Here is a 576716-nt window from a genome sequence, read left to right as displayed (position 1 = left end):
TGGAGTGGTTTTTTGGGGGCTGGTACAAATTAATCTCGTTTTAATTAATTTCAATGGGGAAAACTGATTTGAGATATGAGCATTTTGACTTACGAGCTTGGTCATGGAATGAATTAAACTCATATCTCAAAATACCACTGTATTTCAGTAAAGAAGACTAAATATAAAATTTTAAATTTCTTAGCATCATAAAATACTAGTACTGGAGGAAAATGTAAAGACTAGTATTGCAGCAGGAGATGACAATTTAGCTCATGCTGATTTACAAAATTATGACAGGATTTATGTAATTTTATTATCATTTTTTTTAATATAATTACTCAAAAGTTACCTATGATGTTAAACTAGCTCTGTAAATGATAGCAGCATATAAGATGTCTTTATTATGCAGGAAAAGTGCAATGATTTTCAAAATAAAAATGTATTCAATAGCTCCCCACGTTTTGAATTACTTTAGATTAAAAAAATATATATATATCACACCTGGATGGGTGTCTAAATGTGCAGGATAGAAAAATAGTGAAGGGTTAGAAGAATAAATATTCTTAAATAGTGTATGCCCTTTCTCCCTAACTATTCTTAAATATTTTATTCTCCCTAATAACTATTCTAATTATAAATAGTTCGAATAGTTTATAGGAATATGTAAATAGTTAACTATAAATATTAGTTGGATATAACTATTATCTCTAAATATTCTTAATATGGTGCCCTTTCTCCCTAATCACCCTATCCCAGTTTTGTAAAAATTAATATTCCATCTACAGAGCCTGTAGTAAGAAAGAATAGTAATAACTTTATACAGGATAAAAAATTTCAGAATGCCAAATATAATCAAAATAATAAATAATACATAAAATATTTCTTTTTTTTTTCATATATGGGAATGAGATGACAATAGGATTTCAAGTTTTCTTGCGAAGCATTTTCTCACGATGAATTGTGCAGACACGGCAGATGCCTAGCAAACATCTCTTACCAGAGGATGTGACCCCAACTATGCAATTTGGAGGTGGTGGTGTGGTAGTCAGGTCCTGTTTTTCCTGGTTTGGCCTTGAACCTCTGTTTGTGGTGTCATGAATAATGAACTCCGAGAGGTATTTTAACATTCTGCACAATGCAATACTTCCTATTTTGTGGTGTTTCTACAGAACTGACCATTGTCTCTGTCCTCAGACAATGCATCATGTCGTAAGGCTGCTGCTGTAACTACATGGTTTGTGGACATGAACATCACCACACTTGACTGGCCTCCACAGAGCCCTGATCTCAACCCTCCTGAACATCTGTGGGATGAACTGGAGCATCAGGTGAGGTTAAGTGACATCTGTCCCACAATAGTCCAGGACCTCATTACATGCCTACATGAAGAATGGTCCAAAATTTCCATTTACTGCTATCATACACATGTAGAAAGTATGCACCTCATAGGATTGATGCAGTCACTGAAGTGAAAGGTGGTCACCATGGCTGTTTGTTCCTCAATGTTCCAAGCGGTGTATAATTTGAAGCTTGAGTTCTGTCACCTCCCTTATGAATCGGTACAATTTTGACTTCCTTCCACTCCTTTGGAACTTTTCCCAATATATGATTCATATTAAACAAGTATGCCAGGACAGATGTAAACCCCCTGGTACATTCTCTCATAACTTGTAGTGATATATCATCAAGTCTCACAGCCTTATAACAAATTTACTCAATTTTCCATATACCTCTTGGTCGGTCTCTCCTCCTCCTCCCTTTCCACTGCTTTCAATCTCCACATGATGTCATATTCACAAGGATGAAATACTTTTATGAACTGCTAATTTAATATCTAAACTATATCCTCCACAGCAATTATCCTTTTGCCTTTCTCTAATCAATGTCAGGATCCTTCCATAATCATTCTTTCTTCTGCTGGCTATACCTCAAAAGAACTCTTTAGTGTTCATTTTAATGTTTATATGGCTAATAAAGTTAGCCATATAAATATATATGGCTAACTTTATTAGCTAACTATTGCTCATAATGCAATTTTGCTACCCTTACCAAGTGAGTCACCTTCCTTGCATGTTCTTTGTACTCTTCCATATAATTGATTATTACCACTCATCATAATGCTGTCTTCCTCCAGACTTCATATCCTCGTTCATTCATCTATTTCATACCTACCTTATTTAACCTTCTGACCCTTGGAATTTTCTGATCTTATTTCATGCTACATCTTATAGTTCCACATACCCATATATCCTTCCCTCACAGAGGTCTTCATATGGCTGGCAACTACCCATGTAATCACTTCATGGTCACTCTTACTAACCATAAGGACTAGGTTAATCTCAGGTTAGTTACAGGCTATCATTAGTGGTGCCAACAGTTAATTACAAAGTAGAATGAGCAATGAATTGATTTGAAAAAGTAAGAGCTGCATAAGGCTATACATAAAACAATACAATGGTGTAAATGAGTAAATATTGCAATATCGATAATTCATTAGCTATTTAAAAAAATTATTGATACGTGATTAAAATAAGACTTTCCCATATCTTAGATATATAGAGAGAGGCAGTCATTCTGATTTAAATTTGGAAGGTGAAGTAAGGCCTCAGCATATTTTTTAAATCAGAATGACTGCTTCTGCCTCTATCCAAGATATGGGAAAGTCTTATTTTAATCACACATCAATAATTTTTTTAATAGCTAATGAATTATCAATATTTCCTCAGTTATACCTGGTTGGTTGAGTGGTTAGCATATCTGCTCTTCAGCCAAAAGGCTGTGAGTTCGAATCCTGCTGTGGGCATGGACATTTGTGATTCTGAAAATACTAGTGGTAGTGGCGGCGGTAGATGGCGTTGGTGTGGATGATGATGGTGGTTGCGGTTTATTGTGGAGTGAGTGCCCTGCCTCGATGAGTCTTTGGACTTCCTGGAGTGTCACATAATAATAATAATAATACCATTGCACTGTTTTATGTATAACATCATGCTACTCTTACTTTTTCAAATCAACCCACTGTTCACATTCTACTTTGTAATTAACTATTGTCACCACCACTGATGATGGCCTATAATATTCAGGCTGAAATATATGGCCTTAAATAAATAACATTACTTATCTCTTGTTATTCTTATTAATTATTATATATAATTATTTATAATAGTTAATTGAAGAAACCTCTCATTGCACAAGTTTCTCTTAAGCAACAATAAAAATCACTATGTTTGTATAACAATCACTCTTTTTCCTATTTGCTTGGGTAATCTGCTCAAACACTTCATGGTCACTGCCCTCCAAATTACCAGACTTATAGAAACATCCAACTAAGCATTTCATTCTATTCCCATTCTATCTCACAACCACTGCACTATATCCTCCTGCATCTCTGCCTTTTTTTGAGGATGCCATCCCCATCCATCCATGTCTTCACTTATCTGAACAATTTTTGGATGAATGAATTTGATCAATGAAAAAATTTTGTCCCCCCTTTGTATACTTCTGGCATTTATATACAAACATAATAGCTCACTTCTGGATTTATAACAAGCTTCACAGACACCAATTATTATGTGACCTCTCCATGCCATCCCTCTCTCCAAACCCAACTGCACCTCCTACATCCACGGTCATCCCATACCTTTCTCGTCTACTAACACATTCACTTCCTCTTTGAACGTCAGCCATTCTCATTCTGTCTCTTTCTCTCTCTGTCCATCCTGGCTCCCCCATTTTCCTGCCTGTCTTGCACACTTGTTCTCTCATTCTCCACATCTATGCTACTTACTTAGTGCATCTAGAATTCTTTAAAAATGAGATTCACAAGTATATTACCTAGTTTCAAATGTAGCTTTCCTAACAAACTGCATTTCTGTACTGCATACTCTGCAGAAAGAAATAAAACATCATCATCATCAAATTCCTGCCATGTACCCTCAAGGGGTGTACAGGATATGACAGTACTACATTAAAAAATTATATCATCACTAACTTCCTATCTACAATTTTCCTCCAAATCAGTCTGTTACTTGTCAAGACTCCAACATTATCAGATCTTATATTTCTATCGTCTAAGGCACTTTGAACCGTATCAATCCACCTATATCTTGGTCTTCCTCCGGGTCGTTTTCCTGCCAACCTGGCAGAGAACACTTGTTTTGCTAATCTTTCCTCTCCCATTCTATTTAAGTGACCATACCACCTGAGATTAGCTCTGCTAACACATTCCTGGATGCTGACAATGTCAAGTTCTTTCCTAATATCCTCATTTTTAATGTCATATTGCCATTGATGCCATCTGTTCATGCCTCTAATCTTTCTCAGGACTCTCATATCTGCGGTCTCTAGTCTTTGGTCAAGTGTTTTACTTCTGATCCAGCTCTCAGATCCATACGTTAAAACTGGTTTGAACACCGTCTTGTATACAGCTAATTTAGTGTTCCAACTAATTTCTCTCTTATTCCATATGAATTTATTCGATTGACTTCCCACCATACCAGTTTTGCTGATTCTGTTGTCTATTTCTATATTTAATTTACCATCTTCAGTAAAAATCGTGCCTAAGTGGCTGAAATGTTTTACTTGTTCCACAGGTTCTCCATTCACAACACAGTTGACATTTTCAATAATTCTGCCAATTTTCATTGTCTTTGTCTTTTTATTGCTGACCTTCATACCATATCAATTACAACAGCTATCCAATTTAGTCAGAGAATCTTGCAGACTTGTAGCGGATTTATTTAGAAGTATAACATCATCCGCATAAAGCAAAGAGCTGACATTAACATCTCCAATTCTGATATCATTTTTAATATCACTTTCCTTCATAATGTGATCCACATAGATAATGAATAACAGAGGGGATAATGTACATCCTTGTCTCACACCAGATTTAATATTAAACCATCTTCCTGTACTTCTTTCAATACTAATTGCTAACTTACAACTCAAATAAAGTATAAGTACTGCTTGATATAATTTTCCATTGACACCATATAACTGCAGAGTATTGAATAGCTTCTCTCTTGGCACCTTGTCGTGTGCCTTTTCCAAATCGACAAAACTTAAATACAGATCATTGTTATATTCCCATGCTTTCTCAACTATTTGCATTAAGTGAAGATCTGATCCTGACAGCCTCTATTTGGCCTGAATTCAGCTTGCTCTTCCCCAAGCTTTTCTTCCACAATTCTTCTCAACCTTTTCTCAAGTATACTTGCATAGATCTTGCCAGGAACACTCAGTAGGGAAATACCTCTGTAATTCTCACATTCAGTTTTATTTCCCTTTTTATATATGGGTACTATGAGAGCTCTACTCCAATCATCAGGAATTCGTCCCTCTGTCCAGGCTTTCTGAACTATGCGGTGCAGCCACTGTAAGACTTTTATACCACCATACTTCAGCATTTCTGATCGAATATCATCTACTCCTGCTGCCTTTCCACATTTCAAGCCTTTGATGGCTTTTTCTACTTCAAGTATGGATATGTATTCCTGACTGCATGCCTGGTCAGTGTTTTTTTATCACTGTGCTGTCATCACTGCTTGTTTCATTTAGCAGTTTTTCAAAGTAATTACTCCATACTTCAAGGATATCTTTTTCAACTGTTTTCATGTCACCTGTATCATCTCTAACTCCTTTACAGCACTCTTTCCTCCATTCCTAGGCTTCTTCAACAACCTCCAAAATATTTTGCCACCTTCTTGATATTTATTTTCTATATTCTTGCCAAAGTCCTCCCATGACTTTTGTTTAGCTAGTTTTACACAGTGTTTAGCATTCTTACATTTGTCTCTATATTCTCTAAGAGTAAAAGCTGACTTATTTGACAGGAACTTTTGATATGCTTTCTTCTTTTCCTTCACTGCCTCTTTAACTTCCTGTGTCCACCAGGGAGTTCTGATTTTTTAATCCTTGCACACAACCTCACCACATGCTTCTCTGGCAGAATCAATCAATGTTTTCTTCAGAGTTTGCCACTGAATCTCCAAGGTTTGATTCCTGTTCTCAAACTCTTTCACTTTCTTTTTAATAATCTTTCTGTATTTCAGTCTACAGTTCACATCTGAGAGCTGCTCAACTTTTATTCGCTTTAAAACTTTCTTACATGTTATTCTTTTCAATATGAAATTCAATTTTATCCTGCTCAAGACTAAATAGTGATCACTTCCAATTTCAAATGCTCTGTACACTCTGGTGTCCTGCACCAGGGAGAAGACATCACTATCAATAATAACATACTCAATGAGACTTTTCTTATTCCTAGCCTCTTCTCTCCATGTGAATTTGTGCACATTTTTATGTTGGAACATGGTTTTAGTAATAACCAGTCCATTTCCTGAGCAGAAATCCAACAGATATTTGCCATTATTAGCTTTGTTCTTTTCTCCAAATTTTCCCAAAATATTTTTGTATGTTTCACAATCATTTCCTACTCTGCTATTTAGATCCCCAACAAGGACCAACTTTTCCTTTTTCATTGTGTCAGTTGCTTTTTCTAAAGCGTCAAAAAATTCCTCCACTTCTACCTTAGTAGAACCTTTTGTGGGACCATAGGCACAAATAAGTCTCACTGTCCAGTTCCCCTTCTCATATTTGTCCACATTACTCTACTTGAGACTGACTGCCATTCAAGAAGATTAGCCTCGTATTTTGTGTTGAATACTATGGCTACTCCTTCTTTTCCTTGATTGTCATTGCCTGAATATAACATTTTGTATTTATTGCTGAGAAAGATCTCACCAGTTTTGGTCTCTTTTGTTTCAGTCACCCCTATTATGTCGATCTGGTACTTATCTAATTCCTCAGCTAGCTTCATTTCTTTGCCATTCAGGCTTCTTACGTTGATAGTACCGATCTTTAACTCTGGTGATGTTGAGTTGGGGTTTGTTTTCAGATTTGTTCCAGTAGCTGACTTTTCGCTGTTCGCCCTGGTTCCCTGGCGAAAACAACGGGGGCCTTTGTTTAACCAGGTGACACCCCAGCCGGCATGAAATTTTGCCATGTTGTACCATCATTTTTTATTTTGGTTTAACCAATAAGAATACAATTTGGTCGGCTAAATCCCAAATTGCCAGCCCATCCTCGTTCGTTCAGTATCAAAGTAGATACCCAACAGGGTGCACCACAAGAAGGTGAGGAGTGGACATTAGGTCAGAAGCCCTGGTCGGTTCTCCGCATTCCTTTAAAGGCTAAGTGGAGGTCTCCTCTCAGTTATACAGCTTTGACCCTTAAGCACCCCTTAAAAATAGAAATAAAACATTCTTGTATAATGAGACCTGTTGAACTTCCATAATTATATGGAGACATGTATAGCACAGTAAAAAAATATATATTATTTATCAGACAAATATTTTGTCTTTTGTATTGTAAGACATCATCAGTGTGTAAGTGAAGAACAGGTCATAACTTAACATGCAAGGCTTGGTAGAATTTATGGCACACCTAAATTAAAAATAATAATTATCCTCTTAGATCTATCACTGATTAAATATAAAAATCCAAAGATTTTTGCATACCTTCTCCATCCTATCGTTGGTCACTCGGTTTCTTTGATCAAAAATTCTATATAGAGTATCTCTCAAAAACAAGACATAAAACTTGCATCTTCAGATTTTATGGTTAGTTTTGACTGATTTCCTTTAATACTGAAAATTTCCTCATAAATTGGAATTTTTATCACAAAGATTTTCATCAGATATTACACTGATGTATTCAAATTCATGATCTTTATTTCACTTGGAAGGATAAATTTTACAAACAACTTGAAAGAACCACAATGAGCTCACTTCTATTGCCTAATTTAGCTAATTTTTATTTGGAACACCTTGAAGAAATAATCTTTTCTCTCTGAAATCAAAACTGTCTATTTGGCTATGTTATGCAGATGATGTTTTTGCTATTTGGACTTTGTTCCTTTCTACACAGAAATAATAATTTATGTTCTCAAATTAAATTTACTCTGAGGAAAGAATCAGCAAGAGGAATACTCTTTTTGGACATGAACATCAAACAGGAATCTGATGGATCACTTTTGACTTCTGCCTACCATAAATCAACTCTAACAGGCAACTATATTCTTACTTGTTCTGGAAACCACCAATTTCTAAAGTATGGAACTGTAAAATTCTTAGTATCTGGAGTACACAAAATCTGCTACACCAAAGAGTCATTCTGCTAAAAGTTGGAAATTATCAAACTACCAATAGCACAGAAGATAATTAACAATCTCTTTTTACATCCTCCAATACAAGAAAAATTCCACAGAACTCCCATGTCTGATATTAAGAGCATTTCTGAACTTGGGAAAAATTTTTAAGAAATTCCAAGTAATCACTATCTTCAAACCTCATCATCATCATCAAATTCCTGCCATGTACCGTCAAGGGGTGTACAGGATATGATAGTACTACATGAAAAAAATTACATCATTATTAATTTCCTATCTACAATTTTCCTCCAAATCAGTCTGTTACTTGTCAAGACTCCAACATTATCAGATCTTATATTTCTATCATCCAAAGCACTTTGTACCGTATCAATCCACCTATATCTTGGTCTTCCTCTGGGTCGTTTTGCTGCCAACCCGGTAGAGAACACTTGTTTTGCTAATCTTTCCTCGCCCATTCTGTTTAAGTGACCATACCACCTGAGATTAGCTCTGGTAATGCATTCCTGGATGCTGACAATGTCAAGTTCTTTCCTAATATCCTCATTTTTAATATGATATTGCCATTGATGCCATCTGCTCACGCCCATAATCTTTCTCAGGACTCTCATATCTGTGGTCTCTAGTCTTTGGTCAAGTGTTTCACTTCTGACACAGCTCTCAGATCCATAAGTAAAAACTGGTTTGGACACTGTCTTGTATACAGCTAATTTAGTGATCTGACTAATTTCTCTCTTATTCCATATGAATTTATTCAATTGACTTCCCACCATACCAGCTTTGTTGATTCTGTTGTCTATTTCTATATTTAATTTACCATCTTCACTAAAAATCGTGCCTAAATAGCTGAAATGTTTTACTTGTTCCACAGGTTCTCCATTCACAACACAGTTAACATTTTCAATGATTCTGCCTATTTTCATTGTCTTTGTCTTTTTATTGCTGCCCTTCATACTATATCTATTACAACAGCTATTCAATTTAGTCAGAGAATCTTGCAGACTTGTAGCAGATTTATTTAGAAGTATAACATCGTCTGCATAAAGCAAAGAGCTGACATTAACATCTCCAATTCTGATATCATTTTTAATATCACTTTCCTTCATAATGTGATCCATATAGATAATGAATAACAGAGGGGATAATGTACATCCTTGTCTCACACCAGATTTAATATTAAACCATCTTCCTGTACTTCCTTCAATACTAATTGCTAACTTACAACTCAAATAAAGTCTAAGTATTGCTTGATATAATTTTCCATTGACACCATATAACTGTAGAGTATTGAATAGCTTCTCTCTTGGCACCTTGTCATGTGCCTTTTCCAAATCGACAAAACTTAAATACAGATCTTTGTTATATTCCCATGCTTTCTCAACTATTTGCATTAAGTGAAGATCTGATCCTGATAGCCTCTATTTGACCTGAATTCAGCTTGCTCTTCCCCAAGCTTTTCTTCCACAGTTCTTCTCAACCGTTTCTCAAGTATACTTGCATAGATCTTACCAGGAACACTTAGTAGGGAAATACCTCTGTAATTCTCACATTCAGTTTTATTTCCCTTTTTATATATGGGTACTATGAGAGTTCTACTCCAATCATCGGGAATTCGTCCCTCTGTCCAGGCTTTCTGAACTATGCAGTGCAGCCACTGTAAGACTCTTATACCAAAATACTTCAGGATTTCTGGTTGAATATCATCTACTCCTGCTGTCTTTCCACATTTCAAGCTTTGGATGGCTTTTTCTACTTCTAGTATGGATATGTATTCCTGACTGCATGCCTGGTCAGTGTTTTTTACCACTGTGCTGTCATCACTGCTTGTTTCATTTAGCAGTTTTTCAAAGTAATTACTCCATACTTCAAGGATATCTTTTTCTCCCGTTTTCATGTCACCTTCATCATCTCTAATTCCTTTTACAGCACTCTTTCTTCCATTCTTAAGCTTCTTCAACAACCTCCAGAATATTTTGCCACCTTCTTGATATTTATTTTCTATATTCTTGCCAAAGTCCTCCCATGACTTTTGTTTAGCTAGTTTTACACACTGTTTAGCTTTCTTATATTTGTCACTGTATTCTGTAAGAGTAAAAGCTGACTTATTTGCCAGGAACGTTTGATATGCTTTCTTCTTTTCCTTCACTGCCTCTTTAACTTCCTGTGTCCACCAGGGAGTTCTGATTTTTTAATCCTTGCACACAACCTCACCACATGCCTCTCTGGTAGAATCAATCAATGTTTTCTTCAGAGTTTGCCACTGAATCTCCAAGGTTTGATTCCTGTTCTCAAACTCTTTCATTTTCTTTTCAATAATCTTTCTGTATTTTAGTCTACAGTTCACATCTGAGAGCTGCTCAACTTTTATTCGCTTTAAAACTTTCTTATATGTTATTCTTTTCAATATGAAATTCAATTTTATCCTGCTCAAGACTAAATAGTGATCACTTCCAATTTCAAATCCTCTGTACACTCTGGTGTCCTGCACCAGGGAGAAGACATCACTATCAATAATAACATAGTCAATGAGACTTTTCTTATTCCTAGCCTCTTCTCTCCATGTGAATTTGTGCACATTTGTATGTTGGAACATGGTTTTAGTAATAACCAGTCCATGTCCTGAGCAGAAATCCAACAGATATTTGCCATTATTATTAGCTTTGCTGTTTTCTCCAAATTTTCCCAAAATATTTTTGTATGTCTCAGAATCATTTCCTACTCTGCTATTTAAATCCCCAACAAGGACCAACTTTTCCTTTTTCATTGTGTCAGTTGCTTTTTCTAAAGCGTCAAAAAATTCCTCCACTTCTACCTTAGTAGAACCTTCTGTGGGATCATAGGCACAAATAAGTCTCATTGTCCAGTTCCCCTTCTCATATTTGCCCACATTACTCTAATTGAGACTGACTGCCATTCAAGAAGATTAGCCTCGTATTTTGTGTTGAATACTATGGCTACTCCTTTTCCTTGATTGTCATTGCCTGAATATAACATTTTGTATTTATTGCTGAGAAAGAGCCCACCAGTTTTGGTCTTTTTTGTTTCAGTCACCCCTATTATGTCGATCTGGTACTTATCTAATTCCTCAGCTAGCTCCATTTCTTTGCCATTCAGGCTTCTTACGTTGATAGTACCGATCTTTAACTCTGGTGATGTTGAGTTGGGGTTTATTTTCAGATTTGTTCCAGTAGCTGACTTTTCGCTGTTCGCCCTGGTTCCCTGGCGAAAACAACGGGGGCCTTGTTTAACCGGGCGACGCCCCAGCCGGCATGAAATTTTGTCATGTTGTACCATCATTCTATATTTTGGTTTAACCAATAAGAATACAATTTGGTCGGCTAAATCCCAAATTGCTAGCCCATCCTCGTCCGTTCAGTATCCAAGTAGATACCCAACAGGGTGCACCACGAGAAGGTGAGGATTGGACATTAGGTCAGAAGCCCTGGTCGGTTCTCTGCATTCTTTTAAAGGCTAGTGGAGGTCTCCTCTCAGTTATACAGCTTTGACCCTTAAGCACCCCTTGACCCTTACGCAACTTAATCTTCAAACCTATCAATCAAAATCAATCTCTTACCTGTTTCTCAAAAGACAACCCTTCAACAATGATACTACCTGGCATTTACCAATTTACATGGTCTTACAACTTTTATTATGGTCAAATGGGAAAATCAGTGAAGAAATTACTGCATCTCAGAATATCAGAGTCATACCTGACTTATTAAACCTCATAAATCTAGCCTTGCTCAACAGGTAATTTGACAACACTAGCCATGGGACCCAATTAGATAATATCAAACTTTTACATACATCTATTTATAAATATGAGCATTTATTCGAGGAAAGGTCTGAAGCCCTACTTCATCAGTCAAACCTTAATCATAATGACTGTTTCTATCCATAAAGTTTGGGTAGCTGTTATCCCCAAATGCATTAAATAGGTTTTTTTTTTTTTTTAATCCCAGTAGTGTTTTATCCCAAGTAATATGCAATTGCATGTTAATATGGAATCTACCAGAACACGTATTTTACTGTTCTGTTTTCAAATTTCATAATTGTTGTTCTTCACTAATGGTGTAAATTAAAGATGTCAAGATATTATATTCTCGGTTTCATCCTTTGTTTGTACATGAAGTGACTTCACGGCTGGGTCACTTGTATATAGACTGGATGAAAAGATGAAAGGATGCCGGCCTGGTTGGCCGAGTGGTCAGCATATCCGCTCTCCAGCCAAAAGGCTGTCGGTTCAAATCCTACCCTGGGCATGGATGTTTGTGAAAATACTAGTGGTGATGATGGGCTGTAGATGATGATGGTTGTTGCAGTTTGTCGTAGTTGGCGGATTGAGTGGTGGAGACAGAGAGCTGTAGAGTAGGTGCCCTCCTTTGATAAGTCTTTGGACTCCCTGGAGGTGTTACGTAATAATAATAACGAAACTGAGAATATAATTCTATATACCAGTAACCCAGTCATGAAGTGACTTCATGTGCAAACTTAGTTTGTCAACACTTGAATAAAAGGTGAAACCGAGAATAGAATTTCTTGGTAATTCTTGTAGAAAGGCTTATACGTTGGCTACACATGACTATTAAATTATTTAAGGAATTTATAATGTATAGTGGATTTTTTATCCAGTATACGTTGTTTTTCTCAACAAACGTATACTGGTTTTCATTATTATTTTTTTTTAAATTAATATTCCAATATATGTTGTAAATTCCTTAAATAATTTAATATAATTTCTTGGTATCTTTAATTTATAGTATAACCAAGTGAAAAAAAACTTAACTTGATTATAGTGATAATGTTTTACAACATGAAAGATGAAATAATTGTCCAATAAATAATATATATATATATATATTTTTACTGTGGTATATCTGTGTGCTGATATGAATAGTAAAGATAAATGAAAGGCTATAGCAGTGATGGGGAATTTATATTAGTTTTATTTATTATATGTTTATTATATATATATATATATATATATATTATATTTATTTATATTAGTTTATATTATATTCACATTAGTTTCTGAAAAGTCAATAGGGTGCTCAGAAGGGTGGTAGGAAAATCTCAATAGTCCAATGTAGAAATGATTAACCAGGAATTGTCAGGATCTACATGGATTCAGGTTTAGTAGAATACTATTTAAAGAGCTGCACTGTCTTGGTTTCTATGGAAAGGCGGTTGCATATAAGCTGAACATCAATCATAGCAATCCACAATATAAATATCATTGTTGATTGCCATGGTCTAGAGTGCAGGAATTTCATGATATAAAGTAGAAATTGCACATCCTTTTCTAACTGAATGCGAGTGTGTGATGTGATCAGTGGATGGATATCTGGAGAAATGCCTTATGCCACTGAAGGCTGGGAAATAAGGTGTATGGTTTGGAGTTGTTTCTCATGGTATGGATGGACTGAGATCTTTAGTCGTAGTATCTGGAATGATGGATGCAGATGAATAAGCAACACTTCTGGATAATGCAACAGTTCCTACATTATTCATTTCAGAAATTATCAACTTTACAGCCGTGTTATAATTCTTTTAATTTCCTGACATTTCGATCTTCATATTAAGATCATCATCTGGAGCATATACAAATATACAGGACAAGTTGAGTTACATTACATAGAGTAAGCTAGAGAAACAATTATTTGTTTCTCTAGCTTACAGAAACTAGAAAGAAACTTCTAGAAACAAATCATTCTTTCTGGCACTACCATGATGGGGTGAGGAAAATGATGAGGAAAATCTTAACTGGACTATAGATCTTGATGTCAACTCAACAGAACATCTTTGGAATGACTGAAACATTAGATGTAAGCCAGACTATTTCATCCAACAGCAACACAGTCATGCTGAAATAAAAATGGTACAAAACACTTGATTCATACTATTACTGACAGATGGAAATGATGTGGAAAGTGTAATCGGGTCAAAGTAGAACTCACACACTTGGGGCATATGCAATTTCAGTTTCTTCATATGGTGTATCCAATACTTTAACATAGTATATATGAGGAACATACTATTTAAAGAACAGTCTAATTTATTGTTAGCAGAATTCAAATGCAGAAAATATACATGAAAGGTTATCGCAGTGATGGGATTTATATATTTACATTTTTATGGTCAGTAAGATTATGAGAGGTTCCAATAATAACAAATTTCACATAAACAAGTGAAGAAGTGGTGGGAGTGGTTTACTGAGGAGAATGAAAAGACAACAGTGTGGTAGGAAGGGAAGGTAGTGTGTTGTCTAGGTATGACACTGAGTAAAAATCATGTATGTTATGCTATCAGAGTTAGCTGGTGTCAGAAGAAACAGGAAGTTTGTTGATGCATGGAATGCATTTAAGGAATGAATTAAATGATACTAAAGATAATATAACTCTGGTGTTCTCTTCCCCTTTTAGCTGTAGATCTGTCAGACTGTCCACAACTAATGAAATGATACTAAAGAGATTTAATGGTTATTCACAACAGAGAAGTAAGAAGTAATAAACTTGAATAATTTTATTCCAATATTTTGCCTAACAGTAACTGAGAGACATTGGCAAGAAAAACAGTTACACAGAAGATAAAGTAAATTGAAAAAGTACACAGAACATTAAGTAAGCACTCGATTATTTTTACTATGCCCTTTGGGTATAAAGGAAGCTTTTATGTTATTGATGATTTAAATGCCAAAGCAATAGTTCTTCTCTAATTGAATGTAGTGAAAACATGATCTTCTACTCAACTTTCTTCATAATGATGAATGACAATATAATTTTGATGTTCTCCTTAGGGAAGTTTACACTGACAATGTATTCTGTATACTCTGGGAAGACGAATAAGGGAAGCTAGTCTAAACATTGGTTTATAAGAAATTTGTAATTGGTATTCACTAAGTACTTTTTTAATCTTATCAGATGATCCTTTGATATTTACTATTATTATTATTAAGAGAGACCTCAGGGGAGTCACAAACTTATCAAGGGAGGCCATACTATCAACACTAACTGTCATACCTGTTCTTGAATTCATTCACACTACTTCCACACACCACATCTGGCTATCCATTCCAAACATCACTGTATGAGAGAAAAACCTAGTTCTCATCATATTCTTGATGACATTCATTCTTAATCTCCAAGAATTCCCTCTCGCTCTTTTCCCATCCTCCATAAAATGAAAAATTCCATTTACAAAAATCCTTTATGACCCTTTCAAAAGTTTAAGTGTCTCAATCATATCACATCTCTTTCTCCTGTTTGCTAGCATCTGCAGTCCACAAATTCTCAATCTGTCTGAATAATATGAATTCCATAATCCCAATATCATTTTGCCTTTCCTTCTTCTTTTTACTTTGCAGTGTCAAGGATTTTCTATTCATTTAACCACAACCGTATCTTGAGGATAAGGTAGTTAAGCCCTATGCCACGAGGTGTGTGTCCTATGTCTGTAGATGAATGTGTTCACGGGGCCGGTTTGCCTGTTCTGGGGGATGAAAATCCCAAGTTTCTAGGTGACCCCCCCCTCCCACCGTATGAGACTGACTAACTCACCTTTAGTCAAAGAAGACCAGATAAAGGTTCCTCATGTCACTGAAAGGAATCAAACCCAGGTCTTTCCAACCAAAGGTCTATATGGACTGAGCTACAGGGCTTATTTTTAACACTCTTCTTTGCACTCTCTCTCCACTGTATCAGAAGTATCACTGAAACCAAACCTGTGCACAAATAGTCCAAGTGAGGTCTTATCAAGGCCTTGTAAAGAGGCAAAATGATTTTCTTATCTTTACATGTCAAAGTTAGCAGTATTGCAATTATCTTCTGAGTTGTATTTGCAATCTTTGTTATATAGCCCTTGAATTTCATCTTCCTGCCTATTAAACTCCAATATGCTTAGTAGCCTGATCAGTTTCTTTTAGCATAACCCTTCCAATATAATATGACATTGGATATCTAATTACACCCAAGTGCATGACTTTACATTTACTAAATTGAACTGACAGCTATTTTCACATACAGTTCTAGCCTATTCAAACCATTCTGCAGGTACTGTATATCAGTCACATTCCTGATTGCCTTACCTATCCTTGCATCATCACCAAATAGCTGCAGGTTGAATGTCAAGTCCTTTCCAGTGTCATTAATTACAGAATGAATAACAAAGGACCAAGGACTGATCCTTGTGGCACACCACTAGTTACCTTAAATCTTGCAGACTTGCATCCTCCATATACCACTTTTTTCTTATCTTTTTCAGTCAACCATCGTCTTATCCATGCCAATCATACATAATCCAATCCGATATTCTCGTTTATGCAACGGTCTCTTGTATGCTGTATTCTGCCAAAAGCCTTAACAAAATCAAAAAGTATTGTGGTGTATCCATTCCCTTGTCAAACTCAATGGTAACATTATCACAGAATGTGAGCAAATTGCTCAAACATGACCTCCCTTTAGTAAACTCATTTTCATTACAAAGCAGAGATTCTCTGTCAGCCCATTTCTATATACGAGTCCTAATAAATTTTTCCAAAATCTTCACCACCTCCAGAGATACCAATAGGTCGATAATTGTATACATCAGTCCTTGCACCACCTTTGTGCAATGGGATTACCATACATTCTTTCTGCTCCTGTGGAATCTTCCATGTTATGAAACTCAAATTATATAGCCTGGTTAAAGGAATAGCCATGACAAGACAGTGTTCAAACCAATTTTAACTGGATCGGAGAGATGGGTCAGAAGTAAAACACTTTACCAAAGACTAGAGACCACAGACCACAGAGAGTCCGAAGAAAAATTAAGGGGATGAACAGATGGCATCATTGGCAATATCATATTAAAAACAAGGATATTAGGAAAGAACTTGATATTGTCAGCATCCAGGAATGCATTAGCAGAGCTAATCTCAGGTGGTATGGTCACTTAAGCAGAATGGAAGAGGAAAGATTAGCAAAACAAGTGTTCTCTGCCAGGTTGGTAGGAAAAAGACCCAGAGGAAGACCAAGATATAGGTGGACTGAGTAAAAAGTGCCTTAGAAGATAAAAATATACGATCTGATAATGTCGAAGTCTTGACAGGTAACAGACTGACTTGGAGGAAAACTGTAGATTGGAAGTTAGTAATGATGTAAATTTTTCATGTAGTACTATCATATCCTGTACACCCCTTAAGGGTACATGTCAGGAATTTGATTATGATGAAAGAATAGCCACTTCAGCTGAACATTTTTTTAGCATTTGTGCTAATATCACACAGATCATATTGCAGAATTGTTATTCATTTTTACAACAGCTCTAATACCTCCTTCTCATACACCCAATACTTGGGTGTACGAGAAGTAGGTATTAGAGAGGATTATCAACATTGAGCTCACTACCAAGAGGTAGTGAGCTCAATGTTGCATACACCAAATTGATATCTTTTAGCAAAATGGGCACTCACTAGTTGAACAATATCTTCTGAATCAGCCACCCACATACCATCTGCATTCAGTAGAGTTATTTTTTTCATATTCTTTCTTTCTTTTACTTGCAGCATAACAATAGATTTTTTTAGGTTATCTTCAGCTTGCAGAGCCAGTTTCTTTTCATACTCAGACTTAATTTTCTGTACAATAGTTGTGACTCTTCTGGCCTGGTACTAATAATTGTCACAACTGACATCATCCTTATGTAGACGGTACACCCTTCCATATCGTCCCTTGCTTAATTAGTTTTGCATCCATTTCACTCCTACCTTCTATATTTTTTGAACTCTTGGGACATATTCTGATATTGCATCATTTAAGTATTTTTTAAATGCTTCCCATGCAGTCTATATCCTTCCCATCCAACAACTGATACTATGGTGCAGAACTTAGCATATTCCTCAGGTATTCATAATTTCCTGCTTTGTAGTTGAGCATGTAACCTGTAACCTTGTAACATTCATAAACTTAGTCACTTCCCAAGTGAGTACTACATGATTGCTGTCATCAACCAGAGGCAGAAAAGTTACATCTTTATCTAAACTCCCTTCTGACACTATAATCAGATCTAACACTACTTGACGTGGAGTTCTTTCTCTCACATGCTATGTGAGCGAGTTGTCTTGTAACTGCTCAATAAATTCCGTTTCATTCTTCTCATGATATTTCACAGCTACTTTATTGATGTCTTGACAGGTAACAGACTGATTTGGAGGAAAACTGTACATAGGAAGATAGTAATGATGCAAATTTTTTATGTAGTACTATCATATCCTGTACACCCCCTTGAGGGTACCTGTCAGGAATTTGATTATGATGAAGGAATAGCTACTTGAGCTGAACATTTTTTTAGCATTTGTGCTAAAAAAATCAATCAATGTTAGGATAATTAAAGTCCCCCCATTATGATTACTCATTTCTTACTCATCATTTTCATTTGGTGATTGGATTGTAACAACCTCATTAAGTATTTGATCTTGTCAGACCCGACTTCATGTCACACGGCTTCAAACTCACTGCTACATGAAAAATTGTTACTAGTATTGTAATCATAGGTCTCAACTCCAACTGGATTCAAGTCATCTATCATCAGCAGCACACTCCCTCCTCTCTTATGTCTATCCTTCCTAAAAATACTGTACCCTTTACACTCGATACCAGCTGGTATGCTTCTGATAGCCAAGTCTCACTAATGTCTACAATCTGAGGTCCCAACATAATGATCAAGGTAACAAACTCTACCTTGTGCTAATATCACACCTTTGTTTCTAATACTCCTAGCATTCATATATAGATATAATAAGTTTCCTATGTGCTTTTTTGTATGCACTTGTCAATATTGACACAGTTGGACAATCTATAAATCTATGTTCTGATCTAATGTTATACTAGATCCCTCTTATACAAATCCATTCTTTCCTCAAACTCACTCTTCACATCCATTCCTTCTACACAGCCTACACTTTGAATCATTTGCCATCATAGTCCTTTTTCTTAATTCATTTCTATCATATCTAGGTAATAGACCTATGATTATCACTTTCTTACTCTTCACTCTCATTTCTTTGAGCAAAACACTTTGATATCCTGTCTCATACTGAACTTATCACTAGTTAATTTTTAGAACTATTTCTTCTGTTATAAAACCACAAACAAACATGTTTGTTTGTGGAAACTATGTTTTTATTTCAACTAGTTTTGTGAAATACTTTAATTCATCAGGAAATAATATGAATAAACTATAAATTAAAAAGCAAGTACTGTAATAACAGTTTACATTTCTAGTGAAAAATATCTGAAAATGTTTAAACAATGAAAAGCATGCATTTACCATTATGCTGGCTTCGTGGCTTGCTGTAACATATCACTGGCAGATACAAGTGTGTCGTGATGGATTAAAGAAGACCAGACTAGATGTAAAATCATTCCTTGTTTTTTTGTTATACTGTAGAGGATACCTCATCATTTCAGCTGATTCTTTGAATGTGCTTGAGTAAAAATTATAATCAATGTGGAACATTTCAGTTTGTGGCCATTCTACCTGGTCTTTTTTTTTCCATTGTATGTGTTCCAATGGACATATCACACAGATCTGCCAGTCTGTCCTATGTAATTTAGATCACAATTGCAAGATTGTAGACACTTGGTTTTTTGAGTGGCAGATGTGGAGGTTTAGGCAGTTTCAGATGTTTGGAGATTTTGTTGAGTGGATAGAAAGCAACGTTTAAGTTTTGTTGGTGAAGCAATCATACTATTTTATCTATGATTAATTACCTATGGAAGAATTACTACTCCTTTGTATTCTTGGGGTTTTTTTTTTTTTTGTGTTCTTCTGATTGTTTTAGAAATTGAAATAGAATTTTTTGGACTGATGTTCTGTTGTAGCTATTTTTGGAAAGGACAGAATTAAGATACTTTAGCTCTTGGTTTCTTTTATCTATGCTGGTGGAAATTCTGTAGGTTTTATGTAAGGAATAAATGCCACCCATTTTTTGTGTTGGACGGATTTCAATAGAGAAGTTATATGTAGGTAATGTTAGTTGGTTTCCTACAGACTGAGAAGTTGAGTATGTTTTGTTCTGCTATTTCAAGTAGTGCATCCAAAAATGGTATAAAGATCTATTCATTTTAATTCAACTGTTCAGGAAGGTGACAAAATCTAACCGTGTAATAGTACCAGGCTAGATGATAAATATATCATCAATATATCTGCCAAATTTTTGGTTGTGTTCCTTGAATAGGTCAGCTAACATAAGAGAAAGGAGAGAGAGCATTGATAGAGTGTTTAAAGAGGTCCACTGTGTCTGGCAGGAAGATATCTTGATAGTTTCTATTCTTGGAATGTTAGTGAAACGATTTATTATGTCCAGGCTTGCAATTATATCAGTAGGAGCTAATGTGATGTCTTTGATACTTTCTACGAAGTGTATGGAGTTTTTTACATAAGAGGATGCTTGTCATATGCGGTTTCAGTAGGTTTGCTAGATGCTTAGATAATCAAGAAACCGGAAAGTATCTTGCATCAACAATTGGTCTTAATGGCAAGTCTTGTTTATGCAGTTTAAGGACTCCATATATTTTTGGAACAAGAGTACGTCTAGATTCAAGGATTTTTTGTTTCTTCAGACCAGTTCAGAATGTTTTTAATTAAGTTTTTGGTTTTATTATGGATATATATCCTGTGGGATCTTGTTCCAACTTTTCATAGGTGTTTTTGTTTCTTAGAAATGTTTTAATTTTTTTCTATGTATTCTGTAGAATTCAAATCAATTGCTGAGTTTTCCTTTGTCGGATTTCAATATTACAATGCTTCTGTCCTTTTTAATGTTTCTTTAAGCTCTTTAATTTTATTTTTGGGATATTATTTTACGGAGATTGGCTTGTAAAGAAACAGAGGCAGTTTGAATGTGAAAAAGATCTACAGCATCTCTTGGAATTCTTTGGAGGCCTTTTTCCACATTTGCCATAATATCTAATTTTGGAATCTTAATAGGAGAGATCACAAAATCGAAATCACAGGAAAGGATGTTCGTTTCAGGATCAGATAACTTGTTGGAGGACTTGTTAATAACACTGATCTTTGATAAGGTTTGAAAGCTTCTTATGAGAAATCAGAACGCATCAGTATAGTAAACAAAAAAAGAATGAAGTTACTTATCTGATTTTCATTATGCACTAACTGACCTGATTATGTGTATTGTTGTTATTTCTTATTTTGCTGCTCAATTTTCCTATCTTCTCTGTGTTCTTTTAAAATAAGGAGGAAATTAAATGGCGCTCAACTTTCTGTAATTTTGTATGATTGGTGTGGTTGACCGACTTTGATTGAATGAGTATGATTGATTTGGGCAGCATGGCATAGGCAGAAGTTTTGAGTGAATATCGAGTGAGAGTAGGTGTAAAGAGAAAAATAGAAATGCTGAGAAAGCAGGTGAAAGGCATTAACATTGAATTGAGCAAGATGAATGAAGAGATTAATGACTAGAAGAGAAGTTAGATACTGTGAGGGATTATGGGAGTCAGCATGAGAGAACAACAGACAGAACTGGAGTGATGGAGAGGAAATTGGAGAAAGTCAAGAGAGTGTGGAAGCAGAATGCCTGTGAGAAGAATGAATAAAGCTGCTTGGAGATTTGATGATTCAAGATGTGAAGAGTAGAGTGCCAGAGGAGTACTTGTTGGGAGGAATGATAGTGAGTGTGCAAAGGCAATAAAGCAGGGTGAAATGTAAAAGAGATGATAGCAATGATTGGTAAGAATGATCTGACAGGTAGTGTGATTTGGATAGCAAGAGATTTGATATGGATGTTAAGGATAGTGCAGCAAAAATATGTCAGAAAGAAGACAGAGTATGTTGCCTTGGTATGATAATGAAAAATGGAAGAGAAGACCAGTGAATAATGAATGAGACAATAGCAAGAATATGTAAGAAGAGAGGTCTGGAATATGTGGATGTGTGTGTGGAGCACACTTGAGGTTAGAAAGGAGCTGTGCAAGAAATGGATTACAACTGAACACAGGACACAGGCATCTTGAGAGAGAGAGAGAGAGAGGGAGATTATTTTCTGGGCAAGTGCATGTGTTAGGGCAAGAAATCTAGAATTACAAGAGTGGAATGACTATTAAATTATTTCAGGAAATTACAACATATACTAAATATTAATTAAAAGAAAACTTTAATCAATACTTCCTATATTTCGACAATGTTACATTGCCATCTTCACGGGAACATAAAACTATGATAAGTGCATGCATGCACTAACAACGAGCAAATGAGGCTGAAGAGAGTAGTAACGTTGTTCCTTGAGTTCTAAAGGTGTCCCTAGCAGGCTAAATTGAGTTGTCTCAGCTGTTTGGGCTGATGTTCTCATGATGCAAGTTTTCCAAATTTGAGGCAGTCTCATGCACCCAAATTTGTTGAGGTTCGGGAATTTTTTTAGAGCTGAGGCTGATTCCACGAACAATCTTTCGTATTTATATTTGCTGCAGTGTAGTAAAGTGGCTTTCTTCCATCATATTCTGTGGCAGGTATCCAGAGCATGGTCTGAAAGCCCAGAATGACTATATTGGTGAAACCGGATGTAGTCTTTGTCTTCGGATATCGTGATATTAGCTATCCTGCCTGTTTGGCCATAGTAGGACAGTTTACAGCTGCAAGGAAGCTGGTATACTCCAGGTAGCTTAGGGGAAGTGGCTGGTCTTTGGTGGAGCATATAAGGGATGCCAATTTCTTATATGGTTTGCAACAGGTTGTCAGGTCATATTTCTTTAGGATTTTGGTTAACTTATCAGAGGTGCTCCGGATGTAAGGAATGGTGATAGATTTAGTAATCTTTGGTATGAAGGGAAAGGGGGGGGGAGTTGTGGTTAACTGGTTTTAGTATTTTTTGGGGATTGTAGCCATTGGCTAAGAATGTGTTCAGGATGTGGTTTAGTTCAGTGGTTAGGACATTGTCATCTGAACAGATTAATTTTGCCCTTATATAGGGTTTTTATAACCCCATATTGTTGTGAGGGGGAGGGGGGGTTTGCTGGTGAATGAATCTGCCTGTATGGGTTGGTTTTCTGTAAACAGAAAAAGCCAAGGATCCATCAGGCTGGCGTGTAATCAGAGTGTCTAAGAAAGGAGGACTGTTATTTTTTTCTTTTTCCAAGGTGAACTGAATTCTGGGGGTGTTGGTTGTTTAAGTGTGTTAAGAAGATGTGGAGTGCATCTGAGCCACACAGTCAAAGAAACACTCCACATCTTAACTACACCACAGCAAATATAAATACGAAAGATTGTTCATGGAATCAGCCTCAGCTCTAAAAAACTTCCCAAACCTCAACTAATTTGAGTGCATGAAACTGTCCCAAATTTGAAAAGCTTGCATCATGATAACATCAGCCCAACAGCAAAGACAACCCAATTTAGCCTGCTACGGGGCACCTTTAGGACTCTAGGAACAATGTTACTTACTCTCTTTGGCCTCATTTGCTTGTTGTTAATGCATGCAAGCAATTATTATAGTTTTATGTTCCCATGAAGATGGCAATGTAACATTACCAAAATATAGGAAGTATTGATTAAAGTTTTCTTTTAATTAATATTTAGTATACGTTGTAATTTCCTGAAATAATTTAATAGTCATGTGTTACCAATGTATAAGCTTATCAAGAAGAATTACAGGAGTGGAAGGTAGTAGGAATACCTCAAGTGGGATAGTGGCTTTAAAAATTAGAGAGCACATATTACATTACAGAGCCAAGTGGAGTATGTGGGGAGTAATAATAGCTACACGAATACTGGAAATGCACTGAAAAAAAAAAAAAAAAATATATATATATATATATATATATATATCAGGAGTTTTAGGAATAAAGGAAATGAGTGTCTTGCATTTATCAACTCAGTCTCTCCGAAGACTGTTGGTATCAGTAAAATTGAAGAATAAAGCATATTTTGGCAGGATAGGGAAGGTAAACATGGTCGTGGAATGTTACTCATGGTAAGAGATGAATTGTGCCCTCTCAGGGTAGAAAATCACAGTGTAAATGACAGTAACAGATTTGAGAGTATATGGTGCAAATAGAAGTTCATAGAACAATATATTTAGTGGGATGATGTACTATAGACCAGGAAAAAAGATGGCAATGAGCAGGAAATGTGTAAGCAAATTGGTCTAGCAAGTGCAAAGCAAGTGATCATTATTGGAGACTTCAACTACATACAACAATATAAACTAGGCAGAGGAAATAGCATAGGTACTGAATTCTTGGACTTCTTGAGGGACAACTGTCTTGGGCAGGCATGTGGTGAAGGGAACACATATCAAGAGTTCTGAAGTTGGTCACAAGCATCAGAGGATCTGACTGTGACTGAGCTGTCATACTTGCCCACAGTTGGTGAATGACCTTGTAGTCCTGACCTGGAGGATGAATAGGCATGCATAGATATCAAGAGAGAAGGAACTTATATGGAATTATAAAAGTGGCAACTATAATAGGATTAGAAACCAGCTTGAGACAGTGGAATCAATGAAAGAATCTGAATGATGATAAGTCAGTAGTGCATGAGAGATAAAGTTCACACAGTTAGCCTAGTGGCTATGCGCTTTGCAACCATATGCCTGGGGAAGGAGCGTCCTAGGTTCGATTCCTGTCGGCAACGTGAGGAGCTCAAGGATCTTCCTTAGCCATAGCCAAGTTAGCCAGTCTTAGGTGTGGACAGCAGGGTTTTTACCCCCCCCCCACCAGTTTATTTGGGGGGTTTCATCCCGCAAGCAGGAAAACCGCCCCGTGAATACACACGGATACAGTCATGAATATTGCTCTTAGGGAACAGCAGAGGAGTGGCGAACCGGCTGCATTAATACACCAGTAACCCCTCATTAGGAGGGGACTTAACCCGTCCTAAGATGGACGAGGACAGGACAGTGCATGAGAGATACTTTAAAAAAAAAGATGTTGCCAACAATGGCAAATTATACCTACAGTGAAGAAAATAATGCAATAAATTAAATAAATTAAAGATGCCAAGAAATTATATTCCTAGTTTAATTTTTTATCTAAGTGTAAGCAAACAAAGTTTGTGCATGAAGTAAATTCACGACTGGGTAACTCATATATAGAGGTTAATGACTTCACATCACTTACCTTAGTATCCCACAATGCAAAGCACATATTCTTATGGACATGTATAATGTCCGTAAGAATTATGCATTATGGGAAAGGTCACCACCCAGACTAGTTTCGACCTTTATTGAGGTGTTAGTGGAAGCCATTAGCCTCTATATACCAGTCACCCAGTTGTGAAGTTACTTCACATGCAGACTTTGTCTGTTTACACTTGGATAAAGGATTAAACCAAGAACATAATTTCTTGGCATCTTTAATTTATAGTATAACCAAGTGGAAAATTTTCAACTAAAAAAAAATAATATAATAATAAATCAAGCAATCTGGAGTCAAAAGGATGATTAGAAAAGTTAAATAGGAATTTTGTGTGAAAAAGAGATTATGGGAGGTGTATCCAGAGATGTGTAGAACAGTTCCATGAGGAATATAAGGCTCAAGCTAGGAAAGTGACTAGTATAGTAAAGAAAGAAAAATTAGAATATGAAGAAGGCTAGTGCTGCAACCCAACAAGAATCCCAAGTAGATTTTTCATTATGTAGCCAGCGGGAGGAAAAATTATTATAGACGAATTATCTTGCTAAGCGGAGATGGGGCTCAGTTGATGACTAAGGCAGATGACATCATTGAGATTTTTTTATGATCACTTCAATAGAACGTTCCATCCTGGTAAAGCATTATTCCTAGAGGAATAAGGAGAGGCGAAACATCAGAAGTAAATGAAAAGGATGTATTCTGAAAATACTTTCCACTCTAGAACTGAATGTGTCATTAACCTGGCTGTTTAATGAAAGTCTTGCAATGCTGGAAATCCTGGGGGGGGAGGGGGGTGAAAGAAGGATAAGGTCGTGTCATTGTATAAGGGTCATGATAGAATGGAGGTATCACACTATCTTCTTTGGTTGTTAAGATTTTGGAAAAATTGGTAAGAACTCAAATACAGAATTGGGTAGATGAGGGCATATATTATTTATGTAAGTCAGCATGGATTTGTTAAGGGGTACCCATGTTTTACAATCGATTGCCTTTTACAATAGAGTAACAAGAGCAGGGGATGAGGGTAAGACATGCACTATCATGGATTATGCAAAGGCATTCAACAATGTGCCACATGATAAATTGGTATTTAAGTTGTAACATATGAGTTTGAATATCAGGTTAGGGGATTGGATTAGTAACTGGCTTACTGATAGATATCAGAGAGTTGTATATGGGGGAGGAGTACCAGGGAGTAGGAAAGTTACAAGTGGAGTTCCACAGGGTTCAGCATACTGGGACCATACTGATCAATCTTTATGTCAATGATATTGTCACTGAAAAGAATATTACATGGAAAACTATTATGCACGTGAGAGTAAATGGAAATGGATATGTATCTGATGGCATGGATAGGAGGATAAGTGCTGACACACACACCAGAGTATAGTATGAGGCATCAGAAATTAAGTTCCATTTGGTTGAAAATGGATAAAATGACAATCTTTTCAATATTACTTGATTGTTGCAAGTTTACACATACTGTCAGCTACTTCCCAGATTTTCTCCAAATTTTACATTGAAACATCTAATATATTGGGGAACTAGTTTTTGTATCTCCCTTGATTAAACAGTCTGTCACCAGTATTTTAACACAGTCCTTCAAAAGCCATCTTCCCACAATTTCTGTTGAATTATTGAGCTGCTAAATATTTCTTCAAGTGAAAAAAAAGATAGAAATCACTCAGTGCAAGATCGGTGCTAGAGGGGGTGGGTGCTAGAAGAATCAATTTCCTAGCCAGCTGAACTGTTTAAGAAGTTGGCATGTTTGATCAGCAGTGTGAGGGAATGTGCTATCATTATTCAGAGCAATTTTAGAGCTGAGGACACCTCATCATTTGTATCGAATAGACTGTAGCATTTTTTTTAGTGTTTCACAGTAAAACATCTGCATTTTCTGTTGTTCCATGAAAGTCAATGAGCAAAACACAGAATCTCTCTAAAAACATAATATACATGATCTTCTCTGAGGAAAGTGTCTGACTAAATTTTTTTTTTTTGCCTTTGGAGATCCACACCATGCTGCCATTACACTGTTTGCTGCTTACTCTCTGGTGTCACGTGAGGAATCCAATTTTTTTATCTCCGATTATAATGTGATGTTGAATTTTTGGCCACCTTCATTACGATACCATTAAAAAAAGTTCAGAGCTGCCACCATACTTTTTTTTTATGATCATCAGTGAGTGTCACCCATCTTGTACATAATAATACTGTAGGTGTTCCTTGAAGATTTTAGGTTGTAAAGAATGAAAAATATGTTGGATATGTACTCAACTCAGAAATGGTGAATCTTCTGCTTTCTTGAATCCACTCATTTACCTGGTCAAGCAGATTGGCAGTGATTAACAACAGTGACAAGTTCAGTCTTCCTTGTTCACATTCATTCATCCTTCACTGAACATCCTACACTATCTTCTCACAATTTCCTCACTCATGGCATTTTCTTCACACGCATCACTAAGTGCCAAAAAATTTCAACTAGTAAATCATTTTTGGCATTCAAAAATTTTATCATTGACTGTATCTCACAACTGGCAAGATTTCCTATTTTCTTTACTCATTTTACAAGATAGCAAACATAAACACAGGCTGAGAACTGACAATCTGTCTATCATATATTTCTTGACTCTTGCAAAATCACTGCACATACGAGGGTGGACTGAAAAGTTCTCGACCTTGACCATAGATTGGAACTCTATCGGCAAGATTTTTTTTTTTGTCTAAGTTGGTACATCTGTAATAAGCATTCATGTGAAATTGCAAGTCATTCTATCAAGTAGTTTGTTTTATACAGCTGTCTGAAACAAATTGTCTGTATCCCTAGAAATGGATAAAACTGAGTATCGTGAAGTTATAAAATTCTTTGTAAAAGAAGGCTTAATGCCAAAAGAAATTCATTCAAAGTTCATAAAAGTTTATTTATGGACACTCTTCTCCTTCATTTTTGGCAATTAAGAATGGGGCTGCCGAGTTTAAATGTGGCCGTACCAGCCTTGAAGATAATCCATGTGAAGGACATCCAAAAAGTAACAACACCAGAAATCATTGATCAAGTGCACGATATGGTATTGGATGAACGGTGAGTCAAAGAGTGTGAAATTGCTGAGACTATAGGCATTTCAAAAGAATGTGTAGGATATATTTTGCATGAAGAATTGCAAAGTTGCACAAGATGGGTGCTGCGCTTGCTCACAGCAAATCAAATCAAAAACCTACTCGCATGAAAATCTCAGAACAGTGCTTGGAGCATTTTAACAAGAATAAAACTGATTTTGTGCATCGATTTATTACTATGGATGAGACTTGGATTCACCATTACACACCAGAATCTGAATAGTAGTCAAAACAGTGGACAGAAGCCAGTTGTTCAATGCAAAAGTAGATTCCATCAACAGGAAAGGTCATGGCATTGGTGTTTTGGGATGCTAAAGGCATTTTGTTTATTAATTAATTTGAAAAGGGTAAAACAATAACTGGGGAATATTATTCCAATCTTTTAACCAGACTACACGAAAAAATTTGTGAGAAAAGACCCAGTTTGCAGAAGAAAAAAATCATCTTTCATCAGGACAGTGCATCTGCCCACAAAGGTGTTTTGGCAATGGGAAAATTAAGGAATCTGCAATATGAATTGTTGGAACATCCACCCTATTCACAAGATTTGGCTCCCTCTGACTTCTATCTCTTCCCAAAACTAAAACTATGCCTCGCTGGTCAGCATTTTTCTTTGAATAAAGAAGTGATTGCAGCTGTAGAGAGGTATTTTACAAATCTTAATGAGAACCACTACAGGGATAGGAGCATCACTGGAATAAACGTATTAGTATTAAGGGAAATTACGTTAAAAAATAAAAACAATTTTGAAATTATAAATTCGTTTTTTCATTGTTAGGCCGAGAACTTATTTCAGATCACCCTCGTATACTCACTCCAGCCATTTGCACCACCAGCATGCGTGATGATAAGTTACTTTCTGAATGCACCTCATATATGGTGGCATGGAGTTCCTCAAGGCTCTGTGAACACTACTGTTTAATTTGTATATTAATGATACAGGAAATGATTTGAGTGGGAATATGCATCTGTTTGCTAATAATGCAAATCTGGAGAGAGAGAGAACAATCTTAATAAAGTTGATGTAGAGTCATGCAGAATGATTTAAATAAACAGTTAGCATAGGCAAAGGATAATGTTTTTTAGCTTAATGGGGAAAAGTAAAAAGTGAGATTAAAAGATTATATACCATATGTTACACTGATAGTACTCGATTGCAGACAATTAATGAAGCTAGGAATTTGATGGTGGGAAAAGGTCAAATTCAGAGGACATATTGCAAAAGTTGCTAAAATAGCTCAAAGAATTACTTTGTTGAAAAACACACTTGTCGGTGTGTTTTTCAACAGGAAGATTATTACCCTCTTTACAAGGCTATGATCTGGCTGCATCTTGACTGCTCTGCACAGATTTGGTCACCAGTGTTTCTTGGGAATGAGTAGGCGGCAAAGATGATCTAGAACAAGTGACAGGTATATAAATGACACATTCATTATTATCATCGTCATAACTTAAAGTGCAGGAAGAAAAAAAGTGGAATAAGGTGCCTTCAGTGGAAATAAACGACCCTGCTATTCATTTGTGAATGGTAAACACTAAATAGATTACTTTCCTGGAAAAAAAGTGGGATGTCATCCTCCTCCTCTGCCTCAAGTATTTATTTCTTATATGTGTAGTTGTTTTTAGAATAGTATATAGATTATTACACAGGGTAATTGCAACAGCTTTATGTCTAACCTTAATATAGCAGTTCATTTAGATTATACAGTATATTAATACAAATAAACAGTTATAAATTGTTAAATAGTGTTTTTACTTACTTTCAGATATAAAACCAGTTGATATGCACATTGTACCTCCAAACACCATAATGGCACAAAGTACAGATCGACGTCCAAAATACTTTAATGCCAGTACTGCTAGTAAATCTGCAGGAATTTCAACAGCTGCTAATACTACAAAGTTAATTATCACATTGTTACTCAAACTTGAGGCACTAAAAGAAAGTCCATAATAGACCATGGCATTGACAATCCTAGAGAAAGATTATAAATAAATAAATAAATATATATATATATATATATATATATATATAGAGAGAGAGAGAGAGAGAGAGAGAGAGAGAGAGAGATGCATTTTTTTATAACTATGAGTAAATTACAGTAGTAGATGAGTAGTATACAGGAAATAATTTCTTGGGAAATATCCAGTTATTTGACGAGTAAAACTGAGAAGAGCACATTACTAATGGTAATATAGAGATCCTGTAGGATGATTTAAAGACACTGGTAGTATAGACAAAGGATAATTGTTACTATGTTAGTTTCCATTAACGGTATACTGATTACAACACAGAATGATAAGAAAATAATTAATATTTATTAACTTATTAGCTGATATTTCCCTCATCAACAGAGCACAAGAACATAAATTAAAGATGCCAAGAAGCGACAAATCCTGAAGAACACATTGACCGATTCAGCCAGAGAAGCATGTGGTGAAGTTGTCTGTAAGGACAGAAAAATCAGAACTCCATGGTGGACACAGAAAGTTAAAGAGGCAGTGAAGGAAAAGAAGAAAGCATATCAAAAATTCCTGGCAAATAAGTCAGCCTGTGCTCTTAGAGAATACAGAGACCAATGTAAGAAAGCTAAACACTGCGTAAAACTAGCTGAACAGAAGTCATGGGAAGACTTTGGTAAGAACATAGAAAATAAATATCAAGAAAGTGGCAAAATATTCTGGAGGCTGTTGAAAAAAAAAAGCTCAGAAATGGAGAAAAGAGCGCTGTAAAAGAAATTAGAGATGATAAAGGTGACATGAAAACTGCAGAAAAATATATCCTTGATGTATGGAGTAATTCGAAAAATTACTAGATGAAGCAATCAGTAACAGCTTAGTGGTAAAAAAAAAAAAACCTCAACAGGCATGCAGTCAGGAGTACATATCCATACTTGAAGTAGAAAAGCCATCAAATGCCTGAAATGTGGAATGGCAGTGGGAGTAGATGATACTTGAAAAGAAATGCTTTATACCTCCATATTTGAGCTAAGGCCTGGACAGAGGGACAAATTTCAGATGATTGGAGTAGAGCATTCACAGTACCTATATATATAAAAAGGGAAATAAAATTGAATGTGAGAATTACAGATGTATTTCCCTACTGAATGTTCTTGGTAAGATTTATGCAAGTATACTTGAGAAATGGTTGAGAAGGATTATGGAAGAGAAGCTTGGTGAAGAACAGGCTGGATTCAGGCCAAATAGAGGTTGTCAGGATCAGATTTTCACTTTATGACAGATAATTGAAAAATCATGGGACAAGTCTGGCTCCCAAGAACTTAAAGATCCGTGTTTAAGTTTTGTAGATCTGGAAAAGGCATATGATAAGAGAGAAGCTATTTGAAATGCTACAGTTAGATGGTGTCAATGGGACATTATATCAAGCAATACTTAGTCTTCATTTGAGTAATAAGTCAGCAGTTAGAATTGAAGGAAGAACTGGAAGGTGGTTTAATGTTAAAACTAGTGTCAGAAAAGGATGAACATTATCCCCTCTGTTATTCATTATCTGTATGGATCACATTATGAAGGAAAGTGGTATTAAGCCTGATATCAAAATTGGATATGTTAATCTCAGCTCTTTACATTATGTGGATGATACTATACTTCTAAATAAATCCAATACAAGTCTGTAAGATTTCCTGACTAAATTGAATAACTGTTGTAATAGATATGGTATGAAGTCAGCAATAACAAGACAAGGACAATGAAAATAGGCAGATGCATTGAAAATATCAACTGCATTTGAATAGAGAACCTATAAAACAAGTAAAACATTTCAGCTTACTTAGGCACGATTTTTAGTGAAGTGGGAAAATTAAATATGGAAATAGACAACAGAATCAACAAAGCTGGTATGGTAGGAAGTCAATTGAATAAATTTATATGGAATAAGAGAGAAATTAGTCAAAACACTAAATTAGCTGTCAGGGCTGGCTCTACCGACGATGCAAGATGTGCATTTGCATGGGTGGCAAGTTTTTTTGGGATCGCAAAGTTGGCATAAACTATACGAAAAATAAGGGAGAAGGGATGGCAAAATATGCTACTGCACGAGGCGGCAAAATTCCTTGTGGTGGCCTTAGCTGTATACAAGACAGTGTTCAAGCCAATTTTCACTTATAAATCTGAAAGCTGGGTTAGAAATAAAACACTTGACCAAAGACCAGAGATTGCAGATATGAGAGTACTCAGAAAGATTAAGGGCATAAATAGATATCATCAGTGGCAATATCATATTAAAAAAACGAGGATATTAGGAAACAACTTCATGCTGTTAGGATCCAGGAATGTGTTAGTAGAGCTAATCTCAGGTGGTATGGTCACTTAAATAGAACGGGAGAGGAAAGAGTAGCAAAACAAGTGTTCTCTGCCAGGTTGGCAGGAAAAAGACCCAGAGGAAGACCAAAATACAGGATTGATATAGTACAAAGTGCCTTAGAAGACAGAAATATAAGATCTGATAATGTTGGAGTCTTGCCAGGTAACAGATTGATTTATTATTATTATTATTATTATTCCTGACACCTCCAAGGAGTCCGAAGACTCATTGCGGGAGGACACCTACAACTGTCTCAACTGATACAACTGTCTAAACCACTACACCGAACCTCTACTATGAATCATCTCCATCAACGCCATCTACCACCCACTACAACTAGTATTCTATATCTGTAAATTGCGTGTTCTGAAGGGCCGATTTGTCTGTATGCGGGATGAAAAACCCGAGTTTCCGGGAGAAAAAACCCTGCTACCTCCGTATGAGATCGCCTAACTCGTCTTCGATTGAAAATCATCCAGATAAAGATTCCTCCCATTGCGACGAGAATCGAACTTAGGCCTATTCCAATCATAGGGAGTAATGTACTGTCGTTCTTCCAATTGCGCTACGGAGGCGCTTATTTGAGGGAAAATTGTAGACAGGAAGTTAGTGGTGGTGTGTAAGTTTTTCATGTAGTCCTACCATATCCTGTATACCCCTTGAGGGTATATGTCAGGAATTTGATGATGATGATGATGAGAAATTATATTCTTGGTTTCATTCTTTATCCAAGTGCAAGCAAACAAAGTTTGCACATGAAGTAACTTCACGACTGGGCTACTTGTAAATAAATGCTAATTACTTCACATCAATTACCTTAGTATCAGATTATGCAAAACACACACACATCCTTACAGAATGCTATGCATTATGGGACGGGCCACTATCCAGACAGATTTCAATCTTTATTGAGGTCTCATCGGGGGGGGGGGCAGATCCAGAAGTGATACCAAGGTTGAAGTAATGCAGAAGTCATATTTCCATATACAAGTAGTCAAAAGGTGTCACACCTTATTACTAAAATACTCTGGATTATACTATAAATTAACGATGCCAAGAACATATATCCATTTCTAATCCAGAGTATTTTAGATAAGGCATGACACCTTTTCTTTTGAGTACTAGTAAATAAGTATGACTTCAGCATTACTTTAACCTTGGTTTTACTTCTTGGTCAGGCTCCCACTGAGGAGATCTCAATAAAGGTCAAAACCGAACTGGTAGTAGCCCTGCTCAAAATGCATAGCATTATGCATGGCTGTATGGATATGTGCATTGCATTATGGGATACTAAAGCAATTGATGTGAAGTCATTAGCGTCTATATACATACAAGTAGCCCAGTCATGAAGTTACTTCACATGCAAACTTTGTTTGCTTACACTTGGATAAAGAATGAAACCAAGAATAAAATTTCTTGGCATTTTTAATTTATAATATAACCAAGTGAAAACACTTTGAACAGCACAATAACGGTTTGTCAAAGTATAACGAGGGCCGGTGTGAGAGTATCTGGCACCCCTAGGCAAAGAAAATTTAGGCGCCCCTATACATTGTCTCTATGCAGTAATTAGTGCGTCATTTTTTCGATACCCAAATCCGATTAGTGCGCCTATATACATCTTAAAAATAAATGTTACAGATTTTTAAAATTTTCTATCTATACATTTTTATGGCTAACTATTTTAAAAAATCACTCACCAGAATGAAATAATTTAGTTACAGATTTAAAACATTTTGCGAAGTTATTTTTAATGGCATACTACACTACTTCCATGTAAACTATGTATATCAGGGTTTCCCCAAACTGTGTTCTGCAAGAAGTTACTGGAATTAGTCATTTTAGTTTTCTAAGCATTTTTTATGAATAAATATTTTATAGTAGAAATATTCTGAGGAGAATAATATTCGAGAATGTCGAAAAGCTCAGACCCAGAATGCCTAATATTTGTGTATCATTAATTTTTACACATCAAAACCTTTCAACATTTGGGAAAGGGAATACCACTGTTTATGATCAGTCATAAAAATTCCCTGCAAGTGGATTATAACAATCAGCGGCGTCCTCTGTTCTCAAAACAGAAGGAAATGACATCTGTGTAGCAAATGTCGAAAGGCATATTTTTAAACATGGAAATATTCATGAATTATCGTTAATTTTCACACATCTAAATCTTTCAACAATTGGGAAAGAGAATACCGCTGTTTATGGCCGATCATAAAAATTGCCTGAAAGCCGATTACAACAAATGGCAGAGTATAATATTTTTCGTACAAAATTTAGCTAATTTCTTTGTTAAGAAGTAGAATAATAAAATTTATATTCTGAATGTGTTTTATTGTCTTTCAACTTCATGATTTTCCTTTAACTAGGCCCTGAGACATACCTTCATTCTTTTATAAAAAAATTAAGGTTCAAAAAAGAAACCTGGGAAACGAATTATACTTTTTCCCATAGGTTATTATATTCAATTAGTGTGTTTTCAATTACCGCGCCTGTTTTAATGAACGCATCAGGCGCACTAATCGAGGGATTGCTGCATATATATTTTGTCATGATCACACAAGCACACATACTCCTGCACATGTGGATATTTATAAAAATAATATCATTAAGAACATTTATACATAAAAGTTTATATATAAAATTTATTAATCAAAACCAATACATTTGTATACATATATCATTACTTCTAATATCTGTATAGCAAGAAAATTAATCTTGAATACAAAAATTATGAAATATTAATATTTCGGGCATTTGCTTTGGCAAAGTTTTGAATTAATTCATCTATATTGATTGTAAATGCAATTTCATGCTCTATAGATATTATTGCTAGACCAGTGAGTCGTTCCTGAGCCATTGTAGAGCGAGTGTAAGTTTTTGTAAGTTTTAATTTCGAGAAACTCCTTTCTGAACTTACTACCGATACTGCAATGTCGAAAAAATTCTCAGAGCAATAAACACATTTGGAACACTATTTTCACAGTGGCATAGCTGGGGAGGGGGGGGGGGGGTCCACCCCGGGTGACACTTTTCACGTGAGACACAATTTTATTTTTTGACTATTCTTCTATTTATGTTAACTTAGTAATTAATTTTCAACAACTATACTTACAACTAAAGTAAACATAAACATAGTGTTTTAATTTCTTTCCCTACATCGTTTTGACTTTTTGTAATATTTCTGGCGTGTATTGAGAGGGGCGGCAAAAGCTCTAGCTATGCCATTGGCACCATTTATATCAAGGCTTGTATTCTGAAGTTCTTTACTTGTAAAGTTTATTTCAAAAAGTATATTATACCACATTACTAAGGATGTGATAAATTTGAACTTCCTTAAAGTTTTAAGAAGACTACTTGCATCTAATTTCATGGTATTTCCACTTAATCCACATAAACTATTATCTTGAGATATTTCTTGCAGTGCTTCGCAAACTTCGGACAAATTATATCTTAGGGGCTTTAATGAGTCAATTCGACTCTCCCATTGTGTATCACAGACTGGTTTAGTTGTAAAATTACTTATCTGTCTTTTGAGGTATTCCCATCGACGAACTGAACCGGAAAAAAATACATATAGACGATGTACCGCGTCAAAAAATGCTGTGGCATCTAAAGTATTAACAGAGAAATTCACTACGAAATTTAATGAATGTGAATTACAGGGTACATACATTGCTCTTGCATTAATAATTGAAATTCATCGCTGCACACCTTTTACATCACCTTTCATATTACTGGCATTATCGTACCCTTGACTTGTAAATCTTGTATTGGTAATGAAAATTTGTCTAGAGTTCCTAGTATTTCATTTGATAAAAATTCTCCAGTGGTATTTTTTATTTCTATAAATCCTAAAAAGTGTTCTTTTATAGAAACCATGCTATTACTAGTGTCTACAAATCAAAGTACTATGCTCATTTGTTCCATGTGACCAATGTCGGACGTACAGTCAATAATTATGGAATAATATTTTGTGGCAACAACAGATTCTAAAATTTTCTCTTTCGCATTGGCAAAGATATTTATTATTTCATTTTGAATATCTTTTCCAAGATAATGCACACATGTATCTTTATCTTTTATTCTTTGAAGATGTTCATTCATTATTGAATCAAACTTGGCTAGAAATTCGAAAAATTAAAAAAAATTTCCATGCGAAAACAATGTCTCGTTTGTTCCTCGAAATGATAAATTTTGAATAGCTAATGTCTGAACTAAAGCAGAGTCGTTCTAATACTTGCACCCAATGTTTCTCCTCATTTTTAATAACTAGCAAGTTCTCTTCATCAATGGTTTTCTTTTCTAATATTCGAATTTCTAATTCTTTCCACTTATGGTAATTTTCAACGTATCTTTAACTTTTTTCATGCGCAGCTAAAATAGAAGAAGCATTTTTTCAGTCCCTCAATCCAGAATCAGCAAGGTTAATCCACCATTGATCAAATAATAAACAGCAGAAGCAAAATGCAGAATCTGTGGATTTTGAGTGCAATAACTACAGACACTGCATTGTCTCGCCGTTACATAGTCTTTAAGTATAATGAGTCATTGAAAATCTTCTATTATTATTATCTTTCGGAAAATCAAAATTATGAATCTGTTTGGGTCCATGTTCAACTAATAGTTGACGTAATTAATTGATATTGGAAAACTTATGTGTTCGTCGAACATGTTGTTTATTATTTTAACGGTATAATAGAACACAGAAACTAAGTAAATAATTAATTTATTAACTTGATGCTGTTATTTCGCTAAAATTTTAAGTACACCATGTTGTTTTAGTCTCGCGTATTGTGACAAACAGTGTTTTTGTGCTCTGAAGATGCTGGTTATAATACCAGCGAAATATCAGCATCAAGTTAATAAATTAATTATTGATATTGGAAAATTTTACAGGACACCAAGTTGCTGGATCATTATAATTTAAATTTTGTAAAATCAAATCCTTTTATGATTGGATCTGTAGAACAACCAGCTTCAGAATCAACAATACTCATATGATCTGTAGATTTCTCCTTCGATGTTTTAATCCAATTTATGGTATCTGTAGAATTCTCCAATTCATTAATCGAAACTATAGACAAATTATCCAACGAATAATCCTGAAGATTTTCTTCTTGTATGTGATTACGATCTTCTCGGCAAAGATATTTTAAAAATGCACCTTCTTGTTTTTTCAATCTTTCTTCCTTTTCCGCTTTACGTTTGCGATATTGAAAACCCGATTTCTTTTTATTCATTTTCAAAATCCAGTAACTGAAATATTTATAAATAAAAATAAACTTAATTATAAAAAACATGGACTTTAAACTATTCAGTAATTCATTAAGTAAATGTATTATGAAGTATTTATCTTTATATATACCTTATAACTTATAACTATATAACTTATCTATCATACATTTATAATCTAATAATTCAACAACATCATTTTCTATGAACATAATTGACAAATTTCCCAAATGCATCTGACTTAATGAATTGTGTAAATATTTTTAATGCGTTTAAGTACAGAAAATGAGCATTCAGTGCTAGCATTACAAACAGGCAGTGTCCAGGGCTGCATTTACATTTTTGGAGGCCCGAGGTGCAACATCATTATGAGGCCTCAAAAATAAGCACTTTTGTTTAGTTTATTGAAAATAAAAGTCGACATTTCCATGATAACTAATTTTAATAACACAATACAACATTGGTATACATATATTTGCATTTTAAAAAACGTATAAAAATAAATCAGTTCAAATTTAAATTTAAAAAAATCAATAACTAAAAGTTTTTTTTTTTTCTGGCTTTGGTTTTAGCAAATATATCTAAAATGATATAATTCATCGAGTCTATTACATCTGAATCAATGCATAATAACGATAGATCACTTGTTTTATTTTGGTGCAAGTTGCATCTTAAATAATTTTTTATTCATTCAGCACTTGCATTTGAAATAGGCATCGTCAAAAATATTTTTAATTAAATTTAAAATATTAAAATTGTTTCTACGTTCGGAAAAGTAGACCCATCGTTTATAAATTTGTACATATTTTTAATTGAAGAATTTTCTTCCTTCATCATTTATTAAAAATTGCTTAACTTCATCAGTAAATTTTTCTGGATAAACATCAGTCCCATAAGTTTGCAAAAGTTTATTAATAGCAGTCTTGTACTTGTCATGATCTATATCTTTCTTGAAAAAAAAAAAAAAATGCCAAACATATCTAATCTGCCAAAATAGCTTTTTGTTCTTTTGTTAATTTCCAAAATTAGCTTATCGCAAATGACATTAAGTGTTCACAGCGAAATTTTCTTTCCCATGTAACATAATCTCATTGCTAGATTGTGAAACTTCACTCTTTTTTTTTTTTTCGTTTTCTAACTCTTTCCTTTTCATCTTTAAATTTTGTCTCATCTGATAATAAATTTGCTTCTTCATTTACAGCAGCAAAACTATTTCTTATATCTAAAATAAAACCAACTAAAGACTGTAACAAATTATTAGCTAAAAACAAATCCATATCGGGATCTTGTAGAGATTTACTAGTAGCATCTATTTGTTGTAATCTTTTGTCCCACACAACTGTTAAAATTGCTGTTTCTGGTTTCTCAAAATGTTCAGCCAATGATGAGCTCTCTAATTTAGAAATAGGTTTTTCATGAGGAGAAATGGATAGTACAAGTAATGCGTCTTTAATTTCCTTATATCTATGTTTATATCCAAATACATCCAAAATCTTTCTGCGAAAGATTTCAATTGCAGTGTTGATTGTTGATTTTGAGAACGGTGATTTTGTTTGACAAGCTTTGTTGACAAGTATCATAGTTGCTACAAAAATTCTGAATACTGAAAAAATATTAAAAGGTATGATAATAATTTAGTATAAGGATAAAAGTTTTTTTAAAAAAAAAAGAAAAGAAAAGAAAAGAATTTAAATGTAATCCAATTAAGCTTGCTAATCAAGGTAAAAATAGAAACTTCATCAACTCTAAAGTTCAGATATTCTCACTAAAAATAAAAATTTTGAATTTGCGGTAATAAAAATTGCAGCAAAAATCATTATATTTATGGAATTACAACATAAATATAAAACGTTTCAATTTGCAGTAACATGCATAGTATGCCTCTCTGGTTGACAGAATGGTTAATGTATCTGCTTTCCAAGCACACAACTTTAGGTGAGAGGTAAATTTTGTAGCCTAATACTTACTGGAAGCATGGGATTCACATAAAAAGCATATAATATACATATATCAACGTGTAAAGATGGCGTCCAACAAGAAACGTACGTCAGCGGCGAGCAGGACTTCTACTACTACAAGAAAGGCCGGCTCAGCGTTGGATTTTTCGCAATGGATGCGTTGCGGAAACTGCTATATGTATGCACCGAAAAATGTGAAGGATCTGTGGTCGGTCTGGCAAAATGAAAAGAACGAAAATGTCGACGTATGTGAGAAGTGTCGGGATAGGCTGGAGCGTTTAGGAATGGAAGCTGACATCGGGACCGTAGCGGAAGAACTTCGGCGGGAGTTTATGAAAATGAAAAATGACCTTCATCTTCTTCATGAGGAAGTGGAAGTGATCGGTAAGGAGATACTGGAAGTTAAAGCGAAGTTTAATGTGTTAAACAGAGAAATTAGGACTATAGAGATTACTTTAGCTGAAGTAACTAGAACAGGATTACATATGGGTGAGTCTTTGGTGAATGATTCAGTAATAAATAGTATGGGAGTGATTGTGAGTCAATATAATAAAACCACAAGTGGCCTAGAAGAAATGAGATGTAGTGAGAGTGGGGGGGTAAGTAATAGAGAGTTGAGTAATGAAGCTGGGAGAGTCATGCTGAATAGTGTAGAGAATGAGTCCATGAGTGTGGACTTGAATGAAGTTAAGAGTAGTAAAATATATGGTGATTCTATGATTAAGGGTATGGAGAGTGGTATGCATGAGGAGTGCTTGGCTGATGGGACAATAGAAAGAGTGGCTTTAGCAATAAAGAGAGGGCATGAAGCAGACAAGATGATAGTTATGGTGGGTACGAATGACCTGAGAGGTAGTATAAATCGGGTAGGAAAAGATTTAAGAACATTATTAGATATTGTGAAGAGGAAAAGTGTCAATGGGAGAATAGTGTGTGTGCTGCCTCGTTTTGACAATTACGAGTTAAGTAGACGAGCAATGATAATGAATGATATGATTGCAAGAATGTGCAGAAAAAGAGGTCTGGAGTTTGTTGATGTTTGGAGTGTGTTTGAAGGAAAAAGGCAGTTGTATGCTAGAGATGGACTGCATCTTAACGTGGAAGGACATAAGCGATTGAAGAAGTTATTGTTTTCTGAACAGGTTGAAGTTATTGGGCAGGGAAACTAATATTGAAAAGGTTGAGTGTAAGAGAGAGAAACTTTAGCACTGATTGTGTATTTATTGATCCTTATAGGCTGAATAAATTGCAGAAGGGAGGGGATAAAAATCGGCATAGGACTACGGTAGTTATCAGTTCTAAAGCCGGTACAAGATCTAGAGGGAATCTGCAATTTTTGTATACCAATGCTAGAAGCATTCGAAATAAGAGAGAAGAATTTTTGGCATTAGTCAGTGAAATCTCACCAAAAGTTGTAGGCATTAGTGAAACTTGGCTGTCAGCAGAAGATGTGGTCACTGGAATTGAATGTGATGGGTACACTATTTTCAGGGAGGATAGACAAGATAGAACAGGGGGAGGAGTACTGTTGATGATAGCTGATGTGTTGCAGCCAAAGAAAGTAGTATATCATGATGATAGACATGTGAATAAGAGTTCATTTGAGGCAGTCTGGTGCGAAATAGCGACCAACGCAACCAAATATACAGTTGGATGCTGCTATAGGCCAGGGAGTACGGGGGGAGATATTGAATTCATGCATCAGCAACTTAGTGCAATGAGTGAAGGCTTGGTGATTATTATGGGGGATTTTAATTACGGTGATATCAATTGGAAGGAGGAAATATCACGTAGCAAAAAGGAATTGGAATTCATACATCTTCTACGAGATAATTACTTGAAACAGCACGTAACTGAAGGGACACGTGGTGTGAGAGTGTTGGACCTGGTTATTGGTTCAGAGGTTATATGCATAAGTAAGGTGTCCTCGTTACCTCCAGTTGGTGAAAGCGATCATGTGGTATTGACTTGGGAGGTTGCAAAATCTGTGGATTTTTCTATTAAGAAGGAGTATGTACGGAACTACAGGTTAGGCAATTATAACAAGCTTCGGAGTGAGCTTGCAGCCATCCCATGGCAGAACATATTGCAAGGGAAAGATGTTAGCAGTGCTTGGGATAAAATCAGCGGGTATCTGAGGAAAGCAATATCAGATTGTGTCCCCATGGTTAGGAGGTCAAACAAGGCAGGCATTAGATGGATGAGCAGTAGTATCAAGCTTGAACTGCAAAAAAAGAAAATGTTATGGAGAATTTACAAGGAGAAAGGCGATCAGGACACCCATGAGCAGTACAAGGCTCAAGCTAGGAAAGTTACCAGCATAGTAAGAAAAGCTAAATCAGATTATGAGAAGACCTTAGCCAAAGAGATCAAGGGTAATCCCAAAGAGTTCTTCCGCTATGTGGCAAGTAAGAGGAAGAATGACTTTGGAAGGATAACCTTAGTGGGTGCTGATGGTATTGAGGTGACAAAATCAGATGTAATAGTCGAGTTACTGAGTGATCACTTTTCAAAAGTCTATCACCCAAGTGAGGATATCTCTATACCTACAGCAATACCTAATGTGAGAATTGAAGCTAAAGAATCAGAGGTATTAAATATATTGCAAAACTTAAATGCAAACACTGCGGTAGGCTTAGATGGAATATCAGCTCGGGTGTTGCGTGAATGTGCAAATGAATTGTCAACCCCTCTCACCTGGATATTTAACTTAAGTTTGAACTCTGGTATGGTCCCTAGGGAGTGGAAGTTAGGCAAAGTGGTTCCTTTGCATAAGGGTGGCTCTAAAACTGCGGTATTGAATTACAGACCAATCACCATCTCAGGAGTAGTGGTAAAAGTATTGGAAAAGTTGGTTAAAGACAAAATTCAAGAATGGGTGGATCAGGATATGATACTCTATAGAGGCCAACATGGTTTTGTTAAAGGTAGATCCTGCCTTAGCAATCTATTAACTATTCATAATAGAATAACATCTGAGTTGGACAAAGGAACTGGCTACACAGTGGTACTTCTGGATTTTGCTAAGGCTTTTGACAGGATACCCCATAGAACACTGTTACGCAAATTGGAGCAGATGGGAATGGATATTAAATTGGTGATATGGATAGGAGAATGGCTCAGGGAGAGATACCATAAGGTGGTGTATGGAGGAGCCGAGTCCAGAATGAGGCAGGTGACCAGTGGTGTGCCTCAGGGCTCTGTGCTTGGGCCAATGTTGTTTAATTTGTATATAAATGATATAGGAAATGGCTTAAAGGGAGATATTCAGTTGTTTGCTGATGATGCAAAGTTGTGTAGTGCAATAAAAAATCAAGCTGATGTTGAAAGTTTGCAGGAGGATTTAAATAAGCTGGTAAAATGGGCAAAAGAAAATGGATGTCAGTTCAATGTGGAAAAGTGTAAAGTCATGCATTTTGGGATTAAAAGATTACCAGCTGTGTACTACATCGATGGAAAGGTACTCCAAGAGATTGATGAGGCTAGGGACTTAGGGGTATTGGTAGATAGGGAGATGAAGTTCAGAGGACACATTGCTAAGGTGTCCAAGATTGCACATAGGATTACTTGGTTGTTGAGGAACACACTGACATCCAGAGATAAAGAGGTTATTATTCCCCTTTATAAAGCATTGATACTTCCACATTTGGATTACTGTGCTCAGGTCTGGTCACCTGGATTCCTTGGAGATGAGGAGGCTGTGGAGAGGGTTCAGAGAAGAGTGACCAAGTTGGTGAGTGATATAAAAAATGCTCCCTACATTGATAGATTGAGAGCTTGTGGATTGCAGAGATTGGTTGATAGGCGAAGAAGAGGGGATATGATAGAAACATTCAAATTACTAAAAGGTTTTTATAGGATTGATGCAGGGGAAATGTTTCAGCTGTGTGAAAGTGATGGAAGAACAAGAGGTCATCTCTGGAAATTAAAGAAGAGTGTGGTTAACAAAGGTGTCAGAACAAGGTTTTTTGCCTGGAGGGTGGTGAATGAGTGGAATTCATTGCCTGACTTAGTTGTGAGCTCTTCGTCTGTAAATGAATTCAAGAAGAGATATGACAGATATTGTTTTGCTAGTTTGGGTCTCCCGCGATGAGTCTACTGACTCCATGGAGATACCCGTAATAATAATAATAATAATAATAATAATAATAATATATATACATATATATACATACATATATATATATAAAATGTATAATTATATTTTTGTCATATATATATATATATATATATCAAGCAAGATCCACAGAACTCGCAAGTATTTACTAGGAAAAAGTAGAGCATGGCTGAAAATAGACAAGTCATGCAGTGCTTCTACAGTTCAAACCCATCAGTTAGGGGATTTCAGAAACGAATGTTCCAACTTCGGCTTGAACGACACCCAAATTCTGAAATTTCATTCGAAAGGCTGATGCAGCAATGCAGCTTCATTATCAAATGCAAGGTATTTAGTGAACTTGAGCTGAAAGCACTGAAACCTCAAGCTGTAAAAGGAGACCGTACTAACCCCAAAGTGACCAAGAATATGAATGGAGCAGAACCAGATTCCAACATGCAGAATGCTGAAAATACACAAATAGTTGAAAGGAAGCTATCAGATAAGGAACAAGAACTTGCAAGAAAAATTATCGAGCAAATGAACAGCAACCAGGAACGAGTTAGGCTTCCAGTACTGGGACAAGTACCTCAACAGAAACTGAAGGAACTCCAACAAGAGGCCAATAAAGCTGCACGGGATATTCCTGCTGGAACTATTGGGCAAACAAATCAACTTATGTACTCAATAGCCTACATTGTAACATCTGAATTAGGATATAAGATTAGTGAACCCAAAAGCAGTAAGGCTCAGGAACCAAAATGGAAGCATCGACTGGAGAATAAAATTCTTAAAATCAGAGCAGACATGAGCAATTTGAAAAACCTTAAGGAAAAGAAGCTGAAAAACACAAAAATCCAAAATAACCTCATAAAGAGATATAATACTGGAACACGACCTATTGATGAAGTATTAGAGGAAGTGAAGCAAAAAATAGTTGCAGTTGCAGCTAAAATAAGATGATACAGTGCATGCATTGAACAGTACAAGCAAAATTGGATGTTTCGCGCAAATCAGCACCAGTTTTACAAGAAAATTGATTGCTGCAGGAATGATAATCTTAAAGAAAATATAAATATAAATACCAAAGACAAAGAAAATACACTAAAGTTTTGGAAAAACCTATGGGACAACCCTAAGAGGCACAATAACATGCCAAAATGGATTGAATGAATCTCAAGAACGTAAAATGGACCAACTGAAAATAACAACTGAAATGGTTCAAAAGCAAGCTAAAAAAATTAAAAATTGGTCAACCCAGGAATGATGAATTACATGGTTACTGGTTGAAATATCTAACAGGCTTACATGAAAAACTTGCTAACCAATTTTATGATATTTTAGAAGGAAAAAGCAAAGAAGAGTGGCTCACAGCAGGGAAAACGTTTTTGATCATAAAGGATAAAGAAAAAGGTCCAAACCCAGAAAACTTCCGACCAATAACCTGCCAACAACTTTTAAGCTACTCACAGGCATACTAGCTGGTAAAATATACAGCTATCTTAAAGCAAATTCTCTTCTCTCGATTGAACAAAAAGGTAACAGCAAAAATTCAAGAGGCACAAAAGACCAATTGCTGATTAATAAAATGATTCTTAAAAATTGCAAAAGTAGAAAAACCAACCTTCATATGGCTTGGATGGATTATAAAGAAGCGTTTGATTCGGTGCCTCATAGTTGGATTTTAAAATGCACAGAACTATTCGGTATTAGCGAAAATGTGCAAAATTTTTTGCAATCCAACATGAAAAACTGGAAAACAATGTTGGTTATAAATAGAGAAGAAATTGGAGAGATAAACATAAAAAGGGGTATCTTTCAAGGAGACTCATTATCTCCTCTATTGCTTATATTGTCGTTGATCCCCTTAACTAGAATTTTAAATAAAACTGCTCATGGTTATCAAACTGCACAAAAGAGTGCAAAGATATCTCACCTTTTATACATGGACGATCTGAAGTTGTATGCAAAATCAGAGAATGAACTATATCAACGGATTTTGGCTTAGACAAATATGCAATTGTTGGAATAACAAGAGGAAAGTTTGAAGATATGAACGAAATTGAGCTGTTCAATGGTGAAATAATCTAGGCAATAAAATTTGAAGACAGCTACAAATATTTGGGAATTTTAGAAGCATCACAAATTCTGCACAATAAGATCAAAGAAAGAACTAGAGCAGAATACATAAGATGATTAAGAAAACTCCTTAAGTCAATGCTTAATGCTGGAAATTTGATAAAAGCAATTAATACCTGGGCCATACCTGTTCTGAGATATTTAGCATTGTTGAATGGACCCAGCTAGAGATGGAAGATTTAGATCGAAAAACTCGAAAATTAATGACAATGCACCATGCCCTCAATCCTTGTAGTGACATTGATAGGCTTACATCTATCATGCAAAAAAGGAGGTAGAGGATTATTACAAGTGAAGCAAGTTATTGAAGAAGAAAAACGAAATTTGAATGATTATCAGCAGCAAACAACGGAAAAATTTCTAATTGAGGTAAGGAAAGGGGGTTTATTTAAATCCGTGGAGACAAAATTGGAATACAAAACCAACCAAGTAAAAGTGAGAGCTGAAAGATGGAAAAATAAGGCATTGCATGGAAAATACCTTCACAGCATAGAGGACAGCGCTGACAGCAACTTGACCTGGGAATTGTTGAGAAATGGAGCACTAAAGAAAGAAACAGAATCGGTAATTTTTGCAGCACAAGAACAGGCCATTAAAACCAACGTTATGAAGGCAAAAATACAAAGAATTCAAGAAGACAGTAAATGTAGATTGTGCAAAGAAAAGGAAGAAACAGTAGACCACATAAGTGGATGCAGCAAAATCGCACAAATTGAGTATTGTAAAAGGCTAAGATAATCCACTGGCATTTATGTAAAAAGTATGGGTTTGAAGAATCTAAAGACCATTGGAAGCATAAAGTTCACCACAAAGTGGGTGAGAATGATAAAGCTAAAATACTCTGGGATTTCAAAATCCAGACTGACAAAAGCTTGGAATGTAATACATCCAATATCACAGTGGTTGAAAAAAGTGAAAACAAGGATGTTAAGTTTATAGAAATATCAGTAAAAGGAGATAGTCGGATTGACGACAAAGAAAATGAAAAAATTACAAAATATCGTGATTTGCAAATCGAAGTTGAACGAATCTGGCAAAAGAAAACGAAAGTTGTTCCCATAATAATAGGTGCTTTAAGCACCATCCCTAAAACATTGAAAAAACATCTAGAAGCACTCGAGTTAGATGGATTAAAAATTGGGCAGCTGCAAAAAGCCACTTTGTTCGGCACAGCTTTCATTTTCAGAAAGTATTTCCACAACTCATAGGCCCTTGGGTAGGGTTCGAATTAGTGGAATATAACCAGCCTTTTCTTAAGACTGAGGAAGCAAATCAAGCTTTGATGAATATTATATATATATATATATATATATATATAAAACTTAGGGTTACTAAGTAATTTTATAAACTTGGTTATTTTACTCCTAATCCCTGGTGTTGCATCACCTTTAGACTTGAACTACGTTCAGGCAAAAACTTAACTGTTTGCTTACTTGGGATTAGGAGTAAAATAACCAAGTTTATAAAATTACTTGGTAACCCTAATACATTATTCTCAAGGTAAAAAAACTTATTTACATATATATAACTTTTATATATATATTACGATTATTATTACAATTACTATTATTACGGGCAACTCCAGGGAGCCATTAGACTCATCGAGGGAGGCCCCAAATCATATTCATCACAACTATTTGACATTCATACAGTATCTATCATACCTCGCCTTAAACTCATTCACTGTCACAGCATCCACCACAGACTCAGGGAGCGCATTCCACTCATTCACTACTCTAAAAGTAAAGAACCCAGCTCTAACACCTTTACTAACCACACTTTTGCCCAGTTTCCATGGATGTCCCCTAGTCCTCCCACAACCAGCCCTGTTCTCAAAAATATCTTCTGAATTAATTTTATAGAAACCCTTCAGTAATTTGAATGTCTCAATCATATCTCCCCTCCTCCGCCTATCAACCAATTTTTGCAACCCACAAATCCTCAACCTGTTCTCATACGGTTCATTCCACAGACCTGCTATCATCTTGGTCACTCGCCTCTGGATGCTCTCCACCTCCTCCCCATCAAGAAGAAACCCTGGCACTCAGCTTTAGTTAAAACGTAGAGACAATGAATAGTAACGATAACTTGCTATGCTTGCTGATATCCACTTTTTCTCGACATTTTATCCTAAAATAACTAGAATCCTGATGCACAAAAAAACGAACTGAAAAATCATTTAATTTATAAATAATAATAAACTTGAAAATCAAATGCCCTGTTTAGGTGATATAGAAACTGCTCTTACCCAACTAATTAATACAAATAGCAGCAGCACACAAAAAAAACCTCTGTTATCTCAGGAACGTGTTTCAAAATGATCGCAAGTTCAATACTCGGCTATCTGTTCTTTCTTAACAGGATTCTGGGAAATCACAGGGTGAAATATTCTTAAGAATGTTATGGATTAAACTGACCATATATTTAATCTCTGGATTAAACTGCTGAGTCACTCAGTGGTTAGTCAATACAAGTCAAACATTTACTAAGAGTAAATTTCCAGAGAAGGAGATTGGAATTTAGTAATATTGATAAGAACAATTAGACCAGGTAGTTGTTCAGAAGTAAAAACCATCTGTAAGAAAATGAAACTAGTTTATTTAATTAAAAACGCAAAAATACAACCAATTTATTAAATATATATTTATAGAGTTCGTAATTAAAAGGACTCTAATAATAATAATAGATTTCTAGAGATGTGTCTCATCTTGTTTTAGTATTATCAAAATTATCAAATTATTCTGAAGCATTATGAATTTTGCTATTTTATTATTATGCCGCTAATATTTCTGCAAATGCGGCACTTTTTACAACAAAACTGGCTAAGTTATGTTGAATATATCTGTTCGCAAATATATTCAACTCAAAATCCCTTTGACCTAATAAAAATGTAGAATGCTGATGAAACTTCATCAGCATTCTATCTGTTAAAATGCAATTACCCCCCCCCCCCTCCGTTAAAGGATTATTGTCTTTATGTGCACTGTATCACTTTGAATTTCTTTACTGTCTTATGATATTTGACCCTTTTTTTGCTGCACAATTTATTTTTTGTGTCTGTTCCCAAATAAAAACGAATGGAAATATTATGTCAAATATTAATATTTTTAAATAACATTTATTGAAATAAATGTGACATTTTGCTTTCTTTTCTTGAAATTAAAATTATATCGGTCGCACATTTCAATTTTAGGGACTTTTTTTAATGAACAACAAATGATGTTGAACATTACTCGGGGTTTCCGGTTTTAACATCAAAAATTTATATCCAATGGCATTTTATCAGAGATTCTTCACCTTTGTCTTTTGCTTAAAACTGCAACAGTACAATTACTTTGGAAAAATATCGAATTCAAACAAAAAGAAAGTGCACATATGTTATCTAGCAGTATTTTTTTCGTGTGCGTGTGTGGGAGTGATAATTTTGGGAGGGGGTTAGCCATTAAAGGCGAATTAATTCTGTTATGAAAATTTTGGAAATAAAATTTCATTTGGACGCATGCACCTACATATGTTTCTAAGGATAAAGTGTAGGGAAAATATCACTACTTTAAAACTGCAGTATGATACTGAAAATATATACATAACAGTTGACTTCATAACTGCCGTTTATTTCGATTTGCAGGGAGTGATTGGGGAAACCAAGAAAGTTGAAATTCAAAAACCCACAGATTACATTTACAAAAATTATGCGTTACATGATATGATTCAAGATTTACATATGATTCTCTATAAAGCAAAATTTAAAAGTGGAACCTAATCTGTGAACTAACCTTCGAACTAAGATTATGAATAAAAAAGAAAACTTAATTAGGAACAGATGGAGGCTGTATTCAATTTTAGATTCGGATTTTCATGAATTTATAAAATAATTGTTTGACAAAAATAATTATCTTCAATCAAGTTCTGGGAGAATTTTAAAATGTATTGGTGATTAAAATAATTAGCCAAAAAATTGATACTGACATTGATCTTCCAAAGTGATATAATATGAAACGAAGAAAGTATGAAAGGATTTCTTATTTTGCGCTGGCATTAAAAACTATAATTATACGATAAAAACAAGCAGCAAAATGAATATAACTCATAGGTATTTAGTCTGATATAACTTAGATTCTGGTTACCAAGCAAACGGCAAGCAACTGCGTTTCTTGCTGTAGGCAACTGAACGTAGCTACTACATACGCCAAGTAATCTAGTTAAGTGTTCTTTTCAGCGTGAAGGATTATTGCCCCTTCTAATGGAAATGATTGTCAAACTACACTTCTTATCCATGTTCTTTCAGCAGGTGGACAGAATATTATCCAGGTTTGCTGGACTATACAAGTCCAGTAAAGAAATGGTACGCTTACATATATGAATTTTATGGAATACAGGGGTTCCTGTTAGTTTTATATGAAGCAAAATCTGCTGCCCCGAAGTCTTGATGCCCATAGACGATTGCCGAGGTCCGCCTAATGATAAAACCGGCCCTGAGTATAACAGTGGAACTAGTTTAAAAAATTGTAATGGACAACATAAGGAACTAAAGTCCTAATTGGTGCCATCTACGTTGGAAAAAGAGCAAAAAAAAGTACTAATTAGATCATAAAACTTTCTCCAAGATTTTTGGTAAATTTATACAGCCGGCATAATTGTTGAGGTTTGGTGTATGTTTTAAAGCTGCTGTTGATTGCAAAAACAATCTCTCTGACTTATGAGTTCTGTGTAGTACTTTTGTTTTTTTTTTTCATTTGATCCTGTGTGAAAGGATATCCAAGGCATGGTCTGCTAGACCCAACTCACCACAACAGTAGTGCCAAATATCTTTTTTATGTTCACCAAGGCAGATGTCAACAGTTCTTCCTGTCTGTAAATAGTAAATTAGGTCACAAGAACAGGACACTCATAAACTCCTGGATTTGATAAAGAAGAGAGTTTGTCCTTAGGCAAACAAATGAGAGTTGCCAATTTGACATAAGGTTTTAAATGTAGTGCATAGCTGATATTTTTTAAGCAATCTAGATATCCTTTCAGATGTGCCTTGAATGTATGGGATGGATAAGGAAGTCATTTAATCTCTTTTACAAGGCCTGGATGTGATAACACCTGGACTGTTGAGCACAGATCTGATCTCCTGGGTTCTAGGGGGATAAAGAAGCTGTCAAAATAGTGCAAAAGTATAGGGATTATGGAATGTAAATTATGAGAATAGATAGAGAGTGTGTGGACTGCAGACTATGATCAACAGGAAAAAGAGGGTTGATATAACATCACCAGAGTTAAAGATCGGTACTATCAACGTAAGAAGCCTGAATGGCAAAGAAATGGAGCTAGCTGAGGAATTAGTTAAGTACCAGATCGACATAATAGGGGTGACTGAAACAAAAAAGACCAAAACTGGTGAGATCTTTCTAAGCAATAAATACAAAATGTTATATTCAGGCAATGACGATCAAGGAAAAGGAGTAGCCATAGTATTCAACACAAAATACGAGGCTAATCTTCTTGAATGGCAGTCAGTCTCAAGTAGAGTACTGTGGGCAAATATGAGAATGGGGAACTGGACAATGAGACTTATTTGTGCCTATGGTCCCACAGAAGGTTCTACTAAGGTAGAAGTGGAGGAATTTTTTGATGCTCTAGAAAAAGCCACTGACACAATGAAAAAGGAAAAGTTGGTCCTTGTTGGGGATCTAAATAGCAGAGTAGGAAATGATTGTGAAACATACAAAAATATTTTGGGAAAATTTGGAGAAAAGAGCAAAGCTAATAATGGCAAATATCTGTTGGATTTCTGCTCAGGAAATGGACTGGTTATTACTAACACCATGTTCCAACATACAAATGTGCACAAATTCACATGGAGAGAAGAGGCTAGGAATAAGAAAAGTCTCATTGACTATGTTATTATTGATAGTGATGTCTTCTCCCTGGTGCAGGACACCAGAGTGTACAGAGGATTTGAAATTGGAAGTGATCACTATTTAGTCTTGAGCAGGATAAAATTGAATTTCATATTGAAAAGAATAACATATAAGAAAGTTTTAAAGCGAATAAAAGTTGAGCAGCTCTCAGATGTGAACTGTAGACTAAAATACAGAAAGATTATTGAAAAGAAAATGAAAGAGTTTGAGAACAGGAATCAAACCTTGGAGATTCAGTGGCAAACTCTGAAGAAAACATTGATTGATTCTACCAGAGAGGCATGTGGTGAGGTTGTGTGCAAGGATTAAAAAATCAGAACTCCCTGGTGGACACAGGAAGTTAAAGAGGCAGTGAAGGAAAAGAAGAAAGCATATCAAAAGTTCCTGGCAAATAAATCAGCTTTTACTCTTACAGAATACAGAGACAAATATAAGAAAGCTAAACAGTGTGTAAAACTAGCTAAACAAAAGTCATGGGAGGACTTTGGCAAGAATATAGAAAATAAATATCAAGAAGTGGCAAAATATTTTGGAGGTTGTTGAAGAAGCTTAGGAATGGAGGAAAGAGTGCTGTAAAGGAGTTACAGATGATAAAGGTGACATGAAAACAGGAGAAAAAGATATCCTTGAAGTATGGAGTAATTACTTTGAAAAACTGCTAAATGAAACAAGCAGTGATGACAGCACAGTGATAAAAAAACACTGACCAGGCATGTAGTCAGGAATACATATCCATACTTGAAGTAGAAAAAGCCATCAAAGGCTTGAAATGTGGAAAGGCAGCAGGAGTAGATGATATTCGATCAGAAATGCTGAAGTATGGTGGTATAAAAGTCTTACAGTGGCTGCACTGCATAGTTCAGAAAGCCTGGACAGAGGGACGAATTCCCGATGATTGGAGTAGAGCTCTCATAGTACCCATATATAAAAAGGAAAATAAAACTGAATGTGAGAATTACAGAGGTATTTCCCTACTGAGTGTTCCTGGCAAGATCTATGCCAGTATACTTGAGAAACGGTTGAGAAGAATTGTGGAAAAAAAGCTTGGTGAAGAACAAGCTGGATTAAGGCCAAATAGAGGCTGTCAGGATCAGATCTTCGCTTTACGACAAATAGTCGAGAAAGCATGGGAATATAACAAAGATCTGTATTTAAGTTTTGTCGATTTGGAAAAGGCATATGACAAGGTGCCAAGAGAGAAGCTTTTCAATATGCTGCAGTTATATGGTGTCAATGGTGCATTATATCAAGCAATATTTAGTCTTTATTTGAGTTGAAAGTCAGCAGTTAGAATTGAAGGAAGTACAGGAAGATGGTTTAATGTTAAATCTGGTGTGAGACAAGGATGTACATTATCCCCTCTGTTATTCATTATCTATATGGATCACATTATGAAGAAGTGGTATTAAACATGATATCAAAATTGGAGATGTTAATGTCAGCTCTTTGTTTTATGCAGACGATGTTATACTTCTAAATAAATCTGCTACAAGTCTGCAAGATTCCCTGACTAAATTAAATAACTGTTGTAATAGATATGGCATGAAGGTCAGCAATAAAAAGACAGACAATGAAAATAGGCAGAATTATTGAAAAAGTCAACTGTGTTGAGAATGGAGAACCTGTGGAACAAGTAAAACATTTCAGCTACTTAGGCACACTTTTTACGGAAGATGGTAAATTAAATATGGAAATAGACAACAGAATCAACAAAGCTGGTATGGAAGTCAACTGAATAAATTCATATGGAAGAAGAGAGAAATTAGTCGGAACACTAAATTAGCTGTATACAAGACAGTGTTCAAACCAGTTTTAACTTTATGGATCTGAGAGCTGGGTTAGAAGTAAAACACTTGACCAAAGACTAGAGACCGCAGATATGAGAGTCCTGAGAAAGATTATAGGCGTGAACCGATGACATCAATGGCAATATCATATTAAAAATGAGGATATTAGGGAAGAACTTGACATTGTTATCATCCAGGAATGAGTTAGCAGAGCTAATCTCAGATGGTATACACTTAAACAGAATGGGCGAGGAAAGATTAGCAAAACAAGTGTTCTCTGCCAGGTTGGCTGGAAAACGACCCAGAGGAAGACCAAGATATAAGTCAATTGATACAGTACAAAAGTGCCTTAGACGATAGAAATAATATAAATAATATAAATAAATAATATAAAAAATAAGAAATAAGATCTGATAATGTTGGAGTCTTGACAAGTAACAGACTGATTTGGAGGAAAATTGTAGATAGGAAGTTAGTAATGATGTAATTTTTCATGTAGTGCTATCATATCCTGTACACCCCTTGAGGGTACATAGCGGGAATTTGATGATGATTAACATTATATTTCCATGCAATTATTATTATTGTTATGTGACACCTCCAAGAGTAAGTGTCCTCCCTTGATGAGCCTTTGTACTCATCATGGGAGGGCAATTACTCTACAACTCTCCATCTTCACCAACTACAGCGAATTGCAACTACACCAACATCATCTACACCAACGGCATCTATTGTCCACCAGCATTTTTTTTTTTTTTTTAAACAGACAATCACTAACATCCATGCCCACAGTGGAATTTGAATCTGCAGCCTTTTGGCTGGAGAGCGGATACGCTAACCACTTGGCCAACTAGGCCAGCATGTCCTTAGCATGTTTAATTTAATGTATGTAATGTATGTTACACTTTATTACACTTTGCAAAATATGATTTACTATTAAATTAAAGATGCCAAGAAATTATATTCTTGTTTAATCCTTTATCCAAGAGTTAGCAAACAAAGTTTGCATGTGAAGTATCTTCACAACTAGGCTAATTATATGTAGAGGTTAATGACTTCACATTAATTGCCTTGGTATGAATTACTGTTATTTAGATACCTCCAAAAATAATAATAAATAATAATAAGTGTTCATGAAAGCAAGCATCTGCTGTACACTGGCAATATGGCAAGGATCATGGTTGACAGTTTAGAGTCATAAAGTGTAAGATTATGCATTTTACCACATTAAAGTGAAAAGATTACAAGCTGTGTACTAAACAACCGAACTGAAGAAAATTGTGAGGGTAGGGGATGATGGTGGACAGAGAATTGAAGTTTAGAGGACATACTGCAGACATTCTCAAACAGCTCACTGAATTACCAGAATGTTGTAAAACACAAAGCAGAGACAAGGAAATTATTATTTGCTTTCTCTCTCTGCATTTCTTTTTATGGTCTTGATAATAGCTACATCTGGACTTGCACAGATCTGGTTTCCTGGGGGTTCTTATGAGATAAGTGATAGAGGATCCAGAGATTATGACCAAGATGAAACATAGATGGTATATTTCTGTTTTATAGGCAGAAAAAGGCAGGATATCATAGAAACATTAATGTTTTAAGAGATTAGTGCAGAAGAAATTTTTGGTACTTGACAAGAAAGTAGAGAAATATAGGGGGGGGGGTACCTCTGAAAATTGCATAAGAGTATGGTTGCCAAGGGCATGAGGACTATTCTTTGCCTGAAAAGTGGTGATTGAGTGAAATGGATTACTAGAATCTGGTCTAATGTGAGTGTTTTGTCAGTGAATAATAGTTAATGTTGACCTCCAGCAATGGGCATTTGGATTTATGGAGGCCAAATAATAATAATAATAATTGCAACATCATTTCATGCAAAACTTCCACAACAGCAGCAAACACCAATACTATATCTTCTTGAGATAGAAGATATAGTATTGGTTTCATTCCGGAAGTGATGTGATAACATAACATTAGAATATTATCATTACTTACCAGTTAAAAAATAAGTTAACAGACCATTTCCTCAATGTTTTATTTCTCATTATATCAAGTGGACCAGGAATTTCTTCTTCCTGCCTCGATCCAGTGAACTAAAATCAAAAACATCATTTGTAATTTTTGATCATTTTAAAAATTATATCTTACTCCATATATTATTGAATGAATATAGCAAAAGTGTACTTGGGGATATAATAATAGCTTTCCCTCCCTCCCCACTCTTTCTCTCTTATATATGTATGTATGTTCTTGTTTAATCCTTTATCCAAGTGTAAGCAAATAAAATTTGTGACTGAAGTATCTTCATGACTAGGCTACTTGTACATATAGAAGCTGATGATTTCACATCATTTGCCTTATACAAAGGATTAAACAAGAATATAATTTTTTAGCAAGTTCAATTCAATATATATGTATGTACTTTGCAAAATATGATATTATATTTTTGATACAAAATATTATACAGGTGCCCTCGGTTTATGACAGTTCAATTTACGCCGGATGCCTGTGCATGCTTTCTTACTACAGTGCGGTCTGACTGAGAAACGACACTAGCAGGAACTCTAGTGTTTGAGATTTTACCGAGCTACTACGACGTATATGTATCAAATCTAGTTTTACTCTTGAATCTACCTAATTGTTCTATTTAATTTATTTTACATACACACGTATTTAAATTGATAAAGTACATAATTACATACCATGTCTGATAAAAGAAGTGCAGAAAAGTTAGCAGAACTTGGTGTTAAGAAGGCACGGAAATCAATCAGTCTCACACTTGAAAAGAAGATGGAGGTGATTTGAAGAATGGAAGATGGACAGACACGAGCTAATGTCTGTAGAAGCATGAACTTACCTCCATCGACTGTTACTAAAATTATGAAAAATGCAGATAGAATAAAACAGTCTGTGCAGCGATCTATGACAGTACTAAATGCAAAACATGTAAGTTATAGCAGGGGTAAACTTCATGAAAAATGGAAAAATTATTATCATTATGGATAGATGACTTGAATCAGAAAAACATTCCTCTGACACAGGCTGTTATTATAAGTGAGAAAGCAAAAACAATTTTTGAGGATCTTAAAAAGACCCATTAAATGAAAAGATGGAGGCGAAGAAACATTTTTAGGAAGCAAAGGTTGGTTCATGAGATTTAAGCGCGAAGTAAATGCCATAGTGTCAAATTACGTCGTGAAGCAGCAAGTGCAGATATTGAGGCAGCAGCTGCTTTTCCTAAAGAATTTCAAGACTGTGTAGAAAAAGGAGGTTATACCCCTGATCTTATTTTTAATCTTGATGAGACTGGGTTCTACTGGAAAAAATTGCCATCATGCACCTTCATTTCCTGTGAAGAATGTTCCGCTTCAGGTTTTAAAGCTGCAAAAGACAGACTTACACTTTTGTCGGATGCAAATGTCTCCAAAACTTTGAAGCTTAAACCAATGTTGGTGTACACCATTCACAGACACCACGGGCCTTCAAGGGTTTAAAAGCCATGCTACCAGTCTATTGGAAATGGGACAAGAAAGCTTGGGTTACACAAGACATTTTTATAGATTGGTACACAAATTATTTTTGTCCTACCATGCTTCGCCAGCCAAGGCATTGCTTCTTTTGAATAATGCTCCTGAACATCCTCAAAACCTTGCTGAAGTAAGAACACATTGGATGTCAAGGTTGTTTATATGCCCCCAAACACAACAAAATCCTTTTGCAACCGATGGATCAGGGGATTATATCAATCTTCAAAACCTATTACCTCCGTATAACATTTATGGTAAGAGTCTTGGACACTTCAGGTAAAACTATTAAAGACTATTGGCGGTCATTCGATATTTTGAAGGGCATTAACAACATCAAGGCAGCTTGGAATGAAGTGTCAGCAAAGTGCTTAAAAGGGGCATAGTGAAAACTTCTTCCAGCATTTATGCACGACTTTGAGGAATTAAAGCAACAGGAGAATGTTATTGATGAAGTTATCAAGCTTACGCGAGAGGCGGGATTGGACGATATTACAGCTGAAGATGTGACGGAAGTCTTGGAGAGCCATGATGAACCGCTTTCCAATGAAAACTTAAAAGAATTAGCCGAACAATTAAGTCAATATCCAAAGGAGGAGAAAGAAAACAAGAAGATCCTCTGACATATATAAAAACGGCCAATTTACAGCATATTCTTGCAAGCATAGAGACATTGACTGATGAACTCTGAGAAATGGACCACGATTGCAAACGAAGTGCGAACATAAAAAGGAGTGTAATCGCATCTATTCGACCTTACACTGAACTCGTGAAAGAAAAAAGAGAAAATCTAGGCAGTTAACAGTGGATACTTTTTTTCAAAAAAAATGCAGGTGATCCGAAACCATCATCATCAAATTCCTGCCATGTATCCTCAAGGGATGTACAGGATATGATAGTACTATATGAAAAATTTATATCATTACTATCTACAATTTTCCTCCAAATCAGTCTGTTACTTGTCAAGACTCCATCATTATCAGATCTCATATTTCTATCGTCTAAGGCACTTGGTACCGTATCAATCCATCTATATCTTTGTCTTCCTCTGGGTCGTTTTCCTGTCAACCTGGCAGAGAACACTTGTTTTGCTAATCTTTCCTCGCCCATTCTGTTTAAGTGACCATACCACCTCAGATTAGCTCTGCTAACGCATTCCTGGATGCCGACAATGTCAAGATCTTTCCTAATATCTTCGTTTTTAATACGATATTGCCATTGAAGCCACCTGTTCATGCCCCTAATCTTTCTCAGGACTCTCATATCTGCAGTCTCTAGTCTTTGGTTAAGTGCTTTACTTCTGACCCAGCACTCAGATCCATAAGTTAAAACTGGTTTGAACACTGTCTTGTATACAGCTAATTTAGTGTTCTGACTAATTTCTCTCTTATTCCATATGAATTTATTCAATTGACTTCCTACCATAGCAGCTTTGTTCATTCTGTTGTCTATTTCCATATTTAATTTACCATCTTCACTAAAAATCGTGCCTAAGTAGCTCAAATGCTTTACTTGTTCCCCAGGTTCTCTGTTCACAACACAGTTAACATTTTCAACAATTCTGCCTATTTTCATTGTCTGTTTTTTTTCATTGCCGACCTTCATACCATATCCATTACAACAGTTATTTCAATTTAGTCAGGGAATCTTGCTAACTTGCAGCAGATTTATTTAGAAGTATAACATCATCTGTCTGCATAAAACAAAGAGCTGACATTAACATCTCCAATTTTGATATCATGTTTAATACCACTTCTTCATAATGTGACCCATATAGATAATGAATAAGAGATGGGATAATGTACATCCATGTCTCACACCAGATTTAACATTAAACCATCTCCCTGTACTTCTTTCAATTCTAACTGCTGACGTTCAACTCAAATAAAGACTAAGTATTGTTTGATATAATGCCCCTTTGACACTATATAACCAATGCATATTGAATAGCTTTTCTCTTGGCACCTTGTCATATGCCTTTTCTAGATCGAAAAAACTTAAATACAGATCTTTGTTATATTCCCATAATTTTTCAACTATTTGTCATTATGTGAAGAATTGATCCTGACAGCCTCTATTTGGCCTGAATCCAGCCTGTTCTTCACCCAGCTTTTCTTTCACAATTCTTCTCAACTGTTTCTGAAGTATACTAGCATAAAGTTTACCAGGAAACTCAGTAAGGAAATACCTCTATAATTCTCACATTCAGTTTTATTTTCCTTTTTATATATGGGTACTATGAGAGCTCTACTCCAATCATCGGGAATTCGTCCCTCTGTCCACGCCTTCTGAACTATGCAGTGCAGCCACTGTAAGACTTTTATACCACCATACTTAAGCATTTCTGGTCGAATATCATCTACTCCTGCTGCCTTTCCACATTTCAAGCCTTTGATGGCTTTTTCTTCTTCAAGTATAGATATGTATTCCTGACTGTATGCCTGTTGAGTGTTTTTTACCACTGCTTGTTTCATTTAACAATTTTTTTGAAGTAATTACTCTATACTTCAAGGATATCTTTTTCTCCTGTTTTCATGTCACCTTTATCATCTCTAATTCCTTTTACAGAGCTATTTCCTCCATTTCTGAGCTTCTTCAACAACCTCCAGAATATTTTGCCACCTTCTTGATATTTATTTGTTCTTGCCAACATCCTCCCATGACTTTTGTTTAGCTAGTTTTACACAGTGTTTAGCTTTCTTACATTTGTCTCTTTATTCTCAAAGAGCACAAGCTGACTTATTTGCCAGGAACTTTAACTTCCTGTGTCCACCAGGGAGTTCTGATTTTTTAATCCTTGCACACAACCTCACCACATGCCTCTCTGGCAGAATCAATCAATGTTTTCTTCAGAGTTTGCCAGTGAATCTCCGAGGTTTGATTCCTGTTCTCAAACTCTTTCATTTTTTCTTCAATAATCTTTGTGTATTTTAGTCTACAGTTCACATCCGAGAGCTGCTCAACTTTTATTCACTTTAAAACTTTCTTACATGTTATTCTTTTCAATATGAAATTCAATTTTATCCTGCTCAAGACTAAATAGTGATCACTTCCAATTTCAAATCCTCTGTACACTCTGGTGTCCTGCACCAGGGAGAAAACATCACTATCAACAATAACACAGTCAATGAGACTTTTCTTATTCCTTGCCTCTTCTCTCCATGTGAATTTGTGCACATTTTTATGTTGGGACATGGTGTTAGTAATAACCAGTCCATGTCTTGAGCAGAAATCCAATAGGTATTTGTCATTATTATTAGCTTTGCTCTTTTCTCCAAATTTTCCCAAAATATTTTTGTATGTCTGACAATCACTTCCTACTCTGCTATTTAGATCGCCAACAAGGACCAACTTTTCCTTTTTCATTGTGTCAGTAGCTTTCTCTAGAGCCTCAAAAAATTCTTCCACTTCTTCCTTAGTAGAGCCTTCTGTGGGACCATAGGCACAAATAGGTCTCATTGTTCAGTTCCCCATTCTGATATTTGCCCACATCACTCTACTTGAATTTGCCTGCCTCGTATTTAGTGTTGAATACTATGGCTACTCCTTTTCCTTGATTGTCATTGTCTGAATATAACATTTTGTATTTATTGCTCAGAAAGATCTCACCAGTTTTTGTCTTTTTTGTTTCAGTCTCCTGTTTTATGTCGATCTGGTACATATCTAATTCCTCAGCTAGCTCTATTTCCTTGCCATTCAGGCTTCTTACGTTGATAGTACCGATCTTTAACTCTGGTGATGTTGAGTTGGGGTTTATTTTTAGATTTGTTCCAGTAGCTGACTTTTCGCTGTTTGTCCTGGTTCCCTGGCAAAAACAACAGGGGCCTTGTTTAACTGGGCGACGCCCCAGCCGGCATGAAATTTTGTCATGTTGTACCATCATTTTGTATTTTGGTTTAAGCCAATAAGAATTCAATTTGGTCGGCTAACTCCCAAATTTCCAGTCCATCCTCGTTTGTTCAGTATCCAGGTAGATACCCAACAGGGTGCACCACGAGAAGTTGAGGATTAAACATTAGGTCAGAAGCCCTGGTTGGTTCTCTGCATTCCTTTAAAGGCTATGTGGAGGTCTCCTCTCAGTTATACAGGTTTCACCATATGAAACCAGGAACTTCAAAATAGAAATACGTAATATCTTTTCGAAGTTTCATAAATTTTGTATATAATTTTGTTTTATTTTCATTATTAATCATTTTATTTTAACAAATATATATATGTATGTATTATCGAAGCTTTAAATATAATGTTACACATACTTCATGTGCATATTTTTTGACTGAGCGGAACATGACTTTGTACCTTGCATTAAAATTGGGTTCATTTTATGCCAATTCGGTTTATGATCATTTTTTCATGAACGGAAATGAGGTATAAACCGAGGGCTGCTTGTATTTCCCTATAATTTCTTAGCAAGTTTAATTTAATATATGTTCATATGTGTGTCTGTATGTGTTACACCTTATGATACTTTGCAAAATGTGATTTATTATTAAATTAAAGATGCCAAGAAATTATATTCTTGTTTAATCCTTTACCCAAGTGTAAGCAAACTGCATGTCAAGTATCTTTATGACTAGGCTACTCGTATATAGATGCTAATGACTTCATATTAATTGCTTAGTATGATTTACTGTTATTTGGATACCTCCAAATAATAATAAATAATAATAACAGAACTCATCACAGAAGATCAACTCTAGTTCAAATAATGCTATCATACTACTCCTTAAATTCATCCCTCTCAATTACAAGAAATAAAGAAGGTCGGGTACCCTACACTACATTATGTGCTAATAGATGATCCCTCACTTTCTCAATAGCCCCCCTCCAAATGTCTCCAAAAGAAAACGCTGTTCTTTTGGACATTGGAGGGAAGCTATTGTCTTTTATATAGGTATTTCCATGGATACTGCTCCACTGATTGGCCACCACTATTCCATTGCTTTCCTCTGATCATACACAAACACGGGTAGTTAATGGTCAAATCCACACATGGTTTAGCTCCAAAATTATTTTAGCAATTTCTCATTGTCTTTCTTCATTCCATTTTCCTTTGTTCTTAATGATATAATCAAGGATTTATACAATCATACTATCACTCTCTTATCTCTGATGGGCAAATATCCTCATCAACACTACAGTAATTCTGTTTGTTGTCTTCACAACCTTTGCAATATGTTCTCTGATCAGATTTTATATTTCTGTCTTTTAAGGCCTTTTTTATCAATACATCTACATCTTGGTCTTCCTCTACGTGTTTTCCCTGCCAATCTGGCAAAAAAAAAAAACACTTGTTTTGCTAATCTTTCCTATCCCATTCTGTTTAAGTGACCATACCAGCTGAGATAAACTCTGCTAACACATTCCTCAATGTTAACAATAGCAAGTTCTTTCCTAATATCCTCATTTTAAATGTGATATTGATGCCATCTGTTCACTCCACTAATCTTTCTAGAACTCTCATATTAGAGGTCTCCAGTGTTTGATCAAGTGTTTTATTTCTAACTCAGCTCTCAGATCCATAAATTAAAACTGGTTTGAACACTGTCTTGTATACAGCTAGTTTACTGTTTTGACACTAATTTCTTTCTTATTCTATATAACTTTACTCAGCTGACTTCCTACCATAACAGCTTTACTAATTCTGTTGTCTATTTCCATATTTAATTTACCATCTTCATTAAAAATTGTGCCTAAATAACTGGAATTTTTTCCTTGTTCTATAGGTTTCACAATTCAGGATACAGTTAAGGTTTTCAATGTCTCTGCTATTTTCATTGTCTTTTTATTGCTGATATTCATACCCAGTTTATTATAACAGTTATTCAATTTAGTCAGGGAATCTTGCAGACTTGTACTGGATTTATTCAGACGTATAACATCATCCGCATTAAAAATAAATAGCTAACATTAACATCGCCAATTCTGATATCAGATTTAATACCATTTACTTCATAACATGATCCATATAGATAATAAATAATTGCAGAGATAATGTGCATCCTTGTCACACACCTGATTTTACCTCAAACTATCTTCCTGTACCTCCTTCAAATCTAACCTGCTGACATAGCATAAATAAAGACTATGTACTGCTCGATATAATGTCCCATTTACAGTATATAACTGCATTGTTTTAATGGTATTTCCTCTTGGCACTTTGTCATATGCCTTTTTCAGACCAACAAAACTTAAATACAAATGCTCATTATATTCCCAAGAGTTCTCAATTGTCTTAAAGTGAACATCTGATCATGACAACCTCTATTTGTCCTGAATCCAGCTTGTTCTTCACCAAGTTTTCCTTCCACAATTTTCCTTAACTTAAGAAATCACGTATACTTGAGATTTATGTGTGTGTGTGTCCAACCAATCTTTTTTTTCCCTTCAGGATTTAATAATGATGGTACTCATGAATTTACCCAGATTTATCATCCTGATCATGAGAACAGTCTGATACTGCTTCCTGTAAATTCTTTCCAAGACTAACTTCAATGCATTGTCAACATCCTGTCCCTGGCAGATTCTTATATCATGATACTGTTATAAGCTGCATTCTAAGTTTGCTATATGTGCCTGCTCTGTAGTTCCATATATACCCATGCTTAACTGAAAATTCTATACATTTGGCCACCACCAAGTCAAGACTGCATGACTGCTTCCTGAATCTGAGACAATGTGGTTACCTTGGTTATGGACAAATCTTCTGATGCTATCATCAATTCACTAGCACTCTCAAACCACCTACAATCTTCTTTAACATATATTGTTTCAGGTAATGATTTTTTGGTAGTTGCATCAATTCCATTTCTTTCCCTGCATGTGACAAATCTTCCTTCCAATCCATGTCCATGAAGGTTCCATTATAATCACTAACCCTGTACTCATTGTGTCAATTTGCTGATGCATGCAGCCTATATCTTTTCTTGTACCTCCTACAGCTGCAACCAATATATATATATATTGTCTTTTTGACCACACTCTCCCACCAGACAGTTTCAAATGCTTCCTGCTGAACTTCTGCTCTTACTGGTTATAATTCTTCTGCCATCTTTAATAATTCTCTTCCCTTCTTGCTCTCTCTCTCTCTCTCTCTATCTTCTGTGAAAATACCATACTTCTTGCATTCTATCCATATAATTGTATCATCATCTAACAATTCTCACTAATACCTAACTTTTAGATTTAACTACAACTTTTGCCTAGTTGAACTAAGCAATGTAACTTCATCCCCTTATTTCTGATGCTTCTGGTATTAGGAGATACATAAGCAGCATCTCCTTAGCACCACAACTACTTTTGCATCTTGTATTGACCATCCTTTTCAAATTTGATATCTGAGAAAACTACATTTGACATTTTTCATCATTCTCACACTCACTCCTTTAAAATCTTTCTATCATTAATATACAAATTAGAGTAGTGGTTCCAGTACAGAACACTGAGGCACTCTACTGGTCACCCTCATTCTTCTAGATTTCACTCCACCAGATATGACTCTCTGGTGTCTGTATGTTAATCACCCCCACATTCATGTTACCAGCTACATATCCATTCCAATTTGCTCCAATTTTCATAATATTTATTCATGTAGTATTCTGTCAACTGCCTTTGCAAAGATTAGTAGTATCATGGTGTAATCATTTCCTTCCTTACTCTAATTCTGCTGTCATTATAAAATTTAAGTATAATATTATATAGTATAATGTTATATATTACTTAGGTAGGCCATACTTTTGGGCCTCCATAGCCCATTCGGTATAGACAAAGCCCTTTGGTCGGAAAGACCTGGGTTCGATTCCTGTCTATGATGTGAGGAATCTTTATCTGGTCTTTTTCAACTAAAGGTGAGTTAGCCAGTCTCATATGGAGGTAGAGGATTTTTTCACACAGAAGCTCAGGTTTTTTGTCCCTCAGAACAGGAAAACTGGTCCTTTTGAAAGCACACAGATTTATAGCCATGAATGCTTACAATAGGTGGAAGAGATAGAGTTATCACCACATCGTTACACCCGTAGTTAACCATGAGTTATATCATGGTAGTCAACCTCCTGGATAGGAGATGGCACTTGAATGGAGGACCTACCTTTTACAAAGCCATAGAGTATTGTCCATCCATTGCTAGATTTTTCCTTTAACCAACTTTTCCAATAGTTTAACCACCACTCCTGAGATGGTAGTCTGCAATGTGCTACTTTTGTCTTGGAGCCACCTTTATATAATAGAATTATCTTAACCTCTTAACACCATGTTGGAACCTTACTAGACATGAGACTTACATTGAACAACTTCATCACAGGCACTGCTGATTCTATTGCATATTTACATAACAAGGGATGTCATGACATCCAGTCCCTCTGCTGTATTCACATCAGTATTTATCAATATGATGAGTGCCTCCTATTCATCCCTCAATTCTGACATCAGTCTCTGTAAGTAAGCAGCAAGCAACTGCAAGCTACATTACCTTGACAAAGTAATCACTCAGCAACTCAACTATTTCTTTTGATTTTGTTTCCTACCATCTGCATTGATTAACACCATCTTCCATAGTAATTCTTTCTCTTACTTGCTACATAAAACACTTTAGATTTACTTTGTCTGCTTAGCTAATTTTCTCTCATAATCTGATTTGGCCTTTCTTATCATACTAGTCAACCTTCTTGTCTGTGCTTTGTACTGCTCAGGAGTAAGCCGATCATTTTTTTCTTTACATCTCTACTCATTCACTTAATGCCTCACTTGGTTTATCCTCTTGACTACGAAACATACAGTCTGACACTACTTCTCTCAAACAATTCCTGACCACTTCCCATGCACTACTGAAATTCTTTCCTAGTAGTTTCTTAAGCTAATAGCACTGCTCCAAGATGCCTCTCTCCTAAATCCATCATGATTACCAGCTTCATTGAACGATATAATTCAATATAAACCATTTATTGACAGTAAGAATCTACATGGAAACATAAGTTTCTGTAATTGTTTAGCAATTCTGTGGGAAGTTTTCGGTACTGAGACTGCATTATGATGTAAATAAAGAGTTTAATAAAAATTATCAGGGGTTGATTGATGATGTAAGTCTTACGACTTGCGAAACTTGTCAAGTTTTAATTGCTTATTTTTTATTAAACTCTTTATTTACAACATAATGTGGAATCGGAAAATATCTTTCAATACTATGATGAATTGGAAAGAAGAATTGTAGAATCTAAAGAAATCATCCTCAATCCAGTACATCTCAATGCTAACCTCAGCTATGATCTCTCAGACTGTCATTGCACTGCTATCCAACTTTGGTGTTCACAAGACCGTTAACAGACCACAAAACATTGATAACACTTTAATGTATAGATTTTTTTTCTTTCTCAATGTTTGTTGGTAGTGCCCTCATGTTATGCACCTAAAGAAGTCTACTAAGAAGACAAAACTAATGGTGCAGTTTACTTAATTAAAATATTATTTCTATTTTTTATCTCTCAGCTTATAGTCATTTAATCTATTTCATATATGTCTCTGTGCGTGCATATTCACCCCCCCCCCAACCACAAAATGTTAGAATAGACAGATCATGTTTGCCAGACAAATAACTTACAGGAGTGTGCTAAAGTAGCTTTTGCAATGTGCATGTGGATATACTTTTGAGGAATATGACCTTAATACAACAGTCATAACGTAAAGTGTAATTTTAATTTCAATTAAAGTTATTTAATTGAAATTTATCTCAGAGACAGTAGTTTGATGCATAAATATATCACAATGAATCCATTCCAATTCATAATATATGGTGAATAAAGAAAAAAAAAATGGGAAGAGAAAATTTAAACAAAATATGCATAACTACATAATATACTGTCATATTTTCTGTCAATCATATAAAATCATTAAAACACTAACCCGTTCAGGTGACTTAAGAAGATAATCTGGAACTGTTGTGTTATTTATCCTAGCAGCCTTTAAAATTACACATTTTGCTTCCTCATATTTTCCTTTAGAGATAAGCCACCGTACTGATTTTGGAAGGAACCTGAAAGGATACCATTTTAGAGGCTGTATACTATTATGCATAGACTTTTCTGCCATTTAGTTATTTTTTCATAATTATACTAATATAGCCATGCTGCTTCCACTTGATGAAAGTATTCAATCATGTGGTATTATTATTATTTTACAGCATCTCCATGGAGTGCAGAGACTCATTGTGGGAGACCCAAATCGACCATCATACACACAAATCCTATCATACCGCTCCTTGAACCCATTCATCATCAAGGAACTCGCAACCAATTCTGGCAACCCATTCCACTCACTCACCACTCTCCACATGAAAAATATGCCCCCCCCCCCCTACTACCCATAGTCTTACACAACTTCCAAGGATGGCCCCTACTTCTCTGACTATTTGTCATATATGAAAAATTTCACTTGCATCAATTTTAAAAAAAAAAAAACCTTTAATATCTTAAAAGTTTCTATCATGTCTCCTCTTTTCTGCCTATCAACTAAATTTTGTAACCCACACACCTTCAACCTATCTTCATAGGGAGTATTCCACAGAGCTGTCACCATCTTGGTCACTTATCTCTGAATCCTTTCGATCACCTCCTGATCCCCAAGAAACACAGGTGATCGAATCTGTGAGCAGTAGTCAAGATTTGTTTAAATCATAACCTTAAATCCATAGTCTCAAATCATAAAGAGAGATAATAACTTCCTTATCTTTACTTGTTAGTATATTTTTTAACATCCAAGTAATTTGTTCAGTTATTTTACCAATTTTTGCAATATGCTCTCTGAACTTCAACTCTTTGTCCTGGGAGATTACCATATATGCAAAATCTTCTGTTAAAAAGGGGTAGATGTGTAATTACAATGCAGATGATTATGACAAACTGCAAGTCTCAGTTTAGAGCAGTACCTTGGCATAAGAAGTTCGAGGGGAGAGATGTTAGCAGTGAATGAGAGATGGTCAAGTGATATTTGAAGAAGCAGTATCAAACAATATATCAAAAATTATGAAGGGAATGTAAAGATAAAGAATGATCGAGTCCTATGAGCAATACAAGGCAGAGTTAAGAAGGGTGAACCATAGGGTAAGGAAGGACAAAGCTGATTAGATCAGGAAGACCAGTTGATGAGGCCAAAATAAATCCCAAAGATCTTTTGCTATGTGGCAAGTAAAGGGAGGAATTACTATGGAAGGATGACTTTTTGTTTTTGAGCCTCCTTTATGCAGTGGAACTCTTTTGCACTTTTTCCACTCCCTTGTACCTTCCAAGAACTGAATCTAATCTCAAATTAAAGTTTAATCAGAAGAGGTGCCAAACATGTCATAATACATGAGCTGATATACCATCTAATGTCATGGCTGTATTCACATTAAGATTCTGCAATATCATAGGCAGCTCTAGTTCATCTACCTCCCATCAGTCAATGTCACAAATATGGTACTGGAGTATCTAGTGGTGTGTTGGTAAATTTTTTACAACAGGCTCACTTTATGAAAAATTTGATTCTTCACAAAGTTCTATTGCATCTTCAGATGTCTTTGTTTCTGCTTCTTCAAATTTTGTCCTTTTAATGTTTAAGAAATTTCGTTCTATTTCATATTTTCAACTAACGGCTATCCGATCTGTTTAGGTTAAGGGAGTAAAGTAACGCTTCATGTTTCTTTGTAAATCCGACTTTTGTGAATGACTTTTGTCTTGTTCCAATTAACTCTATGTCTAGTGTTGATTGCATGCTCTGCAAGTCCAGACTGTTCAGGTTCAAGGTACTGAATATATGACTTGTGTTCTTCTAACTGGATACAAGCAGATCTCATGTCAAGATTTTTCTTATGAGTCGAAAGGAAACACGAATATTTAGTGGTTTTAACACTTTAGCTATGCATTTGCTAATGCCTTGCACATAGGGGATAGGTATACACATTATTTCTTCTGTATTTGAAGAGGATGCTGAAACACTACTACTCAATGCTCTTTTTATGAAGGAATTCTTATATCCATTGGATAAGGAGGAGGAATTAATATATTGTAATTCTTTCTGTAATAGTTCTTTGGAAGAACAAAAGGAGTGGGCTCTATGAACCAGTTTTTTATAATACCTGCCTTTTGACTGGGAAGGTTATGTGATTCAGCATGGATGTAATGGCCTGTATGAGTCTCCTTCCTATAGACTGTGGATTGCAGGTTACCACCTGGTTGGCAATTAAGAGATCTAGAAAGGTGTTGAAAGTTTAGGAGTGATGTTAGCTTGGTCCACCTTTGCTACAAGTTACCAGGTGTTGTACTACTTACCCCAGTCCTGAAGATATTTTCAGGTGCAAACTTTGTTTGCTCACACTTGGATAAAGGATTAAACTAAATTTATTATAGATCTAGAAAGGCTAATGGCTTATTTACTTCTATTTCTAGGGTGAACTGGATCCTTGGATGAAGTGCATTTATTTTGAGAGAAACTGTTGTAATTCTTCCAGAGTGCCCTTCCATATGGCAAAAATGTCACCCGCATATCTGAACCAAAGGTTAGGTCTGGGTGAAATGTTGTCAAAAATACGTTGTTTGAAGTGCTGTATGAAGTAGTTGGCAATAGCAGGAGAATATAGGATTACCCACTACTGTTCCTTCGATTTGTTGGTATAACTGGTTTTTGAAGGAAAAATAACCAGACTTTATTACAAATTAAAATAATTTGACTATGCATGGAGGAAATTCTTGGTGCAGTAATTCAATGCAGTCTGCTAACAGAACATTCTTAAATAGAGAAATAACATGTAGACTAATCATAATATCTGAATCGTAAAGATGAAGATCGTAAATTTTATTTCTGAAATCCAAAGAATTTTTTTATATATGTAGCAGTTCTTCTGGTTGAAGAAGTGAGTAAATTGGACAGAAATTTTGTAATTATGTAAGTGGGACAACCTATACAGTCTACAACAGGTCTTAATGGAATTCCTGGCTTATGTACTTTTGGAAGACCATATAATCTAGGTGGGCACCTGAAGGAGGTTTTTACTGTTTTCTTTTATCTTCATCCCATATCGATACATTATCTATAAGAGCATTAAGTCTTTTTATTTGACTACTGGTAGGATCCAAAGTGAGGACCTATAAGTCGAATAGTCGTGGAGTAACAGTGACATTTTTCTCTTGTATTCTCTTCTATCTTGAATAACTACTGCCTTCCCTTTGTCAGCTTTCGTAATAATTAGGTTCTTATTATTCTTCAGCAATTTCAATGCTTTTAGTTCAGAGTACAATAGATTCGGCCGAGGAGGCTTGGTATTAAAAAGGATTTTTGCACATTCAATTCTTTCCTGTTAGCTGTTTTTTGGAGTAAGGATGATGATGTCTGTCATACTCAGGCGAAAATTCTACTAATAAAGAATATTTTACGTGAGTTAATTCTGTTATTATAATAGTAAGTAACAAAATAATTATATTTATTGACGACTCGCATATGTTGTCTATATACAGACAACATATGTAACATCAACATTACTGAATACTTTTAAAGTATTCAGTAATTGGAAGAAAATTACTTTTCAATGAATTATGAAAAAATTACTGGTGAATTGTTTTTTCAATCAATTGCATTTGTAATGAATTGTCGTGTGATGAACTGTGATTCGATAAATTACCTTTTCAATGAATTACCATTCGTTAAATTGTCGTGCAATTAATTGCTTATTCAATGAATTGTCATTCGACGAATTGCCATTCAGTAAACTGGCTTTCGATTAACTGTTTTCAGTGAATTTTCATGGAACCACTTTACTGGGGCAACCCCTCTCCAAGGTTACTTCATCTCCTTCAAATCCCAATGACCAAATCTCAGCACAGAAATACAGATGTAGTCTAATCAAAGCTTTATACAATAGGACTACTACCACCACCACCCTTTTATCTCTTGTGGTTAATGGTCTCCTCAACTTTATTGGGGCAACATGGTTTTATAAAAGGTAGGACTTGCCCTAATAATCTGTTTACTTTTTATAAAGCAAATGACACAGACATAAAACGGACAGATATCAAAGAGTGATGTATGGGGAGTCTGGCAGAAGGTAGATGACCAGTGGAGTAGCACAGGTTGATTGGTTGGTTAATTTATAGTTTATTGACACAAAACCAACAAAGGTCATACTGCGCCATAATAAAGATTACAGCAATACACATGGTCAAAGGTTACAGTCAAAAGAAAATAATCGGACTTTACATAAACAGTCAAAAGAAAAATTGTAAACAATGTGCATGCACAAATATGCAAGACAAGCCAACCAATATACATATAAACAAAATTACAACAAAGGTTACAGAAACGCATTCAAATAGAAATTAGTGAACAATATGCATGAACAAAAATTAAGTTCCACAATGCAACATTTACATATAAACAAAATTACTGCAAAGGTCACAACAACACACAAGATCAAAAGTTACAGCAGTACATAAATAGTCAACAGTACAAGCAAATAAACAGAATGCATGAACAAAAACCAAGCCAAGGAATGCAGTATCTACATATAGATAAAATTATAGCAAATGTGATTACAACAGTACATAAATAGTCAAAAAATGCATAAAAATTAAGTTTAGCAATGCAGTATCTATATATAAACAAAATTACAAGGTCAAACGCTACAGCAATACATAATTAGTCGAAAAATAAACTAGTAAATAAAAGTTAAGCAATGCAGTATTTACATATAAACAAAATTACAGTCAAATGTGCTTGTATAAATTAATTCTTTGTAGAAATTTAACTTTCTAACATCATGCAATCTGCCTGAGTGTATTATGGCTTGGTTAGATAGGTAAAAATTTTATTCCTCTCTCTCTCTCTCATGTGAAGTGCTGGCACTCCACCATAATATGACAGATAGTGAGACATGTATTGCATATTTCACACATGGGAGGGTACTCACTAAATAAGAATTTGTAAGATGACTGTGACCTGTGCACCTAACAAGAACAACTTCCTCTTTTCTCTTTATATGTTGACTAGAATCTATCCCACTGGTTTTAACAGGCCTTTAAGGCCCACAACCTTCCAAGCATGCTTGGATTTCGTAACCGAAATACGAGGATAGAATGGTCACTCCTATGCCTCAAGGTATTCTTGGCTGTATCCCTGTGTGTTCAAGGGGCCGGTTTGCCTGCTTGCGGGATGAAAAACACCAGATAAACTGGCGGAAAAAACCCTACTGCCCGCGCCCAAGACCGGCTAACTTGGCTATGGCTGAGGAAGATCCTTCAGCTCCTCACGTCTCCGACGGGAATCGAACCTAGGACACTCCTTCCCCAGGCATATGGTTGCGAAGCGCAAAGCCACTAGGCTAACCACGCGGACTCTGTTGACTAGAATGCCAATGCTTAATTTCAGGTTTACATGTCATATAACTCGTTTGTCAATGCTTCCTGCTCTTGAGCAATTAGCTTTGATCTTATAAACTGTCAGTAGTCTGTATATGGTACTGTCAAACAGTACGTGTAGAAAGTATGAGCTGATTTAGCAGCTGCAGCCTCATTTCCCTTAATTCCAATGTGGCTGGGAATCCAGCACAACTGAACATCAAAATTAAGGATTTTCATTTTGTAAAACAGGTGTAACACCTTATAAAGTACTGGATGGGGATTATACATAGGAGAGGAGATAACCTGTAAAGAGTTCAATGAGTCTGTATAAATAACACACTTTTGGTAGCAGTTTTCTTTTATATGCACAAGTGCAAGGCATGCAACTCTGCTATATAATTACTGCAATCAGATGTGATCTGGTTGGAGGTAAGAAGGTCAGGAAACAGCAGCACAGCCAACAGAAATATCATTTCTTGAAGCACCAGTGTAGATGGACAAGAAATCAGAGTGGGCTGCTCTGTGTGTGCACAGGACTCAGTACTTGGTCCTCTACTGTTTAATTTGTACATCAGTGATACAGGAAATGATTTAAGAGGAAATTTTCAGTTGTTTGCTCATGATGTAAAGCTAGGAAGAGTGATAGTCAATGAAGATGATAGTTTATTGACACAAAACCAACAAAGGTCGTACTGCACCATAGTAAAGATTACAGCAATACACATGGTCAAAGGTTGACCCAAAACCAACATACAGGAAGATGTTTCATAGAAAAATATGAGGTAGACATAATAATGCTTAAAAAAATGGTTTAAGACATGTAAGGGAAATCGGAATTTTTTAACAATGCCTATATATTTCACTCACTGTGACATGAGTGTACACCGTGTTAGGACAAAATTACGCAGGAAAAAATTACACGGAATAAAATTGCACTGCAAAAATTACATGAGGACGAAATTTTAATTACACAGGGAAGAAATTACACAAAGAAAAGATTACACATCGATAAAAATATACTAAGAAAAAAATTAAAAGGAAAAAATACACGAGTAAGAAATTAGTTGTGTATTTAAAAAAGTAATTTCGAAATTACGAAATTAAACAAAAAATTACACAAATAAAAATACACTAAGAAAAAAAATTAAAAGAAAAAATAGGAAAATATTTATACAAGTAATTTCGAAATTACGAAATTAATAAATTACACAGGGAAGAAAAAACAAAGAAAAAATTACACAAACAAAAAAGTACACATAAAATCTGAAAGTTCTAATCTCTAAAATCACATAAAGACTACAATCTCTATATGAATCCAATCAGTCATTTGCAGTACACATTAAAATGTTACAATCATTTGCACTTTTACCAGAAGAAGTGTTAGAAACATTTTTAGAAGTTGCTGGTCTGTTCTCTAATTTAGACAAATATAATGAACAAATCGAGCAAGTTCTCCTTTACTTCGAACATACATATATTTGAGGTCGACAGCTCAGGAATGGCACTTATAGACAACCTCTATTCAATATTTCTACTTGGAACCATAGACACGGTGCAGCCAACTGTATAGCTAGAACTATGAATTGTATCGAAGGATGGCACTATGGACGTCAGTCGCTCTTTCAGTGTTCCCATCCAATTGTTTGGAAATTTTTGGATTAACATTGTTAAAGAATTACCTTTACAACATACAAACTATTCGCAGCATTTAACTGGTCAATGAAACCCAGGACGTTGTAGGTACATTTCATTAAAACAACGTATTTCAAATATTGTACAAAATTATGACTCTAATAGACGATTGGATTTTTTACATTGCATAGCTTATATGACTTAGTGTTTGTTTTTTATTATTTTTTAAAATAAAAGTAATTTTTGCAATATTGAGAAAGTTTATGTGTTTAATTTGACAACAAAATACCAATAATATTTTAATCGAATTAAAGTCAACAGGTAGGTCTTATAAAGTATATTACAAAATTAACGGAACTCTTATCTGAAAATAAATATAAAATTCATCATAAAAATTTAAAAACTCTAAAGTAAAACACTTCGGATATTCATATTTGTGTAATTTTTTCTTAGTGTATTTTTATCTATATGTAATTTCATCCTTGTGTAATTTTGGCAGTGTAATTTTATCCCATGTAATTTTAACATGTAACCAGTGTACACATGTCTTGATTACAGATGAATGAACAGGAGAAAACACTATTAAAGTTCCAGGGGAACCAGGTATTGCTATATAATTCAAAACTAATAAAATAATATAAAATAATAAAAAAAATTAAATTTTAAAAATTAATTAATAATTTATGGTGATTACTTCCCCAAAAATTGGAGACAGATACACAGTCTGTTCAATTAAAATCAGGATCATATGATTTCACACATTTCAAGGAACAGATAATCGAATTTAAATCTACTGTAGTGCAACATTTTGGTCTGATTCCAATAAACTCTATATTGTTAATAGTATGAGAAGCAAGACCTGAACAGTCTAATTAAAGAAATCATGTAGTTTTGGATTTTGATCTTGATTCTCATCTCTGAGCAGAATAGCTGGCCTGCACAAAATAGCAAAGCCACAATGAAACAGGGTACTTGATAAACACTGGGTAAGGAAAATATAGGCAATTTATCTTTAGTAGGTGATAAGAAAGACGAAACTTTCATGTTGGTTTGAAAGTAGTGAACAAAGTGTAATGGAGAATCCTTGTTATTTGTCCAGAAGTCCCTTTAAGGTATGGAAATCCTCTTAATATTAGGTTGTAATTTCATGAAGGATGATAATTACCAATTATTTTCTGAATCGTGGGTTCTTTATATCCATTGTATTAGTTTTTATTAATTTATTGATTTTTACATTACGTTACACAACTATACCTGGTTCCGTGGAACTTGAATAGCTTTCTCCTGTTCACTTAACTGTGATCAAGACACATGGATGTCTTGATCACAATTGTTCGCTCATGTTGTTTGACCAAAATATTGTAACCAATTATTTTGGTCTTTACCTAAATGGTGCTCATGTTGCAATAAACAAAATATATGGGAGTTACTAATTATTATTATTATCATCAACAGACCTCCGTGGAGTCAAGACACTCATTGTGGGAGGTCCTCTCTCACATGCATATCTCATCATATCTCGACTTAAATGCATTCACTGTCTCTGCACTCACCACACTCTCAGGCAATGCATTCCAATCACCTACTACTCTCCATGCAAAAAATATACTCCTCACACCGCTTCCAGGAATGGCCTCTTGTTCTCCCCATCTCCATACGTTCTATGAAAAATCTCATCCACACTAATCTGGTAATTACTCTTTACCAACTTATATGTCTCAATCATGTCTCCTCCTCTTCCTTCTATACACTAGGATCTGTAATTTGCATTATCTCAATTTGTCCTCATATTCTACATTCTAGAGACCAGAAACCAACTTAGACAATCATCTATGAATCCTCTCCAACATCTCATCATTCTTAAGAAAACCTGGCGACCAAATATGTGCACAGTAATCCATAAGTGGACTGATCAAAGCTTTGTACAATGAAATCAAAACATCCTTACTTCTACATGTCAGTGTTCTATGCATCATTCCTATAATCCACTGTGTTGTCCTCACAATTTTATCAAAATGTCCATGAAATTTCAAGTCTCTATCCACCACAAACTCCCAAATCCATTGTTTCCTCCAAAATATCCTCCATAAATCCTATACTCTACGTCCTATCTTTGCTTCCCAAATTTTAAAACCTTACACTTTGTAACATTAAACTGACATCCCCACACGTTTGCCCATTCAGACAGTCTATTTAGGTCAGTCGTCGTCAAAGTGGTCGATATAACATTGTTAGTGGTCGATTCGGGATCAGGGATCGATAGAAAAATATAAGACATCATTGTACTGGTAATAGTTAATTTGGTTAACTTGGATTACCTCCATCCTGAATGACAATGCAATTAAGAGTGAATCGTGGGAACAGTGACATGAAAGACCTGTAAGATGGAGCAAGGTCATGAAAATAGTAAGAGGACAGTCAAGTAGGCCAAAATGACGTATTTACCAATAAACGAATGTTGGTGGTTCCTGCCCGGTCGGTGCGGCAGGAGCGAGATTGCAACACGTGCATGGTTCTTATTTACTTACACGTATTCAATCCCAGTCTCATTTTTGCGCATCGACATACAAGTGAGCGTTAATGTTCTAAAATTCATCAACATACATATTATAATTCAATCGCTATTCATTCACGAACTAAACTTCTCTATGTTGAAGAGTTGAGCAGGGCTGGTAGTAATACCAGCAATATTAATATCAGTAGTTCATTAATACCACTAGTAATACCAGTGATATTACTAGTGATAGTAGTAGTAGTAATATAATAATATATACTATATTATACATACAATAAACACTGTAACTATAAAATAAACAAAACTGTAACTAAAAACTCACATAAGCATCTTTTTTTGCTTGTCCTATTATAATTACATAATAGTAAAATAGAGGGGGTCAATAAAAAGTCAAGAAACTCTTGAAGGGGTCGACGGTCAAAGAAGTTTGGTAACCCCTGATTTAGGTCTTCTTGCACAGCTACAACATCTGCTCTACTTTTCATAACTCTACTCAACTTTGCATCATCTGCAAACAACAATATATCACCATTTAAAGCCCCTTTCCAATGTCATTTACATACAAATTAAACAACAATGGCCTAAAAACAGACCCCTGGGGCATGTCACTAGTGACTTTCCTCTTCTGGAATATCTGTGCATTGCTAATCTCAAATCACTTGATAGTTCTTACAAATCTTTCATACCATTCCCTCATATTCCCATACAAATCCGCAATTCTCCTCAGTTTATTCCTCATATTTAATCTCTTGCCTCATCTTTCATAACTCTGCTTTCATATCTTCGATTAGTTTTTCAGTGCCATTTATGCAAATCTCATTATCACTGCATTACACATCTGATCTCTCACTGCCACTAACTTGCTGCTGGATCTCTTACCGCTTACCACTGCTAACTCACTGCCATCTACGCACATTGTCTTTCATCGACATTGCTAACTCATCACCATTTTCGTCCACCTTCTTACTGTTACTGCTCCAGCACTCAGCCATACTGTCAACTCTGCTTACTCCTGCAGCTACATCCATGACCTTTTGCCTGCTATTGCTTACATTCAATGATATCTCATAATCCATAAGTATGCTGCACTTCTTACACATCCAAACTCTCTCATCTCTCCTATTTATCCTCTCCAAATAAATATCTTCAATCTCTTCCCAAGCATACATGCAGCATTCATGGCATCTCACCATTTTTTGAAAAATCAATGCAGCTTTCATTTGTCTTTGTTACTATTGTATTTTTCACCACCATTTCACTCATGCTCAAAGCTACACACAAGAAACAAAGAAATTTAATAAATACAGAATTATAACTATGCCAAACACCATTAAAAAACTAATTATTGCTAATGCTACACACAATTTTAAATTTTAAACTTATCTTTTCACAGAGATCTCGAGGAACGCCACTCTCTTTGCCATGGTTGCCACTCATCATTAATAAATTCTGATTTCCCTTACATGTGTTAAACTATTTTTTCAAGCATTATTAGATCTTCCAAGATAACTTAAATAGACTTGCAGAATGGACAAAGATAAATGACTGCCAGTTTAATGTTGTCGCATGTAAGATCGTGCACTTTGTGATAAAGAAATCACAAGCTGTGTAATATACTGATGGAAATGAACTGCAGGAAATTGATGAAGCCAGAGATCCTGGGGGGGGGTGATTATGGACAGGGAATTAAAGTTTAGAGGACATATTGCAAAGCAGCACATCAGATTATTTTGATGTTGATAAAACACTGACAAGCAGTGATAGGGAAGTTATTATTCCCCTTTATAAGGCTTTAATAAGATGAGATGTGGACTACTGCATGTGAATGTGGTTGCATGTCACAATTTGGATACTATTCAAACAATCCATGTTGTCTGAACAGCATCTAAATGTTATTTCAGTTTCAACAGTGACACTTTGTATTCATGCTGCTTACTAGTGTATAAGCAAATCAAGGCTGGTATGGCACTTAATAGAGCCTCTATAGCTCAATTAGTATAGACCAGGGGTGGGCAAACTGTGGCTCGTGAGCCGCATGCGACACCCAAAGCTACTCTGTGCAGCTCCCAAGACAATATTGGTTTTCATTGCCATTTTTTCTAAACTTTTATATTAATAATCTACAGTAGTATAGTGTGTATTAGGAAATATATAATATTTCCTAATATTATAATAGGAAAATTACATACTAGCTCATCCGTCGCCCAGCATAAAAAGGGACGCATCCTGGACTTAGGCAGAGGGTCTAGGTCGAAAAATATGCTACAGTCTCCACTATCTACAATGAGTCCACCTACAGTGCACAATGATAGAAGGATATTAGTAGGAACATATAACTGCAGATCTCTAGGGATGATGATAGATTGGAAGAACTGATGAAGGAATTGGAACATATAAAATGGGATGTTGTGGGCCTTTCAGAGATAAGAAGGAAAGAAGAAACTCTCATGCGATTAAAAGATAGACATCTACTTTACCACTGTGAATGTGACAGAAACTCAACTGGTGGTGTAGGATTTCTAATAAATAAAACAATCAAGGACAATGTCCTGTTTGTAAATAAAATAACATCAAGAATAGCTGAACTAAGTCTCTTCATAAATAAAAGATACCAACTGAAAATTATACAAGTATATGCCCCAACTATGGACTATCCAGATGAAGAGATAAAAGATTTCTATGAAACATTAAAATCCACATTCAATAATTCTAAAGAATTCCACATAATTATAATGGGTGATTTTAATGCCAAAATTGGAAGCAGAGATGACCATCTGAACTCTATCGGTAAATTTGGATTTGGACAGAGGAATGAAAGAGGAAAAAGACTTATCGAATTTGCAGAAGAAAATAACCTGTTTATTATGAACAGCTTTTTCAAGAAGAAAATCAACCAAAAATGGACTTGGAGAAGCCCAAATGGACAAACTTACAATGAAATAAAACTTACAATGAAACTTACAACTTCATCCTCTCCAACAGAAGATATATAATAAATAATACAGAAGTGCTTAATAGATTTAACACAGGAAGTGACCACAGATTAGTAAGGGCAAAAGTATGGATCAACAAAAAATGGGAACGGAATAAGCTCATAAGAAAAAAGTCCAATTTAGTGAATCTACAAAATCTCTACCACAATAAAAGCTGTTATAGAGAATCACTCAAAAATGAACTATAAAAGTTAAACATAGCTACTACCATCGATGATGCTAATGAAATATTAACAAAATCTATCTTGAATTGTGCGCTAGAAATAGGAGGTGTAAAAAGGCACCAAGGAGAGGAAAAACTAAGATAGGAAACCTTAGATCTGATGAAGAAAAGAAGAGATATGAAAAGAGATTTGAATGACACCAATAAAATAGAATATACGGAAATTTGTAAAACTATACGTAAAAGGATGAAACATGAACTTAGATCGTATAATACTAGGAAAATTAAAGAAACAATAGAACACAATAGTAATATGAACGTCCAAAGATGAATATTATCAGTTGGAACAAAGGAAATAGCTGCTGTAAGAGGAAAAAATGGTGAACTGATTAAAAATAGAGATGCAATAATCAAAAGAATTCAGGAATTTTATACTGAACTCTATGAAGACAAAGACTGGGACATCCAAGAATCATCTATGGATTACTCGAGTGAGGAAGAACGTGATGCCCCTGAGATCTTACAAGATGAAGTGGAAATGGCACTGCGGGAAATGAAGAATAGAAAGGTCCCAGGAGAAGATGGAATTATGGTAGACTTCTTAAAACTGGGAGGAAGCCATGTCATCAAACAGTTGAGCAAACTCTTTAATAAATGTCTAAAACAGAGAAAAATTCCAAAAAATTGGAACAATTCACTTGTAATATTAATTTTTAAAAAGAGCAATATGGAAGAAATTAAAAACTACAGACTTGTAAGCCTACTCCCCACCATATATAAAGTTTTCACAAAAATTATAAATAATAGAATAAAATCTAAACTAGACGGAATGCAATCCTGTGAACAAGCTGGATTTAGGAAGAATTACAATACTTTAGACCATATTCACACATTAAGACAGCTTATTGAAAAATCAATTGAATACAATAAACCCTTATGTCTGGCATATATAGACTATGAAAAAGCATTTGATTCAGTTAAAACATCTGCAACACTAAAAGCACTTGAAACCCAGGGAACTGAGAAACCATATATTGAAACACTAAAACATATTTACAATAATGCAACTTCTGTAATTAAATTATATAAAAACAGTGAAAAGTTCCCAATACAAAAAGGCATCCGGCAAGGCCATATCTCCCAAATTATTTATAGCTGCACTACAGGAAGTCTTTAGAAGCCTTGATTGGGAAACAAAAGGAATAAACATAAATGGAGAAAGGCTGCATCATCTGAAATTTGCAGATGATATTGTCCTGATAGCAGATAATCTTGAAGATCTGGAAGAAAGGCTAAATAAGCTAAATGAAGCCTCCAGAGAAATTGGATTAAAAATAAATAGAGAAAAAACAAAAATAATGATGAATAAATACATAAACCATAGAACTATCAAAGTTGAAAACCATGATATAGAACAAGTTACTTCATATTGGGCCAATTGTTATCCTTTGAGGAGTGCCAAAGAAAAGAGATTGAACGTAGAATTCACCTTGGATGGATAGCTTATGGGAAAATGAGAGACATATTCAAAAGTGGCATCCCTATGAGTCTAAAAAGGAAAGTTTTCGACCAGTGCATACTCCCTGTCCTAACATATGGAGGAGAAACATGGACTTTAACAGAAGCCCTAAACAAAAAGCTGAGAACAACACAATATCGCATGGAAAGAAGTTTGCTAAAAATAACATTAAGATATAGGAAGACAAATATCTGAATAAGATCTCAAACAGATGGCATGGATATTGTAAAATACATTAAACAGGCTAAGTGGAGATGGGCTGGCCATATTGCCAGATGCAGTGACGGGAGATGGACTAGAAAAACAACAGAGTGCAGACCAATGGATGGAGCAAGACAAAGAGAAAGACCAAGAAGAAGGTGGAGAGATGAACTGGAACAAATTGAAGGAGTGAGATGGATGGGAGAAGCAGAAAACCGAGTGATCTGGAAAATCATGGGGGGGGACCTTCGTCCAGCAGTGGAAAGAACCAGAAGGTTGAAGAAGAAGACGTATAGTGTGTACCAACATTAGAATATTTTATTTCATAAATGCTTTAAAGATAAGTAAAAAAACATTATTTTTACGGCTATTATTGCCTGTTTTTGTTTAGGAGTGTTCCTTATTTTAAAATCATTGCCTTTTTACTCGAGAATATTTAGGGCATTATAAGTGTATTTTAAAGGTAAATATATGCAGTCTAATAGAGGAAGAAATTTTGCGCATATCTTGTTTGGTTGTTAGGTTGTCTTCATTCTCCATACTTCTGCTGTTAGGCTGTTAAAAGGAGGGGGGGGGTTTGAGGGAAGGTGGGAAAATTAATTAGAAAACCCGGGTTTTTTTAAATAATATACACACACACACACACATATATATACATATATACACACACACACACACACACACACACACACACACACACACATATATATATATATATATATATTGACAGAATGATCAGTGACTCGGTTAACATACATAGTTTTATGAAAAAATTGAATGACTAGAACCGAGATTGGTTCTAGTCATTCAATTTTTTCATAAAAATATATATATATATATATATATATATATTATTATATTTAAGAGCGCTTCTTTGAGAAAGGGTTTTATGGGGAAGCAGGGGTGTGTGTGGGGGGGGGGGGGGCGCTAACAGGGTGCGAGCCGTTTCAATCATGCTATCGTCATCAGAATTTAGGTTTGAAAAGGATAAAAATGAAGATCATGCTTAAAAAAAATTTCCAATTATGATATGAGAGTACATAATCAAAGTGAAAATGAAATGAAAATCAAATAAAAGATAGTAAAGAAAAAGTAGTGGATGATTCAAGAGCAGCAGAGATTCTATTATTGAATTGAAGGTGTGGAGGATGAGAGGGTGAACAAGATCTGTTTTCCCCAATGAAGGATGAATAGAGTAACAGATGCTTTGGCTATGAAAAGTAAGCATGCAAGAATTACTGGTGTAGGTAGGAACAAGTGATTTGGTTGTGCACAGAAAGAATGTGAGGATAGATATCAGGAGATTACTGAGCACTGCAAAAGATAACAGTGTGAAAAGAAGAGTAGTTGTGAGATGTCAAGTATGATAACGATGAGTTAAGACTGCATACAAAAAATTATGAATGGTATGCTAGCAGAGCTATATGAACAAGAAAGGGATGAATTTGGTTGACATGTGAACTTTATTCAAGGGCAAATGGAATCATATGAAAGAGATGGAAATGGAATGAATTTGGTGAAAATCAAATGGAGAGACTAGTGCTAAAAGGAAGTGTAATGAATGATGTGAATGAGGAATCAGAGGACATCAGAGGTGATGTGAACTAGAGGAGAGGAGATTAGGTGGACCTGAAGTGTCTGTGAATGGAGGGGGGGGAAAGTAGTAAGAGAGACGAGAATGTAGGAACAGAATGCAATGAGGAGGGGGAAAGGGGGGGAGCCAAGAGTGACCCCCTTTCCTATACATCTTAGGTAAGGAGTTATGAAGGTGCGCAGATAGGTGCAGGTGAGAGCAGTCACTGTTGAATGGTGGAAGGCTTAGACTGGTTATAGACCAAGAAATGAATCACTATGCTTATTTAATTGAATGCCACAAGTATTAGAAATAAGAGAGATGAAATTACTGCAGTGAATGAGTTTATTTGCCTAAATTTAGTTGGAATAAGTGAAACTTGGATGGATAATAATCATATCCTGACTGGAAAAGAAATGGAAGGATATGATTTTCATAAGGACACTTGTGTAGAGGCTTAAGTGCTGTGAGGACATTATGTTGGAGGTTTAATGGATTTTTTTACAACACTCTGAAAGAATTAAATTAGAATTTAATACTCCTATATTTCGTCCTAGTCACTAGGACATCTACGGGGATTACAAAAACAATTAATGTAACATGCACACAAAAACTTACAATACTAAGCCCAACCACGTGGGTGACACTAAAGTCCTATCTAGGTGGAGCGCCCTCTGAGGGCGGTAGTAGGTGGCCTGGAATGTAAGGTGGGACCTCTGGTGATGAGTGTTTCCCAAATCTTCGGAAGCTTAATGCAACCGTATTTGTTAAGATTTGGTTGGTTTCTGAGAGCTGCTGCTGCTGCTTCTAAGAAAAGTCTCTCTTTCTTGAATTTGCTGTGGTGGAGCATGGTGGTTTTCTTCCATGATACTCTGTGGGTGGTGTCCAAAACATGGTCAGCCAAGCCTGAATGACCATAGTTGTGTTTAACGATGTACGACTTGTGTTCCTCCAGGCGAATGGATGCTGATCTGCCTGTAAGATCAGCTTTAAAGCCACTTTAAAGCCCTCACAGAAAATTTAACCTTGAACAATACAGACATATTGGTAAGCTTTGATATCTCCTCTTTGTTTACCAATATTCCCTTAACTGACACTTTATCTCTCTTAGAAAACGTTTTCCCCTCTGACATCTTAGATCTCTTTTCCTTTGCCATCAACTCTGGGTATTTCTCTTGGAATAACAAAATCTACAAGCAGATAGAAGGAACCGCCATGGGTTCCCCCCCCCTCTCACCCCCCCCTTGCCAATTTCTATATGGAAGATTTTGAAAAATGAGCCATAGACTCAGCCCCACTCAAACCTTCTATCTGGCTAAGATATGTAGATGATGTGTTCTCCATTTGGCCTCATGGCCCATACACGTTAGACTCCTTCCTCGGTCATCTCAATAGCCTACATCCAAGAATCCAGTTTACTATGGAAAAGGAAAAGAACAATTGTTTACCCTTCCTAGACACCTTAGTCACGCACCTGCCCAATGATACACTTGCCTTCACTGTATACAGAAAACCCACACACACAGGCAGATACATTCACAAACTCTCCAACCCCCCCCCCCCACAACAATATGGCATCATTAAAACCCTTACCAAGAGAGCCCACAATCTTTGTTCCAGTGGAACCACCCTCACTACTGAGCTTAACCACATACACAGAACTTTCCTCTCCAAGGGCTACAGTGAACACAGTATCAAAAAAATAATCAATTCCTCCCCCATTCCCCGTCCCTCTCGTCAACAAGAATTTAAAAATGCCATCACCATACCCTACATCCGAAGCACTTCGGAAAAAATAGCCAAGATACTAAAAAAGTATAACCTACACACAGCATATAAGCCCTACCGCAAACTTTCTACCCTTATCCGCTCTACGAAAGATCAGCTCCCCCTCTCTCTCTGCCTGGAGTTTACAAAGTACTCTGTTCCTGTAAGCTTGCGCACTTTGGACAGACAGGCAGATCAGCATCCATCCGCCTGGAGGAACACAGTCGCACACTGTTAAACACAACTATGGCCATTCAGGCTTGGCTGACCATGTTTTGGACACCACCCACAGAGTATCATGGAAGAAAACCACCATGCTCCACCACAGCAAATTCAAGAAAGAGAGACTTTTCTTAGAAGCAGCAGCAGCAGCTCTCAGAAACCAACCAAATCTTAACAAATACGGTTGCATTAAGCTTCCGAAGATTTGGGAAACACTCATCACCAGAGGTCCCACCTTACATTCCAGGCCACCTACTACCGCCCTCAGAGGGCGCTCCACCTAGATAGGACTTTAGTGTCACCCACGTGGTTGGGCTTAGTATTGTAAGTTTTTGTGTGCATGTTACATTAATTGTTTTTGTAATCCCCGTAGATGTCCTAGTGACTAGGACGAAATATAGGAGTATTAAATTCTAATTTAATTCTTTCAGAGTGTTGTAAAAAAATCCATTAAACCTCCAACATAATTTCATGAGGACAGGAAGAGCAAGAAGGGAGGAGGGGAGAGTGCACCTGATGATAGCAGGTGAATTATCTTCACACAAGGTTGAGATCTCAGGGGTAAATAGTAGTAGTAGTGAAATAGGTATGGTGTTAGGTAGCAGTAGGTAGGATGAGTATTTAGTTGGATGTTGCTATAAGCTAGGGAAGGTGGAGACAAAGAGATATAGGCAAACTGGCTTAGTGAACTTAGAAGGATGATCATTATGGATGATTTTAATTGTCAATACTGATTGGAATGAAGAGATGTCAGGGAATAAGGAGAACGAATAAGCAATATATAACAGAAGACACAAAAGGGCTGAGTCTTAGATCTGATCATATTAGTAGAGGAAGCAATTGTGAATAGATGTCTAATCTTCCTCTAGTTCATGGAGTTCACAGTGATTATGAAAAATTTTGGAGAAAACTGGGAGCTAAAGTATGTAAAAAAAAAGGAGTTAGAAGGAAAGGAGGCAGATGCTGCTTGGGCACTGATCAAGAGATATTCAATAGCAGTAATCTCTGAGTATATTCCAAAGGCGAAAAGTTTAAGTAAGGTAGAAGTAAAATGGATGAATGAAGGGATGAAGCATGAAATCTGGAAGGCCCTATCGAGGCAATATAGGATGCATATTGGTAATGACTGATTGCATGAATAATACAAAGAGTAGGCCAGGAAGATGACCCTGCTGCTAAGGACAACAAAATTGCCACTTAAGCAGAAATTAGTCAGTCAAATCAAGAATTGAAGGTGATGAATTCACTGGATACGGTAAAGGTATACATAGTGGCTTACTTGGAATTTTCAAACGTCTTTGATACACAAACTTTGCCACACAAACTAAATTGAAAGCAGTAGGTATCAGCTGATTGTGTATGAGGGAAGAAGTATGACAAATAAAGGAAGGTCACTAGCAGAGTGTTGCAAGGGTTTTTACGGTCGTGTATTGGGACATGCTGAGAAATCCAGAAATGCAGATGATGCAAAGTTGGGAAGAATTAGGAGGAAGCAGATGTGGCCTTACAAGAGGATCTCTACAGACTGTTTAACTGGGCAAGAGAATTGAGATATCAATTTAACAATGCAAAGTGTAAGGTCTTTGAAATTTGATAGGCAAGGATAGGATACAAAGTATACAATTAATGGGAAAATTCTGAAGAGATGGATCTGAGAGATCTTAGAGTGATAGAGGACAGCAGTAGCGCACTCAGGATTTAATCTTGGAGGGAGTTGAGCGCTCAGGATTTAACCTGGGGGGGGCGAGTTGAGTAGACGATTTGCGAATACACACTACGCATCGCATACGACCTATGACTGAGCATAGAAGACACAACACAACATAAATTTAAAAAAAAAAAAGAATTTTAATTAGGAAAAGATTTTTGGAAATTTTCTAGTGTTTTTTCCTTTTCTTTGGGGGATGCCCAGGCCCCTTGAAAAAGGTATCTAGGGTTGTTTGCACAGCCTTTTTCTTTTTTCATCATAAATGGCCTTGTAGAAGCAGCTGATGTTCTCACTAACTGCAGAGTAAACCTTTGTAAACCGCTGAATGTTAGGATCTTACTCCTCAAGCTTTGCAAATCCTGCTTCAATGAGATGAAAGGCTTCAGCTAATTCTTTTGTCGTAAACTTTCCTGGCTCTGGATAGTCTGATTCTTTGTGTTCTTGTGTTTCTATCAGCTGCTTCTCTATCTCGATAAGGTCTTCACTGGTTAATTCTTGTAAATGGAACTCTAGTAAGTCAATGCCAATGTCTTCTGTGAGGCCACAAAAATCATCACAGAATTGAAGGCACAGTTTGTTCCACAATCCCTTTTAATTGTTGAATACTTCACTTCCTCTCAAGAATCGGCAATGTTTTTGATGGCATCATGGATGTTATAATTCTTCCAGAACTCTCGAGGACATCACATCATCTTCCATAGCCCTGACTGCTTGCGGAAATGTATGCCATAAATAATAAGCCTTAAATGCAGAAATGACTCCCTGTTCCATTGACTGTAGTAACGATATAGTGTTGGGTGGTAAAAATACGACCTTTACATTAGAGTGAAGGTCATCTAAAAATGCTGGACGTCCAGGAGCATTGTCCAGCACAAGCAGAATTTTAAAGGGAAGTTTCTTTTCCGAATAATAATGTTCCACAGTAGGAATAAAATAGTTCAAGAACCAATCTTCAAACATGGCAAGTGTAAACCAGGCCTTAAATTTTACTTCCAAATAACAGGAAGAGCTGCTTTAATAATGCGGAGAAGTGTGGGTTTATTTACATGCACGAAAGAAACTAGCTCCCAATTATTAATTCAATTATTATCCTTATGGGGAGCATTGGGAGCCCATTCGTAACTGTGGAACGCCATAAGTTGGGTTGTCCGTAACCCGGGGACCATCTGTATATGTAAACACGTCACTAAATATATAATGCTTTATTTTTTTTTTAGTCAGTATCTATTTAATAATGCTTTGCAGGAAATATATATATATATATAGCTTACTGCCCCTATTTTCAAACTTTTAATTATAATATTTATTGGCATCAAACTTGTAAAAAGGTTTCACCCTGAATTTAGTTTTATTTCTATAACTTGAAAACTTGGAGAGGAGAAGAAAGTATCAAACTTTCCAACAAAGTTTTTAAACTGTTAAAGAACTGTAGCCTTGTTTGCACAATAAGCAAAGATTTCATTTTCACCACTATGTTGTTATGCAGTGCCAAGCATAGTGGGGGCTTGCACAGAGTTTGTACTTCTGAATAGGAAGTTTGATGTAGTGAGAGAGGAAAAAAGAACAGCTGTTGATTAGAGCAGAACATGTTCTGGAAGTTGAGGGGAGAAATAGCATAAACAAAAGGATATTTTTTTTTTAATTACAAAGGTGGAAAAGAATGCTATAAAGGGAAACAAAGAGTTTTCTAAATTAATGGATGAAATTTCTTTCAAAGGAAGCTAAGTGTAGATAAAACTGCTAAGAATGATTATAAAGTCTTTCTGAAGTAATGGACAGTTCCTTTTAAATATGGTGAACAGCAATCATGTTATCAAATGTAACATGGACAAGATAATTATATCTGTACTCAAGGATAATGAAGGGGTTTTCAAAAGAAAAAAAGGGAACTTTAAAATTATCTTTATTACACTTCAAAGGAAACAGAAGAGGGACTAAATATATATATGTTAAAGAAGAAGAATCTTACTCAAGAAACGTTGTGCACAAATTATTTTTTGTTTTTAAAGAAAAACAGGTATGAGTTAATTAATCAGATTTCGACCACTGCTGGGGAAGAAACAGTGATAATTAACTATGGAGGTTAACTGTTTTCGTTTTTTTTTTGTTCTCATTAAATTCTGAGATATTGAAGAAAAGAAACAGGAAGAATTTTTGTGTGATGTTTATGTTCTTTATGTTGGATATAAATTTGTGGATCCTTTACTCTTTAGAATATGCATTTCATTTATAATGCTGATGTATATATATAGTGCTTGTGAAACAAATATTTTACACACATACTGCTACAACCAGGAATTGCCAATAATTAGCACAGATATTATTTGTTTGTAAATAAATATATTAATTTGAATTTATTTTGTCTCTCACTCTATCTCTTGAATTCTTTTTTCTATTTAACTCATTTTCAGAACATCCCACATATGAATCTATCATATTAACCGAATAAAAAGAGTTAATAAACCACTTGGCATACCACTGACAAGGGAATATGATTGAAATCTACAATTGGTTTAGGACTGTTACCAGATTAACATGGAAGAGATTCTTCATCGGGTAAAGGAAAACAAGGTTAGAAGAAGAGGCCATCCCTGGAATCTGCATAAGGAGGAGGATGTGAGCAAGTAAGTGTGGAGAAGATTCTTTGCATGGAGAATGGAAAGTGAATGAAATGAATTCTTCACCATGTCTCACTGACTAAGTTACTCAATTCAGAGAGACATATGATGAAGATGTTTGCAGGGATAGAAAAGTCAGAAATCCAGAGAACACAGGGACAGTAATGGAAAGAAGAAAGCATACTGAAAGTTCTAGCAGTTACGTTAGTATGTACTCTGAAAGAATTCAGGGAAAATGTATGACGTACTGTTAAAAATTCATCATCATCATCATCATCAGTGATTCTAATGGGTTCTGACAAGCCCACAACATTCTAAGAATCCTTCAATTTTGTAACCATAATTTCTAGGTTATGGAGATCTCTATGGCTTATCTCTAAGGTTATCTCTATGCCTAGTATACTTTGCATGTAAATTATGTGTGTTTTCTTGGCTGATTTGACTGCAAAATGAAAAACACAAGTTTCTGGGAGAAAAAAAAATCTTACAACTCCATATGAGAACCTGCTAATTCAACTTCAATTGAAAAGCATTGATTAAGTGTCCAAGATGGGATTTGAATCCAGGTCCAACCAAAGGGCACTGTCAAAACTGACTGCAATATGGAGTTAAAAGTAACAAAACAAAAGTCAAAAAGAGATTTGCATAAGAATACAGAATCTTGTTAAATATTTACTATGCGCCATTGTTATATAGGTCGTTACTTTCCTATAATAATTTACTTCCTTTGTGAACTTTACCTCTCTACAATAACTACAAGACTTACAAAATTTCCCTTACTCTAATATCTTTATCACTTCTTACGTGTTCATTCTATAAGGAAAGCAAATTCTATATCTCTAGTTGATTCCTAATTTTACTCACGTGTTTACCCTGACTGTTAAAGGTTGTTCTTTGCTAAAAGAAACGAATCCTGTAATTTCTTTCTGGGGCCGTCTCCTCTTCAGATATTGACAAATTTATTTTTTAAAGTTGCGCCAGCCAATATCCTTATTCATCCCTATATATGAGCTAGATTCGTTCTCAATTTTGTTCTCGCAGTTGGAACTATTCGTCTCCTTAATCACGTTAATGTAGCTGGCAGTAGATGCAGGACAAATGTCTCCGAGCATCTGTTCCTTCTCCTTTACGGTGGCATAGCATTCTTCTAAGTTGGATATTTTCTTTCCAAAAGCTGTCTCTCTTAGTTCTTGTTTTAACCCTATCCTAAAGTGCTGGAAGACTGCCCAGTCCAAATGGTGCTTGTCTTCACTTGGGACGTTTAGGGTACCGGAGAGGGTCAACAACCTATTGTGGAAGTCAGACGCACTCTCATTATCCTTTTGCACCATTTTCTGCAGCTTCCACAAATTAGGCCCTACATTCTTTATCCTTGAAAACTGAGATATAAGGGATTCCTTTGAATTTTGAATAGCTCAAGGTCTCCTTCAGAATCGGTGAGGAGTAGAAAAACTGGCCTTCCCCACTAGCTTGCTGCGTAGCAGAGTAAGGAGTTGGAAATCACTCCATCTACAGATTTTTCTCAGTTCCTCAATATAACCAAAAAACGTTAACACATTATCTGATTCCTCTCCAGAGAACTGGAGGAATACTTGCTGTGGGTTAATCGTACGAAAAAATTCAGTGTCGTTCATCTCTGAACTGGTTGGGAGAGCCATACTTGTACTAGAGCTTACACTGAAATATAAGATTTTCTCAAAATTTCTACTATTTCCAAAAAATCTCTGATTGCCTGATATGAACCGAAGACCAACTCACTGTGATAGGTCAATTTACTTAATTTTTTTTTGGGACCTAATCACATCCTGTCAGCTGTGCCATTGTTAAATATTTACTCTGCACCATTGTTATATAGTTGTTACTTTTCCTATAATAATTTACTTCCTTTGTGAACTTGACCTCTCTACAATAACTACAAGACTTACAAAATTTCCTTTACTCTAATATCTGAATCACTTTTTACGTGTTCATTCTATAAGGAAAGCAAATTCTATATCTCTAGCCGATTCCTAATTTTACTCACGTGCTTACCCTGACTGTTAAAGGTTATTCTTTGCTAAAAGAAACAAATCCTCTAATTTCTTTCTGGGGGCGTCTCCTCTTCAGATATTGCCAAATTTATTTTTTAAAGCTGTGCCAGCCAATATCTTAGAATAGAGGGGGACTCTTATTCAGGGAGACTTTTCCAGACTATTGGTGCACATAGGTGAATAAATTTAGTGCTTAAACTCATAAATTAAATGCTTTACTGTGGCTAAATAAATTCTGGTTTGCAGTCATAACCTCTATAACAACATGTTATACCTTACTTTCAATTCCCTCCCGGTATGGTTCAGATTAATGAGTGGTAGTTTTGGTTCATATCATAGGCAAAACTCAGTTATAGAAGAAAAAACATATTTATTGGAATCAAAAGACATAATATACACTTAGAGCAATCTCACTTTCAATTAGCTCAATGACATGCTAAATCAAACTGTATCAAACCGATTAATACTCTAATGAATGAACAATAATTCCTTCCTTTAAGTTAGAAATTAAACACACATAATATACACATCATACACTTCTAATCAACATTCTACCTATTATGTTAGTCTTGCACATTAAACTAGTCACAATCATCTATAATCATTCCAAACAATTTGTCTTATGGACATTAGCCACTACTAAATAATCACTTAAAGTTCTTAAATACTGTTCATACTCAATTATTACACTACAACGAGCTTTCCCTTTTACTAACTGGGTAATTATAACAAAATCTGTACTTTACTATTTCTTGGGGCAGGATCTCCAGGTCCGTCTGAACTGTCTTTCTTTGTTTGAATTACCTCTCGATACTTCCATAAGCCTGTGTCCACATGGTGGGTCACTATGGTCATCAGATTAAGCTATGCTCTGCACCTGGCATTTTTTTTCTCGTCTATTTTTGATCTGTTTCGGGCCATCCTCGTATCTACTGCTGGTTCCTATGATACGTCCGTGATATTACTCCGTCGGAAATTTCAGCGAAGGAGCGAAGACAGCACATGCTGACATCTCACGCTTTAGTACAGGCAGAAATTCAGACATCGAAGGGAGAGGCGCACCGTCTGATATTGTACTATCGCCAAGAAACACCATCAGGAATTTCCGGTCCACGGGAGAAGTCGAATCATCATCCAGCAAAATAGGCGAAAAAAAAAAGCCTTGAGGAAGGGGTGCAAACCCTTTTTATTCTCCCTTCACTTCCCACCTTCTTAGCGCCCTGTTACTAGCTGTGATCTTTTCCCGCCGCTACTTTCTTCGCCCGCGGGAATTTCGGCACATCGCAAGATCGCTAGCAGCGTCTTCCGGGAAACGAATGTGCGTTGCTTTCCAAGATTGCGATGCCTCAGGCCTGCCCATGACCTTTGGACTATTGTTTACATCTAATTTACCCATTCATTGTAAACATGATGCATTCATATAATATCAATTTATACACAAAGTTATCTTTACACAGTCTAACAATTCTACTAAAAGGAGGTAATCCTATTTCTATTTACAGTTAGTACTTTATTTCTTTTGCTCAAGTACAAGTTTTTTCTCTCAGCTGATTTTTCTGACTTGTTAAATCCTGAATGAATTGTTTCCTTTTAAGAGTTCTTCATTCAGGATGTAACAATCTAAATATCAGGAAAGCTGTTGAAAAATCCTGGAAAAGGAGAAAGAGTGCTGTAAAAGGAATCAGAAATAATAAAGGTGACATGAAAATGGAAGATATTCTAGAAACGATCATGTAATACTGAATGCAGTTTCACAGGTTTTGAATCTGAATGAGTTAGTAACGACATTGGACCGACATTCCAATATATTTTAATAAACATGTATTACATAATATACGAGGGTGGTCTGAAATGTTCTCAGCCTCGACCATAGATGGCAACACTATAAGCAAGATCTTTTTTTTTGTAAGTTGGTTGTCATAAGAATTCATGTGAAATTGCAAGTCATTGTATCAAGTAGTTTGTTTTATACAGCTGTCTGAAGCAAAAGTGTTGTCTGTATCCCTTGAAAAGGATAAAATTGAGTATCGTGCAGTTATAAAATTCTTTGTAAAAGAAGGTTTAATGATAAAAGAAATTCATAGAAGTTTATGGGCACTCTTCTCCTTCATTTTCAACAATTAAAAAATGGACTGTCAAGTTTAAAAGTGGCTGTACCAGCCTTGAAGATGATTCCAAGTGAAGGACGTCCAAAAAGCATAACAATACCAGAAATCATTGATCAGCACAATATGATATTGGATGACTGGTCATCCAATACCATATCGTCAAAGTGCGTCAACGTGAAATTGCCGAGACCTTAGGCATTTCAAAAGAATGTGTAGGATATATTTTATGTGAAGAATTGCAAATGAAAAAACTTTGCACAAGACAGATGCAGCACTTGCAGGATCAAAAATGCACTCATATGAAAATCTCTGAACAGTGCTTGGGACGTTTTAACAAGAATAAAACTGATTTTGTCTGTCAATTTATTACTATGGATGAGACTTGGATTCACCATTACACATCAGAATCCAAATAGCAGTCAGAGTCAGAACAGTGGACAGAAGGCAAAGAAGACAAAGTCGGTTCCATAAGCAGGAAAGGTCATGGTATTGGTGTTTTGTTTTATTTTTATTTTAGTTTTATTTTATTAATTTTGTTAATTAATAAAATTAATTTTGTTTTGTTTATATTAATATATATATTAATAAACAAAATGCTAAAGGCATTTTGTTTATTAATTATCTTGAAAAGGGTAAAACAATAACTGGGGAATATTATTCCGATCTTTTAACCAGACTAGAACCAACATCATGGAAAAAATTTGTGAGAAAAGACCCGGTTTACAGAAGAAAAAAATCATCTTTCGTCAGGACAATGCACCTGCCCACAAAGGTGTTTTGGCCATGGGAAAATTAAAGGATCTGCACTATGAATTGTTGGAACATCTACCCTATTCCCCAGATTTGGCTCCCTCTGTCTTCTATCTCTTCCCAAAACTAAAATCTTCGTCGCTGGTCAACATTTTTCTTCGAATCAAGAGATGATTGCAGCTGTAGATGCAGATCTTACTAAGAACCACTACAGGGATGGGATAATGGTGCTGGAGCATTACTGGAATAAATGTATTAGTCTTAAGGGAGATTATGTTGAAAAATAAAAATAATTTTCAAATTATAAATTCATTTTTTCATTGTTAGGCCAAGAACTTTTCAGACCACCCTCGTATTATATTATATCATATATATTTTGGACCAACAGTTATATTATACAATATAACTGTTGGTCCAAAAGGATACTGAGATGCCTGTATACAAATGCCAGAAGCATATTAGAAATAAAAAGGAGAAGTTAATCTACTTTTTTATTTATGTATATAATAATAATAATACAGTTATCCTGTACACCCCCTTGAGGGTACATGTCAGGAATTTGATGATGATAATACAGTTATTAATGTCATAATTCTGTGGGAACATTTGAATACCGTGAGTTCCTTGGGAACAAACCTCAATTCAATAATTTTCGATTTATCTGCAGTCAGTACTTTTCCATCACCCAATTTTGTCCATAACCTGAAAATGTTTGGTCAGATTGTCTTATAACTTGCACAAGTTTGTGGAAATACAATTAATACTATAATGTCGAACCAAGCATTGAATTCATTTAATGTATGTATATATATATATATGTATATATACATATTTCAATGTTCATTTTTCTAAATTAACTGATTTAAAACCCGAGAATTATAACACAATGACATTGTGTTATAATTCTCGGGTTTTAAGTCAGTTAATTTAGAAAAATGAACATATCCCAACCCCGAGTTAATAGTACTAATCATATTTCAATGTGTGTGTATGTATATATATATATATATATATATATATATATATATATAGACATTGCTCAGACTGGAGAAAGCTGATGTAAACCTCCAATTACATATATACTGCAAAATTAAATATATATATTCTTACCTCCAAGAAAAATAGTTCATGAACTCCAGTTATTTGCTTCAATCACATATCAATAATCAATGACAGTTCTACACTGATCATATTAACTTCATCAATTACTGCAATGCATACATGGACTGTATACGTTGCAGTTCGATATGACTGAAGAATTCCATTAGCAATTGGTCAATTATCTGAAAGACTAACATGCAATGCACAATGAACTTCACACTACTGATTGCTATAGTTGCTTTGCCTGTAGAATCATGAGTCACATCAAGAGACTGTGACACTGGTGTAATAACTCAAATTATACTAGCCTTCTTGAAGTACTTGTTGCTTCTTAGTATATATTGGTCTTCACCTTCCCTACTATGTGCACATGCAACATTCTTGAATGTGATGCTGTGAGCGTAATAGTTTTTCATGAATATTTCTGGATAATGCTGGTAAAGATATTTTTAATATTGAAAAGAATGAGGAATCAGAGGAAAGTCTGGTTTAGAACTGGGAAAGAATGCAGCATTAGAAAGGATGATGGAGCTTTGTATTTAAACAATTTTTTTATTGCAAACACTTATTTTTGACAACATAAAATAAGGTTGTACACATGGACCCCCACTAAACACCGAATACAGAAATTAAACTGATCATGCTGTTTGACAACAGAAGATGAGGAAGTGCTTTCAAAGCATCAAAAAATACTTGGTGCAGACTGTGGAATGGACTGTGAATTATTTGTTGCTGAAGTTAAACTGAAATCAATGGCTAAGAAGAAACAATGTGACTATATCAGATTTGACTGAAATCATATAAATGAAACATTTAAAGTAAAAGCTGAAAAGAAATTAAAAAGTCTGTTTAAAACAGGAAGAAAATTAAAAGAAACATGAAAAGAAACAAAATATACAGTACTAGAAGAAGAATTTGATTAAATGAACAAGAAAGAAATACTGTAAATTGATGTAAATGAGGAGGCTATTCAAATAGCAGAAGAAAAATGAAGCTTCAGGGAAACAAAAAAGGATTAGACAGTTGAGTGCAGCATTTCAGATACAGGTTGGGAAAAATGAAAACATCTAAACAAAAGGTGCAAGGAAATTGAATAAAGTAACATTACAAGAAGAACAAGAGATATGTTTAGAAAAATAAATGGAAATTATAGGAAAGTTTATCCCCATGTTGGGAACAGTAAAAACTAAATTAGAGATAAAGTTTGAGAGTATATGTTATGAGGTAGAAGTCGATAGAACAAGATATTAAGAAGAATGTTGTATAGAACAGGAAATGGAGATGTGATGAGCAAGAAGAAGGAATAGAGCAGGGAGAGAGTTTAGACAAATCGGTTTGACAAGTGCAAAGCATGTGATCATTATGGGGATTTCAACTATAGCAATATAAACAGAAAAAGCGGCATACAGCAACAAGGAAACTGAATTTTTAGACTTATCAAGACATAACTTTCCTAGACAGCATGTCATGCAGGGAAGACAAGGAATAAGCATTTTGGACTTGGTCATAGCATAAGAGGATGTGATTGTGACTGAGATATTATACTTGCTACAGTTAGTGAGAGCGGCCTTGTAGCCCTGACCTGAAGGATGACCAGGCATGCAAATAGATTCAAGACAGAAAGATTTACGTGAAAATATGAGGCAAACTATAATAAACTTAGAAACAAACATCGAGCAGTGGAATAGATGAAACAATTTGAAGGATGAAAAGTCAGTACGGTGTGGGAGATAGTTAAGAAAAAACTGTTATCAGTGATGGCAGAATGTAAATCTCAAGTGAAGAAGATAAAGATAGAGCAATTTGGAATAAAATGGATGACTAGAAACCAAACAGGAATTCCAGATGAAAAAAAAAAAAAAAGAGGTTATGGAAGGCATATAAAGAGAGAGAGAGAGAGAACAGTTCCATGACAAATACAAGGCTCAAGCTAGGAAGGTGACTATTATAGCAAGGAGAGAATAACTAAAATATGAGAGGAGACTAGTGCTGCAATCAAAGGTTAATGTATCCCAAGGAGTTTTTCATTATATGGGAAACAGGAGGAAAAATGACTATGTAGGGATTACCTTGCAGTGACATCATTAAGCTATTTAATGATCACTTCATTGAATGTCCCATCCTGGTAAAGCAGGCTTTATTTCTGGAGGAATAAGGAGGAATGAAGAATTAGAAGTATACAAAGAGGATGTATTCCAAATAGTGAGCACTCTCTAGATGTCAGTAAGGCAGCGAAACCAGATAGAATTCTGCCACATTTTAAGGCAATGCTAAGGAACTAACCATGCTATCATCCTGGCTGTTTAATGAAGACATGCAATGGGACAAGTTCCTGAGAAATTGGAGGAGAGTAAGATAGTGTCATTGCATAAGGTGTGGTGGAATGGAGGTACTAAGCTACAGACCAGTTTGTATTTCTTCTGTAGTAATGAATTTGGAAAAACTGGTGAGAGCTCATAACAGAACTGGATAGATGTGGCCAGCATGAATTTGTAGGGATGATCTTGTTTTAGTAATTTGGTTGCCTTTTCTTTTATAAAAGAGTAACAAAAGCAGTGGATGTGGGTAAGGCATATGCTGTTGTGTTTCTAGATTTTGCAAAAGGTATTTGATAGGGTACTATATGACAAGTTGGTGCTTAAGTTGCAATATATGAGTTTGAACATCTGGTTAGTGGATTGGATCGGTAACTAGCTTTCTGATAGATATCAGAGGGTCATATACAGTGGAGTCAAAAGGTTACCAGTGGAGTGACACAGGGTGGTGTAATGAGACTATTACTATTCAATCTTTATGTCAATGATATCACTGGGAGATAATCAGTTGTTTTGCAGATGATGTGGAGCTTGAAAGAGTTATTATAATAGTACTGTTTTGGCACTTTAAGAAGAGTTGAATAAGCTGGAAGGGTGAGCAAATGAATGGGGATATCAGCTTAATGTAAGGTTTTGAATTTTGAGATTCATAAGTAGAATGCTTCATACTTACTTGGTGAAGTTGTACTGAAAGAAATGAAGGAAGCAAGGGATCTTGGGTGGGATGATAAAAGATAGAAACTTCAAGTTCAGAAGACATATTGCAAAGGTGGTGAAGACAACCCCAGGGGATTGCTGCTGAGAAGGATGATGACCAGCAGAGATAAAAGAGAGGCAGTTCCATTGTATAAAGCTCTGTTCACACTATATCCGGATTAATGTGCTCAGATCTGGTCACTGGGATTTGAAGGGGATGAAGAAATCCTGAATAGAACCTTGGAGTGAGTACAGAGGTAGATAACAAAATGATATAATGAATCATACTGGAGATGTTTTTCAAGAAGGAACAAGGACAAAGGGCCATCTTTGGGAGTTGCAAAAGGAAGTAGTACGTAAGAGGTTAAGAAGTAAATTTATTGTGTAGAGCATGGTAGGAGAAAGAAATCCATTGCCTGAGAAGGCAGTGAGAGTGAAAAGAGTAGGAGAATTTAAGGAGTGGTATGATAGACTTTAATTTGTCTAAGCTGGACCTTCCTCAATGTGTCTTATGACTCCAGGGATGTTGGATAAGAATAATAATATAAATAAATAAACCACATTAAAAATTGGAAATCTATACTTACTGTTTGGTATTTGTAGTTTAAAAAATCGGAAAGTTTTCATTAATCTCCAATTAAATGGGAGTTGATAAATTGTCTAGCCAGTTAACTTGATGGGAGAGATGTACCTTATTGCATTTTTAAGATATAGTGTACACAGCTATTCCTAAAGATCATATATAATAATAAACTTTTAATTTTACTGACTTTTCACAGTTATCAGTTATATGCTTCCCATCCCATTCAAATGCCATCTCCTATCTAGGAGGTTGAATAGCATGATGTGACTCATGAGCATTATAACATGTGGTGAGGACCCTATCTCTTGCACATATTATTGTAAGTATTCATGGCTGTGAATCTGTATGTGTTCACGGAGCCAGTTTGCCTGTTCTGGGGGACAAAAAAAAACCCTACCTCTGTATGAGACTGGCTAACTCACCTTTAGTCAAAAGAGACCAGATAAAGGTTCCTCACATGATGGAGGGGAATTGAACCCATGTCATTCTGACCAAAGAGCTTCTATACTAACTGAATTACAGAGATTCTTTTATATATATATATATGTGTGTGTGTGTGCGCTCTTATACATGCTTTTATATATATGTGTGCTCATATAGATGCTTATATATATATATATATGTGTGTATGTGTGTGTGTGTGTGCGCGCTCATATAGATGCTTATATATATATATATATATATATATATATATATATATATATATATATATATATATATATATATATATGTGCTCTTATATATGCTCATATAGTCTCTTTGTATACTTACTGAGAGATAATTACTTGAAACAGAATTTGATGGAAGGGGACCCAGGGTACGAGAGTGTTAGATCTGATTATAGTACCAGAAGATCTGTCCACAACTTGTGACTTGGAGGTAGCAAAATGTGTGGAATTTCTAATTCAAAAGGGGGAAGTGGAACTACAATGCAGGTGATTATAACATACTTAAGAAGTAGCTTAAAGCAGTGCCATGGCATAAAGATTTGTAAGGGAAGGATGTTCACTGTACATGGGGAATAGTCAAGGGGCATCTGGAAGAATTAATATCACACTGTAAAGCCAAGGTTGGGAGAGCAAATCAGGTAGGAGAGAGAGAGAGAGAGAGAGAGAGAGATTGGTAGTATCTTTAAGCATGAGCCTCAAAAACAGAAAATGTTGTGGAGAGCATATAAGGAGAAAGGACGGCTAATTTACGAACAAGAGAGTCAGCAAAGAAAGGTGACAGCATGATAAATAATGCAAAATCAGATTATGAGAAGAAATTAGCTGAGCAGGCCAAAGGAACTCTGAAACAGTTCTTTTTTATGTGGCAAGTAAGAGGAAAAATGATTATGGAAGGATAACTATGAGTGATGATGGTAGAGAGGTGACATAAGCAGACAAAATTATTGTTGAAATACTGAATGACCACTTTGCAAAAGGTATATCATTGATATCATTATGGAAGATGTAGCATGGACTGATGTGAGAAGAGGTTGATGAATTAGAGGTACTAAGGACATTGCAGAATCTGAATGCAATGCAGCGAATGCAGGGGAACTGGCCATGCCTTTGACAAGACTGTTTAAGTCTCGGCTCTATTCAAGTCTCAAGAGAGTGGCAGGATGACAAAATAACTCCTTTGCATAAAGGAGGATTCTAAATCTGTGGAAGTAAATTATAGACCAATCAGTATCTCAGGATTGGTGGTAAAAGTACTGAAAAAGTTGGTCAAAAAGAGACTTCAGGAATGGATAAATAAGAATATGATACTCTATAAGGTGTAGCATGGGGGCTTTTGTAAGGGTCAGTCATGCCTCAGTAATCTATTAACTTTTTTTATAATAGAGTGCATTGAGTTGGATAAAGGGAATGGTGACATGATTCTGCTAGATTTTGCAAAGGCATTTGATGGAATACTGCATGGAACTGTTACACAAGCTGCAACATATTGGGATAGATATGAAACTGGTGATATGGATACAAGGGTGGCTTGTGGATGGATACCAAAAACTAGTATATGGAGGAGCAGAATCCAGGAGAAGGCAGGTGATGTGCCGCAGGGCTCTGTGTTTGGATCACTGCTATTTCATTTGTACATAAATGATATAGGAAGCAACTTGAAGGGAGATATTCAGTGCTTGCTGATGATGCAAAGTTGGGTATCAAAGTTATACAGAGAGCTTGCAGAATGATTTAAATAAAAGGCTGGCAGCATGAACAAAATATAATGGATGTCAATTTAATGTGGAAAAGTATAAAATTATGCATTTTGGGATAAAAAGCTGCATACTACATTGAGGGAACTGTACTCATGGAAATTGAAGACAGGGATTTGGAGGTAATAGATCGAGAATTTACGTTTAGAAGATATATTGCTAATTTAGCCAGGATAGCTCACAGGATACTTAGTTACTGAAGAACACACTAACAAGCAGAGATAAGGGAATTATCATTTCTCTTTATAAAGCCTTGATATGACTTCATTTGAATTACTGGACTCAGGTCTGGTCACCTGAGTCTCTTGGGAGGGGATGAGGCAGAGAGGATCCAGAGGCGAGCAACCAAGATGGTGAGTAGTCCGTGAAATGCTCCTTATGAGATAATGATAAGATTTGTGTGTTTAAAAAAAAAGCTGGTCAACAGGCAAAAAAAAAAAAAAAAAAAGGAGAGGGATATGATAGAAACATTTAAGATAAAGAATTTTATCTTAAATTTTTCTATCATATCAGATACAAAGGAAATACACTATGTTGACAGAAGTATTTGGAAACCTAATTGTGGTCAAAAAAAATGCATTTTAATTACATTTCTAGTACCAAGTGGGACCATCTTTGGCCTAAATGACAGCAACTATCCTTTGGGGCATGCTTTCGACCAATTTCTGATAGATCACAACAGGAATATTCTTCCATTCCTTGCACAAAAGTATCCCCATTGCTGATGCTGACTATTGTAGTCTAGAGTGAATTGAGCATTCAAATTTGCCCAAAAGATGTTTAATGGGTTTGAGGTCTGGACGTTTAGTCGGTCAGTCCAACATTTCACTATTGTTTTGTGGAAACCAGGACACACAGTGCAGTATGGCATGGAGCATTGTTGCGCTGAAACACGCAAGGGTCACTGTTGTACATCCACAGTGTCAGAAGCATGAAGTTGTTCAGGATGTCCAGGTAGCCATCAGATGTTATGGTTTTGGGCATGTCTACCCAATCCAACTAATACTATTACCGAGCCTCCATAGTTGGAATGATGCAGTCCTGCTGGAACTGTTCTCCAGATGCAAACATGCCCATCAGAGTGAAACTTTTGGAAGCGTGATTCGTTGCTCCACAGAACCCTTTTCCAATAATTTAAGATCCAAGAATAGTGCAAAAGAAACCAGTCCAAATGTTGATTGGTGTTGGGAGTAGGGGAGGGGTTCGAAGTGTGGCTTGTTTGCAGCAGCTTGGGTGTGGTACCCTAAAATATGTAACTGTCTCTGGAGAGTTCTAGTGCTGACATGTCCCTGCAGCATTTTCCAGGTTGACTGCAAGGTCAGCTGCTGATGATGTGATGCTGAAACATTCTGAGACAGAACTCGTCGTTTTGGTCAGTGAGTGTTGGTGGCCTCCCATGTGTTTTCCTGCTGTGGTAGCACCATCAACTTTCCATCCACAAATGACATAAGCAATGGTGGATTTAAGTATAGGGTAGCAATGTCACAAACAGAAAGATCATTGATGTGACATTCCAACTATTATCCCCCCGCCCCCAGCTGAAAGTCTGTCAGTTCAGATGAATGTGGCATCTTGACATCGAGTACAGTGCAAAACATGCAGCACATCCCACTTTTTTATTACCAGACTTACGAAAACACTCCTGGAATATTTGCATGTGGTACGATCCGAAATCTGCATGGCACGTAAGGTGTCCAAATACTTTTTTCAACAGTGTATTTCAGCACTTGGCTAGAGGGGTAGGACAAAAAGTTAATCCCTGGAAGTGAGGACTAGATTTCTTGCTTGGAGAGTGAATGAAATGAATGGCTTGCCAGATTGTGAGTGCTTTGCCTATTATTGGTTTCAAGGAGAGGTACAAGAGATATTGTGATGATAGTAAGTGTATAACCTTATATTTTTTTTAAGGTTATTCGCTTCAGGTTGAAAAGGTTGCATATGGTGTATCATATTGATGGTATTGGCTTGTAGAAATTGATGAGGCTAGGAACTTCAGGATAATGGTGGACAAAGAGTTAAATTTAAAAGGGCATATTGCAAAAGTTGGTAAAATAACTCAATGAATTACTTGGATGTTGAAAAAAATGCTAACAAGTAAAGATAAGGAAATTATTATATCTCTTTATAAGGCTATGATTCAGCAACATCTTGAGTACTGCACATAGATTTGGTCACTTGGGTTTCTTGGGGGACTAGGAAGTGATCAAAAATATTCAAAGACAAGTGACCAAAATGGTGACAGTCTGTGGGATAATCCTTATGAGGATAAGTTGAAGGTTTGTGGGTTATAAAGTTTAGTTGATAGGCAGAAAATAGGGGACATGATAGAAACTTTTAAGATATTAAAGGGGTTTCATAAAATTCATGTAAGTGAAATTTTTCAATATATTACAAATAGTCAGAGAACTAACGGTCATCTATGGAAGTTGTGTAAGAGTGTGGTTAGTAGGGATGTGCAGACCATATTTTTTGCATGGAGAGTAGAATGGATTGCCAGAATTGGTTGCGAGTTCCCTGATGGTGAATGGATTCAAGGAGAGGTATGATAGGATTTGTGTGTATGGCAGTTGATCTGGTATCCCACGATGAGTCTCTGGACTCCATGGAGATGCCATAAATAATAACAATAATAATAGCTTGGATCTTCCACAATGAGTCTTCGGAAGCCATGGAGGTGCCCGTGTAATAATAATAATAGTAATAACAAACTAAGACAGACAATCTCAACAATATATTATTATTTTATGGAAAATCAAATCATGATTTCATTTTTCCCAACATTGGCCCAAATTTAGATAATTTTTTTAATACTCTAAACCAGGGCTGTCCAACCTTAGGTAATCTGAGGGCCGCATTAAAAAAAAATTTATCCGAGAGCCGCATCGCAATGCGTATCTAGTAATTTGGTGAACAGCAGCGACACAACCATGAAAGCTGAACAAACGAACAACATTAATTGCACACTAATCGCGCACTCACGTTCCCCGTAAGCCCCTGGAGCATGCGCATTGAAACAAAACAGTGTAAGAATGCTTCTTTGACACATCTGATATTTGAAAAACAGGTGGGCATATAGTGATGTAAAAACACCAAATAAAATTACCAACATCAGGATTATCAATTAGTGATAGGATTAAAATATCTAATATGCATTCGATTAAAACTGTTATTGTATTTTTTTGCTCATGAAAATCAAAATCCACAGGCGGGCTGCACAAAATCTTACTGCAGACCACATGTGGCCCGCGAGCAGTGCTTTGGACAGCCCTGGAAATTCTTCCAGCAGAATGCATGACTGCTGGAAGAATTACAGCAGTCATGCATTCTGTGAATGAGATTTATCATATATTACAGTCAACTCTCACTATAGCAAATACAATTATAGCATATTAATGGAAATCCAATACAGCAAATCATCCATTAAATGAACTACTCCATTCGACCCTACAAGTTTGTTGTAGTGAGTAACTATATTCTATTTGGAATATCCAATAACTGAAATCTAACATATACATACCAATAATATGAAAGAAGGATAATTGCTGGGAAAGAGATTACAAGTTGCAATTTTCTCCATTCTCGGAAAAAATAAGCAGCAAGACCAAGCAATAATTCGCCAACAGCAAAAACCACTTGTAACAAATTAGCACAGAGAACTCGTTTTGATGTTCCTATAAACTCTATAGCTGAAAATGAAAGTTGAAATCATAAATTAAAAGGACAAAAGTAAATGGTAAAACTGTTTTCTAATCACTAACATATGAAACTATTAACATATGAAATTAGATCTATGAAATAACAGATATATTTCAATGAAACATGACTACCAACAGTCAAGTTCTGAAGACAAGAACAAGACATATTTATTTTGCTATGATAAAGGAAAAAAAAATCCTTTAACAGTATAACAATTTATTACAAATAAGTGTAAATTATTTAAGACCAGTGAGAATGTACCACATTTTTAATTCATAGAGATGAGAGTGGCATTAAAAAACTAATCCTTGATTTAAGTGAAATACTAGGACTTTAATTCTCTCTTTTCCACTATAATTTTAATTGTACCTATTAATCATTTGATATAATAAAGTGATGTCTATGTATTATGTTTACTGGATATTGTATTCTGTTTGAATCTAATGAAACATTAGTAGCTTAAGTTTGTACTGTTAAAATGTTATAAAGCTTTTTCAACTTATCAATTAATAATAATAATAAAAAAATTATTGCACCAAAATGAAAATGGTGAAAATGACATGTCTGTCATTCTGGAATAAATGAAAGTATAGCATTTAGACTATTCATATTTGGTCTTTATATACTGAAATAAACACAAAAACTTATTCTGATTATAAGACCATCGGTTTAATACACATACGTACAAGAATGTCGACTAGTTTCACTAGCACATTGTCTAGCTTTGTCAAGACTAAAAAGGTGAAAGAAAATAATAAATGCAAAAAAACAAAAGAATACAGTAAACCGTTAACAACATTAGGCAACCAAATTTGACAACTCGTGTGACAATGTATGCATGAAGCGAGATGTTTCAGTCATTATTGTGAATATGTGTTACATAATTTTTAGCGTACTGTAGTTCCACTATACTTAATGAATTAATCAGATTTTTCCATGTATCTTTCAATACTGCTCCTTGATTTCTGTTCAGGTTATTACCTATTCGTAGGACCACTGCTGCTTCTTTGAAAATTCGGCATCTGTAATCATCCTCTATATGTGGCATTGAGCTGTTTTCCCAATCTATTGCGTGGTTAGAAGTTGAGAAGTGATGCACCAAACCTGAGGTATCTGACCTGTTGTGATTTACATCTCCAACATGTTCTTTCTGTCTAATCTCCAGGCTTCTTGAATTTTGGCCTATGTAGGAAAGTCCACAAGTGCGTGGTATTCTGTAAACCCCTGTATTTGAAAAAAGGAACATTGTCTTTAGGGGATCTTAAAAACTGTCTAATGGTTGCAGTCAGTCTAAACACAACTCTGATGTTGTAAGGCTTCAACATTCTAGCAATTTTAGTGGAGACTGAACCAACATAGGGGATGACAATGTACTGAGTTGCTATCCTTTGTTGTTGGAGATTATTTTTAGAAAGCAATTTGTTGATTATGTTTAGAGGACAACCGTTTTGAGAAAGCAATTTCGATATTTGAGAAAGTTCTGTACATACATCTTGTTCGTCTGTGACTATGTTTTGGGGTCTATTTCATAACATGGATGATGATGATTGGAAGTAAAATGCAGCCGTCCAGTATCTGTTGGTTTTCTATATATAGTAAGCTCAATATTATCATTCTCTTGTCGTTTGACCAGTATATCTAAAAAAGGAAGTTGTTGATTGTTTACCAATTCTAAAGTAAATTTGATTTTGTTGTGACACGAGTTGATTTTATTTAGGAACACATGTATGCTTTCTACTTTTTCTTTCCAAATGATAAAAACATCATCTACATATCTCCACCAGACCGATGGTTTGGGAACAATGTTGGTTAGAATTTCCTTTTCTAATTTCTCCATGAACAAGTCTGCATATGGTGGTGACAGGGGACTGCCCATGGCTAGACCTTTCAATTGTTGATAAACGATGTTGTTGACTTTAAAAAAATTGGAATTCAGGCAGTGTTGGAAAAGTTGTGTGATATCCCTGGGAAAGAGAACTTTTATAATGTCTATGACCTCCTCAACTGGAGCATTTGTAAATAAGGAGACCACATCTAGACTGGCCATTATGTCTGCTTTTGATAGTTTAATGTTCTTGAGTTTCTCAACAAAGTGTTGAGAGTTCCTTAAATAACTCTGATTGTCTGATTTTTCCTTTTAGTAGGTTGGCAAGATGTTTGGCTAGTAGATATGTGGGGGAGGATCTGCCATCAACTATAGGAGGAACTTCTTCTTTATGCACTTTGGGTGCACCAAAAAGGCGAGATGTTATTGGATGTGAAGATTTTAGTTTTCTTTTTAACTCTTCAAGCCAACTATTCATATTATGAATTAGAAGGTTTGTCTTGTTATGTGACATGTTATGTTATTGGTCATGGTTGGATTAAATATTTTATACGTGAAATGGTCCAATAGTAAATTGTTGATCCTACTAATATAATCTCTGGAGTTCAAGATGACTGTGGAGTTCCCTTTGTCCACTTTAGCAATTATTATATCTTTGTTCCTTTGTAAGTTCCGAATAGCCTTTCTATCATAGGGAGTGGTATTTAGTTTGGGTGGTTTTGCTATGGCAAGGATGATTGTGCTTTGGAATCTAATAACATTAGCTATAGCCTTCAAGAGAGGATAAAGACCTTTTTTTTTTCAATACCACAAATGAAGTCCATTTTTGGTATGTGGCTAGGAGCAATTGAAAAGTTGGTCATATTTGATGGTCTTATAATCAGAATAAGTTTTTGTAATATGAAAGTATAGTATGTTACCATATTCCATGATACTGGGTAAATGTGGGCCCAAGGGTATGTTGAAATGCACATGCATGAATGACCAAAGAATCAGAAAAAAAAAGAGAGGAGTTTTGACAATGTCAGCTTGACTTGGCCAAAAATGATTTGCATCAGCAAGACCTGGTTGCCAAAGAATGATATAATTACAGGAATAGAATGTAACAGATATGGTATTTTCAGGGAAGATAAAGAAAATAGGACAAAGGAGGGTATTAATGATAGCTGGAGAACTTCAACCAGCAAAAATAGAAGTTAAGGAAGATTATAGATCTGAGGGAAATGGTTCATTTGAGACTATCCGGTATGAGATAGAGAACAATAAGGCAAAATAGATCACACTGTTGAGCAGAGCGATACATAGAGCAAAGCGGCAGCTGGAGCGTATGCACAAATGTTACTTGTACCTGCCAATAAAAAAAAGTATGATAGGAAAAATAAGAGTATGATTGTTAACATAAACAAAATGAAGGAGCGAGTGCTGTATGGAGATTCGTTAGTACGAGGTGTGATAGTAGAGAATTTGACAAAATCGTACCAACCTGGTGCGACCATTAAGGATGTAAGTGAGTCTATTAGAGAGCAAAAGGAAAGGGTGAAAGAAATGATAGTTGTGGCAGGTACGAATGATTTGAAAGGAGATAAAATGGAAATGATAGAGGACCTGAATGAATTGTTTGAGGTAGCAAAAGAAAAGAGTGAGAGAGTTAGGATGATTAGTCTTTTGCCACGGTATGACAGTGAAGAGTTTAGAAGGAGGGCCATAATTGCAAATGACTTTGTGTGCGTTATGCATGACGAGTGGTGTGGAATTTGTGGAAGTGTGGAGTGAATTCGATGGGCGAAAGGATCTATATAAGATGGATGGTTTACATTTGAATGGATTCGGTGTAAGGAGACTTGAGAAAGTGTTGTTGAATGAAGTGGATGTTCAGAATCAGGGAAACTAGATTTATTAAGGGGTGGGGGAAGTAGATATGCACACCTTAGGGAGGCAGTTCAGTGTATGAATGAGTATAATATGCCCGAGTGAATAAGAACAACAAATCAGAATGGGATAGTTAGTATAAGGCATCAAGGTAGGAATGGAGCCAACGAAGGTCAGCAATTCATGTATTCTAATACTAGGAGTGTCAGGAACAAGAAGGAAGAATTTTTGGCCTTGGTTGGCTCTTTCTGGCCACAGGTTATTGGCATTAGTGAAACATGGCTGACAGAAGATGATATAGTTAGCGGGATAGAATGTGCAGAGTGCGTTCAGAGAGAATAAAATGGGGGGGTATTATTGATGATAGCTGATGAGCTGCAGCCAAGGAAAATAGAAGTTGAATTGCAGGATAGAGAAAAGAGCACATTTGAGGCCATTTGGTGTGAGATTGAGGCTAGCAGAACAAAATATACAATTGGGTGCTGCTATAGACTAGGTGGTGGAGATAGTATGCATAAGCAAATAGAAGAAATGAGTGGAAGGAGAGTAATTATTATGGGAGATTTCAAGGTAGCGTTGATTGGAGGGAGGAGAAGAGACATGGGAGGAAGGAATTGGATTTTATGCGGTTATTATGGGATAACTATTTGTGACAGCATGTAATGGAAAATACTAGGGGTCAGAGAGAGTGCTTGACTAGTAATTGCATTGGAGGATCTGACTGTAATGAATATGACCACATTGCCACCAATTGGTGAGAGTGATCATAGAGTCTTAACTTGGGAGGTGGCTAAAGGTGTGGAATTTACAATTAAGACAGGGTACATGTGGAATTATCGAGCTGGTAAATATGACAAGCTTAGGAATTTGATTGGTTCAGTGCCATGGCATATAAAATTGCAAGGGCTGGATGTTGATAGTGCATGGGAGGCGGTTAAGAAGTGTTTGCAGGAGGCAATGGCTGACTGTATACCTAGAGTCCGAATAATAAATCAAGTAGGGATTAAATGGATGAATAACACCATTAAGCTTGAGCTGAAAAAAAAAAAAACTGTGGAGGGAATTTAAGGAGAAAGGTAACCTGCAGGCACATGAATGGTATAAAGCCTAGGCCAGAAGGTTAACAAGTGGTAAGAAAAGCAAAAGCGGATTATGAAAGAACATTAGCCATGCAGGCTAAAGAGAATCCCAAACAGATTTTTCGATATGTTGCAAGTAAAAGAAAAAAATATATATGGCAGAATGATTTTAAAGAATGCCGATGGTAGGGAGGTAATCAAATCAGTTGATATAGTAGAATTACTGAGTGAGCACTTTGCAAGAGTATATCATCCTGATGGTGACATTACAGAAATGGAAGAACCAACATGATTCTTCAATGAACCAACACAATTCCCGTATAAGCCAACAGCTTATATAGGAATTGTGGTGAATGAAGTGGAGGTGAATAGTCTATTACAAAACCTCAATGTCAATTTATCTGCAGGATTGGATGGTATATCAGCTCGTGTCGTACGAGAAGCGGCTAAAGAATTGTCAGTGCTTTTGACCATTTTGTTTAATTTGAGTCTGGGTTAGTCCCAAGGGGGTAGAAAGAGGGGAAAATAGTTCCACTGCATAAAGGAGGTTCCAAGACTGCTGTTGAAAATTACCGACCGATCAGCATATCAGGAATTGTTGTCAAGGTCTTGGAAAAAATAGTCAAGAAAAAAAAAATAGGATTGGATAGATGAAAATGGAATACTGTATGGGGGACAACATGGTTTTGTGAAGGGTAGATCATGCCTCAGTAACTTGCTCACGTTTTATAACACAGTGACCGCTGAACTGGATAAGGGTAATGGGTTTACAGTGATTCTACTGGACCTTGTTAAGGCCTTTGAAAGGATACCACATGGAATTCTAATCAGTAAACTGCAGCATATGGGGATGAATATAGGGTTGGTGAGATGGATAGGAGGGTGGTTGATGGAGAGATATCAGAGAGTGGTTTTTTCAGGAGTAGCGTCCAAAAGACGGCCTGTGACTAGTAGTGTGCCGCAGGGTTCTGTTCATGGATCACTACTTTTCAATTTGTTCATTAACAATATAGGAAAGAATCTGAGAGGAAGTGTTCACTTGTTTGCTGATGATACAAAGTTGGGCAATGCAATAGTGAATGCACATGATGTCAAAATTTTGCAAGATGATTTGGATAGTTTGGAGGACTGGGCTAAGGAAAATTGACTTCAATTTCATGTGGCAAAGTGTAAGGTTATGCATTTTGGGGTGAAAAGATTAGCAGCATGATATCACATTGGTGGAACTGTACTCCAGGAGGCTGATGAGGCTAGGGATTTGGGAGTGTTGGTGGATAGGGAGTTGAAGTTTAGAGACACATTGCAAAAGTGGCTAAATCAGCTCATCAAATCACTTGGTTGCTGAAAAATACTTTAACAAGCAGAGACAAACAGGTTATTGTTCCTCTGTATCGAGCCTTGATAAGATCCCATCTAGACTACTGTGCCCAGATATGGGCGGCAGGGTTTCTTCTCGATGGGGAGGAAGTGGAGAGGATCCAGAGACGAGTGATCAAGATAACAGCAGGACTATGGAATGAACCTTACGGGAACAGGTTGAAGATTTGTGGACTGCAGAAATTGGTTGATAGGCGAAAAAGGGGTGATATGATTGAGACATTCAAATTACTGAAGGGTTTCTATAAGATTAATTCAGAAGATATTTTTGAGAATAGGACTGGTAGTGGGAGGACTAGGGGCCATCCATGGAAGCTTGGTAAGAATGTGGTTAGCAAGGGTGTTAGAGCTAGATTTTTTACTTGGAGAGTGGTAAATGAGTGGAATAATCTGCCAGAGTCTCTGTTGTGGATGCCATGACTATAAATGATTCAAGATGAAGTATGATATATACTGTGTGAATGTTAAATAGTTGTTCTTCACATGATGTTGGGCCTCCCTCAATGAGTCTAAGGACTCCTTGGAGCTGCCCATAATAATAATATTGTCGGTTGCTACCATAGACCTCGAGGTCTAGAAGAAAATGTGGATGACATGCACAGCAGATTAGCACAATGAGTACAGGCCAAACTATTATCATGGATGGAATATTCTAGCTACATGAAATGGATTCAGCTAAAATGGAATGAATGTTCATTAGTGCATGTGAAGTGGTTCAAGGATTGTTTGAGTGAGGCAGTATCATTCTGCATACCTAATGTTAGGAGAATAAATCGAGTAGAGATAAAGTGGATGAGCAGCAGTAGAAAGTAGGAGCTGCAAAAAAAGAAAGCATTGTGGAAGGAATATAAACAAGAAATCAGCATGCTCATGAGCAAAATAAAGCACAAGCAAGAAGATTAACTAGTATGGTAAGAAAGGCTAAAACAGATTTTGAGAGAAAGTTAGTTAAGCAAGTAAAAAGTAAATACAAAAGAGTGCTTTTGCTATGTAGTAAGTAAGAGAAAGAATGAATATGGAAAGATGACTTTATTCAGTTCAAATATTAGGAAAGTGAGAGAAGCAGAAGAAACAGTTTAGTTACTAAGTGACCCCTTTGTAAAGGTATATCATCCAGGTGGTGACTTTGCAGTTAATGTGACAGAGACTGATGTAAGAATTGAGGTAGATGAAATGGAGGTACTCAATATATTGAAAAATATCAATGTGAATATAGCAGCGGGCATGGACATTATGTTAGTTCATGTGCTACAAAGAATGTGCAAGTGAACTACCAATGCCCCTTTGATAAAGTTTTTTATTAACCTAAGTCTCAGTTCTGGCAAGGTTCCAAGGGAGCAGAAAGAGGGTAAGATGTTGAAAGTTTTTCCAATTCGTTATATTATAAATTCAAGATGAAAGAAATTATATTCTTGGTTTAATCCTTTATCCAAATGTAAGCAAACAAAGTTTGCACCTGAAGTCATTTCAGGACTGGACAACGCGTATATAGATGCTAATGACTCCACATCACTTGCTTAGTATTCCACAATGCAAAGCACATATCCTTACGAATATGTATAATGCTATGCATTATGGGAAGAAACCTTCAACATCTATCTCTAATCTAGAGTATTTTAGTAATAAGGTGCAACACCTTTTGGCTATTTGTATATGGAAATATGACTTCTGCATTACTTCAATCTTCTGTATCACTTCTGAGTGATACCAAGGCAAGTGATGCTAAGTGATATTAAAGAAACTGAAGTTATTAGCCTCTATATATGAGTTGCTTAGTCATGAAGTTACTTCACAGGCAAACTTTGTTTGCTTATGCTTGGATAAAGGATTAAACCAAGAATATAATTTCTTGGCATCTTTAATTTATAGAAAAAGAGTAAGTTAGTTCCATTACATAAAGGTGGCCCCAAGACAGAAGTAGAAAATCATAGACCAATTACTTTCTCTGGAGTGGTAGTTAAAAGTAAAATTCAGAAATGAGTGGATATGAATATGATACTCTCTATAATAAATTACTGTCTCAGTAATTCATTCACATTTTATAATGAGGTGACAATGGAATTAGATAAAGGAAATGGCTTGATAACTAATATTTAAGGAATTGACAGCGTATACTAGAAATATAGATTAAATAAACTTTAATATATACTTTCCGATATTTCGGCGAACATCACGTTGCCATCTTCTTGGGAACTTACTACAAGGACACATGCACACAAGTACTAATAACAGCAAATGAGACTGAAGCTAGGAAGCTAGCGTTTTCCTAAAGTCCTGATGGTGCCCTCTGGTGGGCTATATTGGTAGTTCTTGGCCTTTGGGATGACGTTCTTCTGATAAAAGTTTCCCAAATTCGGGGCAGTTTCATGCATCCAAATTTGTTGAGGTTTGGCATGTTCCTAAGGGCCGAGGCTGATTCCATGAATAGTCTTTCATACTTCAACTTGCTGCGGTGTATTACTGTGGCTTTCTTCCATCTTATTCTGTGGCGAGTATCCAGAGCGTGGTCTGCAAGCCCAGAGTGGCTGTACTGGTGAAATCGGATGTAATCCTTGTGTTCTGAGATTCTGATATTTGCTGTCCTGCCTGTTTGGCCAAAGTAGGACAGTTTACAGCTGCAAGGGACCTAGTATACACCAGGTAGGTCTAGGGGAAGTGGTTGGTCTTTGGTGGAGCGGACATAAACTAGCTTTTCCCTAGCCGACATAAACAGAGCTATATCAACGCTAGAAAATGAGCTTTCACTTACGCTGAATCACGAGCTTTGGTCGGTCCTACATGACGTCTCGTGTATGGCAGCTAAAAAAGAATTTGAACGAGTACGAAGCCGACATATCAACAAGTTTGACAAATTAACAAAGAACTCGGCGTCCAAACCTAAACTACAAACCAACACTGTTGTTAACCTATCATCAGCTACCTTAAAGCCAGAAGCACTCCACGCTCTGTCACGTGGTCACAACTTCGCTATTGCTCCTAGGAAATTACCGGCCGAGGAATTAATGATTCAAATTGAACGCGGGATTCGCCAACTTCCAAACCACATCGCCAACGATATTAGATTGGATGTAGCCTGTGTTCTCAATAAAGCAAAACCTCCAAAATCCAACATATCCATTAGTGAATACAAGGCACTACAAGAATTGAAGAGAAACAAAAAAATAGTGATCACCAAAGCAGATAAGGGAAACGCCACTGTGGTACTCAATCTTAAAGACTACACAGGTAAGCTCAAGGCTTTATTAGATCGTTCCACTTACCTCCCCATTGATTACAATCCCACCAACTCACAAATTAGAAAACTCCATAGGCTCCTTAAGAAGGTCACTTCTTGGCCTGTGGAGATTACCAACAGACTAAAACCCTATAACTCTAGACCCCTCCTGCATATATGGGCTCCCAAAAATACACAAAGAAAATGTGCCATTACGTCCCATAGTGGATGGCATTGATTCCCCCACTTACAAACTAGCCAAGCATTTAGCCAAAGCGTTCTCACACTATACTGGCAATACACCATCACACATAAAAAACTCGGCCCACTTTAAAGCCAGTATAGAAAACCTTACACTCCAACATAATGACATAATGGTCAGTTTTGATGTCTCCTCCCTATTCACGAATGTCCCCCTCAAAGAAACCTTAGAGCTAATCCAAGCTAAATTTCCTCCCGATATCTCAGCCCTATTTCAGTTTACAATGAACTCAGGCTATTTCGTTTGGCAGGAAAAATTCTACAAACAGATAGAGGGGACAGCCATGGGTTCACCACTTTCCCCACCCTTGGCCAACTTCTTCATGGAGATGTTTAAAGAGAAAGCCTTAAACTCAGCCCCACAAAAACCTACCATATGGCTTCGCTACGTTGATGATGTTTTCGCTATTTAGCCACATGGCCCAGATTCACTCCTCTCCTTCCTAACACACTTGAACAACCAACACCCTAGAATCAAATTCACCCTGGAAAAAGAGGAAAACAATAACCTCCCCTTCCTAGACACACTAGTCACCCGCCAACCTGATGGAACCTTGGTTTTCTCAGTTTATAGAAAACCCACCCATACAGGCAGATACATTCACCAACAATCCCCCCCCCCACAACAATATGGAGTTATTAAAACGTTATTCAACAGGGCAAAAATAATCTGTTCTAATGATCAAGCCCTAACCACTGAATTAAATCACATCCATGACACTTTCTCAGCCAACGGCTACCCCCTCCAAAAAATCCAAAAAATACTTAACCCAGTTATCCACAACCCACCACCCCCTCCCCTTCACAAAAAAGATTACTCTAAATCCATCACTATTCCCTACATCAGAGGCACCTCGGAAAAAATCAATAAAATCTTAAAAAAACATGACTTGACCACTTGTTACAGACCACATAGAAAACTGGCATCCCTTATCCGCTCCACCAAAGACCAACCACTTCCCCTAGACCTACCTGGTGTATACCAGGTCCCTTGCAGCTGTAAACTATCCTACTTTGGCCAAACAGGCAGGACAGCAAATATCAGAATCTCAGAACACAAGGATTACATCCGATTTCACCAGTACAGCCACTCTGGGCTTGCAGACCACGCTCAGGATACTCGCCACAGAATAAGATGGGAGAAAGCCACAGTAATACACCGCAGCAAGTTGAAGTATGAAAGACTATTCATGGAATCAGCCTCGGCCCTTAGGAACATGCCAAACCTCAACAAATTTGGATGCATGAAACTGCCCCGAATTTGGAAAACTTTTATCAGAAGAACTTCAGCCCAAAGGCTAAGAACTACCAATATAGCCTGCCAGGGGGCACCATCAGGACTTTAGGAAAACGCTAGCTTCCTAGCTTCAGTCTCATTTGCTGTTATTAGTACTTGTGTGCACGTGTCCTTCTAGTAAGTTCCCAAGAAGATGGCAACGTGCCGTTCGCCGAAATATCGGAAAGTATATATTAAAGTTTATTTAATCTATATTTCTAGTATACGCTGTCAATTCCTTAAATATTAGTTATCATGTTTAACCAGCGTATAAGCCTCTCAACAAGAAAAAAGGAAATGGCTACACCATAATAGTGCTGGACTTAGCAAAGGCATTTGACAAGAATACCCCATGGAATACTATTACATAAGTTGCAGCAAATGGAAATGGATATGAGGCTGGTAGCTAAGAGACAGACATCAGAGGGTGGTGTATGGTGGAGTGGAATCTAGGCGAATGAGGTTAACTAGCAGAGCATCCCACAGCTCTATACTAAGACCACTACTCTTTTATTTGTACATTAAAGACATAGCAGAAAATTTGAGGGGGGGGGGGGGATATTCAGTTGTTTGCTGTGTCTGCACAATTCATCACAGAGAATATTCTTTGCAAGGAAAATTCATCACAGGGAATATGCTTTGCAGGAAAATTCATTGCAAAGAAATTGAAATAATATTGTAATAATGTATTGAAATAATAATGTAATGATACAAATATATATATATATATATATAAACTAATGCAAAACAAGACCTATTTTAGAAAATACAGGTGTTACTCGCTTTATGCGATTAATTAGTTCTATGAAATAATCGCGTAACACGAAATCATGTAAAGTGAGTTGAATGTAGCATGGGTGAGATAGGGATAGGGGTTTCTTCAGAAGGATAAAAAAATGAAAACTTTACATCTGTGAGCAAAAGAAATTTTAATGAATGAATTATTTAAACTTATAAACAAAACACAAATTTCAATCCCGTATTATTGTACATCTGGGTACGAAACTCGGATCAAAATCCATCAAATCCTAGAGTTTCATGCCAAAAAAAAACTATCGGCGAGCCCAAGTGTAAGTAATCACTTGGGAAGTACAACAGCAGGGCAACTCGCAGCAAAGGTGGAGCAAACTCCGTCACTATCCTTAATATTCTCTCATAATGTAAAACACAACTCCTAGGAGATGTATTACTGTTTTACATTATCAGAAGCGGTCACTACCCAGACTGGTTTCAACCCTTTTTTGAGGTCTCATCAGTGAGTAGGTAGACCTGGAATATCAAGGTTTTAAGTGAACTGAACTTACATATACCTCTACTAACGAATTGCTAAAATGGTGTACTTATATATTGTTATTACTACTATAACAAACCAAAAGGTTATTTTACTGGCGACATAATTTAAGTTTAAGGGAGATGGTAAATCTCGTATTATTGTACAGCCGGTATGAAACTAATTACTTACACTTGGGAAGTAATTACTTACACTTAGTTTTTTCGGCATGAAACTCTAGGATTTGATGGATTTCGATCCAAGTTTCGTACATGGCTGCCTTGCTGCGAGTTGCCCTGGTGTTGTACTTCTCAAGTGATTACTTACACTTGGGCTTGCCGATAGTTTTTCTCGGCATGAAACTCTAGATTCGATGGATTTCGATCCGAGTTTCGTACCCGGCTATACAATAATACGGGATTTACCATCTCCCTTAAACTTAACTTATGTTGCCCATAAAATAGCCTTTTGGCTTGTTATAAAACATCAAAATCCATCAAATCCTAGAGTTTCATGCCAAAAAAACTAAGTGTAAGTAATCACTTCCCAAGTGATTACTTACACTTGGGCTCGCCAATAGTTTTTTCGGCATGAAACTCTAGGATTCAATGTATTTCGATAAGAGTTTTGTACCCGGCTGCACAATAATACGGGATTTACCATCTCCCTTAAACTTAACTTAAGTCACCTGTAAAATAGCCTTCTGGTTTGTTATAGTAGTAATAACAATATATAAGTACACCATTTTAGCAATTCGTTAGTAGAGGTATATGTAAGTTCGGTTCACTTAAAACCTTGATATTCCAGGTCTACCTACTCACTGATGAGACCTCAAAAATGGTTGAAACCGGTCTGGGTAGTGACCTCTTCTCATAATGTAAAACAGTAATACATCTCCTAGGAGCTGCGTTTTACATTATGAGAGAATATTAAGGACAGTGACGGAGCTTGCTCCACCTTTGTTGTGAGTTGCCCTGGTGTTGTACTTCCCAAGTGATTACTTACACTTGGGCTCGCCGATAATTTTTCTCGGCATGAAACTCTAAGATTCGATGGATTTCGATCTGAGTTTCGTACCCGACTGTACAATAATATGGGATTTACCATCTCCCTTAAACTTAACTTATGTTGCCTGTAAAATAGCCTTTTGGCTTGTTATAAAACACAAATTTCGTCGTTTCGTCGAGATTGAACACTTGCTGAGGCAAATAATCATGTTCCTGAACACTTAGAAATTTTGCTGGAAAGTTCTCAGCAGCAACAACATCGGCTGCCACAGCCTCACCAGTCAGCTTGAGATTATGGAATCCATGTCGCACCTTGAAATATTCAAACCACCCAGCACTTGCAGCAAAAGATGGCACTTTAGGTTCAGAATCTCGGATAACAGAACAGCACGTTGATTTTCATGTTCGATCCATTGGGACAACATCCTTTCCAATTTCACCATAATTAGTGCCCTTATCTGTGTTATCTTAGTTGTTGACATTCTCATTGCACTTTTACAACTTTCTTTTATTTTCTCTGCTTGATTTCTTATTGTTCTTAAAATTGATTCTGAAATTCCTGTAGCTCTATGTCGACTGTGTGCTCATTATGTTCATACCTCTTTATAAGTTCTAATTTTTCCTTCAGTGTTACAGCTTTTCTCTGTTTTTTAGTCTTGGAAGTATTTTGATCACAATTACCTCTTTTTTTTCATAATGTTTGTGTTGCAGAAGACTCCAACAATGTAGCTTACTAGTTCTATACCTTCTGTGAGACTGACATGCAGCACGATGCCGCCTTGTCAAAGTGGTGCGTGAACAAAATCATGTGACCACGCACAAGGTGACTGCGAAATTGCTACTGGTTGCAATTTTTTAAATTAACTTTTTAAAATCGTGTTATAGTGAAAGCGCATAAAGTGAGATTGCATATAATATAACGAGGGATACCTGTATAGTTTCTTTCTATATTATTTATTTAATTGGATTTTATTTAACTTTTTTTAAAAAAATACTTTTTATTCTATATAAAGTGAAATCAATATTTTGATCACTAATCAGTGAGTTCCCTAATTCTTGTTTATTAAAATATTAATCTTTTTCTCTTCTTATTTAGATAATAGCTATACTAGACAGTTATGTACAGAAGTCCCTCAATCTGGCTGCATGCACCTTCTCTTTGTTTTCTGAATCAACCACCTTACACATAAAAATACTAGTTTTAACTGCAGCAACAAACAAAAAAATCTCCCATAAAAATAACAAGAACATTTTAAAATGTGAAAAATATAACAAAAAGAAAAAATGGAACAAATAATAAAAATATGCTCCAATCCACCTAAAATAATACCAAAACTTTTTCTAATAAGCAACACTTCATATTCATTTCAACCAACATTTGAGGCATTAATTCAAATATTAATGACAAAATATTAATTATAAAACTTTAACACTCTCCTATATTTCAGAAGCTTTACATTGCCATCATCAAGGATCACAAAGCATGCAGGCACTAACACTGGACAAATGAAGCTGAAAAAAGGCAACCAAAGTCAGGCCTATAGTCCTAAAATAATGCTGTCCCTTAGTTTTTTTGCCATTGGGTGAAGATCTTAGGATGAATACTTCCCAAATTCAGGGGTCTCATGTATGCAAATTTGTTGAGGTTTGGGAAGTTCTTCAATGCTGAAGCAGATTCGAGGAATAATCTTTGACGTGCAACAGAGTACCCTTCTTCCAATTGTATCCTGTGGCAAGTGTCCAAAGCATGGTGTTGTATCCCATTATTTTTCTTTCTTCATATATTTTATGTATTTTCCTATAGCCTTGCCTTTGTGAGGCACGTGGTATCTTAGGGACACAAAGGAAAGGCCCAGGGTCGAGCCAAAACCTATGTGGCAGGCACTTCGTTATCAACCTCTTGTTTAGTGCTAAGGATACTTATCTTTTTTTTTAGACTGCACCACTTAGGACTATTAGATTAACAAAAAGGATTAATCAAGGGATTGGTAAGGAGTGCACAAAGACAACACGTGATATTCAATCGTGACATATATTAAAACTTCTACAAATTTTTCCTGCCCAGATTCGTACTTAATTTTACGTGGTGCATCGAATTCCATAAAGAGAGACACAGTAGGTCAAAGAAAAAACAAGTTTTAATTAACAAAATTTACAACAAAATGTCTCTGAGTCTTTCGTTTTAAGTTTACACAACACTAACTCCATGGATTATACACAGAAAATAAATGACAAATTTTCTACTTATCTATTCATGGAGGCTCCGTTCCTTTGTTGCACAGAATTTCTCCCTCACTGTCCTTTTCTTCTATATGATACGGTTTAGGCTTCCGATCATCGATATGCTAATGATCTTCTACCTGATTTCCTTTGTTGCACAGAACTGGACAAGTACTTTTTTAGATGTTCCTTGTGGCATAACCTGCTGCAGCATCTCGGGGTTGGACTTCCCACCTAAAACCGTCCAATCACATACCAGCGACGGATCTTGTACCACCGGGCTCCAATCAACAGGAGGTGAAGACTCGGGAACAAGAGAGCGGGGGGGGGGGTGTTCTAATCCTTATATACTTCCTCCCTAATGGTCATCACCATAACTTTTCTGTTCACACGCCACATAGAAATCGCCATCACAAGTGTATGACGTCATGGCATCCAATCGTCTTCCGCCACTCCTGGTTACGTTCCACAAGGATGAGACCTCTTGGGGCAGCTGTCTGCTTTCCTCCCGAACGTTTACACAGGTTATGTTGGCCTAGCTTTGCATGTTATTTCACAATAAAGTTCATTTTGCATGGTAATGTTGGTTTTAACTCAGTTTTAGAATATACATATGATATATACACACTTTTCTTACATAAGTTTTCAGAACTACTCTTACCCAGATATAAATGATATATACACACTTTTCTTATATAAGTATTCAGAATTACTCTTACCCAGATATCAAGCATGTTTTAAAATGTTTCTTAATTGGATGTTTGCTCTGTTATACAATGATAAGATGAAATATCTTATGTTCCAACTTATCAGCGTATAACAATGGTCAGCAAGCCCTGAGTGGCTGTATTGGTGGAACCAGATGTAGTCCCTGTGTTCAGAAATTCTGATATTGGCTGCCCTACCTGTTTGGCAATAGTAGGACAGTTTGTGACTGCAGGAGCCCTCCTAGTCTAGGGAACAGATAAAAGATGTCAATTTTTTATGTGGTCTGTAAGTGGTTCTAAGGTTGTATTTTCTTAGGATTTTTTCAATTTTTCAGATGTGTCTGGATATATATGGAATGATGATAGATATTGAGTAATCTCTGTTCAGAAAGGGGATGGACAGGGGGGTTCCCCCTTGCAGTTGCAATCTGTCCTACTAAGGCCTAACAGGCAGGACAGCCAATATCAGAATTTCTGAGCACAAGACCACATCTAGTTCCACCAATACAGCCACTCAAGACTTGCTGACCATGCTTTGGAACCCACCACAGGATACACTGGGGAGAAGGCCACTCTATTACACAATAGCAAATACAAATATAAAAGGCTATTCCACAAATCTGCCAAATTTGGGCAGATGAGATGCCCCAAATTTGGGAAGCATTCATCCTAAGATCTTTAGTAGTCCAATGGCCAAGACTACCCAATTTAGCACACTAGGAGGGAACCATTTAGGACTCTAGGCATGTTGCCTTTTTGTCAGTCTCATATGCTCGGTGTTAGTGCTTGTGCACACAAATATCATTGTTTTTTTTGTGATACTGTGATGACAATGTAACATTACCAAAATATAGGAAAGTATTAATTAGTTTTTATAATTAATATTTAAATATATGTTATTTCCTGAAAGATAATAGTTATGAGTAACCAACATCAGTGACATGCATCACCACTTACTTAAATCTCTTTTTCCTAACAGAACCTCTACCTCAACTATCCCAGCAACATCCTACATAATGTTGTTCACAAAAAAGGGTGGAATGTGCTTTTGTGAAATCTGATATCTCCTGTCAAAGGCTATCCACCTTAGAATCCCCACTTTTTGATCTGATCTGGCTCAAGATTTCCTCACTTTATAGCCCTCATTTGTTGCCTTTACTGCTCTTCCAAATCTGACAATCCTACTGATCTTTTTGACCACCTGTCACTACATTGATTTCTTACAAGCTAAAATTGTAACAGATCTTACAAAACTACTAAAATCTTACAAACTACCCAAATTGTGAGATTGTCTTGGGGACTTAAAAATCTATAACACAAACTGACTTCCCTACTCCAACTTCACAGATCAAGCTGGTAGGGAAGCTGAATCATTTGCCATTAGTCATGACTGAACATAAGTATTCAATCTAACAACTAGAATATCAGACAATTCTCATCATTCTACCGATGTTCCTGAACCCTTTCTTAATCAATTCTCCCTCCAAATATACTGCGGATGTCTGCTCTAAGCCTTGGCAACTCTGACCACAATCTTGCTGAAGTCTCCTTCTCTACAGTTCACTCTCCACCAAGTCAATCTCAGCCTTGTACCCTATGGCACTGTAATTGTGCCAACTGAGATGACATCCAGAGTTTTTATGCTGCTTTTCCATGGTCTGATTACTGCTTTTGCTATGATCCCAACACCTGCACTGAACTAGTAACAAAAATAATCCTCAATGCAAACCTCCAACCTTTATCCAAGCCTTGGTTCTCAAAAAAATGCGACTCTGCAGTCCATGATAAAAATGCAGCTTATGTTCAATGCCTTAAATTAAAAACTCCAGGTTTTCATTCAGCTTACAAAACAGTTAGAAATATATGTAAAAAAGTTATCAACAATTCTAAAGCAGATTTTGTAAGAATGAAATGCAATAAACTCGTCTCCTGCTCAACTGGCAGTCAAGTCTTCTGGTCCCTTGATAAGGTGCAACTTCTGCCCTTCCATATTGCTGCCTCTCTTGCAACTTGACGGCATTGTGGTAACCTCACTCAAGGAAAAGGCAGACCTTTTGGCATAAGTTTTTCCTCCAATTCCTATATGGATAACCAAGCAAATCACCTCCTGTACTTCCACAATCTGCCTGCTGCATGCCTCCTCTGAACTTTTACCAAAAGGACATCAGAAAAACCCTCAATTAATCTTGATACTAATAAGGCTCCTGGTCCAGATGGTATTCCTCTCGTTGTGCACAAGATTTATGCTCCAGAATTGACACCATCCTATATTTTCTATATAAACTTTCAGATTCTACTGGCATCTATCCAACAGCATGGAAGCAAGCCCATATCCAGCCTGTACCTAAAATGGGAGACAAAAGTCAGCCATCTAACTATCGTCCCATTGCTCTCACCTCAGTACTTTCAAAAGTAATGGAGAAGGCTATCAACAACCAGCTTCTTCATTACCTGGAGACTCATCAGTTAATCAGTGATCACCAATGTGGATTCCACCATTTTCGTTCTACAACTGACCTCCTAGCTGATCTCACCTACCTCAGGACTCAGGGCATGGAAAGATTTGGAGAAATTCATGTTATTGCTCTTGATATTTCTAAGGCATTTGATTGTGTCTGGCAGTGAGGATTCCTGAACAGGCTACCATCTTACTATACTAAGTCACCCTTCTTGCTTGCACTTTGTACTGTTCATGAGTATGCTGATCATCTTTTTATTTATATTACCACCACAGGGTTTCTTTTTTTTGAAGCTCTTGCTTTAAATTTCTACTGATCAAAGACAAAAAAGATGTTTTTCTGCTATTTCCATTGCACAATGGAATCCGTGGAGAAGAATGGTTTTAAAAAAGACAAACCCTTCGCTGTATGTGCATACAACAACACTATGGGTGCAGTCAACAGATGAGATCAGCAGCTATCATTTTACTCAGTAATATTACAAAAAAATGTTTGGACATATATTGGATTTTATCGTTTGGAACAATTTCTTCCTGTACAAGTAAAAATTTAAGTATCGTAACATATATATATTATAGAGTAGAAATTGTGAAAACATTGCTACAAGTTTATGCTCCTTCAGCATGCAAGAAAACAGGCAATCCTTCAAGACTTTCGAGGTTGAGCACTGGTAATTTAAGCCATTTCCCCAAACCTTTACCATTCAATTAAAATATATATATATATTAGAAAGGAGACAACAATCTGGTATTCTGAATGTAAACTGCTTTGTTCATTCACCTTTGTTTTAGAGTGCTCTATACTGCTCAAGATGCAATATACAATTTTTATACAAATAACATACAAGATACAATTTTTTTTTAAACAGTAAAAAATCAAAAATGTTACTTTTCAGAGCCATCAAAAAAAGTGATTTTTAGGACTATAAATATTGATACAGCAATGCCTAACTATACTGATTCCAATTCTGCTTGAAGAGGATTTTTTTTTTTTTTTCAATTAGTTTTTATAACACAGAATAATGTATGGTTCCTTCGAACCGACTAATAGTACATTTGTCAAGAAATAAAATAAAAATAGGGAGAACTATCAGGATACTTATGCCTTCTAGGTGCAAATACTTTTTTTTTTTTTTTTATTTACATTCAAAATCACAAAATTTTTCGACACTTTTTTCGACCGGTTCCCGAGTTAGTCGATCTCTGGCACGGGCAAGCGGGTTTTTTCTCCCGGAAACTCGGGTTTTTCGTCCCGTAAACTCATGAAAATCGACCATAGAACCCACATTATTTTTCAGACATTAAAAAATATATTGTGTTAGGGTTAGGGACCACGAGATGGCGGCACATTTGAGCCATCTCTCTTCACTGTGTACCACTTAATTAGTGATAGCCTTGGGCCATCTATCTCTGATTGGTACCACTGGAGATTGAACTGCCCACTCAGTCTCCAATAGTTAGATAGGGCTAAATGGCCTCGCCTACTCCCGTATACGGGAATAAAAAGGCGTTAGCTGATTTATTAATATTATTTATTATATGGTATGTCCATGGAGTTTGGAGACTCATCGCGGAAGATCCAAACTAACTTCTACTATATACACAAAACCTATCATACCTCTCCTTAAACTCATGCACAGTCGGGGAACTCACTACTAGTTTGCAATCCATTCCATGCATTGGCACACCCAGGGTGGGGGGGTGTGCCAATGCATGGAATGGATTGCAAACTAGTACCCTTTCCATATTAGGTCACCCTTTTTACTTGCACTTTGTACTGTTTTTGAGTATGCTGATCATCTTTTTATTTATATTCCCTCCACAGTGTTTTCTTTTTTTGAAGCTCTTGCTTTATATTTCTACTCATCCACTTAGTCCATACTTGGTTTTCCTCCTGACCTTGGGTATGCAGTCTGATACTGTTTCTCTCAAATAATCTCAGACCATGCACTACTGACATTGTTGCTGTGTAGCTTCTGTAGCCATGGCACCACTCCAAGACGACTTCTCAGTCTGTCATAATTACTAGCTTTATAGTTCAGCATAAACCCTTTCTTGACAGAGAATTCCACATGCTTAGCAATTTCCTAGAACAAGACTGCATGGACACTTCCTAATTGGAGGCATGTCTACCTTGGTTATGTAGACATGCCCTATTATCTTCTGTGCTATTATCAGATCGAACACACTCAAACTCCTTGTTTCCTCTATAACATGTTACTTCACATAATTATCCCTTAACAACTATATAAATTCTACTTTCATCTTGTCATGTCCCCTTTCCTCCCTCCAATCTATGTCCCCATAGTTAAAGTCTCCCATAATAATTTTTCAGCCTGTACTCATTGTGCTGATCTGCCAATACATGGCATCTACATCTTCCTGTAGGCCCTCTGGTCTACAGCAGCAGCACCCAACAATATAGTTTGTTCTGTTGGTTTCTATCACACCAGACAGCCTCAAATGAACTATCTCTTTCAGACCTAAAATTCTCTTCCAGTTTTGTTGATTGTAATTCTTCAGCTATCATCAGCAATACCCCACCTATTTTCCTATTCCCTCTGTCCTCCATGAAAATACAATACCCTTTACATTCTATCCCTGTAACTAAATCATTTTCTGTCAACCAGGTCTCATTCATGCTTATAATTTTTTGCTAAGTCAAGCTGACAAATGCCAAAAACTTCTCTCCCTGATTCCTAATACTTCTTCCATTTGACATACATTTCAACATCGCCTTGTACCCACAATTACTCTTATGTAATGACATTACCAACCATTCAAATCAGAAACCTGTGAAATCATATTCAGCACTGCATAATCATTTCTGTACACATGCTAATTAATCACGAGTGGCTAGACACATGCTTGATTACATCCCCTAATATCTCTAGTTTTCTGAGTTTGGCACTGCCAAACTCTCACTAAACAACTCTTTCTCTAAATATCTAACTCCAAATCATTTAAATGTGGTCTGTCAGGTATATGTAAGTCATTTTTTTCACCAAATCCATACATGTGTAAACTGCACACTATTCCTTCTGCACAATCTCTCATTGACTCATTAGCAATCATGGCCGTCCTCAGCTCTGTCCTATCTGGCAGCAGATTCATAATTTTTATTTCCTTACTCTTCATTTTTGTTTTTTGCAACAACTTTTTCATATCTACTCTCATTGCCTATTTCTCCCCTTTCAAATAATTTGTTCCTGCCATAACAATACTCTATTTCTCCCTTCTAAACTAACAGTGTCACTAAGGTCCTTGATTTTCAAATCTGGGAAACCTGCTTTCATCACTTGCTCATTAAGTATACCTATTATCATCAAATCTTCATATAATACCTTATCCTCATTTCCAGTTTCTCACACTTTCAAACTTTCTGAAAAGTTTGAAAGTGCAAGATTCACATTTTCTTTCATTCTCCCACCTGCTGTCTTCTTCTTCTTTTCAGCCTTTTTCTGTCCACTGCTGGACGAAGGCCTCCTCCTCCAGTTCTTTCCACCATTCTCTGTTCTTGGCAATGGTTGAACAATTTTTCCCAACAAATTTTGACAGTTCATCACTCCACCTTCTTTTAGGACGTCCTCTGCCTCGTTACCCTTCTTTTGGAATCTAGTTCATTACTATAGTGGTCCATCGTGCATCTTCTCTCCTAGATAGATGTCCAGCCCATTTCCATTTTAGTCGCTTATGGTGAAGAATGATGTCAGTGATGTGAGTCTGGCTACTATTTCTCCTGACACTCTAGCTCCCATTTTGCCATGTGAGGGATGCAACATAAATGCACTGTATCACTCCTTACCATTCATTTCATCATCTGCAAACTGTATTTACTTGAATATAACTTGCCCTTGCGTATATCTCGCACCCCTGATTTTACTTTACAAAAAAGAAATGAAAAAGGTTTTGCATATAGTTTGCAAAGGAAAAAAGTTTAAAACTTTAAGAAATAGATAGTGAATGTTGTTATGGCAGGTTCGGATATTTTGGAATTCAGCTGAAGAGAATCAGCATTGAAACTTGCAATCATCGGTTTGCCTTTTTCGTTGAGTCACACGATCTTTTGTTAATAACCACACCAATCATATGCATTGAGATGGAAGGAACCAGAACAGGAAATGTGGGAGTGAGAGCACTGACTCTTCTACTCGATCTTGGATTGAGCAGAGGATGGATTAAGAAGTGACCATCATTAGAACAGTTGTGCAACTGGATTTTGAGAGCTTCGGACATGTTTTTGCCAAAAATAATTCATTTAATTGCAGAAGCAAGGTAGCTAAAAAATTCAGATATATCGCATGATAAAGATGAGTGGCTGATCATGTAAATAACATTGATAATTAAAATTTAAATGCATTCATTTAATAAATAATGTGAGCAATTATAAATTATGATGAATACTGAGGATTTAAATATAAACACCAATTTAGTGTTTTTCCTGAAAACTTTAGTTTTCAAAAATCCGCATATATCTCACACCACAATTTTTTAATTTTAATTTGTGGGAAAAAAAAGTGCGAGTTATATTTGAGGAAATATGGTAAATTTCAGAGACTTGTTTCCTGCTTTCATTTCCCATGCAATCATTGTTATTAACATTTGTCAATTCATTGTCTCTCTTTCCACATGACTTGCATTTCGTGCACTAGCACATGAAACCTTTATGAAAAATTCTCTCTCCATTCTTGCTTTCATACCACAGTCCGTTCACTCTTGGCTATGAATACATAGAACATACATTATATCACACAAAATCCCTCATGCTAAACTCGAAGAACAAGGAAGCCTTGGCAGCCTTGTTCCTTGTAATCATTTGTGCATTAAAATGCTTTCTAAACAATATTATTATTATCTAAAGCCTCCGTGGAGTCAAGAACTCATCGAGGAAAGCTATAAATCACCCAAACCAGCTGTCATACTTTCCCTTAAATTTGTTCACACTAGATGCACTCACTACCCCTAAAGACAACCTATTCCATTGCTCTGTGAGAGAAAAACTTAGCTCTTATCCCTTTCTTGACTGTGAACAAACAACTTCCATGGATGTCCCCGTGTTCTCTCCCCACCTTCCATATAACAAAAAATCTCATCAGACAATATCCTATAACACCCATTCAAAAGTTTAGAGATATCTATCATATCAACCCTTTTTCTCCTGTTAACCAGCGTCTGTAATCCACATCCTTGTAATCTGTTCCTCATAATCTAAATCCCATAATCCAGATATTGAGAATTTATTTTTCACTCGGTTAGACGATAATAAGTTTAGTTTAATCTTTTATCCAAGTGTAAGCAAACAAAGTTTGCGCCTGAAAGTATCTTCAGGACTGGGGTAAAGAAGTACAACACCGAGCAACTCGTTGCAAAGGTGGAGAATGCTCTCATTACTCCTATCTCAGTATCTCCCATAATGCAAAGCACATCTCCTTGCGGATATGTGTAATGCTATGCATTAAGGCAAGGGCTACAACCCATACTGGTTTCGACCTTTATTGAGGTCTCGTCAGTGGGAGCCAGGCCCAGTAGTGAAGACACCAATGAGAGGTCATCCCCACCTTTAGGAGTTGCCAAAGGGTGTACAACCTTATTATTAAATTACTCCGGATTCAGAGAAAGATGTTGAGAGTTTATTTTTCACTTGGTTTATTAAACTAAACTTATTATAGTCTAACCAAGTGAAAAATAAACTCTCAACATCTTTCTCTGAATCTGGAGTAATTTAATAATAAGGTTGTACACCCTTTGGCAACTCCTATAGGTCGGGATGACCTCTCATTGCTTCTGCCTTGGTGTCTTCACTACTGGGCCTGGCTCCCACTAACGAGACCTCAATAAAGGTCGAAACCAGTATGGGTAGTGGCCCTTGCCTTAATGCACATCATTACACATATCCGCAAGGAGATGTGCTTTGCATTATGGGAGATACTGAGATAGGAGAGATGAGAGCTTTCTCCACCTTTGCAACAAGTTCCCCAGTGTTGTACTACCTTACCCCAGTCCTGAAGATACTTTCAGGCACAAACTTTGTTTGCTCACACTTGGATAAAGGATTAAACTAAATTTATTATAATCCAGATATAATCTTTGTAACTCTTCTTTGCACCTTTTCCACAGCTTCTTTAGAACCTTGAAGACAAACGCAGGTGCAGTCTTATCAAGGCCTTATAAAGAGGCAAAAAGACTTCCTTATCCTTACATGTCAAGGTTCGTCTCACTATCACAATTATCCTCTGAGTTGTATTTGCAACTTTCGCTATGTGACCTTTGAACATCGAATTTCTATCCACCAATATGCCAAGATCCCTTGCCACCACAGTGTCTTGTAGCATGATCCCGCTAATATAATACGCCGCTGGAAATCTCATCATGCCAAAGTGCATAACTTTACACTTTACTAACATTAAAATGACAGTCATTTTCGTTTGCCCAAATTTTCAGCCTCTTCAAATAATTTTGTAAGTGCTAAATATCAGAAGCATCCCTGATTGCCCTGGCTGTCTTTGCATCATCAGCAAACAATTGCACATCTGATGTTAGACCCTGTCTGATGTCATTAATGTACAGGTTGAACAATAATGGCCCTTGAGGTACACCACTGGTCACCTTAAATCTAGCAGATTCACGCCCACTGTATGCCACTTTTTGATATCTGTCTGTCAAACATCCACTGATCCAAGTCAAGAGTTTTTATTCCAATCCATATCTCCAGTTTATGCAGCAGCCTTTCGTGAGGTATCCTATAAAATGCCTTAGAAAAATCAAATGCATTTTTGAAAATTATGGAGACAACTACCGTGTTTGAATAAAAACTTTAGTTTAATATAACTAAAATCTACAATTCAACTTCGACCTTTATGTCAAGGTCATCTTCTGGAGCATACAAATATACACAAGAAACAAGCTATACTACAATCAAACTGGTTTGTTAAAGACACTGACCAACCGCTACCACAATTGTTGGCCTAAACTCTGGTGAAAAAAAAAAAATACAAATTAAAAATAAAAAATTATACATCAACGCTAGAGTCCTATTATTTGTGTTGTCTACTATATACATATATTAACATTATTCCAGCCAGTTGGAGTGGAATGGTTTCTAATACTAGCGGATTGGCTAGAGTTCTGACTTACGTTGAATCTTTCATATTAGGTTGGCTGAATGTGTACCATCCAGATCCTTGGAATTTTCATACCATCTTTGTTATTGATATTTGGGTGGTTTATCAGGATTTCGCAGGATTCCTTAAATTTTCTTTCGTACCAGGTTTTTGTGCGGTGTAAGGAGCAGGTGCTTTTCCAGTTGATTTGGTGTAAGGTGTTAAGTGCATGGTCTGAGAGGCCTGCTTCACCATAATGGTTATATTTAATGTGTTCTTTTTTGCGTATAGGGATTGTCCGTCCTGTTTCACCAATGTACGGTAAGTTACAGGTGCAGTGGATGCAATAGACTCCAGGATGTGCTAATGGGAGGAGAGGATCCTTAGAGGAGCTGAATATGGTTTTAAGTTTAGTGGGTGGTTTAAAGGTGGCATTGAGGTTATAATGTTGTAGGATTCTGTTGATTTTTTCTGATAACCCTTTAATGTATGGGATGGCTATGGTTTTACTGTAATCTAGATTTGTTTTTGTTGTGGTTTTATAGAGTATTTTATTGACAGTATTTTTGTTATAGAGCAATTGTTTATGAATGTGTCACTAATGATTTTTAGTTCTTGTTTCAGGGCTTGCTGGTTAGAGCAAATAGTTGTGGCTCTGTTTTTAAGCAACAAACTCAATAAAGCAACAAACTCAACCCCTTTGTTTCTGATGCTCCTGGCATTTGTGTATAGATATAATAAATTATCACCTAGCCCAGTGGTGGCAAACCTTTTTATGTGCACGTGCCGAAAATTTACCAATCGATTTGCTGACGTGCCGGCAGTTTTTAATAGGGGAAAAATTAATAGAAAATTAATCTAACTTAATTAATTTATTTATTTATAAATTTATAATATATATATTTTATAAATATTTTATTTTATTTATAATATTTATCATCATCATCATCATCAAATTCCTGCCATGTACCCTCAAGGGGTGTACAGGATATGACAGTACTACATGAAAAAATTACATCATTACTGACTTCCTATCTACAATTTTCCTCCAAATCAGTCTGTTACTTGTCAAGACTCCAACATTATCAGATCTTATATTTCTATCGTCTAAGGCACTTTGTACCATATCAATCCACCTATATCTTGGTCTTCCTCTGGGTCGTTTTCCTGCCAACCTGGCAGAGAACACTTGTTTTGCTAATCTTTCCTCTCTCATTCTATTTAAGTGACCATGCCATCTGAGATTAGCTCTGCTAACACATTCCTGGATGCTGACAATGTCAAGTTCTTTCCTAATATCCTCATTTTTAATATGATATTGCCATTGATGCCATCTGTTCACGCCTCTAATCTTTCTCAGGACTCTCATATCTGCGGTCTCTAGTCTTTGGTCAAGTGTTTTACTTCTGACCCAGCTCTCAGATCCATAAGTTAAAATTGGTTTGAACACAGTCTTGTATACAGCTAATTTAGTGTTCCGACTAATTTCTTTCTTATTCCATATGAATTTATTCAATTGACTTCCCACGATACCAGCTTTGCTGGTTCTGTTGTCTATTTCTATATTTAGTTTACCATCTTCAGTAAAAATTGTGCCTAAGTAGCTGAAATGTTTTACTTGTTCCACAGGTTCTCCATTCACAACACAATTGACATTTTCAATGATTCTGCCTATTTTCATTGTCTTTGTCTTTTTATTGCTGACCTTCATACCATATCTATTACAACAGTTATTCAATTTAGTCAGAGAATCTTGCAGACTTGTAGCGGATTTATTTAGAAGTATAACATCATCCGCATAAAGCAAAGAGCTGACATTAACATCTCCAATTTTGATATCAGGTTTAATACCACATTCCTTCATAATGTGATCCATATAGATAATGAATAACAGAGGGGATAATGTACATCCTTGTCTCACACCAGATTTAACATTAAACCATCTTCCTGTACTTCCTTCAATTCTAACTGCTGACTCACAACTCAAATAAAGACTAAGTATTGCTTGATATAGTGCTCCATTGACACCATATAACTGCAGCGTATTGAATAGCTTCTCTCTTGGCACCTTGTCATATGCCTTTTCCAAATCAACAAAACTTAAATACAGATCTTTGTTATATTCCCATGCTTTCTCGACTATTTGTCGTAAAGTGAAGATCTGATCCTGACAGCCTCTATTTGGCCTGAATCCAGCTTGTTCTTCACCAAGCTTTTCTTCCACAATTCTTCTCAACCGTTTCTCAAGTATACTTGCATAGATCTTGCCAGGAACACTCAGTAGGGAAATACCTCTGTAATTCTCACATTCAGTTTTATTTCCCTTTTTATATATGGGCACTATGAGAGCTTTACTCCAATCATCGGGAATTCGTCCCTCTGTCCAGGCTTTCTGAACTATGCAGTGCAGCCACTGTAAGACTCTTATACCACCATACTTCAGCATTTCTGGTCGAATATCATCTACTCCTGCTGCCTTTCCACATTTCAAGCCTTTGATGGCTTTTTCTACTTCAAGTATGGATATGTATTCCTGACTGCATGCCTGGTCAGTGTTTTTTATCACTGTGCTGTCATCACTGCTTGTTTCATTTAGCAGTTTTTCAAAGTAATTACTCCATACTTCAAGGATATCTTTTTCTCCTGTTTTCATTTCACCTTTATCATCTCTAATTCCTTTTACAGCACTCTTTCCTCCATTCCTAAGCTTCTTCAACAACCTCCAGAATATTTTGCCACCTTCTTGATATTTATTTTCTATATTCTTGCCAAAGTCCTCCCATGACTTTTGTTTAGCTAGTTTTACACACTGTTTAGCTTTCTTACATTTGTCTCTGTATTCTGTAAGAGTAAAAGCTGACTTATTTGCCAGGAACTTTTGATATGCTTTCTTCTTTTCCTTCACTGCCTCTTTAACTTCCTGTGTCCACCAGGGAGTTCTGATTTTTTTATCCTTGCACACAACCTCACCACATGCCTCTCTGGCAGAATCAATCAATGTTTCCTTCAGAGTTTGCCACTGAATCTCCAAGGTTTGATTCCTGTTCTCAAACTCTTTCATTTTCTTTTCAATAATATTTCTGTATTTTAGTCTACAGTTCATATCTGAGAGCTGCTCAACTTTTATTCGCTTTAAAACTTTCTTACATGTTATTCTTTTCAATATGAAATTTAATTTTATCCTGCTCAAGACTAAATAGTGATCACTTCCAATTTCAAATCCTCTGTACACTCTGGTGTCCTGCACCAGGGAGAAAACATCACTATCAACAATAACATAGTCAATGAGACTTTTCTTATTCCTAGCCTCTTCTCTCCATGTGAATTTGTGCACATTTTTATGTTGGAACATGGTGTTAGTAATAACCAGTCCATGTCCTGAGCAGAAATCCAACAGATATTTGCCATTATTATTAGCTTTGCTCTTTTCTCCAAATTTTCCCAAAATATTTTTGTATGTCTCACAATCATTTCCTACTCTACTATTTAGATCCCCAACAAGGACCAACTTTTCCTTTTTCATTGTGTCAGTTGCTTTTTCTAAAGCCTCAAAAAATTCCTCCATTTCTACCTTAGTAGAACCTTCTGTGGGACCATAGGCACAAATAAGTCTCATTGTCCAGTTCCCCATTCTCATATTTGCCCACATTACTCTACTTGAGACTGACTGCCATTCAAGAAGATTAGCCTCGTATTTTGTGTTGAATACTATGGCTACTCCTTCTTTTCCTTGATTGTCATTGCCTGAATATAACATTTTGTATTTATTGCTCAGAAAGATCTCACCAGTTTTGGTCTTTTTTGTTTCAGTCACCCCTATTATGTCGATCTGGTACTTATCTAATTCCTCAGCTAGCTCCATTTCTTTGCCATTCAGGCTTCTTACATTGATAGTACCGATCTTTAACTCTGGTGATGTTGAGTTGGGGTTTGTTTTCAGATTTGTTCCAGTAGCTGACTTTTCGCTGTTCGCCCTGGTTCCCTGGCGAAAACAACGGGGGCCTTGTTTAACCGGGCGACGCCCCAGCCGGCATGAAATTTTGTCATGTTGTACCATCATTTTTTATTTTGGTTTAACCAATAAGAATACAATTTGGTCGGCTAAATCCCAAATTGCCAGCCCATCCTCGTTCGTTCAGTATCAAAGTAGATACCCAACAGGGTGCACCACGAGAAGGTGAGGATTGGACATTAGGTCAGAAGCCCTGGTCGGTTCTCCGCATTCCTTTAAAGGCTATGTGGAGGTCTCCTCTCAGTTATACAGCTTTGACCCTTAAGCACCCCTATAATATTTATTTATTTATATATAAATTTATAATGTTATTCAGTGTAAAATTAATTATTGTATTATTAAATTGATCTCTGTTATGTTTGTTTGAAATAATAAAAAAAAACAGTAGTGAAAAAAATATTTATGCATTGTAACTCACTTGAAGTTAGCTGAGCAAGGGATGCAGCAGAAGGATGTCAACTTGTCGGCAAAACACTTACCATATTTACTCGAAAATAACTCTCCCTCACGTATAATTGGCACCCTTGATTTTACTTTATGAAAAAATACATTAAAAAGTGTTGCATATGTATCGCACACGAAAAATGTTTAAACATGTTCACGTCGAGGCGAAGCGGTAGTAACTCACTCCCTGTGGTTAACAACACGCCATCCCCAACTGTCATTATACTGCAGATGCAAGAAAAACAAGTACTTTTATTGTATCCCTGAATTAGGTATGGTGGCTTTTGCAGTCTGTGTAATATATTTCTCAACAGATAGTGCAATTAGAGAAACTGTAATAAAATGGTGCTAACTAATGAATCAGATGTCCCCTCTCACAGAAACTACACTGTATAGACTCAAGCAAAACCATATGATGCACTGGAAACACAGTATCTAACTAAAAATCCTTGTCCAATTTTTCAATTACATGAAATAAGTGTTTGTTTGATTGCATTTGAAATTCTCTATGTCATTATGACAGATCACAAAGGCTAACTTAAAATAAAATTCTACCACGAACTGAAATATGCCATATAATGCATGTGTGAATTCTTGTGCCAGCTCAAACGAGATAGCTGCTCAAAAGAGAGCAGCTGTCTTCATAGCGGCTCTCTGGTGTAAAACAAAAATTAACTTGTACGTATTGTAACAATTTAAAAAAAGATGGAATAATTTATAAGCGTATAAAAAAGGATATCGCCTGTAAATTGTTGACGTGCCAGCAAAATTCTCGAACGTGCCACCTCTGGCACGCGTACAATAGGTTCGCCATCCATGACTTAGCCTATTGTTATAATTAGATATGTAATCTATTTGGGCTTTTTGCAGAACTTTCTCTTTTCCCTCCTCAGATACTTAGAAGGTCCAAAACGAAGGCATATTTTTCCACCCCTTTGCCGCATACATAACCATGTTCGATATCTTTATCATGTTTGCATACCATAGCCGAACTTTCATACACATTTTTCCCATTCCTCCCTTGATGATTTAGTTTCTCCAACTCTGCATTAGGTGTCATGCCAAGAAGTAATTTTTCCAGGCTCCTGATGCCAAATGAATTCAAGTACAAGCCATCCCTCTTATACAAGTCTTTTCTGTCATCAAACTCATTCCACACATCTAAAAATCTCATTATCATATCTGGGTAGCAAACCTACAATTTTTACTTTCTCACACATTTCTTTCTCGTTTCTTCAAACAGACCTTTCATATCTTCTCTCATACTATATTTGTCACTACTTAAATTATTAGTACCTACCAGAACTACCATCTCTTTTACTTTTCTTTTTTGTTTTTCAATTACATTCATCATATCTTTAATTTTTACCCTCCAGGAAACTATAGACCATACATATCCCCATATGTGTAGTGCAGTTTTTGCTCTGCACTACATATATGGGAATACTAATCTGCAGGAATACTCTCCAGTTAGCTGCCCAAGATTAGTTGTCAAAATCAAAAAACTGACTGCAACCCGAAATCTCGGTTTTAATCAGGTAGAAAGCTAAGGCCATGATTTCGTTTTGATTGAAATTAGAGCAGAAACAACTATGAGGAGAGTGCATCGTGTGTGTTTGATATTTTCCAGCTGCTTGGCTTGTTTTGCATGGTTGAAAAAAGCAACTTCCTAGTAAGGAAAATCCGTACCTCAGTACGAGACTGGCTAACTTCAGCTAAAAAGTCATGAAGTTCTCATATTACTAGATAAGTTTTGAACCCTGGTTTTTCTAACAAAGAAAACTATCTCACTCTCCTCACATCTGCATTAGAAGCATACACTATGGACCACATATCTTATATCTGTGAAGCGCATGTTTGTTGGCTGATTTGTTTGTTTTGCATGGGGAAGAAGAACCTTAATTTCTAAAAAGGAATAAAATTCTAATAATTCTTCTCTCTTTTTTTTTTTTTTTAATCTCATGGTCACAGTTGCTTACAGAGAAAATTTCTCACTGTTTGTTCTAGACGCACAAACCAAATTTCATGTTTTACATTACTTGAAAGGAAAAATAAGAAATGTGGCTATCTTTAAAATACAGAACAGAACATAGAAAATAGTGTATTATTATTATTATTATTATCACTGCTACTACTACTACTACTACTACTAGTAATAGCAGTAGCAATAGTTGTAATATTTTACTAAAAGTGGGATAAAGGGACTCTTTGTTATGTTCATATCAATTTAAAAAAACGTATGGTGCTGTCATAATATAAACTGTATTCTATAATAATAGTACAGTAATAATAACAATAGTTACATAATAATAATATAATATTCTATTATACTCATTCACTCAGGAAGAGCAAATAAAAGTAAGATTAACTATTACGGTTATTATGAAATTTGATTTTTAATGAAAAAGAAAGAAAAGCAGTTACTAAGATATAATTTTTAGAAAAGACTACAGAACGATCCTCAATAAGCCAGCCTGCAGGGTTGGATGGTTGGCATATCTGCTCACCAGACCAAAGGTTTTGGATTCGAATCCAACACAGGGCATGGATGTTTCCGATAGTCTTTCATCTTCATACATACACTATACCAATACGGAATGGGTCACCATTGGAGAAGTAGACCCAGCACTTCCCACAATGGGAGAGGGCTTGAGGAAGATATAGGCTGAATATCATATCAATCCTCAACAGAAGATGCTGATGTTATATCAAAATATTCAAATTTTATTTTGCAGGAAATCCCAGTTTTTATCAGGGAAAACATGCTACAATTAAAAAGTAAATTGTCAAAAAAAAAAAAAAAAAGAATGCGAACTTTTGTTTTTCACTTGCCCCCCCCCCTTTTTTTTTGGTTTTATTTTCAAAACCATTCACTAGACAATTGTTACAAACTTAAATCACTTGGTGAGCATGCTCATACATTTTAGTGTGAAACAGTAGTAAAAGTATAGCTACTTCAAAAATGCTACATATCTAAACTAGCAGTAAATGAATTTTTCAACTGTGCAATGAGTTCTTTGTACTACAAGAAAATACCAGATGATGACATAATAATAATAATAAGAAGAAAATATGTAGTATTTTTGAATGAAATTTTATTTAAAATGTTCTTTTGTTGTATGGTTTTTTCCAAAAAAAAGTTCACATGATTATTTTTTTTGCTATTTTTGACAAATGAACATTGGAAATAATGATAAGAATGACCTTTATGACCTGTGTTGCCTGGAATTTCCTCTATTAGGAAATTCCAAGTCCATATTTTGGTTGTTTCCAAGATATATATTCACTTGACAAGGTGCATTACTCAAAATACTGTGTAAGTTATTTTTGTGCTAATTTCTAAAGTTTGTGTTAATATGATTACTCAGAGATGCACATATAGTTTTACACTATTCTTGTAAAACAATAACAGCATTTGAAATCTCTTTACTATGCAGGAAGAGTGGAGTCAGTTCCAAAATACAAAGGGATTCTATAACTGAAAGCACCTCATATTTTGAATTAGTTCAGTAAAAAAACATCTGGATAAGTATCTTAAGTGCATAGAAAATAGTGCCAGGTTACAAAATGAATGAATAAACATTCTTAAATTCGGTGCTCTTACTCCCTAACCACCCTATCACACTTTTGTAAAACATTAATATCTTATCTACATAAGTCTGTAGTATCTAAGTAAGTAGAAAAAAAACATTAACATTTTAAGACATAAACAGAAATGAGGAAACTCACTGATCAGTGATCAAAATATTAATTTCACTTTGTATAGAATAATAATATTAAAAAAAAAAAAAACTAAATGAAATCTAATTAAATAGATAATACAGAATTACAGAAAGGAACTATATTTTCTAAAATATCTTATTTTTTATTAGTTTTTCATATATGTGCATCATTACAATATTATTTCAATTCTCAGCGGTGAACTGTATGCAGACAAATTTCCCTGCAATGAGTTTTCCCCCGTGAAGAATATTCTACATAATGAATTTACCCGTGATGAAATGTCACTAATGAATTGATGGCAATGAATTTTCTGTGAACCATTGTTTGCTGATGATGTAAAATTGAGGAGGGCAATAGTTGATTCCTGCAAAATGATTTAAATAAATTGGCATTGTGGGCAAAGGACAATGTCAATTTAATGTTGACAAAATATAAGGTAATGTACTTCAGGATGAAAAGATTATATACTCTGTATCACATTGATGATACTGGATTACAGGAAATTGTTGAGGTTAGGAATCTGGGGTTGATGGTGGATAGAGATTTGAAACTCAAAGGACATACTGCAAATGTTGGCAATCTTACTTAGTTAATGTTAGTTAATCTTACTTTTATTTGCTCTTCCTGAGTGAATGAGTATAATAGAATATTATATTATTATTATGTAACTATTGTTATTATTACTGTACTATTATTATAGAATACAGTTTATATTATGACAGCACCATACGTTTTTTTAAATTGATATAGCTCAGAGGATTACTTGGATGTTGAAGAACATCCTTTATAAAGAGGGATGATTATCCCGCTTTATAAAGCTAGGATTTGCCCACACATTGACTACTATGCACAGATTTGGTCACATGCATTTCTTGGGGATCAGGAAGTGGTGAAGGAGATTCAGAGATGCATAACCTCTGAATGTTGATGACAGGTCTGAGGAGGAATACTCTGAAGAGGAATGAGGAGGCCTGAGGAGGAATATCCCTATGAGGATAGACTGAAGGGTTGCAGAATTTAGCTGACAGGCAGAGGAAAGGGGATATGATGGACACTTATAAGTTACTAAAGGGATTCTATAAGATTGACACAAATTTTTTTAAATTTTCAATAAAAAATTTTTAGAACAAGGAGTCACACTTGAAAGTTTCTGAAGAGTATGGTTAGTAAGGGTGTGCAGACTAGGTTCTTTACTTGGAGAATGGTGAATGAGTGGAATGGATTGCCAGAAGTGGTTATGAATGCCCCAACACATTGAATAAGTTTAAGGAGATGTATGATAGGTATTGTGTGAATAACGATGATGACTCTATGGAGATAGCCGTCTAAATAATAATAATAATAAAGATCCAGAGGAAGACCAAGATCTAGTGGACTGATACAGTTAAAAGTGCCTTAGAAGAGAGAAATATAAGATCTGATAATATTGGAGTCTTCAGAAACAAAATTAATTTGGAAGAAAATTGTTGACAGAAAGTTAATAAGTAGTGATGTAACTTTTCACACATAATATTCTGTACATCCCTTGAGGTATAGCTCAGGAATTTGATGATGATAACAAACTTGATGACAGACTATAACTTTATGAAATAGTGAACTGCTTATTTAGTTATGGTGCACCAACAAAAAATTGAAATGAATAAGTGGACCTGAATCCTAAGGATGCAATGCCTATGTCAGGGTTATATTGAATGGGTAGAAATGCATAATCTTCCACAGAATTTTCCAGACAGTTGTGTAAGGCACATCTATGTGTTGTGATAGAGCACATGCACTGCAGGAACTAATGCTGTCATTCATCGCTTTCTGCACAACAGAAGTACCTACTTCATTCGCTTGTTGTGAACTGATTGGTTTGTGGCCTCTGCCAGGTCTAACTCCCAATGATCCATTTCTTCAAAACGACTAATCATTCATTGCAGAACAAACAGAGATAGTGGACCTCATTGACATTTGTTCAGGCTATGAATTCGTGGAGTGCAGCAATAGTATTGCAATTGTTTAGATAGTACAGCTTCATGAGCAAAGCATGCTGGGGCAAGGTTAGTGCCATCAATGTGGATGGTATTAACAACCAGAATGAATGGAAAAATCCTGTGTCCATCTTTTTAAAACCTACTGGCACCTGCTGAGTTGTGTGATATGCAAATTCCATGCATTTAGTGTTTACATCCCCTGGCAGTAAATTTTGGAAAAACTTCTTTTTTTTTTTTTTTTTTTCTCAGATATTGCTTTTACATGATGCACAATGCATTCCTGAAAAGTTTTGCAGCATTTAGATCAATGGATGCCACTCCACAAGGCCTTAAACAGGGATACTTTCATTTTGATCGCCCTATATTATTAAATTAGCACCATACAGGAACAATTCAGTTAATTTTTGCAGAAAAAAAAATAATAATAATACCGACCCATTGCCTGCTGATCACAAAATTCGCTAACCAACATTTTTTTCTTCTTCTGCATCTAAATAATCAAAGTAAGTTGACATCCATTGTGTGTGTGTGTGTGTAATGTGAATCCAACACAAGAAAGTATGTTAGCTTATACATCGTGTGGAAGGGAAGAGAATGTAGAGACCAAACACAGAACTGTCCCAAGTCACTTCAGACCTATCCAGTAAACAGGAAGGTGGTTTCACACCAAGCAGCAAAATTAATCTCCCTAAAGGCATTCACAAAACATCTATATATACCCAGCCTATTGGTTAGAGAGCAGATCTACTTAACTCACTAAACCAACAAGGTTGGCAAATATATCCCAATCTTCAATAAATAAAAACATAAATAAATGAAATAAATTTATAGTAAATAAACACTATCAACCAAATTGGGTTTTTTTTGGGGGGGGGGGAGGGAAGTAATCTGAGATAATACTGCAAATAAAATGTTCTTCTTTCTCATTTGTCAGATGACAGTTTGAGTCCCCTATGAACAAATAAAATATTATTATGTATGTTTATATAACATTCTGTCTTCTTATTGATGCAATTATGACCACATTTCCAGAACTTTTCTGCACTGTTTTCTATAATGTACTGGAAGTGTCTCTGTAGTACATTTGGAAAAATAACAGGACACTGCACCCTTCAATTGGAAAAAAACCAAGTCTGATTCTTGCTGTATGGAATTTTTATATGGGCTCTTCAAATTTAAGGCAAGTTAGCTAATCTCATATGGAGGTAGCAGAGTTTTTTCTCCCAGAAACTCAGGTCTTTCATTCTGGTAGATGTGGTTGATAGATAGCACTGTGTGATGAATAGTAGTAGTGTTGTTGGAGGATTATTCATCATCATCATATTATTATTATTACAGCCTCCATGGAATTGGCAGACTCATCATGGGAGGTTCATTCAACTGACAACAAATTTATAATATTGAATCTTAATATTCTTAACAATCTTTGCATTGACAACATGTTCTGATAATGTGTTCCATTCATCCGTAATTCTCCATGTAAAAAATCCAACTTATTCCTCACACTCTTCTTCACCATGCTCTTACACAACCTCCAGTGATGGTCACTAGTTCTTCCCCTCTCACCTTTTACTCTTTTTATAATCCCCTCTGTATGAATGTGATAAATTCCTCTTACTAACTTAAACATCTCTATCATATTGCCTTTTTTCCTCCTATTCGCTAAACTCTGTAATTTACATCCCTTTAACCATAGCCAATATTTCAAAGTCCCGATATTGAATTAATCACTTGTCTCTGAACCTTCTCCAATGTTTCAACATCACAGTGAAAATTAGGATGATCAAACTGAGCACAACAGTCCAAGTGTAATCTGACCAGCACCTCAATAAATAGAGAAGACAATGAGTAATATGTAGTGGAGTAGTGTGCCTCCTCCATGATAATTCCTTGGACTCCTTAGGGGGGGGGGGTCACATAATAATAATAATAACAACACTATGTACTGGTTATGTTATACAATGACCTATGAATATAAATGAAATATTTCATAATAAAAATTATTTTAGTAAAATCAATTTCCATGAATATAAATGAAATATTTCATAATAAAAATTATTTTAGTAAAATCAATTTCCATGAATATAAATGAAATATTTCATAATAAAAATTATTTTAGTAAAATCAATTTCCATGAATATAAATGAAATATTTCATAATAAAAATTATTTTAGTAAAATCAATTTCCAATTATAAATATTACCTATAATAAAAGCAGTCTGAAACAAACCAGATGAACAAGCAGCTGTGAGAAATCTTAGTAATATATAAACTGTTGAAGAAGGAGAAAAGGCAGTAGAGATCGAAGAAATTAGAAGAAATACTGCAGACAGCATAAATACAGCTTTACGTCCAAATCTGTTAAAAAAAAATTACAAAGCAATTAAATACAATATATTTTTTTTAACATTTTAAAATGAATTAAATTTCAAATAAGGGAAATAGTAAATTTACCATTACATAAAATAAATCCACTATTAGATAAATTAAAAAAATGTAATTACATATGTTTTCTCTATTTCATTTGTACCTTTCACTGGGGTTATAGAGCTATACCGATGCATATGCATTAGGTCATTGCCCAAACACTTGTGAAGCATATGAATCAGTATATGCTCTATAACTACTGTGAATGAGTTGAAAGGTTGGAATGAAACAAAGAAAACAAATGTATTACATTTCTGTAATTTATGTAATAGTGGACATATTTAATTTATACAAAAATGTAAAATGTATAAAGTTAAAATGTATACAAAAATACTGTTCAGAAAAAATTGTTCCAATGTTTTGGGTAGTAGAATTAATACTTACTACTCAGGGAAAATTACTCTGAAGCAATTTTATTATTCTTATTAAGAGAGACTTCCCGGGAGTCAGAGACTCATCAAGGGAGGCCACATACTACATACACACCATCTATCATACTTACTCTTGAATTCATTCACACTGCTTGCACTCACAACATCCAATGACAATCCATTCCAATCATGCACCACCCTCTAAGAGAAAAATCTAGCCCTCAACCCCTTCTTAGCAGTCTTCATTCTCAGCTTCCAAGGATGCTCTCTCCTCCTTTCTCCACCCTCCATAAATTGAAAATTCCATCAACTGAAACTCTGTATGACCCTTTCAGAAGTTTGTAAGTCTCAATCATATCTCCCCTCTTCCTCCTGTTTGCTAGTGTCTGCAGTCTACAAATTCTCAAGCTGTCTTCATAATCAGCATTCCACAATCTGATATCATTTTTAACACTCTCCTTTGTACTCTCTCCAATATATCAAAATCATAATGGAAACCAGACCTGCACACAATAGTTCAAGTGAGGTCTTATCAAGAGGTAAAATAACATCCTTATCTTTACATGTGAATGTTCATTTCAGCATTGCAATTATCTTTTGAGTTGTATTTGCAATCTTTGCCACATGGCTTTTGACTTTCAACTATCTATTAACACTCCATCCCTAGCCTCATCAGTTTCTTCTAGCCTAATCCCACCAATATAATATGACATTGGATATCTAATCAAGCCAAAGTGAATGACTTTATATTTACTGACATTGAACCTGACATCCATTTTTCCGTACCCACAATTCCAGCCTATTCAAATCATTCTGCAAGTACAGACTGTATATTAGCAGCATTCTTGATTACCCTACCTATCTTTGCATCATCAGCAAAAAGCTATATGTCGCTTGTTAGATCTTTCCTAATATCATTAATGTACAGATTAATTAACAGTGGACCACTGATCCTTGTGGTACACAACATGTTACCTTAAATCTTGCAGACTCACATCCCCTGTATACCACTTTTTGATATCTGTCAGTGAGCCATCCTCTTATCCATGGTATTATTCTATAACCCAAACCCATTTTCTACAGTTAATGCAATAGTCTACCATGATATATTCTGTCAAAAGCCATAGCGAAATCCAAAAGTACCATGGTGTATCCATTCCCCATGTCTAGTTCAATGGTAACATTGTTAAAGAATGTGAGCAAGTTGCTAAAACGTGACCTTCCCTTAGTAAACCGATGTTGTTCATTGCAAAGTAAAGATTCACTGTCAATCCATTTCTGAATGCGAGCCCAGACCAATTTTTCCAAAATCTTCACCACCAGTCCTGAGACACTAATTGGCGATAGTTGGATACATCGGTCTTTGCACCACCTTTGTGCAATGGAATTATCGTACATTCCTTCCATTCCTGCAGAATCTTCCTGTTCTGAGACTCATATTAAGCAGCCTGGTCAAAGGAATGGCAAGTTCGGCTGAACACTTTTTTTTTTATCACTCATGCTGATATCCCATCAGTCCTTATTGCTGAATTCTTATTCAACTGGTGCAACAGCTCAAATGAAGATGAAGAAACCTGAGTTTCTTTATCTAGTGAAGAGGTAACGGTGAGCTCAATGTTCTTTTACTTGCAGCATATTGATAGAATTCTTGTGGGTTGTCTTTAGCACACAGAGCGAGTTTCTTTTCATACTCAGACTTTGCTTTCCATAAACAGTTGTGACTATTCTAGCCTGCTGCTTATAACGTGCATATTGGACGTCATGAATTTCTTGCTTAACAAGATTATATATCCATTTGACTCCTACTCTATTTATCCTTCGAACTCTCGGGACATATTATAATATCATGTCATTTAAGTATTGTTTAAATGCTTCCCATGCACTGCCGATATTCTTCCCATCCATCAACCGATTCCATTCTACTGAACTGAGTATAGTCCTCAGTTGGTCAAAATTTCCTGCTTTGTAGTTCAGCATGTAACCTTTTCTGAATGGAACATTCATAAACTTAGACACTTCCCAAGTGAGTGCCGCATGATCGCTGTCACCAACCGGAGGCAGAATAGTTACGTCTTTAACTGAAATGTCCTCTGACACTATAATCAAATCTAACACTCTTTGCCCTCGAGTTTTCTGTCACATACTGATTGAGGAAGTTGTCCCACAACATCTCAATAAATGCATTTTCATTCTTCTCATGAGATTCTAACGCCCCCAATCAATATTTGGATAATTAAAGTCTCCCATTATGATTACTCTTTTCATACTCATCTTTTCTATTTGATGATGCATTTCTTCATCACTAGCAACCGATCCACCAGATCTCTAACAACACACCCCCATTATGTAATTGAACTTGTTAGATTCCACCTCACACTGGATGGCATCAAACTCACTGCCACATGAAATATTGTTAGTAGTAGTACTACAATCATAGGTCTCGACTCTAACTGGATTCAAGTCATTTGATATCATCAGCAGCATGCTCCCTCCTCTCCTATCCTTCCTAAAAATACCATACCCTTGACACTAGATACCAGTTAGTAGGTATCTAGTGTCAAGGGTATGGTCTGATTCTGATAGTCAGGTCTCACTAATATCTACAATCTAAGGTCACAACATATTGACTAAGGCAACAAACTCTATCCCTTTGTTTCTGATACTTCTAGCATTCGTGTAAAGACATAATAATCTACATGTTTATTAAACGTAGATTATTATGTCTACTATTATAATACACAAACCCGAAATCGTTCTCACCTCGTCAACATTTCCATGACAAAGCCCATTCCTGTCATGGAAATGGGCTTTGTCGCTCTTACACTCACATTCACAGCATTCTTTCCTTTATAATTTAGTTTCCCTTACTCTCTGTGTTAGGTCTCATACCAGTTATTAGTTTATATTATAATACTTTAAATAATATAAAAAATGTGTTATAGATTATAACTAAATCATTTTCTATAATAAATTATTAAAAAGTGTCCTAAAACAAGCTCCATAGCTAACTGTCCATTATAATCAACTCTATAGCAAATTATCCACTATTATATCTGTTTTATTTATAGTTTGCTATAGTGAATATTGGCTATAAATGTATGTCTATGTATGTGCATGTATGTGTGTATTTACACATGCACATACACACATTTACAGTCAATTCTCACTATAGCAAACTATAAAGATAAGATAAAATAGTGGATAATTTGCTATATTTTTGATATTTTGAGAGATAACTGCAAGATGCATATTTATACATAGAAGAACTAAATGCAGTGTCATTCCACAATTAACAAGAGTTCAATATCATCTTTCCTATCTTTCACAGTCATCACCTAGCATCTATCATACAGCATGGAAATAACTCATTCCAAAGAAGGGAGTAAGCAATCATCTCAATACCCCTTACCTTAATTCTATCAAAATCATGGAGATCATCAATTTGTAAACCACCTGGGAAGCCACCAATTATCCAGTAATTGCCGACATCGATTTCATAGCAAATTATTTACAGCAGATTGCCTTGCCAACATTATCCATCTATGGACAGAAGCATTGAAAAGTTTACAACAAGAGCCAAATTCTCGTGTCTTTGCTCCAGACATTTCCAAGACATTCGATATGTTTGGAACAGAGGCCTAATTATCAAATTACTGTCCTTGCTGGCTAATGTTTTACAAATGGATTGCCAATTTCCTCTCTGGTCATTCACTACATGAATGGCATGGTGGATTGTTTCCTTTCTTTAGATTTCTCCACCAGCGATGAAGAATCCTTGGGAGCAGGGGGGGGGAGTTTCTATGCTTTCACCGCACTGTTTCTCCTATTCAAAAATGACAGTAACTGATGAATCTCAAATCCCATCCACAGTTTTGCTGTAGTAAAACATCATTTCCCTTGAAGTGCTCAAATATCTCAAGCTGCAAGGTGTTCCATAATTGATTCCTTAAACATTGATCCTTATCATATTCCAGTTAGTGAGGGCAACCTTGTCAACTTCAATGCTTCTAAAATATCATCCTGCATCCCCCCTCCATACAAGAAAGATCTATTTCATCTCATCTTGGAAACGATAATACTGAACCTGCCAAGCCAGATTAGATTACTACTGCTTAGTGATGTACCAACAAAGATTGGTACACCACTCCAACAATTATGTATCTTGTAGTTAGCCCTCAAAATATCAAAAATATAGCAAATTATCCACTATTATATCTGTTATCTTTATAGTTTGCTATAATTGGTGCACCACACCAAACTGATAACTCTTCTCACACACTCGCTGTAATCACTCTCTTAAAAAAAATTCTGTTTATACCTTATGCCTCTTCTACGAGTATTTTCATGCGTGTCATTCTTCTGAACTGCCTACCATTATATCTATACTTTCTCTTAAGCCAATGAACACACAGATAACTAAAGGTCAACATCCATTCACTCTCCAGCTTTTAAATATACCAAACCAACCTTTCATCTTTTCTTTCATTCTGTCTGGTTTTTAGAAGTCTTCCATGCATCATTTTTCCTGTACAAACTCCATTTGTTTGAAAACATATCAATAGATCCTTCTTTCTTCTTAACCCACGTACTTATACACAATACTGATATGCTGTAGGGAGATATTAATTATAGGAACACGAATCGGAAAGAAGAGATAATGTATATTAACAAGGGGAATGAATCTGTAGAGTTTCTGCAGGATAACTATCTAAAGCAGTATGTGATAGAAGCAATGAGAGATTTATCTGTGTTAGATTTGGTAATATCCTCACAGGATGCGGTTGTGAATGAGGTATCAACAGGTGCCACCTGTTGGTGAAAGTGATCATGGGGTATTGGTTTGGAGGGTAGTCAAACAAAAAAAAAGTTATGAAGAAGGTGATATGTGGAACTATAAGGTGGGTGATTATCAGAAGCTCTGTAGTCAATTAGCATCAATACATACCAAGAGTTAAGCAAATAAATAGGAGTAGGAGTGAGATGAATGAACAGTGAAATCAAGCAAGCAGTGTTACAAAATAAGTTGTGGATTAAGTAGAAGACAGTTTGCAGTACAGATGCATGAAGAATATAAAGTGCCAGCCAGAAACGTGACAAGCATGGTCAAGCCAAGGGAATTTTTCTGCTATGTGGCAAGAAAGAGTAAAAACAATAATGGTAGGTTGATGCTGATGGACAGGCAGCAGAGTAACCATAGTAAACGATATAGTGGGATTGTTTAACCAACATTTCATCAGTGTATATCATAGTGGTGTGAATGATGCTGCGAAACATGTAGAAGGGGAGGAAAGAATTCCCATCCTACAGGCATAACAACATGTGGTGAGGCCCCTATCTCTTCCACATATTGTTGTAAGTACTCATGACTGTAAATCCATGTGCGTGTGTATGTGTTCACAGGGATGGTCTGCTTGTTCTGAGGAATAAAAAAACCTGAGTTTCTGGGTAAAAAAACTCTCTACCTCCATATCGGCTAACTCACCTTTAGTCGAAAGAGACCGGATAAAGGTTTCTCATGTCATGGACAGGAATCGAACCTTAGTCTTTTTGACCAAAGGGCTTTGTCTGTACCAACTGAGCTATGGAGACTCCTGAGGCAAGAATTAGGAGAAATAAAGGTGCAAGAAATGGAAGAATTGAATCAAGTGTTGCATAGGATAGGTGTTAATAAGGATGTGGGAATGGATGACATATCACCATGTATTTTTAAAGAATATGGAAAAGAGTTAGCCATGCCTTTGTCCTAGTTATTTAATGAGATTCTTATAGTGGGTAAAATTCCTAAGGTGTGGAAAGAAGACAAAATAATATCTCTCTCTCTCTCTCTCTCCACAAGCATGGTTTGAGAACAGAAGTTTCCAATTATATACTGGTCTATATATTTGTAATTGTGATCAAAGTGTTGGAAAAATTGGTTAGAAATAGAATACAGGATTGGGTTGATGAATATAAGATTCTCTATGATGGTCAGCATGGGTTTGTGAAGGGCAGGTCTTGTTTTAGCAATCTACTTATGTTTTATGATAAGGTGACAAATGTGTTGGATAAGGGAGAATCATATACAGTGATATTCTTGGTGCAAAAGCATTTGATAGATTACCACATGATAAGTTGGTGTACAAGCTGCAGAGGAAGGAATAAATAGCATATTGGTTAGATGGATCGCAGATTGGCTCTCTAAACAATACCAGCAAGTTGTGTATGATGGAGCTGCGTCTCAGAAATGGAAGGTAAGCAGAGTTGTACCTAAAGATTCTGTTCTTGGGCCCCCTACAACTTAACTTGTTTGTTACTGATATTACACGAGGATTGACTGAGGATCCTCAAATTTTTCCCGATGATGCAAAGTTAGGTAGAATTATCAGGAGTAGTGCTGATGTTAATTCTCTACAGGAAGATTTGAATAGACTTTTTAGCTTGGACAAATGAGTGGGGTTGCAGTTTTAATGTTAAGAAACTGCAAGGTGCTACACTTTGGGATACAGAGATATAAGGCTACATACTGTATTGGTGGAGCTGTACTTCAGGAAGTAGATGAGATTCAGGATCGTGGAGTGATGGTGAACAGTGGACTGAAGCTCCAAAAGCACATTGCCAGTGTTGCAAAGACTGCACATCATATTGCTACTATGAATAAAAGTACATTGACATGTAGGGATAAGGAGGTGGTGGTGCATCTATATAAGGCATTAGTCAGACCACATGTGGACTATTGTGCTCAGATTTGGTCACCTAGTTTTCATTGTGATGTGGCAACACTAGATAGGGTCCAAAGATGAACCAAAGTGATATCAGGATTCTGTAGTGTTGGTAATGAAGAGCGTTTGAGAGAATGTGGATAACATAGGTTCGTAGATAGGAAAAGAGATATGATAGAGACCTTCAAGTTACTTAAAGGATTCTATCAGATTAATACAGAAGAAATTATAAAAAGAGTGGATGTTAAGATTGGAGAAATGAGAGGCCATCCTTGAAAGTTATATGGAGATGTAGTGAAGTAGGGAATGAAGAGTGGATTTTTTATGTAGAGAATTGTTAGTGAGTGGAATGCATTGCCTGAGTGTATGTAAATAACTCCAAAGCTCATTATGATAAACATGTTGCTGGTTGAGTGAGCCTCTCACAATGAGTCCATAGAGATTACCAAATAATAATAATAATAATTTGAAGAGTATAAGTGAGGTTAATGCATAATTTGATACATATGCTAGTTGAGAAAGATAGCCAACTATGAATCTACTGACTCCATAGTCTGTTAATAATAATAATATAATAATAATAAACAATCCATGATATGTGCATGATAATTATCATGTTTTGTAATAACACTAACAAATTTTTAAAAAAATTATTTTTTTTTTGTATTTATCATTTCTATATCACGTACTCATATATATGTATCACTGCCATTTTTAAAGGAAGTAAAATTAAAATTTTTATATAAATATAAAATTTTAATAAAAAAACGAAACATGATATTTATTACAAAAAGTAGACTGTTTTTTCTTCTGCTTGTAAACACCTTCTACAGTTTCTTGATAAGAAGGCAGTATACTAGAATTCCATCTTCCTCAGAATCACTTTTCCCATAGTTGCCATGATCTCTCATTATGCTCATCACTTACGGTACCCAAGTTATTTGGGAAGAAATCCAGATATAAATCAAGGCAATGCAGCACACAATCTCACATATGACAGGTTGTATAATTTATAGTATGACATTATGATGTGTGAATATTATAGTACCTTAACTCCTCATTCATAATATTGACAGCATTTATCATCATTAGACTTGGCATTACCATGGAAGTTCAAACAAACAGACTTTAAGGCTAACTATACTGATTTTTTTATACTTCATTTAGTTTGTCATCAAATTTGTGTCTTTCATGATTGTCCATATTTCTTGGGAATATATTCTTCAAATAAATAAATGCTTTATTGTTCTTATTTAGAGATTTGACAAAAGTTTTCATTAAGAACCATTTATTTTTGTTTATTTTTTGGACTCTGTATAATATGAACAATTTCAATGCAACATTAATGCACTTTTTTTTTTTAATAGTGGATGACAGGTAAAAAATAACATTTATAATCTTTGTGACAAAATACTGGACATTTGTGCAAAGGACAAATTTGTATAAGTGCCATTGTATAAATGTAATTTTGACAAGGTGAAATAATTCTCAATCAGTAGTCACTGATCAAATTCTCTGTCATAAAATGACTGCCTGAACACATCCTATATATTAAGTTGTGCAATACAAATATGTGTAATAATGGAGCATTGCTTATACAATAAGCAATGCTCCATTATGCATCAAATACATAATACACAGACTACTTCATTAATTTTTTAAAGGAAACCTTTTAAAATATAAACTAAATAATTACCTATCTGATATTATTCCACTGATAACAGCACCAACAAGGACTCCTGCCATGAAGAATGATTCAGATGCAGATTTTATCCAACTCAAATTACAAACAAGTCCAAACTGAAAAAAATGTATGAATCATTCAGTTATTTATTCATTTAGCTTATGGCATCTCATACAAAATTATATGATTTCAAACATATACACATATACAAAACTTAAAAGATTTAAAAAATTACAAAATGAGAAAATAAATGAAATTTTCAGATCTAAATTTTGCAGCCACTGAATTGCCTCATGAGAAGTAGTAAGAAAGCCTCTCTTGCTTGTAACGCGATAAATCATCTGATTTTCATTTGATCACAATCGCATGCTGGAGAAATCTGCATTTCCCATTTGTGGAGCAAATAACTGCATCAACCATGACTGCTCTTTACTCTATTGAGGGTAACCAATCATAATCATACAGTCAGTAGGTCATTCAATAATCATTCAGTCAGGCATATGTAACATGAAAAACAAAATTCAAGTGTGTATTGACAAAACATGAATTTTATCCTTGTGGAATTATCAGTGATTCTAATCACCAGTGTTTTATAAAAATGTAGTACAAACAACCTGAAAGGCAGTTTAAACTGGATAGCAAAATATTTAAAATCAATATTAGAAAAGATTGCATAGCAGAAGAGTGAAAGAAGAGATAGTGATTGTATTGCCTAGATAGAAAATACAGAGTTGAGGAGAAGAGTAGAAATAATGAATAACATGATACAAGAATACATAAGAACAGAAGTGTCCAGAATATATGGATGCTTTGAGTGCATTTGATTATTATTATACAGGTATCTCCATGGAGTCAGAAGACTCATTATGGGAAATCCATTTTTCACAAAACACTTATTATACATCTCCTTAAACTCATTCACTGATGAAGCCCACAACCACCTCTGGCAACCCATTTACCATCCTCCAAGCAAAAAAAATGTAGTCCTAACACCTTTACTAACCACACTATTACACAACTTCCACTGGTGACCTCATGATCTCTCCCTTCTTGTTATGCTGAAAAAAAAGTCTTCAGTGTCAATCCCATAAAAGCCCTTTAATAACTTAAATGCTTCTATCATGTTTCCTCTTTGTTGCCTATTAGCTAATTTTTGAAGCCTATAGCCCATCAATCTATTCTCATAGGGAGCATTCCACAGATCTGCCACAATCTGTCAGTCACCTCTGGATCCTCTGCACAACTTCATCCCCACAGAATCCGGGAATCCAGATCTGTGCATAGTAGTCCAGATGTGGCTTTATTAAAGCCTTATATAGGGGAACAATAATCTCTCTTTACCTGCTTGTTAGTGTTCTTCAACAACCTATAATCTGATGTGCTGTTTTGGTTATCTTTGCAATATGCAAAGGTAACCAAAAGTAACCAATATGCCCTTTAAACTTCAATTCTGTCCTCCTCAGTTACCTGCAGTTCAGTTTCATCAATATAGCACAGAGCTCATAATCTCTTCTTCCCCAAGTCAGCATCATCAGCAAACAACTGAATATTTCCTGTCCATTCATTTCCTATATCTTGATATATAAATTAAACAACAGAGGACCAAGTACCAAGCCCCATGGTATACCACCTGTCACTTGTCTTCTCCTGGACTCAACTCCTCCATAAATCACTCTGATATCTGTCCATCATCTACTCTTTAAAAAAAAGTTCATTTTCCCAAGGAGAGGCACCTGGGGAAAATTATAGCACACAGTTTGCTAGAAATGGATTACATCTTTTAGATTTAGATTCAGATTTTAGAAATGGACTACAAACAGATTGCGAGCCTGGTTGGCCGAGTGATTAGTATAACTGCTCTCCAGCCAAAAGGCTGTGGGTTCGAATCCCACCATGGTTATGGATGTTTGTAATTGTGAAAATACTAGTGGTGGAAGCAGAGAGTTGTGGAGCGGGTGCCCTCCCTCGATGAGTCCTTGGACTCCTTGGAGGTGTCATGTAATAATAATAATAATAATCTAACGATACAAGGATGCATAGATTTGAGATTGAGAATGTTAGGACAGGAAAACTGAAGTTTTCAAGATAGCAACGTATGGTCTTGTGTGAGAATAGTAGCTGGAAGATGGGAGTATATATAGTGTATTATGGAACCAAGTAGTCTGGGGAGAGTAATAATAGTATGGAAATACTGATAATGCACTAGATTTTTAGTATACAAATACAAGAAGTAAGAAATAAAGGGAATGAATTTGTAGCAATCAGAGACACTGTCTGTCAAAAGATTATTGCTATTAATGAAATGCAGTTGGCAGAATGAGATGTCCTGACAGAATTAAGGATATAGCATATTTCAGAGACATAGGGAGAGTAAATGGATGAAGTGTTCTGTATAATAAGTAATGAATTGCTTCTTGGGATAGAGAATAGGGAGATAAAATAGCACTGATGATTTTGGGAGTATATGGTGTGAGGCAGAGATGGACGGGATGTTGCTACAGATTAGGAAACAGGGAGTGATGAGCGGGAAATGTTTAAGCTAATAGTTTGGCAAGTGCACGTCATGTAATCATTATGGAAGATTTTAACTACAGCAATACAAATTGGGCAGAGAAAACAGCATACATTATTAATGGAATTGAATTTCTGGAATTCTTTAAGGACAAATGTCTTAGGCAGCATGTGGTCGAGTGAACACAAGGATCAAAAGTTTTGGATTTAGTCAGAGGATCAGATTGTGACTGAGATGACATACTTGGAAGATTAATAGGAATGCTAAAATAATCAAGGAGAAAGGTATTTATGTGGAATTGTAAAGCAAATTATTATAACGGATTTAAAAATCAGTTTGGGACAGTACCATAGAAGAATTTGGAGGCAGAAAGATCCAGAATTAGCTAAGAAATATTTGGCAGTGGTAATGATCGACTGCATAACTCAAGTGAAAAATATGAGGCAATTTGGAATAAAGCAGATAATGTGAGAAATCAAACAAGAATTAAAAATGAAAAAAAAAAAAAAAAACTAGTATAGCAATGAACATGAAGCTGAAATAAAAGGAGATAGCACTACAATCCAAGAAAAACCCCAAAGAGTTATTTCATTATATAGCCAGTATGAAGAGAAATGATCATGGATGAAGTACTAAGACTGCATCATGATCATTTTAGTGGGATATTTCATCCTGGTAAAGCACATTTCATTCTTAGAAGGATAGAGAAGATTGAAGGTTTGGAAATGCATGAAAAGGGTGGAGTTCAAATACTAAGCACTCTACATTTCAGTAGGGTGTAGAAGTAGATCTGATTTTGTCATATGTTTTAAGGAAAATGTACTAAGGAACTGACAGTGCAATAGACCTAGCTGTTTAACAAAGTCTTGCAAGCAGAAAATAGTGGCATCAATAGTGTAGTAGTAGAATAGTTTGAATTTCTCCAGTAGTTAAGATTTTTGAAAAATTAGTAAGAGTTCATAAGCAGAATTGGGCAGATTAGGGTAGCATTATTGATAAGGTTAGCAAAGATTTATCAATGGACACTCTTGTATAAGTAGTCCGGTTGCCTTTTAAATCAGAAATCAAAATATGCCATATACTATCATTTTTTGGATTTTGCAAAGTATTTGACAGGGCACTACATGATAAGTTCATATTTAAGTTGCAATATGGATTCAGATATCAGGTTAGTGAATTGAAATCAGCTATCCGACAGATATCAAAAAGTTTTTTTGTGTGTGGGGGATCACAATTGCTGTTTAACCTTTATAATAATGAGAGTCATGAATTTGCAAAGAGATATTCATTATTTGCAGGTGATGTGAAGCTCAGAAGGGCTATTAGTCATGGTCAGGGGTTGACAAATTAAGCAAAATCCTAATTGCCATGAAAAAAGATTTTACTTCCCAAATCCTCCCCACGCTCATTTATTTTTTTAATGATATGTCCCAATAAGTCAACAAGAGGTCCATGAAGTGATTGGTGGTGCTGTATTATTGTTTGGAGAACATTTCCTTTGTATAAGAATCATTCCAAGAAGAAGTCAATAAACGATAAGAATGGGCAAAACATTAATTAAAGATGCCAAGAAATTATATTCTTGGTTTAATCCTTTATCAAGCAAACAAAGTTTGCTCCTGAAGTATTTTCAGGACCGAGCAACTTAGCTAATGACTTCATATCACTTGCTGTAGTATCCCATAATGCAAAGCACATATCCTTACATGTATAATGCTATGCATTATGGGAAGGGTCACTACTCAGACCGGTTTCGACATTTATTGAGGTGAAAAAGTAAAGGGTTGCTCATCATAGGCCTAGAATAGTTAGTATAGGGGTGCAAGAGAAGCCTGATAGTAGGAGAAAGAAAAGACAGATAGATAGCATGAGAAATAGAGAAAAGGCCTCAGCTCTTTTATATTATCATATAGCCAAAGGCTATCAGTTTTTCCTTTTTCACCAATCTCATACAGATAAACAACCAAAAGCCTAATTGAAATTAATGCACAAGGATTACTGATGCCCCATTTGAGTTAACTGCCTTGAGTTGGCCTTCTCAGTCTGGAATTTCTCTCCAGTCATCCCTATAATTGACTATAAGACCACATTGAATAAAGAAGATGGAACTATTTAAAAAAACCCTCTCATAGCAAGAATAGACAGAATTTTATCTCCCCTTGGTGAATAATACATAATGTGGATGGTCTACACCATCTAGTCATAAATTTGATATCTCCTACAATGCTTCTTTCTAAATACAAAAATCATCTGACTGAACAATAAAATTTCCACAATGCAATATTATCAAGCATTTGGGTGTCATATTGCTGGTTTTCAAATCCATGTTTCTTTCTAACCTTCCATAAACGGTATTTTAATTCATTAATTATAAAAATCAAAATTCTCTTCCCACTGCTTATAGGTGGTGGATATTGCAAAAAAATAACCTGCTCTGTTATAAGTAATGGAATGCCCAATACATTACATAATCTGTTCCAAATATGAAGGGCAAGGGGACAGCTGTAGAATGCATGTTCTACTGTTTCCAACTGGTAACAGATGTCACAGATTGGATCTCTGATGTTGAAATACCTCCATTTGATGGTGTTGACTGGAAGACGTCCATATGAGATTCTCCAAGCAAGATCCCGCCTGTTAGGGTATCCTTGGAACTTCCACAAATTGTGAAACAAAGTATTGTTGTCAGTACCCAACTGTGGAATTTCGTGGTGAAAGAGATTAAAGATTTCTTTATATCAAATTTTACTTTTTTTAATGGAAAGAATGTCAATGCCAGAATGTTTTAGCAGTCTTAAAGTTAAGCATAAAGTGTTGTAATATTCAGGAACAATTTCATCTTTTGGACCTTTATAATCATTAACTCCAAACAGGGGAAGATGAAAACCTATACAATATAGGAGAAGGTCTGCACATGTGTGATTGGTCTGTAATATTTATTATGCACAACTGAGTAGGAAAGATTATGGTTTTGAGTACTATGGCTTTAGAAGAAAAGGAATGTGGCCCTATTTTCCAGTCTTCTAACATTTCTATGTTCTTGTATATAAGTTCTTGGACTGGTAATATTGGGTAAGTGGAGAACAGAATTCCAAGTATAATGAGGAGGTTCTCTCTTAGGGATTAGTCCAAAAGGAATGCCTCCAAGATCCCACTTTCCAAAAACTTTTAATTTTGTCTTGACTGCATTACTAGTTAATCCACTGATCTTGCTGAATTTTTCCAAAATACCAAAAATAATGATTCCACATATATATTATATGTGGAATCATTATCCTTCAAGATGCCCACTACATTATGAAATATGCTAATACCTTATTTTCCTTCATAGTTGAAGGACTGTTATTCCTCACACAGCATGTGTATTGTCAACTTCCTGTAAGAATGGTTCAAGAACCAATGCAAAAGAGCAATGGACTAAGAGAGCAACCTTGCTTTACTCCTTTTTGAATTTTGACTGGGTCTGATAGGAACCCATTAACTAGGAGGTGGGTAGTTGAATTGGAATAAGCTCCTTTGATAATGGGTAGCAGCTTTTCACCTATACCAATCTGCTGGAGGATGTGGAATAGAAAGAGATGCCGGACATTATCAAATGCTTGAGTAAGGTCTACTGATAGCACTACTATCAACTGCTTTTTCATGTTAACTAAGCGGATTTGATCACGTAGCAGAAATAGATTAAATTCTACTGCTCCACCTGGTACTCAATACGCCTATGTGCTTTAATTATGTATCTTATTCCCACTTTGAGCCTGTTATTGATAATGTGAATAGTTAATATTAGATAGAGAAATAGGTCTGAGGCTGCTGATTAAGATGTAATCTCTATTAGGTTTTGGAGTAAGGACAGTATGGCTTTCTACAAATTCACTTGGTATGTGTCCTGATGAGAGAAAGGAATTAAATAGTATAACTAGAATGGGAAGAATAAAATCCCAGGTATTGTGATAAAGTTCTATCCCTAGACCATCAGGTCCTGGGGATTTTCTTGTCTGGCATTCTTTATAGGCTGTGGTAATTTCAGATGCTGTGATGGATGCCGTAAAGCCCATCTTGGATATGAACAGGAAAGCCATTAATGTTCCAAGAGTTATAATTTCCAACAGTGCTATTGTCTTCTAACAGATTTTTGTAATGTTTTTGAAAGGAGTCAAAGATGTCTTGAGTCGTAGACATGTCTTCTTCATAACGCAGATTTGAGTGATAGTCCTTTCTTTACAAAATTTAGTGAATTGTCTATTGAAGAATGCAACTGAAGGGCTGTCTGCTAGGTGCTGTTGTGTTCTTATCTTAAAATTTCTTTCTTCTACTTGTTTCTGCTTTTCCACTTCTATCTCTATGTTAATGTTTCTAATGATGTTGCTACATTCTATACCATTGCATTGGTTTGTTATGAATCAGCTTCTCTCTTTGTACAAGTCTTTCAACTTTTTCCTTTTGAGGAGAGCCTGTTCCTTTCCCCATTCTATCATATTATGTTTTACTGCCTGTTTGGATTTTAACCACATATCCCAATTCCAGGTAACATTATTCCAATTTGAATATAGGGTTTGGAATTTGGTTGAAAAGGTCAACTGAAAATTTGGTGCAAGTCTCCATGGTCTGGAACAGATCTCTACTTTTTCCATGCAGTGGAACTTAAGTAGAACTGGACTATAATCTGTCAAGATGTTTGAATTATCCTATTTATAAGGGAAGAAGAGATATAAATTTGATCAATACAAGCACCAATACCTTGATTCATGTACGTGTAAGCTTGGAGATTAGGATCGCGAATCCTCCATATGTCTACTAGTTGAGCATTGTCGAGACGTTTTAAACTATGCATATCCCACTTTTCCACTCCTGGGATGTCCTCCTATTTTGTCTAATGTGGGGTTTTCAATACAATTCCAGTCTCCAGTTGCTATGATGTAGTGGGCACTGTATAAATGTGGTTCCAATTCCTGGAAGAATTTGTGTCTAAGTGTTCCATCAGATTGAGCATAAACATCTATAAATCTTATTATACATCCACAGTATTTCCAGTCTATTGTCAAGATTCTCCCTTCTGCATCCCTTTGAATATTACAAAATGATCCAAGGAGGTGGGGGGGGGACCAAGAATAAGAACTCCAGTCCTGTTAAATCTTCCAACACTCCAATAAGAAAGAAGTGGATATCTATCTGTTAAAATTTTTATATCTTTATATCTGCAGAAGCATGTTTCTTGGAGAAACAAAAACCTAATATTATGGCATAGCATAAGTTTCCATACAGTTTCTTATTTAATTTGCCTGTGTAATCCTCATATATTTAATGAGGCAATACAGAAAGGAGATGCTATGATTAATGAAGTGTCACTGGTAAGACTTCAACTTCTAGATTTTGGATGAACCCGATGAGGTCTTCAATCTGTGAAGGAGAAATTGTGTGATCTGCTTCTTGTAAACTGTTTTCTAGTTTTTTACACTTGCTTTCCATTATTTCAATTTCATGCCTATTGTTCTTGATTTGGAAGCTAGTTATTTTCTTTTCATGTAAGTGATAATCATACTGAGAAAACTTTGAATCAGTAAACTTTATTAGATTTTCTTTAATTGTATCTCTTGCTTTTCCTTTACTAGCATGAGAAGGTTCCTCATAGTCTATAAACTCTTCTGAGCCTGAAGAGTTTTCATTTGATGATCCACAGTCTTCTCCATCTTTACATTTTTTATTACCTCTTTTTCTTTTAGATGTAGTTCCTTTTTTTTAATTTTTTGTGTTTATCCTCAATTTTTTTTTTTATTAATTCATCTTTCCTTTTTGATGATCTTGTCTACATATTAAGTTCTTTTAGTTGTCTTATTTGTTTTTCTGTTTCTTCTCTGGTTTCTCCTTGTAGAACAGTTTCAAGTTTTTGCATTTCATTTTGTACCTTTTTTCAACTGATGTTCCATCAATATTTGACTAGAAAAGTGGTTTTTGATGATCTGGATTTTGGGATTAATTTCTAGCTGATTTGGTTGCACACTTTTTGTGATTTTACCAAGTGTCGTTTGTTTAAAAGTGCTGTCTTTACTAGATCGAATTGAAAGATCCTGGAACTCATCATTGTACCTCTCTGGTATATATGGTGTTCTAACAGGCTTTACCAGTGCTCCCACTCTTTCAGGCAAAAGTTGTAAAAGGACAGGTATTAATGTGGTATTCAGAGCTTTCGCAAGTTTGAGACAATGATTAGCAATATGTCCGAATCTCCATGCAGTTGAAATATTTAGATTTGGGGCAGTTTCCATCGAGATGATTGTATGAACCACAATGCAGGCACTGCCTTTTGTACTCCAGGATAACTTACCATAACTTGGGTTGTACAATGTTGACAAAATTTAGTACAAGTGTGTTCGTATCCATCGTAAAGGTGACTTCACCAGAAAACCAGTTTGGATCTTCGCCTGATAAACCCTTTCGTATATTGCTAATCTTACCCCATGTTAAATATGTCTGTATAAGAATTTCATTACTGTTCTCTATATATTCTATTAGAAATCTTTTGATTTTTATTGTTTTTACTTGGCTCCCAACCATTACATGAATAACTGTGCAGCCTTCAAAAGTAAAACCCTGTAAAAAGTTTGTCTCTTGTTTCCACATCATTGACTACAATTAAATATTTCCCTCTGCCGTAAGGGGGTGAAAGAATAAATTTTATTTGCTCCGACTACTCTTTTAAAACCTTCACATCTGGGATTTCAATTCCTAGAGTTCGCACCCTTGGTACCATTATCTCAGATGGGGAAAAAGACTATAACCTCTGCGTTTGTAAGAGAGAGAAAAAAAACTTTCCGTCGCAAGACTCAGAAATAAATAATCCCATGATATAGAAATAATTCTACACCACCAGCAAATGTTTTATTTGAGCTACTGTAAAATGGTGGCTGTGATATCGCCAAAAGTAATCCCGTAATGCAGATACCAGCAATTTTAATATTTATTTTAATAACTTTAACTACACTACCAGCAATTTTAATATTTATTTTAATAAAAACCAATGCTAGTGGTGGTTTCACCCCCACTAGCACTAATAAAATAAAATAAAAGTGAAAAACAAACTAAAGAAAACCAAAGTACTTGCTGCGTATGTGAGTTGCCCAGTCCTGAAAATACTTCAGGCACAAACTTTTTTTGCTTACACTTGGATAAAGGATTACACCAAAAATATAATTTCCTCGCATCCTTAATTTATAGTATACCCAAGTAGAATAACTTTCAACAACTAGCTCCAATCCAGAGTATTTTAATAATAAGTTGTATATATGTTACGGTTAAAGTGATAAATTCGGTTATTATTAATAATTACCGGTGGTTAAAGTGAATAATTAGAATTATCACTTTAACCAGCTAAAGTGAATAATTCCTAGAGTAGTGTGGTAAATGTAATAAAAACATTTACCAGATACAGGTTTTCATTCTCATTTTGTATACAGGTTTTCATTCTCAATAGAAATTATAATAGCTTAGGGTAGGTTAGGTTAATTTATAATGAAAAAAGTAAGGAAAGTACTTCTTTTGCACTCAATGAAGTCGTCGTCCAGTAGCATCCTCTAGCAAGAGGGTTACAGCAGATGAGCAGCTGTTCTCCATTTCTCTCTGTCTGTTGCTTCCATCATTCTTAAACCAGTCCATTCCACGATGTCATTAAACCACTCTCTAGTTGGTCTTCCACATCTTCTCTTCTCCTCAACTTTCCCTTGTAATATAGTTCTTGTCAGGTGTCCCGAAGAACCTCTCAGAAGATGTCCTGCAAATCTAGTCTTTCTTTGCATAATATTCTTTAACAGTGTTCTTTCCATCCCAACTCGTCTTAAAACTTCTTGATTTGATATTCTTTCTGTATAGCTAATCTTTTCCATCTTTCTATAACACCACATTTCCAATGCATTAATTCTTTCCATATCTCTCTTTCTTAGTGTCCATGACTCACTTCCATAACTTGCAATACTCCAAACTGTTGCTTTAACTATTCCAATTCTAACGCCAATGAAATCAGAAATCATTATAAACTAACCTAACCTAAACTAACCTGGATGTCGCATGTCGAACCAAGTGTAGTCGTAGCTTGTCGTGGGCAGATTAATGGGGATGAAAGATAAACGTTGTGGGCCGAGCTTAATGATTGCAGGCAGATAAATGTGGATAACAAATAAAATTTGTGTGGGCAGATGAATGGGGATAATAGATAAATCAGAGAGGAACTGATCAGTGATTTTCTCCATTGATGAGGAAAGAGGTACAGCAACGACATTTATCTATTAAGCAAGAACTTAGGTATAATGGCTGACATGTTGTCTCCATTAGCGACAAGAGAATGTCTTCATAAAGCACAACACTTAATATTTTAAACTACAATAAAATTTCTGAAAGTAACACAACTATCCAAATCCAGTAAGTACATGAATTTTTTTTTAAATGCTTCACATTTCATTTTGACAAAATAACATCAATAATGGGCACACTGCAAGTGCCGAAAATGCATGTTATGAAACCAAGACTAATAAACATACTAACATAAACAATTTGTAAAAATATTCAGAATTTTAAATTATGATTATTTTTACAGTGGTATAAGTTCTCATCCCTTGGCTTATTATCTCCCGTAATGTAAAGCACATCTCCTTGTAGACATGTATAATGTCTATGCATTAAGGGAAGGGCCACTATCCAGACCGGTTTTGATCTTTATTGAGGTCTCATCAGTCAGAGCCAGACCCAGGGGTGGTGATACTAAGGTGGAAGTATACTAAGTGGTGATACTAAGGTGAAAGTATACCACCTTTACCATGAGTTGCCCCAGTCCTGAAAGTACTTCAGGCATAAACTTTGTTTGCTTACACTTGGATAAAGGATAAAATCCAATATATACTTAGTAGCATGGCTAAGTGAAAAAACTTCCATAAACTTATCTCTAATCCAGAGAATTTTAATAATAGGGTGTGACACCCTTTGACAACTCGTATAGGGAAATATGACTTCTCCATTACGTCCACCTTAGTATCACCACCTCTGGGTCTGGCTCCCACTGATGAGACCTCAATAAAGGTCGAAACAGGTCTGGGTAGTGGCCCTTCCCTTAATGCATAGCATTATACATGTCTGCAAGGAGATGTGCTTTGCATTATGGAGATACTAAGGCAAGTGATGAGAACTTATACCACCTTTACCACGAGTTGCCCCAGTCCTGAAAGTACTTCAGGCACAAACACTGTAGTATACAAAACTACAGAGCAGGTGACTACAACAAGATTAGGTAGCAGCTTGAAGCAGTAACACAACATAAGAATCTGCAACGGAAGGATATCAGCAGTCCTTGGGAGATGGTTGACAAGTGTATAAAAGAAGCAATATCAGACTGTATACCTAAAGTCAGGAAGATAAATCAAATAGGAGTTAAATGGATCATTAAGCAGGAACTGAAAAAAAAAAAAATTGGCAGGTACATAAGAAAAAAAAAGGGCTCAGTAAACTCATAAATTGTATAAGACTCAAGGTGACAAGCAAGGTAAAGAAGGCAAAACCAAATTATAAGAAGAAATTAGTCTAGTGTGTCAAAGGAAATCCCAAAGAATTGTTTGCTATGTGGCCAGTAAAAGGAAGAATAACTCTGGAAGGATAACTTTTAAGTACTGACTAGAAAGGAAGCAGACAAAATAGTTGAGTTATCGAGTGACCATTTGATGAGCATATACCTTCCCAGCGAAGATACTGCTGTGACGGGAAATGATGTGGCAAGAGAGAGGTTAATAAATTAGAAGGCCTTAGAATACTGCAGAATCTTAATGCAAATATGATGGGATTAGATGAGATATCAATTTACACATTACAAGAATATGCAAATGAATTGGTATTGCCTCTGACTAAGCTGATTCACTTAAATCTCAGCTTTGGTAAAGTCCCAAGAGACTGGAAGGAAGACAAAATAGTTCCACTGCATAAAGTAAGCGTCACAAGGCTGTGGTAGCAAATTATTGACCAATCAGTATCTCAGTAGTATTTTGGAAAAATTGGTTAAAAACAGAATTCCAAAATGGATGGATGAGAATATGATTCTTGGTGGTGGTGGTGGTGGGGTGTGTGTGTGTGTGTGTGTGTGTGTGTGAGTGAGTGAGTGAGTGAGTGGTAGGGGGTATTTGGTTTGAAAGGATACCACAGGGAACACTGTTGCATAAATTGAAGCAAACCAGGTGGATATGAGAGCTGGTGATATAGATATAAGGGTGGCTAATATTCAGATACAAAGAGTAATACAGTACATGGAGGAGCAAGCAGGTTATTAATGATGGGTTACAGGGCTCAGTGTTTGGATCTCTGCTATTTTTAATGTACACATTAAAAAATGATTTGAATGAAAACATTTAACTGTTTGCTGTGATGCAAAATTGAGTGTAATAGTTAATCAAGGTAAAGAAGATGGTTTGCAGGATAATTTAAATAAGCTGCCAGTATGGACAAAAGATAACTGGTATCAATTTAACATAGAAAAGTGTAAAGTTATTCATTTTGGAATGAAAATATCATAAGCTGTGTACTCCAGGAAATTTATGAAGCTAGGAATTTGGGGACAATGGTGGATAAGGAATTAAAGTTTAGAGAGCATACTGCAAAAGTGGCCAAGGTAACCCTTGGCTACTGTAGAACATACTAATGAGCAGAGATAAGGTAGTTATCATATCGATTTATAAGGCTTTTAAATACAGCAACATCTGGATTACAATGCACATATCTGGTCACCTGAGCTTCTTTGGGAAAGGTAGTGATGGAGAAGATCCAGAGGAAGTAATCAAAAGACTAAATTGTCTGTGAAATGTTTCCTACGATGAAACACTGAGGATAAAGTAATTCTGGTTGATAGACAGAAAAAAAACAGGGGATATTTTTTAATCATTTTACTAAAAAGGTTTTATAGGACTGATGCAAAGGAAATTTTTCTGCACTTGACTAAAGGCAGACAGAACAAGAAATCTGGACATTGAGTAAGAATGTGACTAGCAAGGATGCGAGGAGTAGCTTATTCACATGAAGAATGGTGAATGAATTGAATGGGTTGACAGAATATGTAGGACTCTGTCAGTGAATGCATTCAAAGTTTTTCCATGCAATAATACACTCTCTGTCCAAAAAGAAACTGAACTTTTGATAGAAAATAAAACACAGGCCAATTATAATTATTGAAATCATTTATTTCAATAAATATACTCTCCCTCAGCTTTGATACAGCGTTTGGCATGGTCAATTAATTCGTTAAATGAGTTTTTTTATATCGGTTTTTGGGATACTGTTCAGGGTCATGGTTACTGCCGTTTGAATGTTTTCAATGGTGTCGTATCGCTTTCCTTTCGTCGGCAAATGAAGTCGGGGAAAGAGAAAGAAATCACAGGGTGCTAAATCAGGTGAATACAGCGAGTGATCCAACACACAAACTTCGTTTTTGCTCAAAAACTGTCTCACAATGTTCGAACGATGAGATGCCGCATTATCGTGCAAAAGTGACAAGCTGCCTGATCACGATATTCATGGCGTATGTGACGAATTCTCGCTATCAATTGCTTCAAAACCTCGAGATAAAACTCGCCATTGACCATTTGGCCAGGCGGAACAAATTCTTTGTGGATAATGCCCTTGGAATCATAGAAACAAATCAGCATTGTCTTTACTTTTGACTTCTCCAAGCGACTTTTTTCGGATGCCTCTCTTCTCGTGGTCGCCACTCAGCACTCTGGAGCTTTCTTTCAGGCTCATACTCAAAACACCATGTTTCGTCACCAGTAACAATCATTTCAAGGAAGTTCGAGTCCTTACGAACAGTTTTAACGAGGTCCTTGCAGTGTTCAATTCGATACATTTTTTGGTGGTTGGTAAACTTGTGGGGAACAAATCGCGAATTCAATTTACAAAGGCCCAAGCTCTCGGTCAAAAAGTTGTGCACAGTTGATTTTGGAATCCCCAATTTATCTTCAATCAATCTTACGGACGATTTCGGGTTTTCTTTGATGAAATTACGCACTTTTTGTTAACTTCACTCAGTCCAGTTTTTGGACTGCGCGGCTTTTCGTCATTCTCAAGCGTCTCACGACCACTTTGAAATCGCTTAAACCACTTGCAAACTTGAGTATGGGATAAGCATTCATGACAGTATACTTTTTGAAGCATTTGATACATTTTGTGTTAAACTTTTACCAAGTTTAACACAAAAGTCAATCGCAGCTCTTTGTTTGAAACTCATTTTCTGACAGTTCGTCAAAACACACTGTCACTCTTGGGACTATAACTCAGCTTCTAATGAAACAAATGTCATAAAACAGTTGACACAACACTAATGAAGGTTGCTGCTTTGACAACAAAAAGATGCAACAGGTGGCGCCACTGGTTTCTTCCATTTTCGAAAAGTTCAGTTTCTTTTTGGACAGAGGGTGTAATACTAATAACAATAATTTAACCCATGGTCCATTGTGGCTTTTACCCTTTGGCTTTCATGTATGGGGAAAAAAACGAAATAACAAAACAAATATTCCAGAAACAATATATAATCTGTACTCATAGTATCGGGTCAACAAAGCTATTACAAAAAAGGGATAACATGAAATTGTCATTAAATGACCATAAGTATGATTAAAAAAACTTCCATAAGGAACAATTGTTTATCATACTTCATATATACATGATGTTTAATTTTAATTAATTATAATTTTATCTCACTACCAATGGTCATTATCTCAAAATAAACATCAAATGAGCACACTCAGGATACAAATCCTTTAAAATAAAGAAAATGGTCTGTGCTGCTTTGTTAAAAATTCCTTCCTATAAGACTCAAAAAATCATCAATATATATTAAAAACTGCAGACAAAACTGACAAATGAAATTTTACTTACATCAGTTACAGTTGTTGAAATAAACCCGGAATGATCAAATACCCACTTGCTGCAACTAACATCATGTGATAAAAAGGATGCTTGTAAACAAGAATTACTATTTTTCTTCATTTCATGCTTTTTACAACCATCATAAAGTCCATTCTCTACTGGAATTGCAAATTCTACAAAGTGTTCATTATAATGAGTTGTTTGATTATCACAATTATCTATAAAACACCTGAAAGAAGTAACAAATACTTAACATTTAGTACTTCCAAAAATGAAAATACATTATCATTATATATTATATTATTATACATTATATCATTACACATTAAGAAAAGTAACTTAGTAATGTGTAAACATTTTTACATAATTATTGTCATGTGATGGTAACATACACTGATGACATATTCTTTGTTACACAACACTTGTTATATATTTGTGAACTAAATAAAATTACTATATAAATATGGAAGAAAAAAGAATTAGATGATGAAATTAAAAAATAATATTTTTTAATATTTTTAATTGAATTAAAATTTATTAATCTTAGATAATCTAGGCTTGTTTAATGAAACATTTACCAACAAACAAGTAGGTGACTACACAAAGTGATGTGATTCCATTCAGGTGCTAGGCACTATACTAGTAGACCAAGTGAAAAATTTCTAATCAAGGCTCACCTTGCTACTTTTGAAGAAAAGCAATATCAACATTAGTATTATTTTTTTGACATCTGGTAGCATCATTAGATTCACTCTGAAAGATCCATCTGCAAAAATTTGATGTAGCTTAATAATGTCAAAGAGCCATACATCAATTTTTACAGAAGTCAAGCCCTGCAAGGATGTTATAAAAGCAACCTGTATATCTTTATATAGTTAAAACAGTTTGTTAATGTAAATAATCCCACAGGGACTGTCTGTACTTACTGCCCAAAAAACGAAAATTCTAGAATGTATTACACAAAGGCAATAACCTTGCCACCAGAAAACTTTGCATGTTAGCACCTTATAAAGATATGTGAAAGTTGTTGGTGAATTCCGATTGTAAACACTCAAGGTCAGTGTAAGATGGAGTGACAAATTTCAGACGCACTTCTGTTACCCAAACAAATAGGATTAAAGGAGTGTAGTAGAAGATCAACAAAAGGGTCAGTGTCAAGGAAAGAACAAGGGATCGAACCAAAATATTCGGGATCCCATATTGTGCAGGGATCCGAAAGAAGGTGAATAAAAGGCGTTGGCCAGAATATCGAGTATTGGTTATCCACACGTCGTCATCAGTTTCCCATAGGTCATCACCGTTGCCCCAGCGGTTGCTGTCGGATGTAAGCCATCGAGGACACGACTTCAGGAAAGTCATGCCAGCGGTCTGAACGAAAGATGACAGGAGTCGGTCACAGCATTTGATCTGATGACAAACCTTCGCCGGGAGCTATCGTCAGAACAGAGGAATTTTCGAGCGGGAAAGAATTGCTCCATTAGTTTAACACGCACGCAAGTACTCCTCAAGCAGAAAATCTTTGTCCGAGTGCCAGGAGGACGGCGTCCCAGCAGAAGCAGTCAGCAAATCTCTTGCTAGCATAAGAAGGGAGAGAAAACCTGCTTTTGTTCATTTCATGCTTTTTACAATGGGAGAAAAAGGTCAGGACTCCAATCCGAAGCCAGGGAATGAGAATATGCAGTGGGTAGCAGCCCTAAAGTGAGTTCGATTTTTTCCTTCAATTTTGTGAATTATAGGAGAATTTTATTAAGAGGGCTGTTAAGATTAAACTGCTGAATTTCAGCAAACTTAATGGTTGGATTTAAAATGCTTAATAAGTAATAGAAGATTATGTGTGTAACAGTCAGAGAATAATAGTTTGTTAATGGTGCATTTTGCCTAGAGTATTATCTTAGTAATAGAAGGATCGAACTTTTATGTGTAATGACATTCTTATGTGTATAACAGTTAAGGAGTAACAGTTTGTTAATAGTATAAGTTGCTTAGGATAGAAACTTGATATTGGAAAGGAGTGGATATTTATGTGACATGATTATCATGAATTGAAAGGGAATCTTAACATAATTGTGCTATTTAGAGTTAAACTAAGCATCTTTTTTAATTTGATGAAATAATAGTGTAAATTGTTTTATGGTAAATAAATGTGTTGTTTAAATGTTAATAGAGAGTCGCCTGATATTTCATTTTTCGATGCACTGTTCCAAAAAATATTAGAGCCTATTAGCAGGAACCCAGGAGAAAGGATAGTAAAGGATAGATAGTAGACCATGACTGCAGATATTAATTAATCAGGGGTAATTTGAATATAAAGGGAAGACTACTGGACGCACTTACCGCTTCTTATTACTAGAAAAAGGACATCAGTGGCGCAGCTTATCAGATAAATTTTCTGGTGTTCAAGGAATAAGAAGGGAAGTGCAGAAGACAGTTAAAATAAATAAAAAAGAAAAAACCCCGTATACAATGGCACAGCCAACAGGATCAAATACACAGTAATGAAATTACATAAAAGTGGATTGGAACAGTTTCATAAATTAAAATCAGGCAACTAAACAGAAAAGAGTATACGTATAGTGAAAAAGAAAATATTTTTAACCATGAATGTGAATAATGTATAATCGGGAGTCACTAGTACTGATAAAATGGGGGATAGAGAATTCTTCAGAACGGTGAAGCATCCCCTCTTAATCCCTCAATTCTCTGGAGAGGACCACGATGATGTGTTGGCCTTCTTTAAGTTTGTAGAGGAGCTAAGGAAAGTCGGACTCTGATCGGACTTCCAGCTTCTGATAATATTAAGAAACAAAATGATTATCAGGGCCAAAAACTTTTTGTATTCCTCTCCAATACTGAGAGACACTTTGGAATACAACAGGAAAGTCAAGAGACTATCACAGACTTTTACAGGCTGCTCACCTTAGAAAATAGCCTGAGTGTGCCAAATGAGGAAAAGAGCCATTTTGATTGGGCAGTCTTTAACCAATTCAGACTAGGAGTGAGAAAGGAATATAAAAAAACAGCATATAGTAGGAAGATAAATAATTTAGAAGACTGCTATCAAGCAATAAAGGAAAAGGAAGAAAGGTTAGGCAATCTACATCCAGCATCTAGTGCCAATCAAGTACACAACATTACAGAGGTGTCAGAACAAAGGAGTGAGATTATGAATGAGAATAATCTAGCTAATCATAAAGAAAAGCGAATAAACAAACAGAAGGCAGAAAAGGAAGAAGATAAGATCAAAGAAATAAACCAAGTAGACCAAAACACACTGACAAACTCTGATTCCTTTAACAGAGAAGAACTACAAGTCTTTATCAAAAAAAGAGGTAGAAAAGCTACAGCAGCTCTTGATGGAGAAATTTAACTCCATTCTCTATCAGTTAGGGGAACTCAAAGCAAAACCCTCATTGGAGAACTTTGACTCTGAATGAACGTACAGCGAAAAGGAAAATAGGAGAGAAGCACCTCAGTGCTACAGATGCGGAAAATTTGGGCACATTGTCAGATACTGCTTTCACAGCAGAGGGAACTATGACAGAAATGGAAGATTTGAGGCCAATATGGTAATGACTCACCACCATCCCACACGGAGGACTAAGAGATGGTCAAGAAGTGTTAGAAGTCAACAAGAAAGCTCCGTGACGGTAATAAGAGGAAAAATAAGAGGGTTAAATGCAGAGTTTTGCTAGACACTGGTTCCCAAATTTCAGTGATAACTGGATCTCTATTCAGGAAGTTGCAATCCCAAGTATCTGACGGTATAACTAAACTTAAACCACCTGTCATGTTAAAGGGAATAACAGACCCCACCATCTATGCCTCAAAGAAACTAAAAGTGAACATGAGGTTGCCAGACTTTAATTTAAATGTTTCATCGGAGCTATTAATTCCCACGGAATCCTCTAGTACTACAACAAAGACTTGGGACTGACTTCCTTTAAGAAACACAAATTATCATGTGATTTTTCAAAAGGGTAGATATTTATATTGGGATACAACCAGGGTGCCCGGATGAGAGGTAGTCGGAGGCATTACTCAAAAGTATTAACGAGGTTAACACAGAAAACGACTATTCCCAGCTAGAAAAGAGGGGAGGGGAGCTAAGGAAAATAAAATTGTGGATCAGAAGGATGGGGAAAATTCATTGCCTGACTCCCCAGCTATTAGAGATACTGGATAGGTAAAAGGGGGAGAGACCTTACACATCTCGAGTGTCAAAGTGGCAGCAAATGAAAAGGAGGATACAGAGGCCAGAATGAAAAATATAAGGAATGTAATAGAAGTAAACATTACAGAGATATGTAAGAGCAGAAGCCACTGCCCAGGCACAGGAAGAACTGGAAGGAGAACAAGGTATCATGAAAGAAAAAAATGCCTGAGGGATAATATTAAGTCACAACGTCAGTTGCATAAAGAAGAGCCCACAGGTCAGGCTGATGGCGTTTCCTGCTCTAAGTTAGATGACAAACCTGAGTATAGTCCGACCCAGAGAATATATGACCCACGACACAGAAACACGGTATTAAAAAATTTTCATCCATTTTCATGGTTTAAAATGTTTTCATGGAAGGGTGGGCCTTTCTAAAAATTTTATGAAGCTTAATAATGCCAGAGAGCCTTATATCAATTTTTACAGAAGTCAAGCCCTGTAAAGATGTTATGAAAATAACCTGTATATCTGTATATATACAGGTTATTTTTACAGGTTATATAGTTAAAAACTAAAAACGAAAATTCTAGAATGTATTACACAAAGGCAATACCTTGCCACCAGAAAACTTTGCATGTTAGCTCCTAATGAGGATGTGTGAAAGTTGTTGGTGAATTCCAATTGTAGACATTCAAGGTCAGTGTATCAGACAGACTGACAAACTTCAGACACACTTCCGCTGCCCGAACAAATAATATTAAAGGAGTGCAGTAGAAGATCAATGAAAGGTTCAGTGTCAAGGAAAGAACAAGGGATCGCATCGAAATATTCAGGGTCCCATATCTTTGTGCAGGGATCCGAAAGAAGGTGAATAAAATGCATTGGCCGGAAGATCGAGTATCAGTTATCCACAAGTCGTCATCGGTTACCTGTAGGTTGTCACTGGTACCCTGGCGGTTGTCCGTCGGATCTAAGCTTATCAAATAAATTTCCTCGTGTTCAAGGAATAAGAAGGCAAGTGCGGAAAGCAGTATAGCTTAAAGAGATATCAGAGATAAATAAATAGGAAAAAAAATAAATCTACTCCATACTATAAAATAAGCTGAAATTGGAAATGGATGTGACGTCGGCTTGAAATGGATGTAGGCTGAAACGTTTTTGTGTAACATTTTTGTCAAGTTATTTGAAACATTTTGAAACTCAGGGGCTACTCTGAGTGTCGAGTCTTCAAAATTCCAGTCATTGGAATTCAAGGAAAACCGGCCAGCCAGTCCGGAACATGAATGGTTGGAGGCCATAGGCACCACCGGGGGCCCCCTTTTGAAGACTGTACACGCAGGGGTTATCCTGAGTGTAGAGTCTTCAAAATTTGAGTCATCAGAATTGAAGGTGAACTGGCCTACCAGTCTGGGGGGGTCATAGGTGTCAGAGCCCCATAGTATATATATATAAATTCTTTAGGATTAGCTAGATTTTTCTCTTTCTTAATCCCACTCCATGGTTGCAACACCTCTGTAATGTTGTGTACTTGACTGGCACCAGATGCTCGATGTAGATCTGCCTAACCTTTCTTCCTTTTCCATTATTGCCTGATAGCAGTCTTCTAAATTATCTAAATTATTTATCCTCCTACTATATGCTGTTTCTTTATATTCCTCTCTCACTACTAGCCTGAACTGGTTAAAGAATGCCCAATCAAAATGGCTCTTTTCCTCATTTGGCACACTCAGGCTATTTTCTAAGGTGAGCAGCCTATTGTAAAAGTCTGTGACAGTCTCTTTACTTTCCTGCTTGCATTTCTGTAGCCTCCACAGGTTCGGACCAATGCTTCTAATCTTGGAAAATTGAGACATTAGAGTATCCTTAAACCTATTGTATTCCAAAGTGTCTCTCACTATAGGAGAGGAATACAAAACGTTTTTGGTCCTGCCAATCATTTTGTTTCTTAATATTATCAGAAGCAGGAAGTCCAACTAGTTTCCGATGTTCCTTAGCTCCTCTACAAACTTGAAGGACAACACATCATCGTGGTCCTCTCCAGAGAATTGAGGAATTAAGAGGTGAGGATTCACCGTTCTGAAGAATTCTCTATCCCCCATTTTATCAGTACTAGTGACTCCCAAATATACATTGTTCACATTCATGGTTAAAAAAATTTTCTTTTTCACTATATGTATACTCTTTTCTGTTCAGTTGCCTGATTTTAATTTATGAAACTGTTCCAATCCACTTTTATGTAATTTAATTGCTGTGTATTTGATCTTGTTGGCTGCGCCATTGTATATGGGGTTTTTTCTTTTCTATTTATTTTAATTGCCTTCCGCACTTCCCTTCTTATTCCTCGAACACCAGAAAATTTATTTGATAAGCTGCGCCACTGATGTCCTTTTTTTAGTATTAAGAAGCGGTAAGTGCATCCAGTAGTCTTCCCTTTATATTCAAATTACCCCTGATTAATTAATATCTGCAGTCGTGGTCTATTATCTATCCTTTACTATCCTTTCTCCTGGGTTCCCGCTAATAGGCTCTAATATTTTTTGGAACAGTGCATCGAAAAATGAAATATCAGGCGACTCTCTATTCACATTTATTTACCTTAAAACAATTTACACTATTTACATAATAGTGTAAATTGTTTTATGGTAAATAAAACAATTTACAATTAAATAGATGTTAAGATGCCCTTTCAATTCATGATAATCATGCCACATAAATATGCACTCCTTTCCAATATCAAGTTTCTATCCTAAGCAACTTATACTATTAACAAACTGTTATACACATAAAAATATCATTACACATAAAAGTTCGATCCTTCTATTACTAAGATAATACTCTAGGCAAAATGCACCATTAACAAACTGTTACTCTCTGACTGTGACACACATAATCTTCTATTACTTATTAAACATTTTAAATCCAACCATTAACTTTGCTCAAATTCAGCAGTTTAATCTTAACAGTCCTCTTAATAAAGTTCTCCTATAATTCACAAAATTGAAAAAAAAAAAAAATCTAACTCACTTTAGGGCTGCTACCCACTGCGTATTTTCATTCCCTGGCTTCGGATTGGAGTCCTGACCTTTTTCTCCCGTATCAGGTTTTCTCTCCCTTCTTACGCTGGCAAGAGATTTACTGAAGGCTTTTGCTGGGACGCTGTCTTCCTGGCACTCGGACGAAGATTTTCTGCTTGAGGAGTACTTGCGTGCACGTTAAACTAACGGAGCAATTCTTTCCCACTCGAAAATTCCTCAGTTCGGACGATAGCTCCCGGTGAAGGTTTGTCATCAGATCAAATGCTGTGACCGACTCCTGTCATCTTTATTTCAGACCACTGGCATGACTTTCCTGAAGTCGTGTCCTCGATGGCTTACATCCGACGGCAACCGCTGGGGCAATGGTGATGACCTATGGGAAACTGATGACAACTTGTGGATAACCGATACTTGATATTCCGGCCAATGCCTTTTATTCACCTTCTTTCGGATCCCTGCATGAGGATATGGGACCCCGAATATTTCGGTTCGATCCCTTGTTCTTTCCTTGACACTGACCTTTTCGTTGATCTTCTACAACACTTCTTTAATCCTATTTGTTCGGGCAGTGGAAGTGCGTCTGAAATTTGTCGCTCCATCTAACACCGATCTTGAGTGCATTTTTGGAAAATATGGAGGCAACTACCGTGTTTGAATAAAAACTTTAGTTTACTATTACTAAAATTTTACAATTCGACGTTTCGACCTTTATTCAAGGTCATCTTCTAGCGCGTACAAATATATACAAGAAACAAGCTATACTACAATCATACTGGTTCGTTAAAGACACTGACTAACCGCTACCACAATTGTTGGCCTGACCTCTGGTGAAAAAAAAAAAAAAAAAATTATACATCAACGCTAGAGTCCTATTATTTGTGTTGTCTACTATATACATATATTAACATCATTCCAGCCAGTTTGAGTGGGATGGTTTCTAATACTAGCGGATTGGCTCAAGTCCTGACTTATGTTGAATCTTTCATATTAGGTTGGCTGAATGTGTGCCATCCAGATCCTTGGAATTTTCATACCATCTTTGTTGATATTTGGGTGGTTTATCAGGATTTCGCAGGATTCTTTAAATTTTCTTTCGTACCATGTTTTTGTGCGGTGTAAGGAGCAGGTGCTTTTCCAGTTGATTTGGTGTAAGATGTTAAGTGCATGGTCTGAGAGGCCTGCTTCACCATAATGGTTATATTTAATGTGTCTAATGTGTTCTTTCTTGCGTATAGGGATTGTCCGTCCTGTTTCACCAATGTACGGTAAGTTACAGGTGCAGCGGATGCAATAGACTCCAGGATGTGCTAATGGGAGGAGAGGATCCTTAGAGGAGCTGAATATGGTTTTAAGTTTAGTGGGTGGTTTAAAGGTGGCATTGGGGTTATAATGTTGTAGGATTCTGTTGATTTTTTCTGATAACCATTTAATGTATGGGATGGCTATGGTTTTACTGTAATCTAGATTCGTTTTTGTTGTGGTTTTATAGAGTATTTTATTGACAGTATTTTTGTTATAGAGCAATTGTTTATGAATGTGTCACTAATGATTTTTAGTTCTTGTTTCAGGGCTTGCTGGTTAGAGCAAATAGTTGTGGCTCTGTTTTTAAGGGTGTTTATGACTCCATATTTTTGTGCTGGGTGGTGGTATGAATTTGCATGTATGTATTGGCCCGTGTGTGTCGGTTTTCGGTAGACCGTGAAGGATAGACTGCCTGAAGGAAGACGTGTAACTAGTGTGTCTAAGAACGGGAGCGAATTTTGGTTTTCGATTTCAATGGTAAATTGTATGCGTTAGTGTTGTTTGTTTAGGTGGCTAAGGAATGTGTTTAGCGTTTGTCGCCCGTGCGGCCAGATCGCGAACACGTCGTCAACGTATCTGAGCCAGATTGTCGGTCGAAGCGTGGCGGAATCAAGAGCCCTTTGCTCAAAGGTTTCAATGTAGAAGTTCGCGATTGGGGGGGGGGATAATGGTGAGCCCATGGCTGTACCTTCCTTTTGTAGGTAGAATTTGTTTTGCCACATGAAGTAACCGGACTTTAGTACGTGAGCAAAGAGGGCCGTAATGTCGGGCGGAAATTTGTTCTGTAGTAGGAGAATTGTGTCATTGATTGGGACATTAGTGAAAAGGGCAGAAACATCAAAACTGACTAATAAGTCGTCTTTGTCGAGTGTTATGTTTTTGATTATGTTTATAAAGTGTTGTGTTTTTTATGTAGGAGGGGGAATGACCTACCAACTCCTTGAGTGTTGCCGCTAATTTCTTGGCTAGGTGGTAATTGGGACTGTCTATTCCTTCCACTATTGGTTGAAGGGGCACATTTTGTTTGTGTATTTTCGGAACTCCATATATTCTGGGGGGTGGGGCATGTTGTGGGGTTTGAGTTTTTTTAACTGTCTGGTGGCCAAGAAGTGACGGACTTTAGTAGTTTTTCTGTTTTGTCCTTTATTCTCTTTGTTGGGTTATAATTTACCATTTTATATGTGTTGTTATCAGCTACTAGTTGGTTCATTTGCAGTATGTATGTTGACCTGTCAAGGACAACAGTGGTGCCGCCTTTATCAGCTTTCGTTATTATGTTTTGTTTAGCTTTTAATGATTTAATTACTGCTAATTCTGTTTTAGTCAGGTTGTTCTGTATGGTTTTCTTGGTATTTAGGGCATTACTGGTTTCTAGTCGTATTTTGTCTGCTATGTTGTTAGGTAGGGATCTGATGCCTCTTTCAATGTGGTAGATAAAATCTAATTTGTTTACCTTTTTAGGCGCTATTGCATAGTTCAGTCCTTTATTCAGCAGCGTGAGTTCGCCGTTGTTCAGGGTGTGGCTTGATAAGTTAATCACATGGTTCTTGCTTGTCGGTGGTTGGTCGCTCCTTGTCTCCCTTGTTTGTTGTTCATTGTTGTTTCTCGTGGAGGAAGTCCTCTGATTGGCTGCCATATTTTGCCGTTGTTTCAACCTGTGGAATTTTTTCTTGAATTTTTCTTTGTTCTTTTCCAGGGTATGCTTGGCCGAATTGTCAGTAATTCTTTCAAGTGTTTGTAGAATGTCTGAGTTAACATAGTTCGATAGTTCTGATTGTAATGTAGAAACTAGATTTTGTGTTGTAGCTAGGTTTCAGTGAGCTGTTTGGACTGTTCTCTAAGCAATGCTTTTTCTGTGCGGTCATAGATACGGAGTGCCTTAGCGGACGTAGTTTTTTTTTTTTTTTTTTTGGTGAAACAGGACGGACAATCCCTATATGCAAGAAAGAACACTTTAGACACATTAAATATAACCATTATGGTGAAGCATGCCTCTCAGACCACGCACTTAACACCTTACACCAAATTAACTGGAAAAGCACCTGCTCCTTACACCGCACAAAAACATGGTACGAAAGAAAATTTAAAGAATCCTGCGAAATCCTGATAAACCACCCAAATATCAACAATAAAGATGGTATGAAAATTCCAAGGATGTGGATGGCACACATTCAGCCAACCTAATATGAAAGATTCAACATAAGTCAGGACTTTAGCCAATCCGCTAGTATTAGAAACCATTCCACTCAAACTGGCTGGAATGATGTTAATATATGTATATAGTAGACAACACAAATAATAGGACTCTAGCATTGATGTATTTTTTTTTTTTTTTTTTTTTTTTTTTTTCACCAGAGGTCAGGCCAACAATTGTGGTAGCGGTTAGTCAGTGTCTTTAACGAACCAGTATGATTGTAGTATAGCTTGTTTCTTGTGTATATTTGTACGCTCCAGAAGATGACCTTGACATAAAGGTCGAAACGTCGAATTGTAAAATTTTAGTAATAGTAAACTAAAGTTTTTATTCAAACACGGTATTTGTCTCCATAATTTCCAAAAATGCATTCAGATCACCGTGCAAGCCTAAAAGAGAGGACTGACCTTGAGTGTTTACAATCGGAATTTGCCAATAACTTTCACATATCCTTATAAGGAGCTAACATGCAAAGTTTTCTGGTGGCAAGGTATTGCCTTTGTGTAATACATTCTAGAATTTTCGTTTTTAGTCTTTAACTATATAACCTGTAAAAATAACCTGTATATATACAGATATTTCAGGTTATTTTTATAACATCCTTACATGGCTTGACTTCTGTAAAAATTGATGTAAGGCTCTCTGGCATTATTAAGCTTCATCAAATTTTTAGAAAGGCCCACCCTTCATTATTATTAAACTACATCAAATTTTTATACATCCCCTCTACTGACTGCAGTACCTAACCTCATAACTTCATTATGAATCCCATCGAAGTGAATAGTAATAAAATGATGAGGAAAAAACAAAAGAGTACTGGTGGTGGTGCAGAAACAACTTATTTGGTTGAACAGATGGAGAATGTAAAGATGCATATTCATCAGGAAATTATGGAGAAGAGCAAAAGATAACCATGCAGTAAGGAAAGACAGTCAGTGAGTTGCCTAGGTATGATAATAAGTTGAGATGCTGAGCAAAATCATAAAAGGTATATTAGTACAGGTGTGTGAAGAGAAAGGAACACTATTTGTTAATGAGTGGAATAAATTCAAAGGAGAGATGGAATGGTATAAAAGTAAAGAATTGCGGTTAAATTTGATGTGGTGTGAATCAACTGTAGAGATGGTTGCCTAGATGGGAGAGTAATGGGTAATAAGAACAATAGATCACAGGAAGTAAGAAGAGATGTAAAACAGTAGGAGTGAGATGAGTGAGGCTGAATAAGTAATTCTATATGGAGCACTTCTTAAATTCTCACCCTGTTCTCAAATTCTCATCTCTCACTACAGTTTCAGAGAATGAAAGAACAGTAAAGCAGGAAGGATAGAAAAATGAAGTTGGGATGGACAGCAAGACACTACATAAGGAGGGTGGGTGGAGTAGTGAATGAGCATGTGAGTTGTCAAACAAAGAAATGAGATGGCCTGGAATGCAGTCATTGAGTGTGGAGAAAAACAGGAGTTAGAGAGTGATAAAAGTGAGAGGCCAGAGGAGTGTGGAGAAATCAGAGCAATGATGTGGCATGAAGAGGACTGGGTACTCAAAAATGAATTGCTGTGCAATATTTACAAATGCCAGAAGTACGAGAAATAAGATAAATGAACTTGTTATTCTGGTGGAGCTTCACTTGAAATTTTTGGCAAAAGTAAAACATAGCTAGATAAGGTTGATGTAAGGTTGACAGGAATAGAAATGTAATAAATTTAGTTTAATCCTTCACCCAAGTGTAAGTAAAAAAAATTTTTTTGTGCCTGAAGTATTTTCAGGCTGACAGGAATAGAAATGTAATAAATTTAGTTAAATCCTTTACTCAAGTGTAAGTAAAAAAATTTTTGCGTCCGAAGTATTTTCAGGACTGAGGCAACTCATAGTAAAGTTGGACCAAGCTCTCATCACTCCTTTTCTCGCTATCTCCAATAATGCAAAGCACATCTCCTTGCGGACATGTATAATGTATAACGCTATGCATTAAGGGAAGGGCCACTACTCAGACCGGTTTCGACCTTTACTGAGTTCTCATCAGTGGGCGCCAGACCCAGCAGTGGTGAAACTAAGGCAGAAGCAATGGAGAGGTCATATTTACTTATACGAGTTGCCAAAAGGTGTATCACCTTATTATTAATTTACTCTGAATTTAGAGAAAGATGTTGGTAGTTTATTTTCCACTTGGTTAGACTATAATAAATTTAGTTTTTAATCATTTACCCAAGCCTAAGCAAAAAAAAAATTTTTTTTTTTTTTTCTTTTTTTGAGCTTGGTCCACCTTTACTATGAGTTGCTTTCTTATGAGTCCTGAATATACTTCAGGTGCAAAAATTTTTTTGCTTTTACTTGGGTAAAGGATTAAACTAAATTTATTATAGTCTAACCAAGGGGAAAATAAACTTCCAACAACTTTCTCTAAATCCAGAGTAAATTAATAATAAGGTAGTACACCTTTTGGCAACACGTATAAGTAAATATGACCTCTCCATTGCTTCTGCCTTCGTATCACCACTTCTAGGTCTGGCTCCCACTGACGAGACATGAATAAAGGTCGAATCTGGTCTGGATAGTGGCCCTTCCCTTAATGCATAGCATTATGCATGTCTGCAAGGAGATGTGCTATGCATTATGGGAGATACTGAGACAAGGAGTGATGATAGCTTGGTCCACCTTTACTACGTGTTGCCTCGGTCCAGAAAATACTTTATTATAGTCTATCCGAGTAGAAAATAAACTTCCAACAGGAATAGAAATGGAAGGATGATGATGTTTTGTGTGAGGATAGGAAAAGTGTGTTGTTGATGATAACAAGCAAATCATGTCTGCACAAAGTAAAAATGCAAAGGAAGAAACAGTGGCAGTAATGTGTGAGGTGAAAGCAGGACATGATATTTAGTTGGATGCTGCTGTAAGTTGCAGAATGTGGAGAGTGGTGCAAAAAGATGTAAACTGGTTTAGCAAATAAAAGAAAGGTTATTATGAGTTAAAATAGTCCATAATGATTATTATGGAATATTTTTTTGGTGAGAGAGAGAGAAGGGATGGCATCAACAAATAAGGAAAATGAATTTCTTCAGTTTTTAAGGGACAACTAGCAGTTGTCCCTTATCAGTTGAATGAGGACTATAAAATGCAGCCTAGAAAGAGATTCAGTTGGTAAGGATAGCCATGAGTGCAGCATGAGCAGCAATTAGCAAATCAGGCCAAAAAAAAAAAAAACTAGTCTTGATATGTGAAAGTAGAAGAAAGAATGCCAACAGGAGAATGTCAGTGGATGAAAATGGTGGAATGGTGATCACTGCAGACGATATGGTGGAGGTATTCAATGAACAAATCATCAAGGTATAATAAATTTAGTTTAATCCTTTATCCAAGTGTGAGCAAACAAAGTTTGCACCTGAAAGTATCTTCAGGACTGGGATAAGTGGTGCAACACCAGGGCGACTTCTTGCAAAGGTGGAGCAAGCTACTAACACTCCTATCTCAGTATCTCCCATAATGCAAAACACATCTCCTTGCGGATATGTCTAATGTTATGCATTAAGGGAAGGGCCACTGTTCTTGTTTTATAGACTTGTCTGGTTTTTGTGCAGTTGAAAGCTAACCTTTGTCAGGTTTATATTTATCAATTGTTTTTTAGAAGTAATATTATTATCATTACATGACACCTCCAAGGGAGGGCACCTACCCTACAACTCTCTGTCTTCACCACTTAAATCTATCAAATACAGCAAATGCCATCTACTGTTCACCATCACTACTAGTATTTTGTCTGAAAATTGTGTGTGTACTCAAGGTCAATTTGTCTGTATGCGAGATAAAAAAAACCCTAGTTTCCGAGAAAAAACCCTGCTACTTCCGTAAGAGATCGACTAACTTACCTTCAATTGAAAAAAGCTCAAATAAAGATTCTTCTTGTAATGACGAGAATCAAACTGGGGCCTTTTCCAATTCAAGGGTGCAACATACCGTCATTCTTCTAATTGCACTATGGAGGTGCTAAAAATGTGGAACGCTTCACGATTTAGCATGTCATCCTTGCACAGGGGCCAAGACAAGTATGGACAGTGACTTCTTCCTCTGGTAAAATAATCAATACATTTGATGTGTCAAGGTCAGTTACAAGTTTAACTTACTCTCAATGGATACCTGAAAAAATGGATACTGAAATATCCATTTTTTCTGTGGGGGAAGTCTGGTGGTTTATCGTTAAGTGATATCTTGGCCATAATTTTTTTGATTATCTGGGTTCTCATCAAATGGAACCATTTTTGGAGTTGTCTCTGGAGTAAGACTGTAGATCATGTAATTGATGTGCTCAACAGGGAAGAACTCACCATCAAAAAATTCAAGTATGGTAAAATTATTAGATGGTGAAATAGACGTATGAATTTGAGTTGCTGTTGACATTTTCTTAATTGTTACCTTTTCAGCATAGGAGGATCTCAAAGCAGGTGTGATGGTGGCTAACTTTCTTTTTGCATCCTGATATATGTTTTGTTCTGGTTTAATTTTTTGTATTTTTTTTTTTCATCTTTCCACTTCTGACTTGCATGAGAGTAAGCTGTATGACCTCCCTGACAGTTGACACATTTAGCTTTTTTTTTTTTTTTTTTTTGCAGAGCAAGATTTATCATGCTTTTTACTACCACATTGGGCATAGGTGTTAGAGCCAAAACAGGCAGTTTAAGCATGCCCATATTTTTAACATTTAAAGCATCTTAGTGAATTAGGGATGTATGCTCTAACAAGACAGTTGAGATACCCTGCTTTTACAGATGCTGGAGGCTTAGTTGTATCAAAAGTCATGATAATGTTCCTGGTCGGAACCAGGTGACCATCGCTACATATCAGGATGAGTCTCACACCTGTCACTCCCTGATCTTTAAACTCTGAACATATCTCCTCATCAGGGGAGGTGCTTCAAGGAGATCACCTTCTCATATCACTCCGCTACAAGAATTGAAGTTTTATGAGGGGTTACTATGATTGGTATTCAACCTATTGATACTCTCCCAATAGTTTCTCGGAATATTGCTGACACAATGTATCCGCAAGAATATCACCAGAATCTAATTTCTTAACAGGTTTGGGAGGTCCTGCCAGTACTTTGAAATCCTTTTGAATAAAGAAGGATGACATTTTCCTTATTGGTTTTTCACCTATTGCATGAATGATTAAAAATGTTGGCACATTAATACTAGTATCATATATCTTTTGTTTCTTACTTCTGTTTCCATATGCTATATCAATAATATGAGTACTTGGTTGAGACTTTGTTAAGACCTCTGAAATGTTTGAGGATGAAGGATTCATACTCAAGGAGTCTTAGTTCGACACCAGAGCTCCCCACCCACCACGGAGCCACACATGGACACCCACTGACCAGCAAGCAATGACTGCACTCGGGAGTGGAACACCAAGGCTACCCCAGATGCTATACCAGCACAACAGCAAGCCTTGGATCCCGATCCCAGACCATGGGGTGAGAGACTTACATTGCACCGTGGACTGATCCTGGCCATTAAGGACCAATCATCTTTCCAAAGCAGAGGCCAAAGTAGTGCAAGTCTATAAGGCTTCCCCTCCTCTTTCTAGATGTCCACAGGTTGCACTGCACAGCAAACATGGCAGCAGGGCAGGGAGGGGCTTTAATCAGTAGTGTGCAATAGAAAGATAAGATGGTTAGACTCCAATCTCTTCCATCTAACAGGATTACAATTATAAAATCATTTTGTTGATGCCTGAATCTGGAATTGAGCCTTTCTGAGATCATTTGTCTTCAGCCAAAAGCCAATACTGATAACAGCTGCTTTCCTCTATTTGGATTTCACCATGTCCAAGTTAGCCAGATTTTCAAGGTTCCTACAAGGCCTTCATGGCTACCATAGTGGCTTGAGGCCCAAAAAAGTCTCCACCAATACTCATCCCTTCGGGAATTCCCATATTACGATTGTCCACCCCTCCTCCTCCCAGGATGACCAGGAGGACAAACTTCCTTTAAATCATGTCATAAAATAAATAAGTTTGCTTTGCAAATTTTCCAGATATATTTCTAATTTGTAATAGTAGTAGGATTTTTTTTTTTATGGTGGGTCCATACATGAGGGGATGGTTGGTCAACCTATCGTACATTACTACAGCATATAGGAAGAGAGTTGCGAAATGAGGAATTTGTTCACATCGGATTTCAAGATCTGTGTATTGTATTCCTCGGGAGGGAAGGCTGTTCAGGAATACAGAAGCAGCAATAGGAATTACAGAAGAGGAACAGAAACTTGTTCTATGATTATGGAGTTTGACTGTGAAGGAAGTAGTAGCTGCATGTGTTTCAATAATTTGATTGAGAGAGGGAGAATTATTGATGACAGTTCTGATGAACATTTACATTGGAAATATTTACAGAAGATGCATGTAGTAGATAGTAGACTACTGTGTGAGACTGGTAAGAGATGAGTCATTAATCAGTCTGACTGCTCTCTTAAGTACTGCACTGAGCATTTTTAGGGACCTCTTATGAGCATCCCCACAGATATGCAAACAGTTCTCGATGTTTGCGATTCGTATAGGGTTAATAGGTGTTTGGGGATAAAGTAATTATTATTTTACAGCATCTCCATGGAGTCCAGAGACTCATTGCAGGAAATCTAAATCAACCATCATACACATAAATCCTATTTATTTATTTATTTATTCGTATGGCATGAATAACAAAACGTGCAATACAATACACTTTAATAACATATAAAATTAAAAGTCAAAAGTCATTTTAAAAACCAATAAAATTAAAAGGTTACATCCATATTGGTCAGATAGTTCATAGCTTCGGGTGTAGCACTTAAAAAGTCCAATTTGTCTCCTGAATATGCTCTGAGATAACACTGAGTCACAATGGTTCACAGTTTGTCTCTGAGCTAAATCAACTATCATACACATAAATCCTATCACCTCTCCATGAATCCATTCATCATCAGGGATGATGAATGGAACTCACCAATTCTGGTAATCCATTCCACTCACTCATCACTCTCCACATACACACCCCTACTAACCACAATCTTACACAACTTCCACAGATGGCCTCTAGTTCTCTATTTGTCATATGTTAAAAAATTTCACTTGCATCAATTTTATAAAACTCCTTTACTAGTTTAAAAGCCTCTATCATGTCCTCTCTCCTCTACCTATCAACCAAACTTTATAACCCACAAATCTTCAACCTATCCTCATTGGGAGTATTTCACAATGACTCATCTCTGAATCCTCTCGACCACCTCCTAGTCCCCAAGAAACCCAGGTGACCAACTGCACAGTAATCAAGATGTGGCCAAATCATGGCCTTATAAAGAGCGATAATAACTTCCTTATCTTTACTTGTTAGTGTGTTCTTTTGTTAGTGAATTCTTTCACTAACTTTTGCAATATGTCCTCTGAACTTCAACTCTTTGTCCATCATTATCTCCAAGTCCCTAGCCTCATCAATTTCCTGCAATCTGATACCATCAATATCAGAATGATATCAAAAGGTTGCATATGATACACCATATGCAACCTTTTCAACCAGAAGTGCATAACCTTACATTTTGCAACAACATTAAATTGACAATTACTATCTTTTGCTCACAATGTCAATTTATTTAAATAATCCTGCAGGATATCTACCTCATCTTTATCAACTATCAACTATTACTCTCCCCAGTTTTGCATCATCAGCAAACAACTGAATATCCCCTTGTAAATCTTTCCCAGTGTCATTGATATATAAATTAAAGAGTAGTGGTTCTAGTATAAACTCTGAGGTACTCCACTAGTCATCATCATTCAACTAGATTCAACTCCACCATATACTACTCTCTGGTGTCTGTCCATCCGCAACCTTCCCTCCCCCCGCCTCCCATGCAATCCATTCTCGTTTGCTGGTTTTTGTAACAGTTTTCCATAATACCTTGAACAAAAGAGGAATCCTAATTTTTTGGATGCCGAGAAGGCAACAGTTGTAATATAATATCAGTCACAGATGTTAAAATTGGATGATAAATCGATAACTGCTTTCTATTTGAATTCAGCAACTTTTTAATTAGTTGAAATGACTTCAAAACGTTTAGACTGCACATTACTTTAGAGATTTTGCTTTCCAAAACCATTAAGGCGGCGTGCGTTTCGGAAAAAAAAATGGGTCGCCATATCTGCTACAAAGCGAGCTTATCTTTCACCCCCCCCCCCCAAAAAAAAAAGGTGTGGATCCCCATCTTATCCCCAAATTAATTGAAATAGATGAAAAAATAAAATGCTTTAGTATTGTCATTAAAAAATGCAGAAATTTCACATGGAAAATGCACCAAGTTACATGAATAACTTTATCGTGTTTTACTTGTTCATGTATAGCTTCGAACAAGAGATAAAATTCAATAAACGAGAAGTGGCTACAAACATCGCGCCAGAGCATTATTTACGGTTTTCCTCTCTCTCATACGAGCCAGAAGTGATGGAGAGAACCTATATCTCGATTACAATTTTTTTTTTCTTACTTTGTGATAACGTTCCAAATGCCACCATGGCAGGTTAACATAAACCACATACCACTTCCTGTCATGTATTATATTACAGTATATGTCGAAAAAAAAAAAAACTGAAGAAAGTGATTTGTCCTACCTGTATTTTGGTTCTGCAATAAGAAAAACATCAGCCAACATCTGAATGCCAACAAAGGCTTGGGTGATACTTGCTAACGTTAAAACATAACACTGAAACTTTCCAAAGTGCCCAAGATGATCCAATATTTTGTTGAAATCCATAGCAGAACAGTTAGTTGAGTAGATGAAAAACATCAAATCGTAAGGTACGAGTTGTAACTATTCAACTTTGTACAATTATCCTGTTTTTTTTTTAATCATATGTACAGAAACAATTAAACGAGAAAAAATATAGATAAACCGGAGTTCAAAGTATGAAACTATCATAAGCAGAATATCTACTATACCGCTAAAAACTTAGTATATATTTTTATCGTATCTGACAATAACCGTGTTGGTTAAATAATAATAAAAAGAAAACTGAATTACGAACAGATATACATTTTATTGGGATATATATATATATATATATATATATATATATATATGAATACAGATCGTTTTTTTTTTTGTGTGTGCAGTAAGATAATGAAGTTTTTCAATTATTTTTATTTTATTATTTATTTTTTTTGCGGTGAGTTTTAAGTAAAATTTTGAATTGGGGTATTTCTAATTATATATCTAATTTTAGCGCCAGCTCTCTCTCTGATACACAAACACACTGCCCCGATTAACGGATGGACCGGTAAAATGGAATCTACCGTGTATATTTTTTTTTTCTCTCCCGCCAGAAGCCAACACATTCGCCGTGCTTTATATTAACGACTTGTATAACACACAGCTGCTTCAAAATATTATTTTTTTTTTATACAAGATCGAGCAGAAATTTATTATACCAAAACAACTTTTTTTTTTTTTATGTTAATCCTATCCACGAAAGGCTGGAACATACAGCATCAGAATTTGAGTAGCCGCAGAACGCAAAATTATATGCATAAAAATTATGTATATTCCACACGTCAATTTTCGATCAGGGTTTAAATAATTTCTAATGAAGAAAAGAGCCCAAAAGGCTTCAACTTGGTAAATTATTTAAAAAAAAAATCAGCTAACGCCTTTTTATTCCCGTATACGGGGAGTAGGCGAGGCCATTTAGCCCTATCTATCTTTTGGAGAGTGAGTGGGCAGTTCAATCTCCACTGGTACCCAATCAGAGATAGATGGCCCAAGGCTATCACTAATTAAGCGGTACGCAGTGAAGAGAGACGGCTCAAATGTGCCACCATCTCGAGGTCCCTAACATAATATATTTAATGTCTGAAATAATATGGGTTCTACGGTCGATTTTCTTGAGTTTACAGGACGAAAAACCTGCTTGCCCGTGCCAGAGATCGACTAACTGGGGAACCGGTCGAAAAAAGGATTAGAAAAATTTCCTCTAGTCGCCGACTAGACTCGAAACCAAGTCTTCCTTCGTGCGGCCAAGCGCCGTGGTGTACAAACGCCACATCCACTGAGCTACACAGGCTCTGAAAAAAAAAGTATAAGTAAATATTTCCCGATTATAAGTTGAAAATTGGATTTATACAGCTTCTTAGGGATTATTATTATTCATATGGGCACACCACGGAGTCTAAAGACTCATCGAGGGAGACTCACTCTATCCATTAACACAAATACCGATCATACATCTCCTTAGACCTATTCACTGTTGGGGTGCTCACAACCACCTCTGGCAATCCATTCCACACGCCAAGAAAAGAACCTAGTCAACACACCCTTAATAACCACACATTCTTAGACAACTTCCAAGTGTGACTCCTTGTTTTTCCCCATACTTCCCATGTATTGAAAATTTTCTTCTATACCAGTCTTATAATATCCCTTTAGTAACATATAAGTTTCTATCATATCCCACCTCTCTTCCGCCTGTCGGCTAAACTTTCTAACCCACGTACCTTCAGTTTATCCTCATAGACCTGTCGTACCCCTAGTCTCACCAATTTCCTGTAAACCACTACCTTCAGTATGATACGAAGATTTGTAATTTGTCCTCTCGAAGTGCATTACTTTAAATTTTATAAGGCAGCGCATGTAAGGAAGGTACAAGGGGATCGCGAGTGTTGGAACTTGTGATTACATCTGGGGGATTTGTGTATAACTAAGATGGATATACTGGCGCCAATCGGCTAGAGCGAGATTCAGTTTTGACCTTGGCGATGACTAGCATGTGCAATTTTCAGTAAAGGAGGATTTAATGTGACATTACAAAGCTACAAACTACGAACAACCTAGAATATTGCGTGTGGCAGTACCATTGGCGGATATATTTCAGGGAAGAGATGTTAGTAGTGCATGGAGGCAAAGGGATATTTGAAAGCAGTGGCGGCCGGTGAAATTTTAAGTGGAGGGTACTGGTTATACAAAATAAAAAATGAATAATAAAAAAATTATTTTTTCCTAATTAGTAACCAATTTATTAATAAATAAATCTGTATATTTATTTATTAATAAATTAGTTACTGTTTAGGAAAAAAATTATTTTTCTTTTTTATTTTGTATAGGCAGCACCCCCACTTAAAATTTCACTGTTTGAAAGAACAAGTGACTAACTGCATACCAAGACTTAAGAGAATTAATAAACTCGGAATTAAATGCAGGAGTTACAGTTATGAGCAGTAAAAAGCACAAGCCAAAAGAGTGATTGGTATTGTTAAGAAAGCAAAATCGGAGTATTAGTCGAACAAGCCACGAGTAATCCTAAATAGTTTTTTATAGCATGGCAAGCAAAAGAAAGAATAACCACACTATGATTATCTGAAGATGCAGATAATATTGAAATGAATTTCAGCAGACGAACTAGTAATCATTTTGCAAGAGTGTATTATCCAGATAATGATATTACTTATACATATGGAAAGAATTAATGTAGAAATAAGGATGGAGAAAGTCGAGGTACTCTGGATGTCAATATAGCTATGAGTTTGGAAGGGATATCAGCTGATATATAACGAGAATGTACTATGGAAATTATAGTCCCTTTGACCAGATCATTTAATCTGAGTCTCAGCTCGTGTAAAGTTTCAAATGAATAGGAGGAGGTAAAAATAGAAGAAACTAATTATAGACCAATTAGCATTTCAGGAATGGTGTTCAAAATATTGGAGAAGTGGTTGAAGACGAAATTCAGGAATGGATGGATGAGAATGGAATAATGTATGGAGGGGGGAATGCAAATTGGCTTTATGAAGGGTAAGTCATACTCGAGTAACTTACTTTCTATAATAAGGTGACAGTTGAGTTAGATAGAGGTAATGGCTACTTGGTCATACTGTTGAACTTCGTAGAGGCATTTGATAGGAATAGGATACTGTATGGAATCCTAATATATAAATTACATCAAATTGGTATGAACATGAAGCTAATTAGATGGATAAGCGAGTGGTTGATGGACATATATAACAGTCAGTAGTTTATACAGGTGCTCAATCCTATAGGACTGTGACTAGCACGCACCACATGGTTCTGTACTTTTGCCTAATTTGTTCAGTAATGATATAGGAAATGACTGAGAGGAAATATTCTGCAGATTGCAGATGATGCAGAATATTCTACAGCAATAATAAATAAAGATGTTGATCTTTTTCAGGATGATTTAAATGTACTATCAGTAATGGCAAAGAAGAATGGATGCCAGTTTAATAGGGCAAAGTGTAATGTTATGCATTTTACTGTGAAATTATTATCAGCAGTGTGCCATACTGATCGGACTGTACTCCAGGAACTGGAAGACATTGATTTGAGGGTGTTGGTGGATAGTAATTGAAATTCAGAGGGATATATTACAAAAGTGGCTAAAACAACTCATAGTATTACCTGGTTATTGAAGAAAACCCTGACTTGCAGAAAAAAAAAGTTAATATTCCACTTTATAAGGAGTTGATAAAGCTTGATCTGGATTACTGTGCACAGATCTGCTCACCTCGATTTCTTGAAGATGTGGAGCGGTTTCAGACGTGAACTAAGATGGAGGCAGGACTGTGAAATGCTCCACATAAAGTATCAGTATCTAATGATCTAATGAGGATTTGTGGGTTAAATAAGCTGGTTGATTGGAGAACAAAGGGGAAATGATAGAGACATATATAAGTTGTTGGGGGGGGAGGAGATGACTTATAGGACTGATTTGAAGAAAATATTTTAGTCGTGAATAATGTGAAGAAAATTAGAGGCCAAACATAATAGAATTGAGTAAGAGTGGTTAGCAAGAGAGTAAGGACAAGACTTTTTGTTAGGAGAATGCTGAATCAGTGGAACAGATTGATACAGTTATTCGTGTGTGTGTGTGTGTGTGTGCTTTATTTGTGAATGGTTTCAAGAAAAAATTATACATTGTAGATGTGTTAATAATTGTTGATTCAAGTTTTGGAAATGGAAATCCAGCGATTAGCCAATGCCTTATTACATCCATGGATGTATCAAGGAATAAAAAGGAAATTATTTAGTGCACTACAATAAATCTTAGGGGTGTTCTGAGATGATTATATTAGAAACACATTATTTTGAGTTATGCAAAGGAGACAGTGTCTTAAACAAGGAAGCACCATTTTATGATAATGAACATGATTCTTGTTGTTAAGTTATGGCCTGTGTAACTCAGGGAAAGTGGGGTTTGCACTCCGTAGCCCTAAACCACCCGAAGACAGACTAAAGTTCAAGCCTAGTCGCCGTCTAGAGAAATTTTTTTCCTAAGAATTTTTTGGATCGGTTCTGAGTTAGTCCACTTCTGGCACGGGCACGACTGGAGCAAATGAGGATGGATATATATTTATGTTCAGCACATGCATAAAAGGTTGATTGGTCAACCTATACAACATTAGTATTGTATGTTTCGTCCCGTAAGCTCAAGAAAAATATCGTGAAACCCACACTATTTCAGATATTAAAAATATTGCGTTAAGCTTAGGGATCACGAGATGGTGAGCACTTGATGAGCCACTCTTCACTGCTGGCAGCTTAAATTAGTGATGACTTGGGTCAGCTATCTCTGATTGACTACCAGTGGAGATTACACTGCCCACTCAGTCTCCAAAAGTTAGAGATAAAACGGCCTCGCCTACTCCCTATACGGGAATAAAAGGCGTTAGCTGATTTTTTTATTAAAAAAAAAAAAAAAAAAATCAGCTAACGCCTTTTTATTCCCGTATATACGGAAGTAGGCGGGGCCATTTAGCCCTATCTAACTTTTTGGAGACTGAGTGGGCAGTTCAATCTCCACTGGTACCCAATCAGAGACAGATGGCCCAAAGCTATCACTAATTAAGCGGTACGCAGTGAAGAGAGACGGCTCAAATGTGCCGCCATCTCGTGGACCCTAACCCTAGCACAATATATTTAATGTCTGAAATAATGTGGGTTCTACGGTCGATTTTCTTGAGTTTACAGGACGAAAAACCCGAGTTTCTGGGAGGAAAAACCTGCTTGCCCGTGCCAGAGATCGACTAACTCGGGAACCGGTCGAAAGAAAGCTTAGAAAAATTTCCTCTAGTCGCCGACTAGACTCGAAACCAAGACTTCCTTCGTGCGGCCTAGCGCGGTGGTGTGCAAACGTCACATCCACTGAGCTACACAGGCTCTGGATTTTTTTTATTAAAAAAAAAAAAAAAAAAAAAAAACTTTTAATAAAAAAAGTTTTATTAAAAGGCCGGTTCCTGAGTTAGTCGATCTTCGGCAACAGCAAGCGGGTTTTTTCACCCAGAATCTCAGGTTTTAAGTCCCATAAACTGAAGAAAATCGACCGTAGAACCCACATTATTTCAGAAAAAAACATACCGTTAGGGTTAGATACCCAGAGATGGAAGCACTTGTTTGCTGTCTCTTCCTCGGCTGCCAATTATAATTAGTGATAGTCTTGGGCAGCTATCTCTGATTGGTGAATGGTGGAGATTGAACTGCCCATTCGGTCCTCAAAATATAGATAGGATTAAAAGCCTTTGCCTACTCCCTAAAAAGAAAATAAAAGGCATTGTTTCTTATGTTTATTTAATTTTTTTTGAGGATGAGGAGACTATGAGTGTGATCTGTTAGTACGAGGAAATGCTAAAAGTATAAATAAGCCTAAAAAGAGAAATGCAATTCTTAACTGGTAATCTGAGTATTAGAAAGCCAAGGTAACTTACGTGAAATCTTGCTTACAAAAAACGAGACAGTATCTTCCATTCCTCTACTTTATTCAATAAACCTTGCAGACCTAAATGAATTCGTGCTTCAATATCTCCTTACAATTCATCAGTGATATCGATATAATCAAGGTTTCTTGGATAAAGCAGGGAGTAGCATAAAGCATCAATAAACAACCCATAGATTGGATTTTAAATGTGACATACAGTTTTCAATATATAGAAAGTGTAAGCATAAGAATGCATCCTAATGTATCTAAGCATTGAGTGGGAGTCAAAAAGAATAAATTATAGACCATGACACAGTGGCAATCACTGGAGAAATTCAAACTCCAATTGCAAAAGAAAGACAATTTGATGACTTGGAAAGGAGGCCTGTATGTCAGGATGGATCTAAAACCTATAAATGCCAGCAATTACCATACGAAATTATCCAGACCTTTCCAATGTATGTGTCAAACAGTAACCCGACTCACATATACATACACTGGCAGCTCGTGCATAGGCACTGCAGCACCCCCCCCCCCCAGTCAGTTTTTCTCGATATACCGGGTGATTATAAAATAACGTCAAGTGTTCATAGCCCACTAGTGAGTAATGTATTATTAGACGAAACACACCAATATTCGGTAGACGTACACAGTGGAACATGGGGATTTGATCTAATGAAAAAAAATGTACCACAAATCGCCAACAGGGGAAATTTTGGCGCTGCCAAATTCATTTTAGTAGGTGTGACTAATGAATGACTAAATGGCAAATGAGAGACAGCACCCATCAATTTCATGACGTTTAATGTTAATTTCAAATGAGGTTAAATATGACCACCATTGCGATGTTCCAGGAACTGCATACGGTGCACATTTTCCACAATGGCTCGCAACATATCAGAATTGATTTGTCTCACGTGTAACGTTATTCGATCTTTCAAATTTGGAATATCGGGTACATGTCCTTGATACACAATGCTTTTAAGAAATCCCCACAGCCAAAAGTCGCAAGGATTGAGATCAGGCGATCTCAGTGGACATGGCATGGGAAATGCATGACTAATGATTCTTCTGCCAGAGAAATGTTGTCGCAAAACACGCTGTACCTGAAGTCTGATGTGAGGTGGTTCACCATCCTGCATGAAGAGGGTCGAATCGAGACATCCTCTTTGCTGCAGTTGTGGAACCACAACGTTCTGTAGCATATTGGCATACTTGTTAGCATTGACAGAACAGGTCACTGGTCCATTTTGGTGATTTTCCTCGTAAAAGTATGGACCGATGATAAAAGATGCCGTAAATCCGCACCACACTGACTTTGGGCGAGTGGATAGGCATCTGGAGGCACATGTGCGGATTAGTTGCAGCCCAAATACGACAGTTGTATGTGTTAATATTGCCGATCAAATAAAAGTGCGTTTCGTCACTCCATAAAATTTGCCAAGGACATGCATTGCCACTTTCATGCGTGCTAAGAATCTCAAAGATAAGTTGAGTCGTGTGGTCGCATCACCAGGGCACAATTCTTGAACATCTGATGTAGGATTTTTCACGCCATTGTGTATGCGATATCGGTTTGGTGGGATATTGTTCGTGCACTGCTGGTACCCTGCACATTTGTCATCTCTTGATCCACAATAGCAGTTGCAACTTGTTGGTGATTGATTGGTTTGCATCCCCTGCCTACCTGTATTGCTAGAGTTCCAGTAGTTTCAAATCGCCGAATCAGTTCTCGTAAGTTTGTTACGCTAATCGGTCCTTTTCGTAAATTTTTCATACACCGAAAATCACGAAGACAAGCACTGGTATTATTGTACTGCTGATAATAGTTTGACTAACGAAGCACGCTCACGTAAGGTAAGCGGCATCGAAAAGAAGTTCGTCTATGAATGATAAGAAATCTCACAGGCTTTCCTTTTATTGCATGCTCACTCACAAGAAGCGCGATAATGCAAATTAATGCATTTTATTCGGTAAACAGTGCCAAAATTTCCTCTGTTGGCGACTTTTGATACTATTTTTTCCCCCGTTAAATCGAATCCCCATGTTCCACTGTGTACGTCTACCGAATATTGGTGTGTTTCGTCCAATACATTACTCGCTAGAAGGCTCTGAACACTTGACGTTATTTTATAATCACCTGGTATATAAATAATGTAAATAATGACCTCCACGTCCTGAAGCTGGCCCCCTACCTGTCGCTCAGGTTAGGAGAGGGCATTGCTATACAGTCTACAAGGTTTAGGATCAATTAGTTTAAATGATAACACAAAAGTAATATTTATTTAAAAAACTAACATCTACATAATATAATACAAACTAATAATATTCAAAATTACTTCAAATTATAAGGAACCTGTGTAGCTCAGTGGATATGACGTTTTACCTCACGAGGGAAGACTGTTTCGAATCTAGTCGACGACTAGAGGAAATTTTTACTAAGCTTTTTTCGACCAGTTCCCGAGTTAGTCGATCTCTGGCACGGGCAAGCGGGTTTTTTCTCCCGGAAACTCAAAAAAATCTATCGTAGAACCCACATTATTTCAGACATTAAATATATTGTTAGGATTAGGGACTACGAGATGGCTGCACTTGTTGAGCCATATCTCTTCACTGCGTGCCGCTTAATTAGTGATAGTCTTGGGCCAACTATCTGTGATTTCTGTGATTGGCTGCCACTGGAGATCGAACTGCCCACTGTCTCCAAAAGTTAGAGCTAAACCACCTCGCCTTCTCCTTATATATACGGGAATAAAAAGGCGTTAGCTAATTTATTTTTTTTTTTTTAACTTTAAAGTATATTTTCTACCTTTTGTCGATGGAAATGTATCAATATTGTCAGTAAAATCAACTCGCTCAGCCAAATCATTTTCGATGCGCTACGTGATTAAGTCCATCTTGGCTACTTGTGCTTTGCCATGTTTTCAATGAATTGGCCGTTTCTTCAGTTGAGAGATCATTCTGCTGAATGATCTCTCAACTGAAGAAACAGCAACCGGTATTGTGCAAAATAGTTTAATGGCGAGGCAGATATTGTCAAATATTCTTTGCAGGTTTTTGTCATAAATTGCGTTCCGAAGTCTCACCAGACTTGTTTCTATGCCAAAAATTATCTTATGAATACTTCAAAGGTGAAGAATTTCATTCAGCAACTCTTCTGACAGATCTTTTTCATACATATACATATTCACGAGTTTGGCTGCTCTTGCGATAAGTTGACAATCGTTCAAGTTGTGGAAATTTAAAATAGGTGAGAATAATTGACATATATTATCTGCTGCTTCAAACCATGTTTTGAAATCATTCAATGCTGAATAAATTATAAAAATTTTGAAATCTTGTTCAGGTTCTACAGTAGTTTCTTGATTTTCGCAAAATTGAAATTGCACACTGATTGCTTCAACTACTTTTGCTTCTTGGACAACACTTTCCCACGAGTCACGCAGGTGTTGTATCTCTTGCATCAAATCTCTTATAAGTGCGGACTCGACCTGAAGAGATATTCCTTTACTTTGTATACTAATGTTCTTATTGTCAATTAATATTTTGTGCCAAAATATTATCATACCTTTATAAGATCCGAGATATTTCTTCAAGCCTTTAATTGTGTTCAGTATTGAAGGAGAACGAAAACTAAAGTAAATCCTTTCGAATGGGAAGTTCAGTAAAGTAACCATATGTCTGAAAAGATGATAATGGGTTGGAAACTATTGCAAAAGCTAGTAGTCACTCTCAACACATATTCATTCATATTTTAGTTTCTTTTTGTCTTTTGCTAGTCTCACTTAACTGGCGGACCCAATAAGATGGGCTCCCTAATTCCGGGAACCCAGCTAGCGCCCTGTCAGCCTCACCCTTGTGGGAGCCATGATATAAATATACATACAGTGTTTATTAATATTTGCTTGTAATTTTAATTTTATTAACAATCCTATACAATTCTCGAGGACGAAGGACGCCAGCAGCACTGTTTTTACCACAGTGTCATATTACTATGTGCACAAGCATATGCACGTCATAGTGAAATGCGAGATATTAGCGTAATGCGGCACTGTCCATCGCGCAGTTCCAGTGATTAATTGCAGTTTGCGCCAGTAGCAGTGTTCGTAGTGCTTATGTTCATTCCGTCTCTATAAATATTTGGACATTAAAGGATTTAATTATTTTTCGTGACACCTCCAAGGTGGTGTCACGAATAACACCTCCGAAGATTCATTGCGGAAGGACACCTACTGTATATCTCTCCGTCTCCGCTACTACACCGAACCTCTACTACCAATCACTTACATCAACGCCATCTACTGCCCACAACCGCCACTACCACAGCTGGTATTTTTGTCTGTATGCGGGATAAAAAAAAACCCTGCTACCACCGTATGAGATCGGCAAACTCACCTCCAATTGCGCTAAGGAGGCACTTAAGTATTGCAATGTCCAAAAATTTTAAATCCATTCCTTTAATTATAATTAAAGGAATGGATTTTAATTTCGAATTATACTAAACTGTATACTTTTATCGATAATAAGCAATATTTTTTCATGTTAAGTAGGCAGTTAACTATCTCCTCAATTGTTTTCTAGACTTAAGTTTATATCAATCAGATGATAATTTGATTTTTGGTATAATTTCTATTTTATAGATAGCGTGTACATTGGCTTGATTTCATGTTTCTTAGTATCTGACAAAGCATGATTGGCTTATACAGACAATATACGTGTTATTAATTCTGGGGCAAAAATTTTGAGTAGAACCAAGGAAGGGGATATCATTTGAACTAGCACATTTTCCCGTCAATGATTATTCTTCTGATTTTATTTTTTTCAGAAAAGGGTCAAACGAAGCATTCAGTAGGCTATTCTTGTAAGTTTTAAGAAGACTGTCAGGTGATCACCCTTTTCTCAGGGTGTATTTTCATACCATCTAGATATGTGTGATAAAGAAGTGGAATGGAGCAAGTTGTGCTCAGTAGGCTTGCTGAGGTCCAGAAGGGTCGACTGTCATTTGAGTAGAACATTTTTACGCATTTTGCTTTTTCACAAATCGATTTTTTCACTGACGTTGGGTTTTCAAGAGAAGAAAACCTTTGGGAGAACCATGGTGTGTTATTTTGTTGAAAATCTATAATTCCAGCAAGAATTATTTCAATTGCTGTTTATGCAAGATTTACACCGCAGAAATGGTCATTTGACCATGAAAAAGTGGCATAATTATCACTGAGGTCGACATGTTTTGCAACATCTTAAGTACCAAAAAAACACAAGGCCGAGATCAACTCAGTAAAGCACGAATTTTTGAAAAGGAAACGAACGTGAACAAAACTTGGATTTGGGTTAACGAGAGGACACGTAACATCTGTATACGGTATATTTGAAGGGAACGCTAGTTAAAAAAGGGGTTCAAGATGTTTGTCGTAGATGGACAATTTGATAACATCATTAAATCTCTGATTGGCTACCTACCTGTGGGGTTATTGGTACCACTTCAGTCTAAAAAAACGGCTTTGCCTATTCCCTATAGGAATAAAATAAAAGGCATTATCAGATGTTTTGAATGACTTACATCAGAAACAGTCTTCTCTTCCAGCTTAATCTGCGTGATTAAAGGGCATCTAGTATAATTAAATGAATATTAACTTCACAAGGAAGGTGTCCCCATCTCCGAATAATTAGATTTTAGTAAATCAACCTGCTATTATAAATAGAGAAAGTTGTCAGAGTGCTTATAAGATATAAGAAATGAGAGATAAATGCAGAATGAAAGGGAGGAAGTCTGGCAAAGAAATTTTAATCCAGAGAAAATCTTGAAAGGGATTCTAGTTTTAGTCACTTATGGATGGAATCATAAGAAATAGTCTGTACAGTTGAAGTGAACAGAAGTCGCTGTCCATCAATTTAGGCTCTGTGATAAGTTTAATGCATGTAGATGATGGTGAAGATAATTTAAATAAGTGTAAGGACTTGGTATTTTTCCAATCAATTCTATGGTATGTTTGGAGTGCATGGTCAGAAAGGCCGGTTTTCCAAAAATGGAGGTATTTAATGTGTCTTTTGTGTTCGTCTTGTCTGATTGGGATAGTTCACCCTCTTTCCCCCATGTATGGTATGTTACATGTGCATATTTTGTATACCCCTGGGTGGGCTAGGTGTGGGAGAGGATCTTTAGAACTATGTAGGTGTCTTAACTTGTTTGGGGGTTTAAAGTTGGTTTTAATGTTGTATTTGCATAGTGTTCTGTCTATTTTTTTCAGAAATGCCTCTAATATAAGGAATGGCAATAGTATTCCTGAAATCTTTTTTGTTCTTACTGGTCTCTTTATGGAGGATCTTGTGAATAGTTTTTTTACCATTTCCATTTTTTATCAATGTTTAGTTGATGATCTTGTATTCCTGGTTTAGAGCTTGTTCATTAGAACAAATTTTTAGAGCTCTGTGTTTAAGGGTGCTTATGACACCTAGTTTTTGTGTTGGGTGGTGGTAAGTTTTTGCGTATGTATTAGCCTGTGTGTGTGTGTGTAGGTTTGCAGTAAACTGAGAAGGAGAGGCAGCCAGAGGGAAGACGTGTGACAAGTGTATCTAGGAAAGGGAGTTGTTTTTTTCCCATTTCAATGGTGAATTGGATACATTTGTAGTTGTTTGTTTAGGTGGCTAAAGAATGTATTTAGAGCTCCGCAGCTGTGGGGCCAAATGGCGAAAATATCGTCAACGTATCTGAGCCAAATTTTGTGCTTTAGACATGCTGTCTCTAGAGCACGTTGCTCAAAGTCTTCCATATAAAAGTTAGCTATTGGGGGTCAAAGCGGTGAGCCCATGGCTGTACCTTCTTTTTGAAGGTAAAAACTGTTTTGCCACAATATCCGGAGCGGAGTATGTGGGAAAAGAGGGCTGTGATGTCGTGTGGAAATATGTTCTGTAGGAACAAGATAGTGTCATTGATTGGGACATTTAAACATGTGAAATGCTCAAACACAACCCAAATCTCAACAAAAATGATGGCCTAACTATTTCAAGAATGTGGAGGACCCATCTACAACCTGTATAACAACGTAACCTAGCCATAGAAAAATCCCACTACAAGAAGACAACCTGGTGAAGTGTTTGTAACATTCAACAGCAACTGAAAGAAACCATATTATAACAATCAGAACTGTACAAATCCAGAAGAATATTAATAAATGAGGACTCTAGCAGTTTATTGTAGTTGTATTTATTTTTTTATTTAATTTTATTTATTTTTAATTTTTTTTTAACATTAGAGGTCAGGCTAGGGAAAAGGATTAATTAACTACATAGATTTAACTAGAGCTTTGTTCCTTATCCTTGTATCCTTCCGATGATGACCTCGATACAGAGGTCGAAACGTCAAGTTTTATTTTATTAGTAATTAATAAAATAATCTGTTCTAGACATGTGTTTCTGTGTCCCTCAATTTATAAATAAATATGAATGCTGATCACCGTGTAACCTTAAAAGAAATGAAAGAACAGCTCTACTGAATGCAGAGGCTTTGCGATTAACAAATGCAGAAGAGATTGTTCAACTAACAAACCCATTTTGCTATCAACCTGATGAATGCTAGGATGAAGAAGCTCTGAGGTAGAGGTAGTACTACAACTGTTGCATAAATTGAATAAGAATTTGGCAATAGAGATTGTTGGGTTATCAGCACAGATGCTAAAAGGGTGTTAAGCTGAAATGGTTGTTTCTGTGATAAGACTATATAATTTGAGCCTCAGAACAGGAAAAATTCCATAGGAATGGAAAGAATATATGATAATTATTAATATCATATATTCCAAGAATATATGATAATTACATTGCACAAGAGTGGTGCAAAGACTGATGTGTCCAACTATTGACCTATCAGCATTAGTGGAGTGGTGATAAAGATTTTGAAAAAGTTAGTAAGAGCATTTATTCATGTCGAAGATTCTGGAATAGAAAACTACAAAGCCACTGGAGTGTAAATAAATATAAATAATTTATGTGGGACTCCCTGAGGGGGGGGGGTGAGTTTTATTATTTTTTAAAAATATTAAATTATTTTTATTATTATTAAATAAATAAATTATTTATAAATTAAGAGGATATTAAATCCCACAGTTTTAAAACCGAATATGAAACTCAAAGATTGGAATCAGAGAGTCTCATGCCAAATATAGTGTATATATATATATATATATATATATATATATATATATATACTCGATTACTAGCGTGAGCTAATGCAAGTAGTCCTAGTCTCGGGCAACTCGCAGCAAAGGTGGTAAAGTTCTGATCACTATTCTTGGTATTTTCCATAATGTAAAAACACATTTCCTAGGAAATGTATGCTGTTATTACATTATGGTGGAGGTCACTACCCAGACCGGTTTCAGCTTTTATTGAGGCTTCATCAGTGAGTAGCTAGACCAAATTAATACCAAAGGGTATAGCGAAAAGAACTTATACTCTGCTATACGAGTTGTCAAAAAGGTGCACCCATTAAGTTACTTAAATATAAAGAGCCAATAGGCTTCATTTCGGCGATATAAACATTATTTAAATTAAGGGGATATTAAATCCCACATTGTTTTAAAACCGAATAAGAAACTCAAAGATTGGAATCTGAGAGTTTCATGCCGAATATAGTTTAATAAACTATAAAAGTATCGGCGATTACTAGCGTGAGCTAATGAAAGCAGTCTTAGAACGTAGTACAAACTTGGGAAACTGGCAGCAAAGGTAGTAAAGTTCTGATCGCTATTCTTGGGTATTAATTTGGTCTAGCTACTCACTGATGAAGCCTCAAAAAAGGCTGAAACCGGTCTGGGTAGTGACCTCCCACCACAATGTAATAACAGCATACATTTCCTAGGAAATGTGTTTTTACATTATGGAAAATACCAAGAATAGCGATCAGAACTTCACCACCTTTGCTGCGAGTTGCTCGAGTTTGTACTACGTTCTAAGACTACTTGCATTAGCTCACGCTAGTAATCGCCGATACTTTTATAGTTTATTAAACTATATTCGGCATGAAACTCTCCGATTCCAATCTTTGAGTTTCTTATTCGGTTTTAAAACAATGTGGGATTTAATATCACCTTAATTTAAATAATGTTTATATCGCCGAAATGAAGCATTGGCTCTTTATATTTAAATAAATTATTTAATAATAAGAAGAAAAAGAATGTTGATTTTTCCTGGCTATTAATATTTTTTTAAAAAAATAGTAACAACTTGTATGCAGAATTGGGCAGATGTGAGTAACATTCATGAAAGCTAGCATGGATTTCTAAAGGGCTGCTCTTATTTTAGTAAATCTGGATCTTCTTTATAATAAAGAAATATGGCAGTCCATGAGAGGAACATCATGCATTGTTATTTTTGGGGAGGGGTTTCAAAGGCATTTGATTAGGTGCCATATAAGTTGCAATATATCGGTTTATATATTGGGTTATGCACTTGATTCCTCATATACATTTGAATGGACTGGAAATAGATTCCAATGCATAGCGATGGAGCAGTATCACGGAGCAGGAAGATTAGAATTCCACAAAGTTCAGGAATGAGATTGTTATTTTTTTTAACTATTATCAATGATAATGTCAATGGATTACAAGCACATATTCAGTTTTTTACAGACAATGTTGTATCTTGGGAGGGTTATTAGTAATTGTACTGATGTTGTGGCTCTTAGAGATTTGAATAAGCTGGAAAGTTGTTCAAATAATGGGAATGTCAATTTAATACATCTAAATGTAAGGTTTTGAAATCTAAGATCCACAGATGAGAGGATGCATACTTTCTTGATGATGCTATACTGAAAGAGGTGGAGAAAGAAGGACATATTGGTGTGGTAACAGAAATTTTTAGTTCACAAGACATACTGTAAAGTTATGAAATGAATCAGAGAACTGATATAGTACTGAGGAGGAATGTTGACTAACAGAAATAGGAGGCTTGTAGCTCTATTACATGTGGAAGATGTGGTTAACAGGATTTGAAGGGATGAAGTAACTGTGAAGAAACTAAAGAGACGGAAAACAAAAATAATATCAGGAGATTACACAACACAGTTATGTGGAGAGACTAAGGGCATATAATCTGCAAAGTTTGATGGAATAGAAGACAAAGGGATGATGTGATTGAGACATTTAAGTATGTCAATCTGTAAATATCTGTTGAAAAGTATTTAAATTGACAGGGAGAGATTTATTATATGGTAGAAAAACAGAAGTAACCAGTATAAGGAAGCATTCGTGGAAGTAGCTCCCCCCCCCCCATCCGCATGGAGAATGAGAGTGGAAGTATCATGGAATCCACAGTCTCTCTCTTAGAGACTAGCAAGAGTGTGGACAGTGAATTAAAGGGGAGGCAATAAGATTGACAGCCTTTGTGTTATCTAAAGTGGATCCCCACCACAATGTGCCAGAATGATGATCATTATTTTGAAACTAATACCAAGGTACAAGGAGTTTCTGAAAAGTAAGGTAACACATTTTTTTTCTTAATATTGGTGAAAGGGTGAAAGGGGATGAGATAAAACACGGTGGACAGAGAAACCTGTTAAAAAGTGTTGTTTAGTGAGAGTTTGGAAATGCAAAACCAGGGACTATTGCCTTACAGTTAATTCCAGTTGCAAGTTGGTGGCTAGTGTGCGAGTATGGTCCAAAACAGGTGTCCGTGAAGTTGTTCATTATTTGCAAGCAAAAGGAACTTCACCAAGAACTGGTAGGTGTGATTTGGTGCAATGAGTTTAAAGCGAGCCATGGTGACAGTGAAGATCAACATCAAGCAGGCAGGCCTTCACTGAGCAAGACAGAAGACAAAATTTCGCACATTAAGGACATCGGTCTTGAAGACTGGCGAGTGAAACTGTACGTGGAGAATTTGAGTAAGTCCACTGTTTATGAAAGTGTTCACGATGTCCTTGGCTTTTGAAAGGAGTGCTCCAACAATTGTAAGAGGAGCACAACACGCATGGGCATGTAGCTGGAGAATCTGCTGCGATAAGGTGAGGATTTTCTCGCTTGCCTAGTTACAGGAGATGAAACGTGGGTTCATCACTTTACCATGGAGAGCAAACAAGACTCCATGACCAGGAAACATCTGGCTCTGTATGATAGCACAGAGTTGAGAAGGACCATGATTGCTAATTTGTCAATAAGAAAATGTGTAGGAGGAGGAACAGTGTATAGATGTATGGAGCAAATTTGATGGACAAAAGGAATACCACATGGAAAACTATTACAAAAGTTGGAACAAATGGGAATGGATAAGAAGCTAGTAGCATGGATAGGACAGACACTAGAGTGTAGTACATGGTGCAGTGGAATCTAGAATGAGGGTGACTATTGGAATACCTCAGGAATCTGTACTAGGACCACCACTCTTTAATTTGTATATCAATCACATTAGGGCAAGATTTAAGGAGGGATGTTCAGTTATTTGCTGATGCAAAATTGGAGAGAGCAACAATTGATAAAGATGATAAAATCAAGTATAATATTCTATGTATCAGAATGGGAAAAAAAAATCAGAGAATGTATTCTTTAAATAGCATAACTAGTTTCATCTTACTAGAGGACTTCATTGGGTGCATACATACAGAATAGGAAAAAAATCAGAGAAATATACTAAACATTAGTAGTAGTAGATATCCTGCAGGATGATTTAAATAAATTGCCATTGTGAGCGAAGGATAATGATTGTCAATTTAATGTTGCAACATGCATGGTTATGCACTTCAGGTTGAAAAGGTTGCATACAATTTATCAAAATGATGGTACTGGATTGCAGGAAATTGATGAGGCTAGGAACTTGGGGATAATAGTGCACAGAGGGAGAGAGTTGAAGTTCAGAGGGCATACTGCAAAAAAGTTGGTAAAATAGCTGAAAGGATTACTTGGATGTTGGAAAACACACTAATAAGTGTGTATTAAAGTTAGTGTGGATCTCCCGAGATGTGTTTCTGGTCTCCATGTAGATATCGCATAATACTACTACTACTACTAATGTTTATATCGCATAATACTACTACTACTACTAATGTTTAGTATATTTCTCTGATTTTTTTTGCTATTCTGTATGTATGTATGCACCCAATGAAGTCCTCTAGTAAGATGAAACTAGTTATGCTATTTGAAGAATACATAGAATATTATACTTGATTTTTTGTTCTCCCTCAGCTTTTATAGGCATAATAAATACTTTCAAATATCTCAGATTCAAGTTTTTTTTTTTTTTTTTTATCATATGCCTTATTATTATTATTCCTTCCCTCCTCTTTTACCTTGGTGTCTAGGATTTCTATTCACTTTGGTAACTGCTACCTATTGAGGATAAGGCAGTTAGCCCTATGTCTCTTGGTGCGTCCTATGTCTGTAGATGCGTGTGTTCATGAACTGATTTATCTGTTCTGGGGGACGAAAAACCAGAGTTTCTTGGTGAAAACACCCCTTACCTCTATATGAGACTGGCTAACTCAACTTTAGTCAAAAGAGACTAGATAAAGGTGTTCCTCAAGCCACTAACAGGAATCAAACCCAGGTGATTCCAACCAAAGGGGTTCGTCTATACTGACTGAGCTATGGCGGTTCCTACGACCTTCTGAAAACAGGGATATATATATATATAATTAGCATTGATGAACAGTGTTAAGCAATACTACAACCTTCCGAAAACAGGGATAACTGCAGTCCTGGACTGGCCAACATAAGAGAAACTTTATATGTAAAGGATCTGCTGAACACCAGAAATGTCAATGGGGAAGCTTATCTTTTGCTGAACTTAAAAATGGGGGAAAGCATTTGAACAGGGTGAGAATGCTATTTAAACTGACAGTGTGAAAGGTACTTTATAGATACTACCCTATTTATGGGTAACGCTATGGTGTCTGTGGCGGTACTTCCTGGAAGACAAAGAATAAACTCTACAATATTACAAATGTCTTGAAAGTTTGTGTTTTTCGCTCATTTCAGAAATAACCTGTACCCGTCTATCAGATACAGGAATTCTTTCTTTATTCCATGTATCCAGCTGTCTCACAACACACGAAACTATTACATGGTTAACTTTTTCTTGAATGAGGATAAGTTCTTTTGTTTATAATACTGTTGATGAAAGTATGAATGAAATCATTACATAGAAAAGCAGATTTTATATACAGTATTTTACTTCTTGTTGCAGTGAAGTTGCTAAGGAACAAAGAGTTTTTTTTTTATTTCAACTTCATTAAAATATACATTCTTACTATAAGGTGTATTAAAATGGACTATTAATAACATTTAGAAGGAAAATATATTTCTGAAAAAGATAATATAAATACATAAAATTACATTTCCCCTTCCAAATGACTAATTTTTAAATTATAATTTAAACATTTAATTACGAATACATATTTCTTGAAATGGCTTTTCACAAGAATGATGAAGTTTTGTTTTCTTATTGCACTTGGGAGGGAGGAGCAGTTTTCATTCCTTTTAATCGTGATTGTGAAGAGTAGACTTGTTACAAGAGAATATTCAACTGCCTCTTTCAATGTTGATTGCCATCACTTAGCTATCTAAGTATCCTGGCAAATTGAAATTGCCAGAATACTTAGATACCTAGACTACCACCACCACATTTTCTGTGGTGGTGGTATCTAGAAATAGTCTGCTGTGCAGTTTTATTCATAGGCTGCACTGAGTTTTTCCTGGATTGAGTGAGTGAGTGAGTGAGTGATGGATCATCATTGTTTCTTGTATTTTAGGTGGAAAATGGAGATGATTGCTTTGTACTGATGAAAAGGTAGTTACATATTCAGTGTCTTGCAGATGCTAGCAGTCTCTAGGTTTTATGACTGATTGATTGATTGCAGGTAGTTGAGTCACTATCAAGAGTATATTTGATAAAAGCAGTGCTTAAAGGGGTGTGTGGTTCAGTGTTCCATGTACAATGTAGTAAATGCAAAGATCTGGTCAATAAGTTTGAATCTGTACAGCTTGGTTGGCACTGGTAGGATCCACTGGAAATTGGATGGTACACACATGATGGTGAGGAAGCAGATACAGGTAGGATGTAGTGACATCACCCAGCGATATATTTTGTATAGGTAGTTATTATTATTTGTCACCTCCAGGGAGTCCAAGGACTTATCGAGGGAAGGCACCTGCTCTACAGCTCCATCTCCACCATTCAATCACCAATGCCATCGCGCCGACCACTGCTATTTTCACAGACAATCACAGACATCCATGCTCACGGTGGGATTCGAACTCGCAGCTTGTTGGCCGGAGAGCAGATACGCTATCCACTCGGCCAACCAGGCCGGCAGTTGAAATAAAGAGAGAGAGAGAGAGGTGTACCAATTGATGTGAGTTGAAAAGTAGGTGCAGGTGAATTTAATTTTCTGGTGGAAATTTGGATGACTTGTGCAGTTTGCAAGGTCTAGAAGAGCTTTAGTGACTGCTAATCTCACTTGGAGTAAAGAGATGAATACAGAGAGAGCATAATAAATGAGAGTACGTATAATAAATACCAGATTTTTGGCATGGAAGATAGTGAGACAGGGCATGAATGTATACACTCATGTTCATAGAAACTGCATCACCTGCTGCAACCATATTTTTTGGTAATTAAATTTGAACACCTATTTGAAAAGGGATAATAACACAATAATTGTCAGAAATAATGAAGATGGTAATATAACCTTTTTATTTTTGATTAATATTTGGTTCTTTTTAGTACAAGATGCAGGGCCGGTCCAAGAGTGTCTGATGCTCCTAGGCAAAGAAAATTTAGACGCCCCTATACATTCTCTCTCTCTCTATATATATATATTTTGTCATACTCACACAAACATAAGCCATAAAGTCTTAGCACCCCTAGGCAATTGCCTAGGTTCACCTAATGATAAAACCGGCCTTGACAAGATGAGACAATTAGGAAATTACAATAAACTTGACAAATTTGCAAATATTTCAAAATAGAGTGGACAGTGATATTTTCACTGGAAAAACAAATACCGGTATCAAAATTTAGTTCAACTACACAGTTTTACTAACATTCAAAGTTAAAAATTCATTTTTTGCTGTTTAGTACTTTGTGGGTCCTCCTCTTACCTTTATTACAGCTTGGCATCAGCAGGACAGTGACAAAATCAATTTCTTGATGACTGTAAACTGTCAATTCATGGTTCCATAACCTTATAATGGCTTCTTGGAGGTCCTGAATTGTTTCCGGCTTCTGCTTGTGTATTTCAGCCTCTTATGGTACCACAAATTCTCAATGGGACTGAGATCTGGGCTTTTTTCTGGCCATGCTAGTTCACTGAGCCACTTATTAACCTGCAACAAAAACTAAAGCTTTTTTAATAAATTCAATAAATAGCATTACTTTTTGCCCTATGACAAGGGGAAGAGTCATCATGAAAGCTGCAGTTAGTCATTAGGGTTAAGTGGTCTCTGGTAGTAGGTAACAATTCTAAAATTTCTGGTACACTTGTGCAGTCAATGAATCTTTTGTGAAATGTAAGTGACCAACACGATGATACAACATGTAGTTCCAGATCATCTGACTGGCTGAGAATTTGACTGCTGACACCAGACAATCAGGGGTTGAATTTTTTTTCCCTGATCATCTTTGAACTGTCTGTCTGCTGTCAGTTGCCCTGCAGGTTAAACCTTTTCTTATCAGAAAAAACGACTCTTTTCTGCTAATCAGAGGTCCATTTGTCATGCATTTTGTACCAATGTAGCTGAGCCAATCTCTTTTTTTTTTGGTTAACAAGGGCCTTTTTTTTAAGGACGCCTGACTATCAATCCCTTCTAATGAGTCTTTTCCTGACAGTTACAGAGCTTGCCACAACTCTCATTTGTTCTTCTCAGTTCCATTTCAGTTTTCTCTGAAAGACCATACAATGATTTCTGAGGCAGGGCCGCTTTAGAATTCAATCTTGGCATGTGTAGACAGTGACTTTCTTCCCTGTCCCCTTCTTCCTTTCAGCAGATCTGGTTTCCCTCACTTTTGACAGCAGCCGTATCACAGTAGATTGACTACAGGACACCCTTTTAGCTATTTCATGAGAGGAATATTCTTCTCTATTCAAAGCTTGAATCACACTTTTTACGTGAGTGTTAACTGCATGTAATGATAGCCATAGCCATCTAAGCATGAAAATGCAAAAACTAGCTCTTGCTGTCTATTTATAGCATAAAAAATTCTGATGCAATAGCAGCAACTATTACATTATATAGAAACCTGTGGGAATGATACATGATGCAATATAAAGAAATATCTAATAAAAAAAACAATGAAAGGGTGATGCAGTTTCTATGAATATGAGTGTATGTATATTCCTTCATTCCAAAAAACAGACAACTAAAAATGTCTTTGGTGGTTAAAAACGGAGGTAACAGAAAACAATTGTTGCTTTCCATTGCAGATATAAACTGTTTCCTAAGTCAAATGCTATTAATTTTGTTGATAAACTGTGAAAGCTTGACTTTCGAGACTTGCCATACTATAAAATGACAGCAACATATCTGTACCATATTAAAGGTTAGGGATGATGATGTGGAGAGGACAGTGATCAAAATGCTCCATGAAGTAACTGTAGAGAAAGAGAATTTCCTTTTGCTGTCCCTTACACTTGTTGATAAAGTGTTTTGACAACTGAAATAGCCAGGATGAATTACAATTTCTAAGTAGCATGAATTCTTGCTTCAGTAAATTAAAGTCAATCATATCTTCCGAAGGTATTATTATACAGTTATCTCCATGGAGTCCGAACACTCACTGCAAGAGACCCATTATTCAAACACTAACCATTATTTACACAATACTTATCATACCTCTCCTTGAACTCTTTCACTAACAAAGCACTTACAACCACCTCTGGCAACCCATTCACTCCCCTCTATGCGAAAAAAAAAAAGAAGTCTTAACACCCTTTCTAGTCACTCTCATACAATTTCCCTTTCTGTCATGTAGTAAAAAAAAAAAAGTATTTAGTCTCCAATCATATAAAACTTCTTTAATAACTTATGTTTCTATTATGTCCCCCTGTTATTCACCTATCTGCTCATTTTTGAAGCCAATAGAACTTCAATCTATTCTCACAGGGAGCATCCCATAGACCTGCTACAATCTTTGTCACTTGCCTCTGAATCCTCTCCATTACTTCTTAATCCCTATGGAATCCAGATCTGGGTGCATTACTACAGATATGACCTTATTAGAGCTTTATAAAGGGGAATAATAACCTCCTTATCCTAGCTTATTCAACAATAATCTGATATGCTGCTTTAACCAGCCACCTTTGCAATAATATTATTATTATGATCAGACCACCATGGAGTCAACCACTCATCGCAGGCGGTACTTCATCACACAAACACACAGCTCATCGTACCATATCTTGAGCACATTCACTGTCTCCACACTCACCATACTTCCATGCAATGCATTCTAACTATCACAACTCTCCATGCCAAAAACCTACTTCTCACCCCCTTTGCTCACATCCTCCTTATACAGTTTCCAGGGATGGCCTGTTGTTCTCACTCCATTTTATGAAAAATCTCATCCAGATTAATCCAGTAATAACTCATTACCAAATTATATGTTTCAATCATGTCTCCCCTATCCACTAGATCCTAGATGGCGAACCAATGGCACGAGTGCCAGAGGTGGAACGTCTGAGAATTTTGCTGGCACGTCCACAATTTACAGGTGATATCCTTTTATACGCTAATAAATTATTCAAACTTTTTTTAATTGTTACAATACGTACAAGTTACCTTTTTTGTTTTACCCGAAATGGATAAAAACGGGTAAAAGAAATGGGTAGCCAGGCTGGCATATCTCAACGACATATTTTTTTTACATAAACAAGTTGAATTTAAAACTTCAAGGTTCAGACAGATACAACAATATTTAATGCTTGGAACAAGATCAAATCATTCAAAAAGAAACTAAAACTCTGGCTTAATATGATTGCAGAAAGAAATAATAAAATATTTCAGCCATAGATTATATTATGGAAGCAGATGACTTCTATTCACAGAATTCAGTTTCAGATATTATTGCAGCCCACTTGAAATTGTTTTTGTTGTTTGAAAAGTTTTATGTAGAACATGAGGATCCCCAGAGGCAAAATATGTGAACTCCTTTGTTGAACACAAAGAGACAGCCTTTTCCCATGAAGAAACCCCCTTCAACTTATTGAATTATCGGGCAAAGGACTGGAAAGTACTTTTAACTCTATGAGTAATTCGAAATTCTGGATAAGAATGAAAACTGAATATCCAAATTTGCATGAAATATTAATGAGATTTCTTCTTTGTTTTCCCACCACATATCTTTGTGAAACTGCATTTTCTGTCATGACTGTGCTTATAACGAAACAGAGGAACCGCCTGCAACATTCTGACTGCCTATGTTTGGCTATCACTTCAATTCATCTCAGAATTAATAAGCTAATGGACAGAAAACAGCAACAAAAGTCTCATTAGCCTAACTAAATCAAAAACTCATTGTAGTAAAAGAAACTAAGTTTAACTTTTTCAATAACTTATGATTGCTGCTTTTTTAAATTCAAAATAATAATTAGTGTTGGAACTAGTGTTTAGAACTGAGAGCGTCATACATTTTTATTTATTAAATTACATACTTTGCATATATAAATATTTGGAGTGTGTATGTGATCATACCAAATTATTCGAATATAATTCTCACTTTTTTTCCCCCATAATTAAAGCTAAAACTGTGTAGTGCGAGATATATGTGGGGATTTTTGGCAACACAAACAGCATCATCATCTTTCCCATTATTCCAAGCAAAAATTACCAGTAATTTACAAGACTGCATTGCGCAAAACAGACAGCAATGGTAGGCCAGTATAGATAGCTCAGCTATGAAGACGTGCATATGATTGGTACCTTATTAACAAAAGATTGCACGATCCAAAGACAAAGGCAACCAACAATTGCTGAGTTGAAATGCTAATTCTCTTCAACCGAATTCCATAACATCTGAAATCATAACAACATTCACTATATATTTCTTAGTTTTAACACATTCATGAAGGGGTGTCATTGTTCTGATGGAACTTCTCATTACCAGCGGGCTCAACTCGCACAGTTTCCAGCCACCACTGCCCTAGATCCCACAATTTGCATTCCCTCAATCTTAATATGCAACATTCCAAAGCCTGAACCACCTTAGTCCGTCTGAAACCTTTCCAACATCTCTTCATTATTTCAAAAACCCAGTGACCAAATCTGTGCAGAGTAATCCATATGTGTGGTCTGATCAAAGCCTTATACAATGTAATCATACCATCCTTACTCATGAATGTCAGTGCTCTCTGCATCGTTGCCAAATGTGCTGTGATGTCCTCACAATTTTATCAAAATTGTCCCTGAAATTTCAGGTCCTTATCAACCAACACCCCCAAAATCCTTAATTTCCTTCACCCCCTCTAAGATAACCCTTCCAATTTTATACTCTGCATCCAAAATTTAAAACTTTACATGTTGCTACATTGAACTGGTAGCTACATTTATTTGCCCATTCAGAAAGCCTATTCAAGTCCACTTGCAGGGCTACAACATCCATTTTGCTCCTCATAATTCTTTCCAATTTTGCATCATTTGCGAACAACTGTATATCACCATTCAAATCCTTTCCAATATCATTTACACACAAATTAAGCAACGATGGTTCCAAAACAGACCCTTGGAGCACATCACTAGTGACTTTCCTCTTATGGGATACTGTTCTCCAATACACAACTTGCTAATACCTATCTGGCAACCAATCTCCAATCCAGTACACTGATCTACTATCCAATCCCATCTGTTCCAGTTTAATATGCCTCAAAGTGTATCACCTTATACTTGGCTACATTAAACTGGTAGCTATTTACATTTGCTCATATTAAGTCATCCTACAGGATCTCTGTATCATTAGCAAAATACTAAATATTGTCCTTCAGTATGGTTGATTGGTAGAGCCTCCTCTGCTACTAATGGCTCAGCAAAAAGTTAAGCAAGTTTGAGCCCAGTTAATAGTTGGAAGGGGTCAATCGTTCGATGCTTGGCACACTCTCTCAATGAGTCTTTGGACTCCCTGGAGATTTCCAAATTCTTCTGGATCTCAATTCCTTCACAGATATCAACCCTCTAATCCAAATCACCAGCTTCATATCCATCCCCATTTGCTCTAATTTATGCAACAGAGTTCCAAGGGGGATCCTGGTAAATGCATTTGCAAAGTCAAGTAGCCATTTCTCTTTATCCAACTCAAATATTATTTTATTATATAAAAAAAGTAAGCAAATTACTAATGTAAGACCTACCACATCTGTCATATTGCCACCTGGATGTTACACTTCGCAAAATGATCACTCAGTAACTCAATTATTTGGGTTGCTTCTGTTATCTCCCTATCAGTTAATACTTGTTAGTCATTTTTCCTTTTACCTGCCACATTGTTAAAGAACTCTTTAGGATTTCTTCTGATCCCATCAGCTGGCTTCCTCTCTTAATTAGCTACCAAGCACATCAGATCCATGGCCTCTTCTGCCTCCAGAAAGCTTGGCATTCTATTTTGCTCGAAACAGAACTTCTCAACTCCTGACACTTTATAAAGCTTAAATCTGCCTGGACTACTGGTTCCATATTTAGGATGGTATACCTAGCACTTCCCTCAGAATACTTGATTCTATTCAGAAGAGAGTAATTGCTTAATTGAGGACCTGCTCTCTCTCTCTCTCTCTCTCTCTCCTTCACTTACTGAATCTCTCCAGCTGCTTCCCCACTGATGCTGTGTTGTTGCTTTGTCTTTTCCACAAGTATTTCCATGGACACTGCTCCACTGAACTAGCCACTACCATTCCTCTACTTTCTTCTAATAACATACGAACATCAACTCCAAACTAATCAAATCAATTTCTTAAACAATAAATTACACAATAACCACAATAATTAACTTTAATGAAATGAAAGTACAAATATTTCGTACTGAAAATAACAATACATCATCAGTGTCTCCACCTTTGGCAAACTATTTTTTGAACCATCTGGAAGATACCTTGTTCTCATCCATTCATCCCTAACCCTCTCGTTGGTTTCGTTATGTTGATGTCTGGACTCATTCTGAAAATGGACTTGCCACTTTCTTACAACAGATCATAGTGCCTTCACCCACGCATTCAAATCACCATGGAAAAAGAAAAGGCTGGTAGCTTACCATTCCTGGACATCCTTCTTACGTGCACAGCCTTCGGTAATTTATCAACCAGTGTTTAGCGAAAACCTACCTTTACTGGCAGATACATTCACCAAAAGTCCGCTCATCACACATCTCAAAAAATTGGTGTTATCAAGTCTTTAATTAATAGAGCACATAAGGTGTGCTCCTCTCTCTCTCAAGCTTACAACAAGAACTTCTCACTATCAAAACACTAATGGAATTTAATGGTTACAATCAAATCCAGCAGATAATTGACTCCTATATTCCGACACCTCAGGATTCTAATCCCTTATATTTCTGGCATCTCTGAACTGATTGGTAGAATTTTGAAGACGTATCATCTCATTCCCACATATTTTCATATCAACAAAATTTCTCATCTGTTGCCATCTACAAAAGACAAACTGTCAACTCTATCATTATCTGGCATTTACCAGATAGCTTATGAATATAATCTAACATACTTTGGGCAAACAAACTGTTCTGTGGATAAAAGAATTAATGAACATCAATATTATACTGAATACATGAAACCTCAAAAGTCTGGTCTGGCGCAACATAGTATTGACACTAAACACAGAATCCAGTGGGATTAAGCTTGTCTTCTCCATAGAAGCAAGTTTAAATAAGAAAGTTGCAAAGCCCTTTTTACATCGGCCAAATCTGAATTAGAATTCTCTCTCTCTCTCTCTCCCCCAAAAGTTTGAGAGATTCTCATCTTACGTAACAATCAAAAATAGTTTTTAATAATATTATTTATCAATATTAATTTCTAGCAAGTGGCAACAGGTTTTCATTGGTAAACCACAGACTGCTGTATGTACCTTGTATTCCCATTTCTTTGATTTGCTTGTTTCTACACACTGATGATGTAGAAAGTACAAAATATCTGTACTTTCATTTCATTCAAGTTAATTACTGTGGTTAGTGTGTAATTTATTGTTTATAGTCATGCCACAGGTACCTCTAAAGATTAAATCAATTTCTTGCCCTCCACCTCCTTCATTTCCTACACCTCTGCCCTTAAGGAACAAACTTCACCCATACTGTTTTCTCTAATGATTATAACTTTTAGGTCTCCAAGATGCACATCAACAAATTCCTTTCTTCTTTTAACCATGTGACCACAAACAGCACTTTTGTGTCATAAGTTTTGTGGTCTGTCACGTGAGGAGGTTGATAAAAAAAAAAATTAAAAAAAATACAGGTTATCCTTCTTCTCTGTGCCTTGTACTGGTATACCGATTACAATTTTCTTTATATTTCTTCAGAAATTTTTCTTATTCTGTAACTCCTGCTTAAATAATGCACTTCATCCATCTATTATCTACCTGACTTATTATACTGACAATGGGTGATATTACTTTCTTTGAATATCCTTTGACCACCTTCCATGAATTGTCAAAATCTCTGCTCTCCAAATTCTTATGCCATAGCACTGTTGCATGCTAACTCCTCAGCTTTTCATAATTACACATGTTAGCAGATTCTCTTAAAACATACTGTGAAATCCCATCATGTCCTATTACCCTATTGACTTTCAGATTACTTGGTATTTGAAACTCATTTCCTCATGCTCTTCTAACACTTCATCCCCCCCCCCCCCCCATCCCTCCAGGAATAAAACCTGCTTTTCCAAGATGAAAATGCCCCAAATAAAGTGTTCATTCAACAGCTCCTCTGTCATTTGAATTAGTCAAATGACCCTCCCCCCCCTTTCCGTCAAACAGGGCCATTCATCCATAAGCATTTCTTCTCTTACTGGCCACATAATGAAATAATTAATTAGGAATTTCCTTGGACTGTAGTGCTAATCTCCTTATTCCATTTTTATCTTCATTACAAAACTAGTCACTTTTCTGGATTGAACATTTTATATTCTCCACCTCTCTATACTTTATCCAAAACTTCTTTTTTTCACCTGCAGTTCCCATTTGATTTTATGCTACATCCATGTTATACCAAACTGCATTATCTTTTTCACTTGAGGAATGCAATTTTCTATTGCTGTTGATAAATATTTATTAATGAGCTCTCATACATTGCTGATATCTTGTGCAATTCTTCCATCTGTGGAACTTCCCAGACTGATTTCTAAGATTATTACGGTTACCTTATAATTCTGTGAAAATTACTTTTTCTTTGATACATTTCTGCATATTTCTATTCAGCCTCCAAACCAATACTATATGATCACTCTCACCAATGGAGACAAGACTGACATCTCAGTTACAATCGGATTCTTTGATGAAAAGATCAAATTCCAAACTCTTGATCCTCGCATTCTCTCTACATGTTGACTGAGATATCTGTCCTTCAGGAATTCTAGAAATTCTATTCCCTTACTCCTCTATGCTGTTTCCCCTGTTCAATTTATATTGCCATAGTTAAAATCTCTCATAACAATCACTCACTTTTTGTTCCAAAAACTATTCTGCCTAAGCGTTTCTTACTCATCATCCATGCATTCCCTGGTCTATAGCAACATCCGCTTAAACATCCTATCATGCCTACCTCCATGTCACGCCTTCAAAACTATCATCATCGACATCAAATTCCTGACATGTACCCTCAAGGGATGTACAGGATATGATAGTACTACATGAAAAATTTACATCATTACTAACTTCCTATCTACAATTTTTATCCAAATCAATCTGTTACTAGTCAAGACTCCACACTGTCAGATTTTTATATTTCTATCTTCTAAGGTACTTTTTTACCATATTGATCCACCTATATCTTGGTCTTCCTCTGGGTCTTTTCATACCAATCTGGCAGAGAACACTTGTTTTGCTAATCTTTCCTCTCCCATTCTGTTTAAGTGACCATACCACCTGAGATTAGCTCTGCTAACGCATTCCTGGATGATAACAATGTCAAGTTCTTTCCTAATATCCCCGTTTTTAATATGATATTGCCATTGAAGCCACCTGTTCATGCCCCTAATCTTTCTCAGGACTCTCATATCTGCATTCTCTAGTCTTTAGTCAAGTGTTTTACTTCTGACCCAGCTCTCGTATCCATAAATTAAAATTGGTTTGAACACTGTCTTGTATACAGCTAATTTAGTGTTCTGACTAATTTCTCTCTTGCCCCTTATAAATTTATTCAGTTGACTTCCTACCATACCAGCTTTGTTAATTCTGTTGTCTATTTCCATATTTAATTTACCATCTTCACTAAAAATTGTGCCTAAATAACTGGAATGTTTTCCTCGTTCTATAGGTTCACAATTTACAACAGTTGATATTTTCAATGTTTCTACCTATTTTCATTGTATTTGTCTTGTTATTGCTGAACTTCATACCATATCTATTACAGTAGTTATTCAATTTATTTAGTCAGGGAATCTTGCAAACTTGTAGCGGATTTATGTAGACGTATAACATCATCCGCATAAAGCAAAGAGCTGAGATTAACCCCTCTGATTTTGATATCAGGTTTAATACCACTTTCCTTCATAATGTGATCCATATAGATAATGAATAAGAGAGGGGATAATGTACATCCCCATCTGACACCAGATTTAACATTAAACCATCTTCCTGTACTTCCTTCAGTTCTAACTGCTAACTTACAACTCAAATAAAGACTAAGTATTGCTTGATATAATGTCCCGCTGACACCATACAACTGTAGCATTTTGAATAGCTTCTCTCTTGGCACCTTATCATATGCTTTTTCCAATCTACAAAATTAACTAATCTTTGTTATACTCCCATGTCGTAAAATTAAAATCTGATCCTGACAGCATCTATTTGGCCTGAATCAAACTTGTTCTTCACCAGTCTTTTCTTCCATAATCCTTCTCAACCGTTTCTCAAGTATACTGGCATAAATCTTACCAGGAACACTCAGTAGGGAAATACTTCTGTAATTCTCACATTCAGTTTTATTTCCCATTTTATATATGAGTACTATGAAAGCTCTACTCCAATCATCTGGAATCGTCCAGGGCTTCTGAACTATGCAATGCAGCCACTGAGACATTTACACCTCCATACTTGAGCATTTCTGGTCGAATATCATCTATTCCAGCCTTTCCACATTTAGGCTTTTTTCTACTTCAAGTATGGATATGTATTCCTGATTGCATGCCTGTTTTTTTTTTTTTTTTTTAATCACTGTGCTGTCACTGATTGTTTCATTTAGCAATTTTTCGAAGTAATTACTCCACCAGTTTTCATGTCACTTTATCATCTCTAATTCCTTTTACAGCACTGTTTACTCCATTTCTGAGCTTCTTCAACAACTTCCAGAATATCTTCTGTGGGACCATAGGCACAAATAAGTCTCACTGTCCAGTTCCCCATTCTGATATTTGCCCACATCACTCTACTTCAAATTTGTCCCATTCAAGAAGATTAGCCTCATATTTAGTGTTGAATACTATGGCTACTCCTTTTCCTTGATTGTCATTGCCAGAGTATAACATTTTGTATTTATTGCTCAGAAAGATCTCACCAGTTTTTGTCTTCTTTGTTTCAGTCACCCCTATTATGTCAATCTGGTACTTATCCAATTCCTCAGCTAGCTCCATTCCTTTGACATTCAGGCTTCTTATGTTGACAGTACTGACCTCGAACTCTGGTGATATTGAGTTGGGGTATGTTTTAGGATTTGTTCAAAACTATTAGTGCCATTTTATTCCAAATTCTACACTCTGAGAGGATGCTCATCAATTATAAGTAATACACTTTTTGTCCCTCCCATCCTGCCAAAAATGCTATAATTTCCAATTTTCTATTCCTATCAGGACATATCTTCAGTCAATCATGTTTCGTTGATTCCAATAATCTTTGGACAGGGAGAGGCTATCAATGCCACTAATCAATTTCCTTTATTTAGTAAAGGAAATGAATTAGTTCATTTAGTATTTCTATACCTATTATTCTTCTCTCAAGACTCCATTTCACTCTGGAATATGCTATCTGCAGTTACTATCTCCACAAGAGGTTAGTCCTGCCACCATTCACCATAGTAACGCTAGTTTCCCTGACATAACACTCACTTTTCCAGAGAATAACATCTTTTCAGATGCCTACACCCTTCCATGTTCAAATGCAGTCCATCTCTTGCATACAGCTGTCTTCTATTCTCAAATGTACTCCAAGTATTTATATACTGCAAACCTCTCTTTAAGCACATTCTCACTATTACATCATTCATTATCGTTGCTCTCCTTCTCAATTCTACATTTTCATATCTCAGCAACATATTCATTATCTTCCCTCTCACACTTTTCTGCTGCATAGTTTCCAATATTAATCTCAAAATTTTCACCACCTGATTCACACACAATCTCTCAGATCATTTGTACCAACCATCAATATCATCTCATCTGCACTATCACCTCTCTTTATTGCTAGAGACACACTTTCTCTCTCTATCATTCCTCTAAGCAAGCACTGTGAAAGTTCAATATAAAATGCAATTATAAAGTGCTCATTAATTTCACTATATTTATTTGGAGTGACCGTTTTGCCATCCACCAGCAATATCCTTCTTCTGCCTGCTTGTCACATCATAAAATGACCTTCAGGGATTTCCTTTGGCCTAACTGGTTAATTGCCTTTCATATTAAACTTTTTCATTCCTTGCCATGCATATCACTTTATCTACCAATGTCTTTTTTCCATAAGCACCTGCCTTCTGCTTTCATATGGTAGCACTGCTCACATGCATAGCATCTCCACTCTCCAACCAACAGACTGTTCCATTGTGGGTATGGCAGTATGAATGCCTTTAGGCCGCATGATGAATTTCTTTGCTCAGTGTGAATCATCACCCTGCTTACTAAAAGTCAGAAATGACTTGGGAAAGAAATAAAAAAGTACCATGTTTAATCTGTTGAGCAGGATTTCCAGAGTATCTAATCCTTAGCTTACTCAATGCACCAATGCAACAGGGTTATAACATTCTGTGGGTGGGAATCAAAACCACATAGTCAGATACACATGCTGTCTCCTCTTTCTAGTCCATATTCTCATAATTATAATCCCCAGTTACATCACCATCCTTTTACTTGCCCAAACAATTTGTCTAAACATTTCATTCAGAACTATTAGACACCATATTTACTAGAATACAACTTGCACCCCCCCCACCAATTAAAGCTAAAAAATTGCGGTATGAGATATATGCGGGGATTTTCGGAAACTAAAGTTTTCAAGAAAAAACTGAAAATGGATATGACTTACCAAGAATTTCCTATTCGCTATTGCTACTTCCGGCCTCAAGAGAAGTTTCCTTGTATGCATCGTCAAAGTTATCTACCCAATTCCTATTATTTCAAGCAAAAATTACCAGTAATTTACAAGACTTGGGATAAGTAATGAATAATCCTTCACGAGTTAAAGCAGAGTGCAAAACAGACAGCAATGGTAGGCCAGTAGAGCTAGCGCAGCTATAAAGATGTGCATATGATTGGTGCGGTATTAACAAAAGATCACACAACCAACAATTGTTGAGTTGAAATGCTAATTCTCTTCAACTGAATTCCATAATATCTGAAACTGCCATAATAACATTCACTATATATTTCTTAGCTTTAACACGTTCCTGATGGGGTGGTGTTTTGTCCATTTATCATTCGATGGAACTTCTCATTACTGGTGGGCTCAACCCACACAAAGTTTCAACCCTTCGGTTGAATTTTATTGCTGCTTGTTTGCCTTCGAGCTGGCTGGCAAACTCACACACACATTATATGGCATGTTTCAATTCGTGGTAGAATTTTATTTGAAGTTAGCCTTTGTGATCTGTCATATGACATTGAAAATTTCAAATGCAATCAAACAAACACTTATTTCATGTAACTGAAAAAATGGACAATAGTTTTCAGTTAGATGCTGTTTTTCCAGTGCAACATATGGTTTTGTTTGAGTCTATACAGTATAGTTTCTGTGGGAGGGGATATGTGATTCATTAGTTAGTTCCGTTTTTATTTCGGCTGTCTCTAATTGCACTATTTGTTAAGAAATATATTACACAGACTGCAAATATCTCTGTACCTTATTCAGTGATACAATAAAACTACTTGTTTTTCTTGCATCTACAGTATAGTGGCTGTTGGGGAGGGCATGTTGTTTACCACAGGGAGCAAGTTATCGCCCCAGTGTGGACATGTTTAAACTTTATTTTCATGTGTGAGGTATATGCGAAACTTTTTAATTTCTTTTTCATAAAGTAAAATCAGGGGTGCGAGTTATATTCGAGTAAATACCGTATTCTGTGTTATTTGTTTCAACTTCTATCATGAGGGGATATAATTTTCTGTCATTAACAGTAATATGAGGGTATGCTGAAAAGTGATAATCACCATGAAGGTGACTGAAGGAGAATCGTGTAATTTACACATTAGTCTACATATTCCTCACGAAGTGTTACACATTTGTTACAGTGCTGAAAGCCTTTCCCTTGCACAAACCAGTCCTCAGTTGCAGATATAACTTCATAATCTGTGGTAAATTTTGTCCCTTTCAAGTGTTTCTTTAAATTTGGGAATAGGAAATAGTCAGATAGGGCCAGGTCAGGCACATAGGGTGAGTGAGCCAGATAGTGAAAGTCCAAGTTGTATATGGTCATATTAATACAACATTAATTAATATCCTTCCATTTCAATTCTGTCTGCAAATCAACCTAAGCTAATTTCAATTAAAATTTTATATATGTATTAAAACAGAAATATAAAACTTGTCTGAAAATCCTTAAGCTACAATTATTTCTCCCTTGTGCTATCTCACCAGCAAATAGCCTAAATGGTTAAATCACTATAATTCCATACTCTGACCACACTCTGTTGTTTCAGGCATCCAACTTATGTTATATTTCTCACTCCACTATGATGATTCTTGTTTTCCTGTTCCTTCTGCTCATTTATGCTCTCATTTTCATGTCTTTCACTCTGGCCTGTCATAATTACTTTCTCTCTCTCTCTCTCTCTCTATATATATATATACACGAGGGTGGTCTGAAAAGTTCTCGCCCTTGACCATAGATGGCAACACTATTGGCAAATTTTTTTTTTTCTAAGTTGGTACATCTGTTATAAGCATCCATGTGAAATTGCAAGTCATTCTATCAAGTAGTTTGTTTTATATAGCTGTCTGAAGCAAAAGTGTTGTCTCTGACTATTCCCTTGAAATGGATAAAATTGAGTATTGTGTGGTTAAAAAATTCTTTGTAAAAGAAGGTTTAACACCAAAAGAAATTCATTCGAAGTTCATAAAAGTTTATTGGCACTCTTCTCCTTCATTTTCGACAATTAAAAAATGAGATGCCAAGTTTAACGTGGCAGCACCAGCCTTGAAGATGATCCACATGAAAGACATCCAAAAAGTTTAACACCAGAAATAATTGATCAAGTGCACGATGCAATATTGGATGACTGGAGAGTCAAAGTGCATGAAATTGTTGAGACTATAGGCATTTCAAAAGAATGTGTAGGATATATTTTGCATGAAGAATTGCAAACAAAAAAGCTTCGTGCAAGATCGCTTGCTCACAGCAGATCAAAAACGCACTTGCACGAAAGTCTCTGAACAGTGCTTGGAGTGTTTTAACAAGAATAAAACTGGTTTTGTGTGTCGATTTATTACTATGGGACTTGGATTCACCATTACACATCGGAATCTAAACAGCAGTCAAAACAGTGGACAGAAGCTGGTTGTTCAGCACCAAAGAAGACAAAGTCTGGCTCATCAGCAGGAAAGGTAACGGCATCGGCGTATTGGGATACTAAAGGCATTTTGTTTATTAATTATTTTGAAAAGGGTAAAACAATAACTGGAGAATATTATTCTGATCTTTTAACCAGACTAGATGAAAAAATTTGTGAGAAAAGACCCGGTTTGCAGAAGAAAAAATTTCCACTTTCATCAGGACAATGCACCTGCCCACAAAGGTGTTTTGGCAATGGGAAAATTAAGGGATCTGCACTAGTAATTGTTGGAACATCTACCCTATTCCCCTGATTTGGCTCCCTCTGACTTCTCTCTTCCCAAAACTAAAACTCTTCCTCACTGGTCAGTGTTTTTCTTCGAATCAAGAGGCGATTGCAGGTAGAGGGGTATTTTGCAATCTTACTGAGAACTACTATAGGGACGTGATAATAGTGCTGGAGCATCGTTGGAATAAATGTATTAGTCTTAAGGGAAATTATGTTGAAAAATAAAAATAATTTTGAAATTATGAATTTATTTTTTCAGTGTTAGGCCAAGAGCTTTTCAGACCACCCTTGTATATTTTATTATTGCACAGGTAACTTCATGGAGGCTTAAGACTTCAAACTATCAGCAAAATATTTATCATATCTCTCCCCGATACCATTAACAAGCAAAGCACTTACAAGTGACTCAAGGCAATCCATTCCATTCATTCACCACTCTCTCTATGTGAAGAATTTAGTCCTCAAGACCTTCCTAACTGCACTCTTACCCAACTTCTAGGGATAACCTCTTGTTCTGCTCACTATCCAAGTGTGGAAACATTTCCCCTGCATCAATCCTATAAAATCTTTTAAGTAACTTAAATGTTTCTATCATATCTCCACTTTTTTTTGCCTATTAACCAAACTCTGGATTCTCTCCACCACTTCCTCACCTTCAAGAAACACAGGTGACCAGACCTGAGCACACAGTAGTAAAGATGTATTTTAAGACTTTATAAAGAGGAATGATACTTTCTTATCTCTGCTTGTTAGTGTGTTCTTCAATAACAAAGTAATCCTGTGAGCAATCCTGGTTGCTTTAGCAATATGTCATCTAACCTTCAACTCTCTATCTAGTACTGCTAAACCACTTTTAGGAATACATTTAGAATTGCACATGCCAACCTGTTTTTGCTTTATACAACAGATACCACACCACCCATCATCTCTGCCCTTCTCTCCTCTTGAACTAGGTAATGTAGTACTAATGTATGCAATATCCCAACTACATCTTTATCTTTTATCTCTTGCATTAATTTCCTCAAATTTCATTTCAACGTCTGTTTTCTTGCCTTCTAAATGATATATAGTCACACCTACCCGACCTTAATGCCTGTTCATTCCTTCAACATAAAGCTTCAATTATTCTTTTCGATGTTCCATCTGAGAAATATAGCTTGTGCGTTATTTTATCCACTACACTTTGGATAATTAAATATCCATATTCACTCTAACATTCATTAACACCTTTTCCATACCAACTTTCTCTCACTCTTGTTTGCCAATTGCTTCTTCATTCAACTAATATCATTCTCCAAACACACATTTCATTTTACTCTTAACTTCTGCATTATTTTCTCTCTCTCTCTCTCCCAATACTCAATTGCTATCCTTTTCACATACTCATATACAATTTAAATAAAAAAAAACTTTTTTTTTTTTTTTTTTTTTTTTGCATTTATGGATATGTACATGAAGCAATCTTTATAGTGGATCTAACAGGAAAAATTCAGCACAAAGTTTATTTCAAATCAGAACCACTAATTTATATGCCCATCTTGAATAATATATTGCTGCTAAAAGTAGACTATACAAAAAGAACTTTAAACAGCAAATATATTAACAGAAAATAATTACAACTATTCTTAGATAATTATATTCTTAACATTAATAAGTCAAACACAATAGCTATACAATATAATATTAAATCATTAATCCTTAAGAACATAAAATTTTTTTTTTTTTTCCCTGTATTCTGTATTGCTGGTAGTTTCTACTGTTACAATTTAGGTTTTAACAGAGATTGATCCAGAGTTCTTATTTCAAACCAGAGTGGCCAACCCACAGAAAATTCTTGTTTTTGTTATAAGTGGTATACCTTCATTCAAGAAAACTTGTTAAAACAATGCTGGATATTACTTTCAAATAAGAAGATTTATGATCATAACTTCTTTTGCAGACATTAACACACAGTGTTACGTATATTATTTCTGGGAAAACTCCACACAGTGTTACATTTTTTGTATATCAGATTTCACAGCTTACAATCTTGGAGAAGTCACTGAGAGTATATGATAAAATCCATGTAACTTTGTAAGTACATAATGATTATTTTTATTCATAGTAGAATTACGGAAGAGTTTCTTTACCAACAGATACTTTAGGCACTTCAGTGGACAAGATATTTTCTATGAGAGATTTCATGGAGAAAATATGAAGACGAAACATATGAAGTCCATATTTTTAATATTTATCCAAACTTTTTGATTTTTTTTCCTCTTTGAATCAAAGACACAAGGGGTAACATTCCAAGATTTCTTTACAGTACATCACTGGTTAGCTACACTGAATGAATGTGATAGTTACATAATATTGAAAGATGATAACTGATGCATTTCTGAAAAACAGAGAATAACATTTTTAAAAAAATGCAGTTTGCATGCAGCACGTGAAAGCATAATGGCTGGATTGGGTGTCTGGAATTATGGCAGAAATAAATGAGACTATATGACCAATAAATGTCTAAGTGTTCTATGCTGGCTAGTGTGCCTGTTAATGGGATGAAAAACCCCAAGTTTTTAGTGGCAGGGTCCCCTGCACTTCCACATGAGATCAAAGTATCAAAAAATAAATGTGCGGTAATTCTTCAGAATTAGCACTGCAGCTTTTGAAGAGTTACTTGTTGTAAACAGAACTGCTATTATTTTATTTGAATAAGCTGTAGAATAGTTATTACATTAGTTAACTGACCTGTTCTAATTTTGTATGTACGACTTTCAGCAGCATTCACAGATTAAGGAGTGAGTTTGTGTTTTTATGATTTTGTTCTTGTTTTCTGCAGTCACTGAGTTGTAAAATTTTTATTCATATAGTGGATGAAGTAAAACTATTTTAATATATTTAATGAAAATTAAGTTTATTTATGTTTTTTATTACATTTTTCTCCAGCTAGAATAATGTAAGCTAATTGCATTATTCTAGATATTCACAAACCTCTAAAATAAATATAAAGATTTATTTACTTTTTCTGTTTGTCTGCAAGTACAGCATGGTGCAAAAAAGCACCAAACTTCGACACCTCCCTTCAGTACACACTACGAGATATGCAGTTTGACTGCATGCACATTAATAGAAGAGCATGCATAGAGTTTACAACGTTACATTTAGCTGTAGCAATGGTGTTGATGTTGGAAGAAAAGTTGTTTATTGCTGAGCATTATTTTCATTCATATGGACTTGGTAGAGCATATGGTCCAAGCCTACAACATGTTTGGGAGCAGTTTGTTCATTGTTTCTGTAAGCATGTTCCAAGCAATAGTGTCATCATTGCCTTAATAGAGCAGTTCCGACGTACTGCAGTGTTCTGCCACAGTACAAAGGGCATTCGGAGAAATCATGAACTGTTAACATAAATGAAAATCATGGACATGTGCTGGAGCAAATGTTATTACAGTCTCTGAAATGTAATCAATGCTAAACAGTGGTAAAACTTGGAATACTGAGGCAGTCACTACAGAAAATCCTTAAGGAGCTGGGTGCCTTTTCATATGTCATTCAGGTGGGTCATTGTTTAACAGCAACAGATTATGCTGCATGGCAGGAATACTGTGCAGCATGGTGGCCAATGTCTATGAAGACCCATCCTTCCTCCATAATGTTTGGTTCTCAGACAAAGTGCATTTCCATCTAAGTGGTCATGTAAACAAACATATAGGTTTCTTGAGACCTGAATTTGTGCAAGAGAAACCTCTTTACAGTGAGAAGGTCACCACATGGCGTGTGTGTGTGTGTGTGTGTGATTTCCAGCCATGGCATAATTGGGCCCTACTTCATTGAAGAGGGTGGTGTAACTGCGACCTTAAATGCTACATCAAGAATGTGTTGGTTCTGTTCACCCAGGATTTGCATAGGATGTGTCATGCAGAAAACATTCCATTTCATGCACAGGTATTCCAACAGGATAGTGCAATCTGTCACACATCACATGGTTCTGAAGCCTATTTATCAGCACACTTCCCTGAGAGGCTTATTTCAAGGTTCACAGTATTCCCATACCCTTCACGTTCTCCTGATCTTACATCACTTGATGCCTTCATTTGGGGTATGTTGAAGGAAGAATGGGTATTCCACTATAACCTACATCAAACCTTGATGAATTAAGGGATAAAATTACATGGTATGTCCAACAGATGTCCCAACTCGTTCTCCAACATGACAGAGAACCTCCGCACGTACTACGAAACCCCTGTCTTGAAAGACAAGGTGCCTATTCTGGGCACATAATTTACTGTCATTAATGCTTTATTTGACCAAGATTCCACAAATAGCTGTGGATGTATATATCATCATCATGTGTAAACATAGTTTTTGTTAATAGCCTGTTTACGTTTTATTTATACTGAGTGTTAACTAAATGCACATTGCCAGCAGGACTAATTCTGAAGTATCATTTGAGGGGATGATTCTGAGTGCTTTAAGGCAGCAAATTTTTAAGTCTGCTCCTGGGTATGAAAGAAGAACACTGTTGCAAATTTATCATCATCAGTCTTGCTTCAGACTGATGATGATAAAATCAAAATAATGCCCCTTCTCAAATATTATGAGATGTCTCTGTTATAGGACTCATATCAATCACAAACATGCATAAATGAACTTGTCTCAGAGAAGAATGACATAATGTGACATTGATAATCCTCAAACAGTCCACTGCAAACCTTGGTTCATTGCATTAATGTGGATTTTTACCTACTGAGTAGCAGTGTCATAAATAGTTGTGATTTAACAGCTTGTAAGTACAAATATTTCTGATTATTGCAACAACAATCAAGATATAAAACTTTTTTTTTTTTTTGCATCAAAATAATTCTCAGTTAATTTGAGTAAAGATCTAAAATAATTACAACGAGGCACAATTTTACTGTCTTCCCCTGCCTTTATCCTCCTTGTTGAACTTTATTTCCTAGTCTCGACAAGTAAGAAATGATGAACTCAACACTTTCAGGAGTAGGTATGAAGTTACCAAAAAATAGTGAAACCTGAAAATAAACAATAAACAAAAAGAAATATATTAATTAGTTCTGCAAACAAAATAAGAAAATAGCTCTAACACTTTGGTATCAACAATAAGTTCTGATATTAGATTTAGAAGAAAAAAAATTGCTAGAGAACTGGAAGGAGACCTCCACATAAATTGTAAAGAATTGACTGGACTTCTGACTCAATGTAAATCCATGTGGTGTGTGTGTACTTTTATTGGGTAACTATGTGGATAATGAATGAATTAATGAGGATGGGAAAGCAATTAAACACTTAGCAAGCTAAATTATATTCTACAGTGGCTTAAACCACAGACGGCAGTATTACACTAAAAAAATTTTTTAAAAAGAACAATTTTTTTTTTTTTTTGTGAATTCTCCAAAAGAAAGGTTGTAAACTTATAGTGCCTACTGTATTTACTCAAATATAACTCATACTTTTTCTCAAAAAATGAAAATTAAAAAATCACGGTGCGAGATATATGCAGGGATTTTAGGAAACTCAAGTTTTTCGGGAAAAAAATTAAATTGACATTTATAATTAAATTCTCAGTATTCATTATAATTTATAATTGCTCACATTATTTATAAAATGAGTGAATTTAAATTTTACTTATCAACGTTATTTGCACAATCGGCTGCTCATTTTCATCACGCGATATATTTGAATCTTTAACAACAATGTTTCTATAATTAAATTAAACAGTTTCATTATTGCTTGTCCTTTTATCATTTTGGAATCATAAGATCACCATGATTTAAAAAAAAAACAACAACTGAAAATGGGCATGACTTACCAAATCAAAATTACATCCTGAAATTACTTCACTCAGGTTAAGTAGAATCTCCTATCGCTACTTCCAGTCTCAAGAACGGTTCCTTGTGTGGACTGTCAAGGTTATCTACCCAAATAGCATCATTGTCGCTCCAAGCCAGGGCATTAGAGATGCCAGTTTTTAAAAAACACTTGGCAATTATTCCTGGTGAAATCATTTCCCAAGCTCTCAAAATCTAGTTGCACAACAGTTCTAATGATGGTCTCTTAATCTTCCCTGCCAGAGTCAGGTCATAGCTGTCAAATGCCATCCACTCCATGTAGAATTTTTGTACGTAGTTAGTTCTTGAATGGTTTGTTGATAGATACATCCAAGGGCTGTAGACAAGGTGTAAGACCATTAGGAATAATGGCCACATCGGTCTTCACATCCAAAAGTTGCTTTGCTATTTCAGGTCCTAAGTGTCTGTGGAAACTATCCCACACAAGGAGAGCCAGGCATCAAAATAAGGCCCCATGCCCCCCAAGCTGTTTTAATCCAATCTTGAACCATTGTAGTGTCCGTTCATCCTTTTTCATAAACCCTTACATGAATTCCAAGGGGAAATTTCTCCTTCGGCATTGTTTTACATTTAAATATTACGTAAGGAAGAAACTTTCTTCTATCTCCAGTAAATGGAGATGGAAGAAATGATGATGCATTATTTTTCACTTCCAGATGTGCATATTATCACGTTTTTTTCACCTTAATGCTCTCACTCCTACGTTTCCTCAATGACTGCTTCCATCCCTATACATATGATTGGCTGTATTAACAAAAGATCGCATGACTCAACAACAAAGGCAAGCTGATGATTGCTGAGTTGAAATGCTGACCCTCTTCAATCGAATTACAAAATATCTGAAACTGCCATAACACTCACTATCTATTTCTTAAAGTTTAAAACTTTTTTCATGTATGAGGAATATGTGAAACTTTTTAATTTCTCTTTTCGTAAAGTAAAATCAGGAGTGTGAGATATACTCGAGGGCAAGTTATATTCAGTAAATACGGTAAGTAACAAGAGTGGGCTAAGGTTTGCTTTTTTTTTTTTTTATACTTTTTATTTATTTTTTGTATAATCCAAAAACTTACTTGAGAAACCAAACATGGAACTATTAAAGCCACTTCAGAACTTCAAATAAGCAATAAACAGAGCAATGGTCTCAACAGCAGGTGATGAAATTCACCTACCACCCAAGAACATTCAAAACATATTCATGTCTGTAGTGGAATTGAAACACATGATCTACTGGGTGGGGAGCAGTGATGCTATTCTACTTGGCCAACCAGACTGGCTGTAATCAAATATAGTACTAAATATTCAAAAAATAAATAAATTATATAAAATTTTGATAAACACTATCAAAATGTTAGATTTTAGAAGGAACCTAAAGATATTACAGTTCAACTGTACAAAATCTTGATTAGGATGCACATTGAGTGATTTTATGATCAATCTAGCGGGGTACTCTTTGAGGAGATAAAATGATTTTCAAGGGTCACAAAGGGCATGTATGAAATGTTGGGTATGATGACAGCCTGAGAGAATGCCATATGCAAAGACTGGTGGACAGGAGGATGAGAGTTTTGAATGAGATATAAGATGCACCGACTAATGCAAAGGAGATTTTTCAGAATGGATGAAGGATGGCAGAACAAGAGGCTATCACTCAAAGCTGTATAAAGAGGTTACAAGCAAATGGAATGGGTAGTACGTTTTTTTGCATGAAGAGTAGCATTCATTGCCCATGTGTAGTAAGTGGAAACGGAATTGAAACAGAAAATGCATTTAAGTTATGACTTGGTAGATAGAATATCTTACAGTAGGGTTAGCCCATGATGTCATACATCAAAGCCATCATCCCACAATGATATCTTTGACTTTGTGAAGTCTGATTATAGACTTTAACACTAAATTCAAGACTAGATTTCAAGATTAAATAAATTTCATTCAGATCTTCTTTTTACACTTTGAGAATAAATAAATTTGTATGACTCAGCTTAATTTTTCTCATCTCTTTTTTTAGGCACATTTTGCAAAATGTATCTGCCTGTTTACATGCACATTATTCCAGGGCTACTGACTGGAAATAATGTGTAATTTGAAATAATATAGAATTTTATACTGAAATTTGATATTCGAAATTCTTACAAAATTTGTAGCATCATTTCAATTTTTATTTCAGTTACACCATTTATAGGGCCACAAAGGGGAACATAAGTCAAAATTACATCCTGAAATTACTCTCAGGTTAAGTAAAATTTAATAAAATTTGGGAAATATGATGTATAGAAGATCCATGTGGTTCAATTTTTGAACTATGAAGAGTAGTGCAGATCTTGATACCTCACAAGAAGATTTGAATAGATTGAGTGAAGGGGAAACAAAGATGGAAAAGGATCTAAAATTTAGAAGATACTGCCAAAATTGTGAGGATTACACAAATTCTGGGAATGATGTAGAAGATATTGACTTATAGAAGTAAGGAGATTCTTGTTCCATTGTATTAAGGCACTGATTAGGCCACACATGGACTACTGTGCTCAGATGGTCACCTGGTTTTTAAAAAGGACAAAGAGATGTTGGAGAAGGTCCAGAGGTGACTGACTAAGGTAGTTTCTGATCTCTGTAATGTTGAATATGAAGAAAGTTTAAGAAGATGCAATTTACAGAGTCTAGTGGATGATATGATAGTGACATACAAGTTGGTAAGGAGTTGTTGTAGGATCAATGTTGAAGAGATTTTTTATAAAATGGTGGGAGATCAGGGGAGAACAAGAGGTCATCCCTGAAGCTATATAAGGAGGATGTGAACAAGGGAGTGAGAAGCAGGTTTTTTGCATGCAGAGAATTTGAATGTGTTTAAGGGATGGCGTGATGAGCTGTGAGCTATATCAAATGGACCTCCTAGATGAGTCCTTGAATTCATGAAGTCATAGTGTAATAATAATATTATGTTGGCCTTGCCAAAACTTTCTTAAATGCCAATAATGTTAAGTTCCTTTCTAATATCTTAATTTATAATATGATTCTTCCAGTGATGCCATGTGTTGACTGCTCTACTTTTGCTCAGAAATCATATATCTGTGGTTTCTAGTCTTTAATCAACTGTTTTTATTTCTAAAGTCAACTCTCAGATCCATAAGTAAAAACTGGCTTGCTGTCTTGCATACTGCTGGTTTAGTGTTTTGGGTAATTTACATCTAATTCCATGTAAATTTATTCAACTGGCTACTCAACCATTTCCATATTTTAATTTACCATCTTAACTAAAAACTGTGACTATGTCATCTTCATCATAAGTCATTTTCTGTCCACTGCTGGATGAAGGCCTTCCTCAAAGTCCTCCATTCAATTCTAGCTTGAGCTTTTCTATGCACTGAATTCCAGTCATTTCTTTAATCTCATCCTCCTATTGTCTCTTTAGTTTTCCTATAGTTCTCTTTACATCTCTGGAATGCCATTCAACTTCGTCCATTTTTGAGTGTTACTTCTTACAATATGACTGCTCATTGTCATTTGGATCTTTTAATGGCTGTTATAATGTCTCTCACGCTAGTATGAGTTCTTATCTAAGTATTGTGCTTTCTATCTAGAATGGTAATACCGAGTAATGATCATTCTATTTTCCTCTGGGCAATCCTCAACATGTTGGTTAAATTTTTTAATCAAAGTCCACATTTCACTTTCATATGCCAAGACTGGAAGCATACAACTGTCAAATTTTTCTTTTACAGCAGATCAGGATGTTTCCTTTGAGTGCTTCACACTGTTTTCTATAAACCATCCAATGTGCCTATGTAGCTGTAATATTTTATTGGTTTTACATCCTCTGTCCAAAAAGAAACCGAACTTTTTGAAAATAGAAGAAACTAGTGGCACCACCTGTTGTATCTTTTTGTTGTCGAAAGTGGCAACCTTCATTAGAATTGTGTCAACTGTTTATGACATTTGTTTCATTAGAAACAGAGTTATAGTGCCAAGAGTGACAGTGTGTTTTGACGAACGGTCGGTGGTCATGATATTCATGCCATATGCGACGAATTCTTGCTATCAATTGCTTCAAAACTTCCGAGATAAAACTCACCATTGACTGTTTGGCCAGGTGAATAAATTCTTTGTGGATAATGCCCTTGGAATCGTAGAAACAAATCAGCATTGTCTTTACTTTTGACTTCTCCAAGCGACTTTTTTTTTGGATGCCCCTCTTCTGGTGGTCTCCACTCAGCACTCTGTTTCAGGCTCATACTCAAAACACCACGTTATGCAACAGTAATGATCGTTTCAAGGAAGTTTGAATCCTTATGAGCGGTTTTAATGAGGTCCTTGCAGTGTTCAATTTGATCCATTTTTTGGTCGTCGGTCAACTTCTGGGGAACAAATCGTGAATTCAATTTACGAAGGCCCAAATTCTTGGTTAAAATGTGCACAGTTGATTTTGGAATCCTCAATCAATCTCACAGACGATTTCAGATTTTCTTTGATGAAATCACGCACTTTTTGGATTTTAACTTTGCTCAGTCCAGTTTTTGGATGGCTGGGCTTTTCATCATCCTCATGCATCTCACGACCACTTTGAAATCGCTTAAACCACTCATAAACTTGAGTACGGGATAAGCATTCATCGCAGTATGCTTTTTGAAGCATTTGATGCATTTCGGTAAAACTTTTACCAAGTTTAACACAAAAGTCAATCGCAGATCCCTGTTTGAAACTCATTTTCCGACTGTTCGTCAAAACACACTGTCACTCTTGGAACTATAACTCGGCTTCTAATGAAACAAATGTCATAAACAGTTGACACAACACTAATGAACGTTGCCGATTTCGACAACAAAAAGATACAACAGGTGGTGCCACTAGTTTCTTCAATTTTTGAAGAGTTCAGTTTCTTTTTGACAGAGGGTGTACATGCACTGGCTGGTTTGAGGCTATTTTGAGTGCAAATGTGTAATTTGAAGATAGGTGATTTTTTAGTTATTTGGTGTTTTTTTAGATTAGTTAGTGTGAAAATCTATATTATTGTTGTTTTCAGAACAACAGAATGGCATTGAAAACTAAAGATAATGATAACATAGAATCTGGAAATGAGAACTTTTATATTGATGACACAAATAAAGAAAAATAGGTATATGAAATTTTCAGATTAAAAGTAATTAGTATTAGAAATTCAAACCAGGGAGTTAGAGAGAGAAAGCAGAGAACTGTTTACAAAAACTAAGACAGGAAAAGAAAAATAAAGAGAACAATAAGAGGGAGGAAAGCATGGAAATTCATAATTAACAATGAATAATAATAATAATTAAGGTAAGTCAATTAGAATACATAACTAAAAAACAAAGTAAAATGGTAGGGTGATTCAATAATTTTAAATCTGCCCTGCAGAACGAAGTCATAGCATTGAGCTTTCCAGGAGCTAAAATAAAGGATACAATGAATGGAATATCTGATCAGATACTACACGAACGGCTGTTGCATAAACTAGAGAATATGGGACTGGAATATAAGCTATTGACTTAGATAAGTAGGTGACTGACAGACAGGTATCAGAAAATGGTATATGGAGGATGTGAATCTGCCAGATTTAAAGTGATCAGTGTCACAGAGATCAGCCCTTGGACCACTGATAGGAGTCATTCAATTGTTTTCTGATGATGGAAAATAGACAAGATAAGACTGGGATTCTACTGATATATTCAGCAGGGTGATTTGAATAGGCTGGAAATGTAGGCAAATGATAATGGCTATCAATTCAATGTTAGTAACCATAAAGTTATGCACTTTGGAATGAAGAGATACCCAGTGGCATATTATGTTGGTGGAATTATGTTTGGAGTAACTGATGAGCTAGAGTTCTTGGAGGTTTGGTGAATAGGCAGTTGAAGTTCAATGGTCAGATAGCAAAGGTTACAAATACAACTCAGAGAATAACTGATGTTAAAAGAACATTCACATATTATTATTATTATACAGGCACTTCCATGGAGTCCGAAAAACTCGTCACAGGAGATCCAATCTATCTACAAAATCTATCATACCTCTCCTTGAACTCATTAACAAACAAAGCACTCACAAATGACTCTCGCAACCCATTCCACTCATTCACCACTCTCCAAGCAAAAAAAGAATCCTAGTATTCACCTCCCACTGACCACACCTTTATTCAACTTCCTTGGATGATCCCTTGTTCTAGTTCCTCAAGACAAGTGCTGAAACATTTCCCCTGCATCTATCCTATGAAATCCTTTAAGCAACTTAAATGTTTCTATCATATCCCTCCTTTTTTCTCAGATCAACCAACTTCTGCAATCCATACACCTTCAATTTATCCTCATAGGGAACATTCCACAGGCCACTCACCTCTAAATCCTCTACACCACTTCCTCATCCTAAGAAATCCAGAGGGACCAGAGTTGAGCACAGTAATCCAGATGTGGGCATATCAAGGCCTTATAAAGAGGAATTATAACTTCCTTATTTCTACTTGTTGATGTGTTCTTCACTAGCCAAGTAATCTTATTGGCCACCTCAGCAACATGTCCTCTAAATTTTAACTGTCTACCACCATCCTCAAATCTCTAGCTTCATCCATTTCCTACAGTACAGTGCCATCAATGTGATACACAGCTTTTATTATTATTATTCAGGCCTCTATGAAGTCAAAAGACTCATCCCAGGAGCTCCAACCACCCTCCATACAAAGAAACCACTTCTCACCCTCTTACTCACAGCTTCCTTTCGTAACTTCCAGGGATGGCCCCTTGTCATCACTCCTTCCCGCTGTTCAACCAAGCAAAAGAACTTCCCATGTCAACCCTATAATCATCTCTCAACAGTTTAAAAGTCTCAATCATATCACCTCTCCTTCTTCTATCCATTAAACTCTGCTGTCTACATTCCCTCAGCTGATCCTCATAATTAACATTGTACAGTTCTGAAACCATCTTTGTTATCTGCCTTTGTACCCTTTCTGCAGTTAATTTATCCCCTTCAAATCCTGGGGACCAAATCTGAGAACAATAGTCTATGCATGGTCTGATCAGGGTCTTATACAATGGAATGTTAACTCTTTTATCTCTGCAGGTCAGCATCCTTCTCATTATTGCAGCAATCCTCTGTGTTACTTTCCCCACCTTTGCAATATGTCCCCTGAATTCAGGTTTCTATCAATCATCAACCCCAGATCTCTTGTCTCCCCTACTTCCTCCACGATAGCTCCTCCAATCGAGTATGCAGCATCCAATCGATGTGTCCCAAACCTCAAGACCTTACTTTTGCTGCATTAAACTGACTCCTCCATTCATTTACCCATCTGTCTAGCTTATTCAAATCCTCTTGCAGAGCTACCACATTTGCACTATTACTAATAACCCTTCCCAGCTTCACATCATCTGCAAACAACTGAATATCCCCCTGCAATCCACTGACAATGTCATTGATATAAAGGTTAAACAATATAGGTCCCAGTACTGAGTCCTGTGGGACCCCACTTGTAACCCTCTGCATCCTTGAAACTGCCCCACTATAAACTCCCTGACCTATCAGACAGCCAATCCTGAATCCAGTTGACCAACCTGACATCCAAACCCATGTGCTGCAACTTAAATATCAGCTTATCATGAGGCACACTGTCAAATGCCTTCGCTAAATCCAAGAAAATGGCAGAATATGCCTTTCTCTCATCTACTGCTCTTGTAACTTTATTATAAAAGGCTAGCATATTACTAAAACAGGAGTGCCCCATGTTGACTCTCACAGATAACATTACCCTCATCTGCCCAATGCTGTATACGGTCCCTCACTAATTTCTCCAAGATCTTAACAATTACTGATGACACAAAAAACTGACCTATAATTAGACACTTCCAGTCTGCTACCGCTCTTAATTGCACTATCTTACCTTCCTTCCATTCCCTGGGCAGCTAGCCAGACTTCATTGAAAAGCCAGGTTAAAGGAACTTCAGTTCCTTAGCACATTCTCTCAAAACTCATGGTGAAATACTCTTGTCCCACAGCTTTACTAACATGCAGGGTACTCAGTATTTGGAACACACTTTCCTCCTGCACCTCTAAACCTGCCCTATCCCTCTAGTATTAAAATTTACTCCTCCAGGATGAAATACATTAATAAAGTGTTCATTGAACAATTCCACTGTCCTCTGCATCAGTCACTCTATTCCCATTTTTATCTCACAATGTCATTCTTCCACAATCATTTCTCCTGGCCACACAGCTAAAAAATTTCGTAGGATTTTCTTTCAGATCTTTGGGCCAATCTTTTCTCATATTCTAGTTTTGCCTTCCTTACCATACTAGTCACTCTCCTGGCCTGTGTCTTATATTCTTCATGCATCTGCTCTTCACCTGTCTCCTTATATCTCTTCCATAGCCTCTTTTTCACATGCGGTTCCTGTTTAATATTGTTTGTCATCCACTTTAGACCAAATTGTGCCCTCTTCTTCACTTGGAATACAGCTTACTATTGCTGCTAACAAATATTCCTTCACAATTTCCCAAGCACTAATCTAGTGCTTGGGAAAATGATCCCAGCTTGTAATCTATTTATCCTAAAATGCATCATCACTTTACATTTCTCGACATTAAACTGACACCCATTAACTTTTTCCCATACTGATAGCCTATTTAAATCTTCTTGCAACTCTCCACATTACCTTTATTAACTAATCTACCTAATTTTGCATCATCAGCAAACAACTGAGTATTACCTTTCAGGTTATTTCCTATATCATTTATGTACAAATTAAACAGCAATGTTCCCAGCACTGAACCTTGTGGTACACCACGTCACCTGTTTTTGCCTTGATTCTGCTCCTCCATATACCACTTTTTGATATCTGTCCAGCAGCCACACTCTTAACCAAATACAACTGCCTGGACCACTCTGTACAAATTCGACTAAAGTCTCCTTGGTTCTGAGGAAATAAAAAAGCTGCAGAAAGGCTGTAAAGAAGAGTTACAAAAATGATATGGAGATTACGGAACATAGATTACGAGGATAGATTGAGAGAATCTGGACTGAAGTCCATAAACTTCTGCGAGTGTTTCATAGGATATTCTGTTTATTTTTGATGTTTGACTTTTTATTGCCATACCAAATATACTAAAGCACTTATTCCAATTAGGTACAGAGTCCCAAAGACTTTATACTGGATTTATTTACTAGTACACTGTAAAAATATTTATGTAGCTCCATAAAGACAAGGCATTTTTACATAAAATTTTACCAAGGTCAAGCCAAGTAAGAACTGTAACCTGTACATAGATGTTTGTTAAATGTAAATAATCCTTATGGGAATTGTTATGCTCTCTACCAAATAAGGGAATATTCTAGAAGGTGTAGGATTAAGGCAATACCTTTCACTAGTAAACAGTGTATTTTTAGCTCCTTATAAAGACATTAAATTGTGTGTGTGTATTCCATATGGAAACACTCAAGGTCAGTGCTAGGTGGACTGACAAAAGCTTCAAACAAATGTCCACTGCCAGAACGAATAGGATTTGGGGAGTGTTGGAGAAAAACAATGGAAGGGTCAGTCAGAGAAAGGGATCAAGGGTTTTCACCAAAATGTTCAGGGATTCCATATCTCTGTGCAAGGATTTGAAAGCGAGTGAATAAAAGGCGTTGGCAAAAAGATCAATGGAGTGATTCGGTTCCAGAAGTTTTCATCAGTGACCCAGAGATCGTTGGTCAGTCGGCAGGAAGTCGTTGGCAGTTATCAGTCAGATGCACGCCATCGGGAGTGCGACTTCTGGAGAAAGTATGCCAGAGGCCTAAAGGAAGGATGAGAGGAGCCGATCTGCCAGGCAATGAATAGACCCCTGATGACAACTCTACGCTGGGAGCTATAGTCCAAGGAGAAGGAATCTTCAAGCGGAAGGAAATTACTCCGTAAACCAAAGAACCTCCGCCTGTGTCCCGGGAAGATACTGACTCTGCAGGCCGTCAACAAGTCTATCGCCGGCACAAGCAGGGAGCGAAAACCTGACACCGAAGAAAAAGGAACAGAGTTCCAGTGTGAAGCCAGATCAATAGAGGGTAGTCACCACCAAAGTGAGTATCTGTTTTTCTAATTTTTCTTCGAGTTTTTAAGGGACCTTTTATTAGTGGACTGTAAAGTAGAGGCTGATTCAAAATAGGCATAATTAACAGTTAAAGATTAGAAGTTAAATAATTGTCAGGAATTTGCATGTGAAATACGTCACAATGCAACTGTTTGTCAAATTGGTGAAATTTGACTATAGAGTATTCCTAGCATAAAAAGAAAGGAGCGTTTGTGTATAAAAGATATGGTCTATGTGCTCAATATTTAAGAGTTAACAGTTAAGTAACATGTACCAATGCTCAGCATAAATTATTTGTGTTCTAATAGGAAACCTAGTTAATTATGTGATATAATTTGTGTGATAAAATACAGGAATTTAACTAATTGATTTATACAGATCTGAATTGAGATGCTTTATTCTATTACTGCAAGCTTAGTGTAAATTGTTTTATGTGAATTAAATTTGTTGTTTAAATATTAATAGAGTGTCGCCTGATATTTAATTCTTTGATGCACTGTTTTCAAAAACAACCGAGCTTGTGAGCAGGGAAGATAGATAATTAATACAAAATTAAAGTAAAGTGGAAGCCACGACTGTATATAAGTGCAAGGAAGGATATCTACCGAAAGTAGTAATATTTAATGCCATAAAAGGAACTCCTGAGGCGCAGTCACTAATTCAAATAAATATCTAAAGATCCTTGGCATAAAAATAGGAATACTGGAGGTAAAATATAAGGACCAGAAGGGCATAAGTTTAAAGTTAATAGAGGTATATAAGGAAACAAGACAATATTAAAGATTTAGGAATTGACATAAGGATAAAGATAATATTGTAGGAGTAAGAAAGAAATTTATATAAAGATAAGGGAAGAAACAACAAAAGACGAAAGAGGAGAATACAGAAGCAACTACCAAAAAAATTAAAAACCATGTGACACACCAAATTTACAATACCATCATCAACATATTGTGCTGAGATGAATATTTCAAATTTTGTTATCAGATTTAATAAGATTTCCCTTATATATTCCAAATGGATGTCAAATAACAGCGGAAATGGTGTGCACCATTATCTTATACCTGATTTTACATCAAACCATTTTCTTATATCATCTTCAGTTGCTGAATTAAGTACAAGCTATATACTGCTATATATAATGCACCATTTGTGCCAAATAATCATTGCATTTTGAACATCTTTTCTTTTTGCACCTTATTATGTCCCTTTTCTAGGTATACAAAACAGAAATCCTTATATTCCCATGGTTTCTTGACTATTTGTGTTAAAGAAATAAAAAAAAGGTCTGATAACCCTTCTTTAGCATGAATCTAGCCTGTTTTTCCCCCCAGTATATCTTTTACAATTCTTCTTAGCTTCTTGTCAGGTATGGTTGCTTAAATCTTACCTAGGACATTCAGTAGTAGGGAAATTCCTCTGTAATTCTCATATCAGTTTCATTTTCCTTTTTTTAAACATAGGTGCTTACTGTGAGATCTCTCTTACAATTATTTGAATGCAATCTTATAACCAGGCTTTCTGAATGAATTAAATCATTTACATCCTAGAAAGCAAGCAAACATGATTCTGCCAGTATAGCAGAATGGTCATTAACTCTCGTGAAGGTGAACCTTTATGAGAATATATGATGTCTCTTGCTTTAGCATGAAATGATGCAATAAGTTTTTGTACCTGGTGATAATGTTGCATAAGAATATGTTGCTTTCTCATTCATGTAGCAACAACTGTTGGCAAATGCCTAACCACTTCTTTTCCATTTCACAATAGCCATTTCAGAAAACCATGACATGCCCGAATCTGAAATTAGCAGTTACTGACTGCCAGGGCTCAACAAATATGCTTGCCAGTGACGAGTACATTTTGCTAGCTGGCAAAAAATAAAATATTTTTATTTAATAAAAAGTAACTTTCTAAACAAAATCTTTTTTTGCTTAGAAACTTAAGGAACTTTAGTAACTTCAGGAAAACACAGAAGAATATGCATAATATAAAAGACTAACAAAAATTAATGTAAAGCATTACTGTATATCATTTAATGAAATTAACAACATTTGTTAATAAATAAAAATTATTTACTTATTATTCTATATTTTGTCAAAGTCAAATAGGCATCGTTAGGGATTAATACACTTGTATTAGACACGTGCACACAGGCAAACTTCAGTAACAAAGATGAAAAAACCCAGAGAAACACAAGTAGACCTAAAGTCCTTCAATTACACCACCTATTGGCTTTGGTTAGGTATTCCTGGTCATTGGAGCTGCAGCTGATTCAGGGAAAAGATTCTTAAACTTGAATTTGCTTTGGTGGCGTAAGGTGTTTTTTTTCCAATGGATCCTGTGCCAGGTATCCAGGGAATGGTCTGCCAATCCTGAGTGGCTGTAGTGGAGGAATCGGATGTAATCTTGGTGCTCTGATATACAGATGTTGGCTGTCCTACCTGTTTGTCCATAGTAAGAAAGGTGGCAGCTGCAAGCCTTGGACCTCTGTTTGTGGTGTCACAAACAATGAACTCTGAGAGGTATCTGAATATTCTGGACAACGCAATGCTTCTTACTTTGTGCAGTTTTTATGGAACTGACCCTGAAGCTGCAACCTTTCTTACTATGGACAAACAGGTAGGACAACCAACATCCATATATCAAAGATGTTGGCTTCCTAGATTACATCCAATTTGACCACTACAGCTACTCAGGATTGGCAGACCATGCCCTGGATACCCAAGCACAGGATCCATTGGAAAAAAGCATATTCGAGTTCGAGAGTCTTTTCCATGAATCAGCTGCAGCTCTCACCAACTATCCCAATCTAAACAAATATGGCCATATCAGACTCCCCCTCATATTTGCAGACAGTGAGTTCACCTCTCCAAATGATCAAGAACACCTAACTGAAGCCAATAGGTGGCATAATTGTGAGAATTTAGATTTCCTTGTGTTTCTCCATTTTTTTTTTTTTTCCATCTTTGTTACTGAAGTGTGCTGGCGTCACATGTCTAATACAAGTGTACATTGTTAATTTCCTTAAATGATATATGATGCCGGAGAATCAATGTATAAACAGTAAGAGCAAAAATTATGTTTTCCAAATAATCAATTAATGTTGTTTTAACTGTTCTTCCTTTTCTTACAATTTATTGACCTCTCCTTTTCAGAATGGTTACACAAAGAACTTTATGGAACTGTTATTGGGACATATAATTAAAAAATTGGGGGCAGGGTCTTGGGTGAGTACGTTTTTCATAATTCATCGAGCCCTGCTGACTGCACTTGCTCACATGAAATGAGTTTCAAATGCTATTGTCTGCTGCAAAACATGACAGTACACACTGTTCAATTCATTAACACAACTGAGGATAGGTGGGTGTGTGTTGATTGCTGTTTGGGTCTTCCTATCCCATTTTCACCACTATAATTCAGATCTCTAATAGTAGAACTAAATCTCATTTTGTAACAATTATCATAGGTTATAAATAGCACGGCTGTAAATGACTGCACATTAATGTCCATAGTAATCATCATGTATTATTCTGTATGCTTACAATTCAGCCATGTCATGGCTAAGGCTTCACCTTTAGAATTTGCCAAGGTCATGAAGATGACAACCAGGAAAAGGATTAGAGTTAGAAAAGAAAGCAGTTTCTTTTTTCTCTATTTATATATATATTTTTATGATCCTATTAAATCATTTCTGCATGTTTCATTCTAATAGGTACCATACTGTACATCAACTGATATGTAATGAGAGAGAGAGAGAGAGAAGAAAAATATTTTTTAAAAAAATGATGATTGTATTGTATGCTGAAAACTAATAATAACTAAACTATAGTAACTAGAGATAATAAATCAAATGCAGAAAACTGCTATGTTTATACCAGAAGTATTATAAATTATAATATTCTTTATGCTGTTCTCCATGGTCCAGTAATGGCAAATATTCATTTCTAGAAAACCTTGGCTGCACCTGGTTCCATGTATTCCTAAAAAATAAAAATAACTATTTAAAGATTATACAATTTTTAACGACAAACTTTTAATATTATTCTTGATTTTACAACTTTAATTTTACTAACATTAGTTGAGTCACTGAAATAACTTAAATTTGTAAAATAATTAAGGTGAATATTTGATATTCATCACCCTGCTCCATTCCATCAGCCGAAGGATTGAATGAAAGATGCATCTGAGACACTAAAAAGATAACAGTGATTCTGTTTAAGTAGCATGATTGTATATATTTATGTTAAATTTCATTTTAAGATAACTGTGATGGAGTGTGCTGCATTAGAGTTGTGTAGTTGCTAAGCAAATTTTTATTTGTATGTTGTTTATCAAATCTTGTTATCATGGAGGACACTATATCATGTCTATTATCACTGGGTCTGCTGTGTCTTTAGGATTATCAAGAATTACAACTTGGAAAACATAACAGAGAATTTCATCTATTAAAAATGTAGCATGTGATAGTCAGGAATGTATGGCAGGTGAGTAACAGGAGTGAAACTTTTAGGCAATAGGGAACACTAGGAGATATAAATGTTAATTTTTGTGGTTGTAGTAAAGGTGGGAACAGATCCTCATGGGCTCACTTTAGTAAGTACGGGCATGGCAAATCTGAGGAACCTGATGCTGGACCATGCCTTACCTTACTTCATGTGATATACATCAGTTACATTATCTATAGACTGGTCCCTCCCCTTCTTTCTTCTCTTCTTGTCCTTACCCCAATGCTATTAGAGTATTCGAGGGTTAGGGGTGAATCTTTCCTATCTTGCTATGTCATTTCACCTATTGCAGCCACTGAAGGGGGCAAGCTAGTCCCAATAGGTGCCAGTCCCAAGCCCGGATAAGGGTTGTCGGGGTTGACGTCAGGAAGGGCATCCAGTCGTAAAACTTCACTGCCAGCTCTAGCTATGATTAAATGAGTCAAAAAGAAAGCGATACAAGGGCTAGGGCATATCCCTTAAGTGACGCGCAGCCACATCACCCTACAGCATCAAGGGCAGGTGCAGTTAAAGAAGCGAGCCCAGCAAGTGGAGAGAAGGTTGCGAGAGGGAAAGTTGAATGGGGAAGAGAGGTGGCAGACATGATGAGGAAGGGAAAGTTGGACATTTTATGCATGCAGGAGATAAGCTGGAAGGGGGAAAAGGTGAAGGAACTAGGAGATGGGTATAAATTGTTCTACTATGGAGCAAATAAAGGGGGAAGAAATGGTATCAGAATTGTGGCGTGCGGCAGAATGAAGGGTGAAGTACTGGAAGTGGGTAGGTGGAACGACAGGATCATGTGAATAAAACTGGATCTCGGAGAAGAGCAACTGGCTGTTTTATGGGTCTACGCCCCCACAAGTTGGCTATATAGCAGAAGAGAAAGATGAATTCTAGAACGTGCTAGATGAAAAGATGAGGGAACTGGAAGAAAATGAGATGGTGATTGTCGGAGGAGACTTGAATGGACACATAGAGAGACAGAATAGGGACTGTGAAAGGGTGCATAGTGGCCATGGAGTGGGAATGATGAACCAGGAAGAAGAGAGGATTTTGGACTTTGCAGTAGCATTTGATCCGGCAATTGTGAACTCCCTTTTTCTGTAAGAGGGAAGAGCATTTGATAACATTTAGAAGTGACAACAACAGTTCACAGATTGACTACATTTTGATTAGAAGAAAACATCTTAAGGCAGTAATAAATTGTAAAGTAATCCCAACAGATCAAGTGGCGCAGCAACACCAGCTGCTGTGCGCAGACTTTAAAAAATAAAGTCGAAGATAATAACCTTTGGAAGCCATGGGAGGAAGACAATTAAGTGTTTTCGCTTAAAAGAAGAGAGCGTGAGGAACCGTTTTAGGGAGAAGGTGTTAGAGAGGATTTCGGATGGACTAGAAAGTGTACAAGATTGGTGGAGACATAATTCAAAAGCAATTCTAAGCTGGGCAACTGAGGTGCTTGGTGAAATATCCAGAAAGATTAGAGAGCAGAAGGAGGGTTGGTGGTGGAATAATAATGTACAAGAAACAGTGACAGCTAAGAGGAAGGCAAAGCAGAAGTGGGACGAGTCAAGGGTGGAAAAGGACAGAGAGGAATACAGAGAGAAAAAGCGAGAAGCCAAGAGAGTTGTTGCACAGGCAAAGGCCATGGCATATCAAGACCTTTATGATCAATTAGAAACAAAGGAAGGACGGAGAAAAATTTACCAACTAGCGAAATGTAGAAATAAAGCAGCAAAGGACATCTTACATGTGAGGCAGATCAAAGACACTGAAGGAAGAGTATTAAGGAGGGGATGTGGATATAAGAAACAGATGGAAAGTTTACTTTGAAGGGCTTTTGAATGAAGAAAATGCAAGAACTCACAGAGAAGATGGGGAGCCTTATGAGGGGATGGTGCAGAACATTAATAGAGTGGAAGTGAAGGAGGCCATAAAGAGGATGAAGAATGGAAAATCGGTGGGCCTTGACAAGATCCCAGTGGAGGCATGGAAGGCACTGGGGGAAGAGGGAATTGACCTGCTGTGGGACCTGTTAATAAAAGTTTGTCAACAGGAAAATATACCCAAGGAATGGAAGGAAAGTACTGTTGTCCCCATCTACAAGAGTAAAGGGGATGCACAAGACTGTAAGAATTACAGAAGAATAAAGTTGATGTCTCACACAATGAAAATCTTAGAGAGGGTTCTTGATGGAAGACCGAGGAAGGAGGTGGAGATTGCAAAGGAGCAATTTGGCTTCATGCCTGGTTGACTGACGATAGATGCTATCTTTGGGTTACGACAGATGATGGAAAAGTTTCGAAATAAGAAACGACAGCTATATTTGGTATTTATTGATCTGGAGAAAGTGTATGATAGAGTGCCAAGACAAGAAGTCTGGAGGTGTCTGAGGGAGAAGAAGGTACTGGAGAAATATGTCAGGCTGGTGTAGAAGATGTACAGAAATGTGAAGACAAGAGTTCAGACCTGCTTGGGAGAGACAAAGTTTTCCAGTGACAGTTGGCTTGCATCAAGGGTCAGCATTAAGTCCGTTCCTGTTTAATATTGTGATGGAGGTGGTGACAGAGGAGGTGAGAGAAGATGCACCTTGGACTATGTTGTAGGCAGATGACATCGTGCTGTGCGCAGAATCAAGAGAAGAAGTGGCAGCTAAACTGGAAAGTTGGAGCAAAGTACTGGAAGAGAGAGGTATGAGACTGAGCAGAAGTAAGACAGAGTATATGTGTTGCAAGCCAGGAGACAGATCTGGAGCTGGAAGGAAATGTCACGAGGAAGGTCCGTGACTTTAGATACTTAGGTTCAACAACGAAAGAGGATGGCGAGGCTGAGAAGTGGGATGCAGAATACTAACAGGATGGAGGAACTGGAGAGAGATGGCTGGAGTGCTATGTGATAAGAGGGTGCCAATCAATCTAAAAGGCAAAATCTACAAGACAGTAGTGTGATGTATGCAATGGAAACTGTGGCCCCGAGGAAAAATAACATCAACAGGATGGAGGTAGCAGAGATGAGAATGATGGATGTGCGGTGTGACCAGAAAGGATCATTTGAGAAATGACTATGTAAGGGGAACGGGTGAAAGTTACGAACTTAGGAGCAAAGATACAGGAGGCAAGGTTGATATGGTTTGGTCATGTGATGAGGAGGGAGGAAGAGTATGTGGGAAGAAAGGTCATGCAGATGGATGTGCAGGGGAGGAGGAAGCATGGGCGGCCAAAGAAGAGATGGTGGAGGAGGACTTGAGGATGAATAACTTGGATGTGGCTACAGCCCAAGACAGGAGGTTGTGGAGGAGACTCACTACTAACAGCAACCTTACTTAAGTGGACAAAGCTGAAGTAAAAGTGGGAACAGATGTGATGAGGAGGGAGGAAGAGTATGTGGGAAGCTCATATTTTCAATAAAAGCGTAAATAATGAATATCAGCCAAGGGTGACTGAGGGTTAGAAACATGGTAGATGCCATGGATGCTGTTGAGAGTGCGGCTGAATGGCAAGCGAGTAGGCTTGTAATAGAGAGAAACAAAGGTGTCAGGGACATGAGAAATCAATTGGTGACTGGGAAGATTAGGAGACTTAAGAGGGAATTAACTGATGTAAGAAGCACAAGAGTAGCAGAAGTGAGAGGATGAGAGAGAGAGAAGAGCAAGATGACAGAAAAGATATATAAAGGAAAGAGAAGAGTGGAGAGAAAGAGGCAAAGGTATTCAGAGATGCTAATGTAAGAGGAATGAGCAAGATGTGAGGAATATCACAAATAGAGGTACAATGATTTGAGATGTGAAGAACGAAAAGTTTGAGGATTGGCTATTGGGGGGGGGGGAACTAATAGCAATGATATGAGATGAAATTATAGTGACAGCTGACACAAATGGTCTCATTTGTGAATCAATAAAGCAAAAGATCAGAGCAAAGAAGAAGGAGAAAGAAGTGTGCAATTGTTATGTTCACTCTGACTTCAAATGCATCATTTGTCTGGATTCTTAAAAATTACACTGGTGCTTTTTACAAATCTCTCAATCAGTGAAGTGATAACCAATTAAATAAACAACATACAAAAGAACTGTGTTAATGTAAGCAGTTCTAGTAAAATGTAATGTGTTGGTACAGAGAAGCAAGAAGTTTTATAATACATTTTTTTCTTGATTACAATTTTTTAAACTTAGTTTATATTTCTTTACTCTCAATTTTTATTACTACTCCATGAATGTGATATATTATATATTGCAACAATCACTGCTTAGTGGTTAAAAAACAATCAGTAAACCATTTTCAAGTATGATCGTTTCTGAAGAATTAATTATTTTTTATCATGATTTACACTTAAATTTTGGTCTAATTTTCACTTTTAAAATTCTGAAACAGAAGTACAGAAATTCAACATACTTTTTCTCTCTTTTAGAAAAAGTACTTTTCTGTTTTTTATTTTACAGAAAAAACAAAACAAACTTACTCTTGTTGCTTGCTCCTTGTTCTTATTTGCTGATGAAAGAATTCTAATGATGCTTATTTCAAGGAAACAGTAAATGAAAAATACCAATATGTCCTTATAATGACGAAACATACCATACACATAGAAACTCAGGCTTTTATATAACAGAAACATTTTATTTATTACAATGATCATAATAATCACATCCATATTACAAAATAGTTTTCTTTTTTCTTGCAGCTGTAGGTATAAATTCCCTACTACTTTAAAGTTTGATGTAGCCACATACAACTGACCATAATTGAAGTGATGAAATTTCAATTTCCCACTAATAACTATGAATATGCTTTATTAATTGACATAGCAAATGCTGAGCAGACAGCAAACTACTCTAAGCTATTGATATGGAATGGCATATAAGTTGGCATTAAAGGAATTCTTAGTATCACTACATCTGCACCTTTTATATCACTTTGTCAAAATAGTAGCCTAGATTATATTTTACATTAGTTGATAAATATATAGTTTTGTTCCACTGCAACATCTTGGTGCATCTAGAATTCTTAGCAATATGAATGAAAATCTGGCTTTGAAAATCAAACAGTGAGCAGGTGTTCCATTAGGAATGAGATGATTTAAAAATTCAGTTAAATAGTTCCGAATAACATGAACATCAGTTAAATTTATAATTTACTGGTTGTTCTGCCAAGTCATGCTTTACAATTTATTTTGTTGACATATAATTTTTGGCTATGTCATACTCACATAGAAATCTGTGATCTTTGCAGTGTGTTGAAATATGTTTGAGAACAAATCAGTTGTCCATTCTTGTATTACTGATAGTACCATAAAAATGAACTGGAAGAGTAACAAATAACGCTTGGCAAGATATTACTTATCCAATATCAAGAATATGGATTGCAAAGAAATCAGCATCAATATAATATTGATAATCAACTCTCATAACAGTTGTGAGATTGAGACATTGAATATTTTCACTTTTGCTTCAGACTGTTAATTTCAAAATATATTATCAGAAGTTGTTATAGATCTGAGGATGAAGAGAAGATAGAAATATGAAATATCGTATGCCCATACTTCATAGAACCAAGCTTGGCAATGTGCCAAGAATAGTCAATTCATGCTGAAGGGGAGAAAGAAATAAAAGATGTACAAATTGGTCACCAATACTCTAAATCACATGCTTTATAAACATTATTTTCCAATTGTTGTACAAGCAAAATAGTTACCTCTTTAAGAACTAGAATTTTCATAAAAGAAAAGCTAATTCTCTGACGTATAATAATAACCACTCATCCCATGAAATGCATTGATTACCCTAATACAGGAATGGATTCTCCTTCTTTTGACATGCACAGAAGTGTTGAAGGGTCTCACATCTATGGATGTACAGTATGTAGGCAAATTAATTCCATTAATTTGCAAAAGCAAGAAATAATGAGAAATTATGGGAAAAATTAGCAATGTAAACATGCTGACAGGAGGAAAGGAAAGATGGAGAAAAAAAGAAATGAAATTCATAGCCTTAATAACACGCATGTGTGTGTGAGAGAGAGAGAGAGCTGAAGCCCACTTATGTTATTCAAGTTCTGCAGCTTTGGGAAAATTTTGCTCTAGAGACAAAACATGGGACTGTGATCGTAATCTCATGCTTGACAAATTCATCTAAATTGTAAAGACAAACATCCATTCCCAAAGTGGAAGTTTGAGTTGACTGGGGAGGGATAAGCTGTCAACTTGGCCAGTCAGGCTGAGAACAGAATATATGAATAAAAGAGGTTTACATACACTGCTTGAAAAGAGATCAACAGGCACCCTCTTGGGCAAGGTACATTGTGCCATGTAATGTCACGTATTTGTAGCCAGCGTAACTTGGAGGAATATGATGCTCCCAAGTCAGTGCAACTGTGTCCAGGTGAAATTGCTGTGAGAAGGGAACTAACTAAGTATGAGAGGATGCCATGTTGCAGGCCTATCAGTTCAGTGAAATGTTGACAAATTGCTCCATATCAGGTCAACAATCAGTGATACCATACTGAGATGCAAGCATAGGGAGTCACAACTGCAAGTGCTACCTACAGTGGATGACCCACTCTGCCTACTGGATCTGCTGCCTCTGGATACCTCGATATAAAGCACCCTGGATCTTTTCTTAATCCTTTCTTATACTTTCCTCTTGTGGTCCCTGGATTAAGGTTTGAGAACCCTAACATTCCCACACAAAATGGGATGTGACCTTCAGAGTTGTTGATTACTTCTGTTTCCTCCCTGGGAATACACAAAAACAATCTTATTCACTACACTCGGGAGATCCTTAGTTGTTTGCCACCTGTTGTTGCACTGTCCTTAACACATGCATTAGGTTAAGCTTCGAACAATTGAAGGCACTTTACATTTTATAAACAAAGCTTCCAAGCTCTTTCTTTGAAATTGGAACCACTTAAAAACGACAGGCCGCTGTCTAAGGCATTGCCCTTAAAATACACAGTTTAACATTCCTACCTTTTCGATACATATTTGCATCGTTACAGTTAATATAAATCTTATATAAAAAATTCCACAATCAGCATTAAATTACAGTATCCTTCTATGTACACTATTTGTGACCTCTGTAAAAGTCGATGCAAAGTTAAGAAAAAAATTCCTACTGCATCGAATTTTACAGAGGCAAGGGATCTTGAGGTAATGATCAACAGAAATTCGAAGTTAGTGCACCCAGAGGACTGCTGCAATATAAAGTAGGATTTTGACCAGTAGAGATAAGAGTGGTGATTCCACTGCATAAAGTCCTAATCAGACACATCTAGATTAATGTGCTCAGATCTGGTCATTTGAAGAGGATGAATTAACTCTGGAGAGGATTATACAAATGATATAATAACTAACATTGTACAGTCCTGATATAATTTTTGTAAAATGCCTCTGCCTTTCCATGGTTAATTTCTCCTCTATTTTTAGGCATGCAAACCGCAGAGTTTAGTGGATAGAAAATGAAGAGGTGATATGATTGAGACATCTAAAACTGTTTAGAAGTAGTTAAAGGATTGACAATGGCGAAATCATTCACATGACAGAACAAGGAGAAGGAGCTATCAACAGAAGTCACAAATGGAAGTGTGAGTAACAAGGTAACATGATTAAAAGTGGCCGTTGGATCATGGAATACCGATAAGGTGGTGAGAGGGCAGAGCTGATTGATACTAAATTTGACCACAGGTGATGAATAGAGGGATGGCCTTCTAATCAAAAGGATAGCTGCAAAATAAGCTGGACAACCAGACAAATAAGCAGTCACCAACAGCAGTATTGCTACCAAGGGTGGTGGAATAATTCTTGGCAAGATTATCTGACTTAAAATACCACACAATCATATGATGGCAATATGACATGGCAAGCCAAACCACTATTAAATAAGTGCACCTCTGGGGAGCTACCCAAAGCAACGTCTGTTCATCATGCAGCTACAGTTGTGAAATGACTGTACTCCATGTTATGAGCAGCCTAGATAGAATAATGTGGAAGAGATAGGGTCATCACCACATTCTCCTTATACTCAGTCAACCATGAATCACACTAGGAACTTGAAAAGCAATGGAGTAGTGATTGGGACCCCTGCAACCAAGATAAAAACAGGGAAGAAGAATTTAAAAATGAGTCAAAGCAAACTGCAAGTGCAATAAATGATGTTGCTATCCCAAACCCAAATGGGAGGATAACAGATGAGGCCTTTCTAAGATGTAGAAGTAAAACCTTAAGAATAGCAACATGGAATGTCAGAACATTGTACCAATCTGGAAAATATGACAACCTTCTCCAAGTAATGGAAAATATGAGATTAGACATTATGGGACTTAGTGAAGTAAGATGGAAAGAAGTTGGAAAAATTCAAAGAAAAAACCATACATTTGTGTACTCAGGTGGACAATCACATACAAATGGAGTAGCAATAGTGATGAAGAACAACACTACCAACTGCATGCTGGGCTACTAGCTCATTAATGGTAGAATAATAATGGTGAAAGTTGCAGCCAAACCTTTTAAGCTAGTTATAATTCAAGTATATGTCCCTATTACAGAACACCAAGAGAATGAAATTAATGAATTTTATGAGCAAGTTCAAGAGGCAATTTTCACAACAAAATCAGATGATGTATTGCTAATAATTGGAGATATAAATGCCTAAGCTGGATGAGAAAAAAACTGGGCACAAAAATGACAGAGGAGACAAACAAACATTGTATTAGTTATCACAAACATTCGTTTGTGATAACTAATACAATGTTTAAACACCATCCAAGTAAACACCTTGAAGAATCCAGGAGACCCAATAAAAAACCAAATCGACTGCATCATGAATAAAAGACAAATTTAAAAATTGCATTAAACAAGCAAAGACATATCAGGGAGCAGACATCAACTTGGATCATAATCCAGTAGTGGTAACAGCAAGATTAAAATTAAAAAAACATAAAAAGGAGCAAGACAAGTCCAAAATATGACACTAGTATTCTTAAAGAAATCAGTATGAAAGATAAATTTGCATCTGAATTCAATAAAAACGTGAATAACATACTCAGTAACATAACTGTAAACACCTCAACAGAACTGGGATGCATTCATAACAAACATCCAAGAATCAAAAAAGATATTACTTAAGATAAACAGAACTGAAAGGAAACCATGGATGAGTAAGGAAATACTCAATATTATGGAAGAAAGGAGAACACTGAAGAACAAACCAGATTATAAGAGCGTGAACAAACTCATAAAATAAGAATGAGGGAAAGTGAAGGAAGCTTGGTATACAGATAAATGCAGAAAAATAGAAGAACTGGCTAATGCACACAAAGAAAGACACTTATACAACAAGATAAATGAACTAACATATAAGAAAAGGAAAATCATGGGGAGCAACAACTTAAAATCACCAGATGATAAACCTATCATTAATAACATATTTTCCAATCAACAAAATTTCTCACTTTTTGCCATCTACAAAAGACAAACTGGCACTTCTATCATTGGCTGGTGTTTACCAGATACCATGCGAATGTAACTTATCATACTTTAGACAAACAGGCTGTTCTGTGGAAAAAAGAATGAAGGAACATCAGTATTATATTGAATACATGAAACCTCATAATTCTGGTCTAGCACAACATAGCATTGACACTAATCATAATATCCATTATGATTAGTGTCAGTGGGATAAAGCTTGTCTGCTCCACAGATGCAGGTTTAAATATGAATGCCTTTTTAAAGAAAGTTGCAAAGCCCTTTTGCATTGACCTAATTTGAATCAAAATAACTCTCTCGCTCTCCCCCCCCCCTAAAATTTGGGAGATTCTTATCTTATGCAACCATCAATGAAATAATTATATTTAAAAAAATATTTAATATTATTAGTTTAATTAATCTTCTGGCATGCAGCAACAATTTAATTGGTGATCCACTGACTGTTCTGTACTTTGTATTCCATTCCTTTAACTGTTTGTTCTTTAACTGATGATGTACTGTTACTTTCAGTACAAAATATTTGTACTTTTAATTCATTAAAGTTATTACTGTGTGTTATACGTGTTAAGTGATTAATTATTATGCCAAAAGGTACCTCTAAAGATTTTACTATTATTAATAAGGAGGAAATATCGGGAATGTGGCAAGAATATACACAGAGCAACTGTACTATGCATACAGAGAAGAAAAACCTTACACAAACAACCTAGATGGTCCTGATATTCTTGCTAATGAAGTATATAATGCAATAAAGGGATTAAACGATAAGAAAACAGCAAGAAGTGATGAAATCACAACAGAAATGTTAAAAGCACTTAATGATATAGGCATAAATGCTTTGACAATGGTATGCAACCAAATTTACAACACAGGATATCGCTCAAAAGACCTGAGACACTATTTTTTATACTCCCATTCCAAAATAGCACAATACTACAGAATGCTCCGAATAAAGAACAATTAGCATCATAAGTCTTGTTGCTAACATACTCATAAATACTAACATACTGATAAAAATTATTCTGCAAAGAAACAAAAGAAAATTCAACTGGGAAATAGGTGAAAATCAATTTGGATTCAAAGAAAAAATGGAACAAGAGATAGTATTTTCACTCTAAAAACAATAATCAAGATATCTAGAAAAAATAGACATTTATACATGCTATACCAAACTTTTGATTCAATCAACAGTATGAAACTGATCAGGTGCCTCAATAAAATCAGAATGGAAGGAAAAGATATAAGACCATTAACAAATCTATACTGGGAACAAACAGCAGCAATAAATGTTGAGCAATAAGGGATGTCTAAAGAATTTACAATCCAAAGAGGTGTATGACAAGGTACTATACCCAATACTCTTTAATTTATATATTGAAGAAATATACAAGGAAGTTGAAAACATAAAAGGAGTATCAATAGGAGGAAGGAACATAAACAATAAGATATGCTGACAATACAGTTCTGTTGGCAGAAAATGAAAAAGATCTAGAAAATCTAATCAACAATGTAAGAGTTAAGAGTGAGGAATATGGTTTGCTTTTTAATCCTAAGAAAACCAAGACAATGTCAATAGCCAGGAAAAAAAGACAACACCTAAAATTGATATCAAAATAGATGACATACCTATTCAGCAAGTAGACAAATTTACATATCTTACCACTTTAATAACAGAAGATGGAAGAAGCACAAGACAATTAAAAAGAAGAATTGAAATAGCTAGAGAGAAATTCAATGCAGTGAAAAATATCCTAACATCTGGAGATCTGAGCATAAAAATGAGGATAAGGTTGACAAAATACTATATATGGTCAATACTACTGTATGGGGACTGAAACATTCACAATGTTAAAGAAAGCAGAAGATAAAATTAAAGCTTTTGAGATGTAGGATAAGGTTGACAAAATGCTATATATTGTCAATACTACTGTATGGGGCTGAGACATTTACAATGTTAAAGGTTGCAGAAGATAAAATTAAAGCTTTTGAGATGTGAATTTTAAGAAGAAGTATGAAGGTATCATGGACTCAGAAGAAAATTAATGCAGAAGTTCTACAAATGATAGGAGAAAAAGAGGTCTTCCTAAAGCTATCAAAAGAAGAAAGGCCAACTATTTCAGACATCTGCTAAGACATGACAGCTTACAAAAAGTGGTCCTGGAAGGAATGGTAGAGGGAATCAAGGATGCAAAGAATTACTTGGAGCAGCAATCTTAAGAATTGGACATATCTAACATATGAGGAATGTACAAGGGAGGCACAGGAACAAAGTTGGTGGAGAGACATGGTAGTCAACCTCCTGGATAGAGATGACACATGACGATGATGGTGAGAGTGTGAACTGTGAATGAGTATAAGGAAAGGTATATGAGAAACTTAGTGTTGTCTAAGACGAGCCTCATATAATGAGTCTTGGGACTCCATAGATGTCCTGAATAATAATAATAATAATATCCCATCTAATTCATTGGCTGTGTTTGCTAATATTAAACTTCTGCAATATCCTATGTACCTCTAATTAATCTACCTGTATCTGACGTCAGTTAATTTTGCCTCTATATTAGTTAATTAGACTTAACTAATTTTCCCTCATCTTATGAGGGAAAACTAGTTAAGTAGACTTAACTAGTTTTCCCTCATAAGATGTTTTTGCCTTCCTTACCATAAAAAGGTAGTCATCATGAGTTTGATGGTATATAGAGGTGACCATCAAACTCATGATGACTACAACCTTTTCTGCAACTCCTACTAAAATTATGCTAATCAGCATCTATCTCCTACCTAGATGATCCTCCTGACTGCCCATACAGTCTGATAATGCTTTCTTCAAACATCTCTTGACTATCTCCCATGCACTGTTTCAATAATACGTTTTTTAATTCCATATATACCCTTTCTTAACCTGAAAATTCCATATGCTTGACAACTCCCAAGTGAAGACAGCATGATCACGCTTTCTCTCTTTCCATTTGGAGATGATTTTGCTTTCAACTTGAATGAAAAAGAGAGTGATCATGTAGTTATTGTCAAGTTCCTTGATGTCATCACGATCCAACACTTTTAAGAGAATGCAGAATCCTCTCCATAACATGCTGTTTCAGGTAATTATCTCTTAGCAGCTGTATAAAGTTAAATTCCTTTTATAATCCCCATGACCATTCCTTCTTCCGATTTGCATCACTGCATTTGAACTCCCCCATAATAACTACTTGTCATTATTGCTAATTTATATCATCTACATTCTGCCTTGCATCCAACAGCTCATAACAGCTATCAGCTATACATTTCCTTCTGTGTTACCTCTATCTCAAATCCACTGTCATCTGTTCCCCCATCTTCTTGTTGAAACTCCTCTCTTTTTGGCTTCAATTCTTTTGCTATCATTAGCACTCCCTAATCCTGTTCCCTCTGTCTTCTCTGAAAATACTATACCCATTGCATTCCATCACTATGATGATATCATTCCTCATCAATCAATTCTCACTAATTGCTATGATTTCCAGACAGCATGAACTAACCAATGGATGATTACTGTGTCTGGAATCAGCCCATGTTTTAGAAGAAACTACAATAAAAATGGCTATGCAAATAAGGAGGCTGTTTAAGTATCAGTGCTGGCAGAGCACGAAAGGAATAGAGAGAGAGAGAGCAAGACAGTCCTATTACATGAAGGAGACCAATTTGTATCTAAGGCACTGGAAAAGTTGGTTGAGGGAAGAATTTAGGATTATGGTACTCTATGGAAACACTATGGCTTTGTGAAAAGGAGGTCTTGGTAATTTACTCATTTTTAATACTGAAATGACAGATGAATTGGATAAGAGAAATGGCTACACTTTACTACTGCTGGCCTTTGCAAAGGCATTGATAAGATCTCACATAGAATCTAATTACTTCAGTTGGAGTAAATGGGCATGAAGCCGCTGACATGAATAAACATCAGTGATTATTACGTGGTGAAGATGAATCAAAGAGATTCTCAGGTGCTCGGTGATGTCCTACAACGATCTGTATGAAGGCTACTGTCAATTTGTACAAAATGATACGGAGAATAGTTTGAGGGGAAATATGCAGATACAGATGTTTGTTCTTGATACTAGTGTGGTTAGTAAGGGTGTAAAGAGCAAGATTTTTTGCTTGGAGAGTGGTAAATGAGTGAAGAGGTGGTTGTGAGTGCGTTGTCAACGAACAAGAAGAGATATGATAGGCACTGTATCAAAAATGGTTAGTGTGAGCTACCCATGAGTCTTCAGACTCCATGGAGCTGCTCATATAATAATAAATAAAAGTGTTGTTATATGAGACAGGCTAATTTATTTGAAAAAATTTGTTGTGATGCAAGTTCCTTATATCAAACAATTTGAAACTAGGTATTTTCCAACTAAAAAAGTTCATGTTACATTATCCTTCTGACTGCACCAGCGACGTACTTTATCACTACATTATAAATGTTACAAGTTAGTCTTTGCAAACTGTGTCTTAAAAGGGATATGTCAGTAAAGATAATACAAAATATCTTATATAAAATGATCACTGAATCCAAAATTGTAATTAAAATGATTAATAATTTTATATTGATGGAACATTCTCACAGATTTCTGCAAATGTTTTCTTGATTTAATTTGTAGTAGATTTATTATTATTATTTGGTAACCTCCATGGAGTCAACAGACTCATTGTGGAAGGCCCACTCAACCAGCTTTGAAGTTATTTACACTACTGCACTCACAACACACTGATTTGACAAATGTTTTCTTGATTTAATTTGTAATAGATTTATTATTATTAAGTAACCTCCATGGAGTCAACAGACTCATTGTGAAAGGCCCACTCAGCCAACTTTGAAATTATTTACACTACTGCACTCACAACACACTGAGGCAATTCATTCCACTCAATAACAAACTCTCCACATAAAAACTCTACTCCTCACACCCTTCTTCACCACATCATTATACAACTTCCAGTTCTTCCCATCTTAACATTCATTCTTTCTATAATTTCTTCTGTATTATTCTGATAGAATCCCTTAACTAACTTGAAGGTCTCTATTTCGTCTTTTCCTCCTATCCAATCTCTCTAATCCACATTCTCTCAAATGCTATTCATAACCATTACTCTAGAGTCCTCATATCACTTTGGTTATTCGTCTTTGCACCTAGTCTATAGTGTTTCCACATCACAATGAAAACTAGGTGACCAAATCTGAGCACAATAGGCCATATGTATGCGGTCTGACCAATGCCTTCTATAGAGGCACAACCACCTCCTTATTCCTATATGTAAATGTACTTTTTATCATAGCAACAATATGATGTGCAGTCTTTCCAACACGTGCAATGTGCTCCCAGAACTTCAGTCCACTACCATCACTCCAAGATCTCAAATCTCATCCACTTCCTGAAGTATAGCTCCACCAATACAGTATGTAGCTTATATCTCTGTATCAAAAAAAAAAAAAAAAAGTAACACCCTGCATTTATTAATATTAAAACTGCGACCCCATTCATTTGTCCAAGCTAAACATCTATTCAAATCTTCCTGTAGAGAATTAACATCAGCACTACTCCTGATAATTCTACCTAACTTTGCATCATCAGCAAACATTTGAAGATTCCCAGTCAATCCACATGAAATTAATCTTGAGAGAGGGTTTGAAATATGTGGAGTGTTTGTATTCTCTGTAATGAGACTGTGCTAATTTGTTTAGAGAGATTGCGCTTTACATTGAAAGTAAATTTACAAGAGTTCAATCCAATTGGTGCAGTGACTTTTAACTTCATTCCTTTTAGAATCCAGGAAATGATTGACTCAAGACCAAATAAAAATATATACATATATATATATATTTTTATTTGGTCTTGAGTCAATACAAATTTAATGAAACTAAATAAAACTATATACATGGAAAATTAAATTAATAACTACAAAACTATTTGAATCCAAGGTCTTATAAATACAACTATAGAGTAATACTTCAATTAATGCTCAGAATGCGTTCCTAGAAGACAAAGTGCTAATTGAAACAGCATTAAACGTGGTCATTTTAACACATAGTAAATAGGGATAAGGGAACACGAGAACCAAGAATAAACAAGTTTTACTCTAATTTTAAGTTATTTTTATATTAACTTTCCTTTCATTGCTCTTGGTTTTATGGAATGATACACAAGCAATGGTTTTAATTTGAAATCACCATTGGAGTTACCACCCAAAAGAAGGGTTAATGGTCTTCTGCAGCTTTGAATCCAGGTGCTCACTTTTGTTTGCACGATATAAATGTGAGCTTTGGCATTCTCTTCCAGAAAAGTCCTGTTTCATCAACATTAAAAACTAGTTTGGGAGGATAATTTCCTCTTTCAATTATGGCTCTTAAAGTTGACGGAAAGGCTGAAGTAGCTTCAGTATCTGCACTCACCGCTTCTCTGGTGATTTGAATATTGTAGAGGTTGCTTCTTTCTTTAATCTATTGAACCAACCTCTGCTAGCTGAAAAGTTTTTGCTCGTCTCCTCTGTTTTTGAATATGATTAAAAATACTTCTGGCCATTTCCATGATTATTGCCTGACTTAATGGCATGTTGCATTCGGTTTCATCATCAATCCAAATGGAAAGACATTTCTCCGTTTCCTCTAAAACATTGCTTCTGAATTAGGTTACCTTTGTTGCAGAAGATGTTGAGATTGTGGTTGCTGAACACTTAATTTTGTTCTTGTTTTTTAAGATCATTCGTATAGTAGAAGTAGACAAATTTAAAGCAGCTCCAATGTCAACTTGATGTTCACCTTTTTCTAATCACCTCAGCATCTGCATTTTAATGTCGAGCGAAATGCTTTTTTGCATCAATTTTGTTTTGATTTAACTTTTCGATAAATTGAATCAGGTAAATTTAGTACTTTTTTAGCCTTCAAGTAGAACCACATTATATCAAATCATGGAATATTTAGTGCTTTTTTTAGGGCTCAGAAAAAAAAACACATTATAGTGAATCAGCATTAATCAGGGTAGCATTAAACAGGATCTTACTGTACTTTAAGATTTCTTATATCTTTAAAGAATAAAGTCAATCACTCGCTGACTCATGCTATTATTGGTATATTTCACATGTAAGTAATTTGTTTTTCACAACAATTTCCTATTGTTTGTAGGAAATTGTTGTTTTTCACAACAATTTCCTATTGTTTGTAGGAAATTGTTGTTTTTCACAACAATTTCCTACAAACAATAAATGTTCATTGAATCATTTCTTTATAAGGCCTTTTCTCAAAATATAAAACTTCTTAACTTCCATAGGACTATGCAGCGTTTCCTTATTTTGCATATATTGTTCCATTCATCCTCTCTGTTTCACTGGAATATATTCTTACCTCAGGCAATTTTATTACAAGAAGCACAAATCACAAATTCATTACCAGAGGGGGAGGGGAAAACAGTTTCTTTTAGTACTTTATAAACAGCAATGCACCAAAGTAGGGCCTTTTCATTAAAGCCACTTTACAGTTTCAGATTTCACTGATTTCTTCACTTTTTCCAAGAAAATTAATTGATATTGCTGGCATCCTTGAGACAAAAGACAATTTTCTATTTTGTGTTTCTTCAAACATCAAAATAGAATGTCAATTAATATTTTCTTTCATTTTACTATTCACTTGTTGACAGTCTCACTTTTCCAGTCTAAGGATTCATCTCACTAAGATCCCTTTTCAGAATCATCTATTAATATATTCCAACTGTCAAGTTTTCTTAAAAAACTTTCTAAAGCAAAATTCTCTGGTCTCCAATCTCTCTCTCTCTCTCTCTCTCTTCTTTCTTCTGTTACCCAGTACTGAACACCCCCTGTCAATCACCCATCAACCACTCCGGTGAGCATGCACACTTGTTCCACTAAGCAGCAAGTAAGAAGTTAATAATGGCTGACATGTTATTGTTGTTAGCAAAAAGAGAACATCTTTACAATCAACAACAGATATCATAGTATTCAATAAATGTGAATTACAATAAAGAACCATTGAAATTATTACAGCTATAAGATATCTGATAGCTGTAATAAATCTAACATAATTTAAATTTTATTTTAACATATATATCAATTTCTTCTTGGGGGGGGGGGACCTCACCTCTACCAAACGCGTCCCTCGGGTGGTGGACGAGGGAAGCCCAAGCAGGTAGCTCCGAATAACTAATAAGGAGCTGTGGACCAAAGGCACACTTCAGAATCATGGTCAGGAGAAATGCTGTAGACCACTGTAAAGATGCCAGCAAATAGAACAAAAAAAAAAAGGCTCCCAGTCCTGTGTGGCTCTTTGCAATCCCACCAAGGTGGTGGTGAGAAATCTGCAAGGGCTGGGTATGCTAAGAATCTCACTGAGGAAGGCAGACCACCATCTGGAAATCCAACCCTATTTATTGGTTCCTTCAACACTCAAACTCTGTCTTCCGACTCCCATATTGATTTCCTGCTTCAAAACTGCAAAATGTAAAGTTTGATGTCCTTGCTATTTGTGAAACCCGAAGATGCTCTGAATTAACAGCAAAATGAAACAATGGCAACCAGATTTTCCTGGGACTTCGGATAACGCTACAAGGGATGGAGGAGTTGGCTTCATCATAAATGAAAAGCTAACTAAAAATATTATTTCTTGTACAATCCATTCTGAACGACTAGGAATACTAATATTAAAAATTGGAGAATCCATAACAATAAAAATAATAGTAGCCTATGCACCCACCTCAACAGCTGAAGAAGAAACAGAAAATTTCTATGAACACCTATGAGAAACATTACAGAAAAAAACAACATACACAATAGTGTGTGGATTTCAACGCAAAGATTGGTGCAGGATTTATTGAAGAAAAATACATTGGACCATGAGGGAAAGAAATGAACGAGGTGAACTCCTGGCAGAATTTGTAGAAGTAGAAGGGCTGTACATTATGAATAGTTTATTTAAAAAGAGAACTGAAAAAAGATGGACGTGCAATCTCCAAATGGAGAGACAAGAAATGAAATTGATTTCATCCTAACAGATTGTAAAAGAATAATAAAAAATCTCAAAGTCATTGAGAAAACCTACTGCGACATTCATTCAGACCACTGTCCAATAAGAGCCACCCCTCAAATACATTTAAAAAAAAATGAAGAACGCATACGAGCACAGTCCAACCATAAAAAACACTCAAAACAGATAAACCCAGAAGAATTTAGAAAAAATGTGGAAGAAACCGACTGGAAATTAAAAAATGACATCGACAAAGATTTAACAAACTTTAACAATCAATTAATGAACTGCAAAGAAAGAACCTCATATGAACTTCCTCCTAAGACTAGGGAATGCCTATCAGCAAGAACAATAGAACTATTGAAGAAAAGAAGCATACTGAAAGATTCAGGAAAAGACCATCTAGAATATAAAATTATTTGTAAACAACTGAGGCAGAATATCAAGGATGACTATAACATATATAGAACAAGAAATTTGGCAGAAGCAGCTAGGCTCTGCAGTAGCCTAAAAAAAGTAGAAAAAGAAATAAATCTAAGGCAACCACTACCTTTAGCCTTCATAGACAATCGAGGAAACAGACACACAAACAGAGGTGAAATGGAAAAAATAGTAAAGTCGCTTTATGAGAACCTTTACTCATCTAAACAAGTAATCACAGCTCCAGTACCATAATAAATTTAGTTTAATCCTTTATCCAATTGTGAGCAAACAAAGTTTGCACCTGAAAATATCTTCAGGACTGAATATGGTGTTGTACTACCTTACTGGGGGTAAGGTAGTAACAACACCGGACAACTCGTAGCAATGGTGGACAAAGCTAACATCACTCCTAACCCAGTATATCCCATAATGCCTTGCGGATATGTATAATGTTATGCATTAAGGGATTGGCCACTACCCAGACTAGTTTCGACCTTTATTGAAGTATCTTCAGAGGGAGCCAGACCCAGAGGTGAAGATACCAGGCAGAAGCAATAGCAAGGTCATCTTTACCTATAGGAGTTGCCAAAAGGTGTGCCACTTTTTTTTTTTTTTTTTTTTTATTAAATTACTCTGGATTTAGAGAAAGATGTTGAAAGTTTATTTTTCACTTGGTTAGACTAAAATAAATTTAGTTTAATCCTTTATCCAAGTGAGAGCAAACAAAGTTTGCACCTGAAAATATCTTCAGGACTGAATATGGTGTTGTACTACCTTACTAAGGTAGTAACAACACCAGGCAACTCGTAGCAAAGGTGGACCAAGCTAACATCACTTCTATCCCAGTATCTCCCATAATGCAAAACACATCTCCTTGCAGATATGTATAATGTTATGCATTAAGGGATTGGCCACTACCCAGACTAGTTTCGACCTTTATTGAAGTATCTTCAGTGGGAGCAAGACCCAGAGGTGGAGATACCAGGCAGAAGCAATAGCAAGGTCATCTTTACCTATAGGAGTTGCCAAAAGGTGTGCCACTTTTTTTTTTTTATTAAATTACTCTGGATTTAGAGAAAGATGTTGAAAGTTTCTTTTTCACTTGGTTAGACTAAAATAAATTTAGTTTAATCCTTTATCTAAGTGAGAGCAAACAAAGTTTGCACCTGAAAATATCTTCAGGACTGAATATGGTGTTGTACTACCTTACTAAGGTAGTAACAACACCGGGCAACTCGTAGCAAAGGTGGACCAAGCTAACATCACTTCTATCTCATTATCTCTCATAATGCAAAACACATCTCCTTGTGGATATGTATAATGTTATGCATTAAGGGATTGGCCACTACCCAGACTAGTTTTGACTTTTATTGAAGTCTCTTCATGTACTACCTTACCCCAGTAAGGTAGTACAACACCATATTCAGTCCTGAAGATATTTTCAGGCACAAACTTTGTTTGCTCACACTTGGATGAAGGATTAAACTAAATTTATTATAGTCTAACCAAGTGAAAAATAAACTTTCAACATCTTTCTCTAAACGAGTGGAGACTTATGTGTTCGTCGTACATGTTGTTTACTTCTTAACGGTATATATTAGAACACAGAAAAATAAGTAAATAATTAATTTATTAACTTATTGCTGATATTTCGCTGGTGATATAACCAGCATCTTCAGAGCACAAAACACAGTTTGTCACAATACGCAAGATTATAACAACATGGTGTAATCAACGGACTAGTTAAACAAAATTGTAGCAGCAACACAAAGACTAGAGTCCTGATTTTGGCGCCCTCTAAAACTGAACAGGTTAGCCTTCTTAAAGAGGTGCCGAGATACCAATTTAATACCAAACTGTGTTAAAATCAAAAACAAGTTCCACTCAGCCAAAGCCCAACGCATTTACAAATGAGCGAGTGTAGCACTATTACATGAACAGATTAATGCCAATCATCTGGAATTAGCGAAATCAAATTCAACCATCAACGCACTACGTGAATGACTATATAATATTCTGAATATGGAACTATGGGAGATCCTGGATAACATCACCGATGCAACAGCTCAAAAAGAATTCAAATTAGTCAAAAACCGGCACCAAAATAAGTTTGAAAATCTCCAACAACGCAACACTATACAACGACCGCAATTAGGACAAGACTTCGTCGGCGTGAATTTATCGTCGCTCACCTTAAGCATAGAAGCCACTAGTGCTTTAAGTCGAGGGCACAATTTTACCGTGACTCCCAAGCAAGTTCCAAAAGCTGAAATAATGGCGTCCATTGAACAGGGAATATACGACCTGCCACCAACAACATACGTTTAGATGTGGCTAACATCCTAATCAAGTCTAAGCCTCCCAAAAATAATATCCCGCATAAGGAAATCATTGCTGTAAAAGAGCTACAGAATAATAGCCAGATTATCATAACAAAAGCAGACAAAGGGAATGCAACCGTAGTAATGGACACAACAGAATATGAAAACAAAATGCACACACTGTTACAGGATCAGTCAACATACAAAATTATAGATCGCAATCCCACCAACACACAAAAGAATAAGGCACGTAAATTATTGAAAAAAGTCACTTCCTGGCCCAAAGACACAGTAAACAAACTCAAGCCCTTCCATGTTACAACACCTAGGATTTATGGAGCACCAAAAATTCACAAACAAGGTACACCCTTATGCCCAATTGTGGACAGTATAAATAGTCCCACATGCAAACTGGCTAGACATTTAGCTAAGCTACTAGCCACTCTCACAAACAATTCTCCCTCCTATGTCAAAAATTCAGCCCACCTAAAAAGCATCTTACAACATCATACCCTAAAAAGCTCAGACTTAATAGTAAGCTTTGATATCACCTCACTATTCACAAATGTACCACTAATAGAAACCCTCAATCTACTGAAGTCACACTTCCCCCCCCCTGATATTGTTGCATCATTGTTTATGGTTATATCGATGATTCTATAAGATTTAATATAGTTGTTTACTTATTTTATCCTTCTTACTTAAAACCTTACTCAATCAAGTCCTGTCATTTGCGCCAATTGTTATCGTTCGATCTCCTTCTTTATATATTTCTATCGTTATTATTGCCTTTACCACTGTTCGCTACACTCCCCCATACAGTTATTTCCTTTCCGGCTTCTATAATAGTTTTCCAATAAGTTAAATAAATCAGCTATCACTCTCCTTTTCTTAAACAAACTATGATTCAGGCCGTTCCCAAATTTTGTCAGGTGTAATCCTTTCATTCATTAGGGCTTTGTCTATGTATGGGACAAGGCCCTAAAATTTTGTCCTCTGAGACAACTCCCTTTATTTGACTCTGCACCAAACTGTTTAAGTTTCACATTTCTTAAATTAAACATTTCTTCAGTTTTGCTTTAAATTATAATGTACATTTCAATTTCCATGCCAAAACACAACATTTTTCTGCCTACATTTAAAGGTAGTTGTTCCTGAATAAATTAAATTTTAATTTTCAATTTCTGACTATTCAGGACACAACAATATATTTGAACTATTCAAATTCACAATACATGCAGGATATTTCACATGGAAAGGAAAAATATACAAACAAATAAATGGGACAGCCATGGCCCCCCCCCCCCCCCAGCCAACTTTTACATAGAACACCTGGAAAAACTAGCAATCAATACAGCCACTCTCACCAACACTTTGGCTATGCTATGTTGACGATGTGCTTGCTATTTGGCCACATGGCCTAGAGACATTGGAAACATTCTTAGTGCATTTAAATAGCCAACATCCAAAAATCCACTTTATGGAACTGGAAGCTAATAACTGTCTGCCCTTCCTGGATACACTTATCACACGTCTTCCAGATGGTTCCTTATCATTTTCAGTTTTTAGAAAACCCACACATACAGGGAGATATTTACCTAAACAATCACACCATCACCCTTCTCAACAATATTGCATTTTAAAAATGCTAACCCACAGAGCGAGAGCAATCTGTTCCAATGACAATGCTCTTGCAGCTGAACTGGCTCACTTACACCACACCTTCTTGGCCAATGGCTATAATCTCCATAAGATAAACAAAATACTAAACGCCCCTAAGAAACCCACTATCCACCACAGAGAACTACAACAAAACAGTCACCATCCCATACATTAAAGGCATATCCGAAAAGATTGCAAGAATTCTTAATAAACATGAATTACACACCATATTCAGACTTTCTGGCAAATTAGCAACCCTTATCCACTCACCCAAGGACAGCATTCCCCCTCTAGCACATCCAGGAGTCTATGAAGTACCCTGCTCATGTAATCAACCCTACAATGATCAAACAGGAAGAACTGTGAACATCCGCATCAGTGAACACAAAAGATACGTCCGGCATTATCACTATGGCAAGTCGGGCCTAGCAGACCATGCTCTGAATACCCCTGCACAGAGGATCAACTGGAAGAACACAAAAGTACTGCACAGAAGATCTTACAAGTCGGAGAGATTGTTCTTAGAGGCAACAGAAGCCCTGAAACACATTTCAAATCTCAACAAATATGGCTGTATAAATTTGCCTAAAATCTGGGAGACAGTCATCTTAAGAAATAACTAGTACCGTTTTTTTCTCTATTTAGGACTCTAGTCTTATGTGAAAGCTGCAAATTTTTATTTTATTTTATTTTTTATTTTTTTAGAGGGCGCCAAAATCAGGATTCTAGTCTTTGTGTTGCTGCAACAATTTTGTTTAACTAGTCCGTTGATTACACCATGTTGTTATAGTCTCGTATATTGTGTTTTGTGCTCTGAAGATGCTGGTTATATCACCAGTGAAATATCAGCAATAAGTTAATAAATTAATTATTTACTTATTTTTCTGTGTTCTAATATATACCGTTAAGAAATAAACAACATCTTTCTCTAAATCCAGAGTAATTTAATATAAAAAGGTGGCACACCTTTTGGCAACTCCTATAGGTAAAGATGATCTCGCTATTGCTTCTGCCTGGTATCTCCACCTCGGCCTGGCTCCCACTGAAGAGACCTCAATAAAGGTCGAAACTAGTCTGGGTAGTGGCCAATCCCTTAATGCATAACATTATACATATCTGCAAGGAGATGTGTTTTGCATTATGGGAGATACTGGGATAGGAGTGATGTCAGCTTGGTTCACCTTTGCTATGAGTTGCCCGGTGTTGTACTACCTTACCCCAGTAAGGTAGTACAACACCATATTCAGTCCTGAAGATATTTTCAGGCGCAAACTGTTTGCTCACACTTGGATAAAGGATTAAACTAAATTTATTATATTTAAGGGGATAAAAATCCCTTATTATTTTACAGCCAGTATGCAAAACTCTAAGATCAAAAACTACGATCTAAGAGTTTCATGCCGAAGAACTATCGGCGAATCCAAGCGTAAGCGACCACCTGTAGTACAACACCAAGGCAAGTTGGAGCAAGCTCCCTCACTATCCTTGATATTTTCTCATAATGTAAAAACACACAGCTCCTAGGAGATATCATCCAGGTCTAGCTACTCACTGATGAGATCTCAAAAAAAAGGTTGAAACCGGTCTGGGTAGTGACCTCTCCTCATAATGTAAAGCAGAATTATTACATCTCCTAGGAGCTGTGTGTTTTTACATTATGAGAAAATATCAAGGATAGTGAGGGAGCTTGCTCCAACTTGCCTTGGTGTTATACTACCAGGTGGTCACTTACACTTGGATTCGCCGATAGTTCTTCGGCATGAAACTCTTAGATCGTAGTTTTCAATCTTAGAGTTTCGCATACTGGCTGTAAAATAATAAGGGATTTTTATCCCCTTAAATTTAATTAACTTCGCCAGAAAAAATAGCCATTTGGCTTTTGATCTTAGTTATACATTTATTATAGTCTAACCAAGTGAAAAATAAACTTTCAGCTCCAGTACCAGACGAAAATTTGGAAAAACCATCTGTCCTACCTGAAGAAGTAAAAATGGCTATCCACCATATGAAAAACAACCGATCACCAGGAACTGATGGTATAAAATCTGATGAATTAAAAATGGATGGACAAATACTCTTTAAAGCTCTAGCAGAAAGGTTTACCGAATATATATACAATTAAGGAAAGTACCTACTGAATGGAAAACATCAAAGACCATAATTCTGCATAAAAAAGACAATAAAGAAGACATCAGTAATTACAAACCCATCTGTCTATTAGCACACACACACATAAAATATTTGCCAGAGTCATCCTAAATCGAATACAAACCTCCATCAATGAAAATAGCTGCAAAGAACAGGCTGGTTTCAAAAAAGGCTTTTCAACAAAAGATCACATTCAAAATATTACTCAGCTAACAGAAAGATGCAGAGAATACCAGATTCCACTTTGTCTTCTTTTTATAGATTTTAAAAAGGCATTTGACACTGCTGAGCATAACACAGTATTCCAAGTTTTAATAGAATAAGGCGTAGAAAAAGCATACATCCAACTCATAAAAGATATCTACAAAGAAGGCACAACAAATATTACCCTTTTTAATCTCCCGATTAAAATTGACTTAAGTAGAGGAGAGCCAGGGTGATGTCTTATCACCTAATCTCTTCACATCTACTCATTTGAAAAATTGACATGAAAGATGGAATAAACTTGATGGTGAAATGTCAAATATCCTATTATTCGCCAATGATGTGGTATTAATATCTCACTTATCCAAACTCTTAGAATTAATGCTGAATAACATAAGCCAAAACTGGAAAAAAAAAAAAAAAAGATTGGAAATACACCCAGACAAAACAAGATGGATGAAAAACAAATACTGTAAAGATCATACAATCACTCTAGAATCTCACACCATTGAAAAAGTTGAAGAATACATCTACCTCAGCTAGTCCATAAAAATGAATAATGATATAATAAATGAAATAGCAGGGACAAAAAGAGCTTCTTGGATTGCCTTCAACAAAATAAAGATTTTGGTTGATTACCAACCAAAACAAAAAAATATGTTTTGGTTGGTAATCAACAATTACCAACCAAAACATAGACATAGAAATAAGAGCCCATCTTTTCAATAGTCACATCTTACCAGCATTAACTTATGGCAGTGAAACATGGAACCACTTTAAAAGAAGAACAAAGCTTAATAACAACTCAACATGAATAGAAAGAAGAATGTGCAATATAAACAAAATAGACCATGTAAGACACAGAAATCAGGAAGAAGTCTGGACTCACGGATATAATAAAAGCAATCTACACCAGCAAAAGAAGATGGGCAGGACATCTCGCCAGAATGAGAGACAATAGATGGACAGTCAGAGTTACAAACTGGTATCCAAGAGATACCAAAAGGAAACCTGGAAGAACCAATGATTAAGAAAGTTGGAAGAAAATGGAGAAGAAAGGCCCAAGGCAGGAATAGCTGGACTCTTTACGACCTGCAGTCATGGAGAAATCCTGACTGAAATCACAGGTCCAGCAAGGTAATCAAGTTAAATCAATTTCTTATCAGCACATTGCAAGTGCTAATTATATGTTACAAAATCAAAACTAATAAAATTTCTAATGCACAGAAACGATTGTAAAAAAGATTCATAATTGTAATTTAAGACTATTTTTACAAGAGTGTGAGTGTGTACCTTATGCTAATACAACTTTAATAATATTAATATACTGTCATGTGGTAGATGATTTTCATCATCTAGTATGAAACTACTACCCAGTTAATGAAGACCTATAGTAGAATAAAAAAAGTACTCAGTTGGTCATCAGAGCAGGATTTTATGATTGTGACCTTTAACAGTTCACAGTATATATGTCACAATATTTCTTGGATAAGAATTACATTAAAAAAAAGCATAACATAAATAATAAATCTATGTTTCAAATACTAAAGAAAACAAAATAAAATTTGGTTATTTTAAATGAGTTAATAACAACAACAAAAGCCTAATGGCTGAAATCAACGTTAATCAGTGCATATCCTCTTTTTACTTACTGTGATAAGAGTTCTGCTTCTTCCAATGTTTCTGGCAACTGTGTATCTGATGTTTCAGGTAACCAGTAAGCATAAATACCAGCTAAAATTGAAGCTATGCCAAAAATGATCATTGGTAATGGCTTGTAAAATTTTCTCTGGGAAAGAAAAATACAAACAAATATAAGCAATAGTGTATGTATGAATGTATGTGTAGAAAAAATATATATATATATATATATATACAGGAATACCTTGTATAGCGCGGTTAATTGGTTTCTAGAAACGTCCACGCTATGCAAAACCGCATTGTTCGAGGTCTATTTATAAAGTTTTTCAATTTAATTTGTTTATTACAAAAATTTAGGATAATAAAAATGTTTAAAAATGAAAAAAATTGTTATTTTTATTAACTAATAAAATCCTTTTAAACTGATATAAAAGTTGAAGAAAACAAAAAAATATTGCTTCAATTTTAGCATACAGTAATTTACTTTTTACTAAAGTAGTCTTTTAGTGTTCGTTGAACCATCCTGTCTTCTTTGTCTCTTCAAGGACTAGATCTCTGTAGCATTTGATGGCATTATTGAGACTTTGTCTCACTTTGATGCTTCTTTCCAAATTCGGGTCGGCATTTATGAGAATGTCTGAAGCTTCGTCAATTTTTCTCACAAAAGTTGAAAGGTCAGCAAAGGAAAATTCTTCAACCATGATATCAGTGGGGTCATCTTCATCATCTTCTGCTTCATAGGCTCGTTGTTCCAACTCCAAAAGGGTTTTCATCATTCAGATCATTTTTAATGAGAATCAATACATTCGTTCACATTGTTACAATCTAAACTTTTAAAACCAAGATCTTTGCCCATCTGCACAATTTCTGTTGAGATTTCCTCTCTGTGTTGCAAAGGCAACAAAGTCCTTTGAACAATGCGGCAAGATATTATGCCATACAGCTCTCATGTTGCTTTGAGTCACCTCTTGCCAAGATTCATAAATATTTTGAATGGCATCTTTTATGTTAAATTTCTTCCAAAATTCACTTAAAGTCCAAGAATCTTCTTCTGCTGCAGCTTTAATAGCTTGAGCAAAAGTTCGTCTTAAACAGTAAGCCTTGAAAGTGGAGATAACACCTTGATCCCTTGGCTGCAGAATTGATGTTGTGTTTGGAAAAAACAAATCTTGACATTTTCATCTAAGTCAGTCAATAGAGTTGGATGGCCTGGCGCATTGTCTAATAAAAGCAAAATTTTGAAAGGAATATCATTCTTTTAAACCAGTCTTTGAAAATTGAATGAGTCACCCACGCTTTTTTATTCGAATGCCAAAGAACAGGTAAATTGTTCTTTGTAAAGCCCTTAAGAGCTCTTGGGTTTTCCACTCGGTACACTAACAGTGGCTTCAATTTTAAATCACCTGATGCATTACCTCTTAGTAAAAGTGTCAATTAGTCTTTTGACACTTTATACCCAGCTTGTGTTTTTTCTTTCTCTGCTAGAAATGTGACAATGGCATTCTTTTCCAGAACAAGCCAGTTTCATCAGCGTTAAAAATTTGATCATCTGTGTAGCATTCCTTCTCAATAAGCTCCTTCAATTCATTGGGAAATAATTCTGCAGTTTTATTGTCAGCAATTGCGCTTTCACCTTGGATTACTACGTTCTGGAGTCCCATATGTTTTAATTGTAGATAAAACTATATTTTAATAAAATATTTAAAAAAATATTTTAATAAAAGTTTCACTGGTTGTACCTCCTTCATTTTCTTTAATTTTGTCATATAGACTTGTTGCTTTTGGCTGGATTATCATTTGATTCAAAGGAATCTTTTTCTGATTACAATCTTCAATCCAGATCATTAGAAGGCATTCCATATTTTCCATTGTAGAAGATCGATTTCTCGTGATCACTTTTGACATATAAGAAGAGGTGCTCATGCCATGTTGTTTAATCTTTTCTTTGCTCTGAATAATTGTTCATACAGATGACTCATTCATTGAATTCTCACGTGCTATTTTAGCAAACGAAGTGCCATTCTCGTGACATTTTATAATTTCAAGTTTCTTCTCTAACGTCAACCACTTGCATTTTTTTTTTTTGTTACTCCAACAGTGTCTTCTTTGTTTTGTCTCTTTTCGCTCATACTTAAATAATAAAAAAATATCAAATACTAATATTAACGTAAATAATAAAATGCCGCGGGGAAAGAACGTGTCCACGTGAGAGCCAAACGAATAACTACTGCATAAACATGGCTCTCAACTGCCACTTGCAGCGCCCGGGAGTCGCCGGTCAGTGTTGACAATGTTAGTGTAATAATGATAAGTGTAATAATAAAAACTGCGTTAGACCAAAACCCACGTTGTTCAAAACCGCGCTATACAAGGTATTCCTGTATATATCAAATTCCTGATGATAATGATATATACGATTAAATCTACAGGATATATGAGGATGGTCTGAAGAGTCCTTGGCCTAACAATGAAAAAACAAATTTATAATTTCAAAATTATTTTTATTTTTCAACATAATCTCCCTTAAGACTAATACATTTATTCCAGTGATGCTCCAGGGCCATTATCCCTGTAGCAGTTCTTAATAAGATCTGCAAAATACCCCTCTACAGCTGCAATCACCTCTTGATTTGAAGAAAAATGCTGACGATTGAGGAAGAGTTTTAGTTCTGGAAAGAGACAGAAGTCAAAAGGAGTCAAATTTGGGGAATAGGGTGGATGTTCTAATAATTCATAGTGCAGATCCTTTAATTTTCCCATTGCTAAAACACCTTTGTGGGTGCATTGTCCTGATGAAAGATGATTTTTTTTCTTCTGTAAACTGGGTCTTTTCTCACAAATTTTTTCATCTAGTCTGGTTAAGAGATTGGAATAACATTTCCTGGTTATTGTTTTACCCTCTTCAAGATAATTAATAAACAAAATGGCTTTAGTATCCAAAAACACCGATGACATGACCTTTCCTGCTGATGGAACCAACTTTTGTCTTCTTTGGCACTGAAGAACCAGCTTCTGTCCGCTGGTTTAACTGCTGTTTGGATTCTGGTGTGTAATGGTGAATCCAAGTCTCATCCATGGTAATAAATCGATGCACAAAATTAGGCTTATTCTTGTTAAAACACTCCAAGCACTGTTCAGAGATTTTCATGCGAGTGCATTTTTGATCTACTGTGAGCAAGTGTGGTACCCATCTTGCACAAAGCTTTTTCATTAGCAATTCTTCATGCAAAATATATCCTTCACGTTCTTTTGAAATTTTGAACATGCTTTTGAAGGACGTCCAAAACTTTTTGGACGTCCTTCAAAAAGGATCATCTTCAAACTCGGCAGCCCATTTCTTAATTGTCAAAAGCGAAGGAGAAGAGTGCCCATAAACTTTTATGAACTTCGAATGAATTTTTTTTGCCGTTAAACTTTCTTTTACAAAGAATTTTATAACTGCATGATACTCAATTTTATCCAATTCATATGTATTGGATAAAATTGTTGTCTGTATTGGATACAGACAACACTTTTGCTTCAGACAGCTGTATAAAACAAACTACCTGATAGAATGAGTTGCAGTTTCACATGGATGCTTATGACAGATGTCCAAACTTAGAAAAAAAAAATCTTGCTGATAGTGTTGCTATCTACGGTCGAAGCCGAGAACTTTTCAGACCATCCTCATATACATATGTATTTTTATTCGGTTACGATATTTGCTGGCATATAAGACGCACTTTTTTTCTTTGAAATTAGGTCTGAAAAACAGGGTGCATCTTATATGCTGATACTCAGTTTTTTATTACTTTCATTTCTGGAAATTTTCTCTGTTCCGAGTTACGCGATTTATTTCTTGCTTCCTTGTGGTGTAACATTCCAGTTACTGATAGATAACATTTGTCTAGGAGCTCTGGCAGACTGTTGAAAAAGCCTGCCTGCTAGCATGGAATCAGTTTCGTTTTCACAGAACAGATGTTAAAAATAAACCTAAGGAATTGAAAACTCAGCTGTAATTCCAGGAGGTCTAACTAGTCAGCTTCAACCTTTAGATGTCTCTATTAATAAACTATTCAAGAGATTCATGAAGGAGAAGTGGAACACTGCATCCAGAAGACTGCTGGATGCAGTCTTCAGATTTTGAGATTATGCCATCAGGAAGAAGGAAGAGGCCTAGCATTTTGCAAGTTTGTGAGTAGGTCAAAGCTTCATGGGATGCTGTGAAAACTGATACAGTGGTTAAATCATTTAAGAAGTGAGACATTAGTAATGCACTGGATGATACAGAGGACAATTTGTTGTATGAGGACTCAGATTCTGATTTAGAAGAGGTTTCAAGTGTCTCTTCATTTAGCTCTGGAGATGAATTTCTGGGTTTTGATGCAGAAGATTAAAAGGTGGGTACTCTTTCCTAGTTAGATTAGGTATTTGTTGAAAGTAGACCTACTTATTACTTTATGTTTGAAATACTGTAAATTCATTAGAATATTCAGTGATAAAGTTTTTTTCCTAAAAAATGTGTACAAAAAAGGGGGTGCATCTTATAGGCCGATGCGTCTGATATGCTGGCAAATACGATATATATGACATTGATCCATTATGACTGCTCACAGCAGATAATAACCAGGAGGAAATAGGTAGAAGAATGGCTTTCAAAATGTGTAGACAAGCAATTTAGTATACTAAGAGTTACTATAGACAAAATGTGGAGAACAGAAAGTGACAGCAAAATATTTAAGGCAATTAGGTTGGTGAAATCAAATTACTTAGGGCAATACAGATGAAAAAGTAAATCACCATATGGATTAAAGAAAGAATTTTTGAGGGCTAATCTATCCTGGGCAGCATGTAATGGAAGAAACACAAAGACTACAAGGCTTTTAATATGATAATATAGTTAGATGATGTAATGGCAAATGAAGTATTATCAGCTTTTTCCCAAGCATTCAAGAAAATTCATGTAGTTTCTACCTCGAAAATGAGCACACTATTCTCAATATTTCATGGCATATGGAGGGTTCAGGTAAGAAAGGATATATGTGGAATTAAATATGGAAGATCATGTAAACTTAGAAGACAGCTTTTATATCAGTTTGCATTTCTGAAGTGATGGTTAAACTTTAACAACCATTTATGGAGAAGTTAATTAGTATTTAATATGCACAGCAGACTGGGAGGATGGTTCTTTATTAGCAACTTTTAGTAATCTGACATAATAGAGTATGAATTGATAAAGAGCATCATAGCTCAGTCAGTTTCAATGCTGCTCTCTGGTTAATAAGACCTGGTTCAAATCCTGTGTAGGATGCAAACATCTTTCACCACAGGTTTTCGACTGAAGATGAGATAGCTGGTCTCATAAGAAGGTGGAAGGTTTTATTCTTGGAAAACTCTGGTTTTTAATTCTACAAAAGAGGCAAACCATACAGAAGAACACATGCAATTGACAGTCACAATACATATGCAGATAAGATTAACCACTCTGTCATTTAAAGAAGCCAGTTTATTGGCCGTGACAAGCCACTGAGCCTAGCACACAATGGGAAAAATGGGAACAATTGATAAGGAGAATGGGTTTATGGTATTTCTGGGTTTGTACAGCTATGTGACAGTCTGCCAAAGCCTTTTACATACATTTTTATGTGCTGCAACGTATCAACTGCATCTCATGGTAAAAGGATATATTATACATTGCCATGGATAGTATATAGCTTGGAAAGAGACTAGCTGGATAAATATCAAAAACGTTGGTTGAAATGGTGTCCAGAAGGGTGAAAGATAAAATGGGATACCACAGATATGTAAGCTACTGCTGTTCAAATGACATCAAAAATAATTTAGCGGAAAATTATTTTATTTATTTTATTTTATTTATTATTATTATTATTTTTTTTTTTTGTGCAAATGATTCTAAGTTAGGAAGAGTGATCAAGCATAATGTGCTGATATACGGGCCTCTGTATAGTGAAGGAGAGATTTAAATCAGTGGTCAACATAGGGATGATAGTTAAACATAGCTAGGCAAAAGATTACACCCCCTTGAGATAAAGAGGCTAAAGGCTGAATATAATATTGGTGGGACTACGCTACAAGAAGGACATGTAACTAGGAATATAGGAGTGAGTGGATAGGTAATTGAAATTTAGAGGACAACTCTAATGCTATGATTAGGAGAAAAGCAGTAATAAGGAAGTGATCAGAACATTTGAGACTATCATGCATAGTTTTGTTCAATAAGTTTCAGAGATATGAAAAAAAAAAAAAATTAAGACATGGGTAACAAATTAATTCTAAATACCATGTGAGGGTAGACAGTGAAATCAAATCTGCAGAGCTTAGAAAATTAGAGGAGAAGAGGCAATCTGACAGGCATATATTACTAAGAGAAACTTATCAGATAGGCAATAGGGAGATATTTCAAAGCATTTTGGAAAATTATGGAGACAACTACCATGTCTGAGTAAAACTTTAGTTTAATATAAACCAAAATCCACATTCGACGTTTCGACCTTTATATCAAGGTCATCTTCTGGAGCATATATACTATATACAGAGAAACAAGCTGTACTACAATCTACATGGTTTGTTAAAGTTACTGACCAACAGTTACAACAATCATTGGCCTGACCTCTGGTGAAAAAAATTTTTTTTTTACTACATCAACGCTAGAGTCCTATTATTAATATTATCTGTTGGTTGTAAAATTACATTGGGAGCAACAACAAGTCTATATATATATATATGATTCTACATATAAACATAAGCATATAAACAAATGATTATACATATATAAAGATTATACATATATACATACAAACACCATGATTATACATATGCATTCTAACTAGTTGGTATGGGATGGTTTCCAATACTAGCTGAAGGTTGCTAGAGTCCTGAAGTATGCTGGATACTAAATATTAAGTAGGTTAAATGTGTGTCATTCAGATTCTTGGAATTTTCATGTCACCATTAATGTTGATATTTGGGTGGTTTATCAGAATTTCGCAGGCTTCCTTAAATTTTCTTTCATATCAGGTTTTTGTATGGTGTAAAGAGCTGGTACTTTTCCAGTCGATTTGGTGTAAGGTGTTCAGAACGTGATCTGAAAGGCCTGCTTCATCAAAATGGTTATATTTAACGTGTCTTATGTGTTCTTTCTAACGTATAGGGATTGTACGTCCTGTTTCACCTGTAACTTACTGTACGTCCTGTACAGTAAGTTACAGGTGCAGTGGCTGCAATAAACTCCAGGATGTGCCAATGGGAGGAGAGGATCCTTGGAGGAGTTGAATATGTTTTTAAGTTTTGTAGGTGGTTTAAAGGTGACATTGAGATTATACTGGTGCAGGATTCTGTTGATTTTTTTCTGATAACCCTTTAAATGTATGGGATGGCTATGGTTTTATTGTAATCTAGATTCTTTTTTGATGATGTTTTATGGAGTACTTTATTAATAGCATTTTTGTTATAGTCATTATTTATAAATGTGTCGCTGATGATTTTAGTTCCTGTTTCAGAACTTGCTGGTTAGAGCAAATTGTTATAGCTCTGTTTTTAAGGGTGTTAATGACTCCATATTTTTGTGATGGGTGGTGGTATGTATTGGCCAGTGTGTGTTGGTTTGCGGTAGACCATGAAGGATAGACCGCCTGAAGGAAGACGTGTGACCAGGAACAGGAGCGAGTTCTGATTTTCAATTTCGATGGTAAATTGTATGAGTTTATGTTGTTTGTTCAGGTAGCTAAGGAACATGTTTAGCGTTTCTCGCCCATGTGGCCAAATAATGAACACATCGTCAACGTATCTAAGCTACACTGTAGGTTTTAGAGTGGAGGAATCAAGAGCACTTTGCTCAAAAGTTTCCATATAGAAATTAGCGATTGGGGGGGGGGGATAGTGGTGAGCCCATGGCCATACCTTCTTCTTGTAGTAAAATTTATTTTGCCACCCGAAGTAATCGGAATGTAGGGTGGACAAAGAGAGCTGTAATGTCGGGTGGAAATTTGTTACGTAGGAGAAGAATTGTGTCATTGATTGAGAAATTTGCGAAAAGGACAGAAACATCGAAACTGACTAATAAGTCATCTTTGTTGAGTGTTATGTTTTTAATTCTGTTTATAAAGTGTTGTGTGTTCTTTATGTAGGAGGGAGAATGACCTACCAACTCCTTGAATGTTGACACTAATTTCTTGGCAAAGTGGTAATTAGGGCTATCAATTCCTTCCACAATAGGTCGAAGCAGCCATTTTGTTTGTGTACTTTCAGGACATCATATATTCTGCGAGAGCGGAAGTAATAGGATATAACTTTTTTTAACTGTGTCTGATGGCCATGAAGTGATGGACTTAAGTAATTTCTCTGTTTTATTCTTTATCCCGTTCGCTGGGTTATAGTTTACCAGCTGATAGGTGCTGTTATCGGAGACTAGTTAATTCATCTGGTGGATGTATGTTGACCTGTCAAGGACAACAGTGGCATTGCCTTTATCTGATTTCGTTATAATTATGTCCTGATTAGCTTTCAATGACTTGATTGCTGCTAGTTTCGTTTTTGTAAGATTGCTGGTTTCTAATCGTATTTTATCGGCTATATTATTGAGTAGGGACCTCATGCCTCTTTCTATGTGGTAGATAAAATCCAATTTATTGACCATTTTAAGTACTAATGCGTAGTTAAGGCCTTTAACAAGTAGTACAAGTTGGCCGATATTTAAGGTGTGGCTTGATAAGTTGATCACATGGTTCTTGCTTGAAGGTGGTTGGTCACTCATTGTCTCCCTTGTTTGTTGTTCACTGTTGGAGCTGTTTATCGGGGAGGAGATCTCCTGATTGGTTAGATTAGTATGACTGACAGCATATTTCGCCATTGTTTCAAAATGTGAAATTTGGCCTTGAGTTGTTCTTTTTTTATTTTCTAGGATATATTTGGCCGAATTGTCAGTAATTCTTTCAAGTACTTGTAGAATGTCTGGATTTATATAACTCGATAATTTGGATTGCAATTTTGAAACCTGATTTTGAGTTATTGCTAGGTTTTTGTGGGCTATTTGGATTTGTTCTCTAAATATTGCTTTCTCTGTGCGGTCATATATACGTCAGTCTGTATATAGTACATATGATAGAGAAGATTACTTGATATAAAGGTCAAAACGTTGAATGTGGATTTTGGTTTATATTAAACTAAAGTTTTACTCAAACACGATAGTTGTCTCCATTATTTTCCAAAATGTATTCGGATCACTGTGTAAGCCTAAAAGAAAAGATATTTCAAAAGATAGCAGGGAAGGAACAAGCGTCAAGTTTTCTACACAGTCTTCCCACAAATACTACTACAACTTCCACTGTCCACAGAATTGTGCGAAACAGGTTGTGCTAGTGGCACTGTATGCAGCCAAGAGTTTTCCAGCTGTATGGGTTAGCATGCATTGGGGAGATTATCAGAACTGTGTAGCTACATTTCACAAAGTTGGAATGAAGCCACCTGTTATTTTCAGCATGCTAAAAATACTTGGGATCAGTAGGATGAGAGTGTATTGGATTATTAACCATTATAATGATACAGAAGATGTATCTGACCACCAAAGAACAGATCCACCAGGCTGTGTTAGGACACAGCAGCTTGCGAGGATTGTGAAGCCATGCCTCCTCCACAATCCTGTGAAATTTAAGAAAGTGATGTTGCGAGAGATGAATACTTCACAGATAACAATGTCGCCTGTACTAACTGATGAACTGGGGATGAGAGCCTATTGTTGTTCTACTGGACACTTCCTAACACCACAACTTATGTGACAGAGTGTGATAAAATCAAAGGCACATCTCCGGTGGTAAGTAAACAACAGACATAGAGATATCCTCTTCACAGATGAGAAGATTTTCCACTGAAGAGTCATTTAACAGCCAAAATGATCAGGTATGTACAGGAGTCACACAGCATGTGCCATAGCACCCAGGATTCAGAGAGGTCATCAACACCACGACAGTGATTATTTTGGCAGCGGTATATCAGGGGATATTGATGTTTCATTTCTGTGAGAAAGAGGTCAAAACCTCCAAAGTGTATTATTAAGACAGCGTTACGGAACCTGAACCACACATTGTTTTACAGTAGACAGTGAACCTTCCAACTCAGCCCGTATTAAATGGAGTCCTTAGACTCATCAAGGGAGGACCAAAACATAATGTCCATTATAACTATTCGACATTCACACAGTATCTATCATACATTGCCTTGAACTCATTCACTGCCGTAGCATTCACAACAGACTCTGGCAGCTAATTCCACTCATTGACCACTCTAAAAGTAAAAAACCCAGCTTCCATGGATGTCCCATTGTCCTCCCACCACCAGTCCTATTCTCAAAAATATCCTGTGAATTAATCCTATAGAAACCCTTCAGCAATTTGAATGTCTCAATCATATCTCCCGTTTTCTGCTTAACAACTAATTTCTGCAACCCATAAATCTTCAATCTGTTTTCAAAAGCTTCATTCCATAGACCTGCTATCATCCCGGTCACTTCCCTCTGGATCCTCTCAATCTCCTCCCCATCAAGAAGAAACCTAGGTGACCAGATCTGGGAACAGCAATCAAGATGGGGTCTTATCAAGGCTCAATACAGGGGAACAATAACTTGCTTATCTCTGCTCGTCAAATATTCTTCGGCATCCAAGTGATTTGATGAGCTGATTTAGCCACTTTTGCAATGTGCCCCCTAAACTTCAACTCCCTATCCACCAACACTCCCAAATCCCTGGACTCGTCAATCTCCTGGAGTACAGTTCCACCAATGTGATATACTGCTGCTAATCTTTTCACCCCAAAATGCATAACCTTACATTTTGCCACATTAAATTGACATCCATTCTCCTTAGCCCAGACCTCCAATCTATTAAAATCATTCTGCAAAATTTTGACATCTTATTCATTCACTGTTGCCTGACCCAACTTATCATCATCAGAGAACAAACGAACCATTCCTCTGAGATCCTTCCCTATATTGTTAATGAACAAATTAAACACCAGTGGTCCAAGAACAGAACCTTGTGGCACACCACAAGGCCGTCTTTTGGACTCTATTCCTAAGTAAACTACTCTCTGGTATCTCTCCATCAACCACCCTCCTATCAATCTTCAAAATCCTATATCCATTACCATATATTGCAGTTTATGGATTAGACTCCCATCTGGTATCCTGTCAAAGGTCTTAGGCCAGGTCCAGCAGTATCACTATAAACCTATTACCCTTATCCAGTTCAGCCGTCACTCTGTTATAAAACCTGAGTAAGTTACTGAGGCATGATCTACCCTTCACAAAACCATGCTGTCCCCCATACAGTATCTCATTTTCATCAATCCATTCCTGTATTTTACCCTTGACTACTTTCTCCAAGACCTTGACAACAACTCCTGATATGCTGATCGGTACTTTGCAACAGTAGTCTTGGATTCTCCTTTATGCAGTGAAACTATTTCCCCCCTATTTCCATCCCTTCAGGACTAAACCAGACCAGAGACTCAGATTAAACAATAAGGTCAAGGGCACTGACAATTCTTTTGCCGCTTTAAGCAAGACCCGTGCTGATATACCATCCAATCCCACAGATGTGCTCACATTAAGGTTCTGTAATAGACAATTCAGCTCCACTTCATTCACCACAATTCCCATATAAACTAATGGTTCCTTCAACATCACCACCTGGATGATATACTCTTGCAAAGTGCTCACTCAGTAATTCCATTATATCGACTAATTCAGTGACCTCCCTACCATCGGCATTCCTTAAAATTAATCTGCCGTGTACAGTTTTTCTTTTACTTGCAGCATATTGAAAGAACTGTTTGAGATTCTCTTTAGCTTGCATGGTTAATTTCCTTTCATAATCCGTTTTTGCTTTTCTCACCACACTCGTTACCCTTCTGGCCTGTGCTTTATACCGTTCATGTGCCTGCAGGTCACCTTTCTCCTTAAATTCCCTCCAAAGTTGTTTTTTTTTTTTTTTTGCAACTCAAGTTTAATGGTGTTATTCATCCATTTAACCCCTACTTGATTTATTATTCGGACTCTAGGTATACAGTTAGCCATAACCTCCTGCAAATGCACCATGACCACTTCCCATGCCCTATCAACATCCAGCCCTTGCAGTTTTACATGCCATGGCACTGATCCAAGCAATCTCCTAAGCTTGTCATACTTGCCAGCACGTAATTCCACATGTATCCTGTCTTAATCGAAAATTTCACACATTTAGCCACCTCCCAGGTCAAGACCCTATGATCACTCTCACCAATAGGTGGCAACATGGTCATATTCATTACACTCAAATTCTCAGATGCTATTATTACTAGGGCAAACACTCTCGAACCCCTAGTATTTTCCATTACATGCTGTCTCAGATAGTAATCCCTTAGTAATTGAATAAAATCCTTTTCCTTCCTCACATGTGACCTGTCCTCCTTCCAATCAATGTTACCATAGTTTAAATCCCCCATAATAACTACCCTCCTTCTACTCATTTCATCAATTTTTCTATGCATACTATCTCCACCTTCAACTCCATTACAGTTGGGTGCTAATGTAAAGGAACAAAATGTACATTTTGTTCCATTAGTCTCAATCTCACATCAAATAGCCTCAAATGAGCTCTTTTCACTATCCTGCAATACAACTTCTATTCTCCTTGGTCGCCGTTCATTAGCTATCATCAATAACATCCCCCCCCATTTTATTCTCTCTGTCCCTCCTAAACACACTATATGCTACACATTCTATCCCACTAACTATATCATCTTCCATCAGCCATGTTTCACTAATGCCAATAACCTGTGGCCAGGAAGAGCCAATCAAGGCCAAAAATTCTTCCTTCTTGTTCCTAATACTCCTGGCATTAGGAACAAAAAGAAGAAGGTCCATTTGTCCCACCCCTATCTTGATGAGTTATACTAACTATCCCATTCTGATTTCTTGTCCTTCGTACTGGCTCAGGCACATTATAAACATTCTTATACTCAACTGCCTCACTGATGTCTGCATATCCAAGTCCTCCCCTCCTTAATAGTTTTAGTTTCTCTGATTTTGCACATCCACTCTCACTTCAATCAGCAACATTTTTTCCAGTCTTCGAACACCAAATCCATTCAAATGTAAGCCATCCATCTTGTACAAATCCTTTCGCCCATCAAACTCACTCCACACATCCACAAACTCCACACCACACCGTCTGTATAACCTGCGCATAAAATCATTTGCGATTATGCCCCCCCCTAAACTCTTCTCTGTCATACTATGGCAACAAACTCGCTATCCTAACTCTGTCACTCTTTTCTTTCGCTACCTCTAATAATTCCTTCACGTTCTCTCTCATATCAAATTTATCTCCTTTCAAATCATTCGTTCCCGCTACGACTATCATTTCTTTCACCCTCTGCTTCTGCGCTCTAATACTCTCAATTACATCCTTAATTTTCGCACCCATTAAGTACGATTTAGTCAAACTCTCATCTGTCACACCTCTTACTAACAAGTCACCATACAACACCCTTTCCTTCAATTTTGAAACACTTCCAATCATACGCTTATTATTCCTTTCGTACACTTGCTTATTTCCGTTTGCCGAGGCGCTTGGGAAAGAGTTTTCCAGTCGCTTCAACTGCCACTTCACCCTATGTATTACTCTGTGTAACCGTGAGATCTCACTCATTACAGCGAATTTCTCATTATTTTCATCATTCAAACCATTTTCTCTCTCTGTATAATTACCTCCACTCTCTCTTTCATCACCACTCTCATTGCTATCTTGTACAACATCACAATTTACTATCAGACCACTATTCTCTCTCACATTCTGGCTTTCTTCTACAACTATCTCACGATCTGACCCACACTTCAATTCCTCACTTTCCTTACACTTTTGGCACAGTCTCCCACCACTATCATTATCTATCCAAACTCCAGCCTCTTTCAGGAATGCATACACACGTCACACTGGACGAATTCCCGTACATTAAAGTTTTTGAACAAGAATGGCGAAGTTTTGGTCACCACTGTTTTTCATCGCTACACTATTGATAGTGCTACACTATCAATCGTATCTTTAAACTACTAGTTTAATTAAAGCAGAAATCACACCGACACACCAAGCTACCAAAAACAAACAATAGCACGTCAAGATTAAATCAATATTGTCAATTTATTCTCAAAATAATACTTATCTTTTTTGGGAGCTCTCTGCAAACACTACACACCATGTAGCCCTCCAGCGTACTCTCGAGTTTGGGAATATTTCTTGAGGAAAGCTGCTCCAGAGGACAGAAGTGAACAAAATAAGAGGGATGAACAGAAACAGGTTATGTATGTTTGCAATTGCACAGTAAAAAAGTGTTGGGCAGGTCTTGTAATAACAAGTGCAACTGAAAGTGGAGTGCAAAGAGATTATCATACATTCCTTCCATTTGTGTGGAATCTGCTGAGACTCTAAATTATACAGGTCAGAACACAGCCAGTTCAGTTGAATGCACTTTTAGCACATCAGTTGCTGAATTTATATTCAGTTTATGCAACAGCTCTAGTACTTCCTCCTCATTATGCCTGAGTTTCTTCTTTCAAAGCAGATGTAGCATTGAGCTATACACTAAGCTGATAGCTTTTAGCAAATGGTCAGTCATTAGTTGCACAAATTAGCAGGTGGCAGATTCTTTTCTGAATCTGCCACCTGCATTGACTAGAGTTATTCTTTCATATTCATTCTTTCTTCTACCTGCAACATAACAAGAGGATTCTTTCAGGTTGTGTTTACCTTGCAGAGCTAATTTTTTTTCTGATTTTTATACTTAGCTTTCTGTGCAACAGTTGTAATTCTTCTTGTCTGCTCCTTATAATTTTCATAGCTGACAGCCTCCTTATGCAGACAGTATTCTTTTCACATCCTCTTTTTCTTAAGAATCTCTTGCTTAATAAGATTACACATCCATCTCACTCCTACTATATTTTATATTGATCCTTCAGGCTATGTTATATTGTTCTTTAAGCTATGGGGTCACATTCTGATATTTCATTTAACTATTTTTTTAAATCTTCCCATGATAACCTTCTCATCTAGCAGCTGAAACCATGAGATTGAACCTAGTATTCTCTACACTTATAATTTTTTGCTTTGAAGATCAGCATGATCTTCAAAAATTTAACCGACTTCAGTGATCATGTTCAGCATGATCACTGAAGGCAGAATGGTCACCCTATGACACTATAATCAGGTCTAACACTCTTTGAATTTAAATTCCTTCTGTCACATGCTGCTTAAGGAAGTTGTCCCACAACAGCTCAATACATTCAGATTTGTTGTGGAGATGTCACTGCTACCCAATAAATATTTGCATAATTAAAGTCATCCATAATGATTAATCATTTAGTACCCTTGAGGTTTATTTGGCAACGCATTTAATCATCACTAGCAGCTGATCCACTATGTCCACAACACTCCACCATAATATATTTGACCTTGTTAGACTACATGGAAAACTGTTACTAATATTGCAATCAAAGCTATCTATCCTAACTGTTTTCAAATCATCTGATATCATTACATCACACCTCCTCCTCTCCTACCTTGTATCCTTCCTGCTTCTGAGAGCCAAGTCTCACTAATGCCAATAATCCAAAGTCACAACATATTTACTAAGGCAGCAAATTCAACTCTTTTGTTCCTTATACTCATGGCATTTGTGTAATAAATTATCTCCATGCTTTTTTTATATATACTCTCCTCTGCAGTCTGCATGACCCAGTCGAACAACTTTCCGATTCCTATCCATACTGAGGACCTTACACATACTTAATAAGTCTGAACCAGAAGAACAATTATTATTTCATCATAAATACCTCCATTATTAAGCATATTTATATCATTAAGAGTTGTATACTGTAATTTAATTGCTCTTATGCACAGATTTTTGCCATTCCTCCAATCATGATCCAGTTTACCCGATTCTCCATATCAGGTCTCACACCAATAAATAATTTAACCGACTTCTGATACCAAACATATTCAAGACAGGCTGTCCCTCTTATATAAATCCCTTCTTTCTTCAAATTCACTCCACACACAAAAACTTGCAACCATTCTTTCTGTATACAGCCTATGCATCGAATTGTTTGCCATCATAGCCCATCTTAATTCTGTGTAATCATATCTAGGTAATATACTAATTATTTTCACTTTCTTACTTTCACTTCTTCCAGCAATCCTTTCATATCCTCTTTCATTGTGTGAATGATTTATTTAGCAAGATAAATCATTCACAGAATACATAAATAAAAATAAAGATTCCATACCATTTCATGAATACCAAGAGCAAAAAAGCCACCAAAGTAACCACACATGCTTGCCACTCCTATTCCTGTAGACCTTATTGTTGTTGGATAAACTTCAGAAGAATATACAAAAAGAACTGCAAAAGAGGCAGCAACTGCAATTTTGCCTATCACAATCAGCAGAGCAGATAACCAAGAATAAGCTGAAAGAAATTTTAAGAAGGCTTCAAGCATCAACATTGCAATTATATCTACAGTTATGAACAATTTTTCAACATACAGCAAAATCTTATTAAGTGATAATTACTATATAAAGAAAAATAACAGAAGCATGTCAGAATCTATGCATTTTAGCGCACCTAGGACATTATGTGCTATATGTTTACAAAAAAAGAAAAACTTTTGTGGGTGAGAGCCACAGAAAACACTAAGTGTCCTAATTAACTGGTCTGGGTAGTGATCCTTTCCATGCATATGGAAAGGATAATGCAGAGCAATATATGAATCTGATAGAAAGTGTGCTTTGCATTATGGGATATTAACAATTTGATATGAAGTAACAGCCTCTATATACAAGTAGCATAGTCATGAAGACACGACTTCATGACTATGCTACTTATTATTATTATTACAGGTGACTCCAAGGAGTCCTTAGACTCATCGAGAGAGGCCCTAAACATAATGTCCATTACAACTATTCGACATTCACACAGTATCTATCATACTTTGCCTTGAACTCATTCACTATCATAGCACCCACCCACAACAAACTCTGGCAGCTTATTCCACTCATTCACCACTCTAAAAGTAAAAAAACCCAGCTCTAACACCCTTACTAACCACACTCTTGACCAGCTTCCATGGATGTCCCCTAGTCCTCCCACCACCAGTCCTGTTCTCAAAAATATCCTCTGAATAAGTGCTTCCATAGTGCAATTGGAAGAACAACGGGAGGAATCTTTATCTGAACGATTTCAATCGAATGCAAGTTAGCTGATCTCATACGGAGGTAGCAGGGTTTTTTCTCCCAGAAACTCGGGTTTTTCATCCCGCATACAGACAAATTGGCCATTCAGAACACACGCAATTTGCAGACAAAAAATACTAGTTGTAATGATGGTAGTGGATGGTAGATGGCATTGATTGGTAGTAGAGGTTCGGTGTAGTGGTTGAACAGTTGTAGGTGTCCTCTCCCGTGATGAGTCTTCAGACTCCTTGAAGGCATCAGGAATAATAATAATAATTAATCCTATAGAAACCCTTCAGTAATTTGAATGCCTCAATCATATCTCTCCTTTTCCACCTATCAACCAATTTCTGCAACCCACAAATCTTAAACCTGTTTTCATAAGGTTCATTCCATAGACCTACTATCATCTCAGTCACTTGCCTCTGGATCCTCTCAACCTTCTCCCCATCAAGAAGAAACCTAGGTGACCAGATCTGGGCACAGTAATCAAGATGGGGTCTTATCAAGGCTCGATACAGAGGAACAATAACTTGCTTATCTCTGCTCATCAAAGTATTCTTCAGCATCCATGTGATTTGATGAGCTGATTTAGCCACTTTTGCAATGTGCCCTCCTAAACTTCAATTCCCTGTCTACTAGCACTCATAAGGCCCTGACCTCATCAATCTCCTGGAGTACAATTCCACCAATGTGATATACTGCTGCTAATTTTTTCACTCCAAAATGCATAACCTTACATTTTGCCACATTAAATTGACATCCATTCTTCTTGGCCCAGACCTCCAATCTATCCAAATCATCTTGCAAAATTTTGACATCTTCTGCATTCACTATCGCCCTACCCAACTTGGCATCATCAGCAAACAAATGAACCGTTCCTCTCAGATCCTTCCCTATATCGTTAATAAACAAATTAAACAGCAGTGGTCCAAGAACAGAACCCTGAGGCACACGACTAGTCACAGGCCATCTTTTGGACTCTACTCCTGAGTAAACTACTCTCTGGTATCTCTCAATCAACCACCCTCCTATCCATCTCACCAATCTTATATCCATTCCCATATGTTGCAGTTTACGGATTAGACTTTCATGTGGTATCCTGTCAAAGGCCTTAGCCAGGTCCAGCCGTCAGTGTGTTATAAAACCTAAGCAAGTTACTGAGGCATGATTTACCCTTCACAAAACCATGCTGTCCCCCCATACAGTATCTCATTTTCATCAATCCATTCCTGTATTTTACCCTTGACTACTTTCTCCAAGACCTTGACAATGCCCCCTGATATGCTGATCGGTCGGTAATTTGCAACAGTAGTGTTGAATCCTCCTTTATGCAGCGGAACTATTTTGTCCTCTTTCCACCCCTTTGGGACTAAACCAGACCCGAGACTCAGATTAAACAATAAGGTCAAGGCCACTGACAATTCATTAGCCGCTTCATGTAAGACTTGTGTTGATATACCATCCAATACCACAGATGTATTCACATTAAGGTTCTGTAATAGACAATTCACCTCCACTTCATTCACCACAATTCCCATATAAACTAATGGTTCCTTCAACGTCACCACCTGGATGATATACTCTTGCAAAGTGCTCACTCAGTAATTCCACTATATCGACTGATTCAGTGAACTCCCTAACATCGGCGTTCCTTAAAATCATTCTGCCATGTACAGTTTTTTTTTTTTTTACTAGCAGCATATTGAAAGAACTGTTTGGGATTCTCTTTAGCTTGCATGGCTAATTTCCTTTCATAATCCTTTTTTTTTTTTTTTTAATAATTCTTTTTTCTGCAACTCAAGTTTAATGGTGTTATTCCTTGATTTACTATTTGGACTCTAGGTATACAGTCAGCCATAACCTCCTGCAAATGCTCCTTGACTACTTCCCATGCCCTATCAACATCCAGCCTTTGCAGTTTTACATGCCATGGCACTGATCCAAGCAATCTCCAAAGCTTGTCATACTTGCCAGCATGGTAATTCCACATGTACTCTGTCTTAACCAAAAATTTCAAACATGTAACCACCTCCCAGGTCAAGACCCTATAATCACTCTCACCAATAGGTGGCAACATGGTCATATTCATTACAGTCAAATTCTCAGATAATATTACTAGGTCAAGCACTCTCAAACCACTAGCATTTTCCATTACATGCTGTCTTAGATAGTTATCCCTCAGTAACTGAATGAAATCCAGTTTCTTCTTCACATGTGTCCTCTCCTCCTTCCAATCAGTGTTACTATAGTTGAAATCCCGCATAATAATTACTTACCATCCTTCCACTCATTTCATTAATTTGCCCATGCATACTATCTCCACCATCTATTCCATCACCTGGTCTATAGCAGCACCCAACTGTACATTTTGTTCTGTTAGTCTCAATTTCACACCAAATAGTCTCAAATGAGCTCTTTTCACTATCCTGCAATACAACGTCTATTCTCCTTGGTTGCAGTTCATCAGCTATCATCAATAACACCCCCCCCCCCCATTTTATTCTCTCTGTCCCTCCTGAACACACTATACCTTACACATTCTATCCCACTAACTATATCATCTTCTGTGGCCAGGAAGAGCCAATCAAGGCCAAAAATTCTTTCTTCTTGTTCCTAATACCTCTGGCATTAGGAACAAGAAAAAGAACAAGGTCCATTTGTATCTTGATGCGTTATACTAACTATCCCATTCTGATTTCTTGTCCTTCGTACTGGCTCGGGCACATTATAAACATTCTTACACTCAACTCACTGATGTCTGCATATCCACTTTCACTTCACTCAGCAACACTTTTTCCAGTCTTTGAACACCAAATCCATTCAAATGTAAGCCATCCATCTTGTACAAATCCTTTCGCCCATCAAACTCACTCCACATCACTCCGTCTGCATAACCTGTGCATAAAGTCATTTGCGATTATGGCCCTCCTTCTAAACTCTTCTCTGTCATACTGCGGCAACAGACTCACTACCCTAACTCTATCACTCTTTTCTTTCGCTACCTCTAATAATTTCTTTACGTCCACTCTCATATAAAATTTATCTCCTTTCATACTTCACATGCAAACTTTGTTTGCTTATGCTTAGATAAAGAATTGAATAAGAATGTGCTTTCATATAAAGTATAATTTACTTTATAACCAAATGGAAAAACTTTCAACAACTATAAGTGTCTTTGTACTGCTGAATTTGTTATCATTAATACATCATAATGTGGATAAGTAGGTATACATCAAATTTAGTAAGTTATACACCAAAAAATATAGTAAAGTGCACTTCATAAGTGGAATATAGAGCTTTCAGAATAAAGACACTTCTTAAAACTGAGTGAGATTTGTATTCCAATGACCTCAAATGGCTGATGATAAAAATACAATATTTGATACAGCAGACCAATTGTCAGGATTACTTAAAATTGCTACAATAAAATTGCCACAATCTTTCAGGTTTTATTACACTTTAGAGTATTAATTGATTGTTAACTTTATGACATTGTAACTGCTATAGCACTTTGCAAATAACAATTTCCCATAGCACAATTTTTGAATCTAACTACATAAATCCCAAAGCCAGCCATGATGTAGCTATGCCACATCATGTGGTCCCAAGCCCAGGTAAATAGGTGAGGGTTGAGAAAAGAAAAAAAACTGTTGCGAATGATATCCCCTAGCAAAAGGTCTTATGGAGAAACTAGGGAAATGAGGAAAACAACAGAAAATTCAGACAAGACACAAAAATCAAATGAGAGACAAATTATTTAGAGTAAAAAAAAACTGGATGTTGGAATGGGAGGGCCATATATGAAACATCAAAGCAGCCAATATAGCCAAAGAAATGAAAGACTACAAAACTCAAATATTGGAAATAAGTGAGACAAGATTAATTGGAAAGAGAATGATTCAGTTGCGTTCAGGAGAAGCAATAATATATTCTGTAAACAAAGATGAGGATAGTGCACATGCAAAAGGAGTGGCAATAATCATATGATGTCCAGTAAAGCAAGAGCTGCAATGAAGACTGGGAACCAATCTTCAGTGCAGAATACATTACAAAAAAACAATAGACGACACAAATCCTAGAGACATAATTATAGTAATGGAGGATCTAAAGGCTAAAATAGGAAATGATTGTACAGGTAGATAAATGATAATGGAAAAAGAAGGTATAGAAAGTATAAATGAAAATTAAGAGATGTTACTGGATTACCACATGGTGAATGAATTAGTAATAGGAGGATACACCTTTAAGCATGAAAATATACATAAAGTGAGATGGAGAACACCAGATGAAAAAAAGGAAAACCAAGTTGATCATATAATGATACAAAGAAAATGGAGAAGATCTCTTTTTTAATGTGAGATCATTAAGAGGAGCAGATGCTTATACAAACCACTTTTTAGTAATAGGAGAAATTAAAATTGCATTAATGAACGTAAAGAAAGTACAGTAATATCTCGATTAGTGCGACATTTTTTTGCGATGTCCAAATTCGATTAGTGAGCCTCTAAAATTCGATTAGTGTGCCTATATATATCTTAAAAATAAATGTTAGATTTTAAAAATTTTCTATCTATACATTTTTTATGGCTAACTATTTTAAAAAATCACTCACCAGAATGAAATAATTTAGTTACTGATTTAAAACATTTTACAAAGTTAATTTTAATTGCATACTACACTACTTCCATGTACGCTATATACTATATTCCAAATTTTTACCACCAAAATTTATGTTGTCTGCTAATTACATAGCATTTTCCTGATCACATCTTGTAACTCCTTTGCAATTATTTTCCTTACATTTTTTTTTTTTTAAATATTTTCCCAACATTAGTGAGCAAAAAAGTGAAAGTGTGAAAATGATTGGAAAAGTAATCTCATTGGAAGAAAAACTTGAAATAATAAAGAAAATGAACAAGGTGAGTCCAGAGCAAAGATAAGACAATTCACAAAAATGGGTAAATCAACTATAAGAGCAATTTTAAGCAAAGCTGCTGAATACAAAGTATTATAATGATTGAATTAGAGAGACTTCTTTGTACACAGATCGAAGATTGTAACCAAAAACGGATCCTGCTAAGAACTGACCTTATTAAATCAAAAGCATTAATTCTCTTTGCAACCTTGAAAGAAAGAGCTATCAATGATGGAGAAGAAGAATTTCATGTTAGTGCTGGGTGGTTTGAGAAATGGTCTACATAATGTTGTAATCACAGGCGAAGCTGCAAGTGCCAATAAGGAGGTGGCAGCAAATAATCCAGAGATTTGAAGAAAATTACATAAGAAGGGGCTATTGTGACCAACAAATATTTAATGTCAATAAAACTGTCTCTTTTTGAAAGCCAATGCCTTCCAAGACTTTTCTGGCTAAATAAGAGAAATCTCAGCCTGGATATAAAGTTGCAGAGTCAAATAAAATTACTGCTAGCAATATGTGGGCCGTTTGGAAGCACATTCTTCCACATTGTGCAAATGATTTTAGAGGCTTTTCAAATGAATCTAAATTAATTAAATCTCATTCTGAGAAACTGAGTGATTCCGACCTGCTAAATTTAGATGCACAGCGGAAAGATCCTGAAGAATATGAAGAAAATCTAATCACTGACAAGCCCAAAGAGATTTCACAGAAACAAATTTAAAATATTTTTCGTGCAACCAAAACTTTTAAGTAGCAATGCTTAGAGACTGGCACTTGTGAAGAGAGAAGCAGGAAAATTTGCAGAAGAGGCATTTGTATGAAAAAAAGAAAACAGAATACCTGCCAGAATAATAAATTTATATTTTGAATATGTTTTATTGTCTTTCAGTTTCATAGTTTTCCTTTAACTAGGCCCTGAGACATACCCTAATTCTTTTATTAAAAAAATCAAGAGTTAAAAAAAAAATTTGAGGAACGAATTATACATTTTCTCATAGGTTATTACATTCGATTGGTGCATTTTTGATTAATGCACCTGTTTTAAAGAACGCATTACGCGTTCTAATCGAGAGATTGCTGTAATAGGTAAAAATAGAATGTATAACATAAACAAACTAAAAAAATCTGCAATAGAGGTTAAAAATAGATATGAAGTTCTTACTCAGACCAGACAGAATGAACATGAAGAATTCAGAAGCACTGAAGAAATATGGGCAGGTATTGAAAACATATACCATGAAACTACAGAAAAAAAAAAAAAAAATACTAGGAATGCATAAAAGAAAAGACAAAAAATAAATATCTTTACACAGAAAACTCAAACTTGAAGAAAGAAAGAAAGAAAATAAATAAAGAAAAAATAATATAAAATAACATCAAGCTGACAAGAGAAATATAAAAAATATATAAAGATATTAAGAAAAATGAGAAAAGATTGAAAACTTACTAAATGAGGCAGAAATTAGAGCTAATAGAGGTGATACTAAAGCATTATTATTATTACGGGTATCTCCATGGAGTCAGTAGACTCATCGCGGGAGACCCAAACTAGCAAAACAATATCTGTCATATCTTTTCTTGAATTCATTTACAGATGAAGAGCTCACAACAAAGTCAGGCAATGAATTCCACTCATTCACCACCCTCCAGGCAAAAAACCTTGTTCTGACACCTTTGTTAACCACACTCTTCTTTAATTTCCAGAGATGACCTCTTGTTCTTCCATCACTATCACACAGCTGAAACATTTCCCCTGCATCAATCCTATAAAAACCTTTTAGTAATTTGAATGTTTCTATCATATCCCCTCTTCTTCGCCTATCAACCAACCTCTGCAATCCACAAGCTCTCAATCTATCAATGTAGGGAGCATTTTTTATATCACTCACCAACTTGGTCACTCTTCTCTGAACCCTCTCCACAGCCTCCTCATCTCCAAGGAATCCAGGTGACCAGACCTGAGCACAGTAATCCAAATGTGGAAGTATCAATGCTTTATAAAGGGGAATAATAACCTCCTTATCTCTGGATGTCAGTGTGTTCCTCAACAACCAAGTAATCCTATGTGCAATCTTGGACACCTTAGCAATGTGTCCTCTGAACTTCATCTCCCTATCTACCAATACCCCTAAGTCCCTAGCCTCATCAATCTCTTGGAGTACCTTTCCATCGATGTAGTACACGGCTGGTAATCTTTTAATCCCAAAATGCATGACTTTACACTTTTCCACATTGAACTGACATCCATTTTCTTTTGCCCATTTTACCAGCTTATTTAAATCCTCCTGCAAACTTTCAACATCAGCTTGATTTTTTATTGCACTACACAACTTTGCATCATCAGCAAACAACTGAATATCTCCCTTTAAGCCGTTTCCTATATCATTTATATACAAATTAAACAACATTGGCCCAAGCACAGAGCCCTGAGGCACACCACTGGTCACCTGCCTCATTCTGGACTCGGCTCCTCCATACACCACCTTATGGTATCTCTCCCTGAGCCATTCTCCTATCCATATCACCAATTTAATATCCATTCCCATCTGCTCCAATTTGCGTAACAGTGTTCTATGGGGTATCCTGTCAAAAGCCTTAGCAAAATCCAGAAGTACCACTGTGTAGCCAGTTCCTTTGTCCAACTCTGATGTTATTCTATTATGAATAGTTAATAGTTTGCTAAGGCAGGATCTACCTTTAACAAAACCATGTTGGCCTCTATACAGTATCATATCCTGATCCACCCATTCTTGAATTTTGTCTTTAACCAACTTTTCCAATACTTTTACCACTACTCCTGAGATGGTGATTGGTCTGTAATTCAATACCGCAGTTTTAGAGCCACCCTTATGCAAAGGAACCACTTTGCCTAACTTCCACTCCCTAGAGACCATACCAGAGTTGAAACTTAAATTAAATATCCAGGTAAGAGGGGTTGACAATTCATTTGCACATTCACGCAACACCTGAGCTGATATTCCATCTAAGCCTACCGCAGTGTTTGCATTTAAGTTTTGCAATATATATTTAATACTTCTGATTCTTTAGCTTCAATTCTCACATTAGGTATTGCTATAGGTATAGAGATATCCTCACTTGGGTGATAGACTTTTGAGAAGTGATCACTCAGTAACTCGACTATTACATCTGATTTTGTCACCTCAATACCATCAGCACCCACTAAGGTTATCCTTCCGAAGTCATTCTTCCTCTTACTTGCCACATAGCGGAAGAACTCTTTGGAATTACCCTTGATCTCTTTGGCTAAGGTCTTCTCATAATCTGATTTAGCTTTTCTTACTATGCTGGTAACCTTCCTAGCTTGAGCCTTGTACTGCTCATGGGTGTTCTGATCGCCCTTCTCCTTGTAAATTCTCCATAACATTTTCTTTTTTTGCAGTTCAAGCTTGATACTACTGCTCATCCATCTAATGCCTGCCTTGTTTGACCTCCTGACCATGGGGACACAATCTGATATTGCTTTCCTCAGATACCCGCTGATTTTATCCCAAGCACTGCTAACATCTTTCCCTTGCAATATGTTCTGCCATGGGATGGCTGCAAGCTCACTCCGAAGCTTGTTATAATTGCCTAACCTGTAGTTCCGTACAGATTTTGCAACCTCCCAAGTCAATACCACATGATCGCTTTCACCAACTGGAGGTAACGAGGACACCTTACTTATGCATATAACCTCTGAACCAATAACCAGGTCCAACACTCTCACACCACGTGTCCCTTCAGTTACGTGCTGTTTCAAGTAATTATCTCGTAGAAGATGTATGAACTCCATTTCCTTTTTGCTACGTGATATTTCCTCCTTCCAATTGATATCACCATAATTAAAATCCACATATAATAATATTATGAAAACAATGACAGGTAAGAAGAAGAAGAAAAAGAGGAGATATTAAAGACAAACAAGGAAATAAAAATAATAAAAATAAATAGAAAGATGGATAGAATATTTCAAAGAATAATGAATAGCAAAATCCTAAAAAAAAAAATTCAAATACCAGAAACAAAAGAAAAAATATTAAAAATATACACAAAGGAAATAAAAAAAAAAAAAAAAGTGAAATAAAAAAAAAGCACTAAGAGAAAGCAAAAATAGAAAAGCAGCTGGTATATACCAAATGAATTATTAAAAACAGATATATATAAATTTAGCAATGAATACACTCCATCTATTTCTTAATCAAATATTAATGCAGGAAGAATGATTAGATTAATGGAATATTTGGTTATTGATCAAAATACCAAAAAAGAAGATTATTTAACTAATTGCAATAATTAAAATGGAATATTACTACACACAACAACTAAAATACTAACAAGAATAACATTAGAAAGAATATAAACAGAAATAGACCAAAAGATAAGAGAAACACACAAGCATGATTTAGAGAGAAATAGCAACACTAAGAATAATTATAGAAAGTCACTAGAACGGCAGTCAAATCTTTATATCACCTTTGTTGATTTTGAAAATACTTTTGACAGCATTGACAGAGAACCAGTATGGAAATAATGTTATATTATGGTATACCATGTAAAATTATCAACATAGTTAAAAAATTATGAAAAATATGAAATACAAATCATACACAATGCAGAACTTTCAGAAATGTTTGAAATTAAACCAGAAGTTAGACAGGGTTACATTCTCTTCTCAACAATATTTCTTATTGTTGTAGATTGAGTTATGAGAAATGCCATGAAAAACACAAAAGGAATACAGTGGAATTTAACAGAACAGCCATATGACCTGGATTTTGCAGATGATATATGTTTATTGGCACATATGCAACACCATATGAAGACTAAAACTCAACAAAGAAGCTGTGACTGCTTGATTAAGAATAAACAAAATGAAAAGAAAAAGAATGAAAATAAATAATAAACAAAAAGAAGACATAGTACTGAATGGCTAAATTTTAGAAACAGTGGAGAACTTTAATTACCTAGGATCATTAATAAATAAACAAAGAGGAGCAGAGGAAGATATAAAATCAAAGATACAGAGAGAGCACAGATAATTTTTAAGCTGTTAGGGAAATGGAAATCAAAACAAATAGGTTGAAAAAACAGTATCAGGTTATATCAAATCAGTTTCACTCTATGCACCAGAAACATGGTCAACTACAAAACTTTGTAAATAAATGTTTAAGAAGAATTCTACAAATAAAACAGCCAGAAAAGATATCTAATAAAGAATTATGGCAAAAACCTAAACAAAAATCAATAATGTACGACATCAATCAGAGAAAATGGAGATGAGTAGGAAATATCCTAAGAAAACTTAAAAAAGACAAAGTCAAAGAAGCATTAGGATGGAATTCGCAAGGAAGAGGAAAAGAAGCAGAACAAAGATGAGCTGGCAGAGAGGAATAAAAGAAGACCTCAGAAAGATCATAGGACCTTGAACATGAATTAATATTCATGGTCGAGGCCCTATGCTCCTAATGAAGTGAAGAGGAATGAATAAGTAAGTACATGTCAGATCCTAATGGGCAGCTCATTTAATAAGGAAAAAATTGTTAAGCATTACTTCATCATCCAAAGTGAATAGATTCAATGGACTGCTTACCCACAATGTAGGAAATTAATATTACTTTGTTCAGTAATATTAATATCAACAATCTTAACTGATGTTAAGTATAATAAAAGCTTTATTAAATCCATTTTAATATGTTTTTATTAAACTTTGATATGATGTTAGCTGTGTTAAGACCGTGCTGCTCTATTACAATGATACCATATCTGCATTTGTTAATCATTCTGACATGTATGTATGCTACTTATTCATGACATGCTCAGTGAAAATTCTAATAATCAAAACTATTTTATTTAAGTAATCCAATATTTTATTATATATTCATGCCCAACACTGCTGAGCTAACTACAACAAATATTTTTGAAGTGCATCTTGCAAAATGTGTACACATCTTTGAACTCAGTTTCCTATATCAGTCCTACATACATAAGTCATTCTAGGAATCTAGATGAATGGATTATTGAAATTTAGTATATGGCATCTATAAAGAAATTCCTCATGCCATTGCATGTTTTATTTTCAACCTAATGGAGGCAAAATGCACCTAAAATATATACTGCAGGAACTCTACTATGGGATTTAGGATCTAATACCAGAATATGTCCACTGTGATTCATTTCTGGTTTTAAGTAGATCATATTTATACACAAAAATTATTTAAATTGTTATTAAAACTTAACTGCTAATAATAACTGCACCTTCATAGTGCAATTGAAAGAAAAATGGAACATTGTGCCCTTGACTGGAAAAGACCCAAGTTTGATTCTCATTATGAAAAGAGGAATCTTTATATAGACTTTTTCAACTGACAGTGAGTCAACCGATCTCATATGGAGATTGCAGGGCCCCCCCCCACCCAGGATTTTTCATTCCACATACAGGCAAATCAGCCTGGGAAACATGAAATTTACAGACCAAAAATGCTATTGATTGTGGGCAATAGATAACGTGTGTATGTGTTGATGGTAACAGTGTTACTGCGTGTAGTTGGAGAATTAAGTAAGGAGACAGTGACTTGTAAGTAGTGGAATAGTGTGCCCCCCCAGCAATGACACTTCCAAGGAGTCCAAGGACTCCTTGGAAGTATCATGTAATAGTAATAATAGTGAACTAGCTAGATATAATTTAATGAATTTTTACATTTGGGATTCCATTGAAATATGTTGGCTGTTGCCATTTTAGATTTTGATCAGACTATTAGGAAAAATAAAATTACATGAGCATACACACAAACAAGCTAAAAGCATCTGTGTGTCATAAAACTACACTTTTGACATACCCAATGCATTTTCACAAAGACACTAACAGTCATTAGAGTTCTGTAACAATCAACAATTCAACTCTGAGAAATTGCACTATATAAAAACAATTAAAAGAGTTTCTGAGAGCAATGTGTATTTAGTTGAATGCATTTGATGCAGTGCAGTAATTCAGTTTTAACCACTAATAAGTGCCAGAATAACATCATCCCTTTCTACTGAGTCCAAAGGCTCATCACGGTAGACATCTTTTATCATTATCATCATTATTATGCTATGTCTATTACATCTTTCAATAAACCCATTCATGGATAAAGCATTTACAATCACCTCTACTAAGAGACCTTTACTCATTCACAATACTCAAAAATTCTAGTCCTCCCAATCACTACATGACTTCTGCTCTCTCTCTCTCTCTCTCTCTTGTCATGTACCAAAAAGTCCTCTGTCTATTCAATAAAATTCCTTTGGTAACTTCCATGCTTCTATCAAATCCCCTCTTTTCTGCCTATCAACTACATTTTTTAAACCAACAAACCTTTAAGCTATCCTTACTGATGCATTCCACATATCTCATGCTATCATGGTGATGCACTTCTGAATCCTCTCTACGTTTTCATTCTCAGACACTTCGGCCATCGAATCGTAGCACACCACTTGTATTCGTAATTAAAACCTTTTAAAGAAAAATAAGCACTTTCATATCCTTACTAACCAGTGTGTTCTTTAATATGCAAGTGATATCCTTTGAGCTATTCTTCTGCAGTATATTTCTCAACTACAATTAAGTATCAATCATCATCTCAAATATCTATTCTTGTCAACTCTTGCAGCAGTCAATTCCATCAATGCAATGCAGTGCACAGCATGCAATCTTTCTCCCCCTCCCCGAGATGCATAACACTTTAACTTGCAACCATTATCTTTCTCATACTATCAGGCAAAATCTCTACATCAGTGTTATTAATCCTCTCCAGTTTTGCATCATCAACAAAAACAACTAGACATTCAACTTCAAATCATTCCTTATATCATTAATGTACAAATTAAGTAGCAGCAAAAGCTACTTAATTTGTACATTAATGATACAGAGAATTATACACTTCAATTAACAAGCCTCTTACCCAGTGACCAGGTTCATATCATCCCCATTTGCTCCAATTTATGTAATAGCTCTGTGTATGTAGTATCCTATTAACTGCTTTTGCAAAGTAGCTATTCTCTTTAGCCAACAAACTGTCACTTGATTAAAAAAATAAATAAATTATTAAGGCAACAATATCTATCCTTCATAGAGCCACGCTGTACCCACAGAATATCATATTCCTATATTCGCCCATTCCTGAATTCTGCCTTTAACTCTTCCAGTACTGTATAGTTTTTTCACTTGGTTATAAATTAAAGTAAACTTGACAAGAAATTATATTCTTGTTTAATTTTTTATTCAAGTGTAAGTAAAAAAAGTCTGCATGTACCTCACATGCACGACTAGGCTACTTGCATATTAAGGGTTTTGACTTCACATTATTTGCCTTAGTAACCAATAATGCAAAATACACTTCCTTCTGAATGTGCATAATGCTGTGCATTAAGGGGAGGGTTACCATCCAGACCAGTTTCATCCTTTATTGACAGTGAGAACCAAGCTAAGAAGAGATATGAAGGTTACTATTAACTGTTCTGGCTTGATGGATAAAGGACCATGAGTCCAATAAATCAATCTCTGTTGAATTTGCATGAAATTGCTGGATTAAGAATAATAACTGAGCACTTTACCTGTTCAGTACATTTTTTTTTTTGAGATCTTTGTCATGAGATATCTGTTTGATGCAGTCTACTGTAAGATGATAGACCATAATGAATTTGGGATATTATCAAGCCTTAGGCTCACCCATTTTGGGCTTCCGGCAGGGTTTAAAAAAGCTTACCTATTCAGTATGATTTTGGAATGTTTGTATTTTTCAGGGTAATACTCACTGTAGTCTACTACTTGGCAGCTTAATACAGTAAGATGGATGGTAGCATTTGCAAAGGATTTTGCAATCCTTTTGTGTAGTAAAGATTTGATCTCAGGATACTGGCTTTTCAGTGAAGTTGTACATTTCTTATGAACCATGGAATTGAATGCTATTCATAAACATTTGTTTTGATTATCTTATTTTGTTAAGAATTAAATCTGCTTTAACTCCATGAGGGTGAACCATACTTTAGGGCTGGTGTGATTAGTAAGTTCCACGTTTAGCTGGCTATGACAGTTGTATAATGTGTAGAGCTGCTCTATTTCCTATTTGCATTTGAGCAGACACGATCAACACGAGTCATGACGCAAAGTCCTTTATCTTGTTGTACCCAAGTATTTGTCTAGTAATTGCCATGTGGGTGCCAAACAAGGCCACTTTACTCTCTGGGGGGGGGGAACACTTGTCTCTTTGTAAATAGGACTACAGTGCTCTTGTTTGCAATTGACATTAATTTACCATTTTTTGAACCATTGTTCTAGTTCAAAGACTGAGTTTTGTAGTTTTACAGTTGCTAATCTAGATTGCAGGGAGCTACATGATTGTAGTATTATTGGTGTATAGAGCCATTGTGGTGGCAACTGTGCCTAGGCAGTCAGCTATATAGATGGCAGAGAGCAAAGCTGATAGCAAAGAACCCTTGGGGACACCTGGTGTGATTTTGTATTCAAAAGATATGATTCCCTGCAGCTTAACAGCAAGGGCTTAGCAAGTCTGACCAGTCACAGTGAGAATTTGGCTTTTAAGAGTTTGAAAATAAGCCCATTGTGTAATATTTTTGTTGAATGCTTTGGCAAATCCAGGAAGATCACCCCTGCTGCTTCCAACTGAACCCTATGATATTTTCCATAACTCTAAGAACATGTTTAATATACTAATGGTATGAACTCTGATGATATTGTTCATTACTGACGAGATTTAATTTTTGGTGGCTTTCTGCAGTCTTATTCTCTAAACAATTTTTTCTAGGTAGGAAAGCAGGCTGATTGGGTAATAGTTTTGGGAAAGGTGTGCTACTTTTCCTGGAGATACCAAAGTTAACTGTTAACTATTCTGGCACAAGAGTTTCATTGGAGCTATGGTCCTGCCCTCCCATTCCCCAGTATGCATCAAGAGCTTATTCTTGGTGCATACTAGGTTTTTGCCTGCTACTGTGAAGAGATCGGGCTTGGCATGATGGTGGCCTTGCCTGTGACTGTACAGAGCTAAGGTTCAGCTCAGCGTTTTGGAAGGAGCTAAGAGAATACTTGTTGAAACTTTTTTCACTCAGTTATAAATTAAAGATGCCAAAAAATTATATTCTTGGTTTCATCCTTTATCCAAGTGCGAGCAAAAGTTTGCACATGAACATAGATGAACTGATGACTTTACATCAGTTGCCTTAGTAACTCATAATACAATGCATATATCCTTAAGGACATGTATAATGCTATGCAAAACAAGGACATGAGACGGGCCATTACCCAGACTGGTTTTGAGCTTTATTAAGGTCAAAAAGTAAAGGGGTGCACATCATAGGCCTAGAGTAGTTAGTATAGCGGTGCAAGAGAGCCTGACAGTATCATGAGAAAGAAAAGACGGATAAATAAGATTAAGATCTTATTAAGATGTGATCTCTATTAGGTTTTGGAATAAGGATGATATGGTTTTGTACAAATTCACTTGGTATGTGTCCTGACGAGATAAAATAATTAAACAGTATAAAACTAGAATGGGAAGAATAAAATCCCAGGCCTTGCAGTAAAGTTCTATCCCTACATCATCAGGTCCTGGGGATTTTCGTGTCTGGAATTCTTTACAAGCTGTGGTAACTTCAGATGCTGTAATGGGGCTGTCGAGCCCATCTTGGATATGAACAGGAAAGCAATTAATATTCCAAGAGTTATGATTTCCCACAGTACAATTATCTTCAAAGAGATTACTGTAGTGTTTTTGAAAGGAATCAAGGATGACCTGAGTGGCGGACATGTCTTTACCATCAACACAGATTTGAGTGATAGTCCTTTCTTCATGGAATTTAATGAACTGTCTACTGAAGAATGCAGATGAAGGGCTATCTGCTAAGTGCTGCTGTATTCTTATTTTAAAATTTCTTTCTTCTACCTGTTTCTGCCTTTCCACTTCTATCTCTATGTTAATGTTTCTAATGATGTTGCTACATTCTACACCATTACATTGGTTTGTTATGAACCCACTTCTCTCTTTGTACAGGTCTTTCAACTTTTTTGTTTTGAGGAAAGTCTGTTCCTTTCCCCATTCCATCACATTCTGTTTTACTGCTTGTTTGAATTTTAACCACATATCCCAGTTCCAGGTAACATTATTCCAATTTGAACAGAGGGTGTAGAATTTCATTTAAAAGATCAATGGAAATTTTAGTGGAAGTCTCCATGGCCCAGAACTGATCTCTACTCGTTACAAGCAACAGAATTTAAGTAGAACTGGATTTTAATCTGCCATATTGATGTCAAGATATTTTATCTGAATTATCCTATTCAGATAAAATATCTTGTATCCCTGAAGCAAGGGATACCTGAAAATATTCAGGTATCCCTTGCTTAATGCGGATTTGATTAACACGCTGAAATTAACTGCAGCAATCCCTTGATATACGGCAAGAGTTTTGATTAATGTGTCTTTATCCCTGCGGAGGATAAAGACATCTGACAGATGCATACAAAATGTTTAATATAAATATTCTTACACAATTCAGTGTGTAGCGTGGAGGTGACGAGTAGCTGTGCATTCATATGTTACGAGTGATATTCCGCAGTGTTTTTGCTGTCAGTTTGGTTTAACACATGTTATGGAAAGGTTTGTGATATCTGACAGCAAATTGTATCTGAGAGACATCGCGACCTCCGATGTCACTATAGTATGGTTTTTTTTTTTTTTTTTTTTTTTAATTCTTTGTTCAATAATTTCTAGATTGTAACTGAAAATAAATAAACCATCACGTATTACTGAAATAGAGAGCTAAAGGCTTATTTATCATATATGTCCTCTAGGAGATGTGCTTTACATTATGGAAAATACTAAGGAAAGTGATCTGGAGCTTACTCCACCTTTACTACAAGTTTCCCATAAGGTTGCTTATGCTTGCATCTGCCAAAACTTTTAGTTTTTATATATTCGGCACAAAACTCTTGTAGTTTCTATATTCGGCTATGAAATAATGTTGGATTCAATATTAACTTAATTTGTATCATCATGTATTATATTTGCAGTTTTTTCTTTATGTTTCATTGCTTGTTTGCCGAGGTCTGGAGAATCATTTTGCTTGTTTGCCGAGGTCTGGAGAATCATTTTGCTTGTTATCATAGAATTTATGCTGATAAGAAAAAAACTAAAACTGTTCAAATGACTCTTGATAACTTCTTTTGATAAAAAAATTGCAGTAAATAATGTAGGTACAAGTATTTACTAAACGTTTACTTTGCATTCAATTTTTATCTTTCCTAAAAGAGCATCATATAAAATGAATTATTAATACACTAATTGATCATGGACGAATTGTAATTTTTACCATTGATTATTAGATTTGATTAAAGCGATTTGGATATATGCGGTAACACTGAGGTATTAATTAACCGCATTAATCGAGAGATACCTGTATATAAAGGAAGAAGAGATATATATTTAATCAAGATGGGTACCAATAGCATGATTCATGTATGTGTAAGCCTGGAGATTAGGACTGTGAATCTTCTATATATCTACTAGTTGAGCATTACTGAGGTTTTATTAGTGGGAGCCAGACCCAGAAGTGATACTAAGGTTAATGTAGAAGTCATATTTCCATATACAAGTAGTCAAAGGGTGTCACAACTTATTACTAAAATACTCTGGATTAAAGATATATGTTGAAAGTTTTTTTCATTTGGTTATGCTATAAATTAAAGATGTCACGAAATTATATTCTTGGTTTTTGCAAACTTAGTAACTTCACAACTGAGCTACTTGTATATAGAGGCTGATGACGTCACATCAATTGCCTTAGTATCCCATAACATAATGTACATATCTTACAGACATGTATAATGGTAAGCATTATGGGAAAGGCAACTACCCAGACTGGTTTCAGAAGTCATATTTGAGGTCTCATCAAATATGACTTATGCATTACATCAACCTTGGTATAACTTCTGAGCTTGGCTCCCATTGATGAGACCTTAATAAAGTTGAAACCATTCTGTGTAATGGCCCTTCCCATAATGCATAACATTATATATATGTCCTTAAGGATATGCGCATTGAATTATGAGATACTAAGGCAATTGATGTGACGTCATCAGTCTGTATCTACAAGTAGCCAGTTGTGAAGTTACTTCATGTGCTAACTTTGCTTGCTTACATTTGGATAAAGGATGAAACCAAGAATATAATTTCTTGGAATCTTAAATTATACCATACAATACTAACTCCATTTCCTTTCTTTCTCTCTCTGCCTCTGTCTGGAAATGAATCATATTCCTAGATGAGTCTTTGACTCCATGGGGGTCTTAGGATAATAATAATTCCCCCCTCCCTCCAAAGTGCATGTTATTACCAAAGCAGTCATCCAATGTGTCTTCTACAGACTGGCTAACATACAATTTTTTTCCCATATAGAGAATCATAACAGAATCACACACATCCAGTAATACCTCAAGTTAGGAAGTAATGTGTTCTATGCTATTGCAACATAACTCAAAATCTGTGTAACTCAGGAGATTATATTTTTGAGCTGAATGGAAATGAAACAACAACAAAAATTTTAGAAAGCAAATATTTATTTGAGCCATAGACACATTAAAAATAAAAAAATATGTCTTAATGTAGTGATATGAAATTACATCAAGTTAAGAGCAGAAAGGAGTAAATAAAGAACAAAAGAAGGAAGTAATAAATTAAACTAGCACTAGACGCACCTTAACTCATCTTCACTACATATCTAACACAGACATTAGAACATTGTTAGTAATAAAGGCATACATATATATGCAGCATCATCTCTCTCCATGAATTTCTTCATAATGTATGTGACTCCTTTATTGATTTGAAATTTGCATACTCTTTCCTCATTGGAAATAAACCAGTTTCATTTTCAAACTGTAAGGTTTCCCAATGAAGGCAGAACTGGCATGCACCAGCCAAAATGAAAATTAATAAATTAATGCAAAATCTATATGTGGTGCTTGCATTGAGGTATTAGTGAGTATAAACATATAGATTTTCTTTTTCTACAAGTGGGCCATTTTTATTAGCAAAACAATTAAAAATAATAATTCATCTCTGGTTTGATGGAATTTAATAAAACCTAGTACTTAGGATCACTATTAAATTTGGTGGGTCCTTTCAATTGAACTATTTTAATTGAAATATAAGGCAAAAAACATGTCTATAGTATGTATGGCAAAAATTGTTCTAGATTCAATTTGGGTGATAAAGTATGGTGCCAGAACGATATTATAAATTATATTAAAAAAAGCACCTTTTTATGGTTGTCTGTGATCATTCCGAACATTTTTTTTTATTCTGCGAGAATTATTTTTTTATTTTCGATTAGCAATCAAAGAGATAATGAAATGCCATTCTAAAATTCTTCCTCCCTCCCCTCACCCTTAATTTTAGCATATTATTACGTGACACCTCCAAGGACTCATTGACAGAAGGCATTACAACTCTCTGTCTCCACTATTTAATATTTGGTATTTAATCAGAGATTTCTTAGGATGCATACAAGACCACTGTAATTTTGTTCATTAGAGATATGCAAGAGTCACAAGAAGCATTCCGATGTTTTGATCGTAACTAAATATTTGATGTATAATTACCATATTTTTTGCCTTATAAGACACACCATTGCATTGAACACATCACATTTTTAATGTCGAATTTTTGTGGAAAAAATATTCTTTTCTATATAAGGTGCACAAATTATGTATCAAATTTTTCATGTAAATATTAATTTTTTGTTCTAAATTTTAATACGTGTATTACCTGTTTATTAGATAAAAAAACAATTATTCTTTAAAAAATCATCATATCATTAAAAATCTAATATATATATATACAGGTATCCCTTGTTTAACATGATTAATTAATCCCTTGATGTTACTGCATATATCAAAATCACGTTAATCAAATATAATAATCAATGGAAAAATTACAATTCGTCCATGATCAATTGTTGTATTAATAATTCGTTTTATATGGTACTCTTTAGGAAAAATAAAAAATGAATGCAAAGTAAATGTTTAATAAATGTTTGTACCTATATTAGTTATGCAATTTTTTTTATCAAAAAAAAAGTTATCAAGAGTCGTTTGAACAGTTTTAGTTATTTCCTATCAGCATAAGTTCTACAATAATAAGCAAATGACTCTAGACCTCGGCAAACAAGCAGTCTTTGATTAACATCTGGATCCATATCCATTACTTGCTGCTTAAGCGATTCTAAACTGTGAAATATTTCATCCAGTTCTTTAATTGTTATCTCCTTTGGAACCTCATCTTCACATTCCATTTGTTCGTTGTCTTTATAAGCGAGTTGTTGTTGTTCAATTTCAAGATCGTTGTCACTGAAATCTTTTGAATTTGAATCCAATAATTCTTTAACATCTTCTGCATCAACACAATCAAAAACAAGGTCTTCACCAATGGCAACAATTTCTTCAACCACGTTGTTCACAGGATTTTGAAAACCACCTAAGTCATTAGCGCATTCTGGCAAAAGATTTTTCCAAACAGTTATCATGCAGCTAGAAGACACTTGCTCCTACGAGCATGAATGTTTTCAATTGTGTGTTTAATGTCAAAATTTTTCCAAAGTTCTTGGAGCGTAATCGCATTTCCTCCCATTGTTTCTACTGCCTTTGAGAAAGTCTATTTAAGAAAATAGGCTTTGAAAGTTGCAGTGACGCCCATGTCTATGGGTTGTAGCAATGATGTCATATTTGGTGGAATTTTGCTAAATTTAAAGGCACGTTAATTAAAACTCTTGCCTGTATATAAAAGGGTTTGTGGCAATTAATTTCGGTGCGTTAATCAAAATCTCACGTTAAGCAAGGAATACCTATATACAGGGTGTTCGGGATAAATTTGACAGTTTCGTAAGGAAAAAGAAAATCTTCTTTGTATCTATTAAATTTAATGAATTGACAAAAAAACATTACAGGCAGAGTTAATTACAATACTATCAACAAGATTTACTCAAAATAACCACCATTAGCATCGATCACAGCTTCAATTCTGCTTCGGAACCTCGAACAAGCTGATGCTACAGTCTCCCTGGGAAGGGCCGCAAAAACTGTTTTAATTTTATCCATTAACTGGGCTTTTGTATTACTGGAAGTGCGATTGGTGTCTTTTTCAACTGCGCCCCATACAAAATAATCCATGGGGTTAAGGTCTGGGGAGTTTGGAGGCCAAACATTTGGACTGGTGAAGTCGTAGAAATTTTCAGACAACCATTTTTGACTTTTCCCAGAGGTGTGGCAAGGGGCCGAATCCTGCTGCCATACATACGGCCTACCATTGGCTACCCTTGTTATCCAGGGCTTGACTACAGTTAGCAACTCCACGAACAAAGCCCGAATTCCAATGCCAGGGTTCTTCAACACCTGTTCCTGCAGATTTGCGAGGAATTCTGCTGTACGAACGCAATCAGATCATCTGCTAGGGATCTTTCTTCTTGCTACATCCTCGTAGTCACCATTGCAAGTCTCTAGTTCATGCCTGATTGTTTTTACTGTATTCAGGGAGCATTGGGCAGCAGTCGTAATATCCTTATTTTGATGGCGGGCACGAATCATCATGATACAAGTTATTCTCTTCCATGATTCAGGTGAGTTCCAGCTATCCATCCTTTCTGACATCTTGTATATGAATGAAGAAGGGTCCAAACTTTTAAATGAAGAGAAGTGTGTGTTAATACATGTAACTTACGGAAAAATATAATTAATTATAAATATGTCAAATTTATCCCGAACACCCTGTATATAATATGAGGGATGTCCAGAAAGTAAGTTCCAATGGGCTGTCAGAGAAACAAAATATACTTACAAAAAAAAACTTTATTGGAAATTAAAGTAGACATCTTTCACTACTTTTCTACATAATTTTCGCCATTGGTTCAGGCACTTATCATAACGGGGCACTAAGAATTGTGTACCTTTGTCATTGAAGGTTGCAACCTGTGATGCAAACCGCATATTGACATACCTATATATGTCTCACCGTTATTATTATTATTATTATTATTATTATTAATAAACAAGACCTCATGGAGTCAAAGACTCATCTAGGAGGTCCTTTTATCTCACACACATCTCATCATACTGGGTCTTAAACACACTCAAACTCCTTGCAGACACCACACTCTCAGGCAAGGCATTCCAATCATTCACAACTCTGCACAAAAAAAAACCTGCCTCTCACTCCCCTACTCACACCCTCTTTATACAGTTTCCAGGGATGACCTCTGGTTCTCCCCTGATCTCCCACTATTCGCTGTAGAACTTCTCCACCATTGATCCTATAGCAACCCCTTACCAACTTGTAGGTCTCTATCATATCTCCCCTCTTCCTTCTCTCCACTAGTCTCTGCAAATTACATCTTTTCAATCTTTCCTCATACTCGACATTCCAGAGGTCAGAAACTATCTTAGTCAGTCTCCTTTGGACCCTTTCCAACATCTCTTCATCCTTCTGAAAACCAGGTGACCAAATCTGGGCACAATAGTCCATGTGTGGCCTAATCAAAGCCTTATATAATGGAACAAGAATCTCCCTACTTCTACACGTCAGTGTCCTCCTCATCATTCCCAGAAGTCTTTGTGTTGTCTTCACAATTTTGGCGATGTGACCCCTAAATTTTAGATCCTTATCCACTATCACTCCCAGATCTCTTATTTCCTCTACTTCCAACAATATATTCTCACCAAGCATAAATTCTGCATCCCATCTTTGTTTTCCAAATTTTAAAACCTTACATTTTGCAACATTGAACTCATATCCCCATTTGCTTGCCCAATCACTCAATTTATTCAAGTCTTCTTGCAAGGCCACAACATCTTCACTACTCTTTATGGTTCGTCCCAACTTTGCATCATCTGCAAACAACTGAATATCTCCATCCAAATCTTCGCCAATATCATTAATATACAAGTTAAATAGTAATGGCCCTAAAACAGATCCCTGAGGCACTCCACTAGTGACTTTCCTTTTCCTGGATATTGCACCCCCATACACAACTTGTTGATACCTATCAGATAGCTAGTCTCCAATCCAATGCACTAATCTAATATCCAACCCCATCTGCTCTAGTTTGACTGTCAACTTATCATGAGGTACTCTATCAAAAGCTTTTGCAAAATCCAAGTATATTACTGTGTATCCTTCTCCTCTGTCCAAGGAAGCAGTCACTTTATTGTAATAAGTAAGTAGATTACTAAAACACGACCTCCCTTTAGCAAATCCATGCTGTCAATCAAAGATTATACCATTGTTGTCAACCCAACTCTGGATCCTAGTTCTCACAAGCTTCTCCAACAACTTAACCACAACACCTGACACACAGATAGGCCTATAGTTTGATGCTTGAGTTCGATCACCTCCTTTATGAAGTGGCACAATCTTGCCCTCCTTCCACTCTTTAGGGACTTGACCAAGTGCAAGACTCGTATTAAAAAAATATCTCAAGGCAGGTGTCAACTCTCTGGCACATTCCTTCAGAATACGCGGTGATATATTATCAAGTCCCACAGCCTTATTTACATCTAGTTTACTCAACTCCCCAAACACCTCTTGCTCACTTACAGTCAGTCTCTCCTCCCCATCATCAACTGCTCTTAATCTCTCCATGAAGTCACATTCACAAGATTGAAAGATATTTATGAACTGCTCATTAAGTATCTCCACCACACATTCTGCAACAGCTGTCTTTATACCATTTCCTCCAATCAATGTCATCCTTCCATAATCATTCTTTCTTTTGCTGGCTACATATCGAAAGAACTCCCTAGGATTCTTTTTAGCTTCATTAGCTAACTGCTGTTCATACCTCTCTTTAGCTACTCTCACCAACCAAGTCACTCTCCTTGCCTGGTCTTTGTAGAACTCATGAAATTGGTTACTTCCACTTCTCTTATGCTGCCTCCACAATGCCCTTTTTCTCTGTATTGCATGCTTAATCTCTTTATTCATCCATCTCACACCTAACTTATTTAACCTTCTCACCCGTGGTATACATTTAGACATTGCATCCACTAAATATTTTTTGAAAATCCCCCAAGCTGCATTGATCTCTTTTTCAGCTAACTCCTCATTCCATGCTACACCTGCAAGCTGTCTCCTGAGCTCTTCATAATCACCCCCCTTGTAGTTCCACATATACCCTTTTTTCACAGGGGTCCTTGCACTGCTGGCAACCACCCAAGTAATCACCTCATGGTCACTTTCACCAATTGGTGGATGATTTGATACCTCATTGATAATTACATCCTCCGATGAGATGACCAAATCCAAGACCCTTAATCCTCTTGTGCCCTCTGTTACATACTGTCTGAGGTCGTTATCCCTCAAAAACTCAAGAAACTCATTTTCTTTACTTCCAGTTGCTATCTCTTCATTCCAGTCTATATTGCCATAATTAAAATCACCCATAATGATCACCCTTTTCTTATTTGCTTTGACTATACATTTCACTATCACCACCATCCACATTACCAGGTCTATAACAACATCCCACCAAGTATTTGATTCTATTCACCTCTATCTCGCACCATACTGCCTCAAAACCACTGGCCCCATTTCCCTCTTGCATCTCTACCTTGTATGGACATAACTCTTTCTCTATCATCAATAGCACTCCCCCTCCCTTTTTACCTCTTCTATCCTCACGAAACACATCATACCTTTCCATCTCTATTCCTGTCAGGATGTCATCCTCATCTAACCATGTCTCACTTATTCCGACAATCTCTGGGTGCACAGATGCAATTAGTGCAACCATTTTATCCGCCTTGTTTCTTATACTTCTAGCATTGGTATACAAACACAACAACTCATTTCTGGATCTACAGCTAGTTCCACTGATACCACTCACTCGATGTGATCTCTCCATGCTGGACTGGGGCCATTTCCCTTCCTGCTTCTTCATTTTAGAACCCTTTGCAATTCCATCTGTTTCCTTTTGATCCCTGATCATCCCATTACTTTCCTGCCTACACATTCTCTCACCTCCTCTTGGAGCATCCACCTTTCTCACGCTGTGTATCCCTGTCCACCCTGAGCCTCCCCATTTCCCTGCTCCTCTTGCACACCCATTCTCTCATTATCTATACTCATACCACTCACTTCCACATTCATTTCCACTCCTTCAATCTCTCCTGTCTTACTCTCCTGCTCTTCCACATCACTCCCCTCTCGATCTGATTCATTCTCTCTATTCACTTCTCTACCTTTCAGCAGCAGTCTCTCCAAGCGATTCACACCATAACCACTCAAATGCAGTCCATCGCTCCCATACAGCTCACTTCGTCCCTCAAACTCATTCCACACATTAACAAACTGTACTCCCATCTCCTCACACATTTCAGCCAGAATATCATTCATAATCCTTGCTCTCCGCCTCATTTCACCACAATCATACCTAGGCAACACACTGACCACCCTTCCTGTCACACTATTCTCCTTTATCTTTCCAAGCAGTCTCCTGACATTCATTTTGACATGCTCTTTGTTCTCTCTCAAATCATTCGTACCAATTAATACAATTAACTCTTTTGCTCGTTCCCGCCTCATATTCAATGCCTCAATCACTCTACTCATTTTACTGCTTGGAAAACATACCTTGTGCATTTTATCCTCTAGCACACCTTTAATAATGGAGTTGCCATACAACGCCACTCGCTCATCTTTTGTTAACTCTTTCATGCCATCATGATTTATTTTAATAGTTTTGACCTGCATTCTCTTAATTTCATTCCGCATCCATTTCATTTCTTGCTTCATCCAATCCAATTCACCTTCTGAACCTCGCGACACATTCACTCTATCATTAAATCTTTCTAACTTTCTAACTCTCGACCCTCTCTTCTCACTTTCCCTCTCATTCATCCTTCTTTGTTTCCGTACTTTCGGTCCAACATACGTCCAACTTTCACTGTCATTCTTCTCACTTTCACTCTCACATATCTTTCTTTGTTTCCGTACTTTCGGACTAACATGCATCCAACATTCGCTATCATTCTTCTCACTTTTACTGTCATTCATCTTTCTTTGGTTCTGTACTTTCGTTCCAACATGCGTCCAACTTTCGGCATCAATCATTCTTTTTTCGCTATCATTCATTCTTTCGATTTTTTTTACTTGCGATTTCTGCACCACGCCATTTCTACTTTCATTCGTTCTCTCAATTTCGTTTCTTTCCGCCTCACTTTCGTCCCTTTTAACATCCGTTACGGTTGTCAAATCGCTCTTTTTCTTTTTTCCTGATTTTTTAACATTTTTTCGCCTGTCTTTCTCGCCATCTTCTTTCAAACGTGCACTCGCGACACAATCGGTACTAGCACTTTCGGTCATCAACTTCATATTCGCATTCATCAATTCCTCGTTCAGGTCACATTTCGCACACACCCTTCTTCCATCCGCACTAAACATCCACAAATCATTTATGTAATCGAAGGAATACATATAACAGACCTCACACTTAACGAACCTACTGAAATCCAAATTAAAATCATGGAATGACAATGCAGCCGCCATTTTTTTTTTTCTCTGCAGGTTACTAGGTCTAATATTAACGTTTTCGTATTTAGTTTAAGCAAGAAAAAAAAAAACCCACACTAATAATATCGGTAGCGTACAACATTTACAGCCGCTCTTACTTAAACAATTACGCATATATACTTAATTATTCCTAGTAAAACTTATCTGAATCAGGAGCTCTTCAAAGCACGTTCGTAGCGCTTGACCCACTAGCGCCCTCCGTACCTAGAGTTATCATGAAACTGCAGGTACCGAGGAAAGATTTCACATGTTTGAACATGTGAAAGTCGCTTGGAGTGAGGTCAAAATTATATGGGAGATGATGGAATTGTTCCCAGTCGAAGGTGGTGAGAAGTTGTTGTGTTACGCCGGCCATGTGTTCTCTCATTGCGTGATCTCCATAAACCTCAATAATTTGCCGATGAATTTCAGCTGCTTTAACGTTCCTTGCATTCAAGAAACAGATAACTGACCTAATTTTACATGCAGCAGGCGATTAGATTTTCTTAGACATTATAGAAGACGACACCAAGAAGAGTGTGCACTGCGAGAATATCTGAAATTGGCACAACGGCTCGCTAACGAATCAACAAACTCAGAACACATGCACACCATGGGGATCACAGCACTGCAGTAAAAATATTTAAAAACAGAACTTACTTTCTGGACGTCCCTCGTATAAACAAAATAATTTTTAGAAATTTCATTAATCTTGCCAGATCTTTATTCATCTTCATTCTCAAAATTTTCTGAACTTGATTTTTCTTCAGAAACCGAGTCATCGCTATCTTTAAATAATAAGTCATCTTCCACACTGTCAAGAGCATTACTAATGATGCACTTTGAAAAGATTTTATAATAATTTCGGGTTTCACTTCAATTCCATGAACTCTTTACCCATTCGCACACCAGCAATATTGCGGTCTTCTTTCTCCTACATGTTGATGTTTCCACAAATTTGCAGATGGCATCCAATTGACCCAACTTTCCTCATAGATACTTTAAGTTGTTTGTTTATTGTTACATCTAAAGGTTGACACATGGGGGTGAATCTTCCTGGGATTACAGCTATATTTGTGTTCATTTTGTGAAGTTCATTCTTAATAGCTTCAACTTTATGGCATCTAAACTGATCCCATACTAACAAAGCAGGTTTGTGAAGTAAATTGTCAGGATGCTGTTGAGACCACATACCTTCTTTATCCACATGCTCATCCTTTCCTCATCTATCCATTCTTTTGGATGAATACAAATGTAAACTCCTTTGGGAAGTTTTTCTTTGGGCATGATTTTCTTTTATAAATTAAAAAAAGGTGGCAATTTTTGTTCCATCCACACAGCACAATAAAACAACAGGATAGTGGGTTTTTTGGTGACCTAAAGTTTTAAAAATAATATTTTTTTGTTACCTTTGGAGTCAACAGTCTTGTTTGAAAACGAGACTGTTGACTCAGTCTCGTTTTCGAAACATCAAAACTCAGAATCATTTCATCCATATTAGCTATCTGTGAAAGTTCAACTTAATGGAGGAAAGAGTGCTGTAAAATTCCTTTTACAACACTCTTTCCTCCATTTCTGAGCTTTTTCAACTACTTCCAGAATATCCTGTCAGCTTCTTGATATTTTCTATGTTCTTGCGAAAGTCTTCCCATGACTTTTGTTTAGCTAGTTTTACTGTGTTTAGCTTTCTTATATTAGTCTCTATATTCTCTAAGAGCACAAGCTGATTTATTTGCCAGTAATATCTTCATTTTTGTATGAATGAAAATCATTTCTCTTTACAAATCTAATGCACCAAGATGGTGACCCTATAAAATCAATGATATTTCTTTCTGTTGCCAATAATTTTGCTCATTTGAATAATCATTTTTGTAGATTCACAGCAGCCCGATCTTTTTTGAACCATTATCCAAGTTTTTAATTCATTTTCAATTTCTGGTCATTTTACTAATTTTATACTGAGATTGTGTTTTTTAGAATTTGCTTCTATTAATTGCTGCTCTTGTTTCCTTGAAGTTTGTACCATATTTTCTGTAGGCAGAGGCCCAAAGTGCTGCTTTGCTGTCCTATTACTCTTTTTTGTGTACTCAATCATATAGCTATGTCTGTGCTTTGTAGAATCTATGGGTTATAACAAAAATTTTTAATATAATAATGTATTGAATACAGTTTAAATGCATGAACATTAATGACAGTGCAACTATTCAAACTGATCACACATTACTGACAATCGATGATGCACTGTAACTGTGTATACATAAAAAACACATCGGCATATAACACACACAGTAAGATGCACCAGTTTATAAGACACGTCCTAATTTTTAGATAAATTTTAAGTACAAAAAAGCACATCATACAAGGCAAAAAATATAGTAATTTTGAACTTTCTCATAATATTAATATCACAAATCTCAAAAGTTAGTAATTGTATAATTTCTGAATGCATGTAACAATTTTTTGCTAGTAGCATTTAACCCACTGAGCAGTAAATATACCTCACTATGCTTTTATCCCCAAAACAGTATCATCATATAAATATGTATATTACATGCTGATAAAAATTTTACATCAGTTTTTGAGTTTTTGCAGAAAAGTGCAGCACACTCTTAGGAACCTTCCCTTTTTTTTTTTTTTTTTTTTTCATGTACTTATATCCCACAGAAGGCAAGATATGTATTTTTAATTCACTGCTCAAAGGGTTCATATGAGCAGACTTAAAAAGTGAGCACATAATTTTCTGTATTTAAATAAATAATAAAAAATGACATGATTAATTTCTCAATTTTCAAGGTTTATTGAATACTCTAATACTTACATTTTGGAATAAATACTGATGATCCACACATTACTCCACCACAGATCATAACAATACAGAGTAAAATCCGTCGACCTGAATATTTCATTGCCAGTACTGCTAACAGAACACTTGGTATATCAACAGCAGCTAGTATTATAAATCGAACTATCCCATTACTACTTAAACTGGAGGCACTTAAAGAAAGCCCATAAATAACCATGCTGTTGATGATCCTAGAGAGGAAACAGTGATATATATATATATATATATATATATAGCTAAAAAAAAGTTATATGAAACAACTTTTTAAACTTGTGTTCTTAATTACCAGCAATAACACACAGCCAGTCCTTAATTTACAACAGGGTTCCATTCAAGTGATCCCATCATAAGTCGAAAAGGTCATAAGTTGGAAATGCTTTACCTTATTTTTGCTTTCATTCCTAATTCAATAGCTCTTTTTTTTCCCACACAACTAGAAGAATTACTTTTTTGCTTGGTGGCCATTTTCACAAAGAAATAAGCATTTAAAAAAAAATCACAAATGAAAAGATGTTATTGTACAGTAGAAGGATTGGTTCTCAGACTTTATTACCAAGCATCTGAAGTCAAAAATAATATAATATTAATACACCTGCCACATGCAGGGAAAGATCATCACATGCTGTAATTGACATACCATAAATCATGGTATGTGCTTTCATCCATACCAAAACTATGTGGATAGGGGATCTGTTTCAGGGCATTTTAGAACCAATAGTTAAGAGAAATTCTATATTTGGTTGGTATATTTAAACTAACTAATAATAAACATCTCTGTATATATTGGTAGCTTAGCAGCAGAATAAAAAGGACTTAAAGTGAAATCCATTTTACTCCTCCCAATGAACTGTAATAATACTGTAATGATCCAAGCAACATTCTTCCCCAAAGACATACTCTACAACTGCAAGCCAAACAAAGCACAGTAGAAGTTTAATGCAGTACTAAATACAATGTGAATGTGTTAATAGTTTATTGTATTTTACTCATTATTATTTTATTTATACATTTTTATGATGGGATGGCTGCCATAAATCACAGACTGGCTGTGTAGAGAAATCTGTAATAAGAAAAAATAAGTTGACTGTTTAATGGAAATTTCACTGGACATTACAGAAAGATTTATTAATCAAGATTTATTAAAATCAAGAAGCATTTTAAATATATATAAGTGAATTTGAAGAGATAAGCTAGTTAGCAAGGCATTATACTATTATGCAGTGAGTCAAGATAGATTATTTTTTAAATATCAACATACAAAACAGATCACAAAACCTGTAACCAATCAGTGCTACAAATGGGAAGAAGTTTAAGCAAAAGCAGGAATCTGTTGATGTATTTTGTGAACAGCAGAAGATTGTAGTGTTTGTTTAAGATGGTGTGAGGAAGGATCTTCCAAAGAACAGAAGTAGATGGAATGAAAGAGGTTGGTTCGGTAGGATAAAGCTGGCAAATGAATGGATAGGCAAATGAACAACAGCTAATTGTGTTCTCATCTCAGAAGAATACTGGAGAATGTGTTGAACAGCTGCAGACCATTACTCACAGAACATGCTTTAAGAAAGAAACAGAATATTTATGAGAAAGTAAATGGCATGAATCTGTACATGAGAGAGAGGGCTTAAATTAAGTAGCCTGCAATCTTCCGGACAGCATTTTAGTAAGGTTTCAGACACAGCCATATTCTAAGGTTGAGCAGATTTGAGACTTATATGGTACAAGCAGCGTACAGGTGAGAAGAAGTATCTCGAGTAGATGGCAGTTTTTTGAAGGCTAAAGAGGCTGTGAACGCGATGTGATCATGCCTGGAAAGACTAGTGGTGTCAGTTCAAATCTGATCTTGTTTGAAGAGCTGATTATTATCAAAGATAAGGGAAAGTTGTGGGTGCATTTTTGTAGTATTGAAGTTATTCTCCCCCACACCTGAAAAATGATAAGACTGGAGTTTGAGATTTCAGTCATGAAAGATCTTGAAACTTGGAATGATTATGCACCTGTAAGATTTGTCATATAGAGAAGTAGAATGGAGTGTACTTTAGCAGCAAAGCTAATAACAGAATTTGTTGTCAGTGAGAGGTAGTCATTTATGGACAGGAAGAAGAATAAAGTGTAGTGAATGCACAAAATGATGAAGTATTATGGCATTAACTGGAGAAATCTGAGAAGAGGAAACCATTTATGGTGCATGCAGTGCGTAACCAAAAAAAAGCTCTCCTGAAATTCTGGATGATGTACAGATGGCATAAAGACTTAATGATTATACTGCTGTCCAGAGAATCCAAATTTATTAAAAATAATAAATGATTACACTCATTACACAAATAATAAATGATTAAAACTATTTTTAATGTTGGTCTGCAATAATATACATATATGTATCTTCAATAATATACATAAATTTATAACACCTAAACTAACAATTCTGCTAATTGTAGATAGTAGGGTTAATTGTAGATTAGATTGTTAATAGCCTACTCTTTCAAAAGACTACAATTAGTAAACGAAAAAAAAAATTTGAGTTGAATGTTGAACTGATTTAAGTCTAATCTTTAAAAGGTATCTGCGGCATAACTATAAAACAACAAAATCACAGGATAACCACAGTAATAAACTTGAACTAAAGTATATTTTGTACTGAAAATAACAGTATTTCAGTGTGTAGAAACAACAAACGGATCAAAGAACTGGAATACAAGGTACATACAACAATCAGTTTACCAGTTAAAAACAGTTGCTGAAAGCAAGAAATTAATCTTAATATTAATAAATAATATTAAAACTATTTTTAATGTTTACATATAATGAGAATCTCTCAAACTTTTAGGAGATGGGAAATGACTGTTCTGATTCAGGTTAGGCCAATGTAAAAGGGCTTCACAACTTTCTTTGAAAGGCATTCATATTTAAAACTGCTTCTATGGAGAAGATGACTGTCATCCCACAGGATAATACTGTGTTTAGTGACATTATTATGCTATTATTATTATGGGTATCTCCATGGAGTCAATAGACTCATCACGGGAGACCCAAACTAGCAAAACAATATCTGTCATATCTCTTCTTGAATTCATTTACAGACGAAGAACTGACAACTAAGTCAGGCAATGAATTCCACTCATTCACCACCCTCCAGCAAAAAACCTTGTTCTCACACCCTTCTTTAATTTCCAGGGATGACCTCTTGTTCTTCCATCACTATCACACAGCTGAAACATTTCCCCCTGCATCAATCCTATAAAAACCTTTCAGTAATTTAAATGTTTCTATCATATCCCTCTTCTCCGCCTATCAACCAACCTCTGCAATCCACAAACTCTTAATCTATCAATGTGGGGAGCATTTTTTTACATCACTCACCAACTTAGTCACTCTTCTCTGAACCCTCTCCACAGCCTCCTCATCTCCAAGGAATCCAGGTGACCACACCTGAGCACAGTAATCAACGCTTTATAAAGGGGAATAATAACCTCTTTATCTCTTGATGTCAGTGTGTTCCTGAACAACCAAGTAATCCTATGTGCAATGTTGGTCACTCAGTAACTCGACTATTACATCTGATTTTGTCACCTCAATACCATCAGCACCCAATAAAGTTATCCTTCCAAAGTCATTCTTCCTTTTACTTGCCATATAGTGGAAGAACTCTTTGGGATTACCCATGATCTCATTGGCTAAGATCTTCTCATAATCTGATTTAGCTTTTCTTACTATGCTGGTAACCTTCCTAGCTTAAGCCTTGTACTGCTCATGGGTGTACTGATCGCATTTCTCCTTGTACATTCTCCATAACATTTTTTTTTTTTTTTTTGCAGATCAAGCTTGATACTACTGCTCATCCATCTAACACCTACCTTGTTTGTCTTCCTGACCATGTGGACACAATCTGATATTGCTTTCCTCAGATACCTGCTGATTTTATCCCATGCAACTGCTAACATCTTTCCCTTGCAATATGTTCTGCCATGGGATGGCTGCAAGCTCACTCCAAAGCTTGTTATAATTGCCTAACCTGTAGCTCCGTATATATCCCTTCTTAACAGAAAAATCCACAGATTTTGCAACCTCCCAAGTCAATACCATATGATTGCTTTCATCAATTGGAGGTAACGAGGACACCTTACTTACGCATATATCCTCTGAACCAATGATCAGGTTCAACATTCACACACCACGTGTCCCTTCAGTTAGGTGCTGTTTCAAGTAATTATCTCGTAGAAGAGGTATGAACTCAATTTCCTTTTTGCTATGTGATATTTCCTCCTTCCAACTGATATCACCATAATTAAAATCTCCCATAATAATCACTAAACCTGCACTCATTGCACTAATTTGCTGATGCATGAATAAAATATCTCCCCCTGTACCCCCTGGTCTATAGCAGCATCCAACTGTATGTTTGGTTGCGTTGATCACTATTTCACACCAGACTGCCTCAAATGAACTCTTTCACATGTCTATCATCTTGATATACTACTTTCTTTGCAACACATCAGCTATCATCAACAGTACTCCTCCCCCTGTTCCATCTTCTCTATCACCCCTGAAAATACTGTACCCATCACATTCAATTCCAGTGACCACATCTTCTGCTGACAGCCAAGTTTCACTAATGCCTACAACTTTTGGTGAGATTGCACTGACTAATGCCAAAAATTCTTCTCTCTTATTTCGAATGCTTCTTGCATTGGTATACAAAAATTGCAGATTCCCTCTAGTTCTTGTACCATCTTTAGAACTGATATACAAGTCACTAATTTCAGTAGTCCTATGCCGATTTTTATCCCCTCTCTTCTGCAATTTATTCTGTGAATAAGGATCAATAAATATACAATCAATGCTAAAGTTTCTTTCTCTTACACTCCACCTTTTCAATATTAGTTTCCCTGTCCAATTACTTCAGCTTGCTCAGAAAACAGTAACTTTTTCAATTGCTTATGTCCTTCCATGTTCAGATGCAGCCATCTCTAGCATACAACTGTCTTTTTCCTTCAAACACACTCCAGGCATCAACAAATTCCAGACCTCTTTTTTTGCACATTCTTGCAATCATATCACTCCTTATCATCGCTCATCTACTTAACTCGTAATTGTCAAAATGAGGCAGCACACACACACACACACTATCCTCCCATTGACACTTTTCCTCTTCACAATATCTAACAATGTTCTTAAATCGTTTGCTACCCGTTTTATACCACCACTCAGTTCATTTGTACCCACCATAACTATCATCTTGTCTGCATCATGCCCTCTGTTTATTGCTAAAGCCACTCTTTCTATTGTCCCACCAGCCAAGCACTCCTCAGTCATTCCACTCTCCATACCCTTAATCATAGAATCACCATATATCTTACCACTCTTAACTTCATTCAAGTCCACACAAGCGTCACTCATGGACTCATTTTCTACGTTATTCAGCATGACTCTCCCAGTTTCATTACTCAACGCTCTTTTACTTATCCCCCATTCTCATGACAGACCAGGCTTCTGAGCTTTCACATATTCAATGCAGAACTGATGTTTGTTAATTTTTTTTTTTTTCCAAAGAACAGCCTATCTGCCCAAAGTTTGTCAAATTACATTCACAAGGGACCTGGTAAACACCAGCTAAAGATAGAGGTAAGTTTATCATATGCAGATGGTAAAAGATAAGATTTTTTCTTGATTGGAAAATATATGGAAATAAGGTGATATTTCTTCAAATAGGTTTATTATTATTATTATTATTATTATTCAGGCCTCCAAGGAGTCAAAAGACTCATCGAGGGAGGTCCTTCCTAAGACATAAATTCTGTAAAGACTCATCGAGGGGAGGTCCCCCCCTGAGAAACATAAAGTTTATCATACCACTCTTTAAACTCACTGACCGTTCTCGCTCCCACCACTCCATCAGGCAATGCATTCCACGGCTCAACCACCCTCCACACAAAGAAACCACTCCTTACCCTCTTGCTCACAGTTTCCTTTCGTAACTTCCAGGGATGGCCTCTTGTCATCACTCCTTCCCGCTGATCAACCAAGCGAAAGAACTCCCCAGTGTCAACCCTGTTACCATCTCTCAACAGTTTAAAAGTCTCAATCATATCACCTCTCCTTCTTTTATCCACCAAACTCTGCAGTCCACATTCTCTCAGCCGATCCTCATAACTATCCTTGTACAGTCCTGAAACCATCTTTGTCATCCGTCTTTGTATCCATTCCACAGTTAATTTATCCCCTTCAAATCCTGGGGACCAAATCTGAGAACAATAATCCAAGTGTGGTCTGATCAGAGACTTATACAATGGAATGATAACCCTCTTATCTCTGCAGGTCAATGTCCTTCTCATAATAGCAGCAATCCTCTGTGTTACCTTCACCACCTTTGCAATATGTCCCCTAAACTTCAGGTTTCTATCAATCATCAACCCCAGATCTCTTGTCTCCACTACTTCCTCCAGTATAACTCCTCCCATAGAGTATGCAGCATCCCATCGATGTTTCCCAAACCTCAAGACCTTACATTTTGCTGCATTAAACTGACACCCCCATTCATTTGCCCATCTATCTAGCTTATTTAAATCCTCTTGCAGGGCTACCACATCTGCACTATTACTAATAATCCTTCCCAGCTTCGCATCATCTGCAAACAACTGAATATCCCCCTGCAATCCACTGGCTATGTCATTGATATAAAGGTTAAACAATATAGGTCCTAGTACTGAGCCCTGTGGGACCCCACTTGTAACCCTCTGCCTCCTGGAAACTGCTCCACCATACACAACTCTCTGATACCTATCAGACAGCCAATCCTGAATCCAGTTGACCAATCTGACATCCAGACCCATGTGCTGCAACTTAAATATCAGCTTATCATGTGGCACCCTGTCAAATGCCTTCGCCAAGTCTAAGAAAATTGCAGTATATGCCTTTCCCTCATCTAATGCTCTTGTAACTTTATTATAAAAGGCTAGCATATTGCTAAAACAAGAGCGTCCTTTCACAAATCCATGTTGATTCTCACAGATAACATTACCCTCATCTGCCCAATGCTGTACACGGTCCCTCACTACTTTCTCCAAGATCTTAACAACTACTGATGACACACAGTTTAGAGATACCAGAAATATAAGGGATAGGAACCTAGCAATCTGTTTAAGAATCCTTAGGTGTTAGAACATAGGAGTCAATTATCTGTTGGATTTGATAAGGGTTGTAACTATTTAATTCCATTAAGGTTTTGAAAGTAAGAAGTTCTTGTTGTAAGCTTGAGGGAGAGAAGCACAAATGTGTTCTATTAATTAATGACTTCATAACACCAAATTTTTGAGAGGTGTAATGAGCAGACTTTTGATGAATATATGTATCTACAAGTAAAGGTAGGTTTCTGATAAGCATTGATTACTGGAGGCTGTGCGAGTATGAAGGATGTCCAAGAATGGTAAACTACCAGCATTTTCTTTTTCCATGGCAAATTGAATGCATTGGTGATGCAATGATCCGATATAAGAAAATGTTCACTTTCAGAATAAGGCCAAACAGCAAAAATGTCATTAATGTAATGAAACCAAAGAAAGGATTGGAGATGAATGGATGAGAACAAAGTATCTTCCAGATGGTTCAAAAAATCATTTGCCAAAACTGGAGACAGAAGGGTACCCATGGCAGTACCTTCAATCTGTTTGTAGATCTTGTTTCTCCAACTGAAATATTCTGATTGTATAACAAATTCAAAAAATCTTCACAACGTCAGGAGGGAAATCATCATATAGTAAACTAATAGTGTCAGATAATGGAATGCTGGTAAAAAGAGAAACAATGTCAAAGATGGCTAACATATCTGACTCTTATTTGAATATCCTTGATTTTTTGAAGAAAATGTGTGGAATTCATTATAAATGATCTGGATTGTCCAACATGGGATTAATAAATATGAAAGAAATTTCATGATTCTGTAAGTGGAAGAGTCAATACAATTCACAGTGGATCTTATTGGACAACTTTTTTTTTTTTTTTTTTGAAATTTTTGGGAAACCATATAAACAAGGAGACCTTTCAAAATGGGTGGGTGCATAACTTATACAAAGTATTTTGATCTCAGCTAACAACTCCATCAAGGAGCTTATTTAATTGTTTAATCTGTATTTTGTAGGGTTATAAACTCATTTCTTGATAGGTGGGGGAATCTTATAAAAAGGCAGGCTACCTTCCTTTCATAGTCAGCCTTATCCATTACCACTATAGCTTTTGCTTTATCCATTTTCAAAACAGATATATGGTTCTTTGTTTAAATGAAAGCAGCATACGAAATTCAGTAGTAGATAAATTACAAGGAGAAAATTTGCTTCTAAAGAGTGAAGCAGCAACTTCAAAGTGTAGTTTATTAGCATTTTTGCTTGAACCCCCAAACTGGCCACGACGTCTATAGACGTTCAGCTAAATCTGGATACGAAGCTCTAACACCCATTGAATAACATGGATAAGAAGTGCAATTTGGTGTCAATATTTCATCCACATCGGCCAGTAAAGAGGTTAAAGTCCTGACAGATTGCATTCAATATTATGCAAAAAAAAATCAAGATAAAGAATGGATTTAGGCACATGGCCTTTAGCCTGCACTAATCTCAGCATCAGACAATGGGTGTCCAGAAATGTTAATAACCCATTTATTAGAAGGAATACTATCAGCAGCAAATTTTGGCTTACAGTAGTTAACAATTCACATTTATGCATCCATCTGTATGAATCTCTTTCATAAGAGTGGGTTAATGTTTAAGAAATATGTAGAACAATAGCCAGTAATTTATCATCCAGAGTAGTTGAAATTCTTCTTTCAAGTCTAAAACACACTAAGTATTAGACACTAAATCTTTTTTTTAAACTTGTGCAAGTTTTAAAAATCTAGCAAATGTAGGAATAACTTTTGTATCACAAATTTTTTTTGAAAAAGACAATCCGAGCACAAAGCTTACCTTGTAAAACAGATAATTTATTATTTTACTAAACTGTTTTAAAAACAAAACTTCAATATATATAAATTAATAATCTCATATCAATCTAAATTAGTTTGAAGAAGAATGCTTTCAGTTGTTGAGGTCCTAAATGCATTCCCAAATTTGTACCTAAGAGTCATAGTCTTGAAAATTTGTGGTTAGAGTTTGTTGACTGAACTGCTAGGCAATTTCCATGATGGACTCAAAGTAATTTCATGCAGTGGGTGAGAATAAACTTAAGGTGGGGCATGCTGTGGAACTAGCAAAGAAGAATATTTTTGCGAACCTAGTGTCCTACAGTATAAAATCTTTCAATCTGTTAATAAGCATAATTATCGAGCCTCAAAATTCTCAGGAATTTCTAAACATCTTTTGGTAGTAAAGTATATAGATTCAAGTAGACAATGTCACACACCATGATATTCTTGTCACTTTTTGAATTAGTATGTTGGTTCAGGTCACAAATTATGGAGCAGTGACAGAGGATAGCATTAGACAGTAGCAAAACCAAATTCTTGAAATTCATATGTTAAAGGAAAAATGATATGGCCTATAAACATTTAACTTTCTATTGTACCAGAATTTTGTACTGTGTAACAGATTCTGATCACTATACTAGACACAGAAGTAATTGAAAAGGAATAGAATTGGTCTATATAGACTTCTGCCATAATGATTTTTCAAATCACAGAGATCTGGAAATATAACGAAAGACTGCCAATGCTTAATTTCAGACTTATCGATCAAAAAGTTGAAGAAGTGGCAAGAGATCAGAAGGGCTGAGAAGAGAAAGAAGCAGGTGGTCCCAGGTAAGAATCGAGATCATGTGAACAAATGAGAAAAACAAGGTAAGGAGAAAACTATGAAGGATCAATGATCAGAGGAATACTTAATGAAAGTAAACAAAATCATGTTTCCCTAGTGCAAAAAATAATGGTATTAGTTATACCATACTAATGCAGAAAGATAAGGCAAAAGAACTAATTGTCTTAGTTGGCACTAATGACCTGAGAGGCGAAAAAGTATTCTATGAGGTAGAAAGTGTAGGAGTTATTGGATGAAGCAAAAAAGAAGAGCAAGAAGATGAAGATTCTAAGTCTCCAGCCACACTATGATAGAGGTGAATTGAGGAGGGTGATGATAGCAAATGAATCAATTCAGAGATTATGCAGAAACAATGATGTAGGATTTGCGGGTTTACGTTTCATGGAAAGAAGGATTTATATAATGCTGATGGACACCTAAATGGTTTTAGTGTTAGATGTCCAGAGAGAGCTTTGTTCATTGAGCATGCTGAACTGCCAATTCAGAAAAAACTTAAGTAATCAGGATGGATGTAGGTGAGCGAGTGTGTGTGTGTGTGTGTGTGTGTGTGTGTGAAGGCATCCATGAGGAGAGTGAGTATGAGAATAACCAAAAATGTACACAAGTCAGAAAAAACTTAAGTAATCAGGATGGATGTAGGTGAGCGAGCGTGTGTGTGTGTGTGTGTGTGTGAAGGCATCCATGAGGAGAGTGAGTATGAGAATAACCAAAAATGTACAGAATTCAGTCTCTCAAGAAAGAATATTGAATAGGGTAGTCAATCCAGGAAGTAAAATTGGTTGAGAGAATAAAGGGATGCTGCAGTTTTTGTATACTAATGCCAGAAGTATTAGGAAAAAGAGGAAGGAATTTTTGGCATTAGTTAGTGCAACCTCACCAAGCATTAGTGAGACTTGGCTAGCAACAGGGATAGAATGTGGAGGAGTTAGTATTTTCAGGCAGGACAGAGAAGATAGGATGGGGGGGGGTAATTATTATTATTATTATTAAACAAGACCTCATGGAGTCAAAGACTCATCTAGGAGGTCCTTTTATCTCACACACATCTCATCATACCGGGTCTTAAACACATTCAAACTCCTTGCAGACACCACACTCTCAGGCAAGGCATTCCAATCATTCACAACTCTGCACGAAAAAAACCTGCCTCTCACTCCCCTACTCACACCCTCTTTATACAGTTTCCAGGGATGACCTCTGGTTCTCCCCTGATCTCCCACTATTCGCTGTAGAACTTCTCCACCATTGATCCTATAGCAACCCCTTACCAACTTGTAGGTCTCTATCATATCTCCCCTCTTCCTTCTCTCCACTAGTCTCTGCAAATTACATCTTTTCAATCTTTCCTCATACTCGACATTCCAGAGGTAACTACCTTAGTCAGTTGCCTTTGGACCCTTTCCAACATCTCTTCATCCTTCTGAAAACCAGGTGACCAAATCTGGGCACAAATAGTCCATGTGTGGCCTAATCAAAGCCTTATACAATGGAACAAGAATCTCCCTACTTCTACATGTCAGTGTCCTCCGCATCATTCCCAGAAGTCTTTGTGTTGTCTTCACAATTTTGTCGATGTGTCCCCTAAATTTTAGATCCTTATCCACTATCACTCCCAGATCTCTTATTTCCTCTACTTCCAACAATATATTTTCACCAAGCATAAATTCTGCATCCCATCTTTGTTTTCCAAATTTTAAAACCTTACATTTTGCAACATTGAACTCACATCCCCATTTGCTTGCCCAATCACTCAATGTATTCAAGTCTTCTTGCAAGGCCACAACATCTTCACTACTCTTTATGGTTCGTCCCAACTTTGCATCATCTGCAAACAACTGAATATCTCCATCCAAATCTTCGCCAATATCATTAATATACAAGTTAAATAGTAATGGCCCTAAAACAGATCCCTGAGGCACTCCACTAGTGACTTTCCTTTTCCTGGATATTGCACCCCCCATACACAACTTGTTGATACCTATCAGATAGCCAGTCTCCAATCCAATGCACTAATCTAATATCCAATCCCATCTGCTCTAGTTTGACTGTCAACTTATCATGAGGTACTCTATCAAAAGCTTTTGCAAAATCCAAGTATATTACTGTGTATCCTTCTCCTCTGTCCAAGGAAGCAGTCACTTTATTGTAATAAGTAAGTAGATTACTAAAACACGACCTCCCTTTAGCAAATCCATGCTGTCAATCAAAGATTATACCATTGTTGTCAACCCAACTCTGGATCCTAGTTCTCACAAGCTTCTCCAACAACTTAACCACAACACCTGACACACAGATAGGCCTATAGTTTGATGCTTGAGTTCGATCACCTCCTTTATGAAGTGGCACAATCTTGCACTCCTTCCACTCTTTAGGGACTTGACCAAGTGCAAGACTCGTATTAAAAAAATATGTCAAGGCAGGTATCAACTCTCTGGCACATTCCTTCAGAATACGCGGTGATATATTATCAAGTCCCACAGCCTTATTTACATCTAGTTTACTCAACTCCCCAAACACCTCTTGCTCACTTAGAGTCATTCTCTCCTCCCCATCATCAACTGCTCTTAATCTCTCCATGAAGTAATTAGGGTAATTGCATGAGGGTTACTGTTCATTTGAAGCATTCCGATGTGAGATCAAGGCTAATAAGACAAAATATACAGTTGGTTGCTGCTATAGGCCAGGGGATTCCAGGGATGATTGGAAAGACATGCATCAGCCAATTAGTACATTGAGTGCAGGTCGAGTGATTATTATGAGGTACTTCAACTATGGAGATATAGATCAGAAAGAAGAAAGATCACATAGCAAGAAGGAAACGGAATTCATACACCTACTAAGGATAACTACTTGAGGCAAAGTTTGATGGAGGGGACTTGGGAAGCACAAGTATTGGACCTAGTCATAGAATCAGAAGAGCTATCCATAACCAAGGTGACAACATTGCCTCCAATTGGTGAAAGTGACCATGTGGTATTGACTTGGGAGATCAAAACATGAGGAATATTCTGTAAAGAAATAGTATATATGTAACTACAAGGCAAGTGATTATGACAAGCTTAGGAGGAAGCTTAAATTTGTGCCATGGCATAAAACACTGTACGTGAAGGATATTAGTAGTGCATGGGAGATAATTAAGGGTAATTTAGAGGAAGCAATATAGGAAGCATACCTTAGGTAAGCAGGATACATCAGGTAATGGACAAGTAGTATTAATAAGCATCAGCTGCAAAAAAAAAAAAAAAAAAAAGAAAGAAAAGAAAGAAATTGTTGTGTAGAGTATATAAGGAGAAAGGTGACCAGCAAGCTCATAAACAGTACAAAGGTGAGACAAGAAAAGTGACCAGCATGCTAAGGAAATCAAAATCAGATTACAAGAAGAAACTAGCCAACCAGGCCAAAGGAAATCCCAAAGAGTTCATTTGTTACATGGCAAGTAATAAGAAAAATGACAAAGGAAGAATAACCTTAATGAATGCTGATGATGACAAGGTGAGAGAAGCAGATAAAATAGTTCCAATACTGAGTGACCACTTTTCAAAGATATATCATACAAGTGAGATTAATGCTGTGAAATATGTGACAGAGAGTTATGCGAGAACAGATCTGGATGAATTAGAGGTTCTTTGGATATTGCAGAATCTCAATGTGAAATTAGATGGGATATCAGCTTGCGTTTTGCAAGAATGTGTAAGTGCAATGCCTTGCACTTGCTGGAATAGCTGGTCAAAAAGGAATTCAAGAATGGGTGGATAAAAATATGATACTCTGAGGATTAACATGGCTTTGTGAGGGTCGCTCATGCATTAGTAATTTACTGTCTTTTTATAATAGAGGGAAAGCTGAGTGGGATAAAGGAAATGGCTACATGAAAATTCTACTGAATTTGCCAAGACATTTCACAGAATATCACATAAAAGCAAATTAGAACAAATGAGGATAGATATAAAACTGGTTATGTGGATAAGAGGATGGCTGCTGGACAGATTCAAAAAGTGGTATATGGAGGAGAAGAATCCAGGAGAAAGCAGGTCACTACTGGTGCGCTGCAGGATTCAGTGCTGGGACCACTACTGTTTAATTTGTACATAAATGATATAGGAAATAATCTGAAACAAAATATTCGGTTGTTTGCAGATGATGCAAAATAGGTAAAGTAATAGTTAATCAAGATGATGTGGAGAGCTTGAAGGACGATTTAAATAGGCTGTCAGTATGGACAAAAATAACATGTATCAGTTTAATCGGGAGAAATGTAAAATTATGCATTTTGGGATAAACAGGTTGCAAGCTATGTATCACATTGATGGAAATGTACTGCAGGAAATACATGAAGCTAGGGATTTAGGGGTGGTGGTAGACAGAGAGATGAAGTTTAGAAGGCATACTGCTCAAGTTGTGAGTGGTCTGTAGAATATTCCCTATGAGGATAGATTGTGGGTGTGTGGATTTTGGAAGAAGTTGGTTGAAATAAGGTTATGTTCCAGAACTTGGCTAGAGGATGCAGAACAAGAGGTTATCCCTGGAAGTTGAGTAAAGGCATTGTTAGTAGAGATGTGAAGACTAGATTTTTTGTTTGGAGAGTGGTAAATGAATGGAATGGGTTGCTAGTGTCAGTTATAAGCACTTTGTCTGTTAATCGGTTCAAGGAGAGGTATGATAAGCTGTGTGGATAGTTCGAGTCTCTCATGTTGAGTCTTTGGACTATGGAGGTGCTCATACAATAATAATAATTTATTTTTCGGTATTTCCTGCTACGATGACTTCCACTGGGCAAATAACATGATACTACGAACTGTGTATAGTCTGTATTTAGGACTAACAAATCATACCTGGAAAAAAGTAGCTGCATCTGCAGCCTCATTTCCCTTAATTTCAATGTGGATGGGAATGCAGCACAACTGATTATCATCTTTCTGTCATCAAAATTACGGATTTTCATTTTACACAATAGTTGTAGAACCACACAAAGCAGAGGAGACAGCCCATAAAGAACTCAATCAGTCTATATAAATCATACATTTTCATAGCAGTTTTCTCGTATGTGCACAAGTGCAAGCTGAATGACATGCAATTCTGCTGCATAATTACTGCAATCAAGTAGGATGGATTTATTTGGATATATTAGGTTCATGAAATATAGCAACACAACCAACAGGGTCTTAGATCTTGAATCATCAGTATAGATAGTTAAGAAGTTAAGAGTACACTGATCTGTGTGGATTAAACAATAGCAAATAGACAGATGATGGAGTATGAGACTTCCTTAGTCGACAAAGTGAGAGGTTGCAGGATAAAGTACATAACCTGCCTCAAAGAAGGCTGTAATGTCAAAATTCACGGCAATAGCTTGCATAACCTATTTCACATGCATATCAAAGGAGCAAATGGCAGTTTCTGAGATGTGCAATATTGAGCTTCCTAACATAGAATAAAAATATTAGTCCCAGTAGCATATTTTGGAAGATACTTTGTTTTTAAGTATAGTTAAGAAACAACCATTTGTGTCTAAGCAATGGAGTAGATTCATTTGCTTCAACATAAAGACTGTGAATGGATAATGTGTGAAAAGCACCACTAGCTATTCGTACATCTTGAAGATGGATAGGATCCAAAGACCAGAGTGTGCTCTGCCATGCAGAACTGTAAACTTGTCACCCATAATCAAGCTTTGATAGAACAAGTACATGATAAAAGTGAAGCAAGAAAAATCAGTCTGCACCCCATTTTGTGCAGAGAGTGAAGGGTGTTCAATGATCTTTTAGACTTTTCTCTAAGTTGACAAATGTGGCCAAGGAATGTTAAGCTTTCTGTAAAATATGAGTCCTAAGAACTTAGCTTCTGTTGTTACTGGAATAATAGTTTGTCCTTAATGCAGCATCTTGATGAAGAGTATGTTTCTGCCAGAAGTGTAAACAGATAGTTTTTTTCCTGCTGAAAATGTGAAACCCAGTGCTAAAAGCCCAAAAAGAGATATGATCAGTGACTTGCTGAAGTTGCATTTCAATTACCCACATATTATAATAATAACAGTACATTGTGAAATCATCATTTATAAACACTGCCTGTTGTGGGAGGAAGCTGTTCAATGATTGTTCACTTTGACAGCAAAGAGCGTCACAGTTGAGGCAGTGCCTTGGGGAACACTCTCTTCTTGGCAAAACGTTCAAGAAACAATGCTTTCCATTCTAACTTGGAAGATACAGCTAGTGAGAAAGTTTTTGATAAAAACAGGAAGGTGGTCTCCCTGAAACCTAGATGATAGCAGTCTTTTAATACACCATATCTTCAGGTTGTATCGTAAGCTTTTTCAATGCCAAAAAATACTGAAACCAGGTGTTCTCATTTTAGGAATGTATTTATTATACATGTTTCTAAACAGAGCAAACAGTCCAATGTTGAATGATGTCCACAAAAGCCACATTACATGTTGAAGATAAGATCACTGCTTTCTAAATACCAGAGGAGTCTGGTATTTAGCATTGCTGTTTTCTCCAATACCTTACAAAGACAGCTGGTCAGAGCAATAGGTTGATAATTGTATGTTGTGTTGGATCCTTTTTTTTTTTGGGATAGCAATGACAAATGACTTATGCCAAATTAAATATTTTTTTAAATAATGGTTTCACACACATGTAAAGGAAACTAAAAATTATCAAATACCTTCATATTTTGCTCAATGTAGCATGAACAAGTCATACTGCATGTGCATACTTCTACATGTCTGTCGCAGCTAATCAAGTAGGAGAAAACACTATTAAAGTTACAGGGAAATAGGTAAAGTCATGTAATTAAAAAAAAAATTTTTTAAAAATCACCACAACCATCTTAATTGTACAGACTATATGCCCATCTCTCTCTTTTGGGAAGTAATCACCATTAATTGCTGATTAAAATTTTTAAAATTACATAATTATACTCGTTTCCCCTGGAACTTTAATTGTGTTTCCTCCTACTATTGAGACACAACACATGGAAGTGTACACATGCTGTAATATGGATATTATTATCTCATAATAGATATTATCAGGCCCCACTACCCTGGGATGAGAGAAGGTAAAAGAACTCTTTTTATTCCTTCTTAACAAATGGCTGATTGTATTGCTTTAGTCCATTTGTAGCTGCTGTTTTTCTTGTTGTTTTTTCGATATTAAAAATTCAAGAGGATATAAGCTGTTGAGTTTCTCGCAAAATTTTCTTCCAAAGTGTCTACAATGGCTTTAGGTTCAGCAATAATATATCCATTATGTTAGAAGATAGACAAGTGATGTATTTTATATCTACCCCTTCATTTGCCAGATTTTATCCCATACAATTTTTGTACTGGTTGTTTGATTAATAGATGACGTAAATTAGATCCAAGATTGTTTTTATTGTACAATGAAATAATGATAATTATTCATAGTGTCTACAATACCTAAAGCCATTGTAGACACTTTGGGAGAAAACTTTGCAAGAAACTCAACAGCTTATATCCTCTTGAATTTTTAATATTGAAAAAACAACAAGAAAAACAGCAGCATTACATTTTCTACAAACAGACTAGAGCAATACAATCAGCCATTTGTTAAGAAGGAATAAAAAGAGTTCTTTTACTTTCTCTCATCCCAGGGTAGTGGGGCCTGATAATATCCATTATGAGATGATACAGCATGTGTACACTTCCATGTGTCTCAATAGTAGGAGGAAACACAATTAAAGTTCAAGGGAAAACAAGTATAGTTGTGTAATTTTAAAAAATTTTATCAGCAATTAATGGCAATTACTTCCCAAAATATAATTTCACAAGAATAACGTTCCACTCAGACCTGTCATGGTTTCTATTAGTAGCCCGACTTATAAGTTATCAAGATTTTTTTTTTATCAAGGTCACTCACAGCCTCATCAATTAAAAATTCCACAGAGTTTTATGCAAAAATAAAAGACATTCAACAGTTAGAAACTGACATTGTAATTAGCTTCGACATTGTCTCCCTCTTCAATAATATTCCCCATAAGGAAACGGTAGACTTGTTAACTAAAAAATTTCCATCTGATATTGTTGAAGTATTCAAATTTGTTATTACGTCTGGTTACTTCACTTGGAAAGAAAAAATTTACAAGCAAGAGGAAGGAATAGCAATGGGATCTTGCTTATTACAAAACTTAGCAAACCTGTTTCTAGAATACCTTGAAGAAAAAATTTTTACGTTTAAATCCAAACCAAAAATGTGGCTACGATATGTCGATGATGTCCTTGCTGTCTGGGGTCATTCCGAACAAGAACTACGTCTGTTTCTAGATAAAATAAACCTTCTTCATACTCTCATCAAATTTATGCTACAAAAAGAATCTCCACAGGGTATCCCCTTTTCTGGATTTACACATCCAAAGAAAAGAAGATGGTTCCATCTCTGCTTCTGTTTATCAGACGCTGACATTTTCAGGTCGCTACATTCACAATTCTTCTGCTCATCATCCATCTCAAAAATTTAGCATCATTACATTATTAGTAACCAGAGCGCACAGATTCTGCTCCTCTGAAGAATCTGTAAGCCAAGAATTGGAAATAATCAAAAATACAGCCATACTAAATAGATACAATCTTAAAACAACTCAAAAAATCATCAGTCACTTCCCCACACATCAACCTAGACAAGAACAAGCCCATAGGATTCCCATACCTTATGTTAAAGGCATCTCCAAATGTCTTTATCCATCTTATCAAATCGCAGAAATCTGGCCTCGCACAACACAGAGTTGAAAACCCAAACCATAGGATCCATTGGGAAAAGACCAAACTTCTACATAGATCTTCATATAAACACGAACGTTTATATAAAGAAAGTGCTGAGGTCCTACTTCACAGACCAAATATAAACCATAATGATGTTCTTGCTATTCCTAAAGTATGGGAAATTGTCACACAAAATTGTTTAAAATAATTTTTTTATATATGTTATCTTATTTTAATGTAATCTTTTTTCTCTCCAGATATAATTTAATTTAATTCTATAACACAAATATTGGGATTCCATTGTAATCATGTGTCCTAACTGTATGTCATTTCTAATATTGTTTGAATTAACACTGTACTGACGATGTCCTAAGATACTTAGGATGAAATATTTACTTATTAAAACTTATTACTGTTAATTAAATTAAGGGGATATTAGATCCCACATTGTTTTAAAACAGAATAAGAAACTCAAAGATTGGAATCAGAGCATTTCATGCCGAATATAATACTATATTCAGCATGAAACTCTCCGATTCCAATCTTTGAGTTTCTTATTCGGTTTTAAAACAATGTGGGATCTATATCCCCTTAATTTAATTAATGTTTATATCGCCGAAGTGAAGCCTGTTGGCTCTTTATATTTAAGTAACTTATTACTGTGGTTATTATGTGTATTTGTTTAGTCAAGATTGTTTTTGACTCTGACATTTAATGTAAAGTGCTTTATCAAGAGCATGTTCCAAAGATATGAGATGTGATGTTGAAGGGTGTCTATGAAATATGTCCCATGCTCTGATTTGATCTTTATTGGCTGCTTTGTATTTAGGATTACACAAAGGCTTTGGATAGAGTGGAAATTGAATTGATGTGTTTGGAATTGCAGCTGCCTGGACAATACAATCTATTATAAATATCACTGTTTGATGACAAGAATTATTCTGCTATTTATAGGTTTAAAAAATCTAATGCTGTTTGACCAACTTTTTCAGCATTAAATTTTGCAAGATAGGAAAAAGTATTCCAGTCAACCTTGTCCATATTCCACATGCACATCTACATAGGAGAACAAGGTTTCTGTGAGAACAGTGCAAATCATAGGAAAATAATCACATCCACATGAGCAGTGGAAGAATGGCAGTGGAGCAGATTGTAAGATCTCTCTATTGTAGAAAACAAATGAGTGTGCATATGGAAGAAGAACTCATTATTACCAAGCATGCACTCAACAATATGGCCTTCCATTCATGTTAGCACTAATCCACAGAGTGCCGTGTCTATTAAAGCCACCTATAAATAAGTATGGGCTGAGGAAATTGCAATACAAGGTTATCAAGGTCAATCTCATTTAACTCAGAACTGCCACCAACTGCAATTCCAATACCACTGTTTTCCAAGACTAAATTTATTATACATTCCAAGTATAGATTCAAAAGTACAGCAAAAATATATGAAACCTTGATGCACCCCCTCTTTCCATTTTGAAATGCTTGCTATACTTGCCATTGATTTCTATTAACATTTCTGAGGAATGGTAAAGAGTTTTAATCAGGCTTACTGTTTTATTATCTATTCCATATTGGTTCAGCATTCTCCACAATGCCTCATGCCATACTGAATCAAAAGCTTTCTGTATATCTATAAAATTGTGACAGTGTTTTGATGATGAATCTTTCTACTTGCCATTTGGTTTTAGCTGTTTTAATTTTATTTCTTATTATTTTGTTTAGTTCTTTATATTTTTCTCTGCTATCATCATTAAATAAATTAAATACATTTTTCTCAAATGAGATGTACGCTAAATAAATTATCTATTGGACTCTTGTTTTTACAGAATCCTGCTCTGAAAGTATACCTCTCAATCCTAGAGAGCAAGATTTTTTAGGAAAATTTTGCTGGGACGACTGATAGCTCTGTAATTGCTACATTTTGAATTATTCCCCCTTTTTTTTTTTTTAAGAACAGGAATCAGAAAAGAGGTGCACCGATCATTAAGCCATACATCTTGACAAATTTTGAACAGAGCATCTATGATAGGTTATCCCCCTGCTTTCGATAGTTTGAAAGTTATTCCATCTATGCCTGGTGATTTTCCCATCTTCAAAGAATTAACTGCTGCTGCTTAAAACATGGAAGTCTCCTTGATCCCATGTCATTTGTACCATCTTCAAGGTTTTGATTATTAAGTCTACTATCTTCTGGGTTAGCTGTGTAATCATGCCAACACTGCAAGACTTCATCCTTTCCAGTCAAAAGCCTGCCATTTACATCATCAACTGACCAGTTATTGGTGAAGGATTTTGTTAATACACTTATCATTTGGAAAGCACTTCTAAGCTTGTTTCTTTGTAGTTCCTCTTCAATCTTTCCACATTTATTCAAAGGCCATTTGGTTTTAGCTGTTTTAAATTTTATTTCTTATTATTTTGTTTAGTTCTTTATATTTTTCTCCGTATCAGTATCCTTGTTTATAATGGATTTTAAGGTTCTTCTTTGATAACATAGTTGTAAAATGTCTTCTATAATACAGGGTTTGATTATTCTAAAAGATTTGCCTATTATGGTGTCAACTGCTTTGAAAAATAATTTCTATTTATTTTCAATGCTTCTGAATTCTTCTAGGAAGGCATTCAAGTAAATTAGTAATGTAGGATATATACTGCTCTCTGATATGAGGTGATTTCAACTTCTCAATACTATATCTTTTTCTTTGTTTTTGGTTATCTTTTAATTTTATATTCAAGATGGCAATGATCATGTTGGGGTCACTGACAATATCAGCTCCTGGGAAAGATCTAATCTTAGGAAAGTTAACTGATGCTTTATATGTTGTCCAACAAGTATATAATCAATTAAATTGTGAGCAGATCCATAAGGGAGGTCCATATCCATTTTCTTGATGACTTATGAGGATATAAGGCATTAGTAACTGTTAAATTATTTTGAATGGCAAAATCGATAAGCTTATATATTCTGTCATTGGTTTAACAAAACTAAATGCACCACAACAGGGGAGAAAATTACTTCCAATATCTATAGAGATTTTTGCATTTCAGTCTCCTTGGAGAATGAGATAGTCTGTATTTGGAATTTGTTTCATCACTGAGGTAACTTGTTCATAGAAGTCATTAATAGATTCTTCATCATATAACAATGACGGTACATAGATCTGTATTATTGATATATTTATTAGTTTTCCTTTAAGTCTGAAAAGAATTATTCTGCTATTTATAGATTTAAAATCTATCACAATTATATTAAAAAAAAAACGCTACATAACACTATAATATTAAAAAAATATATTACTAATGTAATAAGTGTTATCAAAATTCTGGTTCACTGAGCAAATGCAAACAATCTCATGTCTAAAGAATGTAGAACACTAAAAATGATCTCTCCTTTAAGAGCCAGAGAATTTGTACAATCAGCAGGATGTCATACGCTCCAAGAGAAGACTGATCTGAAAGTATCCAGATCAGGCTTCTCAGAAAAACATCTCAAATGTAAAAAATGAGTAAGTATTGAGAATGCTGGGGACTAACTGCAGTTTAGAAGCAGCTACTTTACTGACATTATTTTTAATACCAGTAAAGTAGCTGGGAAATAACTTTTTATGTGGACTCCCAACTCTCACAATATTATAAACCTACAGTACATTAGTACCATTCATAGGCTGTGGATTTTTTTTCTGGTTTTATTAATCTCACACACACACACACACACACAGGTATCCCTTGATTAACACGATTAATTAATCCTTTGATGTTACCGCGTAAATCAAAATCGTGTTAACCAGATATAATAATCAGTGGTAAAAATTACAATTCGTCCATGATCGATTACTGTATTAATAATTCCTTTTGTATAGTACTCTTTTAGGAAAGATAAAAAACGAATGCAAAGTAAACGTTTAATAAATACTTGTACCTACATTAGTTAATGCAATTTTTTTTTATCAAAAAAAAGTTATAAAGAGTCATTTTGCTTATTATCGTAAATTCTACGATAACAAGCAAAATGACTCTCTAGACCTCAGCAAACAAGCATTCTTCGATTAACATCTGGATCCATATCCAATAGTTGCTGCTTAAGCGATTCTAAACTGCGAAATATTCCATCCAGTTCTTTGATTGTTATCTCCTTTGGAACCTCATCTTTACATTCCATTTGTTTGTTGTCTTCATATGCACATTGTTGTTCAATATCAAGAAGATCACTGTCACTGAACTCTTTTGAATCCAATAATTCTTTAACATCTTCTGCATCAACACCATCAAAACCAAGGTCTTCATCAATTGCAATGATTTCTTCAACCACAGTGTTCTCAGGATTTTGGAAACCACCTCAGTCATTAGCGCATTTTGCAAAAGGATTTTTCAAACAGCTCACATGCAGGTAGAAGACACTTGCTCCCACTAATCATGAATATTTTCAATTGCATCTTTAATGTTAAAATTTTTCTAAAATTCTTGGAGCGTAATTGCATTTTCTACCATTGTTGTTTCTACTGCCTTTGAGAATGTCTTTTTAAGAAAATATGCTTTGAAAGTTACAATGATGCTCATGTCCATGGGTTGTAGCAATGATGTCATATTTGGTGGAATTTTGGTAAATTTAAAGGTGCATTAATCAAAACTCTTGTTGCATATTTCAAGGGATTGTCGCAATTAATTTTGCCACGTTAATCAAATCTCGCGTTAAGCAAGGGATACCTGTATTTATTTATTTATTTATTTATTTATTTTTTTATAAATAATCCAGAAATATTGCTCTATAAACCAAAAATGAACTTTTAAATCACCTCAAGCCTCCAATAAAAACATCCATGCCCCACAGCCTGTTGGTCAGGAAGTGGATACGGTAACCACTTAGCCTACAAATTTGGTTGTGCAGTTGCTATTTTATGGAACTGTTTCAATTTCAGAAAAATTTAATTTGAACAACTGTCAAGATTGCAAAGTTATTTTTGTAGGTGATAAAGGTAAAACTGAAGATTAATAATTGTCAGAATCAATTAAATGATATAAGCAGTAGAATCTGTAGTATTTTACTTTCTTCTTTATCCTTTACAAACTCTGATCTCCATTTTGATATGATTGTGTTTGTAATGAAATTATAAAGCAACTTTAATTGTAGACCAAAATTTCAAAAAAAAAAATAATAATAAATAATAATAATAACTGTCTAAATTTCATCAAAATTCATTTGATATTAGAGCCTTTTGAGATATCTGCAAAGAAGGAATTCTCCTTTTATTTTAGTCTGATTAAGTTAAATTTCTAAGAGAGCATAAAGTAGCATAAGATCAAATAATTCCAAACTGACTGAAGAATGAGACATGCAAAGGAAGAGGAGGAGGAACAGAAGAGGGAAAACACCAGGTGTTTCTCACTATTTTTCAAGGCTCTAGTTTTTTTTTTTTTTTTTTTTTTTTTACAGAATTTAATCTGCCACAGTGCATTCTGCTGAATATATCTGTCAAATAAAAAGTAACAGATCAATGATGGTCAAATTAGAAACCAAAATTACAACAGGTTGAATTTGGGTTCTGATGATTTTTGTAATAAGAAGAGGTTATTGACATGATGCAAGGGCCCCTTTATAAAGGGTTTTCAACTAAAGGTAAGATGATAGAGGGGTTGCAGGAGTTTCCTTTCCAATTTTTTTTTTTTCCCCATTTAAAAGATATAATATATTGTCCTCACAGCGTTAGCTGCTCTGACCGTAATTCCAAATAATCGGTGACTTGCCATAGCATTTGCCTAAGAATTATTGATATGACTCTTGATTCTAGGCTAATGCCTGTTCTGCAGAAATAAGTGCAAAAGATATGAAACATATTATTTAACCAAAACAGAAAATTGGGATTGCAGACCATGGCTTGGCTACAAGATCACATGATACAGAGAAAATACATGATCCTATTATATCAGTTTCTTGTAATTTGCAAGAATTAATACAATAGAACTTTGTTTAAAGAATTCTATGTGGTCTTTCTGCATCATACAAACTTAAATAAGATTGATTCAATCCACCTGGGGATTTAGAAAGTTATCATCTATACAAAATTAATTAAGGCATTAATTAATTCTGTATAAATCTTTAATAGTTACTATAAATATGGCAGTCTTACTCTAATTATGCTAATTAAAATTACAACTGAAATGTCACATCAGCATAGTAATGATATGTCACTTACGTCACCTTTAGACTCTCACTATCAGCACACTCACAGGTAACTACAGAAATAGCTTGTTATACACTGGTGTCCAAAGACTAAGAACAAACATTTTTTCTGAAGATTACAACTGCAATTTCAGACAAATAAGCTTGTGGCAATTTGTATAAAAGGCGATGTCGAGTAGAAAGTGGGTACACATTCAAATTTTTGAATTGTATGCAAAGGGATCATGTGGTAACACTCTGTAAGATAAAAGGCAAAAGGCTGCAATAAGTGAACTGTGTTTGAAGGAAGCTCATTTCATGAAGGAATAAAGTTGCAAATTTGGATGACTTGAAACGTCTCAAAGACATCTAGATGACCTCACATGGAGAAAAATTACTAGAAAGCTTGAAGGCTGCAGAATTACTGATATTGCCAGAGAGTTTGGAATCTCATAAAGTGTTTTATCCAGGCTATGGGCAGATTTCAGACCAATGGAATGTGTTCCAGACCTTGGACAGAATTTTGGTTATTACAGCAAAACATAATCAAAGTACCACTGTAGGTCAGCTTGCAAGCCAGCTCCATTCAAGCATACGTATGCAGGATATCTCAACAAACTTTGGCAAAACAGCTGTGAAAAGTAGGGCAATACGAGTACAATACCAATTTCTTGAAAGGGATATATATGGCAGTGCATGGGTGAGCTTGTGGGGAGGCATTATGTTAAATGCACGCACTGAACTATAAGGCTGTAAAAAGGGACTATGACTGGTGAACAATACTGCAATAAAGTCCTTCAACGTTATGTTCAATTGTGCTGTGGCAGTGTAGGCAAAAAATCCATTTTTATCAATGACAATGCCATACCACATAGTACACGAGCAGTGTACTATGTGGTGTGGCTTTCAAAACATTGTACGATGCTTAGAACCAAGTGATTCAGATTAGAGACAGATGTTGTTCTTGACATCTGTAATTTATAGGATAAGCAAGTGAAAAAACTTATCACATATATCTCTAATCCAGAGTATAATAATAAGATGTGACACCTTCTGACTATGCGTATATGGAAATATGACTTTTGCATTACTTCAACCTTGGTATCACTTCTGGGTCTAGCTCCCACTGATGAGACCTCAATAAAGATCAAAACTACTCTGGGTTGTGACCCTTCCCATAATGCATCATACTTGTCTGTAAGGATATGTGCTTTACATTATGGAATACAAAGGCAATTAATGTGAAGTCATTAGCCTCTATATACAAGCAGCCCCAGTCCTGAAAATACTTCAGGCAAAAACTTTGTTTTGCTTACACTTGGATAAAGGATGAAACCAAGAATATAATTTCTTGGCCTTATACAATGGAATCGGAACCTCTTTATTTCTGCATGTTAAGGTTCTCTGCATCATTGCCATAATCTCACATGATGATTTCACAACTTGTGAACGTGACTCCTGAACTTCAGATCCTTGTTCATCAACCACTTGAAGGTCACTTATCTCCTCAACTTCCTTCAAAATTTCCCTACCATGTGTATACTTTGCATCCCATAATTTGCCAAATTTCAGAACCTTAAACTTTGCAACATTGAACTGATAATTCAATACTGTTGCCCACTCATACAATCAATTCAAGTCCACTTGTAAGACCACAACATCTGCTTTATTCCTCATCACTCTCTCCCCAAGTTTGTATCATCTGCAATAGTTGAATATCACCAGTGAAACCTGTAACAATATCATTAACCTATAAATTAAATAACAATGGTGCCAAAATAGAACCGTGTGGCACAAATAGTGGCTTTCCTCTTTTAGGATCCTGCACCTCCATCCACAACTCTTGCTGATACCTAACTGAGTCAGTTGCCTATCCAACTTGCTCATCTATCATCCAATCCCATCTACTTCAGTTTACTTACAAGCATATGGTGTGGCGATCAATCAGAAGTCTTTGCGCAAAATCTAAGTATTCCACTATATATTCATGTCCCTTGTCCAATAAATTCGTCACCTTGTTATAGCATAAAAGCAAGTTGGTAAAAGTTTAACAAATCCATGCTGACAAGCACAAAGAATATCACCATTATCACACCACTTATGTATCCTATCTCTCAACAACCACTCCAATATCTATAAATTAAAGATATACTCGGGTATCTTTTTATGCAGATTTGAAGTTATGCAGTGCATACCCACAGATACGAGACCATTCGACACTTCTGCGCATGTCAACAGAAGGAGAATCCATTCTGATAATAGGGTAATCCAGCGTTTCCTAAACTTTTCCTATGATGGAAACACTTCACAAATCCTGAAATTTGCATGGAATACCTGGTTATTTTGTAATGTATTCATTAATAATTGTTAATTTAGCTGATTTTTTATTATTAATTAATAATTGATCATTAATTATTAATTAATTAAATTTGTCCCAATGAAGAAAAAAAAGCACCAAAGAAACTGATTTTCTTTGGAAATGAAAATTGCAATTTTAGATCGCTTAGCAAAAGGAGAGGGATATACAGTGATATACAGTAAACATTTTAATTTAGGCGAATCTACTATAAGAGCAATTAAAAAGAATGAAGTCACAATAAGAAAATCTGTCATTTCTGGCACAAAACTAAGTGCCAAATTATCAAGAGATGCTTTATTAGAAAACACGGAACGAGCGCTTGTAATTTGGATTGAAGAATTAACTCAAAGAAGAATTCCTATAAGTGGTTATTTAATTAAACAAAAAGCTCTTCGGTTTTATGAACAGATGAAGCAATTGGAGCTGTCTACTTCTGCTTCCCAGGCTGCTAAATAATTTTCGGCTAGCAAAGGATGGTAAACCAGGTTTTTAAAAAGGAATGCACTTCATAATGTGAAGATTACAGGTGAGGTTGCAGCAGCAGATGAAGCAGCAGCCAAAAATTTTCAAGAGAAGTTAGCCCAAAATTATTGAAGATGGTGGATATTGTCCCGATCAAGTGTTTAACGCTGACGAAACAGGATTGTTTTGGAAAAAAATGCCTAGTTGAATTACATCGCAGTCTGAGAAAAAAGCAAGCAAAGATTGAGTAATGTGTAGCAATGCATCAGGAGATCGAATGTTGAAACCCCTCCTAGTAAATCGATTTCTAAGACCACGTGCTCTAAAAGGCAAAAATCTAAAGCAGCTGCCGGTACATTGCATGGCTAATACAAAAGCCTGGGTAACAATTGCTGTATTTAATATAATAGATTTAGTTTAATCCTTTATCCCAGTGAGAGCAAACAAAGTTTGCGCCTGAAAATATCTTCAGGACTAAATATAGTGTTGTACTATCTTATCCAGTAAGTAGTGCAACACCAAGGCAACTCGTGGCAAAGGTGGAGCAAGCTACCAGGCACTTCTAACCCAGTATCTCCCATAATGCAAAACACATTTCCTATGTGGATATGTATACTGTTATGCATTAAAGGGATTGGCCATCTACCCAGACTAGTTTCGACCTTTATTGAGGTCTCTTCAGTGGGAGCCAGGCCCAGAGCTGGAGATACCAGGCAGAAGCAGTAGCAAGTCATCTGTGCCTATGGGAGTTGCCAAAAGGTTTATCACCTTTTTTAAAAATTACTCTGGATTTAGAGAAAGATGTTGAAAATTTATTTATCACTAGGTTAGACTATAATAGATTTAGTTTAATCCTTTATCCCAGTGAGAGCAAACAAAGTTTGCGCCTGAAAATATCTTCAGGACTAAATATAGTGTTGTACTATCTTATCCAGTAAGTAGTGCAACACCAGTCCTGAAGATATTTTCAGGCGCAAACTTTGTTTGCTCTCACTGGGATAAAGGATTAAACTAAATCTATTATAGTCTAACCTAGTGATAAATAAATTTTCAACATCTTTCTCTAAATCCAGAGTAATTTTTAAAAAAGGTGATAAACCTTTTGGCAACTCCCATAGGCACAGATGACTTGCTACTGCTTCTGCCTGGTATCTCCAGCTCTGGGCCTGGCTCCCACTGAAGAGACCTCAATAAAGGTCGAAACTAGTCTGGGTAGATGGCCAATCCCTTTAATGCATAACAGTATACATATCCACATAGGAAATGTGTTTTGCATTATGGGAGATACTGGGTTAGAAGTGCCTGGTAGCTTGCTCCACCTTTGCCACGAGTTGCCTTGGTGTTGCACTACTTACTGGATAAGATAGTACAACACTATATTTAGTCCTGAAGATATTTTCAGGCGCAAACTTTGTTTGCTCTCACTGGGATAAAGGATTAAACTAAATCTATTATAGTCTAACCTAGTGATAAATAAATTTTCAACATCTTTCTCTAAATCCAGAGTAATTTTTAAAAAAGGTGATAAACCTTTTGGCAACTCCCATAGGCACAGATGACTTGCTACTGCTTCTGCCTGGTATCTCCAGCTCTGGGCCTGGCTCCCACTGAAGAGACCTCAATAAAGGTCGAAACTAGTCTGGGTAGATGACCAATCCCTTTAATGCATAACAGTATACATATCCACATAGGAAATGTGTTTTGCATTATGGGAGATACTGGGTTAGAAGTGCCTGGTAGCTTGCTCCACCTTTGCCACGAGTTGCCTTGGTGTTGCACTACTTACTGGATAAGATAGTACAACACTATATTTAGTCCTGAAGATATTTTCAGGCGCAAACTTTGTTTGCTCTCACTGGGATAAAGGATTAAACTAAATCTATTATAGTCTAACCTAGTGATAAATAAATTTTCAACATGCTGTATTTAATGAATGGTTCAACAATTGCTTTGTACCAGAAGTGGAAACATACATGAAGCAAAAAGCTCTTGACTTTAAAGTTTTATTAATTGTTGACAATGCACCAAGTCATCTGCATTTAGAACATCCAAATGTGCAGGTAGTGTTTTTTCCACCCAATACAACAAGTATTATTCAGCCATTATCACAAATGTTGCCGATCAAGGCATAATTGCTACTTTTAAAAAATATTATGTTAGGCACACTTTTCAATTTATATTGAATAAATTAAAAATGAATCATTAACAGTAACTGGCGTTTGGAAAAAAATAAAATTTCTATTTTGGACTGCTTAAATCATGTTGCATCTGCTATCGCTGAAATAAGATCCCAAATTTTAAATGCTTGCTGGAAAGCAGCTTGACTTGAATGTATTGCAACCATGCAAATATCTACATTATCAGATGAAATCATTACATTGGCACATGAAATTGGTAGAGAAGGTTTTGATACATTTAGCCAGAATGATGTAGACGAATTGCTTGTGAATAATGCCTTAAGTGACGATGATATTATTGGATATCGATTAACTTTAGATGTCCAGAAAACGATAGTGAAGCGGAAGAAAAACTTGTCCTCTCACTGCAAATATAATTCGAGAAGGTCTTGAACTTTGCAATAAATTGGAAAATCATTTTCCTGTTAATGGCACAAATTCTGAACGAGCCTTTAAATTCCAACGTGAGCTGAAGAACTATGTCTGGATATCGCAAGCTGTATAAAAAATTGGTGAAATCGTCATTGTAAAGTTTAATCACTGATTATTACATTGTCAGAAGAAAAAAATCAGCACAGAACTAGGGTGAAGCTAATTCTGTTTGTGAAGAACCATTGCCTTTACCATACAGATCTGATGTGCTGACCATCTCTTCTAGTGATGAAAGTAATTTTGCACCAGTTCGCAAATGTTGCCGAATATTGTCTAATAGTGATTATAATTCTGATGACAAAATGTTAATAAAAATGTTACTTTTCAATAAATTAAATGAATAAAGCTTTAAAACAAACTTAGGCATTCTTATTTTCCTGAATTTTCATAAACTTTTTTTATGCGATTTTAGGTTTATTTTAATTCATTGCTTCGGTTTTATGTGGTTTTTAGAAAATTATGGAACATATCCCTGATTTTTCAACATAAGTTAGGTCTTTTTTGTCCGATTTTTTATATGCGGTTTTTATGTGGAATGTATCTACTGCATAAAAAGAGACCCGACTGTACCAAGAATTATATTCTTGGTTTCATCCTTTATCCAACTGCAAGCAAACAAAGTTTGCACTTGAAGAACTTCACAACTGGACTACTTGTGTATAGATGCTGATGACTTCAAATCAATTACCTTAGTATCTCATATTGCAATGCACATATCCTTATGGACATGTCTAATGCTATGCATTATGGGAAGGGCCACTACCCCTACCAGTTTTGATCTCATCAGTGGGAGCCAGACCCAGAAGTGACACCAAGGTTGAAGTAATGCAAAAGTCATTTCCAATTACTAAGGCAGCTGATGTGAAGTTATTAGCCTCTATATACAAGTAGCCTAGTCATGAAGTGACTTCATGCCAGATCTCCTGTCCTCGCTCATCCTACACTTGGAAAACCTTTCTATCTTGCAGCAGATGCCTCAAATGACACCATTGTAGCTGTACTAGAACAAAAGAAGGAAGAAGAAATTAGACCCATTGCATTCTTGAGTAGAAAACTATCTGCATCAGAAAAAAATTACTCAGTTATTGAAAAAGAAACACTAGCTACTGTGCATGCCTTAAGGAAATTCAGATATATGTTACTAGGACAAGAATTTTTTTTAAGATCTGACCATAAACCCCTAACTTTCTTATCCACAATGAAGGATAAAAACCAAAGGATTATTCAAGCCCTTAGAATTACAAGAATTCCAAATACTATATATGCTATATTCCTGGAAAACTTAATGTAATTGCTGACTACCTATCCAGGGCCTCAGATAATAAAGTAGATGAAAGTACCAGTGCAAAGAAAAAGGTAATGAACTTGATAGCCAAAGCAAACGAGGGAGAAGAAAACAAAGGGAAAACCCACACACCTTCAGAATTGGAGCAAATTCTCCATTATAGATGCACAAAAACAAGACCCAACATGGGAGGGAAAGATATATCAATGCATCAAGAAAGGGGGGTAGAGAGAGAATCTTGGAGGAACACTCCTTCTGCATTCTTTATTCTTGGATGATGATGGCCTCCTGTTAGCAAAACAAGATATCACCGGAAATTGGAAGGACAAAATAGTAGTTCCTGCTGTCATGATTCCTTGGGTATTGTATACCTTTCATGATGCTGATCTAGCAGGACACCAAGGTTTCTTTCGGACATGGGAGAGAATAAGAAACAGATATGTGTGGAAGGGAACGAGACGAGACGTTGAGAGTTATGTGTCTTCATGCCATCTATGTCAAAGAAAATCAAGTTACAGAGGAAAGGCCCCTCTTCAACCTTTCCCTATCCCTAGTCGCCCTTTTCAAGCTATAGCCATGGATATCATAGGTCCGATCCCTATTAGTTCTAAAGGAAACAAGTATATACTTGTGATAGATATGTTTTCTAGGTTTCCAGAAGCCACAGCTATGAAGGATCAAACTGCACAAACAGTGGCTAACAAATTATTTAAGATGATCATTTCAAGATATGGAACCCCCCCCCCCCCAAAAAAAAAACACTCCTCACTGATCAAGGCTCAAACTTTACAGCTGAAGTCATGCTTCAGTTGTGTAAATTATTGAAGATAAGAAAGCTTTTCACTACTCCCTATCACCCCCAGGGAAACGGAATGTGTGAGAGGATGAATCATACCCTGAAACAAACCTTATCCAAACTTGCTGATAATCATTTGTCTAATTGGGATAATTTCCTTTCACACACCCTTTTTGCCTGTAGGACAGCCCTGCATGCTGCTATAAAAGAAGCCCCCGCTGTGGTTTTATATGGTTTTGAACCACTGTTTCCCAGTGATTTCAAAGACTCACATGCAAACTCTGGATTTCCAGACATTGATGAGTACCTTAACAATATGATCACTGAAAACAAAGTTGCACATGACCTAGTAGCAGAAGCCCGTCAAAACAGCTCACAAAGGGCCAGAGCCTATGCAAATAAATTGAGAATTTACAAAGAATTAAAACCTGGAAACTTAGTACTTTTACGACAACAGCCTAGTAACAAGAGAACAGGGAAAGTTCGGAAAATGTGCTATGGGACCTTATGAAATTGTTGAATAGACATCTCCTGTGAACTTTCGGATAAGAGAATTAACGGGATTAAAAAAAACTCTTAATCGTCCACTTGGACCGATTAAAATTGTTCAAGAAGAGACCTGAGTCTGCAATTAGTCTGCCTAAGGGATTCACTAGAGGCAATATAGGAAAAAAGAAAGAATTACCATGGAAAAAGTAATTATAGAAAGAACACAAATAATACAAAACAACCAAAGCACAATAATATCAATGGAGAACGTGAATTCATTTCTGAAGAGACAGTCCCATACTACAGGCATAGAAGACATGCTGACTCTGATAATAAGAATTCTAATGAAAAAGTGAACAAGAATAAATGCACAAGTCATAATAAGGAACCAAGTTTTATCCAAACTAGATATGATCTGAGACCAAGAGAAAAAAAAAAAAACAAAAGTCTGAATCCTCCCAGAGATTTATGTGAATAGAAACATTTTTCATTAAAGAAAAATTTTTCAGAGAAAGAGTGAGCCTTTGTTAAATTGTGAATGAAGATATTTATAAGTAATAATACTTCATTCATAATTAACATCATCTACTACGTCATAAGCAGGACTTATTTAAATTTATTCTGTTAGTTTCTTGCTTATAAAATATTATTCATGTAATTCCTTTTAAGTTTTGTTAGTTAATTTTATTTATGTGATTTTAAAACATATTATAGATATGAAAAGGCTCTGTATTAAAGTGTCAATTATTTTATTTACTTTATTCCTTTGATCATAATATAAGAAATTGTAATATATGTAATTTTAATACATCCAGAAGATTCCTTGTGATATCATTTGATTGGTTATTGTGAGAAACCATGCAAATTTCTCCTAGTGCGTGTTGGAGCGTGAACTACTATATACCAAGGGAAAAGCAAGTTTTCCGGTGAGAACCAGTTTTTGGCGGGAAAAAGGAAGGAGTAGATATGAAAAACAAAAGTAAAAAGCGAATCGAATAGAAAAGTATAGAGAACGGTAGCTGGAGACTGGAAGGGAATTTTGACGTGCCGAAAACGAAATTTAAAGGACAGGGAATCGCTTGGTATTTTAACTTACCTTTTTCTGAGTTGGAGCTATACCAAAACTTCCTAACACCTAGCAGTGGAATAGTGCAGGAAATAGGATAATACGTATAAGAAAAAGAAGAAATAGGTAGATAATTTAAACCAAGTGCATAAAAGTTATATTCTTCAGAGTCTATAAATCAGTCGCAGAAGTGGAAGATTCTTTTAAGTCTGTGTTATTACGAAGTAAAAGTCAGCAAGGACTTTAAAAATGTTGTTCGATCTCCCTATGATGTGATGAAGCTATAACCTGGTAAGATTACCTTTGCTATACTTAGTGAGAAGTAACGAAAATTAATTCCGCTGATAGTATATTGTTCCTAGTTGCCGTATTCAGCGGGTCAAGATTTAATGTGTGATGTGCTAAGACTTTTCCCTCTTCAAGTGATAAATGCTATATTATTGAATTAGGTGTTCATTGACTGAACAACAATACTGAGAAGCCCATTTGTTGTAATTTAGGAATCTCGAACTTACAAGAACTAAAACTGATTGACTGATTAGAGAAGTACAAATGAATGTCTGATGGTTCACGAGATGTATTTATTCTGAATATCTTGAACTGATTTGATATTTAAATGTTTTGAAATATATAACCTTGATCAGAGTAAAGTTATGATAGAAGTCCTTTGTAACAAGAAGGGCAAGATCTGTTAAATATAATCTTTAATTATAAAGTTTGAGCTCAGCTGAGTGGTATACTAGAATCTTAATGAAAGTTTTGTATTTGTTTAATTGTAATGTCCCTGTTGGAATGCTGTGTTATGATGTAATTTATGACACTGCATTAAATAATTTTGTTTGAATTGAATCTTGTATTTGCCTGATTGTTTCATTGCACAGCGCATTAAAATAATACGAATCTCAGCAGGAACCCTATGTAATAAATATAAAAACCTCAGCCTAAAATCAGCTTATGATTACCTAGTACAGTTGAAGGTTGATTTATCTAAGTTGCTCTTGCAATTCAGAATATAGAGTGGCAGAGTATAATATAAATTTTCTTCATATTCGATTGATATATCAGCCTACAACTAGTTAAATACTAAAGAGAGAAAATTGTAAGACGATAAAACGTGATCAAGAAGAGTTACAATCCAACAAGTAGCCTAGTCGTGAAGTGACTTCATGCGCAAACTTTGTATGCTTACACTTGGATAAAGAATGAAACCAAGATTATAATTTCTTGGCATCTTTAATTTATAGTATAACCAAGTGAAAAAACTTTCCACATTTATCTCTAATCCAGAGTATTTTAGTAATAAGATGTGAAACCTTTTAATTACATGTATATGGAAATATGACTTCTACATTACTTCAACCTTGGTATCACTTCTGTGTCTGGCTCCCACTGATGAGACCTCAATAAAGGTCAAAACCAGTCTGGGTAGTGGCCTTTTCCAAAATGCATAGCATTAGACAATCTGTAAGGATATGTGCACTGCATTATGAGATACTAAGGCAACTGATGTGAAGACATAAGCCTCTATATACAGGTAGCCCAGTTGTGAAGTTACTTCGTGTGCAAACTATGAAAAAAGAAGAGAACATGAAACAATGTAGTAGTCCTGCCACAATCATTTACAGTCATTAGATAGACATAACTGGTACTAATGGACATGGGTATGCTATTAGCTCACAGAGACTAAGGAAAGAAATCTTCTCTTCCTCTCCCAGTTAATAAGGTAATTCATGTCAAACTCAGGATGAAATTATGTCCTGTAAAAAAATGAAAAATATGCAGTCCTAATATGAATTAATATCTGTTCTTTAAATAATATTAAAAATTATGGTAATTAAAAAGTAAGGTAAATGCATTTCAGACTATGTTAACAGATGATAATATTAGAAATTACTGACTACTAACAACTAGTTTCTAATTGTTCACCAATTTATTTCTTTAATCTGATGCTGATTATTACTATAAACATTCTTAATATATAATTATTCTTCACAAAATTATTTCAAAAGTGTAAATGACTTCTTTTTCTTTCACTACCAGATATTCCAGGAACATACATACCAGAAAGCAGACAGATTGCATGACTGCTTGCGTAGAGTTTTATTCTTTATAAGATCAAATGGCCCAAGAAACTGTCTCTGGAATGTATTTCTAATAAGTGGAATCTGAGAATGGAAAAGAAACCAATGTATCACTTTAAAAGTAATGGGGCATCTTTTTTTTTTTTAAGATAATTTTGACATTTCAAACCAATCAGGCCAAAATTAAACTCCCCCCTATTCAGAGACTCAGGCAGCTCAATCTAACAAACAGATGTCACTAAATTTGGTAGGAAGACAATACACAAACACATTCCTTTTGAGTTGTGTTCAACATACACCTCACTTTACCTTATCACACATTACTTGAAATGTTCTAAACATGAAAAACACCCGATGCAATGCATCGGGTGTTTTTCATGAGTTTAGAACTTAGCAGTTATATCAAAGATTCAGAAGTTTAAAGAAACAGAATCTTTGAAAGTTTGACCTGGCACAGGGCAGAAACCAGTGCCACCACAAGTAATTGAAGAAGTTGCCACTGCGACTGTCGACAGATCACACGAAAATGTTTCTGGCAGTAGCAGTGCCTGTGGAGTAGCGCAACAATTAGATATACTTTATTCCATGGTATGGAAAGTCTAGTGCAAAAATATTACATTTTATTCATACAAGATTAGCTGCATGATGACGACTATGATAAGCAACTGACATTTCTGATTAGACTGCAAGTCAACAATGCTTAGCCATGGAAAATTGTGTGGGAAGATGAGGCATGTTTTTATCTTAACGGGACTGTAACACCCAAAATTGTTGAATTTGGACTTCAGAATCATCCCATGCACTCCAGGAACTCCCATTACTTCACCAAAAATTACTGTTTGGTGTGGCTTTACAGCAGATTTTATTATAAGGCCATTCTTTTTTGAGGACATCACTCCGACAGGACAAGTAACTTATTACATTGCTGCACAGAAATATCACAATATGCTGATATTTTAAATCAATCTGCAATTTCAGCAATGATGATGTCTGGACAAGACCATTTTTATGCAAGAGGGAGCATCTCTCCACATTGAATGACCAGTAGAGTAGCTTCTACAGCATCACTTCACAGAAGAAAAAGTGATTAGTTGTTTCTTTCTAGCTGCATGCCACCTCACTCTCTGGTATTAATCAATGAGATTTTTGGTTGTGGGGTTACATGAAGGGCAACATCTATCATGGCAGTGGCTCAAACTTGGCAGCCATAAAGGACAATGCATCACAGACTGTGATGAACATTTCTTAAGATATGTTACATTCTTCAGTTGATAATGTTTTGTACAGGATGCAATTTCTGGTTCACAAGAACAGTGGCCACATTGAACGAGGTCCTCTTTCACACAGGTGAACTCTATGTGCTTCAGTTGTGCAACAGTTTTGTGACAAAACTTGCATTCCAGTAACTGTAATACTATAATTATCGTGTTATCATAAGTACAACATATAAAGGTAATCTGTCATTTCAGTTTAGTCTTTGTTGTTCATTTGTCTGTCCATTTTAATGCTTTTTTTTTTTTTACATTGTACAATGACATATTCCCCATATTGGCAACTTTTCAAACTAAAAAAAATTTTTTGTGGAATTCTTCTTCCCATGTCTTGATTAATTTCCTTACCAAATATGGTGATATTGGAGTTGTTAGATCAAGTTACATAGGGCTCTGAATAGCGGAAGTTTAATAATGGTCACCCTGCATATTGTTTGATCATCTTTATTTCTATAATGATTTGCACACTTCAGTTTGAAACCTTATGAGAAATGCCACATTTGTAGTCTGAATTAACTGTTAATGTTTTTTTTTTTACTAATCCAAACTGCATTTGTAATTAGGATCAGTAATTTAAAAATAATATGAACAATTCTAATCAAATGAAAATATATTCAGATCTATTCATCCAATTCACAAGTGAATTTTGGAAAGTTTTAGAGGGTATCCACATCTGCAGTATGTGTGTGTTAATTTGGAATATGGCATGGAGTATATCAAGAGATGTACAGGAATCTGCAAGGATCATTAATTCATGATTGAGATAAAAAGAGTGAGAAAAAATGACAATGTGAATATCGAGAATATTATACATAACCAAGGTTGTTACATAGCGACTTTAGTTATGGATAGCTTTTCTGATCCTATGACCAGGTCCAATACTCTCACATTCCTACTCTCCTCCATCACATGCTGCCTAAAGTAATTATTACTCAGTAGGTGTATAAATTCCATTTCCTTCCTGCCGTGTGATGTTTTTTCCAGTCTTCCTTCCAATCAATATCTCCATAGATGAAGTCCCCCATAATAATCACACAACCTGTACTCATTGTACTAATTTGCCAATGCATATTTTCAAGAGATCACCTGTGGAATCCCCTGGCCTATAGCAACAATCAACTGTATATTTCGTCTTACTGGCCAATCACACCAGAATGCTTCAAATGACCAGCCACCCTCCCACCTATTCCCTATTCTATCAGCAAAGTCTCACTAATGCCTATAATTTATGGCAAGTTGGCACTAACCAATGACAGAAACTGCAGCATCCCTTTAGGTCCCCCACTAGGGTGGCCAGACGTACCCCATTTTGGGGTATAACAGTTTTGTTTGAAAAATCACCTACACATTAAAGGAAACATTAAAATGTTTCCTTTAATGTGTAGATATTTTTCTAAATCTAGTGGAGGGGTTCAAACAAAACTTTTGAGTTTCTTTAACAGCCAGTCAGAAACTTCAAAGGATATTTCACTTTGCTTACTTCAAAAGTTGAAGAAGCTGAATTTAAATCCTGAGAACATTGTTAGTTTTTGTAGTGATAATGCTAATATAAATTTTGGTATTAATCAGAATTAAAGAAATTTAATAAGGATTTAACAGATATGGGGATATAGAAGTTGATATAGAATGTGTAATTTTAAAAACATATGAGTTTAGTTCACATAGTAAAGGTTAGAAAATTTAAAAGAACATTATGAATTTTGCGACCCAGAATATTCAGATCTAATGCATCATGTTCCTACAAGATGCTTGTCACGCCTTCCAGCAGTAGATAGGCTACACAAAAATTTTGAGCCAGCGAAAAACTATTTTCTATCTTTGGAAAGATGTCCACCCATTTTACAAGATTTTTTTTCGAATGAATTAGCTGAAGTCTACCTTTCTTTCTTTTCAAATGCAGCAACCTGTGTCCAAAACATAATTTGTATTCTAGAGCAGGATGGTCCAATTATAATAGAGCTATTTAACTTAATGGCCAATCTAAGAAACTCTCTACTTTCTAAATTAAATGATCATTTTTATGGATTCGTTGCTATACAAAAATTGAAATCTTGTCGCAAACCAGTAGAGATAAATTTGTTTAAGAAAAGGGCAGATGATTTTCTGAAAACTTTAATTCAGTATATTGAAAAAAGATTTAGTTTTGAAAATAATAAGTATGAGTATCTTAATATATTCAAATTACATGAAGTGGCACATTTTGATCTTTTCTTAAAAGTTATAGCTTTATTTAAAATTTCCAATATTAATATTGATTTGCTATATGAAGAATACGTCCTGTTAAAATCGTTCCATAAAAATATTTACACAAAAGAACTCAAAAATATCACAGACATTTGGATAAAATTTTTAAATGCATACGATGTAACTAATATTGAAAAAATTATTAATTTTATTTTTGCTTTGCCTCACTCAAATGCAGTGGGTGAGCGAGTATTTAGTTTAATGTTCAACTCTTGGAAAAAGGATAGAAACAGATTAAGCCTAAAAACTGTTGAGGGAGAATTACTGGTGAAAACCAATTACAATATGTCATGGAAAGAATTTTATGCAGTTGTATTAAAAAAATGAAAAATTGCTAAAAGAAATTAGCTTGAATAAAAAATATTGTTAGGTAAATACTTCTCTTTTGATAAAATAAACCAGGTTTACTGAATTTATATTGTAAATGATTATGCAAAGCATATCATGAGAATATTTCTAAAAGTTTACATTAGTGTTCATAACTGCTAAAATAAAATATTTAAATTTTGTTTAAAGACTTGCTATGAATTTGACTAATTGTACCAAAATTTGATCAACTGTGTTTCATGCATCTGTATATTGTGAAAATCTACAAATATAGAAATAAAATAATCTTATTATAATTATTCGTTCTTTATGTTTGATAGTGCAATTATCCCCAAGGCCAATAACGAATACCCCAAAACCTAATCATGAATACTCCAAATCCTTACAATGAATACCCCAAAATCAAATTTTTAATCTGGTCACCCTATATCCCACCCACCTTTACTTCATGAAATGGCTACCCGATTCAATATGTTTGCTCGAGAAACTAAATTCCATCCTTGGTTATTCTCACACTCCCTTGCCTCATGGACGCCTTCACACAAAAAGAGAATTATATATTATTATTATTCGTGACATCTCCAAGGAGTCCAAAGACTCATTGCGGGAGGATACCTATTGTACAACTCGTCTCCACCAACTACACCGAACCTCTATTACCAATCATCTACATCAATGCCATCCACTGCCCGCCACCACAACTAGTATTTTTTTGTCTGTAAATTGCATGTTCTGAAGGGCCAATGTGTCTGTATGTGGGATGAAAAACCCGAGCTTCGGGGAGAAAAAACCCTACTACCTCCGTATGAGATCGACTAACTCACCTTAAAAAGAGAAGAAAGCATAACATGTGGAAAATGAATTTAAGTAGCTCAGGGACCTATTTAATAACATCCGACAAAACAGGAAACAGAAGGAGCATGAGTGGAATTGAACTTGATGACAGCATCTCAGAATGTGATAGTATATAAAGTACCCTAATTAACTACAGTAAGTAAGAGTGATCACACAGTTGACATGGAAGGCAACTAAAATGGTGTTGGTTTACTGTTGCAAAAACAGCAAAGGTCATACTACACCATAGCAAAGGTTACAGCAGTACACAAGGTCAAAGGTTACAGCAGTACACAAGGTCAAAGGTTACAGTAATACATAAATAGTAAAAGGCAAAGTAGTAAATAATATGTATGGTGGGGACAGAAAGTTCTGATAAACACCTAGAACAAAAATTAATTAATTTTATGTCTTCTTATATATCCTAAAAGAAAAAGAACAAATTATTACAATTTGATGAAATAAGAGAGTTAAAGGGTTTTAAGATATGTTCTTTCTTGTGATTATATCAGTTGCTTTAATGTCATTTTTGTTGTAGGTGTTATCAGAACTTTCCAGGTCCCCTTGTATATACAAAAATTAAGTTAAGCAATGCAGAAGGTCAAAGGTTACACAGCAGTACATAAATAGTCATAGATAAATTAGTAACTAATATGTATGTAAGTTAAATAATGCAGTCTAATAACATCTGCCTGAGTGTATATGGATTGGCTAAATAGGTAAAACTTTCATTCCTCTTATGTAAAGTGCTGGCAATCCATCAGAATATGACAAATAGTAAGATGTGTACTGCATTTTTCACACACCAGTGGTTCATCAGCCCTCAGTAAATAAGAATGTGTAAGCCTATACAGAGCCTAGCAAGAACAACTTTATCTCTTCTCTTTCTACATTGACTAGAATGCCAATTCCTAATTTCAGGCTTAATGTCATGTTTTTGTTTGTCGATTTTTCCTGCCATTGGGCAATTAATTCTGATCTTATAAAGTGTCTGTAGTCTGTATATGGTACTGTTAAACAGTACGTTGAAAAAGTATGAGCTGATCTAGCAGCTGCATCTGCAGTCTCATTTCCCTTAATTCTAATGTGGCCGGCTGGAATCCAACATAATCAAACATCAACATTATATACAACATTATATAGGGTTTTTGTTTTGTACAACAGGTGTAACACCTCACACAACACTGGTTGTGGGTTAGACATAGGAGAGGAGATAGCCTGTAAAGAACTCAATGAGTCCGTATAAATTACACTCTTTTGATAGTAGTTTTCTTTTATAGGTACAAATGCAAGCTGAATGGCATGCAACTCTGCAGTATAATTACTGCAATCAAGTGGGATCTAGTTGGAGATAGGTCAGGAAATGTCAGGTTAATGTCAGGAAACACAGCAGCACAGGTGTCAGTTCTTAAACCATCAATATAGATGGGCAAAAATCAGAGTGCTTTACTCTGTGTGCATTAAACAATTGCAGGTAGATAGATGGAGTATGAGACTTCTACAGTTGATAAAGTGAGAGGTTCAGGATGAAGTGCAAACCAGCCATGGAGGGATGCTATTGTGTTTGCAATATTGTCAACATTTGTGCCAAAAGCTTGCATAGTCTCTTTATGTGATAGTTAAAATATGTTCATTTGATAGTATAAAAATACTATCAAATGAACATATGATAGTCTGACGTGTGTGATATTGAGCTTCCTAATGCAGAGAAAAGTGACTAGTCCATGTAGAACTAGTCACTTTTCTCTGCATTGGGAAGTACACAAGGTTAAAGGTTACAGCAATAAATAAATCAATAGCCAAAGTTAAATTAGTAAATAATATGTATGTACAAAGCATAGCTTTGGCTAGAGTGTCCATCCAAGTGATAGAGCCAGTTCATTTGCTTCAACATAAAGACTTTGAGTGGGCAATGTGCAAAATGCACCAGTAGCTATTGCATACCATGATGAATGGAACTGAAACATTGCAGATTATTCTGCCTTGCAGAACCATAGCCTTGAGAACTATAATCCAGTTTTGAATGTTTTGCTATAGCCATTAAGATTATAATGGCTATAGCAAAAATACTATCAATAAAGTTCTTCATAAAAACTTCATCAAAAAATACATATAATATAGATTACAGTAAAACCATAGTTATCCCATACTTTAAAGGGTTATAAGAAAAAATAAACAAAATTCTACACCATTATAATCTTAATGTCACTTTTAAACTACCTATAAAATTAAAAAACATTCAACTCCTCTAAGGATCCTCTCCCCCCCATTGGCTCACCCTGGAGTTATCGCATCTATTGCATCTGTAACTTACTTTATATAGGTGAAACTGGACATACAATCCCTATCCATAAAAAAGAACACAAATGACATTAAATTTAACAATTTTGGTGATGTAGGCCTCTCAGATCATGCTCTTAACACCCTATGCCAAATTGACTGGAAAAGTATATATTCTTTACATCATATAAAGTATTGGAGAGAAGATCTTTGCATTCTAAATTCTAGAATCTGGCATTAACCATTTTCTCTCATATCTTACAACGACAACTAGTCATAGCAATAGCTCGATAATTATTTGCTTCTGTTGGATCTTTCCTGCTTTTGGGATAGCAATGACAACTGACTTATGCCAAGAATTCGGAAACTCTTCTGCAGCCAAGTATTCTGTTCTATATTAAGAGAAGCAGATTCATAGATGATGATAGATGTTTTATCATTTCATAATGAAAGTCATCAGTCCCTATTGTACTAGGGTGCGACAGTAAAAGAGCTCTTTTTAGTTCCTTCTTAACAAATGGCTGACTGTAAGACTCAAGCATATTGGTAGAAAAATTCAGCCTTTGTTTCTATTGCTGCTCTTTCAATATTAAAAATTCAGGAGGATATGAAGCTGTTGCTGAGATTCTGGCAAAGTTTTCTCCTGAAGTGTCTGCAATAGCTTTAGGATCAGCAACAACAAATTTATTATTGTCTAAGGTAGACAACTGCATGTTCTATATCTATAAAATGAATATAGAATATGTTCTATATTCATTTTATCCCATACAAGTTTTACACTGGTCATTTGATTAATTGATGAGATAAACTGGATCCATGATTGTTTTTGACTTTGATGTCTCACATAACGTGCTTTGGCCCAAGCATGCTCTTAAAAGCTATCAAGTTTGATGTGGTGGGATATCTATGAAATATACCCATACTCTGTGTTCATCTTTTTTTTGGCTGCCTGGCATTCTGGATTCCACCAAGGCTTTGGATAGAGTGGAAATTGAGATGATGTTTCTGGAATGGAGCTGTATGCTGCTGCCTGGACAATGTTACATGCTTTACTGCTTCATTCATAGGTGTCTGATTGACTGTATCGGTATTAAATTTTGAAAGATGGGATAAAGTGTTCCAGTCAAACTGGTCCATTTTTCATATGGACATCTATGTAGGAGTATATGGTTCCTGTGAAGACATTGTGCAAAGAACAGGAAAGTGATCACTTCCATGCCTGTTCTCTCCAACATCCCATGTGAACAGTGGAAGAATGGAAGGGGAGCAGATTGTAAAATCAATTGCAGAATATAAGTGGGTTGGCATATGGAAGAAAGTATCGAGTCTATTATTCAAAAGGGAGAGGTCATTATTGTCAAGGATTCAATGATTTGATCTCGTCTATTTGTGGTGCACTACCACCAAAGTATTGCGACTATTAACGTCACCCATAGGAAGTATTAGTTTAGGCAGTTGCATGAAAAAGTTATCAAGAAGAATGATTTTATTTAACTCAGCGCTCAGTGGTAAATAAATTCAACATACGGTAATAAAAAAATCCCATGGATAGGTCAATCACTACTGCTTTGAGAGAAATATTAAGTTGGACATGATGGAAAGGAGTATGACTGCCCACTAGGATAGCTATTCCTCTATGAGCAGGACCATCTCCAGTTCTGTCCTTGTGTACAACAGTGAAATTCCTTAAGATAGAGTCCTCAGTGGGTCTTAAGTATGTTTTCTGCAGACAGAAACAGAGAGGTTTGTGTTTCTGCAGCAAAATCTTGATATCATCGATATTCTGGAGCAACCAACAACAGTTCCATTGTAAAAATTTTCCTACCGTTTTGGCTTTATGGACTTGTCTGGTTTTTGGGAAGTTGAGAACAGGTTTATATTTATCAACTATTTTTTGGAAAGAATGGAGGCATGTCCATCTCTTCCTCAGGTAAAATATTCGATACATCTGATGTGTCAGGGTCAGCTGGCAAGTTTAATTTACTTTCAGTGGATACCTAAGTATCCATTTTTTTCTGTGGAGATATCTGGTGATTTATCTTTAAGTGATAGTTTTGCCATATTTTTTTGGCAAGTGGGTTCTCATTGAATGGAATCCTTTTGGGAGTTGTCTATGAAGTAGGGCCATAAGGTCATGTGACTGATGCACTAAACAGAGAAGCACTCACAATCATAAAGTTCAGGTATGGTCGATTAAATAAGGATGTTTGAGATGCTGTTGATATTTTCTTAACTTCCACCTCAGCATAAGAGGATCTTAGAACAGGTGTAGTGGTAGTTAACATCCTTTTTGCATCCTGATATGATATATTTTGTTCCGTTTTAAATTTTTTGTTATTTCTTTTTCATCTTTCCACTTCTGACATGCACAGGAGTTAGCTAGATGATCTCCCTGACAGTTGACATATTTAGTTGTCTTTGCAGAACAAGATTTGTTTTCATGCTCTTTACTAGTACATTGGGCACATGTGATAGAGCCATGACAGGCAGTTTGGGCATGCCCATATTTCTGACATTTAAAGCATCTTAGTGGATTAGGAATGTATACTCTAACAGGACAGTGGGATACCCTGCCTATTTACAGATGTTGGAGGCTTAGGTGTATCATAAGTAAGGATAATGTTCCTGGCTGGAACCAGGTGATCATCCATACATATCAGGATGAGCTTCGCACCTGTCACTCCCTAATCTTTAAGCTCTGGACATATCGCAGAAGGAACATCAAGGGGATCACATTCTGATATCACTCCTCTATAAGAATCAAGTGTTTTATGAGGTGTTACTGTGATTGGTATTCAACCCATTGATACTGCTCCCAGCAGTTTCTTGGAATGTTGCTGACACAATGTTTTCACAAGGATATCATCAGAATGTAATTTCTTAACAGTTTTGGGAGGTCCTACCAGTCCTTCTAAACCCTTCTCAATAAAGAATGGTGACATTTCCCTATTGGCTTTTCACCTGTTGCATGGATGATCAAAAAATTGGTATTATACTAATATTATATATCTTTTGTTTCTTACTTCTGTTACCAAATGCTGTATATAGTATCAGTACTTGTTTGGGACTTTGTTAGGGTGCCCTGAAATGTTTGAAGATGAAGAATTCTTGCTCAAGGGGTATTTCGTTTAGTGCCAGAGCTCCTCAACCACCACAGTCACACATAGATGCCCACTCACAGCAAGCAATGACTGCACTCAGCAGTGGAATGCCAGTGCTACCTTTATATGACCTTCCGAAGCAGAGGCCAAAGTAGTAAAAGACTACCAGAATCCTCCTTTTCCTGATGTCCACAGGTCACAATGCACAGCAAACATAGCAGCAGAGCATTGGATCCCAGTCATGGTGGTCTGGAAGAAAGGATAGTAAAAAAGACTCAGGAGAAATAGAGCAAAGAATATGGAAAGAGAAGCAACAAAAAAGAGGCAGAATGAAAGCACCAGTGCCGTCACTGGTCTCCTCCACCACGAATAGGTGCCTCATAAGGAGGGGTAGAATCGTGCACTTCAATGAGAAGAGGAGAGACATAGAAGTATAAAACAGGAAATTAAGAAAAGGTACTCAGCGACAACTGGGTGGCATATTGTGGCAACAGCAAGTGAATAAAAAGGAAATCAACAGTGGAGTTAGTTCAATAATACATTTAAAAGCATATATGTTAGAGTGAGGTATCTAAACTTCAATACAGATATCCTCTTATTTCTTCCTGTGTCATGTGGAATGAGGTTCCACAAAAGGTTTAATTATAAACCTATAGTATATTAGAATTGCATGTAGGCTAAGGATTTTTTTGTATTTTTATTGATTTTATATGTAAATATATTTGTATTTTTATTTATTTTTTACATAGCGTATAAACCTTGTTCTTCAGATCAAACATGGAACATTTACTTAATACCTCCAATTCCAGTAAGTGGGAAGGTCGTCTCACACCAGACAATGAAATTCATCTCACGCCTAAAGATCACAAGTATCCATGCCCATGAAGAGATTCGAACCCACAGCCTGTTGGTTGGAGAAAAGGTATGCTAACCATTCAGCCAATTAGGCCAGCAAATCGACACCATATGAAAATTCTCAGCATACTTCACTGAAGCAATAACTAAAGCATATCAATAGCTTCAAATCACATTTCAGACTGAGAGTCCTAAATAAACAAGTACTTTACTGGAATGCCAGTGCTACTTTTATGATCCATTTCTATATGATCTGGAGAACAATAAACTTTCATTCAGTTTTAAATGAATAACACAGAATAAATTCCATATAGACTAATTACTACATTCAACTTTAAACATCTCTTTTCTAAATGATTTCTTCCCTAAGTCTTCCATTTCCAACTTTTCTTCTAATTTCTGTTCAATCTTTGTATACTGAAGCCACAGAAACACATAATTCTCTTCCTGCTGTGTTCTCTTCCTTTTTCCAAACAGCTGAAATCTTAGTGACTCAGTTAACATTCTTTTCACTTTGTGCAAACTCAAAAATACAGTAGAACAGTATAATTTAGTAACTTTCCTGCACTTCACAGCACAGGAAAGTTACTAAATTATAATTTTTGTAATGAAAGAGGTGGAAATTAGAACAATTCTTCATTTTGAAGGACTTAAATGCTGAGGCAAGTTCACTTAACAATTTTTCCCATTAAGAATTATACTGGTAACACTTTCATTTCTATCATAAGTGATAAAACAACACCTACATTTCAACATCTGACAGTTCATACAAAAGTATAATTAGGCTCTAATATCTAATTAAATAATTTCAGCATGCAAACTCTCAAAACATCTTGCTTGCAACATATGAAAAGAAATGCATTTAAATAACAACTGTACAAATAATGCCATATTTCTTAACGTTAAATGTTTTTAATTTGTTAGCTATCTGCATTTCAATATAGATATCATACATTAGACTGCATTCCCGATGTTGGGAAAATAATGTAGGTAGGAGGTCAATGAATCATGAGATTCAAAATGGGAAAAATGCTGGCAAAACAGACCAAGCAGAGTTGGAGAGGAGGAGACACTTTACTTATGTGGCCAGAAAAAAGAAGAATCAAGTAATATAAAATGGTAATAATTAATTTCATGAGGAGTATGAAGAACAGGCAAGGAGGGTGATGTGATTGGTTGGTTGGTGATGGTAGCAAAAGTGCAGCATGAACAGCAGTTAGCTCACGAAGCCAAATAAAATTCCCAAGGAGTTCTTTTAATATGTAGCCAACAAAAAAAGAATGATTATGGTAGGATGACATTGGAGAAAATGGTATAAGAACTACTACTGCAAAGGATATAGTTGAGATATTTAATGAGCAGTTCATAAAGATCTTTCATCCTTCAACCTTTTCATCTTTCAACGCAGATGTATGAGGACAAGGCATTAGAGCTGTTGCACAAATTGAATAAGAATTCAGCAATAGGGACTGATGGGATATCAGCACATGCACTAAAAGAGTGTTCAGCTGAACTGGCCATTCCTTTGACCAACATGTCTACCGATATGCAGCAAGTAAAAGAAAGAATAACTGAATATGAAAGAATAACTCTTATAAATCCTGATGGCATGAAGGTTACAGATGCAGAATAGGTTGTTCAGTTAATGAGTGCCATTTTGTTAAAAGCTATCAACCTAGAGTACACAACATTAAGCTCGCTGTTACCTCTTCACTAGATGAAGAAACACAGGTGTGTGAGGATGAGGTAGTAGAGCTGTTGCACAAATTGAACAGCAATAGGGACTGATGGGATATCAGCATGTATGCTAAAAGAGTTCAACTGAACTGGCCATTCCTTTGAACAAGATGTTTAATATGAGCTCAGAACAGGGAAGATTCCACAGGAATGTATGGTAATTCCATTGCACAAGGGTGGTGTAAAAGACCGATGTATCCAACTATCGACCAATTAGTATCTCAGGAGTGGTGGCGAAGATTTTGGAAAAATTGGTTAGGGTTCACATTCAGAAATGGGTTGGCAGTGAATCTCTACTTCGCAATGAACATGAGTTTACTAAGGGAAGGTCATGTTTTAGCAACTTGCTCACATTCTATAACAATGTTACCATTGAACTCAACAAGGGGAAATGGATACACCATGATAATTCTTTAATTTTGCTAAGGCTTTTAACAGAATACAGCATGGCAGACTGTTGCATAAATTGGAGTAATGGGTTTGGGTTATAGAATATTAGCATGGATAAGAGGATGGCTCACTGACAGATATCAAAAAGTGGTATATGGATGTGAGTCTGCAAGATTTAAGATAACTAGTGGTGTACCACATGGATCAGTGCTTGGTCCACTGTTATTCAATCTGTACATTAATGATATTTGGAAGGATTTGATAAGTGACATACAGCTGATAATGCAAAGATAGGTAGGGTAATCAGGAAAGCTGCTGATATACAGTACTTGCAGGATGATTTGAATAGGCTGGAATTAAGGGCATGGGAAAACGGGTGTCAGTTCAATGTCAGTAAATGTAAAGCCATTCACTTTGGCATGATTAGATATCCAATATCGTATTATATTGTTGGGATTAGGCTAGAAGAAAAATGTGACAAATACAACTCAAAAGACAACTGCAATGCTGAAATGAACGTTCACACGTAAAGATAAGGATGTTATTTTGCCTCTTTACAAGGCCTTGATAAGATCTCACTTGGACTATTGTGCACTGGTCGGGTCTCCAGGTTTCCGTTGTGATTCTGACATATTGGGGGTGGGGGGGGAGAGTACAAAGGAGAGTGTTAAAAATGATATCAGGATTATGGAATACTGATTATGAAGATAGATTGAGAATTTGGAGGGTGGGGAAAGGATAAGAGGGCATCTGTGGAAGCTGAGAATGAATGCTGCTAAGAAGGGGGATAAGGATTAAATATTTCTCTCATAGGGTGGTCCGTGATTGGAATGGATTGCCATTGAATGTTGTGAGTGCAAGCAGTGTGAATGAATTCAAGAACAAGTATGATGATAGCTGGTGTGTATTTAGTATGTGGCCTCCCTCAATGGTTCAAGTGTTGGAGAGGCTAGTGAGAACCAGGATCCAGAATTAGGTTGAAACTGTGCTATTATCTTTGATGGCTAGCATGGATTTGCTAATGGAAGATCATGTTTTAGCAATCTACTTATTACAATAAGGTAACAGCTGCATTGGACAAGAGAGATGAATACACAGTGGCATACTTAGATTTTGCAAAGGCTTTTGATAGATTACCCCCATGGTTGATAGTCAAATTAGAGTGGATGGGATTGGGTATTAGACTAGTGCATTGGACTGGATATTGCCTATCTGATAGGTATCAGCAAGTTGCATATGGGGAAGAATATCCCAGAAGATGCATGTCTCCAGTGGTGTGCTTCAGAGGTCTGTTTTAGGGTCATTGCTGTTTAACCTGTATGTTAATGATACTGGAGAAGATTTGAGTGGGAATATTCAGTTTTTTGCAGATGATGCAAAGTTGGAAAGAACTATGAGGAGTAGAGCTGATGTTGCAGCCTTACAAGACTTGGATAGACTAAGTGAATGGGCATGGAAGTAGGGATACCAGTTCAATGTTGTGAAATGTAAGGTTTAAAATTTTGGAAAATAAAGATGGGATGTAGAATTCACACTTGGTTGGGATATACTGTTGGAGGTGGAGGAAATAAGAGATCATAGGGTGATTGTGGATAAGGATCTAAAATTTAGAGGACACATTGACAAAATTGTGTTCTACAAAATTGTAGCAGGAGATTATGATTCCATAGTATAAGGCCTTGGTAAGCCATATATGGACTGTGACAAATTTGGTCACCTGGTTTTCAAAAGATTGAAGAGATATTTGAAAGGGTCCATAGCCAATTGACTTAAAGTAGTTTCTAGTCTCTGGAATGCTGAGTATGAAGAAAGGTGAAGAAGATGCAATTTACAGTCTAGTGGATAGGAGAAAGAGGGATTATGTTGGACAATATTGGAAATTTTACACTATAATCATCACACTGCAAACTCCTAGAACATCACACAATCCTGCTACAATATAAGTGGAAACTAACAAACAATACAGACCAAAGAAAATCCCAAGTTCTTTTATTATGTAGGCAATGGTAGGAGAAGGAGAAATAACTGCAAAAGAATGAACTGGCTGAAAGGAGAAAGGTGGGAGTGAAAATGTCTAATGTGAAATACCCTAGTAAAGTGATCATTAAATAGCAGATCTGTTTAATGATCACTTTATGGGGTATTTCATTCTGCAGCAAAAAGTTTCATTATTAGAGACAGGAGATAGGATTGAGACATATTGGAAATGAATTCAATAGATGCATTTAGAATAGTAAGTACTCTGGATATGAACAAAGCAGTGGATCAAACAGCATGAATTAAGGGAATATGCTAAAGTTGTTTTCCATAAGTCTTCCATATTTTGCATTTATTCAGTGACAGCCAAGATTTTGCTAAAATTACTAAGGGCTAATATACAGAACTAGGCACATGATGGCAATTTATTCATTATTTATGGAGGTCCAGCATGGATTTATTAGAGGGAAGTCTTGTTTTATTAGTCTAGTCTAACAATAAGGTAACAGAGAATAGTAGATAAAGAAAGGGCATATACTATGATTTCTATTGCAATGAATGGGTTAAAATATCATGCTAATGAACTGGCTATCCAACAGATATCCAAGAACACTATTTTCAGGGAAGAAATCACAATTGAGTTGTCGTAAGATTCAATGCAAAGGATATTAATACACTGGTGTGCTAAGGATGAACTACATTTTTACCTGTATATGAAAATATTTTAATGACTAGAGCCAAATGTAGACAAATTTATTGCCAGCATACTAATAAATTATATTACACATAAAATGTGTTATAAATTTTGTACAAATTAAATTGCAATACATTTTTGAAAAATGTTACAAATTCTGTAAGGATGTAGTTAAGGAATTAATATAACAGTGCTTACAGAAAATTATGCAGAGAGAAATTTCAATATGGAATATGTCCACTCAGAACTGCAATGCAACTCCACAATATGGAGTTGCATTGCAGTTCTGAATCACTTAGTGCTAAGAAGCTTAGCACTAAGTGATTCAGGAGTTCTTGAGGCAAATTAACCCACTCCTTCAGAGAAAGGATAAGACCTTGTTTTCTGGAGGGGAATTTTGAACAGCAGTGTGTTTCCCTATTGTGTCCCAAACATGTTCTATGAGGTTGAGATCTGGGGAGTGTGCTGGTCACTTGATTCAATTACCATATTTTTCTGTGTATAAGACTCCCCCCCCCCCCAATGCATAAGACGAACCCTACTTTTTTGAACCCAAAATTAAGAAATCAAATCAATACACTCAGTGGGAGGAGGTCCAAACTGTCTCTCTCTCTCTCTCTCTCCGAAGCTTTATTTCCATGTTCTTTTGCGTAATTGATGACTTTTAACTTGAATTTTGAAGAACATGACAATCATTTTTTATTTTTGGACATTTTTATGGGCTAGTGTTCAAAATGTTGTTAATGCATTAACTTACCCCACCAACGAGTTGTAGATGTATGAATGCTTTCAGAGTTCCGATTGGTTTATTCAGAATCAGCTGTTAATGACGTCAATCGACAGACTTAACAAAGGCTAGTGATTGGCAGAAGCCTGTTCGCGGAGACAAGGCACCAGCAGTTTTGCCACGGCAACTGCGAGTCTCTTGGTTGAAAAAAAAAAGGCGAGAAAAAAAAAGAGAGAGCAAAAGTTTTCTTCTAAAAATATACTACCGTCACTAGTAGGATATATTTTAGAAGAAAACTTTTACTCTAGACTTGATTCATTTACACAGGTCTCAGAAACCAAGAACTTATATTAAATGACAACTGCAAATCTAACATTAAATCTTTTAACATCTTGATTTAAAATTTTCCGACAGTTATCTCCAGTCTTTATTTAATGACAGCTACATGCCATGTGACTTTGCATTCTTGTTCAGGATGAATTTATTTATTTCCTTTTAAAGATTTTTTTAAGCTTTAAACCTATTTTTATATAATTTTTTGTGCTAATTATAAACCTTAAAGAAGGCAACAATTTTTTGTGTGAGCAAAATGTGGTACGAGTTTTAAATTTAATTACTAATCAAAAATCCTTTTTAATCCTCTTTAAATGCAAGATTTTAGTCTTTGGAAAGGAATCAAGGGATTTTTGGATAACAGTGGATAAGTGGAAGTTCACTTCTTATCCACTGTTATAGGTGGTGTTATAGGTTATCTCTTATCCACTGTTAGGTTCTTACCACACTGCTATGGTGGTGAAAACAACTCAAAGGAATGCTACAATTCATGATACAATAATGGAGCTATACATTGTTCAGAGGAGATAAGGAAGCATAGATCCATTGTATCAAGTCCTAATTAGTGATGCATAGTAGTCCAAATGGGTTAGAGTGCATGGTTCTCAGGAAAAGGAAAAACTGCAGAGGATAGGGTAGGTACAAGGGTAGGTAACAGAAACAATATCAGTACATTATCAAACACTGGATACAAGGATAGACTGAAAGCATATGAAATGCCAATTAGGCCTCTAGGTGGTAGATGTATTTTATTGCCTGGTGAAATATCACCACCCTGCATTTTGGAGGTGTGAAGTGGATTCTGCCATGTTTCATTCCTAGAGTAGGGCCTTCAGTTTCTGCTCCATTTGAGAGTACAGCTGTAAAACAGTTTTCCACAGGCTGGTTGCCAGATAGTGCATGGGACTGAACCTGATGGTAACATCTATTGGAGGCTTCCTGATCAGCTGGTGAATAATCCTTCTGCTGCTTACCCTGCAAGGTCACACCCAGAGGGTGACCAAGTCAATGGTATGCATGGGACACTACCCAAGACTACACTTGGACTGGAGTCTGGCACGCTCTGTGTGTGTGTGTGTGTGTGTGAGAGTTATGTACACAATCTCCTCAAAGTTGCATGCCCCTTCTCTTTGTTTCCTAAATCAACTACCCTACACATAAAAGTCAGTCATAATATTACTATCATTTTAACTCTAGATACAAAATAATCTTCCATAAAAAAATAACAAAAAAAATCTAAAAATATGAAAAACATAACTTGGTTGGCCGAGTCAGCATATCCTCTCTCCAGACAAAAGGCTGTAGGTTCGAATCCTGTCTAGACATGGATGTTTGTGAATAACATTCAACCTGTGATTGTCTGTGAAAATACTAGTGATAGTGGGCAATAGATGGCATTGGTGTAGATGATGATGATGATGATGGTGGTAGTTGCAGTTCGTTGTAGTTGGTGGACTAAGGGTGGAGACAGAGAGCTGTAGAGTAGGTGCCCTCCCTCTATGAGTTTCTGGACTCCTTGGAGGCGTCACGTAACAGTAATAATAATAACAAAAAAAATTGGAACAAATAATAAAAATGAATCCCAATTCATCCTAAATAATGCCAAAACTTTTTCCATAAAAAAACCACATCAATATTCATTTCACCAACATTCAAGGCATGGCATTAATACAAACATTAGTGACAACATCACCACTTACAGACATAAAAACCTGATCTCTTTTTCCTAACATAACCTCAGTTGACATCCTCCATGACCACAGTCCATTTTAACTATCCCAACTATATCCAGTGGTGGCGAACCTTTTTATGTGCACGTGCCAAAAATTTACTAATCGAGTTACTGATGTGCCAGGCAGTTTTTAATAGAGGAAATATTAATAAAAAATTTACTTAATTTATTTATAAATTTATAATATATATTTATTTATAATATTTTATAATTTTATAAATAATTTTATTTTATTTATAATTTATATATAAATTTATAATATTATTCAGTGTAAAATTGATTATTGTATTATTAAATTGATTTTAATGATGTCGGTTTGAAAAAATATTTATGCATTGTAACTCACCATCGAAGTTAGCTGAGCATGAGAAGCAGCAGAAGGATGTCAACTTGTCAGCGAAACGCTCACCATATTTACTCGAAAATAACTCGCACCCCTGATTTTACTTTACGAAAAAAGACATTAAAAAGTTTGGCATATACCTCGCACATGAAAAATTTTTAAACATGTTCACGGAGGCAATAGTAACTCACTCCCAGCGGTTAACAATACGCCCTACCTAACAGCCATTATACTGCAGATGCAAGAAAAAGAAGTAGTTTTATTGTATCCCTGAATAAGGTACAGAGCCTTTTGCAGTCTGTGTAATATATTTCTCAACAAATAGTGCAATTACAGACAAATAAAAATGGTGCTAACTAATGAATCACATGTCCCCTCTCACAGAAACCATGCTGTGTAGACTTAAGCAAAACCATATGTTGCACCAGAAACACAGTATCTAACTAAAAACTGTTGTCCAATTTTTCAATTACATGAAATAAGTATTTCTTTTATCTCATTTGAAATTCTCGATGTCATTATGACAGATCACAAAGGCTAACTTCAAAAAAAATTCTACCAGGAATTGAAATATGCCATATAATGCATGTGTGAGTTCCCATGCCAGCTCAAAATGCAAACACGCATCAATAAAATTCAACTAAGGGTAGAAACTTTGTGTGAGTTGAGCCCCCGGTAATGAGAAGTTCCCTCAGAATGATAAACGACACCCCGTCGTGAATGTGTTAAAACTAAGAAATATATAGTGAATGTTGTTATGACGGTTTCAAATGTTATGGAATTCAGTTGAAGAGAATTAGCATTTCAACTCAACAATTGTAGGTTGCCTTTGTCTTTGGGTAGTGCAATCTTTTGTTAATACTGCACCAATCACATGCACATCTTCATAGCTGCTTTCTGGTGTAAAACAAAATTTAACTTTTACGTATTGTAACGATTTAAAAAAAAAAGGTTGAATAATCTATAAGCGTATAAAAGGATATCACCTGTAAATCATTGATTGACGTGCCACCTCTGGCACGCATGCCATAGGTTCGCCATCTATGTCCTACACAATGCCTTTTGCAAAAAGGGTGGAACATGTGTTTGTGAAATCTGACATCCCCTTTAAAGGATATCTAACTTGGAATCCCCACTTTACAATCTGCTCTGGCTCAAGATTTCCTTACCTCACTTTAGAGCCTTCTTTTGCTGTCTTTGCAGCTAACTCTGACAATTCTGCTGACCTTTATGACTACTTATCACTAAAAATTGATTTCTTAGAAACTACCATATTTACTCAAATATAACTCACACTCGCGTATATCTTGCACCCCTGATTTTACTCAATAAAAAAAGAAACAAAAAAGTTTTGCATATAGTTGCCACACGAAAAAAGTTTAAAACTTCAAGAAATTGATAGTGAATGTTGTTATGGCAGTTTCAGATATTTTGGAATTCGGTTGAAGAGAATCAGCATTTCAACTTAACAATCATCGGCTTGCCTTTGTTGTTGATTCGTGTGATCTTCTGTTAATACCACACCAATCATATGCATAGAGATGGAAGCAACCAGTAGAGGAAATTTGGGAGTGAGGGAACTGACTTCTACTCAATCTTGAATTGCTCAGGGGGTGAATTAAGATTAAGTGACCATCATTAGAACTGTTGTGCAACTGGGTTTTGAGAGCTTCGGGCATGTTTTTGACAAAAAATAATTAATTTACTTGCAGAAACATTGTCACTAAAATCATCAAATATATTGTGTGATGAAGGTGAGTGGCCAATTGCATAAATATCATTGATAATTACAATTTCAATGCATTCATTTTATAAATAATGTGAGCAATTATAAGTTATAATGAATACTGAGGATTTAATTATAAACAGCAATTTAATTTTTTCCTGAAAAACTTTAGTGTCTGAAAATCTCTGCATATATCTCAGACCATGATTTTTTAACTTTAATTTCAGAGAAAAAAAGTGCAAAGTTATATTCAAATAAATACAGTAATTACCCAAATTGTGAGATTGTCCTCCTTGGGATCTTTAACAACTATAACACAAACTGGCTTCCCTACTCCAACTTCACAGACCAATCTCAGCCTCATACCATATGGTGCTATAATTGCATCAACTGGAATGACTTTAGGAATTTTTATGCTGCTTTTCCATGATCAGATTATTTCTTTTGCTCTAGTGATCCAAACACCCGACTGCACTGAATGAGAGCTTTCATTTCCCCACTCTACTGCAAACTCTCAACCTGTATTCAAGCCCTGATTCTCAAATAAATGTGCCCCTTCAGTCCAATAAAAATGCAGCTTATGTTTAATGGCTTAAATTAAAAATTCCAGTTTCTCATTCAGTTTACACAACAGCTAGGAACTTGTAAAAAAGTTATCGATGATTCCAAAGCAGACTTCATAAGAATGAAATGCAATAAACTTGCATCATGTTCAACTGGCAGTCAAGTCTTCTGGTCCCTTGCTAAGGATGTTGGCCATAACTTCTGCCTTTACATATTGCCACTTCTCTTGCATCCTGACAGCACTAGGGTGACCTCATCCAAGTAGAAGGCAGACCTCTTGACATCAGTTTTTGTCTCCAACTCCTCCCTGGACAACCAAAGCCCAATCACTTCACATACTTTCACAAACTGCCCATTGCTCCTCTGAACTTCTGCCAAAAGGACATTAGAAAAACCCTCAATTAATTTTGATACTAATAAGGCTTCTGGTCCAGATGGTATTCTTCTTGTTGTGCTCGACTTGTGCTGCAGAATTTTGACACCCATCCTGTATCGTCTATATAAACTTTCATATTCTACTGGTATCTACCCAACAGCACGGAAACAAGCCTGCATCCAGCCTGTACCCAAAAAAGGAGATAAAAGTCAGCCATCTAACTATTGTCCCATTGCTCTCACCTCAGTACTTTCAAAAGTGATGGAGAAGGTTATCAGCAACCAGCTTCTTCATTATTTGGAGACTCATCAGTTAATTAGCAATCACCAATATGGATTCTGCCATTCTTGTTCTATAGCTGACCTCCTAGCTAATCTCATCTATCTTTGGACTCAGGCCATGGAAAGATTTGGAGAAACTCATGTTATCACTTGATATTTCTAAGGCATTTGATTGTATCTGGCACCAAGGCATCCTGAATAAGCTGCCATCTTATGGCCTCCCTTCTATACTCTGCAATTGGATTGCTAGCTTCCTCACTGGTTGTTCACTGAATGTAATCGTGGATGGTTTCCTCTCATCAGATTTCCCCATTAATGCTGGAGTGCCTCAGGGTTCTGTGCTCTCATCCACACTCCTCCTTTGCATCAATGACCTCCTTTCTCTGACTTCAAACTCTATTCACAGCTTTGCCAATGGTAATCTTCATTTCTCTTCCTCATTCGATAAACCCCTGCAGTATTTTAATGTCTTAGATGTCTCAAGATCTATAACATTGATTTGTACACTGACCTCCTCAACATCCTGAAATCAGGTGAAAACAACTTAGTAACTTTCAATGCTAAAAACTCAAGCCTGCCTTATTACCCACAAGAAAAATATTACCTTATTCCCTCTCATTTTTGATAACATTTCGGTTTCCTTTCAAGATCAACTTTCTCTTCTTAGGTTGACTATCACATCCGGTTTATCCTTGCATAAAATTACTTATATAGCCTCCTTAGCCTCTAAAAAGCTTGGTGTTCTTTTCCGTTCTAAACATTACTTCTCTCAACTTCTAACACTTTATAAGTCTCAGTATCTGTCTAACTTTGGAGTACTGTTCCCACATTTGGGGTCTAGCATCTCCAAGACCTTTCTATGAATTCTTGATGATATTCAGAAGAGGGCAATTTGCTTAATAAACGACACTTTCCTCATGGACTCTCTTCAGCCATTATCATAGATGCTCTATTTCAGCACTGTACCTGTTCTATAGGTATTTTCATAGGCAATGCTCCTCTAAATTGGCTGCTACCATTCTTCCACTTTCTTCTACCCACAGAAGAACTAGAGCAGCCACTGGCCAACATCCATACACTGTCCAGCTTCAAACATACTGAACTAATTTCTCATCAGCTTCCTTCATTCCATCCACTTCCATTCTTTGGAACATTCTCCCCCTTACTCTTTTTCCTGCCGAGTACAACCTCCCACTCTTTAAGAAACGTATCAACAGACTACATTTTTCTTCTTTATCACTTGCCCACACATGGCACCGCAGTGTTATAGGTCTTGTGACCTTTCATGTGGTGTGTGTGGGGGGGGGTCATCGTAAAAATATATATATGTATATGTATGTATAATCTATGGAACATGGAAAAACAATAATTTGACTGAAATGTACTGTATAAGGTCTGAGGCATTTATTAGTATTATATTACTTTCACCGAAAGTAAAATCAAGAGAAAGAGAAAAGGACTATAGCCATTTCTGAAGTTGTGAAATAGTGAGAGTAAAATCTTGCATGAAGATTTTTGTGGTGAAATGTACTGCCTGAGAGGTTAGTTAAGCTATAATGAAAAACAGTTTAAGGGCTGGTATAAATAGACTTTATTATTATTATTATTATTATTATTATTATTAAACAAGACCTCATGGAGTCAAAGACTCATCTAGGAGGTCCTTTTATCTCACACACATCTCATCATACCAGGTCTTAAAAACATTCAAACTCCTTGCAGACACCACACTCTCAGGCAAGGCATTCCAATCATTCACAACTCTGCACGAAAAAAACCTGCCTCTCACTCCCCTACTCACACCCTCTTTATACAGTTTCCAGGGATGACCTCTGGTTCTCCCCTGAGATCCCACTATTCTCTGTAGAACTTCTCCACCATTGATCCTATAACAACCCCTTACCAACTTGTAGGTCTCTATCATATCTCCCCTCTTCCTTCTCTCCACTAGACTCTGCAAATTACATCTTTTCAATCTTTCCTCATACTCGACATTCCAGAGGTCAGAAACTACCTTAGTCAGTCGCCTTTGGACCCTTTCCAACATCTCTTCATCCGTCTGAAAACCAGGTGACCAAATCTGGGCACAATAGTCCATGTGTGGCCTAATCAAAGCCTTATACAATGGAACAAGAATCTCCCTACTTCTACACGTCAGTGTCCTCCTCATCATTCCCAGAAGTCTTTGTGTTGTCTTCACAATTTTGGCGATGTGTCCCCTAAATTTTAGATCCTTATCCACTATCACTCCCAGATCTCTTATTTCCTCTACTTCCAACAATATATTCTCACCAAGCATAAATTTCTTTATGGCAACTACAGAAAACTTCCCATCATGAGTCTCTTGACTCCAGGAGGCTCTGTAAAAATAACATAACTACAATGGCCATGCACTAAAAACACTAACAAAAATGGTCTCTTCTCCTCATAGATTTGTTACATCAGACTTGTACTGTTCAGAAGAGGAAGAGAATAACTGTAAATCATTGTATCACTAGTTAAAAGACATGAAGAAAATTAAATATATAACATACCGTTTCAGATTCTCTGAACTGATTTCCTGACCTGCATAGATTTTCTGTACAAAGAAGATGTTCTGGTACTCTAATTTTATTTTTCTGGGCAATATTTGTGATTATGTTTTTTGCTTTGTCATGCTTTCCAGTTGAGATCAACCACCTTACAGATTCAGGTAAAAACCTTGCACAAAAGAAAAAAAAAAAAATGGAATGTAACAAACACAAATTAAAAACATCATAGTCATCGAAAATAATTCTGATACAGCCACAACAGAAACGAAGTTCTTTTGTTTTTTTCCATCATAGTTTCTTATGTACTGTCCATATTTTATTACGATAAAGATATTTTTCATCTGAAAACATATAGTAGCAAAATGATTGTTAATACCTAAATTAAACTGAACCGTGACAGAAGCACCATTTAACTAATAGCAATATCAATGTTAAGATGTAAACATGCCTCATTGTTAATTTGAGCTATGCATTATCTATGGGTCCTTTATGACAACAGATGATTTCATATAAGGCCTTGATTTTTATTACACTGTGTAGGATATCATGTTATAAATAACCTAAGATACTCAAAATGAGGTTAATAGACATTTACATAGCACTGACCAACTATGAAGCACACGACATCTCAACAGAATGTGCACTATCAGTTTAATAATGATTGTATCAACAATTTATGTATTAAAAATCAATCTGTAGTTTTTAAATTAAAAATATATTTTAATTCCTGTTGAAGTATACTATAGTGCATAATAAACTAGTAGTATAATAAAAACAATCTTTACTTCATAATTTTTATTGTGGTTATATCAGAATTACTGTCATGAATGAAATAAACTACAGAAGCTTGCTGTCAGTAACATTATAGTCATCACACAGGATCTTCTAACTAAGATTTCTTATTGTGTCTACACTTTAATTAATAGTACACATTTGATGTTGGGTTAATTACAGTCACTACTGTTTTTCACTCAAATTACTTAAAAAGCTCACACTATACACATTCTTTTTCTTGCTTGAAAAAACAATCCTTATATTTGTAGTTAAAAATAATAAATGTGTGTGTTGTAAGATTAAATCATATTATATTTTAAACCTGATTAAATCAGGTGTGTATATTGTAATGCTGAATCATATTTGGCAAATGAATCAAAGACATTTCAAGTATATAAACACAAAAATTTGTAAATGTCACTGTAATATAAGTACAGTTGACTCTCACTATAGAAAACTTCTAAGAACCAAAGAAAAATTTATTGCAGTGGATGGTTTGTTATAGCAATTTTTTTTTAACAAACCATCCACTGTAATAAATTTTTCTGTCTATAATATGGTGCCTAGGAGTTTTCTCTAGCGAGAGTCAACTGTACTTGCTGACTCTGTGAAATATACAGTAAAATTGCAGTGAAATTTACAAATTACAAATTTTCAGATTTTTTTATAGTGAGAGAGTTTGTTATGGCGATTGTCGAATGTTCTCTCCATATTTTTGTCCTCAGATTATTTAAATTGTTTACTTTCTATTTTAGAAAGTAAACTATTTTCTATTCAAGAAAGCACTGATGTGATTCTTTCTCATAAAAATTCTAATTTCAGTTAGCATTTCTATTCTATTAGCACTATATGTTGATAACAACTAAACATTCTTTGATACTCTTAAAAGTTGTGAAATATTCAAAGCTTCCAAATATTCTTAATAAATACATACAAGTATATGTGTATCTTCAAGTCAGAAAAACAGGAGTTAAATGAAAGTGTTGATGTTTCAAGTTGTGTTCTATTATCCATAATGATGAGCAAATATATCATAAAATATATTTGCTTATCATTATGCTCCTACTTACAGACCCTTCTAATGTCTTAATTATTTTATATTTATTGCTAAGCTTTAAAAATATTGGTCTCAGTTTCTTTTAAAGTTGGGATTTCACATTTTAAAACCATAATTTACATGGGTAAATTATGATTTCAGCATGAACTTGTTATATAATACATTAAAAATGGAATAAGTGTGATGAGGAAATGTGCTATTCTTACTGAAGTATACCCTAAATTAACACGTGTAAGATCCATTAATTCACTACCAGTCTGGTTGGCTGGATGGTTAGCATATCCATTCCAACCAGCAGCAGCAGGTTTGAATCCCATTATGGGTATGGATGTTTGTGATTGTCCTGAGGTAAGAGATGAATTTCATTACCCAGTGTGAAACTACTGCCATGATTATTGGAGTCTTGAAGTTCCATGTTTGGTCTCTGGAGCATGGTTTCCAGACTATAAAAAGTAATAAAACATATATAAAAATTAATGATAAAAAAAATCCTTAACCCATCCACAGTACTAATGTACTGTCAATTTACAATCTTTCTTGGGGCAGGAGTCACATAAAAAAAAAAAAAATCATAAATAGTGAGTTGCTATTATTAATGGTTGCATATTGTGTGATGGATTCTGAATGTGCCATGCTTTGCAAAGCTTTATATAATTATTGGAAATACAAAAATGTATTGAAACACAAAGTCTGAACCTAGATATCAATTAAAAAATTAATTTTGGAGAAATTACTGGAATTTATCTTAACCAGTAATAATTAAAAGAAAAAAATTTACAAAAATGATACTTTCTCACCTTTAAGACTTCCTTAAAAATAAAAAACATCTTTCCTTTCCACTTCCTATCAGTAATTTTCAGAAATTCAAATAGTTCATTTTTATGTTTTCCAAGTACTACACCTGGGATAGTGTGATTTGCCCATGTTTAAAAATGGCTTTCAGTAAATAAATTTCCCCTTGTTGAGTATGATGGAGAATACTACTTGTATTGGAAACTGTTGTCATTTTACAGTGAAAGAATTGATAGATGGGCTCACTCTGGTAACAATTAAAAAAAAAGAAAAGAAAAAATTTCCTTAATTCTGCAAATTAGTGAGAAGACATTTGAAACTAAATATCCTATAACTTTTGAATGAAATTTTTGGAATTTTTTAAAAAAGTTTATGTAAATTTATGAAACTTAATTTAGAGCAAAAACAAACAACAACTGAATTGATCTCTGGGAATTGAGTGACAAATTTTCAAAGCATGTATTAAATATATAGATACTCAACACAAATGCACTGACAAACTTTTTTATGTGATTGTCACTCACAAAAGGTGATTAACTTATAATACAGTAGCACTATAAGGGTAAAAACCAAGCTTTATTATTAATAAACCTCCAGGTAGTCAGGTACTCATTAAGGGAGACCACACATTCACACACCAGCTCTCATACCTTTTCTTGAATTCATTCACACTACTTGCCCTCACTACCTCAAAAGGTAAGCATTCTAATCATGCACAGAGAAAAATCTAGCTCTCATTCCCCCTCTTTCTTAACCTGTTTTTAAAATGAACTATTTGAATTTCTGAAAATTACCTTTAGAAAAATGAAATTATGAAAGGATGCAGAAAGGAATGTTGTTCAAGGAAGTCTTACAGATGAATAAGTATCAATATCATCTGTGAAGCAAACATTCACAATCTAAACCTGAACAAAAAAGATTGTGTAAAATTTTATCAATTTTGGGAAGTTATACTGACTAATGCTCAAAATTCATGTGTTCCTTAATGTGTAATTAATTTTTTGTTTATATTTAAATATTTATTAAGTCTAAATTATTTTATTGTAATTTATTTTAGATATCTATTAATGCAGATGGAGCTATTCTCCTGCAGCCAATAATGCACGTAATATCACTTTCAGTTGAAACTGTTGTTCTCTTTTTTGTGTTTTATGATATTGACAATGGCTGCTGTGAAACTTAACTGAAAATTTTGCATATAAAGATATTTAAATTAAACGTAAGTGATTCCGGTGATAATATTTTATGATGAATTCTTTCTTTACTGTATTCTTCCTCAACTCACAAAAACAAATCTTTGCCATCTGGCTCTATCTCTTACTATTTCTTTTATCTCTCTTTCTGAAGCTCAATAATTATGACTGGCCTTTCTTTCAAAGACTGTATCTAAGTTATTTTTGATCTTCCTCTTGATCGTTTTTCTCCAGTCATTCTTTTCAAGGCTATGTTTGTCATCTCTAATAGGACATTCTCTGGAGGTGTCCAAATTATCTTAATTGTTGTTTAAGAATTAAGAATTTCAGAACAAATCATAGAGAACATTCCAGAGTCCTGATATATCATCGTTAATGCCCTACTTTGCATCCTCTCCACTGTATCTGTATTACTTCGAAAACCAGCAACAGCTGTGTGCAGTTGTTCAGGTGCAGTCATATCAGAATCTTATATGATGACACTTGAACTTTGACTTCTGTCAAAACTCCAAGATCAAATGTGATATGTATTGTAACACATTTACTAAAATCGAACTGGTATTCATTTTAACTTGCTCACAATTCCAACCTATTCAAATCATTCTCCAAATGCTGCATATCAATTCACAACCCTAATTACCCAGCTTATCTTTGTGTGATCAGCAAGTAGCTGTATATCTCTAATCAAGTCCCTTCCAATGTCATTAATGTTAAGTTTCATTAACAGTAGGTAAAAAACTGATCCCCAAGATCCACCATTAGTCACCTTATTAATGTGTAAATAAGTGGTATATGGAAGGGTGAGTCTGCAATTCTTGCAGACTCACCCTTCCATACACCATTTTTTTTTATACCCACCAATCATTTCTCTATTCAGATGAAGTACTTATAATCTAATACTACATCTTTCAACTTATGCAACAGCATTCCGTGAAGTATCTTATTAAAAGCCTTAGGAGTTTACTAATATCAAGATGTATCCATTCCTCTTGTCTAACTCAACCATAACATCATTATAAAATGTGAGGAAGTTAATAAGCATGACCTTTGTTTAGAAAACCTATGCTGGTCATTACAAAGTATAGATTCTGTGTCAGTCCATTTCTGTATGCAAGTTCTCGCCACTCTTAGAGCTACTGATATGCCAACAGTTAAATACACCAGTCTTTGCAGCACCTTTATGTAATGGAATTATCATACATTCTTTTCCACATCTACAGTATCTACCCTGTGCTGAGACTCAAGTTTTACAGCCATTTAAGAGCACATCCAATTCTTATGATGGTCAATGCCATAGGATAGGTTGGTTGAACAATGCCTTGAACTAGGCACCATTTCCTTAGTGGTGCCATTTGGAGTTATAGAGCAATTTTTTTAATATTTTTATTAAATGCCAATAATACAAATAGGAGGTACCAGTTCTGATTTTATTACTACAGGAGACCCACACTAACTATTCAATCAATACCTATGTACTTCTCCAACTCACTCTTGACTGACAGAACACTCATGACAGACTTTGGCATCTTATTCCACTCATTCACCACTCTCCAAACAAAAAAACTAGTTTTAATACCCTTGCTAACCACACCAATCCTCAATATCCAGGGATGACCTGGGATTCTTTTCCTCTCTGTTTACTGAAAAATTTCTGCTGCATCACTTCTATAAAATCTTTTATTTAGTAACATATTTTTATATGTCCCGTCTTTGTGTCTGTCAACCAATTTCTGCAGTACACAATCCTTGTTTATTCTTGTAGAGAGAGCATTCCACATACCAGCCATCTTCTGGATCCCCTTCACCACTTCCCCACCTGCAAAAGACCTAGGTGACCAGTAATCCATGAACAGCAATTGAATTGTGGTTGAATTAAAACCTTGTAAAGAGTAATAATAACTTCCTTACCTCAGGTTCTTAGTATGTTCTTCCATAACTAAGTAATCCTGTGAGCTACCTAGGTTACTTTTGTAATAGCTTCTGAACCTTAACTCCCTGTCCACAATCAACTCCAAATTTCTGGCATCATCCATTTCTTACATTCTGGTTTCGTCAATGTAATAACATTTTTCAGTATTTTCATCTTTTGACCACACTGTGTCTTTTTAAATCATTGTGCATAATCCCTACTGTCTTGATTATATTCTACCCAATTTTACATAATCAGCGAACAACTGAATATTTCTCTTCAGATCATTTCCGCTGCCATTAATTTACAAATTAGGCAGCAGCATTCCATATGAAAATATCTGTAGCACACTGCTATTATCTTTAGATTCCATTTACTGCCCAGCTCCTCTTATCTATAATCACTAACCTCATATTCATTTCTATTATTATTGGTCCAAATTGTATAAAGAATTCCCTATAATATCCTGTCAAATGCCTTTATAAAGTGTAGCAGTATCATAATTTTGCTATTTCTTTTATTCATATCAACTGTCATTTTATTATAACAGATGGACCTCTTCACCAAGCTATGCCCTCTCCCCATAATAAAGTATTGTATTCCCATATACCATTTCTGAATTCTACCTATGGCCAACTTCTCTAATACCTTATCACCCTCCTGAGATACTCATCAGTCATTAATTTGCTACCGCTTTCTTATAGCTTCTTTTAGCAACAGGACTACAAGGGAGCAGAAGGACTGCTTTTCTTCTGCTTCCTTAAATATTATTAGAACTGTGACTTAAATTAAACTGTCTGACTGCAAGCTTTGCCAGTCACTTGCACATTCTCATAATGTATTGGCCAATTTCCCATCTAATCCCACAGTCATGTTTGCATTAAGATTTTGCAACATCCTAAGTACCACCAATTCTTCTACCACTGTATTATCTCTGCCTAGATGTGCCCTTACTATTAGCATTCATTATAGTTAGTCATTCTTTATTTCTGTATTATCTCTGCCTAGATGTGCTCTTACTATTAGCATTTATTATAGTTAGTCATTCTTTATTTACTTGCCATATGGCAAGTAAAAGAAAGTCTCAGAATTTGTGATTTCCTTTAGACTTGGCCAATTTCCTGTCATAATCTGATTCTGCCGTCTTTGTCATGCTGGGTCATTCTTCTTGTCTATAATTTTTACTACTTGTGAGTGTGCTGATCACCTTTCTCCTCATATGCCCTTTGCAAAATGTGTATTACTGTCAATTTTGTCTTTGCCATCTGGTTGGAATTTCAGTTACCTTCTGCTGAAGATGATTTAGTAATTATATCAGAATTTCAGTAGTAAATAACATCATTAATTTATTCCAATTCCATTCTTCTTTCTTAAATACCACAAATCTTGAAATTAATAAGAGCAAGCATATATAGGCTGATCAAAATTAAAGGTTTAAGGCCTTGTGGAGTGCATCCAGTGATCCAAATGCTGCGGAACTTTGCAGGAATACATTGTACGGAAGCGATATCTGAGGGTGAAAAAAGTAGTTCCAACATTCACACCAGGGGTGCTATATGGTGTACCAAATGTAGATGTAATTTTTCTGTGTGTGTGTGTGAGAAGAAAAGTGGCACAAGCAATAAATAACACATTTTTATTCACTTCTGTTATGCATTCATGAGCTGTACCATTCAGTGTGCTGCCCTTCCTGGTATGCCACGAACTGCATCCTTTGTACATTGTGTTCAATGGCAGAACACAGCTGGTCAGGACTGATGTTGCACACATGCTGCATAAGCTGTCTTTCAGCACTGGCAGATTATCAGGATAATCCCAATAAACCCTGTCTTTGAGAACTCCCCAAAGCCTGAAGAATGGGGGGGGGGGGGTCAGATCAGATGAATGAGCCGGAAATGCATGGCTGATTACTCTGGCTTCTGCGAGATGTTCTTGAACAACCTCCTGTACGGATCGACTAATGTGTGGAGGGGCCTCGAATCCTGCATGAAAATGACCGAATCCATGCATGGGTACTGCTGTAGCTGTGACACAACAAAACTGTTTATCATATTGCGATTCCTCTTAGCAATAACTAAGTAGGTCACAGGACTCAGCTGGTGAATGTCCTTAAAGAAGAATGGTCCAATGATAAACGAAAATGTATACCCACAGTAACTTTAGGCAAATGTAAAGGTATTTGTTGGACTGCATGAGGGTTTTGTGTATCCCATACCTCGCACCTATGGGTATTCATAGCTCCATTCAGGTGAAAGCGAGCCTCATCTCCCCACAGAATAATCCACTGCCACACTCTGTTCAACTCCACTCGAGCATGGAATGTTAAAGCAAATGCCAGTCGCTTTCAAAGTCCTGTAGGCACAACTCCTGTGTCAGGGTTAGTTTGAATCAGGAGAAATGCAAATCTTCTGTAGAATTTTTTCACAGTTGTGTAAGGCACATCCATGTATCTTGTACAGTATGTGCACTTCAGGATTCAGTGCTGTTATTCAAGGTCTGCTACACAATGGCAGTAGCAACTTCATTTGCTTGTTGTGCACTGCTTGTTATGTGACCTTGCCCAGGTCTAACTTCTAGCGAGGCTGTTTCTTGAAAACAACTCATTCATTGCAGAGCACACATGGAGATAGTGAACCTCACTGACATTTGTTCAGGCAATGTAATTCACGGGGGTGCAGTAACAGCATTGCAATTGTTTAGGTAATACAGCTTTTACCAGCAAAGCACATTGGGACAAGGTTAGTGCCATCATTGTAGATGGTATTAACAACCAGAATGAAGGGAAAAATCCCGTATCCATCTTTTTAAACCCTCCTACCACTTACAGAATTGCATGATATGCAGACTCCATGCATTTGTTTACAATGCCTCCTAGTGGTGAATTTTGGAACCCTCCTTCAAGATATCAGTTCCGCATTGCACACAATGCATTCCTGTAAAGTTTTGAAACATTTGCATCACTGAATGGCACTCCACAAGGCCTTAATCAGGGATACTTTAATTTTGATTATCCTGTATATCTATCTCTGATTTTTTTTTAAAATTAAGCTTTGTCACCTAAATAAAAAAAAAGAAAATTATTAAATAATTTTATGTTATTTTCATACATATGTGTTATTTTAAGCTTTAGTCTAGAACAGCCTATATATTACTATTATTACTACGTGAAACCTCCACGGAGTCCAAGGACTCATCATGGGAGGGCACACTACTCTACTTCGATAAATACATCTCATCCTCTCCACTACTACTTAATTCTCCGACTACGACACTACTACCATCAATGCCATCTATCGCCCATCATCACCACCAACAATAGTATTTTTTGTCTGTAAATTGTGTGTGTGTTCTGAAGGCTGATTTGTCTGTACACGAGACTAATTTATAAAGTATTAGTTTTTTTTTTTTTTTTATTGTTGGTCTGTTTAATATGTCATCCATTGTTATTGTGTACACTTAGACATTTGGTATAAGTTGTCACCTAAGTTGTGTTCTACACCCTCTGTCCAAAAAGAAACCGAACTTTTCAAAAATAGAAGAAACTAGTGGTGCCACCTGTTGTATCTTTTTGTTGTCGAGAGCGGCAACCTTCATTAGTTTAGTGTCAACTGTTTATGACATATGTTTCATTAGAAGCTGAGTTATAGTGCCTAGAGTGGCATTATGTTTTGACGAGCAGTCGGAAAATGAGTTTCAAACAGAGAGCTGTGATTGACTTTTGTGTTAAACTTGGTAAAGTTTTACCAAAACGCATCAAATGTTTCAAAAAAAGCATACAGTGATGAATTCTTATCCTGTACTCAAGTTTACGAGTGATTTAAGAAATTTCAAAGTAGTCATGAGACGCTTGTGGATGACAAAAAAGCCGAGCTGTCCAAAAACTGGACTGAGCAAAGTTAAAACCAAAAAAGTGCGTGATTTCATCCAAGAAAACCCGAAATCGCCATGAGATTGATTGAAGATGAACTGGGGATTCAAAAATCAATGCACAACATTTTGACTGAGAGTTTGGGCCTTCATAAATTGAATTTGCGACTTGTTCCCCACAAGTTGACCGACAACCAAAAAATGTATCGAATTGAATGCTGCAAGGACTTCATTAAAACTGCTCGTAAGGACTCAAACTTCCTTGAAACGATAGTTACTGGTGACGTAACATGATGTTTTGAGTATGAGCCCAAAACAAAGTGCCAGAGTGCTAAGTGGTGACCACCAGATGAGGGGCATCTGAAAAAAAGTCACTTGCAGAAGTCAAAAGTAAAGACAATGCTGATTTGTTTCTATGATTCCAAGGACATTATCCACAAAGAGTTCATTCTGCCTGGCCAAACGGTCAATGGTGATTTTATCTTGAAGTTTTGAAGTGATTGATAGCGAGAATTTGTCGCGTACGGCATGAATATCGTGATGACCGACTGTTTGTCAAAACACACTGTCACTCTTGGCACTATAACTCGGCATCTAATGAAACAAATGTCATAAACAGTTGGCACAACACTAATGAAGGTTGCTGCTTTCGACAACAAACAGTTCATATTCATATAATAATCAATAAAACAATTCATATAATATATGAATATTAACAACATTATATATTATACATTCAAAGAAAAAACTTCACAAGTTACTATCACTTCTGAGCCTAATAATATATAATATTATATTTTCTAATCTTTGCTTATGAAGACTTATAAAGTCTTCATAAGCAAAGATTAGAAAAATTTCAGAAAATTTTATGTGAATGACTTTTATTAAAATTATCATAAGGGGTTGCTATTTCAGGACTAATGATTGCTGCCAAAGCATACAATTTTATTATTATTCAAGATATATAACACTCATCATGAGAGACCCAACTTAGACATCACGAAGTCCTTAAACCAATCCTTAAATGCATTTACTGTCTGTACTCTTACCACTTGCTCAGGAAATGCATTCCATGCACCCATCACTGTCCACCAACTTACCTCTTCCTCTTGCAACATCTAGGGATGCCCCCCCCACCCCCGTTCTTCTGCTCATTCTACCATATGAAAAATATTTCCAGTATACATCTAGTAAATACCACTGAACAGATTAAATGTCTCAATTATATTACTCCTTCATCTTCTATCCATCAAGTACTAGAAATTACATGACCTCAGTCTATTCTCATAAATAACATTCTTCATTGCAAATATCATTTTGTTATCCATCTCTCTAGTCTCTTACAAATTACTTAATCCACTTCAAATCTCTTCAAACCAATTCAAAAATCCTTACCCTACCCATAGTATGATTGTAGAATAATACATGTTGCAAAGTCTCAAAAAATATGTTCCTGAACTTCAGATTTCCATATAGTATCAGCCAAAGATCTTGTATTTTTTTCAGTACAGTTTACACCAAGAAAATATGCAGCCTCCCATTTGTGGCTTCCAAATTTCAAAACCATACATTTAGATGCATTAATCCAACATCTCAATTCATTAGTCCACATTTCCACAACATCAGCAAAATAACTACTAACACTACAAGTTTCACATCATTCACAAACAACTGAATATCTCCCTGCAATGAAGTAGCAATATCACTGACATTAAGGATGAAAAGTAATAGTCCAATAATGCTCACCCACTCTGGTATCTATCAGAAAGCTGATTTCCAATTTAGATATATATACCCATATGCTACATATCAACTTTTCATGTGGCATCCTATCAAAATGCCCTTGCAAAAATTAAGAAAAATGACACCCATCTGCCCAGTTCTGTATACAAGCTCTTATTCATGTTTTGAAAATCTTAACAACAGAAGAAATACAAGCCTATCTATTTGATAGCTCCATTCTACCACCACTGTTATGCAAAAACCACTACAGGCACACCACTGATTTTCTGGCACCCTTGGTCCTAGAGCCTTGCTGGATTAGCCATTTGAACAAATCCAATTGAGATCATGTCATATTAATTGATGAGTGCAACTCCAACCCATTAATTATAACTCTCTCATATTTCAAAATCATCATTGACTGCTAGAAGCTTAAATATTCAATGCAAATTAAATCATTAAATGATATGTATTAGTATACAGTGCAAGTGGATATGAACTCGTGCTTCAGCTTGACAGCATCAATGTGAACTGGCCTATGCATAAAAACCACATCTAGAGTAAAATGTATGCAAAAAAAAAAAAAAAAAACCTAAGAATCATTAAAATTCAAGAGATCACCATCCAGTGAAGACATAATTCCCAGGGAATTAGTTGGGTGGTCTAGGGAATTTCAAGTGTGATCTAGTAATTTTGTCCAGACTAAAGGAGATGCTGGACCATCCAGCAAGATCATTCATCCATAATAATTTCTCATCCTACTGACAAGAGTAATGAAAGATCTCCTTAGGATTTTTTCCTGGATCACAATGCATGTGTACTCTCGTATTTCAATTTTGACTTCTTTATTACACAAGTCACATTTCTAGCATGACTCATATTCCTGATATAACTGTTTGCCACATCTTTTTTCTGTATACTTTCCCATAACTTGTTTTTCATCTGCAATTCCTGTTTTATTTCCCAAGTCATACCTTCTAATCCAAATCATCAATTTGTCACTTCTGCTAACAAATATTTTTTTTTACTACTGATCATTTCTCTCTTTTCCTTCAAATTCTTCCATGCATTATACTGCTCCAAACTGATTTCAAAGTATATTATAATCAACTGCCAATTCATCATTCAAGTCATCACTACATGGTCACTCTCACTAACATGGGACAAGCAAGACATCTCTGTCAAAATCAAATCCTCTGATGCTATGCCCAAATCCAAACTCTTGATTCTCCACCACATACTACCTAAGATATTTTTTCCTCAGTAATTCCAGATATTCATTTCCTTCAGTGTATTATGCTATTGTCTTCTCTGCTATTCTGCTATAGAAAATCCTTCATAATGATTACTCATTTTGCAGTTGCCAACATAATTTGCCTAAACATTTCCTACTTATTATTCTCTATCACACATCACAGACTCTCAATATAATTCCTCTCCTAATTCTCTACTCTAAGAAGACACAATTCATATCATTGTTCTGCCACCATACCTTCAACTTTATCTCTGTTAGGACATCATCCTTGGTCAACTACATTTCACTTGATAGCAACAATCTTTGGACAAACCAAATCTGTCCATGCTACAAACTCATTCTCTCTCTCTCTCTCTCTCTCTCTCTCTCTCTATTCTTGAAGTGCTTGGCATTTGAATACAGAAAAATCAGCACAATATCATTGTTCCCATGACCATTATTACTCTCTCTCCAAACTACTTGAATTTGCAATATACCATACATCTTCTCATCTCACAAGCCTCTATCTCTATAAGAAGCCATCCCTGCCACCTTCAAACCCTGGCAGCTCTAGTTTTCTTGCCCTATATCCTCACTTGCACAGAGAAAAAACAACTCCAAATACCTGCATCTTTCCATGTTCCAACATTCTGTATGATTCCTTTCCTTTTGGAGTGAAGAGGATACTGAAATATCTCCTCCAGAACGGTTAGGATACAGTGGCCTAACGTGCAGGAAACTCAAAGTTCTCGACCTTTAGCTTGTCATGACCAGATGGGACAAGGACTACTGAGCAGAACTTCTCTGCATTAAGAGTAAAGCCTTTAACATGGAAGAAGTCAACTTTCCAGTCAAGGAGTTCCTGCAGGCTTACCTTGGTGGAGGCCACGAGGATGTCAGCAAAGGCCATAGCATTGAAAGAGAATGCATCAAGTGAGTAACCAATATGATTAGGAAGGAAGCAAAGAAACTCAATGATGCAGTTGAAGATAAGACATAGAGGATAACCCTGGCATACATCCCACACCTTGGAAATGGAGGTTGCATGGGCACTTGTAGTGAATTATACAGTTAGATGCTGCTATAGATCAGGGGATGGAAAAGATGATGGAGACAGTATACATCAGCAAATAGATTCCATGTATACATTAGCAAATATTGAAAGGAAGCTGGCAATGTAGGCTAAAGAGAATCCCAAACAGTTCTTTCAATATGCTGCAAATAAGAGAAACAATGTATATGGCAGAATGATTTTATGGAATGCCGATTGTAGGGAGGTAACTGAATCATTTGAAATAGTAGAATTAGTAAGTGAACACTTTGCAAGAGAATATCATCTAGCTGGTGATATTGCATGAACGAGAGAGCCAAAGGCTTATATTATTATTATTTCGGGTGACACCAGGAGTCCTTAGACTCATCGAGGGAGACCCTAAACATCGTGTCCACACAACTATGCGATTACATTCTCACAGTATCTATCATACCTTGCCTTGAACTCGTTCACCGTCATAGCACCCACAACAGACTCTGGCAGCTTATTCCACTAATTTACCACTCTAAAAGTAAAGAACCCAGCTCTAACACCCCTGCTAACCACACTCTTGCCCAGCTTCCATAGGTGTCCCATAGTTCTCCCACCACCAGTCCTGATCTCAAAAATATCCTCTGAATTAATCCTATAGAATCCCTTTAGCAATTTGAATGTCTCAATCATATCTCCCCTCCTCTGCCTATCAACTAGTTTCTGCAACCCACAAATCTTCAACCTGTTCTCATATGGTTCATTCCATAGACCTGTTATCATCTTAGTCACTCGCCTCTGGATCCTCTCCACCTCCTCCCCATCAAGAAGGAACCAAGGTGACCAAATCTGGGCACAGTAGTCGAGATGAGGTCTTATCAAGGCTCGGTACAGCGGTACAATAACTTGCTTGTCTCTGCTCATCAAGGTATATTTCAACAACCAAGTGAGTTGATGAGCTGATTTAGCTACTTTTGCAGTGTGCCCCCTAAACTTCATCTCCCTATCCACCAACACTCCCAAGTCCCTGGCCTCAATCTCTTGGAGTACAGTTCCACCAATGTGGTATACTGCTGCTAATCTTTTCACCCCAAAATGCATAACCTTACATTTTGTCACATTAAATTGACATCCATTCTCTTTAGCCCCCAGAACTCCAATCTATCTAAGTCATCCTGCAAGACTTTGACATCTTCTGCATTCACTATTGCCCTACCCAACTTTGCATCATTAGCGAACAAATGAAATGTTCCACTTAGATCCTTCCCTATATCGTTAATGAACAGATTAAACAACAGTGGTCCAAGAACAGAACCCTGCGGCACACCACTAGTCACAGGCCGTCTTCTGCACTCTACTCCTGAATAAACTACTCTTTGATATCTCTCCATCAATCAACCACCTATCCATCTCACCAACCCTATATCCATTCCCATATGTTGTAGTTTACGGATTAGTATTCCATGTGGTATCCTGTCAAACGCCTTTGCCAGGTGCAGCAGTATCACTGTAAACTCATTTCGATTATCCAGTTCGGCCGTCACCTTGTTATAAAACTTGAGCAAGTTACTGAAGCATGATCTACCCTTCACAAAGCCATGCTGTTCCCTGTACAGTATCTCATTTTCATCAATCCATTCCTGTATGTTTCCCTTGACTATTTTCTCCAAGACCTTGACAACGACTCCTGATATGCTGATTGGTCGGTAATTTACAACCGTAGTCTTGGATCCTCCTTTACGCAGTGAAACTATTTTCCCCTCTTTCCACACCTTCGGGACTAAACCAGACCTGAGGCTCAGATTAAACAACATGGTCAAGGGCACTGATAATTCCTTAGCCGCTTCACACAAGACCCGTGCCGGTATACCATCCAATCCCACAGATGTGTTCACATTAAGGTTTGTAATAGACTAGTCACCTCCACTTCATTCATCACTATTCCCGTATAAACTAATGGTTCCTTCATTTTTTTCAATGTCACCAACTGGATAATATGCTTTTGCAAAGTGCGCGCTCAGTAACTCCACTATATCGACTGATTCAGTGACCTCCTTACCATCGTCATTCCTTAAAATCATTTTGCCGTGTACAGTTTTTTTCTTACTTGCAGCATATTGAAAGAACTGTTTGGGATTCTCTTTTGCTTGCATAGCTAGTTTCCTTTCATAATCCGCTTTTGCTTTTTTTACCACACTCGTTACCTTTCTGGCCTTCACTTTATACCGTTCGTGTGCCTGCAGGTCATCCCTTTCTTTAAATTCCTTCCACAGTTGTTTCTTTTTTTGCAGCTCAAGCTTAATGGTGTTATTCATCCATTTAACCCCTACTTGTTTTACTATTCGGACCTTAGGTATACAATCAGCCATAACCTACTGTAAATGCTCCTTGACCACTTCCCATGCTCTATCGACGTCCAGCCCTTGCAGTTGTACATGCCATGGCACTGATCCAAGCAATCTCCTAAGCTTGTCATACTTGCCAGCACGGTAATTCCACATATACCCTGTCTTAATCGAAAATTCCACACCTTTAGCCACCTCATGATCACTCTCACCAATAGGTGGCAACATGGTCATATTCATTACAGTCAAATTCTCAGATGCTATTACCAGGTCAAGCACTCTCACACCCCTAGTATTTTCAATTACATGCTGTCTCAGATAGTTATCCTTTAATAATTGAATAAAATCCTTTTCCTTCCTCACATGTGTTGTCTCCTCCTTCCAATCAATGTTACCATAGTTGAAATCCCCCATAATAATTACCCTCCTTCCACTCATTTCATCAATTTCCCTATGCATACTATCTCCACCATCTATTCCATCACCTAGTCTATAGCAGCACCCAACTGTATATTTTATTCTGCCAGTCTCAATCTCACACCAAATAGCCTCAAATGAGCTCCTTTCACTATCCTGCGATACAACTTCAATTCTCCTTGGCTGCAGTTCATCAGCTATCATCAATAATACCCCTCCCCCCATTTTATTCTCTCTGTCCCTCCTAAACACACTATAACCTACACATTCTATCCCACTAACTATATCATCTTCTGTCAGCCATGTTTCACTAATGCCAATAACCTGTGGCCAGGAAGAGCCAATCAAGGCCAAAAATTCTTCCTTATTGTTCCTAATACTCCTGGCATTAGTATACATGAAATGCAGTGATCCCTTAGTCCCACCCCTATATTGATGCATTATTCTAAATGACCCATTCCCATTTTTTGTCCTTAGTGCTGGCTCGGGTACATTATATACATTCTTACACTCATCTGTCTCGCTGATGTCTGCATATCCATTCGCCCCCTCCTTGGTAGTTCTAGTTTCCCTGGTTTTGCACATCCATTTTCACTTCATTCAGCAACACTCTTTCCAGTCTCCACACACCAAGTCCATTCAAATGCAGGCCATCCATCTTGTATAAGTCCTTTCGCCCTTCAAACTCATTCCACACGTCCACGAATACCACACCACACCATCTGCATAACCTGCGCATAATGTCATTTGCGATTATGGCCCTCCTTCTAAACTCCTGTCTGTCATACCGCGGCAACAGACTAACCATTCTAACTCTGTCACTCTTTTCTTTCGCTACCTTTAACAATACTTTCAAGTCCTCTCTCATAAAAAATGTATCACCTTTCAATTCATTCGTACCCGCCACAATTATTAATTCTTTCACCCTCTGTTTTTGCACTCTAATACTCTCACTTACATCCTTAAATTTCGCACCCGGTAAGTACGATTTAGTTACACTGCCATCTATCACCCCTCTTAATAATGAGTCACCATACAACACACTTTCCTTAATTTCAGAAACTCTCCCATTCTTGCGCTGTTTATTTACGTTAGCCGAATCACTCTGGAAAGAGTTTTGCAGGTGCTCTAATTGCCGCTGCGCATTTTGTATCACTGCGCGCAACCTAGCGATCTCACTTCCTACAAATAATTCCTCATTATTTTTATCATTTAAACCATTTTCTCTCTCTCTGTATGGTTGCTTTCACTCTTTCTTAGATCACCGCTCTCATTGCCTTCTTGTACATCGCAATTCCCTATCAAGCCACTATTTTCACTCACATTCTGGCAATTCTGGCTTTCTTCAACCATAACTATCTCACAACCTGACACATACTTCAACTCCTCACTTTGCTTACACTTTCTGCACATTCTCCCACCACTATCACTTTCAATCCAAATTCCAGCCTCATTCGGGAATGCATACATCCCACACACATCACATTGGAAGAACTCTCTCACATTATAGTTTTTGAACAATGGCGTCGTATTTTTGGACGCCATTATCTTACGTCGCATTGGCACCATATTCAAATCTATGAAACGTAACGTTATATACTAAATTAAATAACAGAATTCACACCAAAATCCCACAGACACAACAAGCTACCAAAATTAGGCAATATTACATTATGATTTTAACCTATATTCTAATTTTTTACTCAAAATTGTACTTAGCTTTCAGGAGCTCTCTGAAAACACAACCATCCGTCTGGCCCTCTAGCGGGCACTCCACTTATATGAGAACTAAGGTAAATGAAATGGAGGTGCAGAGCATATTACAGAACATTAATGTGAATAGAACTGTGGGATTGGATGGAATACCAGCTTGAGTTTTACGTGAAGCAGCAAGGAAGTGTCAGTGCCCATGACCATATTGTTTAATCTAAGTCTCAGCTCTGGGTTAGTCCCGAGGAGGCGGAAACTGAGTAAGAGTGTAGTTAGCAAGGGTATTAAAACTAGATTTTTTTACTTGGAGTAGTGAATGAGTGGAATAGGTTGCCAGAGTCTGTTTGTGGGTGCCATGACTGTGAATGGAATGAGTCCAAAGCAGTAAGATACTGTGCAAATTGGATAGTTCTTGACATGATGTTTAGGGCCCCCCCCCGATGAGTCTAAGGACTTCTTGGAATTGCCCGTAATAATAATTTCTTCTGATGAGGTGGTAATGCCTATGCTTTTGTGTGATTAAATATTCCTTGACAGAGGATGTTAAATCTTGAATTCCTTTTTGACCTGTGGCTTAAAGCTTCCTTGCCTCACTATGTTTCATTCATCTGTTGTCTCTACCACTCCACTCTACTAATTCTGAAAATCAGCAAATCTAACTACCATAATAGTCATCTTCCTTAATGACAATGTTTACAACTCCAAATGGCTCCCTTTATGCAATTCCACTGACCAAGCTAGATGAATAGTGCATGTACAGTATTTGCTGCAGGCAATGACTTTTTAGCAAATTGTTTATCTCCCAACCAAAACTGCTGTCAATTCTCCCCATTCACACTACAGGATCTTTAGTTAACCATTACTCCTTTCAGGAGTATCAATAAGGTGACTGCTTACCCTTCTTGGTAATTTAGATCCCAATTTCATCTCTAATATAATGCCTTTCTCTGAGCGACTCACAACCTCATCTACTCTGCCACTACAATAATGCCAAGTGGGAAGATCCCCGAGACCTACTTTTCCTTTCTTTGATCAAACAACTGCTTCTGTTCTCCAGATTCAGATACCTGTAACCTTGTTATTGAAATTATTCAATAACAAGGTTAAGTTGGAAAGAGGGCCTTCTGCACACTGTTCAAAATTCCCACTTAACATCCAAGTCATGATGTTTAAATAAAGTGTGTAAGGGTGGTCTGGGGGGGAGGGGGGGGTGACTTATGACAAAAGTGACTCAAGGCAAAAACTCCAGCTTTATTCAGAGCCTACATCTGAAGCCTCCAAATACTTGTAAAATCATTATTAAAATAGTGAATCTGACTTTGAAAGAGCTAAACAGAAAACTCACCTGTGTTAATGGCAGAGGCCTTCTGGTTTTCGCAAAAGCTGCTGGACACATTCGCTCTAGAGACCAAATGTGAGTGTTTTTTTGAGCCACTTCAAGCCTCCAATAAGTGCAAAAGTGGTTACACACTAGATGATGGTAGTACTACAATACTACCTAAAAATAAAGCTGATCTCCTGGCATTATTCTTCTCATCCAAACTCCTGCACAGATGACAAAGGACCTCCCTTCTTCACCTGGAGCATTGCACTGAATGCCTCCCATGGCCTTCTGCCAGAAAGACATCAGAAGAATCTTGACCAATCTGGTACCAAAAAGGTTTCTGGTCCTGATGGTATCAATGGTGCTCAAGAGAAATGCTCCTGAACTAACATCTTTTTTTTTTATCATGGAAATGAGCCCATATTAAAAAAAAGTGATGTGTCAACAAAAGTGAGCAGTAGGTCAATAGTATGACCTACTGCTCTCACCTCAATGCTGTCTAAAGTAATAATAAAGGTTCCACAGTTATATTTTTCAATGCCTGGAGAAATGTCATCTAATCAGTGACCATCAATATGGATTTCACTAATCAAGATCTATAACAGACCTCCCCACATGTGTCATAGAAAGGCTTGGAGAAACCTGTGCTGTTGAACATGACATTTCCAAGGCACCGGAAATGTCATGAAATTGAAACAATTAAAAACATTGCTGAAACAAGGAGACAGCTCCGTTTTTGGTCAAAAATTGAATTATAGGTTGCAGTGTATGGAACAAATCACTGAATAAATTGGTGTAAGAATAAGGCAGCTCCAATAAGCTAGTGCAGAGTTATAACGATACTTGTCCCCCTACTACTTTGCAACTAATATTCATAATTTCTTGTAAATATTTCATTGCAATTTTCATAAAACAGTTGTTTGATATTTTCTGATATATTCCCATGTAGTAATAAATAGTTTTCTAACAACCTTTTGTTACTTATTTTAATTGCCTTAAATTAGCATATTTTTATGTAATTTGGCACAAAAAAGGGGCAACTCTAAATTTTGAAAATTCATCCAGCTTTGAGGAAAAAAGAATTTCACATTAATAATAGTGCTCAAATGTGTATTCATAATGTATATGTTGGCAAAACATTTAATGTAACAGTCTAAAAATTGATAAATTGGAGCTGTCCACTTCTTGCTGAAAATTCTTCAATTGGTTATTAGTTTTCTTTTGGGCATTCACAATGCATGTAATGGTCAAAGATATTCTTTCTTCAAATTTTTCAACTAACAGGTGTTCCTTCCTTGAGGGATCTTTTTCCATAAATGCATAAACGGTATTCTTTCACTGACCTCAAACCACATCCACAGTTTCTGTGATGAGAGAATTCTCCATTCCTTGTACTCATCAGGTATAATTCATTGTAGGTATATAAGCATTTTGAGATTCAAAATCTACAATGAGTGTCCTAATCCATACCATCTTTCAACGGAGTGATAACAACCTAATCACTATCAAGGAGGCTTCCAAAATATAGCTCATCTCTTTTATGGCAAAAAATATTTCAGTTCTTCTTGCTTATGTTTGATAACGCACAACTTAACAGTCAAGATCATATCTTTCTTAACAGTGACTCTTACTCCTAGCCTTTCCCAGCATAATTACATCACTTCCATAGAAAAAAATATGGCATCTTTCTTTGGCCAAGATGTTACTTTTCATCTATCCAACGACTTTATATTATTATTATGGATTCACAAGACTCATTGTGGGAGGCCCACCCTAGAAAATACAAAGTCAATCATACCATTCCTTGAACTCATTCACCATTTTTGCTCTCTCGCCACTGTATCAGGCAATGCATTCCATAGTTCAACCACCCTCCATGCAAAGAAACTGCCATCCTCTTGCTCATGACTTCCTTTGCAACTTCTGGGGATGGTCCCTTATCCTTTCTCTCCACCCCATTCCACCAAATGAAAGAACTCCTCCAGTGTCAACCCTATACCTACCTCTCAACAGTTTAAATGTCTCAATCATATCACCTCTCTTTCTATATACTAAACTTTGCAGTTCACATTTCCTTGGTCTATCCTCATAACTTCATTGTACAGTTCTGATAACATCTTTGTTATCTGCCTCTGCACTCTTTCCAAGGATCATTTATCCCCTTCAAACCCTAGAGACCAAATCTTAGCACAGTAGTCTAGATGTAGTCTGATCAGAACAACTCTTATCTCTGCCCTACAGTATCCTTCTCAGTATTGTAGCAATTCTCTGGGTTAACTTCACCACCTTTGCAATATGTTCAATGAATTTCAGGTTTTTATCAATCATCATCATCATCACCCCAAGATCCCTTGCCTCCCCCACTTCATCCTACTGAGTAGGAATCTCCTTTCTATGTATCCCAAACTGCAAGACTACATTTAACTGAATTAAACTGACACCCCCCCCCCCATTCATTTGTCATTCTGTCCAGATTATTCAAATTCACTAGAAGGGCTACCACATCTGCACTATTACTAATAATCCTTCCTAGCTTCACATCATCTGCAAACAAATATCCACCTACAATCCATTGACAATGTCATTAATATAAAGGCTAAACAACACAGGTCCCAATATTGAGCCCTGTGGGAACCTCACTTGTAACCTTCTGCTTCCTTGATATTGCCCCACCATACACAACTCTTTGATACCTATCAGACAGCCAATTCCCAATCCAATTCACTAATCTAACATCTAAACCCATGTGCTGCAACTTAGATATCAGTTTATGATATGACACCATTCAAATGTCCTTATAAAATTCAAAATGCATATGAATATGCATTTCTCTCATCAACGGCTCTTGTTACTTTATTATAAAAGGCAAAGATTACTAAAACAACAGTGCACCATAACAAATCCATGCTGACTTTCACAGATAACATTACCTTTATCTGCCTAATACTGTAAATGATCTCTCACTAATTTCTCCAAAATCTTAACTACCGAGGAAATACAGTGATTTATAGTTTGCCACTTCCATTCTACTACTACCCTTATGCAATGACACTATCCTGCCCTCCTTCCATTCTCTGGGCACCTTTCCCATGGCCATACTAATTGAAAATTCAGGTCAATGGAGCTGTCAGTTCTTATCACATTCTATCAAACCCATGGCAAATTCCCATTCAGTCCCATTGTTTTACTGATATTCAGAGTACTCAGTATTTGAAACACACTCTCTTCTTGAACTTCTAAACTTCAAATCAGTCCTATCCCTCTCGTATTAAAACCTTCTTCTCCAGGATGAAATACCCCAATAAAGAGTTAATTGAAAAACACCACTATGTCCTTTGCATCAGTCAGGCTTATCCAACAATATCATTTTTTTCACAATCATTTCTTCTCCTACTGACCACATAATGAAGGAATTCATTAAGATTTTTTTTGGATCTCAGGACCAATCTCTTCTCATATTCCAGTTTTGCCTTTCTTACCATACTAGTCACTCTCCTGGTCTAAGTCTTATATTCTTCATGCATCTGCAATTGCTCTCCACCCCACACCTTATATCGCTACCATAACCTCGTTTTTACCTGCCATTCCCATTTGACATTGTTTGTCATTCAATTTACACCAAATTGTGTTCTCTTTTTCACTCATGGTATGCAACATGCTTGCAAGTACTGATGATATCTTGCCCTTCCAATTACCCCATACACAGAACTGCTTCAAGCTGAACTCTAAGACTATTAATAATCATCTGCCTTATTCCACATACACTTCTTTCTCTTTGATACTCCTTCATGTCTGTTCATCTTCGAAGTCACTGTAGTCACTGTTTCCTACCAGGGACAGGGATACCATCTCAGTTATAATCAGATCTTCTAATGCTATGACCAAATCAAAAACTCTTGAACCTCATGTTCCTTCTACTATATGTTGCCTAAGACATTTGTCCCTCAACAATTCCAGAAATTACATTCCTTACTACTGCATGCAGTTTCCTCTTCCCAATTTATACTGCTGTAGTTAAAAATCTCCCATAATAATCATTATTTTTGCACTTGCCAAGCTCAACTGCCTAAACATCTCCTGCTCTTCATCCTCTACGCTCCCTGGCTTATAAGAAGATGCCACTAAATATCCTGTCCTACCCACCACAAACCTTACACCACATGCTCTCAAAACCATTAGTGCCATTGTCCTCCAAATCCTCCACTCAACTCATCACTTATAAGTAGCACTCCACCACGAAGACTGCCCTTCCACACCTGAAAAAAAATGCCATATTTGCTATTTCTGTCAGTATATCAACTTCCATCAACCATGTCTGAGTGATCCCAATAATCTTTGGACAGGCTGATTAGCACTAACAATTCATCTCCTTTATTCTGGATACTACTGTAATTAGTATAAAGAATAATCAATGCACTGCCACTGTTTCTATATATATATATATATATATATCATTATTCATTCCAGACTCCACTGGATTTTGCAATTACACTATGTATTCTCTCTTCTCTCAAGCAACTATCATAAGAGTTCCCCTCTGTCCATCCACCCTGATAATTCTAGTTTCCTGCATCAACACACTGACTTGTTTGGAGAACAACATTCTCTCCAGAAGCCATCTCTTGCATACAATTTCTTTCTGTCCTCAAATCCCTTCCAAGCATCCATGTAATCCAAGCTTCTCTTTTGACACATTCTGACTATCATACTATTCATTATTGATGCTCTTCTTAGCAGCTCTACATTATTATATATGAGAAACACATTCACAATCTTCCCTCTCTGTTTTCTTCTGTACAACCTCAAACACGAACCTCAGATTTCTCACCACCTGATTCACACTGCCTCTCAAGTCATTTGTGCCCACAATCACCTCATCCACTTTTAACCTTGCTTAATTGCCATAGTTACACTGTCTATCATTCTATCTTGCACACAATGGATCATCGAATTTGCATACATCACACCCCTTACCACTCTGTATTCAAGATACCAAGTAATTTTATATAAACATGGTTTTTAATCTTATTTCCCAAGTAAACAAACAGACAAGTAAGTCAAGTTTGTGCCTGCACATAGTGCAAGTCTGAGGCAACTCATGGTAAAGGTGGAACAAGCTCTGATCACTTTCCTTAGTATTTTTCCCTTAATGTAAAGCACATCCCCTTGCAGAGATGTATATGCTATGCATTAAAGGCACTGGTCACTACCAGTTTCGACCTTTATTGAGGTCTCGTCAGTGGGAGCCAGACCTGACAATGCTAAGGCTGAAGTAATGCAGAGCTTATGAATTTTACCTAAACAAGTTGCCACAAGGTGCTTAGACCTTATTAAATAAAATCTCAGGATGAGAGACAGATGTAGAAAGATTTTTAATTTGGGTATTTTATGTATTTAAGATACCAAGTAATTTTATATAAACTTGGTTTTTAATCCTATTTCCCAAGTAAGCAAACAGACAAGTAAGTCAAGTTTGCACCTGCACGTAGTGCAAGTCTGAGGCAATTCATGATAGTGCCACTCTAGGCAACTCGTGGTAAACGTGGAACAAGCTCAGATCACTTTTCTTAGTATTTTTTCCTTAATGTATAGTACATTCCCTTGAGGATATTGTATGATGCTATGCATTAAAGGCACTGGTCACTACCAGTTTCAACCTTTATTGAGGTCTCGTCAGTGGGAGCCAGACCTGACAATGCTAAGGTTGAAGTAATGCCGAGCTTATGAACATTAAGGTTGGAGTTATGCAGAGCTTACATAAGCTTATGTATTCAACTTGGTATCTTGAATACATAATATACCCAAGTTAAAAAACTTTCTACATCTATCTCTCATCCTGAGATTTTATTTAATAAGGGCTAAGCACCTTGTGGCAACTTGCTTAGGTAAAATTCATAGGTTCTGCATTACTTCAACCTTAGCATTGTCAGGTCTGGCTCCCACTGATGAGACCTCAATAAAGGTCGAAACCAGTATGGGTAGTGACCATTGCCTTTAATGCATAGCATCATACATCTCTGCAAGGGGATGTGCTTTACATTAAGGGAAAAATACTAAGGAAAGTGATCAGAGCTTGTTCCACCTTTACCACGAGTTGCATAGAGTGGCACTACCATGAGTTGCCTCAGACTTGCACTAATTGCAGTGCAAACTTGACTTACTTTGTCTGTTTGCTTACTTGGGAAATAGGATTAAAAACCAAGTTTATATAAAATTACTTGGTATCTTGAATACATAATATACCCAAGTTAAAAAACTTCCTACTCTTACGACTCTGTCTCTACCTTGTTCACTTGCATTCCTCACTCTCTCTCTCTCCTTGTTCTCCAATTTACCTGCCATCCCAGTCATCTCTCCATCCATGGTTCCTGCACTGTCTCGTCTTCCTCTCATTCCCTCTCTTCCACTGGTCCTAGTATTTTCTTCCCTTCTATCATCCCATAACCATCTCTCAATCCAATCTAATTGACTTCATGTTATTGTTTCCATTCTCCTAACCTCTTCTTTCATGCTTCTTAAATTGTTCCTCATACATTCCACTTCTTTACTCTGCACAAATCCCAAATCTGTCCAATCTTGGAATACTGCTTTCACAACCACTCCAAGGTGATTCCAGTTATGGACAATCCCTTTCTCAAAGAGGCTGATTTTGTATTGTGTCTTTTCAATAGATATTTGCATGGGTGCTGTTCCAAAGAAACACCATCCATCATGCTCCCCCGACCTCCTCCATTTCTACCAAATCTATAGTAATATGAGCAACAGATGCTCAACATCCTTTTAGGGTTGAAATGCTGAGTCATTGAACCTAATAATTCTATTCATCTTTCATTAAACCTACTTCATTTCTGTGGAGTGGCCATCTCCAAAGACTATCCCTCAGCTTCTCAAGTTCTTCAAAAAATATCAACCAAATCACTTTGCTCTTGATTCCAGTCCACAGACAGCATTTATTTTATATAGGTCTAACAGCCTATTTCTATATCAGGTGATATATAAAACTTCAAAAACAAATGAACAATATTTTCCTGTCTATTTAATCCTTTTGGCTCACAGATGTTATAAGCACACCAAAGATGTTCCGCTTCTGTTAAAAAAAGTTGCTAACCATTAATCCACTTACTGCATTAAGGCCGGTATATGAATATATGAACTCACTTAAAGCTATGCCTTCAAAATGAAAAGTTTTCTCTCATCACAATATCATTGTATCTTAAAAAACAGTTATAACATTGCATCCTCAAAAAAATAGTTATATCCCAAGTTAGAAAAAATAAGGAAGAATGTGGAACTTTGACTCTGGAATAACACATACATGGTCTGGCTATTAAGACCTCCAAACAACCAATGTCTTGGCAGTCAAACTAGGTGATAAATATTATTTGTCACTGTTTCTAATATGCTCAGTCCTTCTCTCATGAGGCATTAATATTACAATTCGATCTCTATTTTCTTTTTCTCTTCTCAAGTTTACTATACATTGATAACTTAATATCATGTTCTCCCCTATCACAGAAATAAGACTCCAAACTTCAAATAGTATCAGTGATGCCCTCTGGTTGAAAGATTGCATGGAACCATTATAATGGCTTTTAAATAGAAGATAAGTTAGCTAGTCTTGTACAAAGGTGGCAGGGTTTTTCATTCTGGATACTCAGGATTTTCACACTACAAAAGAGACAAACCAGCTGGAAGAATACACACAATTTATAGACATAACACAACAGTCTTATAGCCTTAGTTATGTCAGCCATAAATACCGAATTTCAATATATCTCAGTGATTTACTGAAATTCAATATATAGAACTTCAATTAGAATGATTAGAAAATCAGTTTGATTCGGCATTACTTATTAAAAATTAGAGCAATTTTCATTTTTTATGAAGTATAAGAATTAGAAGAATAATTAAACCAAATGAATGATATGCAAAATTTAAAAAATACACATACCAATAATAGCTAATGAGGGCAAGTGCTGGAACAGAGAGAATAAGTTGCAATGTACGTCGATTTGGAATAAATGCTGCAGCTAATCCAAGAAGAAGTTCTCCAACAGCAAAACTTACTTGCATTAAATTACCACAAAGAGCACGTTTTGTTGGGCCTACAAACTCTGAAGCTGTTAAAGAAAAAAAAAAAAAGGGCGGGAAATCATTATATACATGTATGTGTGTAAAACATCTCTTTGGCTAGATAAAGAAAAGAAAAATCAACATAAGGCAATATGTCAATGCTTATATAATTATCCATATTGTTCAATTTCTTGGCCATCCTACATGTTGTGGGGGGGGGGTGAAAGCAAGAAGAAAGGGGACCTATTGTTGTCTGTTTCAGGGCTATCCATTAAGCAGTGGAGTAAGAGGAATTCTTTCGGAAGTGATAAAAGATAACTAAGCATGGACATAGTCATAAAATTAAAAATTCATTTTTCATCATTCAGAGTGACTTAAGTCCTATATGTTTTTCTATTTTGGGAGTGAAAGCAAACATTCCTTTAAAAAAAATTATGCCACTTTATTATTTTTTTCCTAAAAACATTTTTGCTTCTCCAAACTTCTCTACTAATGCTGGAGTGCCTCAAAGCTATTCTTTTTCTTCTCTGTCTCATTCATATACTAACAAGTTTTCATTGCAAATCCTGCCACTAGATCTATGGTGTTTATATACAGTATATATATATATATATATATATATATATATATATATAAAATAAGTTAAATGACTATTACCGAGAGAAAAGATGGCAAGATATATTTAACAAGATACTACTAGTTTACTAGTTTCATTATAAGAACATCATCAGGTATCATACTCAAAGAAATATATAAAAAATTACAGAGACTTAAAATTGTATTAACAGAACAAGTGAAAAACAGTAGCATGTTTGAAAAAAATGCAAGTATGAGTTCCATACAAACGAATACTACGCGCTGTCGCGAGTGCGCCAGTACTGAACAGAAGCAACGTGTGCGTCCGAGAGATTGTAACTCAGGCTGTTGTTGATATGAGAGGAATCTAGAGAAATTTTAATCTAAATTAAAATCATGGAATGACAATGCCGCCGCCATTTTTTTTTTTTTTTCTCTGCAGATTACTAGGTCTAATATTAATTATTTCGTTTAGGCAAGAAAAAAAAAACCCACACTAATAATATCGGTAGCGTATAACGTTTACAGCCACACTTTAACAATTACACATATATACTTAATTATTCCTAGTAAAACTTATCTGATTACTTAGATTACTTCATTATTCTTGTTGAGAGGCTTATACGCTGGTTAAACATAATAACTAATATTTAAGGAATTGACAGCGTATACTAGAAATATAGATTAAATAAACTTTAATATATACTTTCCGATATTTCGGCGAACGTCACATTGCCATCTTCTTGGGAACTTACTAAAAGACACGTGCACACAAGTACTAATAACAGCAAATGAGACTGAAGCTAGGAAGCTAGCGTTTCCTAAAGTCCTGATGGTGCCCCCTGGAGGCTATATTGGTAGTTCTTGGCCTTTGGGCTGAAGTTCTTCTGATAAAAGTTTCCCAAATTTGGGGCAGTTTCATGCATCCAAATTTGTTGAGGTTTGGCATGTTCCTAAGGGCCGAGGCTGATTCCATGAATAGTCTTTCATACTTGAACTTGCTGCGGTGTATTATTGTGGCTTTCTTCCATCTTATTCTGTGGCGAGTATCCAGAGCGTGGTCTGCAAGCCCAGAGTGGCTGTACTGGTAAAATCGGATGTAATCCTTGTGTTCTGAGATTCTGATATTAGCTGTCCTGCCTGTTTGGCCAAAGTAGGACAGTTTACAGCTGCAAGGGACCTGGTATACACCAGGTAGGTCTAGGGGAAGTGGTTGGTCTTTGGTGGAGCGGATAAGGGATGCCAGTTTTTTATGTGGTCTGTAGCAAGTGGTCAAGTCATATTTTTTTTAGGATTTTATTGATTTTTTCCGAGGTGCCTCTGATGTAGGGAATCGTGATAGATTTAGAGTAATATTTTTTGTGAAGGGGAGGGGGTAGTGGGTTGTGGATAACTGGGTTAAGTATTTTTTGGAGGGGGTAGCCGTTGGCTGAGAAAGTGTCACGGATGTGATTTAGTTCAGTGGTTAGGGCTTGATCATTAGAACAGATTATTTTTGCCCTGTTGAATAATGTTTTAATAACTCCATATTGTTGTGAGGGGGGGGGGGATTGTTGGTGAATGTATCTGCCTGTATGGGTGGGTTTTCTATAAACTGAGAAAACCAAGGTTCCATCAGGTTGGCGGGTGACTAGTGTGTCTAGGAAGGGGAGGTTATTGTTTTCCTCTTTTTCCAGGGTGAATTTGATTCTAGGGTGTTGGTTGTTCAAGTGTGTTAGGAAGGAGAGGAGTGAATCCGGGCCATGTGGCCAAATAGCAAAAACATCATCAACGTAGCGAAGCCATATGGTAGGTTTTTGTGGGGCTGAGTTTAAGGCTTTCTCTTCAAACATCTCCATGAAGAAGTTGGCCAAGGGTGGGGAAAGTGGTGAACCCATGGCTGTCCCCTCTATCTGTTTGTAGAATTTTTCCTGCCAAACGAAATAGCCTGAGTTCATTGTAAACTGAAATAGGGCTGAGATATCGGGAGGAAATTTAGCTTGGATTAGCTCTAAGGTTTCTTTGAGGGGGACATTCGTGAATAGGGAGGAGACATCAAAACTGACCATTATGTCATTATGTTGGAGTGTAAGGTTTTCTATACTGGCTTTGAAGTGGGCTGAGTTTTTTTATGTGTGATGGTGTATTGCCAGTATAGTGTGAGAGCGCTTTGGCTAAATGCTTGGCTAGTTTGTAAGTGGGGGAATCAATGCCATCCACTATGGGACGTAATGGCACATTTTCTTTGTGTATTTTTGGGAGCCCATATATGCGGGGGGGGGGGGGGTCTAGACACTTTCTCAGCCAACGGCTACCCCCTCCAAAAAATCCAAAAAATATTTAACCCAGTTATCCACAACCCACCACCCTCTCCCCTTCACAAAAAATATTACTCTAAATCTATTACGATTCCCTACATCAGAGGCACCTCGGAAAAAATCAATAAAATCCTAAAAAAAATATGACTTGACCACTTGCTACAGACCACATAAAAAACTGGCATCCCTTATCCGCTCCACCAAAGACCAACCACTTCCCCTAGACCTACCTGGTGTATACCAGGTCCCTTGCAGCTGTAAACTGTCCTACTTTGGCCAAACAGGCAGGACAGCTAATATCAGAATCTCAGAACACAAGGATTACATCCGATTTTACCAGTACAGCCACTCTGGGCTTGCAGACCACGCTCTGGATACTCGCCACAGAATAAGATGGAAGAAAGCCACAATAATACACCGCAGCCAGTTCAAGTATGAAAGACTATTCATGGAATCAGCCTCGGCCCTTAGGAACATGCCAAACCTCAACAAATTTGGATGCATGAAACTGCCCCAAATTTGGGAAACTTTTATCAGAAGAACTTCAGCCCAAAGGCCAAGAACTACCAATATAGCCCGCCAGGGGGCACCATCAGGACTTTAGGAAACGCTAGCTTCCTAGCTTCAATCTCATTTGCTGTTATTAGTACTTGTGTGCACGTGTCTTTTAGTAAGTTCCCAAGAAGATGGCAATGTGACGTTCGCCGAAATATCGGAAAGTATATATTAAAGTTTATTTAATCTATATTTCTAGTATACGCTGTCAATTCCTTAAATATTAGTTATTAGATTACTTCATATTTAATATGAAGTAATCTAATATTGATTTCCATCCTCTTGTTGCCCAAGTATATTTATGTATGTCTTTATGTTTATAGAAGGAATTCATTATTTTTAGGTTATTATAAACTACAAAGTCAATCAATTTTTACCATTCCTGTTTAGAGTGTGTTCTCCATGTATTCCTATATTATTATTAATTTTCGTGTTTCCAATTCTTGCATTTAAGTGTCCTGCTAAAATTGTGTAATCATTTTTATTTCTTTTATTATATATGTTTTGTAGCTGATTATAAAAATCAGTATTATCCTGTTCTCTTCCTTCTTCTGGAGCATATAAACCAATTATTGTTAAATAGCCTCTATCTATTTTTATTCTAGCTTCCATTATTCTTTCATTCCATAATTTATAATGTTTTAACTGTTTTGAAAGGGAGTTATGAATCCAAATCATGACTCCTGCTTGTGCTCTTTGGTCTCTGTCAACTCCACTGTATATCACATTAAAATTTTCATTTCACATGGTTCCTTTTAATTTCTTTTTTGTTTCAGTGATTACTGTTATTTTAAAATTTCTTTCATTTAATAACTGGTCTAATTCTATTTCTTTATATGCTATTCCTCTTACATTCCAGTTTGCTATGTGTATTATATTTTGTCGTTTCCATTTTTGTTTTACCTTTTCCATTCCAGGGTCATTTCCCATAGATTCAATGCGATTATCTTTTTCTGTCAGCTTACAAGTATGTTCTCCATGTCAGGGGACTAGCCTGACAATGGAATAGTTCAGTGGTAGGGCTGCTACCTTAAGGCTTCTGAACTAGCCTTCTTCCGAATTTAAACCCATAGGAGGAATAGGATATATTGAAGGGGAAAGAGTAGATTATATAAGAATTATAGTAAGGTTTATAGAGAGGGCATAGTTGTAAGGCCAGAAATGAAAACCCCATGGCCCTCGAGTACTCTAATATCATAAGAGTCATAAAATAAGAAGAGTTGGCTGATAAGGCCTTATAGGAAAGATTAAAGTAAGTGGATCTTCCTCAAAGTAGAAGGAGAGGATAGATCCAGCTAGGGGTCCATGGGAGTGCTGCTTCCCTTACAATCAAGATGATTGCCTCTTATAGCCCTGTTGGTCCACGAGTCCTTATTCAGTATATTCGGATCACCCCACCATATATATACACGCACGCATGCACACAAAAATGTTATTGAATTGGTTAAATTCATTATATTTTTTGCCTGTATTTGGAGGAGATTTTTGCTATATCGACACTGTTGCAGTAACTGTCTACACCAGTTGCGCACTCAGGATTTAATTTTTTTTTTGGGGGGGGGGGGGGAGATTTGAGTAGACTATTTGAGAATACACACTACACATTGAATACGACCTATGACCGATTATCTGCAGTGATCGCCAATACATGATTCCCAGTCCTCTGGCAAACTAGGGCTCGGTCTGCCAGAACACTACTTCGTTTGCCTTGTGTTCACAGTGGTCTTGATTCCGAGAGCTATAGGGTATTCTCACCTTATGTGACCGCTAATTCATAAGTAGTATAGAAATAGAAAACACGACACAACGTAAATATAAAAATGAATTTTAATTAGGAAAAGATTTGAAAATTTTCAAGTATATTTTTCCTTTTTCTTTTGGAGGGGGCCAGGGCTCCTTGGCCCTCCCCCTGAGTGCACCACTGGTCTATACTGCCTTCATTTGTAATGGAGTTTCCTCAATATTTTGCCATTTTTTATAGTAATTTTTATTGACTGATCTTATTTCTGCTTATTATGAGTATTTTAATCATTCCTTTCTTTTTTTGAAGGGCAATGATATGAATGAAAATGTTTTATACAAGGTTTTTATTTTAAAAAAAGAGTCTTAGAAATCCATTGTATCATGCTCTTGGCACAGTAAGTTGCATAACATTCAGACTTTTCAGTTTCTTGGATAGTGGTTGTTTGAAATAATCAGATATAGGATCAAAGGTGAAAATAAGCCAATTCTGATATGAAACCCTGAGTCAGAGATGGAACTTTAGGAAATCAGAAATCATGTAACTTGGTACATTTTTATATATACACACACACACACACACACACATATATATATATATATATATATATATATATATATATATATATCAGGAGCGAATGTTCCGGGTATGCTAGGTGTGGGGTGCTCATCCACGAAATATCAAAATCACCGATATTATATTTTTGCATTTATTCTCGTTAAAGATTCCCGCAATTGTTTGCAGACTTCGCACGATTCCTAAAATTGATCACAATATACTAATACTTCTTGAAGAGGACACTTTTCGATGCTTAAACATTGCGTCACATTCGCGTTAATAGCCCGGGTGTGTTTTCAAAATGCATATACCTTTGAGCCCTTTGAAAAGATGTAAAGAGGGTGCAGTGGGTCAAATTCTTAACATTTTAGTATTTTTAAACCGCTGAGAAGGTGAGACTGGATGAGCTAACATTTTGAGCTCACCCAGCACCTAGCAGCTGTGATTGGTTATTGTATCAACCAATCCAATTGAATGTTATCACTTGTCATGAGTGAGCTCTTTCTGTATATCTGATGGCTGTATTACAAACAGCTGTTACACATCTTTTCTGGAACTGAAAATTTGAAAGTGTATATTTAGAGAAAAAACCTAAATGTTTCTCTTGCTATGCGGTATAGCACAAAGTTTTTTAACGGTATAGAGACATTTTTATTGTAGTCTTTGGAAACAACAGATGATAAAAAAAATTTATTCCTGAATAAAAATGAATATTCGGTGTATTATAGAACTGCTGATGCTATAAAAAAATAAAAAAAAACACTTATGAATGTAGGATTCTTGAATGTGTGGATAATTCCGATAATGATCAGATGTTATGTATACTGAGTCTCAGTAAACAAAAGAAATTTCTTGGAAAATGGAGTGAAATATACACAAACCAGAGAAATGCACATAACATGGGCAACAAATTTTACGAGATGATTTGCTGCTCCATCAAACGATATTTATTCCTGCAATACTCTCTCTTCATAAGTTTTTTTTTTTTTAATTATGCCATCATAAATTCACTTATTCATGTCTAGGATCATGCTATTCGCTCTACCATGCAACTTATAGGACACACACATCACAGATGTTAATTATTAATAATTGGTTTACCATTAATGAAAGTATTTCTACTCACACTTATTCTTTCTTTTCATTACCTATTCTAACATGTCTTATAAATGATGGTTCACATATTTTCATCTTTAAGTATTTCAAATATACCAACCAACTATAGCATTCTCCTTCATTGTTGTTTTCTAATAAATCTTAAAACAAGCAGATTGTTCCCCCACCCTACGCAGAAGTATTCAAAGTTATCATGCAATTAATTGCATTGGACCAATTAAGATGAGCTCTGATGCGCTATGCACTCTCAAAACTTTCATACATCGATAAAAATGCATTCGTATGGTTATGGGCATCTGCAGAGGGAGGAGGGCAAACAGGGAACTCTCCTCCAAGCTTGAGTAAAAAATTCCACAAATTATAATCGTAAAAGTGATTGAGATATGTAACCTTAAACCCTCAATCATAGAAAGTTTTGTCTGTCTTAAAATTTTATTCCGAGTTGGCCTGTTTTGGCCCATGTCGTGTAGTCATAGAATACATGTTTTATTGCAGCAATAGCACACATATTCCTGTTTTTGGTTCATCTTTTTCTGATTTGTGAACAGCAAGACTAATTTGTTTGCCCTTTGTGTCTAGTGAATCACTGAGTGAAGTGTAAATTTATAGTGAAACAAATTTAAACAGAAAAATATATTTTAAAAGGTAAGTGTATGTAATTTAATATTATTTTACTTGTTGGTTTTATGATTTTTTTGCTTTTCAACTGAAATAATTTAATTTAGGATTTTGGGATTAATTAATTAGTTGATTTTTTAATAAAATATTCCAGACAATTTTTTTATATGTGAAATTGTGCTAAAAATTGTATTAATTCTGAATACTTTTTCCCCCAAGAATTAAAGATCATTAAAATCGATCTAAAATGAAAATAATGTACTGTATTTATAGTTTACATTGATAAATAATTACATCAAAAAATACTAAAAGAGGTTATTGATATAATTATTTAATTAAATCAATAATTATAAAAATTTATTGATGTAATTATTTGTCTCCAAGCTCCCCCCCCCCCGGAAAATTTTCTGCAGATGCACACCCATGCATACAGTCAAATTGACGTGAAATTTGTAGTGCATGTTGCATAACCCACATGACAGCACACTCAACTGAAATGGGCACGTGACGCCACTGATATATATATATATATATATATATATATATATATATATATATATATATATATATATTAGGAGAATTCATTTTTACTTGGTAGGAATATTATAAAATAAGTTAAATGACTATTACCGAGAGAAAAGATGGCAAGATATATTTAACAAGATACTACTAGTTTACTAGTTTCGTTACAAGAACATCATCAGGTATCATACTCAAAGAAATATATAAAAAATTACAGAGACTTAAAATTGTATTAACAGAACAAGTGAAAAACAGTAGCATGTTTGAAAAAATGCAAGTATGAGTTCCATACAAACGAATACTACGCGCTGTCGCGAGTGCGCCAGTACTGAGCAGAAGCAACGTGTGCGTCCGAGAGATTGTAACTCAGGCTGTTGTTGATATGAGAGGAATCTAGAGAAATTTCTCTTGATTCAACAATCTTTCTTTCGAGTTCATCGTAGCACACATGGATATTAGCAGTTTGAGTCCAGTTTACAATGTGCTGGCGGCCTTCGTCTGAGTTAGCAGAAAAGAGAACGTGGCTAGAGAGAGCGCTAGCTCTAGTCCTGTTATAGGAGATATCTCTACAGTGTTCATCCAAACGTAGAAGGATGGATTTGGCAGTCTGTCCATAATAAGGCTTTCCGCAATCACACAAAATCTTGTAGACTCCTGGAAACTGAGTAGGAAGATGTTTCTGTTTATGTTTGCAAAGTAATGAACGAAGTTTTGGAAGCGTAGTGTAGCACGTTTTGAAGTTAAATTTCATGAGAATCTTTGCCAGTTTTGGTGAAAGAGAGCTAATGTAAGGCAAGGAGGTGAAGGCTCTTGGGGGAGGGGGATCTTCAGCAGTAGTTGAGTGCCTGGGGGAAATAAATTTGTCAATCTTCTTTGGAGAGAAGCCATTGTTAATAAACCTTTTTTTAAGAAAACTGAGTTCATTTATAATTTCTGTTTCTTCGGTAAGTAATGATTTGGCTCGGTGGGCTAAAGTGGAAATAATGCCACATTTTTGTGGAGGATAATGATGGGAGGAAGCATGAAGGTATCTGTCAGTATGAGTAGGCTTTCTAAAAATTGAGATTTTAATGTTCTCAGCACATCTGGTAAGTTTGAGGTCTAAAAAGGGAAGACAGTCATCCGATTCCAGTTCGAGGGTGAAAGAGATTTTTTCGTGGCACTTGTTTAGGTGGTCTAAAAATAAATAGAGGTTATTGACGCCGTCTTCCCAGATGAGGAAAATATCATCAATATATCGGAACCAGACTTTTGGTTTAAAGTGAAAGGAGTTAATAGCTTGCTATTGATGATAGAGAAAGAGTTATGTCCATACAAGGTAGAGATGCAAGAGGGAAATGGGGCTAGTGGTTTTGAGGCAGTATGGTGTGAGATAGAGGTGAATAGAATCAAATACTTGGTGGGATGTTGTTATAGACCTGGTAATGTGAATGGTGGTGATAGTGAAATGTACAGTCAAATAAGCCAAGTAAATAAGAAAAGGGTGATCATTATGGGTGATTTTAATTATGGCAATATAGACTGGAATGAAGAGATAGCAACTGGAAGTAAAGAAAATGAGTTTCTTGAGTTTTTGAGGGATAACTACCTCAGACAGTATGTAACAGAGGGCACACGAGGATTAAGGGTCTTGGATTTGGTCATCTCATCGGAGGATGTAATTATCAATGAGGTATCAAATCATCCACCAATTGGTGAAAGTGACCATGAGGTGATTACTTGGGTGGTTGCCAGCAGTGCAAGGACCCCTGTGAAAAAAGGGTATATGTGGAACTACAAGGTGGGTGATTATGAAGAGCTCAGGAGACAGCTTGCAGGTGTAGCATGGAATGAGGAGTTAGCTGTAAAAGAGATCAATGCAGCTTGGGGGATTTTCAAAAAATATTTAGTAGATGCAATGTCTAAATGTATACCATGGGTGAGAAGGTTAAATAAGGTAGGTGTGAGATGGATGAATAAAGAGATTAAGCATGCAATACAGAGAAAAAGGGCATTGTGGAAGCAACATAAGAGAAGTGGAAGTAACCAATTTCATGAGGTCTACAAAGACCAGGCAAGGAGGGTGACTTGGTTGGTGAGAGTAGCTAAAGAGAGGTATGAACAGCAGTTAGCTAATGAAGCCAAAAATAATCCTAGGGAGTTCTTTCGATATGTAGCCAGCAAAAGAAAGAATGATTATGGAAGGATGACATTGATTGGAGGAAATGGTATAAAGACAGCTGTTGCAGAATGTGTAGTGGAGATACTTAGAATCTTTCAATCTTAAAGATCTTTCAATCTTGTGAATGTGACTTCATGGAGAGATTAAGAGCAGTTAATGATGGGGAGGAGAGACTGACCGTAAGTGAGCAAGAGGTGTTTGGGGAGTTGAGTAAACTAGATGTAAATAAGACAGTGGGACTTGATAATATATCACCGCGTATTCTGAAGGAATGTGCCAGAGAGTTGACACCTGCCTTGACATATTTTTTAATATGAGTCTTGCACTTGGTCAAGTCCCTAAAGAGTGGAAGGAGGGCAAGATTGTGCCACTTCATAAAGGAGGTGATCAAACTCAAGCATCAAACTATAGGCCTATCTGTGTGTCAGGTGTTGTGGTTAAGTTGTTGGAGAAGCTTGTGAGAACTAGGATCCAGAGTTGGGTTGACAACAATGGTATTATCTTTGATGGACAGTATGGATTTGCTAAAGGGAGGTCATGTTCTAGTAATCTACTTACTTATTACAATAAAGTGACTGCTTCCTTGGACAGAGGAGAAGGATACACAGTAATATACTTGGATTTCACAAAAGCTTTTGATAGAGTACCTCATGATAAGTTGACAGTCAAAATAGAGCAGATGGGGTTGGATATTAGATTAGTGCATTGGATTGGAGACTAGCTATCTGATAGGTATCAACAAGTTGTGTATGGGGGTGCAATATCCAGGAAAAGGAAAGTCACTAGTGGAGTGCCTCAGGGATCTGTTTTAGGGCCATTACTATTTAACTTGTATATTAATGATATTGGCGAAGATTTCGATGGAGATATTCAGTTGTTTGCAGATGATGCAAAGTTGGGACGAACCATAAAGAGTAGTGAAGATGTTGTGGCCTTGCAAGAAGTCTTGAATAAATTGAGTGATTGGGCAAGCAAATGGGGATGTGAGTTCAATGTTGCAAAATGTAAGGTTTTAAAATTTGGAAAACAAAGATGGGATGCAGAATTTATGCTTGGTGAGAATATATTGTTGGAAGTAGAGGAAATAAGAGATCTGGGAGTGATAGTGGATAAGGATCTAAAATTTAGGGGACACATCGCCAAAATTGTGAAGACAACACAAAGAATTCTGGGAATGATGCGAAGGACACTGACGTGTAGAAGTAGGGAGATTCTTGTTCCATTGTATAAGGCTTTGATTAGGCCACACATGGACTATTGTGCCCGGATTTGGTCACCTGCTTTTCAGAAGGATGAAGAGATGTTGGAAAGGGTCCAAAGGAGACCAATTAAGGTAGTTTCTGACCTCTGGAATGTCGAGTATGAGGAAAGATTGAAAAGATATAATTTGCAGAGTCTAGTGGAGAGAAGGAAGAAGGGAGATATGATAGAGACCTACAAGTTGATAAGGGGTTGTTATAGGATCAATGGTGAAGAAGTTCTACAGAGAATAGTGGGAGATCAGGGGAGAACCAGAGGTAATCCCTGGAAACTGTAGAAAGAGGGTGTGAGTAGGGAAGTGAGAGGCAGGTTTTTTTTGTGCAGAGTTGTGAATGATTGGAATGCCTTGCCTGAGAGTGTGGTGTCTGCAAGGAGTTTGAATGTGTTTAAGATGCGGTATGATGAGATGTGTGTGAGATAAAAGGACCTCCTAGATGAGTCTTTGACTCCATGAGGTCTTGTTTAATAATAATAATAATAATAAATGAAAAGACATCAAAATTTTCACTAGATGTTAGAGTTCACAGAGGATATGAAATAAGCAGTGACTACTTCCTTGTTAAAATAAAATTAAGATTACCACCTAAATGGCTACAAGTAACAAGAACAGAAAGAAAAATTGAGACATTTGTTTATAAAACTAGACTAATGAATGACACAAATGTACAATGGCTATATGAACAAAGAATTAACCAATATCTAGATAAAATAAAACAAAATGAAGAAATAGAAATAGAATGGCTTAATATAAAAACGATACTAAATGCAGCAGCAAATGAAAGCTTAGGAAAGACCAAAAAATTCAATAAAAGAAAAAAACTGAAGATCTGGGATGATACAATCAAAGAAATAATCAAAAATAAAAAAGAAGCCTATCACAAATGGTTAAGCAGTAAAAGATTAGAAGATGAAATAGAATATAAAAGAATAAGAGCCATAGCTAAAAGAGAAGTCAGAAAAAGACAGAGAATCATGGAATAAATTTGTTTTTAATTTAGAACATGATTTATATAAAATAAGACCCAATGTATATAAGATTTTGAAACACTTAAATGCAGATACCAAAGAAAACATAAAATTAAACACTGAATTGAAATTAGAATAATTTCTAAATTACTACACAGAACTGTGGACAGACAAATATCTTAAAAAGGACAACTGGCAAACAATTAACGAAAATTAAAAGAAAATAACTAAAGAAGAATTAGAAATCAGCCTGAAAGAAACAAGAAACAGAAAATCACCTGGAGAAGATAAGCTAGGTTCAGAACTATATAAATATGCAGGAACAAGATTCAAAGAAAGATTCTTATTATTTTTAAATAAAATTTACTCAACTGGTATCCCCCCCCCAATAGAATGGAAAAAAGCAATTGTGATTCCTATCTTTAAAAAAAAAAAAGATAATAGAGATGACCCTAAAAACTATAGAGGTATCAGTATACTAAATTCCTGTTACAAAATATATAGCAGAATCTTAAATAACAAACTAATGAGATATTCCGAAGACCTTATTCTAGAAGTACAGAATGGATTTAGAAAAGGATGATCATGTATAGACCTGACCTTTTGCCTAAAATTAATAATAGAGAAAAGAAGAGAATACAATTTAGAAACACATATTGCATTTATTGACTTTGAAAAAGCATTTGACAAAGTTAAAAGAAACATTATTTAACATATTAAAAGAAAGACAAATACCAAATAATATCCTAAAAGCTATACCAAATAATATCACAAGTATATATGAAAATAATCAAATACAAATAAGATTAAATCACGAGCTATCATATATGAGAGAGATAAACCAAGGGGTCCGACAGGGATGTCCCCTCTCAGTAACTCTTTTCAATATCTACTTAAATGAAATAATAAAATGGAATAAAAATTTACATCAAGGAATTAAACTTTCTCCTACAGTTAACTTAAACTCTCTCCTCTTTGCCGACGACCAAATAATAATTACAAATTCTGAAGATAACTTACAGAAAGCTATTTTAGATCTAAATGACATATCCAAAGATTATGACATGATAATATCAACAGAAAAATCAAAACTATGGCCTTTAAAGGACAAGATCCAGCAAGAACTAAAATAGTAATAGATAACAAGATCTTAGAACAGGTGAATTCCTTTAACTACCTAGGATGTATGATCACATAAGAAAATGAAAAAGATATACACATAAAAATTGCAATATATTTAAAAATAACAGGTGTAATTAACTCTATATTTAAACCAAACCTAGTTCAAAAACAAACCAGGCTAAAAGTATACAATACATTAGCCCTACCAGTCTTAATGTATGGAAGTGAAATCTGGACAATAAAACAAAAAGACAAACAAAGATTAACAGCAGCAGAAATGAAGTTTATGAGAAAAACTGCAAAGTATATCCTATTTGATCACAAAAGAAACGAAGATATTATGAAAGAATTAAACCAAGAACCAATAATAGAAAAAAATTAAAAAATATAAACATAAATGGATGGAACACGTTCAAAGAATGAAAACAGAAAGATTACCAAAACAAGCCTTAAAGTACAAGCCATTAGGAAAAAGAAAACCAGGATGTCCTTTTAAACGATTCAACGATGACTTCTAAGGCCAGAACAGGCCATGCTAGGCCTAAATCCTTGATATGCATGATGATGAAAAAATTTTTACTTCATATTCGAAAGCATTGGTACACAGTCAAAAAATATTAACACTGTATACAAATAATATTCATTAGAGTTCATAAAATTAAATATAGCTAATAACTGTGCTCAAATTGCATGTAATAAATAAGTTTGTTTCTAAACTAGCCTCATTTCAAAATTGGTTTGTTTACTGTTATTAACTTGGAGCTGACCAAAGAATGCTGTTTTCATTTCTTCAATTTCATTCCTCTGAGTTTCAGAGGTTGGAAATGAAACAACCACTTAACTCTTGGGTGTACAAAATAAGGAGGCCTACTGTTCCACTGCCTGTTGTTCCTTTATTTGTAGCTTAGATTTCTTTTCTATTATGGAATGCAAAACGATGCTTTCTGCCAGAAGCTGTTTTGGGAGACCCTGCATTTGCAGGGCTTTCCACTTCATGACTGCTTCAACCCAAAATGTCACCCGACACTGTGAACACTGAAACTAGTATCCATTATCCCACTAAAAACAGAACTTTTAATAACCGCATTCCTAGTCCAGGAATGCGGTTATTAAAACACACTCTTTTTCCAGCTTTATGCAGTTCTAGGCTAAATATAAACATAATATGATATACAAGTTGTCTACACACAAAAAAAAACTTTGAAGCATTATTACTTTTTATTGCAGAATGCAACTTAAGAGTGATATTCACAAAAATCATAGTGAGTATGCCATGTGAAGTCTGTCATGGTTCAACATCACAAACACTAAGTATTACTAAGTTGCCTGCCTGGTTGGCTGAGCAGTTAGCATATCAGCTCTCCAGCCAAAAGGCTGCAGGTTTGAATCACGCTGTGGGCATGGATGTTTGCGATTGTCTGTGAAAATACTAGTGGTGGTTGTGGAGGACGGTAGATGGTGTAAATGATGGTAGTTAGAGCTTGTTCTTGGTGGATTGAGTGGTGGAGACAGAAAGCTGTAGAGTAAGTGCCCTTCCTTGATGAGTCTTCGGACTCCCTAGAGGCGTCATGTAATAATAATAATTACGTGTGCCAGTTGTGTTCACAGTATTCAGTTTGTTTCCACCTACCCACCCACTCACAATATCAGAGAATACAGAGACCATACTGAGATCACTTGACACTATTGAGTAATGCAGAGTCAAGTGATCTCAATGGCCAAGGAATGGATCTATCCTAATAATTGTGCTCAAAGTGCAATGTCACTGTTCCTATTTTCATACATATCATTATTCCCTCTAGATTCCACTGAATTTTGCAATTACACCATGTATTCCCTATTCTCAAGCAACTATCACCAAAAGATTCCACTTCCTGTACCAGTTTCCCTGCATCAACAGATCAACTTGTTCAAAGAACAACATTCTCTCTAGATGCCTACATCCCTCTTGGTTCAAATGCAAGCAATCTCTCACATACAATTCCTTTCTGTTCTCAAATGTCCTCCAAGCATCCACATAATCCAAGCTTCTCTTTCAACGCATTCTGACTATCATACTATTGATTACTGAAGCTCTACATTATCATACCTGGGAAACTAGCTCACCCTCTTTTCTTTCAGTCTTTATCCATACAACCTCTAGCATGAACCTCAGATCTCTTGCCACAGATTCACACTGCCTCTCAAGTCATTTGTGCTCACCATCACATCATCTCATTTATTTTTTTAACCTTGTTTAATTGCCATAGCCACACTGTCTATCACTGCTCCATGCAAATACTCCTCTGGCATTCTATCTTGTGCGCCATGCTCTCTGATCCTCAAACACTTTCTTCCTTTGGTCTCCTCTTAACTGCCATCTCTTCATCCTTAGTTCTTGCAATGTTTTGCCTTTCTCTCATTCCCTCTCTTTCACTGGTTCTCCTATTCTCTCCCCCTTCCATCATTCCCATAACTCTCTCTCTCACTCCTACTTTAATTCACTTTGCATTGTTGTTTCTAGTCATTTAATCTCTTCTTTCATACTTCAAGTTGTTCCTAATACATTCTACTTCTTTCAGTGCATCTATCTCCATCCCTCTCTCTGCAAACTACCTACCCTTGATCGACATTCAAGTTATTGTTTTAAAGTTTCAGGCTTCAAACGATTAATTCAAGTTTGTGCTCTTGAGTAACACATGTATCAAATTCCTAATACATAACTATGGAGGGGAAGATATAGAATATTATGACAGTAATGATGTAAAAATTATCAAGTAGAAACAATTTCTTATTGTCGAAAGTATTTTTCACTTGGTTACAGGGGCAAATTCTCCATGCTTGCTGTGCAAGCTCATTAATTGAGAAAGAAGTAATATTTATTTGTTAATAAATGCATGCATTTATAAGCATTCCATTTAGGCTTTTATTTTTGTAGACAGAAGATGTCTTAAGCTTGCGCGGCAATAATTGAACTTTGTGTTGTGTATCGAAGGTTGATGCTTGCTCGTCTAGTCAAAGCTACTTTGGCTTGCTCAGTTGTAGGAGCTTCCAGATCCTCGCTGCAGCACTGTGATTTCATGCAAGTGCATAGCCATTTCCGCTTGATAAAAGTCGCCTTAAACACATAGCTACATAGTCAAAGTAGCTCTAGCCAGTGAGCTTCAGCCAGCCTTTATAAGTGTGCGTGTTGCTTGGGAAAATTAAGTTATAACCAACTTTTTATGACGATGTTATTGACCAGTTCATAAAGAAAAACTGTAGGGTAGAATTTGTATCCAAGTAGCTAAATTGAAAAAGATAGAATATCATTTATAAAATAAATGTTGGATTTGTATGATTAAATGTACATAAATTTCTAAATATATAGTTTTAAATGATCAGTAATTCATTATTCTGCTAATCAGACTTCAATCACACCTCTCACTCCCTGAATGATAACAAAAGCAAGCGTAGATTTAAAGACCAGCATTCGCCCCTGCTTGGTTATATTATATATGCCAGCAAAGGTTGGTCGATTGGTAGAGTCTCTTGTACTAATCGCTCAGCAAAAAGTTAATCAAGTTTGAATGCAGTTAGTAGTTGGAAGGGATCAATCGTTCGATGCAGTTGGCACACTCTCCCTCGATGAGTCTTTGGACTCCCTGGAGGGGTATCATAATAATAATAATAATATTAAAGATGCTAAGAAATTATATTCTTGGTTTCATCCTTTATCCAAGTGTAAGCGAGCAAAGTTGCCGCATGAAGTCACTTCACGACTGGGCTACGTGTATACAGAGGGTAATGACTTCACATCAATTGCCTTAGTATCCCATAATGCAATGCACATATCCTTATGGCATGTACAATGCTATGCATAATTGGAGGGGGCTACCACCCACAGAGCAGTTTCAATCTTTATTGAGATATGTATAAGTGCAGGGATACCTCTCCAAAAAACTTGCACGATCCCTCAGATCACCCAACAATGAGTAACCCAAAACATCATTTAACTCAGTGGTGGTTCAACTCAGTGACAGGCTCACCCAACTAGCAAGAAAAACTCTCAGTGGTGGCTCTGCCCAATGGCAGGCTCACCCAACCACTGAGCAGGGCTACTCAAATCTCCAGGAAAGCAACCACTTCAGCACAAAAGCACATCAATGGAAGAGAGAGAAAACCAGAAGTGATACCAAGGTTGAAGTAATGAAAAAATCATATTTATATATACAAGTAGCCAAAAGGTGTCACATCTTATTACTAAAATACTCTGGATCAGAGATAGATGTTGCAAGTTTTTTCAATTGGTTATACTATAAATTAAAGATTCCAAGAAACTATATACTTGGTTTCACCCTTTATCCAAGTGTAAGCAAACAAAGTTTGCATGTGAAGTCACTTCACGAATGGGCTACTTGTATATAGATGCTAATGACTTCACATTAATTGCCTTGGTATCCCATGATGCAATGCACATATCTTTACTTACACTTGGATAAAGGATGAAACAAAGTATATAATTTCTTGGCATCTTTACTTTATAGTATAACCAAGTGAAAAAAAATTAAACATCTATCTGGAATCCAGAGTATTTTAATAAAAGGTGTAACACCTTTTGGCTACTTGTATATGGAAATATGACTTTTGCATTACTTCAACCTTGGTATAACTTCTGGGTCTGGCTACCACTGATGAGACAAGGAAATCTGCATTGCAGTATGGGATACTAAGGCAACTGATGTGAAGTCAGTAGCCTCTATATACAAGTAGCCCAGTTGTGAAGTGACTTCATGTGCAAAATTTGTTTAATTACACTTAGATAAAGAATGAAAGCAAGTACAGCAATCCCTCGATTAATGCATGCCCCGATTAGTGCGTCATTTTTTTTTATACCCAAATTCAATTACTGTGCCTATATACATCTTAAAAATAAACGTTACAGATTTTAAAAATTTTCGATCTATACATTTTTTATGGCTAACAATTTAAAAAATCACTCACCATGATGAAATAATTTAGTTACTGATTTGAAACATTTACAGAGTTATTTTTTAATGGCATACTATGCTACTTCCGTGTACGGTATGTCCTAATTTACTGCTAAAATTTATGTCATCTGCTTTAGATAGCATTTTGCTGATCATATCTCGTGTAATTGTTTTCCATACTTTTTTATTTTAAATTATTTTCCTAACCTTTAATCATGAGTAAAAGAATTAGTGAGCAAAAAACAGAAGTATGAAAGTTATTCGAAAAGTAATCTGATTGGAAGAAGAACTTGAAACAAAGAAAAATGAACAAGGCGAGTTCATAGCAAAGATAGGACAAGAACACAAAAATGGGTGAATCAACTGCTGAATACAAAGAGAAAGGTAAGGCTGCCTCAAGTTCATCATGCAAGCACTCGAAATTAAAGTATTATAATAATTGAATTAGAGAGACTTCTTTTTACATGGATCGAAGATTTTAACCAAAAACGAATCCCGCTATTGACTGGCCTTATTAAATCAAAAGGATTGTCTCTTTGCAACCTGGAAAGAAAGAGTTATCAGTGATGGAAAAGAAGGAGAATTCCACATTAGTGCTGGGTGATTTGAGCGTTTCAAAAAGAGAAATAGCCTACATAATGTTCTAATCACAGGCGAAGCTGCAAGTGCAAATAAGGAGATATCCAGAGATTTTGAAGAAAATTGTGTAAGAAGGGGACTATTGTGATCAACAAATATTTAATGTCGATGAAACCAGCCTTTTTTTGGAAGTGAATGCCTTCCAATGCTTTTCTAGCCAAATCAGAGAAATCTCAGTCTGGTTTTAAAGTCGCAAAGTCGAATGAAATTACTGCTAGCAACATGCGAGCTGTTTGGAAGCACATTAGATTCAAATGAATCTAAGTTAATTAAATCTCATTCTGAGAAGTTGAGTGATACCGACCTGCTAAATTTAGATGCACAGCAGGAAGAATCCTGAAGAATATGAAGAAAATTTAATCACTGACAAGCCCAAAGAGGTTTCATTTCACAGAAACAATTTGAAAATAGTTTTCGTACAATCGAAGTTTTTAACAGAAATGCTTAGAGACTGACCCTGGTGAAGAGAAAACCAGTAAAATTTGCAGAAGAGGCAATAGGGCCATACCGTCAGTTGTATGAAAAAAAAAGAAACAGAATGCCCACCAAACTACGTTAGCTCAATTCTTTGTTAAGAAGCAGAATAATAAATTTATATTGTGAATATGTTTTATCGTCTTTCAGCTTCATGGTTTTCCTTTAACTAGGCCCTGATACCCTAATTCTTTTATAAATAAAAATTAAGGGTCAAAAAAGAAATCTGAAACGAATTGTACATTTTCCCATAGATTATATTCGATTAGTACATTTTCGATTAATGTGCCTGTTTTAAAGAACGCATTAATCGAGGGATTGCTGTATTGTATGTCCCTTCATAGAACTGAGGCTACCAATATGCCAAGAATAGCCAATTCATGCTGAAGGGGAAAAAGAAATAAAGGATGTACGAATTGGTCACAAACATGCGAAATCACGTGCTTTATATGTAAATTTTTCAACTGTTGAATAAGCAAAATAGTTACCACTTTAAGAACCAGAATTTTCATAAAAGAAAAGCTAATTTTCTGACGTATAATAATAAGCACGAAACACACTGATTACCCTATTATTGGAATGGATTCTCCTTCTTCTGACATGTGAAAAAGTGTCAAAGGTCTCGCATCTGTGGGCGTACAGTATATAATTTCTTAGCATCTTTAATTTATAACTTCTTATTGGCCACAATTTTCCTCCAAATTAATATCTAATCTGTTAGGACTCCAAATATTATCAGATGTTATATTTTGGTCTTCTAAGGAATTTATTTGTATTAATCCACATAAATCATCTTTTATTCTTCATCTAGATCTTTTCTGACATCCTTGTAGGAAAAAAAAAGTTTGCTAATGTCTTGCTCTCTCAATCTGCTTAACTGACTATTAGCTATGCTCACATTCCTGAATGCTAACAATGTAAACTTTCTTTCATATATTCTCATTTTTCATATGGTTCATCTATTGATGCCATCTACTCACTCCCTAAATCTTTCTCCGAACTTTCATATCTCTAGTTTTTAATGAAGCGTTGCATTTCTAACTCAGTTCCCTGATCCATAACTAAAAACGTTTTGAACATTGTTTTGTATATTGCTAGTTAAGTGTTTTGGCTGAAATATCTTACTTGATGTCCATTGAGAATGCAGTTTAAGTTTTCTATTTTCCAGTATTTCTAATGTTTCAAAGTTTTCTATGTTCATGAGTGAAGAGAATGAGAGAAGGAAACAAGGGAGGTCAGGGTGGATAGTGAGACACTGTGTGAGTAGTGTCAGATGATAATTTCAGGAATGGATGTGTGAACTACGAGAAAGGATTAAGATAGTCAAGGATGTGGGGACTAACACATACGTCTGGAGAAAGGTGTAACATCAGTGATGACAGACAGGAATGGCAGGAAGGAGTCATATCTGAGTATGGTCAGTGGGACTTGTTTTAGAAACAGAAATAAACTAGTGTGTATGTTTCTGAATGACAGAAGTACACGTAATCCTCATATAACGCAGTACTTATACAACACGGTTTCGATATAACGCGGTCTACAAATTGTAGTAACCATTGTTCAATGCGGTACTTATACAACACAGTTTTGATATAACATGGTCTACAAATTGTAGTAACCCTTTATCTTTTCATATATTTTTCACCACACGACTTAAAAATCAAATTTTATCTTCATTAAATTTGCATCTCCCAGTATCGCACATATAGTTATATGTAGCGAATTTATATTAGGGGAAATACCCTTAGCATGCATGTATTCAATTGTTTACCATATAACGTGTTTATTGTTGGAAATTGTCTTCGTTTTTCTGCCAGGAAAGCGCATTAAAAATTATAAGTGTGTTAATCTCAAAGTTGAGCACTTTATTTTCTGGTGAGTTACATACAATATGTAATGCTTTTTTTTTTATGTAAAAATTTATTTTTATAGTAATGGCCACTTAGCGAGTTTTTGCAATATAGTTGAAAATGAAATTAGTGAATTAATCGATGTGGAAATAGATTTAAATAAGGAGGAACTGGTACAGTTAATAGATGACGTCGAACCAAATGGCAAGGAAAGTTCTTCCAAAGATTCTGATTGTGATTACTCTGTTAAAGAATTCAGTTTAAAGAAATCAGCAGAAGGATTGGACTTGGCAAGAAAGTTAGGAAGTTATTTTATGGATAATGATCACTCAATGGAGAGCACTGGAAATTTCACGAGACAATTGGATATTTGTTTAGCTCCATATTATGTATTTAATAAAAAAATTGCAGCATAGTGGTAAGCAAGGTCTTATTACTGACTTCTTGATAATTAAACCAGCCGAAGTATGCAATGAGAATTCTACAAATGATGTCCAAAAGATTTCAAGTGATGACGACGTCCGGCTACTCATAAATAAAGAACATCTACGAAATGGTAGTTTTGAAGACAGTGATGACAGTTAAAATATGCACTTTATTTTATTTTGCCTAAAACATTTATGCATTATATGCAATGAAGTTTACGTGCAATTTGTAATTTTTATAAGTTTATACTATGTATTTGTTTCATAGTTTATGTTTTCTTAACTTACATGAATTACCTGAATTAAATAAAGATATATTTTTGTTGGGTATGTCGCTGTTGTTTATATAATTAAAAAAAAAAAACAATTTCAGAACATAACCCTATTGTGATCAGAGTCTCGCATAACGTGATTTATATAACGCAGCATTTCTATGGAAACTAACAACTGTGTTATACGAGGGTTACCTGTATTCAAAACAAGGGGAATGAAACTGTACTGTTGACAGAGTCCATTTGCCCAAAATTTTTGGAATAAGTGAAACATGATTGGATAACAATGACATTTTGACAAGAATTGAGATGGAGGGATATAGAAAGAGAGGAGGGGGGGGGCTGATGATAGTAGAGGAGCTGTGCTCATCTAAGGTTGAGTGCAAGGAGCAAAGTAGTGAGAATGGTTTTGAAGTAGTATGGTGTGAAGTGGAGGTGGACAAGATGAACTGTATAGTAGAGTGTTGCTATAGACCTGATAATATGGAATGCAGTGAGAAGGAAATGTTTAGGCAAATTGGTCTGGCTAATAAGAAAAGGATGATAATTATGGGCAATTTCAATTAGAGTAACGTACACAGTCTTGCCATAAATACTGTTATAACTTCCGCATACACCCACACTACCCACAGAATTGTCTGAGTTCGGTTCTATTAGTGGCAATGTGCACAGCCAAGACCTGTGTGTTTATCAACAGAGAGAGAGAGTTGTTCAGCTGTACAGGTTAACATACAGTGGGGAGATTACAAGAAATGTGTAACTTTAATAGCACTTCATAAGTTTGGAATGCATCCACCTGTTATTTTCAACACACTAAAAATACTTGGAATCGGCAGGACGTATTTGTACTGCACTATTAACTATTACAATACAGAAGATGTATCTGACTGCCAAAGAACAGGTTAACCACGCTACATTAGGATGCAACAGCTTGTGAGGGCTGTGAAGGTATGCATCCTCTGGGAGATCTCAGAAAGGGATGTTGTGAGAGATGAACGTTTTGCAGAGAACAATATCACTTGTACTAAATGATGACCTGGAGGTGAGAGAGGCTATGTTCTCACCACAACGTATACAGAAGTGCATGATAAAATCAAAAGCACTTCTCCAGCAGTATGTGAACAACAGCACCTGTGAATAAAAAACTAAGCTTGTGCTCCCGAATTTCATCATTATTGTAAGTGTTTTTCATTCAAATTAATCATTAAACGGAAATCTTAACATCAAGTACTAAGGAACAGATTACTTCTGCACAACCTGTAAGTACTTACAGTACGTTAAATAAGTTATCCTTCCAGTTAAAAATCAGCCATGTGAAAGTGCCCACTATGCCTACTTGCGAAGCAAAGATGGCAGTAACAAAAGCCAATGATAAAAGAGTATCTCGTGTCTCACCAGCGCAGTGCTGTCCTTTGCCGACAAACCTAACAATAATACAAAGTGCCACAGCTGTAAAATTGATATCAACCAAAAAAAAAAAAAAAACCAGTATATTGTGCAAATTCTGTTGCCACTGGCTACATGGTTCCTGTGTAAAAAGAGATGAATTGGTGCACAAGCGATTTATCAACCACAACCAGCCCTTTTTCTGTTAGCTGTGCCTCCCTTGTGTAAAAGAGTTCCTGAAAACCTCAAACAGCACCTCAATACTATGAATGAAACTTTTTCCTCCAAAATGCAAGCACTGGAGCTGGGCTTGAAATAATTGATGATCAGCACCACAACGCAAGTTCACTCTTGCCTGCGAATGAACTCTGTGACCTAATCACGTCAATAGTACTTGACTGGATGGAGGTCAAAAAACAAAACATGCAATGCCGTTATTTTGAACTTTTCAAAGGAAAAGGGTAAATCACTAAAAGAAGACATCAGCAAATTAGCAGATAAATGTAACTTTGATTCTAAAAATGTCATTAGGGGCCATCTTTTTGGACCCATAAAAAAAAGAAAGGAACAAACAAACAAACTTTCCATGCCTTGTAAAAGTGACGTGTGACATGCCAACAAGCACATCTAAATTAATAACAGTGATTAACAACAAGTTCGAGAACACTTGCGCCCAACTGTGCATACATGCTCAACCTGACTTAATATTTGCCAAGAGAGAACAAACTCATCATCTTCAAAAACAACTACAACAAAAATAAAACAAAATGGAGAAAACAATTGGATCATAGACTATAAATAAACTAAATTAGTGCAAAAATCAAGTGATGCCACCATGGAGATCAGACTGCAGGCACTGCATAGGAAATGTGTAAGACCCTTGTGGTCAAATATATGCCCCCACCATGGCCTCAACTGCAACCTTAATAGTGTCCATTACCATCTCCAGTCTACCAAACTCCATCTACTTTTTTTGGTAGAAACTTAAATCTTACCTCCTCAAGCATCTATTCATCTCAACCTTCCAAACTACATACTCCTTAATTCCTTTCTACCCAAGGGTGATATCTGCACATATATCCGCTCTGACATACCTTGTAGAGAGCACCCAACCAAGAATCGCCCAACTCTGACCTTTGGTTGAAAATATCCCTTCCCCACTCAGTCAAATTCATCTGCTTTCTCTATTGCTCCCCTAATGCCACCAACCATTATGAGCTCTTTAATTTCCTCTCCTTAAAAATTGATTTTTTCCAGTTCCACTTTCCCAACAGTGAAATCATCCTCCTAGATTTTAATGTCAATAACCCTTCTAAAAACACAGAGTCCCCATTGGATAATTCTGACCATAATCTAGTGCTAATCTCCTCCCCTCATGCAACTACGCTTACACAGCCACTCCCACATAACAATGAATTTGACTGACATACATTCCCCCACGCTTCTCCAAACTGCCACCCCCTAACTAAACCTTGGTTCTCCAAAAGATGTGCCAAGGCTGTACAAATGAAAAATCAAGCAAACCACAACTGGTTCAAATCAAGAACTCCATCCTCCTTCAATGCATGTACCGAAGCACACAATAGACGCAAAAAAAAAAAAATTATCAATGCTTCCAAAACAGAATTTGAACAGACAAAAAGGAAGGAAACTTGCAGCCCAAAGAGAAGCCGTGCCTTTTGGTCTCTTGCCAAAGCAGTTAGTTGGTCATAACTTTTGCCCAACACTATTCCCACCCCATCAGTATGATGGGGTGGGAATACTGATGGATCACCCACAGAAAAAGTTAATCTCCTGGCTTCACACTTTGCCTCCAATGCATGCATAACTGACAATGGCAAATGCTCCCCAATCATTCCAACTGCCCAACATACAATACCCCAGATCTCATTTTGCCAGAAAGAGATCAGAAACCTATTGTCTAAATTAAACACAAAAAAGTCTCCTGACCCTGATGGCATTCCTCCAATTGTCCTGAAGGTCTGTGCACCAGAACTGATTCCTATCTTATTCCATCTGTACATACTCTCTTACTACACTGGTAACTATCCCATAGCCTGGAAATTGACCTATATTCAACCCATTCCTAAGAATGGGTGACAAATCACTGCCATCTAACTACCACCCCACTTCACTCACCTCAGTCCTATCTAAAGTGATGGAGAAAACCATAAATTCTCAACTCCTACACTACCTTGAAGGCACCCAGCTATTAAGCGACCACCAATATGGATTCCATCGCTGCTGATCAACAGGAGATCTACTCTCATATATCAACCATCTCTAGGCAAATGCCATGGAGAAATTTGGTGAATCTGAAGTGGTTGCACTTGATATCTCTAAAGCTTTTGACCATGTCTGACATAAAAGCTTACTAAGCAAACTCCTATCATTTGGACTGTATCAGGACTTCTGCAGTTGGATTGCCAGCATTCTGTCTGGACGCACACTGTGTGATGATAGAAAGTTCCATATTCTCTCACCATTCAACTAATGCTGGGGTTATAAAAGTTTCTATCCTCTCACCAACCCTCTTCCTGCTACATATTAATGACCTATTTCAGTTGACCTCCAACCCAATATACAGTTTTGCAGATGACAGCAAATTGCACTCCTTCCTTTCATTTGATAAACCTTACTCTACACAATTCACCCTCAACCTACAGGACATCAACCACTGCTTCCCTCAATTCTGATCTCCAAGTCATCTGCCAATTGGGTTTCAGATAATCTACTGAATTTCAATTCTTGTAAAACCCAGTTCTGTCTTATTTCTCACAAAAAAGAACCATTTTCTCCAAGTATTATTTTCGACAACACCCAAATTTCCAGACAAGATGAGATTTCTTTTCTTGGAATTACCTTGACATCAAGCCTCTCGTGGCATAAGCACATCACAACCATTGTATCCTCAGCTTCTAAAAAAACTAGGATTTCTCTTTCACTCAAGACATTACTTCATCTCTGAACATCTGCTAACCTTATACAAATCACAAATCCACCCAGCTATTGAATATCGCCCTCACATTTAAAGTGAGGGCCCCTAACAGCTCCCTCAAAATGCTTGACTCAATACAAAGGAGAGCATTAGACTTATTAATGACCCATCTCTTATCAACTCACTCTTACCAATTTGCACAGACGATTGATTTCTGCAATATGTGTATTCTATAAATATTTCCACATCAAATGTTCATCTCAAACAGCATCAATAATTCTCCAATGTAGTACTAAGCTCATTGGAACACATGTAGCTGCTGCTCAACATTCCTTGACAGTGTACCTTGAAACCCACAGAACAAATTTCTTTTCCTCCTCCTCCATCCTTGCTACTGCTGTATTGTGGAACAGTCTTCCCTCTGATGTGTTTCCCAAAGAATACAATATACAGTGTTTTAAATCAAATGTAAACAAGTTCCACCTTTTCCAACCCACTACCCATGTACAGTACTAATGTACTATAGGTTGATCAGCCAACCTCTTGTGTATGAGCTCAATGTATTGCCATAATGATTGAGTATATGCCCTAGATGGGCACACAAAAAGTGCCATAGCACTCAGGATTCAGAGGTCATCATCCCATGTCAGTGATGGTTCGGTGTGTGGGGGTGGGTGGGGAGGGTGATGTACTGGAGGATATCCACAGATGCATTTCTGCAAGAAAGGGGTCAAAACTTCTGCCAAAGTGTATCAAGACATCGTGCTGGAAACTGTGGTATGGTCCCTTAACAATATCTTGTTCACAGTAGGCAGTGAACCTAACAACAGGACTCAGCTCCTGCACACAAGACGTGGACCACACAACGATTGAAGACGAATGCACCTGACCGCATATCACCATCTTATTGGCCATCTGAAGTCCCAATCAGAATCCATTGGACTTCAAATTGTGGTCAGAGCTTGAGAGAGAGAGAGTAGCCTACAAGAAATGACACTTCAGCATTGCCAGCCTGAAGGTGGATTTGAGGCAAGCAGCGGCAGCATTTCCACTGGATGTTGTGCGTGCCGTCTCATCAAGATGTGGCCTGATAGACTTTGGGAGTATGTGAATGCAAAAGAGAGACATTTTTGAAGATTGAGTGCTGCTATGTGCATGTTATACATGTGGTTTGTATATGCTGAAAGTTGTAAATGATTTGTTGATAGATTAAAGATTGATGTGCCGTTCAAATTGTAATGGTAATTTATGGCTAGAATATGTAGACCAGAAGAAAAAGACAGCATATGGAACCAGGAATAATGAATTTCTTGAGGTGTTTTTTTTTTTTTCTTTTTTTTTTCCCTGAGGAACAATTATCTTAGGTAGTCTGTAACACAAGGTACATGAAGATTGAGGCTTTTGGATTTGATTATCTCATCAGAGGATATTACTCTAAATAAGGTGTCAAATCTTCCTCCAGTTGGTGAAAGGGACCATGAAGTGATCACTTTGGTGGTGGCAGGCATATCAGGACTCTTGTGAGAAAGGATTATATGTGGAACTATAAGTGAGAGATTAGGACAAATTCAGAAGGTGGCTTGCAGCGAATGGAATGGAATGAAGAATTTCCCTATACACTTCCTTCTCACCGCATTCCATATTACCAGGTAATTAAATAAGGTATGTGTAAAATGGGTGACTGAAGAGGTGAAGCATGCAATCTGGAAGAAAAAGGCATTGTAGAGGAGCACAAGATGAGTGGTAATAATCATGGTGAGTACAAAGGGCAAATGAAGCTAAAAGAAATCCAAGGAAGTTTTTTCAAGATATAGCCAGTAGAAGGAAGAATGATTATGGAAAGATTATGATGTTGGTCAGTGATAATGGCAAATTATAACCACTGTGGATAAGTTAATAATATGCTCAGCAATAGATATTTCCATGTTGTCCTTGGAGAAAATGTCAGTAATTAGAAGAAACTCAACCACGGCCTACCACAAGGCTCAGTACTGGCCCCCCTCTCTTATTTAACCTATACATAGCTGACCAGCCAGATACAGTATCTAGAAAATTCTGCTATGCGGATGACATAGCGTTAGCCACCAGAAATAGAGAACTAAGAAAGACAGAGGAAACTCTCACAAATGACCTTGCTGCTATGCATACCTACTTTAAAAAATGGAGACTGCAACCAAGCCAAAGTAAAACTGAAGTGTCACCATTCCATCTCAGCATTAAACTGGCACACGACGAGCTGAACATCCGATTTGGAAATTCAGTTTTACACCATAACAAATATCCTAAATACCTAGGAGTTGCACTTGATCACACCTTATCATATAAGAACCATACTGAAAACACAGCTGGAAAAATAAGAACTAGAAACAGAGAAGATGTGCAAGTGGGGAAAAATTACCTCACCAGTGTGTGACTGAGGGCACCCGAATCAATCAATCCACCACATTTCTATTGAGTGCACTTCGTGCATACACACACCTGTTATAGACTGGATCAGACAACTTGATCTTAACTTATATAAGTATTTTGTTTGTTGAAAGCATAAGTGTCTTTGTTTTATTCTAATTGTTTGTCACTTTTTACATATTTATTTTGACTTATGTACCTTTAAAACTGCATGTAGATTGCCATATGCTAAATAAAATAAATAAATACCACTGAGGAGGATATAGCAGAGCTATTAAATGAGCAATTCATTAAAGTATTCGATCGTTTTGAATGTAGCATAATTATTATTACGTGATAGCTCCAAGGGAGGGCACTCTACTCTACAACTCTCCATCTCCACCATTCTTTAATCCATCAACTACACAGAATCTAATACTATCATCATCTACACCAATGCCATCTGCTGCCCACCACCACCACTAGTATTATTTTTTGTCTGTAAACTGCATGTGTACTCACAGTCGATTTGTCTGTATGTGGAATGAAAAACCTCGAGTATCCAGGGGGGGGGGATCCCTGCTACCTCTATATGGGATCGGCTAACTTGCCTTCAGTTGGAAAAATCCATAATCCATATTATAGTTCCACATTAAAAATATGAGAGCAGGAGAAAGAACCATTGATGTTGAGTGAGTAGGGGGGGGAACATGAGGAATTGGGTAAGTTTGATGTCAATAAGGCCATAAGACTTGACGGTACATCACCACGCTTTGAGAGAATGTTACAAGTTAACAACAGCTTTATTGTTAGCTGTTGTTAACAAATCTTACCTGGGACACTTATCCCAAGTTCCAAAAGAACGAAAAAAGGGCAAAACTGTTCAGCTTTATAAAGCATAACAGGGGTGATAAGGCTAAGGGTTTGAATTATAGGCCAAGCCATTTGTTGTGGTCAAGGTGTTAGCAAGGCTGGTGAAGACCAGGATTTAGAATTGGATCGATAGCAGCAGAATTAACTTTGTGTTTTAGCAATCTGCTTACTTATTATAACAAGGTAACAAATTCATTGGACAAGGAGGATGCATACACAGTATTACGTAGAGATTTTGCAAAGGTCTATGATAGATTGCCACATGACAAGCTGGTAATTAAATTGGAACAGATGTTGGATGGTTGATTAGCACACTGGATTGAGACTGGCTGTCTGACAGGTATCAGCAGTTTGGTATGTTTGTACGCACCACTATTGACTTTCCTCTTTTGAGATATTGCTCTACCACACCATTTAGGTCCATTGTTGCTCAATTTTTATGTAAATGACATTGAGAAGGGCTTGAATCATAATGTACAGTTGTTTGCAAAGGTCTTTGATAGACAAGCAGGTAATTAAATTGGAACAGATGAGGTTGGATAGTAGATTAGCACACTGGATTGAGACTGGCTGTCTGACAGGTATCAGCAGTTTATTATAGTGCATGAGAGGACTATGAGTAGAACGAATGTGGTAGCTTGCAAAAATACTTGAATAAAGTAGATGAATAGTTAAAGGTGTGAGGATGTCAGTTCAATGTAGAAAACTGCAACATTGTAAATTTTTGAAAGCTAAGATGGGATGCAGAGTACAAAATTGGTTGGGATATTTCAGAGGAGGTGGGTGTGTGTGTATGTGTGAGTGAGTGAGTGAGAAAGACCTCCTGGGATGAGTCTCTTGACTCCAGTAAGGTCTGATAATGTTGATAATGTTCCTGCTTATTTTCATAGTTTTAATCTCTTTATTGCTAATTTTCATGCCAAATTCGTTGATCTGTTATTCAATTTAGTTAGAGAATTCTGGAGACATGTACTGGATTTGTTTAGGAGTACAACATTATTTGCATAAAGCAAAGGCTGATATCTCTGATTCTAATATTAGGTTTAATGTCACTTTCTTTCATAATGCAATACATATAGATAATGAATAAAAGTTGAGATAGCTTGTGCCCTTGTCTCAGACCTGATTTTACATCAAACTATCTTCCTGTATTTTCTTCAATTATAACTATTGAGTTACAACTTAATTTATCCCATATAATTGTAGCATTTTGAAAAGCTTTTTCCTCAGCACTTAGTCATATATCTTTTCCGGATCTATAAAACTTAAGTACAGATTCTTCTTAAATTCCCATGTTTTCTCAACTATTTGTTGTAAAGTGAAAAATCTATTCTTCACAACCTCTATCTGGCCTGATTCCAGCCTTGTTCCTCTCCAAGTTCCTATTCTACAATTTTTTATCCTCTACTCAATTTGTAGAAATCTTGCCTGGGACACTTAGTAGAAATTCCACTGTAATTCTACTATTTAGCTTTATTCGCTTTTATATATATAGATAGAAACTATGAGATCTCTACTCCAATCATCTGGAATTTGACCTTCTGACCAAGCCCTCTGAATTATGCAGCATAGCCGCAAAACTTTTATATCTCCATATTTGAACGTTCCTGGTCAAATATCATCTACTTCAGCTGCCTTTCCACATTTCAGATTTTTAATTTCAAGTATTGATATGCTCTTGAACTGCATTCCACTTGAATGTTTTCTATCACAGTGCTGTCAATGCTTGTTTCATTTAACAATTTTTTAAAAGAAATTACTCTAGACATTAGGAGCAACTTCAAATTTTCATGTCCTTTATCATCTCTGATTACTTTTATAGCATTGCCCCATTTTTTTCTAAGCATTTTCAATAGCTTCCAGAATATTTTACAACATTTCTGATATTTATTTTCTATGGTCTTACCAAAGCTTCCCATGACTTTTGTTTAACTAGTTTCATACAATGCTCCACTTTCTTATATTTTTTTCAGAGCACAATGTGACTTACTTAGCAGGAACTTTTAATACATTTTTTCCTTCTTTTCCTTGACTGCCTCTTTAGTTTCCTCAATCCGCCATGGAATCCTGATTTTCCTATCCTTGCTGACAACCTTATATGTCTAACTGAACTGGCTGAATCAGTAAATGTTTACTTCAGTCTGCCACTGAATCACCAATGTTTGGTTCTTGTTTTCAAACACTCATTTTTTCTTGAATAATATTTGTGTATTTGAGTCTACAGTTCACTTCTGAAAGCTGTTTAACCTTTCTTTTTAAATCTTTCTTACACACTTTTCTTTTCAACAGAATATTCAATTTTATCCTGCTCAAAACTAAATGATGATCACTTCATATTTCAAATCCTCACTATACTCACTCTTGTGTCTTGAACCAGGGTGAAGAATGAACCATCAACAATGAGCCTTTTTTGTGTGTGTCTTCTTTCCAAGTTAATTCGTACACATTTTTATAATGTAACATGGTATTAGTACTACTGACTAGTTTGTGTTCTGAACAGAAATCCAGCAGGTACTTACCATTATTATTAGCTTTGGTCTTTTATCCAAATTTTACAAAAAAAAAAAAAAAAAAAAAAATTCTGTATGTATGAAATCATTTCCCACTATGTTTGTTTAGATCTCCAACAAGAACAAACTTTTCCATTTCTTTGTGTCAGATGTTTTCTTCATGCCTTGAAATATTCCTCCTTCTTTAGTACAACTTTCTGTGGGAAAACAGGCACAAATAAGTCTTATTGACCAATTTCCCATTCTGATATTTGTCAACATTATGTGATATTGCCTCTCATTCAAAAAGATTTTTCTCAAATTTAGCATTGAATAATACAGCTACTTCTTTTCCATGATCAATATTGCCTGAATATAATATCCAGTATTTATTGCTCAGATGAATCTCACCTATTTTTGCCTTGTTTGTTTCAGTAACCTATTATATTGATGTGGTACTTATTAAATTCTTCTGCTAATTCCACTTTTTCTTTTCCATTGTTGCTTCCTACATTGATGGTGCTAATTATGAACTCTTTGGATGTTGAGTAGGGGTTTGTTCCAGCAGCTGACTTTTTGCTATTTGCTCTGGTTTCCTGACGAAATGCAAGGTCCTTTTTAACTGGATAATATCTCATCTAGCAGCAAATTATATCACGTTGTACCATCATTTTTTTTCATTTAAGCTAATAAGAATATAATTTGGTTGGCAAAATCTGAAATTGCCATCCCATTTCTCAATTGTACTAGTCTCTGGTTAGATACCTACTAACGGGATGCTGCATCTTGTTAGTAGACACCTACTAATGGGATGCAACAGGACATTAGGTCAGAAGCTCTAATCGATTATGTGCATAACTGTAAACTTAAAAGGTAATGTGGAGGTCTATTCCCAGTTAACCAGCTTTAACCCTTAATTGACCCATGCAATAACTTTTCACTTCTTTAAAAAATTATTAGCACTAATATCATTATTCATTTTATCCATAGTTAATGTTGGAGGATTATTTTTAATATAAAAATATTTATATATGGCAGTAGAGAATTAGTCAACACATGCTTATTTAATGGTGGCCTGAACTCCAATGTTAACTGTGATCACATGTGTATATATAGTTCACTCTGTTGGCACAGTAACTAGAGCTGAAACTGCTTATGAAATTATAAAGCAACTCTCTGGAAAACTCATTTTCTCCGTGTTAAGTGAATAAAGTGAACTTTTAACTCATGGTAAATAAATTGTGGCATCAGTCAATCTATTAACAATGTTAATTTGAAAAGTGTATTTATCAGAAACCATGTAAAGTGAGGGATTCTTGCACGCACGCACGCACACACCACTAGTGACATCATAGATAGGAGTGAACAAAATGGTAATAGTCGTTAATGATATAATTTTGCTTTCAATGAAATTCTATAAAATGTTGTACTGTTATTATACAGGGTGATTCAAAAAGATGGACTCAATTTCGTATGGCTATATTTCCTGAACTATACATCATTTCTGATGTATTTATCAGAAACCATGTAAAGTGAGGGATTCTTGCATGCACGCACGCACACACACACCACTAGTGACATCATAGATAGGAGTGAACAAAATGGTAATAGTCGTTAATGATATAATTTCGCTTTCAATGAAATTCTATAAAATGTTGTACTGTTATTATACAGGGTGATTCAAAAAGATGGACTCAATTTCGTATGGCTATATTTCCTGAACTATACATCATATGTGAACGATATGCATAACATTTGAAAGAGGAGGTCCTAAAGTTTGAAATATTACTGCTAGAGTGCTTGTCTAGTGCACAGCCATGCAGCAGCACAGTTGCGAGCAAAATGGCTACTATGCAGCACAAAAATTTTTTTGCATTCATGAGCTCATTAAAACCGAGTTGCCGACTGAGGTGCAGCGTGCATTTCGTCATCGTTTCAACATTAAACAGGAAGAGCATTTGTCATTGGAATTATCAATTTGAGCAAACAGGTTGTCTGTGTATGGGGAAAAAGCTCGGGCAGACCACGTGTATCAGAGGAGAACGTGAGACGAATTCAGCTATCACCTTGATGCTATCCATGCGGCCGAAGGGGGCACATTGAACATCTATAAACTTTATTGTGAGTATAATCAAATATAGTTTACATCATATTTGTCATTAGTTCTATGTCTGATATATAAACTCGCAAAGAGTCCATGTATTGCTAACAAAATTGCTAGTCACATGAAATAAAGATAATTAAAAAAAAAAAAGTTTTATGGTGTTCCCAAATATGTAACTGAAATACTTGATAAGGCTTACAAAAATGATTTGTTCCTTACTTTATATTTAAACATTAAATACATGATTTAATAAATTCAAGTATCAAATGAAAGAGAGGGGGGAGGGGAGCAGGCTCAGGGAATGAGCAGTTAAAACTGTAACTGACTACTGAGAAAGTGCTGCTTATGTTACTATAGGCTTAGCAGAAATAAAGGAATGATGGATCCAATTCTGTGGAACACCATTCATGGAAGTATGTGTAGAAAATGCACAAAACAGAAACAGCATATTATTGTTATTATTACCCAAGACCCCATGGAATCAAAGACTCATCTACGAGGTCCTTTTATCAAACACACAGCTCATCATACCGTGCTTTAAACACACTCAAATTCTCTGCAGACACCACACTCTCAAGCAAGGCATTCCAATCATTCATAATTCTGCATGAAAAAAAACCTGCTTCTCACTCCCCTACTCACACCCTCCTTATACGGCTTCCAGGGATGACCTCTTGTTCTCCCCTGATCTCTCACTATTTTCTGTAGAACCCATCCAGCATTGATCCTAGTAAGACAGTGACTGGAAAATGTTCCGTGAGAAAAAGAAGGATTACTAATTAGCCAAACTACCCTCTTTTGGAAAGCATCCAGAATTGTTAGGATGATTTTTGGCCCACCATCCCAAGTGTGAGGACAGCATTCTAATGCTTGGGCAGATTTAGATTAACAAAGAGTTATGTATAAAGTGAAATTGTTGGTGGAAAAGGATACCAAATTATTTTGGATGCTGAGGAAAATACGGATCTGAATGTGCCAGTAAGTGCTAAAGATACATGTCATCCCTAGGAAAGAGATGTCCTTTTGATCTAGGTGCATCAGTAAGGAAAGTGAATGAAGATCTATTTTGCGAGGGGGAAAAAAAACGGACTTTTAGCACTGCTGATGATCACGTAGCTATCAGCTTACTGGAGAACAGTATGTCCGAGGAAGGGGGGGGGTTCTGATAAACACCTAGAACAAAAATGTTACTTTATTTTAACAGTACTGATGAGAACGCAGACTTATAAGAAAATAATTACTTTTTATTAACTTATTGATTATATTTCACTGGTATGATAACCAGCATCTTCAGAGCACAAAAACAGTTTATGACAGTATGAGGAACAACAACAATGGGACTAGTTTCAAACTAGTCCCATTGTTATACCAGATTGTGACAAACTATTTTTGTGCTCTGAAGATGCTGGATATAACACCAGTGAAATATCAACAATAAATTAATAAAAAGTAAATATTTTCTTCTAAGTCTTGTGTTCTCATCAATACCATTAAAAATAAAGTAATATGTATAGCAAACAAATAAGCCTTTCCACACATAGAAAAAAATCATATTAAAGCAACTGATATAACCACAAGAAAGAACAGATGTTACCTTCATAACTCTGCTACTAGTATGTTCTTTCTTGTGGTTATATCAGTTGTTTTAATATAATTTTTATTCTAGGTGTTTATCAGAACTTTCCATCTTCCTCCTCATATATCAGTGTTTATCGCACTGGTTGTAGATGATCTGAAAGTTTGAGTACTACAGGTTTGTCGTATACACTTCCATCCCATTTTCCATTGCTTATTAGGCTCAATGATCTATTATGTCCATGCAACTTGGCTTCTTTGAAATCAATGCTCTGATAGCATGATCAATGTTACATCTGCATAGCATATTATAGCTATCAGTTGTGTGTGTGTGTGTGTGTGTGTGTGTGTGTGTGTGTGTGTGTGTGTGTGTGTGTGTGTGTGTGTGTGTTCTTCTGACCAGTCTACCCATTCTGCAGGATGAAAAATTCTGCAACCATTATATGAGACCAGCTAACATTTCCTCTTTTTCAAGCAAGGAAGAGAAATGTTGATAAATGTTCTTCACATCCTAGACAAGATTCGGACCAGGACTTTCTATCCAAAGGGCATCATCAAAACTGAATGAGCAGTGGAGACTCTATAGATAATATCATCATCAGCAAAACTACAGACAGTTTTTGAGGACAGTGAAAGAATATCATTTATGTATAGAAGAAAGAGAGTAGGTGATACAACAGAACTCTGAAGCACCTTACTCTATTATATCCTGCTCTCTTTCTTCTATTTTTATCCCAGTTTTTTTCTTTATATGTCTTTATTATTAGTAAAAAAATTTCATGCAGCAAATAATGAAAGAGAAAACTAGCTACCCAATTACAAAAGGTGGAGAGTAGACCATAAGAGAGAAGTTATCCTGTAAAAAAGAGATATGATCTTCTGAACTAGGTGTATCAGTAGACCATAACAGAATCATTTGCCTTGCAGCTCCCAATCCATACTATATCAAATGCATTAGAAATATCAAGTACAACAGTATACATTTCTCAAAACATTTCATGGCTATGCGATGTAAGAATGGTTATCTGCTATGGATCTAGAGTAATGTAATCATAGGATGTAACTGATTAATTGGTAAGTTTCTGAGTAATGAAGAATATAACAGTTGATGACCTTCTCCATTATTTTAGAATACTCAAGCAAAAATCTGAAGCCAAGTTATTAAAGCTTGGCCAGTGCAATTGCAGATGTGTAAGCAAACAGATATCTGCTTACACATCATATCTGCTTATCATATCATATCTGCTTACACATCAGATTTCATCAGATATGATGAAAGAGCACTTTTTTTTTTGTTTGTTTGTTTTGTTTTTTAACTTTAACAGTTGCATTTTTTTTTCTATGCAACTGTTTTAACTGTCCAATGGGATGAAACTGCCTCTAACTTCTTCAAAGGTGGATATTCAGGATGTTACCACTGTTTTGACTGTTCTTTCATTTATGATTTGTGGTAATGAATTTAAATCTCATCAGTAACAAAAACTCTCCTCAAACAATTGGATGCATTTTTCATAAAACATTCCAAACACTTTCAAAATTTGACAATGTTTTGTTCTGTACATGAGTTTGTTCCAGTATCAAACACTGCACCAATCTCCAACTTTGCAGACAACTTTGACATACCCAATTCTTGGGTTAGGATATTGTGTACTCATTCAGTTGAAATGTGCAGAGACTTAACAATCTCACATTCTTTAATATTATGGGTCTTCACACCATATGCTTTTTTTTACATTTAATGTAAACAACTGCCAAGTCATTTTTGGAAAATGTTAATATTTTCAAAATATTTTCCAACCTAACGTTTAAAGAGTGGTAACATACCAAGCCTTTCACATATGACACTACTAAAAATAAATAAATAAACAGAGATGGCAAATGCCCTTATCAAGAAAGTATAATTTTCTAACCTAGCATCACAATAACAGTATATCTTTCCATAAATAAATGTTGCTTGAATTTATAGCAAAACAAATAAAGTGTATGCAACAAAATTAGAATGAAACTTGGATAAATAATAAAAACTCACCAAAGGTGAATCCAGTTTGGAATAAGCCAATTACACTAAATGCAGTAAAAAATCTCAAAAATCCAAAAAGAGAAGGATTTGTTGTGAAAGCTGTGCTGACTGTTACTAGCAAATAAAGCAGGCCTGAAATCATCAGTATTGTTTTGCGACCAAATCTGTATTAAAGGGAGAAAAAAAAATCAGATAAAATTCATACACAAAAATAACATTAATAAGTCAACATTAATAATGTGAACATAGACGACCTATTATCTATTTATATGTTTACTAGGCATCTACAGATGCTGTATGGTCACTCCAGTGCTCAGTGATGTGCCATGCCAGGCCTTGTCATGTAGTCCTGTCATTTGCTTTTCTGGAGACCTGAACTCTCTGAAGATCAGTCACTCCACACACACACACACACACACACACACACCAACCAACCATCCATCCATCTTATTGATCGTCTACAGGACTATAGCTCACTCTGGCCTAAGAATTAAAGCTTTACGTTACCAACCAGACAAATTCATTAGGAGATACTTTTCATCGTGTCTTCTTGTAGGTTTCTTTCAGGTCATCACCCTATTCATCAAGCTGTTGTTCCTTGCCTTGACTTCTTGGTGATTTCAATCAATGGATCACTTCTTTACCTTATGTCCAAGAATCTGTCTAGCAGAAGGGTATGGCTGGAGCTACATGAAGTTTCGACGTATGCTGTTTGTCCCGTCGCATGGATGGCTATGCTTGGACAAGCCACTATCTTGACCACATTACCTCTGCTGAATGACTCCCACTTGACTCCGTCGCCTCAAAGCTACGGCCCACCACACGGAAAACCGCAGGGAGAAAAAAACCCACCGAAACCTGAACTAGGAATGAAAAAGACCGTGACTTTTATATGCTCCATGTCTGTTCTCTCTAATACGTCACTGATTTGCAGATGCCACCTAATTCTCCTTGCACACCGCACCTTCTCCTCTCATTGCGTTTCTGTGTGGCCAGCTTGCACGTGCCTTCAGTTCATATAGCAACTGCCTGCGGTCATGTTTGCAATCAGATTACAATAGCTTACTCTAAACTCTGACCTTGTTGTTATAAAGTCACCTCTACATTACCTTAATTCTTGTCAGTTATTTAAGGACATTTACAAAATATTTACATAGAAAAATTACATGAATGGACTATTATTACTATATATATATACACACACACACACACACACACACACACACACACACACACACACACACACACACACACACACACACAAGGATTTCTATTATTATCTATTTACAAGCAATTCTTCTTAGGAGATTTCTTTGCACCTCAATTAAATCCTGAATGAAATACTCAAAGACAATTTAAGTGTTCATTCCAGAATTAACAATGCCATGTTTTGGTGTGATGTAAACAACTGGTGCTTTTCTAGTCAATTCTATGTAAAGTGTTCAGGGCATGATCAGAAAGGCCAACTTCAACTTCGCCACAGTTATTATATTTAATGTGTCGTTTTATGTACCTTTGGTCTGATAGGAATTATGCGTCCTGTTTCCCCTATATATGGTAGATTACAGGCGCAATAAATACGGTATATTCCAGGGTGGGCCAGCAGAGGGAATGGGTCTTTCAATGAGTTGAGTAAGCTTTTTAATTTTGCAGGAGACTTAAAAGTGGCTTTAAGGTTGTATTTCTGTAGTATTCTGTTTATTTTATCTGACGTCTCTTTAATGTATGGAATGGTTTTATTATTGTCTAGTTTATCTTTGTTTTTTAGTGAGATTGCTGATAACTTTAAATTCATCTTTAAGAGCTTGTTCATTGGAACAAATCTTCAAACCCTTGTTTTTTTAGAGTATTAATAATACCTAGTTTTTGTGTTGGGTAGAGGTAGGAGTTTATGTGTATATATTGGCCAGTATGTGTTGGTTTCTGTTAAACCCACATTTCTAAAATGAATCTGTTTTGGAACCATCATTGTTTAACTTGTATCTTAATGACATTGGGTTTGGCTTAACTGTTTACCAATGATTCAAAGTTGAGAAGAATGATTAGAAACAGAGTAGACATTGTGGCCTTGCAGGAGGATCTGAATAGACTATGTGACGGGCAAATGAGTGAAGCTATCGATTTAATTGCTATCGGTTTTAAAACAATGTGGGATTTAATATCCCCTTAATTTAAATAATGTTTATATCGCCAAAATGAAGCCTATTGACTCTTTATATTTAAGTAACTTAATGGGTGCACCTTTTTGACAACTCATATAGCAGAGTATATAAGTTCGTTTCGCTATACCCTTTAGTATTAATTCTGGTCTAGCTACTCACTGATGAAGCCTCAATAAAGGCTGAAACTGGTCTGGGTAGTGACCTCCCACCATAATGTATAACAGCATACATTTCCTAGGAAATGTGTTTTACATTATGGAAAATACCAAGAATAGCAATCAGAACTTTGCCGCCTTTGCTACAAGTTGCCTGAGTTTGTACAATGTACTTGGACTACATGCATTAGCTCACGCTAGTAGTCGCTGATACTTTTATAGTTTACTATACTATATTCGGCATGAAACTCTCTGGTTCCAATCTTTGAGTTTCTTATTCGGTTTTAAAACAATGTGGGATTTAATATCCCCTTAATTTAAATAATGTTTATATCGCCGAAATAAAACCTATTGGCTCTTTATATTTATATTTAAGTAACTTAATGGGTGTACCTTTTTGACAACTCATATAGCAGAAGATATAAGTTCGGTTCACTATACCCTTTGGTATTAATTTGGTCTGATGAAACCTCAAATAAAGGCTGAAACCGATCTGGGTAGTAACCTCCCACCATAATGTATAACAGCACACATTTCCTTAGGAAATGTGTTTTACATTATGGAAAATACCAAGAATAGCGATCAGAACTTTGCCACCTTTGCTACAAGTTGCCCGAGTGTGTACTACACTCGGGCAACTTGTAGCAAAGTCGTACTACGTACGTGAACTACGTGCATTAGCTCAAGCTAGTAGTCGCCGATACTTTTATAGTTTACTATACTCGGCATGAAACTCTCTGGTTCCAATCTTTGAGTTTCTTATTTGGTTTTAAAACAATGTGGGATTTAATATTCCCTTAATGGGGTGCTTAAGTGTCAAAGCTGTATAACTAAGAGGAGATCTCCACATCGCCTTTAAAGGAATGCAGAGAACTGACCAGGGTTTTTGACCTAATGTCCAATCCTCACCTTCTCATGGTGCACCCTGTTGGGAATCTACATGGATACTGAACGAACGAGGATGGGCTGGCAATTTGGGATTTAGCCGACCAAATTGTAATTCTTGTTGGCTTAAACCAAATTATAAAATGATGGTACAACATCACAAAATTTCATGCTGGCTGGGGCATCGCCTGGTTAAACAAGGCACCCGTTGTTTTTGCCAGGGAACCAGGTTGAACAGTGAAAAGTCAGCTACTGCAACAAATTTGAAAAAACACCCCAACTCAACATCACCAGAGTTAAAGATCGGTACTATCAACATAAGAAGCCTGAATGGCAAAGAAATGAAGCTAGCTGAGAAATTAGATAAGTACCAGATCGACATAATAGAGGTGACTGAAACAAAAAAGACAAAAACTGGTGAGATCTTTCTGAACAATAAACAGAAAATGTTATATTCAGGCAATGACAATGAAGGAAAAGAAGGAGTAGCCATTGTATTCAACACTAAATACGAGGCTAATCTTCTTGAATGGCAGGCAGTCTCAAGTAGAGTGAAGTGGGCAAATATCAGAATGGGGAACTGGACAATGAGACTTATTTGTGCCTATGGTCCCACAGAAGGTTCTACTAGGTAGAAGTGGAGGAATTTTTTAATGTTTTAGAGAAAGCATCTGACACAATGAAAAAGGAAAAGTTGGTCCTTGTTGGGGATCTAAATAGGAGAGTAGGAAATGATTGTCTGACATACAAAAATATATTGGGAAAATTTGGAGAAAAGGGCAAAGCTAATAATAATGGCAAATACTTGTTAGATTTCTGCTCAGGACATGGACTGGTTATTACTAACACAACGTTCCAACATCAAAATGTGCACAAATTCACATGGAGAGAAGAGGCAAGAAATAAGAAAAGTCTCATTGACTATGTTATTGTTGATAGTGATGTTTTCTCCCTTGTGCAGCACACCAGAGTGTACAGAGGATTTGAAATTGGAAGTGATCACTAATTAGTCTTGAGCAGGATAAAATTCAATTTCATATTGAAAAGAATAACATGTAAGAAAGTTTTAAACCGAATAAAAGTTGGGCAGCTCTCAGATGTGAACTGTAGACTAAAATACACAAAGATTATTGAAGAAAAAATTAAAGAGTTTGAGAACAGGAACCAAACTTTAGAGATTCAGTGGCAAGCCTTGAAGAAAAGCTTGATTGATTCAGCCAGAGAGGCATGTGGTGAGGTTGTCTGCAAGGATAGAAAAATCAGGACTCCATGGTGGACACAGGAAGTTAAAGAGGCAGTGAAGGAAAAGAAGAAAGCATATCAAACGTTCCTGGCATATAAGTCAGCATGTGCTCTTAGAGAATACAGAGATAAATGTAAGAAAGCTAAACACTGTGTAAAACTAGCTAAACAAAAGTCACAGGAGGACTTTGGAAAAAACATAGAAAATAAATATCAAGAAGGTGGCAAAATATTTTAGAGGTTATTGAATAAGCATAGAAATGGAGAAAATACTGTAAAAGGAGTTAGAGATGATAAAGGAGACATGAAAATGGGAGAAAAAGATATCCTTGAAGTATGGAGTAATTACTTCGAGAAATTGCTAAATGAAACAAGCAGTGATAGCACATTGGTAAAAAACACTCAACCGGCATACAGTCAGATATACATATCCATACTTGAAGTAGAAAAAGCCATCAAAGACTTGAAATGTGGAACGGCAGCAGGAGTCGATGATAATCGATCAGAAATGCTCAAGTATGGTGGTATAAAAGTCTTGCCGTTGCTGCACTGCATAGTTCTGAAGGCCTGAACAGAGGGACGAATTCCCAATGATTGGAGTAGAGCTCTCATATTACCCATATATAAAAAGGGAAATAAAACTGAATGTGAGAATTATAGAGGTATTTCCCTACTGAGTGTTTATGGCAAGATCTATGCAAGTATACTTGAGAAACGATTGAGAAGAATTGTGGAAGAAAAGCTGGGTGAAGAACAAGCTAGATTTAGGTCAAATAGAGGCTGTCAGGATCAGATCTTCACTTTACGACAAATAGTCGAGAAAGCATGGGAATATAACAAAGATCTGTATTTAAGTTTTATCGATTTGGAAAAGGCATATGACAAGGTGCCAAGAGAGAAGCTATTCAATACGCTACAGTTATATGGTGTCAATGGGGCATTATATCAAGCAATACTTAGTCTTTATTTGAGTTGTAAGTCAGCAGTTAGAATTGAAGGAAGTACAGGAAGATGGTTTAATGTTAAATCTGGTGTGAGACAAGGATATACATTACTCCCTCTGTTATTCATTATCTATATGGATCATATTATGAAGGAAAATGGTATTAAACATGATATCAAAATTGGAGATGTTAATGTCAGCTCTTTGCTTTATGTGGACGATGTTATACTTATCAATAAATTCGCTACAAGTCTGCAAGATTCTCTGACTAAATGGAATAACTGTTGTAATAGATATGGTATGAAGGTCAGCAATAAAAAGACAAAGACAATGAAAATAGGCAGAATCGTTGAAAATGTCAACTGCATTGTGAACGGAGAACCTGTGGAACAAGTAAAACATTTCACCTACTTAGGCACAATTTTTAGTGATGGTAAATTAAATATGGAAATAGAGAACAGAATCAATAAAGCTGGTATAGTAGGAAGTCAATTGAATAATTTTATATGGAATAAGAGAGAAAATAGTCGGAACACTAAATTAGCTGTATACAAGACAGTGTTCAAACCAGTTTTGACTTATGGTTCTGAATGCTGGGCCAGAAGTAAAACATTTGACCAAAGACTAGAGACCGCAGATATGAGAGTCCTGAGAAAGATTAGAGGTGTGAACAGATGGCATCAATGGCAATATCATATTAAAAATAAGGATATTAGGAAAGAACTTCACATTGTCAGCATCCAGGAATTCGTTAGCAGAGCTAATCTCAGGTGGTTTGGTCATTTAAACAGAATTGGCGAGGAAAGATTAGCAAAACAAGTGTTCTCTGTCGGGTTGGCAGGAAAATGACCCAGAGTATGTTATTTAATAAGACTATGTTATTTACTTTGAAGACATGATTTCAGGCAATGATGAAACAACTGGGTGATATCCTGAGGGAAGAGATCTTTTAGAATGTTGACGACCTCTATGACCAGTACATCAGTGAATAAGAACACTACATCTAAACTAGAAATAATGTCCGTTTGTGATATTTTGATCCTTTTGATTTTTTCTGCAAATTGTTGAGAGTTTTTAATGTAGGTCTCTGTTTGTCTAATATTTCCTTTCATTAAATTTGCCAGATGCTTTGCATCTGGCAAATTTAATGAAAGGATCTATTTAATGAAAGGATCTAACACTTCGTCCATCACCTATTGGACGTTTTGATTATGAATCTTCGGTGCCCCATAAAGACGTGAGTAGTAGGGTTTAAGTTGTTTTTTTTAGTTCATCTGACCAACTGGTCATATTGTGGATAAGAGCGTTAGTCTCCAGATGATTACTCATGATGGGATTTTTATCTAAGACTTGGTACGTAAAACTGTCTGCTAGCAACAAGTTAATCTTATTAAAGTAATCTTTCGAGTTGAGAATAACTGTTGAATTTCCTTTGTTCGCTTTGGTTATTATAATGTCTTAGCTGTTACATAAATTGCGGATTGCTTTCTTATCATATGGAGTAGTATTAGGTATTGGTGGTTTTTCTAAGGCAAGAATAATCTTACTATTGAATCTGATAGTATTTGCTGTAGCATCTGGAAGATGATAAAGAATTTTTTCTATCCCACATATGAAATCCATTTTAGGAATAAAATTCGGGATGACAGCAAAGTTAAAACACTTTAAGGATTTCTGATTCATGGTTAGAAAGCCTATAATCTGATAAGTTGGAAACTACTTTGTTGTTAGGGAGACCGTGGTGCGACTGGAATTTGTTCTTATACAGTGCCTCAAATTTTTTAATTTGTGTGATTTTACTCGCTCTGAAAGTTTTTTCGTAGCTACGATGCAATAAGTGGTCTATGTTATTCCAAGTCGTGTAGTCTAAACTGTTAGATATTTCATCAAACTGTTCTCTGCACTTCGCGTAAATAATGTTAAGCTCATACCTGGTATGTTGTATCCTTTCTCTGATTGACGCTAACGAAGTCTTGTAGTATATTCTTTTGGCTGTTACATATTGAATATGTCATTTTACTACTAAGAACTTCGGGATGACAGAAAAATCTCTACATCTCTTCAGAAATCTAAGGTGATTTAGTAACTTGGCTTTTTTGCATTTGTCCTTTTCTAGGCACCAAACTATGTTTCATCTGTGAAGTTAAACTGTTCATATTTGGTCTAATGTGTTAAAACTAAGAACTTTTATTGGTAAAAGACCATAAGATTTAATGATTACAAATACAAAGAGCCAACAAGTTTCACTAGCCACTGTCTAGCATTTTCAAGGCTGTACTGGTGTGAAAATAAATGCATCAAGTTAAATGAAAACATACACTTTAGTAACTGCTAGGTCATTACATTTGATAATTCGTGTTTGATGGCGTGCATGCATTCGAATGCTTCAGTCAGAGTCCAGTACATGATCACGTGTTGTGTAGTTTTTCGCATATTGTAGTTGTGTTGAGCTGAGAGAATTGATGAGATATTTCCATATGCCTTTAAGAATAGCACCTTGATTTCTATTTAAATTATTGCCTGTGCGCAGCACTACAGCTGCTTCTTTGAAAGTTCTGTGTTACACCCTATTACTTCATGCCTTTATGGGGCACCGAAGATTCATAAAGAAACCGTACCACTTCGTCCAGTAGTTGATGGAAGATCCTCACCTATGTACTTATTAGCAAAGTATCTGGCAAATTTAATGAAAGGAAAAATTAGACAAACAGAGACCTACAATAAAAACTCTTAATAATTTGTGGAAAAAATCAAAAGGATGAAAATATCACAAACAGAAATTATGGCTAGTTTAGATGTAGTGTCCTTATTCACTAATGTACCGGTCGTAGAGGTGGTCAACATTCTAAAAGAGCTCTTCCCTCAGGACATCACCCAGTTGTTTCATCATTGCCTGAAATCAAATTTTTTCAAAGTAAATAACATAGTATACAAACAATCGGAAGGTCTAGCCATGGGTAGCTCCCTCTCACCACCATGCGCAGACCTATTTATGGAAAAACTTGAAAAGGATATTTCTTCCACCATTTCACTTAAACCGTCGATTTGGTGGAGATATGTCGATGACGTGTTCATCATCTGGAATGATACCATGAAAAACTTTCTCGTGTTTCTTAATAAAATCAACTCGCTACATAACAAGATCAAATTCATTATGGAACTGGAGAAGAACAAAGAACTACCCTTTCTTGACATACTGGTGAGGAGAGACGATAACAATGTCCAACTGTCCATTTATAAGAAACCCACAGATACAGGTAGATATCTACATTATTCGTCTAACCATCATAGATCACAAAAACACAGCTTCATTCCTATGCTCCATAATTGAGCCTTAAGATCTATTTCGAAAGAATAAGATGTACAGAGAGAACTGTCACAAATAGCTAACACTATTTCTGAATGGATACCCTTCTAACATTTTAAACAAATTGCTTTTTAAAGACAACCCCCAATAACATGGAATGGAGTCCCAATGTGTCCACAGCTGTCATTCCATATATTAATTCAGTATCCACAAAATTGGCGAGAATGTTAAAAGCTCATAACATCAGAGTAGTTTTTAAATCAACTACCACGATCAGACAAGTCTTAAGATCACCCAAAGATGAGTTCCTTTCTTCAAATTTCGTGGAGTATATGAAATTCCATGCACGGGTGGCGTTTCTTACATTGGACAGACCTCTAGAAGTTTTGAAATAAGACAGAAGGAACATGTGGGGGATGTCAATCACAATAGAATCATCACATCTGGTTTAGCTCATCATTTCTCAACATCAAATCACGTTATAGATTGGAAAAACAGTTCTATGCCTTACATCGAGAATGACTACAGACACAGAACTTTCAAAGAAGCATCAGTGGTGCTACGCACAGGATATAATTTAAACAGAAATCAAGGTGCTATTCTTAAAGACATATGGAAATATCTCATCAATTCTCTCAGCTCAACAGAACTACAACATGTGAAAAACTACACAACACATGGTCATTTATCGGATTCTGACTGAAGCATTCGAACGCCATCAAACACGAATTATCAAATGTAACGGCCTAACAGTTACTAAAGTGTATGTTTTCATGTAACTTAATGCATTTGTTTTCACACCAGTACAACCCTGAAAATGCTAGACAGTGGCTAGTGAAACTTGGCTCTTTGTATTTGTAATCATTAAATTTTATGGTCTTTTAATAATAAAAGTTCTTAATATCTCAATAGATTATGGCAATAGTGAGAAGGACATTGACATGCAGAAGCAAAAGAGTTATGGTTCCCTTGTATAAGCTTTGATTAGGCTACTGTGTGCAGATTTAGTCACCTGGTTTTTCAAGGAGATGAGGATGTACTGGAGAGCGTCCAGAGAAGGTTTACTAAGTCGGTGTCAGGTCTATGGAATGTCAGATATGAGGATGGATTGAGGGAATACAACTTATAGGGCCTTGTGAATAGAAGAAGAGGATATATATATATGATTGAGACGCATAAGTTGATGAGGGATTATTACAAGATTAAGGTCAAGGAGATATTACTGTAGAGAAAGAGAGAGAGAGAGAGAGACAAGAGTAGAACTAGAAGCTATCCCTAGAAGCTGCATAAGAAGGATGTGAGCAGAGGAATGAGAAATAGGTTCTTTGTATGGACAACAACTGGTGAGTGAAATGCATTGTCTAAAAGTGTGGCGAGTGCAGAAACTGTGAATGGGTTTAAGGCTCAGTTTGATGATCTTTTTGCATGAGAATATGGACCTCCCTGAAATGAAGGAGGTCAGATATTAATAAGATTTATAATATTTAAAGGATTTTTGTTTCATTTATTGGTAAATCACTAAGCTGGTATTTCACTCAATATTCATAATTGAGCTATTTGCAGATGAAGGCTGAAACTTAACATCAGTTGCCTTACTATGCTATATATGACTTCTAATTCAACTTGGGTATTTTCCTAGGTCTGGCTCACACTAACAAGACCTCGATAAAGGTCGAAACTGGTCTGGGTAGTGACTCTCCCATAATGCACTGCATTATGCATGTCTGAAAGTATGCTCTGTATTATGGTTCATGCTTTTTATGAATGAGTGCTATGTGGTTAATTGACACGTAACGCACCTTTTTTTTGAAAACCGCATTAGGGCGAATTGCTATTCGCCCTAATGCGGTTTTCAAAAAAACTAGATAGCACAAATGTAAAACTATGCAGACACACTGAGAACAATAACAGCTATAAGTTTTTTGAAGTTAAGAACAGTTAACATGCATTTTTTTTTCATTCATCGATTCATTGTTTTCCAATATAATACTTTTGTTTTGGAAAGAATATACAATGATAACTAACGTAAAAATGTGTATGCATATGAAGATTTGAATAATATTTAAAAACAAGACAATGAATAGCTAACCATTGTATACATGCTCAGAAATTTTGCTACCTAACAAATTGATTAAAAAATCCAAAACATTCTGATAATGATATACAATATGAGAGAGAGAGATAAAATAGAATACCCACTTATCCGATGACACCCCCAATGCTGGAGCTCCAAAGAGAGATCCAGCCATAAAAATTAATTCAGACTGCAATTTTTTCTTCTTACTCCTCTTGATTAAGAATCCGGGCTTAAAAAAACAGAGATACAGGGAGTCTTATTACATTTGCATCAATATTTTATAATAAATTATTTAATTCAACATCTTTTCCTTAACAAATGTATCATCAACTCACTTAACAAGTTAAATGTTCTTATAAAATTGTCATGAGAATGCAAACTAATAGGATTTTTTTAATGGGTTCAAAACATTTAAGTATGTTCTAAAATGAGCAAACTTCAATATTATTTAACTGTAATTTGGTATCTGATACTAATAAAATGTTTTCTTTCTTTTTATATAACTCCCACTAACAAAGGTTGAAAACTTGTAGCACATTAGTTCCAAGTGTAGATAAAGGATTTTTATTATTTTTTAAATTTATTTTCTGCATAATCTGGATCTAGAGCCCAAAACACAAAACTTTTTCAAGCCACTTCAAGCTTCTTCAATAAACCAGGAGGTTTATTGAAAGCTTGAATGTGTCTTTAGTTAGTGTCTCACACCAACTAAACACACATGCATCCATTCTCGTGTTGGGATTCAAATCCATAGCCTGTTGACTAAAGAGGGAGCATGTTAAGCATTCTATATTAAACATTAACTGAACTAGCATTAATTAAATGTCAAAACTTTTCAACAACTATCTATCTCTAATCCAGAGTATTTTAATAATAAGGTGTGACACCTTTTGGCAACTCATATAATATGAGTTCTGCATTACTTCAATCTTGGTATCTCACCTCCGGGTCAGGCTCCCGCTGATGAGACCTCAATAAAGGTTGAAACTGGTCTGGGTAGTTACACCCTTCCCATAATGCATAGAATTCATGTCCGAAAGGAGATGTGCTTTGCATTATGGGATATTAAAACAAGTGATGTGAAGTCATACCACCTTTGCCATGAGTTGCTCCAGTCCTGAAAGATACTTCATGCGCAAACTTTGTTTGCTAACACTTGGATAATGGATTAAACCAAGTACATAATTTCTTTTATCTTTAATTTATAATATAACCAAGTGAAACACTTTCAACAAAAAGCAGAGTCTTGTTATATTCTCATTTCGGTTTTGTTCTTCCAGACTTATGCCAATAACACAGATGCCCAATTAACTGGTGGACAAACTAACTGGAATCTGCTGATGAGACCTCAATCTCATCTCCCCCAAGAATAATGATGATGTGTACCAAAAGAGATTTTGGTACACATCATTATTATTCTTGGGGGAGATGTACAAGGGTGGTCTGAAAAGTTCTCGGCCTTGGCCATAGATAGCGACACTATTTGCAAGATTTTTTTTTTCTAAGATGGTGCATCTGTCATGAGCATCCATGTGAAATTGCAAATTATTCTATCAAATAGTTTGTTTTACACAGCTGTCTGAAGCAAAAGTGTTGTCTCTATCCCTTGAAATGGATAAAATTGAATATTGTAAGGTTTATAAAATTCTTTGTAAAAGAAGGTTTAATGTGATCTCGATGTGATCTCTCCAGCATGGAGAGATCACATCGAGTGAGTGGTATCAGTGGAACTAGCTGTAGATCCAGAAATGAGTTGTTGTGTTTGTATACCAATGCTAGAAGTATAAGAAACAAGGCAGATGAAATGGTTGCACTAATTGCGTCTGTGCACCCAGAGATTGTCGGAATAAGTGAGACATGGTTAGATGAGGATGACATCCTGACAGGAATAGAGATGGAAAGGTATGATGTGTTTCGTGAGGATAGAAGGGGTAAAAAGGGAGGGGGAGTGCTATTGATGATAGAGAAAGAGTTATGTCCATACAAGGTAGAGATGCAAGGGGGAAATGGGGCCAGTGGTTTTGAGGCAGTATGGTGTGAGATAGAGGTGAATAGAATCAAATACTTGGTGGGATGTTGTTATAGACCTGGTAATGTGGATGGTGGTGATAGTGAAATGTATAGTCAAATAAGCCAAGCAAATAAGAAAAGGGTGATCATTATGGGTGATTTTAATTATGGCAATATAGACTGGAATGAAGAGATAGCAACTGGAAGTAAAGAAAATGAGTTTCTTGAGTTTTTGAGGGATAACTACCTCAGACAGTATGTAACAGAGGGCACAAGAGGATTAAGGGTCTTGGATTTGGTCATCTCATCGGAGGATGTAATTATCAATGAGGTATCAAATCATCCACCAATTGGTGAAAGTGACCATGAGGTGATTACTTGGGTGGTTGCCAGCAGTGCAAGGACCCCTGTGAAAAAAGGGTATATGTGGAACTACAAGGGGGGTGATTATGAAGAGCTCAGGAGACAGCTTGCAGGTGTAGCATGGAATGAGGAGTTAGCTGGAAAAGAGATCAATGCAGCTTGGGGGATTTTCAAAAAATATTTAGTGGATGCAATGTCTAAATGTATACCACGGGTGAGAAGGTTAAATAAGTTAGGTGTGAGATGGATGAATAAAGAGATTAAGCATGCAATACAGAGAAAAAGGGCATTGTGGAGGCAGCATAAGAGAAGTGGAAGTAACCAATTTCATGAGTTCTACAAAGACCAGGCAAGGAGAGTGACTTGGTTGGTGAGAGTAGCTAAAGAGAGGTATGAACAGCAGTTAGCTAATGAAGCTAAAAAGAATCCTAGGGAGTTCTTTCGATATGTAGCCAGCAAAAGAAAGAATGATTATGGAAGGATGACATTGATTGGAGGAAATGGTATAAAGACAGCTGTTGCAGAATGTGTGGTGGAGATACTTAATGAGCAGTTCATAAAGATCTTTCAATCTTGTGAATGTGACTTCATGGAGAGATTAAGAGCAGTTGATGATGGGGAGGAGAGACTGACTGTAAGTGAGCAAGAGGTGTTTGGGGAGTTGAGTAAACTAGATGTAAATAAGGCTGTGGGACTTGATAATATATCACCACGTATTCTGAAGGAATGTGCCAGAGAGTTGACACCTGCCTTGACATATTTTTTTAATACGAGTCTTGCACTTGGTCAAGTCCCTAAAGAGTGGAAGGAGGGCAAGATTGTGCCACTTCATAAAGGAGGTGATCGAACTCAAGCATCAAACTATAGGCCTATCTGTGTGTCGGGTGTTGTGGTTAAGTTGTTGGAGAAGCTTGTGAGAGCTAGAATCCAGAGTTGGGTTGACAACAATGGTATAATCTTTGATGGACAGCATGGATTTGCTAAAGGGAGGTCGTGTTTTAGTAATCTACTTACTTATTACAATAAAGTGACTGCTTCCTTGGACAGAGGAGAAGGATACACAGTAATATACTTGGATTTCGCAAAAGCTTTTGATAGAGTGCCTCATGATAAGTTGACAGTCAAACTAGAGCAGATGGGGTTGGATATTAGATTAGTGCATTGGATTGGAGACTGGCTATCTGATAGGTATCAACAAGTTGTGTATGGGGGTGCAATATCCAGGAAAAGGAAAGTCACTAGTGGAGTGCCTCATGGATCTGTTTTAGGGCCATTACTATTTAACTTGTATATTAATGATATTGGCGAAGATTTGGATGGAGATATTCAGTTGTTTGCAGATGATGCAAAGTTGGGAAGAACCATAAAGAGTAGTGAAGATGTTGTGGCCTTGCAAGAAGACTTGAATAAATTGAGTGATTGGGCAAGCAAATGGGGGTGTGAGTTCAATGTTGCAAAATGTAAGGTTTTAAAATTTGGAAAACAAAGATGGGATGCAGAATTTATGCTTGGTAAGAATATATTGTTGGAAGTAGAGGAAATAAGAGATCTGGGAGTGATAGTGGATAAAGATCTAAAATTTAGGGGTCACATCGCCAAAATTGTGAAGACAACACAAAGACTTCTGGGAATGATGAGGAGGACACTGACGTGTAGAAGTAGGGAGATTCTTGTTCCATTGTATAAGGCTTTGATTAGGCCACACATGGACTATTGTGCCCAGATTTGGTCACCTGGTTTTCAGAAGGATGAGGAGATGTTGGAAAGGGTCCAAAGGCGACTGACTAAGGTAGTTTCTGACCTCTGGAATGTCGAGTATGAGGAAAGATTGAAAAGATGTAATTTGCAGAGACTAGTGGAGAGAAGGAAGAGGGGAGATATGATAGAGACCTACAAGTTGGTAAGGGGTTGCTATAGGATCAATGGTGGAGAAGTTCTACAGCGAATAGTGGGAGATCAGGGGAGAACCAGAGGTCATCCCTGGAAACTGTATAAAGAGGGTGTGAGTAGGGGAGTGAGAGGCAGGTTTTTTTCGTGCAGAGTTGTGAATGATTGGAATGCCTTGCCTGAGAGTGTGGTGTCTGCAAGGAGTTTGAATGTGTTTAAGACCCGGTATGATGAGATGTGTGTGAGATAAAAGGACCTCCTAGATGAGTCTTTGACTCCATGAGGTCTTGTTTAATAATAATAATAATAATGTCAAAAGAAATTCATTCGAAGTTCATAATAGTTTATGGGCACTCTTCTCCTTCGTTTTCGACAATTAAGAAATGGGCTGCTGAGTTTAAACATGGCCGTACCAGCCTTGAAGATGATCCATGTGAAGGACGTCCAAAAAGTGTAACAACACCAGAAATCATTGATCAAGTGCACGATATGGTATTGGATGACTGGCAAGTCAAAGTGCATGAAATTGCTGAGACTATAGGCATTTCAAAAGAACATGTAGGATATATTTTGCATGAAGAATTGCAAATGAAAAAGCTTTGCACAAGATGGCTGCTGTGCTTGCTCACAGCAAACCAAAAACGCACTTGCATGAAAATCTCTGAACAGTGCTTGGAGCATTTTTAACAAGAATAAAACTGATTTTGTGCGTCGATTTATTACTATGGATGAGACTTGGATTCACCATTACACACCAGAATCCAAACAGCAGTCAAAAAACAGTGGACAGAAGCCAGTTGTTCAGCGCCAAAGAAGACAAAGTCGGTTCCATCAGCAGGAAAGGACATGGCATCAGTGTTTTGGGATGCTAAAGGCATTTTGTTTATTAATTATCTTGAAAAGTGTAAAACAGTAACTGGGGAATATTATTCTGATCTTTTAACCAGACTAGATGAAAAATTCGTGAGAAAAGACCCGGTTTGCAGAAGAAAAAAATCATCTTTCATCAGGACAATGCACCTGCCCACAAAAGTGTTTTGGGAATGGGAAAATTAAGGGATCTCTTTCAAAAACTAAAATTCTTCCTCGCTGGTCAGCATTTTTCTTCGAATCAAGAAGGATTGCAGCTGCAGAGGGGTATTTTGCAGATCTTACTGAGAACCACTACAGGGATGGGATAATGGTACTGAAGCATTGCTGGAATAAATGTATCAGTCTTAAGGGAGATTATGTTGAAAAATAATTTTGAAATTATAAATTTGTTTTTTCATTGTTAGGCCGAAAACTTTTCAGACCACCCTCATATAAGCTTTTTAATTCTGTAGGAAAGTTTAAAGGTTGGTATTAAAATAAAATTGGTAAGGGGTTGTTACTTGGTGGTTAATGCGGAAGAAATTTTCCACGGAACTAGATACCATCTCTTGAAACAGTATAAGGAGGAGTTTGAAAAATGAGGAGCAAGTTCTTTGCATGGAATTGTGATCGGAATGCATTACCTGACATTGTGGTGAATGCAAATGCAATGAATGAGTTTAACGCACAATTTGATGTGCGTGTGTGTGTGTGTGAGAGAGAGAGAGAGAGAGAGAGAGAGAGAGAGAGAGAGAGAGTGTTTACCTCCTTTGATGAGTCTTTTGATTCTGTGGATGTCTGGTGTTAATATTAATAAAGTTCCATTACTCTTAAGTCAGAATGCTTTCCATCTGCCTAAAGTAACAGGGATCCAGGTAATTAATCCTAGTACATCTCAGCCATTTAGCTATTGACATAATTGTTTTAATAGGTCAGCATAGTATCAACAGTTGGTTAAATAAGTAATTCTGTATTTTACGGTAAAAAATGTGTGCATGTTCTTGCAAGCGATATGATGTTCAAAACAAGAGTCATTATTTTATTTGAAATGAAATTATTACTCAAACATCATAATCAATATTTTTGTCTATAATGAACTAAATTAAAAACTGAATTAAATTTTTCTGCAAACTGACATACCTGATGATGGACGCTGGATCAGTAAAAAAAAAAAAAGGTATTTGAAACTATCAAAAGGTGTTTTTTTTTTTTATTAGAGGTTCAAAAATCAGTTTATATTTATTAATAGTGTATTTTCAACTACTGAAAGATTTAGTACATCTAATAAAAAGAAACCTATTCTTCATTTTTTTTTTTTAACATTTCCCAGAGCACCACTTTTGAGTTGAAAGCAAAATAAGGATTACGGTTATACTAAGACAATTCTAAGACTGAGATAACCATACTGTCAGTTATTGTTGTGCAGGCTGCTGCAGAGAGAGGACATGCTAGGAATATATTTTCCAGTATTTTCAACAAAAAATAAAGTATCACATAGAACGAGAAACTATTTTTTTTATTTTCTAGACTCATTTCATGAAATTCTTTAGTTTCCAATCATCTGGATAATGAATAAACTAGAAAACAATAACACTTAACAACTCTAGTGAAAACATTTGAACATGGATAACAATATAAAGTGTGCATTCATTATTACACTGGCTGCTCGTTTATGGATTGCAGTATACTATTGGTAGATACATAAGTGTTGTGATGAATTAATGAAGATCAAACTTGATTTAAAATATCATCCCTTATTTTTTATTGTACTATATAGGATGTTTCATCATTTCAACAGATTCTTTGAATACGCTTGGGAAAAAAAATGGTAATCTATGTGGAGCACTTTTCTTTGTTGCCATACTATTTGATGTTTTATTTCAATTGTATGTGCTTCCATTCCTGATTTGTGTCTTCTTTCATTCTCAACATGCTTGAAATGTTCTGATTGGCCTGTCTGTCCTATGCAGTATAAACCACAACTACAACTGATCTTGTAGACAACTGGTTTTCTAAGTAGCAGATGTGGAGGTTTAGGATGTTTCGGGTGATCAGAGATCTTGTTCATTGGGTAGAAAGCGACCTTTTATTTTGTTGGTGAAGCAACTATGCTGTTTCGTTTGAAACTGGCTGTATATATTAGAATATATACATATTAGAATATGTGTGTGTGTGTGTGTGTGTGTAATCATATATCTATATATTTACAGAGTAACTGACTCTGTTAAATGACATGTTTATAATTATTAACTGACTTAAACACCGAGGAAAAAACTAGAGATTTAATAAGATTTCACTACTAGTTTCATCGGAAATGCAGACTTCATCAGGTGAATATAGTACCATGAAGACAATAATATCTTAAAAATATATTGTACTTTAGACAAAAACAGAGTTTAGAACAAGTAGTAGTTGTGTTTGAAATTGAGTCCTGAGCATTACTTCTGGTGTGAAGCACTGTGCGTGTGAATGATATCATGAGTGCACCAAAACTGGATTACAGAGCTATGTGAATCGGGAAGTTGCAAGTGAGATTGCTGTTTAGATGGGTAGGGTCGAGATATCATTCACACGCACAGTGCTTCACGCCAAAACTAACACTAACTCAATTTCAAACAACTACTATTTGTTCTAAACTCTGTTTTTGTCTGTAGTACAATATATTTTTAAGATGTTATTTTCTCCATGGCACTGTATTCACCTGATGAAGTCAGCATTTCCGATGAAACTAGTAGTGAAACCTTATTAAATCTCTTGTATTTTTTCTCGGTGTTTAAGTCGGTTAATAATTATGAACACACACACACACACACACACACACACATATATATATATATATATATATATATATATTTTTTTTTAGAGCAATCATGACTTCGCTGCACCAAAATAATACTAAAACGAGCATCAATACTGTGGTATGCTAAATGTCAGTAATGCAGTACAGTACTGTACTACTGTTACATTTTTTTTTTTTTTAATTGTTAAAAATTATAAAGCATGCTTATAGTAAAACCCATGCTATGCAAGAGTACTTCATGAAATTCTTTTCCTTTATTTTCATGATGCTGTACTTCATGAAAATAAGGAAAAGAAAAGTGTGAAAATAAAGCAAATGGTATTAAGCCTTCTTTACCAATAAAATGAGATAGTAGATAAAATGCTTTATAAGTATCTCATATTTTTCTGTTTTTCACATTCTTTTCTTAAACTGGTTCATGGAATTTGGTATCAGGAATTCTTATTGTACCAGCAAAATTTAATTTTAATCCAGACTGGTAAATTGAATTTATCACTTTACAAAAAAAACCTTTCATCTAATATGACCTATGAACAATGTAAATTTCTCTACCCAATGCTCTGTCATGAATCTTACTGCTGATTTCAAGAGTAAAAATCAGCTACCACGGTAGCATTTGAGTTAGCAAAAGTTTGAATTAAAAACTACGGACAAAAGTACTGTGAAGTAAAATTAAGACTGTTGCTATGTGCAAGAACAAACAATCATTAACATGGTGACCAACTGCTTATTCTGTGCTACTTTTTATTAATGAAGAGTGATGATATAATACTAATGTGAGCAAGACTGAAATAAATTAAAATTTATTTTAGTCTTGGAATTAAAAAAATAAAATTATAAATACCATGTGGAATACCTTTGAAAGTTCTCATATATATATTTCTTTTTTATTCCATGGATAGCTGGGCTAGCACTTGGCATTTTTAGAGTAATATGTTCAGCACTTCTGAATAATAAACTTTTCCTTTGTCTTATTAATATCAAACATAAGCTGGGAATATTTACATGAAAGATGCTTCATGAGAAAAGAGATCACAGGGAAAAAAAAAAAGGAGATATTGGAAAGAACAATTACAGTGGCTCCAGGTCCACCCTGTGCCCATTTCTCTAAAGAAAGTTGGGTATGAAGTGGCCATATTGCTGTGAGAAGACCATCTCTGCATAGCCTGGTAAATAGCAGAAGATATTATTGAAGGTGGTTGTAGTATTAGTGGTGGAAATGGTTATTTTCAACTTCAACCTATGCACAGTCTGCTATTACAGTATACTAATATTGTGTATGGGGAAGACTGATAAAAACACAATAATCAAGCAATCTCAATAGTTCTGCAAAACATTATTTTGAAAAATAAATATTTTATAAAAAAAAAATTAACACACCTGGCCATTACCAACTGACAGCAATGAATAATTTCTATTCTGTTCATAACATGGCATACTATGATTTGAAAGTAATAATGGGTTACAAGGAACAATTCCAGGTGCATTTGTATAGGAAGTATTTCCATGCAGAGATCTTGAATATCTACAAAAGAAAAGGAAAAAAAAACATAACTAATATATAGTGTGCATATATAATGAATACTATAAATTAATAAACCATTGGGAATTTTCTATCATTCTAAATAGTAGCATATTATCAACTACATATATGTGGATATTCCTACACAAACCCAGAGGTGCGATTCAAAAGTTCTCAAAGTATTACTCTTGGTGATATAACTTAGAAATTTTCTGATACAGGACCATAAAAGTAAAGCTGTATTACATGTCATCCTGATAATATAGGTCATTTGTTATAACCAGACCATTAAATAACAAGACAAAATTCATATAAAAATATAAAGACAATATTTATATTGTTCATAATTTTTTTTAAACACTGCTGATAGGTGTCTAAAAAAGGTAACAATTTATGGGTGGGAGTGAACTCAGTCACACTCTTCTGGATGAATGCAGACTGAGTCAAACCAGCCTACTCTGAATTTCATTTTACTTTCAAAAACAAAAAAAAATGTCTGCCAGTGCCAAACCCTGTGAATACAGTGGGTGTTCAAGCACTGTGGTGGATTCTGAAGTGAGAAGCTGTTTCACTTTCACATTTAATGCACAATGGGCAGGCACACTGTCATGAAGCAGAGATCAGTACTGCTCCCTGTACCCCCCCCCCCTTCTATCATGTCTTATGCATTCATTCAGGCATTGGATGATACCAAGATAATACTGAATATTAATCATTTGTTCCTTCAGAACAAATTCCTTATGAACAAGTCCAAATCCTCACCAGTAGGAAACAAGTATGACATCTTAGTTACAACGAGATCCTCTAATGCTATGACCAAATTAAAAACTCAGTAATTATTAACTGGCTTATTAATGAATGCTCTTCTCTCCACCATTTTTATTGCTGTAGTTAGTCCCCCATTTTGCCTAAATATTTCCTGCTCATTACCTCTCAATATTTCCCAGTCTATAGCAGCATCCCAGTAAATATCCTGTCACCTCTACCTCACACAATGTCCTCTCAGAGTTATCAATACCAACTCTCTCTCCTGATTCTCTACCCTGACAGGGTAGAACAGTCCTTGTCATAATTAATACTCCACTATTAATATTTATATAATTAATACTACCCTGTTTATCTTCCCTATCCTTCTGAAATATACTATACCCTTTAATTTCTATCCCTGTCAGGAAATCCTCCAAAAAAACCCAATGCATCGTCAGTATTCCCATAACTATTATTACTCTCCACAACCTCCAGTCGGCTCTGCAATATACTATACGCCCTCTCATCTTACAAGCCTCAATCCCCCACACTGGACCACCCTTGTTACCTTCCACCATGACAACTGTAGTTTCACTAACCTAACATATTCACTGCCCAGTAAAACAGCCTTCCAACTTCGGTCCTTTGTTCAAATGTACTTTAAGCATCCCTATATTCCAGAACTCTCTTACGATGAACTCTGGCTGTCATTTCATTTATAATCACTACTCTACTTCTCAACTCTGCATTATCATCTCATGCTCTTTTTCTGCACAATCCCTAACATAATTCTCAAATGACTTGCTACATGATTCACACTGCCTCTTGGGTCATTCATACCACTGCTATCATCTAAGTCACATTTTCAATATATTTCATTAATATCTCCACACTCTCCATCGTTCCTCTAACTCTGTACTCTGCACATTCCAAATCATTAAATCTCCATATACCCTCCTCAGAGCTCTATTCATTCCTCTTTCATTGGCATCCCAAACTCTTTTTCATGGTTTCCACCCATAAGGTTTTCGTAAACCTATAGTACATTCATATTGTAGGTGGTTAAGGATTTTTTTTTTTTTTTTTACTATTATTTATTTCTTACATGTCCAGAAGCCCTGATCTAGAAACTGAACATGCAACTTTTTCAAGCCTCCAATAAAAAGGGCAGTGGTCTCACACCAGGTGATAAAATTCACCTGATTCTCCCACTCACCCTTGCTCTTGCATTGCCATGCTTTTCTTCTCATACCTACTCTTGTTCTCCTTGCAACAAGGAGAATAAGTCTCATTGTCAGTACATGAAGAGCAAGGATAATAAGTCTCATAATCTCTTCAGTCACATTCCTCAATTCAGTTTTCATGCTTTCCATTTCCTTTCTCAATATCTCTCTCTCTCCATACATCTTCCATTCAACCAATTGTCATACATATAATCAAGGCTATCCTTAAAAATATCTTCTGCCACACTAAGGTGTCAACACCCTGCTTTTTCTACATACGAACATGTTAATGCACATCTAACTCTTCTTCTAACTAATAGTTTGTTGTTAGGTGAAAAAAAAAAAAAAGGGGGGGGTCTGATAGAAACATTAAAGGTACGTAAAGAATTTTATAAGACTGATGCAGGGGAAATGTTTCAGCACTTGGCTACAAGGAGCAGAACAAGAGGTGACCCTCTGGAAGTTAGGTAAGAGTGTGTGGCTAGCAAGGGTGTAAGGACTAGATTTTTCACTTGGAGAGTGGTGAATGAATGGAATGCGTTGCCTGAGTCAGTTGTAAGTGCATTATCTGTTAATGGTTTCAAGGAGAGGTATGATAGATATTGTACCTCTCCTTGAAATCCAAACATTCAGTTTGGATTTCAAGTCCTGAGATACATCTCCCATGATGTATCTCAGGACTATATGGAGGTGCCTGTGCAATAATAATAATTTCACCGTTACCAAAGCCAGAGATGGTAACATTTAAGTCATCCAGCACTTCCCAATGTATTTTATGTACACATACAACAAATGGAGATGGCTATGATCTGGTTAAGTGGATAAGAGGGTGACTGCTGGACAGATATCAAAAAGTAGTATATGGAGGGACAGAATCTAGGCAAAAACAGGTGACTAGTGGTGTGCCGCAAGATTCAATGCTGAGACCATTGCTGTTTAATTTGTACATAAATGATATAAGAAATAACCTGAGAGGAATTCAGTTGTTTGCTAATGATGCAAAATTTGGTAGAGTAATCAAGGTGACGTGGAGAGTTTGCAGGGCAATTTAAATAGGCTGTCAGTATGGACAAAAGATAATGGGTGTCAGTTTAATGTCGAGAAATGTAAAGTGATGCATTTTGGGATGAACAGATTACAAGTCATGCATCACATTGATGGCAATGTATTCCAGGAAACAGATGAAGCTAGAAATTTAGAGGTAAGGCAGAAAGTTTAGCAGACATATTGCTAATGTTACTAAGTAGCCCATAAGATTACTTGGCTATTGAAGAACACATTAACAAGTAGAGATAAGGAAGTTATTCCTCTATATAAGGCCTTGATACACTCACATCTGGATTACTGTGCTCAAGTCTGGTTTCCTGGGTTTGTTGGGATGAGGAAGCAGTGGAGAAGATTCAGAGGTGAGTGACTAAAATGGTAAGTGGTCTGTAGAATATTCCCTATGAAGATAGATTGAAGGTGTGTGGATTGCAGAAATTGGTTGATATGAGAAAAAGAGGCGATATGATAAAAACATTTAAGCTGCTTAAAGGGTTTATATAGTATTGATGCAGGGGAAATGTTTCAGCACTTGGCTAGAGGAGATAAAACAAGGGATCAGCCCAGGAAGTTGAATAAAGATATAGTTAGTAGGGGTGTGAGGACTAGATTTTTTGCTTTGAGAGTTGTGAATGAGTGGAATGGGTTGCCAGAGTCAGTTGTGATTGCTGTGTCTGTTAATGAGTTCAAGGAAAGCAGTACAATAATAATAATAATAATAATAATAATATCATCATCTGATGAGATAATCAAATCGAACATCCTTGATCCTCGTGTATCCTCAGTTACATATTGCCTAAGGTAACTGTCGCTCAAAAACTCCAGAAATTAATTTTTTTGCCCCAGGTGCAGTCTCTTGATTCAGGTCTATATTACCATAACTAAAGTTACCCATAATGATCACTCATTTGCCTATGCATTCCCTTCTCCTTACCTTCCATATTATCAGGTCTACAGCAGCACCCAACTAAATATTTCATCCTGTTCGCCTCAACACCATCATCGTCATCCAATAATGTTTCACATATACCAACAATTTTCAGAAAAATAATAACTTCAAAAATGCAACAATTTCATTCCCCTTATTTCTGGTTCTTCTAGCATTTATAAATAAGCAATTTATTTTGGAGTCTAAAGCCAATTCTAATTGTGTTAACTCTTTGCTGTGACTTCTCCACACCCTTAAGTTGGAAAGAACTAAGATATTGTAGCCTTGCAAGACTTGAACAGACTAGCTGAATATGTAAACACATGCGGTTAACAGTTCAATATTGCAAGGTGTAATGGTGCAAAAATAGGATGCAGAGTAAGTAAATTAGATTTGTGAGGAGATGGGAAAGATGCGGGATCTGGGGGTGATAGTAGATAAGGACTTGACTTGAAATTTCAGGGACATACTGCTAAAACTGTGAAGGCAGCATAGAAGATTATGGCAATGATGCAGAGGACAGTGATGTGTAGAATTAAGGATGTTATGGTTTCATTGTTGTATAAGGCTTTGATTCAAGCCACATATGGATTATTGCACACAAATTTGGTTATCTGGTTTTTTTAATGGTTCTCTCAAATGTTGAATCTGCTAACAGACTGAAGAAATTCAATTTGCAGAGTCTGGAAGGAAGAAGGGGAGACATGATTGAAACATATAAGCTGGTAAGGGATTATTACCTGATCGATGTGAATCAGGTTTTTTTTTCATAGAATGGGGGAGGGGAATGATAGGGAGAGAATAAGAGACCATCCATGGAAACTGTATAAGGAGGATGTGAGCATGGGTGGGAGAGGTAGAGACATAGATTTTTTTGCATGGGAGAGTGGTGGAGAATTGGAATGAGCTGTCTGAGAGAGTGATGAGTACAGAGAGACAGTGAATGCATAGTGGATGAAATTCATAAATGTTTTACTGTATAAACAACACCAAGAAAGGAAAGAAATATCTATTTATTAAACTCACAAATATTTTGCTAGTTTTCAGGAAATTGAGGAAAACAATTTAAAACTGTAACTGTAAATTAAAGATGCCAAGAAATTATATTCTTGGTTTAATCCTTTATCCAAGTGTGTAAGCAAACAAAGTTTGTGTGTGAAGTAACTTCACGACTGGGCAACATATATGGAGGTTAATGACTTCACATCACTTGCCTTAGTATCCCATAATGCACAGCACATATCCTTGCAGAGATATATAATGCTATGCATTATGAGAAGGGTCACTATCCAGACTGGTTTTGACATTTAATGAGGTCTCATCAGTGAGAGCCAGACTCAGAATTTCTTGGCATCTTTAATTTATAGTATAACCAAGTGGGAAAACTTTCAATGTCTATCTCTAATCCAGAGTATTTTACTAATAAGGTGTGACACCTTTTGGCTACTTGTATATGGAAATATGACTTGTGCATTACTTTAACCTTGGTATCACTTCTGGGTCTTGCTCCTACTGATGAGACCTCAATAAAGTCAAAACCAGTCTGGGAAGTGACCCTTCCCATAATGGATAGCATTATACATGTCTACAAACAACTAATTACATGATAACCACAGTAATTAACTTTAATGAAATGAAAGTACAGATATTTCGTACTAAAAAACAGTACATCATCAGTGCGTAGAAACAAGCAAATCAAAGAAATGAGAATATAAGGTACATATAATCCATGGTTTACCAATTAAAAACTGTTGCCGCATGCTAGAAATTAATATTAATAAATAATATTATTTAAAACTATTTTTGATGGTTACATAAAATGAGAATCTCTCAAACTTTTTGGGGGGGGGGGGAGAGAGAGAGAGAGAATTGATCCGATTACTGTGGTTATCGTGTAAGTTGTTGTTTATAGTCGTACCTTTAAAGATTAGAATTACATGTCTGCAAGGATATGTCCTTTGCATTATGGGATACTAAGGAAAGTGATGCGAAGTCATTAGCCTCTATATATGAGTTGCCCAGTCTTCAAGTTACCTTCATGCAAAAAACTTTGTTTGCTTACACTTGGATAAAGGATTAAACCAAGAATATAATTTCTTGACATCTTTAATTTATAGTATAACCAAGTAGAAAAACTTTCAAAATAAAATTGCAACTGACAACATTTGCAAAGCACAAATATGAACTAATCCTTACATGGCTCTGTGGTATTGGAAAGATAGGGAATGCATGCAATATTTTATCTATTTGATATGGGCTGATGGAGCTTCACCACACCTTTTTAGCCAATGGCTACAGCCCATATAAAGTAGATAAAATGTGGTATGAACCCCTGTCCTTCCAACACGCAGGCTCACAGCAAAACTATTCCCATTCCATATGTTAAGGGTACATCAGAAAAATAGCCAAAGGGCTCTGCAAATATGATCTCCATGTCACTTTAAAGCCTTTCATTCAGCTAGCTACCTTCATATATTCTCCTAAAGACCAACTGCATCTTCTAACGCATCAGTGTATTAAATTTCTTGTTCCTGCAGTTTAGACTACTTTGGACAGACTAGTAGATCAGTTAACATCTGCCTTGAAGAACACAAAAATTAGATCTGTGATCATCTGTATGGCAAGTCGGGATTGGCAGACCATGTCTGTACACTCCTTCATGTAGGATCAGATGGAAGAAAATATTTTTTATTACATAAAAATCATTATAGATCTGAGAGACTATTTTTAGAATTAGCATCAGCTATGAAGCACCCTCCTAACCTCAACAAGTATGGGTTGTATTAATATACCAAAGATCTGGTAGACTGTTATTTTAAGACCTAATAAGACTTCCTAAAATTTTAAGAGTTTCTAAATTAACTTTGTGGTTATCTAACCCATAGAGGGTACCATGTAAGGACATCAGTTCTGTTGTCAGTTGCAAATTTAAATTGTTTTCAATTATGTAGTTTAGTTGAAACAAAATATGTGTAAGTTTAATACATTTTCCCCCCTCTCTTGGTGTTGTTTATACCATAAAACATTATTACAAATCACCATGAACGACACACCTAAGGCTTTCTATAAGTATGATGAAATGCATGTGTGACAGTGGAACCTGATATGATGAGTTTTTAGACTCCATGGAGGTCTGATGATGATAATTCCTGACCACCCACCATTATCTCCACCTTGCCATATTTTTCTCACACTCTTCTTGAACATCCCATCACAACATTTCTATGCTAACTTCCCACACACACACATTCACAGCTGCTTCTGATATCCACTCTCCTTACGCTGCATCTTCCTGCTCAACTTTACCTCCTTACCTATTTTCTTGCCCATTCTCATCTCTCCATTCACCAGTACTTCAGTCTTTACTATCCCATGCTCTTGCTTTTTTTTTTTTTCATTTCCTCATCCTGTACTGTCACTTCTAGCAAGTCTCTTCCAGTTGAACTGTTCATCTGTCCCTTGTTCAAGTTGAACAAGGGACAGATGAATACAATTTCATCTGTCCCTTGAATTCATCCCACACATCAATAAACTATATTCCTTTCCCCTTACACAGCTCTGCTCTGCAAGTGTACCACTTGTGAATTTTGCTTACCATCTCAACTCACTGTTAGGCAACAGTCTGAGTATCCTACCACACTGTTGTTTTTTCACGCTTCTCAATAATTTCTTGATATCTGTCCTCAGATTGTCCTTCTGTCCCAATAAAATCATTTGTTCTCATAACCACTACTAACACTTCTGGGATCTGATTGTGATTGAGATGACATACTTGTACCTTGTTGGTGAGAGTGACCATGTAGTGCTGACTTAGAGGTTGAATAGGAATGTGACGGTATCAAAGCAGAAGGAAGTTATGTGGAATTATAAGGCCAGCTTGCAGCAGTGCAATTGGCAAAAGAATCTGAAGGAAGAGGGGGTCAGGTCATTAATGCATGGAAAATATTTAGAAAAAATTGTTGACAGCAATGACAGATTGTATACCTCAAGTGAAGATAATAGAGCAATTTGGAGTCAAATGGATGACAAAAGGAATAAAAGGGGTATTACAGAAGAAAAAGAGATTATAGAAGGCATATAAAGAGGTGGAGAGCAGTTCCATGAAGAATATAAGGCTTAGGCTAGGAAAGTAACTACTATTGTAAGGAGAGAAAAATTAAAATAACAGAGCACTGAAATTGAAGGAGTATCCCAAGGACTTTTTTTTTTGCTAAGTAGGAGGAAAAATGACAGTATATGGATTATTTTGCTGGGTGAAGATGGAAATTGGGTAACCAAAGTAGATGACATAGTTGAGCTGTTTAATGATCACTTTATTAATGATGGCTTTATTCATAAAAGGATAATGCATAGTGAAGTGTTAAAAGTGAATGAAGAGAATGTATTCTGAATAATGAGTATGTTAAATGTCAATAAGGCAAGGAGACTAGATGGAATTTTATCACATGCTTAGAAGGGATGTGCTATGGAACTGACTGTGTCATTAACTTGGCTGTTTAATGAAAGTCCTGCAATGGGGCAGGTTTCTGGAGAATGGAAGGAAGATAAGATAGTACTATTACAGAAGAGTGGTTATAGAATGGAAGTATCAAACTACAGGTCTGTTTGTATTTCTTCTGTAGTTGTCAAGATTTTGGAGAAATTGGTGAGAATTCATATATACGGAATTGGGCAGATGAAGGTAATATTATTTATGCAGGCCAGCATGGATTTGTTAAAGGGCACTCTTGATTTAGTAATCTGGTTAGCTTTTACAATACACTAACAAGAGCAGTGGATGAGGGCATACACTATAAGACATGCACTGTCATTTTTTCTGGATTTTTCCGAGGCATTTGACATAATGCCAAATGACAAATTAACTTTTAAGTTGCATGGGTTTGGATATCAGGTTAGTGGATTGGAATGGTGATTGGCTCTGATAGACATCAGATAGTTGTATATGGAGGAGCAGTATCAGGGAGTAGGAAGGTTACAAGTAAAGTTCCACAGGACTGAACCCTGTGGAACTTTACTGAACAACAATGGTCAGTCTTTATGCCAGTGATATTGTCACAGGACTACAGTGAGATGATCAGTTGTTTGCAGGTGGGCAAATGAATGGGGATATCGGTATAATGTAACTAAATGTAAGTTTTTACAATTTGGGAACCACAGATGGGATGCTTCATACTCACTTGGTGGAGTTATACTGGAAGAAGTATAGGAATCAAGGGATCTTGGGATGATTGTGGATAGAGATTTGAAGTCCCGAGGACATATTGCAAAGGTTGTGAAAATGTCTCAGAGAATTGTGGCAATGTTAAGAAGAACATTGACCACGAGAATAAAAGTATGCTGTTTCATTGTGTAAAGCTTTGATCAGACCACATCTGGATTTCTGTGCTCATATCTGGTCATTGGGATTTGAAGGGGATGAAGTAACCTTGGAGAGGGTGCAGAGACATGTAACAAAAATATCAGGACTATACAATGTTGATTATGAGGAAAGACTGAGGGCAAGGAGAGTTTGGTGGATAGAAGGCAATGGGGGATATTATCGAGACATTTAAGCTGTTGAAGGGCTATTATCATATTAACAATGATGAGAGTTTTCATATGGTAGAATGAGGGAAAGGAGCAAGGACAAGGGTCCATTCCTGGAAGTTGCAAAAAAAAAAAAAAAAAAAAAAAAAAAGTGGTGAGTAAAAGAGTAAGAACTAAGCTTTTTGCATGGAGAGTGGGAGGACAATGGAATGCATTGCAGAGAGGATGGTAAACATGCAGACCATGCATAATTTTAAGGATTGCTATGATAAGCTTTGTGTTGACTAGAGTTGACCTCCCACAACGAGTCTTGTGACTTCATAAAGGTCAGGAAAATAATAATAATAATACCCAAAGTGCCAATCACCCTGGTCATCATTTCTTCTAGGAATCAAACATTGTGTGCCCTCTCATTCACCTAGATGGAAGTAACCAAGACCAAAAACTAATACATTTGTGTGGAATATTTGGAGTGAAAAGATACAAGGGTGGTCTGAAAAGTTATCAGCCTCAACCATAGATGTTGACACTATCAGCAAGATTTTTTTTTTCTATGTTGGTACTTTACAAGAAGAAGTTAGATACACAATAAAACAGATGAAAAACAATAAAGCACCAGGCATTGATACTATCCCTACTGAACTGTAGTCATATGGAGGCAGCATATCAATAGAATATTTAACAAACCTATTCAATAAAATACTACAAACAGGAGAGATCCCAGATGACTGGAGAACTGGAAAGATCATCCCAATACACAAGAAAGGAGACGAAAGAGACTGCAGAAATTACAGACCAATCAATTTACTCCCTCACACCTATAAAATATTCATAAGAATTATACAAAATAGATTAAAAAACACCTACAAAGAAATGATAGGCATAGAACAAGCTGGTTTTCGAGGAAACTATTCAACAATAGACCAAATTTTCACATTGCACCAACTAGCAGAACTCAGCTGGGAAGACCATAAAGAACTATATTGTTGTTTTGTGGACTTTAAAACAAACTTTCGATAACATCACCAGAGAAATCCTTCTCAAAATTCTACTAGAAAAAGCAATAGACAAATATATAATACAGTTTCTGATAAAATATTACTCTAAGACAAATGCAATAATTAAAAAGGACACACTCACAACAGAACCCATAGAGATCCAAAAAGGAGTAATGCAAGGATGCCCATTATCCCCATGCCTATTCAACATATATCTAGAAGTTGTAAAGAAAGCAATAGACAATGAGCCTGGAATCAATGTCAACGGTTTAAACATAAATAATATCAAATATGCAGATGATCTCGTCCTTCTTGCAAGAACCCCAAATGAACTACAAAAGTTGATCAACAAGCTAAATGAAACCTGTAAAACATATGACATGACCATAAATATACAAAAGACAAAAGTGATGAAAATAGGGAGGAACAGAACTACCATCTCAGCCACCCTAAATGGAGAACAATTAGAACAAGTAGACAACTTCATACACCTTGGATCAAAACTAACAGAAACAATAGATGAACTCAAAACAATCAAACACAGAATAGTGATAGGATGGACCACCATGGGAAAATTACAGAAAATCTGGAAAACAAACAAGATATCTAAACAAGCCAAAATCAAACTATATGAAGCAATAATTATACCAACAGTCATCTATGGAGCAGAAGCGTGGACAGTTAAAAAAAAGAGAGGAGAAAAAACTGCTGGCATTTGAAATGAAATGCTTAAGAAAAATAAATAGAACAAGTTGGATAGAAAAGAAAACAAATATCACAGTCAGGCAAGAACTATTGTATAAAAAGACAATAATAGAAAAAATTAAAAAACAACAACTGAGATGGTTTGGACACACTGTATGCATGGATGCAGACAGACTTCCTAACGTCCTAATCAATACTTTTCCAACTGAAAAAAGAAGACCTGGAAGACCAAGAATTATCTGGCTGAAATTAATAAAGAACATATAAGGAACTTTTTCGAACAGCAAGGAATAGAGAAGACTGGAAGATCCTGCTCAAGAGATGACTCAACCCGTCTTAGACGGAAGAGAAGAAGATGTTGGTACATCATGTCAAATTGCAAGTCATTCTATCAAGTAGTTAGTTTTATACAGTTGTCTGAAGCAAAAGTGTTGCCTGTAGCCCTTGAAATGGATAAAATTGAGTATCGTGCAGTTATAAAATTCTTTGTAAAAGAAGGTTTAATGACAAAAGAAATTCATTCAAATTTCATAAAAGTTTATGGGCACTCTTCTCCTTCGTTTTTGACAATTAAGAAATGGGCTGCCGAGTTTAAATGCGGCTGTACCAGCCTTGAAGATAATCCATGCGAAGGTCGTCCGAAAAGTGTAACAACACCAGAAATCATTGATCAAGTGCACAATATGGTATTGGATGACCTGCGAGAAAAAGTGCATGAAATTGCTGAGACTATAGGCATGTCAAAAGAATGTGTAGGATATATTTTGCATGAAGAATTGCAAATGAAAAAGCTTTGTGCAAGATGGGGCTGCACTTGCTCACAGCAGATCAAAAATGCACTCACATGAAAATCTCTGAACAGTGCTTGGAGCATTTTAATAAGAATAAAACTGATTTTGTGCATTGATTTATTACTATGGATGAGACTTGGATTCACCATTAAACACCAGAATCCAAATAGCAGACAGAAGCCGATTGTTCAATGCCAAAGAAGACAAAGTCAGTTCCATCAGCAGGAAAGGTCATAGCATTGGTGTTTTGGGGATGCTAGAGGCATTTTGTTTATTAATTATCTTGATAAGTATAAAACAATAACTGAGGAATATTATTCTGATCTTTTAACCAGACTAGATGAAAAAATTCATGAGAAAAGACCTGGTTTGCAAAAGAAAAAAAATCATCTTTCATCAGGACAATGCATCTGCCCACAAAGTTGTTTTGGCAATGAGAAAATTAAGGTATCTGCACTATGAATTGTTGGAACATCCACCCAATTTCCCAGATTTGGCTCCCTCTGACTTCTATCTCTTCCCAAAACTAAAACTCTTCCTCGCTGGTCAGCGTTTTTCTTCGAATCAAGAGGTAATTGCAGCTGTAGAGGGATATTTTGCAGATATTACTGAGAACCAGTACAGGGACAGGATAATAGTGCTGGAGCATCGCTGGAATAAATGTATTAGTCTTAAAAGAAATTATATTGAAAAATAAAAATAATTTTGAAAATACTTTTATTTTTCAACATAATTCGTTTTTTCATTGTTAGGCCGATAACTTTTCATCAGATCACCCTCGTATATAGAGCTGTATACTGAATTAGTAGAGCTGTGCTTTGGAAAGTGGACAGGATTCCACTATCAACCATCTGAGGGTGATGGTTGATAGTGGACTGAAGTTTAGTAGGACATGTGTTGCAAAGACTGCATATTCCATTACTTCTATGGTAAGGAATACATCGATGAGTGCGGAGACAAGGAAGTAGTTATGCTTCTGTCTAAAGCATTGGTCAGATCACACACATAGACTGTTTGGTCATCTAGTTTTCCCTTGTGATGTGGAAAGATTGCAAAGGGTCCAGAAATGGGTGAGCAATATCAGACTTTGGAATGTTGTTTGTGGAAAGATAGGTTAAAGGAATGTAAATTGCAGAGTTTGGGGGATAGGCAGAAAAGAGGTGTATTATAGAGATGTTTAAGTTGGTAAGAGAATTTTATCATATTAATACAGTGAGAATTATAAAAAGAGTAGGTGAGAAAAGAGGTACAGGAGGCTATCCCTGGAAGTTGTGTATCGGCCTGATAAAGAGGGGTTGGGAATAGTTTTTTTACATGGAGAACTGTTAGTGAGCAGAATTCATTACCAAAATGTGTTGTGGATGCTGGGAGTGTTAAGGCTTTTAAGGTTCAATATTATAAATATGCTATGGATTGAATGAGCCTCCCATAATGAGTTTGCTGACTATGGAAGTTGATGTGATGATAATGCTAATAATAATAAATGTGTGTAAGAGAGAGAGAAAAAACAATAAACACCTCAACATAACATGATACTACCCACCACTTTTAAAAGTGGTGGGTAGTATCATGTTATGTTGAGGTGTTTATCCCCCTCTTAGGAAATGGCGATTTGAAAGAAGTTATAATAATATTTCATTCAATATCAATACTTATAGAAGGTATTTATTTTTGGATAAAGGTATTTATTGGATTCATTAAGCTTTAATGAACCCATACACATGCAGTAGAAGCAAAAATTATGAAATTTAAATTTTCAATAATATAAAAGTTTAATGAGGTGAATGATATTTTCCTGTTGGTAAGAAGTTAATTTGGTGAAATTCAGTTCTGTATTTGTCATATTTAGCCACAGATGGGGCTCCACATCAAGAATTTTTTTCAGATCCATAAACACAGAAAATATGATTTTTGTACATATTATGACAACTTGTGATATAAATATGATTAAGCATATATTCACACATGGGACGATTAATGAGGGCTGTTACAATTTAAGACAAATGATTCTGAAATTTAGCAGAGTTCCGACTGCGTGGTTCAAATTATTTGAATTCAAACTTTTAATGCAAACAGAACAAACCAAGCAGATGGAAAGTGATCATACCACCAACCAGACTTGATCCTAACAAAGGTTATTTGATACATGTCAAGAAACATGTTTTGCTTAAAACTTCATTTATATTTTTTAGTTATGAAAAAAAATTATGGAATAAATCTGCACTTATCTGTGATAATATAGTGACAAAAATACATAAAAGGAAAAAATAGTAATTAAAATGTTAAAAAGGTGACATGCACTCCCCACAGACCTTTTGCATACCACACTTTGAGAAACACTGCGCTACAGGAATGATCTGTAAAAATAATTCAGCTGATCCAGCAGCCTCTTGATGTAAAATGGTCTGTAGATAACTTGCAATGTTTTGATTTCAAATACAAACAATATCCTATTTTTCCAGGATGCTTATCATAACAAAAGACTTGCTCTGCACAACAAAGAAATTAGTCTTCTAGATTCAAACAATGCTCAGGATGCCTGTCATATATATATATATATATATATATATATATATATATATATATGTGTGTGTGTGTGTGTGTGTGTGTGTTAAAGATACCAAGCTATTTTAAACCTGGTTTTACTCCATTTCCCAAGTAAGCAAACAGACAAATAAGTCAAGTTTGCACCTGCACGTAATGCAAGTCTAGCTGACCCTGCAGGTAGTGCAAGACCAAAGTAACTCATGGTAAAAGTAGAATAAGCTCTGATCACTAATCTTGATATTTACCCATAATGCAAAGCACATCTCCCGGAGGAGATGTATGATGCTTTGTATTAAAGGCAAGGGGCCACTACCAAGACCGGTTTCGACCTTTACTGAGGTCTCATCAGTGGGAGCCAGGCTAGAAATATCAAGATTTTAGTAATACAGAGCTTATAAGTATTTTACCAGAGCAAGTTACCATAAGGTATTTTAACCTTATTAAATAAAAATCTCAGCAGGAGACTTTCTACATATACATATATACACACACACACACACACACATATACACACACACACACACACATATACACACACACACACACACCACTAAATAAAATGAGGTGAGAAGGTAACATTAAATATAGAGTATAATATTACAACAAGAACAACCCTTATAAGCATATCATAGAGTTATCTCATTTAATAAAAAAAAATTCTGTAACTGCTCAATTATTATTTTTTTAAAAAGGAATTTTAGAAACATTTTTCTTTATTTCTTACAGTATCTGTCTCATAATCTAACAGTAAACTTTTTCCCAAGTTTAAGTGTTTAGAAATAATTCAGACAAAAAAACACTCGAGAACAAAAGATGAATTTTAATGAAATAAGAATATAACCAAGTTACCTTCTGAAAATAATGAAAACATGAATGGGGATATTTGTTTCATTTCTTGAGCTCAAAAGATTATAACTCAAGTGTTTTTTTTTATCAAGGTAAACAAACTACATTTCAGCTTTTATGCATTAAGAGATAACTACTAAGCATCTTGAGTTCAAGAGATAATATTCCTACTCCTGAACAACATTAATATGAAACTGTATTCTCAACCAGAGAAGAGATAAGACATATTGAGAAATAAATTTCCAATTTAAATACAGAATTTCAACTCCTGTTCCTTATTATATTCTTTATCTGATCAGTAGCTTACATAAACCTTTTTTTTTTCTGTTTCTTTCTTCTTTTTTTTTGTATATAAAGAATCACCAATGTCTTCTCTAGACTCTTAAAAAAGGTTACTTTGTCTTTTTATTTTGCTGTGCTCATTTTCCTTATTACTTAGTGAGGCATGAATAAACAAAAAAGCTTTAAAATATAAGTCTTGATGCTTAGTTCTTAAAAACAATGCAATATTCCATGAATACTGTATTGCTTTTAAGAACTAAGAACAGAAGTTTATTTTCTTATACATCATCAAAATAAGATAGAATAAATAGAACTGACGTTCCAGTCATCAGTGATGTTACATTCATGTGACATTATTTAAACCATTTTTATCACCATTAAGAATTCAATTTTGATATTCACTATTTTAAACGTAAGCAAAAAACAAAGCAATGCTGGCATACAATTAAAACATTTGGGGATTTCACTATATATATATATTTTTATGTAATTTTTTTTTTAATTTTATAATTTTTTTCATATTTTTATTTATTTTTTTACATAGTTTGGAAACTGCTCTAGAGACCAAACTTTTTCAAGCCGCCAGAGCAGATATGCTAACTGCTGAGCAAACTAGGCTGGCAGTTGTTAGTAGTAGTATCATTTATTATCACAAATAGAATCACTGGACAATATGCAAATGGAACATAATCTATTAACTTGGATCAGAGGATGGTTGACAGAGAGATATCAAAAAGTGGTATACAGTGGGTGTGAATCTGCCAGATTTAAGGTAACCAGTGGTGTACCTCAGGGCTCAGTCCTTGGGCCATTATTGTTCAATCTATACATTAATGACATCAAGCAGGGTCTATCATCAGATTTGCAATTATTTGCTGATGATGCAAAGATAGGCAAGGCAATCAGGGATGCTACTGATATTCAGTAATTACAAAATGATTTGAATAGACTGGAAATCTGGGCAAACGAAAATGGCTGTCAGTTTAATGTTAGTAAGTGCAAAGTTATGCACTTTGGAGTGATTAGAGTTCCAGCAGCATATTACATTAGTAGAGTTATGCTACAATAAACTGAAGAGGCAAAGGATCTTGGTGTATTGGTGGATAAGAATTTAAAGTTCAAAGGTCACATAGCAAAATTTGCAAATACAACTCAGAGGATAATTGCCATGTTGAAGCGAACCGTGACACGTAAGGATAAGGAAGTAATTTTGCCTCTTTATAAAGCTTTGATAAGACCACATTTGGATTACTGTGTGCAGATTTGGTCTTCCAGGTTCCAAGGGGATAAAGAAGCTGTGTAAAGGATGCAAAGAAGAGTTACAAAGATTATATCCAGATTACAGGATTTAGATTATGAGGACAGATTGCAAGTACATGGATTACAGACACTGGTTAACAGGAGAAAGAAGGGTGATATGATAGAGGTCTATAAACTTTAGAATGGGTGTTATAGCATTTTAACTGATGAAAATTTTTATTATATGGCAGGTGGGGAGAGAACACAGGGGCATCCATGGAAGTTAAATTTATTTGCAGTCAAGAAAGGGGTAAAAGCTAGATTTTTCTCCCAGGGAGCAGTGAGTGAGTGGAATAATTTGCCTTTACAGGTAGTGAGTGCAGCTAGTGAGAATGAATTCAAGGGTATGTATGATAGTTGGGTTGGGTAATTAACAGCCTCCTTCAATGAGTTCTTGACTCCCCGGACGTCTCAGATAATAATGATGATAATAATAAAAGTATACCTGGAATCATTTGGGGGGGGGGGGGAGGCCATATTCTCTGCCATACATAATTTTGTTTTTCCAAATTTTGCAACTAAAATGGTCCAAGAGAAAACAAACAATACTTCATGGTAAACTGGGATAAATAATAATAACTGAAAAATGATTATTACAATAATAATTCTTGTAGATAAACTTATACGTTGGTTACACGACTTTAAATTTTTCAGGAAATGACAACATATACTAAAATATTAATTAAATAACTTTAATCAATATCTTCCTATATTTTGGCAATGTTACATTGCAATCTTCTGAGATTACAAAACTATGATATGTGCACACAGGCACTAATAATGAGCAAATGAGGCTGAAGAAGGCAACTGGCATTGGTCCTAGACTTCTAAAGGTGCTACTAGCAAGCTAAACTGGGTTGCTGTGGCTGTTGGGCTGATGTTCTAAGGATGCAAACTTCCTTAGAACATCAGCGGGATGCAAAATTTGGGGCAATCTCATGCACCCAAATTTGTTGAGATTTGGGAAGTTTTTTAGAGCCGAGGCTGATTCCAGGAACAATCTTTCATATTTATATCTGCTACGGTGTAGTAAAGTGGCTTTCTTCCAGCGTATTCTGTGGTGGGTATCTAGTGCATGGTCTGCAAGTCCTGAGCGGTGGTATTGGTGAAACTGGATATAGTCTTTGTGTTCAAATATCTTGATATTAGCTGTCCTGCCTGTTTCGCCATAGTAGGACAGTTTAAAGATGCAAGGGACCTGGTATATTCCAGGTAGGTTTAGAGGAAGTGGATGGTCTTTGGAGGAACAGATAAGGGATGCCAATTTCTTATGTGGTTTGTAACAGGTTGTCAGGTCATTTTTTTTAGAATTTTTGTGAGCGTTTTAGTGTAATCTAAAATGCTCACTAAATCTGATAGTGGATTTAGTGTAATCTTTTTTTAAGAAGGGGGGTAACAGGTTTTAATACTTTCTGGATTTTTGGGGGGTTGCAGCCATTGGCTAAGAAGGTGTTAAAGATATGGTTAAGTTCAGTAGTTAGGGCATTGTTGTCTGAAGAGATTAATTTAGCACTGTTATATAGGGTTTTTATAATCCCCTATTGTTGTGTGTGTGTGGGGGGGGGGGTGATTGCTGGTGAATGTATCTACCTGTATGGGTCAGTTTTCTGCAAACAGAGAAAGACAGGGATCCATCAGGCTGGTGTGTAATCAGAGTGTCTAGAAATTATTATTATTATTATTATTAAACAAGACCTCATGGAGTCAAAGACTCATCTAGGAGGTCCTTTTATCTCACATACATCTCATCATACCGGGTCTTAAACACATTCAAACTCCTTGCAGACACCACACTCTCAGGCAAGGCATTCCAATCATTCACAACTTTGCACGAAAAAAACCTGCCTCTCACTCCCCTACTCACACCCTCTTTATACAGTTTCCAGGTATGACCTCTGGTTCTCCCCTGATCTCCCACTATTCTCTGTAGAACTTCTCCACCATTGATCCTATAACAACCCCTTACCAACTTGTAGGTCTCTATCATATCTCCCCTCTTCCTTCTCTCCACTAGACTCTGCAAATTACATCTTTGCAATCTTTCCTCATACTCGACATTCCAGAGGTCAGAAACTACCTTAGTCAGTCGCCTTTGGACCCTTTCCAACATCTCTTCATCCTTCTGAAAACCAGGTGACCAAATCTGGGCACAATAGTCCATGTGTGGCCTAATCAAAGCCTTATACAATGGAACAAGAATCTCCCTACTTCTACACGTCAGTGTCCTCCTCATCATTCCCAGAAGTCTTTGTGTTGTCTTCACAATTTTGGCAATGTGTCCCCTAAATTTTAGATCCTTATCCACTATCACTCCCAGATCTCTTATTTCCTCTACTTCCAACAATATATTCTCACCAAGCATAAATTCTGCATCCCATCTTTGTTTTCCAAATTTTAAAACCTTACATTTTGCAACATTGAACTCACATCCCCATTTGCTTGCCCAATCACTCAATTTATTCAAGTCTTCTTGCAAGGCCACAACATCTTCACTACTCTTTATGGTCAATCCCAACTCTGCATCATCTGCAAACAACTGAATATCTCCATCTAAATCTTCGCCAATATCATTAATATACAAGTTAAATAGTAATGGCCCTAAAACAGATCCCTGAGGCACTCCACTAGTGACTTTCCTTTTCCTGGATATTGCACCCCCATACACAACTTGTTGATACCTATCAGATAGCCAGTCTCCAATCCAATGCACTAATCTAATATCCAACCCCATCTGCTCAAGTTTGACTGTCAACTTATCATGAGGTACTCTATCAAAAGCTTTTGCAAAATCCAAGTATATTACTGTGTATCCTTCTCCTCTGTCCAAGGAAGCAGTCACTTTATTGTAATAAGTAAGTAGATTACTAAAACACGACCTCCCTTTAGCAAATCCATGCTGTTCATCAAAGATTATACCATTGTTGTCAACCCAACTCTGGATCCTAGTTCTCACAAGCTTCTCCAACAACTTAACCACAACACCTGACACACAGATAGGCCTATAGTTTGATGCTTGAGTTCGATCACCTCCTTTATGAAGTGGCACAATCTTGCCCTCCTTCCGCTCTTTAGGGACTTGACCAAGTGCAAGACTCGTATTAAAAAAATATGTCAAGGCAGGTGTCAACTCTCTGGCACATTCCTTCAGAATACGCGGTGATATATTATCAAGTCCCACAGCTTTATTTACATCTAGTTTACTCAACTCCCCAAACACCTCTTGCTCACTTACAGTCAGTCTCTCCTCCCCATCATCAACTGCTCTTAATCTCTCCATGAAGTCACATTCACAAGATTGAAAGATCTTTATGAACTGCTCATTAAGTATCTCCACTACACATTCTGCAACAGCTGTCTTTATACCATTTCCTCCAATCAATGTCATCCTTCCATAATCATTCTTTCTTTTGCTGGCTACATATCGAAAGAACTCCCTAGGATTCTTTTTAGCTTCATTAGCTAACTGCTGTTCATACCTCTCTTTAGCTACTCTCACCAACCAAGTCACTCTCCTTGCCTGGTCTTTGTAGAACTCATGAAATTGGTTACTTCACTTCTCTTATGCTGCCTCCACAATGCCCTTTTTCTCTGTATTGCATGCTTAATCTCTTTATTCATCCATCTCACACCTAACTTATTTAACCTTCTCACCCGTGGTATACTTTTAGACATTGCATCCACTAAATATTTTTTGAAAATCCCCCAAGCTGCATTGATCTCTTTTCCAGCTAACTCCTCATTCCATGCTACACCTGCAAGCTGTCTCCTGAGCTCTTCATAATCACCCCCCTTGTAGTTCCACATATACCCTTTTTTCACAGGGGTCCTTGCACTGCTGGCAACCACCCAAGTAATCACCTCATGGTCACTTTCACCAATTGGTGGATGATTTGATACCTCATTGATAATTACATCCTCCGATGAGATGACCAAATCCAAGACCCTTAATCCTCTTGTGCCCTCTGTTACATACTGTCTGAGGTAGTTATCCCTCAAAAACTCAAGAAACTCATTTTCTTTACTTCCAGTTGCTATCTCTTCATTCCAGTCTATATTGCCATAATTAAAATCACCCATAATGATCACCCTTTTCTTATTTGCTTGGCTTATTTGACTATACATTTCACTATCACCACCATCCACATTACCAGGTCTATAACAACATCCCACCAAGTATTTGATTCTATTCACCTCTATCTCACACCATACTGCCTCAAAACCACTGGCCCCATTTCCCTCTTGCATCTCTACCTTGTATGGACATAACTCTTTCTCTATCATCAATAGCACTCCCCCTCCCTTTTTACCCCTTCTATCCTCACGAAACACATCATACCTTTCCATCTCTATTCCTGTCAGGATGTCATCCTCATCTAACCATGTCTCACTTATTCCGACAATCTCTGGGTGCACAGACGCAATTAGTGCAACCATTTCATCCGCCTTGTTTCTTATACTTCTAGCATTGGTATACAAACACAACTCATTTCTGGATCTACAGCTAGTTCCACTGATACCACTCACTCGATGTGATCTCTCAATGCTGGACTGGGGCCATTTCCCTTCCTGCTTCTTCATTTTACAACCCTTTGCAATTTCATCTGTTTCCTTTTGATCCCTGATCATTCCATTACTTTCCTGCCTACACATTCTCTCACCTCCTCTTGGAGCATCCACCTTTCTCACGCTGTGTATCCCTGTCCACCCTGAGCCTCGCCGTTTCCCTGCTCCTCTTGCACACCCATTCTCTCATTTTCTATACTCATACCACTCACTTCCACATTCATTTCCACTCCTTCAATCTCTCCTGTCTTATTCTCCTGCTCTTCCACATCACTCCCCTCTCGATCTGATTCATTCTCTCTATTCACTTCTCTACTTTCCAGCAGCAGTCTCTCCAAGCGACTAACACCATAACCACTCAAATGCAGTCCATCGCTCCCATACAGCTCACTTTGTCCCTCAAACTCATTCCACACATTAACAAACTGTACTCCCATCTCCTCACACATTTCAGCCAGAATATCATTCATAATCCTTGCTCTCCGCCTCATTTCACCACAATCATACCTAGGCAACACGCTAACTACCCTTCCTGTCACACTATTCTCTTTTATCCTTCTAAGCAGCCTCCTGATATCTATTCTGACACACTCTTTGTCCTCTCTCAAATCATTCGTACCTATTAATACTATTAACTCTTTTGCTTGCTTCTGCCTCATATCCAATGCCTCAATCACTCTACTCATTTTACCGCCTGGAAAACATACCTTGTGCATTTTATCCTCTAGCACACCTTTAATAATGGAGTTGCCATACAATGCCACTCGCTCATCTTTTGTTAACTCTTTCATGCCATCATAATTTATTTTAATAGTTTTGACCTGAATTCTCTTAATTTCATTCCGCATCCATTTCATTTCTTGCTTCATCCAATCCAATTCACCTTCTGAACCTCGCGACACATTCACTCTATCATTAAATCTTTCTAACTTTCTAACTCTCGACCCCCTCTTCTCACTTTCCCTCTCATTCATCCTTCTTTGTTTCAGTACTTTCGGTCCAACATACGTCCAACTTTCACTATCATTCTTCTCACTTTCACTCTCACATATCTTTCTTTGTTTCCATAGTGAAATGGGAGACTGTTGCTGTTTTATTTTTCCAAGGTGAACTAGATTCTGTGTTGATTGTTTAAGTGTGTGTTAGGAAGTTGTGGAGTGTGTCTAAGTCATGTGGCCAAATAGAGAACACATCAGCCACTATGTGGATGACGTGTTCACAATTATTACAATAATAATTTTGCAAATAAAAATTACGGCAAAATAAAAGAAAAGAAAGCCAATAAAAATGAAATATTAAAGACAAAAAACAAAATTATTGAGAAGACTTGAACATAGTTCTTCTATATAGTATGCCAAATAGACAATAGGATCAGTGCAATCTTTTTAACTAATACATGTGTTCAATTGTTTAGAGTAGAATTTTCTACTGTTTATCTAATAAGACTTTGTCATCACATAATGGTGGTGACAACAGAAAATTCTACTTTTATCAAGCAGTGATATTTTCGTATAAAACCAACACGCACGTTGCAAGTTCAAACATATTTTATTAAATTTTGATGCTTTTTAAAAGATTTAATAGAATTCCTCTCTCTTTATACTAATTATTAATGTACCCTATATGGAAAAAAGTGTCCAGACACCAGTGTTGTTTAGACAATACTGCATTTATTGCAAAATCAATGAGTTAGCCCACCTTTGGCCACAATTACATTGTGCACTCTCCTTGGTACACTTTCAATGAGATGCTGGTAACTTGTTGCATGTATATTTTTTCATTCTTCCTCAAAAACAGTGGTCAGTTCAGACACAGAAGTTCGATGTGTTGTTCTACCGTGAATCTGATGTTCAAGTTCATCCCAAAGGGCCTTTATAGAATTGAGGGCATGACTTTGAGCTGGCCACTCCAAATTCTGTACACCCATGTCAAAATGGTTTTACTCTTTAAAACTGGTAAAGTGTAGGCAGCATGGCATTGTCTAAAATGTCCTGGTACTCCTTTGTGTTCATGTTTCCATCCATAACCACCAGGGTCTGAGTCCATACCATGAGAAGCATCCCCAGATCATGACACTGCCACTACCAAAATTAACAGTTGGGATGATACATGCTGGCAGATATCGTTCACCTGGCATATGCCACATTCAACAACAACCATCAGATTTAAAAACAGTGTAGCATGATTCATCACTTCATACCACTTGTTTCCACTGGAAACAAGTCCATGTATGCTGATGTACTTCTCGAGTACATCGACGATGTTCTTTGCACCAAGCAAGTCACTTGCATTTCTATGAGTTATTAACAACTTGTATGCAGCAGCTCAGCAATGGAAATTTAACTTGTGCAATTCCTTACAAATGGCCTGTGTGCACCAACTCACCTCTGTTGACTGCTGCAATTCCTTTATGTTTATGGTAATGATTTGTGCAGAAGAATGATAGCACTCACGGACGACACACTTCAGAGCTCTCTTGTCCCTTTTCATCAATTTACGTGGCCTTCCTGAATGTTTCTTGGTAGCTTTAAGTACCTCATGTTTCATTTACTAATAATGTATTGAACAGTTGACTGTGGGTGTTGCAATTTCTCTGCAATTGCACACATGGGAAGGTTGCTGAGATGGCACTCTATAATAACATCTCGTTGGAAGTCAGTAAGCTCAACACATGCCCATGCCTCATGAGTAGACAACATACAGTACTGTACAATGTCTGAGAAGCTCACCTGCAGTTTTAAAAGGAATTCTAGCACATGTGATCTATTGCAATGTTCCATTTTTGTTGCAGAATGGTGTGTCCAGACAATCTTTTCCACATAGGGTATTTAACTATGAAATCACAAGAACTCAGATATAAAATGAGAAATTTACAAACTTATTATATTATTTAACTTATGTACTACAGCCATAGGGACTAGTACTTTCTGGAAACCACACAGAATATAGGTTAAAATGCTTAGAATATAATTTCTATTGTTAATATTTCATGTTTCAATGATACTCATCAAGTTGTCAGTGACAAAATTACATTATTTAAAAAGAACTCTTCTCAAGTAGTGATACTTTTGTACAAATCAGATAAGTATGTCAAGGTTTGAATGCAATTTATACTTTGTTTTGCTTAATATTGCCACTATAAATTAGCAAATCAAAACCAAATTTCATTATGTACAATCCAACCAGAATTATTAAAATCAGTTCAAATCATTTCACCAAATTTTGCCAATAAACACAGACAAAAACAAAATTCTCTCTCTCTCTGTGCGTGTGTTGTCCTTCTATTATCGTGGCTGCCATACCTCAGTTAAGTGACTCGTAATCCAGCCTGCAGCATTTAAAGATTACATTTCAGACAGCATCAGACAAGATTGTGTACTGCAGCGCCTGCAGCATGTATGCTTCCCATCATTTAAAAATTAGGCAGGTAAAAGACTGGGGAGTGTGTTCTACATGAAATGTAGGATATGGGATCGGCTGGGTAATTTCAACATCAGTATCTCTGGTTTTAGAGATAGTGGTAGCTGTGTGACAGAAATGAGTGAGTGCCAGTGGAGAAATACAACAGCATGACCAAGAGTGAAGAAAACAAGCATGAGGTGATGATGGATTTAAAATTAGGTAGCATGTGACTGGAGATTTAGAGGTTCTGACAGTGCTGAACATGTCGGTGAATGCCAAATGAGTATACGATGCTTCTTTGAAGGAGAGACAACGATACTGAGATAGGAAGTAAAAGGTAAGAAAATTGAGTTCAAGAGCATGAAGGGAGAGATCAGAGACTGGAAAGACTAAACAATGTGAGCAAATGAGAGTAGGAGAGAGAGAGAGAAATTACACAAATGAGAGAATATAAGATCCAGGGAAAGAGGGGATGAGTAGAAGTTGTGAGAGAGTGCAGGAAAAGACAGATGAGATGAGAGTAGGCAAGTGAGAGAACAATGAAGGAGGTCAAATCACTGGGAGGTAGAAAGAGAGGAAATAGGTAGAGTAGACAAAGCACGGTAGTAAAGAACAAAATTTCTGAAAATATTTAGAAAAAATGTCTTAACCACCTTACCGGCCATTAAAGATCAAATAAGCACCCTCAAAAGCTTCATATCCATCATAAATTTCAATGTAATATCAATGGTATTACAATTTTAATATGCACTTCGCAATCCATGGAAATGTGGACGTATATATACGTCCTGGATGCTAACGTGGTTAAGCAACATGCATGCTGGCAAGAGTGATCGTGTTGTCTTAAATTGAAGGATGAATAGACAAGCAGAAATATCAGGGAGAAGGGAATTTATATGGAATTATAAGGTGGGTGATTATAATAATCTTTGAAATCAGCATGAGGTAGTTTCTCAAGGGTAGAAGAATTAGAAGAAAGAGATGCAGTGCATGGGAGCCAGTTAATTATTATTATTATGTTTGTTTTTTTTGGTAACCTCCATGGAGTCAAGAGATTCAACATGGGAGGGCCATGTAATGAGCAACATGTCTATCCTAATGAGCTTTGAAGTTATTTACACTACCTACATTCACAATACACTCTGGCATTGTATTCCACTCACCAACAACTCTTCACACAAAAAAAATCTACTCCTCAAATCATTCTTCACCACACCTTTATAAAACTTCCAAGGATGGCCTCTCATTCTTTTCATCTTAATATCTACTCTTTTTATATTCCTTCTGTATTAATCTGATAAAATCCCTCAACTAACTTGAAGGTTTCTATCATATCTCTTCTTTTCCTTCTATCCACCAATCCCTCTATTCCACATTCCCTCAAACGCTCTTCATAACCAACACTTCAGTGTCCTGATATGATTTTAATCATTTGTCTTTGTACCCTCTCTAGTATTTTCATATCACAATAAAAACCAGGTGACCAAATCGGAGCATGATAGTCCATATGTGGTCTGACCAATGCATTATATAGAGGCACCACGACCTACTTATCCCCTACATGTCAATGTACTTTTTATGAGTGCAGCGATACAATATGCAATTTTGGCAATACTTGCGATGTGCCCTCAGAACTTCAGTCCACTGTCTTCCATCACTCTTAATTCACAAATCACTTCCTGAAGGACAGCTCCACCAATACAGCATGTAGCATTATATCCCTATAGCCCAAGTGTAACACCCTGCATTTATTAATATTAAAACTGCAACCCCATTCATTTGTCCAAGCTAAGTCTATTCAAATCTTCCTGTAGAGCAGGCATGGGCAACCTTTCCTGGTTCGGGGCCAAATTATCATTCTGTCTCCGAGTCAGGGGCCGGACCAAATTATTAAATAAAATAAATTAATATTAAATGAATTAAAACAAGTTGCTACTTCATATTTCATTTATTATAATATAATGCTTTGGTATAAAGTTCTACATAAATTTTATAATATAATGAATGACATAACAATTTAATGTGAAGATTGACCTTGTACTTCAACTACGAGATTATCAATATTGACGTTAATATTACTTAAGGATAATCGCACAGAATTGTCAAGTTTTTCGTCCGTTATTCTTGTCTCCGAATTTTTGATTTATTGTATTTCATCCTCAAAAAAAAACTGTTCACACATATATGTGCTGCCGAAAAGACAAATGATTTTTCTTGAAAAGATGCGTAAATTTGTATATTTTTCTTCCACCAAATAAAATTTATAAAAATCTGTCAAAGCAGCGTTGTAAAAATTGTGATTTTAGCACTAAATCTGCCTGAAGCTCAATAAGTTCCATCTGTAAGTTTTCTGGCACATTATTTACATCAGCATCCATCGGACGAGCAAATACAGCGAATGCGGAGTCTGAAGTCGGCAAACCTTGTATCAAATTGCTCTATTAGTGCCTTCAGTTCATCTCCATAACAATTATATGGGTTGCTAGAGTAGGAAAATGATAACAATTTTTAGCTTTTATCTGATTTTCCAGCAATCTTAGTTTATTACAAAAAGCTTTGACATGTCCATGCAGTTCATGAACCAATTATCCTTGTTTTTGCAATTTAAGATTCAGTTCATTTAGGTATCTGGTGACATCTACAAGGAATGCTAAATCACACACCCATTCATCATCTTTTACTTGGTTAATTGCGTTTCCTTTTATGTCCATAAAATCTGCAATGTCTTGTCTCAGATCATAAAATCTAACTAATTTTACTTTACTCAACCACCTCACTTCACAACAATAAGACACATCTTCCAAATAGGTCTGCCAAATACTCCTTAAATTGGCGGTGATTAAGTGCAAGTAACTTAATAAAGTTAATACTGGCTACTACAACTTCCATAACATTTGTGAATTTAATCGATTTTGCACACAGATTTTGTTGGTAGATAATGCAGTGAAAATTTGTTAAATTTTCCGGATGGATCTGTAGATCTATTGCTCTTTCATGAACTATTCCAATAAATCCCTTCTGGGCACCAACCATTGCAGGGGCCTCCATCAGTGCATATGCCAGATAGTGAACTCCATTTAAGCTCAATTTTTTCTAAGACTGTTGAATGTTTCAAATATATTTTCACCAATAGTTGTTCCTTTTAATGGCCGAAGCGCCAATAATTCTTCTGCGATGTTGAAATCCACATCAAATCCTCGAATAAATATTGCTAGTTGTGCTGTATCATAGGCATCTGCTGTCATCCAAAGCAATTGAAAATGCTTCGAAATCTAGCAATCTTCTCTTTTAAACTTTTTTTGGTATCATCAGCCATAATTTCTATCCGTTGGACAACAGTACGTCTCGACAAACAAATATTCTAGAAGTCTTTTTTCTTTTCAGGATATATTATACTTGCAACATCCAGCAGACATTCTTTGATAAATTCTCCTTCACCAAATGCTTGGCGATTTTTTCGCTTACCACAAAGCTGCTTTGACAATGCTGTGGTGCTGCGTTCTTTGCTTGTTGAACATTTGTTGCTGGGTATTCAAGTTCTTCTTCAACTTCTGTATTTCATCTTTTCGTAGTTGTCCATCGATTTTTGGGTGATCTGTATGTCTCGAAGTAAAGTGTCTCTTCAAGTTGTATTCTTTGTTGACGGTTACGGATTCATTGCACAGCAAACATACAGGCAAACCTTTATTCGGAATAAAATAATAATCCTCCATCCAGTTGTCTTGAAATTGACAATTCTCTGCATCTACTTTTCTTTTTTTTGCAATAATTCCTGACATTGTCCCAAATTTATCAGTGATATTCAGAACTGGCAAACAAAACTGTCTTCTACACCACAGGCACTGAATAGAACACAACATCAACGCAGGCACCAAACAGAACATAACATCAATGCAGGCACTGAACAAAGCACAACACCAACGCAAGTACCGAACTCACACGTTGTAACACGTTCACGCACGCTGCTAGTCAAACTGAGAAAGAGACCTTGGTTGGAGAAAACAGTGTGTTTTGCGGAAGTCATATGACGTCAGCTTAATGCGAGTTAGTAGAACACACCATGTTTTCTCCCACCATGAATCAGACAAACTTCGCTGAAATAGATTAGGTCAGGAGCAAAAGAAGTAGAGGGCCGGATCCAGCCTGCAGGCTGCCCATATGTGCTGTAGAGAATTAACATCAGCACTATTCCTGATAATTCTACCTAACTTTTGCATCACTGGGAAACATTTGCAGATCTCTAGTCAAGTTACATGAAATATCATTAAAAAATAAATTAAACAACAGGGACCCAAAAACAAAATCCTGAAGCGCACCATTGGTCACTTTCCTTTTACTGCTCCATTGTACACAACTTGCTGGTATCATTCAGAGAGCCAATCTCTGATCCATCTAACCAATATACTATCTATTCCTATCCTCTGCAGCTTGCACCAACTTATCACAATCTATCAAATGCTTTTGCAAAGTCCAAGAAAACATGGTATATGATTCTCCCTTATCCAACATACTCGTCATCTTATCATACAATATAAGCAGATTGCTGAAGTAAGACCATCACAGACAATCTTATGTCCATCAACACAACTCTATTCTATTTCTAACCAATTTCTGCAACACTTTGATCACAACTGCAGATATACACGCTGGTCTATAACTGGAAACTTCTGTTCTCGAAACATGCATGTGAAGAGGTATTATTTTGCCTTCTTTTCACTCCTTAGGAGCTGTCCTCACTGCAAGACTTACATAAAATAACCAGGTCAAGGGAGCATGGCTAACTCTTTGCACATTCATTAAAACTACATAGTGATATGTGGCACTAGTGTCCTTGGTGAATGTGGCAGTCGTGTTTAGTTAGGCTAGAAAATATGTTTTTAAATTTAAGTATAGTGTGGCTTTTTGTCTCAAATTGTGCTGCAGTTATGCATCGGTTAGATACAAGTGTCCTTCAGTGGTGGTAATTTTGAAACTGTATTGTGTATATTGAGTTTTCGTTGCCATTTGTTTCACTACTTCATGTAAAGATAGCGTCAAACAAGAAATACGTCAGCGGAGTGCAGGACTTCTACACAAAAGACTGGCTCAGCATTAGATTTTTTGCAATGGATGTGTTGCGGAAACTGCTAAATGTATGCACCGAAGAATGTGAAGGATCGGTGGTAGGTCTGGCTAAATGAGAAGAACGAAAACGTCAATGTATGTGAGAAGTGTCAGGATAGGCTGGAGCATTTAGGAATGGAAGCTGACATCGGGACTGTAGCGGAAGAACTTCGGCAGGAGTTCATGAAAATGAAAAATGACCATCTTCTGCATGAGGAATGGAAGTGCTCAGTAAGGAGATACTGGAAGTTAAAACTGAGTTTAATGTGTTAAACAGAGAAATTAGGAGATTACTTTAGCTGAAGTAACTAGAACACGATTACGTATGGGTGAGTCTTTGGTGAATGATTCCATGAGTAACGTTTGTGTGGACTTGAATGAAGTTAAGAGTGGTAAGATATATGGTGATTCTATGATTAAGGGTGTGGAGAGTGGTATGCCTGAGGAGTGCTTGGCTGGTGGGACAATAGAAAGAGTGGCTTTAGCAATAAAGAGAGGGCATGATGTAGACAAGATGATAGTTATAGTGGGTACAAATGACCTGAATGGTGGTTTAAATCGCGTAGCAAAAGATTTAAGAACATTGTTAGATATTGCGAAGAGGAAAAGTGTCAATCGGAGGAGTGTGTGTGTGTGCTGCCTCATTTTGACAATTATGAGTTAAGTAGATGAGCGATGATAATGAATGATATGATTGCAAGAATGTGCAAAAAAAGAGGTCTGGAATTTGTTGATGTCTAGAGTGTGTTTGAAGGCAAAAGACAGCTGTATGAAAGAGATGGGTTGCATCTGAACATGGAAAGTCATAAGCGATTGAAGAAGTAACTGTTTTCTGAACCAGCTGAAGTAATTGGACAGGGAAACTAAAATTGAAAAGGTTAAGCATAAAGTGGGAGAAACTTAAGCAGTGACTGTATAATCGTCGATAATTATTTGCCAAATAAATTGCAGAATTGAGGGGATAAAAGTCGGCATGGGACTACTAAAATTAGTGACATATATATCAGTTCTAAAGCCGGCACAAGAACTAGAGGGAATCTGCAACTTTTGTATACCAATGCAAGAAGCATTCGAAATAAGAGAGAAGAATTTTTGGCATTAATCAGTGCAATCTCACCAAAGGTTGTAGGCATTAGTGAAACTTGGCTGTCAGCATAAGATGTGGTCACTGGAATTGAATCTGATGGGTACAGTATTTTCAGGGGTGACAGAGAAGACAGAACAGGGGGGAGGAGTACTGATGATGATAGCTGATGTGTTGCAGCCAAAGAAAGTAGTATATCAAGATGATAGACATGTGAATGGGGGTTCATTTGAGGCGGTCTTGTGTGAAATAGTGACCAACGCAACCAAACATACAGTTGGATGCTGCTATAGACCAGGGGGTACAGGGGGGGGGGATATTGAATTCATGCATCAGCAAATTAGTGCAATGAGTGCAGGTTTAGTGATGATTATGGGGAATTTTAATTATGGTGATATCAATTGGAAGGAGGAAATATCACATAGCAAAAAGGAAATGGAGTTCATAACTTTTCTACGAGATAATTACTTGAAACAGCACATAACTGAAGGGACACGTGGTGTGAGTGTTGGACCTGGTTATTGGTTCAGAAGATATATGCATAAGGTGTCCTCGTTACCTCCAATTGGTGAAAGCGATCATGTGGTATTGACTTGGGAGGTTGCAAAATCTGTGAATTTTTATGTTAAGAAGGGGTATATACAGAACTAAAGGTTAGGCAATTATAACAAGCTTCGGAGTGAACTTGCAGCCATCCCATGGCAGAACATATTGCAGGGAAAAGATGTTAGCAGTGCATGGGATAAAATCAGTGGGTATCTGAGGAAAGCAATATCAGATTGTGTCCCCCATGGTCAGGAAGACAAACAAGGTAGGCGTTAGATGGATGAGCAGTAGTATCAAGCTTGATCTGCAAATGCAAAAAAGAAAGTGATATGGAGAATGTACAAGAAGAAATGCGATCAGTACACTCATGAGCAGTACAAGGCTCAAGCTAGGAAGGTTACCAGCATGGTAAGAAAGGCTAAATCAGATTATGAGAAGACCTTAGCCAATGAGATCAAGGGTAATCCCAAAGATTTCTTCCGCTATGTGGCAAGTAAAAGAAAGAATGACTTCGGAAGGATAACTAGTTGGTGCTGATGGTATTGAGGTGACAAAATCAGATGTAAGAGTCAAGTTACTGAGTGATCACTTTTCAAAAGTCTATCACCCAAGTGAGGATATCTCTGTACCTGTAGCAATAACTAACGTGAGAATTGAAGTTAAGAAATCAGATGTATTTAATATGTTTCAAAATTTAAATGCAAACACTGCTGTGGGTTTAGATGGAATATCAGCTCGGGTGTTGCGTGAATGTGCAAAAGGAATTGTCAACCCCCTCTTACTTGGATATTTAACTTAAGTTTGAACTCTGGTATGGTCCCTAGGGAGTGGAAGTTAGGCAAAGTGGTTCCTTTGCATAAAGGCAGCTCCAGAATTGCAGTAGTTAACTAGTCTGTAATTAAATTTACCATCTCAGGAGTAGTGGTAAAAGTATTGGAAAAGTTGGTTAAAGACAAAATTCAAGAATGGGTGGATCAGGATATGATACTCTATAGAGGCCAACATGGTTTTGTTAAAGGTAGATCCTGCCTTAGCAATCTATTAACTTTTTTATAATAGAATGACATCTGAGTTGGATAACGGAACTGGCAACACAGTGGTACTTCTGGATTTTGCTAAGGCTTTGGCAGGATACCTCATGGAACACTGTTATGCAAATTGGAGCAGATGGGAATGGATACTAAATTGGTGATATGGATAGGAGAATGGCTCAGGGAGAGATACCAGACGGTGGTGTATGGAGGAGCCGAGTCCAGGATGAGGCAGGTGACCAGTGGTGTGCCTCAGGGCCTCTGTGTTTGGGCCATTGTTGTTTAAATTGTATATAAATGATATAGGAAATGGCTTAAAGGGAGATATTCATTGAACCCAGGTCTTTTCCAATTGAAGGGTGAAGAGTTCCACTGTTCGTCAAATTGCACTATGGAGGATTATCCTTCACCTCCTGCAACAACTTTTTCAAATTCCTTTCCACATTCTTTTTCTCACTATCTAAGTCATTTGTGCCTACCACTAATTCTGATGCCATTCCTTCTTCTATGCAAAGCATCTGATATTCATTCTATTATACCACCCGTAAAACATGTCTTATGCACCTTATTTTTTAACACCTTCAATGATTGAGTCACCATATAAAGCAACCCTCTAGATACCTGCTTCTTCTCATTAACTTTTAAGGCCAAAGAGTTTATATCAGTTATTCTCTTCTTTGAACATTCAATTTCTTCCTCCATACATTTAACCTGACTCTTCATTTTCATTAACTCTTGCCTAAGCTCTTCCGTATCACTTCTATTATTACTATCACCAGTACTTTCATCCTTCCTGGTAACACTGTTCTCATTTTTGGAAAGGACCTTTCATCGGACTTCGCATATACTATGATATGTTCCTTTTTATTGGTTAATCTAACAATGAATAAATCTTTAATGTTTTTAGACACATACATAAAAACAATTGTTGCATTGTATCCACTGGAAAATCCAAAAAAACTCAATCGCCGGGTTGAAAAACTCGGCATATGCTTCTTTACTGCCGTTCCTGCCATTTTTATAACATTAACTCAGTAGCAATGGCAAACTCAAATGAAAAGACGTGATTTAGGATAGTGTAGATGAATAATAAAATCAAACAGAAACTGAAGATGAAAAGAAGGCTATTAAAAAAAATATAAAGAGAAAGGTGGAAAATAGTTACATGGGAATAAGATTCATGTCAGGAAAGTGATAAGAAAATTAAGAAGACAAAAATGAAATACTAATAGAGAACTAGCCCTGCAATCCAAGGGAAATCCTATAGAAATTTCTCTTTATATGTTTGCAATAAAAGGAGAAATGACTGTGGACTAACAACCTGGTCAGATGGAAATAGAAGTGACAAATGCAAATGACACAGAGAGTTTGTTTAATTATATCACTTTATTGGAGTATTTGACCCAGAAAAGTAGGTTTTATTCCTGAAGGGGAGGGGGTATATGAAAATAGACAGAGCAGGGACATGCAGTGATAGCTGATAATCTCCTGGACATAGCACCCATACACAGAGCGATCAGACTTCTTGCCAGTCTTCATGGCCTTTAACAGTGCACACCACCACTACTCAGACTTCTCTTCCATGCATGATGTGGCAGCAGGATCAAGCACCAGCTGAATGGGAGCCTCCTGCCTTATTACCGACCAGTTCAAATCCATGTGCTATCTAGCAGCCAGTCTGTGACATCCCTTTTTAATGATGTACCTTTGAAATGGAGATTTTGGGTCTCTAAATACACTATCTACCAATAATTGTCCAGACACGCCTGTTATTTGAAGTTATAGAACATTCTAGGTTTGTTAATAACATAAAAACTGACGTACAGATAGCAGGAAGCACTATTTCATTGTAGCAGTTGGATAAAAGTGGTATGGCAACACAATGTGAACTCAGTGACTTCGAGAAAGATGTCATCATGGGCTGTCACATTGGTAGCATGTCCATACGTATCACTGCTGCTCAAGTGGACATCCAAAATCAACAGTTGGTGATGTGATCGATAAATAGCAACTTTCCGGCATCAAAGTGCAGGAAAACACCCAGGGTGGCCACCAAAAATGACTGACAGGGACAGGAAGGGTTGTTGAAACGGGTGGCATGCAAAAATCAGCTACAACTGGCACAGACCATCCATGATGAGTTCCAGAGGCTAGTAACACCATGGTGAGCACCAATACCGTACGATAATAACTCCATTTACTGTTTCCATGGAAGAGCAGCGGAACACAAGTCAAACATCAAAATTTAGTCATCAGGATTTAAAGGGAGACAAAACAACCTTAAAAGGGTACAGTAGCAGTTAAAAAAAAAAAAAAAAAGATATCAGGACTATACAACGTTGGTTATAAGGAGAGAATGAATACATGCAAACGCAGAGTTTGGCAAACAAAAGATGATGGGGTGATATAACTGAAACATTTAAACTATTGAGAGGTAATAATACGACTGAAACTGGGAAGGTTTTTCATATGATACCATCTGAGGAAGTTTCAAGAGGAAGCAATCAGTAAGAGGATGAGAACTGGGTATTTTGCATGGACTGTGTTGGACACCATGAAATGCACTGCTTGACAGAATCGTGAAAGTGTAGACAGCAAACAACTTTAAGGAGTGGTATAGTTTGTTTTGTCTAAGATGGGTCTCCCACAATGAGTCCTGCAACTGCATGGAGGTCCTGAATAATAATAATAAAAATATGCAATTACAAAGTTGAACTACATGCCCATTTTTGTATTATTATGGTGTGTGCATGAAGCCAGAAGACCCCATGGAGACCCTACATTGACACACTAACCATTATTTATACAATACCTATCATACTTCTTAAACTCATTTAAAGACAAACCACTCCACACTCTACATTCCACACATTCACCACCCTCCAAGTAAAAAATCTAGTCCTAACACCCTTGTTAACCACTCTTACACAACTTCCAAGGATGATCCCTCGTTCTCTCCCTTCCCGCACTTTTCAGAAAAAAATTCAACAGTATCAATCCTATAAAACCACTTTAATAACTTTTATGCTTCTATCATATTTCCTCTATAACATCTATCAGCTTGTTTTCGGACACCACAGACCTTCAATCTATCCTCATAGGAAACATTCCACAGCCCTGCAACAATCTTAGTCACTCACCTCTGGATTCTCTCCACCATCTTCTTCATCACCAAGGAATCCAGGTTACCAGATCTGTATGCAATAGTCCAGATATAGCCTTCTTATTGCCATATAAAGTGGAACAATAATTTCCCCATCCCTGCTTGTCAGTTGTTCTTCAACAACCATGTAATTTGATGTGCTGTTTGGCAACCTTTGCAGTATGCCCTCTAAACTTCAGTTCTTTGTCCACAATAACTTCCAAGTCGCTCCCTCATCAACTTCTTGCCATTCAATTCCATTACCCCCACCCCACCCCCAACTGGCCATGACGTCTACTAAATCTGGATACGATTCTGTAACACTGTCGAATAGCATGGATAAGAAGTGCAATTTGGTCTCACTATTTCATTCACCTCGGCCGGTAGAGAGGTTAATATAGTACACAGCATGTGATCTTATCCTCCCAAAGCGCATCACCTTACACTTAGCTATGACACAGCCGTTTACCTTTGTCCATACTACCTGCATATTTAAGTCATCCTGCAAGATATCTTACATCACCGTCATTGACTATTGCTCTTTCCAATTTTGCATCATCAGCAAACAAGTGGTTATTTCCTGTCAAATTATTTCCAATATCATTATTGTACAAAATAAACAACAGAGGACCCAGTACAGAGCCCTGAGGTGCACTACTAGTTGCCTGCCTTCTCCTGGATGTCTAACCAGGAGAATCCCCATTAAATCCCCCCAGGCAAAGTGGAATTATTGCAATATACAATCAGGGCATGTTTTTGTTCTTTGTGTTGGTGGAAATGGCCTGACTGTAACAAATACTTAATGGTCTGTCAAATTTTTAAAGGAATTTAAATTATCAAATTTGATAAAATCAGTCTAGCTAGATTTATGGAAAAATCTTACATATAGAGGACAAAAAAAAAAAAAAAAATTCTAACAAGCTTACTATTTCATTATGGTAGGGAGTGAATAGATAACAAAATAAAAGCAGATGAACTGGAGATGCTTATTATAAAACTCAATGTGTATATAGCCAAAGGACTATATGGCATATCAGCATGTATGTTACAGAACGAGCAAGAGAACTGTAAGTATAGTGCCATTGAAATTTTAGCTGTTTAGGTCTCAGGTCTAGTATGTTCTTGAGAGAATGGAAAGAAGGTATAACAGTTATGCTGCATAAAGGAAGAGGAGGAGGCACTAAGGCAGAAACAGCAAACTAGAGACTAATATGCATCTCAAACATGGTTAAAGAAATGGAAAAGTTAGGTTAAGGGCAAAATTTTGGAATGCACGGACAGGAATATTATGAAACTATGAGAGGCAGCATTACTTTCTGTAGGGTAAGTTTTACCTTGGTAATTTGCTCACTTTCTATAATAAAAGGACAGTTCAAATGGAGAAAGGAAGTGGCTGCACCATGATATTTCTAGACTGCAAAAAAGATTCCATTTGATGGAAAACCCTATGATTTCTATTGTATAAATTAGAGCCAATGGAACTGCATATGAAGTTGATGATGTGGATAAAAAGGTAAACAGACTGACATTGAAGAATGTTGTGTGGCAAAGCAGGTGACTTTTGATATGCCACAAGCCTCTGTACATGGGAAATCACTATTTAATCTGTACAACACTGCACTACAAAGCATACCTGGATTAGAATCTTGTCTAGGACATGAAAAACATTTATAAATACTTTTACCAAAGGTCAGTTAGCCAATCTCATGCAGAGGTGGAAGCATTTTCTCTCACAGAAACTTGTTTTATTTTTCATTTCACAAAACAAGCAAACTGATCAGAATAACAAGGACAAAGAAGATGCATATACAGTGGTATACTTAGATTCTGCAAAAGTTTTTCATAGACTGCCACATGACAAGCCGTTAAATAAACTGAAATGGATGGGACTGAATAACAGACTTATGAGTTGGATCGGTGATTGGCTGTCAGATAAATATAAGAAAATCGTATATGGGGTGTGCCACAGGGGTCAGTTTTGGGACCACTGTTGTTCAATTTGTATATTAATGATATTGGGATGGGTTTAACTGATGATATGCAGTAGTTTGCAAATGATGCAAAATTAGGGAAAGCAATGCAGAGTCAAACAGATATTATGGCACCTTACAGGAGGACTTGAATAGATTGCATGAATGGGCAGGTAAGTAGAACAGTCTGTTCAATGTTGCGAAGTAAAAGGTTTTGAAATTTGGTAAGCAAAAATGGGATACAAAGCCTACACTTGGTGGGGAACCTTTAAAGGAGGTAGAGAAGATGAGAGATCTGGGAGTGGAAGTGTAAAGGACCTGCAATTCAGAGACCATGCTGCACAAGTTGTGAAGACGTCACATCAGATAATAACAATGATGCAGAGGACCCTGCATGCAGAAATAAAGAGGTTATGATACAACAGTATAAAGACTTGATCAAGCCTCATGTGGATTATTACACACAGATTTGGTCACTGGGTTTTCATGGTGATGAGGATACATTAGGAAGGGTCCAGAGAAGATTCACAAAGGTGGTCAGTGGTCATTAAAATGTGGAGTATGAGGACAGATTGAGAGAATGTAAATTGCAAAACCTCGTGAATAGGAGGAGGGGTGGGGGGAAGGATATGATTGAGACATAAGTTAGTCAGGGGTTGTTATCAGGTTGACATGGAAGAAATTTTTTCACAGAATGGGAGAGGAGGTAAGGAAACTGTATAAGGAGAGTGTGAGCAGAGGAATGAGAATCCATGGGTTCTTCACTTTCTCCACCCCTGGCCAACTTCATCAAGGAGACCTTGGAAGAAAAGCCTTAAAAACTCTGTCCCACATAAACATAGTGTAGCCAGACACATACTGTCTGGATATATTATGTGGATGATGAGTTCTCCATTTGGCCACATGACCTAAATACACTCTACATCTTAACAATCTACACCACCAGGATCCAGTTTACATTGGATAAGAAAACAACAATAGTCTCCCATTCCTAGACACTGATTACATGCCAAACTGATGGATCCCTGGCATTCTCAGTTTACAGAAAACCTACACATACAGGTAGATGCATTCACCAGTAGTCACACCACCCCATCCCAACAATATAAGATAATAAAAATCCTATATAACAGGGCAAAATGAATCAGTTCTGATAACAGTGCCCCAAACTGAAATAAGCAATCTTATTTCGGACTTTGAACTTCGAAGATATGTTAATGTTAGAATAAACAAACAAGTATGACTACTCTTACCAGATACAATCTTCAATACATCAATTAATTGTGGGCACACTTATGAATTAACTTATTTACGTTAGCGGAACACATTAATAAAAATTCTCCAACGATTTAACTGAACTACTATTAATCGCGCTTCACTACTCTAAAAAAAAACACATCAATAAGGCACTGATATCTTTCCTTGTTTACTTTTCTCAAACTAGTTAATCTCAATATAATTCTTCTCAGGGCAACATAGAATTAAGACGTAATCGTAGACTAACTGGAACTAATCAGAATTTTGCATTGAATGTCCAGTTCTTTATTTTATCCGGTTACGGCACTAATCTTCCTTTACAACACAGCTGACTTCACTTGCAGCTAAGTATATGATTCACTATGTTTTGGCTCACTTCTAAACACTATTCTCATGAATTTCTGCCCTAGAGAACTTATAATTTTCTTCCACTTCCTTTGCTTGTATCCTACCCTCCTTCCCGCTCCGCAAATACTTCCTCTCCTCTCTCTAATTAAAAATCTTCTATTTTATTTTTCCTCTCCTTTCAGTCCGAAGGTCACGCTCTCTTCGACTCGTGCTTGTTTATTTCATGCGTCTCCATGACAACAAATGAACGCAAACATTTCGCTAATGTAATACGATGCTCTACTACTACATGAGTGATTACATAACGTTAAATTTTCACAAATAAGAATAAACAGAATATTTGAGCTACTTAATCAGCTTTTTCATTACGTATACAATTAATTATAATAACACTTTTCGTTACATCATATATATATTTTAGTTATTATAAATTCTGCACATATTATTGCTTAATAAATTAATAGTAGGTTAAGTTTAGAATAAATATTTAAATAGTAATCCTAAATTAAAAAAAAAAAAAAAAAAAAAAAAAAAAAAAAAAAAAAAAAAAAAAAAATCAGCTAACGCCTTTTTATTCCCGTATATACGGGAGTAGGCGAGGCCATTTAGCCCTATCTAACTTTTGGCGACTGAGTGGGCAGTTCAATCTCCACTGGTACCCAATCAGAGACAGATGGCCCAAGGCTATCACTAATTAAGCGGTACACAGTGAAGAGAGACGGCTCAAATGTGCCGCCATCTCGTGGTCTCTAACCCTAACACAATATATTTAATGTCTGAAATAATGTGGGTTCTACGGTCGATTTTCTTGAGTTTACAGGACGAAAAACCCGAGTTTCCGGGAGGGAAAACCTGCTTGCATGTGCCAGAGATCGACTAACTCGGGAACCGGTCGAAAAAAGGCTTGGAAAAATTTCCTCTAGTCGCCGACTAGACTAGAAACCAAGACTTCCTTCGTGCGGCCTAGCGCGGTGGTGTGCAAACGCCACATCCAATGAGCTAAATTAAAATAATCCTAAATTAAGGAATAATAAATAATTTTTATACAAATCATGATTAATACATAATAAGCAATGTTAAATGTGAATGAAAAATATTAAATTACACAACATAGTTTCATTCACAATTTAACAGGTTCACCTTTCTTCACTATGGCGTCTACAAGTAAAAAGCATAAATCAAGTGATTCTTGTAGGGTTTTTAATGAAAAATGGATCAATTTGTACTTTTTTGTGCCGATCGACGATAAGCCATTGTCTTTAATTTGTCGTGTGTCAGTGTCAGTATCAAAAGAATACAATATAAAACGACACTATGAGACAAAGCATACGTCCAATTTCGATTCACCTTCAAGGGCGGCTTCGTGTGGACAAAGTGAACCGTCTCCAAATTGATTTAAAATGCAGCATGGTACATTTAAAAGGCAGAGGGAAGAGAGCGAAGCACGTATCAAAGTAAGTTATGTAATAGCTGAAAAAATCAAAAGCCTTCTTGGACAGTGAGTTTGTGAAAGAGTGTCTCATCGCTGCTGGGGATATTCTGTGCCCAAATAATAAGGAAATGTTTAAAAAACCGAGTTTTTGCAAGTATTCTTGAAAAACGGCTAAGAAAAATCGTAGAGGAGGAGAAGCTTGGAGAAGAACAAGCTGGGTTCATGCCAAACAGAGGTTATCAGGATCAGATTTTCACTTTAAGACGAAATTATGTGGCGAAATTATGGGAATATAACAATGATCCGTATTTAAATTTTATAGATCAGGAAAAGTCATATAACAAAGTGACAAAAAGGAAAGCTGTTCAAAATGCTCCAGTTATATGGTGTAAATGGTACATTATATCAAGCAATCCTAATGGTTTTGAAAGCATATGGTGTGAGGTAGAGGTGGCCAAGACAGGATATTTAGTGGGGTGTTGCTACAAACCAAAGCACAGAGACTGGGGGTATAGGAGATGTTTAGGCAATTGAGCTTGGCAAGTGCAAGCAGAATGACTGTTATAGGAGATTTTAACTACAGCAGTATAAGCTGGGAAGAGGGAAATGCATATAGTAATAAGGGAATGGAATTTCTAGAATTCTTGAGAGACAAATGTCTTAGACAACATGTAATAGAGGGAACAAGAGGTTCAAGAGTTTTGATTTGATCTAGCATCAGAAGAGCTGATAATAACTGAGATGACATTGTAAAAATAATCATATTAAAAATTCTGAATATTTTTACGTATTAATTATGCTTGTTAGTTTTTGTTTTCATACACGCAGTGTCTGCACTTGTGATGTGCTCGTTATGAAAATGTTATATTAGAAGTAACATGTAAAGAAGTAAAAATATTGAAGTACTTACTAAACTGATTATTTGTGTTACTTATAAGAAAGTTTGTTGTATTTTAAAATGTTGAATTTTGTGTTTGTGAAAGACTTTCTCTTAGCGCTGATGGATACAGCGAGTCAGCCATTTTATTGCAGTGCGTAGTTTCTGACTTTTGTGAAGTGCGCATGCTCTCGGAGAGAACTTGATATGTGATTGACAGCTGACAAGGAAAGCGTTGCGTATCCAAGTTACAGTTGTAAACAAGAGAGCGTTCGGAAGTTTTTTAGAACACTGGCCGAGATATATTCAAGTTGGAAGGAACTTGATTTTTTGTGTGCGGCAGTCAAAAGAAGTTTTATAATGTATTCCGAAAAGGGAATAGTGAAAATAAATAGGTTTCAAGCAGGAATAAGTAAAGAATAAAAAGGAAGTCTTGAAACTATAAGTTTTATATAAATTGGCCGGTAAATATTCAAGTTAGAAGAAACTTGATATTTGTTTTTGTCTGTGGCAGTCGGAAGATATTTTATAGTGTATTCCGAGAAAAAGGAATAGTGGAAATAATATGTTTCAAGGAGAAATAAGTAATGAATAAAAGGAAATCTTGAAACTGTAAGTTTTTAAGGTGGAATAAGTTAAGACTGTCAATTTTAGTATTGTGAATGAAAGAAGAATTTGTTGCTTACATTCTAAAGTGAATGTTTTTCTTAGAGAAAATATTGATAAGGAAGTTTTATAAGTATTAAGAATGCCTGAAAGTGAAAGTTTAGAAAATATATTGATTAAGAAGATTTTTAGGTATTAAAGGTGCCTGATCTGATGAGTATTACTACAAAAAGGAAAACAGGATATAGTCAAGAAGACTTTATGTGTGTTATATTGATTGATGAAAAGGATCCTGAAAATGAAGTACAGAACCTTGTAACTTCTGGAAAAGAGCCTTAACAGAAAGAGAAAAAGACTATGAACATTTTTTTGTGATTGTGAAAGAAAAAAAGTGTTTAGTCTTAAGAGTAAGTTTATATTTTAAATAAGGCCTTGGATCCATATAATCTGTAATTATAGTTATGTATTATTACTAGAAGTGTATATATATTGTTTTAGTTTTATTAAATGTGTTTATTTTGTACTTGGTATTGAGTCAATGATTAATTGGATTCTGAAAGAGTGAGTTAAAGTCATTGCACCAATTGGAGTGAACTCTTTGTGCAAATATAATAACATATAGGGACACTCGGAGTCGAAAATAAAAATAATTGTTAGTAAAAGAAATTTATATAATATTTCATCACATAAGTATATATAAAAATACATATATAAATAACAATGGCACAGCCTACAGGATAATTGATTATGATAACTAAACAACATCTCTCCGCCAGTTGGAGAGAGTGATCATGTGGTTTTGACTTGGAAGATGAATACACGTCCATAAGTATCAAAGAAAAGGGAAAGTGTGTGGAATTATAAGACAGGTGATTATAATAGTCTTAGATATCAACTTGGGGCAGTTCCATGGAGGGTGAAATTGGAAGGCCAGGATATCATTAGTGCTTGGGAAATTGTGAATGGAATATTCGTTAGCAGCAATAGTAAGCTGTATTCCACGAGTGAAGAAGCGGACTTTGGTGTAAAGTGGATGACAAACAATATCAAACAGGAACTGCAGGTGAAAAAGAGATTATGGAAGAGATATAGGCAGAGGGGTGGAGAGCAAATGCATGAAGAATATAAGACTTAGGCCAGGAGAGTGACTAGTAATGTGAGGAAGACAAAACTGGAATATAAGAAGAGATTGGCACTAAGATACAAAGAAAATCCTAGGGAATTTTTTTGCTATGTATTTAGAAATGATGGAGAAATGAAGGAGAGTGTGTTCAGGGCCGGCGCTACCATTTAGGCAAACTAGGCAACTGCCTAGGGCGCAAACCATGAAGGGGATGTAAAACTTCAAGCTATGCTTTATTCATACTTTACTAAAATATCAAAATTAAATAGTAATATATGATTTAGGTATAGATTCTTTTTCCTTATCCCTCACACATCACACTATTTTGCTATTTAACTCTTGGTTCTTTTTGTTCCTTACCCAAATGATTTGAACTTACCACTATTTAAAATTCAGTTAAGATAAATATTTTAAAACTTTAACATTTTAAAATATTAAATTTCGGTATTTTATAAAAAAATAACAGAAAATTTTCAAATTAATCAAAAAATAAAATAAAAAAAGCCTTATTAATTAACCTGAAAGACAATTTTATTTTGTTTAATGTCAATTAGCAACATTTTAGTTCATGAAATAAGGGACGCACTTGTAAACTTTGCCTAGGGCACAAAATAACCTGGCACCGACAGCGAGTGTGTTCCAAATACTGAGCACTCTGGATGTCAGTAAAGCTGTGGCCTGGATGGCATTTCACCACAGGTTTTGAGAGAATGTGCTAAAAAACTGATAGCTCCGTTGACCTGGCTTTTCAATGAAAGAGGGAAGGTACCAAAGGAATGGAAGGAAGGTAAGATAGTGCCATTGCAAAAGAGTGGTAGTAGACTGGAAGCATCTAATTATAGGCCAATTTGTGTGTCATCGGTAGTTGTTAAGGTCTTGAATAAATTAGTGAGGCACTACATATAGCGTTGGGAAGATGACGGTAATGTTATCCGTGAGAATCAACATGAATTTGTTAAGGGGGCTCTTGCTTTAGTAATATGATTGCCTTTTATAATAAAGTGACAAGAGCAGTTAATGAGGGAAAGGCATATACTGCCATTTTTTTTGGATTTTGCAAAGGCATTTGACAGGGTGCCACATGATAAACTGATATTTTTAAGTTGTAGCATATGAGTTTAGATGTTGGGTTAGTGAACTGAATTCAGGATCGGCTGTGTGATAGGTATCAGAGAGTTGTGTATGGTGGGACAATATCAAGGAAGCAGAAGGTTACAAGTGGGGTTCCACAGGGCTCAGTACTGGGACCTGTATTGTTCAACCTTTAATATGATTGCCTTTTATAATAAAGTGACAAGAGCAGTTGATGAGGGAAAGGCATATACTGCCATTTTTTTGGATTTTGAAATGCATTTGACAGGGTGCTACATGATAATCTGATATTTGAGTTGCAGCATATGAGATTAGATGTTGGGGTAGTCAACTGGATTCAGGATTGGCTGTCCGATAGGTATCAGTGAGTTGTGTATGGTGGGGGCAATATCAAAGAAGCAGAAGGTTACAAAGGCGTTTCCACAGGGCTCAGTACTGGGACCTATATTGTTTAACCTTTATATCCAGAAGCGGCACTAGGGTCTTTGGCACCCGAATGCAATTTCTATCTAAGCGCCCTTGTAACGATTCGGGTGTGTATGGTTCTGCAGGCACGAAGGGGGTGTCTCCCCGGCGGCGACACTCCCCTTCATAGTGCCGCCCACATGCACAGCATGCTCTGAATGCCCACATCCACTAGCTCTGTTTATATCAATGACATTGTCAATGGATTGCAAGGGGATATTCAGTTGTTTGCAGATGATGTGAAGCTGAGAAGGTAGCAGTAATAGTGAAGATGTGGCAGCCCTACAAGAGGATTTGAATAAATCAGACGGAGGAGCAAATGAATGGGGGTGTTGGTTTAATGCAGAAAATGTAAAATCTTGAAGTTTGGTATACATCAATGGGAGACTGCATACTTGATTAGAGGAGCTGTACTGGAGGAAGTAGAGGAGATAAGAGATCTGGGGGTGATGATTGATAGAAAACTGAAATTTAGGGAGCATAATGCAAAGGTGGTGAAGGTAACCCAGGGGATTGCTGCAATAATGAGAAGGACACTGACCTACAGAGATAAAAGAGTTATCATTCCGTTGTATAAGAACCTGATCAGACCACACTTAGATTATTGTTCTCAAATTTGGTCCACAGGATTTGAAGGGGATAAATTAACTGTGGAAAGGATGCAGAGCAGATAACAAAGATGGTTTCAAGACTGTACAATGTTAATTATGAGGATCGGCTGAGGGAATGTGGACTGTAGAGTTTGGTGAAGAGAAGAAGAAGAGGTGATATGATCGAGACTTTTAAACTGTTGAGAGGCAGTTATAGGGTGGACACTGGGGAGTTCTTTCACTTGGTGGAGCAGCAGGAAGGAGCGATGAAAAGGGGAACATCCCTGAAAAGTACGAGAGGAAGCTGTGAGCAAGAGGGCGAGGAGTGGTTTCTTTGTGTGGGGTGTGGTGGAACTGTGGAATGAACTGCCTGATAGAGTGGTGAGAGCAAGAACGGTCAATGAGTTCAATGAGTGGTATGATAGATTTTGTGTTTCCTAAGAGGGACCTCCTGTGATGAGTCTTTTGACTCCATGGACGCCTGAATAAAAATAATAATTCAGCTATTTAGACATAATTTTTTGTGAAGATGGCAAATTAAATTTGAAAATAGATAGCAAAATTAGCAAAGTTGATATGATAAGTCAACTGAATAAATTTAAAAGGAATAAGAGAGAGAATAGTCAAAATACTAAACTAGCTGTATACAAAGTTCAAACCAATTTTAACTTACTGATCTGAGAGCTGGGCTAGAAATAAAATTCTTTATCAAAGACTGGAGACCACAGATATGAGTCCTGAGAAAGATTAGGGGATTGAACAGATGGCATCGATGGCAGTATCATATTTAAAATGAGGCTATTAAGAAAGAGCTTGCCATTGTTAGCATTCAAGAATGTGTTAGCAGAGCTAACAGGTGGTATGGTCACTTAACAGAATGGGGAGAGGAAAGATTAGCAAACAAGTGTTCTTTGCCAAGATGGCAGGAAAAAGACCCAGAGGAAGACTGAGATGTAGGCGGATTGATACTGTAAAAAGTTCATTAGAAGACAAAAATATAAGATCTGATAATATTGGAATGCAGACAGATAACAGGCTAATCTGGAGGAAAATTGTTGGTAGGAAGTTAGTAATGATGTAATATTTCATGTAGTATCCCTCATAAGATCCTGTCCACCACTCTGAAGGTATATGTCAGTAATTTGATGATGATGATGATGATGATAAAGAGGAGGCAGCATAACTAGACTGGTTATTGTTAAGTTCTCTGATGCTATGACCAGATTCAGAACTGTCATGCCTTGTATCACTTCCCTTTAATACTGTCTCAGATAATTATCGCTCGGCAGGCATATAAATCCCATTTCCTTCCCTCCCAGTTCTGACAATTCCTACTTCCAATCTATGTCCCCATAAATGAAAATCTCCTTAATAATTACTCAACCTGCACTCACTGTGCTAATTTGCCAATGCATGTCATCTATATTCTTCCTTATACTTCCTTGATTATAGCAGCAACCAACCATATACACCCAGTTAGCCTCTTTCTCACATCAAATAGCCTCAAATGAATTTCCCTCTGCAGCCTTGTCTTTCTGATGCAGTTCTACTACTTTTTTTGGTTTCAATTTTTCTCCTTTCATTAGCAAAACCCCTTTCCCATCCTGTTTCTCCTGTCCTTTCTGAAGATACTATACCTTTGCTTTCTATTCTTCTATCTATCTATATTTCTATCCATAGTCAAGTCAATTAAGTCTCACTAATGTCTATAACTTTTGGTCAAGTTGAGCTAATCAATACTAAAAATTCCTCATCCTTATTCTGAATACTTCTGGTATTAGTATGCATAAATTGCAATACCTACTTCATCCTACAATCTTTCTAACAATTTGTGTTGCTCAGCCGACTAAAGTGAAGAACCTGGGAAGCTACATTCAACATTATGTGATCACTCCCCTACTTTCTAACCTCTAGGTTTCCTGGACTGCCCCCCCCCCCACCATTTCCTCTAAAGAATCACAGTTGTGAAAGTATGAGATGGGAAGAGAAAAATGAATTGTCAAATTACATTGGGAAATGTTTCTAGACCATCATTCCCTACTGGAAACACATACCATTTTTGTGGAAAGTCATTTAAAACTCATACATTCAACTATACTCATTCAAAACTGTTGTTAAATTCAAAACTGTGGTTAATGAAGTGGAGGTGAGTAGTCTATTGCATAACCTCAATGTCAATACATCTGTGGGATTGGATGGTATACCAGCTCGTGTTGTACGACAAGAAGCTAAAGAATTGTCAGTACCCTTGACCATTTTGTTTAATTTGAGTCTCGGGTCTGGGTTAGTCCCGAGCGGGTGGAAAGAGGGGGAAAATAGTTCCACTGCATAAAGGTGGTTCCAAGACTGCTGTTGTAAATTACCGACCGATTAGCATATCAGGAATCATTGTCAAGGTCTTAGAGAAATTAGTCAAGAAAAGAATACAGGATTGGATAGATGAAAATGGGATATTGTATGGGGGACAACATGGTTTTGTGAAGGGTAGATCATGCCTCAGTAACTTGCTCACATTTTATAACACAGTGACGGCTGAACTGGATAGGGGTAATGGGTTTACAGTGATACTACTGGACCTTGCCAAGGCCTTTGATAGGACACCACATGGAACCCTAATCAGTAAACTGGAGCAGATGGGTATAGATATAGGGTTGGCGAGATGGATAGGAGGGTGGTTGAAGGAGAGATATCAAAGAGTGGTTTATTCAGGAGTGGAGTCTAAAAGACGTCTTGTGACTAGTGGAGTGCCACAGGGCTCTGTTCTTGGACCACTGCTTTTCAATTTGTTCATCAATGATATTGGAAAGGATCTGAGAGGAAGTGTTCACTTGTTTGCTGATGATGCAAAGTTGGGTAGAGCAATTGTGAGTGCACAGGATGTCAAAATTTTACAGGATGATTTGGATAGTTTGGAGGACTGGGCTAGGAAAAATGGATGTCAATTTAATGTGGCAAAGTGTAAGGTTATGCACTTTGGGGTGAAAAGAATAGCAGCAGTATATCGCATTGGTGGAACCATACTCCAGGAGATTGATGAGGCCAGGGATTTGGGAGTGTTGGTGGATAGGGAGTTGAAGTTTAGGGGGCACATAGCAAAAGTAACTAAAACAGCTCACCAAATCACTTGGCTTCTGAAAAATACTTTAACATGCAGACGAACAAGTTGTTGTTCCTCTGTATCGAGCCTTGATAGGACCCCATCTGGACTTCTGTGCCCAGTTATGGGCACCAGGGTTTCTTCGTGATGGGGAGGAAGTGGAGAGGGTCCAGAGACGAGTGACCAAGATGATAGCAGGTCTGTGGAATGAACCTTATGAGAATACGTTGAAGATTTGTGGGTTGCAGAAATTGGATGATAGGCGAAGGAGGGGTGATATGATTGAGACATTCAAACTACTGAAGGGTTTTTATAAGATTGATCCAGAAGATATTTTTGAAAATATGACTGGTGGTGGGAGGACTAGGGGCCATGAATGGAAGCTGGGCAAGAGCGTGGTTGACAAGGGTGTTAGAGCTAGGTTCTTTACTTGGAGAGTGGTAAATGAGTGGAATAAGCTTCCAGAGTCTGTTGTGGGTGCTACGACCGTGAATGAGTTCAAGGCAAGGTGTGATAGATACTGTGTGAATGTTGAATAGTTGTTCTTGACATGATGTTAGGGCCTCCCTCGATGAGTCTGTCGACTCCTTGGAGTTTCCCGGAACAATAATAATAAAACTGTTACTGTTGCCTGTTGCGCGAGTTCTATATTGTTTTTTTTTTTTTTTTTTTTTTTTTTTGCGTTTACGAGACCAAAACTCCATTAGGAAACCGCCACTCGTCTGTGCCAAAAATCAATCTACGCAGTGATTCTGGAAAAGACCGTAAATCGCTTCAGCTTAGTAATGTGAAATCAGCCCTATATCTTCCTCGCTAAACCCTCGAACTCCGTTCATCCTCTTCCCCTCCAAAAAAAAAAAAAAACTATATCACTACTAAACCACCTGTCAAATAAAACAGTGACGTGAATTAGTAAAGAACACACTAACCTCTTGAACTGCAACATGCGTGTTTCGGGCGGCATTAAAAAACTAGAATACATCTGTAAGCCTCCAAATAAGGGTGCTAATGATAGAAGAAGATAAACATACTTCTGGTATTTTCCAAATCCTAAATGATTGACAATGCGATTAAAATTCATTATATCTTCCTTAATGAAAATTTACTCTTATACGACTACCTAACCTGCACACTTTCAGATTGATAAAACGAAATACGATAACACGCTGCCTTTAAGAAGGATGGAAATTCCCTCCGCAGAAACGAAAACGTGGAACGAAACAAAATTAAATCCTAACAGAAAAACTTTAACAGAAGATTTTGTTTTTGAAAATTAAATATTTTTTTATTTTAAATTATAATTAGAATACTAAACATCCGAACATATATGATTTTAATTATCATAAAATGAATACTTCTAGATATAAGTAAAACTTCGTATCTCATTATGGTAAAGAATTAAAGGTTTGTGTTTCAAATTCAGACCAAAATCGAAACCAAAGATAACAAATACGTCGGTAGGTGGTGACTATGTTTCCAAAACAATTATTCTGGAGGATATTATAGATGAAGCCATGTGTTATAGCCAAATTTAAAAGAAACTGAAAAAGTTTCGAATTTACCAGAGAGCTTGGAAAAATATCACATTCGGCGTTAGAGATTTTGATTGTTTCACATGTCCATAAAAGCAAATAAACGTTTCTAAATCTAGAAATTAATAATAAAGGGAGGGGGAAAAATTCAATCTGAGACAAACATTATTCTATTACAGTAGCGGGAAAATATATTGCAAAGAAACATTAACTGATGGAAGAAAGAAAATGAAAAAAAAAATATATATATATGGTCATATAGCGTAGAAGTAATATTAACTATGCTGCAGTACTTCCTAAAAAGAATGTTTCACGTTCTCCTACTTTCATTGACAGTTTCATTTTAATATTTTCAGGGGGTTCGCTCATATAGTACTACTTCTACGTGCCATAAGTAAATTTCGGTAAATGAATTAATTTACTGACCCTTTTTTTTTTCAATAATCGCTGCTGAGATAGTTGAAATGTAGAGTGACCATGAAAGTACCCGAAGAGACACCTAGCCGAAACATTGTTTCAGTGAGAAAGAGGGGGAAGTGAGCATGTAAGGGAAGAGTCATTTGAGCCGAATTGCTCTACTCTCTCTCTCTCTCTCTCTCTCTCTCTCCGGACAGGATTGAGTACTTTAAGGTTTTAGGAGTCCATCCTTAGAATACGGCACGCACACACACACACAAACCTACACACACACACACACACACACACACACACACACACACACACACACACACACACACACACACACACACACACACACACACACACACACACACACACACACACACACACACACACACAACTAAATGGGTCTACAGTATACTAAGAATGGGCGGATTTAGGATTTGTATAGGGTTAGCAGGGTATATAGGGTTTGCAAGTGACCAGAATGCATGGTATCATTTGAAAGAGAAACGAGTTTTCTGTTAGTGATATTTATGAAGTTGGATTCGATATTGCCGATAGTTAATTTACAATTATTGCATGATTCCGCATAGGTTGACTATGAAGCTTAGGTTCTTAGACTGCATTCATATGTCTTCTGTTGAACCAAAGCCTGGAAAGTGGAGATGAATTTTGGACAGAATGGACGATGAATGCCTTCATATCACTGAGGATGATTTCTGTGACTCACTAAGTATGGATGTCTGGTTCAGAAGGGTGGAAGCTACTGTTGCCTTCCCACGGCGTGATAATGATCATGGCATGGGAAAAAAGAGTACTAGTTCCGGATATCATTTCCCTTTGTTGTATCAGAGGACACAAGGTAGTGAGTTGTCAGAGGAGGGGACCTTCAGTAGAGGTAACTTCTACAGTGTGGCTGGAAGAACTACAATCATTGATATTGGGAGAGTTGAGGGGATTATCTGGAATCCGAGTAAGAAGTTGCACGATTTGCGCTAGGACGTTAATTATAACAAAAACCTCTGTGTTGCGTTCGGTATGATCACTAATTTTGGAGAAGGGGAGCCATTCGAAGTATTGGATATTCAGATCATCTTGGACAACGACTTTGCTGCTTGAGTGGCTGGACTGTAGCTGATCGAATTTCGTGGAAAGGAAGGTGACAAGGTCTTTGTGGTTTTTAAAGGTTGAAGACTGGCAAGTGCAGCAGATTAACGTTACAAAGTTGTGCAAGGAAACCTACAGCCAGAGGTGTATAGAAGCAGGGGATTAGCTACCTTCACTAAAATTGTTCCTAAATAGCTTAAATGTTTTACTTGTTACACACGTTCTCCATTCAGTATGTAACTGACGATTTCATAATTCCAATCTATTATTATAGCCTCTTAATTTTTCTGATTTCCATGTATAATTTCTTACAACAGCTATTCACTTTAATAAAGAAATCCAGAAGATTTCTATGATTTTTTAAACAGAATAGAACATTGACATAAAGGTAAAAGCGGATATTAACATCTCCAGTTTCGATATCACATTTAATGCCCCATTCCTGAATAATACGTTCCATATAGTTCACAAAGAACACAGAGTTGAGAATCTACATCTTTTTTTATACCTGATTTAACACTGAATAATGTCCCTGTACTTTCTTCAATTCGAAAAGCTGATGTTCGTCTTAAATACATAATATGCATTTCTGGGTATAACGTAGGGGATTAATCCTAAGATTGCTGTTTAGAATAGATTTTCTGCCAAAACACAGTGTTCTATTCCTGTTCAAATTCTACCAAACAGAGACACTGAACCCTATTACATTTCCATAACTTCTCATCTATTTGTCTTTTAAAAAAAGAAAAGTACTGTTCCTTATAGCTTTAAATTGGCTTGAGCCTAGCTGATAATTCTCTAAGTTTGTCTTCCAGAATGTTTTAGCCTCCACTCAACAATGCTGACATAAATCTTATGGACCATTCATTTTAGAAAATCCGTTGTAAGACAGACTTTAGTTCTAGATTACTGGCCGACTATAGGAATGTTTTTTCAAGTATTTCTTCTACCGTTCCCAAGTTCAGACCTGTACTTAACGGGCGGCCGGTGAAAATTTTTAGTGGGGGTGCTGCATATGCAAACAAATATGGCTTTCCTACTTCTGATAACTGGTGGCAGCATAAAATAGAGACAGTATTGGAAAATGAAACAGAAACAATTCTCTGGGACTTTAGAATACAAACTGATTGGTATTTGAAACACAACAGACGTTACATCACAATTATCAAACATCGATAGCTTTGGATTATTGATATCGCATTACCCAGTGATAACAAAAACAACAAAAATAAACTGCAAAAAAATTACCAAATATTTAGATCTGGCAATTGAAGTTGGCCGGCTGCGGCTTAAGCACACCAAAGTCATCCCAATAGTTATCAGTGCACTTTGTGCAATTACAAAGAAGCTATCCAAATATGTACAACAAATGAACATCAACGAAGTGACCCCATATGATCAACAAAAAACAGCATTACTTGGAACAGTCGATGTTTTACGACACTACCTGACAGACTATTCTTAGATTCTTGGGTAGAATCTGAAAGGAAGGCCAGACATTACCTACTCCAGATGTTATACCTGTATTTGTCAGATTTCAATATTTCGATCGTCTTTTCTACCTTATGTTTGGATATGTATACTCACTATTGATTGTTTTTACTATCTCATGTATTGATATATTCTCATTGTCGATTGTTTTTTCTACTTCATCTATTGACAGATTCTCATTTTTGACTGTTTTTCTACTTCATGTGATATGGGCTTATTATTGTATTCCTTTGGAATATTTTCTGCCACTGTTCTCTCGTTTATAGTTTCATTTAAGAGTCTTTAAAAGGCAGTCTTATAGACATTCTAGGGGCTGTAACAATCTTTAGTTTTCACTTCGCCGATACATCTGTCATTCCTTTTATAATAGTCTTCGCTATTTCTAAGCCTCCAGGAGATTTTGCACCTTCTTTATATTTATTCAGTATATATTGCTTACAATGTCATTATATTCTTTGTCTTAGACAAGTTTACCCTTAGGTTTGTTTTCTTGTTTTCGGTATTTCCTGAGTGCACATGTTGACATTGTTTACAGAAATTCTGATATGCTACCTTTCTTTTCTAGAAATGCATATTTAACTTCTTGCTCACACAATAAAATTATAATTTTTCTTTTATTTTCTTGCAGTCAACTTCAGAAAATATCTAGTTGTTGAATCAATCAACTAATCAATAAATTTGCTTGTCAGTATCCAAAGATTGATTTGCTTGTGTTCAACTTCTTTCATTATAGATTCAAATATTATTCAAGCAAAAATGAAAGAAGTTTTATTTCAGATGGCTGCTTGACTTTAATTGTTTTTTATTTGTTCGCTTTTAATTCGTAATGCCTTCTTATATACCGGGTGATTATAAAATAACGTCAAGTGTTCAGAGCCATCTAGCGAGTAATATAATGGACGGAACACATCAATATTCGGTAGACGTACACAGTGGAACGTGGGGATTCGATTTAACGGGAAAAAATAGTACCAAACGTCGCCAACAAGGAAAATTTTGGCACTGCCAAATTAATTTTAGTAGGTGTGATTAATGAATGATTAAATGGCAAATGAGAGAGAGCACACATCAATTTCATGACGTTTATTGTTAATTACAAATGAGGTTCAATATGACCATTCTGATGTTCCAGGAACTGCATGCAGTGCACGACATTTTCCACAGTGGCTCGCAACATATCGGAATTGATTTGTCTCACGTGTAACGTTATTCGATCTTTCAAAGTTGGAATATCGGGTACATGTCCTTGATACACAATGCTTTTAAGAAATCCCCACAGCCAAAAGTCACAAGGATTGAGACTTTTGCCATGGCCACCGAGATCAGGCGATCTCGGTGACCATGGCATGGGAAATTAATGACTAATGATTCTTCTGTCAGAGAAATGTTGTCGTAAAACACGCTGTACCTGAAGTCTGATGTGAGGTGGTTCACCATCCTACATGAAGATGGTCGAATCGAGAAATACTCTTTGCTGCAGTTGTGGAACCACAGAGTTCTGTAGCATATTGGCATACCTGTTAGCATTGACGGAACAGGTCACTGGTCCATTTTGGCGATTTTGCTCGTAAACGTATGGACCGATGATAAAAGATGCCATAAATCCGCACCACACTGACTTTGGGCGAGTGGATAGGCATCTGCAGACACACGTGCGGATTAGTTGCAGCCCAAATGCGAGAGTTGCGTGTGTTAATATCGCCGATCAAATAAAAGTGCGTTTCGTCACTCCATAAAATTTGCCACGGCCATGCATCGTACACTTCCATACGTGCTAAAAATCTCAACGATAAGTCGATTCGTGTGGTCGCATCACCAGGACGCAATTTAGGAAAATAACTGATATTATAGGGGAAAAACTTCAACACATCTGATGTAGGATTTTTCACACCGTTGGATATGCGATATCCGTTTGCCAGGATATTGCTCGTGCACTGCTGGTACCCTGCACATTCGTCATCTCCTGTTCCACAATAGCAGTTGCAACTTGTTCAACTTGTTGGTGATTGATTTGTTTGCGTCCCCTGCCTACATGCACTGCTAGAGTTCCAGTAGTTTCAAATCGCCTAATCAGTTTTTCTAAGTTTGTTACGCTAATCGGTCCTTTTCGTAAATTTTTCATACGCCGAAAATCATGAAGACATGCACTGACATTATTGTTCTGCTGATAATAGAGTTTGACTAACAAAGCACGCTCAAGTAAAGTGAGAGGCATCGAAAAGAAGTTCGTCTACGAATGACAAGAAATCTCACAGGCTTTCCTTTTATTGCATGATCGCTCACAAGAAACGCGATAATGCAAATTAATGCAATTTACTCGGTAAACTGCGCCAAAATTCCCCTGCTGGCGTTTTTTGGTACTATTTTTTCCGTTAAATCGAATCACCATGTTCCACTGTGTACGTCTAGCGAATATTGGTGTGTTTCATCCAATGCATTATTCGCTAGAGGGCTCTGAACACTTGACATTACTTTATAATCACCCGGTATATTTTAATTGAAATTCACGTTTTCCTGCTCAAACTAAATGTTGATCACTTTCGATTTCAAATCCCTTCTATACTATTTTGTGCTGAACCAGTATGAAGATTATACTATTAATAATCGGTGGATTTTTATATTCCAGGATATTCATTGATATTATATCTTAATATTTAATCCTACCATAGAGATGATCTCTGTTTCTAACAAATTATTTTTTTTTAATTCCGTGTGTACCTATATGTTATTATATGCACAAGGGTTCACTCCAATTGGTGCAATGATCTTAACGCTTTCTTTCATAATCCAAAAAATCACTGACTCAAGACCAAAATACAAAATAAACACATTTAATATAACAAATACAATATATATATATACTTCAAACAAATATTACATAACTAACTACAAATTAATTGGATCCAAGGCCTTTTTAAAATAAACTTACACTTAAGACTAAACACTTTGTTTTCAAAATGACAAAATGATCATAGCCAGTTTCTCTCTCTATATGAAATTGAAAACGGATATGAAAACGGATATTGAAAAGGATATGAAACTGGCTAATCGCGAAAATATATGTGTGTATTCTTCATTTTCACAGGATCCTTTACCATCACTTTCATAACACACATTAATTCTTCCTGACTTAATTCTATCTCTTTTCTTCAGTAGAAATGATAGTCAGATCCGACGTCCTTAATACAGATGAAACTTCCTAATCAGAGGTTTTCCGAAAATTCCTTTAGAACATAACTAGAAAATTCCTCTTTTATTCACTAAATGCTTATTGACAGTCCCACTCTTCCAATTAAAAAAACTTACAGCTCTACGATTCCCTTTTCGGAATCTCCTATAAATCTTTCAATTAGTGTTTCCTCCAATATTCCGTTTAAAACGCATATAGCAATATAAAATAAAAGCCAAAAGGCTATTTTTCTGGCAACCTTAATATTAATGAAGGGGATACAAATTCTTTGATGTTTATCTGCCAGTAAGCGAAATTCTAAGAACTAGGACAAAGATCTATGAGTTTCATACCGAAAAACTATCGGCAAATCCAAGTGTAAGTAACCACTTGGAAGTACAACCCAAGGCAACTCATATCAAAGGTGGAGCAACTGCCTCACTATCCTTGATATTTTCTCATAATGTAAAAACACAGCCCCTAGGGGATATAATACTGTAATTACATTATGAGGAGAGGTCACTACCCAGACCAGTTTCAACCTTTTTTGAGGTCTCATCAGTGAGCAGGTAGGGCTCAAAAAAGGTTGAAACCGGAAGGTTTCAACATTTTTTGAGGTTGAAACAAGGAAGTCATATAGAAATCATGAAAGATTTCTATATGACTCCTTGTAGCTCTGTGGAAATTATATTAAAGGGCTAGGCCGCCTTAAAAAGTATGTTCTAAATTTGATTCCATTTTCCGACTAGAGGAACCTTTCTAAGCATTTCTATAATCAATGAGTTACTTGATCTCTAGTACTGCCAATAGGATTTTTTTTCTTCAGGAAACAGGCGTTTTATTCTCACAAATGAAGAAATTTGACTGCAGAAATCACACTGTTTCTGACAGCAACATACTGTGTAAAGGTTAATGACTCTCCTCAACGAATGTCTGTTAGATTATCGATAATCTTGGGCAAGCCAATATTCCTCCGTAGTGCAATTGGAAGAACGACGGTACATTGAGCCCTTCGAATGGATAAGGCCTGAGTTCGATTCCCGTCCTACCGGGAGGAATCTTTATATGGACTTTTTCAACTGAAGGTGAGTTAGCCGATCTCATATGGAGGTAGCAGGGTTTTTCTCCGGGAAACTCGGGTTTTCATCCCACATACAGACAATCGGCCCTTCAGAACATACGCAATTTACAGACAAAAGATACTTGTTGTGGTGTGGTGGTGGGCGGTAGATGATGTAGTTGACTGGTAGTTAAGGTTCGGTAGGGTGGAGATGGAGAGTTATACACTAGGTGTCCTCCCGATAAGTCTTCGGACTCCTTGGAGGTGCCACGAATAATAATAATAAAGCCATCTCCGATCAGCGAAGGATGGAGATTAACTTTTCTCACCACCCGCTAAGAGTTTAAGCTGAACTGCCTCGCTAATTCCGTTTTTCGGAATAAAATGCTTTAGCGGATTTACATTTCTATATATTATTTATATCCTAGTCTACAATTTGGTTCTCGATTAAGGAAGAACTTGCCTTGTTTTTATTTATGTCAGCTACAATCACAGACTATTTGCAAAATTCCCACCACTACTTCTTTATTCAAAATTATGCAAAATTCCCACCACTACATTGTGCGCAACTATTGGTAGATATAAGTTTAATCATCCAAATCCACATTGTGATGTTTGGCTCATCATACCACGTGATGGGTACTGTTTACTCTTGTTAACTATAGAAACTTTCTCCTTTTTCTTAATCATTATTAAGTAAATCTAACATAGTGTGCTTGTTATTTAAAAGTATGTCATCCCTTTCTGCCCCTTGTTTTCATAACTCAATATTATGTTGGCGTAGTAAGTCTCTAATTGTTTTTCCAGTTTCATTTCCTTTTTAATGATACTTCAAAAACTGATGGTCCCCTATTTAATTTTCTAGTAATGTCGAATTGGAGTAAGTTTACCTTTATATCTAATCACTGTTTTCCTATTTCTTTTAGTAAAATACAAGAGCCTAGATTTAATGGGCGACGCCTTGTGGGATGACAATTTCATCCTCTCATGCCATAGCAACTTTTGATTCAAGCCACATAGAATTCACTTTCATCAACAAAATCCAAAATTGCCAACACATTTTTGTTCGTTTATTATCCAAGTTGATTAACTACTATGTGAACCGGAAGAGTGGAAAGAGCTCATTATTATTATTAGTAGTAGTAGAAGTAGTAGTAGAAGTAGTAGTAGTACTGCAAAATGAAACCTGTGTGGTATCCATATCTATATAATAATACATATACCATAAATAAATTTTTTATTACGTAAATATTTCGTATAGTAGAACTACGAAACAACAATAGGAATTGAATTCAAAAAACAAACAAAAAAGTTAAATTAGGGTCCCTCTATGAATATCGCTGCGTGCTTATGGGTTAAAAACAGAACAAAAAAACAGCTTACACCTTTAATTCCCTTATAGGAAATAGGCGAGGCCTTAATACTCTATCTAGCTTTTGGAGACTGAGTGGGCAGTTCAATCTCTACCATAGCCAATCAGAGATAGCTGGCCAATGTCTATCACTAATTACAGGCAGCCACCAATGAAGACGCTGGAAATCAAGCGCTGCCATCTCTTGGTACCTAACCCTAACAGGATATGTTACTGTCTGAAATAATGTGGGTACTACGGTCGATTTTGTGAGTTTACGGGACCAAAAGCACTAGTTTCTCAAAGAAAAAATCCACATGCCCGTGCCAGAGATTGACTAACTATGGGACCAGTCGGAAGTAAGCTTACAAAACGTTCCTCCAGTCTGTGACTGTACTTGGGGCTAAGTCTAATTTCGCGGGACCTAGAGCAGAGGGTGTAAGCATCACTTCCACTGAGCTTCAAATGCCTGGATTAAAAACCACTAGGCTGAAATTAAAATTACTTAAACTAAATTAAAATATAGCATGTAAATTATTGAATACACTCGAGGATAATAATTTCCCACACTTTTCAAATATTGAGACAGTCATTTCGATTAAGATTAGGTCTATGAAGTAAGGCTTCAACACTTTCTTTATATTCCCGATCACGTTTATATGTGAATCTATGTAATAACCTGGCATTTTGCCATTAGATCCTGGTTCGCACTCCCATACTAACTATACTCGTAAACAACTTCCATGGATGGCAACTAGTTCTCTGATAATTTGTCATAATTTGAAATTTTTCAATTGCTTCAAGTTATAGAAAATCCCTTTATTATGATAAAAGTTTCTATCATGTCCCATCTTTTCCGCTTACCAACTAAACTTTGTATCCCACAAACCTTCAACATGTCCTTGCAGGGAGAGTTCTACACCTCTGTAGCCATCTTCTTGACTAATCGCTGAATCCTCTCGACAACCACGTGTCCCCAAGAAGCCTAGGTGACCAAGTCTGTGCATCACCGTCAGGATGTGGCCGAAACATAACGTTATAAAAAGGGATAATAACTTCCTTATCTTAACTTGCTAACGTGATTTTCAACACCCAAGTAATTCTTTGAGCCATTTTATCAACTTTTGTAATATGTCCTCTGAACTCTTAGTCCACTATTTTCCCCAAGTCTCTACCCTCATCAATTTCCTGCAATCCAATATCATGAATATGATACACCATATACAATATATTCAACCCAATGTGCATTACTTTACATTTTGCTACATTAAATTGATGTCCATTACATTTGTCCACAATGCCAATTTATTTAAATCATCCTGTATGATATCTACATCACTTCATCAACTATTGCTCTTCCCCAGTTGTGAATCATCTGCAAACAAATGAAAACCCCTCTTAAATCTTTCGTTATGACATTGATAAATTAAAGAGTAGTTGCCCTAGTACCAAAACTTGAGGTACGTCACTAGTCAGCATTATTCTTTTCATTCGACTCCACCATATGTTGTTTTTTGTTTGTCTGTCAGCGACCCCCCTATGCTACTAGCCTCATAACCATTTTCGTTTGCTGCAGATTTTTTAAGAATTTTCCATGCGGTAGTCTGTCATATGCTTTGCAAAGTCGAGCTGTATCATGGTGTAGCCATTACCTTTATCCAATTCTGCTGTCACTTTTTTTTTTACAAAATATGAATAAGTTACTAAGACAGGAACTTTATCCATGCCGTGCTGCCCACTTTAGAGTTTGGTATTCCTATCCATCCAGTGTTCTATTTTACCTTCCACAAACATTTCCAATACATTAACAACCATTCCTGATATATCAATTGTTCTGCAGTTTGATACTTTTATCTTGGAGCCAACTTTATGAAAATCACCGCCCAGATCATACATATTTGCAAAATTATTACTTAGAAACTCAAATATTTATTTTGATTTAGTCACCTTCCTACAGTGAGCATTGTTTAAAGTCATTCAACCATAGTAATTTTCTTCTTTCTTGCTAAATAACCAAAAACTATTTTGGGTTTACTTTGGTCTGTTTGGCTAATTCTCTATCATAGTCTGAATAGTCCTTTCTTCCCATACTAGTCAACCTTCTTGCTTACGCTTTGTAGTGCTCATGTGTATGCTGATCACATTTTTCTCTATATTTCCTACACAATGTTTTCTTCTTTTTTTTTTTTTTGCAGCTCTTCATTTATATCTCTACTCATCCTTTTAATTCCAGCTTAGTTTATCCTCCTGACCTTGGTATGCAGCCTGATACTCCTAGTCTCATCCAATATCTGCCTACTCGCAATACACTACTGACAATCTTTCCTTGAAGTTTCTCAATCCATGGCACTGTTCCAAGATGACTCTGGGTCTCTCATAATCACCGGACTTATAATTGAACATAATCCTCTTCTTGACAGAGAACTCCACATGTTTGGCAACTTCCCAGAACAAGGCCCACGTGCTCACTCTCGCCAAGTGGAGACAGTGTCACCCTTGTTTAAGAATAAATCTTCTAACGTTATTATGAGATTCAAGACTGTCAGACACTCTAGTCCCCTGTATAACATGCTGTTTTTTAATTATCCCTTAGAAACTGTATAAATCCCACTTCCACCTTGCCATGCCCTCTTTCCTTCTCCAATCTATGTTCCCATAATAATTGTTCGGCCTACACTCTTTGTGCTAATCTGCTGAAACCTGGCGTCTACATCTTCCTGTGGATCGCATGGTCTTTAGTTACATCCAACAAAGTATTTTTTTCATATAGGTCTCTATCTCACACTAGACAGTATTAATGTCTTTTAATCTTATTCTTTTTTTCGTTGCGTCAAATAATTCATTTGTATCATTTCTCAAATGAACCATCTGCCTTAGACGTAACATCCTCTTTAACTTCTAATTTTGTTGGTTGTAATTTTGTAGCTCTCAACAACAACAACAACAGCAATACCCCACTTCTTGTCTTGTTCCATCTATTCTCCTTGAAAATACAATACTCTTTACATCCTATCTTTGTAACTATTATTTCATTCAACCAGGTCTAAGTAATGCCAATAATATTTGGCCAAGTCGAGCTCACCATTGTCAAAAATTTCTCATCCTTATTCCTGATACTTCATGTATTAAGGGGATCATGTTGAGGTATGATAGATTGTGTGAATAAATTGTGTCTCCCGGGATGAGTCTTCTCACTCCATGGAGGTGCCCATATAACAACACACAACAATAATAATATCTGAACTTCAACTCCTTGTCTGTCATTAGCACTATATCTCGTCTGCTACTAACACATCTCTCTCTCTCTCTCTCTCTCTCTCTCTCTCTTCATTAATGTCTTTTAACCTTACTCTTTTTATTTTTTTGTTACGTCAAATAATTCATTCGTATTATTTTTCAAAAAAAAATCGGTAGTGGTAACTGCACTGCAAGAAAATGAAGTAAGAGACAGAATGATGGTGTATAAGGCACTCCAGCTCATTCAATTGTAAATTTGGCAGAGAGAGAGAGAGAGAGAGAGAGAGAGAGAGAGAGAGAGAGAGAGAGAGAGAGAGCACAAAGAGTGACCATGGTAATGAATATGATATTTACTAACAGGGTTAAGAAGGTTTTTGTTTTCCATCGCAAAAAGCTTTTGATCAGAACATATTTATTTTTCCATTCATATATTTTGAGAAAGAACTGTAGATGATGTGAAAAAAAAAGCGAACATCAAGATAATTTTGTGACTGAGGGATAATGTTAGTTAATGTTAAGTTAACTGCAAATTAGTGTAATGTGATCTTCAAAGTCAGTAATTTGGAGAATATAGTAATGAAATAAAATTTGTTAAGGGAACTCTTAAAATAGATAATAAGGTACATTTTTCATTACTTGGCAGAAAGTAACATAAAAGATCACTCAGAATAAGCGTAGTAATTCTGATAGTTGAGAAAGAATTTGCTTAACAAGCAATGGAGATTGGAGTTGTGTTTTCCTCTGAAAGCCGATAACATGAAAGACATTAACGTCAGGGTGAACATAAGAACACTACATCATTGGAATAGTTCCCTTGAACCGCAGTGATAGAATATTTATTAATTAATTATCAAAATTGCCCTATTACAAAACTTTTAGCTACAGTACTCAACTTGAGATGAATTTATTGATAACGATATAATTTAAGGAACTATATTGAGGAGCCTGTGTAGCTCAGTGGATGTGATGTTTGGAAAGAGGCAAATATGTATATCAGAATAAATGGGGAAAAATTGAATCAACTAAAGACATTTAAATATCTACGAAGGGTTATTAGCAGTGATGGAAGATGTAAAAGTGACATCAAAGCAAGAATAGCGATGCGAAGAGATGCCTTTAATAGAAAATGGAATTTATGTTATGTCTGGAGTGTTGCCCTCCATGCAGCCGAAACTTGGACATTGAAGAAAGCAGAAATTAAGATTTTGGAAAGCTTTGAGATGTGGATTTGGAGACGGATGGAAAAAATCAAATGGACAGATAAAATAACTAATGAAGAGGTCTTAAAAAGAGTAGAAGAAGAAAGAAGTCTGTTAGGGAAACTGGAGCAGACATATTCTGAGAGGAAATGGAATCATCAGAGATGCCATTGAAGGAAAAATAGATGGAAAAAGACACAGAGGAAGAGTATGAAAAACAATGCTAGATGACATGCTGAATTGAGACAGGTACACAACCTTGAAAGAGAAGGCTCAGAACAGAAGAGAGTGGAAAGAAAGTTTCTGCTACTAAAAGAAGAACCTGCTGAATTGCAGAATACTCAATAATAATAATAATAATAATAATAATAATAATAATAATAATAATAATAATAATAATAATAATCCCCTCCCCTAATCGCATTAGATTAAGCCGGCCGGGTAACCCCGACGGTAAAATTTACGGAGTCTCTCAACTACATTTGGATAAGGTGATGACATCTCTCTCTTGCAACCTTGTATACCTGTCTGACAGTGCTGAATTTGTCTTTATCTCCTTTTTAAAATAGTAGAAACTGTTCCAATTCATCATCAAAATGCGTAACATCTATATCGTTCTTATAGATCTCTTTTAATTTTTTCACATAACTCGAGGCCCCTGGCGGCTGCCAGGTCCGACACCCGCTTGATCCCCCCCCTTTGCCCAAACGATCGCCTCATTGGGTCAGCCTGTCGTTTCTTCTTCGTACAGCTCAGTAGCGTAGTCTGTTTCGACGATGCCCTTTGGTTGGAAAGACCTTGGTTTGAATCCTGTCCAGGATGCAAAGAATTTTTATCAGGGCTTTTCAACTGAAGGCGAATTAATTGGTCTCATATGGAGGTAGAGGGTTTTTCCCGGAAACCTCGGGTTTTTCTTCCCTCTGAATATGCAAACCGGCCATTAGAACACACGCAATTTAGATACATAATACATTGGCCTCATAGTCCTTGAGTTGATTTGGCTTTAAATCTTAATAAACCAAACCAAATCTTACAGCTCAGTGATATTCCTATTCTTCGCACCTGTTAAATAAGGTTTCATCAGTGTTTCAATTGCATAAAGCACAGGGCTAACTTCTTTCGCTCTCTCTGAAGAAAGCAAGCAAAACATTTCCTTTCCTGCCTCGTTTGTTTCTGATTTATTGAGCATTTTCTTTCCCTGAGATCTCATATTATCATTCAAGGCCCGAGACATTTCTGCACACAAGAAGAAAGGCCATATTTCTTAATTATTAACAGGCTATTTTTAATTTGAAATAATTTTTCAAATTTCTGTAATTTACTAGACACCATTTGTTACTTAACGATTGTAGTTATTATGCAATTGTAACTCAGGCGACCAAAGCTTGAAGATGGCTGTCGGTGTTTTGGAGTTTGTTCTTCTTCTGTATGTTTTATTCGAAGTAAATTATTTTTTGAGACTTATTATGACTGTTGTGATAGCCAGAGTGTTTTACAAGGAGAAAAAGGGAATGTTAGATGAATTTGTTTCTTATGGTAAGACTTCTTCCCCTTCTAAGTAGTTGTGTGATGTGAAACTTTATGTATGTTATACGTTTTGCCACGTTTATGTAATTGTAGGAAGTAAGATAAACGGATAAGAAACTTTATTTAGAAGTTGGGTACAAGTATATCCTGTGCGCTTATATGCTTCCAAAATGTATAAGTATATCCTGTGCGCTTATATGCTTCCAAAATGTATAAGTATATCCTGTGCGCTTATATGCTTCCAAAATGTATAAGTATATCCTGTGCGCTTATATGCTTCCAAAATGTATTGTCATTTTACCACGAGTGCTGTAAAGATCTGCGAGATAGTTTATGATTATTATGACACCTCCAGGGAGTCCGAGGACTTATCGAGGGAGAATGTGCCAACAGCATCGAACGATTTAACCCCTTCTAACTACTAACTGCGCTGAAACTTGCTTAACTTTTTTTCATGAGCCATTAGTAGCAGAGGCTCTACCAATCGACCAACCTTTGCTCTGTTGTTTGGCTTTACAACAACAGAGTAAATGGTAAGATTCCTGCAAACTATTGAATTGCGTCTTTATTCGGAAAAATAAAGGTGTAATTCACTGACTACTCCTGCACACTACTTGTGTACAGTTTGTTTATTGTCGATGTGTATGTACGGGATATCATGATCCACATCATAGGTTGTCATTAGTTCAGCAAGAATATGTTCAAGGTCTCTCTTAATGTTTATTTTATTTTTTTATTACTATTATGTTGGTGTTTTAAGAAAGGCTACAATTTCTTTGGATTCAGTGTTATACTGGAGACATTTGCCATGGTATTTCATAGGAAGCATGTGATGTCTTCTTAGAATGAATGCTACAGGAGAAGCTGGAATAAATTCAAAACTATACAAATACAGCTCTAAACCATTTCAATTACAATTAATTAAATTCGTAAACAGAATATGGAAAGAAGGAAACATCCTGCAAGAATGGAAGGCAGCAATAATCATAAACATATTCAAAAAAAGGACTGCAGAAACTACAGAAGAATATCCTTATTAAATGCATGCTATAAAATATATCTAGATATAATTAAAAGTAAATTAACAACATGGACCAAGGAAATTATTGGAGAAGAACAATGCAGCTTTAGGAAAGGAAGACCCTGCATAGATCCTACATTTACAATCAAACAAATTATAGAAAAAAGAATAGAATTTAACTTGCCAACATATATGGCCTTCCTAGATTATGAGAAAGCATATGATCAAATCAACAGAACAAAATTAATCAATGTACTGTATGAATTGAAAGCTCCACCTCAAACCACAAAAGCAACAACAAATATAATGAAAGAAAGCTATATTAAAATTAAGAATGAAACAACCAAAAAAATTAAAACCAATACAGGTCTCATTCAAGGAAGTGGATTATCACCAATACTCTTCAATATATATATTTATATATTATGTGTGGAAAAAATTTCAAGAGAGCAGAGGAAAATCATAGGAATTAAAATAGGAAATAAAGAATTATTATTATTCAGACCTTTAATTAAGAATGAAACAACCAAAAAAATTAAAACCAATACAGGTCTCATTCAAGGAAGTGGATTATCACCAATACTCTTCAATATATATATTTATATATTATGTGTGGAAAAAATTTCAAGAGAGCAGAGGAAAATCATAGGAATTAAAATAGGAAATAAAGAATTATTATTATTCAGACCTCCATGAAGTCAAAAGACTCATCGCGGATATAACCAACCTTTTGTGTGCTAATGGTCAAGTTATTTTTGCTGAAAATGAAGACTAATTACAGAAAAATCTACATGAATGGAAAAAAACAATAGATCAGAATGACATGAAAATCTCAATAAATAAAATGAAATCAATAGCATTTCAAGGTAAAGAAATTAAAAGATGCAAACTAGTCATCCACAACAAAGTAAGAGAACAAGTGAACAAATTTAAATATCTAGGAAATTACTTAAGCCCCAATGGAGAAATCGACATTAATCACCTTGGTGTAACTTGTCCTGTTACAAGGTTCTGTTAAACAGTTTCTGCTGAGACTATAGCCTTGAACTAACAGCTAAACTGTGTCTAAAGTTGCGGTTCAAGTGTGGAAAGGTTAATCCAATTCTAGAAAACAGAATTGGATTAAGAATAGCAGTGTTCTTTGTAACATTCAGCATGAACTAGTTAAAAGAGGTCACTTTTACCAATTTACTTATGTACTACAATAAAGTGGCAAATTCATTTGACAAGAATGATGCATATACAATGGTATACTTAGATTTTTCAAAGGCCTTTGATAGATTGCCATGTAAGTTGGTAACTGAACTGGAACATAGGGATTATATACTAGATTAGTAAGTTGGATAGGTGATGGCATTTTAGATAGGTATCAGCAAAGTTTGTATGGAGGGAGGGAGGGGATCTGTATCCTGAAAATGAGAAGTTGCTAGTGGTGTGCTGCAAGGGTGTGTTTTGGAGCTGTTATTGTTTAATTTGTATAATAATTATATTGGGATGAGTTTAACTGGAGATACCCAGCTGTTCGTAGATAATGCAAAATTGGAGAAAACATTGAGGAGTCATGCATGTTAAGGCTCTACAAGAGGATCCAAATAAACTATATGAGTGTGGCTGCCATTTCGATGCGGCAGTGTAAGGTTTTGAAATTTGGTAGGCAAAGATTGTATATATCAAGTATAAAAATTGATGAGGAAATTTTAAAAGAGGTGAAGGAGATGAGAGATCTAGGAGTAATAGTGGACAGGGACCTGAAGTTATGTGATCACATTATCACAAGCTCATGTTATGAAATCACATTGGATTATGGTAATGAGGACCTTAAAATGTAGAAGCAAGAAGATTATGGTTCCATTGTATACAGGCTTCATGAATTATACACAGATTTGGTCACTTGGTTTTCTTGGGGATGAAGATATATTGGAAAAGGACCAGAGAAGATTGACTAAGATTGTTTCCAGGCTATAGAATGTGAAACATCATTGAGAACAGAACTCTAAGCGAGTGCCATTTGCAGAGGCTTCTGAATAGTGGGAGGAGGAGATATGATTGAAACATATATAGTTCACAAGGGGTTATTACTGGGTTAGTGAGAGAGGATTTTTGTAGAATGGAAGGAGACAAGGCTGGAACAAAAGCCAATTCCTGAAAACTGAGTAAGGAAGGGGTGACCAATGGGATGAGGAGCAGGTTCTTGCATGAAGAGTGGCTGGTAAGTGGAGAAACATTGAACGAGCATAAGGGATGGTTTGCTGCAATTTATGTGATATTAGGGACCTGCAATGAGTCTTTCGATTCCATGATGGTTTAGTGCTAATTTGTAACAAGCTTAAACCATATCAAGTAATTGTTGCTCTTTTGTTAAAAGAAAAATCGGTTATTTTTAAAAGTATATTAAAAAAAAAAACTATATCATCTTTGTTATTTCACTATTTACTGTTATACCTCTTAAGAAAGATGTTTTGATTAAGCCCCCCCCCCCCAGAACACATATTTGAATTACTTAAATTTACCGTATGTGCTGGTCATCTCACATGGAAAGGAAAAGTATACAAACCACTGAATAGCATTGGATCTCCCTTTAGCCAGTCTCTACATAGAACACTTAGAAACTCAAGAGCACTCAACACAATTACACTCAAATCAGAAGTCTGGCTGTGCTTGTGTTTGCTGTTTGGTCCCCCTAGTCCAGCCACTTTAGATAGAATTTTAGTGCATTTAAATAGTCATCAACTTAACATATACTTCACAAGGGAAATATCAGTCGGTTTCAAATAGTTCCTTATATTTTTCTGTGTATAGAAAGCCAACACACACACACACACACACACACACATTGGAAGATGTTTACGCAATGGATGATTGTATGGTTGCTTCATAGCATCAGGCCCAACAATACAGTATCCAAAATAAAAACAGTAACAAATCACTATCAAAGCCAGCACTATCTGCTTCAGTGATGCAGCTCTTGCCAATGCCCTTGCCTATCTTCAAGATAAATAAATATTAACTACAGAATAACTCAGATGAGATGTTTTTATTTTGCAAAAAATTTTCTCCACAGTATCTAGAGAATCTTCAGTATAACTTTCAAATTAAACAAGTAGAATAGATGACTAGTGGACTCAAGAACCAAAACACAAGCTAGACATACACAATAAGATGTAGAGTGGCATGATTTGAAACACACAGAGGTCCTAACTGCATAAATTGAAACAAGGAGTAAATTATTTAAAAACAAACAAGAAAAAAAAATCCTATTAACTATGAAATGTGTGGATAATAACCATTTCTCATGGAAGGAATAATTTCAGGCCAACATACAATCTTCACGATAAAATCTTTAACTTCAGTGACCTTGTCAAACTGCAAATATGACATCTACATACCTATGCCAAAATGAAAGTTTAGTAGAGATGTTATCTAATAAGCATTGTCAGATCACTCCACGAAACGGCTGGCCTGATTGGCTGAGTGGTTAGAGTACCACTCTCCAACCAACAGGCTGCGGGTTTGAATCCTACTATGGATCATGGGTGTTTGTGATTGTCTTGTCTTTAGGTGGGAGATGAATTTCATTGCCTGGTGTGAGACCCTGCTTATTGGAGACCTGAAATGGTTTGAAAAAGTTCCATGTTTGGTCTCTAGAGCAGGGTTTCTGGACTATGTAAAAAAAAAAGAAAGAAATGTGACACACACACAAATTCTCCATTTCCATGGTAGATTGGTTCCAGAAAAAAACGTGTAAATGACAACCATGTAAAAAAAAGGAATACAGTGCATATGAAAAAAAAATAGAAGAATGGTTCCAGATGTGAAAACCTGATACGAACAATAAGTTATTTCAAACAAAACATATGAAAATCACTGAATAAAACTATTTAATTTTAATGGAATATTTTTTTTTAAATATTTTTTTTTATTTCAAAGTATTTAAAATAAAAAATATTCCATTAAAATTAAATAGTAATGGTTATTACTACGTAAATTTTATTTGCCGTCACTTTCTGAATAGTAGCTGCATTCTTTTGTGTGAGACTGGAATTAAATTGCTTCCATCACTTGAAATGTCACCCTGTTCATACTGCAATGGCGAAACGTTTTCTTCAGTAAAAGTAACTAAATTAGCACTAATTTCCAATAATTCTGAAGGTTGATTTTTTTTTTTACCATGAACTCTGTAATTAATCATTGTGATCCTGTTTTGACTAGATCTTTGTATAATTCTTCATATTGCACGATACATGACTTCAGTTCATGTTTAAACTGTTCACCTTGTTTAGTATTTGGATCATGTGTAAGAAAATGACTTTGCAATTTACTAGCCATTTGAAGCCCTTTAATTAATCCTGCATTGAGTGGAATCTCTTCATCACTTTTTTCATCGAGATTCTCAAGGAGAGCTTCGATTATTTCATCATCACTAACAGCCTTGTCAACCATCAATTCTTCAATATCTGCAGATGAAAAATCATTAAATCCTTCTCTGCCAACTGCATTTGCCAATCTGATGATATTGGGATATTCAGTTGTATGCAAAGGTACAGGGTTTTCTTTTTCACACATTCTGGCCAAGTAGCTTTCCAATATGCATTTGAAGTTGATGGTTTCAATTCTGATAACGCCAACTTAGCAAGTTTGATGCAATTCAAAATAAAAAATTTCTTCTACACATCAATAATTGTTCAGTAAATTACTCTTATGTAGTTTATCCAAAATGTATTAGAATGTTCTTCTTATGTAGTAAGTTTTGAAGGTAGCGATCACACCCTGGTCTAGTGGTTGTATTAAGGATGTTGTATTAAGTGGCAGAAAACAAAATTCCACATTTGGGCGTTCTAAAACAGGATGGCCAATGCATTATCTATAATCAATAAAACTTTAAAGTCCAGATTTTTTTCCATCAAATAGTGTTTAACTTCTGGAACAAAACATTGATTTTGGAACCATTCATTAAAAATTTCTTTTGTAACCCCAACCTGTTTTGTTTGTCTTCCAGTGCACTGGTAATGTGTTAAAATTAGGAATCGATTAATGAGTTATGGTTTTAATCTCCTGAAGCATTGCTGCAAAATAATAGTGTCACGATCCTTAGCTGCTCTAAAGCCACCAACACTTTTGTGATTTCACTATATAAGTTCTGCTTAGCATTTTTTTCCAACAAAGGCTGGTCTCATCTGTATTCCAAACTTGATCAGGATTGTAGCCACCATTTTCAATAATTTTGAACGGTTTTGAAAGAAATTCCCTAGCTGTTGGCTCATTTGCAGATGCAGCTTCTCCTTTTATTTTTACATTATGAAACACATATCTTTTGAGAAATTTTGTAAGCCAACCTGTTCTTGCAGAAAAATCACAATTGTTGTTTGATGATGTTGGCTCCTTTTTCGGAATCTGTTTGTACAACCATAATGCTTTCTGTTTGATGACATTTCCATCTAATGGTATTTCATTTTGTGAGCAATCTTCTGTCCACATCACTAGGACCTTTTCCTTCTTCAAAATTTAATACATACCTGTATAACTCTATGGCACAAACAAAACTTTCATGAACAAAACACAAGACATGTAAACTATAATAAATTTAGTTTAATCCTTTATCCAAGTGTGAGCAAACAAAGTTTGCGCCTGAAAATATCTTCAGGACTGAATATGGTATTGTACTACCTTACCGGAGTGAAGTAGTACAACACCGGGCAACTCGTAGCAAAGGTGGATCAAGCTAACAACACTCCTATCCCATCCCAGTATCTCCCATAATGCAAAACTTTTCAAGACATGTAAACATTTCGAATGGTAAACAAGAAATGATTGCTTAGCAAACAGCTTAACTCCTTCCAAGGCTTTATATAGGTGGGCCTCCTGTAACTGACCAACTTAACTTTGATGAATCGGCATAGTATTGTAAAAATAATCATAATTAAAATTCTGAATATTTTTACGTATTGTTTATGTTTGTATGTTTATTAGTTTTGTTTTCATAACACGCATTGTCGGCACTTGCGATATGCCCGTTATGGAATTGTTTTGTCCAAGGTGATATGTAAAGAAGTTAAAAAATTGATGTACTTACTAGATTTGATCTTTTTATTACTTAAAAGAATTTGATTGTGGTTTGAAATATTAAGTTTTGTGTTTTATGAAGACATTCTCTTGTCGCTAACGGATACAACGTGTCAGCCATTTTACAGTACTTAGTTTCTCGCTTGCCAAGGAGTGCGCATGCTCGCGGAGAAGTTTGATGAGTGATTGACAGCTGACAAGAAAGCGTCCGGTATCTGAGTAACGGCTGTAAACAAGAGAGCGTTCGGAAGGAATTTAAAACACAGGCCGGCGGATTTTTTAGGTTCAGAGGAACTTAAGTTTTTTAAGTGACATTCGGAAGAAAATTAACAGTATTTTTCAAAAAAGGAATCGTGGAACTATTAAGTTTTAATGTGGAATAAGTATGTGGATAAATAAAAGGGAAATAGGTAAATATATAAATCGTTTTAAAAGGAATATTGGAGGAAACACTGATTGAAAGATTTATAGTAAATTCCGAAAAGGGAATTGTAGAACTGTAAGTGAATTTTTTTATTGGAAGAGTTAAGACTGTCATTAAGTGTAGTGAATAAAAGAAGAGAGCTATTTACGTTCTAAAGGAATGTTTGAGAAAACTTTGATTAAGAAGTTTCATCAGTATTAAGGACGCCTGATCAGACTATTATTTCTACTAAAAAGAGACAGAATTAAGTCAGGAAGATTTTTATGTGTGCTACATGAGTGATGAAAAAGGATCCTGTAAAATGAAGAATAGAGTCATATATCTTTCTGAAAAGGGCCTTGACAGAGAGAGAAACTGGCTATGAACATTTTGTCATTTTGAAAACAAAGTGTTTAGTCTTAAGTGTAAGTTTATTTTAAAAAGGCCTTGGATCCAATTAATTTGTAGTTATAGTTATGTAATATTGTTTGAAGTATATATATATTGTTTTTGTTATATTAAATGTGTTTATTTTGTATTTTCTTGAGTCAGTGATTAATTGGATTCTGAAAGAAAGAGTTAAGATCATTACACCAATTGGAGTGAACCCTTGTGCATATAATAACATATAGGTGCACTCAGAATTAAAAAAATAATTGTTAGAAACAGAGATCATTCTCTATGGTAGGAATTATATTAAGATATAATATCTATGAATACTCTATCTATATAAAAATCCACCAATTATTAACAGTATCCTTCTGCTTCCAGGAACCAACAGCAAGCGAATATAATGGATCATCTGTCGGCCTAACTTCGAGGAATCATAATTACAAAAATTGTTTTTTTCGTTGTCACCACAATTGTCTACATTCTGTAGCATAGAGTAATCCCTGATATTTAAAACATTGAGGGAGTTTCCCCAAAATTCAAGTACCTATGTACCATTCTAGGAAATGATAATCATAATGGAAATACCCTTTTTAACAGAACTGAATTCAAACAGAAATTTTAAAAATAAGGGCCATTTGAACTGTGTTAAATCAAAATATACAATGTAAAAATAGAATTGCTTTTGTTTTCTAAACCATGTTATTTCAAAATCATGTAAAAAAATTAAAAAAAAAAAAGAGAATTATCTGTGTGTGTGTATATATATATATATATATATATATATATAATTGAAAGGAAAATAGGGAAAAAAATCCTTAGCTTACCTATGTTATGGAATACTATAGGTTTGCATATAACCTTTTGTGGGTGGGAGCAACATAAAAAAAAGTTAGCAAGTATCAGAGAAAGAGGAATGCCTATGACTGTACTTCCATTCTGTTGGTAAAGTTTTCTGTTTAAAATAAACAATCTGGATTATCTTCTTAACCTCCTATTCATCAGCTAAATGTTACCCTTCATATATTCATTATTAGAAAGAAACTTGCACCGGACTTCACATCGCTGCTTTTTTTTTTTTTTTTTTTCACATCATCAACAGCCTTGTCAGTAGTCTGGCACCAATGTTCCCTCTATGCTGTATACATGCATGCTGGTTATAAAGGGAATGTACATGCCAAGTAACTGCATGCACGAAACTTTTGTTTTGAGAATTTCTAATTTACAGTCAATTTTTTAACGTACAACAAAAAACTGGATTGTATAATAAATCATGCTTGTCACTTATTTTATTTAGTAATTTCTCCAATCCAATATTACTCCAACTCATTCTAACTTAATACTTGAATTAGTTACTTTTAGAGTGCACTGTGTAGGCGAACTGACATTGACATCAGCAAGTTGAAGAGGTATATTTTTTAGACTGTCTACTGTCTAGACAGTACGATCACTTGAACATGTGCAAACAGTGATGGATTTTTGCAGCTAAGCAGATTTAAGTGATTTAATTTAGTGCTCAATTTTTACAGGTTATAGTTAGACAAAAAAAAGTGCAACATTAATATGAGAAAGTACATTAGCAAATTTTAGTGTGTCAAACCTTCAAAATGTCACTGTTAAAAACAAAGCAGAAAAGAACTGTAAATTTTAGTGGCTAGATATGTGACATCATTTGTTTATTAAACCTCATCTATATGCAGTGTTTAAGTAGCTGAAAGAGTAAGCATTTAGGTTGCTCTTATAGTAATATTTAGCATGCAATGTACAAGATCTTTGAACAAAAATGTTGTCACCAATTTTAGTCACATCAAATTAACAGTTTGTTGCTTGAAACTTTTGCTATTGTGAGCACAGGCTGCTGTATAATTGAGTCTGAGACCTGAAACTTGCATGCCAAATGTTTTTTCATGTACACATGGGCTGGCAAAAATTATAGGGAACATTGCCTGGCACCATTAATAGTCTTGTACATGAGATAATATTCTCTCTAATTTTTGCTGGCCCATGTATGCATAAAAAACATTTTGCATGCATTTTGTGTTTGTGCTTTATTCAAAGGAATCAAAAAACATTTTGTCCTCTGAATAAAGATTAAGGTCCTTTGCAAAAAGTGATTATCTCTTGAAACATTTTGTATAAAGAAAATTGTTAGACTTTCCTTCAAAGTAAAGGAAGAACTATTTCTTCCTTCACTTTGAAGGAAGAAATGAACAGAAAGTGAAGGAAGAAATAGTTCTTCTCAACTTTTTTTTTTTTTTAATAATTTCTCTCTCATATCAATTTATGCAGTTAGGGTCTTAGTGTATACCATGCCACTTGATGTCATCCTGTATGTGTAGCTCATGTTTCATTGTTGTCTTCCAGTTATTTGTTAGCGCCTCCGTAGCTCAGTCATTATAGATGAAGCCTTTTGGTCTGAAAGAACTGAGTTTGATTCCTGTCCATGATGTGAGAAACCCTTATCTGGTCTCTTTTGACTAAAGGTGAGCTAGCCGGGAGGTAGAGGAACGAAAATCTCGCTGGAAACGCGAGGTTTTTTGTCCCTCAGAACAGGCAAACTGGCCCATGAACATATACAGATCTACAGTCATAAAATACATACATAATGCCTCACTAGGAGGGCTCAATCAAGTCCTGAGGAATGGGGGGGGGGAACCTGATACGAATAAATAAATAAAAGTTATTTGTTCTCTATATTAGGGCAAAAATTTTGTTAAATAACATCTTATGCAAGTTATTCTTTATTTAAGGATATTTAAGGCCAAAGCATCATTGACTCCTACCTTATGCTATCTTTCATAATGCTTTCTTCCAGATTTGCATACGTTGCTCATCATTCATCCATTTTACATTTATCCTATTAAACCTAACTTTTGGAATATATATTCAGGAAATTTTTATTTTAAATATTTTTTGCCACTGCAAAGAAATGTGGACCGCACAAGTTAGTTGACAGGCAAAAAAAGAGGAGATATGATAGAAACATTTAATTTGATTACAGGATTTTATAGGATTGATGCAGAGAAAATATTTCAGAACTTGTCTAGAGGGACAGAACTAGAGGTAATCCCTGTAAGTTTAATAAAGGTTTGGTTAGTAGGGATGTGTGTACTAGATTTTTGACTTGGAGAGTTGTGACTAAATGGAATGGGTTGCCAGAGTTAGTTGTGAGTTCTATATCTGTTAATGAGTTCAGGGAAAAGTATGATAGATTGAGTGGATAGTTTGGATCTCTCACAATGAGTTGTTGAACTCCATAGAGGTACTGTATAGTAATAATAATAATAATAGGATATTACAAAACCTTAATGTGAATACAACAGTAGGGATCAGCTGTTATTTCACTGATGTTTTAAGGAATTGACAATGCCTTTCACCAGATTGTTCAAATTGTGTTAGCTCTGGATCTCTCACAATGAGTCGTTGAACTCCATAGAGGTACTGTATAGTAATAATAATAATAATAGGATATTATTATTATTATTATTATTATATTAATAATAATAATATCTATGTATAGATTTTATCTATACATAGATAAAATCATAAAAGAATGGAAGATAACTAATGAAGGAGGATTCAAGATAAACCGTAACACCAGATTAGCTAATCTTCTTTTTGCTGATGACCAAATAATCCTTGAAAATAATGAAGATGAACTCCAAAAATCATTATGGAGTCTAAATAATCTGATAAAAACATATGGTATGGAAATATCAACAGACAAAGCAAAAGTCATGGCCTTCAAAGGTGCTAATCCAATAAGAAGCAAAATAGTAATAAACAACAAAATAATAGAGCAAGTAAATACATTCAAATATTTAGGTTGCACAATGTCATATGAAAATGAAGCTGATATAGAACCAAAGATATCAAACTTTTTAAAAGTAACAGGCATTATAATTAAAATTTTTAAACCCAATTATGTACAAAAACACACACGAATAAGAATCTACAATACAGTAGCTAAACCAACCTTACTTTATGGCAGTGAGATATGGACAATAAAAAAAGCAGATTAAAGAAGAACTGAATCATCCGAAATGAAATTTCTGCGCAGAACTGAAGGAGTCACAATAATGGACAAAATGAAAAGCAGCAAAATCAGAAAAAAACTTGGAATTACAACCTCCCTAAATGAAACAGTTATTTGCTATAGAGAAAAATGGAAAGAACACATACTAAGAATGAATAGAAGGAGAATACCTAAACAAATTCAGAGGAAGACCCTTAAAAAGATGGAATTGAGTCCGGAACAGGCCACTTCGCCTATAAGCCTGGAAAGGAAGAAGAAGATAATAGGATATTACAAAACCTTAATGTGAATACAACAGTAGGGATCAGCTGTTATTTCACTGATGTTTTAAGAAATTGACATTGCCTTTCACCAGATTGTTCAAATTGTGTGAGCTCTGGGTGGGTTCCATAATCATCATCATGAAATTCCTGCCATGCACCCTCAAGGAGTGTACAGGATATGATAGTACTACATGAAAAATTTACATCATTACTAACTTCCTATCTACAATTTTCCTCCAAATAAGTCTATTACTTGTCAAGACTCCAACATTATCACATCTTATATTTCTATCAGCTAAGGCACATTGTACCATATCAATCCACCTATATCTTGATCTTCCTCTGGGTCGTTTTCCTGCCAACCTGTGCAGAGAGCATTTGTTTTGCTAATCTTTCCGAGCCCATTCTGTTTAAGTGATCTTACCACCTGAGATTTGCTCTGGTAACGCATTCCTGAATGCTGACAATATCAAGTTCTTTCCTAATATCCTCGTTTTTAATATGATATTGCCATTGATGCCACCTGTTCACGCCTCTAATCTTTCTCAGGACTCTCATATCTGCGGTCTCTAGTCTTTGGTCAAGTGTTTTACTTCTGACCCAGCTCTCAGATCCATAAGTTAAAACTGGTTTGAACACTGTCTTGTATACAGCTAATTTAGTGTTCCGACTAATTTCTCTCTTATTCTATATGAATTTATTCAGTTGACTTCCCACCATACCAGCTTTGTTGATTCTGTTGTCTTCCATATTTAATTTACCATCTTCACTAAAAATCGTGCCTAAGTAGCTGAAATGTTTTACTTGTTCCACAGGTTTTCCATTCACAAAGTAGTTGACATTTTCAACGATTTTGTCTATTTTCATTGTCTTTGTCTTTTTATTGCTGACCTTTATACCATATTTATTACAACAGTTATTCAATTTAGTCAGGGAATCTTGCAAACTTGTAGCAGATTTATTTAGAAGTATAGCATCATCTGCATAAAGCAAAGAGCTGACATTAACATCTCCAATTTTGATATCATGTTTAATACCACTTTCCTTCATAATGTGATCCATATAGATAATGAATAACAGAGGGGATAATGTACATCCTTGTCTCACACCAGATTTAATATTAAACAATCTTCCTGTACTTCCTTCAATACTAATTGCTAACTTACAACTCAAATAAAGACTAAGTATTGCTTGATATAATGCCCCATTGACACCATATAACTGTAGCGTATTGAATAGCTTCTCTCTTGGCACCTTGTCATATGCCTTTTCCAAATTGACAAAACTTAAATACAGATCTTTGTTATATTCCCATGCTTTCTCAACTATTTGTCATAAAGTGAAGATCTGATCTTGACGGCCTCTATTTGGCCTGAATCAAGCTTTTCTTCCACAATTCTTCTCAACCGTTTCTCAAGTATACTGGCATAAATCTTACCACGAACACTCAGTAGAGAAATACCTCTGTAATTCTCACATTCAGTCTTAGTTCCCTTTTTATATATGGATACTATGAGAGCACTACTCCAATCATCAGGAATTTGCCCCCTCTGTCCAGGCCTTCTGAACTATGCAGTGCAACCACTGTAAGACTTTTATACCACCATACTTTAGCATTTTGGGTCGAATGTCATCTATTTCTGCTGCCTTTCCACATTTCAAGCCTTTGATGGCTTTTTCTACTTCAAATATGGATATGTATTCCTCACTGTATGCCTGTTGAGTGTTTTTTACTACTGTACTATCACTACGTGTTTCATTTAGCAATTTTTCGAAGTAATTACTCCATACTTCAATGATATCTTTTTCTCCAGTTTTCTTGTCACCTTTGTCATCTCTAACTCCTTTTACAGCACTCTTTCCTGCATTTCTAAGCTTCTTCAACAACCTCCAGAATATTTTGCCACCTTCTTGATATTTATTTTCTATGTTGTTGCCAAAGTCCTCCCATGACTTTTGTTTAGCTAATTTTACAAAGTGTTTAGCTTTCTGACATTTCACTCTGTATTCTCTAAGAGCACAAGCTGATTTATTTGCCAGAAACTTTTGATATGCTTTCTTCTTTTCCTTCACTGCCTCTTTAACTTCCTGTGTCCACTGTGGAGTTCTGATTTTTCTATCCTTGCAGACAACCAAACCTTGGCGATTCAGTGGCAAGCCTTGAAGAAAACCTGATTGATTCAGCCAGAGAGGCATGTAGTAATCAGGTTTTCTTCAAGGCTTGCCACTGAATCGCCAAGGTTTGGTTCCTGTTCTCAAACTCTTTCATTTTTTCTTCAATAATCTTTGTGTATTTTAGTCTACAATTCACATCTGAGAGCTGCTCAACTTTTATTCCCTTTAAAAGTTTCTTACATGTCATTTTTTTCAATATGAAATTCAATTTTATCCTGTTCAAGACTAAATAGTGATCACTTCCAATTTCAAATCCTCTGTATACTCTGGTGTCTTGCACCAGGGAGAAAACATCACTATCAACAATAACATAGTCAATGAGACTTTTCTTATTCCTTGCCTCTTCTCTCCATGCGAATTTGTGCACATTTTGATGTTGGAACGTTGTGTTAGTAATAACCAATCCATGTCCTGAGCAGAAATCAAACAAATATTTGCCATTATTATTAGCTTTGCTCTTATCTCCAAATTTTCCCAAAATATTTTTGTATGTCTGACAATCATTTCCTACTCTCCTATTTAGATCCTCAACAAGGACCAACTTTTCCTTTTTCATTGTGTCAGATGCTTTCTCTAAAGCATTAAAAAATTCCTCCACGTCTACCTTAGTAGAACCTTCTGTGGGACCATAGGCACAAATAAGTCTCATTGTCCAGTTCCCCATTCTGATATTTGCCCACATCACTGTACTTGAGACTGCCTGCCATTCAAGAAGATTAGCCTCGTATTTAGTTGAATACTATGGCTACTCCTTCTTTTCCTTGATTGTCATTGCCTGAATATAACATTTTGTATTTATTGCTAAAAAGATCTCATCAGTTTTTGTATATGGTTTCACCAGGTTTACCAGTTTTTGTATATATGGATACTATTTTTCATCAGTATCCATACGGGAAGGAGTGATGACAAGAGGCCATCCCTGGAAGTTACGAAAGGAAACTGTGAGCAAGAGGGTGAGGAGTGGTTTCTTTGGATAGAGGGTGGTTGAACCATGGAATGCATTGCCTGATGGAGTGGTGAGAGCAAGAACGGTCAATGAGTTCAAGGAGTGGTATGATAGACTTTGTGTTTCTTAGCGGGGGGAGGACCTCCCCTTGATGAGTCTTGATAGACTTTGTGTTTCTTAGGAAGGACCTCCCGCGATGAGTCTTTTGACTCCATGGAGGCCTGAATAATAATAATAATACTATTTTTGTATATATTGGATACAGTTTTCACCAGTTTTTGTATATATGGATACTATGAGAGCTCTACTCCAATCATCAGGAATTTGCCCCTTTGTCCAGGCCTTCTGAACTATGCAGTGCAGCAACTGTAAGACTTTTATACCACCATACTTCAGCATTTCCGGACGAAATGTTTCAGTCAACCCTATTATGTTGATCTGGTGCTTATCTAATTCCTCAGCTTGCTCCATTTCTTTGCTATTCAGGCTTCTTATGTTGATGGTACTGATCTTTAACTCTGGTGATGTTGAGTTGGGGTGTATTTTCAGATTTGTTTCAGTAGCTGACTTTTTGCTGTTCACCCTGGTTCTCTGGCGAAAACAACGCTGGTCTTGTTTAACCGGGTGATGCCCCAGCCGGTATGAAATTTTGTCATGTTGTACCATCATTTTGTATTTTGGTTTAAGCCAATTAGAATACAATTTGGTTGGCTAAATCCCAAATTGCCAGTCCATCTTTGTTCATTCAGTATCCAGGTGCACCCAACAGGGTGCACCACAAGAAGGTGAGGATTGGACATTAGGTCAGAAGCCCTCGTCAGTTCTCCGCATTCCTTTAAAGGCTATGTGGAGGTCTACTCTCAGTTATACATCTTTGACCCTTAAGCACCTCTGGGTTCCAATGGAGTGGATTGGGTGGGGGCGGGTTCCAAGGGAGTAGAAAGAGAGAAAAATAGTTCCATTGCATACTGAAGGCTCCAAGACTGATTTTGCAAATTATTAACAGATCACAATCTCAGGAGTGATGGTCAAGGTATTGAAGAGATTTGTTAAGGAATTCAGGAATAGGATATTATATAGAGACAGCATGGTTTTGTGATGGGTAGTTCATTCCTTAGTAATATACTCACTTTTTATAATAAAGTGACAGCTGAGTTGGATAAGGGGAATGGCTACACCATGGTACTGCTGGACTTTGCCAAGGTATTTGACAGCACACTTCATAAACTGTTATATAAATCGGAGCAAATAGGGATGAGTTTGAAACTGGCTGGACAGACATCAGAGAATATTTTATAATGGAATAGAATACAAGATTTAGGCCTGTGATTAGTGGGTATATTGCAGTTTTCTTTACCTGGAATACTACTGCTCTTTGATTTGTCCATTAATAACATAGGAACTGATCTGAGAGAAAATATTCAGTTGTTTGCTAATGCATAACTGGGTAGAGCAGTAGTATACTTGTATAAAGGTAATGTACAAATCTTGTAGGAAGATTTAAATACACAGTATGTGCAAAGAGGAAATGGCCATCAGTTGTGACAAAGTGTAAGGTTATGCATGTGGGGATGAAAAGATTACCACCTGTGTACTCTATTCATGGGAACCAGGTTTCAATAAATTTTTTGAGAGCTTAGGAATTTGGAGGTGCTGGTGAACTCTGAATTAAAATTCAGAGGACATATTGCAAAAAAGTGATTAAAAAAACAGCTCATAGAGTGACTTGGTTATTGAAGAAACCAACAAGCAGAAATAAGGAGATTATTATGCCTCTTTACAATACCGTGTTGTAATCCCATCTTGATTATCGTGCACAGATCTAGTCACCAGGGTTTGTTGGGATCCAGAGGTGAGTAACCAAGAGAGTAGTTTGTGATTCTTATGAGCAGGGCTTGACAGATAACACATTCACAAATAACAAGTGTAGATTTTGCAGTTGGCAAGAAGCCAGACTGGTAATATCACCATTACCACTGTAGTGTTCCTGTCTGCCATGATTAAAGATAATTATGCTGTTCTACTCTTCAGTGGTGGGTATCATAGATGTGCTTGTGTATATACCTACATTCACAGCATCCTCTGAGAAGGATTTTAGCATGATGAATACATAAACTCTAAGAGCAGAACTACATTTCATATTTCCAGCTGAGAGAATTTTATGACAATATCCAGCAATAGACCATCAATTGATTTGTTTGAACCAGAATATGCAATTGATAAGTGTAATTTTCTGGAAATATGTATCATATAAAAGGCCAGTGTACTAACAGATATGATTGTAATAAATTATATTTTCCAAAAATTAATATCATTATTAATGTTTTAGTCTTATTCTTATTATCTATCGACTTTTGTGTATTCAAATGATTCTTATGCAAAAGAAATCCCAAACTATTACACAGCACCACTAATCAATTCATTGAACTCCTATTGACTTATTGAAACATATCATTAAATTTTTTTTTTTTTTTTGAAGAAGAAGATTATTTAGGATTGATAAAGAAGAAATGTTTTCATTACAATACTGGGGAAAGAACTAGAGATTATCCTTGGAAATTGAACAAGAATGTGGTTAGCACAGATGCAAGCTAGATTACTTGCTTGAAGAATGGTGAATAAGTAGAATGGATTGCCATTCATTTGCTTTTTGTTGGTGAATGAGTTCAAAACAGTATGACAGGCATTGCATAAATAGTGGTTAGCGTTTGGTGAAATGTCTAGGTCTCCCTTGATGTGGTTCAGATTCCATAAGGATGGCCGTATAATAATAATACTAAAACCGTTTCAACAATACGTAAAAATGAAGGGGAGGGGAAAAAAAAACATTATCCTGCTCTGTTGCTAAATATATATTTGGTTTGTTAGATTTCAATATAAAATGGTGTCATAATGGGAAATGAAAAACATCTACCTAATGTTGCCCAGTAGGAGGGAACCAAGTGTTCCCTTACTTCAAAGAAGCATTTATGAATTTTGTATATGCTATGAGCCACAGTCTTTTGGTCCATTGCTTTTGTTTGAAGGACTTATGGACTGGTGTAATTTGATTATCAGCCATCGAGTTTTAATTATCTGCAGCTACTGCTGCCTGGCTAAGTACATATTTATTTTCCAACCAACAGAATATGAGGCTTGAATTCTTCTATGGGCATGAATGTCTCTAGGTAGTAGATGAATTTAATTACATGTTGTGAGATCCTTACCCTGCTTATTGGAATGAGACTTGAAAATGTTCTATTTATGATCTCCATAGCAGGGTTTCTAGAATATATAAGTAATCTGCCCACAGTGCATTAATTCTAGAGGCTTACAGCCCTTCACAAGTGGGATTGAGGAAAAAAAAGTGGTGGTTCTCATCTTTATCAGTATATTCATAACCTCTTCAGGATGCATTGACAGGTTTGTTTTCATGAAGTACTTTTTAAAAAATAAGTTTAACTTATCTGTTTTTTTCTGTTCTTTTATTTATGACTAATATTATATTTGACATGTGACTGTTTTAGGCATTTGCACTCCAAATGATTTGGATATGTTTCTTCATATGAACAATGCCCGTTATCTTAGAGAGTTTGAATTTGCCAGAGCTCTATCAGGAATTTCAATGGGTGTGTGGGATGCAGTTCGTGAATTAGGTGGTGGTGGTGTTTTGACTGCAGTGACTATTCGCTATCGTAGAAGTATCACCTTGTTTCAGATATTTCGAATACGTACAAAGGTATGGACTTAAGTTTATATTTTAATATATTGTTTCATAAAGTTTCATACTGTGTTAGAGATCATTTATAATAATTCAACATCCTTTGAGTAAATTCTTTAGGCTGCAGGTTCAGAAAGCTCAACACTAAATTTAGGAGTAGAATGTTTTAAATAAATGTAACTTGCTTTGGTTGATGAGCTCCATATTTGAGGTATTAATTATACTGTTGACGAATATGGTTTCTTATTGGAGAAGGAAAGAGCTGAGTAGAAGAATAGAAAAATCAGTCAGGAAAACGAAATAGTAAGTGGAAGAAGGTTAGCGATTAACAGGAGGGAATTATAGTAAGGGATTAGAGATTTGTTTTCATTAATTAATTTATTTTTCATCCAAAAAATGTCAGCCATCTCTTCATCGGATGCCTCTTATAATTAGTCTTGGGCCAGCTATCTCTGATTGGTTACCGGTCAGGATTAAATTTCCCCACTCACTCTCCAAGAGTTAGATAGGGTTAAAACAGCATCGTTTTAACCCTTATAGGGTTAAAATGGTATCACCTACTCTCTATAAGGAATAAAAGATGTTATCTGTTTTTATTTTATTTTATTTTATTTTTTTCAGTAAAGATGAATGTGCTCATTCAGTACATAGCAGTATATCTTCAGTGGTGAAAAGTTTCTTTATATTTTTCTACTGGTATGAAGATATATAATCTCCCTTAAGACTAATGCCATTTATTCCAGTGATGCTCCAGCACCCTGTAGTGGTTCTCGGTAAGATCTGCAAAATACCCCTCTACAGTTGCAATCGCCTCTTGATTTGAAGAAAAATGCTGACCATCGAGGAAGAGTTTTAGTTTCGGGAAGAGATAGAAGTCAGAGGGAGCCTATCTGGAGAATAGGGTAGCTGTTCTAACAATTCATAGTGCAGATCCCTTAATTTTCCCATTGCCAAAACACCTTTGTGGGCAGGTGCATTGTCCTGATGAAAATGTTTTTTTCTTCTGCAAACTGGGTCTTTTCTCACAAATTTTTTCATCTAGTCTGGTTAAAAGATTGAATAATATTCCCCGGTTATTGTTTTACTCTTTTCAAGATAATTAATAAACAAAATGCCTTTAGCACCAATGCCATAACCTTTCCTGCTGATGGAACCGACTTTGTGTTCTTTGGTGCTGAACAAAAACTAGAATCCAAGTTTCATCCATAGTAATAAATTGATGCACAAAATCATTTTTATTCTTGTTAAAACGCTCCAAGCACTGTTCAGAGATTTTTATGTGAGTGTGTTTTTGATGTGCTGTAAGCAAGAGCGACAGAAGAATTACAAATGAAAAAGCACAAAGCTTTTTCATTTGCAATTCTTCATGCAAAATATATCCTACACATTCTTTTGAAATGCCTGCAGTCTCGTCAGTTTCACTCGCTTTGACTCGCCGGTCATTCAATACCATATCGTGCACTTGATTAATGAATTCTGGTGTTGTTACACTTTTTGGACATCCTTCATGTGGATCATCTTCAAGGCAGGTACGTCATGTTTAGATTAAGCAGTCCATTTCTTAATTGTCGAAAACGAAGGAGAAGAGTGCCATAAACTTTTATGAACTTCGAATGAATTTCTTTTGGTGTTAAACCTTCATTTACAAAGAATTTTATAACAGTGCGATACTCAATTTTATCCATTTCAAGGGATACAGACAACACTTTTGCTTCAGACAGCTGTATAAAATAAACTACTTGATAGAATGACTTGCAATTTCACATGGATACTTATGAAGGATGTACCAACTTTTAAAAAAAAAATCTTGCCAATAGTGTTGCCATCTATGGTCGAGACCGAGAACTTTTCAGACCACCCTCGTATTAGAAGTAGAGGAAAATCAAGATGTAACTTGATTTTCCTCTACTTCTAGAGGAAAATCAAGAAAACAACAACAGTAGAAGAATATTGAAAAACTTGAGGAATACCTACAATGAAGTTGCTGAAGATGTAATTGGTAAACAAAAAAAAAAAGAAAAATAAAGAATGGTTAACTACAGAGATTTTGAAGATCATTGAAGAGAGAAAAAAGATTAAATAGTTAATGAACAATACAAATTCAGAACAATTATATAAGATATATAGCAATCATTATAATCAACTAAATAAAAGTGTAAAGAGAGGCATGAGCTGACTAGAGATTTGATGAATTAGAAAAGGAAGCACAACATGCCACAGAAAATGGACAAATTAGACAACTCTATCAGATTATAAAACAATTCATTGGTAACAAAAAAAAAGCAACCTCTTCTTCCATTAGAAACAAAGTAGGAAAGTTATTGACAATTGACTCCAAATTGAAGCAAGATTGAGAGAATATTTTGATGAAACTTTGAATGCAAAAGTAGATACAGGTCTCAACATGCGCAAAATATTACAGCTAGTGTAATACTCACTTTGAACATTTCCAAAAGACAAGATTTCATTAAGTGAAGTCAAAGATCCCCTGAAGACATTAAAATCTAACAAAGCATGCAGAAATGATAATATCGATGGCAAAATGTTAAAAGTTGATTTTAACACAACTACTACCAAGTTACAAAGGTTATACAATGAAATATGGAAAATAGAAAAAATCCTCAACAATGGAAAGAAGTAGTAATTATAAAAATCAAAAAAAAAAAAAAAAAAAAGGAGATTTGACCAATTACGAAAATTGGAGAGGAATAAGTTTGCTTTCAATTCTCACAAAAGTTTTTGCAAAAATTTTAATTAATAGATTAAAAAAGGAGATCAAAAATTTTATTAAGAGAAGAACAGGCAGGTTTCAGAACTGGTTGCTGAACTATCCAACAAATATTCACTCTTAAAAACATAATCAAACAATGTATAGAATTTCAAGTCCCATTACCTAAACTTCATCGATTTTAGTAATCGGTTCGACTCAGTAGATAGAGAGAAACTTTGGAAAATATTAGAAGAATTCAGAATACCTTATAAATTTCTCAACATTACCAAGGATATGTATAATGGAAGTAGATGGAAAACTTACAGACTTCTTTATCATTGAAACTGTAGTTAGGTAGGGCTGTGTTCTGTCTGGTCTATTTATAATTTTAATTGATTGGATTACGAAAACTTAATCATCAAAAGAGAGGAATACATTGGGACTTTGTCCACGCTGGAAGACCTTAATTTTGCTGATGACATAGTGCTCCTGTCCTCTAAGTTAAATGACTTACAGCTAAAAACTGATAACTTTGCTTGCTGTGCAGACACTGTGGGTCTTCGTATGAACAAGAAGAAAACCAAGGTCATGTGAATAAATGAAAAATCAGATAAAGAAATTAAATTAAAAAATGAAACAATTGACGATGTTGATACTTTTACATATTGTGGATCAACAATAAATAAACAAGGCAGCACTGACGAAGACATTTTACAAAGAATTACTAAAGCACAAAATTGTTTCAGGTCATTAAATAAATTATGGAAAGTATCAAGTATTACAGTTAAAGTGAAAATTAATATCTATATATCTATTGTGTGAGCAGTGCTGCTATATGGCTCCAAAACTTGGAAACTTACCAAGGCACGAAGTAATAAATATGACATTTTTTCAAAACAAATGTTTAAGAAGAATTTTAAAAATCTTCTGGCCAAATACAATCACTAATGAGGAACTTTTAAAGAAAACTTTCTCCAAGTCAATATATGAAGAGATTCGCCTAAGAAGGTGGAAATTGACTGTGCATGTTCTTCACATGGGGATAAACAGAATTCCCCAAGTAGCACTGACTTGGACTCCAGAAGGGAGACACTAGAGGTCCCCCAAAATTAACTTGGAGAAGAATGATGGAATCCGAAATAAAGGAGGCAAGATGCACATCCTGCCTCCTTCAGAGCTGGGCAGAAGCACAAGCAGCTGCGAGGGACAGGAGCAGATGGAAAACAACATTGCAGCCTTATGTGCCAGTAGGCACGGAAAGATTTGATGATGATAATAATTTTTATGAAAATTTTCAGGGTTCCGAAAATAAAAAAAAAGATATATTTATATGTATGGTCTAGCAGTCTCTAAAAGTTAAGAAAAGGCGCTTTAGTGCTAGTTAATCATAACATGGTAACCTAAAATAGATGCACAGGTTAATTAACTTATTTCTTATGGAATATGTAGAATTTGACCATTAATAGTGGATATTAAAACTTGGATGGCAAAGAAGTATTTATTTTTCCCCAAATATTTCTTTATATTGATTCTAACCTAAACCTTTTTCAACTGTTTCAAAGTGGATATAATTTTATGTATGGTTCTCAAAAAAGTTAAGAAAAGGTGCTTTAGTGCTAGTTAATCACAACACAGCAACCTAAAATGGATGCACAGTGGACATGTATAATTAGCTCATTTCTTATGGAATATGTGGAATTTGACTATTAATAGTGGATATTAAAATTTGGAAGTTGGCAAAGAAGTATTTATTTTCCCCAAATGTTTCTTTATATTGATTCTAACCTAAATCTTTTTTAGACTGTTGCTGAAGTTGCTGTCATGTTTTATGACATCACTTGCCCTGTCCCTCCTAACATTTCATAGCAGTGAATTCAGAAACTTACTAATGTAGTTGTATGCATAGCCCAAAGAGTTTTATTTTATTGATACAAATTAAGTGGATATTGAATCCAACATTATTTCACAGCTGAATATAGAAACTACAAGAGTTTTGTGCTGAATATAGAAACTATAAAAGTTTTGTTAAAAGTTTATTTTTCACTTGGTTAGACTATAATAAATTTAGTTTAATCCTTTATCCAAACAAAGTTTGCGTCTGAAAGTATCTTCAGGACTGGGGTAAAGTGGTGCAACATCGGGCAACCCCTTGAAAAGGTGGAGCAAGCTACCAACACTCCTATCTCAGTATCTCCCATAATGCAAAACACATCTCCTTGCGGATATGTATAATGTTATGCATTAAGGGAAGGGTCACTACCCAGACTAGTTTCGACCTTTATTGAGGTCTCTTCAGTGGGAGCCAGGCCCAATTTGAGATACCAAGGCAGAAGCATTAGCAAGGTCATCTCCTCCTATAGGAGCTGTGTGCCACCTTTTTATTAAATTACTCTGGATTTAGAGAAAGATGTTAAAAGTTTATTTTTCACTTGGTTAGACTATAATAAATTTAGTTTAATCCTTTATCCAAGTGTGTGCAAACAAAGTTTGCACCTGAAAGTATCTTCAGGACTGGGGTAAAGTGGTACAACACCGGTCAACAAAGTTGCCCAGTGTTGTACCACTGTGGTGTGTGTGTGTTGTACCACTTTACCCCAGTCCTAAAGTGGTACAACACCGGGCAACTTTGCTGCCCGGTGTTGTACCACTGTTGTGTGTGTGTGTGTGTGTGTGTGTGTGTGTTGTACCACTTTACCCCAGTCCTGAAGATACTTTCAGGTGCAAACTTTGTTTGCACACACTTGGATAAAGGATTAAGCTAAATTTATTATAGTCTAACCAAGTGAAAAATAAACTTTTAACATCTTTCTCTAAATCCAGAGTAATTTAATAAAAAGGTGGCCCACTGTTTGGCAGCTCCTATAGGAGGAGATGACCTTGCTAATGCTTCTGCCTTGATATCTCAGCTTGGGCCTGGCTCCCACTGAAGAGACCTCAATAAAGGTTGAAACTAGTCTGGGTAGTGGCCCTTCCCTTAATGCATAACATTATACATATCTGCAAGGAGATGTGTTTTGCATTATGGGAGATACTGAGATAGGAGTGTTGGTAGCTTGCTCCACCTTTTCAAGGGGTTGCCCGATGTTGCACCACTTTACCCCAGTCCTGAAGATACTTTCAGACGCAAACTTTGTTTGGATAAAGGATTAAACTAAATTTATTATAAAAGTTTTGGCAGATCCAAGTGTAAGTTCTGATCATTTTCCTTAGTATTTTCCATAATGTAAAGCACATCTCCTTGCTGACATGTATGATGCTATGCATTATGGAAGGGTGTCACCACCCAGACCAGTTTCGACCTTTGTTGAGGTCTCATCAGTGGGAGCCAGACCCAGATGTAAATACCAGACCCAGTTGAAGTGATGCAGATGTCATTCTTTCCCATGCAAGTTGTCAAAAGGTGTTGCATCTTAAAAGGTACCAAGAATTACTGAAATATAGATAGAGCCAAAGGCTTCACTTTGGCAATGCAAAATTATACAAATTAAGTGGATATTGAATCCACCATAATTTAAACCTGGGTATTTACATCTGGGTCTGGCTCCCACTGATGAGACCTCAACAAAGTTCGAAACCGGTCTGGGTAGTTGCCCCCTTCCATAATGCACAGCATCATACATGTCTGCAAAGAGATGTGCTTTACATTATGGAAAATACTAAGGAAAGTGATCAGAACTTAGTCCACCTTTACCACGAGTTGCCCCTATCCTGAAAGGTTGCTTGCACTTGGATCTGCCGAAATTTTTATAGTTTCTATATTTGGCACGAAACTGTTGTAGTTTCTATATTTGGCTGTGAAATAATGTTGGATTCAATATCCACTTAATTTGTGTAATTTTGCATCCCTGAAGTGGAGCCTTTGGTTCTATCTATATTTCAGTTATTTTATTGAGTTTTTTATGATATTGAATGTTTTTAGTTTATAATATCAGAGAAGAAATCGATTTTATTTTTTTCCATAAGCCATTCATGACATGAGAAAGCTTGAAAGATACTGCTTTCAAGACATGAAAACATAGCAAAAAAATAGTATTATTGATAAAAAAAAAATATAATAATACTAAATCATCACGTATCTCTTATTAATTGTAACTTTTTTCTTCACAGTCTGATTAATGTAAGTAGTTAACATATTTACTTTAACACTGGTAGTTATATCATATAAAAGATAACCATAGCATTAACAAGCTTATAAATTGACCAGATCTGGGGATTATGATATATTAAGTATTCGTGGAAGAGCATACCCAAGCAGAGATATGACGGATATTTGTCTGATTCGTGATCCAGTACAATTTTAAGGACATGATCATAGTTATCATTCTATATCATTGATTGCCCTTTTCCTTACTCCCTTCTGTCATTCTTCAGCAGCACACTGACTGCTCTGCTTCTCTAAATTATATTTGACAAATTATATTCTTTTTTGATCCTTTACCCAAGTGTAAGCAACAAAGTTTGTGCATGAAGTATCTTAGTGACTAGGCACTGACTTCACATTAATTCTCTCAGTATCCCATAATGTTCATGCATTATGGGAAGTGCCACTACCCCGACCAGTTTCAACCTTTATTGAGGTTTCATCAGTGGTAGCATGATCCAGGAAGATCCCCAGTTGATCAATACAGAAGTCATATTTTACATATATAAATAATAAAAAGGTATATTACCTTATTATTAAAATATTCTAAATCAGAGATAGTTATAGAAAGTTTTTTCACTTTGTTATAAATTAAATTAAAGATGCCAAGAAATTATATTCTTGGAGCTTTGTTTTTAACCATTTTCTCTCAGTAAACTTTCTGTAGTAATGGTTAAAAACTTCTTTATAATATCAGAAAAGAAATAGATTTTTTTTTTCCATAAAAGCCATTCAAGACATGAATGAAAGCTTGAAAGAAACGTCTTTAGAAAGAGCTGAAGTAAGTGAAATTAAACAGTACATAAATCGCCAAGATTTGTGTACCTTCTTAGGGATTGGTTGGATATGGGCTAATTTCCAAGATGCAGGATTGACAGTGGAGGAAATGGGAGTATTATAAAAAAAAAAAAGTTTTATAGAACAGGAGTCATTTCTGGAGAACAAACTTCAGAATAATTGGAGAAATTCCATCTTAACCAGGAGTTTCATTTCCAGTTTTAATAAAATTCTTCTGGTCTCTTTCTGCTGAAAAATCAAAGGAGCATTTGAGTGAGTGAGTTAGTTTTTTTCCATATTGACAGAAATTGCTTCAGTGATATGCTCAGTGCACATGCATGCTTGGATCAGAAGGTTAAAATCAGTAATCCAATCAAAGAAATGAGGCAGAAAAGTCACAGTGATCATCCTACCTGGAATTCTTATTATACCAGACAGTACATGGTTAATGCCAAAGCATGAGTATTGCTCCATAAGAGAAGAAAGCAGCATGATTGTCTGAATTACCTAGAGGACATACAAGTAAGGTATTTGGAGAGTCGTGGTATTAGGATTAGGTGGTATTCTGGTAGGCACATGAATAATTAGTGTAATTAGTTGGTGAATATAGGTGTCTCAGCACCTCTATTTGTGTGATTTGCTGTTGGAAAAGAAAAGCAAGTGTGAGTCGTGAGCATTAAAATCTCCAAGGAGGAAAACTTACTGTTAGGAAAGTTGGACTGGAGAAAATCAGCATTTAAAGAAAGAAAAGCAGAAAGTTCATAATAGCTGGTGGCATTAGAAGAGTAATGAGATGACAGAATAATCTGATAGTATAGGGAAGAGAGACTTTTTTAGCCGAAGAAGATTTAAAAAAATGGAAGTTCTTAGTTGAAAAACGGTGAAATCGTATATACCAGAGCAAAAATATTGACATATGCTCCCTTTGAGTTCAAAGGGTACAATTAGGAAAACCAAGATGAGTAGCGCTTGAGCTGTTTTTTTCTGCTAGAAAAAAGTATGATTTTGCAGAGTAGAAATGAACATTGTTGAAACTAAGACTATTTACTAAAATAAAGAGCCAAAAGGCTTCAGTTCGACAATGCAAAATTATATAAAGCAAGTGGATATTAAATCCACTTGCATTATTTCAAAGCCAAATGTAGAAACTATGAAAGTTTCATTAAAAAAGTTGACCAGAGAGCTTACAGGAATACACTCGCCAGTATTTACGAGTTGCCCTAGCATAGACCATATAGAAGACATGATCGCTTGCCCAAGCGTCCATATATTTGCCTTTTATTGGTCCATTTTGATAAGGTTTCATACACCCCTCTGACACTTTCAAGTTCCTTAGTACTGAACGAGAGTTTTTGCTCTATTAAGGTTTCTGCCTGGTCTCTGAGGAGAACCAACTAGTTCGAAACAACTGTCAGGCCAGTAAAACCTTATCAAAATGGACCAATAAAAGGCAGATATATGAACGCTTGGGCAAACAATCGTCTTGTATATGGTCCCCACTAGGGCAACTCGTAAATGCCGGCGAGTGTATTCCTGTAAGCTCTCTGGTCAACTTTTTTTTATGAAACTTTCATAGTTTCTACATTCAGCTTTGAAATAATGCTGGATTTAATATCCACTTGATTTATAAGACCATGTGTATTTTTGAATAGAATTTGGTGCTTGGTAGGTTTGCTTTTATTCACATGTAATCTGTTTTTTTTTTTTGCTTGACTTTTCATAGTTGTTTAAATTGAGACGGATGTGGAATATACAGCACATAGCCTAATTTATATTAGTCATCTATTTGATTCTTTAAAGATACTTGTGACATTAGGATTATAAAATATATACACGTTTACACAAGAATAGTATTTCATTTGCCAAATATATCAGTCTGAATATTACAGACCATCTTCAGTGGCTACATAGGAATAGTTTTAAAAAAAGGTGGAATACTAACAATTGATCATTCACAAATACAAAATGATGTCATATCACTAAGTATTAAAAGAGTAAACATTTTTTTATCAGAGTCATGATTAAATTAAAGATATTAATTCAGAAATTCATGTAATAATCTTAAATAACATTAGACTAATATAAGAAATTTAAAAAAAAAAAAAAAAATTAATGTGTTATCCTGATTAAACTTTCCCAAATTTTTGATACAGATATACAGTCATTACGATTCAAGTTAGAACACTGAAGTAAGGCCTCCACACTTTCTTTAAATAAACGTTCAAATTTATAGTGACATCTATGTAGGAGGAGGAGAGTCTTGGACCAAAGGATGTTGTGGCTTGTTTCTATTCCATGCTGAGCTAATCCAGATTTCTCGGGTTTGTTGTGCTGAATGGATGATTGATGCTCTTGAATTATTTTTTTCTATAGAGCATCCAGTTTGTCCAAAGTAGGAAAGATTACAGTTACACGGAACTTGATACACACCAAGTAGAGACATAGTTGAGCATTCTTCTTTAGAAAGGAAAATGGGTGGATAATTTGTTAATAGGTGTATAAGTGGCTGTTAAATCATATTTCTTCAGAATTCTTGAAATTGGTTCTGAAATCCCGGAAATGTAAGGAATTGGAACTTGATGTATTGAATCTTTGCTGTTTTGTGTTGGATTGTAAGAATCGAAAAGATGTTGTGTACTCTTTTCTGAGCAGCCATTTAGTTTCATGTGATGTTTGATAGTCGAATGTTCTTTCTGTAATAAATGAGAAGTTGAATGATTAGTTTCAGCTTGTCGGATTGAACATTTTATGATTCCTGTTTTTTGACAAGGATGATGGGCAGATTTTTTGAGAATATAGCGACCTGTGAGAGTTGGTTTTCCGTAAACTGTTGTTGTAAGAATACCTGAAGGTGAACGGATGAGGAGGACGTCTAAAAATGATAACTCGTTGTCTTTTTCAATCTCCATGGTAAACTTTATACAAGGATGTAAGGAATTGATACTGCTTAAAAAGGAAGGTAAGGAGTCTCTGTTATGAGGCCATACAGCAAAGATATATCTAACCCAAAAGGATGGTTGAGGAAATATAGATGAGAACAGGACTTCTAAATATTCCAAATAAAAGTTGGCTAGAGCAAGAGAGAGTGGACTTCCCATGGCTGTTCCTTCTTGGTTGTAAAATTGTGAATTTGTGAATGATCAATTGTTCGTATTCCACCTATTTTTTAAACTATTCCTATGTAGCCATTGAAGATGGTCTGTAATATTCAGACTGAAATATTTGGCAAATTAAATAATATTCTTGTGTAAATGTGTATATATTTTATAATCAGTCATCTATATCAATTCAAAATTCATAACAACCATCTGCATAAAAGATGTTATGAAGTTAGAAGATATAACATCTTTTATGCAGATGGTTTTTATGACTTCTGAATTGAATAACTTCACTAAAAGATTTTGCTATGAAAATCAGCAATAATAAGACAAACCATAGTTTGATAAAACTAGGTAGGAACACTGAAAAGCCAAAAAGTTTCTTTTCTGTGTTCTGCTTAGTTTTGTCAGTAAAACATTTTGGCTATTGAGGCACTATTTTAAGTGAAGATTGCAAATTAAATATGATAATAGGTATTTAATTCAGATTAACATTCAAGAATAATCAAAGCAGGGTTGCCTTAGGATCAAACCTAGATAACTGGAAGAAGGCTTTCACATAGTCTTTTAAGAATTAACTGACTGAGGCTTCTGTCCTAATGTCCAATTCTCACCTCTTGTGGTATGCCTCTGTTAATAGGTATCCATGTGCATACACTGAATAGATGAGGATGTAATTGCAATTTGGTATGTACCTGATCAAATTGTATTTTATACTGGCCTAATCCAAAGAAAATGATGACACTAAATGTTATGTTGGCGGTGGTGCATTTTCCATTTAAATAATGATCCTGCTTTTTCTTCAGGAAACCAGATGAATAGTGAAAAGTTAGCTACTGGAACAAATTCAAACGCAATATTGGCATTTGAGATAGGCATGTGAATTCAAGGTATGCACCATTAACATAAGAAGTATCAACAGAAAAGAAGTCTTTTAGTAGGCTGAAATATGAGATCTGAAGTACTGGAGTCCTGACAAATAACAAACTAATTTGGAGGAAAATTGTCAATAGACAGTTAATAATAACGTAAATGTATCATGTAGAAATATGACAATATTCTATATATCCCTTGAAAGGTCACATCAGGAATTTGATGACAACAGGGAATAATCAAAACTGGTATACCATGGAGCCACTTGGATACATTTACATGGAATAAGACAGAAATAGCCAAACATTAGGCAGGTGACCAGTGGTGTGTCTCAGGGCTGTGTGCTTGAGCCATTGTTGTTTAATTTGTATATAAATGATATAGGAAATGGCTTAAAGGGAGATATTCAGTTGTTTGCTGATGATGCAAAATTGGATAGCACAATAAAAAATCAAGCTGATGTTGAAAGTTTGCAGGATGATTTAAATAAGCTGGTAGAATGGGCAAAAGGTAATGGATGTCAGTTCAATGTACAGAAGTGTAAAGTTATGCATTTTGGGATTAAAAGATTTCCAGCTGTGTACTACATTGATGGAACAGTACTCCAAGAGATTGATGAGCTAGGGACTTAGGGGGTGTTGGTAGATAGGGAGATGAAGTTCAGGGGACACATTGCTAAGGTGTCCAAGATTGCACATAGGATTACTTGGTTGTTGAGAAACAGACTGACATCCAGAGATAAAGAGGTTATTACTCCCCTTTATAAAGCATTGATACTTTCACATTTGGATTACTGTGCTCAGGTTGGTCACCTGGAATTTTGAGATGAGGAGGCTGTGGAGAGGGTTCAGAGAAGAGTGACTAAGTTGGTGAGTGATGTAAAAAATGCTTCCTACACTGATAGATTGAGAGCTTGTGGATTGCATGATAGAAACATTTAAATTATTGAACGGTTTTTATAGGATTCATGCAGGGGAAATGTTTCAGCTGCATGATAGTGATGGAAGAACAAGAGGTCATCCCTGGAAATTAAAGAAGAGTGTGGTTAAAAAGGGTGTGAGAACAAGGTTTTTTGCTTGGAGGGTGGTGAATGAGTGGAATTCATTGCCTGACTCAGTTGTGAGTTCTTCGTCTGTAAATTAATTCAAGAAGAGATATGACAGATATTGTTTTGCTAGTTTGGGTCTCCCGCGATGAGTCTACTGACTCCATGGAGATACCCGTAATAATAATAATAATAATTACACTGTCAATATAGAAACTATTGAAACCAATTGCAACATGGATCTGAATGCAGAGTTCGAAATACAATTCATAATTGAGGACTAGAGAACACAGATTATTGTCATCATCAGCCCTCCATGGAATCAAAAGACTGGCTCATAACGGAATGCCCACTGTCATATACACAGCCTCAAATGCATTCCAATCACCTACCACTCTGTGCACAAATCATCCCTACTCAAACCCTCTTTGTACAGCTTCCAGGGATGGCCTCTTGTTTCCCCCCCCTCCCCCTTGTCTCACAAATTCTTTGGAAAACCTAATCCATATTAATATAAAAACCCCTTACTAACTTATATGTCTCAATCATATTTCCTCCTCCTCCTCCTATCCACTACTAGATCCTGCAAATTGCATTCCCCCAATCTATCTTCATATTCATCATTCCAGAGACCAGAAACAATCTTAGTCAGTTGTCTCTGGATACTTTTCAATATCTCTTTGTCCTTTTGAAAACCAGTTGAATAAATCTATGTCCAGTAATTCATATGCAGCCTGATCAATCCTTGTTTTTCAAAAGGACAAAGAGATGTTGGAAAAGGGTTGCAGAGATGACTGACTAATGTAGTTTCTGATCTCTGGAATGTCAAAATGAGAAAAGGTTGAGAAGATGCAATTTACAGAGTCTAGTGGATAGGAGGAAGAGAAGTGATACAATAGAGACCCACAAGTTAGTAAGGGGTTGTTATAGGATCAATGTTGGAGAGGTTTTACAGCAAATGGTGGGAGATCCAGGGAGAACCAGAGGTCATCCATGGAAGCTGTATAAGGAGGGTGAATCATGGAATTGAGAAGTAGGTTTTTTGCATGTGGAGTTGTAAATGATTGGAATGCCTTGCCTTAGAGTGTGGTGTCTGCAGAGAATTTAAGTGTGTTTAAGGCATGGTATGATGAGCTGTGTGTATGACAAAAAGGACCTTCTAGATGAGTCTTTGACACTATGGAGTCTTGGGATAATAATAAATAATTGTACAGGGAAACCATATCCTTACTTCTACAAATTAGTGTCCTCAATATAATTGCCTAATCTGTTGTACTCTTCTCACAATTTTACAAATGGCCTCAAAACATCTCATCTTATTGTGAGTGACAGGATTCAAGCCTGTGCTGGGATACCCAAATGACTTGAAATCTATTGAGGATACCCCAGCAGGTAATAGTGTAATCTGAGGTGACATGGCAACTTGAAGAGAATGGGAGTAGAAAGTTAGTAAATGGATATTTGCTAAGGGAAAAAAAAACAAAAACACATTGGATAGTAGCACCTTAGAAGAACAAAATGTAAGATCTGACAGTATTGCATACATAACAATTATCAAATTAACTTAGTAGAAGCAAGCTGTTTTAATAATGCATTACTACAAGTAAATAGGATTGGAATCTGCTGTATCATACCCACCTTCACATCATTTGAGGGTACATCTGGAAATTATTATGATGATGACATCCATCATCTGTGTAAAGAACTAATCTTATTATCTTCTATTTGGACATCAGGTTAAATATTATTATTGGTAATAATGTGATCCTTGTGGATTATAAATAATAACAAAGTTAGTGTATGGCAGGGTGCCCATAATTTAAAAATAAAAATATGGGACATCAACTATAGGGAACAAGGTTGAGATATCCTGAGAAAATTAAAAAAAAAATATTTTAATTGACTAAAATTCACTATTTTGATTATAAAAAGTGTTAATGCAAATTGGAACAAAATTAGGCATAAAGGTACCCCCCCCCCATTTTGATATTTTAATGTAAAGTAGTAGCAGTGTATATATACACTTTTTAGTGTATCTTTTTTAATATTGATTTTTTTTTCTTTTTGCACAGAGTCATGAAAATCATCACACTTCATTCCTTTAATACAGGGTTTTATAATTAGCATTAATTTAACTTTTTTTTAATATGTAATTGATTTTTCTTCTTGCTCCATAATTTACAACAATGATGAGCCTGTGTAGCTCAGCGGAAGTGTGTATGCATCCACTCTGCTAGGTTGCCCAAAGAATGGCAACCTAAGTTCAATTCTAGTTGCTGACTAGAACTTCTTTGGTAGTAGACCTAGGTTTGGTAAGCTCTGAAAGCTAAGTTGTTCAGTTTAGAAAAAATAGCAATATTAGTTTAAAATTGTGTTAGAATTAGATTGTACTGTAGTGGCAATTAGATTTAAGTTAAAATTTTTTATTTATTTTATTTAATATAGTCAATATAGTCTTTCTGCATGGTAAGTTCATAGTGTGGCACATGGCACTGATGCAAAGCAGAACAATGGTATCCAAAGCATCATTGTTTAAAGAATTCAACCAGAGAGACTTATTTCAGTGCAATATCTGCAAAATGTATGAATTCCAAGGGCAAGTGGATTGTGATTTGAAAGTGATAGTGGTGGGAGTGTGTGTTGCAAATGCTACGAAAGTAAGGGTCAGGTAGTGAGATTGAAGTGATGGACAGAATAGAGAATGCTTGTGAAAACGTGTGAAACTGTGTAATGGAAGATAGCATTGAAAGAGAGATTAGACATGATCGAGAGAGAGAGAGAGAGTGTGTGTGTACAAGTGATTATCAAAAGAACAGTAATTTGATATATGTAAAGAATGAAGAATTGGCCATAATGAGGTTGAGAGCACGATCATGCAGAGTGATGCACAGGATGAAGAGTATGCTGGAGCATTTGCAGAAACATCTGGTGAATGGAGAAGTGCAAGAAAATAATATTTGACTTAACAGAGAAGGAAAAATTAAGGAGAGAGTCTTGTACGGTGATTCAATCATAAGAGCTGTGATTAGCCAGAGTGACGAAATCATGCTTCCTGGGTGCAAAAATTAACACTTTACCCTTTTGTGCCCTAATAAGAGCACAAAAGGGTAAAGTGAAAGAGTTGATTGTTTTGGCTGGAATGAATCATTCGAAAGAAGAAAAGTATGGTATGAGGGAAGACATGTAAGAGTTACTGAAAGTAGCAAAAAAAAAGAAAGATAGTAAAGGTGGTGAGTCAGTTGCTGCAGTACTGACAGAGTTGAGCTGGGAAGAAAGGCCATAATAGTGGATGAGTCAATGTGTAGGTCATCAGGAAGAATGATGTGGGATTCCGATGGACAAAAGGACTTATACAAGAATGGTTTGCATCCAAATATGTTTGGTGTTCAAAGTCTGGAAAAGGTGTTTGTTGAATGAACTGAAAGTGTAAAAACTCACATGTCTTAGTGAAATATGTTGTTTTTTACAAATTTTTATTATTTTTTTATTTGCTGTGTATATAAGAGTTTTTGTCATGTAAATTTTATTCAATATGGTAATTTTACATTATTCAGATTATCATGTGGCATGAAAGCTGTAATATGGCAGATGTGTTGTGATATATTATTCTCAATGTAAATCCTGGAAAATGAACATGCGCATAAGCTTTAAAACTTGTAATATAAGAGGGTGTTGTGCTCATTGTTAGAGAAGGAGGAGACAAAGACAAACATTCAGGAAGAGAGAAGTTTGGTCATCATTGGAAAAGACAGGAGTCGACTTATTGGAAGAATGGAGGCTCATCGATAGTGATGTTTTGCAGTAAGAAAAGACTAAGAAACAGTAGGATAGAAAGGTAGTCGTTGGAAAAGATGAAAATCGGCAAGAAAGTAAAGGAGTCAGCTGCTAGTTATTCTACAGTATTAAGTTAAATAAATGTCTGAACTTTCTTGAGTCACCTTTCAAGAATAAGGAATTGTGTGGTAAATGTATGCTGAAGTAGTAAACAACATCTCCCAGGAAAGCTCAGAAAAAATGTAATTGCACTTGGACTACTCGAGTAATATGTTCTCATTTTTTTTTTCTTTCTTACTTATCCTCTTCATGCCCGGTGGCAAATAAAGCTAAGATCCTTTCTTTTCACAACTTTCTGTCAAGAGCCAGTGTTCTCGCTTCTAACCAGCTCGTGCATCCAGCTTCATTTCTCTTCTTCTCCATCATCCTTCACCATGTAAGCTTTGGTCTTCCTCTCCAGCATTCCTTCAGGAGTCAAAGCAGGGCCACTCTTGGGATGTCATCATGGTTCATCCTGAGTACATGTCCTGTCCATCTCCATCTACTCAATTTGATTTCCTCTTGAATACTTTTTTGTGTTAGTTATTTTATATAGTTCATTATTTGATATTTGGTTTGGAAACTGTTTAACTTTTCTTGCATTTTGCTTATTTTCCAAGTTTCTTCTCCATAGAGTAGGACAGATCTAACATTACTTAAAAAAGATCCTCAATTTTGTTTTAATCTTGTATGCTGCAGATTTTCATATTGGCTGTAAACTTGTAAAAGCATTGCATGCTTTGGTTATTCTCTGATATCTTTATCTGTACAACAATTTTGGCTGATTGTTGCTCCAAGATATTGAAAGTCAGTCGCATCTTTCACTCCTGTGTTGTCTGTCTTTAGAGTTCTTTACTTTTATTATTAATCCTTATCATGTTTTATCTTTATTTTTAAACCTACTGAAGATGCATTTTCTCTTAATCTGTCTGTTTTCTGTTGCAAATCAGTGAAACTAGAAGAAATCAGAACAATATCATCTACATAATCTAGATCAGCAGTTGGCAACCTTTTCAGACTGGCGGACCACATTCAACTTTTATTTTTAATAATCAGGCCACAAGCGTTTAATTATGTGAAAATAGTGAGTGAAAAAAAATACTTATTTATCAATTTTTATTATATCAATCTTAAAAAATACAAATATTTAAAGTATGAGATATGAAACTAGAATAAAAATGAAACTTAGTGAAAAATTATTATCACGTAAAAACAAAGTAATATAGTTATTGCATCACAATATGTGTGTCTCCCTGCTTTTTGGTAAGCATCGATAAAAATTTTTGGACATTTTCTAAAGAAAGTGCATTCTTTAATGTGTGCCAAAATCTCAGTTGTCGTCTAATGAAGTTGCCTTTGTTATCCCCACTCATGATGACTCACAAGGTTGACTCTCACCAAGTTGCACGGCGATATCAAGAAGTATAGGTATAAAATTATTTTAAATTTATTATTCATAATATAAAATGTATTATTTAAATAATTCAACATATGGGCCACATGCCATGTAAGTATGGTCAACCTTTTATGGGCTGCCAAAAATGCACTTTTGGGCCGCATGCGGGCTGCTGGTTGCCGACCCCTGATCTAGATCTTCAAAACATGTTGTCATATTCCATCTTAAGCCAGCTTTGGTTTTCGCAGTTTTGATCATAACCCAGTCTATCAATATTTTGAAAAGTAGTCTGGACAATACACATCTTTGTCCAACTCCAGTTACAATGAGGAAATAGGGAAAGCTTCTTTCTCAGATTCTGCACCAAAACTTTGGATCTACTGTTTTCATACATTTGTTTGATAACATTAATTATCTTATTTGGTATGCCATAGATGCTTAGAGTTTCCAGAGGATTTCTCTGTTAATGCAATCGAAGGCTTTTGCAAAATCTGTAAGATTCAAGTACAAGGGGACACCAAATTCTAAAGTTTTTTTTCTGTAATGTTTCTCAAAATGAAAATCTGTTGTATTGTTCCAACTCTGGTTCTGAAGCCTGCTTGTTCCTTCCTCATAGCTTCGATTTCAATTTTCATTCTTTCTGTTAATACTCTGCTAAATACCTTTCCTGGAATAGATAGAAGGCTAATTCCTCTCCAGTTTTCACATTTTGTCAGGTCTCCATTTTTTGGTATTTTCGCTATTCTTCTTTCCACTGATCTGGTATTTTCTCAGTTCCCAATCAGATTGTATAATTTAGTTAACTTATTGACAGTAGTGCCTTTATCTACTTTTAGTAATTCAATATATATATGTCATCATTTCCACATGCTTTTCCAGACTTTTGTTTCTTTATTGCATTTATTACTTCATTTGGGGTAATTTTTTCAGTGCTTATTTTTAATTTTATGCCATTCTTCCTGTTCTAACTGTTTTAGGAGTTTTTGTGTGTTACCTTTGTCATCATTTTTCTATTACATTCAGCAGGCATTTACTTCCAGTTCCTTTGTTAATAACTTTCCATTTTTATCCTTTACACAAGTTTCCAAATTCTTTTTCTTTCCAGACAATTTTTATGTTATTTCATATACTGTATTAAGTTGTCTGCTGCTCTCTGTGCCTCCATTGCCAGGTTTTCTATATAAGACCTTTTGTCTATTCTGGCTGATTTCTTTACTTCTTTGTTAACAGAATTATATTTTTCTTTATATATTTGATAAAGCCATTTGGACTTTGTATTGTCTTGTAGTATTTTTATTCTTTTCCTTTCCTCAATTGAATTCTGGGTTTTTTGTGTTATTAATTCTTCATTTATTTTTCTTCTAGTCATCATTAAAAGTTCTTTAGCACAGTCATTATAAGCATCTTGAAACTTTGCATTTATCATTTACTTTTTCTTTTGACAGTCATTTTCTTTCCCATTCATTTGCTCCATTTTGTGAATCTCTTTCTAATTGATGTGATAAACTGTTCTTTTATTTCTTTGTTATTTAGTTTTGCTATATCATATCTGTTTCTATTCTTTCTTCCATTTGTTTCATTTCTATAAGTTTTAATCTTAATTTGGCTAGTACTAAGAAATTATCTGACCCATTGTCAGCTCCTCTTCTTACCTTCACATCCAGAAGTGATTTTCTGTGTTTTCCGTTTATTACTATGTGATCAATTTGGTTTCTAGTTTTTCCATCAGGGCAATCCAAGTAAGTTTATGGATATCTTTGTGTTTAAAAAGGCTACCTTCAACAATTAGGTCATTTAATAATAAATTTAGTTTAATCCTTTATCCAAGTGTGAGCAAACAAAGTTTGTGCCTGAAAATATTTTCAGGATGGGTAAGGTAGTACAACACCAGGCAACTCGTAGCAAAGGTGGACCAAGCTAACATCACTCCTATCTCAGTATCTCCCCTAATATTATTATTATTACTATTATTACGGGCAACTGCAGGGAGTCATTAGACTCATTGAGGGAGGCCAATCATATTCATCACAACTATTTGACATTCATACAGTATCTATCATACCTTGCCTTAAACTCATTCACTGTCACAGCATCCACCACAGACTCAGGGAGCGCATTCCACTCATTCACTACTCTAAAAGTAAAGAACCCAGCTCTAACACCTTTACTAACCACACTTTTGCCCAGTTTCCATGGATGTCCCCTAGTCCTCCCACAACCAGCCCTGTTCTCAAAAATATCTTCTGAATTAATTTTATAGAAACCCTTCAGTAATTTGAATGTCTCAATCATATCTCCCCTCCTCCGCCTATCAACCAATTTTTGCAACCCACAAATCCTCAACCTGTTCTCATACGGTTCATTCCACAGACCTGCTATCATCTTGGTCACTTGCCTCTGGATCCTCTCCACCTCCTCCCCATCAAGAAGAAACCTAGGTGACCAAATCTGAGCACAGTAGTCTAGATGGGGTCTTATCAAGGCTCGATACATAGGAACAATAACCTGCTTGTCTCTGCTTGTCAACGTATTCTTCAGCAACCAAGTGATTTGATGAGCTGATTTGGCCACTTTTGCAATGTGTCCCCTAAATTTCAATTCCTTATCCACCAACACTCCTAAATCTCGTGCCTCATCAATTTCCTGGAGCACGGTTCCACCAATGCAGTAAACTGTCGCCAATATTTTCACCCCAAAATGCATAACCTTACATTTTGCCACATTAAATTGACATCCATTCTCCTTAGCCCAGACCTCCAATCTATCCAAATCATCCTGCAAAATTTTGAAGTCATCTGCATTCACTATTGCCCTACCCAACTTCGCATCATCCGCAAACAAATGAACTGTTCCTCTCAGATCCTTTCCTATATCATTTATGAACAAATTAAACAGCAGTGGTCCAAGAACAGATCCTTGTGGCACACCACTAGTCACAGGCCGTTTTGTGGACTCTACTCCTGAGTAAACCACTCTCTGATATCTCTCCGTCAACCACCCTCCTATCCATCTCACCAACCCTATGTCCATTCCCATATGCTGCAATTTACTGATTAGAATTCCATGTGGAATCCTGTTAAAGGCCTTGGCAAGGTCCAGTAGAATCACCGTAAACCCATTACCCTTATCCAGTTCAGCCGTCACTGTGTTATAATACGTGAGCAAGTTACTGAGGCATGACCTACCCTTCACAAAACCATGCTGTCCCCGATACAGTATCCCATTTTCTTCTATCCAATCTTGTATTTTCCTCTTGACTATTTTCTCTAAGACCTTGATAATGATTCCTGTTATGCTGATTGGCTGGTAATTTTCAGCAGCAGCCTTGGAACCACCTTTGTGCAGTGGAACTATTTTCCCCTCTTTCCACCCCCTTGGGACTGACCCAGTCCTGAGGCTCAAATTAAACAAAATGGTCAAGGGCACTGACAATTCTTTGGCCGCTTCACTTACGACACGAGCTGGTATACCATCCAATCCCACAGATGTATTGACATTGAGGTTCTGTAATAGACTGGTTACCTCTACTTCATTCATCACAATTCCAGTATAAGCTGTTGGTTCTTCCATTCCTGCAAAGTCACCACCTGGATGATATGCTCTTGCAAAGTGCTCGCTCAGTAATTCCACAATATCGACTGATTTGGTTACCTCCCTACCCTCAGCATTTTTTAAGATCATTCTACCATGAGCATTTTTCCTTTTACTTGCAACATATTGAAAAAACTGTTTGGGATTCTCTTTAGCCTACATGGCCAATTTCCTTTCGTAATCTGCTTTTGCTTTTCTTACCACCCTTGTTACCATCCTGGCCTGAGCTTTATACTGTTCCTGCGCCTGATGGTCACCCTTCTCCTTAAATTCCCTCCACAATTGTTTCTTTTTTTGCAGCTCAAGCTTAATAGTGTTATTCATCCATTTAACCCCTACTTGATTTATCATTCGGACTCTTGGTATACAGTCAACCATTGCCTCCTGTAAACAGTTCTTAACCACCTCCCATGCACTATCAACATCCAGCCCTTGTAGTTTTATATGCCATGGCATTGAGCCAAGCACACACCTAAGCTTGTCATACTTACCAGCCCGGTAATTCCACATGTACCCTGTCTTAATTGTAAATTCAACTCCTTTAGCCACCTCCCAAGTCATGACCTTATGGTCACTCTCACCAATTGGTGGCAACATGGTCATGTTTGTTACAGCCACATTCTCGGTTGCAATTACTAGGTCCAGCACTCTCTGCCCCCTGGTATTTTCCAATACATGTTGCCGTAGATAGTTGTCCCTTAATAACCGCATAAAATCCAATTCCTTCCTCCCATGTGCCCTCTCCTCTTTCCAGTCAATGTTACCATAATTGAAATCACCCATAATAATTACCCTCCTTCCACTCATTTCTTCTATTTGCTTATGAATACTATCCCCACCATCCACTCATCACCCGGTTTATAGCAGCACCCAATTGTATATTTTGTTCTGCTAGATTCTGTCTCACACCAAACAACCTCAAATGTGCTTTTTTCCCCATCATGCAGTTCAACTTCTATACTCCTTGGCTGAAGCTCATCAGCTGTCATCAATAACACTCCTCCCCCCCTTTTTATTCACCTTGTCACTCCTGAACACGTACCCTTCGCATTCAATCCCACTAGCTTTATCATCTTCTGTCAGCCATGTTTCACTAATACCGACAACCTGTGGCCTGGAAGTGCTAACCATGGCCAAAAACTCTTCCTTCTTGTTCCTAATACTCCTGGCATTAGTGTACATGAATCGCAGAAGCCTATTGGTCCCATCCCTACTTTGAATATGGAGTAAGGTAGTACAACACCTAATATCAGTATATTAGGTGTTGTACTACCTTACTCCAGTCCTGAAGATATTTTCATGCGCATACTTTGTTTGTTCACACTTGGATAGAGGATTAAACTAAATTTATTATAGTCTAACCAAGTGAAAAATAAACTTTCAACAATTAGGTCATTTATCTTGCAAAATTCTATTAATCTTTCACCTTTTTGATTTGTTTTGCTACAAGCTTCTTTTCCTATTGCTTTGCAATTGTCTTGAGTTTTTCTTCCTATTTTTGCATTAAAATTGCCATTCATTATAAGAATGGCATGTTTGGGTATTTTATCTATTACTTTTGCAGTTGTTCATAAAATTTTGACTTTTTCTCATCATCAGCATCATTTGTAGGTTCATAAATTTGTATTATAGACATTTTCACATATGTTGAGTTGAAGCATGCAATAATAAGCTACCACAAAGCAATCATAGTGCTGCTTCTTCGTTATCAATGCATGAATCGTTATATCTGCAAATAAATATGAATAATTTATTTTTCCCATTATCTTTTCATTTTAGATATCTAGTATTAGTAATACATTGACATCTAAGTATTTTATATCATATAAGACAATATTGATGTACTTACTGACAGACGTTCACTTCATCTTGTGAACAGATGAGGTAAACTTATGATATCGAAAAATACAGTACAATTACTGTAAATGTATTTTCACGTCTTTATGATTTTCTTTAGCTTATTTTATTCTAAGAATATAGCATATGATACATACATACCACACAATATGTTATCAGTAAGGCTTCCGGTCAAAAGTTATATAATCAGATTTTCGAATAGCGCAGGGGTTAAATTTGCATTCTCTCAATCTCTCTTTGTATCTGATATTTCATAAACCTGACACTAATGTAGTAAACCTTCTCCTTTTGCATCTTTATCTCCCTGAATATCAGGTGATGACCAAATCTGTGCCCAGTAGTTCTTATGTGACATGATCAAAGCTTTATACAAAAGAACCATAACCTCTTTGCTTCTGCATGTCAATGCCCCCCCCCTCCTTATTTCCATAATCTGTTGGGATGTTCTTACAATTTTAGCAATGTGACTCTCTAAACTTCAAGTCTCTGTCCACCATCATTCCCAGATTTCTCATCTCTTCCACCTCCCCCAAAATTTCTCCATCAGTTGTATACTCTGCATCCCAACCTTGCCTACCAAATTTCAAGACCTTTTAAATAAAGATGTTAAAGATAACTAAGAATGATGGATTATCTGAAGTCTCTTCAGAGGTAAGAAGGATACTATGTGTGAATGCATTAGGTAGAAAGTTGGTTTGAAGACTATTTCATTAATCATTTCTTGTTACATCTTTTACTACTTGCTTTACCATTATTTGTGCATAAGCTCTTTGAAAACTTATAAACATAATATCTTCAGATTCTTGAGACATGAATGTAATTGCATGTAATGTTTAGATATATGTTTATTTCACCACACTTTTGCTATAGCTTTATTATTATTATTATTATTATAACTTTCCAAGTTATAGTCTTGAATTCATTGCCAGCCTGGCTGGCTGAGTGGTTAGCGTATCTGCTCTCCAGCCAAGAGGCTGCGGGTTCGAATCCCACTGTGGACATGGATGTTTGTGATTGTGGAAATACCAGTGGTAGTGGTCGGTGGTAGATGGCATTGGTGTGGTTGTGGTCAGTTGGTGGAGACAGAGTTGTAGAGCAGGTGCCCTCCCTCGATGAGTCTATGGACTCCCTGGAGGTATCAAATAATAATAATAATAATAACGGTTTTAAAAAATATTACCATATATCTAATTATGCTCATTCAACTCATTTTTGCAGTTCTTTTCTGTAAAATGATCATTTTTATTAGTGTTCATCCAAATGCACAAAACACATATGATTTGAATATTGAATTAAGAAGCATTTTCAAATTGTCTTTAATCAGAACTTTTCAATATTTTCAAGGCAATTTGTTGGACAGAAAGAGAAGTTTATTTTGAACAGTCTATGGAGACGGTCCATGATAATTTTGTGAGAGCTGTTTGTCTTGGTAGAGCTACTCTTACTGGAGGACTTACTTTTAAAGCTGTTTATGAAAAAGTAATAAATGAGGAACTCCCAGCTTCTCCTGAACCATCACCTGAATTACAGAAGTGGATTGAGGCAAATCAGATATCTAGTGAGAAACTTCGGAAGGCTTGAGTTTAATATTAAATATATCTGTAGTGAGAAAACATTATTTGGTGTTGTGATAGTTTATTTAGAGATCTGGTTAATAATTGTTTTTGCAATTATTTGAAGATTATTCATTGAACTTATTTATTTTTAAGTCAGAATATTATATAAGTTATTACTGTGGCGCAAATACTTTTTTATATATTTATGTTTGAATTAATTTATACAATAAATTAAGAAAGAAAACTTTTTGTTACTATGCTTTCAAAAGAGAACATTTTGAAATGAAATTGTTTTTTAAATTAATTTGTTATGAACTAATTCTTTTAGGCTAGTTTAAAAAAAAGTAATTTAATTGTGAAGTCCTGTCAAGCGTAGACATTCCCATACGTTTTTTTTTATTTTTTTTTATTTTTAAGTTGCTATAAGATAACAGATAGAAGTTTAAATTTAGTGTCTGAAATTAAGAAAACTACTTCAAAAACACATGTGGTTTGTAGAGATATTTAAAATACAGGTATTCCCTCGAAATTAAGAAAACTACTTCAAAAACATGGTTAAGCACATATGTGGTTTGTAGAGATTGTAGAGATATTTAAAATACAGGTATCCCTCGATTAACGCGGTTAATTAATCCCTCGATGTTACCATGTATATCAAAATCGCGATCAAATCTAATAATCAATGGTAAAAATTACAATTCGTCCCTGATCGATTACTGTATTAATAATTCGTTTTATATAGTACTCTTTTAGGAAAGAAAAAAATGAATGCAAAGTAAATGTTTAATAAATAGTTGTACCTACATTATTTACTGCAATTTTTTTTTATCAAAAGAAGTTATCAAGAGTCGTTTGAACAGTTTTAGTTTTTTTCCTTATTGGCATAAATTCTATGATAACAAGCAGAATGACTCTCCAGACATCGGCACACAAGCAATAAAACATAAAGAAAAAACACTGCAAATATAATACATCATGGTACAAATTAAGTGGATATTGAATCCAACATTATTTCATAGCCGAATATAGAAACTAAAAGTATCGGCAGATGCAAGCATAAGCAACCTTATGGGCAATTCGTAGTAAAGGTGGAGTAAGCTCCAGATCACTTTCCTTAGTATTTTGCATAATGTAAAGCACATCTGCTAGAGGACATGTATATGATAAATAAGCCTTTGGCTCTCTATTTCAGTAATACATGATGGCTTATTTATTTTCAGTTACAATCTAGAAATTATATAAAAAAAAAAAAAAAAAAAAAAAACATACTATACTGACATCAGAGGTCACGGTATCTCTCAGATATAATTTACTGTCAAATATCACAAACCTTTACATAACATATGTTAAACCAAACTGACAGCAAAAAACAGTGCTGAATATCACATCACTCGTAACATATGAATGCACAGCTACTCATGACCTCCAAGCTATACACTGAATTGTGTAAGAATATTTATATTAAACATTTTGCATGTATCTATCAGATCAGCTGCGAGCTCCACAGGGCTAAAGGCACGTTAATCAAAACTCTTGCCACGTATATCAAGGGACTGCCGCAATTAATTTCTGCACGCGTTAATCAAATCGTGCGTTAAGCAAGGGATACCTGTATTTAGGAATGAAAACATCCATATATAAATTTAGCACAGATTTATTTGATATTTGTTGAGAACATTTACCATTACCTGATAGTGTCAAGCTGGGATGCAGATTTAATGGTACTGTGAGTGATAAATATGATGGTATCAGAGTATCAGAAAGGATAGTTCTGCTTAGTCAGTAGTCTTGTTGTCAGCATATTAATTCAGAAGGATTAATATATGATGAAAAAAAAAATTAGTGTGTAATATTAAAATCTTGTGCATTTTAGAAATACTGTCCCACATTGACCAAGGTTCAAACTGCCAAAACCATTGTAGATTTTTACATGCTCTCTCTCCCCCCCCCCTCTTGTTTGTAGTATGCATTCGTTTGTTCCTCTTCTGTGTAGCAAAATGCCTATCCATTCATGCAGGCAAATATCTTAATACAGACTTATATTGCTGCCAAACACAGAATTAGGAATAACTGAGACACTTATAAGCAGAAATAAATTCCTTTTACCTCATCTGACTATAATAGCTTTATAGTGTGCCAAATTGAAACTTTCTAGAATCTCTCTTCAACTAATTATTTAGTTTACTCACTAATTGAGAGTCTATTATGAAAAATACAACTGCCAGACATGGATCACTATGGTATTGAAAATACCTCATAAGATTTTTGCTTGGTCTCTACTGAGAACCAACAGGAGCAGTCAGGTCAATGAAACTTTAGTCAGATGCTCTAATAAAAGGCAAGTATATGAGTAGTAGAGTTCATCTATTAAGTAGTGCAGTGCTGAAGGTTGTATTCTCATATGATCTCTGATGATGATTTATCCCTTCAGTTGTTTTCAGACCCTAGGTGACTTTGTCTGCAAGTATTCTTGCCCACAAAGCATTCCTGGTATAAATTTTTACAGGTTAGTTCACCATTGCTTTTCCCCAACTCCCCATTTTATCTGGGCATGGGACCAGCATATAGCTGACAAATCAGACCTATGGCTGGAAAGTATGTATTGATGACTGTAATCCAGAGCTGGTTTGCTTTTTCTCAGGGACAAAAATTCCAAGTTTCTGAGTGGGAAAAAACCTTCTTCCACCATATATGAGAATAGATAACTCACCTTCCGTCAAAAGAGACCAGATAAAGGTTCCTCACGTCACTGACAGGAATTGAACCCAGGTCTTTTCAACGAAAGGGCTTAATCTATACTGACTGAGCTATGGAGGCTCATATGCTCTTTAGTCAGTTTTAAAACTTCAGTTTCAACTATTTGGCCATAAAAGAAAGAAATTATTTTTCATATCCTTTCATTTCAATCAACTGAAAATTTTTGTAAACCAGCTTTGAATGTTTTCTCTTTAATCTTCTCACCAAAGATGTAGAGCCAACTTGAATTTCTCACTTCCTGATTTTTACAAAATGCCATATTCGTGGAAGTATCATATATTTGGTTCACATATTTTTATTTCTTACTATCTACTTATCTGTTGAGAATTACTCAGAAATAAGAATAAGTTTATAGAAAAAATATCAGCCCTAAATCTTAGGGTTGCTAACTATGCCATTGTTCTAGATCATAAAGTTTGCACTATTATGTAGAAATATAGTATACATTCAACTCTTACTATTAGTGAACTTGTAAGGATTAAAGAATAGCTTGATATTGTGAAAAGTTATTGCTGTAAATTGAAATAGCAAGATATTAAATCCTCATAGTTAATATAAGCAGAATTTGCATTCTTCTTTCAAGACCATTTTCAGTGCTTACAGTTAGACAAAAAATAAAATAGAATTACAATTGCAATAATTATAGGGGAAGTAGCCTGCTGAATACAGGATATAAAATATATGCAGGAATATTAAAAGAGAAACTAAGCAGCATTGTAGAAAACAAATTACTAGAAGAACAAAACGGTTTCTGAAAAGGCCGATCCTGCATAGATCCAATTTTTACTTTAAAATTATTAATAGAAAAGAGAAGAGAATTTCAAAAAGAAACACACGTGGCGTTTATTGATTATGAAAAAGCCTTTGACAAAATTAGTAGACAAAAACTGTTTAAAATATTAACCGATTTAAACATACCAAACCAACTTTTACAATCTATTCAAGAAATATATACAGGAAATAAAATAGCAGTTAAATTAGAACACACCTCAGAATGGAAGGATATATCAAGAGGAGTACAACACGGATGTACCCTCTCACCTCTGCTTTTCAATATATATATATATATATATATATATATATATAAATGAAATATTAACAATCTGGAAACAGCATAACCCATTTGGTATACAAATGACCTCGCAAATGAAGATAGATACACTACTATTTGCAGATGATCAAATAGTATTAGCTACATCAGAAGATGACTTACAAAGATCATTAAAATCATTAAATGATATCTCAAAGCAATATAATATGACAATATCCAAAGAAAAAAACAAAAATAATGGCATTCAAAGGAGAAAACCCAATAAGAAGTAAACTAGTGATAGATAATAAAATACTAGAACAAATAAACACTTTTGGATACTTGGGATGTGATCTATCATACGAAGAAGAAAAAGACATAGACACTAAAATATCAAACTTTGTCAAAGTAAATGGCATAACAAATAATATATTTAAGCCATCCCTGGTGCAAAAACACACTAGAATCAGACTATATAATGTCTTGTCAAAACCAACTCTACTATATGGAAGCGAAACATAGACCATGAAAAGGAAAAATTAAAAAATGAATTCAAACAGCAGAAATGCAGTTCCTCAGAAAAACAGCTGGATATACCAAGTGGGACCACAAAACAAATGAAGAAATCTTACAATCCCTGAAAATAAAACCAATTAATTACTACATAAGACAGTATAAACAAAAATGGCTAGAACATTTAAATCGAATGGACAACAGCAGACTACCAAAAATATTATACAGATACAAAATAAGTGGAAAAAGAAGAATCGGAAGACCAAGAAAGAGATGGCATGAGACCGGAACAGGCCACATGGCCTAAATTCCATTTTAGGAAGAAGAAGAAGAATTACAGTTGAAAATTATAGTGTGGTTATAATACATGATATCTCCATGAAGTCAGACGACTCATTGTGGGAGATCCATACTAACCTTTATACACACAATACCTATTATACCTAACTATTATTTTTTCAGGAAATTACAATGTATACTAAATATTAGTTATAATAACTTTAATTAATACTTCCTGTATTTAGCAAAGTTACATTGCCATTCATCAAGGATCACAAAGCAGCTCTAGGTAAATTAGGCTGAAGTCAGGCCTAGAGTCCTAATTGGTGCCTCCTAGTAGGCTAAATTGGGTTGTTTTGGCCATTGTGTTTACTAGGAGACCATTTAGAACTCTCTCTCTCTCTAGGCCAACTTTGGTTGCCTTTCTTCAGCCTCATTTACCTATTGTTAGTGCCTGCATGCACATATCATTGCTTTTTGATCCCTGATGTTGGCAGTGTAATGTTACTGAAATATAGGCAGTATTAATTAAAGTTATTATAATTAATATTTAGCATATGTTGCAATTTCCTGAAAAATCTATTATACTTCTCCTTAAAACTCATTCACTATCAGAGCACTCACAACTACTGCTGGCAATATACTCCACTCATTCACCACTCTCTAAGCAAAAAATCCCACATTGACCCCTTTAGTAACATAAGTTTCTATCTTTGCCCTCTTCTTTTCTGCATATCAACTAAACTTTGCAACCACACACCTTCAATCTGTCATCATAGAGAGTATTCCATAGACCTGTTACTAGCATGGTCACTTGTTTCCAGTTCATCTCTGCTACTTCTTGATTCGTAAGAAAACCCAGGTGACCAAATCTTCACCTGCACTTGGTCACCAGAACTTCAGAG

The 576716-nt window shown here is 36.0% G+C and overlaps 3 protein-coding genes across 5 annotated transcripts in view; 1 reads left to right on the top strand and 2 right to left on the bottom strand.

Annotated features, from left to right (window-relative positions):
- Positions 1 to 187194, bottom strand: part of LOC150107348 (organic cation transporter protein-like) — a 313584-nt gene extending 126390 nt beyond the window's left edge. Inside the window, exons 1-8 of the mRNA XM_090391822.1 lie at positions 186830 to 187194; positions 167518 to 167737; positions 152124 to 152227; positions 143135 to 143289; positions 104935 to 105103; positions 67259 to 67388; positions 55836 to 55933; positions 30150 to 30364 (exon numbers count right to left, since the gene is read on the bottom strand). Of these exons, the coding sequence (XP_090247948.1) occupies positions 30150 to 30364; positions 55836 to 55933; positions 67259 to 67388; positions 104935 to 105103; positions 143135 to 143289; positions 152124 to 152227; positions 167518 to 167737; positions 186830 to 187005 (1267 nt within the window). The 5' untranslated portion in view covers positions 187006 to 187194. The remainder of the gene's footprint in view (positions 1 to 30149; positions 30365 to 55835; positions 55934 to 67258; positions 67389 to 104934; positions 105104 to 143134; positions 143290 to 152123; positions 152228 to 167517; positions 167738 to 186829) is intronic.
- A 38109-nt stretch (positions 187195 to 225303) lies between these two features.
- On the bottom strand, positions 225304 to 512455 carry LOC150107347 (organic cation transporter protein-like). Of its 2 annotated transcripts, none has more exons than XM_090391214.1 (12): positions 512236 to 512455; positions 462501 to 462645; positions 453331 to 453437; positions 442447 to 442601; positions 404445 to 404613; positions 377129 to 377294; positions 352783 to 352886; positions 316954 to 317168; positions 286682 to 286863; positions 270381 to 270517; positions 242890 to 242994; positions 225304 to 228109 (listed from the first exon to the last, which is right to left on the bottom strand). In XM_090391214.1, exons 1-11 carry the CDS (start codon positions 512385 to 512387, stop codon positions 242898 to 242900), a joined length of 1629 nt encoding a protein of 542 aa, XP_090247340.1. In that variant the 5' UTR covers positions 512388 to 512455; the 3' UTR covers positions 225304 to 228109; positions 242890 to 242897. The 2 variants fall into 2 exon arrangements, with proteins under 2 accessions (XP_090247340.1, XP_090247341.1); XM_090391215.1 differs by having other exon boundaries at positions 512338 to 512401.
- Positions 512456 to 527271: 14816 nt separating this feature from the next.
- On the top strand, positions 527272 to 571453 carry LOC150107346 (protein THEM6-like). 2 transcript variants are annotated; one of them, XM_090391212.1, is made up of 3 exons: positions 527272 to 527390; positions 546182 to 546393; positions 571021 to 571453. In XM_090391212.1, exons 1-3 carry the CDS (start codon positions 527321 to 527323, stop codon positions 571255 to 571257), a joined length of 519 nt encoding a protein of 172 aa, XP_090247338.1. In that variant the 5' UTR covers positions 527272 to 527320; the 3' UTR covers positions 571258 to 571453. The 2 variants fall into 2 exon arrangements, with proteins under 2 accessions (XP_090247338.1, XP_090247339.1); XM_090391213.1 differs by lacking the exon at positions 527272 to 527390 and adding an exon at positions 535171 to 535290.
- The last annotated feature ends 5263 nt before the right edge of the window (positions 571454 to 576716 follow it).

This window comes from Typopeltis vanoorti, chromosome 4 (genome assembly GCF_054136105.1).
Source record: "Typopeltis vanoorti isolate ZY-2024b chromosome 4, IOZ_Tvanoo_1.0, whole genome shotgun sequence".
Classification (NCBI taxonomy): domain Eukaryota; kingdom Metazoa; phylum Arthropoda; class Arachnida; order Uropygi; family Thelyphonidae; genus Typopeltis; species Typopeltis vanoorti.
The sequence above is the reverse complement of the archived record's forward strand: the minus strand, read 5'-3'. Positions and strand labels throughout refer to the sequence as shown.

Bases quoted from the DNA above. Each gene is read 5' to 3' on its own strand.
- LOC150107347 (XM_090391214.1), bottom strand. From the start codon at position 512,387: ATGAATTTTAATCGCATTGTCAATCATTTAGGATTTGGAAAATACCAG. The intron at 453,438-462,500 runs GTGTGTTAATTT...TGTTTTTTTAAG, and splicing joins TGTCAGTTGGTAATGGCCAG to CCCGGATTCTTAATCAAGAG. The intron at 242,995-270,380 runs GTAAGTAAAAAG...TTTATTTTTTAG, and splicing joins GAAGCAGAACTCTTATCACA to GAATACATGGAACCAGGTGC.
- LOC150107346 (XM_090391212.1), top strand. From the start codon at position 527,321: ATGACTGTTGTGATAGCCAGAGTGTTTTACAAGGAGAAAAAGGGAATG. The intron at 527,391-546,181 runs GTAAGACTTCTT...TGACTGTTTTAG, and splicing joins AGATGAATTTGTTTCTTATG to GCATTTGCACTCCAAATGAT. The intron at 546,394-571,020 runs GTATGGACTTAA...AATATTTTCAAG, and splicing joins TATTTCGAATACGTACAAAG to GCAATTTGTTGGACAGAAAG.